The sequence below is a fragment of the Typopeltis vanoorti genome, chromosome 19 (assembly GCF_054136105.1).
Source record: "Typopeltis vanoorti isolate ZY-2024b chromosome 19, IOZ_Tvanoo_1.0, whole genome shotgun sequence".
Classification (NCBI taxonomy): Eukaryota; Metazoa; Arthropoda; class Arachnida; order Uropygi; family Thelyphonidae; genus Typopeltis; species Typopeltis vanoorti.
In genome coordinates, this window is record NC_143567.1 from 71,070,001 (window position 1) to 71,640,000 (window position 570,000).

Below are 570,000 nucleotides of genomic sequence, written 5' to 3' on the forward strand. Positions count from 1 at the left end.
TGAGTCAATATTTGGTCAATAAATGGAATGAAATAGTTCTCCTGAAATACTCTTCTACAGAATCGGTTGGAACATTGGACCTTAATGTTTGTTTTGATGAAGTCCTTGGCTTTTTAATGTCAATATTAAAATTATTGGCTTTTATACATGCTTCATCGTAAATATCTTTAAATGAAGAATCTGGTATTTAATCGAGCCACAACATCATCAACAAAATTTAGGGCAATTAAGAGGTCACTGTCAGATTTTTGCATTATTTTAGACAATGGTAAGGTGCACACAAATATTTTTTGCAAGCTAAATAAAGAGATTATAAATCTTAAAAGATATTAATATTATAAACGACAAGGACTTCCTGTCTTTTAGGGGTATTGAAGAAATTGTGTACCTTTTCAATTATGCCAATGCAATTTCTTATTTGTCACAGATATAGCATTTCCAAGTGCCAAATTCAAACAATGAACATATAAAGCTTGTCGATATTATTATTACATAACGTCCAAAGACATATCGAGGAAGGGCACCTACTCTGCAACTCTCCGTCTTCACTAACCACAACTACAATCATCATCTACACCAACGCTGTCTACCGCCGACCACTATCACTGGTATTTTCACAGACAATCACAAACATCCATGCCCACGGCGGGATTCGAACTCGCAGCCTTTTGGCTGGAGAGTCGGTCAACCAGGCCGGATATATAGATAAAAAATTAAATTTTGTGGATAAAAATTAAATCAAAGTTTTAATTTTTATTAAACAAATAAATAAAATGATATAATTATGTTACTGTTTACTTTTAATGAGATGGACGAGCTTCTCAGCACTTGCAGAGTTGCTGAATATCTGGCTCAATATTGGTCAACTTCAGTCGAAGATCGGCACACACACACTAAGACGAATTCTGTATTTTGTTTTTATTTGAAGGAGCGATGAAAATCGTTTCTCGCAAAAACAGGTTGTAGAAAACTGCATGACGATTTTCGACTTCTTCAAATAATTCGGGAAACTGACTTCTCACTGAAGGCGAGATCCAGAATCGAGCCAAACCAAGATCACGGAATTGCATTTTAAGTCCACTGTCACTTGAAAGCTCAATTAGCTGCTCTTTTTTCGATAACGAAAGGTCGTTCTCGTGACTGCAAGCCTGAAATGAATCGCGAACCTACAGAAATTTCTTATAAAAAGTTATTCGGAAAATGTTTCCAAATTTTGTTTCAGAGTTTTGAGGTGGACACAAACCCTTTCCCAGTGGTTAAATTCTGAACTAATAAGTTTCGGGGCCCTATACAAAATAACCAATTGTATTTACCTTTTGAATACTATCCGGGGAAGCTCCAAACCTCCCTGTCCCTTTCATCACGATTTCGTAATCAGGCTACTGTTGATATTGACTTTATATACACATTCAAACCTGTAAACAATTGTTGAATAATAACACAATAATGTAGGCATAATTACCGTAAAGGGAGAAAAGTCACAAAACAGAAAAATGTTCCTACAAACTAACCAACTGTATTTATCTTCGAATGCTATCCACTGGTCGAGTGCCCAGCAAGTCATCAAATCTTTCCTTTCGTTAAGCGTATTAATATTATCGCATTGCAACTGATGGGAATTCGGTGGATTCGTTACAGACCTCTTTCTCTTCAGAAACTACTCACAAACTGTCATTACAAACTCGTTTTGTATTATCATTGTCATCCGAGCTATTTTTCCGTTTAAAGGAGGTACCAATGCATTTATCCATAGTTGAAATACCGTACTTACTCGCATATAACTCTCACCCCTGATTTTACTTTTCGAAAAAAGATATTTTTTCCATCAAAAATATCCGTCGAATAAGGATAAATCATTGAAGCCGAAGAAATATATTTATTACAATGCAGGAGTGAACATGGATTCTCACAATTTCTAGTGTTGTAGCTGTGAATTCCTGTGACTGTTATTGATTTTATTATTACTTGTTCTTTTCATTCTTTGTTTAATGTTTTTGTTAATGTTCAGTGTCATGTCATGTTTTATTGACATTTTCGAGCAAATGAACAACAATCAGGAACGAGTTAGGCTTCCAGTATTGAGACAAGTACCTCAACAAAAACTGAAGGAACTCCTACAAGAAGCCAATAAAGCTGCAAGGGCTATTCCTACTGGAACTATTCAACTTATGTACTCAATAGCCTACGTATTAACATCTGAATTAGGCTATAAGATTACTGAAGCCAAAAGCAGTAAGGCTCAGGAACCAAAATGGAAGCATCGACTGGAGAATAAAATTCTTAAACTTAGAACAGACATGAGCAATTTGAAAAACCTTAAGGAAAAGAAGCTGAAAAACGCGAAAACCTGAAATAACCTCATAAAGAGGTATAATATTGGAACACGACCTATTGATGAAGTATTAGAGGAACTGAAGCAAAAAATAGTTGCATTTGCAGCTAAAATAAAAAGATACAGTGCACGCATTGAACAATACAAGAAAAATTCAATGTTTCGCGCGAATCAGCACCAATCTTACAAGAAAATTGATTGCTGCAAGAATGATAATCTTAAATAAAATATAAATATAAATACTACAGACAAAGAAAACCCACTTAAAATTTGTTAAAACCTATGGGACAAAACTAAAAGGCACAATAACAAGGCAAAATGGACTGAACGAATCTCAAGAACGAAAAATGGACCAGCTGAAAATAACAACTGAAATGGTTCAAAAGCAAGCTAAAAAGATAAAAAATAAAAAATAAAAATAAAAAAAATTGGTCAACACCCGGGAAAGATGAATTACATGGCTACTGGTTGAAATATCTGACAGGTTTACACGAAAGACTTGCTAACCAATTTAACGATGTTTTAGAAGGACAAAGCAAAGAAGAGCAGGCAAAGCGTTTTTGATCATAAAGGATTAAGAAAAAGGTCCAAAGCCTTTGTATGTAAAAAGTACGGGTTTAAAGTATCTAAAGACTATTGGAAGCATAAAGCTGACCAAAAAAGTGATTGAGGATGAAAAGGCTAAAATACTAAAAAAGGCTAAAAAAAACTAAAAGTCAATGTTTAACGCTGGAAATTCGATAAAAGCAATTAACACCTGGGCAATACTTATTTTGAGATATTCAGCAGGCATTGTTGAATGAATCCAGCTAGAGGTAGGGAATTTAGATCGAAAAAGTCGAAAATTAATGACAATGCACCATGCCCTCAATCCTCGCAGTGACATTGATAGGCTCTATCTATCACGCATAAAAGGAGGTAGAGGATTTATTACAATTGAAGCAAGTTATTGAAGAAGAAAAACGAAATTTGAATGATTACCTTCAGCAAACAACGGAAAATAATTTTCTAATTGTTGATAAGGAAAGAGGGTTTATTTAAACCCATGAAGACAAAATTGGAATACAAAACCAACCAAGTAAAAGTGAGAACTGAAAGATGGAAAAATAAGGCATTGCATGGAAAATAACTTCACAGCATAGAGGACAGCAACTTGACCTGGAAATGGTTGAGAAATGGAGCACTAAAGAAAGAAACAGAATCGGTATTTTTTGCAGCACAAGAACAGGCTATTAAAACTAACGTTATGAAGGCAAAAATACAAAAATACAAGAAGACAGTAAATGTAGATCGTGCAAAGAGAAGGAAGAAAACGGTAGACCACATTATAAATGTGTGCAGCAAAATAGCGCATGAATACTGTAAAAGGCACGCTAATGTAGCTAAGATAATTCACTTGTATTAATGTAAAAAGTACGGGTTTAAAATATCTAAAGACTATTGGAAGCATAAAGTTGACCAAAAAGTGATTGAGGATGAAAAAGTTAAAATACTCTGGGATTTCAAAATCCAGACTAACAAAAGCTTGGAATGTAATACACCCGATATAACAGTGATGGAAAAAAGTGAAAACAAGGGTATTCATTTCATTGAAATATCAGTACCAGGAGATAGCCGAATTGACGAAAAAGAAACTAAAAAAAAATTACAAAGTATCGTGAGCTGCAAGTCGAAGTTTGAATGAATTTGGCAAAAGAAAACGAAAGTTCTTCCCATAATAATAGGTGCTTTGAAAAAAAAAAAAAACATTGAAAAAACATCTAGAAGCACTCGAGTTAGATGGATTAAAAACCGGGCAGTTGCTAATTATATATAGTTGCTATATATATATATATATATATATATAATCTCATAGTAAATTATTAGAGCCCACTTATTTATATCTTGTTGCGACTGTCCAAAACAACTTCAGAATAAATGGTTGTCTGTTCATTGGATGACTTACGGTACGTTTGTTACAGAACTTTGGATTCATGTGGTCAATGGTTCATTAAAAAATGCACAATAGTATTTTTGCAAAGAATTGTGATATTTATGAGGGTCACTGCACATTTTCACCTAAAAGCCTAGAGGTCTTGAGTCGTGCATGATTTTATGGCGTATTTGCATAATTTGGATATTAAAATTTACTCGATTTAAATCAAAATTGAAATCTCGATGACTTTTACACAGGGATTCGAAATATCAAATTCCAAGAAAGTACATTTATCCATTGTGTTGCATATGCACAAATTAATTAGTTAAACTTAAGGTTCTTTTTAATAATTGAATCAGAGTGAATTTGTTTTGTTGGTTATTTGTATGTTCTTTGACCGAATGGTTTAGTGAAAGTAAAAAACCCTTCTGCGATAACACCGGCTAATGTTAAATTAACGGGGGGGGGAGTAATCTTAATACGTGCTTTTTAGGGGCTACCTTTAAAAATAAGACAGGCACCACAAAGTAGGCGTCACTAAAATTCCTTTAGTTATGCCTATGTTCCTAGAACACTTACTAGACTTTCTTTGTTTTCTTAATGCTTAATCTACTTAATCTACGAGGCTTTTGCCGGTCCTGTAAGCCGAATGGATAACGAATCCATTCTGTAATCAACAGATCTGAATTCCACTTGGTATGGATGTTTGCGAATGTCTTGATGATCAGTTTCTTCGCCTGATGTAATGTATGATCACTATCCTATTTGATTGATTTTCTAGAAGAGGACATCCGGATTATCTTATTCTTAGCCTACCCATGGTTCTGCATTTTTGACTATAATCATTGCCAGTAGTGCTGACTAATGCTTTTTTTTTTCAGTCGCTTAACAAAATGGAATAAATTTAAACCAGCGCTACATTCTGCTACTCAAGAAAAAGAGAAGAAAATGATAAAATAAACAAAAAATTATTATCACCTTTCCTTAAAACAGAGCTCATATATAACATAAATTTATGCATATATTTGGCTTCTGTTCCTTTCTTCCACATGGTAAGAAACATCCTTCATGACGACGTCCCCCTTCTGCTTCCAATCCATTATCCCACTTGGCTGTTTGTTCTCATGTTTTCCTTACGCATCGTAATGAGGCGGAAAGTGTCTGAGCGGGAAACGCTCTATATTCTGGTCGATATTAACGACCCTTTCCAGCTACTACTGAGAACTTCCTTCCCCCACCTCCCCCTCTTTCTCTTCCTCCAAGTAAATACCACGTAGCTATGAATGCTGTTGTTATGTAGAATACTCTGATTCACGACTGTTCTATACAAACTGTGATCACGTTTTGCGTCTCATTCCTTCTCCATCTGCTGGTCGTGTGAACGTATTCACCATCGTCTGTAGACCAATACCACAGCGATCACTCAAATAATGTTCGTAATGTCTCTGAAGTAAGCGTGTGACGGCTACCAGTTGTCCTATAGAAGCAATTTCTTATTATTCTGGTTTCTCCATTTATAAACATGGCTTTGAAGAAGTTCAATACGTAAAATGATACGATTTAAATTATAATTCGCTTGATAGAAGTGAGTTTTATATAATTTCTTGAAATTGCAAAATATACTGAACGTCAAAATGCTAGTTTGAACAGCTATTCGTACTGTTCCAATAGCAAATTCGAATAGCAAAGTATACTTTGCTATTCGAATTAGCATTCAGATTAAATACTGTATTAAAGAGGATTAATGAAAGTAGGCTTATAGAAATAAACAGGATTACTCGTTAATCGCAGTTAAACATTTAATTTACTGAAGTTAATTATAGTAGATTTTTCGGTACAGGTATATCCTGATACCATCTTCAAAATGGAGTTTATTCTTATGTGCAGTCGCGAGATAGCCAAGTTAAAAACTATATTATTAGGATCAAATTGTGTGTGTGTGTGTGTGTGTGTGTGTGTGTGTGTGTGTGTGTGTGTGTGTGTGTGTGTGTGTGTGAGTTGCATGTGACTGAATATACTCCAACTAGATGTAGATGTTGAATTTTATTTTTCAGAGATGGTAACGGAGAATTGATAGAATTAATAGGCTTGAATGGGGTAGAGATATTAAAATGTCTTTGAGATGCGTTCTGACCTCCCTCGATTCAACAGGATGCACGTCCCAATTCCACCGTGGACGTGGATGCGTGTGATTGCCTTTAGGTGGTTAAAAGAATTCCATTGCGCATTGTGGAACCACCGCCCCCGATTACTGGAGGACTGAAGTGGCTTAAAAAAGTTCAGTGTTTTTTCTCTGGAACATAGTTTCCGGATTATGTAAAAAAAGTAATAAAATTCTTAACCCACCCACAGTACTAATGTATATAAGTTTGCAGCCTTTCATGTGTGGGAGAGGAGTCACATTAAAAAATGAAAGAAGAAAAGAAGAATTAATCTTTCCAAGCACATCAATGTTGAACACTTAGTCTTTAAGATGTTTCTTAAAGAAAGAAAGAGCTAACAAACAAACATGGGTAATCTCTTTGTGTATAATGTGTTTCCTGATTTAAAAATACTTACTTTCATTATTCATGTAATTCGGACTCAAAAAAGCGAATTTCATCGTCTGGTGTGATGTAATACCATCATTCGCTCATCTTGAAGAGCCTGAAGGCAGTAAAAAATTTCATGTTTGTCATCCAGAACATAGTTCCCGGATTACTGCACGCTTAGCCCACCCAAACTAATAAAATGTAAATAGGTTCAATCTTTCATGGTTGAGATCGCATAAAAAAAAAAAAAAAAAAAATTCCCAGAGCTCTCTCTGCATAACGACATTCCTAATTTGTCTCTGTTACATATTTCTGTTAAATCTGGTAAAAGTTAAATTCCACTTTATTCATAGCCTGATTTATGTCGCAAGAAACTCTCGTCTTTGGATTCGCTATTAACTACTGAATGTAAGTTAAAATTTAAATACGTACTTAGCACCAGAATGACGGTGATAAATTGAAAGCTTCCTGGAAATTTCATCACGAAGTTGCTAAACAAACTTTGTATTACTGAGTTACAGTATCGATCCTCTCTCTCTCTCTCTCTCTCTTTCACACAATGTGAAAAATGTTGTTAACACCAAATGATACACGAAGATATCAAATTGCGGATAGATAATAAAAACAGCAAAGTAAAAAAAAAATATTTTTAAAAATTACTCTTCCCTCACGAGTTTATTTGAAATTGATTTGAAGACTGTTTCGTATATATATACTGCTAGTTTAATGTTGTGGCTAATTTCTCTATTATTCCATATAAATTTATTTTGAATAACTGCTTGTTTTCTTAACAAATATGGTATGCGAAGCAACAGTTATTAAACCTAGTTAAAACACTAATTCAGTTTAGTTAAATATTCTTGAAGCTTGTACTGGATTTATTTATGAATGTAATATAATGTGCATAAAGAGCTGAATTTGAGATATGTGGCTTTAATATCAAGTTTATTGTCACTTTCCCGACCTGTGTAGCTCAGTGGAAGTGATATTTTCACCCACAGTGCAAGGTCTCCAGAGAAAAGGCTTAAGTTCAATTCCAGTCGTCGAATAAAATTTTATTTAAGCCATTCTTCCACCGGTTCCCGAATTAGTGGATTTCTTGTACCGAGAAGCGGGCTTTTTATCACAAAAACTCGGATTTTTCGGTAAAACTCACACTATTTCAGACAATAACATATCGTGTTAGAGTTAGGAACAACGAGATGGCGGCACTTGTTCTCTGATTCAACCATGGAGATTGAACTGTCTACTCAGTCTTCCAATGTTAGATAGTGCTAATACGTCCTCAGCTACTCCCTATAAAGGAATAAAAGGAGTTAACCGATTTTTTTTTTTTTTTTGTCATAATGTAATCCACACATGGGGTCGTTTCTAAAGTTCTTCACACTGCGCATACGTTCCTGGGGCGGGGAGAATGATATAACAGTTCTTACTTTTTGGATATCTGATATTATTGAAAAAGTATGGATGGCAAGTTCTTCCTCATCTTTACATAGTCCTGATATGAACCCTCCAGAGTTCAATCTGGTCCCCAAGTTGCAAGGATCACTCAATGGAAAACGTCCCTTAGAATGAAGTTTTTTGTATTCCTGTTAATAAAGTTTATTAACAGGAATACAAGATTTAGCAAAACGTTGCGAAGCACTGCTAAGACAGAAGATCGGAGATGATACTGAAGATCTATAAATGTATTTTGTCAAATAAATGCTTAGTTCAACAAGAATACACGGTACTGACTTTTTGAAAAGGGCACTCGTACATGAACAATAACAAACAACAGTGAGATAGCGTGTATCTTGCTTTACATCTAATTCACTGTTATACAGTATTGAAAAATGGAGCATTATCTACAGTAGCAGTGAGATTGAACCAAATTAGTCATTATTTCTACTCTGTGCAGCCTGTAGCACAATTAGAAACACATATGAGATTGGCGTAACTAAGATCATTAAAAGAGGAAAGGGGTTACTCAAGAAACAGTGAGATACTCTCCATCAATTGATGGAGAAGGATAGGCAATCTCTGAAATGGTTCTTTCGGTTTTGGATCAGTGGATTTGCTCAACCCGCAGGTTAAGAATCGACAGTTCTGTGGAGGTTTTGCTAGAACGTTATTTGCTGAACATGTCGAGTTTTTTTCATGCTGAGAATTTTAAAAATTGTCTTGTGTAGCGTGCTGCTGTTGCAGTCGAATGTGTATATGCTCCTGTGGTTATCGCTTCATACTCAAGAGCATTCTCAAGATGTTTTCAAGAGCATTCTTACGATGAAAATAATTGAGTGTTTTCTTTCAAGTTGATCATGTTATTGTTCGCATGATTAAAAGTGCGCATGCGTTTGCCTAAAGTTATTCATAAAACTATTGAAAATACCGTATTATTAGAGACTTCAGGGATATTGCTTTCGGCATTGGTTTGACGAAGATTGTAAATTCAGTCCGGATTTTATTTAACCTTAGTCCTTCGTCTCTGTTTAAACGGTTTCAGTGTCTTACTTCTTTCACTCATTTTATGTTGCGATTTTACGTTTTTTTTTTGCTAAGGATTATTTTTCTGGTATAACTAATTGATTTGGGAATGCATTGAATAGAATTGCAATACAAATGCAGATTTGTAATGCATTTTCTAACATTAATCCTTTAATTAAGGGGTACTCTTCGATCATTATAATTTCAGTAGAGCAGCATGAAGATTATAAACTTAAAAGGATGTGTTTAATATACTATCTTTTCAATAATGTAAACGTATTAAATTAAGATAAAAAAAATAAGACCCTCCAACAATTGATCTGAAAAATAAATTGAGAAAATTTTTTATTTATTTACTCGTTTATACGTCATTTATTTACTTTAAGCTTTTTTTTTTTTTTTGCTACACGTTCTTTATCTTTGTTCTCGGGTGGAATTATATGCTGATCTTCATTTTTTCATAGCTGAATTTTCCTTTTTTTTTGGATACTAATTGACGTTTCAATCAGGACTCTTATACGCGGAGAAAGCGCAAAGGGCAGATGCAAGGCAAATTAAAAATTCCGCATTCATGGAATAAATGAATTGCTTAATTTAATTTGGCTTGAATGGAACGTGAAATTTTCTAAATTCTCAAACCATAAAATTAATTTTTAGTTGGAAATATCATTACTTATAGTTAAAAATTGCAGCGCCCTCTTCACATGATATTGTTTACCTTGTCAACAATACTTATTCTTTTTTTTTTTTTTTTATGTGCCTGTTAGATTATACTTCGTGTTTTAACTTGCCTAGGATCGGTAAGAGGATTGCGAAACGTATCAGTAAAAAAAAAAAAAAAAAAAGCAAGAAAACTACTTCGTTCTCTTTCCTCTGAATGATATCCTTCAGATTTACTTCTTGCTACCTGATACGTTTAATTAGTTGTCATGACTACAAATGGATACGCAAACAGAGCGATCTCATTATCTTTTTTCTTTCGATGAAACGATAATGAAAGTCTAAATAATAAGAAATGGAGAACTTCGAAGGAAATTATTTGAATAAAAAAATAAGTAGAATCATTGGTCCTTTTCTTTTATGCGTCATGAATTTGGATTTAGAATACGAAATCGTCCTCAATGGCTAGCTTTGGCGTGTGCGATAATTTAGTGTACCTACATCGCGACATTATTCTCGCAAATCGGCTGCCAGCGTAGGTAAATTAATGGAAAGTTAAGTAGCCGAACAGCGAGATAATAATTAATGCTAGGGTTTTGATTAGTAATTACCACACTTTGCACCAGCGAAAGAGAAGGAAAAAAAAAAATCTATTCTCAACATCTACATTCGCTAGCTAATGGTCTATTAATGTGGGAAATTGAGCGCCGCAGATTTGAATCTTCGGTTTCGCAAAAAAACCTCGGTATCGATTAACGAGGGAAGTGCTTGACAGGTACGCAAAGCCTCTTAAATTACCTACTGATTGAACAAAGTATCAACATCCACGTTGCTCTTCCTTCCTTAGTGTTTGAATACCAGTAGATTATTCTAATGGCATTTGAAAAAGGAAAAAAAAGAAATCTTAGCAAATTGGTAGAAAGTAAATTTACATTGTATTTACGTCACTATTATCTAGTTTCTAAATTTAAAAAAAAATTATAATTAAATTAATTGATTTACCAATGGTTCTCTAAAAAAAAATCAGCTATTGCGTGCATACACACACATGGTTAAGAAAATTTCTCTCTCATCACTCGCTTCATAGTCTTAGCCGTCTCTTCATTTATTCTAAACATCCCAGTGAATTTAATTTATTTACGTTCTACTAGAATGCAAGTAATGTCTGGAAGATAATAATTCCTAATTTAAGTCGACTTGCAGCATAGGATTGTCAGAGTAGACAACATTGTTGACTTTGGATCGCTGTTTATGGCATAAGTGTGGCATTAAGAAGTCGATTATTAGTACTAGTGATATATGAAACCTCCAGTTATCACTTTACAGAATTCTTGTCAATAGAACTTCTAAAGTAGGAAGAATTTTATTCTTAAAAACAATCAAATAATTTTTTTTGTTGATTGCGTAACTGGTCAAAAAGGAAGTTAATACGTAGCTAACTATGCGCAGAACCTCGTTTAATCATTTCATTGATGGATTAAAATAAAGAAACCAGAACTCCAAATAATAAGGTCCACTGAAAATAGCACTTCAAACCAGTTACAGTAAACCCTCAATTTTATGGACTTCGATTTAACGGACAATATTTCCGGTCCGTATGTTACATGTGAAAATTAACCCCCTGTTAATTTTAAAATGCTTTTAACCAAGATTTGCTTATAATTAAATTAACAGGTTATTTTTTGTTATTAATTTCCTGTTAATTTTAACAAATTTTGGCGAATAAGCCATTATATGTTGGAAAAACACTATAGTATATAAAGCTTATTATCGGAAAAATGTTTATTTATTTTGATAATAGATCGCAGAACTGTTTTTTAGTCTCAAAACCATGCTGATGTTATAAGCAATAATTCATATAGAAAACTTTTCATAGATACAGTACTTAATTTTAATTACATAAAAGTTTCTACATTAGTAAAAACATGTAAATTAGCTAATTTGTCAATTTTTTAACATACGCATTCGGAAAATCTACTTTATTATATAACGGACTTTTGGATTAAACGGACATCCCCCCCCTCGCCTGAATTAGTCCGTTATATCGAGGTTTTACTGTAATAACATTAAATATTCATTGTTGTTTCTGGAAAGAAATAGCAAATGCTTTTATGACGTTTAGTGAGATGTAAATATGTTTGGTAATTAGATTAGCTTTTAGACACTTCTGGAAGTGTAGGAAGTGTAGTATGTTAGTGATCAACGACTGACGCATATATGAAAATCCACGAGGAAAATTTGCAACGCGAAGATCAATCCAGTAACGAATCCTCAATTTTTCAGGGGAAAAGATGTTGTTGATTGCAAGAAGTTTTTAAATGTTGGTATTTCACTTCAACACATTTTTCTCATCGAATGCAATAAAAGAACTGTAAATGGAGAAAACCACATCGCTTTTCTTGGTTAGGATCATTAATAATGCTCCCCCCCCCGGGACAACTACAGGAACCTAATTTAATTGTCTTGTTCTGTTACGTTTTAGGATAAACGATTGAATTTTATTTGTCAAATGACTGTGATTATTTTATTTATTTATCGTATGTGCAGCAGCTGAGTAATGCAATACTGCATACGCGGTAACGAGAGCGAACGCCGAAGTGTGTTTTTACAGATGGTAGACGATCAATTTCAGGCTTTCTTGCTTTTACGTTTTTCAAGCGGAAAAACGAAACTTTATGGCATAAAAATTATACCTCACGGATATGAACAACAACGAACGAACAGGCAAATTTCCAACACAAAATTTAATTAGAGTAAGAAATCTTTTTTTTTTTTTTTAACTCTCCAAAAAAAAAAAAGTGTTTTATTATGATTACAGATTACTTATTTCTGGTTCGAATAACAGAAGAAAATTGAAGAAAAGAGAGAGGGGGTAATAAAGCGAATATTAAAATCCCAAAGCTTATTATCATATATTATTTTAAAACACGCAGTACAGTGTATTATTTCGCTTATTTCCGTGCATTTTCTCACTAAACCATGTGGGAGATGAAGGGAGCATTATGGCCTACCACCAAGGCTTGCCACAACCCCCCCCCCCCATTTCTACATTAGTCAGTAGTGAAGTGTACGAAAGACAGTCCATCAGTCAGTCTAAATAAACTGTAGTCGCTCGTCGTCTATTCTTTCCCTTACCTACACATCCCGTCCATTATCCTGCGTGCGTCACTATACTCACCCCCCCCCCCTCCATGGACTGTGGATCATATCAAAGCCTCATTTACCCTTGGCTTCTCAGTAATCGATACAGTTCCGCCACCACCGCTCTTCTCCGCTACCCGTAGAAACGGCAGTGTCATTTGACACTTTGAGGCTCACTATCTGCAAGCAATTATATTATAGCCGACAGCGTAGTCGGCTGCGTTAGAGGGATTTTTTTCCCCCTCCATCAAAATGACTCTTCTTTAATATATCTTCGCTTTTTTAACGTCTAAGGATATGTAAGAAATCGTAGTTTTAATGCGAAAATTTGAGATCATAAGTTTCAGATATTTTATTTACAGAAATGAATATTCGAAAAACATTACTTTAAATAGAGACTCTCAATTTCCTTCTAATATGGTTGCTAAATGATGATAAATGTTTCCTCCTCAGGTTCGCAACTCGGTTGTTGTCTCCCTTTTTCCATTGGAATCATTTTGCCAAATGGTGTTAAAGTGAAAAAAAGAAATCAAGGTGAAGTGCGAATGGATTTTCTAGACTAGTTCGGTATTCCTCCCCTCCTCCTTCCCAATAATCATCAAGTATCACAGAGCTTTCAAGCTCTGCTCCTTCTCCGTGTCATTTCTTAAATTCGTTCTTTAAAAAAAAAAAATAAAATAAATAAATCGTAATTTTTTTTTTAGATTTATTTATTTACTTTTAGCATAGTATTAATGGTACAATACACTTACCGTCATATTTTAAATTAATAAGATAAATCAATAACTAGATTTTAGCATTTTTGCATTGTTTTAATGATTTTGTAAACGTTTAAAATGTTAAAATGTTCCTTTACTTCAACTAGTAAAGTAAAGAGATTTTTTCATCTGCTTATCTTTAGGGGTAGGTAAATAGGGAGAGGAGTTTATTCAAGGGAAAGAAAATAGCCACCAAGTTATACTTTTTGGGATCATTATAATTGATTCAGAGGGTTCCAGCAATATACAGGATAGGAACTTTCTATGCAGGGTTGGAGTTCTTAAGAACTGGCTTGTGAGTCTGTTATGCCCTGGATCTTCTGTGGGTCGAAGCCATTCTGCTGCATGATTCCTCGGATAGTGTCCAGTTCTAGTTTAAAGTGAGAATGGTCTGATCAAACGACGTTCTCTTTTGAGAAGAATTTGCATGTTGCCAGTTTTCTGAAAAGGAAGATGTGTCAAGTCATGTTTTATGTATTGGCCAACGAAGGTAGGATTCCGATATAATGGTTGAGAATGAATTCAGTCAAGAAGGGGAAGGGAAGAGCTAGATTTTTCTCTCATCTCATAGAGTGGTGCATGATTGAAAATGATGTCTTTAGAGATAAGTATAAACGAATTCAAGAGAGACAGAGAGTATGACAGCTGGTGTGAGTGATATATGGCCTCCCTTAGTCAGTCCCTAATTCCCTGGAGGATATCTCTTAATAATAATTAATATTGGCAAGTATCCCGAATATTACTGTTTCAGTTTTCGGTTTGGCAGTTTTTACAAGGAAAAAATCGATCTATTTGTGAATCTCAGGTATTACTTTTACGTGTTTTATTTGTTATTTTTCATTGTTCGCATTATATTGAGATTTTTCCATCAAACGCTATTTTCATTTTATTCTTTTTAATTCTAGCTCATTTTTTTCTCGTTAGGTACGACTTCTTCATAAAGTAAATGGCATCCAATTACATTGACATGACTCATACATTAATCTGAATTTGAAATTAAAGACTCCGATTGTTAGATGTCGTATGCTTGGATGCCTTAGTCTACTTATGTTTCAGTATACCAAGTTTAGTCATTACTGAAATGGGAAAGCTTGGCTACTATTATTGGAATTGCCATCGCAATCAGAGCTTTGCGAATAATTATAAGAGGGGGAAATGAGGAAAGAGCTGAGCTTGCAAAATCATAACCGCGAATTGAACACTAGTCAAGAATATTTCTGATTTATTAAATATAATGAATCTTCGTTCATTAATATATTTGAAGGTATTGCAATTCGGATAACTTATTAACATAATGAGAAGAATTGAGCTCGCAAAATTATAATCGTGAATTGAATATTGTTCAAGAATATTTCTAATTTATTAACTATAATGAATTTTCATTCATTAATATATCTGTAGGCATTGCATTTCGGGTAATTTATTAACGTAATTAGAATTTGATTAGGGTTGATCGCAATAGCAGAAAATGCAATTTGTGAGAGGAATTAATATTTGTTGTAAGTCATCGTTTTGAATATTTATTGAGCGATCTGTCTGTTTAAGCTATTAGGCCAACTGCGTATGGAGGCAGAACAGATTGGTTTTAAAACGGAATATCAAAAGTTCAACTTTTTGGTCGGACAGACCAGGGTTCGATTCTCGTCCGTAACGTGAGGAACCTTTATCTGATCTCTTTCGACGAAAGGTGAGTTAGCCGCTCCCATACGTTGGTAGGGGTTTTTTTTCACCCGAAACTCCGGTTTTCGTCCCTCAGTACAGACAAACCGTCCCCGTGAACACACGCATTAACAGACATAGGACAATCCTGGAATAAGATTGACCGACCTATTCAGTGGGGGTTTCCGGTTTCGAGTCGTAACGAGCTACTTGGCCTAAAAGCGTAAAGGAAGAAGATATTACTTTTCTTTTTAATTTTTTTTTAAAATACATATCAATGTTTTAATTTAATTGGAGTAAAAAAGCCAGTGACGTAACACAAAGGATACTCCTTATGAAAATAGGGCAAAATAGTCGTAATTAATATCACTTTAAAGGAGTAACATAGAAATTTCCAGAAATAATATTCATTTTTTTTTAATTTTTATTTCTCCTTTGTCGCTTTCATGAACTAAGCACAAACTCCATACACTGAATAGTGAGTGACTGCTTCAAAACATCAGTCAGTTACTTTTTCAAAAAACTGGCGACAGAGGGATCGTAATAAACCATTAGCCTAGATATGCCAAAATCGGTTTTTCCCTTGATAAATATTTTACAAAAATAGTATCATAAGTATTTGATATCAGTCTACATCACGATATCATCTGTGCGGTAAAGTAGGTAAAGTGAAAAGGAAGTTTTTTTTAAAAAAAAAGTCAAAAAATGGAGAAAAAGTCCGACATGACACATAATTCAATAGAATTTTAGTGGGGATCATAAGGATATCGTTTTTAATTATTATAATTATAAATATGAATAATTAATTAATTGTTAATATCAATGAAACATTTGACTTCAATGTAACTTAGGTAATCATTTATATGCTTAAATAAAAATGTAAAGAAACTTAATTTGTTGGAGAGATTAAGAGAAAGAAGACACGTGGAATAAATTTTATTCTCCAAAGATTGAGAAATTTAGGAAATTAATAGTATACGTTTTCTTAATCTTCGTAGAGCAAAGTATCCTTAAGATTTTAAATAAAAGACTGACTATAAGTCTACTCTCATTTTTTGTTTTCGGCTCGTTTTTTATTTATTTATGAAGCATATAATTATACTATATTCAGATATTATTGTAGTTGAATTACTATGGCTTCATCATTTCCTGAAGTCTTTAATAAGGGACGTCATGGAGCAACAGCAAGTCGTTACTGCTGGACATGCATCTTCATAGCTGTTTGGTGTGTGGATCGTTATTTCTCCATTTTCCATATCCGTCGATATTTTGATAATGTGCTATTAATTCATAACTGCTTTCCATTATCCTTCTGATTACGTTTAAAAAATGTAATTCATATAAACTTGTATACATAAGGAAAAGAGAAAGCCTGATTACCCAGTCTAGTCGAGTATATCGGTGACCCTCTAACTGTACATTCCTTAGTGTATTTTTGTGTGTGTGTGAGAGAGAGATCTTCCTCTAAAACGTCTTATCCTATACACAAAGTTGTAATGTGCAATATTTTATTTATTACGTTTATTTATTTATTTGCTTTACGTCTTTTAGTAAAAGACGTAAAGCAAATAAATAAATTTAATAAATAAAATTTTGTAATGTTTATTTAAATAACTGAAATCGATTTTTATTGGTCAGGTGATTAACAAATTGTATTAACCAAAGAAATTTAGCTGCCAGTTAATTAAGCGATGACTTTTAATTCATTCTATTATCGTTTGAATATGTTTTAAACAAGAGAGAGAGAGAGAGATACGATTTTTTTTTTTGCAGTAATACTAAAATACGGATATTTTATCGTTTGGGCCCAAGGCTGTTTCTAGCGAATAATAATACTAGCTAGAATTTTTTTTTTTATTTTACTTCGGTTAAAGAGCTAGTCACGCCTGTTAAGACCTCGTTTATGTAGAATTATTTATACGGACAGCCCCACTCAGTTATCAATGAAATGAAGTAACAGGACTACATAAAAAAGTGAAATGTTTAAAGCAGCGTAAACAACTATATTTTTATGTGCTTTTGTTATCTTCGTGGCAGATTTGATTTCCCTTGAGAGAGTCGTTGGGAGAAGATACTGTGTGTGTGTGTGTGAGAGAGAGAAATCGATCATTAGCAACCAATTCAAACAACGCTATTTGAGACTAACCTGCTTTGTTCCTAATTACCAACTTTATTCTTGTTTCAGTTTACTTAATATATTATTTTTACAATAAACTGTTTAAGTATTTATAATCAGTGTTTATTTTATTGGTATTTTGGGAGTACTTCACCTGCAGAAAAGCAAAACTCTGGCAATCCGTACTTCGACGAATTTTTTCCTTCTTCTTTGAATGTAATCAAAATTACGGCATGAGAGAACCAGGAAATAACAAATGATCATCAAAAAATGGAAAAAAAAATACAACAGATCCTTTCCCCCCCCCCTGAGATTTAGTTGCTATATTATGTTTGAATATGTCAGCATTCAAAGAACAATGTACTAACTTCCGGAAGATACATATCAGGATTATGTGGCAGCCATCATTTCCAAATACTTTATATACCTTCAAGAAGTGTAGTACAGCATTGTCAAATTTTACATATCGGTCTCCTACACTATTTCTGTCTGCATGGGTCCACCTAGACTTTGATCTTTATGCTATGATCCTGGCAGTAAACACTTGTTTTGCTACCCCCCCCCCCTCTCTCTCTCTCTCTCTTTCTCTCATTCCGTTTAAGTGACCGTATCTACTTAGATTAGCTCTGTTCTTTCATTCATTCCTGAATGCAACTAGTGCCCACTTTCTTTTCTAATATCCTCGTTTTTAATATGATTTTACCATTGATACCATCTATTCACTCCCCTAACTTTTCTCAGAACTGTACTGTTGTCTTTAGTCTTTATAGCAAGTCCTTACTGCGTGGACACTCACCTTCAATAGCTCATTGGTGTGTTGATGGCGTTGTTTTATTTTTACTCCAACTTCCAGAGATCTCATCATCATCAAATTCCTGACATGTACCCTCAAGGGGTGTACAGAGATCTATAAGTTAAAATTACTTTGAACATTGTCTTGCAATGTTCAAAAAAGCAATATACAATTGTCTTGTATATTGCTTCTTCCTAACATGGATTTTAGGCCAGGTGTCATCTCTTTCTTGGTCTTCCGATTCTTCTTTTTCCACTTATTTTATATCTGTATTCTCTATTATTCCGTATACATTTATTCAGGGAGGAATGACAGTGGCCAATTTAGTAGAACACTTTCCATGAAGTATCTGTAGAAGAAGAACAAGGCAGAAACTTTGTGAGAGAGGGATTGAAGTGAATATGTGAGAGAGGGAGGGATTATTAATTAATAAAGAATGAGTACTGGCACGTATTGTTTTACAAAAAAAAAAAGGCTGCCTGTACTAAAGCTGCATATATTGCACAAAGCTACATATTACTTTTATAAACCGCCATTTACACTATATAATTTTAGCGTTTTGAACAGTTTTTCTCTTACCATCTACCTTTTCTCTCTATATAAAACTTAAATACAGGTCCTTATTTTATTCTCCTGATTTTTCAACTATTTTTGTTAAAATCTGAATTTGACAATTTCTGTTTAGCTTGTCTCTCTCTTTTACATTTTTCTTTGCCTCTACTCAAGTGGATATATAAATATTTTCAAAAACTCGGTAAGGAAAATTCAACTGTAATTCTCACATTAAGTTTTATTTGTATTTTGATAGATTGATATCCTGAGAGCTGTACTCCAATCATCCAAAATTCTACCATTTGATTATGTCTTCTGAATTATGCAGTATATAGCCAAAACTTTTATTTTATTTTATTTTTTTTTTAAATATAAATCCCACTCGAGATTGTAAATCTATAATACTTTCAGTGCTATAAGTGCGTTAAGGGTTAGATAATTCAATTTGTGAAGACAAAAAAAAAAGGGCACATTTTCAAGTCAATTCAGGCTTTCAATAAACAAAATGGCTAGCAAAAAAAAGTATCTTTGAGTAACCAGTTTCTAAAACTGATTATTTCTAAAATCATCCGTGCCACGTTGGAATTCAAACCAACAGCCTGTTGGTAGAACGCAACTAGGCCGCCTGTGTTATTACAATAAAGCAATGGCCAGTAAATTATTACCGGGCAAGGGCAATTAATCTGATTTCCATAGTCTGTTTTGTCCGTTATTCTTTATCCAGTTTATGTTTTTCGAGTTTGCTAGAGATAGAATCGACACCTCTGTACTGCTGGCTAACTCATCTCCAGCTGAAAAAGTCTTATGCATTTTTTTTTTTTTTTTTTCATTCTAGATGAGGATGGAATTCAGGTCTTTCCACTCAAAAAGATAAATCCTCTTTTTAATTTTTTTTCCTTTTTTCTACTTCAATCAAAAAAGACATTTATCCTTTTTCATAGCGCAATGGAAGTTAGTGTGAATATACATTATATGTATATGACAGTATACCTAGAAGACACGTATTTTTTAAAGAAAAAAGAAAAAAAAAGGGACATGAGAAGTTGCGTAGAGTAGTCTGCAAGACCACTACGCTACGCAGTAGCCAGCTAATCTCGCAATGTTGCTATTCACAACACTCACCTTTAAACTGCTCCTCCTCCTTAGTTATTTGTACCCTTACTGTTATACACGATAAATCTGCTTTACTGACAAAGCAAATATTTACCATAAATTTATCCTCTGTAATATCAAATTAATTCAACTCAGTTCTCAACACAAATGCTTTACATAAATCCAACACATACGGTTTTAAAATATTATCTTAGAGTATTAACAAATAAGTAGAAACCTTTTACTTTAGACATTAAAAATAAAATTTTATACTTTTAAAAATTATACACACTAAAAATAAAATAATAAAATATCTAAGAATGCTGGACATTAAAAATAAAATAATTATTTTATTTTTAACGTTAAAAATTTCACGTTAAAAATAAAATAATTATTTTATTTTTAACGTGACAACCATCTAAATGTCGCAATATACTATCCTTCTATAGCATTGCAAGAAGTATTGACATCAGGATGCCAATACCATTAACATACTTAACACTCGGACACCTGAACAGACTAATGCAGGAATAGAAATGGAAAAATATATAATATCTACGAGGAAGGAGGAACTGTCAACAGCAGAAGAATCATGGCCACTCCTTAATGTGGAAATGAAAGATGGGTACATGCGATGGCCATTGGAACTACCTGCTATGTAACTAAAATAAACAGAATAGCATATTTAATTCGATATTGCGTAGACCTGGGAATGTAGAAGTAATGACTGTGAAATGTTCAGATAAACTGGCCTTAAATTGGCGATCCCAGTGGAGGATTTCAGCCACAAGCAGGGGCGAATGCTGGTCTTGAAATTCACGCTTGCTCTTGTTATCATTCAGGGAGTGAGAGGTGTGATTGAAGTCTGATTAGCGGAATAATGAATTACTGATCATTTAAAACTATATATTTAGAAATTTATGTACATTTAATCATACAAATACAACATTTATTTTACAAATGATATTCTATCTTTTTCAATTTAGCTACTCGAATACAAATTCTACCCTACGGTTTTTCTTTATGAACTGGTCAATAACATCGTCATAAAAAGTTGGTTGTAACTTAATTTTCCCAAGCAACACGCACACTTGTCAAGGCTGGCTGAAACTCACGGGCCATACGCAGTCAAAGTAGCTCTAGCCAGAGCTACTTTGACTGCGTATAGCCCGTGTTTAAGCAACAGGGTGAGATGACGTGAAGGGAGCGGAAATGGCTATGCGTTCGCATGAAATCACAGTGCTGCTACGAGGACCTGGAAGCTCCTACCACCGAGCAAGCCAAGGTAGCTTTGACTAGACGAGCAGGCATCGGCCTTCGATACACAACGCAAAGCTCAATTATTGCCGCGCAAGCTTAAGACGTCTTCTGTCTACGAAAATAAAAACCTAAATGGAATGCTTATAGATGTATGCATTTATTAACAAATAAATATTACTTCTTTCTCAATTAATGAGCTTGCGCAGCAAGCATAGAACGCATGGAGAATTCGCCACTGGCCACAAGAATATGAACTGAAAGAGGAATAAATCACAGACAAGCAAATAAAGTACATTTTTAGAGTTGCTGGAAGATGACTGTTTAAAGATTTTCTCTTGAAAAGAAGAGATGTTGGACTTTCTATAGTGTCTGACGCAATTATGCAAATCTAATATAAACTATAATTTATTCTACCCATTTCTTATAAACTATAGTTTATTATAAATAAACTTTCTTACACCATATGTGGTGTAAGAAATGGGTAGAAAGTGAACTCGGTCTTTGATCTAGATTCCGAACTTCATGTTTGAACTCCTTTGGACTCCGCAATTGGAGACCATACATATGGACTCTTATTCAACCTTAATTAACCTTAATTAATTGTCAATTAACTCAATTAATTAATTTCAATGGACATTAAAGATAAAATTGGAGACTGATAACACCGCGCTGAAGTTTAGCATGCACTCATATTATGCTGGTATCATTTCTCTCAGAGTTTTAGAGATTTTCAAGATTTAGCCTAGTCCTGCAGATCGTGCATTCTATTTTGATTGTTTTAAGACAGGTATCTCATTTTTTTGTCAGTTCTTCCGAAGAAGCTTACGAACATTGAAAGAAAATCTTTTTTTATGCAAGCAATCTATATTCATTTTTATTAAAATGTCAGCTTAATATTTTTCAGAGAAAAGGGCAGAAGATATACGGATAAACAGCAACTTGATGTACATAGTAACTTCCAGTCAGAATATACATTTACAAAGCCAGGTGAATCTGAACCTGTTTTATTTCTTTTATTTATTTATTTATTGTTCATTCTTTTGAAATAGATTATTCAGAGGTTTATTTTTTACTTGAGTGCTGCATTTTTACTTTTCTAAACCTTTTGAATGGTGCGTAAAGTTTGTTCAGATATTTGAAATAGCATCAGCAGCCAGTTAAACTATGCAATTATTGTATTCATTGTTGATTTGATCTTCTTCTTCTTCTGCAGCTTCTTCCACTTAAGTGGGGTCACTGTTGATGATGAGCCTCCTCCACATCCAAGTTTTTCATCCTCAAGTCCTCTTCTACCAGCTCCCTCCATCTCTTCTTTGGCCGCCCACGCTTCCTCCTTCCTTGCACATCCATCTGCATGACCCTTCTTCCCACATATTCGTCTTCCCTCCTCATCACATGACCAAACCATCTCAACCTTGCCTCCTGTATCTTCGCTTCTAAGTTCGTAACTTTCACTGTTCCCCTGACATAGTCATTTCTCAGACGATCCTTTCTGGTCATACCGCACATCCACCTAAGCATTCTCATCTCTGCTATTTCCATCCTGCTGATGTTATTTTTCCTCAGGGCAACAGTTTCCATAGCATACGTCATAGATGGCCTCACAACTGTCCTATAGATTTTACCTTTCAGATTGATCGGCACCCTCTTATCGCATAACACTCCAGCCATCTCCCTCCGGTTCCTCCAACCTGCTTGTATCCTGCATCCCACTTCCTTCTCAGCTCCTCCATCTTCTTCTACTGTTAAACCTAAGTATCTAAAGTTCCTCACCTTCCTGATGATATTTCCCTCCAGCTCCAGATCTGTCTCCTGGCAGCCTCCCACTGTGCAACACATATACTCTGTCTTACTTCTGCTCAGTCTCATACCTCTCTCTTCCAGTACTTTTCTCCATCTTTCCAGTTTAGTTCCCACTTCTTTTCTTGATTCTGCACACAGCAGGATGTCATCTGCATACAACATTGTCCAAGACGCATCTTCTCTCACCTCCTCCGTCACCACCTCCATCACAATATTAAACAGAAACGGACTTAATGCTGACCCTTGATGCAAGCTAACTATTACTTGAAAACTTTCTGTCTGTCCCAGACAGGTCCGAACTCTTGTCTTCACATTTCTGTACATCTCCCGCACCAACCTGACATATTTCTCTGGAACCTTCTCCTCAGACACCTCCAGACTTCTTGCCTTGGCACTCTATCGTATACTTTCTCCAGATCAATAAATGCCAGATGTATCTCCCGTTGTTTCGCTTGAAACTTTTCCATCATCTGCCGTAACCCAAAGTATTGCTCTACCAGGCATGAAGCCAAATTATTCCTTTGCAATCTCCACCTCCTTCTTCAATCTTCCATTAAGAACCCTTTCTAGGATTTTCATTGTGTGGGACATCCACTTTATTCCTCTGTAATTTTTACAGTCTTGTGCATCCCCTTTATCCTTGTAGGTGGGGACAAGAGTACTCTCCCTCCATTCCTCGGGTATATTTTCCTGTTGGCAAACTTTCATGAACAGATCTCACAGCAGGTCAATTCCCTCTTCCCCCCCCCCCAGTGCCTTCCATGCCTCCATTGGAATCCTGTCGGGGCCCACCGATTTTCCATTCCTCATCCTCTTCATGGCCTCCGTCACTTCCACTCTACTGATGTTCTGCACCATCCCCTCAGAAGGTTTCCCATCTTCTCTGTGAGTCCTTGCATTTTCCTCATTCCAAAGTCCCTCAAAGTATATTCTCCATCTGTTTCTTATGTCCACATCCCTCCATAATACTCTTCCTTCAGCGACTTTGATCTGCCTCACATTTAAGATGTCCTATTCTGCTTTATTTCTACACTTCGCTAGTTGGTAAATTTTTCTCTGTCCTTCCTTTGTTTCTAATTGATCATACAAATCTTGATATGCCATGACCTTCGCCTGTGCCACAACTCTCTTGGCTTCTTGCTTTCTCTCTCTGTACACCTCTCTGTCCTCTTCCACTCCTGACTCATTCCACCTCTGCTTTGCCTTCCTCTTAGCTGTCACTGCCACTTGTACATTATTATTCTACCACTAACCCTCCTTCTGCTCTCTAATCTTTCCAGATATCTCACCAAGCACCTCGATTGCACAGCTCAGGATTACTTTTGAATTATGTTTCCACCAATCTTGTACACTTTCCAATTCATCCGAAATCCTCTCTAACACCCTCTGCCTAAAACGATTCCTCACACTCTCTTCTTTTAAGCGAAACCACTTAATTGTCTTCATCCCATGCCTTCCAGAGGTTCTTATCTCGGATCTTATTTTAAAGTCTGCGCACAGCAGTCGGTGTTGCTGTGCCACTTGATCTGTTGGAATTACTTTACAATTTGTCACAACCTTAAGATGTTTTCTTCTAGTCAAAATATAGTCAATTTGTGAACTGTTGTTACCACTCCTAAATGTTATCAAATGTTCTTCCCTCTTGTAGAAAAACGAGTTCACAATTGCCAGATCCAACGCTACTGCAAAGTCTCCCTATTCTGTCTCCCTATGTATCCGTTCAAGTATCCTCCGACAATCACCATCTCGTTTTCTTCCAGTTCCCTCATTTCTTCATCTAACACGTTCCAGAACTCATCTTTCTCCTCTGCTGTCCAGCCAACTTGCGGGGCATATACACATAATACGACCACCCGCTCTTCTCCAAGACCCAATTTCATTCGCATGATCCTGTCGTTCCTTCTACCCACTTCCAGTACTTCTCCCTTCATTCTGCCACACACCACAATTCCTACACCATTTCTTCCCTCGTTATTCGCTCCAGAGTAGAACAATTTATATCCATCTCCCAGTTCCTTTGCCTTTCCCCCCTTCCACCTTGCTTCCTGCACACATAAAATGTCTAACTTCCTCTTCCTCATCATGTCTGCCACCTCTCTTCCCCTTCCAGTCATGCTTTCAACATTCAGTGTTCCCACTCGCAACATCCTCTCCACCTGCTGGGCTCGCTTCTTTAACCGCACCCGCCCTTGATGCGGTAGCTCTCGTCCACTTCTCGTAGCTGTAGGGCGATGTAGCTGCGCGTCGCTTAAGGGGTACGCCCTAGCCCTTATAACATTTTCTCTTTGACTCATATCATAGCTAGAGCTGGCAGTGAAGTTTTACGATCGGATGCCCTTTCTGACATCAACCCTCGCCATTTATCTGGGCTTGGGACCGGCACCTATTGAGGCTAGCTTGCCTCCTTCGGTGGCTGTATAAGACGAAATGACTTAGTAAGATAGGAAAGATTCACCCCCAGCCCTCGAATACTCTAATAGCATCAAGGGGAAGGAGCAAGGAGCAAGGAGAGGAGAAAGAAGCAAAGAAAGAAGGGGAGGGACCAGTCTACAGAATAATATAACAGATGTATATTACATGAAGTAAGGCATGGTCCAGCATCTGGTACCTCAGGTTTGCCATGCCCGTACTCACTAAAGTGAGCCCTTGAGGTCTCATTGTTGATTTGATGCAAAATGAAATTCATATTATTTTGAAGAAGGAATCTTAAAAGGCTTCCTTGGCAATTTAACTCTTAATGAAGAATTATGAAATATTCATATTTTACAACCAAGCAAGCAAATTAACGAAACCGAACTTTTTAAAATAATAGTTTTGCCAGTCACAAAATGTATTATAAAGCATCGAACTTTTGAACATATTTGTTTGTCGTAGAAATTTCTATAAGCTGTCGATGAACTTTATAAATTTTGCTGTATTATTGCTGAATGGCTTTATGCTCCAGCAAACGAAATGGAATTCTACGGATTACTTAAAAAAAAAAAAATGACAGTTGAAAGCGGACATTTGTTTATGGTATTTTTATTTATTTTAGAATTGTCTCGTGTAATTACCGCACAGTGTGTTTTGCATGACTGCAATACTATAGCTTTGTTGACAAACGACGTCTTCCAAAATCTTACAATGCCTATTGAAATGTCTTTTGACGCAAAACATAAAAAAAGCAAGAAATGCGAATTCTTTTCTCCTTCAAATGGAGGAATACTCTGCTATTGAAGATCAGTCAACCAGACAACACTGAAATAACAATAAAAGCCTTACGAACACGTTATGAAGAAAATACATTCGAGACATCCTATAATGAAACACGTGCTATTACATACATCTATGCACTTCGATGACGAAAAATAAAAGACCATTAAAAAAAAATATCAGAATTCTACACTCCAGTCTTTTAAACAAATCAAATTTCCAGATTACTGCTTGCTCTGGGCATTAAACCTGTTCAAGTCTTGTTTTTCGTTTCAAGCCGAAGTCGTGCGTTACCTAGGAAACAGTTTCCACGTGCGTCTCTTCAAAGTGAGTTGGGCAGCAAAAGAACGCTTCTCTTTCTGCTGACATTGGAAATCTGGATTATTTACTGAACCATGGGTATTTAATAATCCTTCTCGTCTTATTTATCATCCATTCGACTAGCGACAACTCTAATGGTTTTTCCATTTTTCATGACATGCGCAGTGCAGGCGTAAGACTAAATCGATATTATTAAATGAAATTCATATAAAATAATGTCTTGTTTTTGTTACCTTGTGTGATTTCTTTAGTAAATATGATACTATGAAACAAATACATAGTATAAAAGTATAAAAAAGTATTACACAAAAAAGCAAGCAGTACGTATTGTATGTAACTCACCAGAAAATAAAGTGCTCAGCTTGAGATGAACAAACTTATGATTTTTAATGCATTTTCCTGGCAGAAACGAGGACTATTTTCAACAATAAGCGTTTTATACGGTAAACAATTGAGGTACATGCGTGCTTAAGAGTATTTCCCCTAATTTAAATTCGCTACTTATAATTACATGCGGGATATAGGCAGATACAAATTTAACGAAGATAAAATTTGATTTTTAAGTCGCTGGGTGAAACACATATGAAAAGATAAAGGGCTACTACAATTTGTACAAGTACCGCGTTACCAAGTAATTTTATAAGCTTGGTTATTTAACTCCTAATCCCAAGTATGCAAACAATTAAGTTTGCGCCTGAAACATAGTTCAAGTCTAAAGATGGTACAACACCAGGGCAACTCATTGTAAAGGTGGGTAAAGCTCTGATCACTATTCTTTGTATTTTCCCATAATGTAAAGCACATCTCACTAGAAGATGTATATATACTGCAATGCATTATGGGTGGGGTCACTACCCAGAGCGGTTTCAACCTTTTTTGAGGTCTCCTCAGTGAGTAGCTAGATCCTAAATACCAAGGTTTAGTAATACAGAGCCTTATCAACTTTTACCAATAGAAGTTGCTGCAAGATATTTTTATTTTTAATAAGAATCTCTGGAGGAGATATAGATGTAATTAATTTTTTAACTTCGGGATACTGTATATTAGGGTTACTAAGTAATTTTATAAGCTTGGTTATCAAAAAAGGTTGAAACCGGTCTGGGTAGTGAGCCCACCCATAATATATTGCAGTATACATCTTTTAGTGAGATGTGCTTTACATTATGGGAAAATACAAAGAATAGTGATCAGAGCTTTACCCACCTTTACAATGAGTTGCCCTGGTGTTGTACCATCTTTAGACTTGAACTATGTTTCAGGCGCAAACTTAATTGTTTGCATACTTGGGATTATGAGTTAAATAACCAAGCTTATAAAATTACTTGGTAACTCTAATATACGGTATCCCCAAGTTAAAAAATTATATATATATATATATATATGTTAAAGAAAGAATAAATTTTAAATGAACTTTAAACCGAAATAAAATATTAAATTTGAATGATAATGATACAACTAGTTTCAGCCTTTTACAGCCTTCTTCAGGTATCCACTAAAGGTAGAACACAGTAAAAAAAAATTGAAGTTACAAAAAAAAACTGAGAATTACAGGCAAAAAATGCAATACCCCGTGTGGGGGAAACCTGTAACCCCCATCGGGCGCGTCCCCTGGTGGCGGATCGGGGAATGCTCATCATAGTATACTATGAAGGGCAGGAGGGAAATAAAATACCTCCCGCGGACCAACAGGATAGCATTTCCCTCATAGGCCGGTCTGGGGGCCTCGAAGGTGGCAGCCTCACCACCAGACTCGGGTGCTGAAGGCTCCCGAGTCTGGTGGTGAGGTTAACGACAAAGCGAGGAAAAAGGTATATGAGATACGGGACATGGAACGTTAAAAGTCTACATGGAAAAGAAAACGAATTAATAGATGAATTTAAAAAATCAAGATTGGATCTGCTAGCAGTCACAGAAACAAAAAAGAAAGGTCAAGGTTGTCAGAAAATGAAAGATGGATATATACTTTTCTATTCAGCGATAAACCTAAGAGAATGGGGAAAACAAGGGGTAGCTTGCATAATCAAACCAGATCTCAAAGAATATGTTACTAAATGGCAACTAATAAACGAAAGGTTGTTGACAATCACTATATATTTTAAATCAGACAACCATGTATTCACTGTAATTGTTGCATATGGCCCAAACGATAATGCCAATAAAGAAATTAAAGATGAATTCTTCGAACTCTTACAAAAAACAATTGAAGAAGTTCAAGGGCATGTCATACTACTAGGAGACCTTAATGGCCGGGTAGGGAATCAAGTAGATGAGGAAACGAAGCAAGTGTTGGGATCACAAGGAGAAATAACCCGGAATAATAATGGAGAAAGAATAATAAACCTTTGCCTTACAAATAATTATTAATAGCGAATACTATGTTCAAGCATAAAGAAATCCATAAGTTTACCAGGGAAGAGCCCAGTAGAAACGAAAAATCTATAATCGACTACGCCATCATAAGCAGATCGTACTGGAAGTATACATACTTTTCCAGTACGATCTGGAAGTATGTGTACTTCCAATGCAAGAGTTTATAGAGGTATTGAAATAGGCAGTAACCACTACTTATTAGTATTGGAAACAATCCATAAAATAAAAGTTGAAAAAGTAGCAAGGAAATAAATGTTAAGATAAAGAACTACAAACTAAAGAAAGAAGAAACAGACATTGAGTATAAAAGTAAAATAGAAGAGAAGATGAAAGAAATAGAAAAAGAGATATATGAAGACCAAGATGTAGAAAACTTACGGTACAGGTTCAAAACACTTCTAGAAACAAGCAAAGAAATTTGTGGTATATCATTAAATAATAAACAGAAGAAACATAAGACACCTGGTGGACTAAAAAGAAAAAGCAATTATCGAAGAGATATATAACCTTAAAGCTGCAGGTTGATAGAGAACTATACAACAACCAAAGAAATAAAGTTAAAACCTTACTGAAAGAAGAGAAAAGAAAATGCTGGGAAGACTTCGGACATACTTTAGAACAAAATTTTAAAGGAAACCAAAAACTCTTCTATAATGTTTTAAGAAGAATGAGGTCAGAGAAAGAAGGCCCCATAAAGTTTATCAAAAATAAGGATGGAAAGTTACTCACAAATTCCGAAGACATCATGGAAAGATGGAAACAGTACTTTCAAGAATTATTGGAAGATGCAGGACACGGAAAAAATAGAACCCTAAGAGCAAGACACACAAGCAAAATAGAATATCAGAGTGAAGAAATTCATGCAAATGAACTATTAGCAGCAATAAATAAAATAAAACTGGGCAAATCAGCAGGCCATGACCAAATAACACCAGAAATGGTAAAGAATTTAGGAACGAAAGCCATAAAATTTCTTTTACACCTATTCAATGTTGTATGGAAAAAGAAAATTATTCCCAAAGACTGGGAAGTAGCTATAATAATCCCTATATTTAAGAAAGGAGACAACCGCAAATGTGAATTTCGCTTTTAAGCGTTCCAGGAAAATTATATACCCGTATTTTAGAAGCGAGGCTTGGGAATCAAATAGAGGATACACTGGATGAAATGCAGTATGGCTTCGAAAAAATAGAAGCACGCAGAATCTTATCTTCAGTCTTAGACAAATATCAGAGAAAACATTGGAATATGGAAAAGAACTACATGCATGTTTTATAGATTTTGAAAAGGCCTTTGACCGAGTTTACCCAGACACTTAATATGGCAAACATGAAAGAAAAACAAGATACAAGATAACTTAATAGCAGCCATACAAAGCCTCTACAAAAGTAACAGAAATGATGTAAGAACCTGTAATAATAGATCAAAAGAATTTGAAACAAATGTAGGAGTGAGACAAGGCTGTATCCTCAGCCCTCTTCTCTTCATCGTTGTAATGGATGAAATTTTAATGGCATGCCAACAAAAACAAAAAAGTTCCACTTAGGATACAGGAAACTGAAAGAAACCAGGATTTCGCACATGGCTTTTGAAGATGATGTAGTGATTCTAGCAAATACAGCTTAAGATCTGCAGTACAATATCAACATTTGGTATGAAGAAACAAAGAAAAGGAATATGACCATAAATATAAATTAAACTAAAACAATGATCATATCTAGAAACCAACAAAAACACATAATAAAAATAGAGAATCACCAACTGGAACAGGTCCACTCCTTTAAATACTTGGGATCATGTATACAAGAAGATGATAGACTAGACACAGAAATTAACAACATGATAAGAGGGGAAACAAAGCTATTCTATGCAATGAAAGGCCCACTCCTAAATAAGAAAGAAGTCACCCAAAATACCAAAATGGCAGTGTAGCGTTCAGTGTTTCTACTAACATTAACATACAGTTGCGAGTCTTGGTGTTTAACAACAGGAAACACAAATAAACTACAAACAATTGAAATGAAATATCTCAGGAAAGTGGCACAAAAAACAACACTAGACCGAATAAGAAATCAAACCATAAGAGACAGCCTTCAAGTTGCACCTCTGAATCAATTCATAATACAAGCCCAAGTGAGATGGTTTGGACATCTTAATCGAATGGAAGAAGGAAGAATAGCAAAAACTGTATACGAAAGCCAGAAAATGGGAAAAAGAAACATAGGCAGACCCAGGAAAGGTTAGCAAAAGGAAATTAAAGAAAAATTGGAAAAGAAGGGAATTAACTGGAAAGAAGCAAAACAACAAACCTTGGACAGGACGGCATGGAAATCTCTTTGACAAAATCTCGACGCTTAAAAGCATGAGAGCATAGACGAAGAAGAAGAAGAAGAAATGCAATACATAATTGACACAAAAACGTTGTATTTTTCAAGTCGTGCTATCCAAAGTGCTATTGTTTGTTGCATGCGTGCTTGTAGGTTCTCGTGAGCGCCAGTATTGAACAACTGTAGCATGGCTATCAGGGATGTTATAACTCAAATTGTTGTTAAGTGTTCAGGATTAAGGAGGGTTTCTCTGGTCTCCACGATTTTCTTTTCAAACTCATCACTACAGCGAAAAATGTTTTCGGATTTATCCCAGCAAACTGAGTGACTCTGTAGATCGTCATAAGGGTTGTTAGAGAAAAGAACATGACTGGATAGCGCAGATGCATGTGATCTTTTATAGGAGATGTCTCTCTTACGCTCCTCAATACGCAGTTCAACAGATTTGTTAGTCTGTCCAAAATAAGGAACATTACAGTCGCACCATAACTTGTACACGTACACACCTGGATATTTCAGGTTATGATGAATAGGCTTCGGATGGCTTATAAGAGAATGGACTTTAGGAAGTATGGTGAAAAACGTCCTGATGTTGTATTTTTTGAGGACTTTAGCCAATTTATTGGAGACTGAACTAATGTAAGGTATTGAGATGCTATCTTTAAAATCAGTAGTTTCGTAGTACGCAGCCTAGGAGGATCCAGAAGAAATTTCTTAATTGTTTTTTCAGAATATCCATTTTGTTCAAAGATAAGAGAAAGTTGTTCAATTTCTTTTTGGAGTTCCTCTGATTCATTTAAAAGAGATCGTGCTCTGTGTCCTAAGGTAGAAATAGTTCCTAGCTTTTGTGGTGAAAAGTGATGAGATTGACAGTGCAGATATCTGTTAGTATGAGTTGGTTTTCGGTATATAGAGATTTTAAATCTATCAGAGCATCGTCTAAGAATTACAGGAAAGGAAGGCAGTTATTTCAGTGTTATATATATATATATATATATATATATATATATATAAAGGCAAGGGGAGCCACTACCCAGACCGGTTTCGACCTTTATTGAGGTCTCATCAGTGGGAGCCAGGCTAGACTTATTTGTCTGTTTGCTTACTTGGGAAATGGAGTAAAACCAGGTTTAAAATAGCTTGGTATCTTTAATTAACACACACACACATATATATATATATATATAGTTCAAATGTTCAAAAAAAAATATATATATATATATATACTCTTTCTTTATCAATACCTAAATACTAGATCTTTTGAACTAAAAATCAAATACAACTTCGACTGCATGGCGCCGTAATCTCCACCCACAACCGGCTAGTACTTACGTTTTCGTGAGTTATTGAGATGCTTCTCCTGCCTCTAAGCAAAGCAATTAAGCACACCATTGACTGGAAATACCCACCTCGTTATCACCTCGTCTCGCAGTCAATTAACTTTGTCTTATTGCCACAATCCCACAAGCATTTTTATATTAAGCTATTAGCGTAAGCAGTAGGGTCTGTGAATTTTGTGATTCGAAACTTCGTTACCATTTGTCGCTATAGCACTGAAGGAGTGACGGATTATTATTATGTACACTTTTTTTTTTCTTGAGTAATTATGATGTTTCTACAGTATATGAATCTATTGCTTTCAGTTTTTTTTTTTTTTTTTTGTGACATTTCTGTACATTTGTATCGTACTGCTTATTGACTCGAATTATTTATTTATGAGGCATCAATAAGAAAAAAAAAACCTGTCATTTACTAGCAGTTCCTCTACGCTACAAAAACTTCCTAACTATTACTCCCTCCCCCCCCTCACTTCAAAATATTATCTTCATTCATTCAAGGCTCTCTATTAGTGACAAATATACCAAGTAATTTTTTGCCAATATAAGATAAGTACATTATTACGGTCAGCAACCTGAAGTAATAATAATGGATTAAGGAAAGAAAAGAAACTAAATAAAGGCATCGACCTCTTTAAAGAGGAATGTTTATAGAGAAGGTGACCTTTCATATTTTAAAATATAAAATTTCTAGTCAGAATAGTGCAGTTTATAATAATACAACACGAGATTTATTAACTTGTTCTAATGTTGGTTCTAATGTTCTAATAATGGCAATATAGTTAGCTTTGTTACATCTCTCTATTACGTACGTGCATTCGCATGAAACAACTCTAGAACGAATAAACTATTTTGAAGAAACTTAATATCGAAGACTTTGATTTAAAATTGTCGGGGCAATATTAAACGCCATCTTGATTTCCTGTTAGGTAGTCTCACTGAGGCATACAAGATACTGTGATAGTCTTAAACGCAATTTAGTTGAGAAATTAATGGACCCGGCTTCTTTCGTTTGTCGGCTGAATACGACTAGCAGAAGACTGCTGGTGCACGAGGGGATATATTACCTAGAAGGTAATATATCCCCTCGTGCACCATTATCTTCTAGATTATTATCTTATAGTACATTACTGGCCTGCTAAGGCCAAGTATTTATGTCCATATATTAACAAGACCGCTGTTTTGAGGGACTAACCCCCACCAGCCTTATATGATGACCAGCTTTAAAGGGCTCGCTGTACCAGTTTTCCGTGAATAATCAAATGCCATCGTTAAGTTAGAAGATGAGTGACCTTCAAATGTTCACTGTAAACCTTCATCAGACTGTACAATAGCTTTTTATGGCAAACGTGTGGTCATTTTTTCTTAAATGAGCAGGAACATCCTTTATTAAATTATATGTTACTAAATGTTGTAGACCAAAGAAAATTTCACCCTTTAGAGAGGGGGCGGGGTCAAATAAAAAATAGGACATTGAGACACGCAGGTGTTCATGCTGAACGGTATTCAGCACCACGATCTTAAATAACCCTTTTCGTTTTTATGTGAAGAAAAAGTACTCAAGTATAAAATCTCTCTCTTTTGTAAGTATTTAAAATTAGAAATGCACTTTTTTTCGAACAGTAACATTGTGATTTAACACACACACACACACACACGCACGCACGCACGCATTTCTTCATGTATTTATTATGTCCTGGTTTTCACTGACTACGAACAAAAGCATTTTTAATTTGTTCAATTTAACAAATTAGTATCTGAAAACTCTAATTTCATAATTTTGTTTAAATTCTAAAAAGCGTTTTTAAAAATTAACAACAGGTTCCAAGTTACTGTTAGTTGTATTTGATTTCATTAGTTTTGAGCCTTCATTATAACATTCAGTTTTGAGTCAGATAATAGAAAATTTTGCATAGTCGAACGAATTTGGGCAGTGTAGTCCAGAGATGGTGACATCATGATTTTACAGCTACTTTGTTTCTACTTGTCAGGTTTCTCAATATTACTAATCGCTTTTTGCCTAAAAATTCAGCACCGGATGGCAACATTGTTATTTGCCCGTAGCAAAAGTGTATTTAAATCCTCTTGGATATCAGATTCATTCCTTATCACGCTAAGTCCATCATGAAGCAAATACATATCTCTCTCTTCATTTTCCCCCGCTATTATTAGCATAAAGATAAATAACAGCGGGCCAAGGATTATGTTATCTAACAAGATATATTAATCACTCATCGTAGTCCTGGTCTTTGCTTCTCCATGTTCTCATATTCTGGTATCCAGTCAGCCATTCTCTTTACTATTATGAAAATATTTTTTAGATTTTTAAGAAAATTTAGATATTATTATTATTATTATTATTATTATTATTATTATTATTATTATTATTATTATTATTATTATTATATATCAGCACCTCCGTGGACTCATCTTGGGTGTTCGCGAACTTTATTTACTTTGCTTGAAATGAATTTAGTTATTTCGAATAATTTTACTTGCCTTCACATTTTAGATAATGAAAAACTATTTTTATTCATGCTGAACTTGGGTTTATTTTATTTTATTATTACAACAGAGTTTTCATTGCATTCATTTTAGAGTACAGATCTATAAATGCATTTTAGATTTACGCTTTGGCGATATTAATTTAGGATCAAAAAAGAAAATAAGAAATAAGGGAATTGCTGTAGAATTAGCATCATCCATAAAAATTGGTTGGTTGACATTTCTATACCCTCTGTCCAAAAAGAAACCGAACTTTTCGAAAATAGAAGAAACTAATGGCGCCACCTTTTGTATCTTTTTGATGTCGAAAGTGACAACCTTCATTAGTGTTGTATCAGCTGTTTATGACATTTGTTTCATTAGAAATGGAGTTATAGTGCCAAGAGTGAGTGCATTTTGACGAACGGTCGGAAAATGAGTTCCAAACAGAGAGCTGCGTTGGACTTTTGTGTTAAACTTGATAAGAGTTTTACCGAAACTCATCAAATGCTTCAAAAAGCATACGGCGATGAATGCTTATCTCGTATTCAAGTTTACAAGTGGTTTAAGCGATTTCAAAGTGATTGTGAACCTCTTGAGAACGACGAAAAGCCGTCGTTTTCAAGCGGTTCACAATCTGGACTGAGCGAAGTTAACATCCAAAAAAGTGCGTGATTTCATCAAAGAAAACCAGTAATCGTCCTTGAGATTGATTCAAGATGAATTGGGGATTCCAAAATCAACTGTGCACAACATTTTGACCGAGAGTTTGAGCCTTCGTAAATTGAATTCGTGATTTGTTCCCCAAAAGTTGACCGACGACTGAAAAATGTATCGAATTGAACACTGCAAGGACCTCATTAAAACCTCTCATAAGGACTTAAACTTCCTTTGAAACGATCGTTACTGGTGACGAAACTTGGTGTTTTGAGTATGATCCGAAACAAAGTGCCAGAGCTGGGTGGAGACCACCCAGCTCTGGGAGGGACATCCGAAAAAAAAAAAAAAGTCGCTTGGAGAAGTCAAAAATAAAGACAAATGCTGATTTGTTTCTACGATTCCAAGGGCAATTCACAAAGAATTCGTTCCGCCTGGCCAAAGGGTCAATGACGAGCTTTATCTCGAAGTTTTGAAGCGATTGATAGCTAGAAGTCGTCGCGTACGGCATGAATATTGTGAAGACCAACCGTTCGTCAAAACGCACTGTCACTCTTGGCACTATAACTCGGCACTATAAACAGTTGACACAACACTAATGAAGGTTGCCGCTTTCGACAACAAAAAGATACAACAGGTGGCGCGACTAGTTTCTTCTATTTTCGAAAAGTTCGGTTTCTTTTTGGACAGAGGGTGTATGAAAAAAATTATAGAGATAAGCTGTGATTCTGTGAAAATACTAAGAATATTCAGTAAGACATTTTCTCGAATTCTTCACAGAATCAAAAGAATCAAATTTTGTTAAGACAATCAAAAATTATTTTTGATTGTCTTTTTTTTAAACATGAATTTATGAAATTTAGCATTTGAAATGCTTATGAGTAAAATGATTTTTAAACCTTTATTTCCTCTTTTTATTCACTAATGCTAATATTTTTTGTTCAGTTTCGTCTTATATAACAATATCGTTTCGAAGTTGATGTCCCTAAAATCTTGGTTTCACCCCTCTCCCCCTTTTTTTTAAGCGACAAGCTGGATCTCGCACGTCAGCCTAGTTCGATTCTAACTGACCGTCTATCTCTGTAAAGTGATGACGTATTTCCATATTGCATTTTTTTAAAAAAAACTCTAAACTTCTGTGTTTTGAACTCTTCCAAGTTTAGCCTTTGGCAGCAAAGTGTTGAGTTTTGAAGAAAGAAAAAAAAAAAAAAAAAAAGCCTGTACAGTATCAGAGAGATGTGGAGGAGGATCGAAACTGGCATGAAAAACAAAACTTGTGCTATTTGTGGCCAGAAATTCTGCCCTAAAAAGGAGAATGAATCTCTGAGCATTGTCGTTTTGGAGACACTTGACTGTACTACTTCAGTTACTTGTACATAATTCAGGAATTTAGTACAGATTCTAGTAGTCATTTTGCAGTTAGTACGGCAGAGTACGCACGCTTCCTAAGTTTTTCCAACTCATTATTTTTTATTTATGTCATTCCTGTTTTTCTTACTTTTTTAAAATTAGTATTCCCAACGCATTTATAATGCTCACGGACTTTTAGAAGGGGAAAAAACACGTCACAATGTATTCATAGATAACACTTGGTTGTTAATTTCAATAAATGTGTTAATCTAAATAACGAAAAAAGACAAAAGATAATGATGCTAGATAACATAATCATTAACATTAACAGATGTTTTTCTCTGAATTCCCTGTCCATTCATGGCATCAGTTGACTATAGGGGCTGTAACCTGTGGTGTATGGGAACGATATCAAAAATAATAAGTGTTATACTTATAATAATTATTGTTTTCGATACCTAACAACTAGCAACTTATTCGACTCCTCTCTCTCTCTCTCTCTCCAAGCAGAATATCAAATTCTTACACCATACAGCAGCATCCAACTATGTATGACTAACGTATTCTGATTCGACATCTGAGAAACTCCATTTGACCTTTTCCTTGATCATTCCCATTCTCATATTCGTTCGTCCAGGAAGGGGTAACCCTGAACATACTTGTTTGTATCAAGTATGTTCAGGGTTACCTCCTAATAACTGTTGTTTCCCTTATTATGCGCTTCCAGTTTCTCACCGAAGAACAGTTTCTCAAGACACCTAACTCCAAACGATTCCAATGAGATTCATCAGGCATATAAAAATCCTTACATCCATTAAATTCACTAAATACTATCCTTTTCTCCTTTCTTGCTCTTTCGTACCCTTCTCCTTCCTTCTCTTCTCTACTATACCACCACCATGCCAGACGCTTCTCCGATTACTGGAGCCCACTCGCGAGAAAGACGTACGCGTGCTGTCTTTCTTATCGATGCGTCATTCCCATGATCTTTCACTACGTCTTTCATTCTGTCATTCATACTTCGTTTCACCACTTCCCACTGCTATAACTACATTTTCTACAACACTCTGACTTTCCTTTTGTGCCTTTCGTCACATTGCTCTTTAACCTGTAGAGATAAAAGATAATCTGTATCTTTACTGGACAGGATTTTTGCCGTCATGGTTGACGAGTAGATAGCGTGGTTTCTTTGCAACCAAGAGGCTGTGAGATCGAATTCCACGAAAGGAATTGTGAGAAAAAAAAAGAAGAAAAAAAAAAAACATCGGTTCTTTCTGTCTCATCCTGTTTCGTGTGACTTGAAAAAACGCCATATTTGATCTCTCAGGGTTTTTTTCGGATTATTTAACGAATGTACCATAGGTTAATAGCTTTTCGTGAGTGTGATTCATATAAAAAAAAGAGTAGTTTTTTATTTTGGTTAATTTTGAATAGAATTCTGAATAGATAGAACATTAATTTCAATGCCAAAGTGATAGTTAATCGCATTGTTTAAAAAGAGAATACAATAAAACAGTAACTACTGTAACTATTGGTTGTTGTTGCTGTTTTTATATATTCACTTTTGTTAATGTTTTTTACATTAAATCAAATTAAGTTTTAAAGATGTTATAAGAAGTGAACAAAAGCTTTAATGGTAACGAAAGGCGATAAAAAAGCCTTAGCTTTAAATATATGGATTTAACTAGTCCTCCGAGAAATTCCTACTTTTTTTCAATCATATTTGAGTATTATATGTGGTATAAAATTGCTTATCACATGCAGTGAAACAGAAAAGAGATTATCATGCTGTTTTACTGTCATTTAATTTTAGCTATTGAGCTACATTGATGGTAGTCCTACAAGGAATTTATCCTCCTACTGATCTGCTGGTAAATGACCTGTGAAACAGCCGTTAAAGCAAGTAGAAATATCGAGAAGTAAAACCAAACTCACTTTCCCAAATTCTTTGGTGAAATTAATGGTTAAATTGTATGCTAAATCAAGATAAACTGCGGTGCATCGTCAAATTGCTATCGATAACACCCACCAAGAAATTTTCTAGTTCGGTAAGCTACCCATTCATCTACTTCAAAAAAATAACGAAAATAATCTAATCCGGGTACTTTGCATTATATTGTCTACCAAGTTCGAAATCTTTTAGACCCCAAACTGTGCGAGACTTTATTTGAAAAATAAAAAATAAAATAAAAATCTTGTGCTTAAGTTTCGAAGAGAAAACTTTGTAAATGTTTGTTGTTTAAAAAGCGAAGATAGTTGAACAAAAAGGAATATTTTTTGTAGTTTTTATATTTCAGTTTTATCCTGTATGATTTGACAGAAGATATTTCAAAGAGTTCTGATCCATTGTTCTTTTGTATTTATAAACTCGGCTGTTAACAGTTGCTGAAATAATTTCCATACGGTATGTTTATTCATTATCTGTAAGACTGAAGTAAAGCCGTCTGCTGCTTTGCCCACAAAGAGTGGCGGCGACTTGTTACCTCGCTTCTGTAGATCGATCGCAAACTACAAATGCCGGAGGCACAACGGGTTTTTCGTCTATAAATAATACATCGTTTGTACGCCACCGTTACCGGACCAATAAATGTCACTTCGTACTGGTGAGTACGGCAAGAACGCCGGCTGTCGTCGTTAAATATTCGCTGATGAAGTCTGATCCCACCCCCTTATTTGCCCACCCTCCACAGTTTAAACAACCTTTTGAGCTGGAGAACTCCACAGATGTCAGAAGCTGTCCACGTGAGGAAGCTGCTTCGAGATTGTCTCGTTAGGCTTAGATAAAGTAATAACTTTTCGCACTTTGCCGCGTTTTTACTTCATAAAATGGGGATTTTGTATTTAGTGAATTATCCTTCCTTTCTTTTTTTTTTCTTTTTTTTTTTTTTTGCAAACTGCTGCATAAATAAATCATCCATAAAGGAAGGAGATTTTTAATTCGAGGTTTTTTATTTATTTATTAATTCTCTTCTCTGCAAAGAATTTAAGTCAATTCAAAAATCAAACGAAAGCAAAATACGAAAATGCACTCACGTAACCCCCTCTATTTTATTCAGTATATAGTTCCTTACGATTCGTTTCTTAGAAAATACAAATAAAGTAGTTTTTTTTTTTTTTAATGGGCTTTAAATGCGAGAATAAAGTAACATTTTATTTTATTTTATTTTTTATGAGCTAAACTCGCATACGTTTTTCACCACTTCTTGGTAAATTTGGCAGACGATATCGCAATGTATTTATAAAGCACTGAACTTTCAAAATTAACCATTATAAACTGAACTGCAATAAAATCGTAACTGTTGTTACGGTGAATATAATAGAGTCCTAAATATTGAATAAATGTTTATTGTAATTAGAATGAAGCAGTGTTGATGTATATTATGATAGTACATTACACTGGAGCTTCTTGCTGTCACCTATTTTGTATTTAATATTAATAATATGTAATCTTTGAAGACTTTTACAGTACTTCAGTATTAACAGTACTATGTTAAACTTTGTTACAATGAAGGTTATGTGATTGACCTCTGTATATTTACTTTTTGTATGAATACGAATTTAACCTCGTGTACTGCATGGTAAACAGATATTTCACAATGCATTGGCCTACTATATGACTTTATAATCAGATTTGGTAACTCTTAAATGTCATGTTTTGTCTTCTGATAATGTAGAAAATTTATTGCATGACGAACGTACTATGAACACTAACAAAAATGACAAAAAAAAAAATTTAATGGAATAGGACAATAGTTTTATTGACCACAGTTTGGTTACAAGGTTTTGAAAAATATCCAGATAATACGCTGAAATTTCAGATATAAACAATCTCATTTCTGAAAGTTATTAATTTATGAAGAAATGAAGTTTATTCCTCAGTAAATTATAATGATTACTGAGGAATAAACTTCATTTCAGCTGTTGAAACTAAGTCAACCAGGACAGCATGAAGCAATGTTTTTTAAGTAATAAAAAAATAATCGGAGAAATCATAAAATGCTATCAAACGGCTCAAGTTCATTTGTGATAATGTATGGTCTCACTATACAAGAATGCTATGGGTCGTTTCACGATAGCTTATTTGTTGCCTTATGTTTAAGACGTAATTTTTGCTACAAATGGGTCCGATTGCAAAATTAAGATGAGAAATTTAACAGATATTAGAAAGTTCAATGGATGTCCCAAATACCAAACTTCATTAAATGCAATCTAAGTCATTACTTTACAGCACAGTTATTACTTTGTATCCATTCGAAACTTCCCTAATAAAAATTGCCCTATTTCATGAACAGAGAATTTCTCCGACCACAGACAGACTTCGTTGAAAAAATGCATTAAGCACATGAAGACAGATAACTGATTGAATCAAATGGGAACTACAGATTTTGTGAAACCCATCTAACAGCACTGAGTATATGGAAGTATTATTATTATTATTATTATTATTATTATTATTATTATTATTGTTATTATTAAGGATTCAGTGGGATTCATTTTTATCGACAAAATTTGTAAAAGGATTTCTAACTGATATTAATGCACTCGGGGGTTGGGTGCAATTGAACAAAATTTGTTAGTTAGGGTGTCTGTTCACTTTGATTGAGTCACTGAGGCGGTAGAGTTTCACCCGCATGCAATCAAATCGGCCAGGAAAACACACAATTCATTAAAAAAAAAAAAAAAAAAACTATTGGTGGTTGGCGATAGATGGCGTTATGTGTAGTTGGTGGATTAAGTAAGTAGTGGAGACGGTGAGTAGTGCGCAGTTGAGTAGAATGTCCTCCCATGATGAGTCCTTCGATTCCTTGGAAATGCCATGTAATATTACTTTGAATTTTGATCTAGATCAAACTATTTGTAATGGTAAAATTAGGCAAAACAGCATTATGCCATTAGCCGGAAACTGATAGACGAAACTGATAAGATGACGCACTTATCGATTTTTATAGAAATACCTCGTGAGAGGTTTTTGAATGACGTAAATATGTTATATTTGCGTTACGGTAATTATTCTAATATAAACATGTTATAAGCATCATGATAATTCTTAGAAAAATAAAATAAATAAAATATCGAAAGTTCAAAATTCAGCTCTGAAATAATACAGAATAAGAATTCGCATTTCTTATTTATAAGATTATTATATAAAATTTATAATTTATAAATAAATAGAATTTATCTGTAAGATTATTATTATGTAGAATTATTTATCTGATTATTCTTTATAATACGATTTACACCTCGATTGTTTCACCGAAAGTAGTGCTTTCAAGTCTCACAATATACATTTATGCCATTCTGTTGGTTAGAAAATGTCGATAATACGTGGATTTAGAAAAGATTTCACGATAACACAGATAAATGCGGGTAAATCAAGCATGATTGACTATTGCTGAAGGCAATTTTCTACGACTGAAAAGAACTTCTCATCCATGACAAGAAGTTCTTGAAAATTGATGAAAATATGGTTATATTTTATCAGGCACCTGCTTATCTGGTTCCACTGAGACGGAGATATTAGCAGTTTTCGTTAGGTCCTCTGACAACCTATTATTCTCAAGCTCTCCAATTTTTACTTCTTATTCCTTGTAAGTTATATTCGTGTATCATTTTCCCGAGGGTGACAAAGACTCAGAAGTGTCTAATATCTCAATAGCACTTAAAGTATAAGATATTGTATATACGTTGTTTGGAAAATCCTATTCTGAGATACATATTTGCAATTGCGTGTATTGTGTTTAGATAGGCAACCCACTTAATTGAATTTTACTCGTAGAAGTTAGTTTGATGACTAACTAGTATGACATTTTCGAGACGATACATTTTATAAGTACTTTTCTTTAAGTCAGCAAATGTCTAATATGCATAGTATGTCGATGATGTTTTGCTACACTGCAAGAGTAGATATTAAAATACTCCAAAATGGCCGAGCAGATGTCGCTTTCATATCAGTGATCGATTAGAACACTGACGCAGCCCGCACTCGTATTCTCTAATGTAACTACCATACTGGGAAACTTTGTAATGCCGGAACCTCGAGAGCTTCAGTTGAATCAGCGAAAGGACTGAAGGACGTCCAACAAGATTTCAAAGACATAACGAAAGCTTCTCGTAAAATCGCAGTTGTGCCATCTGAGAGCAGAACATGACTATGATGTAGTGGCAAAGAAACTGCTGATAACTCATAGTTCTGCCTATGAAGTCAGAGAACTACACGAAGATTGTCCAAGTCCAAACCGATACGAAGTTCTTATGTTTTACATTCACCGTTTAGGAAACCGTAACCACCACAAATATGCTAGAACAGTCAAGTTGCGAATGGAATCATACATTTCCTGTTCAAGAAAAAGTTCAAATCAGAGGGAGGGCATATATTTACATTTTTCGGGGATCCTAAGGACTGTTAATATTATTAAAAAAAAAAAAAAAAGATGCGACACTTCACATGGTACATCGTTACATCAAGATGTTGTTTTGTAAGCTGATAATTCGCAGTAAATACCGAAGACTGTTACGCGTCTTTTATTGTTTCATTACAACGCCATATTGTAGGCCAAAATAAGCAAGCATTTCAGATATCGTTATTTTAGGTCCTACAGCATCCTCCATCATTCAGTCCAGAACCTTCATCAATTGTACTATAACCTCCTTGGACCACCAGAAGTGCTTGGGAGACCACTGTTGCAGTGATCGAGATGTAACAGAGTAAGGGCAAAATACATGGCTGTTAAGGCATTTTTTTAATAATACACGGCGAGATGAAGTTCTGTTTCAAACCGTAATAATAACGAAGGAAATAATATAATACAATTAGCAATTTTTGTTACTAGTTATTGGTAGATTACACTTGGAATCTTATTTAGGTTCCAAGTGTAATCTACTTATGAATTGAAGATAGGAAAACTTTTAAAGGACAATTGGAGTAGTTTTCCTATCTGTAGTAATGAGGACATTCCATAGCGTCTCCAGCTTGGGATTCTTTGGAGATAGCAAGTCGCTTAAACTAATGTCGTCTCTGGGGAGTCCTAGGACTCACTCGTTTGGAGTGGGGAAAGGCATTCTATGCTAAACATCTACTGTACCTCAAATACGTTTTATTATTGTTATTATTATGTTATCTGACTGGTTTGTTTGCTGTGCGGTAGAAAAACCTGAGTTTCAGCGGAAGAAAGAAAAAAAAAAAACACGAAGCAAAACCTTTAACTGCTTGAAACAGACTAACTCATCATTTACATAAACATTCCTCTCTTGGTGATGAGAATCGAACTTGTATTTTCTATCAGAAGGGTGGTAGTCGTTCTTTCAGTTATACTACGGAGGTGTTCAACTTCATGGAGACGCAGCGTTCTCGGCATTCATTCCAATAATACAATCTATCTAAAGACAGCTGCTGCTGCATTTTATAAGTTGGTACTTTTTACTAGACACGACTGTAAAAGATTACAATCAGAATCTAGGAAGCTTATCATCTTATCTTGGATCTTGCCTTTATGGAATACAGTTACAGGGCGGGTTCCCAAGTATAGCATAAAAATTCGTTTGTTGTCTGAGAGAGCGAGAGAGAGAGAGAGAGAGAGAGAAGGAAATGTGTTATAATCAAAGAGAAGCTGTGGATGAGAAAAAAAAACATAATGGGAAATCGTGATAAATGGGTATCACCCCCCCTCCCCCCTCTCGACACTTGTTTGAGGGCTCTGCGCTCTAACTTGCGTGGCCAATGAACTGCGAACAGCGAAGAAATGTTAAGTGATCTGGAAAATCACATACATACGCACTTGTCCATTCGCGAAGGAAAATGGGACATTTCTTCCGACAATGTCCTGGATATTCTGCTTTCATTAGAAAGTCAAGTTTTGAAGTACTACGTTTATCGCTCTAAGCGGTTTTACAGTTAACAAAGGCTGCAGTTTTATTCTTTTGCTTCTAAAATTATGATACTTCATCTCAAAGAAAGAAAAAAAAGCACGTCTGTTCATTAGTTATTTTCGGAAGCACTAAGTTATCAGTATTTTATGGTCCTCTTCTAGTCAGTGATCATTTTGGAAGTATCTAAAGAAGTAATATCAGCTCCATCAAAACAGCGATAACTGATGGAACAGAATGCAAAGTTTGTTATCAGAAAGTAAATTTACAAAACGATGGCGGATGGAAGCCCTGCAGCACTGTTGTCAACAGTTCCAGGCCTTTGTTATTTCGATGTCACATATATTGTATGTATCCTAAGCCGTATATGTCGGGAATATACATTCGCTGACACTTCGTTGTTGTTTCCAATTTTCAATTCATTTGCAGCAACTTCTTTTGATTTTTATGAATGATAAAATTTTTCGTGTTCGCGTCTTATAAAAAAAAATGTAAATCTTCAGTTCCTGCTGTGTCGAAATTTTGTTTTTACCATGTGCTAAAAAATGCATGAAAGTACTGTCATCAGCTTGGTAAATTATAGTATAAACTGCTAAATTAATTCTAGTGCATAAGCTTTATTTACGTCATGGTGTCGACATATTCGAAAATCAGTCCTAGTTGACTTTTTTTTTTGGTGCAAATTTATAACAGATCATAGACTTATGATAGTCTGAACGATGCTCAAGTTTTTATTTTTTTTATTTTTTTTTATTTTTTAGTAGTGACTGTGAAATGGGGGGTGGGGAGGTGAAGAAGTGGTGAACGAAAAAAAAACAAATGAAAATGTATAACAGCTCTCTCGAAAGCTGGGTTTTTCTAGATGAACTTGAAAGAATATTCTAACCTGACACACACACACACACACACACGCACGCACGCACGCACACGAAATTCATCGACTTGGAACATTCTCAATAAACACAGCTTTGTAGAATTCTACTCCGTGTTATGCAATCATTGACTGTGATGCTAAAAAAAAAAGTTACAATTCTAATATCAAATTGGAGATGTAATATAGTTCGCGGGCAAAAAACTTAATCTTTTAAATTTTTATATCCTCATGAAGGAACAAGACGAAGTCAATATTACATGCTAATTACTATGCAAGCAACTCTTCTCAGAAATGAACATTATTTAAGCATGTATGGAAAAAAATTTTTTTTTTTTTTTTTTTCTCTTAATGATCAACATGTTAGTATGGCTCGGGAACTTCTACAACGTAGTCAGGGAGATATGCGATCTTGTTGCTTTTAGCAATTAATTCCCCAATATGACTGAAATGTTGTGCAACAATATTAGCTCATGAAAACAAGATCGTTGTACTTTCCCCGCTTAAAGTTTTTGTACTTTTATTTACATATATTAACGCACTTTTAAAAAATTATTATCCAGAAATAAAAGTAATATTTTATTATAACACACAAATCAATTCTGCACTACTGCATTTTTTCAAGCTTATACTTGCGTTATCTTACTTGCTTACGCACGCGCGTGCGCGCACGCACACACACACACACACACACACACACACACACACACACACACACACACACACACACACACACACACACACACACACACACACACACACACACACACACACACACACACACACACACACAATTTATTCAAAGGATGTGATAAGATAAACACATAAACTCAGCAGCCATAAATTCAATTATTGGCGATGACTAAAGATAAAGATTAGATCCCCACTAATTTCCAAAAGTCAGGGCTCCGCGTACTCTTTTTTTTTTGTGAAAAAAAAAAAAAGGCGTTAGAGGATTTGTTATTTATACATATCCTACTAAAATGATAAGTAGAATGCATCAAATTTTACTGTGGAAGAAAGAAATGAAATTAGTAGTGGTCTGGAAGAAAGCTATACTCGTTGTACAGCCACTAGAAAAAAACCAATCTGATTATTACTTTGGCCTTCCATGAATAAAATATTTGCGACTGCTGAAATACACGTTACAATACCAGTTGACACATCCATTTCGAAAGCTAACCTTCTTAAGAATTTCAACAGCTCACAGTCTGGTTTGAAATGTCATCTGGGGATCACTTACTACTTTCAAGAGAGAAAAGCAAACACAAATTAAACATTGCTTCCGTATCGCAGTCACGAGGATGTCGAAATGTTTGCTCTTTGTTGGAAAAAAAACTGTGTTTAAATCCCATCTAGAACACAAAAGAACCCGCATAATGGATTTTCAATTAAGCAGAAGTTAGTAGCCTTATATGGAGATGGTTATTGTTTTCACGTTGGAAACTTTCTCCCACAAACAAAAAATCCTCGTAAATATATTATGATATTAACAGCTAAAATATACCGCCCTAGAACCTTGGATACATCACACAAACTATTTTCGAACCCATATGCAGTAAACGAGGGAGGCTTGGAAAGTTCTGATAAACGCCTAGACCAAAATGATATTAAAGCAACTAATATAACCACAAGAAAGAATACTAGTAGCAGAGTTATGAAGGTAACTGATGTTCTTATATCCTCGTATGTTCTTTCTTGTGATTGTATCAGTTGCTTATATCATTTTTGTTCTAGGTGTTTATCAGAACTTTCCAGATCCCCCCCTCCCCTCGTACATATGAAACTAGTCTAAACTTATAGTCACACATATATGCGAAGTTGCCTGTGTTGCTTATTAAACATAATAATAATAATATGTTGAAAAACAATTGAGTAATCACTTTAGTAGGATGTGTAAAAATAACAAATCCTCTAACGCCTTTTTTTTTTCACGAAAAAAGGTTGGTACATTTATGTTAGTATCCGATATCTTTTGTTTCTTACTTCTGTTTCCATATGCTGTGTCTATATTTTCAGTACTTGGTCGGGACTTTGTTAGGGTCCCAGAAACATTTGAGGATGAAAAATTCATATCTAACATGTTCATTGCCGATCACGCGATATCGCGTGGACGTCGCTAACTAAATGGAAAAAATAAAAAAAAATTGGCCACCACACGAAATTCCAATTTTCAGCTTGGCAATGAAAGTGTTAAGGAATTTTTAATTCGGCACCAGAGCTCCCCACCCACCACGGAGCCGCGTATGGACGCCCACTACCCGGCAAGCAAAGACTGCGCTCAGGAGTGGAACGCCAGAGCTATCCTGGACGCTATAACGGCACTGCAGCAGATCTAGGATCCCAATCCCGGACCATGGGGTGAGAGACTTACTGTCTCTCAGTAAGAGAGACAGTAAGCACGGCAAACACGGCGGCAGGGCGTTGGATCCCAGTGATGGTGGTCTGGAAAAAAAACAGTGAAAAAGATTCAGGAGAAGTAGAGCAAAGAATACTGGAAGAAAAGCAAAGAAAAAGAGGAAGAATGAAAAGGGCCAGTACCATCACTGGGAGGTCCCCTCCACCACGAACAGTTGCCCCACATGGAGGGGAAAACCAGAGGAACAAGACTAGTTGTTAATTGACAAAATGATTTTGAAAATTTCGAAAAGACGAAAAGCCAACTCATATATGTCATAGATTGATTAACAGAAAGAATGCGACTCTTTGACACATAGATGGATTATAAAATGTTTAGAAAATTTTGGAGTGAGTAAAAACATCAAAAAAATTCCTAAAAGCTGTCCTGTCCACTTGGAAAACTTAGATAATCGTAAATGGAGATAATCTAGGTACAGTGAATATCAATAGAGGAATTTGTCAAAGTGGCTCACTATCACCCTCTGTTGTTCATCCGATTCCTCTAACATTAATTCTGAAGAAAATTAGCTTTAGATATCATACATCAAAGCAAACATGAAAAACAACTCATTTGTTATACATGGTTGATCTCAACCAATACGGAAAATCTTCCAAAGAAATTGAATCACTGCTTAATTCAGTCCGAATCGTCAGTAAAAAATTTGTTCTGGTAGAGTTTGGACTTGGGAAATGTGCATCACTCTCCATAGTTCGAGGGAAAATAATAGGCAACAAAGGAATCACATTTGCAGATGGAAGGAAAATTAAAAATTTGTCCCAGCACGAATCCTATAAATATTTAGGAATTCTTGAAGCAGACACCAATTTATGTTCAGAAGGCAAAAAGAAAACAGCGTGTGTGAATATCTGAAAAGAGTTAGAAAAGTTCTAAAGTCCATGCTAAATGGAGGCAACATTGTAACAGCAATAAGTACACGAGTCATCTCTGTAATCAGATACACATCAGGTATAATTGACTGGGCACAAGCCGATTTGGATGCAGTTGATCTTAAAACACGAAAATTATTGACAATGAATCATGTCTTGCACATATGCAGTGATGTTGATCGGTTGTACATAGCCAACAAAAGTGGAGGACGTGGTCTTTTTGCAAGTGAAGCAAACAGTACAAGAAGAAAAGCATGTGTTGAATGATTATTTCAAAGCAGTTGGGCCACCGAAAATTTTAAGTGGGAGTGCTGAATATACAAAATAAGAAAAAGAATTCATTTTTTTCCTAATCAGTAACAAATGTATTACTATCATTAATATCAGTAACAAATATTATTACTATCATCAAATTCCTGCCATGTACCCTCGAGGTACATGGCAGGAATTTGATGATGATGATAAATAAATTTACATATTAAAAAAATTGCTTTATTAAAAATATTTCACCCTCACCACGAACACACATCAATAATAATAGTTTCGTACACGGAAATATCGCACGCAAGCATGCAATTTATCTGTAGCGACACTGCTCCACGACCAGTGTCGGATTCACTTGTTATGTGCAGTGACAAGTGCAAAGAAATATTGGTGAGTCTAGCTGCAATTGGACGAACGTGATAATTCCAACATTGCGTTAGATCGCAGTGCATTTGTTTCATAATCTAAAGCGTTAATCAAACAATTCCAATTATTAACTATTCAATCAATGTCGAAACATAAGCTGTAACCTTTAACATGTTGTATTGCATTTATATATTAATGTTGTCAGCATTGTTATTATTTATAAACACAAACAAAATTTAATTTTTTCGTTTTTTCCTTAGGTGTGCTGCAATGTCGCAGTGCTTATGTACAAGCCGCCACTGCTTTAAAGGAAAGCACAGGTAGCAAAAAGTAGCAGATCGGGTACTTTTTACCAAAAATATGGTTTCCCAACTTGCAAAATTCCTTGGGAACGCAGTTGAAAAAAGTTATTGAAAATGAAAATGCCAAGATATTATGAGAGTTTAAAATTCAGACCAATAGACATCTTAAACATAATATGCGAGACATCTCTGTAGTTGAACAGCATGTGCGGTTTATTAATGTCTCAATACCAGAGGATAGTAGAGTAGAAGAAAAACTAAACAAGTATAGGATCTGGATATTGAAATTCAACAACTCTGGAGCAAGAAAGCAACAATAACTCCAATGTCATAGGAGCACAAGGAGCAATACCAAAAACATTTAGGAAATGTCTGGAGAAGTTGAGCCTCTCAGATGTAACACCACCTCAACTCCAGAAAGCTGCACTTTTAGGGACATCTCACATTTAACGAAGATATCGAGTCTATTCCTAGAACTTTGAATAAGGCCCGAATTGGACTCGTTTTGCCAGTCAAAGATTTCATTATGCTGTTTCATGTTTCTTGTTACCTTTTGACGTAAATTCTGTTAACTGAATATAATAATAATAATAATAATAATAATAATAATAATAATAATAATAATAATAATAATAATAATAACAATAATGTAATGAATTAATAAAATGTAATAAATGCATTTTTTCGGTCTCGGTTGAGATGTAATGTCTCAGCTTGCATCCTCGAAGCATTTTAGTAAGCTTGTCTGAGGATGACACTGGTTAGTTATTGTTTATTGGTTTTGGAGGTAGGATAATGTTTGATAGGTCTAATATTCACTACAGCCGTAGGATGAGAAATTCGTTCCCACACACGCAAGCACACTCACGATAATTTAGAATGTCATGATGCATCACCGAACTGGAAAGCCTGCACTAATATATTGCGTTTCATTAAGTTTATCACATGTGTAGGATGCATATTCTTTAAGGCTTTTTTCAGGCTATTATAGCTTAAGGTTCCTGTAATCAAAAAGCAGTATATTTAGCATATCTGTGATGTAGAAGCTTCGAGTAACCTTTTCATAGTAATTATTATATGTGATATAATTAGTTGTCTGAAGTATGTATTTCTGGCTGTCCAGTAGTTGGCATCAAAATAATATTTTAGCATAGCTGCGTAGTGACATAAGTGTTTTGCTGTTAGTATTTTATGTTCTGAAATTGTAGTGTATATAAAGTCTGTTCTCACCCTGGGTAGAAACAGTCTAGTCTTTGCAGAAAATTACCTATTTTATTCCTCTCTAGTTCATCTCGGAAGTCTGAGAACATTCACCACGCTAGCCTTCCGAAAACCATTGCCATTCACCAACCACTCTGTTTCACGGATATATGTCTCAGAGGGAGTATGTGCACTCTTTTAACCTTAACATTTCGGCTAGAGATAAAGAGTGATGAAAGTTTGGGCCAGTCGTTTTGCTTCATGACTCATCATCACTTTCTGTCTTTCAAAAGACGAGTATTCTTATGTAGCATGGATAAAAGTGACATGAAAAAATGGTCTGTTTAAAATTCCGAGTTTTTTCTTGCAGAAAAAAGAAAAACATATATCCGAAGCAATTGAAAATGCTTTTTATTTGTATAGAGGGAAAAGGGATTAAAATATTTCTCATAGATGCAATAGCAGAAAAGACTGAGTAACATTCAGCAGATAAGCATGTCTCCCTTAGTACATTCACATTTCTACCTTTCTTTTGCTGCCTGTGTTCCTGCAGAAATTGCGTTTCCAAGCATTAGATTACTTGAAGAAGGACCATTTTAATTCTGATTCTAGTCGGCCACTACAGAAGCATTTACCAAGCCTTTCTTTAACCTGTTTTCCAGTTAGTCGATCACTGGCGCTTTTACTTGTAAATAGGATTTCTTTCCCGAAATTCTGGTTTCTAACCTTGTATCTCAAGAAAATCGACCTTAGAACTCACACTATTGCATACAGTCATACATGTTAGGATTTAGGACCAAAATGCTGGTAGTTGTCTGCTGTGTTCTCTCTCTCTCTCTCTCTCTCTCTCTCTCTCTCTCTCTCTCCTCATGAAAAGATTCCATTTATTGATAGTTTCGGATCACTATCAATAAATGTTTGATGAATGGAGACTGGCTGCCCTTTGGTCTTCAAAAGTCAGTTAGGACTAAATGAACTCTGCTTACTCCCCTCAGGAACAAAATGAGTTGGAGAGTTTATTTTAAATTTTATTTACAGGTACAAGTGTAATTAAATTTCGTAACGTACTACTCAAACATAGAAATTCTCCTAAACATTAGTTATCGATAGAGGGGAAACAATTCTCATAAGCAAGTCTCATAAACTTTTCGCCATAAACAAGTGCAAAAAGACACAGTTTGTCACTATCTGATCTAATTTTTTTCTATGGAACGAATATTATTTCATTACCAGTTACCAGTATATTGGATACAGAGCCTCCTTAGCTCAGTCGGTATAGATGAAGCCCTTTTGTTGGAAAGACCAGGTCTTTCCAACAAAAGACCTGATCACGTTAGGTCGACTAAACGTGAGTTAACCGGTCTCATAATGGGGCAGAAGTTTTTTCATCCGGAAACTCGGGTTTTTCGTCCCCCAGAACAGGCAAACCTCGTGAACACATGCATGGACATAAATAGGATACACCGGGAGCATCGGGCAAATCACCTTATCCTCGAGTTGGTCGCGGTTGTGAAGTCAACAGCTAAAGAACCTCAGTGGTTCGTGAAAAGCTTAAGACAAAATAAGTATATTGGGTACAAGATTTCATGATTGAGTCAAAACAGGACTCAATAATTTCTCTCAATCATTAAGTCTTGTTACTAAAATATTGAGCCAAAAATTTTCAGTTTGGCATAGGTAAGGTATTAAAATCAAGGAAAATATTAGGGATCCTATCATGTTTTATAGTAAAATATAGGAAAAAAACTGAAAAGTTTCGAAAGCTACTACAGAGATTATGATAATATAACCTTTGGCATTGGAGTTGCATTACTTAAAAGTCACAAGCTCTGCCGAGGAGACCCATATGTACGCATTGTATTACCGCTTAAATTAAGTTTAACTGGACTGATAGCTGTTGGGAACTGTTGGTTCTCATCAAAGACCAGACAAAAATCTAGTTTCTTTCTGCACTCTAACCCAGTGAAACCTAAATTCAGCACGAATGAAAGGTGAACATATGGGATCCTGGACAGAGTGTGTCTTTTAAGGAGTGTAAACCATGGCGACTCTTATGCCAAAGGTTATATTCTTATAAGCTTTCTGATAAATTTTCGAATATATATATATATATATATATATATATATATATATATATATATATATATATATATATATATATATATATATATATTTAATATACCTAATAAGTTTTTAATTAGTTAAATTTAATTTTAGCAAATAACTTTTTTGTTTATCTAATATTAGGAGCTGCAAGAAAATTTCACTATAAAATTTAAATAATGAAAATTTCTGAAAATCAAAATATTTCTAATTGTTTTAATTTTGCATTTTGAAATTTGCCAATAGCATTCTGCTCGAAGAAATCTATCTTTTTGTGTCACCTGAAATGCTATGCCAATGGTCACTTCTTCCTTTCTCTGATCAGTGTTACCTGCATATAGTATATTAACATTATTTAAAATTATATCACACCAATTTTTTTCGTATGCTTTATCTGTCACTCCAATTATTTCAACATTATACCTGTGTAATATGCTTTTTATATTAATGTAGTCTATCTTCAGTTTTAATGATATTGAGATTCTACCAGTAGCTCTTTACTTTTCGCTCTGGTTCTTCCCCAAAAACAGCAGTAGGTACAATGATTACCCAGGTGATGACATCCAGCACTACATTTAATTGTTTGAGTGTATACTATTATATTTGTCCATGGTTTAAACTAAGATAGGATATACAGGGTGTTCGGGATAAATTTGACAGTTTCGTAAGGAAAAAGAAAATCTTCTTTGTATCTATTAAATTTAATGAATTGACAAAAAAACATTACAGGCAGAGTTAATTACAATACTATCAACAAGATTTACTCAAAATAACCACCATTAGCATCGATCACAGCTTCAATTCTGCTTCGGAACCTCGAACAAGCTGATGCTACAGTCTCCCTGGGAAGGGCCGCAAAAACTGTTTTAATTTTATCCATTAACTGGGCTTTTGTATTACTGGAAGTGCGATTGGTGTCTTTTTCAACTGCGCCCCATACAAAATAATCCATGGGGTTAAGGTCTGGGGAGTTTGGAGGCCAAACATTTGGACTGGTGAAGTCGTAGAAATTTTCAGACAACCATTTTTGACTTTTCCCACAGGTGTGGCAAGGGGCCGAATCCTGCTGCCATACATACGGCCTACCATTGGCTACCCTTGTTATCCAGGGCTTGACTACAGTTAGCAACTCCACGAACAAAGCCCGAATTCCAATGCCAGGGTTCTTCAACACCTGTTCCTGCAGATTTGCGAGGAATTCTGCTGTACGAACGCAATCAGATCGTCTGCTAGGGATCTTTCTTCTTGCTACATCCTCGTAGTCACCATTGCAAGTCTCTAGTTCATGCCTGATTGTTTTTACTGTATTCAGGGAGCATTGGGCAGCAGTCGTAATATCCTTATTTTGATGGCGGGCACGAATCATCATGATACAAGTTATTCTCTTCCATGATTCAGGTGGGTTCCAGCTATCCATCCTTTCTGACATCTTGTATATGAATGAAGAAGGGTCCAAACTTTTAAATGAAGAGAAGTGTGTGTTAATACATGTAACTTACGGGAAAATATAATTAATTATAAATATGTCAAATTTATCCCGAACACCCTGTACTTTGTTCAGATGAGTCTCAAATTACCAGCCTAGCCTCGTTTGTTCGTAAATTCTTGTACATACGTAGTAATGGAACACATCCATCAAAAGAAGAATTTGAAGAGTGGAAAGGTTAGGATTGGAAATTGGGTTGATTCTATGTATTCTTTATGGAATATGTAACTTTCTCAGTTTTCTAGCTTTCACCTTAAGAAATTCCTGTTGCAGGCCCGATAGGTCAGTGGAAGTGACGTTTGCATCCTCTGCACTAGGCTTCCCCAAAGAATGGTTGAGGTTCGATTCTAGTTGTCAACTAGAGGAAATTTCTCCGATTACATATTGATGGAGACTAAACTGCCTTCTCAGGCTGCAGAATTTAAATAGGGCTAAAATGATCTTTCTGGCTGCTTATAATGGAATAAAACGCATTAGCCGATTTTTTTCAGTCCCTGTAATCACTCTTCATTTCATTACAGCAAAAGTGCCACTTTTTTAGTGTGATGAAATTTAACCACGCTACCGGCCTGGACGTATATATACGTCCAAATTTCCATGGATACGAAGTGCGTATTAAAATTGTAATATAATTGATATTACATTGAAATATATGATGGATACGAAGCATATGAGGATGCATGTTTGATCCATAATGACCATAAGGTTTAAAGCATTATCATCAAGCAAAAAAGATTAAGCAAACTGCATAATCGCTAAGATGAAATGTTACATTGGAAAATACACTGCTCAAAACAATTAGTTGATATTTTAGTTTCTGTCAGATAATTATAAATTTCAGCAAATAATTATAACTATTGGTACTTTATACATGAATAAATATATCTTACTTATGGATAGGGTGTAATTGATGAGATATTGTTTAAATAATCGATATTTATTACAAATTTAACAAATTATACATTTTAGCGTGAAATAATTTTAACAAGAATAACAACAAGAACAGCCAAAAACCTTTTTTTAATTTTTAATAGGGCATATGGTCTCCATTAATAGCCAAAATTATATCTTGATTGCATGGATCGAATAAGATGATCAAACAGTTCTTGTGAGATATTTCCCAACTCTTCTGTGAGAGCAATTTCGAGATCTTGAAGCGATCGTGGTGGCACCAGTCGAGCAAAAACGCGCCAACCTAAAGCATCCCAGACTTGTTCGATTGGATTACAATCCGGTGAACAGGCAGGCCAGTCCATTATTTCAACACCTTCTTCCTCAAACCACTCTTACACCAAATTTGCATGGGGCCACGTTTTTCATATGGATGACAATGCTCGTCCAGAATGTGGACGATCATTGTCATTCATAAAAATGAATTCTTGGCCAATTGAAGCAACATATGGATGAACTATAGGTTCCAAAATCTCATCGCGATACCTTTGCTCTGTTAAGGAACCGTTTCTGATAAAATAGAGATCAGTATGGCCACCTAGATTTGATTTGATGGTATGGACTATTCCAGCCCATACCATCAAACTCCCACCTTGATGTTAGGGTCTTTCACGAACAAACTATGGATTATTTCTTGTTCCACTTTCATGCCATATCAAGATACCTCGGTTATCTGGTTGCAGACTGAACCTGGACTCTTCACTAAAAAGTACACGAGCCCAATCCTCATTAGTCCAATTGCAGTGTTCCTATGCCCATATTCTTTGAGCTCTTTTGTAATTTGCAATAAGTGGGATGCAAACCATTGGTCTTTGAACATATAAACTTATGGCATGAGGACGATTTCTAACATTCTCTGTCTCCAGAAAGCGATTTCAAAGTAGCTAAATTACGCCTTGAGATACACGACATGCTTGAGCGACAACTTGCTGCATTTTTCCAGCTTCTAATTGACAATCTCTCCAAGACATGGATTCTAGGATATCATGTTGCTCTGCCATTTTTAGCAAAATAATGGGTGGTAGGTGACACAAATTTACAATTGAAGTGATAATTATGCACTGTTGAAGGGAGTGCAACAAGACACGCTTTTATACCCTCCCCCCCATATGCTAATACGGCTAGGACACGTTTCGACAAGTCTTAACATGATTTTGTATGCAGTTGCGTGTTCTAAACTGTTGTATTATTAAGAAAATTTTAAAATAAATGTGTTACATTTGTAAATTATTTTTATAACTTTATAATTTACAAGAAAACCAAAATATCCCCTAATTATTTTGAGCAGTGTACAAAATTTGCACAAATAGTATATGAAGGTATATCAAGGAAGAAAATTCACCAAACTAATTTCAGTCTCATGACTTCCTACACTATATGGACAAAAACTTGCTGTTCTAATGCCTCTGTGAATCTTCCATTGTTTAACTAGTGTTTTCATTCTCCAGATCCGAACATCTGCTCACTCAAAAAAATATGCCAGCACTGACCAAGGTTTGTTCTACAAATATGCCAAGACAGCCCAGGACAAAAATACAGTTGATTGCAAGGGAGACCAAATATTCAGTATATCGCAAGTGATGTGAGATTAAAAGTTCAGCCACACAATCAGCCTCCACTGCTAACAACAACAACTGAAAAAAAAAAACTTTCTCCAATTTTGGGAGGGCGAAGGGCGCTCCAAACTTACAGCAATGGCAGTCGAGCCTTATGCACCCTTTCCAAAGCCATTAGACAAATCACCTTCATCCATTCATATTTCTGCCACTTCAAAATCTAGATGGTTACATAGAAACATCATCTAAAACACTGATGACTTAATGTCATCACTCCTCCTCCAATGCTATCCTAGCACAGATGACCAAGATAATGCATCCCATTTTATCCAGAACCTACACACCGAATACCATCGTTAATCATTTCTCAGAAAGAAGAATCTTTCGATAACTGAATAATAACTTGGACACTAACAAGTCTTTAGCTGCTGACGTTATCCCCTGTATGCTACAAACTTGTACTCCAGGAATAATGACAATCCTGTATCACGTATTCAATCTTTTCTACTCAACTGGCATCTAACCTACATATGGAAGCAATCCTGTATTCGTTCAATTTCAAAGAAATTGGGAAACTTCACCCGGTAACCATCAGCCATATTAACCACCTGCAGGTGCAACAACTAATAGTGATCAGGAAATGAATGCTACCACTATCGATCTACATATCATCTAGCCTTCACTTCCCGCCTATCGATCCACATATGGGCACAAGGCATGGAAAGCTTTGGAGAAACTTATGTGGTTGCTGTTCACATTTCTAGGACATTTGATGGGGTACTGCACAGAGGCCTGCTCAACAACTATCATCCTATGGCCTACCATCTACTCTTTCCAGTCGAATTGCCATTTTCCTCTTCAGCAGCGCACTATGTAGATTATTATAGATGGTTTCCTCTCTTTACATTTCTTCCCTTAAAGCAGAAGCACATGCCAGGGTTCTACTGCTCTCGCCTACTCTGGTCTTTTTGTAAATAAGAAATCATCCATCTATGAATGATCTCTATCTCTCACTCTCACTTATTTCGAATATTCTTCATATCTTTGCTGATGACAGTACAACCTAATCCACTTTCTCATTTGACAAATGTTGATGTTCCAAATTATAAGAATCCTCAAATCTTCCATAACCAATATCCTAATTGCTATATTTCAGTGGCGTGAGGATTATCCCATGAACATCAATGCTACAAAAATCAAATTTCTCAAATTCCAAACACCTAAATCTCCAAACATGATCAGGTATATCTTCTTGGGCTGATTTATACATCTGAAGTCTTTTTTTGCACACATAGTTCTTAGCGATAGTTTCTGCAGCATCCAAGAAGAGTATGCTTTTCTGCTCAAAACACTAGTTTTGATGTTTATAACTATCTCATATGGTATAGCTAGGTATTTATTTGGTAAGAGTTCATCACTAAATAAATACCCAGTTTCTCGCCATTAACCATTTTTGGTTGAAAGTTATTCAAATTCTGACATCATCATTCCCGATTCCGCATTGGAATACTGTCCTCTCATTTTGCGTAGCGTACCAAACTCTCTGAGATTGTTCAATGCCATACAGAAGAGAATAATTTGATCAATCCACGACCTTTTCACACAGATTCACTCCAGTCATACTCTCATATACGTTCGGTTTCTTATCTGTGTCTCATGTATAGGTACTTTCATGGACAGTACCTGTACACTTCGTTCTGCCGAATTGGCACCACCATTCTACAAGGCTAATAAGAATGACAACTGCCAGGTAACACCCATTTACCATTCGGCTTCAAATTTAAGAAACCAACTTCTCTTTTACTCTTTCATTCCATCGACCTCTGTTCCTTGGGACAGCTTCTCTCACTCTGTCTTCCCAGAATACTACAACTTCCAACTGTTCAAGAAACACGACAACAGATTCTCTCTCTCTTTCTTTCTCTCTCTAGAATACATACGAACCCACACATGTGCGCAAGGTTATGAGGAGAAATTATAATTTGAGTTTGATGTGTGAGTAGTCTCATTGAGCAAGAACTGTGGACAAAGAGAATTTTGTAGAGGGCATATAAAAAGAAGGCGATAAGCATTCTCATGAGCAGTGTGAGGAACAGGCAAAAAAGTTGACCAGTTTAGCTGAGTAGGCATTGGAAATATCAAAAAGGTTCTTTGAGATATCCAATGGTTTTGTGTAGGGATAAAAGGAAGAATGACTATGGAAGGATAACTTTAATGAGTGCAGATGGAATGACAGAAGCAGGGGAAATAGTTGAGTTACGAAGTAATTACTTTGCAGGGGTATGTCATCCAAGTGAAAATAATGCAATGAGAGTTGTGACAGCATCTGATGTGGGAAATAGCAGTAGGTGAACTTAAAGTGCTTCGGATATTGTAGAGTTTTAATGCTGATACTGCCATGAGATTAGTTGGATAGCAGACTGCGTATTATCAGAATGCGAAACAATAGAATGCAACTAGGCTATTTAACTTATTTTAGCTCCACGCATGGAATGGAAGGAGAGGAAAACAGTTTCATTGCACGATGGAAGCTCTAAGACAGAGACAGTGAAAATATGTACTAATCATTATCTCAGAGTAGTAGTAAAGGTATTAGAAAAGTTGGTTCAAGACAAAATTCAGGAATGGGCGGATAAGTATATGATTCTTTATGGGAGATTGCATGGCTTTCTGAAGGGGTTCATGCCTTAGAAATTTACATTTTTATAATAGGGTTATAGCTGAGTTGAATAGGAGAATACTTATCCAATGATACTGTCGGAATTAACAAAGGAGTTTGATAATTGTAACTCTTACACAGATTGGAGCAGATGGGGTGAACACCAAGATGGTTGATGGACATATACCAAAGAGAAGTGTCTGTAGTTGCAGATTCCAGGAGAAAGCAGGCGACTAGTAGTTAACACAAGGTTCTGGGTTCAGACCATTGCCATTTATTAATTTAAGTGAGTTTGAACGGCAAATATTGAGTTGTTTGCTGATAACGCCAAATTGAGTAGTTAATAGTCATTCAAGGCAATGCGTAGAGCTTCAGAATGAATTAAATCGGCCATCACCACTGGCAAACAATAATTGATGCCAGTTTAATGTATAAAGCTACGCAATTTTTAAAAGAAACGATTGTAAAATGTTCTATATTGAGAGAATTGTATACTTGCATACTGACAAAGCTATAGGTTTGGTGTATAGAGAGTTAAAGAGCATATTGCAAAAAGGTAACTCATTTTTGGTGACTGAAGAATGCAAGCAGAGATAAGGTACCTATCATTCTTCACACAGAGATAAGAAAGTCAACGTTTCTCTTTATAAGGCTTTCATGACTATATCTGGATTACAGTGAACGAATCTAGTCACCTGAATTTCTTTCGGATGAAGAGGTGTGGAGATGATCCAGAGGCTAGTAATCAAGATGGTGAGTGGTATGTGACATATTTAGTATGGCGATAGCTTTGGATTCTTAAGGTCCAGAAGTTGATTAATCGATGAGGAGGAAAGAAATGAATATAATAGAAGCATATGCGTTAGCAAAAGAGATTAATGCAGAGATTTTTTCAGCACTTGATTAGGGGGAAAGAAACTCCTTATAAATTTATTAAGAGTGTGGTAACAAGAATAGATTTTTCGTTTGGAGAGCGATCAGTGAATGGAATGGGTTAGTTGTTTCAAAATCTGTTGTGCATCTTCCACTGAATGCGTTCATGAAGAGTTACAATACCAAATGTGTGGACAGTGTGGGGCTGTGATGAGTCTTTAGATTTAATGGAGATGCCCATGAAACAGTGGTTAAATTCAGCCGTGGCTCACTGGGGCCCGGCCCCAGAACTTTTTTATGCACCGGTCCAGAACATTTTTCTGTTTTGTGACTTTTCTCCCTTTACAGTAATTATGCCTACATTATTGTGTTATTATTCAACAATTATTTACAGTTTTAAATATGTATATAAAGTCAATCTCAATAGTCGCGTGATGTATGGAACGGGGAGCTTCCTCTAATGCGTTATCTTGCAGCGATTGACAAGCAAACATTATTGCAGCGCAGTATAGTGGAATTTTGACAGACTCGTAGCGATATTTTGTGTTTTCTTGGCAACACTGTCAGTAACCAACAATAGAACAGAAGATTAGCAGTTTGTTTATCAAAGCTCATGATTGTGAGAATCACAAAGAAAATCGTGTAATATTTTTATGTTTAGGTAGGCCTACAATTTCAATTATGGATAGGTACGAGTACATTGCCACCGGTCCGGAACATATTACACCGTTTGTAATGACAATTTGTGTGTAGTTTCCAAAGAGAAAGAAGTCTATATGGAATCCACAGAAACAAAGGATTCCCATCAGTTGTAACACGATAATATTAATACGTTGAACAATAGGAAAGATTTGTCCACTTGCTGGACTCTCGACCAGTGGATAGCATTTAAAAGTAAATATAATTGGTTATTTTGTAAGGACGGTGGTTTGGGGTGTATAACATGTACAGAGGTACAGACCCTAGGCCCAAGTTCTTCACATCAGTGTATTCACTTAGCACCAGAGTGGATAAATGGATTAATACGTATTAAAGGGGAAAGGGTTTAAACAATGCCAACAAAAGCAAGACAGAAAGAAAATTTACGAACATAGAGATACCAAATCTCACAAAAGTGCAGAAGCAATTATTAGAAGTAAAAGTGAGAATTCGTTGCGACACATTGTAGAAGAACAGAACTGTTTAGTTCACGACATCACGTGCCGTGTGTTTCGCCCTGCATATCATATTGCAAAGCTTAATCGTCCTTTTGTAGATCATCCAAAATTAATTGATCTTCATATTCTGAATGGACTAGATGTGGGGCGTGATTTACATAGTAATGTGACATGCGCTGAGATAGTGAATCATATTGCAAAACAAATGAAACATGCTCATATAACCTAATGTTATATTAAATTGAATTATCTTTTAATATGTTTAAAGTATTATATTAATTTGTAATTCTGTATTTGTATTTAATGTTTCTGGTGGTGTGGAAGAGAAGGCCTTATGGCTTTAACTCCACCAGTATAAATAAATAAATAAAATTTAAAAAAATGTTGTGACAACCTAGCAATAGCCTCACATTTGTGATCCTTACTTTAAGGGCCCAAGCTTATTTGTTTAGAATTTAACCATTGCCGTGAAATAATAATAATAATAATAATAAACTATGCCAATGGCAGTTTGTCCCCAAAGGGAGTAGATGAGACCATATAGTCCTAACTTTTCTTTAGTAGACAGATATACTCATCCTTTAGCCAAATAGAATAGTTAGCCCAGGACAATAGTGACATTAATTGGTATTAGGGAAATGGCAATAAGCAAACAATTACCCCATCTTGTGGTCCGTAACCGAAACACTGCATATTATTGTCTGAAATCATTATTTCTAGAGTCGATTTTCTTAAGTTTATGGAATGAAAAACCTCAAGTTTCCTGGAGAAAAAAACCCTGCTTGCCCATGCCAGAGATCGACTAACTCTTGATCCCGTCAAAGAAAGGCTTAGAAAAAAGTTCGTCTACTCAGCAACTGGAATTGAACTTAAAACAGTTTTTCTTTGGAGGTCTAGCGCTATCGATGCAAACGTCATTTCCACTGGCTTTCTGTTGTGTGCTTCCAATGAATGTGCTCAAGAAGTATTGTGTGAACAGTGTAATCTTTTTGCTAGTCTTTGAATTCTTTGAACAACAACAATAATGTACTATAACAAGCCAAAAGGCTATTTTACCGTCGATATAAGTTAAGCTTAAGGGAGATGGTAAATCCCATATTATTGTACAGCCGGGTACGAAACTCCGATCGAAATCCATCGAATCCTAGAGTTTCATGCCGAAAAAACTATCGGCGAGCCCAAGTGTAATAAGTAATCACTTGGGAAGTACAATACCAGGGCAACTCGGAGCAAAGGTGGAGCAAGATCGGTCACTCTCCATAATATTCTCTCATAATGTAAAACGCAGCTCCTAGGAGATGTATTACTGTTTTACATTAATTTTACATCTCCTAGGAGCTGCGTTTTACATTATGAGAGAATATTAAGGACAGTGACGGATCTTTCTCCACCTTTGCTCCGAGTTGCCCTGGTGTTGTACCTCCCAAGTGATTACTTACACTTGGGCTCGCCGATAGTTTTTTCGGCATGAAACTCTAGGATTCGATGGATTTCGATCCGAGTTTCGTACCCGGCTGTACAATAATACGGGATTTACCATCTCCCTTAAACTTAACAATAATGTACTATTCCCAACAGCTGTAATTTTGATTATGAGATTTCGGTTAGAATGAAAAGAAAAGAAAAAGACAGATAGTTGAGAAATATACTACAAATACAGATATGAAATAGTTCTATGGAAAATTCAGGGACTTTAAAAGTGGCATTAACCACGCTACCGCCAAAACGTCTGTAGACGCAAAGGTCATGGATGCATTCTCTTTATAATTAGCATATTATATCGTTAACACTAACATCATTCAAAAATGTTTGAGCAGATCTAATCTAAGGTAATGTAATCCTTATGACAGAATTGAAGTAAGGTTAACAAAACAGATGTTGGATGCTTGGATGGGAAAGGCTTGAAGGAATATCAAGATCTATATGGATTGTTGAAGTTTGCAGCTAATAGTATCCTTGTAGATAATCAAAATGTAATATATTACATATAGCCTGTGTAGCGCAATTGGAAGCGCAACGGACGTTTGCATTCTTCGATTTAAAAAGACCGGAGATCGATTCTCGACCTCACCAGAGGTATTGGACGTTTTACGGACTTTTTCATTTGAAGGTTAGTTATCCAATCTCACACGGGCGTAGCAGAGTTTTTCTCCCGGAAAGTCGGCTTTTTCATCCCGTGTATATGCAAATCGCCATGAGAATACATGCAATTTACAGACGAAAAATGCTGATATTGGTGGTGGCAATGGGCAGTAGATGGTAGTGATGGTATTTGGAATAGCGAAATATTAAGCAGGAAAAGAGATGGTTAGATTTGTATAACGGTGTGTAATTAGTAGGGTGTTCTCCCGTGAGTAGTCATTGGACTCCCTGAAGCTATCATTAATAAGAATAATAATAGTAATAATGCAATATCGGCGATATACCATAACGGATGGAAGAAAAAAAAAAAATGTTAGCAGAATAGTTCTTTGATAGCAGGACAGAGAAAGAGATCTTTAGAATGATTAATATCTCGATGGATTGCTGCAAATCATAGAGAAATCTAAAACCAAAATACAAGATCTTAGAAATTTGGGGACTCAACAATAACAACTGTTTAATTTGAAATAAAAATGTTGATGCAAACTAGTAATAATACAAACTGAATTGCGTTGCACCCTCAGAGTATCTGGTACACCTGTTTAATGGTACATATCAAGGAATTATGATCACATTGATGAATGAATAATTTATATTTCACGTGTACTTTGATGCCTGTGTAGCCCAATGGAAATGTTTACCTCTATGGAACTATACCAGTTGTCTTTAAAAGTTCTATTCAAGTTGGCAACTACAGAAATTCTTTTGGTTCTTACTTTGGCTCGTTTCCATTTGTTGATCTCTGGCATGGTTAAGTAATGTTCTTCCCTCTCAGAACTCTAGTCTTAACCCTGCAGTTCAAAAATGCACTCCAGAAATCACCATTACAGATCATACATAATAGAAGTGTCAGGATTTAGGGCTACGAGGGCGGCAGATATGTACCATAGTCTCTCTCTCTCTCTCTCTCTCCCTAAACTCCTTAATTCATTGATGGCTTTCACTCACTATCGTTGAAGGCTGAAGGATCGAGACTACCTGTATATTTAGTTAGGGCTGAACGAATTATGCCACTCCCTTTGGAAGATGAAAGGCGTTAGCAGATTTAGTGTACCTTACATAAAATGACTGTGTGGATAGTACACTGCTGGTATCGAAATTGAGAAATAAAAACTTTAAAAAGCTAAATCCTGCTGATATCAGTTATGTATTTTTATGTCTCAATCTATATAAAGAAATAAACCTCACTGTGTTGCCATCGTACGTCTGCGTAGCAAAATATATTTAAGGTAAAATTAATATATTTCATTTATTACATTATATTATATTATACTAGGGGGCTCCGTCCCGCTGACGCCTACGGCGCCCCCACCGAGTTCGGGACTGGTAGGCCGGTTCTCCTGGAATTCTGATGACTCAAATTTTGAAGACTTCAGGGGGACGTCCCCCCCCCGGCGCCTACGGCGCCCAACCCCCGAGTTCCAGACTGGTAGGCCGGTTCTCCTTGAATTCTGATGACTCGAATTTTGAAAACTCGAACGGGAGTTCCGCATCCCCCCAGCGCATAAGGCGCCCAAACCCCCCAAGTTCCGGACTGGTAGGCCGGTTCTCCTTGAATTCAAATGGACTCGAAAGGGGGTCCCCCGGCGCCCAATCCCCTGAGTTCCGGACTGGTAGGCCTGTTCTCCTTGAATTCTGATGACTCGAATTTTGAAGTGTCGACACTCAGGGTAGCCCTGAGTTTCAAAACATTTCAAATGACTTGACAAAAAACGTGATACAAAAACGTTACAAAAGAGCCTTATCATTTTATATTATATTATATTATATTATCCTTTAAAAGAGGAAAAGGATCTAGGAATAACAGAGCATCCCAAAATAAATTTTTCAATGGTCATAGTTAGGCATTTAGGACAGCAGTTTGGGTTGTTTCATTTATTTCCTGCGTACCTTGCCAATTTGAAGAAATGGAAAAACAAAAACTATACCAGTGACCTCCGAGGTCTTGGTATGAATGCTATATTCCAGAAGTTTTTCAACTTCTGGCTCGTATACCATTAAATGGCAGTGTTTCTCAGGATTTTAAAACTTTTATTGCCAAATATCTACTTTTAGACGCTGTAAATTAAAAAAAAAAAAAAACGTGACTCGAGAGAAAAGCCAAGGTGAAGTACATCTCAGCTCAATGTTTATGTTCTTTGAAACAGTGGTGCTCTGCAAGGTCTGCAGATCTTTCACAAAGATTGTACAAAACTTTTGTAAATTCATCGAATGTGAATCTAACGCGATAATTTTCTTAACTAAAATATCATTGACATGGAACAATATGAAAAGAAATTAAAACACTTTTCTGATAATTTTTTCCCCATTTTTAGATGTTTCGAAAGAAAGCAAAACTTGTCATTAAATCACTGGAATTCTTGCAGTAAATTTTCAGCGTGAAAAATCAAATTTGAACTTGTGTTTATTCAGTGATAATAAGCATAATTAATAATGATGTGATTTACTCTGTGTGTTGAAGAATTTGATAAATATAAAAATACAGCTTTGAAATATATATGTATAAACTGGCTTTTCATCCAGCAAGAGTGGCATAGTAGAATGAGAATACATACAATTGACAGATTAGAGTATACCATGCACACAGGCTAGAGTATTAATTCAATTTATATAAATCCAAGCTGCTTTGTCATGTTAGTTCTCTCTGGAGGTGCTTCGAATTTGGGAGGTTAGATCGGTAACAGACAAACAAATTGAATAAACAAGAAGACAAAATAAACACCAGAGACTTTTTTTTCTAAGCAAATTACTGGGTTAAGTGATCCTTGCTAGAGAAAATGTTTTCCCTTCCAATAGGAAAGTAGGATTTTAACTGAGCAACTCAGAAAAATCTGCAAGGTACCTCACATTATTATACACATATATAATAACTAGGAGCACATGAAAGTAGCAGATAGTTGTCATATGCATATGATAGTTATCATTTTTGACCGGTGTGACGTGGAAAAATGCATTCTGTTGTGATAGTGTACTCCACTCACACCTAAGAAATTATTCGATAAAAATAACGTTTCAGGACAGTTGCTCTCTGGGTAGTGTAAATATGTTACATTCATATTTTTGATTTTATATTCAAAAGTATTCAAAGAGGCCTGTGTAGCGCTATGAAAGTGATCTTTGCGTCCATAGATCCAGACCGCCCGAAAAAAGCAGTTATCAGTTTGAATCTAGTTGCCAACTAGAGGAACTTTTTCTAGCCATTTCTCACCAGTTCCGAGTGAGTTGATCTCTGTCATGGGCAAACGGTTTTTCTTCCCGTAAACTGTACTCCAAGAAATAAATGAAGGTAGAGATTTAGAGGTGTTAGACAAAGAGTTAAAGTTTAGAGAAAATATTGCCAAGGTTTCTAAGATAGTCTATATGATTACTTGGGTATTGATGAAGTTATTATTCCTCTTTATAAGGCCTTGATTCACCCACATTTGGATTACTGTGCTTAAGTCTGGTCGTTTGGGTTTCTTGGAGATGAGGAAGCACAGAGAGGATTTAGAAGCGAGTGACCAAGATGGTGAGTAGCTTGTGGAATGTTCCCTATAAGGATAGATAGAAGGTGTGTGGATTGCAGAAGTTAGATGATAGGAGAAAAAGAAGGGATATGATAGAAACATTTAAGTTGCTTAAAGGATAGATGCAGGGGAAATTTTTCAGCAGTTGGCTAGAGGAACAAGAACAAGTTGAATGAAAGCATGGTTAGTATGGGTGTGAGGACGACAGTTTTTGCTTGAAAAGTTGTGAATAAGTGGAATGGGTTGCCAGAGTCAGTTGTGAGCGTTTTGTCTGTTAATGGGTTCGAGGAGAGGCATGATGATTGTTGTGGATAGATAGGATCTCCTGCAATGAGTCTTCAGACTCCATGGAATGCCCATATAATAATAATAAACTAAAAAAAAATCGACCGTTGAATCCAAACTATCTCACACAATAAATATAGTGTGTTAGGATTAGGAGTCGCTAGATAGTGGTAGTTGAATTCCGACTCTTCACCTGATACCGTTTATAATCAGTGATAATTTTGGGCAGCTACCGCTGATTGGCTAACGGTTACGAATTATCTTACCCTCAGGCTACAAAAGTTAGATAGGGATAAAACGGCCTCGCATACTCCCCATAGGGAAATAAAAGGTGGATATATTTATTCATTTATCACTGTTCAAACGTACTTTTTTGTGAAGTGTAAAATGACAGTTAAGGTTGAGACCAACACTCTAAATTGAATGCTTAGTTCAGAATTATTACTGAAGTAACTACGACTATAGTTCAATCACAGATGAGAGAACCCTCGACACTTCTACACATGGCAGAAGAAGACGAATCCGTTCCGATAATAGGATAATTAATGCGTTTCGTGGAATGAGCGTTTATTATTACACGTCTGCAAATTAGCTTTTCTTTTATGATAACTATGGTAACTATTATAGCAGTGGGAAATTTTTAAGTATAAAGCACGTGATTTAGCGTGTTGGTGACGAATTCGTACATCTCTTCACCATGAATTGACTCTTCTTGGCACTCTGTCAGTTATGGTTTCCTCAGCTGTGGGCAGATTATATGTGACTTGTATATTACGTGGTTTTTTAAATGTCCATCTTCTCCATCCACAATATCAGGAGGAAAAACTCTAATTTCTGGGAGGAAAAAAGCCCGCCACTGCCTGTTATATTGGTGGACACCGCTAGAAATGGAAGTGCTTATGAAGGTTCTTGAAATCTTCGACAGCATTTTGACTCAGGATTTTCCTATGAAAAATAAATCTCTTATTATTATTATTGTAGCAATGAGAAGCAGTACATGCTCAGCTTCATTAGAGGTGCAGCCATTTTGGTACAGTAATGATCAAAAATATCCCATGTTATCAAATTATCATAGAAAGTATACCCAAAATATTGATGTATATGTGTAGCAGTGGAAGTGGCACTTTCATCGTCTGCGCTAGGCTGGACGAAGATAACGCATGTAGTTCGAGTTTAGTCGCCGACTGGAGAAACTTGTTCTAATCCTTTCTTCCACCAGTTCCCGAGTTAGTCGATCTCTAGCACGGGGAAGCGGGTTTTTTCTCCCTAAAACTCGGGTTTTTTTTCATCCTGTAAACTCAAGAAAATCTACCGTGGAACCTCCATTATTTCAGACAGTAACAAATGATGTTAGGGACAGGTATCAAGAGATGGCAGCATTTGTTTGCCGGTCTCTTCATCGGTGACTGCCTAAAATTAGTGATAGACATGGGCCAGCTATCACTAATTGGCTACCGGTGAAGATTGAACTACCCACTCGGTCTCCAAAAGCTAGATAAGGTTTAAAGGACTCACCTAATCCCTATAAGGGAATAAAAAATAAAAGGCGTTAACTTATTTATTTTTATTTATGTTCCACAGAAAGTGTACTCGAAGTAATGGCATTTATAATTTCATGAACATGTCCCCAAAAGAGTAGCATTTGGTTGTAATGGAAGAATAGTGGTATATTGATTTGTAACCACTGAATTGGCTATGTAAATTGGCAACGCATATATATATAATCACTATCTAATCTTATAACAGTTTATAATCACCTTTAAAGGAATACAGGTTGTATCACTTAATGAGAGTACAAATCATTTTGGTAAGTGCTAAAATTAGTTTTATTATACTTTATTTTGAAACATATTTTCAAAACAAGTACAATAATACTTACTAAAACATGTTTTCTTTTCTTACTTTTATCACTTTTTATTGTTTATTTTACTGAGATGAAAAGTCTTGAAGGGTGCTGTGCAGAAACTGCATCTAAATCAACGACATTAACTGCCAGAAGAAAGAATATGATATTGTAGGAATTTTTCAGAGACTTCAGTTTTCAAATCTGCAACACAAGAAATTGACAGTAGAAATCATACTGTTTCTGACAATAATATATATCTGTTTGGTATTGAAACCATAAGATAGTGGTAATTTCTTTAGTCTCTCTCTCTCATGATGACTATGAAATTATTATCACTGTCTTCAAAAATTATGGATAAAGGAGCTTTGCCTACTCTGTTCGAAAATGAAAGGCTTTATTAGAGGACACATATCGTCTCGGAAATAAATAAATATTTGTGTTAAAAAAAACCCTACTTTCTTAATGTACTGCCAAAACAATAGTCCGTAAAGTATCACTGCATTCTCTACAGTTTTAATTATGACTTCCTTTATATAACATGCACACCAGAATTTGTTGCTGATCGGTGTCCAAGTTTAGGTTCGGAATTGTATAGTTGATCCCTCCCTGATCAACTGTGCAAGAAGACATTCAGTTAGACTTATGACTTTGTAAATCTATTGTAAAATTGAAAATTAGAAATATATTATCAGCCCATTCCGAAAAAAGGCAAGTAAAAATCTGAGATCAAACTACTGTCTTCTGACTTCATTTCTCCCCTAAACAAATTAGAGAATGCTATTGCAATCAGTTTCTTTACTCTTTGGCGTCTCATCAAGCTGTTTGGAATTATTGACAGAGAAACTAAGCAACTAACAGTAAGAACTGTGCCACTGTCGATCTAGAGTACAGTCACACATCATCTACCTACCTACCCCTTCACACAATCCATGGAATAATTTGGAGAAACGTTTAGCCAGCAAAGGTTGGTCGATTGGTAGAGCCTCTGCTACTAATGGCTTATGAAAAAAGTTAAGCAAGTTTGAACACAGTTAGTAGTTGGAAGGGTTAATCGTTTGATGCAGTTGGCACACTCTCCCTTGATGAGTCTTTGGACTCCCTGGAGGTGTCACATAGTAATAATAATAATAATAATAATAATAATAATAATAATAATAATAATAATAATAATAATAACGTATGTGACTGCTCATGATATTGCTTGATATTGTGTATAGACTTGCTTGGTAATCTATCTCTTATGGTTTTCTTTTCACTTTTTTTCTGAGAAGTTGGTGGTCTCTATATTCATTCAATACATATACTGTTAAGTAGGTGATGATATTGATGTTAGTGCCAGAGGCTGCACATGTTCATTCACCTCTTCCTTACGTAAATGATGATGATGATGCTCTCTCTCTCTCTCTCTCTCTCTCTCTCTCATAGTGAACTCAAATCCTATCCATACTAGACTAACCATATTTCCTTGAAACGAAAACGGGACATTGGGATGGCAAAAACGGGACGGAGATATATAATATTCTGTACGCATGAAAAAGTAAAACGATAAAAAAAAAGTTTTACTGAATAAATATATTGAGTTTACCATTATCTTCAGTGACAGAACCCATAGAAAAATTTAGGTAGACGTAGAGGGGGACTGTATTTCACCACGGCCGTACCATGAATATTTCTCAAATGAAGTGATCTTACGTAGCAAATTTCGTTCTTTCAACACCTTATCATAAAACTTCTTACAATCCATGACACAATTTTGTCTTACAACTAACAAAGTCCTCATTGTCTAAACACTTAATCTAGATTTCTCCTGTGACCATATACTATTCATAACAGAAAATATTCTCTCAACAGGTGCTGTACTTCCTGGAAGACAAAGAAAAACTCTACAATATTAAAAGTCTTGAAAGTCTAGGCGTTTTTCGCTCATATCAGAAAAAGTCTGTACCCATCTATTAGATACAGATTTTCTTTATTCCATCTATCCAACTGCCTCAGAATTATAGATTTTATGAGGGTCCACTGATCGAATTCACAAGTTTCTTCTGTTTCTGTGCGTGTGATAAGTTCCCCGTTCACGCTGTCCTTGTATTTCTTTCCATTCAGGTGTCTTCCTTAGTAGCACCCACTTGAACTTCTCAGTGTTTCCTAAACTGCACTTTCACTTGTTGGCATATTCTAAGCTGGTTTCATAGAAATTCTCAACTACCTCAAAAAACGTATCCTCATTAATTTCTCCTGAATCTACTAACCTTTTCAGTTGTTTTTTGAGCTGATGTTTTTAACTGAAGACAGTCTTTTCAGCATCCTTATGTTTCTAGCTACGTAGATGTTAGTTGATGTCGCTTCTGCCTCCATGAGCAACGGAAAAATGGACATTACATTGTTGGCATATCACTTTTGTTCCATCACTACATAGTTTGTCCAATTTAATTAATTTGAATTATTTCTGGAATCTTCATTAAAACTGCAGTTTCTCCTCTTTGACATTTCAAGGATATACTTAAAACTTTAAAAAATATAAAATTTAAACCACCAGCATCGAATAACAAAGCGACCGGTTAGCATGCAGGCAAAACAAACATTAACGCTACAGCAGAACAGATGCCGCGTCTGAAATGCGCAAGTGTTGCCAACATTTTTTATTTTTTATTTTTTAAATATTCTCTGAATAAATCACTGCAGATATCGATATTTAGGATAGAACAGTGCGACACCATGGTTATACAAATTACTGATATCCATGATATTGATATACGATTATACGTTATGAAATAATTTATGATTGATCAACATTAAAATATATTTATAGTTTTTATTAAAACGGAACAAATTTGATATGATTATTAAAAAGACGGGACAGCCGAAAAATATGAAAAAAAAAAAAACGGTACGTATGGTCAGCCTAATCCATACCTTTCTAATGGTGGGACTTTGGAATCCTTTTAATTTGGGTCTGTATTACTAAAATCTCAGTTTCGTGGTTTTCCTTTTGTCTAGTATTCGATACCATTAAATGCAAGTCCTCTCCCTCCCGCCTTTCTCAAGAAACATTTTTCTAAAGACATCTAAACAATACTGATATGATATGGGATAACATACACCATTAGCATTTCCTGCTAAAACATATCACATTTGTAGGTTCATTAGCTTCTGAATTACTTTATATTCACTTTTGCTAAGATATATTGCTCTTCTTTACAATTGCAAAAAAAAAAAAAAAAAAATCACATTTGATTTCGGATGTTCACTTCTGTACTTCACCAGGTATTGGGAGTGAGGTCTTCTGCTAGAAGTGGTAGGGTAGCAGATTTCCTTTCCACACAAAGTTAGTAGGACAATCACAAACGTTCGAATCACATGGATGTATGTGATTCGAACCCTCTGACTCTTGACTGGAGAGCGGAGACGCTAATCATTCGGCCAACCGCATAGAAATACAAAAATCAGCCAAACATTACAATATCGTATGTCACATTTGAGTTGGTCCATAACAAACTTCCTTAAGATTTCTTGATATTCCCAAGAAAAAAGGAATCTAGTTAATAGATGATTCTCTCCAAGAGGCATTCTATAACTACCATGTCACAATCCTTCTCTCTGCTTTGACTTTTTCTATATGCATTTCTGCTGTTTTAATAAAGTACATGCCATGATTGATTCCCTTTCCTTAAATTCCATATAAGATGAGAAGTTGCTAGTTAAACCATTGCTGTCCTTCTTCAAACTTATCAAACTAATTTATGCTTATTCCATTTACCTCTCTCATCTGAAACAGATGATAGAGGTAAATCGAAGGTTACTCCTGATGTGTGGAAAGCGATTTGTGTTGAGAGAAGTAGATGGAAGGATTGCAGCTTTCAGCAGGAAAAAATGAAATGGTACCATTTTTATTTCTTAACTTCTTGCTCGTACCTAGCATTAATATGTTGTTGGTTGTAACGTCTAATAAGTGGGATTAATATTGATAAAAAACGAATCTGTGGTGTTCTTCTTTGTTATTGCATTATAAAACATATTCCTCAATTGTTGGCCGAATGGATAGCATCTCTACTCTTCACTGAGAATTATAATCTCACTTTGGACAAGGATATTTTTTAATTTCCTTAAGTGGAAAATGAATTTCATCTCCTACTTCAAGGACAACCAGGCTGCTTGCGGAAGCCCCTGAAGTGATTTGGTAAAAAACGTTTCACGTTTTATCTTTAGAGCATAGTTTCCAGATTGTTTAACATTTAGCCTGTACCCCTGTGTTGATGTACGATAGGTAGGATTGATATTAAAATAAAAATAAAATAACAAATATTAAGGAGAAACATTAAAGAGAACGTGTGTATTCATTATCTTGTTTTTGTAAATTTTCTTAGATAATAATTTTCTAAATTCTTAAGCCACTGCTAAATTTTAGGTGAGAGATGAATTTCATCTTTCTGGTGTGACAACACATTCTTGCTTACTGGAGGCCTGAAGTTAGGGCCGTATTTATGCACAGGCGGGTTCATCATCGTCTTTTTAAAAAAATACGAATAGATCCCTTGAAATAAAGAACTGTTTTTGTTGAAAGCCACCCTTTTTTGTACAACGAGTAATGGAAATAATTGTGTTATGACGTAAAGAAGTTATAATTTTACAGTTGGGGAGACTGTATATAAAATATATATCCTGAAGATTTAGCAGTGGGATATTGATATGAATATTATTTTTTGACTAGACTCCAGTTTGGTCTTTTTGAGCAACTCAAAGAAGTGAGAGAGAGTTCGCTTCTAAGTATGGCTTGGAGGCATATGATTCAAGAAGTAGAAGAAACTTTTTGAAGCCATAAAGACCGTGTTGACAATAATTTACTGCTTCTATCACTATCGAAATCATCTGTTAAATACGCCATAGCGAAGAATATATATAAATATTATTTTCTTAGTAATGTTTTGTTGGTTATCATTGGATTAACTCTCACAAATTTAGAGATTCCGCAGTGCCAAGTGAATCCATATATTATGATACTACGCCTAAAATCTGTTTTGAACGTGGTGCGCATTTATTTACAGCATCACTGAACACGGAATTAGTTTTCTGCTAGGAATTGTTAGTGTCGCTGTCATAGCGCTTGTGCGATACGTAAGTTTAAGCCGGCGCGGTGAGATCGATAATTCAATAGTATATCATACGATTGGTTTAGTATTCGTTTCGTTGTTTCATTGGGAATCTTTATGTTTACAGTTACCGAAGGGAACAAATGTATAATGATTAAAATTTTCTTTCCAGTTTATCGCATGTCTCTATGGTTCGCTTCTCAGCAGTCGTGGAATCCATTCTGCTGTCAAATGTGATTTTCCAAATGTTAATACGATGTGGCTGAGAGGAAAATCTTAGGTGTTATTTACTGTTACATTTTTGAAAATGTGACGTGTTCGTCCGGGATAGAGTTAATGCAGCTAGGTGGTTATGACTACCACGTTCCATCAGAGGGGACGACGACAAGCTCATTCCGATGGGCAATGATTAGTGTCGATCAATACTACCACGGTGTTTGGCCTGATGTTTTGGAAGGCGGAGAACTCGGGCTACAAACGAGGCCATAGTGGGGGCGTGGTAATCTAACCCTAACTTCAAGTTGCAACTCGCGTTTCGACGTTTGTTCATGCAAGCAGGTTAGGTATGTGGTTCCTTTCGTAAACTAGGGATCGCCGTTTCATTTAAGGCATTTATGTTGTTACTGACATATTGTATATTTCAGTTTTCGCATTTTTGTAAATAACATAAGATGTCATTTCATTTCCAAAATTTAAGTATTATTTTATTAACTGTTATTATAGCTAGTGTTAGGTAGCCTCTTTTACTACCAAGTCTCACTTTACACAGTATTATAGTTTATTCAATTCGTGATGGGCAGCAAGTGATTGTCTTACAAGAAATAAATGCCGCTCAGAATCAGCTGATTCGGTAGAGTGTTCATCATGAAAAGCACGCTTAACCTTGACCGTGCATTTTGGCTAACACTCCAGTAATAAAATACTGAGCTTTTAAGGTGTTTTTGGATATGCATTTACATTTTGAGAGAACTTCATCTAGTCGGACAGACTGTACAGTTTTATCGCTGACATGGATGGGCAAAGTACCAGATGAATTACCAGATGACGACGGATGGAAGTTAAATCGAGTTCATTACTATCAGGATGGTTGGATGGCAACAGGCAATGCTAGAGGTGTAGTTGGCGTAACTTTTACAACATGTCATTATAGAAAAACAACGGATTTGCCCCTAAGAACCAACTATAATCTGAGAGGTCACAGGTCTGAGGTAAGTTTTATTTTAATAGAATGATTACCAAATAGTTTTTTTTTGTTGTTGCTTTTAATAACAATATATATTGACCTTTGACATTTGTTTCACTTTTAAATGCTTGTTCCATATATTTTTTTTTCTTATTCCACTTGATGTTTTGCTTGCTTATATTTAGCATAAACATTTTAATGTTTTCAGAGAGTTATCTATATAATATTACTTACTATACATAATACCTTCATAATGTAGCAAAATTTGAAGTATTCGGTGTGATTTGTGGCAATTGTTGCTGAATCTCAGTTTTTGTGATTAGTGAATTCAAAAAAAATAATGCCACCAAAGGCTCTTTATGGAGAATTTGAAACAGCCTAGTCATTTTTTGATGGTATAGGAGATGACAGTTTAATGTGAATGAGTGCAAGATTTTAAACTAGCGTTCATTGGAAGGCTATATTCTATTTTTAGGATTATTATACTGGAGGAGGTGATGGATCATGGGTTATTGTTGACATGTTATAATAGGATATATTGCAAGGATAGTGAAGACAACCTAGCTTATTGCTGCAGTGGTGAGGACATTGACTATTTGAGATAAGGATATGGTGGTTTCATTGTATACAGCCCTGATTTTGTCATCATAATTTCCTTAATTGATGTACTGACATCTTGCAGAAACTGAACTATTTGTTCACCATATCTGAATGTGCTGTTAATCATCATATTCACAATAAGATGCTCAAACAACACAAACAGTTTCTGAAACAAATACTTAGCGAATATCTGCTTGCCTTGAAATTTAAAACATCACTATTAGAGAAGTAAAATATCTACATTTGCAAGTAGAGCATTCAAAGTGTTATTCTGATTTGTGGGACATCTAACAATAAAACTGAATTTTTATTATTAGGTTCTTGAAAATCCTGATGTGTACAGGTATGCTTTATTTCACTGAAGTCACATTTATGTAAAATAGAGTGAATAATACTAATAAGTCATTTATGGATTGAGAAAATCCTTCTGCAACAGTAGAAATAATTTTCCAGTGTTGGTTTCTGGTAAACTTATGGTATAGATTTGATGGGAAGTAGATAATCATAATACAATGATAATTTTAGCAGGGAAACAAATCTTAATTATTTAGCAAAATGAGTTGCTGGGTCTTCTGAGAAAGATATTGATATAGCGATATATGTATTTCCATCATGTATCCCCCCCCCCCCTGTTTCTGGTTATTCAAACTGTCACTCTTCCTCTACTGTGTGCAAAGAAGATCTTTACCCTACATCTCTTGATCTGAACTGTCAGTCTTGTGTGTACAATGGAAGGGATCATGAATGCATTGGTGTATGTATCAATGATTAACAGTAAGAATGCAGTATATAAGAGAATTTTAGATGCTGACTATTTTAACATTAAGATGTGTAGAAATGTTTTTTATATATCAGTATCACATAAACAGAAAATGTTACCTATAGCACATAGCCAAACCAATATTAGTACACCCAAAAATAGAAGAAATTTTTAAAGCAACTATAAGAATTTGATGTTTTTCTTAAGGTAATTGATTTTCCAACTTCAGAGTCAGTTTTAAGTTGAACACAGTATTCTATTTTTTTCTTAATTGACATGTCTTCATCTAGTTAGAAATGTCGATTTTTAACTTTTTTTTTTTTTTTTTTGTTTACAATCATTTACCATAAGGTTTGATGTATCTCTTGGGGATATCCCGTGTATGTGCACCAAAAGTTCTTCCCCCCCTCCAAATACCTTAACGACAGCTTACCTACTCAAGAAATGATGCTTGCTGTAGATGCTCTTCGCCTCAACTTCTAAACCTTTTTTCAGTCTAGTGATAGAATCAACTAACAGAAACTGATCCTTTCTCATCAATTGAACCTTGTTACCTCTTTCCCCCTCCTACCAACAGATCCTGTGCCTCCCCTTCCTAGAACACTCCCAAAATACAGTATCTTCCACAAAAGAAAAAGAAAGCTTTTTGTTTTCGTAAAGTACAAAAACAAATAGCTATGCAACTATCTCTATAATAATTTCCAGATAAATTGATTGTAAAAGGACTTGAAACTGTTCTATTACATAGATAAATATAACTGTATCAAGTAGTAATTCAACACTGAATGACTAATTTTAAGATACTGTCAAACACCTAGGCTGCTTCAAATTCTAGCCCTAAATGTACTATAATCTGTGCAGTTTTTCACCCACTGTATCTACAAACTTCCATTTACTTCCATTGTCATGTAAAAACTTTTGAAAACACTTTAAAATGTAACAATTTTTTAAATAGTTTAATTAATCTGAGGAAATTGTACTTATTCAAGTTTATTGATGCTTATTTAATAAACGTTTGGGGAGGAGCATTAATGTTTACCACATTGATAGCATGTGTGGACAAATCAGCATTGCATATTTGTGTTTCAGTTTTGGAATTTTTTTTTCTATTTACTTTGATAACATTTCAGTTTGAAGCTAATTTTCTATGTTGATTTGTTGTCTGGTGTAAGATTTAGTTTAAAAGTTTCAGTAATTGTGTTTTATTCAGCAATAGTATGAAAGTAATGGGTTCCTAAGTTGCATTAATTGCACTAGAATTTCTTATCTTTAGTTGTAGAAGATAAATGAAATTTGCTATATTTGACACATCAGCACTTATCTGAACAGCTTAATTTTCAGTGATATTTTGATTCCTATTATATACTTGGCATTTCTTAAGCCTGGCTCCCACTGATGAGATCTCAATAAAGGTCAAAATCGGTTTGGGTAGTGGCCCTTGCCTTTAATGTATAGCATCATACATCTCCACTAGGGGATGTGCTTTGCATTAAGGGTAAATACCAAGGATAGTGATCAAAGCTTATTCCACCTTTACCACGAGTTGCCTGGACTTGCACTATGTGCGGAGTCGCTCTGACTTGCACTAAATGTAGGCGCAAACTTGACTGACTTGTCTGTTTGCTTACTTGGGAAATAGGATTAAAACCAAGTTTTATTTAAAATTGCTTGGTATCTTTAATATATATATATATAATGTATATTTCTACACCTAACCTTGAAGTGGAAAATAAGTCTCCACTAATTGACTAGTTTTGTGAACTCCTTGTTTTCTTCCTTCCTGCAATGTACTGATAAAATGTAATACATCAATCCTATAAAATTTTTAGACACATGACTTACATGTTTGTAATTGTCATGACTTGCTTGTTTCTATTAGATCCTCTTTTTCATTTCATGCCTATGGACTAGTCTCTGTAGTTCAGCCTTTCAATGTATCCTTATAAGGAGAATTCCATAGCCCTATCACAATCTTAGTCATTCTTCTCCTCTGAATATCATCTCCATGGAATTTTTGGTATTAAGATGATCTGTGTACAGGAATCCAGATGTGGCCTTCATTAAAACCTTATAAAGTGGGATAATAATCTACCTATTCTTGCCAAGTAATCTGATGTCATATTTTGGCTACCTTTGCAGTATACCCTCTAAAATTTTAACTCTGTTCATAGTTACTCACCATATTCCTGCCCTAATCAATTTTCTGCAGTTCTCTTCAATCATGTTGTACATAGTTTGTGATCTTTTCATCCCATAGTTCATAACTTCACTATATTAAACTGATTGCCATTATTGAGACATTGTGTGAGGTACACACTATCACATACACTAAGCTCATCAAACCATGCCTTAATTATTCAATGTGTGCATTCACAACACTCAAGCAATGCAAAGAACCTGCTCCTCACTCCTTTGCTCATGCCCTCCTTCCATGGGTGGTCTCGTTTCTTCCTCCTTTTTTTTCCTCACTTTATGAAAGATTTCATTATTTTCTAATTATGATAATCTGGTAACAACTCCTAACTTGTATGCCTCAATCATGTTCCCCCTTCCCTCATATTCAGGAGGCTTTGCAAATTACATTCCTTCAATCTGTCTTCATACTTCACATTTCAAAGATCTTTGCAAATCTTCTCTGGACCCTTTCTAACATTTCCTCATCACCATAAAAAGCAGTGAACTAAATATGTGCACAGTAATCCATATGAGGCCTATTATCAGGGTCTTATAAAATGGAATCACAAACGCTTTATTTCATGCCAAGGTTCCCCAAATCATTGTCATCATCTAATGTGACAACTTCAACTTGTACAAGGTGACCCTGAATTTCAGGTCCTTGTCCATCACCACTCCCAGATCTGCCATCTACTTTTTTCAAAGTTTCTCCAAGTGTATTCTTACATCCCATTGTTGCTTACCAAATTTCAAAACCTTGCACTTTGTAATATTAAAATGATAGTTCCACTTACCTGCCCATTCCAGTCTATTCAAGTCCTCCTGTAAGGCCACAACATCTGCTTGACTGCATTGTTCTCCACAATTTTGCATCATCTGCAAACAGTTGTATTTTGCCTTAGGCAAAACCTGGAGGACCAGGGTATCTCTCTCTCTCTCTCTCTCTCTCTTAGTCTGGCTCCTGCATCATCTGCAAACAGTTGCATATCACCAGTTGCATTTTGCGTTACGCAAAACCTGGAGGACCAGGGTATCGCTCTCTTAGTCTGGCTCCTGCCTCTTTACCTGTCCAGCTAGGGAGGCCCTACCAGAAGCTTAGCTACCACTGGCATTACTCTTGAGGTCATTGGTGCATGCAAGCCTCTTTACCTCATCAAAGTGGAGATACTATTAAAGAGAAAGAACATCTATTTAAATGGAAAGATATCGGCTACCAAAAGATTTGGATAGATACAGACCAAAAGGAAAGAGAGACCAGTGAAGCCTGAACAGGCAAATGCCTAATCCTCGAAGAGAAGAATAACAACAGCTACCCTAATGCAAACCCAGACTTTCCTCTTTCATGATACTGCACTCTCTTATACAACTTTCTGATACCTATCTGACAGCTAGTCACCAATCTAATTCATTCACTAGTCTGTTATCCAATCCTGTCTGTTTCAAATTTAACAGCTTGTCATGTGGCAATCTATCAGAAGCTTTTGCAAAATTAAGTATACCACTGTGTATGCATCACCCTTGTCCAGTACATTTCTCACCTTGCTATGGTATGTGAGTGAGTTGGCAAAACATGATCCCCTTTTGGTATCTTTAATATATATATATAATGTGTATATATATATATATATATATATATATTATATATATATATATATATTATCCTGTTCTGACTATTGCAGAGAATGCTGCTGTTATTAATCCTTTTCTGTATCCTAGTTCTCACTAATCTCTGGTGCCTTATCCACAACTCCAGATACACTATCTACCAGTAATTATCGGGACACTATAGCAATTTAGAATTGATACCAGCAGTCAAGCCCTAATATCAGGTATGCCCGTATGCCCACCTTTGGCTTTGAGGGAGGCCCAGTGTGCTGCAGACATCGGGTGGAATTTGTCTCCACTACTCCATCAAAACAGCACTGAGTTCAGTGATACATCGAGAATGTGCTGCTCTCGACCTAAATCACCACTTCATTTCATCCTACAGGTGTTTGATGGGGTTGAGGTCAGGACTCTGAGCAGGCCAGGGCAGTCATTTACCTAATGTTCCATGCATACCGTTCCATAACAGCTGCAGCTTTGTGGCATGCAGCATTGTTGTCTTGATAGTAACACGGGTCCATTCCATAAAAACTACACAGTGTAGGCAGCACCTGATTATCCAGAATATCAAGGTACTTAGCTGCCTTCATGGAACCACAGGCGAGGACCAGCTCCAAACCAGCTGAATGCACCCCACACCATTGCTCCTCCACTAACAAACTTTATTGTGGTACAACACTGTGGTAGCAAGTGTTCACCAGGCTGCCTCCACACCCACATCCTGCCATCAGACTAGAAACAGGTGAACCTTGATTCATCATTCCAGAGAACCATTTTCCACTGGTCAATTGTCCCTTTCACATGCTCTTTGCAACAGGCCAGACGAACTGCCTTGTTTGTTGTTGTGATGTTCAGCTTGTGTGCTGCTGTTCTTCCATGGAAACACCCAGTAAATGGAGTTCTTTTCATAAGTATTAGAGCTCACCATGGTGTTACTGACACCCTGGAACTCATCATGGATGGACTGTGCTGATTGTTGCTGGTTTTTGCATGCCACCCGTGTCCCTCTCAGTCATTTTTGGCAGCCAGTCTGGGTTTTTTCCTGCGCTAGTGATGCCAGAACATCTCCATTTGTTGATTACATTGTCATCCATTGATTTTGAGCAACAATGGCACATATGGATGTGACAGCCCGTGATGGCACCTCTCTTGAAGTCACTGAGTTCACACTGTATTGCTGTACCACCTGTATTTTACTGCTACGATGAAATACTGCTTCCTACTATCTGTACACTGGTTTTTATGTTATTAACAAACCTGGAATGTTCCATAACTTCAAATAACAGAGGTGTCTGGACAATTATTGGTAGATGGTGTACATATTGGCCTATAATTTGTAGCCACAGCCTTATGATCACCTTTATGCAGTGGAACAATCTTACCTTACTTTCTTTTCTCTTCCTTAGGACCTGTGCTGTTGTAAGACCTATTGATAACTCCCTGAATCATTCTTTTAAGACATGTAGTGATATATCATCAAATGCTATTGCTTTATTGACATCAAACTTATTTCCTCACATATCTCCTGCTTACTCACACTTAAACCATCCTCTCTTATTTCCTCTACACTTGAGATTTTCATGATTTCACCCTGATGAGAATGAAACGCCCTTATAAATTGTTTACTGAATACCTCAGTTATGTTCTGTGCTATAGTTACTATTTCACCATCTTCATTCATTAACATCTTACTATAATCATTCTTTCTTCTACTTTGCCACATATCTGGAAAAAAGAAGTCTTTTTTTTTTTTTTCCCCTGGCCCGATTTGTTAATTTCTACTCATACTGTACTTTCGATGTCCTTACAGAGTCACCTTCCCTGCCTGCTCTTTATACTCCACATGCAGTTGATTGTTATCATTATTCATCTTGTGCGTTTCCACAGTATCCTCCTCCTCTGTGGTAGGATACATCATTCATCCATTTGACATCTACCTTATTCAGCCTTTTGGCCTTTAGAATACATTTGCATGATGTTAAATATCTTTTGGCCAATTCTCATGCAACATTTATCTCCCTCTTAACTCCTCATTCCATTCCATTCCATTCTATAGCTCCAAGCTATACCCTAAGCCAGTGCTTCCCAAACTTCTGGATGTCGGGCCCCCTTTGCAAAAATTAATATATTTCACGGCCCCCCTCGAAAAAAAATCGTAATAGAGAGATATATTATTATAATATTTATTGTATTTATATTCAATACAAAACATATACAGCAAATATTGCAAAAATCAAATGCATGTATTACATTTTTTGCCTCTTACCGTTTGGTTCTGAAGACGATGCGGGCTGTTCTGATAAAATATGAAATACTGTCATTTTTTTTAGTCTTTCTGCTTCTTCTGATTGGTCGCAGGAATTTTTTTTATATTTTTTTTATCAGCCACTTATCCATCTCAGGGTTAAAGTTTTTAACGTAGAATAGATCAAATAATATCACCACTTACCGATACTGGCACACCACAGACTGATAACATGAAATTAGTGAATATTACCTGAATAAGGGAATCCCCGGACCAGGAACATTTTTCTCTTTTGTGACTTTTCTCCCTTTACGGTAATTAAGCCTAACTCGAAACCGACAGCAAAGGCAGGTTATTAAAACGTGCATATGATTGGTGCGGTATTAACAAAAGATTGCGCAATCGAAAGATAAAAGCATAGCTGACAATTGAGTTGAAATGCTCTCTTCAACCGAATTCCATATGTGAAACTGCCATAACATTCATTATATATGTATTACTTAGTTTTAACACTTTTACGAATATTAACACGTTCGGTTGAATTTTATTGCTGCCTTGGTAAATCGAACTCACACACATCTAATTAATAACAATAGAGTTTTTAGTTAGATGCTGTGTTTGCCCATGCAACATATGGTTTTGTTTCAGTCTATACAGCATAGTTTCTGTATGAGGGGACATGTGATTCATTAATTAGTGTTTTTATCTAATTGCACTATGTGTTGAGAAATATATTACACAGACTCCTCATACCATATTCACTGGCATAACAAAAGTATTTGTTTTTATTGCCTCTGCAGTATAGTGGCTGTTAGGGAGGGGTGTTGTTTACCACTGCAAGCAAGTTACTATCTCCCCACATGAACTTGTTTAAGCTTTTTTTCATGTGTGAAGTATATGCGAAACTTTTATTGGTAACAGAAAACTAGCTCGAATGACAGTGATAATATAGAACGAGTTTTGATATGTATATAAAGTCAATATCAACAGTCCCTGATTACGAACGCGTGATGAAAGGGACAGGAAGATTTGGAGCTTCCCTGGAGAGCATTCAAAGTAAGTATAATTAACCACTGCTTTGAAATGAAACATGAATAAGTAATATTTACTAATATTTATTAAGCGCCTAAATACGCAGGAAGCAAAGTTTGTGAACCAACACCAATGTGTGAATTTTTCCATTAAAATATAAAAAATAACAAAAAAAAAATAATAAATAATAAAAGTTAAATATGTTTCTTTTAAAATAAAAAAATCTACTTAGTCTTAAAACATTTTAAATTTGTTTTCATTATTTCATGGCCCCCCTGAACAAAACCTACGGCCCCAAGGGGCCGCAGCCCACAATTTGGGAAGTGCTGCCCTAAGCTTCTCCCAGTCACCAGCCTTGTAGTTTCACATATCTTTTCCTCACAGAAATCTTCATATTGCTGGCCACCACACAGGTGATCACCTCATAGTCATTCTCAACAGATGTGACACCCGACTCACAATCGCATCCTTTTTGAAATGATTAGATTTAAGACACTCGATCCTCACATGCCCTCCCTTACGTGCTGCCTAAGATAGCTGTCTCTCAAGAACTGAAATTAATTTTCCTTATATCCAGATGCTGTCTCTTCATTCCAATCTATATTATCCTAATTAAAAATCGCCCATAATAATCATCCTTCTTTTGTTCAGTAACCCAAGTTGCTTATACATTTCTCCATTACCACCCTTCACATTTCCTTCCCAGCCTGTATCAGCATCTAACAAAATATCTATTCAGTCAATCTCCACCTCTCACCATACGGGCTCAAAATCATTGTCACTATTTCTCTCCCATATCTCCACTTTGTGTGGGCATAATTTGTCTGCTATCACTAACAGCATTCCTCTTCCCTTATCCTTTCTATCCTCGCAAAAAAACTTCATACCTTTACGTTTCTATTCTCATCAGGATATATCCTTATCCAACTATGTTTCACTTATTCTGACAATTTTGGGGTGAATAAACTCAGTGAAACCATTTCTGATTCTCCTGACATTTATAAATAAACATAGCAATTCACTTTTAGGACTCAAACCAGATCTGCCAATGCCACTTTGTGGTTGTGATTTCCTCACACTTGACCATTCCCAATCACTTTTATCATCATTTACCTTATATCCTCAGCCTCAACTACATCCCGTACATCCCAGGCCATCCTATTTCCATACTGGCCATCCTGATACACATTCTCCATTACTTCTGACATCCACTTTCCTTATACTGTGCCTCCTTGTCCATCTTGCATTCTTGTTCTCTCTTCATTATCTCTATTATATTGCTACTATTCTCATTTACAACCACTTCAGCCTCATCAGTTCTTTTCTCCTGATCTTTTGCTTTTCCTTTTCCTTTCTCTATTCTTTTGTTGACATCTCTCTCTCTTGTAGCAACAATCTCACCCACTTACACCAAATCTGTTTAAATTCAATCCATTGTTCCCTCAAATGCATCCCACACATCTACAAACTTTACTACCTTCTCACACAGCCCTGCCAACATATTATTCATGATACCTGCTCTTCATCTCAGCTCGTCACTATCATACCTTAGCAACATGCTGACTACCTTTCAAATCATGCCCTATCTTTCACTCTACTTAACAACCTCCTGATATCCATCCACACATTCTCCTTATGTCCAACCAAGTCGTTTGTTCCAGCATTCACCATCAGTCGCTCGCTTGTCTGCTTCTCATATCTGTCCCATCAGTTATCCTGCTAATTCTCCCTCTGGAAACCACACCTTGTGGAATTGCTCATTTACCACAGCTCTAATAATGGAATCTTTTCATCTCACTTGTCATTCTGGTGAACCAGTTTTTCAGGTCTTGTATCTTGGCAATTACACTGTCAGTTTGTCATTTGTTTCTTTCATTTGCTCATTCTTACTTACCTTTGCTTTCAAATTGTTACTTGCTTTCTTTTCATCAGGTATACTTTTTTTCACTGTCATAGTCTTACTCTCTTTCGTTCTGTGATTCATACTCATTTGCTCCCACACTTATTCTTTCGTTCCATCATTCAGTTTCACATTTACTGATAACTCATAGTCCAACAGAATATCACACTTTTGACATATCCATACCCTCTCTTTTCTGCTGTCCAGTCTCTCCATATTCTGTCATTTATATTATGTCACTTGCAACAAACCATTCTCAAGAAGTCCACATGGTTAATTACATTTGATTTTCATTGCTGGCAGATCTCATTCATACTGCTATTTTGTCATTCACTGGAAGCTTTAAAAAGTTTATTTATTCAAGCACACAAAGCTCCATTAAGCCATGAAAAATAAACAAAATTATACCAAAATCCAAATTAAACAATTTGCATTTTGGTGTAATAGAATTTTGGATAACAAAATTACACCAAAATCCAACTTGTTTAATTTAGTACAAAAATAAAACTCATCTTTTCAGCAGCAAACTTTCAAAGCTTATACTTTGCCCATACTGCTTATCTATTCAAGTCATCTTGCAGAATATCTACATTTTAATTTCCTCTTTTTAGGTTTGCACCACTAGCAAACAACTGAATAATTTTCCTGGAATTGTTTCTTATATCACTGATGTAGGAAATAAAACAGCAACAGAGAGTGCTGAGCCCTGTGACATATCACTCATCATTTACTTTTTTATTATTATTATTATTATTATTATTATTACGGGTATCTCCATGGAGTCAGTAGACTCATCGCGGGAGACCCACTTCTAGATTAAGTTCCATATACTACTCTATGATGTCTGTCTGCCAGCCACCCTCTTATCCAAATCATCTTCATATTCATCCCCCATTTTGTTTCAATTTATGTAACAGATTCCATGTGGTGTCTTGTCATGCCTTTGCAAAGACACCAGTATCACTGTGGCCAATTTCCTTTATCCATTACATCAAAAAGCGAGCAAATTACTAAGGCAAGACCTGTCTTTCACAGAACCATATTTATTCCCTATAGAATATCATATTCCTCTCCATCCAGTCCTGAACTCTACTTTTTATCAGCTTCTCTGTTATCTTTAAGGTAATTAACCTTAACATTAATTAACCTTAACAAAATTGATTGGCCTGTAATTTGCTAACTCTGTCTTGGAGCCTCATTTATTCAGTGGAACTGTCTTCTTTCCACAGTCTACTCACTAGACATCTTCCAAGAACTGATGCTTAATCTAAACATCTTCATCAGAGAAGCTGCTAATTCTTTTGCATATTCTCATAATACATAGACTGATGTTCCGTATAATCCTGTGGCAATATTTGCATTATAGCTCTGTGATTAATGTAAACACACTAGATTCATCCACCTCTGTTCTCACATTCAATCAATGCTACATTTGGCACTTCTTAAAAAAAAAAAAAAATGGGAGCAAAGGCACCTTCTGAAAAAAAAATGGAAATAACTTTTTAGCCTCAAATTGACTTTGGAATATTTTTTTAGAGCATTGGGCTCGAGAAATCTGGAGGAAAGAGTGATTTTTATTTATTTATTTTAAGCATCGGTCCCACTAATAGAAAACTGATTATTGAGTACATTTGCTGCTGTGAATAGGCCTGCTTTGGAGACCAAACATGGCTTTTCTTTCTGTATTTGCCTTTGTAACTCAGTCAATTCAATGATTCCTTGATTCCCTTTGTTTGGAAAGATCTGGATTCCCATATAAAATGTGAAGAACCTTTATAAGGACTTATTTGAAGGTGAGTTAGCCCTTCCACTATACAAGACTGTCATATAGTGGCAGCATTTTTTATCTCTCACAAATAAGCAAACAAGCCAGAAAAATGCCTGCTCTCCAGTCAAGAGACTGCGGGTTCGAATCCTGCCATGGGCGTGGATGTTTGTGATTGTCTGTGGAAATACTAGTGGTGGTGATGGTCGGCGGTAGATAATGTTGATGTAGTTGTGGTCAGTTGGTGGATTGCGAGTGGTGGAAGCAGAGTTGTAGAGTAGATGTCCTCCCTCGATGAGTCTTTGAACTCCCTGGAGGTGACAAATAATAATAATAATACACTGCTCTCACAGCCTTAGTTGTTTGCCCATAATTCCAAATAACATTTGGAATCATGGGCAAACTGGTCAAAAAGGGAGTGTACATGCTTGGTAATTGTATGCACAAAATTTTTGCTTTCAGAATTTCTAATTTAGTCGATTTTAAACATACTATAAAAACGAATTATATGATAAATCATACCTGTTACTTATTTTATTTGGCAATGTCTCCAACTTAATGCTCTGATTAGTTACTTTTAACCTGTGTCATATAAGTGAACTGATGCTGATATCAGCAAGTTATAAAGGCATAACTTGCTGATAACACAGTCACTTGCATCATGCAAACAGTGATGGATTTTTGTAGCTAAGTGGATTTAAGCAAATTAATTTAGTCCTCGCAAATCTTGCAGAATATAGCTCGATGAAAAGAGGGGCAACATTAATATGAGAAATATTACATTAGCAGTTTTAGTGCATTAAACCCTCATTGTCATTGTTGAATTTAAAGTAGAAAAAGGACTGCAAATTCATTTAAATTTGAGTGGCTGGACAAATGTGTTATAATGGCAATGTTGCCATCACATTAAGAGTTTGCAGCTTGTGAATTTCACTATTGGAGCACAAATTTCTGCACACATTGAGTCTAAGACTGGAATCTTGCACACAAAATGTTTTTCATGTGCAGATGGGCTGGAAAAAATTAGAGGGAATATTTTCTGCCACTGTTATTTATATGACTTGTGATGCAGTTATAAGAGCATCTCATACCAAATCCACCTCATTCAATAGTTTCTGAAATGGTCTATTATTCAAAGCACGTGCAGAAATGTAATTAACAACTTTGGTTACTGTTTGCATCACTTCTTGAAGTTCCTTCAGGTTGAGATCTTGGATATGTACTTGTTTAATTAATTATTTTTAAGGTGAACCCTGGATTGCGTCCCAGAAAAAAGTCATTGGCATGCCAAGAGTTCCCCACCCAGGTCTAGACCCTCCCCCAAGCAGTAAAATGGTTCTGCAGGTTGGCAACTGGTTAGTGCACAAAACCAAATCAGTTAGTAACAAATCTGGAGATTTTCTAACCAGCTAGCATAAGATTCTGCAGCCACGTATTTTGGCAGTTCATGATTGGAGAGAAAGAGAGACCGAATACAACGGCTATGGGGAGGGGAGGGAATGTCAAGGCCACATATGGACAAGAAACAGTGCTGTGCAGGTGGTATGTTTGTAACTCTCTCACTGTATGCCCCACTTCCTTTTGTCTCTTCCTCACCACATACAATTGATCACAACCCAAAGAAATGTGATTTTACTATTGATCAAAAATTCTCCCACAGAAAATAGGTAAATCATAAAAAAAACAATAAAAATCCAAGAAAAAAAGCTCTCCAAACAACCCACCAACATTAATTCATACAAAAAAAAAAAAAAAAAACGTTTCTGCATCCACTTCACCAATATCTGTGACCTAAACAGGTAATATAAACGATGTGCACTGGCACCTACAGGCATCTAAACCAGAATTACTATTCCTATCAGAACCCCAACTGGTCATCTCAACAACCATTATCCACTTTAACTGCCCAAACTGCACATTACACAGTTTCTTTCCACCACAAGGGTGGCACTTGTGCATTAATCAGAAGTGACACATCATGCCAGAGATTACAAAGCCTCTAATCCTCGCTGTTTGATCTGCTTCGGCTCAAAATTTTCCTACCAAATCAACCTGCTCTTTTCATATCCTCTATGGTTCTCCAAACTCTGTTAACTACTCTCACCTCTTCAACTATCTTTCTAAAGCTTGACTTTCTACAGTCAAAATTCCCCAGTAGTGAGGTCATACTTCTTGGGTACTTCAACATCCACAACTCCTATTGGCTTCCCTTTTCCAGTTTCTTAGATCAATCAGGCAGAGATGCCAAGGTGTTTGCCATTAGAAGTGACCTATCACCAATCATTAATCTCCCTTCCAGAATACCTGACAACTCCCTCCAATTTGCCAACACGCTTGACATCTTCCTAACAAGTTTCCCTTCTAAGTATACTATGGATGTCAGTTTTCCTCTTGGTAACTCCGATCACAACCTAATACAAGTCTCTTTTGCCACAGAACAACCTTCATCTGCCAATTCTCACTCTCATGTCCTTTAGCACTACAAGGGTGCCAAATGGGACTACCTCTGTGACTTCTGTTCCTCCTTCCCATGGTCTGAATACTGCTTCAGGTCTTCCTCAGGCTGAATAACAGAAATCATCCTCATGGGAATGAAGGCTTTCATTCCTTATTCTACTCCAAATTCTCAGCCACCATCTAAGCCTTTGTTCTCAAAAAAAGTGTGCCAGTGTAGTAGAAGAAAAAAAACCTATGCATACCATGAATAGCCCAAGACCAAAACTTCAGCTGCTCACTTTGCCTATACTGCAGCTCATAACAGCTGTAAAAGAATCACCAAATCAGACTTTGAAATGACCGATGCTGCTAACTTTCCTTCTTCTGGTTTGCTGTCAAAGCCATTGGGTGGGCAACTTTTGCCCATCCAGCTTTCCACCACTCATATCTGGATGGAACTGTAGTTACCTCACTTTAAGACAAAGTGACATATGGCATCACTCTTCTTTTCCAATTCATGTATTGATGATTTGGACAAAGTTCCCTCCACTCTGCCAAGAATGGCTGTCTGCACCACAGTTTTCTGTCAGAAAGAAATCTGAAGTATCTTTAATAACGTGAACAGAAACAAGGCATCTGGTCCTGACAGTATCCCACGTATTATGTTTAAAAAAAAAAAAAAAAATTAAAAAAATAGTTTCCCAGAATTAACACATAACACAGTAATACAATTGTAGTCATTGTAAATAATATTTTATTCTTGTATTGGTTTTCTCTTTCATAGTGTAGTAATGTAGCATGCCATTTTACTATTAAGATTTCCTGTGCACTTCTTAGCAATTTGCACCTTAAATAGCAATACATTCATGTCCAGATGTATTCTTAATGTGCATATATAAATACTCAGTTTAATAAATGATTCATTCAAAAGCATAGCCCCTTGTTCTATCTGTTTCCCTTCCATTTTAGGAACAATCTCTTCCACATTAATCTGATAATAATCCCTTAACAACTCTTAGGTGGGTACCCAATGATAATAGACTTGTGGTGATGATACTAATAGACTTGTGGTGAAATGTGGTGATAATGGTAATAATTTATGTTGATCAGCATCCCCTAATAGGTGCCATAAATATAGTAACAATATAGAAAAAAATATGCTATTTATGTAAAACATGCTATAGAATCAGGATTATATAAGTGAAACTGATAGTTAAACTCACTTTCATTTTTTTACTTGTTGAAAATTCTCAGTCATCATAGGTGAGTAAACATACCTTTCTTCAAGCCCTGATCATAATCCATTCTGATATGCTCACAAGTTTAGCATTGTATTCCTTAAATTTTATTTCCTTCTTCACCATAATGCCCTGTTTGCTTATTGCCTCCACCTCTGACAAAATCTCTCCACAAGTTGTGTACTTTGCATCCATTCTTGCTCTCTCTCCAGATTTTAAGACTACACTTTACTAACAGGCAAATTGACTAGAAGAAATGTGTATTTTATAGATATAGTAGACAGTGCAGGTAGAATTAACTACCCATCATAATCAGGTTTCAGAGGAGTCAGTTTACTTGTCCATTGAGCCTAAGATGAGATGGGAGCACTTTATTAATACTTTAGGTCAACTCACAAGGCTGTTCACACAGCCTATTCCTCCTTGAAAAGCCACAACATGCACTACTCCCTGTGGTTTCTCCCAGCTTGCACCCGAGTGACTATCCTTTTCTGGATAACTTGCAGATGCTCATCCCAGTCTCTTAGCTAATGTGCTAATCTGTTACCTAAGCCTCATTTTTTGCCACCAGTTTAATACCAACCTGTAATTATCAGATGGCCCTTTCTGCTGTATATGCATCTCCCTCTTTGTTTGTTGTAATACATAAGCAGATTGTTAAATGAGTCTCCTTTCAGTTAAAGTTTCACTATATAAACATTGTCCAATTGGTATAAAATAATTTGTAGTTTTAATAGAACCTGTGACATATTAATAATTGAGTATGAAAACAAGTAGACACTTAAGATTTGTTGAAAATTAGCAAGAGATATATTTTGTACTGGAAATAATAGTATATCATCAATGTGGAATGAACAAGCAATTTAAATAAAACAGAATAAAGTTAATTCATCAATCACTTGATGGATACTTTGGAATGATACTCACCTAACATATAGAAGCAATTTTAGATATGAATCCGTTCAAGGAAGGGTTCAGAGTCTTTATTACACCATCTTCATTTAAATTGGAATGAATTATATTGATTCTGAAAGTATGGAAGAGTCTCATCCTTGGAAAATATTAAAAATGAACAGTCCTTTTATGAGGTTCTTTATAAAGCTTTGAACATATGGATTACTAAATTATTTGAACATGTCAATTTACTGATTAACTTTTACTATTTTACTATTAAGATTTCCTGTGCACTTCTTAGCAATTTGCACCTTAAATAGCAATACATTAATGTCCAGATGTATTCTTAATGTGCATATATAAATACTCAGTTTAATAAATGATTCATTCAAAAGCATAGCCCCTTGTTCTATCTGTTTCCCTTCCATTTTAGGAACAATCTCTTCCACATTAATCTGATAATAATCCCTTAACAACTCTTAGGTGGGTACCCAATGATAATAGACTTGTGGTGATGATACTAATAGACTTGTGGTGAAATGTGGTGATAATGGTAATAATTTGTTGATCAGCATCCCCTAATAGGTGCCATAAATATAGTAACAATATAGAAAAAAATATGCTATTTATGTAAAACATGCTATAGAATCAGGATTATATAAGTGAAACTGATAGTTAAACTCACTTTCATTTTTTTACTTGTTGAAAATTCTCAGTCATCATAGGTGAGTAAACATACCTTTCTTCAAGCCCTGATCATAATCCATTCTGATATGCTCACAAGTTTAGCATTGTATTCCTTAAATTTTATTTCCTTCTTCACCATAATGCCCTGTTTGCTTATTGCCTCCACCTCTGACAAAATCTCTCCACAAGTTGTGTACTTTGCATCCATTCTTGCTCTCTCTCCAGATTTTAAGACTACACTTTACTAACAGGCAAATTGACTAGAAGAAATGTGTATTTTATAGATATAGTAGACAGTGCAGGTAGAATTAACTACCCATCATAATCAGGTTTCAGAGGAGTCAGTTTACTTGTCCATTGAGCCTAAGATGAGATGGGAGCACTTTATTAATACTTTAGGTCAACTCACAAGGCTGTTCACACAGCCTATTCCTCCTTGAAAAGCCACAACATGCACTACTCCCTGTGGTTTCTCCCAGCTTGCACCCGAGTGACTATCCTTTTCTGGATAACTTGCAGATGCTCATCCCAGTCTCTTAGCTAATGTGCTAATCTGTTACCTAAGCCTCATTTTTTGCCACCAGTTTAATACCAACCTGTAATTATCAGATGGCCCTTTCTGCTGTATATGCATCTCCCTCTTTGTTTGTTGTAATACATAAGCAGATTGTTAAATGAGTCTCCTTTCAGTTAAAGTTTCACTATATAAACATTGTCCAATTGGTATAAAATAATTTGTAGTTTTAATAGAACCTGTGACATATTAATAATTGAGTATGAAAACAAGTAGACACTTAAGATTTGTTGAAAATTAGCAAGAGATATATTTTGTACTGGAAATAATAGTATATCATCAATGTGGAATGAACAAGCAATTTAAATAAAACAGAATAAAGTTAATTCATCAATCACTTGATGGATACTTTGGAATGATACTCACCTAACATATAGAAGCAATTTTAGATATGAATCCGTTCAAGGAAGGGTTCAGAGTCTTTATTACACCATCTTCATTTAAATTGGAATGAATTATATTGATTCTGAAAGTATGGAAGAGTCTCATCCTTGGAAAATATTAAAAATGAACAGTCCTTTTATGAGGTTCTTTATAAAGCTTTGAACATATGGATTACTAAATTATTTGAACATGTCAATTTACTGACGTTTCTTTGGAGATGAGGGAGTGGTTGAGAGGATCTAGAGACAAGGGACCAAGATGGTGGTGGTGAGTGTGTTTTACAGTATCCAAGTAATCCTTTGAGCATATTTTACCAACTTTTGCAATATGCCCTCCAAACTTCAACTCTCTGCCCACCATTACCCCTAAATCCCTAGTCTTGTCAATTTCATGCAATCTGATACAAAGTATGCAATCTTTTCATTCCATAGTGCATTACTTTATATTTTACATTATTAAAACACTTAAGGAATAGAACAACGTAGTTAAGGATATAAATTAAATAAAACTTTAATAAATATTTTCCGATATTTCGGCAACGTCACGTTGCCATCTTCTAAAGGAACTTACAAAAAAGTTACGTGCACGTAGGCACTACAACACAGAAACTGGGAATGAAGAAATGAAGCTATTGTTCTCCTAACAGTCCTGATGGTGCCCTCTAGCGGGCTAAGTAGGTGTTCTTGGCCGTTGGGCTGAAGGTCTGCTGATGTAGGCCTCCCAAATTTGGGGCAGTCGCATACAACCAAATTTGTTGAGGTTTGGAGAATTTCTTAGGGCTGAGGCTGATTCCATGAAGAGTCTTTCAAATTTGTATTTGCTACGGTGTATCACTGTAGCTTTCTTCCACCGTATTCTGTGGTGTGTATCCAGAGCATGGTCCGCAAGCCCAGACCATGCTCTGGATACACGCGATCGCGGAGGATAATATTCATTTTGCGATTGTATTCACTGGTATTAAGAACGACTGTGGCATTACCCTTATCCGCTCTGGTGATGATGATACTTTTTTCTTTCCGTAATTTCAGGAGAGCTGTGCGTTAGGCATACGATAAATTACTTTTTGGAGGTGAAGAATGAGCAATTTCCTTGCTCATTCTTCGCTTCCAAAAAGTTCTTAAGTTCTTAAGTAAGCATTTGTAAAAATTTTTAAATAATTTGTAAAAAATTTTCTTTACAAAAGAAAATTTCTTCTTTGGTAAGAAACAGTCTTTATAGGATTGAAAACTTATCTCTTGTTGGCTTCCAGACATCCATGAAGAAGGTCATGTACATTTGTGCTCAGCACATCTACTTTTATATGTCACTAAAATCCCAAGTTTATCATTTTGTTCTTTCTTCAGAATATCATTATATGACTTTCCATGTTCATAGAATATTCAAGGAAAAAATATGGTATATTTCTGTTGTGAAATCTGTTATAAGTTATTAAATTTCTTGATGGTTTGTATTTTCTGTAAAGCTTTATACTCTAAGCAGACAACTCTTCTGGGTTTGTCTCTAAAATTACATGGGATATATTCAGTTTCTTGAAACTAATAAATTGGATTTGTCACTTCATGCAGTCAGCACATAAGTCATCTAGAAAAGAACAATTCTATACAGCAGTTCAATCATCTAGTAAAGAACGATTCTATACAGTAGTTCTGCTTTGAAAGATATCAATGAGTTGGAGAATTCACTGAAATTCTTTATAGCACTGAAAACCTGGAGAACCTTTGTAACTTTAACAAAAATTAGATTCCCATTTATAATTTGAGAAGTTGTTATAACTACAATAATGTTCATATGTTAAGGCTTAAGTGCTGGGAGGACATCATGTTGGTCAAAAAAAAAAGCATTCAAAACTTATTTTTTTTTAATGCTTTCAATATTCATTGCTCTCTGAGACATCAGGAACTGCAACTAATACTTGTAACACACACACACACACACACACACACACACTACTGAAGAATGAAACATGTGGATATGACTCGAGTCCTATCTAGGTGGTGCACCCTCTATGAGCATTTGTAGGAAGCCTAGGTTGTAAATTAGAATCTCTGAGGATTAATGTTTCCCAAATTTTGGGAAGTTTCTTGCAGTTTTATTTGTTTAAATTTTGTTGATTTCCAAGTGCCACTGCAGATTCCAAAAAGAGGCAGGGAAAACTACCATGCTACATCACAGTAAATTTAAAAAAGAAAGATTGTTTTGAATCTGCAATGATACTCAGAAAATAAATGAATTAAAATAAATGCGATTGTAAGAAACTTCCCAAAATTTGGGAAACATTAATTCTCAGATTTTAATTTACAACCTAGGCTTTCTACAAACATCCATAGAGGGTGCACCACCTAGATTGGACTTCATTATTCATATTCACGTGTTTTATTCAGTATTGTTGTGTGTGTTATAAGTGTTACTTGTCTAAACAAACACACATAATAACCACAGTAATAAGTTTTAATAAGTAAATAATACTGCACGCATATTGGGATTCCATTGTAATCATGCTCCCTAATTGTATGTTATTCCTAGTATTGTTTGAATTAACTGTACTGACAATGTCCTAAGATACTTAGGATGAAATATTTACTTATTACTGTGGTTATTACGAGTGTTTGTTTAGTCATGAATTCTCCACAGGTTTCATTGTATAATAAAGTGTTACTTGTGCTCCCTCATGGAGATGAAATATTGGAAGCATTCAAAATAGTTTTTAATCCTTCTGAGCTGTCAATACTCAATTAAATCTCCAACATGATTAAGAACTACTATCAAGATTATATCCAAATTGGAGCAGCATAGTTATTTATCCTCAAACCTAATGCATTTTTGATATTTGATAGTAAACATTAAATTTTAAAAAATGAACAAAAGTCAATGGAAACTACAAAATCTCTACAAACTGCATGGAATAACTGTCCTGTATACATTTAATTTCATACATTCAGAACAGTTATTTCAGTTAGTTAGCTATTGTTTAAAAGAAAGTGTTTGTGTAATGGCTGAGAAAAGTGCTGTGAAGAATGCTTTACAGGGGTATACTGTGTGTGCCTATTATATTACAATATATTTATATAGACAAATTCCTTCTTTTTTTTCTCTCTCTCATTTATTTTACTACTAACTAAAAATATTTCCATAATTTTTCGTAATTTAATTTAATTATTTTTTTAAATATTGGAACAACTTTGATCTCCATTCCCAATAACTGAGGAATATGTTGAGAAAGAGCAGCACTACTATTTAATCCTGAAGAGGTCATGGTTGATCTGAATAGATACAAATTGTTTAATATAAATATTATTATACATATCCAGTGTATAGCTTGGAGGTCATGACTAGCTGCACATGCATATATTAAGAGTGATATTCCACACTGTTTATGCGGTCAGTTTTGGTTGAACACGTGTTTCGTAAAGGTGTGTGATATTTAATAGTAAATTGTATCTGAGAGATACCGATCTTTAGAGGTACCTATGGCATAGTATGTTTATTAATAAAACACGTAAAAACCACAGTAATAACTCAAAGAGTTTCATGCTGAATATAGAAACTATATAAAGTTCGGCGAGTCCAAGCGTAAGCAAATACCTGGATAGTGCAACACATAACCCATTTGGTAGTGCAACACTGAGGCAACTCATAGCAAGGGTGGAGCAAGCTCTGATCACTATTCTTGGTATTTACCCATAATGTGAAACCCAGCTCCTAGGAGCTGTATTACTGTTCTACATTATGAGAGAAGGTCACTACCCAGACCGGTTTCAACCTTTATTGAGATCCCATCAGTGAGTAGCTAGATAATACCAAGTTGGTAGCTGTAATTGACTAGAAAAGCACCAGTTGTTTACATTACACCGAAACATGGTATGAACCCAAATTTAAGGAAGCTTGTGAGATTTTTATCAACCACCCCAATCTGAACAATAATGATGGTCTAAAATTCCCAAGCATATGGAAGGCACATATTCTACCTGCAGAACCTTTCTCCCTAAAAGTTAACTATAAACAGGACTGTAGATAATCCAGAATCTTAAATCTAATATAACAGTTGTAATGTTAAAAATAGGACGTTATTGTTACTGTAAGAAAACTATAAGAAAGAATGTTTCTCTTGTGTTATTTTAAATAGAATTTAGCTTTGATGTAGTTTCTAAATAATTAATTAATTTGTAATTTTATCTGTATTTTTTTTTCCGCTAGAGGTCATGCCAGTAGAATAACCGATGATCAAATCATTATTTCTTTAGCTTACTGTGTGAAATGTAACTCAGCTGTTTCTTGTATATTTGTATATACTCCAGATGATGACCTTAATGTGAAGATCGAAACGTCGGGAAATTAAAATAGTTATTTATAACAGGGTTGTAAAGTCCGTAATTTCTAAAATGAATGGTACTTTTTTCAAGCATCTTAAGGCCTCTAATAATCAGAGCGGTGTGGTTACACTAGATGATAAAAATAATTCCATCACTTAAATGTGTTTATGTGACTTACTAAAGCCATGTATCTGTTTGAGTTTGGCATGCTCTTTAATCACAACTAGCTTTAACTCTCTTCTTTTTTGATTTGTCATGTGAAATAAATAACTCAACTTTACTATTTTCCTTACTTGAGTATACAACAAAAAAGTTGACTTCTGAAGAAAATTTGCGAAGAAATGTGAATGAGATAGCATGTGATTTGTGAGTGTTGCCAGAAACAGTGAAGTGGAAGAATGTGAGAGGAAGAATTGTAAGTGGATTTCGAAGGCATGATACTGGAGAGCTGAAAAGAGCAGTGATTATGAATGACATGATAGCCAGAATATGCAGTAAGAAAGGAGTTGAATATGTGGATGCATGGGATAAATTTGTAAATTGGAGAGCTGTTTGCTGCAGTTGGTCTGCATTTGAGTGAGAGCAGTAGTGTGAAGCTGAATATATTGTTGATGAGAGGAGTGTGTAGCCAGTCAGGAAAATGGAAACTAGATGGTAGGACTGTGAGATACTAGAATTGGTGCAACATAAAGACAAGATAAGGATTCACGAATGGCCTCAATGGGAGCAACAGAGTCCAAGGACTTGAATGCTTAATTCTTAATACAAGAATACCCTTATTATTATATAATAACACTCTTATTCTTAATACAAGAAGTATTAAGAATACGGGTATAGTTTGACTTTGATACAGTCAGTCCAAAAATCATTATGATGATTATAGCATTTTTTGAAAAGACAGAAAAGATAAAGAGGAGGTGAAGTATTACTGATGATTTCAGAAGACTTGTGTCCTATGTCCCCTTCATGTGGAACTTGAAGAAAGCAGTAGATTGATAATGGCTTTGGGGTCATTTGGTGTTGTGGTAAGCACAGATTTTAGATATTTAATGCGATGTGCGATATGGCTATAGACCAGGAAGTGTACACAGAGATGCAGTACAGTAATGAGGGTATGAAGCACCTGTGGCAAGTGTCTAACTTGCACCCCCCCAACCCAAAAATGACAAAAATTTTGAAAAATTTAAATGTAACAAGTTAAATTTTACTAAATGCAATTTGTTAAATACTTACTATTAACCCCATCAAAATGAGTTGCAGTGTATTGCAGAATTTGTGTCTAAAGCAGCGTGTTGCTGAAATTTAAAAATACAATATAAAATAGCAGACATCTATATCTATTTATTTTTATTTTTTACATTTTGCACCCCAAACCTAGTTGCGCCCGTGGCGGGTGCCTCTTTTGCCACGCCCTCATTACGGCACTGCAGAGATGCTTCTGAAGTGTTCAGATAGATGAGTGGTGAATGAAAGGAGAGTGATAACAATGGGCAACTAACTATGGAATGATTGAATGGAAGTAGGAAATAACATGCGAGTAAGGAGATTGAATTCCTTATGCAGCATATAATTGAAGCAACATGTGGGAGTTAACCCTAAATCCCATGTGTTTCTTATTATATGCTGCATAAGGAAGGCATAGCTCAAGGAATTCAATCTCCTTACTCGCATGCTATTTCCTACTTCCATTCAATCCTTCCATAGTTAGTTGCCTATGATTATTTTCCTCTTTTCACTCATTAGATTTAATAGTATCGTCTTTTCATACAGTGAAAAAAGATGTCATTCGTCATAGTGCTGTCAATTGGGGAGAAGGATCACATGGTTTTGATGTGGGGACTGGGTAGGCAGGTCAAAGTTTCATGGAACAAAAGAGATGCTGGAATTAGAGATTAGAAGCTACTATAATAAATTAAGAAAATCGATTGATTTGTGACTTGAAGTGGCTTGATCAATTGAATGGGGAAGAAAATCAGCAATGCCTAGGACTTGGTCTGAAATTATTACTTATGGTAATAGCAGATTGTATTCCTAAGGTTAGAATAAATAGAGTGAAATGGATGAATCATGGAATTATGCAGGAGCTTCTGAAAAATAGGGTGTTATGGAAGAGATATAGGATATCCCTCATTAGCATGAGGAGTATAAGGTTTCAAATTTAGTGAGGGAGAAGTTGGCATATGAAAGAGACTGGCAAAACCCTAGAGAATTTTGCAGTTATATTGTTAGTAAAGGAAAAGGTGAATATGGAAGACTGACTTTAATTGCTGGAGATGGAACATGGTTCACATCTGTTGAAGATAATAGTGGAAATGTTCAATAAATATTTCATTAGTATATTTCATTTTTTTTCGACGGGGGTGGTGGTGGTGGTTAGGAGTAGTGTTGAATAGCAATTTGAAGGAGGACAGAAGACTTAAGTTCAAGAATGGGAAGTATTTAGAATGTTAAGTAATCTTGATGTTTATAGCTATAATAGTATTTCAGACAGAATGTTGAGGATTGTAACTTTCAATATGGTAAATGTGTTGCTGTTGATAAGGTTGTGGGACTGAATGCAATATCACCCTATATATTATGGGCATGTGCAAAAGAGCTTGGCATTATTGTTCATTGGAAGTCTGGAAACAGGCATTCCCAAAAGAGTGGAAAGAAGGAAAAAGTGCTATTGTATAAGGGGGGGAAATCAAGTCAGTAGTGTCCAGCTATAGACCATCAGGTATATAAGAGTCTTTAATAAGTTTAATGAGTCCTACAACAGCATAGGTTCCAAGGGAGGAGGATAAAATTGTTCCACTGCATAAAGGTGGTGATAAGGCTGTAGCTTCAAATTATAGGCCAATCTGTATATCTGGAGTTGTGGTGAAGGCACTGAAGAGATTGGTGAGAAGTATGATATAGAAATGGGTTGAAAACAGCAGTATTCTCTGCGGTTATCAGCATAGGTTTGTTAAAGGGGGATCATGTTTTATTAACTTATGTACTATAACAAGGTGACAAATACCTTGGTCAGGGGAGATGCATATATAGAATGGTGAAGAAAATCAGTACTAGGATTTTGCAAAAGCTTTTGATAGACTGCCGCATGACAAGCTATTAAATAAATTGAAACAGATGGGATTGGATAACAGACTTCTGAGTTGGATCAGCGACTGGCTATCAGATAGGTATCAGAAAGTTGTATATGGAGGGATGCATTAATCCAAAAGAGGAAGATCACTAGTAGTGTATTGCAGGGGTCAGTTTTGAGACCATTGTTGTTCAATTTGTATGTTAATGATATTGGAATGGGTTTAACTAGTGATATGCAGCTGTTTGCAGATGATGCAAAATTGGAGAGAGCAATGCAGTGTCTTTAATAAGAGTCCTACAACAGCATAGGTTCCAAGGAAGGAGGATAAAATTGTTCCTTATGTTATGGCCTTACAGGAGGATTTGAATAGATTGCATGAATGGGCAGGTAAGTGGAACGCTCAGTTCAGTGTTGCAATGATGGGATGCAAAGTATATGCTTGGTGGGGAAACTTTAAAGGAAGTAGAGGAGATGAGAGATCTGGGAGTGATGGTGGATTGATTAGGAAGAGCAATGTCAGGAAGTTCTGATGTGATGTTACAAGAGGATATGAATTAGTTGGTGCTTTGGGTTGAAGAATAGGGATGTCATATCAGTGTTGCTAGGTATAAAGTTATGCACTTTGGCCAGAGAAGATGGAATGAGGTTTATTATATTGGAGGAACTTTGCTTCAGGAGGTGTTCATAGTAATCTGGTTACCAGAGTGAGTAGTGAGTGCTATAATGTGTGAATGTCTTCAGTGCAAGCAGTGGTGTAGCTAGAGCTTTTGCTGCCCGGGGTGGTCCCTGAGTTTGCCACCCCTCTCATTACACACCAAAAATACTACAAAAAGTCAAAACGACATATAGGGAAATAAATTAAAACTGTTTATTTTTGAAGTAAAACTTTAATTTTAACATTCTAAAATGTTATTTTTCTTGCTTTTCTATTAGCAAAATCGTCGATGACATTGTCGAAGTCTATTTCATAGTAATGTAAGTAATTCTTAATCAGTTTTATTTAGAAAAACTCCTCTCACAACTAGCAACACTTACAGCAATTGTATGGAAAATTCGCTGTAGTGTTACAATAGTTGGAACTGAGTTCTCGAGACTGTATTTTAGAATTAACTGCAAAAGTTCAAAAATGTTCAAAGTGCCGCCCAGGCCAGACTGCCCCTCTTCCCACCCCTCAAGCTCTTCCTCTGAGTGCAAGGTATGTGAGTGTGTAACCTCTTGAGATGAGTCTTCAGACTCCTTGCAGGAGGAGTCTGAAGGAGGCTCGGAAGTAATACTATTAACTGCATTCATTCAACATTGTACATGTTTTGAATGTAGTCTTTTTCATCCACAGAATGATATGTGAAATTCATTGGCAGTAAAGTAAGCATTTAAACATGCTTATAAACATACTCAGACAAGCATTATTTCAAATACAGTTGGAACATAGTAATCTGGATTAGTTTTGTCTCTTTATGATACAAATCTAATCCAATGAGAAGGAAGTGACTGCCACCAACCCAGTTTGTGCCTGCCTTTGTTCTTTCAAGCATAACTTTTAAGTATGCTTGTGTTTGAATCTGGCAATGTTAGCAGAATTTTTATTTATAAGGCACTTTTATTTGATATTCATTATTTGTTTATAAGTAGCATCTTTCCTGTATTTAGCATTTAGTGGTATTAACTCTTCTTAATGTTTAGTATGAAATGTATATATGCACATAATTTGTCAGATAACACTGGATAATTATGAATTTTTTTCCTTTCTAGGTTACATTAGTAAAGTGGAATGAGCCATACCAAAAGCTGGCATCATGTGACAGTAGTGGAATAATATTCGTGTGGATTAAGTATGAAGGTCGTTGGTCTATTGAACTAATTAATGATCGAAATACTCAGGTGACAGATTTTTCTTGGAGTCATGATGGTCAGATGGCTCTTATCTGTTATCAGGATGGTTTTGTTTTGGTAGGCTCTGTATCAGGACAAAGATATTGGTCATCTATGCTAAATTTAGAAGATACCATAATGTGTGGCATTTGGGCACCTGATGACCAACAGGTAAGCATGTGTGCTTTGATAATATGTTTATGTTGGATAATATGCACATGCTTATAGTTGACTTAATAATTAAATTAGTTTGTTTTATTTTTAGATGAATACTATACAAATTGCATTTCCTTATGAAAATAAGGTGCAGTCATAGTTAGCCTATTACTCTACCCACTTTCCAGCTTTGACAGTCTGGGTGTTCAAATCTCACTTTGAAATAGCTTGTGAATGTCTTTAGGGCAAATATTTTTCATCACCAGGTGTGAGACCATCACCACCCTACTTACTGGATGCCTGAAGTAGCTTGAAAAAAAAAAGTACAGTACACTAACCTTAGCCCACCCATAGTACTCTGTACTGTAGATTTCCAACTTTTGCGTGAGGAATTATCATAAAAAAGTCAGGGAGAGGTATATGTTACCTGCTATTAGTTTTTGATATTTGATCTTTTATTACCATGTTGCAGTATTCTGTCTTGGTGATCCAGCCTGGTTGGCAAGCAGTTAACGTATCTGCTCTTCAATCAACAGGCTGTGGGTACAGATGTTTGTGATTGTCTTTCGGTGGAAGATGAATTTCATTGCTTGATGTGAGACCCCAACCCTACTTATTGGATGCCTGAAGTAGCTTGAAAAAGTTCTGTGTTTAATCTCTAGAGCAGGATTTTCAGACTAGGTAAGAAATTAATAAGAAAAACAACAACAAAAAGATTTACAAAAATAAATTTTAAAAAATCCTTAGTTCACCCACGGTACTATACTGCACCTTTACAGCCTTTAGTGGGTGGCAGTCACATAGAAATAAAGTTCATCCATTCCCATCATCATCATGAAATTCCTGCCATGTACCCACAAGGGGTGTACAGGATATGATAGTACTACATGAAAAAATTATATCATTACTAACTTCCTATCTACAATTTTCCTCCAAATAAGTCTGTTACTTGTCAAGACTCCAACATTATCAGACCTTATATTTCTATCGTCTAAGGCACTTTGTACTGTATCAATCCACCTATATCTTGGTCTTCCTCTGGGTCGTTTTGCTGCCAACCTGGCTGAGAACACTTATTTTGCTAATCTTTCCTCGCCCATTCTGTTTAGGTGACCATACCACCTGAGATTAGCTCTGCTAACGCATTCTTGGATGCTGACAATATCAAGTTCTTTCCTAATATCCTCATTTTTAATATGATATTGCCATTGATGCCATCTGTTCATGCCTATAATCTTTCTCAGGACTCTCATATCTGCGGTCTCTAGTCTTTGGTCAAGTGTTTTACTTCTGACCCAGCTCTCAGATCCATAAGTTAAAACTGGTTTGAACACTGTCTTGTATACAGCTAATTAGTGTTCTGACTAATTTCTCTCTTATTCCATATGAATTTATTCAATTGACTTCCCACCATACCAGCTTTGCTGATTCTGTTGTCTATTTCTATGTTTAATTTACCATCTTCAGTAAAAATCGTGCCTAAGTAGCTGAAATGTTTTATTTGTTCCATAGGTTCCCCGTTCACAACACAGTTGACATTTTCAATGATTCTGCCTATTTTCATTGTCTTTGTCTTCTTATTGCTGACCTTTATAACATATCTATTACAACAACTATTCAATTTAGTCTGAGAATCTTGCAGACTTGTAGCAGATTTATTTAGAAGTATAACATCATCCGCATAAAGCAAAGAGCAGACATTAACATCTCCAATTTTGATATCATGTTTAATACCACTTTCCTTCATAATGTGATCCATATAGATAATGAATAACAGAGGGGATAATGTACATCCTTATCTCACACCAGATTTAACATTAAACCATCTTCCTGTACTTCCTTCAATTCTAACTGCTGACTTACAGCTCAAATAAAGACTAAGTATTGCTTGATATAATGCCCCATTGACACCATATAACTGCAGCGTATTGAATAGCTTCTCTCTTGGCACCTTATCATATGCCTTTTCCAAATCGACAAAACTTAAATACAGATCTTTGTTATATTCCCATGCTTTCTCGACTATTTGTCGTAAAGTAAAGATCTGATCCTAACATCCTCTGTTTGGCCTGAATCCAGCTTGTTCTTCACCAAGCTTTTCTTCCACAATTCTTCTCAACCGTTTCTCAAGTATATTTGCTTAGATCTTGCCAGGAACACTATCATCATCATCAAATTCCTGCCATGTACCCTCAAGGGGTGTACAGGATATGATAGTACTACATGAAAAAAATTACATCATTATTAATTTCCTATCTACAATTTTCCTCCAAATCAGTCTGTTACTTGTCAAGACTCCAACATTATCAGATCTTATATTTCTATCGTCTAAAGCACTTTGTACTCTATCAATCCACTTATATCTTGGTCTTCCTCTGGGTCGTTTTGTTGCCAACCTGGCAGAGAACACTTGTTTTGCTAATCTTTCCTTGCCCATTCTGTTTAAGTGACCATACCACCTGAGATTAGCTCTGCTAACGCATTCTTGGATGCTGACAATGTCAAGTTCTTTCCTAATATCCTCGTTTTTAATATGATATTGCCATTAATATAGAATGATGGTACAACATCCATTCCTATTACTCTTTAAATCACAAAGCAGATGTTGCAAGGTAAATTTTCGGTCTTGGTTTAACTTGTTTTTTATGTGGTTCCCACTCCACAAAAGGTTATTAGTAAACCTGTAGTACATTTGTACTGTGGGATTTTTTTTTATCCATTTTTATCAATTATATATTTTTTGTAATTTTTTATTTTTCTTGAGAAAAAACCCACAGAATTAGCTGCAACAAAAAGCTGCTTCAGGCCTCCAATAAGCAGGGCAGTGGTATCACGCTGGGCAATGAAATTTATCTTCCATGAAATGTTGGTTGAAGAGTCGGTATGCTAACCACTCGGTCAACCAGGTTGACAAGTTAATTCTCTTTTTTTTTTTTTTTTTTTTTTTTTTTTTTTTTTTTTTTATGTAGTCATTGCTTATTTAGCACAAAATCTGTCAATAATAATATCTTCTTACTGTATGCAGATTTGCAAAATAGTATATGAGTGCCCTTAATATTTAACACAGTATAGTTAATGCTAATTTACTTAGTGTTGCTGCAGCTTTCAAGTTGGATCAGTCAACCTCTGACTTTAGGTTATATACTTTCTCAATTCAACTACTTAAACTAGTTCTGTGACCCATCACAGGAGGAGCACTCTGCACCATACTGCTATTCACCATCCACTAATACATACATAATTGATCATTTACATATTATTATCTTATGTACCACCCATTGATAGTATTTTTGTCTGTTAATTGCATGTGTTCTGTGGCCAGTTTGCCTGTTTGTGGAATGAAAAACTTCTTTTCAGGAGAAGAAAACTGCTAAGCAAGGTCGGCTAACTTGCCTCCATTTGACAAAAATTCACATAAATATTCCTCCTAACTCAATGAGAATTCAACTTTGTTATGAAATAAGGGTGATGGTTCTTTATATTTTCACATGGTTACACATATTTTTCAATCTTTCCTTATTCAGCAATTTGGTGAATCATGCTGAAATTAAATTTTATAAACAAATGTTTTGGACAAAAAAAAATATACCTAAAAATTTGTATCGGTTTTTAATGAGTATTACTTTTATTTTTTTATTTTTCAAAACATTTATTTATAATATTTAATTCAGTGTGCTTTGGCCAGATTTCAAACAGAGTATTTGGTTGTTTGGTCAGATCATGGTTTGGTACATCCACACTTTTTATATGCTTGTATTAGCAACTCCCTCATATATTCTTGCATGTCATACTTATTACCTGCTAGATCATTAGTACCAACCAAAACAATCATCTCTTTCAACCTTCCCTCTCTGCATTTTTAATCTTGATTTAGAGGTAGGACTACCTAATGGTAATCCAACAATAATAAGTTTAAAAGGCATTTTTGTAGTTTAGTTACACCATATATTTTAAGATCTGTTGCATGGTTCCAAGTTTCTTTATAGTTGCCTGATCAATCAACATGGTTTTATCTAATATTTAGCTTATTTATTTTATATATATATTTTTATAGGATCCCCACTGATCAAATTTTGATCATAGACATGTCGAATTCAAAATGTTGCTTTGTCATTTTTCATAATGTTGTAACATGTTGCATTTGGTGACCTAAATCCTTTCAGTTCTGAAGACTAAATATTCATTTCAGGAGGTTTCGTGCCAATAAATAGCTTTCATCATTTCACAATGAAGTCTTAGTTTCATCACTAAAATGGGCATCTCCATGGAGCCCAAAGACTAATCGTGGGAGACCCACACTATCTATCCAATTTATCATACCTCTCCTTGAACCCATTAACAGATGAAGCACTCACAACCAACTGTGGTAACCCATTCCATTCATTCACAACTCTCCAAACGAAAAATCTAATCCTCACACTGCTAACCACACTTTTACTCAACTTCTAAAGATGATGACATGTTCTGCCCTTTGTAGCCAAGTGCTGAAACATTCCTACTGCATCAGTCCAGTAAAAATCTTTAAGTAATTTAAATGTTTCTATCATGTTCATCTTTTTTGCCTATCGACCAACTCCTGCAGTCCATATATCCTCAATCAATCTGTCCTTGTAGGATGCATTTCACAGACAATCACCATCTTGGTCACTTGCCTCTGAATCCTTTCTACCACTTTCTCATCCCCAAAAAATCCAGGAGACTAGACCTGAGCAGCACAGTAATCTAGATGTAGATATCAAGGCCTTATAAAGAGGAATAACTTCCTTACCTCTACTTCAATAGCTAAGTAATCTAATGAACTACCTTGGCAAGCTTAGTAATGATCTCTAAACTAAACTCTGTCTACCACCACCACCCTGAAATCACTAGCTTCATCTCTTTCCTGGAGTATAGTTCCAGCAATGTGGTAACAGCTTTTAATCAGTTTATTCCAAAATGCATAATTTTACATTTCTTCACATTAAACTGATACTCGTTATCTTTTGCCTATATTTTTCTAAATCACTTAGGGAATTGAACAACGTAGATCCGAATATAAATTAAATTATACTTTAATAAATATCTCCGATATTTCGGAAACGTCACGTTGCCATTTTCAAAAGGAACTTACAAAGAAGGCACATGCACGCAGCCACTACAACACCATAACTGAGAATGAAGATATGAAGCTATCGTTCTCCTAGAAGTCCTGATGGTGCCCTCTAGTGGGCTAAGTAGGTATTCTTGGTCGTTGGGCCGAAGGTCTGCTGATGTATGCCTCCCAAATTTGGGGCAGTCGCATACAACCAAATTTGTTGAGGTTTGGGGAGTTTCTTAGGGCTGAGGCTGATTCCATAAATAGTCTTTCGAATTTGTATTTGCTACGGTGTATTACTGTAGCTTTCTTCCACCGTATTCTGTGGAGTGTATCCAGAGCATGGTCTGCAAGACCAGAATGGCTGTACTTGTGAAACCAGATGTAGTCCTTGTGTTCAGAAATTCTAATATTCACTGTCCTGCCTGTTTGGCCAAAGTATGACAGTTTACAACTGCAAGGGACCTGGTATACACCAGGTAGGTCTTGGGGAAGCGGATAAGGGATGCCAATTTTCTGTAAGGTCTGTAACAGGAGGTGAGGTCATGTTTTTTTAAAATTTTGGTAATTTTTTCCGAGGTGCCTCGGATGTAGGGAATGGTGATGGATTTAGAGTAATCTTTGTTGTGGAGGGGGGACTGTGGTTTGTAGGTTTAATATTTTTTGGATTTTTTTTTTTTTTTGGGGAGGGGGTAGCCATTGGCTGAGAAAGTGTTGAGGATGTGATTTAGTTCAGTGTTTAGGGCCATGTCATTAGAACAGATTAGTTTAGCCCTGTTGTATAGTGTTTTCACCACTCCATATTGTTGTGAGGGGGGGGGGGGGAATTGTTGGTGAATGTCTGCCTGTATGGGTGGGTTTTCTATAAACTGAGAAAACCAAGGTTCCATCAGGCTGGCAGGTGACTAGTGTGTCTAGGAAAGGGAGGCTGTTGTTTTCCTCTTTTTCCAGGGTGAACTTGATTCTGGAGTGTTGGTTGTTTAAGTGTGTAAGGAAGCAGAGGGGTGTTTCAGAGCCATGTGGCCAAATAGCGAACACATCATCAACGTAGCGGAGCCATATGGTTGGATTTTGTGGGGCAGAGGCTAAGGCTTTTTCTTCAAAGGTCTCCATAAAGAAATTGGCCAAGGGTGGGGAGAGTGGTGAACCCATGGCTGTCCCCTCTATTTGTTTGTAGAATTTTCCCTGCCAAACGAAATAGCCTGAGTTCGTTGTGAACTGAAATAGGGCTGAGATATCGGGAGAAAATTTAGCTTGGATTAGCTCTAAAGTTTCCTTGAGTGAGACATTTGTGAATAAGGAGGAGACATCAAAGCTGACCATTATGTCAGTATGTTGGAGTGTAAGGTTTTCTATGCTGGCTTTGAAGTGGGCCGAGTTTTTTATGTGTGATGGTGTGTTGCCAGTATAGTGTTTGAGCTCTTTGGCCAAATGTTTAGCTAATTTGTATGTGGGGGAATCAATGATGGGACGTAATGGTGGCACATGATGGCACATTTTCTTTAAGTATTTTTGGGAGTCCGTAAATATGGGGGGGCGGGTATAGAGTTAAATGGCTTTAATCTGTTGGTAACTTCTACAGGCCAAGAAGTAACTTTCTTAAGGAGCCTGTGAAGTTTTCTGATTTGTGAGTTGGTGGGGAGAGTGGTGAACCCATGGCTGTCCCCTCTATTTGTTTGTAGAATTTTCCCTGCCAAACGAAATAGCCTGAGTTCGTTGTGAACTGAAATAGGGCTGAGTTGTCTTGTATATAGGAAGAACACTAAATTAGCTATATACAAGACAGTGTTCAAACCAGTTTTAACTTATGGATCTGAGAGCTGGGTCAGAAGTAAAACACTTGACCAAAGACTAGAGACCGTAGATATGAGAGTCCTGAGAAAGATTAGAGGCGTGAACAGATGGCATCAATGGCAATATCATATTAAAAATGAGGATATTAGGAAAGAACGACATTGTCAGCATCCAGGAATGCATTAACAGAGCTAATCTCAGGTGGTATGGTCATTTAAATAGAATGGGGGAGGAAAGATTAGCAAAACAAGTGTTCTCTGCCAGGTTGGCAGGAAAACGACCCAGAGGAAGACCAAGATATAGGTGGATTGATACGGTACAAAGTGCCTTAGACGATAGAAATATAAGATCTGATAATGTTGGAGTCTTGACAAGTAACAGACTGATTTGGAGGAAAATTGTAGATAGGAAGTTAGTAATGATGTAATTTTTTCATGTAGTACTGTCATATCCTGTACACCTCTTGAGGGTACATGGCAGGAATTTGATGATGATGAGTTGGTGGGATTATATTCGATAGGGAGGTAAGTAGCCCGATGTAATAGAAGAGCATTAAGCTTACATTTGTAGTCCTTTTGGTTAAGTACTACAGTGCATTTCCCTTATCCGCTTTGGTGATAACTAATTCTTTATTATTCTTCATTTTCTGTAGAGCTTTAAATTTCTTGTTGGATATGTTGGTTTTTGGTGGTCTTGCTTTGGAAAGGACACAAGCTACATCCAGTCTTACACTGTTGGCGATTTGTTGTGGAAGGTGGCGAATTCCCCTTTCGATCTGATCATAATATCCTCACTGGGTATTTTTCTGGGAGCAATGGCAAAGTTGTGGCCATGTGCAAGCGCGTTGAGGGCTTCAGGGTGACTGAAGAAAGGTTGATTATGGTGTTGGTAGCAAGTTTTGGATTGACAGTAGAATTCTTTTTTAATTTTTCGAATTTTTTCATCTGTCAGCCTCGTATTTTTTCAAATTCTTTGTCTGCAGTGGTACACGAGATGTAATGTAAAATAGACCACAGTTCGTGATTTAAAGTGCACGAAAGTTCATCTTCGAAAGCACGAATAGCTTCGTTAATTGTCTACCTCTTCGTTAATTGTCCATTAGCCAACTATTAACTTCGTTAATAGTTGGCTAATGGACAGATATCAAAAAGTAGTATATTAAAGAGCAGAATCCTGGAAAAAACAGGTGACTAGTGGTGTGCCTCAAGGTTCCATCCCAGGACCACTACTGTATAATTTACATATAAATGATATAGGAAATAATCTGAAAGGATATTCAGTTTACTGATGATGATGCAAAATTGGGTAGAGTAATAGTTATGGCAATGTGGAGAATTTGCAGGATGATTAAACAGGCTTCAGTAACGAAATACCATGAGTAGACATTAATTAAAATTATAATAACAGATTTGTTGATATAACTTGTTTTTAAAGGAAAAATAACCAGAATGTATTACAAAATCAACAAATCGAAGGAATAGCAATGGGCAATCCTATTTCTCCTGCTATTACCAACTTCTTTATGGCACACTTTAAACGTATTTGACAACATTTCGCCTAGACCTACTCAATGGTTCAGATATGTAGATGGCATTTTTGCTATCTGGAATGACTTCTGATGAACTACAACAGTTTCTATCTAAATTAAATGCACTTCATCCAAGGATCCAGTTCACCCTAAAAGTAGAAGTAAATAAGCAGGTTAGCCTTTTTAGATCTTTTAATTCTTTGCCAACCAGATGGTAACCTACATTTCTCTGTCTATAAGAAGACTCATACAGGCCATTATATCCATGCTGAATCTCATCACTATCCGAGTCAGAAGGCGGGAACTATTAAAACACTGGTTCGTCAGGCCCACTCCTTTTGTTCTTCAGATGAACTATTACAGAAAGAATTGCAATATATTATTTCTTCTTTTTATCTAATGGATATAAGAATTCCTTCATCGAAAGAGCTTTGAGTAGTTTTGATATACCTTCCTCTTCTAATACAGAAGAAATAACGTGTATTCTTATCCCTTATGTGCAAGGCATTAGCGAACACATAGCAGAAGTTTTAAAAGCACTAAATATTTTTATTGCCTTTTGACCAATCAGAAAAATCTCCACCTTTCTCACTTCTGCAAAGGACAAGCTTCCACATCTCAGTTATCCAGGTGTCTACCAGATTCCTTGCTCTTGTGGGTTATCTTATTTTGGACAAACAAGAAGAACTGCTTTTATTTAGCTAGAAGAACACAAGTCTCATTCAATACCTTGAACATGAACAGTCTGGACTTGCAGAGCATGCCATCAACACTAGACAGGATTCATTCATAACAAGACAAGAGTCCTTCACAAAAGTCGGTTCCTCATGGATATAAAGAAACGTGTGTAACTTTACTTCACACTCCTACCTTAAACAGATCCGATGGTCTATATCTATCCCCTTTGTGGGAGACAGTACTATTTAAATCAGCTAATCTTTCCTAACTTTTTTAATTGTGTGTGTGTGTGTATATCATCATCAGCCATTATCGATCCACTGCTGGATGAAAGCCTTTCCAAGATTACTCCAACACTCTCTGTCCATGGCTCTCCTTTTCCATGTCACTCCTGCAAATCTGATGATATCATCAATCCACCATGATTCAGATCATGAAGCGTTGTGGTCGTTTTTCCTCTCTTGGAATCCAGTCCAGTACTTCTTTTGTCCATCGCTGATCTTGTCGGGCAATATACCCAGCCCACTGCCACTTCAGATGTTTCACTCTTTCTATGATGTCAGAGACTTTGGTTTGATTCTTATCCATGTATTCCTTTTGTAATCCAGTCTTGTGATACCAAGCATACTTCTTTCCATACTAAATTGTGTTGTTCTTAATTTTTTAATTTCCTTTGCATTCAGTGTCCATGTTTTACAGCCATATGTCAGTATAGGAAGAATACACTGGTTAAAAACCTTTCTCTTCAGGCATAATGGTAGTTGGCTTTTGAATACTGAATGTAATTTTCCAAATGCTTTCCACCCAAGCATTGCATGCCTTTTAATTTCATCCATGATATTTTGTTCCAATGATATCTGTTGTCTTAGGTATATGTAATGATCTACTTGCTTAATTTCCTCATTATTGATTTTTATTATTTCTGGTTTGACATAACTATTGAACATAACTTGGGTCTTCTTTAGGTTTATCATTAGGTCTGCTGTTCTGCTAGCAATTTGGAGCTCATCGATATGAGTCTGTAATTCATGTGCAGTTGAAGTAAAGATAACTATGTCATCTGCAAAGTGTAAATTGCTTAAATACCTTCCATTTATCTTCAGACCTTTCCCTTCCCAATCAAGAAGTTTGAATATTTCTTCTAGGCATGCTGTGAATAATTTTGAAGATATTGTGTCACCCTGTCTTATACCTTTCAATATTCCCACAGTAGAGATGTTTCCATTGAAATGAATTGCTGCTGTGGCATTGGTGTATGCTGATTTCATGGTTCTGATGTAGGGCTCCTCCACTTGTTGGTTTCATAATGCTTTAAGTATTGCACAAGTTTTAAGTGAATCAAAGGCTTTCTCATAGTCAATAAAACCAAGACATAGTGGTAATTGATATTCATTACACCGTTCAATAATCTGCTGTACAACTTGAATATGGTCCATTGTACTAAAGCCCCTTCGAAAGCCTGCCTGTTCTTTTGTTTGTGCTATGTCAAGAGTCGCACAAAGTCTATTAGCTAAGACTTTTGTAAACACCTTGTAGACCCTGACAGTAGACTGATAGGTTGGTAGTTTGTCAAGTCTTCTATCTTACCTTTTTTATATATCAGAATTAGGGTAGCCTTCTTCCATGTTGTTGGTACATCATTTTTCTTCAGGCATAAAGTAAATAGTTTTGCTAAGAGTTTGTAGATTATTTCTCTGCCTGTTTTTAGAAGTTCAGCTATAACTCCATCCTCACCTGCAGCTTTCCCATTTTGGAAGCTTTGGATGCTCTGCATAACTTCTTCTGGTAGAATCTGTGGTACTTCAGCTGTGTTGTAGTTGTCTTCTTCATTTAATTCAGCATCCTGGTATAATATTGAGTAGAATTCTTCAATTCTTTTTGCTATAGCATATCTATCTCTGGTGATAGTCCTGTCTTGTAGTTTGATTGCAACCATCTGTTTGCTGTTCATCAATTGCTGTTTGGCTTTTTTGAGACTATGGTTGTTTTTAATTGTTTGTTGTATGAATTTACAATTGAATTTTCTTTTTTCTTCTGTGATACATTTTCTGATTGTTTTGCACAATTCCATGTATTCAATTTTATTCTGTAGGTTAATTGATTGTTTCATTTCTCTTCGTTTCTTCATAAGCTGTTTTGTTTCTTCAGAGATTTTGTCTTGTTTCTGTTCTGTGGTACCAGCTATTTCAAGTGAGCATTGTAAAAGGTTTTGGATAATAATGTCATTACTTTCTGATAGATCAGCATTGTCATCTATAATAAGATGTTTAAATCTATTGTTTAGTTCTTGTTGGAATATATCTTTTTTAATGTTGAGTTTCTGTACATCTATATTTTGCTTTGATTTCCGAAACATTTTTCATCTTTCTTTTTGGCAGTTTATTTGAATTTTACTGCATACCATATGATGGTCACTTTCAATGTTGAAGGTGTTTATAACAGAGCAGTCTTGAAAGATGTTTTTCTTATTGCTGAGGATAAAGTCAATTTCACTAGTTTTTCCATTTGGACTTTTCCATGTTCACTTTCTATGTTTTTTTTCTTGAAGAAGGAGTTCATGATATACAGGTTTTCTTTTTCTGCAAATTCTATTAACCTTGCTCCTCTGTCATCTCTCATGCCATATCCAAAATTTCCCATTGAGCTTTCATCGGAATGTTGAATACCAATTCTAGCATTAAAGTCTCCCATTACAATTCTGAAATGATGTTTTATATATATATATATATATAATTTATTTATTTATTTATTAAATAAGTTAGGAAATTTAATTAACTTTTTTAGTTATCTTACATTAGCTACTTAGGTGTGGCACCTTTTGGAATTGTCAGTTATTGTTTAATTAGCTTTTTACATGTACTGAAGATGCCTGTGATACTCAGGCGAAAATTCTACTAATAAATATTTACATCAGTTAATTCCATTATTATAATTTTAATTAATTAAACAGGCTATCAGTATAGGCAAAATTCTCGTAGACAGACTTATACGTTGGTTATGCATTTCTAAATCACTTAGGGAATTGAATATCGGAGATATTTATTAAAGTATAATTTAATTTATATTCGGATCTACGTTGTTCAATTCCCTAAGTGATTTAGAAATGCATAACCAACGTATAAGTCTGTCTACGAGAATTTTGCCTATACTGATAGCCTGTTTAATTAATTAAAATTATAATAATGGAATTAACTGATGTAAATATTTATTAGTAGAATTTTAATTAATAGTTTTAATTAATAATAATACTAATAGTAGAATATTTATTAGTAGAAGTATAAGCCTGTCTACGAGAATCAACATCATCCACGGAGATACAATCACACGGAAGGCCCGCCAATATGGTAAAATGAAGTTGTCTAGACAATTAAATCATCTAACTTTCCTGAAACACTGCTGGGATAATAAAGTAATCCCGAACTGTGTAAAATTCAAGCACCGTTTTGTCTCGCAAAAAGCTCTCCGTATATATAACCGCGCTAGCTACGCGTTGCTTCGCGAACAAATTACCACCGCGCGGTTTCTCTTAACGAAGATGAGAAATCGCGTGGTGGTAGTAACCATGCGTGGTTAGTTGCTAATTTTACATACAGTTTGAATACTGTATTCAGTATATTTTGAATACTGTATTCAGTTCAAACCTTATGTAAAATTAGCAACTCTCATCCGTTCACCTAAGGACAAATGCACTCCTTTAACACATCCAGGAGTATATGAAGTACCCTGTTCTTGCCATCAAGCCTACTACGGACAAACAGGAAGAACTGTGGACATCCGCTTCAGTTAACACAAAAAATATATCCAACACTTTCACTAAGGCAAGTCGGTTTTGGCAGACCATGCTTTGGATACCCCTGCACACAGGATCAATTGGAAAGAAACAAAAGTAATGCACAGAAGCTTCTACAAGTCAGAGAGGTTGTTCCTGGAATCAACAGAAGCCTTAAAACATACTCCAAACCTTAACAAGTATTGCTGTATAAATCTACCAAAGATTTGGGAGACAGTCATCCTAAGATCAAATTAATATTTATTACTTTTATTTTATTTTATTTATTACTTTTATTTTATTTTTTAAACTTTCTAAGACTATCATTTGGACCACTATTTCAAAGCTTTGAATTTTTTTTTTTTTTTTTTTTAACCTAGATGGTGCCATATTAGGACTTTAGTCTTGTGTTGCAAGTTGCAATTACTTATACTAGCCCCACTGTGACACCGGATTGTGGTTGTCTTGCTTTTGTAACAAACTTTACGTCGTGTGCTCTGAAGATGCTGGATATAATACCAGCGAAATATTAGCTTCTAAGTTAATAAATAGTTATTTTCTTATCCATCTGTGTTCATATCATACCGTGAAATCGATTTCACAGTATGATGAAATCGATTTGTGGTCTGACGAACACATAAGCCTATCCACGCGTATTATATTGGATGATTTTGTTAAAAATTCCACCCAGCTTTCCTATTCTTTGGGGTTTGGGGATGGTTTCATATACCTCAACAGGTGATGTCAGTTGGATGGGGTTTATGTACTCTGTATGTTTGTACATCCGCCTCAGTGAACACAAAAAATATATCTGACACTCACTATGGCAAGTCGGGTCTGGCAGACCATGCTTTGGATACCCCCTGCACACTGGATCAATTGGAAAGAAACAAAAGTAGTGAACAATGTGCCTTGGTTTGTACTTTACTGATGAAGTCTACATTCACATGGGTGTACACTGCTTCTCAAGGCTGTCGACAAAGGCTTCACACTTTGTCATGATAAACTAGATCATGTTCGCCATGGATTGGTGGGAGAGGTTTACAGTCTGTGTGTAGAGCTTTAGTAATTTTCCAAATCATCTGTTCCTCTGTGTATGAGGATTGAGGTTTTGTGTCCCACTGTTGATTTCAATAGTTTTCAAGTGCATATCAAACTTCCTTTGCAGTCCTATTGAGCGTTTTCAGTGTTCTGTGGTATTGCTGCCTGGCTCTGTTCTATTTATGGATCAAGTCTGTGGTAGCAAATTATAGACCAATCAGTATCTCAGGAGTGGTGATAAAAGTACTAGAAAAGTTGGTCAACAAGAGCATTCAGGAATGGGTGGACAAGAATATAATACTCTAAAGTAGGAGTCTCAAACTCAATTTGACCGCAGGTCATTTGCTATATCTGAAGTGGGCCGCAAAAAATTTTCGACTAAAAAAACCTACACTAATTAGAATCAAAGGGAAGTGAAAAAATGAGTATAAATAAATTGAAAAATTAATAACAAAAATTTTATTTATTCTAAGTCATTACAAAACATATACAATAATAGTATGATTATGGCAACTCAAAAAAAAAAATAATATAAAGAATATTTTTATTATATTAATATTTACAGTAGATAGCATTTAATCCAAATTAAACCAAACTTAAATTTTATTTGAATAAATCAAATATTTATATATTTATACATTCTAAAAAAAGTATAAACTCATTAATAATTAATAACCATCACAAAAATTTACAGAGCTTCCTGTTAGTTAGAAATTTTTTTGTTTGTGTTGAAATAAAATATATTATTTTTTTGGGGGGGGTCTATATTTTGGGGAAAAATAATATTTTCGGGTTAATATATACATATACATGCATAATATAAGTATAGTAATTTAATTTCAGTATTTTATTTTTTTCCTGACACTTGACAGTGTTTATTATTAACCAGCCTGCCAAAATTTGGACTCAAAGATTGTGAGCATACGACCTTCATTATGGCAGAAAGATTGACTTCGGTTAATCTTGATCTGTAGGCTGTTTTGTTACCTTTCATACATGAGAATAATTGTTCACATAAATAGGTGCTTCCAAAATAACATAGAATATTTGCTACAAACTTTATTTCCTGATATTTTTGGTACACCAACTTCTTGATATTTTGCTTTTAGAATGGAATCATTTTGGAAATCAATAAGTTCCATTTGAATACAAATAGGAACTTTTTCGAAAAGGAAAAAGGATCTGTAAAAAGCAAAAGCTTCTTCCTCCTTAAAATCTTTAAATCACCTATCAAATTCTTCTTTTATCTTTTCTAGTTTGGGACAATATTGAGAAAAGGTAAAACTTTGATTTTTATTGTTTAACTGTTCACATATAGGAAATTAATTTAGAATATTCTCTTTTAAATGATTTTGAAACAAAACTAACATGCATCTAAAACTTGCCAGTGCATCATACATGTTATTAATTGATCTTTCCCCTGAAGTTTGATGTTTAAATCATTCAAATGTCCTGTAAGATCAACTAAAAATGCTAGATCTTGTACTCATTTCTGATCATTAAGAAATGCAACATCATGATTTTTCATTTCTTGGAACAATTTGATCTCCTCTAAAAGTAAAAAAAAAAAAAAAAAATCTTTTTAGAAGCTTATGACAAGATAACCAACAAATTTCTGTGTAATGAGGTAGTCCTTCAAATTCACTCTCCAAGTCTTTTAGAAATTGTGCAAACTGGCGGAGATTGAGGCCTCTGGATCGGATTGAAATTCACAGTATTTGTCACAGGCTTGAGTACGCTGCTCATTTCCAACACTTTGGAGCACAGGACCTGCTGATGAATGATGCAGTGGAAAGATTGCAGTTTTGGAATGTTTGGATACATTTCCTTTAACTTGGCAAATCTTGACACAAAGCCATTATTTTGGCCTGTCATTGCTGGAGCACCATCGGTTGTCACTGCTACGACCCTGTTCAGAGGAAGTTGGGATTTTTCAAAAATTTCTTCCCCTGTAGTGGTTCCATGGATGGGAATCATTTCCAAGAACTCTTCAGTAATATTCATATTGTTGTTGCAAGCCCAAAGAAACAAAGCAACTTGAGCCACGTCGTGAATATCGGAACTTTCAAGTGCAATTGAAAAGCACTGTACATTTGCGGATATTTCTTGCAACTGGTCATGCAGATTATCTGCCATTTCGGTTATTCTTTCCATCACAGTATTTCTGGACAAAGAAATATTGCAAAATACTTGCACATTTTTGGGACATACGATTTTGGCTGCTTTTATCATACACTCCTTAACCAAGGAACCGTCACTAAAAGGTTTGGAATGTTTCACCAATAAATAGCTGATTTCATAACTGGCTCTCACTGCTGATTCATTATCTTTCATAATTTTTGAAAATACTTGTTAACTTAGAAATGAATTCTTCATTTTTCTTCTCTGAGCTTATCCTCAAAGCATGAATATTGTTCTTTGTGAATTTTACCGTAGTGCCTTTTTATATTATATTCTTTGGCGATACTAATTGTTTCGTTACAAATAATGCACACAATTTTCTCCTTTGTTTCAGTGCAGAAGTAATTTAATTCCCATTTTTCTTGAAATTTTCTCCTCTCATCAGCAATTTTTCTTTTTCTTGTTGGCTTGGAAAGCGACATTGCCTCTGTGAATAACTATATTATTAATATTATTAACAATTTTTATAAAAATGTTTGAATAAAAACGCACAACTGTAGACCAGTGCATGATACTATTGTAATTAAAAATAAAAAATAATAATAAAAGGGATTCTCTCACTGCTAGGTTGTCATCGAATCGTGCGCACTGTACTTCAAATATCACTGATTGACTGTAGCAGACAATTATAAACTCATAGCTGGATTTCCATGAGTGCATATGCTGCGTGTCACGTGAACAGCTGGTAGCCATTAGAATTCAACTCTTTCAGTATGCTACCCAGCAGCGTGCTATAAATTAACAACGAAAGCATAAATATAGTTTATGATTGATTAGGATCGGATCTAACATTGAAATTGCGATATAAATTTTTATTACTGCAATTACATTATAGCAGGTCGTTGCATCTATATTGTAACTATAAATGTTGCATGAAAACGAATAAATCGATACCGTATTTACTCGAATATCACTCGCACTTTTTTTTCCAAAATTAAAGATAAAAAATCATGGTGCAAGATATGTGGGGATTTTTAGAAACTAAATTTTCAGAAAAAAAAACTGAAAATGTGGATGACTTACCAAGAATCTTCTCTTTGTTGTAGCTAATTGTGGCCTCGAGTGCAGTTTCTTTGTGTGCATTGTCATCTTCTTTCCCATTATTCCAAGTAAAAATTACAAGTAATTTACAAGATTTCAGATACGTAATGAACGCCCTTCACAAATGTGTGAGAAGTGAAAGCAGGACGTAAAATGCTATGATGTGGATATGATTGGTGCTGTATTAACAAAATATCGCGGTACCAAAACATAAAGTCAAGCTGACATTTTTTAGCTGAAATGCTAATTCTCTTCATCCAAATTCCATATTATCTGAAACTGTCATAATAACATTCACTCTATATGTCTTAGTTTTAGCATGTTTATGAATTTTATTGCAGCTTTGTGTTTGAGTTAGTGGGCACTCTCACACATCTAACTAAAAACAATAGATTTTAGTTAGATACTGTGTTTGCCAGTGAAACATATGGTTTTGCTTAAGTCTAAACAGCATGGTTAATGTGGGAGGGGGGGACATGTGACTTATTAGTTAGTGCCGTTTTTACACCAGTAGTCTCTAATCGCACTAAAGAAATATACTACACATGTTGAGAAATATATTATGCAGACAGCAAATGTCTCTGTGCTTTATTCAACGGTACAATAAAATTACTCGTTTTTCTTTCATCTGCAGTATAATGGCAGTTGGGGAAGACATGTTGTTTATTACCGCATAGAGCGAGTTATCATCCCGAAGTGAAAGTGGTTAAACTTTATTTTCATGTGCGATGTACAATACATGCAAAACTTTTTAATTTCTTTTTTCATAAAGTAAAATCAGGATACATGGGTGTGAGTCATATGCGAGGGCGAGTTATATTTGATTAAATACGGTATTTTTATTTTTGCTTTATTATAAAAAGCAACCATCCTTTTTTAAAATCTTTCCTTGATGCGTTGGGGGCTGCACGAAATTACTTTGGGGCCACACATGGCCTGCAGGCTGCCAGTTTGACACCCCTGCTCTAGGGGGTAGCATGGCTTTGTGAAGATCAGTCATGCCTTAGTAATCCAACTTTTTATAAAAGAGTAACATCTGAGTTGGATGAAGGGAATGGCAATACGATGATACTGCTGGATTTTGCAAAGGCATTTGACTGGTTACCACAAGAAACTCTTTTGCAACTGCAACATAGGATGGATGGGAAACTGGTGATATGAATAAAAAAGTTGGCTGATGGACAAATACTAAAACTAGAAAGTATTTGTAAGTAGAAAGTAGTAATATATGGAGGAGCAGAATCCAGTTAAAGCTGATGTGCTGCAAGGCTCTGTACTTGGACCACTGCTGTTTAATTTGTACATAAAGGATTATAGGAAATAATTTGAAGGGAGATATTCAGTTGTTTGCTGATGATGCAAAGTTGGATAGGGTAATAATTTATCAAGGTGATGTAGAGATCTTGCATCATGATTTAAGTAGGCTGACAGTATGGGAAAAACAATGAATGTCAATTTAATGTGGAAAAGTGTAAAGATTTGTATTTTGGATACAAAGATTACAAGCTATGTATCAAATTGATGAAGGCAAGGATTTGGAAGTAGTAGTAGGTAGAAAAATTAAGTTTAGAGGGCATATTATTAAAAGTAGCAGAGTAGCCAACAGAATTGCTTGGTTATTGAAGAACACACTAAGCAGAGATAAGTGAGCTATAATTCCTCTTTACAAGTCTTTGATACAACCACATCTGGAGTGCTGTGCTCAGGTCTGGTCTACTGGGTTTCTTGGAGATGAGGAAGTGGTGGGGGAGAGGATCCAGAGGCAAGTGACCAAGATGGTGAGTGTTGTCTGTGGAATGCTCCCTATGAGGATATATTGAGGGTTTGTGGATTACCAAAGTTTGTTGATAGGCAAAAGGGGGGGGGGGGGAGTTAAGAGAAACCTCCAGGGAGTCACTCATCAGGGAGGCCACATACTACAAGCATTAGCTATCGTACTTATTCTTGGAATTCATTCACACTGCTTGCATATACATTCAATGTCAATCCATTCCAATCATTCCATTCCACCACCCTACGAGAGAAAAATCTAGCCCTCGTCCCCTTCTTAGCAGCATTCATTCTCGGCTTCCAAGGATGCTCTCTTGTCCTTTCCCAACCTTCCATAAAAAAAGGAAAAATTCCATTAACCGAATCCTGTAAGACCCTTTCAAAAGTTTGTAAGTCTCAATCATATCGTCCCTCTTTCTCCTGTTTGCTAGTGTCTGCAGTCTACAAATTCTCAATCTGTCTTCATCATCAGTATTTCACATTCCAGATATCATTTTTGACTCCTTTGCACTCTGTTTACTGTATCAGAATCACAATGGAAACCAGAAGACCAGGCCTGCACACAGTAGTCGAAGTGAGATCTTATCAAGGCCTTGTAAAGAAGCAAAATGACATCCTTATCTTTACATGTGAAAGTTCATTTCAGCATTGCAATTTGATTTGTATTTGCAATCTTTGCTACATGACCCCTTGAACTTCAGCTTGCTATCTACTAACACTTCAAGATCCCTTGGAGTGTTTAGTAGATAGTAATAGTAATAATACATTTACTGACATTGAACTGACATCCATTTTCCCATGCCCACAATTCCAGCCTATTGAAATCATTCTTCAAGTACTGCATATCATCAGCATTCCTGATTACCCTACCTATATTTGCATCATCAGCAAATAGCTGTATGTTGCCTGTCATATCCTTCCCAATGTCATTAATTTACATATTGAATAACAGTGGACCAAAGACTGATCCCTGTGGTACATTACTAGTTTTAAATCTTGCAGACTCGCATCCCCTCACATATCACTTTTTGATGTCAGTCAGCCATCCTCTTATTCACTCTAATATTTTATAATTCAAACCCATATTCTCCAATTATGCAAGTCTTCCATGCTGTATTCTTTCAAAAGCCTTATCAAAATCCAAAAGTATCATGGTGTATCCATTCCCCTTGTCTAGTTCAATAGTAACAATATAGTGTGTGAATAAGTTGCTAAAACATGACCTTACCTTAGTAAACTCATGTTGTTCATTGCAAAGTAGAGATCACTGTCAACTCATTTCTGATTGCAAGTCCTAACCAACTTTTCCAAAAATCTTCACTACCACTCCTGAGATACTGATTCATCAGTAGTTGGATACATTGGTCTTTGCACCATACTACCCCACCCTTGTGTAATAGAATTACAATACATTCTTTCCATTTTTGCAGAATCTTCCCTGTTCTGAGACTCAAATTATATAGCCTGGTCAAAGGAATAGGCAGTTCATCTGAACACACTTTTAGCACCCGTGCTGATATCACATCAGTCCCTATTACTGAATTCTTATTCAGTTTGTGCAACATATCTAATACCTCCTCATCATACCTGAGTTTCCTCATTCAGTGAAGAGGTATCAGTGAAGTCAATGTTGCATATACCAGGTTGATATGATATTTTAGCAAAATGGACACATTAGTTGAACAACTTCTTCTGCATCTGTCATCCTCAAACCATCTGCATTCAGAAGAGTTATTCTTTCACATTCATTGTTTCTTTTACTTGCAGCATATCGATAGAATTCTTGTAGGTCAATGGTGGCGAACCTTTTTATGTGCGCGTGCCATAAATTTGCAAATCGAGTTGCTGATATGCCGGCGCTTGCCAAAAATTTGCCATTCGAGTTGCTGACGTGCCGGGCAGTTTTTAATAGGGGAAAATTAATAGAAAATTAATGCAACTTTATTTATTTATTTATAATATATATATCAGGTTTCCTGAGAAAATTCTCTCACCTGTAACATTGGTCTTGAACCTTTTTATATGCACGTGCCATGCCACATATATAGTATTTATAAATAATATTTTATTTTATTTATAATATTTATTTATATATAAATATTCAGTGTAAAATTGATTATTGTATTATTAAATTGATTTTAATGATGTTAGTTTGAAAAAAAAAACGGTAGAGAGAAAAATATTTATGCATTGTAACTCACCATAGAAATCAGCTGAGCAGAGGAAACAGCAGAAGGATGTCAACTTGTTGGTGAAACACTTACCGTATTTACTCGAATAAACCTTGCCCTTGTGTATAACTCGTGTCCCCGATTTTACTTTACGAAAATAGACATTAAAATGTTTTACATATAACTCGCACACTAAAAATGTTTGAACATGTCCATGTCGAGGTGATAGTAACTCGCTCCCCACCAGTGGCGGCTCGTGACTTGAAATCTTGGGAGGTGGTGCAACTTAAGAAATATACATACATACTGTAAATACAGTGTATACATGTTGGGATAAAATATCAAAATTATGATAAAAAAAAAAAAAAAATTAAACATGAAAAAATATTGTTTATTATCGATAAAATTATACAGTTTAGTATAATTCAAAATTTCTTAAAAATAAAACTCATTCCTTTAATTGTAATTAAAGGAATGGATTTATAATTTTTGGACATTACAATTAAATCCTTTATTTGTAATGTCCAAATATCAAATATTTAAAGAGACAGAGTAAACACGATAAGCACTACGAACACTTTACTACTGGTGCAAACTGCATTTAAACAACAGTGGAACTGTGTGACAGACAGTGCTGCATTACGCTAATAGCTCGCATCTCACTATGACGTGCATATGCTTGCGCACGTAGCAATATGACACTGTGGTAAATACAGTGCTGCTAGCATACTTCGCCCTCCTAACTGCTACAGGATGGATTTTTATTATTTTTTATACAAAATAAGAGAATTGTATAGGATTGTTGATGATAAAATTAAATATTCCCCTGCTCCCCACCGTTAACGACATGCCCTCCCCAACAGCCATTATACTACAAATACAAGAAAAACAAGTACTTTTATTGTATTCCTGAATACGATACAGAAGCTTTTGCAGTCTGTGTAATACAGGGTGGTTCAAAATTCCACGTACGAACTTTGAGGGGAGGGGGGAGGTAGAGAATATCAAAATCAACCATATTCACGTAGGAAAGAATGAACAGAAACGCCACTGGAAGGTACTAACACAAAGATATAGAAATAACGCAAGGCAGTAAGTAGTGTAAAAACTTTATTAAGCATAACTGAACAGTTCAATAGTAGTTGGATGCATAATATAATTTCACACCAGGTGCTCAAAGTTACGACCATTAGCAATGATGCATGCCCGACACCGACGACGCATTGATTGTTGTACATTTTCCCAGCTGGAGCAGTGGCGATGGCGGTTCTTGCCACGAGGTCCGTGTCAGAGGCAACAGGCATTTCGTACGCCATGGCTTTAAGGGTGCACAGAAAGAAATCATAAAAAAAAATAAATAAAAAAATTTCACATCTGATGTCCGAAGCGCCATATGATCACTGCCATACCTCACATGGTTTTGGCAATCATGTCTTCTGCTAGCATAAGTGGTAGGATCCTCGATTCCCTTTCCACACAAAGTTTGTAGGACAATAACAAACATCCATGCTCATGGCAAGATTCGAACCCGCAGCTTGTTGGCTGGAGAGCAGACACGCTAACCACTCGACTAACCAGGCTGCAGAAAGAAATCAATGCTCAATAAATCAGGTAAGCGTGGGGCCATGCGACGCGTCCACCACACCCAATCCATCGAGCCCCAAAGGACCTGTCCAAATATTGACACACAGAAATGCCAAAATGGGCTGGAGCCCTGTCATGTTGGAACTACATCTACCGATGCACAGTCATTATAACATTGTTCAGTAAATCCGGCAGACCTTCTTCCAAAAAGGTCCGATACTTCTAGGAGTCCAGTCGTGGTAGTAATAGGTATGGGCCAAGTAAACAGTCAGCGAAGATACCTGCCCATACGTTATTGGTGAAGTGTTATTGTGCAGCATGTGATCGCACAACGTGTGGATTCTCATGGGCCCACAGATGATCATTATGGTGATTGAAGACCCCTTCGCGGGTAAATAGTTTTATCCATGAACAAAACACAATTTGGAAAATCCAGGTCTACAGCACTTTTCTGCAGAAACCACTGTGCGAATTCCACACATCAAATATAATCTTCGGCCATCAGTAACTGGACCAGTTGCAGATGAAATGGATGTAAGGACTCAGAGTGCAAAATGCGCAATACACTGGATTGGGATACTCCTATAGCAGAGGCAATGGCACGTGTGCTTGTCTCTGGATTATCGTCCATTGCATGCAACACCTCCTTTTCCATGGCAGAATTTTGCGTCGATCGTGGCCGCAGACTATCATGCCTGCGATCCCTGAATGATCCATAGTCACACAAATTCTGATGCAAATGCGCAAACATTTGGTGATGCGGTACACATCTGTTTGGGTACCTTTTGCGATACATTCTTACAGCGGCTCGTCCATTACCGTCAGCTAACCCGTAAACAAAGTGCATGTCTGCTATCTCACCGTTTGTAAAACGATACATGTTCTTCGTACAACGTCGAAAACTTCAACGAGGAAGCCCCAATTGCTCACTTGTAGCACTGGCAAACAGCGGCACCTCCAGGTGGCGTTTCCAGTCATGCTTTCCTATGTGAATATAGTTGATTTTAATGTTCTCTACCTCCCCTCAAAGTTTGTACGTGGAATTTTGAACCACCCTCTATATTCTCAACAAATAGTGCAATTATAGAAATTAGAATAAAAACAGTGCTAACTAAAAAGAGGTAATCACATGTTCCCTCTCACAGAAACTATGCTGTATAGATTCAAGCAAAACAATATGTTGCACCAGAAACACATTATCTAAATAAAAACTATTGGCCAATTTTTCAATTACATGAAATAAGTGTTTGTTTTATTGCATTTGAAATTCTCGATGTCATTATGAACGTTTACAAAGTCTAACTTCAAATAAAATTCTACCACGAATTGAAACTTGCCATATAATGCGTGCGAGTTCGTCTGTGTCTTGAGAAGTTCCTTCGGAACGATAAACAACAACCCGTCATGAATGTGTTAAAACTAAAAAATATATAGTGAATGTTATTATTACAGTTTCAGATATTATGGAATTCAGTCGAAGAGAATTAGCATTTCAACTCAACAATTGTAGGTTGTCTTTGGGTCGCACGATCTTTTGTTAATACCGCACCAATCATATGCACGTCTTCATAGCTGCTTTCTCGTGTAAAACAAAATTTAACTTGTACTATTATTTTTACGGCTATTTTGCCTGTTTTTGTTTAGGAGTGCCCAAGTTTTAGTGTCATTGGCTTTTTACTCAAGAATTCTTAATAATAATAAAAGAAAATTCATGCATACCTTTTCTTGGATGTTGTTGCCTGTCTTTTTTTCTGTGGTGTGCATGCTTCTGCTGTTATTGTGTTGAAAGGGGGGAGTGAGGGGGGGGAGCTTAGGCAATGTGGGAGAATTAATTTGAAAATATCATTTTTTCAAACGATTCAAACAAAAAAGAAAATCGAATTTTCTTCTATTATGCTACATATATTTATCTCTAAAATACATCTGCAATGCCCTAAGAATTCTTAAGTAAAAAGCCAATGACATTGGCACTCCTAAACAAAAGCAGGCAAAAGAGCCATAAAAATAATAGTTTTTAAGAGGAGTAACATGGGAGTTTTCCCAGAAATAATACCTATATTTAACTTGTACGTATTGTAACAATTAAAAAAAAAGGTTGAGTAATTTATAAGCGTATAAAAGGATATCACCTGTAAATCGTTGACGTGCCAGCAAAATTCTCGGACGTGCCACTTCTGGCACGCATGCCATAGGTTCGCCATCAATGTTGTAGGTTGTCTTTAGCTTGTAGAGCCAGTTTCTTTTCATACTCACTTAGCTTTCCATACAACGGTTGTGACTATTCTAGCCTGCTGCTTATAATTTTCATAACAGACATCATCCTTATGCACACGGTATTCCTTCCACATCATCCTTTTCTTGCGAATCTCTTGCCCGATAAGATTACACATCCATTTGACTCCTACCGTATTTATTCCTCAAATTTTTGGGATACATTCTGATATTGCATCATTTAAGTATTTTTTTAAATGCTTCCCATGTACTGTCGATATTCTTCCCATCCAGCAACCAATACTATTCCGTTGAACTCGGTATACTCCTCAGTTGGTCATAATTTCCTGTTTTATAGTTCATAAACTTAAGTCATTTCCCAAGAGTACTGCATGATCATTGTCACTAACCGGTGGTAGAATAGTTATGTCTTTAACTGAAACATCCTCTTCACTATAATCAAATCTTAACACTCTTTGACCTTCAGCTCCTTCTGTCACATGCTGCCTGAAGAAGTTGACTCACAACAGCTCAGTGAAATCAGTTTCATTCTTCTCATTTTGCTACTACCTAATCAATATTTGGATAATTAATGTCGCCCGTTATGATTACTCTTTTTGCTTCCATCGTCTCTATTTGATGATGCATTTCTTCATCACTAGCAACCAATCCACCAGGCCTGTAAAAATAAATTTCGTGTGATGATACTGCGTTCCCCCTTTTTATGGGAGTTCATAGTACCATCTAGTCCCCCCCCCCCCCAAAAAAAAAATTTTATCTGGGCTCCGGAACCGGCATAGGCTGACGAATCAGACCTATGGCTGGGTCAGTATTCCTGACTGTAATCCGTGTGTCCTCAGACCGGTTTACTTGCTTGTGGGATGAAAAACACCAGATAAACTGGTGGAAAAAACCCTGCTGTCCACGCCCAAAACCAGCTAACTTGGCTATGACTGAGGAAGATCCTTAAGCTCCTCACGTCGTTGATGGGAATCAACCAGGCCTGTAACGACACCTCACTATGTAAATGATATTGTTAGATACCATCTCACACCAGATGACTTCAAATCACTGCTGTATGAAATATTGTTACTAGTACTACGTTCATAGGTCTCGATACTAACTGGATTCAATTCATCCAATATCATTAGCAGCACCCCCTCCCTCCTCTCCTATCCTATCAGAATCAGACATACTCAATACCAGTGTATTGCGTACGTATGATTAGTATGTCTGATTCTGATAGCCAGATCTCACTAATTCTTACAATCTGAGGTTCCAACATATTAATCAAGGCAACAAACTCTATCCCTTTGTTTCTGATACTCTTATCTTTCATTCTCTCCTCATAATCATTTCCATGATAATGCCCATTCCCATCATTAGCACAATTATATAACATTGTTTGTAGTTAAGGGGGGCGCTTAAGGGTCAAAGCTGTATAACTGAGAGGAGACCTCCACATAGCCTTTAAAGGAATGCAGAGAACCGACCAGGGCTTCTGACCTAATGTCCAATCTTCACTGTCTCGTGGTGCCCCATGTTGGGTATCCACTTGGATACTGAACGAACGAGGATGGGCTGGCAATTTGGGACTTAGCCAACCAAATTATATTCTTATTGGATAAACCAAAATAAAAAACGATGGTACAACATGACAAAATTTCATGCTAGCTGGGGCTTCACCGGGTTAAACAAGCCCCCCCCGTTGTTTTCGCCAGGGAACCAGGGCGAACAGCGAAAAGTCAGCTACTGGAACAAATCTGAAAACACACCCTAACTCAACATCACCAGAGTTAAAGATCGGTACTATCAACATAAGAAGCCTGAATGGCAAAGAAATGGAGCTAGCTGAGGAATTAGATAAGTACCAGATCGACATAATAGGGGTGACTGAAACAAAAAAGACCAAAACTGGTGAGATCTTTCTGAGCAATAAATACAAAATGTTATATTCAGGCAATGACAATCAAGGAAAAGAAGTTGTAGCCATAGTATTCAACACAAAATACGAGGCTAATCTTCTTGAATGGCAGGCAGTTTCAAGTAGAGTAATGTGGGCAAATATGAGAATGGGAACTGGACAATGAGACTTATTTGTGGCTATGGTCCCACAGAAGGTTCTACTAAGGTAGAAGTGGAGGAATTTTTTGATGCTTTAGAAAAAGCGACTGACACAATGCAAAAGGAAAAGTTGGTCCTTGTTGGGGATCTAAATAGCAGAGTAGGAAATGATTGTGAGACATACAAAAATATTTTGGCAAAATTTGGAGAAAAGAGCAAAGCTAATAATAATGGCAAATATCTGTTGGATTTCTGCTCAGGACATGGACTGGTTATTACTAACACCATGTTCCAACATAAAAATGTGCACAAATTCACATGGAGAGAAGAGGAAAGGAAAAAAAAGTTTCATTGACTATGTTTTTGTTGATAGTGATGTTTTCTCCCTGGTGCAGGACACCAGAGTGTACAGAGGATTTGAAATTGGAAGTGATCACTATTTAGTCTTGAGCAGGATAAAATTGAATTTCATATTGAAAAGAAGAACATGTAAGAAAGTTTTAAAGCGAATAAAAGTTGAGCAGCTCTCAGATGTGAACTATAGACTAAAATACACAAAGATTATTGAAAAGAAAATGAAAGAGTTTGAGAACAGGAATCAAACCTTGGAGATTCAGTTGCAAGCCTTGAAGAAGGCCCTGATTGAAACAGCTAGAGAGGCATGTGGTGAAGTTGTCTGCAAGGATAGAAATATTAGAACTCTGTGGTGGACACAGGAAGTTAAAGAGGCAGCGAAGGAAAAGAACAAAGCATATCAAAAGTTCCTGTCAAATAATTCAGCTTGTGCTCTTAGAGAATACAGAGACAAATGCAAGAATGCTAAACACTGTGTAAAACTAGCTAAACCAAAGTCATGGGAGGACTTTGGCAAGAATATAGAAAATGAATATCAAGAAGGTGGCAAAATATTCTGGAGGTTGTTGAAGAAGCTTAGAAATGGAGGAAAGAGTGCTGTAAAAGGAATTAGGGACGATGAAGGTGACAGGAAAACGGAAGAAAAAGATATCCGTGACGTATGGAGTAATTACTTTGAAAAACTGTAATTACTAATTACAGTTTTTCAAATGAAACTAGCAGTGATGACAGCACAGTGGTAAAAAAACACTGACCAGGCATGCAGTCAGGAATACATATCCATACTTGAAGTAGAAAAAGCCATCAAAGGCTTAAAATGTGGAAAGGCAGCATGAGTAGATGATATTCGACCAGAAATGTTGAAGTATGGTGGTATAAAAGTCTTACAGTGGCTGCACTGAATTGTTCAGAAAGCCTGGACACGGGGACGAATTCCCGATGATTGGAGTAGAGCTCTCGTAGTACCCATATATAAAACGGGAAATAAAACTGAATGTGAGAATTACAGAAGTATTTCCCTACTAAGTGTTCCTGGTAAGATCTATGCAAGTATACTTGAGAAATGGTTGACAAGAATTGTGGAAGAAAAGCTTTGTGAAGAACAAGCTGGATTCAGGCCAAATAGAGGATGTCAGGATCAGATCTTCACTTTACGACAAATAGTTGAGAAAGCATGGGAATATAACAAAGATCTGTATTAAGTTTTGTCGATTTGGAAAAGGCATATGACAAGGTGCCAAGAGAGAAGCTATTCAATACGCTGCAGTTATATGGTGTCAATGGGGTATTATATCAAGCAATACTTGGTCTTTATTTCAGTTGTAAGTCAGCAGTTAGAATTGAAGGAAGTATAGGAAGATGGTTTAATGTTAAATCTGGTGTGAGACAAGGATGTACATTATCCCCTCTGTTATTCATTATCTATATGGATCACATTATGAAGGAAAGTGGTATTAAACATGATATCAAAATTGGAGATGTTAATGTCAGCTCTTTGCTTTATGTAGATGATGTTATGCTTCTAAATAAATCTGCTACAAGTCTGCAAGATTCTCTGACTAAATTGAATAGCTGTTGCAATAGATATGGTATGAAGGTCAGCAATACAAAGACAATGAAAATAAGCAGAATCATTGAAAATGTCAGCTGTGTTGTGAATGGAGAACCTGTGGAACAAGTGAAACATTTCTACTTTGGCACGATTTTTAGTGAAGATGGTAAATTAAATATAGAAATAGACAACAGAATCAGCAAAGCTGGTATGGTGGGAAGTCAATTGAATAAATTCATATGGGATAAGAGAGAAATTAGTCAGAACACTAAATTAGCTGTATACAAGACAGTGTTCAAACCAGTTTTAACTTATGGATCTGAGAGCTGGGTCAGAAGTAAAACACTTGACCAAAGACTAGAGACCGCAGATATGAGAGTCCTGAGAAAGATTAGAGGCGTGAACAGATGACATCAATGGCAATATCATATTAAAAATGAGGATATTAGGAAAGAACTTGACATTGTCCAGTTCTTTCCTAATGCGTTAGCAGAGCTAATCTCAGGTGGTATGGTCACTTAAATAGAATGGGAGAGGAAAGATTAGCAAAACAAGTGTTCTCTGCCAGGTTGGCAGGAAAACGACCCAGAGGAAGACCAAGATATGGGTGGATTGATACAATAAAAAATGCCTTAGAAGATAGAAATATAAGATCTGATAATGTTGGAGTCTTGACAAGTAACAGACTGATTTGGAGGAAAATTGTAAATAGGAAGTTAGTAATGATGTAAGTTTTTCATGTGGTACTATGATATTCTGTACACCCCTTGAGGGTACATGGCAGGAATAATTTGATGATGATGATGATAAAACATTGTTGCTCTTACTCTCGTATTCTCTCCATTCCTCCCATTATAATTTAGTTTTCTTGACTCTGTGTTAGGTCTCATACCAGTTATTTGTGTTTCAAGACTCCTGATACGAAACCCATTCAGGTGCAGTTACAAATCTAATCTTCCCTCAAACTCACTCTACACATCCAGAAACTTGCATCCATTCCTTCTACACAGCTTATGCATCGAATCATTTGCCATCATAGCCCTTCTTAATTAATTTTTATCATATCGAGATAATATACTTACTATTTTCACTTTCTCACTCTTCACTCTCATCTCTGCCAACAACCCTTTCATGACCTCTCTAATATGATAGAAACATTTAAGTTACTTAAAGGATTTTATAGGATTGATGCAGGGGAAATGTTTCAGCACTTGGCTAGAGGGGAGAAGAACAAAATCTTATCCTGGTAGTTGGGTAAGAGTGTTGTTAGCAAGTGTGTGAGGACTAGATTTTTTGCTTGGGGCGTGGTGAATGAATGGACTGGGATGCTTGAGTCAGTTGTGATTGCTTTATCTATTAATGGTTTTGTAAAAACAGTCATAATTTAAAATTATGAATATTTTTACAAATTGTTTATGTTAGTACATTATTAGTTTTGGTTTCATAATATATATTGTCGCACTTGTGATGTGCCCATTATTGATGTTATTTTGTCAAAACAAAATGTGAAGCATTTAAAAAAAAATTATGTACTTACTAGATTTGGATAGTTTTGTTACTTTCAGAAATTTTATTGCTGTTTAAAATTATTAAGTGCTGTGTTTTGTAAAGACATTCTCATAACGCTAACGGAGATGACAAATCAGCCATTATACACAACTTCTTGCTTGCCACTTTCATTGAGTTCACATGCTTTCCGACATGTGGTTAGCAAGAGAGAGAGCGTTCAGTATCGAGGTAACGGAAACAACAAGAGAGCGTTCGGTATCGAAGTAACGGAGGAAAAACAAGATAGAGCTAATGGAAGTTTAAGAATGCAGACTGAGGAATTTTGTTCTTACAAAGTTTATTTTAATTGTATGTGACAGTGGGAGGAATATTAATAGAAGATTCCGAAAAAGGAATCGTAGAACTGTGAGCCTTTAAAGTGTAGGGGTTAAGACTGTAAATAAGTATTGGTAAATAAAGGAAAATATTGCAATTGATGTTCTATAGGAAACGCTGATTGGAAAATTTAATCTGTCTTAAGGATGCATCTGTTATTTCTACTGGAAAAGGAGATGGAATTTAGCAACTTAGATAAAGCAGTTGAAGAAACCTTTTTTTTGCTGGTACAAAAATTAGCAAAATTGAACTGCATGAGGTAAGAGTACTTACTTCAGTGAATTCAGAATATCTATACTCAGAATATCTGTATTGTCTTATTGTCCTTGATCTCACACCAAACTGCTTCAAATGAACAATCACCCTTCCCTATTCAATCTTCTCTATCCTCCATGAAAATATAACATACATTTTGAAAAATTATGGAGACAACTACCGTGTTTGAGTAAAACTTTAGTTTAATATAAACTAAAATCCACTTTAGACATCTTGACCTTTATATCAAGGTCATCTGCTGGAGCATATGCACTATATACAGAAAACAAGCTACACTACAATCTACATGGTTTGTTAAAGTTACTGACCAACCGTTACAACAATTATTGGCCTGACCTCTGGCGAATAAAAAATAAATAAAATAAAATGAAAAATAAAAATATACATCAACGCTAGAGTCCTATTATTAATATTATCTACTGGTTGTAAAATTACATTGGGAGCAGCAACAAGTCTATATATATATATATATATTAACAACATGATCATACATATACATTCCAACCAGTTGATAAGGAATGGTTTCCAATGGCTGAAGGTTGCCTAGAGTCCTGATGTATGCCTGATGCTACGTATTAGGTGGGTTGAATGTGTGCCATCCAGATTCTTGGAATTTTCATGCTGCCATTATTGTTGATATTTTGGTGGTTTATCAAAATTTCACAGGCTTTCTTAAATTTTCTTTCATACGAGGTTTTTGTATGGTGTGAAGAGCGGGTACTTTTCCAGTCGATTTGGTGTAAGGTGTTGAGAGCGTGATCTGAGAGGTCTGCTTCATCAAAATGGGTATATTTAATGTGTTCTTTCTTATGTATAGGGATTGTACGTCCTCTTTCACCAATGTACGGTAAGTTACAGGTGCAGTGGATGCAATAAACTTCAGGATGTGCTAATGGGAGGAGAGGATGCTTAGAGGAGTTGAATATGTTTTTAAGTTTAGTAGGTAGTTTAAAGGTGGCATTGCGGTTATAATGGCGTAGGATTCTGTTGATTTTTTCCGATAACCCTTTAATGTATGGAATGGCTATGGTTTTATTGTAATCTAGATTCTTTTTTGTTGATGTTTTATGTAGTATTTTTTTTATAGCCATTATTTATGAATGTGTCGCTGATGATTTTTAGTTCCTGTTTCAGAGCTTGCTGGTTGGAGCAAATTGTTATAGCTCTGTTTTTAAGGGTATTAATGATCCCATATTTTTGGATTGGTGGTGGTATGAATTAGCATGTGTGTATCAGTTTGCAGTTGACCGTGAAGGATAGACTGCCTGGAGGAAGATGCGTGACCAGTGTATCTAGGAACAGGAGCGAGTTCCGATTTTCAATTTCGATGGTAAATTGTATGCATTCATGTTGTTTGTTCAGGTGGCTAAGGAATGTGTTTAGTGTTTGTCGCCCATGTGGCCAGATAACGAACACATCGTCAACGTATCTAAGTCACACTGTTTACCTACAAAAAGAAGGTACAGCCATGGGCTCGCCACTACCCCCGAATCGCTAACTTCTATATGGAAACTTTGAACAAAGTGCTCTTGATTCTGCCACTCTAAAACCTACAGTGTGGCTTAGATACGTTGACGATGTGTTCGTTATCTGGCTGCATGGATGACAAACGCTAAACACATTCCTTAGCCACTTGAAAAACAACATGAACGCATACAATTTACCATCGAAATTGAAATTCAATACTCGTTCCAGTTCCTAGATACACTGGTCACGCGTCTTCCTTCAGGCAGTCTATCCTTCACAGTCAACCGCAAACCGACACACACTAGCCAATTCACACATGCTAATTCATACCACCACCCATGACAAAAATGTCATTAACACCCTTAAAAACAGAGCTATAACAATTTGCTCCAACCAGCAAGCTCTGAAACAGGAACTAAAAATCATCAGCGACACATTCATAAATAATGGCTATAAAAAAATACTGTCAATAAAATACTTCATAAAACATCAACAAAAAAAAAAAAGAATCTAGACTACAGTGAAACCATAGCCATCCCATACATTAAAGGGTTATCGGAAAAAATTAACAGAATCCTACACCATTATAACCACAATGCCACCTTGAAACCACCTACTAAACTTAAAAACATATTCAACTCCTCTGATGATCCTCTTCTCCTATTAGCTCATCCTGGAGTTTGTTGCATCCACTGCACCTGTAACTTATCGTACATTGGTGAAAGAGGATGTACAATCCCTATACGTAAGAAAGAACACATTAAATATACCCATTTTGATGAAGCAGACCTCTCAGATCATGCTCTCAACACCTTACACCAAATCGACTGGAAAAGTACCTGCTCTTCACACCATACAAAAACCTCGTATGAAAGAAAATTTAAAAAAGCCTGCGAAATTTTGATAAACCACCCAAATATCAACAATAATGGCAGCATGAAAATTCCAAGAATCTGGATGGCACACATTCAACCCACCTAATACGTAGTATCCAGCATACGTTAGGACTCTAGGCAACCTTCAGCCAGTATTGGAATCCATTCCATACCAACTGGTTGGAATGTATATGTATGATCATGGTGTTAATATATTCTTAGACTTGTTGTTGCTCCCAATGTAATTTTATAACCAGTAGATAATATTAATAATAGGACTCTAGTGTTGATGTATATTTTTATTTTTCATTTCTTTTTTTATTTTATTCATTTCTTTTTTGTTTTATTATTATTTTTTTTCGCCAGCGGTCAGGTCAATAATTGTTGTAACGGTTGGTCAGTGACTTTAACAAACCATGTAGAGTGTAGTGTAGCTTGTTTTCTGTATATAGTGTATATGCTCCAGAAGATGACCTTGATATAAAGGTCGAAACGCCGAAAGTGGATTTTAGTTAATATTAAACTAAAGTTTTACTCAAACACGGTAGTTCTCTCCATAATTTTCCAAAATATATTCGGATTACCGTGTAAGCTTGAAAGAAAGGAAAATATAACATCTTTGCATTCTATTCATGTAACTACATCATCTGCTGTTAGCCAGGTCTCACTAATGCCTATAACTTTTGGTGAGGTTGCACTGCCTTTTTTTCCTCTTGTTCCTTATACTTTTGACATTAGTATATGGAAACGATAGTATTCCTTTAGGCCTCCAACCACCTTTACTTCTTGAATTGACTACCCAGTTTGCTATTTTTGCTTGAGAGAATAGTTTCTACACTTGTTGGTTATTTTCACACTCCCTTGCTTCATGAGTGCCTTCACACACATCCACTCTAATCACTTAAGTTTTTCTGAAGTTGCACTTCAGCATGCTCAGTGAACAAAGTTCTCTCTAGACACTTAACGCCAAAACCATTTAGGCGCAAACTCAGATGTATGCAATGTAGAAAGTCCAAAAAGGTAACTCTGATAAACATTCACTTTATCTACCATTGACGGCCAACTAGAGGCTGATGGGGACAGTTTAGTTATCTTTGTGAGTGTTCCAGTAAATATTTGATAGTTTTAAATGACTTCTTTTCCCAAAAGCTAACATTTTTTGAAATATTGATACTTATATCCATACTTTTAGTAACTAGATTTATTGATGATTTTTGTTGTCTTTCTGGCAAATAATCAGAGAAGCAAGTGGTTAGTTGTTTGTAATATAATGGGTGGTAACTTTCTGTGGTTATGTAAACAAGATTTGGATGAGGAGAAGACTGATGCCATGGTATCACCCTTATCTTTAATTGATGTTACCATGGTACTGCCTCTGGATGTGAAAGGTGGTAGCATGGAAGGGAAGAAGAGTTCCACCTAAAGAGTCTTAATGAGAGGCTTGCCTATTTTATTTTATTTTTTTGTACAGATGTTGCAGACCATTATATAGGCTTAATGCAGTGCTGAGGTTTTTGATTTGAGTCATTTAAGATAGGTTTAATTTTTATCTTGCACTGCTTTGATACACTTGTTGAATCAAGGCATGGTGTGATCTTTTTTTTCTTGCTATGTAGCTCTGACCCATGAAAGGTTTCATGTAAACCAATAGTACATTTGTAACATGGTGGGCTAAGTATTTTTTCCAGTTTTTATTATATATATATATATATATATATATTGATATTTTTTTAAATTAATTTTTCTAGAGACCAAAGGTTGATTGATTGGTAGAGTCTCTGCTGCTAATGGCTCACACAAGTCAGCAGTTTTGTGTAGAGTGGAAATAGAGGCACTCATTCCAGCAAGGATTGTTTCAGTTATTTGGTTGGATTGGGTATTTGGAGAAATACTTAGCAATCCCAGAGGCCATTCTAATTGGAGCTACTGTAGAATCAAATAACAGAACTGTGAGTGAGTGAAACAGTATGCCTGTTGAAGTTGTCAGTGAATCTATTGGAATGAGTTTAAGAGAAGGTATGACAGCCAGTGTGGGTGGTGTATGAACTGCCATGATGAGTCTTTGACTCCCTGGAAGTCTAATAATAATAATTGCTGATATTTTTATTTCATTGTGGTGTGATCTTTTTTTCTTATGTGGCTCCGACCCATGAAAGGTTTCATGTAAACCTATAGTACATTTGTAACATGGTGAGCTAAGTATTTTTTCCAGTTTTTATTATATATATTTATATTTTTTTAAAATTATTTTTCTAGAGACCAAAGGTGCCAGCAAAGGTTGATTGATTGGTAGAGTCTCTGCTGCTAATGGCTCATGCAAAAAGTTAAACAAGTTGGAGGGGGAGGGTCATTCGTTCGATGCTGTTTGCACTGTGTTGAGGACTGGCCATTCTCACAGGGGATTGACCTAGGCCTGTAAACTGGCATATGCCAGACCTCTGTGCCCTTGAAGCACATGGTGGGATATGATAGAGACCAAAGGTGGAACTTTATCAGGATACCAATAAGTAGGGATCTGGTCTCACACTGGGCAATGAAATTCACTTCCTGCCTAATTGCAAACATCCATACCCATAGCAGGATTCAAACCCATATCCTGTTGGTTGGTGAGTGGACATTCCAACAGTGGATGAAGGCCTATCTGAAGAAAAGGAAACGTGAACAAAACTGACATCTACAGTAACTGGAAGAATAGTTTTCTTGGGAGAATGACGAAGATTAGCTGATATTCTGGTTTGCTAAATAAACAATTTGCATTAGATTGCTACTAAGAGCAAATCTAGCTTGTGTGAAATTAGGGAAGGAAAGCCAGTTTGTTTCATAAATGTTAGATTCCAAGAAAAATTATCTCACTCTTTTAGTAATATATAGTATACGGTCTACTCTATCAGAGAAATAATCAAAAAAGTCAATGTAATGATCAGAATTAGAGTAGTAGTGGCAGCAAATAAAAGCAACAAGGTGAAGCATGGAAATCATTTGCTAGAGGTGATTCAAGGCTAAGCCTTGAATCACCTCTAGCAAGATTTTCAGATCCATGCTAATGGATCTGAAGAAGTGCACGTTTTCCTTATAGAAAGAACCATGCAGAATGCAATTAGAGTAGAGGATGCTAGTCAAAGTTCATTAATAATAATAATCAGGTTTTGCTACTTGCAAGTATGATGCACATTAATGTTTGCAGTAGAGGCTTGTGGTTGGGGGTGGGGGGGGGCAGTGAAAGACTTGTAGACAGGACTCCCACATAGGAAGTGCTAATCCATTTCAGGCACAGTATTGACAATGCCCTCTGTCTACTGTACATTATTATAGATGGGATTCAAGGTTTAGTAATCTCTTGCATGGAATGTCAGATTTGAACAAATGCACATGTCTATGCTACTTATGGAAAGATTTGTGTGGTGAATACTAGTAAGGAATGGTAATCAGGTTTTGATGCTTGCAATGGTGTTGCATGCCATTTATGTTGAGGTATTATTATGGTTGAGGTATATTTGAATACTAGATCATATCTCAAATCCTGGATGTCGAAACAAATGCAGAAGTAGTGGAAAGACTTTTAATGGGATTATATTGATCAAGTGCATATAATAAACAACTATGTTATACCAACTAGTTTCACCAACTAAGGCTGTTGGCATCTTCAGGGTACATAACTGACATAAGGCACTAAAAAGTAAAAAACTGTTACAAACTATAATCAACCGATTCCAATTATATTAAACAAAGAACAGAGCGCGTACAATACATGCATAGAGTGTGCATGATATCACATTGTTATTTTTTGAACGTTCTATAGTTGGCACTATAATTCAGTTCTGGTGAGTTGAAGGATCTGATAAGGGTCTTCCAGATCACGGGCAAGATTAGTCTTTGGTTCCTGTTAAGGTTTTGTATACAGCGGGCAACTGTTGTGGCCTCCTTAAAAATTTGGGAGCGGAAGTCCTCCTCCATGTAAGGAATTGTGCTTCTATCCCACTCTATGGTATGATTCGTTCTTGAGAAATGAAAAGTTAACCCCGATTTTTCTTCTCTGTTATTATTGACGTCACCTATGTGTTCTTTTTGCCTAATTTCAAGGCTCCTTGAAGTTTGACCAATGTAATTCAAGCCGCACGAGCAGGGTATGTTATAAACTCCAGCATATTTGGAGAAAGGATGGCTATCTTTTGGAGATCTTAAGAATTGTCTAATCGTTTCTGTGGGTCTTCTTTTAAAGGCCACTCTTATTTTATGTGGTCTAAGGAGTCTAGCAATCTTATTGGAAACTGTCCCTAAGTATGGAATGGCGATGGTAGAAATATAACGTATATCATCTTGTTGTCTTTGTCGGGATTCAGAGAAAAGTATTTTGTTACTGAGTTTTCGAGGAAATCCATTCATGATAAGGTTGGTGGATATCAGGGATAGTTTTTCCTGGAGGTCTTGTTGATCTGTTGTAAGGAGAGAGGCATGGTTCTTCAACATGTGAACAATACTAAGTTTCTGAGAAATGTGGTGGCAGGAAGTGAAATGTAAATAACGTCCTGTATTGGTAGGTTTGCGGTAAATTGATACCACCATTCGTAAGCTTCTTAATTAAAGTGTCCAGAAATGATAATTGGTTATCTTTTTCAAGTTCTAGAGTGAATTTGATTGTGTGGTGCAGAGAGTTGATTTTGTTAAGAAAGTCGAACAGGTCCTTTTTTGTGTGGTTCCAAATGATAAAGATATCGTCCACGTATCTCCACCATACTGTGGATTTAGGGTCTGTTTGAGTTAAGATTTTACTTTCAAAATCCTCCATAAAGAGATCAGCACAAGATGGAGAGAAGGGGGGGGGGGGCTATCCATTGCAAGGCCAGTCAATTGCTGATATATGGTTTTATTCCATAAGAAAAAGTTTGATGTTAAACAATGATGGAACAGAGAAGTAATGTCTTGTGGGAGCAAACTTCCTAAAATGTTGATGACTTCCTCCACAGGGATGTTACTGAATAGAGATGTAACGTCCAGGCTGGTGAGTAAATCCATATTGGAGATAGAGATGTATTTAAAATGCAGAATAAAAATAAATAGAGATGTATATAAAAAATGCAGAAGTATTTTTTATTATTTTTTCATAGGGTTTTATTTTGTATTTTATTTATTTTTTTTGTGGGGGATATTTGTTTACCCACAGTCTAGCTATTGTTTATCATAGCAGCTTTCATACTAGATGATGATAGAAGTGGACATGATCTCCTGCATAAGGAGTGCCCATATTCCATGCTTGATCTTGACAGTATCTCTTGCTATAGGTATGATGATAGTGACTAAGATGATTCACCAGCTGGTCAAGAAATCTTCTGACTTATCATCAGGTTTTCAGTCTTGTGTACTATCTGGTCAGAACTGCTTTACTACTGCACCCTCAAATGGAGGAAGTACCAGCTCCCTAGTTAATTATGGTGTGTGGAACATGCCCACAAAGGTATTGCCTACACACACACACACACACACACACACGAAGGGTTCATCTCATCTTTTACACATGCAGTGTTATGAGAGAGGGTGGGGGAAGCGACTATTATCACGCTTCATCTCCTGCACTGGAGATGAAGCGTGATAATAGTCACTTTATACCTCCAATTTAGTAGGGTGGTAGGTGCTACATCAGGTGATGAAAGTGATAAAGAGATGCCTATTAAACTTCTAGATTCTAGAAGTTTAATAGGCATTTCTGTAATAAATGAGAGTACGCTTGAGGGCAAAAATTTCCTGTTTGTGAAAGCAGGTCATGCCATATAAGAACATCAAGTTGACTTGGTTGGGAAGCTATATATTGTACATCACCAACCCATTAATGGTCCAATAATAGAAATATTCATTCAGAAAGGTGGTAAATGATTTTTCCAGTGCCAGACCATCTGCTTATTAGGAGCTTGAAGTGGCTTGAAAAGAACTTTAAATTAAAAAATTTGTGAAAATGGAGGAAACTCATATAAAAAAAAAAAAAAAAATTATTAACATAGAATTTTGCCTATGTATTATAGGCATTGTCAGTATAAAATCAGGTTTATGGATTATGGTTTAATTATTGCAGTTATTGTGATTATCATTAACATTTTTTTAATTGGTAACATAGTAACCACCTGAATGTTTCCATTTTTTTATACAACTAAAAGCAAGAGTAAGTAATAATACATAAGTAATGGATCATTAACATGTGTTAATTATACTGTTAATCATTCATCTCTACTTTTGCAAAAATGAAAAAAGAAAGTGCACACTATTATACCCCTTCCTTGATAAAATACTCTTACACTCATCTAGCTAGCTGTATACACCTTGTCCTCCAGAGGAAAAAAGAACCAATGCAGTCGACTGCTGTATTTAGACTATATTGGTAAGTCTGTGCAATAAAGTATTGCATTAGAGTAGTACCATTGCAGTGGAGCTTATGTTATTGACATCAGAACATAGACAAAATTTTCAAGAAAAAAAATTCCATTCATCATCTTGTTTCTGAACTGTTCTCAACAAACTACTTCAATAACCACCCAAAAGGATTGGAAGTCGTGCTGACCTGTTCTCCAAATACTTTTCTGGGGCTTTTTAAAGATGTTTAAGATAATGTCATGCTGCATACTTTGAAAGATTAAATTAACTACTCCTTGGTTGAAATCCCATTTGTGACAAGAATTGTATATGCGTTTATTGGACAAGGCTAATTTAACTGGTCTTAGGAAGAGGTAATAGAATTTTTTTTTTCTTATTTTGATTTTTCATAAATATGCAGGCAGCAGACATAATGCAGTCACCTCATGCATGCTTTAGACATTGATTTTTGAAATAACCTAATTTCCCTTCTTACTAAACACCATATATATATATATATATATATATGTATGCATGGAGGTTCATCTACTCGGTTGTTAAACATATTTTTAAATGACAAAAACTGAGGAAAAAGGTTTAATAGTATCACACGACTAGTTTCGGCTTTTTACAGCCTTCTTCAGGTGTTTTTATAAAAGAAAAAACCTTAAACATTGAAGATAAAAAAACTGTGAATAGCACAGGAAAGTCACTATACATAGCCTCCCAGACTGCCATTCTGCTGTGATCAAATACTGGTGCTCACAAGATGCCATACGCATGCACTCGCCCAACAATGTGACCAATGAAGGAACTACTTCGAATACGTTAACTACAACGTTTTCACGTTAAATATGTATAGTAACTTTCCTGTGCTATTCACAGTTTTTTTATCTTCAATGTTTAAGATTTTTTCTTTTATAAAAACACCTGAAGAAGGCTGTAAAAAGCCGAAACTAGTCATGGGATACTATTAAACCTTTTTCTTTTTTTCTGGTTTTTGTCATTCAATTCTGTTTAAATATATATATATATATATATGTGTGTGTGTGTGTGTGTGTGTATACACTTAAAAAAAAAAACCAACCAGCATGTAATTAGCAATAACAGATCACAGAGTCAAATATTCTGTTGAGCGTTTGGACCATTGGAGTTTGGCAATGTATATTTATTGATTTGTAAATTAAGTAATTGCATTCTTACTGCAACTTTATTTTATTATTATTATCCGAGACCTCCAGGGAGTAAAGGACTCATCGAGGGAGGCTATAATTCACACCAGATGCACTCACTACCCCCTAAGGGAAAATTATTCCACTCACTCACTTATTATGATGGATATCATGATAAGTGACAAGGACTGAACCCTTGTTTCTTGGTCTTATCAGTTTCTTGTAGCATAACCCAGCTAACATAATATGCCTATGGAACTTTAATCATGCCAAAGTGCATAACTTTACACTTATTAACATTAAATTGACAACCATTTTCGTTTGCCCAAATTTCCAGTCTATTCAAATCTCTGGGAGAAAAATCTAGCTCTTACCCCTTTCTTCACTGCAGATAACTTCCATGGATGCCCCAAGTTTTCTCTCCACCTTCCATATAACGAAAAATTTCATCAGGTGATATCCTATAATACCCATTCAAAAGTTTATAGACCTCTATCATATCACTCCTCTTTCTCCTGTTAACCAGAGTCTGCAATCCACATGCATGCAATATGTCCTCATAATCTAAATCCCATAATCCATATATAATCTTTGTAACTCTTCTTTGCACCCTTTCCACAGCTTCTTTATCCCCTTGGAACCCGGAAGACCAAATCTGCACATAATAATATAGGTGTGGTCTTATCAAAGCTTATAAAGAGGCAAAATGACTTTCTTATCCTTACATGTCAAGGTTCACTTCAACATTGCAATTATCCTCCGAGTTGTATTTGCGACTTTTGCTATGTAACCTTTGAACTTTTAAATTCCTATCCACCAATATCAGTTTCTTGTAGCATAACCCCACTAACATAATATGCCGCTAGAACTCTGATCATGCCAAAGTGCATAACTTTACACTTACTAACGTTAAATTGACAACCATTTTCATTTGCCCATATTTCCAGTCTATTCAAATCATTTTGTAATTGCTGAATATCATTAGCATCCCTGATTGCCCTGTCTATCTTCATGTCATCAGCAAACAATTGCGCATCTGATGTTAGATCCTTCCTGATGTCATTAATGTATAGATTAAACAATAATGGCCCAAGGACTGAACCCTGAGGTACGCCAGCCACTGGTCACTTAATGGGTGTGAATCTTCCAGATTCATACCCACTGTATATAACTTTTTGATATCTGTCTGTCAACAACCATCCCCTGATCCAAGTCAAGAGTTTATATCCCAATCTCATATTCGTCAGTTTATATATATATGTTATATATATATATATATTTATCTTTAAATTTGACTTGAAGTTATTATTTAGAGATACTTTAAACCAAACTGGGGCACATTATCATTTCACTATTTTCATGATATCTATCATAATTATTATTCACAATATGAAAAAAAAAATGTGATGAAAGATGTTTATGATAATGTTTCACAGGTGCTGTTTGGAACATCCACTGGTCAAATAGTTGTTATTGATGTCCATGGTGCTGTTGTAGCCCAAGTAAACATACAGGAGGATACTGCCATAACAGCTATGTCTTGGTCTTGTGAAAAATTCAAAATGGAAGAAACTGATGAGGAAGAAGGAAATAGCACTGAACAAGAGTCAAAAGGTTTGTTGTGTTAATAAAGTAATTATTTTTACAATATCTATAAAGATAAAAATTAAAATTCCAATCCTTCTAAAATCAAGCATTCAAATCTGCAGAGATATATGGAGTTGCAAAAGAACAAAGCCATTAATATTTTTTAATATTTTTATACAATGGTTTCTGATTGTGCATAATTTTGTTTTCGGTTTAAGCCAAAACAGTTAGGTCATTTAAGTTGAAACTTAGTAATAAATAGTTCCTCACCCCACTGCAGTCTGTTTTTATTTCATATTTAGAATCTCTCTTAAAATTTATCACGTCATTTCAGCATAGGAAGATTGATTTCGTGGAACTCAGGTATTCTACTTAAGAAATAATCATCATAATTAAAAATATTGGAACACACATTAAAGGCATTAGAAAGTTTATAGACCAAGTTTACAAAGCAGACAGATTGTAAATGTTGGTAATTATTTATTATTATTATTATTATTACGGGCGACTCCAGGGAGTCCTTAGACTCATGTCCACACAACTATACGACATTCTCACAGTATCTATCATACCTTGCTTTGAACTCACTCACTGTCATAGCACCCACAACAGACTCTGGCAGCTTATTCCACTCGTTTACCACTCTAAAAGTAAAGAACCCAGCTCTAACACCCCTGCTAACCACACTCTTGCCCAGCTTCCATAGGTGTCCCCTAGTTCTCCCACCACCAGTCCTGATCTCAAAAATATCCTCTGAATTAATCCTATAGAAACCCTTTAGCAATTTGAATATCTCATTCATATCTCCCCTCTTCTGCCTATCAACCAATTTCTGCAACCCACAAATCTTCAATCTGTTCTCATATGGTTCATTCCATAGACTCGCTATCATCTTAGTTATAAATCAATACTATATTAATAATATAGTATTGATTTATGAAAGATAAGGATGCAACTGATAAAGTATACAATGCTAGAACAGGAAAAATAGCAAACAATCAATCGCTCAAAAAAATAGTTGTACAGCAAAATCTCATTACAGCATATACCAAAGCTGCAGAGATCAAAGAAGTGGTTTATTGTAGTAAATTACCTTCAAAGTAATATTGTGATGGGACTAGCAGGTTTTTTAAAAGTTTTAAAACTTTGCAAAAATCTGCCAGAAATTTAATAGTAAATGAGCTTGCTATTATAGTGTTATTTATAGTGATAGCCACATGTTTGCAGATCTGGAGGAGGCATGTGACAGGATGATGAAGGATGTCATATTCTGGGCACTAAGGAAGAAATGAATGAAACATAAAGCAAATCAGTGTCTTAGGATTCCAAAACACTAGTAAAGACATGTGATAGTCTTTACTATTGTTTTGGAACACTCAGAATGAACCTTCTGACTTGCATTAGGAGGTTCACTCCAAGTCTGTTTCTGTTTATTCATACTGTAAAAAAATAGCAGATGCTTTGGTTATGATTGTATAGAGATATTTTAGTTTTCAAAATCTAAGCAAATCTGCGAATATGTGGATGAAACGTATGAATAAGAAGAGTAGAAATAAATGTGGAAAAAAGCTGAGACACCGAGTAGTTGAGGATGCAAAAGATAATACAAATTGAGATAAAGATAGAATTAAAATGTATATAGAAAAATTTAAACTTAAATGTTGTGGTGCTAAGGAAGGAGAGGTTTCAAAGTGATGATAGGAAATTTGAAGGCAAGTTGGACGAAATGGAGGGTAATGTTCAGACTTGTGTGTTAAGGAGTAAAAACATGGAATGCAAGAATGAAAGAGGAGCAACCAGGAAAAATGGAGACAAATTTTCAAGTGGACAGAGTTAAAAGATAAATCATATGCAAAAGGAGAATATAAGGTTTCACATATATATAAGAAAGATCATAGGAAAAGCAGAGAAAATTATATTAGATGAATTGGATATGCATTCAGAGAGAGGATAAAGAGGAGCCAATTAGGAAATCATCCAAGAGACAAGCCAAGAATGCTCTTTCTATACTTCTGTAGTTCTTTCTAGACACAAATATTGGCTATATTGAAGTATGGTTTATCTGTACTATATATAGCTTCAAAATGCTGTTTGTTTTCATTGGTGCTTATTAAAAATCCTTTTTTTTTTAGCTCTATGATTAATTAATCCATTTCATAATGAATAAGGCATTTATCATATTTTAATGTTAATTTATCTTATTTTATTGTTTAATTAAATGTTGTATTTAATGGGGGGAAAGAGCTTTTTAATTTCTGAAAAATAAAATGTTATTTTTTTGCAAAAGTAGCCTTTTAAGATGAAACCAAATACATTAATTTCAATCACTTCAAGTTCTTTTTTCAGCAAATGGATAATCCAACAGTATAGTTCAGAAATGTCATTATTATTGTTCTTGCTGTGTTTTCAGTAAAGAATGATCTTGTTTAGTGGCAGATATTTTTATTCCTGTATATGTCAGTAGGTAAGCTCTTAACCAAGGCTCTGTATAAGCCTTTACTCCATATGATGTTATTGGGATTTAAACATCGGGACTCTGTGTGTCTCCTAAAAGGAGACAGTTGAATTATTGTTAGTCTAAAACATTGTAATCTAAGAAAAAAAGATGTAAGCGGAAATGCATTTTATTCTTGATGTTTAGCAAGACTGTAGCATTCATTTTGCCTCAAGGATGCTCAGAAAAACTTCATTCACATAGTACATCCTAAAAAAAAATTATATGCCTGAGGTGCTGAGCTGTGTTTTAAAGATGAAGAGACCATAATGCCAATCTGAAATTATGATGCTTAACTATAAACAGTAGTGCTTGTGTATATAGAAAGTCCATTATGACTGCTGTTATTTTATTCTTCCTTAAAATGAGGTTTATAGTTCAAGCGAATTCCTAGTGAAATTCAGAAAAACAAATATAAAAGTTCAAATAAAGAATCTGTTCACCTAGAATCGAGGCATGAAATGATTTTTAAAAAAATACATTATCATCAATAGCATCAAATTCCTGCCATGTACCCTCAAGGGGTGTACAGGATATGATAGTTCTACATGAAAAAAAATTACATCATTACTAACTTCCTATCTACAATTTTTCTCCAAATCAGTCTGTTACTTGTCAAGACTCCAACATTATCAGATCTTATATTTCTATCGTCTAAGGCACTTTGTACCAATTCAATCCACTTATATCTTGGTCTTCCTCTGGGTCGTTTTGCTGCCAACCTGGCAGAGAACACTTGTTTTGCTAATCTTTCTTTGCCCATTCTGTTTAAGTTACCATACCACCTGAGATTAGCTCTGCTAACACATTCCTGGATGCTGACAATGGCAAGTTCTTTCCTAATATCCTCATTTTTAATATGATATTCCCATTGATGCCATCTGTTCATGCCTATAATCTTTCTCAGGACTCTCATATCTGTGGTCTCTAGTCTTTGGTCAAGTGTTTTACTTCTGACCCAGCTCTCAGATCCATAAGTTAAAACTGGTTTGAACACTGTCTTGTATACAGCTAATTTAGTTCTGACTAATTTTTCTCTTATTCCATATGAATTTATTCAATTGACTTCCCACGATACCAGCTTTGTTGATTCTGTTGTCTATTTCCATATTTAATTTACCATCTTCAGTAAAAATCGTGCCTAAGTAGCTGAAATGTTTTATTTGTTCCATAGGTTCCCCGTTCACAACACAGTTTATATTTTCAACAATTCTACCTATTTTTATTGTCTTTGTCTTTTTATTGCTGACCTACATACCGTATTTATTACAACGGTTATTCAATTTAGTTAAGGAATCTTACAGACTTGTAGTGGATTTATTGATAAGTATAACATCGTCCACATAAAGCAAAGAGCTAACATTAACATCTCCAATTTTGATATCATGTTTAATACCACGTTCCTTCATAATGTGATCCATATAGATAATGAATAACAGAGGGGATAATGTACATCCTTGTCTCACACCAGATTTAACATTAAACCATCTTCCTGTACTTCCTTCAATTCTAACTGCTGACTCACAACTCAAATAAAGACTAAGTATTGCTTTATATAATGCCCCATTGACACCATATAACTGTAGCGTACTGAATAGCTTCTCACTTGGCATCTTATCATATGCCTTTTCCAGATCAACAAAACTCAAATAGAGATCTTTGTTATATTCCCATAATTTCTCCACTATTTGTCCTAAAGTGAAGATCTGATCCTGACAGCCTCTATTTCACCTGAATCCAGCTTGTTCTTCATCAAGCTTTTCTTCCACAATTCTTCTCAACCGTTTCTCAAGTATACTTGCATAGATCTTGCCAGGAACACTCAGTAGGGAAATACCTCTGTAATTCTCACATTCAGTTTTATTTCCCATTTTATATATGAGTACTGTTAGAGCTCTACTCCAATCATCAGGAATTTGTCCCTCTGTCCAAGCTTTCTGAACTATGCAGTGCAGCCACTGTAAGACTTTTATACCACAATATTTCAGCATTTCTGGTTGAATATCATCTACTCCTGCTGCCTTTCCACATTTCGAGCCTTTGATGGCTTTTTCTACTTCAAGTATGGATATGTATTCCTGACTGTATGCCTGTTGTGTGTGTTTTACTACTGTGCTATCACTGCTTGTTTCATTTAGTAATTTTTCGAAGTAATTACTCTATACTTCAAGAATATCTTTTTCTCCTGTTTTCATGTAACCTTTATCATCTCTAACTCCTTTTATAGTACTCTTTCCTCCATTTCTAAGCTTCTTCAACAAACTCCAGAATATCTTACTACCTTCTTGATATTAATTTTCTATGTTCTTGCCAAAGTCCTCCCATGACTTGTAAGAAAGCTAAACAATGTGTAAAACTAGCTAAACACATTTGTCTCTGTGTTCTCTAAGAGCACAAGCTGACTTATTTGCCAGCAACTTTTGATATGCTTTGTTCTTTTCCTTCGCTGCCTCTTTAACTTCCTGTGTCCACCATGGAGTTCTGATTTTTCTATATTTGCAGACAACCTCACCACATGCCTCTCTGGTTGAATCAATCAAAGTTTCTTTCAACGCTTCCCACTGAATCTCTAAAGTTTGGTTCCTGTTCTGAAACTCTTTGATTTTTTCTTCAATAATCTTTGTGTATTTTAGTCTACAGTTCACATCTGAGAGCTGCTCAACTTTTATTTGCTTTAAAACTTTCTTACATGTTATTCTTTTCAATATGAAATTCAATTTTATCCTGCTCAGGACTAAATAGTGATCACTTTCAATTTCAAATCCTCTGTACACTCTGGTGTCCTGCACCAGGGAGAAAACATCACTATCAACAAAAACATAGTCAATGAGACTTTTCTTTTTCCTTTCCTCTTCTCTCCATGTGAATTTGTGCACATTTTTATGTTGGAACATGGTGTTAGTAATAACCAGTCCATGTCCTGAGCAGAAATCCAACAGATATTTGCCATTATTATTAGCTTTGCTCTTTTCTCCAAATTTTTCCAAAATATTTTTGTATGTCTCACAATCATTTCCTACTCTGCTATTTAGATCCCCAACAAGGACCAACTTTTCCTTTTGCATTGTGTCAGTCGCTTTTTTTAATGCCTCAAAAAATTCCTCCACTTCTACCTTTGTAGAACCTTTCGTGGGACCATAGGCACAAATAAGTCTCATTGTCCAGTTTCCCCATTCTCATATTTGCCCACATTACTCTACTCGAGACTGACGGCCATTCAAGAAGATTAGCCTCGTATTTTGTGTTGAATTCTATGGCTAATCCTTCTTTTCCTTGATTGTCATTGCCTGAATATAACATTTTGTATTTATTGCTCAGAAAGATCTCACCAGTTTTTGTCTTTTTTGTTTCAGTCACCCCTATTATGTCGATCTGATACTTATCTAATTCCTCAGCTAGCTCCATTTCTTTGCCATTCAGGCTTCTTATGTTGATAGTACCGATATCTTTAACTCTGGTGATGTTGAGTTGGGTTTGTTTTCAGATTTGTTTCAGTAGCTGACTTTTCGCTGTTTGCCCTGGTTCCCTGGCGAAAACAACGTGGGGGGGCTTCTTTAACCGGGTGACGCCTCACCCAGCATGAAATTTTGTCATGTCGTACCATCATTTTTTATAAAAAGTACATTATTATATTCAAATTTTATCACATCTTGATAAAAAGTGCATATATGACACTTACTATTGTATATACAGTTGACACTTACTATAGCAAACTCAGAGACCACAGTAATAGTTTGTTATAGTGAATTTCTTTTGGCACAGCATCGTATACCTATAAAGCATAGGTCAAGACTTTTCAGTATCTTGTTATAGTGGCGAGTTTATTTGAATGGTGTTTGCTATACTGAAAGTCAACTGTTCTATGATAGTATTGCATAATTAAGTTTACATTATTGCTAGCTTCCTGTCTTACAAATTGTTATTTTTCAAAACTGATATTTTCAGATCTCATATTTCAGTCTTCTGAGGCCTTCTATTTCAGCACTACTAACTGTATCAATCCACTTAGATCTTGATCTTTTTCTTGCCTTTATTGGCAGCAAACACCATATGGCAAGAACCTCTTCTAACCTTGATTCATTCATTTAAGCGATGATACTGCCTTAGATAAGCCTTGATCATATGTTCTTGAATGCTATTAATGTCATGTTAAATTTTGACCTCTGGATCTAAGACTTGGATTAGAAATAAGTTAATCAAAGACTGTAGACTACCAGTTTTGAGAACAATTATGAAAGATAGCATCAGCGACAGGTAGAATCACTAAATAATTTATAGGATATTAGAAGTTCTTGTAGAAAGGCTTGTACGTTGATTATACATGATTACTAAATAACTTAATTCACAACATATACTAGAATATAAATTAAATTAACACTTTCTCAGCCAATGGCTACCCCCCCCCCCCGCAGAAAATCCAAAAAATACTAAAACCAGTAAACCACAACCCCCCCCTCCCCCCTTCACAACAAATATTACTCTAAAACCATCACCATTCCCTACATCTGGGGCACCTCAGAAAAAATTACCAAAATCCTAAAAAACATGACTTGACCTCTTGTTACAGACCATATAGAAAATTTGCATCCCTTATCTGCTCCACTAAAGACCAACCACTTCCCCTAGACTTACCTGGTGTATACCAGGTCCCTTGCAGCTGTAAGCTGTCCTACTTTGACCAAACAGGCAGGACAGCGAATATCAGAATTTCAGAACACAAGGACTACATCCGGTTTCACCAGTACAGCTACTCTGAGCTGACAGACTATACTCTGGATACATGCCACAATAATACACTGTAGCAAGTTCAAATTTGAAAGACTATTCATGGAATCAGCCTCAACCCTAAGAAACATGCCAAACCTTAACAAATTTGGATGTGTGAGCCTGCCCCAAATTTGGGAGACGCACATCAGGAGAACTTCAGCCCAACGGCCAAGAATACCTAATATAGCCCGCTAGGGGGGGGGCACCATCAGGACTTCAGGAAAAACAGTAGCTTCCCCGCTTCTTCCCCATTTGCTGTTTGTAGTGCTTGTGCACGTGTCTTTATCTTAAGTTCCCATGAAGATGGCAGCATGACGTTGCCAAAATATTGGAAATATATATTAAAGTTTAATGTCATTTCTTATGCCTGATTTTACATATCTTCTTCCAACAGCTTACAACTTAAACATAGGCTGTATACTTCTGTATTATGTCCATTTATACTATAGTTTTGTGTTTTGAACAGCTTTTCTTGACAAATATCTAATACTGCTTCCTCATCTAAAAAAATAAAAAAATGTCCATGGAGAAAGTGGAGAATCCTTGGCTGTCCCCTCTATCTATTTGTAGAATTCAACTTGCGAAACGAAATAGCTTGAGTTCATGGTGAACTGAAAGAGGGCTGAGATATCATCATCAAATTCCTGCCATGTACCCTCAAGGGGTGTACAGGATATGATAGTACTACATGAAAAAATTACATCATTACTAACTTCCTATCTACAATTTTCCTCCAAATCAGTCTGTTACTTGTCAAGACTCCAACATTATCAGATCTTATATTTCTATTGTCTAAGGCACTTTGTACCATATCAATCCACCTATATCTTGGTCTTCCTCTGGGTCATTTTCCTGCCAACCTGGCAGAGAACACTTATTTTGCTAATCTTTCCTCTCCCATTCTATTTAAGTGACCATACCACCTGAGATTAGCTCTGCTAATGCATTCCTGGATGCTGACAATGTCAAGTTCTTTCCTAATATCCTCATTTTTAATATGATATTGCCATTGATGCCATCTGTTCACGCCTCTAATCTTTCTCAGGACTCTCATATCTGCGGTCTCTAGTCTTTGGTCAAGTGTTTAACTTCTGACCCAGCTCTCAGATCCATAAGTTAAAACTGGTTTGAACACTGTCTTGTATACAGCTAATTAGTGTTCTGACTAATTTCTCTCTTATTCCATATGAATTTATTCAATTGACTTCCCACCATACCAGCTTTGCTGATTCTGTTGTCTATTTCTATATTTAATTTACCATCTTCAGTAAAATTCGTGCCTAAGTAGCTGAAATGCTTTACTTGTTCCACAGGTTTTCCATTCACAACACAGTTGATATTTTCAACAATTCTACCTATTTTTATTGTCTTTGTCTTTTTATTGCTGACCTTCATACCATATCTATTACAACAGCTATTCAATTTAGTAAGATAATCTTGTAGACTTGTAGCTGATTTATTTAGAAGTATAACATCATCCGCATAAAGCAAAGAGCTGACATTAACATCTCCAATTTTGATATCATGTTTAATACCACTTTCCTTCATAATGTGATCCATATAGATAATGAATAACACAGGGGATAATGTACATCCTTGTCTCACACCAGATTTAACATTAAACCATCTTCCTGTACTTCCTTCAATTCTAACTGCCAACTTACAACTCAAATAAATATAAGTATTGCTTGATATAATGCCCCATTCACACCATATAACTGCAGTGTATTGAATAGCTTCTCTCTTGGCACCTTGTCATATAGCTTTTCCAAATCGACAAAACTTAAATACAGATCTTTGTTATATTCCCATGCTTTCACGAATATTTGTTGTAAAGTGGAGATCTGATCCTGACAGATTCTGTTTGGCCTGAATCCAGCTTGTTCTTCACCAAGCTTTTCTTCCACCATTCTTCTCAACCATTTCTCAAGTATACTTGCATAGATCTTGCCAGGAACACTCAGTAGGGAAATACCTCTGTAATTCTCACATTGTTTTATTTCCCTTTTTATATATGGGTACTATGAGAGCTCTACTCCAATCATCGGGAATTCGTCCCTCTGCTCAGGCTTTCTGAACTATGCAGTGCAGCCACTGTAAGACTTTTATACCACCATACTTCAGCATTTCTGGTCGAATGTCATCTACTGCTGCTGCCTTTCCACATTTCAAGCCTTTGATGGCTTTTTCTACTTCAAGTATGGATATGTATTCGTGACTGCATGCCTGGTCAGTGTTTTTTATCACTGTGCTGTCATCACTGCTTGTTTCATTTAGCAGTTTTTCAAAGTAATTACCCCATACGTCAAGGATATCTTTTTCTCCTGTTTTCATGTCACCTTTATCATCTCTAACTCCTTTTACGGCACTCTTTCCTCCATTCCTAAGTTTCTTCAACAACCTCCAGAATATTTTGCCACCTTCTTGATATTTATTTTCTATATTCTTGCCAAAGTCCTCCCATGACTTTTGTTTAGCTAGTTTTACACACTGTTTAGCTTTCTTACATTTGTCTCTGTATTCTGTAAGAGTAAAAGCTGACTTATTTGCCAGGAACTTTTGATATGTTTTCTTCTTTTCCTTCACTGCCTCTTTAACTTCCTGTGTCCACCAGGGAATTCTGATTTTTTTATCCTTGCACACAACCTCACCACATGCCTCTCTGGTTGATTCAATCAATGTTTTCTTCAGAGTTTGCCTCTGAATCTCCAAGGTTTGATTCCTGTTCTCAAACTCTTTCATTTTCTTTTCAATAATCTTTGTGTATTTTAGTCTACAGTTCACATCTGAGAGCTGCTCAACTTTTATTCGCTTTAAAACTTTCTTACATGTTATTCTTTTCAATATGAAATTCAATTTTATCCTGCTCAAGACTAAATAGTGATCACTTCCAATTTCAAATCCTCTATACACTCTGGTGTCCTGCACCAGGGAGAAAACATCACTATCAACAATAACATAGTCAATGAGACTTTTCTTATTCCTAGCCTCTTCTCTCCATGTGAATTTGTGCACATTTTTATGTTGGAACATGGTGTTAGTAATAACCAGTCCATGTCCTGAGCAGAAATCCAACAGATATTTGCCATTATTATTAGCTTTGCTCTTTTCTCCAAATTTTCCCAAAATATTTTTGTATGTCTCACAATCATTTCCTACTCTGCTATTTAGATCCCCAACAAGGATCAACTTTTCCTTTTTCATTGTGTCAGTTTCTTTTTCTAAAGCGTCAAAAAATTCCTCCACTTCTACCTTAGTAGAACCTTCTGTGGGACCATAGGCACAAATAAGTCTCATTGTCCAGTTCCCCATTCTCATGTTTGCCCACATTACTCTACTTGAGACTGACTGCCATTCAAGAAGATTAGCCTCGTATTTTGTGTTGAATATTATGGCTACTCCTTCTTTTCCTTGATTGTCATTGCCTGAATATAACATTTTGTATTTATTGCTCAGAAAGATCTCAACAGTTTTGGTCTTTTTTGTTTCAGTCACCCCTATTATGTCGATCTGGTACTTATCTAATTCCTCAGCTAGCTCCATTTCTTTGCCATTCAGGCTTCTTACGTTGATAGTACCGATCTTTAACTCTGGTGATGTTGAGTTGGGGCGTGTTTTCAGATTTGTTCCAGTGGCTACTTTTCGCTGTTCGCCCTGGATCCCTGGCGAAAACAACGGGGGCCTTGTTTAACCGGGCGAAGCCCCAGCCGGCATGAAATTTTGTCATGTTGTACCATCATTTTTTTTATTTTGGTTTAACCAATAAGAATACAATTCGGTCGACTAAATCCCAAATTGCCAGCCCATCCTCGTTCGTTCAGTATCAAAGTAGATACCCAACAGGGTGCACCACGAGAAGGTGAGGATTGGGCATTAGGTCAGAAGCCCTGGTCGGTTCTCCGTATTCCTTTAAAGGCTATGTGAAGGTCTCCTCTCAGTTATACAGCTTTGACCCTTAAGCACCCCAGGGCTGAGATATCAAGAGCAAATATGACTTGGATGAGGCCTAAAGTGTCTTTGAGTGGGAACATTAGTGAATAAAGAGGAGACATCAAAACTGAACATTATGTCAGTATATTGGAGTGCGAGGTTTTCTATACTAGCTTTAAAGTGGACTGAGTTTTTTGTGTGTGAGCACTTTGGCTAAGTGTTTATACCCACAGTGGCATTTCCCTCATCTACTTTGGTAATTACTATTCTGTTGTTTTTAATTTCTTGCAGAGTTTCAAATTCTTTTCTAGATAGGTTGCTTTTTTGATGGTTTAGCATCAAAGAAAAATGGAGAGGTTGATGCTAGGCATCACATTAAAAGATAGAAGCCAGACTCATGCTCTGACATCATTCTTCACCACAAGCAAAATGGAAATGCGCCAGACATCTATCCAGAAGAGAAGATGAGCTATGGATCACCATACTAACGAACTGAATTCCAAAAGAAGGGAAACGAGGTTGAGGACATCCTAAAAGAAGGGGGAGTGATGAATTGTCAAATTTTGTTGGGAAAGATTGGTAACCATTGCCAAGCGCAGAGAAAGGCAGAAGGAATTGGAGGAGGCCTTCATCCAACATTGGACAGAAAATGACTGAAAAGAAGCAGCAGCATGAGTGAGTACCTTGGCTACATCCAGTCTGATGTTGTTGGGAATATGGTTTGGAAGGCTGAGAACAATCTCAGTCATCAGGAAGCTTATCTTTGTGTTCTGTTGAATACCACACTCGCTTACTTCCTACGTTCTCTAATTTCTAGTGCTTGAAAGATCATGCTATAACTATTATTTTAAAGGATCTTGCCTAATTATGTCCTTTAAGTTCTGGAAACATCAACAATGTTTGCAGTTCTTCTGTCTTATCCAACTCCTCATATACCCTTCACTGATGGCTCTCAGTTCTGCTGAGGCTGGTGTCTTAGCAGAATTTTGCATGTCTCCATCTCTGACTCTTCATTACTCACCTTGGTTCCTTCAATGAAAATAGCAGGCAGTCCTACACATCCAAGTAATGTGCTGTGGCTGTAACATCCAACTGTGCATCACTATCTTGTGTAGTATCAACCAGTGTAGAATAATTTAGTTTGCCAGATCCCTGACTGCCAGCATATTTTACTTTGTCCAGCATCTGAGTGGATACCTAGTATCCATGTATTTCGTTAGGAGTATGCACAGACTCTTTAGAAGTTTTTTAAAAAAATTCTTGACATTTTCAAATTCAAAGAACCTTTAAAAAAAAGTTTCATTTTATGAGTATTTCTAAAAATTTAAGTCATTCTGATTTTTGTTTTTATTGGGCCATTTACAGCAGCACAATGTAACAAAACTTGTCAGTTATATATTGCAATAGCTCTACTCTAGTTAGAAGGAATTTAATAAATTTGATTTTGCATGTATGCATGTTATCCAATGTGTTCAATTGGGTTGTTTTTATTGGCAAAATTTGATCATTGATTTGAACTGATATTAATAATTCCTCATTGGTCAGATGGAAATTTAATCAAATTTGGTATTTAGAATTTCTATTAAAATTTCCCAGGATGTTTCATTCAAAAAAAGAAAAAAATCCTGGAAACAAAGGGTTAGATAATTGAGTGCATATTTTAGAGACAGGCTAGAAAAGATAAACTTCTGGAGAAAATGCAAAAGAAAATTGAAGAAAGTAATTACAGGGAGAACAAGAGATCTGTTTAGAAAGATAAATGGAGTTACAGGAAAGGTTATCCCTAGATCAGGAGAAGTAAAAAAAATTATTTGGGATAAAGATTGATAGAAAAAGCGATTAAAAAAAAAATAGAGTATGTAGAGGAATTGCGTAAGAAAGATAATTATCTTTCGATGTCTTTTCATTATCTTTCAATAAATTCTCCTTCAAATTATAATTTGAATTCAAATTATAATTTGAGGGAGAAAATTCATTGAGAAACCAAATAAAAATTGAGATAATATGGGCAGAACAGCTGTCAGAAGTAAAATTCCTTGATGCTGATAGTGTCAATGGAATTGAGAACAATATAGGATAAAGTATTGAATATATTAGCTGAAATCTGTCAAAAGATTTAGAAGAAAATATACTGGCTTAGAGAATGGAATGAATACTGTTTTTTATGCTTTCTTTGCAGCTGTTTTTCAAGTTTGTCTAACTTTGGCACAAGGAAGTAGTTCTCTCCCCCCCCCCCCCCCAACTCTTATTTTTAACTGCAACTCAAATCAGCTACAGAATTCACTCTAATTTAGACAGTAATACCAGTGAAGAATATCAGATGGCAGCAGTTGCCTTCTGTACTAAAGTTAGCAAATTGGCAAAAGAACTAAATTTGGCTGTCAGTAATGGTTAAAGGGTGTAGACCAGATGCATAATGATTTCTACCTTTAGTTGTCACTGGTTGGGCAAAGAGTTCTGACTGCTTCATTTAAGACATTAGAGAATTTATATATATATATATATATACACACACACACATAGAGTGCTAATTTTCTTTTTTTGATCTTTTTGACAAAATTACATTTTTAGAAATATATACACGTTAGCACAAGAATGTTTAATTTGCCAAATATTTCGGTCTGAATATTACAGACCATCTTCAGTGGCTACATAGGAATAGTTTTTAAAAAAACAAAGTGGAATACGAACAATTGATCATTCATACATAGAATGAGCCGAGTGATGTACATGTTTTAAAAACATAATTAAAGATATTAATTCAGAAATTCATATAATGATCTTAAATAACATTAGACTGATTAAAAAAAAAAAATAAAATAATGTGTTATCCTGATTAAACTTTCCCAAATTTTTGATATAGATATACAGTCATTATGATTCAAGTTAGGACGTTGAAGTAAGGCCTCTATGCTTTCTTTAAATAAACGTTATGTCATTATGTCACAAGTATCGTTAAAAAATCAAAATCACATTTTAATTTGTTGGTGACTTTCATTACACTGTTGGTATAATAACAAAATGAAGGTATTAGTGTATTGTTGATTGATGCTAATGTTCACTTTTTATCATGAACTACAGAGATATTCTAGTCTTATTTTAAAATTTAAAGGAGTTTAAAATTTTAAAAATTTAGATTTTTTTAATGTAATATATAATTTATTTTTCAGAAAAAATTCCAGTACTAGCTGTGTGTTTTCAGAATGGTACTATTTATCTAATGAAAAACTATGATGACATTTCTCCAGTTATACTAAGAACAGGACTTAAAGGTAAAAATCAAATACTGTACTTAGTCAACAATTTTTGCTTTATTGATGCCCCTTATGAGAATATTATTATTTTGTGACACCTTCAAGTAGTCCAAAGACTCATCGAGGAAAGACACCTACTCTACAACTCTTGTCTCCACCACTCCATCCATCAACTACACTGAATCTCTACTATCATCATCTACATCAGCGCTTCCCAAACTATGGGCTGCGGCCCCCTTGGTAGCCATAAGTTTTGTTGAGGGGGGGGGGGGGGGGGCTAAGAAATAATAAAAACAAATTTAAAATGTTTTTAGACTAAGTAGATTTTTTTTAATCTTAAAAGAAACATATTTAATTTTTATTATTTATTATTTCTTTTTTGTTATCTGATATATTTTAATGTAAAAAAAATCGCACACTGGTGTTGGTTCACAAATTTTGCTTCCTGCGTATTTTGGTGCTTAATGAATATTAGTAAATATATGCATTTTTGGAAATTATGGAGACAACTACCGTGTTTGAATAAAAACTTTAGTTTTATATTACTAAAATTTTACAATTCGACGTTTCGACCTTTATGTCAGGGTCATCTTCTGGGGCGTACAAATATACACAAGAAACAAGCTATACTACAATCATACTGGTTCATTAAAGACACTGACTAACCGCTACCACAATTGTTGGCCTGACCTCTGGTGAAAAGAAAAAAAAAAAAAATTATACATCAACGCTAGAGTCCTATTACTTGTGTTGTCTACTATATACAAATATCAACAATAAAGATGGTATGAAAATTCCAAGGATCTGGATGGCACACATTCAGCCAACCTAATATGAAAGATTCGACATAAGTCAGGACCTAGCCAATCCGCTAGTATTAGAAACCATTCCACTCCAACTGGCTGGACTGATGTTAATATATGTATATAGTAGACAACACAAATAATAGGACTCTAGCATTGATGTATAATTTTTTTTTTTTTTTTTTTCTTTTTTTTTTTTTCACCAAAGGTCAGGCCAACAATTGTGGTAGCGGTTAGTCAGTGTCTTTAATGAACCAGTATGATTGTAGTATAGCTTGTTTCTTGTGTGTATTTGTACGCTCCAGAAGATGACCTTGACATAAAGGTCGAAACGTCGAATTGTAAAATTTTAGTAATATTAAACTAAAGTTTTTATTCAAACACGGTAGTTGTCTCCATAATTTCCAAAAATGCATTCGGATCACCGTGCAAGCCTAAAAGAAAGGAATAGTAAATATATGCTTATTCATATAAGTTTCATTTCAAAGGTATTGATAAGAAACACAAAAAAGATTACAAATGCAAAATCTTGAATATAAATTGTATTGAATATAAATACAATAAATATCATAATGATATATGTCTATTACGATTTTTTTTTTCGATGGGGACCGTGAAATATTTAAATTTTTCCAAAGGGGTCCTTGGCAGCCATAAGTTTGGGAAGCACTCATCTACATCAATGGCATCTGCTGCCCACCCCCACCACCATTAGTATTTTTTGTCTGTAAATTGTGTGTGTGTGTGTTCTGAATGGCTGATTTGTCTGTATGTGGGATGAAAAACCAGAGTTACCAGGAGAAAAAACCTTGCTACCTCCATATGAGATCGGCTAACTCACCCCTCCAATCGAAAAAATCCATATAAAGATTTGTCCCATCACAATGAGAATCGAACTTAGGCCTTTTCCAATTGAAGGGCGTAATATACTGGCATTCTTCCAATTCTGCTACAGAGGCGCTTAAAAGATGATGAAAAGATTCTCTTCAGAGAATTGCTTACTGTAAATTATCATATTGTCAGGAAAATAGTAAATGGTCTGTTTTCTTAAGGTTGCATGTAATTATGAATTTAAGCAAAAAAAAAAAAATTGGAAAATATTAATTCTCTCCTCTCCTTCCTTCCCTTCTACACACACAATTCAGAGGATTTTTGAGTTTGTTCTTTGTAAATTGTCATAATACCAGGCTTGAAAATAGTAAACAGATAACCTGTTTGCTTCAGGTTATCTGTAATTATGAAGTCAAGCAAAAAAATTTGGAATCATCTCTGAATCCTCTCCACAACTTCCTGTACCCCAAGAAACCTAGGAGACCAGACCTGAATACAGTAATCTAGATGGGGAACGTATCAAGGTCTTATAAAGAGGAATAACAAATTCCCTATATTTATTTATTAGTGTGTTCTTCAATTGCCAAGTAATCTTATAAGCTACTTTAGCAGTATAATCTCCAAACTTTAATTCTCTCTACCATCACCACTATCCCTACCTTCATCTATTTTTTGGGGTAAAGTTCTATCATTGTAGTACATAGCTTGTAATCTATTTATCTCAAAATGCATAACATGACACTTTGTCACATTAAACTGATACCTATTATCTTTTGCCCGTATTGACAGCCTATTTAAATCATTCTGCAACCTCTTCAAGAGGAGACCTCCACATAGCCTTTAAAGGAATGCGGAGAACCGACCAGGACTTCTGACCTAATGTCCAATCCTCACCTACTCGTGGTGCACCCTGTTGGGTATCTACTTGGATACTGAACGAACGAGGATGGGCTGGCAATTTGGGATTTAGCCGACCAAATTGTATTCTTATTGGTTAAACCAAAATAAAAAAAAATGATGGTACAACATGATAACATTTCATGCTGGCTGGGGCGTCGCCCGGTTAAACAAGGCCCCTGTTGTTTTCGCCAGGGAACCAGGGTGAACAGCGAAAAGTCAGCTACTGGAACAAATCTGAAAACAAACCCCAACTCAACATCAGCAGAGTTAAAGATCGGTACTATCAACGTAAGAAGCCTGAATGGCAAAGAAATGGCGCTAGCTGAGGAATTAGATAAGTACCAGATCGACATAATAGGGGTGACTGAAACAAAAAAGACAAAAACTGGTGAGATCTTTCTGAGCAATAAATACAAAATGTTATATTCAGGCAATGACAATCAAGGAAAAGGAGGAGTAGCCATAGTATTCAACACAAAATACGAGGCTAATCTTCTTGAATGGCACTCAGTCTCAAGTAGAGTAATGTGGGCAAATATGAGAATGGGGAACTGGACAATAAGACTTGTTTGTGCCTATGGTCCCACAGAAGGGTCTACTAAGGTAGAAGTGGAGGAATTTTTTGAGGTTTTAGAAAAAGCAACTGACACAATGAAAAAGGAAAAGTTGATCCTTGTTGGGGATCTAAATAGCAGAGTAGGAAATGATTGTAAGACATATAAAAATATTTTGGGAAAATTTGGAGAAAAGAGCAAAGCTAATAATAATGGCAAATATCTGTTGGATTTCTGCTCAGGACATGGACTGGTTATTACTAACACCATGTTCCAACATAAAAATGTGCACAAATTCACATGGAGAGAAGAGGCAAGGAATAAAAAAAGTCTCATTGACTATGTTATTGTTGATAGTGATGTTTTCTCCCTGGTGCAGGACACCAGAGTGTACAGAGGATTTGAAATTGGAAGTGATCACTATTTAGTCTTGAGCAGGATAAAATTGAATTTCATATTGAAAAGAATAACATGTAAGAAAGTTTTAAAGCGAATAAAAGTTGAGCAGCTCTCAGATGTGAACTGTAGACTAAAATACACAAAGATTATTGAAAAGAAAATGAAAGAGTTTGAGAACAGGAATCAAACCTTGGAGATTCAGAGGCAAACTCTGGAGAAAACATTGATTGAATCAACCAGAGAGGCATGTGGTGAGGTTGTGTGCAAGGATAAAAAAATCAGAATTCCCTGGTGGACACAGGAAGTTAAAGAGGCAGTGAAGGAAAAGAAGAAAACATATCAAAAGTTCCTGGCAAATAAGTCAGCTTTTACTCTTACAGAATACAGAGACAAATGTAAGAAAGCTAAACAGTGTGTAAAACTAGCTAAACAAAAGTCATTGGAGGACTTTGGCAAGAATATAGAAAATAAATATCAAGAAGGTGGCAAAATATTCTGGAGGTTGTTGAAGAAGCTTAGAAATGGAGAAAAGAGTACTATAAAAGGTGTTAGAGATGATAAAGGTGACATGAAAATGTTAGAAAAAGATATCCTTGAAGTATGGAGTAATTACTTTGAAAAACTGCTAAATGAAACGAGCAGCGATGATAGCACAGTGGTAAAAAACACTGACAGGCATGCAGTCAGGAATACATATCCATACTTGAAGTAGAAAAAGCCATCAAAGGCTTGAAATGTGGAAAGGCAGCAGGAGTAGATGATATTCGACCAGAAATGCTGAAGTATGGTGGTATAAGAGTCATACAGTGGCTGCACTGCATAGTTCAGAAAGCCTGGACAGAGGGCCAAATTCCCGATGATTGGAGTAGAGCTCTCATAGTACCAATATATAAAAAGGGAAATAAAACTGAATGTGATAATTACAGAGGTATTTCCCTACTGAGTGTTCCTGGCAAGATCTATGCAAGTATACTTGAGAAACATTTGAGAAAAATTGTGGAAGAAAAGCTTTATGAAGAACAAGCTGGATTCAGGCCAGATAGAGGCTGTCAGGATCAATCTTCACTTTACGACAAATAGTTGAGAAATCATGGGAATATAACAAAGATCTGTATTTAAGTTTTGTCGATTTGGAAAAGCTATATGACAAGGTGCCAAGAGAGAAGCTATTCAATACGCTGCAGTTATATGGTGTCAATGGGGCATTATATCAAGCAATACTTAGTCTTTATTTGAGCTGTAAGTCAGCAGTTAGAATTGAAGGAAGTACAGGAAGATGGTTTAATATTAAATCTGGTGTGAGATAAGGATGTACATTATCCCCTCTGTTATTCATTATCTATATGGATCACATTATGAAGGAAAGTGGTATTAAACATGATATCAAAATTGGAGATGTTAATGTCAGCTCTTTGCTTTATGCGGATGATGTTATACTTCTAAATAAATCCACTACAAGTCTGCAAGATTCTCTGACTATATTGAATAGCTGTTGTAATAGATACAATATGAAGGTCAGCAATAAAAAGACAATAGGCAGAATATGAAAATAGGCAAATGATTGAAAATGTGTACTGTGTTGTGAATGGAGAACCTGTGGAACAAGTAAAACATTTCAGCTACTTAGGCACGATTTTTACTGAAGATGGTAAATTATATATAGAAATAGACAACAGAATCAACAAAGCTGGTATGGTGGGAAGTCAGTTGAATAAATTCATATGGAATAAGAGAGAAATCAGTCGGAACACTAAATTAGCTGTATACAAGACAGTGTTCAAACCAGTTTTAACTTATGGATCTGAGAGCTGGGTCAGGAGTAAAACACTTGACCAAAGACTAGAGACGGCAGATATGAGAGTCCTGAGAAAGATTATAGACGTGAACAGATAGCATCAATGGCAATATCATATTAAAAATGAGGATATTAGGAAAGAACTTGACATTGTCAGCATCCAGGAATGTGTTAGCAGAGCTAATCTTAGGTGGTATGGTCACTTAAACAGAATGGGCGAGGAAAGATTAGCAAAACAAGTGTTCTCTGCCAGGTTGGCAGGAAAACGACCCAGAGGAAGACCAAGATATAGGTGGATTGATGTGGTACAAAGTGTCTTAGATGATAGAAATATAAGATTTGATGATGTTGGAGTCTTGACAAGTAACAGACTGATTTGGAGGAAAATTGTAGATAGGAAGTTAGTAACGATGTAATTTTTTTCATGTAGTACTCTCATATCCTGTACACCCCTTGAGGGTACATGCAGGAATTTGATGATGATGATGTATTACTGAGGATGACAGGTGTGCTGAGATCCCTTTTGTGAGAGAAAGGTCATCACTGCATTTTGGTAGCATTGAAGGTAACTAGGTTATCCTTGCCCCACTGAAGGATGGTGTGTTGATCAGTGTTTAAGGCATTAGTTGCAGCTGATGTAAGGGATGTCTGGTAACTACATGGGTTCTCAAAGAAGTAGGATGAATGGAGAGTGCTATTGTTGGCAAAGCTATGGATAGGATTTGTAGCGATTGAGCGTAGGTCGTTTATGTTTAAGAGAAAGACGGTAGTTGAAAGAACAGAGCCCTGAGGCACTCCTGCATTGGTGGCAGTGCTTAAAGAGAGGGTGCTGTCCACCATGACATTCAGTGAATAACTAGAGAGAAAGCTGGCTATCCAGTTAGAGGATGGTAGGTAGAACAAAGAAAGGCAGTGCAATGCAGGCCTTGATTCCAAACATGATCGAAAGCCTTGCAAATGTGAAGGGTGACAGCGCACAGTTCTTCAAACCTTTCCATAGTATGTGTCCAGTGGTAAGTGATGTAGGCTAAGATATTAGTCATGGATCAGGATCAGCAGAATCCTTGGTGGTCTCTGATTAATTGGTGAGCTTCTCCATTATTTTGGAGAGAATTGAGGAGGTGGTAGTTGGACACTAGGCTTCTGTTTCTCTTTTTTTTTTTTTAAGTGAGTTGAATATATGTTAGTTTCCATAAGATGAGACAGGTACCAGCTGAATATAAAAGATTGAAGAGAAGATAGAGGACAGGTGTTAGCTCTGGAGATGTTTGAGTACAATATGAGAGAAGCCATTGAGACCAGATGAATTTGTAGTGTTCAGGTATCTAATATTCTCTATATGTCTTTTCTGCCGAAGGATCACAGGAGACATACGGTGCTCAGTTTCTCGTATGGAAGGTGATTTGCCTTTGTCATCTATGCAAGAGTTAGAGGAAAAGAATGATGCCATCACTCTTTTCCTCTAACTAAAAAAAAAGTATTGTGAATATTTGACACAATTTGAGGGAACAAGTTCTTAGTTGCTGCATGACAATGTCCCAGCCAACATGGCCTTGTCTGCCCAACAGTTCTTGATGAAAAACAACATGGCAGTTGTTACTCCCCCCCATCACCTGATCTCTCTCTATGTGGCTTTTTATTCCCACAGATAAAGAAAACCATGAAAGGGTACTAATTCATTGATGTGGACGAATTGAAAGAAAAGTCGCTGGAGGCAATAAACAGTATTCCAGTTGAACAGTTTCAGAACTGTTTCCAGCAGTAGAAAATGCATCAGGACAATTGCATTGCTTCACATGAAGAGTACTTTGAAGGATATTAGAATATGATATTATAAACTTTAATAAAAAAAAAAATTTTAAATAATTCTGGTTATTTTTGGGTACTCCCTCATATATAGGGATCAATTTATAGCATATATACAGGGATTTTATTCAATTTCTATCCCACTTTTAAAGTTCTCATCTGTTATTCAAGACTTGGTTCTCTAGAAAATGTGCTTAGGCAGTTCAAGAAAGCAATCAAGAATATTGCTTCTGCTTTTCAAAATATCATCTTTCTTTTCTGCTAATATGATTTGCAAGTGTGTTATCAGCACATCTGTAACTGATTTTGAAATTACTAAAAGTAAAAAACTTCTTTAATGTTCAAATAATAGTCATCCATTCTGATCCTGTGCCACAAGCCATGATTTTGTCCATTCCTGCTTTCACATCTTTTGCAATTGGATAATTTGCTCTTGCATCATTACCTAAAAACCAGTCATATGGCTTACTTTTTCTTCAATTCTTGAATCCCAAGCTCAACACTAACTGTTTCTTAAGATTTCAGGAAGAGATCAAGAATAAATTTTAACCAAAACTGGATATCAGAGTCTTGAGTGTGATGGCATTTTTGGTTGTTTTGAAGATTTGGTGCTGCAAAGATAACTTCTGTTTTGTCATATTCACCTTTCCACTGGTATTAATTTTGCTTAAGGGTCAAAACAGTATAACTTAGAGGAGATCTTCACATAGCCTATAAAGGAATGCAGAGAACCGACCAGGGTTTCTGACCCAATGTCTAATTCTCACCTTCTCATGGTGCACCATATTGGGTATCTACCTGGATACTAAACGGACGAGGATGGGCTGGCAATTTGGAATTTAGTCGACCAAATTGTATTCTTATTGGCTTAAACCAAAATACAAAATGATGGTACAACATAACAAAATTTCATGCTGCCTGGGGTGTCACCCAGTTAAACAAGGCCCCTGTTGTTTTTACCAGGGAACCAGAGCAAACAGAGAAAAGTCAGCTACTGGAACAAATCTGAAAACACACACCAACTTAACATCGCCAGAGTTAAAGATTGGCACTATCAACATAAGAAGCCTGAATGGCAAAGAAATGGAGCTAGCTGAGGAATTAGATAAGTACCAGATCAACATAATAGGGGTGACTGAAACAAAAAAGACTAAAACTGGTTAGATCTTTCTGAGCAATAAATACAAAATGTTACATTCAGGCAATGACAATCAAGGAAAATAAATAGTAGCCATAGTATATTCAACACTAAATACGAGGCTAATCTTCTTGAATGGCAGGCAGTCTCAAGTTCGCAAATCATAATGGGGAACTGGACAATGAGACTTATTTGTGCCTATGGTCGCACAGAAGGTTCTACTAAGATAGAAGTGGAGGAATTTTTTTGAGGCTTTAGAGAAAGCAACTGACACAATGAAAAAGGAAAAGTTGGTCCTTGTTGGGGATCTAAATAGCAGAATAGGAAATGACTATCACACATACAAAAATATTTTGGGAAAATTTGGAGAAAAGAGCAAAGCTAATAATAATGGCAAATACTTGTTGGATTTCTGCTCAGGACATGGACTGGTTATTACTAACACCATGTTCCAACATAAAAATGTGCACAAATTCACATAAAGAGAAGAGGCATGGAATAAGAAAAGTCTCATTAACTATGTTATTGTTGATAGTGATGTTTTCTCCCTGGTGCAGGACACCAGAGTGTACAGAGGATTTGAAATTGGAAGTGATCACTATTTAGTCTTGAGCAGGATAAAATTGAATTTCATATTGAAAAGAATAACATGTAAGAAAGTTTTAAAGTGAATAAAAGTTGAGCAGCTCTCAGATGTGAACTGTAGACTAAAATACACAAAGATTATTGAAGAAAAAATGAAAGAGTTTGAGAACAGGAACCAAACCTTGGAGATTCAGTGGCAAGCCTCGAAGAAAACCCTGATTGATTCAGCCAGAGAGGCATGTAGTGAGGTTGTCTGCATGGATTGAAAAATTGGAACTCCATGGTGGACACAGGAAGTTAAAGTGGCAGTGAAGGAAAAGAAGAAAGCATATCAAAAGTTCCTGGAAAATAAGTCCGCTTCTGCTTTTAGAGAATACAGAGACAAATGTAAGAAAGCTAAACACTGTGTAAAACTAGCTAAACAACAGTCATGGGAGGACTTTGGCAAGAATATAGAAAATAAATATCAAGAAGGTGACAAAATATTCTGAAGGTTGTTGAAGAAGCTTAAAAATGGAGGAAAGAGTGCTGTGAAAGGAATTAGAGATGGTAAAGGTAACATGAAAAACAGAAAAAAAAGATATCCCTGAAGTATAATAGAGTAATTATTTTGAAAAATTGCACTCAACAGGCATACAGTCAGGAATACATATCCATACTTGAAGTGGAAAAAGCTATCAAAGGCTTGAAATGTGGAAAGGCAGCAGGATTAGATGATATTCGACCAGAAATGCTGAAGTATGGTGGTATAAGAATCTTACAGTGGCTGTACTGCATAGCTCAGAAGTCCTGGACAAAGGGATGAATTCCTGATGATTGGAGTAGAGCTCTCATATTACCCATTTATAAAAAGTAAAATAAAACTGAATGTGAGAATTACAGAGGTATTTCCCTACTGAGTGTGCCTCGTAAGACTTAAGCATACTTACATAAATCTTATGCAAGGTTGGAAAGGAAGCTTGGTGAAGAACAAGCTGGATTCAGGCCAAATAGAGGATGTCAAGATCAGATCTTCACTTTACGACAAATAGTTGAAAAATCATGGGTATATAACAAAGATCTGTATTTAAGTTTTGTCGATCTAGAAAAGGCATATGACAAGGTGCCAAGGGAGAAGCTATTCAATACGCTACAGTTATATGGTGTCAATGGGACATTATATCAAGCAATACTTAGTCTTTATTTGAGCTGTAAGTCAGCAGTTGGAATTGAAGGAAGTACAGGAAGATGGTTTAATATTAAATCTGGTGTCAGACAAGGATGTGCATTATCCTCCTCTGTTATTCATTATCTATATGGATCACATTATGAAGGAAAGTGGTATTAAACCTGATATCAAAATTGGAGATGTTAATGTCAGCTCTTTTCTTTATGTGATGATCTTATACTTCTAAATAAATCCTCTACAAGTCTGCAAGATTCCCTGACTAAATTGAATAACTGTTGTAATATATACGGTATGAAGGTCAACAATAAAAAGACAAAGACATTGAAAATAGGCAGAATCGTTGAAAATGTCACTGCTTTGTGAGAACCTTTGGAACAAGTAAAACATTTCACCTACTTAATCACGATTTTTAGTGAAGATGGTAAATTAAATATGGAAATAGACAACAGAATCAACAAAACTGGTATGGTAGAAAGTCAATTGAATAGATTCATATTTAATAAGAGAGAAATTAGTAGAACACTAAATTAGCTGTATACAAGACAGTGTTCAAACCAGTTTTAACTTTTGGATCTGAGAGCTGGGTCAGAGGCAAAACACTTGACCAAAGACTAGAGACCTCAGATATTAGAGTCCTGAGAAAGATTAGAGGCATGAACAGATGGCATCAATGGCAATATCATATTAAAAACGAGGATATTAGGAAAGAACTTGCTATTGTCAGCATCCAGGAATACGTTAACAGAGCTAATCTCAGGTGGTATGGTCACTTAAACAGAATGGGCGAGGAAAGATTAGCAAAACAGGTGTTCTCTGCCAGGTTGGCAGGAAAATGACCCAGAGGAAGACCACGATATAGGTGGATTGATACTGTACAAAGTGGCTTAGATGATAGAAGTATAAGATCTGATAATGTTGGAATCTTGACAGATAACAGGCTGATTTGGAGGGCAATTATAGATAGGAAGTTAGTAATGATGTAATTAAATAATAAAGTAACACGTAAAAACCACAGTGAAATCTTTAATTAGTAAAAAGACATATTTCGTACTAAAAATAATAGTACATCTTCATTGTCTGTAACAGTAATAGGAATTGAAAACAGGCAAACGTTTGGTGGATCACCTATTAAAATAGAATTGTTACCACCTGCTAGGAAATAATAGAAATAACAAATTTAGTCTATTAAGAAAAATGTTTATTTACATAAGATAAAAGTCTCCCAGAACTTTGAGAGACTATTTAAATTCGGTCGGTGTAAGATAGTTTCACAACTTTCTTTGAATAAGCGTTCATATTTGAATATGCATCTATGGAGGAGAACTGCTTTATCCCACTGGACACTGAGTAGAGTCAGTACTGTGCTGCGCTAGACCAGATTAATTGATGTTCTTTTATTATTTTTTTCCAAAGAACAGCCAGTTTGTCCAAAATAAGAGACATCGCATTCTCAAGGTATTTGGTAAACGCCAGCCAAAGATAGAGAAGACAGTTTATCCTTTGTAGAAGGTAATAAAGAAGAAATTTTGTTGATAGGAATATATGTTGGAATCAGTTGATACTTTTTCAGAATTCTACCTATAGGTTCTGAGATTCCTGGAATGTACGAAATAAAAGAACATCAATATTATATTGATTATAACAAACCTCTGAAGTCTAGTCTGGCACAGCACAGTATTGACTCAGTGTCCAGTCGGATAAAGCAGTTCTCCTCCATAGATGCAGATTCAAATATGAACGCTTATTCATAGAAAGTTGTGAAACTATCTTACACCAACCGAATTTAAATAGAAATGACTGTATGTCTCTCTCGAAGTTCTGGGAGACTTTTATCTTATGTAAAAAACCATTTATCTTAATATATTAAATTTGTTATTTCTATTATTTCCTAGCATGCGGTAACAATTGTATTTTAATAGGTGAGCCACTGAGCGTTTTCCTGTATTCCATTCCTATTACTGTTACAGATACGAAATATGTCTTTTTACTAATTAAAGATTTCACTGTGGTTTTTACGTGTTACTTTATTATTTAATTACTATGCCATAGGTTCCACTAAAAATCAGTAATGTAAATTTTTCATGTAGTATTATCATATCCTGTACACCTCTTGAGGGTACATAACAGGAATTTGATGATTCATTTTGCTGCTTTGAAATTAGCCCACGTTAATCCTTTCCTTACAGAAGACATTATTACCATCAGTACCAAATTCTGTTGCTCACTCTTCCTATTTTTTTCTTTATTCTATTCTTTTCTAACCTCTCTATTCTGGAAGCCTTTAACTGATAATTGATACAGGATTTTCTTTCTTATATTATCTGCCTTTTGGATAGCTGCCAGTGAAAAGTTGAAAGAAACTCAAGTCGCTTGCTCTTGATATCTGATGTTTGTTTTTTTTATCATGTGACTGGGCACAACACAAAGATATCTTAGTTCCCATCTTTGTTCTGACTTTTGCAACTGTTTTTTACTTTGCCTTGGTTATCAGTCTTTATCTTCAATCTTTGATGCTAGGATAATATAGGGTTCCATTTCTTTGTCTACTCTTTCTTCTTCGGTTGATTGTAAATGCAATACAGTAGCCCACCCCCCCGTATCCACCAGGTTTGGTTCCATCGTCGCTGACAGTAGCGAACCATTAGTGAGACCCAGATTTTTGTACATATATAGCAAAATTGAAGCAGGAAATTATTAGTAAATTGACTTAGTCTCATGCGTTAGGACTGAAGGGTTCTTTAGTGAATATGTAATGTATTTAATATATCTTCTTTCACTACATGTTATCCTGCTCCTTTGCAGGATCTGTGTGTTACTTAGATGCAACTACTTGTTAGTACCTCTCCCAACCGACCTGTCGCCTTGTCTGCTGCTGGGGGGGGGGTATATTTTTGGCTGTAAAAGCGTATATTTACGGGGCCGGTTTGCCTGCTTGTGGGATGAAAAAGTCAGATAAACTGGCGGAAAAAACCCAACTGCCTGTGGAAGATCCTCAAGTTCCTCACGTCTTCGACGGGAATCGAACCTGGGACACTCCTTCCCCAGGCATATGGTTACTAAGCGCAAAGCCACTAGGCTAACCATGCAGACGTTATGTATTTAATATATAATGTATACTAAATTGTATGGCTAAATAAATAATAATAAAAAGAGTTATTTTTTATTAAATGAGGTAATTTCTAGGCTACCACTTCACCTGTACTATTCAGGGATGCTATTATTATCGTTATTGTTCCAGGCAACTCCAAGGAGTCGACAGACTCATCGAGGGAGGCCCTAACATCATGTCAAGAACAACTATTCGACATTGACACAGTATCTATCATACCTTGCCTTGAACTCATTCACGGTTGTAGCACCCACAACAAACTCTGGAAGCTTATTTCACTCATTCACCACTCTCCAAGTAAAAAACCTAGCTCTAACTCCCTTGTCAACCACGCTCTTGCCCAGCTTCCATGCATGGCCCCTAGTCCTCCTACCACCAGCCATATTTTCAAAAATATCTTCTGGATCAATCTTAGAGAAACCCTTCAGTAATTTGAATGTCTCAATCATATCACCCCTCCTTCGTCTATTGTCCAATCTCTCCAACCCACAAATCTTCAACCTATTCTCATAAGGTTCATTCCACAGACCTTCTATCATCTTGTTCACTTGTCTCTGGATCCTCTCCACTTCCTCCCCATCACGAAGAAACCCTGGTGCCCATAACTGGGCACAGTAGTCCAGATGGGGTCTTATCAAAGCTCAGTACAGAGGAACAACAACTTGTTTGTCTCTTCATGTTAAAGTATTTTTCAGAAGCCAAGTGATTTGATGAGCTGATTTAGTCACTTTTGCAATGTGCCCCCTAAACTTCAATTCCCTATCCACCAACACTCCCAAATCCCTGGCCTCATCAATCTCCTGGAGTACGGTTCCACCAATGCGATATGCTGCTGCTATTCTTTTCACCCCCAAGTGCATAACCTTACACTTTGCCACATTAAATTGACATCCATTTTTCCTAGCCCAGTCCTCCAAACTATCCAAATCATCCTGTAAAATTTTGACATCCTATGCACTCACAATTGCTCTACCCAACTTTGCATCATCAGCAAACAAGTGAACACTTCCTCTCAAATCCTTTCCTATATCATTGATGAACAAATTGAAAAGCAGTGGTCCAAGAACAGAGCCCTGTGGCACACCACTAGTCACAAGCCGTCTTTTAGACTCCACTCCTGCATAACCCACTCTTTGGTATCTCTCCTTCAACCACCCTCCTATCCATCTCACCAACCCTATATCTATCCCCATCTGCTCCAGTTTACTGATTAGGGTTCCGTGTGGTAACCTGTCAAAGGCCTTGGCAAGGTCCAGTAGTATCACTGTAAACCCATTACCCCTATCCAGTTCAGCCATCACTGTGTTATAAAACGTGAGCAAGTTACTGAGGCATGATCTACCCTTCACAAAACCATGTTGTCCCTCATACAATATCCCATTTTCATCTATCCAATCCTGTATTCTTTTCTTGACTAATTTCTCTAAGACCTTGACAATGATTCCTGATATGCTAATCGGTCGGTAATTTACAACAGCAGTCTTGGAACCACCTTTATGCAGTGGAACTATTTTCCCCTTTTTCCACCCCCTCGGGACTAGACCAGACCCGAGACTCAAATTAAAGAAAATGGTCAAGGGTTCCGACAATTCTTTAGCTGCTTCTCATATGACACGAGCTGGTATACCATCCAATCCCACGGATGTATTGACATTGAGGTTATGCAATAGACTACTCACCTCCACTTCATTCACCACAATTCCCGTATAATCTACTGGTTTATTCGTTTCTGCAATGTCACCATCTGGATGATATATACTTGCAAAGTGCTCACTCAGCATCTCAACTATATCAACTGATTCAGTTACCTCCCTACCATCGGCATTCTTTAAAATCATTCTGCCATGTACATTTTTCCTTTTACTTGCTACATATCTAAAAAACTATTTAGAATTCTCTTTAGCCTGCATGGCCATTCTTTCGTAATCCTTTTTTGCGTTTCTTACCACACTCGTTACCCTTCTGGCTTGCGCTTTATACCGCTCATGTGCCTGCCGGTCACCTTTCTCCTTAAATTCCCTCCATGGTTGTTTCTTTTTTTGCAGCTCAATCTTAATGGTGTTATTCATCCATTTAACCCCTACTTGATTTATTATTCGGACTCTAGGTATACAGTCAGCCATTGCTTCATGCAAACACTTCTTAACTGCCTCCTATGCACTATCAACTTCTAGTTCTTGCAGTTGTACATGCCATGGCACTGAACCAATCAAACTCCTAAGCTTGTCATACTTTCCAGCCCGATAATTCCACATATACCCTGTCTTAATTGAAAATTCCACACCTTTAGCCACTCCCAAGTCAAGACCCTGTGATCACTCTCACCAATTGGTGGCAATGTGGTCATATTTGTTACAGCCAAATCCTCAGATGTAATTACTAGGTCAAGCACTCTCTGACCCCTAGTATTTTCCATTACATGCTGTCGCAGATAGTTATCCCTTAATAACCGCATAAAATCCAATTCCTTCTTCCCGTGTGTCCTCTCCTCACTCCAATCAATGCGACCATAGTTGAAATCTCCCATAATAATTACCCTCCTTCCACTCATTTCTTCTATTTGCTTGTGCAGCATACTATCACCACCATCTATTCCATCACCTGGTCTATAGCAGCACCCAATTGTATATTTAGTTCTGCTAGCCACAATCTCACACCAAATGGCCTCAAATGTGCTCTTTTCTCTATCCTGCAATTCAACTTCTATTCTCCTTGACTGTAGCTCATCAGCTATCATCAACAATACTCCTCCCCCCCATTTTATTCTCCCTGTCATTCCTGAACACACTATACCCATCACATTCAATCCCACTAGCTATATCATCTACAGTCAGCCATGATTCACTAATACCAATAACCTGTGGTCTGGAAGTGCCAACCATGGCCAAAAACTCTTCCTTCTTGTTCCTAATACTCCTAGCATTAGTGTACATGAATTTAAGACCCCCATTAGCCCCAACCCTACCTTGATACCTTATATTAACTATCCCACTCTGATTTGTTGTCCTTATTCGCTCGGGCATATTATATTCATTCATACATTCAACTGCCTCCCTAAGGACTATATATCTACCCCCCCCCTCAATAAATCTAGTTTCCCTGAATTTGCACATCCATTACATTCAGCAACACTTTCTCAAGTCTCTTACACCGTAACCATTCAAATGCAAGCCATCCATCTTATATAGATCCTTTCGCCCATCGAACTCACTCCACACATCCACAAATTCCACACCACTCGTCATACATAACCCACGCATAAAGTCATTCGCAATTATGGCCCTCCTTTTAAACATTCACTATCATACAGTGGCCATTACATTCATTACATTCAGCAACACTTTCTCAAGTCTCTTACACCGTAACCATTCAAATGCAAGCCATCCATCTTATATAGATCCTTTCGCCCATCGAACTCACTCCACACATCCACAAATTCCACACCACTCGTCATACATAACCCACGCATAAAGTCATTCGCAATTATGGCCCTCCTTTTAAACATTCACTATCATACAGTGGCAAAAGACTAATCATTCTAACTCTCTCACTCTTTTCTTTTGCTACCTCAAACAATTCATTCAGGTCTTCTATCATTTCCATTTTATTTCCGTGCTATCTACTGCATTCGAGCACACATTTCATTTCTCCTCAATAATAATATTACATATTTATTTAAAATTATAATGAAACAATTTTTACATCTATAGACTCTACGAGGAGCAATGGAATGTGTGCCCAAATGTGGTAGAAACTACGCCTGAGTAGTACGGGCGAAGTGGCAAACCAAAAAAATTGCCTCATTAAATAAAACTTTGTCTTTAGACAAATAAAATAACCCACATAATAATTAGGTAGAACATCATCATCATCAAATTCCTGCTATGTACCCTCAAGGGGTGTACAGGATATGACAGTACTATATGAAAAAATTACATCATTACTAACTTCCTATCTACAATTTTCCATCAAATCAGTCTGTTACTTGTCAAGACTCCAACATTATCAGATCTTATATTTCTATCGTCTAAGGCACTTTGTACCGTATCAATCCACCTATATCTTGGTCTTCCTCTGGGTCGTTTTCCTGCCAACCTGGCAGAGAACACTTGTTTTGCTAATCTTTCCTCTCCCATTCTATTTAAGTGACCATACCATCTGAGATTAGCTCTGCTAATGCATTCCTGGATGCTGACAATGTCAAGTTCTTTCCTAATATCCTCATTTTTAATATGATATTGCCATTGATGCCATCTGTTCACGCCTCTAATCTTTCTCAGGACTCTCATATCTGCGGTCTCTAGTCTTTGGTCAAGTGTTTTACTTCTGACCCAGCTCTCAGATCCATAAGTTAAAATTGGTTTGAACACCGTCTTGTATACAGCTAATTTAGTGTTCCAACTAATTTCTCTCTTATTCCATATGAATTTATTCAATTGACTTCCCACCATACCAGCTTTGCTGATTCTGTTGTCTATTTCTATATTTAATTTACCATCTTCAGTAAAAATTGTGCCTAAGTAGCTGAAATGTTTTACTTGTTCCAGGTTCTCCATTCACAACACAGTTGACATTTTCAATGATTCTGCCTATTTTCATTGTCTTTGTCTTTTTATTGCTGACCTTCATACCATATCTATTACAACAGCTATTCAATTTAGTCAGAGAATCTTGCAGACTTGTAGCGGATTTATTTAGAAGTATAACATCATCCGCATAAAGCAAAGAGCTGACATTAACATCTCCAATTTTGATATCAGGTTTAATACCACTTTCCTTCATAATGTGATCCATATAGATAATGAATAACAGAGGGGATAATGTACATCCTTGTCTCACACCAGATTTAACATTAAACCATCTTCCTGTACTTCAATTCTAACTGCTGACTTACAACTCAAATAAATATAAGTATTGCTTGATATAATGCCCCATTGACACCATATAACTGCAGCATATTGAATAGCTTCTCTCTTGGCACCTTGTCATATGCCTTTTCCAAATCGACAAAACTTAAATATAGATCTTTGTTATATTCCCATGCTTTCTCGACTATTTGTCGTAAAGTGAAGATCTGATCCTGACAGCCTCTATTTGGCCTGAATCCAGCTTGTTCTTCACCAAGCTTTTCTTCCACAATTCTTCTCAACCAGTTTCTCAAGTATACTGGCATAGATCTTGCCAGGAACACTCAGTAGGGAAATACCTCTGTAATTCTCACATTCAGTTTTATTTCCCTTTTTATATATGGGTACTATGAGAGCTCTACTCCAATCATCGGGAATTCGTCCCTCTGTCCAGGCTTTCTGAACAATGCAGTGCAGCCACTGTAAGACTTTTATACCACCATACTTCAGCATTTCTGGTCGAATATCATCTACTCCTGCTCCCTTTCCACATTTCAAGCCTTTGATGGCATTTTTTACTTCAAGTATGGATATGTACTCCTGACTGCATGCCTGGTCAGTGTTTTTTTATCACTGTGCTGTCATCACTGCTTGTTTCATTTAGCAGTTTTTCAAAATAATTACTCCATACTTCAAGGATATCTTTTTCTCCTGTTTTCATGTCACCTTTATCATCTCTAACTCCTTTTACAGCACTCTTTCCTCCATTTCTAAGCTTCTTCAACAGCCTCCAGAATATTTTGACACCTTCTTGATATTTATTTTCTATATTCTTGCCAAAGTCCTCCCATGACTTTTGTTTTGCTAGTTTTACACACTGTTTATCTTTCTTACATTTGTCTCTGTATTCTGTAAGATTAAAAGCTGACTTATTTGCCAGGAACTTTTGATATGCTTTCTTCTTTAACTTCCTGTGTCCACCAGGGAGTTCTGATTTTTTTATCCTTGCACACAACCTCACCACATGCCGCTCTGGCAGAATCAATCAATGTTTTCTTCAGAGTTTGCCACTGAATCTCCAAGGTTTGATTCCTGTTCTCAAACTCTTTCATTTTCTTTTCAATAATCTTTGTGTATTTTAGTCTACAGTTCACATCTGAGAGCTGCTCAACTTTTATTCGCTTTAAAACTTTCTTACATGTTATTCTTTTCAATATGAAATTCAATTTTATCCTGCTCAAGACTAAATAGTGATCACTTCCAATTTCAAATCCTCTATACACTCTGGTGTCCTGCACCAGGGAGAAAACATCACTATCAACAATAACATAGTCAATGAGACTTTTCTTATTCCTAGCCTCTTCTCTCCATGTGAATTTGTGCACATTTTTATGTTGGAACATGGTGTTAGTAATAACCAGTCCATGTCCTGAGCAGAAATCCAACAGATATTTGCCATTATTATTAGCTTTGCTCTTTTCTCCAAATTTTCCCAAAATATTTTTGTATGTCTCGCAATCATTTCCTACTCTGCTATTTAGATCCCCAACAAGGACCAACTTTTCCTTTTTCATTGTGTCAGTCGCTTTTTCTAGAGTATCAAAAAATTCCTCCACTTCTACCTTAGTAGAGCCTTCTGTGGGACCATAGGCACAAATAAGTCTCATTGTCCAGTTCCCCATTCTCATATTTGCCCACATTACTCTACTTGAGACTGACTGCCATTCAAGAAGATTAGCCTCGTATTTTGTGTTGAATACTATGGCTACTTCTTCTTTTCCTTGATTGTCATTGCCTGAATATAACATTTTGTATTTATTGCTTAGAAAGATCTCACCAGTTTTGGTCTTTTTTGTTTCAGTCACCCCTATTATGTCGATCTGGTACTTATCTAATTCCTCAGCTAGCTCCATTTCTTTGCCATTCAGGCTTCTTACGTTGACAGTACCGATCTTTAACTCTGGTGATGTAGAGTTGGGGTTTGTTTTCAGATTTGTTCCAGTAGCTGACTTTTCGCTGTTCGCCCTGGTTCCCTGGCGAAAACAACGGGGGCCTTGTTTAACCGGGCGACGCCCCAGCCGGCATGAAATTTTGTCATGTTGTACCATCATTTTTTATTTTGGTTTAACCAATAAGAATACAATTTGGTCGGCTAAATCCCAAATTGCCAGCCCATCCTCGTTCGTTCAGTATCAAAGTAGATACCCAACAGGGTGCACCACGAGAAGGTGAGGATTGGACATTAGGTCAGAAGCCCTGGTCGGTTCTCCGCATTCCTTTAAAGGCTATGTGGAGGTCTCCTCTCAGTTATACAGCTTTGACCCTTAAGCACCCCTTAAGTAGAACACCCCTTAGGTAGAACAAAATGAGAAAATATGCTAATGAAAATGTAATTGTTAATAAAATATTAACATTTTTATTCTTATTAGGACGAATCAACTGAGATCAGAACACTTCGTTGTGTTCAGCTACATATTTATTCATCTTCCGAATCTTTGGCAGTCAGCTGCTTGCCTGCTGAGCAAATGATGTGGATGGCTGAGGGTCATCGATAGTAGAAGCTTTGTTGACTTTTTTAAAAAACATTATTATTGGAAGCTGCTGTTTTTGTCTCTTCAATTCAGTAAACAGGTTCTGTAAAGGTTCCAAAGCTTCTGTTATTGTGTGAGTAATTTTTATGCTGAGCTCTATCATTGAATCATAATCCATTATCTGTTTATTTAATGTTTGAGACATCCAAAATATCGTGGCAAATTTTTCAAGTGTTCACGCTGGTGGTTCTTGTTCACTTTCATCCTCATTGTCATCTTCTTCTGTAGAAGATTTGGCAAGATCTTTCAACTCCTTGTTAGTGAGCACCTCACGATGTCCATCTGTGTAATTATGGTCCAAAATTATCGTTATCTGTGAGTTAATATCAGGAGCGTCTTGGGAATTATGAATGGCATCACTCTACAAATTCTTCTAGCATGCAGTTACTATTTCTGGTTTCAATTCATCCATTGCTCCCTTGATGAATACAATTGCATCTGCAATTGTGAATGATTTCCAGCATACCATGACTCCAACATCAGCAGAATCCTCAACCATTGCATGAATCATATTGAAAACCTGCCGAGCATATGAGACTTTGAAGCATCTAATGACACCTTGATCTAGTGGCTGAAGCCATGAGGTCATATTAGGTGGGAAGAAAACCACTTGAACATTTTCATCGATGACTAATGACTCAGGGTGCCCTGGAGCGTTGTCTATTATCAATAAAACTTTACATGGTAATCCTTCCCTCTCCAAGTATTTTTTTCACCTCCAAAATAAAACATCGATGGAACCATTCCATAAATAACACAGCCATGACCCATGCTTTCGGATTTGATTGCCAAAAAACTGGCAGACAACTTTTGTTTTTAAGGGCACGTGGATTCTGTGCTCGGTAAACAAGGCCAGGTTTAATTATATGACCAGCTGGATTGCCACAAAGTACCAGCGTCAATCTATCCTTAAATGTTTTAAAGCCTGGTGCTTGCTTTAGTTTTATGGATGTAGGTCCGTTGGGGCATTTTCTTCCAAATGAGGCCAGTTTCATCACAATTAAAAACTTGCTTAGGATGATAATTTTTTTTAATTCTGCTGAGAAACAATACAGCAGCTTTCTCATCTGCTGATGCAGATTCTCCCGTAATTTTTATGTTTTTTAGATTAAATCTAGTTTTGAATCTATGCAACCAGCCCTTGCTTGCTGTAAATGACTTTTCTTTCTCTTCTGTTTCGTCTTGTGGCCGGATGTCTTTATATAGGATCAATGCTTTTTGTCGTAACGTGTTACCGTCAGTAGCAATCCTTTTTCTTGTCATGTCTTCCACCCACAAATTCAAAGCTTTCTCTACCTTGAATAGCACCTTATCATGCACTGTACCTATAACTTTTGCAGCTTTGGGCGCAATGGAAAGACTGGCACGAATTTTTTCTTTGTTCTTCAACACTTCACATATCGAAGATTCGTTTTTATTATAGATCTTGGCAACAATTGCAGTTGACTTTTTTTCCTGCTTCAATCATATTGATAATCCTTGATTTTTTACTAATACTGAGCACTTCTTTTCTTCAGTTTTGAAGCCATTTTTAAATTTTTCACAATTTATTTGCTTGAATTTAAATGCAATTTTTAATTGCAATGACAGACAATTGACTGCTTTCTTCAACAATTTGAGTAAAACTAAACACGAACAAACACACATTTAAGTCCAACCACCTAGCAAAACAAGCATGTTTCGACAAGTTTTCAGTATGCATGTTTCAACCGGCATGGGGCTTGCCTGTTTCGTGAGCTTTTTTTGAACTGCAGATACAGGAGGCCTACTGCACTTAGTTTTGCTTATTACAGTACATTGCATTCCTCTTCCTCATTTGACAGGTGTTGAACTACACAAAGGAACATAATTCCAAAATAAAAGAACCTTAAATACTTATCTCCAAATTATTTAGTGCAATTCTGAAAGCCACACTAAAGTTAATAAAACTCATTCCACTTTTTTTATCTTTCAAAAAAATTAACTCCTTTCTTCTGGTTTTTCTTTTGATTTTTCTGTCTTTGGTCCTAATATCTGTGCAGGATAAATTTCTTTCCCTGAGAAAATATTTTTGAATATAATGCTCTTGAATATAATATCAGTATAATATGTCAAAGGTAGTGCAAAGACTGTTGTATTCAACTATCAACCATCAGTATCTCTGGAATAGTGTCGAAGATTTTGGAAAAAATTTAGGAATGGATTGACTGAGACTCTCTACTTTGCAATGAACTTCATGTCTGGGTCAAATTGCTCACATTCTATAATAATGTTACCATTGAGTTAGACAATGAGAATAAATACACACTTATACTTTTGGATTTTGCTAAGGCTTTTGACAGAATATGGCATGGAAAACTATTGCATAAAATGGAGAATATAGGATTGGATTATAAAATATTGGCATAGCTAAGAGAATAGTTGACATGACAGATATCAAAAAGTGGTTTATGGGGGGATGTGAGTCTGCAAGATTTAAGGTGGCCAGTGATGTACCACAAGGATCAGTCCTTGGTCCATTGTTATTCAATGTATACATTAATGCCATTGGAAAGGATTTGACAGGTGACATACAGCTATTTGCTGATGATGCAAAGATAGGTAAGGTAATCAAGATTGCTGCTGATATGCACTACTTGCAGAATTATTTGAATAGGCAGGAAATGGCTATCATTTTGCGTTATAATTTTGGTGTGATTAGATATCCAATGTCATATTATATTGGTGGGATCATGCTTGAAGAAACTGAGGCTTAGGATCTTGGAGTTTTAGTAGACAAAGTTGAAGTTCAAGGGTCATATAGAAAAAATTGTAAATGCAACTCAGAGAATAAGAGAATAATGGCAATGCTGAAATGAACCTTGATATGTAAAGATAAGGAAGTCATTTTGCCTCTTTACAAACCTCACTTGGACTCTTGCATGCAGTTCTGGTCTGGTCTTCTGGTTTCCCTGACAGTTCTAATGCAGTGTTGAATGAATGGAGACTGAGGAGTGATATGATTGAAACTTTCGAAAGGGTAACAGGATACCAATATATGGAATTTTGTTTTATGGAAAGTGGGAAAAGGATAAGAGGGTATCCTTGGAAGTTGAGAATGAATGCCATCAAGAAAGGGGTGAAAGCTAGATTTTTTCTTTCATTGTGGTGTGTGATTCGAATGGATTGTCATTGGATGTTGTGTTTGCAAGTATTGTGAATGAATTCAAGAACGGATATGACAACTGGTGCAGGTAGTATGTGGCCTCCCTTAAGAAGTCCATGACTATGTAGAGGTCTCTCTTAATAATATTTGAAATTCAACCCATTGCAAAATAAAGGACTGATAAAAATGACTCCCAAAACCTCATCCAGTTGCTCTACCATCACTTTTTTTTAATATTGATGGAGAACCTCACTAACTGGCTTCTCTAGTCTTTCCTGACAAAAACATACCACAGTAATAATTTCTTTAGTCTCAAAAAAAAAGTCCTTTTCTACTTATAGCAGGATAAATTTGTAAGTTGTAATCACTACTTACAACTAAAACTATAAATACCAAATTCACCCAGCCTAAGAACACTGTTCATATATATGGGGTAGTGCACTTATCAAACATTCTCAGGGATATTTTTTATCTCGAAAAGGGCAGTCTGCTTAATTGACAACCTCGTTCTCACAGATTCACTCTGATTACTTTCATAGATATAATTTCGCCTTTTCTTTAGGTACTTTCACATCATTTCTCCACTTACTCATGTTCATGCAGTCATAGTGTTATATTTTGAAAGATTGCACTTGATTTGCCCCAAGTATGTTATTTCCCTCTTATATCCAGCCTATAAAAGTCAGTCGTGCAGTATAGATACCAATATAATTATATAGTTTTTATTTAGTTGGTTAGAATGTTTCAGATTTGTATCTGTAATGGTGCATTGAACTTCAAGGATCAGCATGTATATATTCAAAGAATGAAGTTCTGGTATATAAAAAAAAAAATTAAAATATTTACTGTAAACATATATATAAACAGATACATGTTCTTAGTACTTCACTACACCTCTCTCTAAGGAGATCTGACATTCTTCATAAAACTCAAGTACTAAATTAATTTCTAACTTTTTAATACATACAAATAATTACATCGCCATTCTAAGAATTACTCATTATAAGCTCAATCATTTTTTCATCTGAAAGATAACATTAAACACTTGACACAACAAACTGAACATAGCATTCAGTTGAGAGTTTGCAGTTTCACTTGACCATAAGGAAATTTCATTTGCAACATCTATTTTATCACTGTTCTATATATCTTCCCTTATTTTTTTTTTTTTTTACTCACTCATTCAGTCTATCTTATCTCTTAAATTCCTTAAATACAATAGTTGAAGATCTCGCTTGACCAATATACTTGAATATTGTCTTCTAGTTTTCTTAACAAAGTTTCTTTAATGCATCTAAAGTTCATTTTCTGAATTAGGCATGAAGAATAACTCAGTCAAAAGTCATTTAATTGAGTAGTTCCAACTGCATTTCTAATAAAAAGAACTGTACTGCAGATTCCATATTGCTCCTGGAACATATATCACTTGCTTTTCATGAAGCACAAAATACTCGCCAATTTAGGCTTGATACCTTATACCATCTTTCAATCGTTAACTTCCCAATTGTTCCTTGAAGAGAGTAATTAAAGATGCATAAAATCTTTTCTGAGATTAGAGAAATTAACTCAGTGGTTTGTTAGACCTTTCCAGCTCTCCTTCCTTGTTTACTTACTCTTTGTTGGCTGGCGTCCTGTTACCTATTGACAGCCATTCAAAAAAAAAAATGACTAACATGCATGTCCATTACTGAGATTCAAAGTGAAACTCAAGTGACAAAATGGCTGCTATTACCAGTTCTCGTGCATTGTATAGTAATAGTGACATACAAACACCATTGTAAACAAACATACAATAATATAATACAGTGTTATTTTCACATAACTCCTTAAGGATTATAACATACGGTAAGCAAGTTTACTACTTTTAACTACATTTAAGTTTCTTTTATATTGTTACCAAACCACATGACAACTCCAGTAATACTAAACATATAATGTATTATTGAATGCTAACACACATATATACTGTATATATATTTAGATTGCTTTATCATATAACAAAGCGTATTCCTCATTAAATAAAATTTTCATTAAGCATATATAAAGCTGTAAAAAAAAAAATGAACATAATAAGCAAAGCATTTATATGAGATTTTTATACTAGAAGTAACTGTTAACATCCATACACAGTTCAGATTCAGACTTATTAAATCAACTTCTCATTCATTCCACTTTTATTCTTTGGTGCAGCCTTTCTCACACTTTCTTGAAGACTGCAATGCCCAACTGTTCAATGAACACATGAGCAGATTTCAACTTTCTCCATAACCTCTTACATATATTCACATACAGCGCTGATATACTTTGCAGCCAGGATACTAAGTGTGTGTGTGGAAGTGACATTTCTTTAAAAAGTTTCTCAGCGTCCAAGAAATGGGATTTTTCTTTGTTCCAATTATTACTTTACCTCCAACAACTATTAATTCTCTACAAATTTTTCCAACTATTGGATACTTTTTTTTTTTTTTTTTCATATTTAGGATGATATTACTGACTTTTTTTAAAATACTGAGTGTACAGAAGTGAACAGTTAGGTTGATCACTGGTCCATCTTTGCCACGTACATTTTTCTACAGATCTTTCATGGTCATTTATCAGAATTGACATTGATAATTTTTACAATCGTCTCTAAATCTGTTATGTCACTTGTAATGATAAATCACTATCCCTTCACACTTAGATTTCAGATGTACAGATCATTTTCATGTGTTTTGTTCAATTCTCCTCCTTTAATTTGCATTTTTTTGCATGCAATCTGATCTGCAGATCTGTAAATGTCCTTTTTTTTCCTCTTCAGTTTTCCTTCCACTCTCACTATAATGTATTGTAAGTTGAGCATCCATTTGTTTGTGGAATATCATTAAAAAAAATGCTACAAGTACAGATAGAGGAACTATAAATTTACAAAAATCCTATCAAATAGATTTTTTTTCCCTCTCCAATTTTCCAAGCAGTTAATTCTTCATAAGCTGGTCTGTAGTGAAGAACAAGTCATCTGTTGGGAATTGTATGAGGATATTGACAAGTATACGGAATAAAAATACAGAGTATGTATTAATGACTATTATAGTAAAATAGTGGATTTCCTGTATGGATCTAATATTATTGCGATCACTGAGACGTGGTTGACAGAAGGGGATATAACAACAGGAATAGAAGTCGCTGGGTATAGCATTTTTCGTCAGGATAGGAGGGGAAAGCGTGGTGGTGGGGTACTGCTTATGATAAGTGATGACCTATGTCCTCTAAGAGTGGAGAATTTGGAAGGAAGTGAGACAAATGATTTTGAGAGCGTATGGTGTGAGGTAGAGGTAGGCAAGACAGGATATTTAGTGGGGTGTTGCTACAGACCCAGGAGCACAGAGGATGGGGACCAGGAGATGTTTAGACAGCTAAGTTTGGCAAGTGCAAGAAGAATGATTGTTATGGGAGATTTTAACTTCAGTAGTATAAATTGGAGAGAGGAAGATGCATGTAGCAATAGGGGAATGGAATTTCTAGAATTCTTGAGGGACAAATGTCTTAGGCAACATGTAACAGAGGGAACAAGAGGTTCAAAAATTTTGGATTTGGTTATAGCATCAGAAGAGTTGATAATAACTGAGTTGACATCTCTCCCACCAGTTGGAGAGAGTGACCATATGGTGTTGACTTGGAAAATGAATAGACATTCAGGAGTATCAAAGAGACGGGAACTTATGTGGAATTATAAGGCAGGTGATTATAATAGTCTTAGACGTCAACTTCGGGAAGTTTCATGGAGGGAGGAATTGGAAGGCCGGGATATCACCAGTGCGTGGGAAATTGTGAAAGAATATTTGTTATCAGCAATGGTAAGTTGTGTACCACGAGTGAAGAAGAGGACGCAATTTGGAGTAAAGTGGATGACAAACAATATTAAACAGGAATTGCATGCGAAAAAGAGGCTATGGAAGAGATATAAGGAGATAGGTGAAGAGATGCATGAGGAATATAAGACACAGGCCAGAAGAGTGACTAGTGTGGTAAGGAAAGCGAAACTGGAATATGAGAGGAGATTGGCCCTGAGATCCAAAGAAAATCCTAGGGAATTTTTTAGCTATGTGGCCAGTAGGAGGAGAAATGACTGTGGAAGAATGATATTGTGGGATAAAAATGGGAATAGAGTGACTGATGCAGAGGACATAGTGGAATTGTTCAATGAACACTTTATTGGAGTATTTCATCCTAGAGGAGTCAGTTTTAATGCTAGAGGGATAGGACTGGTACGAGGTCTGGAGGTACAGGAGGAGAGTGTGTTTCAGATACTGAGTACTCTGGATGTCAGTAAAGCTGTGGGACTGGATGGTATTTCGCCACGAGTTTTGAGAGAATATGCTAGGGAATTGACAGTACCTTTAATGTGGCTTTTCAATGAAAGTCTGGCTTTGGCAAAGGTGCCCAGGGAATGGATGGAAGGTAAGATAGTGCCATTGCATAAGGGTGGTAACAGACTGGAAGTGTCTAATTATAGGCCAGTCTGTGTGTCATCAGTAGTTGTTAAGATCTTGAAGAAAGTAGTGAGGGACCGTGTACAGCATTGGGCAGATGAGGGTAATGTTATCTGTGAGAATCAACATGGATTTGTGAAAGGACGCTCTTGTTTTAGCAATATGCTAGCCTTTTATAATAAAGTTACAAGAACATTAGATGAGGGAAAGGCATATACTGCAATTTTCTTAGACTTGGCGAAGGCATTTGACAGGGTGCCACATGATAAGCTGATATTTAAGTTGCAGCACATGGGTCTGGATGTCAGATTGGTCAACTGGATTCAGGATTGGCTGTCTGATAGGTATCAGAGAGTTGTGTATGGTGGAGCAGTTTCCAGGTGGCAGAGGGTTACAAGTGGGGTCCCACAGGGCTCAGTACTAGGACCTATATTGTTTAACCTTTATATCAATGACATAGCCAGTGGATTGCAGGGGGATATTCAGTTGTTTGCAGATGATGCGAAGCTGGGAAGGATTATTAGTAATAGTGCAGATGTGGTAGCCATGCAAGAGGATTTAAATAAGCTAGATAGATGGGCAAATGAATGGGGCTGTCAGTTTAATGCAGCAAAATGTAAGGTCTTGAGGTTTGGGAAACATCGATGGGATGCTGCATACTCTATGGGAGGAGTTATACTGGAGGAAGTAGGGGAAACAAGAGATCTGGGGTTGATGATTGATAGAAACCTGAAGTTTAGGGAACATATTGCAAAGGTGGTGAAGGTAACACAGAGGATTGCTGCTATTATGAGAAGGACACTGACCTGCAGAGATAAGAGGGTTATCATTCCGTTGTATAAGTCTCTGATCAGACCACACTTGGACTATTGTTCTCAGATTTGGTCCCCAGGATTTGAAGGGGATAAATTAACTGTGGAAAGGATACAAAGACGGATGACAAAGATGGTTTCAGGACTGTACAAGGATAGTTATGAGGATCGGCTGAGAGAATGTGGACTGCAGAGTTTGGTGGATAGAAGAAGGAGAGGTGATATGATTGAGACTTTTAAACTGTTGAGAGGTGGTTACAGGGTTGACACTGGGGAGTTCTTTCGCTTGGTTGATCAGCGGGAAGGAGTGATGACAAGAGGCCATCCCTGGAAGTTACGAAAGGAAACTGTGAGCAAGTGGGTAAGGAGTGGTTTCTTTGTGTGGAGGGTGGTTGAGCCATGGAATGCATTGCCTGATGGAGTGGTGGGAGCGAGAACGGTCAGTGAGTTTAAAGAGTGGTATGATAGACTTTGTGTTTCTCAGGGGGGGACCTCCCCTCAGTGAGTCTTGACAGACTTTGTCTTAGGAAGGACCTCCCTCGATGAGTCTTTTGACTCCTTGGAGGCCTGAATAATAATAATAATAATAATATCTGAATATAGAGTTCACTTGAGTACTTTATTCATTGACATGCTTAGAGACTAAACAGCAAGTCAATGAATAAAGTTTATGATCTGACCGTGCAGATTGTTTTTTTTTTATAGCTTTAGTTTCATAAGCTGATGTGTTAATTATTTTTTTCTAAATGTTTAGAGATGAAGATTGAGTGGTCTAATAGTGGAGAATTATTAGCTGTTGCTGGAATCACCCCATCATCAGAAAATGGAATCTATGTTAATCGCATACATTTTTATACTGAAACAGGAAATTTGCGTCTTATTGTTCCAGTACCTTATATTCAAGTATGTAATTAAGAGAATTTTTATATTTGTTGTATTTGAATTGCTTTATCTTTAGCGTATTATCAGTGCATATCTTTAAACATACCACAGTAGTCTGCTATGTATAGTTTTACAATCATTAACTAATATAGGTCCAAAATCCTATAAAATCCATCCATTTCTCAAGAATATTCACTGTAACAAGCTATTCCTTTGGTCTTTAAAAATTTTTTATAGGAAAGTCTACTTGATTGTAGATTAGATTGAATTCAAATTACTTACATTTAAATGTATTCATCTGGAATAAGGGAGGAAGTGGTACTTCCTACTTTATTCCAGAATCATGTCTAGTGCGATTGTTACTACTACTGCTGCATAGATTATTTATTCATAATTTCTTAAATGATAGTTTCTCATCATAGACATGGTTTTAATATCATCTAATCATAGTATTGGATCAAGACTTTGCAGAGGCCAGGTTGTTAGTCAACCTTCCATTCTATTGATTCAAAATCATAGCATTTAGTAACCTGGCCTCTGCAAGGTCTTCATCTGATGGTTTTTTGGAGAGCATACGCACGCACGCACACACACACAAAGGATACTTCGATGTCCTCTATAGTCTCCACAGGTGTTTGTGATCTCTATCTCTTTCTCTATATTGGTAATTTAAAACACTTGGAATTTGTTTAAACTGAATAAACCATGAAGTAACTGTTTGTAATTGTTGTTATGCACAGCAAAGAGGATTCAGAGTATTATGACATTCTTATCAAGCCATTCATGAATTCTTCTTCTGCCTTTGATAAGCTTTTCCAGTACATTAACTTTTGAGATACCATTCTTGAGATACTGAACTGTTCTGTGATTTGTTTCCTCTGTCTTGTGTCCTCCTTTATGCAACTGAACTCTTGTCCTCTTTCCATTCTTTTGGCAATTTACCAGCATTGAGACTTAAGCAGCCATATCAGAGGCATTTACCACTTCAAATGCACATTCTTGTAATATTTCAGCTGATATTCAACTAATCCCATGACTCTATTCATGTTAAGATTTTGGAATATTCCAAACTCCTCTTCCAATTCATCTCTCTTCTCACACCAGTCCTTGTCACATATGGCATTACAGTATCTCTGTCTGAATTGCATACTTACAAAGTGATAATTCAGAAATTCAGCTCTCCCCATCAGCATTCATTGAAGTATTCTTCCATAGTTCTTTCTTTTACTCACCATTTAGTGAAAGAACTTAGGAATTTCCTGTGACCTGCTTGACTGATTTCCTCTAAAATCTGATTTTTCTTCCTTAACATACTGGTTACCCTTTATGTGGATAATGAACTCTCTGATCACAATTCTCCTCACATATCCTTCATAACATTACTTTTTACTTCTTATTATTAATGCTTCTCATCTATTTAACTCTTATCAGATTTATCTTACTAATCCTGGGTATACTTCTGATGCTGTCTTCAGACACCCCTTAACCATTTCCTGTGCACTGGTAATCTTTCCCCTAGCAGATTCTTATTACATGGCACCGCTTAAAGCTATTGCCTAAGTTTGTCATAATCATCTGCTCAGAATCAAATCCTCTGATTTTGTCATCATATTGAGCACTTTCAAATCCTGAGTATCTTCCATCACATGCTGTCCCCCCCCCTCTCTCTCAGCTAATTATCTCTTATTAGCTGTAAAAACTCAGTTCTTTCCCTGTATGCCTTCTTCCAATCTGTGTCCCCATAGTTGAAGTTCCCATTCATAATACTTACCTTGCATTCATGCTGATACATGCTGTCCAGTAGCTTCCTTTGCACTACTTGGCCAAAAGCAATATATTTTTTCCTCTTGGCTTGTATCTCACACCAGATAGCCTCAGATGTATTGCCTTCTCCATGTCTGAACTCCTCTTTTTAGTTTCATTTTTTTCTGCTATGAAACCACAAGCCATAAACCTGTTCTACAAACCAAAGGGCTTATGGAATGGGCTACTACTAAATCTTGTTAGTGTCTCCAATTAATATATTCAAAGAAATATCAGTATTTGGATAAAAACAGGCCTTCCTTCATTGGATTCCCTGAAGGAGATAATTACATTCTATGTCTATAATCCAGATACCTTGCTCTAGAGACCAAACATTGAACTTTTTTTCAAGCCAATTTAGTGCTCCAGTAAGTGAGACAATGGGCTCATATCAGATTCTATATTCGGCATGAAACTGTTGTAGTTTCTCTATTCGGCTTTGAAATAATGTTAGATTCAATATCCACTTAATTTGAATAATTTTGCATTGCCAAAGTGAAGCCTTTTGGCTCTCTATTTTAATAAATAATTAACATTATTTAACAGGTGAACATCTCTCACTGTTCTCCATGGATCAATAGATATACTTATTTGGTGGAAGTTTCTGTGAGAATGAATTTCCAGTATCATAAGTAGCATAAGGCAGTTATTAGTTTATTTCCATACCCAGAAAGTAAGGATCCAACAAATTATCTCTAGTTGCTCTGACCAGCCATATCATCATCATGATCTTGCAAAAAAAAAAAAAAAAATGGTTAACTGTAATTTTTTATGGTTTCCTGAGGACGATTTTTTTTTTAAACAAAAGCATTGAAAGAAACAACACAACCGTGTCAAAGAAAATATTGATTTTTTTTGACATGGAAAGAGTGTTTTGAGGTTTTGGCATATTGAAAGATCTACCCAGCTTTAGTCTCAGAGGAAACTTTTGTCTTTTTATTAAAAACTATAAATCTTCCAAGTCCATATTGGATCAATTTCTCTTCACCCTTCTACAAGGGAGTACCACAAGGTTCTATGTTAAATGTGACTATTTGCTGTCAAAGTTAACTCAACCATCTTTTTTTCATTTTTGCAATATGAAGTTCATAGACAGTTGTAACTTCCATTGATATCTTGCAAACTATGTGGCTGTAAATACAGTCAGATTTTTGCTACAAAAATATGTTTGCATACATTTTTGCTGCAAACGTGTTGTTTATCCTAACCCAGAACTTAGACCAGGACAAACAATAATTTCATTGCAACAGAAGCAAGGTTCTTTTCATTTCAAGGTTCTTTTCATAAATATCACTATCTGATATTTAAAAAAAAAAAAAAAAAAACTGACATTTCTACCACATTCATGTCATTTGTAAGATGAGTATACCCAGGGTCAGCCATCTCGGGGGTGCAATGCACCCGGGCTCCACGATCGAGTCGGCACAGTAGGTACACATTTGCAGAAACGTATTGTATTTCGAATGTGTTTTTTTTTTTGTTTTCCTCTGCCAAAACATTTGCAGGCAAGAGGTTTTACAATATGTTTATTTCGAATCCTTTAATTTTAACCTTTGAAAAATATTTTAGGGCCCCAAAAGGTTTCTTGCACCTGGGCCCCCTTTATAGTGAAGGCCGGTCCTGAGTATACCCAAGAAAGACAACCATCCTTTGCACCCTAGCTTTTGTCTCTCGGGATGCAAACAAATGTTTGTTGTTCTGCTTATATCAAGTGCTTAATAGCAGGGCTAAAGGAACACTAAGATCTTAGATGAATTGATTCAGTAAGAATTACTTAGAAGATTGAATTGTCAGATGTGTCCATATTGGAGTCCTGATAGACTACTTTGGAAGAATATTGACAATAGGAAGTTAGCAATAATGTAAGCTTTTGATATAGTGCTATCATAGTATCCTGCACATCTCTTGACAGTGCATATCAGAATTTGATGATAGAGGAATTGTATTTTAGTATTTTCAGTGCCTGAATTTTAGGAATCCTCAATGTAGTTCTATTCTTTCAAAATTTTAATCTTGTTTAGTTTGCAAAATTTTAATTTTTATTATTTATGTTGAGTGAATTTCATTACAGAGTCCAGTAACAGCTTTGACATGGGGCCATAATGATAAAAGATTATTTATAGCAACTGGTTGTGTTATACATGTTGGCTGGGTTACTCGTAGGATTGCATCTCTTCAGCTTCTTTCTCGCCTTGCCATATACCAATGCATGGAAGAAAACAGTGTACAGAAACTCCCTTTACCTCACCGCCTGAAGATTCTTATTTCAAATCTGTCCGGACAAACAATCAAGGTATATTTAAAATATACATTTAAAACACCTTAAAATGCTTGTTGTTGTTTAGGCGGTATTTTTTGCATTTCTAAAAGTCTGTTTTTACTTGTTTGTTATAAATACTGTGATTTATCAGTAAGTGAATGGTGAGTAGTAGCTAAAGGCCTGGTTTTCAAACAACTAGATTTTCTGTGGATACTTTTACTTTAGAACTAAATGACTGTTTTGCTTTGTTATTTCCATGAAAGGTTGCTAAAAACCTGCAATCTGTTAAGGACAATATAAGCTGGAAATTCTGATGTAAAGACAAGCATGGTTTATCCACTTGAATGAGGTGGTGGGAGCACTGTGGTTTACTTCAACAGATTGTTCAAGGGGACCTCTGAGGTCATTTACTCAAAAAGGTACACTAAATAGAAATCAAGGAATGATCCTTCACGAGATCTGAAAGTCATTAACACATGTAACATTAAAAACCTATGCCAGCAATCACATACAGAGTTTACACAACAATGGAGAGACGCATTGTAACGTGGCTAATGATACTCGTGATTAGACTCATTCCAATTTTTTCAACTTAGATATCAATTGCTGTTGGAAATTTATGTTATACTCATTTCGATAAGCGTATATCAAAATGTGACCATATTTGAATGTAAAACAAATTAAAATTCATTGGTAAAATAAACTGAAACCATATTCTTCACAAATCCATTGCACGTGTAGAGAATATGATGTGAAGAAGCAAACTTTCAGATCTTCATGCAAATCTGAAATCAGTTAAAAGCAGTGTGATTAATTTATAATTAGTAAATATTGTGCAATAAAAAAATGTATTTATTATAGTGGAATTTGTTTTGTACATAAACAAGGGTTGTGCTGTTTCAAACTATGTAATTTATTACTTAATGGACATTTAGTTGCATATAGACACCATTTTATGTACCATCATTTTATAATTTGTTTGGGAATCTAAATAGACTAGGAAATGATTGTCAGACATACAAAAATATATTGCGAAAATTTGGAGAAAAGAGCAAAGCCCAATAATAATGACAAATACCTGTTGGATTTCTGCTCAGGTCATGGACTGGTTATTATTAATATCATGTTCAACATAAAAATGTGCACAAATTCACAGGAAAGAAGAGGCAAGGAATAAGAAAAGTCTCATTGACTATGTTATTGTTGATAGTGATGTTTTCTCCCTGGTGCAGGACACCAGAGTGTACAGAGGATTTGAAATTGGAAGTGATCACTATTTAGTCTTGAGCAGGATAAAATTGAATTTCATATTGAAAAGAAGAACATGTAAGAAAGTTTTAAAGCAAATAAAAGTTGATCAGCTCTCAGATGTGAACTGTAGACTAAAATACACAAAGATTATTGAAGAAAAAATGAAAGAGTTTGAGAACAGGAACCATTTTAGAGATTTAGTGGGAAGCCTTGGAAAAAACCTTGATTGATTCAACCAGAGAGGCATGTGGTGAGGTTGTCTGCAAATATAGAAAAATCAGAACTCCATGGTGGACACAGGAAGTTAAAGAGGCAGTGAAGGAAAAGAAGAAAGCATATCAAAAGTTCCTGTCAAATAAGTCAGCTTGTGCTCTTAGAGAATACAGAGACAAATGTAAGAAAGCTAAACAATGTGTAAAACTATCCAAACAAAAGTCATGGGAGGACTTTGGCAAGAACATAGAAAATGAATATCAAGAAGGTGGCAAAATATTTTGGAGGTTATTGAAGAAGCTTAGAAATGGAGAAAAGAGTACTATAAAAGGAGTTAGAGATGATAAAGGTGACATGAAAAACGGGAGAAAAAGATATCCTTGAAGTGTTCAAGAAATTGCTATATGAAACAAGCAGTGATAGCACAGTGGTGAGAAACACTCAACAGGCATACAGTCAGGAATACATATCCATACTTGAAGTAGAAAAAGCCATCAAAGGCTTAAAATGTGGAAAGGCAGCAGGAGTAGATGATATTCGACCAGAAATGCTGAAGTATGGTGGTATAAGAGTCATACAGTGGCTGCACTGCATAGTTCAGAAAGCCTGGACAGAGGGACGAATTCCCGATGATTGGAGTAGAGCTCTAATAGTACCCATGTATAAAAAGGGAAATAAAACTGAATATGGGAATTATAGAGGTATTTCCCTACTGAGTGTTCCTGGTAAGATATACGCAAGTATACTTGAGAAACGGTTGAGAAGAATTGTAGAAGAACAAGCTGGATTCCGGCCAAATAGAGGCTGTCAGGATCAGATCTTCACTTTACGACAAATAGTGGAGAAATTATGGGAATATAACAAAGATCTCTATTTGAGTTTTGTTGATCTGGAAAAGGCATATGATAAGATGCCAAGAGAGAAGCTATTCAGTATGTTACAGTTATATGGTGTTGATGAGGCATTATATAAAGCAGTACTTAGTCTTTATTTGAGTTGTAATCAGCAGTTAGAATTGAAGGAAGTACAGGAAGATGGTTTAATGTTAAATCTGGTGTGAGACAAGGATGTTCATTATCCCCTCTATTATTCATTATCTATATGGATCACATTATGAAGGAAAGTGGTATTAAACATGATATCAAAATTGGAGATGTTAATGTTAGCTCTTTGCTTTATGTGGACGATGTTATACTTATCAATAAATCCACTACGAGTCTGTAAGATTCCTTAACTAAATTGAATAACCGTTGTAATAAATATGGTATGTAGGTCAGCAATAAAAAGACAAAGACAATAAAAATAGGTAGAAACATTGAAAATGTAAACTGCATTGTGAACGGAGAACCTGTGGAACAAGTAAAACATTTCACCTACTTGGCACGATTTTTAGTGAAGATGGTAAGTTAAATATGGAAATGAATGACAGAATCAATAAAGCTGGTATAGTAGGAAGTCAATTGAATAAATTCATATGGAATAGGAGAGAAATTAGTCGGAACACTAAATTAGCTGTATGCAAGACAGTATTCAAACCAGTTTTAACTTATGGATCTGAGAGCTGGGTCAGAAGTAAACACTTGACCAAAGACTAGAGACTGCAGATATGAGAGTCCTGAGAAAAATTAGAGGCGTGAACAGATGGCATCAATGGCAATATCATATTAAAAATGAGGATATTAGGAAAGAACTTGACATTGTCAGCATCCAGGAATGCATTAGCAGAGCTAATCTGAGGTGGTATGGTCATTTAAACAGAATGGACATGGAAAGATTGGCAAAACAAGTGTTCTCTGCCAGGTTGGCAGGAAAACGACCCAGAGGTGGTTTGATAGGGTACAAAGTGCCTTAGACGACAGAAATATAAGATCTGATAATATTAGAGTCTTGACAAGTAACAGACTGATCTGTAGGAAAATTGTAGATAGGAAGTTAGTAATGATGTAAATTTTTTATGTAGTACTATCATATCCTGTACACCCCTTGAGGGTACGTGGCAGGAATTTGATGATGACCATTTTGTTTTTTTTTTTTAAGTGGACTTTTTAGATTTTATGGATATTCTTTCTCCAATTAGTCTGTTAAACCAAGGATATATTGTATCTAGTTCACTATGAAGATTTCAAATAGGTGAGATTAAGTTAATGTAAAATTTAAGTTCTGGAGTGTAATTTTTATAATTATTTTAATTGTACATTTATACCTTTAATTTATTTAAATTATGCATCTTATCTATGAATAATCACATGAACCAAAGGTTTCATCTTTAGATGAGCATACTTTTTTATTATTTCCCAAGCTTTATTTCCATTAATATATTTTTAATAAGAGATACTACATTAACAATAAACCAACTATAAAGCTAAGTGATTTAGCATAGGCTTTATGAAAATGTAATTATCTTACTATAAGCAGAGCACTATAACTATTTTGCAGGGAAGAAAGCAATTTTTGGGAACATTATGATTCACAAGTTAAACACACAGTTCTATTATTTTTCAGGAAATAACATATACTAAATTACTAAATCAATTAAGGAATTGATAACGTAAATAAGAATATAAATTAAATTACACTTTAATAAATATTTCCGATATTTCGGCAATATCACGTTGCCATCTGCAAAAGGAACTTACAAAAAAGCACGTGCATGTAGTCACTACAACACAGTAACTGAGAATGAAGTGATGAAACTATTGTTCTCCTAAAAGTCCTGATGGTGCCCCCTAGCAGGCTGAGTAGGTGTTCTTTGCCATTGGGCTGAAGGTCTGCTGATGTAAGCCTCCCAAATTTGGGGCAGTCTCATACAGCCAAATTTGTTGAGGTTAGGAGAGTTTCTTAGTGCTGAGAATGATTTCATGAATAGTCTTCCAAATTTATTTGCTACGTTGTATTACTGTAGCTTTCTTCCACCATATTCTGTGGAATGTATCCAGAGCTTGGTCTGCAAGACCAGAGTGGCTGTACTTGTGAAACCGGATGTAGTCCTTGTGTTCCGAAATTCTGATATTCGCTGTCCTGCCTCTTTGGCCAAAATAAGACAGTTTACAGCTGCAAGGGACCTGGTATACACCAGGTAGATTGAGGGGAAGTGGGCAACTTTTATTTAAAGCTTTATAGTCACTAAACTATAAAGAAATATAGTTTAAAAAGAAATTTTAAACTATATTTCTGAAATTCCATCTTTTAGAACATATTCTATTCTAATCAACAGCTGTTCTATTTTTATTTTATTTTTCATTGTCAACTTCCTTTTCAGAAATACAAACTTTGTGCAAACACACCACTAGCTGGTACTGCAAATAACATTAACAACATGAGACAAAAGCAAAATATTCACTTGTTGTGTAAACAACTACAGTTCTTGAAAACATCAATGGAAACTTCAATATTTTCTTTGTTTTATATTTAAGTTACAGAAATTAAGCTAAATTTGAGATCAGTCCTTTTTACTTATTGCTATTAAACAGTTTGCAGCTATTCTTTTATACAAAACATTACTAAAGAAATTTCTTATTACAATAAAGTATGATAATCTGATATTGCTAAATAGCAGATATCCTACACTGTTATTTCTCTAACATGGGACACAGTGGATTTTAATATTCGATATTCCTGCTAAATTAGGAAATGTGGGATATGATTATATAAATTGGTAGTTAATGTTTTTTGGATCACATCATCAGAACTTAATAGTGATGTTAACTTTGGCCAGGAAATGTTTAACATATCAGAGAACCGATTTAAAAGAATACCTTTACTTGCTTGCAAATAAATACTGTACACATCCCAAAAATTCACTGTTTTTTATTCTGGCAAAAAAATAGGAATAAGATCAGTCATGGCAGCATTTGAGAAATGTCAGTCTAACCTGTAACCAGCTTCAAATGCAGCCAGCTTTCTAAACCAGTTGCTTATAACCAGTTCTACTAGAGCTCTACTAGAACTAAAGAAAAACAAGGAAGTAATAATCACCAAAGCGGATAAAAGGGAATGCCACAGTATTGCTTAACCTAAAGGATTGCACAGGTAAGCTGAATGCTCTATTGTTAGATTGGGCTACTTACCACCCTATCGAGTACAATCCCACCAACTCACAAATTAGAAAACTCCACAGGCTCCTTAAGAAGCTTTCTTCTTGGCCTGTGGAAGTCGCTAACAAATTAAAACCATTTAACTCCATACCCCCTCCCCATATTTATGGACTCCCAAAAATAAATAATGAAAATGTGCCATTACGTCCCATAGTGGATGGCATTGATTCCCCCACACACAAACTAGCTAAACATTTGGCCAAAGCTCTCGCACACTATACTGGCAACACACCTTCACACATAAAAAAAAACTCAGCCCACTTCAAAGCCAGCATAGAAAAACCTTACACTAAAACACACTGATGTAATGGTCAGTTTTGATGTCTTCTCCTTATTCCCAAATGTCCCACTCAAAGAATCCTTAGAGCTAATCCAAGCTAAATTTAATCCTGATATCACACCCCTATTTCAGTTCACAATGAACTCAGGCTATTTCGTTTGGCAGGGAAAATTCTACAAACAAATAGAGGGGACAGCCATGGGTTCACCACTCTCCCCACCCTTGGCCAATTTCTTTATTGAGACCTTTGAAGAGAAAAAGCCTTAGCCTCTGCCCTACAAAAACCAACCATATGGCTTCGCTATGTTGATGATGTGTTCGCTATTTGGCCACATGGCTCTGATGCACTCCTCTCCTTCCTAACATACTTAAATAACCAACACTCCAGAATCAAATTCACCCTGGAAGAAGAAAAAAACAACTGCCTTCCTTTCTTAGACACACTAGTCACCCGGCAGCCTGATGGATCTTTGGTTTTCTCAGTCTATAGAAAACCCACCCATACAGGCAGATACATTCACCAACAATCCCACCACCCCTCCTCGCAACGATATGGTGTCATTAAGACACTACACAACAGGGCTAAACTAATCAGTTCAAATGACAATGCCCTAACCACAGAACTAAACCACATTCTGAACACTTTCTTAGCCAATGGCTACCCCCCCCCCCCCAAAAAAAAATCCAAAAAAATATTGAAACCAATAAACCACAAACCCTCCCCCCTTCACAACAAGGATTACTCTAAATACAATCACCATACCCTATATCCGAGGCACTTCGGAAAAGATTACAAAAATCCTAAAAAAACATGACAACTTCTTGTTACAGACCATATAAAAAAATTGGCATCCCTTATCCGCTCTACTAAAGACCCCCCCCCCCTAGACCTACCTGATGTATACCAGGTCCCTTGCAGCTGTAAGCTGTCCTACTTTGGCCAAATAGGCAGGACAGCTAATATCAGAATTTCAGAACACAAGGACTACATCCGGTTTCACCAGTACAGCCACTTTGGTCTTGCAGACCATGCGCTGGATACCCGCCATAGAATATGGTGGAAGAAAGTAAATTCAAATACGAAAAGCTTTTCATGGAATTGGCCTCAGCCCTAAGAAACAATCCAAACCTCAACAAATTTGGTTGCATGAGACTTACCCAAATTTGGAAAACCTACATCAGAAAACCTTCAGTCCAATCGCCGAAGAATACCAACATTGCCTGCTAGGGGGCACCATCAGGACTTTTAGGAGAAAGAATAGCTTCCTGCTTCATCCTCATTTACTGTTTGTCGTGCTTGCATGCACTTGTCTTGTTTTTAAGTTCCTGTGAAAATGGCAACGTGACATTGCCGAAATATTGGAAGTGTATTAAAATTTATTTTAATGTATATCCTAGTATATGTTGTAATTTCCTTAAGCTATTTAGTAAAAAAAAACACTTTCTTCATAATGTGATCCATATAGATAATGAATACAGATGGAATAATATACATCCTTGTCTGACACCAGGTTTAACATTAAATGATCTTCCTGTATTTCCTTCAATTCTAACTGGCAACTCAAATAAAGACTAAGTATTGCTTGATATAATGCCCCATTGACACCATACAACTGTAGGGTTTTGAATAGCTTCTCTCTTGGCACTTTGTTATATGCCTTTTCCAGAAACGTTAAATACAGATCTTTATTTTATTCCCATGATTTCTCAGCTATTTGTCATAAAGTGAAAATCTGATCCTGACTGCCTCTATTTGGCCTGAATCCAGCTTATTCTTTACAAGCTTCCTTTCCACAATCCTCGAACATTTTTCAAGTATACGTGCATAAATCTTACTAGGAACACTTAGTAGAGAAATGCCGCTGTATTTCTCGCATTCAGTTTTATTTCCCTTTTTATATATGGATGCTATGAGAGCTCAACTCCAGTCATCTGGAATTTGTCTTTCTGTTCAGGCTTTCTGAACAGTGCAGCCACTGTAACACTTTTATACTTCCTTTTATACTTGAGAATTTCTGGTCGAATATCATCTACTCCTGCTGTCTTTCCACATTTCAGGCTTTTGATGGCTTTTTCTACTTCAAGTATGGATGTATTCCTGATTGCATGTCTGAGTGTTTTTTATCACTTTCCTGTCATCACTGCTTGTTTCATTTGGCAATTTTTCAAACTAATTACTCCATACATCAAGAATATCTTTTTCTCCAGTTTTTATGTCACCTTTATCATCTCTAATTCTTTTCAGCACTCTTTCCTCCATTTTTGAGCTTATTCAACATATTTCCTCCAGAATATCTTGTCACCTTGATATTTATTTTTTACATTCTTACCAAAATCTTCCCATGACTTTTGTTTATTTAGTTTTACACAGTGTTTAGCTTTCTTATGTATGTCTCTGTATTCTGTAAGAGCACAAGCTGACTTATTTGCCAGGTATCCACCATGGAGTTGTGATTTTTCTATCCTTGCAGACAACCTCACCACATGCCTCTGGCTGAATCAATCAGGGTTTTCATCAAGGCTTGCCACTGAATCTTCAAGGTTTGGTTCCTGTTCTCAAACTCTTTCAATTTTTCTTCAATAATCTTTGTGTATTTCAGTCTACAGTTCACATCTGAGAGGTGCTCAACTTTTATTCGCTTTAAAACTTTCTTACATGTTATTCTTTTCAATGCAAAATTCAATTTTATCCTGCTCAAGACTAAATAGTGATCGCTTCCAATTTCAAATCCTCTGTACACTCTGGTTTTCTGCACCAGGAAGAAAACATCACTATCAACAATAACATGGTCAATGAGACTTTTCTTATTCTTAGCCTCGTCTCTCCATGTGAATTTGTGCACATTTTTATGTTGGAACATGGTGTTAGTAATAACCAGTCCATGTCTTGAGCAGAAATCCAACAGACATTTGTCATTATTATTAGCTTTGCTCTTTTCTCCAAATTTTCCCAAAATATTTTTATATGTCTAGCAATCATTTCCTACTGTGTTATTTAGATCCCCAACAAGGACCAACTTTTTCTTTTTCATTGTGTCAGTTGCTTTCTCTAAAGCCTCAAAAAATTTCTCCACCTCTACCTTAGTATAACTTTCTGTGGGACTATAGGCACAAATAAGTCTCATTGTCCAGTTCCCCATTCTGAGATTTGCCCACATTACTATTTGATATTGCCTGTCATTCAAGACGATTAGCCTCATATTTGGTTTTGAATAATATGACTACTCCTTTTCCTTGATTGTCATTACCTGAATATAACATTTTGTATTTATTGCTCAGAAAGAGCTCACCAGTCTGTCTTTTTTGTTTCAGTCATCCCTGTTATGTCGATCTGGTACTTATCTAATTCCTCAGCTAGCTGCATTTCTTTGTCATTCAGGCCTCTTATGTTGATAGTACTGATCTTGAACTTTGATGTTGATTTTGGGGGGGGGGGGGTGCTTTAGGATTTGTTTCAGTAGCTGACTTTTCACTGTGTTGCCCTGGTTCCCTGGCAAAAACAACAGGTCCCGTTGTTTAACTGTGTGACGCTCCAGACAGTGAAATTCTGTCGTGTTGTACCATCATTTTATATTTTGGTTTAAGCGAGCACAAACTGTGATACTGGTTAATGATTCAAATATGCACTATCATATAGCATTGTCTGTGCTATCTAATACAGACATTGTTACTTAAAATGAATTCCCAAGTAGCAGAATAATCATCACCACATTCACGAACACATTAAATAAGACTTTTCATTTCTCTCAGTGAAAGCTAAGGCTAAGTGTGGTATGTATTGTTTGATTATTACTAAGACACCTTTATAGGAAATGAATTAAAATTATGGATGTTAACAAGACTGGCAGGCTGTTTATACAAAGAGGATCACCAGCGATATAGCAGCATTAACAGAAAAATCCAATTGGCCAAACTAATCTCTAAGAATACTGTATGATGTGCAATGAACAGCTTACCAGCCCTTGTTGGCTGAATGGCAAGTGTATCCATTCTCCAACAATCAAGCTGTTGAATCAAATCCTGACATGGACAGGCATGATCATCTTTAGGTAAATGAATTTCATCATATGATAATTTTGATGGAAAGGCTTATTTATACGTTGGCTATTCATGCTTATTCATAACTGTATTCTTGACCCACCTTTACACAGCATCTGTATGCTATAGGCTCTTCTGCCTTTGTGTGGAATAAATATATATATAAAAAATGTGTGTGTGTATACATATATATTATTTTTCAGAAATTACATTGTATACTGAATATTAATTATAATGACTTTAATAATTCCAATATTTTGGCAACGTTACATTGCCAAATTTTGCCAAATACATATCATTGTTCTGTGATCATTGTTCTAAATGAGGCTGAAGAAAGGCAACTAGAGCGAATCCTAAATGACACATCTTTGTGGGCTAAATTGGGTGGTCTTTGACCATTGGACTGAAGATCTGAGGATGAGTGCTCTCCAAATTTGGGACAGTTTCATGCACCCAAATTTGTTGTGGTTTGGAAAGTTTCTCAGGGCTGAGGCAGATTCAAGGAATAATCTTGCTGTGATGTAATAGTGGCCTTCTTCCAGCATATCCTGTGGTCCAAAGCATGGTCAGCAACGCCTGAGTGACTGTATTGGTGTAACTGGATGCAGTTATTGTGTTTTGAAATTCTGATACTGGCTCTCCTGCCCGTTTGGCCGTAGTAGAACATTTTGCAATTCCAAGGGATCTGGTAGACATCCGGTAGGTTTAGGGAACATGGCTGGTCTTTGGTGGAGCAGAAAGGGATGCAAGTTTTTTTTTTTTTTTTTTTTTGTGGTCTGAAAGTGGTTGTAAGGCTGTCTTTCTGTTAATTTTTCATATGTGCCTGGATGTATGGAATGGTGATAGATTTTGTATAATCTCTGCTCTGAAGGGAGAAGTTGCAGTTATAGTTTTAATATTTTTTGAGGGGGTGTGGGGATTGTAGCCATTGGGTAAGAAAGTGTTGAGGATATGGTCAAGTTCACTAGTTAGAACAGATTACTTTTGCCATGTTGTTAAGGGGTTTTATAATCCCATATTGTTGGTGAATATCTACTAGTGTGTGTGTAGTCGTTTCGTAAATGGAGAATGCCAGGGATCGATCTATCATGCTGGCATGTAATCAGTGTCCAGAAAGGGAAGACCGTTGTTGTTTTCCTTTTCTAAGGTAAACTGGATCCTGGGCTGTTGATTGTTTAGATGTGTTAAGAAATTGTGGAGCATATCGAGGCAACATGTCTAAATGGAGAACACATCATCATTTATGTAACATAGCCAAACAGTGGATTTGTGTGGGACAGAGTTCAAGGGTTTCCATAAAGAAGTTGGCCAGGGGAAGTGAAGAACCCATAGCTGTCCTCTATCTGTTTGTAGAATTTTCCTTGCGAAATGAAAGCCAGATGCATGGTGAACTGAAACAGGGCTGAGATATCAGGAGGAAATATTTGGGAAGCACTCATCCTTAGATCTTCAGCCCAATGGCCAAGACTATCCAATTTAGTGCACTAGGCAGTGCCATTTAGGACTCTAGGCCTGACTTTGGTTGACTTTCTTCAGCCTCATTTATCCAGTGTTAATGCCTGTATGTACATATCATTGTTCTGTAATCCCTGATGATGGCAATGTAATGGTGCCGAAATATTAGAAGTATTAATTATTATAATTAATATTCAGTATTCGTTATTTCCTGAAAAATAATAGTTACGAATACTCCACAGCTATTCCTAGAAACTACCCTGAATTTGGGAAGCACTCATCTTTAGCCCAATGGCCAAGATCATCCAATTTAGCTCAGTAAAGAGTGTCATTTAGAACTTTATGCACAACTTTGGTTGCCTTTCTTTTGCGTCATTTTCCCAATGTTAGTGCCTGGATGCACATATCATTGTTTCTATGATCCCTGATGATAGCAATGTAACATTGTTGAAATATCGGATGTATTAAAGTTATTAAAATTAATATTCAGTATACATTGTAATTTCCTGAAAAATAAGTCATCATATGGTATGAGCCCACTGCCCTGGTTATTGGAGGCCTGAAGTGGCTTGAAAAACCTCCATGTGTGGAGGTTTTTTTCCATACCAGGTAAAAAAATCAAAATTTTTTTAATTAATAAAAGTAGGGGAGTAAAATTCCTGTGACTTGCAAAAATGCAGCTAAACATTTAAATGTAATTAATATTTACTGAAATGGACAAGGTTTTCTCCCTGTCTCTTTTTTATGAACTTTGGTGATAGTGGTATTAAAAAAGATAATAAAAATAGAGACAAAGTTCTCTACTGGTAATACAATGCAGTTTTGTCTAAGGGAATGGAGTATAAAGATCCAACAAATAATTGTACATCTAAGCAAATGAATTAATTTTATTTATTTCTTCTTCCCATGCATTCATTCCATTTTTTTTATTTTATTTTATTCGCTGTGTCTCCTGATGATTGTTGATGTGAAAGTTTTTTTTTTTTTTTTTCATGAAACTAGTTGAGTGTTTGAATAAACATTTTTTTTTTACGACAGTTATTCTATGTGGTTTAATACTGGCATTATAATTTCATCATGTATTCATTCTGACTAAATGATTTTGCAATCATTTCCAGTAAATAATGAAAGAAGAGCAAACAGAAATAATGCTTTAAGCATGAAAGTGCATGCTTAGAGAGTAGGGAAAAATGTAGATTGAAAAGTCCTAAAAAATTTCATTAAATTAAACTCATTTGGTACAAAATTATTTCATGCACATTTATTACATAGATAAATATTACTCCCTTTGTATACTTTATATACATTTGAATATGCTTTCAGTGTTAATTTTTTTATCATGATAGGTTTTAAATTCAAAATCCTAAAAATTAAAGAGCAGCATGCAATATGTCATGTGCGTTTGCACACACATTACACTTGATAGAAACTTATTTTTAAGCACTCCAAATATCTGGTATTTTACATTCAGCATAAGAAGTATAAACACATTTTCAGTGTACATAAATGTCATATCACTGGTCAAAAACTTTTTTAGGATATTATCATTATTTATACACAAACTACCATCTCTGAAAATGGAACATCAGCAAATTTTATTTTAAAATGAAAATTTTACCATAAAAAAACAATAGTATTACATTCTCACTGCCTTTTTTTATTGTTGATTTTCATATCAAATTTATCACAGCAGTTATTCAATTTAGTAAGGGAACCCTGCAGGCTTGTACTAGATTTATTTATAAGTTTAACATCACCTGCATAAGTAAAGAGCTAAGATCAACATCTCCAATTTCTATATGAGGTTTAACACCACTTTAACCTTTATAATGTGTAATGTGATCCATATAGATAATAACAGTGGAGATATACCCTTGTCTATTTTTTCACATGTTATTCCTTTAAAATATGGAGTGGCTATGTCCTTATAAGTGTAATCTTTATTATTTTTGAGATGTCAATAGATGCCATCTGTTCACGCCTCTAATTTCTCTCTTATTCCATATGAATTTATTCAATTGACTTCCTACCATACCAGCTTTGTTGATTCTGTTGTCTATTTCCATGTTTAGTTTACCATCTTCGCTAAAAATCGTGCCTAAGTAGCTGAAATGTTTTGCTTGTTCCACAGGTTCCCCATTCACAACACAGTTGACATTTTCAACAATTCTACCTATTTTCATTGTCTTTGTCTTTTTAATGCTCGCCTTCATACCATATCTATTACAACAGTTATTCAATTTAGTCAGGGACTCTTGCAAACTTGTAGCGGATTTATTTAGAAGTATAACATCATCCGCATAAAGCAAAGAGCTGACATTAACATCTCCAATTCTGATATCATGTTTAATACCACTTTCCTTCATAATGTGATCCATATAGATGTTGAATAACAGAGGGGATAATGTACATCCTTGTCTCACACCAGATTTAACATTAAACCATCTTCCTGTACTTCCTTCAATTCTAACTGCTGATTACAACTCAAATACAGACTAAGTATTGCTTGATATAATGCCCCATTGACACCATATAACTGCAGCGTATTGAATAGCTTCTGTCTTGGCACCTTGTCATATGCCTTTTCCAGATCAATAAAACTTAAATACAGATCTCTGTTATATTCCCATGATTTCTCAACTATTTGTCGTTAAGTGAAGATCTGATCCTGACAGCCTCTATTTAGCCTGAATCCAGCTTGTTCTTCACCAAGCTTTTCTTCCACAATTCTTCTCAACCGTTTCTCAAGTATACTTGCATAGATCTTGCCAGGAACACTCAGTAGGGAAATACCTCTGTAATTCTCACATTCAGTTTTATTTCCCTTTTTATATATGGGTACTATGAGAGCTCTACTCCAATCATCGGGAATTCGTCCCTCTGTCCAGGCTTTCTGAACTATGCAGTGCAGCCACTGTAAGACTCTTATACCACCATACTTCAGCATTTCTGGTCGAATATCATCTACTCCTGCTGCCTTTCCACATTTCAAGCCTTTGATGGCTTTTTCTACTTCAAGTATGGATATGTATTCCTGACTGTATGCCTGTTGCTGTGTGTTTTTTACTACTGTGCTATCATTGCTTGTTTCATTTAGCAATTTTTCGAAGTAATTACTCCATACTTCAAGAATATCTTTTTCTCCTGTTTTCATGTAACCTTTATCATCTCTAACTCCTTTTACAGCACTCTTTCCTCCATTCCTAAGCTTCTTCAACAACCTCCAGAATATTTTGCCACCTTCTTGATATTTATTTTCTATGTTTTTGCCAAAGTCCTCCCATGACTTTTGTTTAGCTAGTTTTACACATTGTTTAGCTTTCTTACATTTGTCTCTGTATTCTCTAAGAGCACAAGCTGACTTATTTGCCAGGAACTTTTGATATGCTTTCTTCTTTTCCTTCACTGCCTCTTAACTTCCTGTGTCCACCATGGAGTTCTGATTTTTCTATATTTGCAGACAACCTCACCACATGCCTCTCTGGCTGAATCAATCAAGGTTTTCATCGAGGCTTGCCATAGAATCTCCAAGGTTTGGTTCCTGTTCTCAAACTCTTTCATTTTTTCTTCAATAATCTTTGTGTATTTTAGTCTGCAGTTCACATCTGAGAGCTGCTCAATGTTTATTTGATTTAAAACTTTCTTACATGTTATTCTTTTCAATATGAAATTCAATTTTATCCTGCTCAAGACTAAATAGTGATCGCTTCCAATTTCAAATCCTCTGTACACTCTGGTGTCCTGCACCAGGGAGAAAACATCACTATCAACAATAACATAGTCAATGAGACTTTTCTTATTCCTTGCCTCTTCTTTCCTGTGAATTTGTGCACATTTTTATGTTGGTACATGGTGTTAGTAATAACCAGTCCATGACTTGAGCAGAAATCCAACAGGTATTTGCCATTATTATTAGCTTTGCTCTTTTCTCCAAATTTTCGCAAAATATTTTTGTATGTCTTACAATCATTTCCTACTCTACTATTTAGATCCCCAACAAGGATCAACTTTTCCTTTTTCATTGTGTCAGTTGCTTTTTCTAAAGCATCAAAAAATTCCTCCACTTCTACCTTAGTAGAACCTTCTGTGGGACCATAGGCACAAATAAGTCTCATTGTTCAATTCCCCATTCTGATATTTGCCCACATCATTCTACTTGAGACTTCCTGCCGTTCAAGTTGATTAGCCTCATATTTTGTGTTGAATACTATGGCTACTCCTTCTTTTCCTTGATTGTCATTGCCTGAATATAACATTTTGTATTTATTGTTCAGAAAGATCTCACCAGTTTTTGTCTTTTTTTGTTTCAGTCATTCCTATTATGTTGATCTGGTACTTATCTAATTCCTCAGCTAGCTCTATTCTATTTCAGGCTTCTTATGTTGATAGTACCGATCTTTAACTCTGGTGATGTTGAGTTGGGGTGTGCTTTCAGATTTGTTCCAGTAGCTGACTTTTCGCTGTTCGCCATGGTTTCCTGGCAAAAACAACGGGGGGCGTTTAACCGTGCGACGCCCCAGCCGGCATGAAAGTTTGTCATGTTGTACCATCATTTTCTATATTGGTTTAAGCCAATAAGAATACAATTTGGTCGACTAAATCCCAAATTTCCAGCCCATCCTCGTTCGTTCAGTATCCAGGTAGATACCCAACAGGGTGCACCATGAGAAGGTGAGGATTGAACTTTAGGTCAGAAGCCTTGGTCGGTTCTCTGCATTCCTTTAAAGGCTATGTGGAGGTCTCTTCTCAGTTATACAGCTTTGACCCTTAAGTACTCCAAAAGAATGTCAATAAGTTTGTTCTTTCTCAACTCTTACACATGGCTCTGATGTGCCCCACACACAAGAGGTACAAGAACCTATAGAACTCAACTCTTACACATCAGTGCCATGTGTAAGAGTTGAGAAAAAACAAACATACTGACATTCTTCTAAATAGCTGGAGGTCAAAATTTTTAGAAATGCTGTTCAGAGGTCGATGGAATAAATGAAGATAATGATCGAAGTAGCTGTAACAATGTCGTGTTTTGATTTTTCAGCAAGTTTATCTTATGCTTTGAATCAGTTCACAGTACTGTAAGTTTAAAGTTTTCATCGGTGGCATGTTCATAAAAAAATAAGATAGTGGCTGTATAAATTTGTTGTAATAATTATAGCATGCCAAGAAATGTTTAAGCCTTTTCAGAAGGAAATGATTAGAGATAATCATAAAAAAAACGCTTAATTTGTAATAACCTCCATATACGAGGGCTGTTCAATAAGTCCGTGCAAAGTTGAAGAGATGGTGCCACCAGTACGTATCGAGGTTATTTTTAGTTGCTGGGTCACACACTAAGTAGTCAGATCTATTTCTCTGTGTTTGGCGTTCATTTGAATCGATCAAGTGCCGTGATTTGTGAAAAAAATGGATGAGAAAGAATTAGAATGTGGAATTTCGTGTAGTGATTAAACATGCCTTTTTGAAAGGCAAAATGGCTCAGGAAACCAAAGCTAAGCTTGATAAACGTTATGGCAAGTCTGCACCTTTAATTAGAATGGTTTATAAATGGTAACTTTCGAAGTGGCCATATGAGCACAAGTGATGCTGAATGTTCTGGACACCCTGTTGAGGTCACTAGTCCAGAAATTATTGAAAAAATCCATGATATGGTGATGGATGATAGAAGAATGAAGGTGCATGAAATTGCTAAGGCTGTGGGCATCTCAAATGATGGCATACATAATATTTTACGTGAACATTTGCATGTGAGAAAGCTATCCACAAGATGGGTGCTGCGTTTGCTCACACTGGATCAAAAGCATCAACATGTGAACTGTTGCAAGGACAGCTTGCCTTGAATCCAGAGGAATTTTTGCGTTGTTTTGTAACAGTGGACGAAAGATGGATTCATCACTTCAATGGATTCATCCATTGTTTTGACTGTTCCTTGGAACAGTCAAAACAATGATTGAAGCAGGAAATCTGCACCAAAGAAAGCGAAAACCATACCTTCAGCAGGAAAGGTTATGGCCATCATCTTCTGGGATGCTTGTGGCATAATCTTCATAGACTTCTTGGAAAAGGGCAAAACAATTACCGGAGTGTATTATGTGTCTTTTCTAGGTCATTTAAATAATGAAATAAAGGAAAAACAACCACTTGGTGAAAAAAGATTTTTTTTTTCACAACGACAACGCACCCACTTGCTCTACGGTAATTGTGACTGCAAAATCGTTTGGTTTACACCATGAAGTCCTTTTGCATCCCCCACCACCACCACACACACACTCTCCAGATTTGGCTCCCTCGGATTACTATCTGTTTCCAAACATGAAAAAAAATGGCTGGCAGGAAAGAGATTTTCATCAAACGATGAGGTGATTGCTGAAACAACTGCCTATTTTGAAGAGTTGGACAAATTATACTATCTGGACAGGATCAAAAAAACTCGAGCATCGTTGGACTAAATGTATAGACTTCAAAGGGGACTATGTTGAAAAATAAATGTTTGTTCCCAAAAAAATTGTTTTCTTCAAAAATTTCTGCATGGACTTATCAAACAACCCTCGTGTAGCAACGTCTTTGATTATGATTTGAACTTGAACTCATTTTTGGATTATGTTTGGTTTTTGAAATAGAGATAACTGTATATAATTTTTTTTTTGTAAACATCCTAATATCAAATTTTATTAAATTCTATAATCAGAGAAGAATTATTGTTATTTTGAATAATTTTGCCAATAAAAAAGGTTGGATTGTAATACAAATTCAGACTTAAGGGACATACCTTTGTAGGTGTTGTAAAGCCCAAATTTTATTACATTTGCTCTGCAGAAAGAGTTATTGCTTCTTTAAGAGAAAATTGTGCCATAGTTATATCAACTATTTATGCATTAACACAAGGTAAAGGTAATAATTTATTTGATTATAAGGGCATATATTTCAATCTGAAAATTAGAGACTATCTTTAGTGGCAAAAAACAGATATTGATACAAGGTATAATGCAAAGGATTTATTTGATTTGAAATAGAATGAACCGTGTGATGTTATATTTCCAGTAATGTTATGTTCTAACTGAGGAAAAGGTTAATCATAACTGTGTGTGCGTATTAAAAAAAAAAAAAAAAAAATTAATATCATACTCTACAGATCACCCAATAGATATAGCAACTTGTTAGACAGATCACAACAGTCTTTGGTCTGAAACATGCCTACTACATCACTGTTGATACAAATTTGAACTTTCATTGAAGGAGAGTGCTGAAGCCTTGCATCACTGCCTGAACATGAATTGGAATGACTGCCTATTGTTATCAAAAATATGGGAAAGTCTGATTAGAATAACTCATCATTAATTTTTTTTAATACTTACTACTAAAACCAAGAATGGTATTTTATGAAGTCATAATGTCTCAAGAAACTAACAAGATGCAGTATATCTATCAGGTGATCTGTAGAGTATGATGTTTATATATGTGGTTTTGATTAATCTTTTCCTCAGAACATAATGTTACTGGAAATAAAACATCACACTGCTCATTCTATTTCAAATAAATCCATTATTTGCATTCTACCGTGTATCAACTGTTTTTTTTTCCACTGAAGATGGTCTGTAATTTTCAGACTGAAATATATGGCCTTAACGAAATAAATTATTACCTTTTACCTTGTGTTTACATGTAAATAATTCATATAAGAGTTATTGCTTTAAAATTCCACTCCGAATTTTCATTATTTACTGGCGTACATCCTCCAGAAGTGTATATATTATGGTAATTTGACACAATATGTCATGATTAGTTTATCATAAATTTACAAATTCTGTCCCTAGAAATAGATTAAAATGAAAACTTCTGATTATTCTAATATATTGTGCATCATCTTGTCATATTATTCGTGTCATATGGTTACAAGACATTACTGAATTCTAGTAATGTCTTGTGACCATACCTGAAGAATAATGTCTGCATATGCAAACATAAAATGAATTTAATAAATCTCTCGTCTAAAGATTTTAATGTGGCTTTGACTAACTAAATTAAAATATATTATTTAAATTAGTAGTATAATAATCTAGTGTGTTGTATGCTGTACTATCAAGGAATTTTTAGTCTTCTCATGTAGAAACATCTCAAATTCTATTTGGTTATAGTACATATTAAGTAATACTTTCAAGATTGCTAGATATTCTCTGTAGTTGATACTGTCAGTTATGATCAAAACATGCACTGTGCAATGTTCATTTTGAAAATTAAATACATGGGATTGATTTTGTGACATTTTTATAACAAGTATATAGTAGCGTATGTGCTCTGTTTATCGCTATGGTTTTTTTTTTTTTTTACGATTGTTGATGACTAGATAAAAGAAAATTGGTAGCTATTTACAAACTTCTCATTTCTACACCATAGTATTATCAAATACTATATTATATAGCAGTGAATAGCTAACCTGCATATATTCATCAAAAATATAAAGGTGAAAACTTAAGTATTGTGAACAGATTGATACCACGTTTTTCTTGTTGTTTTTCTTACTGCCATAGGCAGTAGGATTCACATCACTGTTTTATAACTAATTATAAAGTTTATATTTTTGGATGTGGAATTAAATCTGGTTGTTTTTTCACTCAGGTAATGTAAATATGAGAAAGCAGCTTCTTTTAAAATCATATGATTAAAGCATGAATTTTACTTATTTTCAGTGCCACTTGCCAGATCCAAGGCACTTGAGAGATTTTGTCTCTAGACCACCATCCAATGATATCCGTTTCCATTGTACAATGATACGCCATGATGATGAAGATGTGACAGGAAATGCCACATACACCATGTTCATGGAATATCTTGGTGGGTTGGTTCCCCTTCTTAAGGGCAAACGTGTCAGTAAACTGCGTCCAGAATTTGTTATATTTGATCCTCAGTCATCAGGTAATAAGTATTCTAGCATTTTATTAGTGTTGGGTGCAATTTAACAAATGTATTAAATTGAAATTAATTTAACATTAATTTAAAGTTTAATTAATGTTAAACAGAATTCTGTTGACTCCATGACATAATGATGCAACTATTTTTTATAATTGGGGAAAAAAAAAACGTTTTCCTCGTCAATGAACATGTATCTATTTTTTTTACACATTTCTGTTATACAAGTGCTTGTGCATGTGCACACACAGCTCATTTCTGATTTCATAGTTTGAGCAGTGGTAGAGCAGATGATTCAATGTGTGCAATGTATGAATGATAGTTGAAATTACCGAAGTTATTTATTTTCCGAAGAAATTGTCTTTAAAATTTTTCTCTTGTTTTCTTTAAAAAAGTTCGTTACCCTGTATCATCTTTAAACAGTTTTTTGGGCTGTAATGAAATAAAAAAAAATAGAAATTTCTTCACTTTAATCAGCACTGTATATGTTGACATAGTTGTCAACATATACAGTGCTTATGCATATACAGTGCTAATAATTGCCATTTTACCAGGTAAAAGAAACGCCTGTTCAATGGATGATGATGACAAGGTGCCTGCACAATAATAATTAATACAAATGATAGTGTTAAAAGTAATAAAGTATTACTTTTAAAAGTATTAAAAGTAATACTTTATTACTTTTAACACTATCATTTGTATTAATTATTATTATTGTGCAGGCACCTTGTCATCATCATCCATTGAACAGGCGTTTCTTTTACCTGGTAAAATGGCAATTATTATTCTCTTTCCTAAACTAGGGAAGGGCCCAGAATCCCAACAAACTATTGATCAGTTGCTCTGATCAACAGCTTATGGAGTATTCTGGAAAAAATGGTTAACACTAATCTTTTATGGTTTCTGGAGAGAAATAATTCCAGAACACAATATATCATTCAACACTGATCATCTAGTCCACCTGGAAGCATCCATTCAAGATGACTTCCTTAAATTCTAGCACTTAGTATTGGTTTTCTTTGATAAGGGAAAAGCATATGACACTGCTTGGAGATATTTGAATATTGAAGGACCTACTCAACTTTGGTCTCAGAAGGAATCCCCTTCTCTTTATCGAGAACTTTTTCTATCCAACTGACTTAAAAGTTTGAGTGCGAACCACTCTCTCCCGATATACCCAAGAGGAAGGAGTCTTACAAGGTTCAGTTTTAGGTGTCATGCTTTTGAAATCAAGGTTAACTTTATCAGTAAAAACTTCCTCCAATGTACTTAAGTAATACGCTCAGTGTAGATGACTTCCATTTTCTGTCATTCATTTAATATGAGGATCATAGAAGGACATTTGCAGTATGTCATTAACCATCTTTGAAAATCAGTGCTTGCAGATAGGTTCATATATTCCCAGCAGTTTGTGTGCATTTTTGTGGCAGACATGGTATTCATCCCAACACAGAACTCAGACTGGGACGAGATTTAATCCAAGTTGCACCAGATGCCAAGTTCTTGAGACTTGTATTCAACAAGAAACAGCTATTGCGAGATAGTTGCAATAACGAAAAACCTCCATCATTGTCAACATACATTCATTCAGGTTTCTTTAGCAGTTTTTATGAAGTTGAAGCAAAATTTGATGCGGATTCTTTACTCCTTAACATCTGCCATTTCAGTTACAGAAGAAAATCGAAAATCACCAAACCACTAAAACACAATGTTACAAAAATGCACATAACCCAAGAATGCAACCTCTCAGCTTGCCAGCTGTTGGCATGCTGATTTACAAAGGGTACTGCTTCCCTTAAACTATATAAGATTGTAACATTATCAAAGGTGATTATATATACAGATTCACAGAGCTCCTTTCAGATAAAAAGTCTAAGCTGCAAAAACATTTGGGGCTCTCTCGTATCCAACATGCTGTCTCTCTCACTGTTATGGAAGCTACATTTGGATATGTGCTTCTGTTGGATCTCACGCCATATTTAGATTACTGTAAACAAGGCTGCAGACACTGCTTAAGAAATGAACTAGGTCAGCTTATTTCTTAGGCTTTTACCTACACTGATTACAGGCAAGTCATACAGAAACTTTTATGTAAGTAAAAGCTCCATGAAATCAAGCCTGAAATCAAATTGGGGCAGTCTAGTCTATGGAGGAAGTTGTTCTTGCTCTACTTTGCATAAGTTATTGTTATCTTATACACTCCTTAGTATTGAGATTATGATGACATGCTCGTGTGGAAATTATGATACTGGACTATCATTTATATTTTGATGATCCTTGTTTTGTGAATGAGTGCAGTCACTATTTCAATCATATTCTTTAGTTTTTTTTTTTTTTTTTTTGTTTTGTTTTTTAATTTTTACAGAGCATTAATCTTTAATGATGAAATTGAACAACTGGATCATTATATATACTTAGGACAATGGATATCTGTGGATCAAAATGCTGTGGAAGAAATTAAAAGATGTACAGTGCTTGAGTGGAAAGCATTTTGAAAATTAGTCAATATTGAAAAGGAAAGTTTTATCCAATGTATTTCTTATATTGATATATTGCAAGTTTTTCCTCTTGGTTATACTATAAATTAAAGATTCCAAGAAGTTATATTCTTGGTCTCATCCTTTATCCAAGTGTAAGCAAACTAAGTTTGAGTGTGAAGTCACTTCACGACTGGGCTACTTGTGTATAGAGGCTAAAGACTTCACATCAATTACCTTAGTATCCCATGATGCAAAGCACATATCCTTACCGACATGTATAATGCTATGCATTATGTGAAGGGCCACTACCCAGACCAGTTTCAACCTTTATTGATGTCTCATCAGTGGGAGCCAGACCCACAAGTGATACCAAGGTTGAAGTAATGCAGAAGTCATATTTCCATATTCAAGTAGTCAAAAGGTGTCACACCTTATTACAAAATCTGGATTAAAGATAGATGTTGAAAGTTTTCCACTTGGTTATACTATAAATTAAAGATGCCAAGAAGTTAGTCTTGTTTCATTGTTTATCTGATATATGGCTGTGAACATAGATACTAAATGCAAAGAAAAATTAGAACAACACAATTTAGTATGGAAAGAAATTTAGCATGCTTGTATCACAAGACTGAATCACAAAAGGAATGTGTGGGTAAGAAATCAAACCCAGGTATCTGACTTCATAGAAAGAGTGAAACATCTGAAGTGGCAACTATATAACTTCATTAATTTAACCTTGATATCTCTTCTAGGTCTGGTTCCCACTGACGAGACCTCAGTTAAGGTCAGAACTGGTCTGGGTGGTACTTCATAATGTATAGTATTATACACACCTGAAAGGATGTGTGTTTTGCATTATGGGATGCTACGGCAATTAATGTGAAGTCATTAGCCTCTGTATACAAGTAGCCTAGTTCAAACTTTGCTTACGCTTGGATAAAAGGATTAAACAAGAATATAATTTCCTGGCATCTTTAATTTAATCTGAAGTGGCAGTGTGCTTGGCATGTTGCTCAAAGACAATCAACGATGGAAAAAGAAGTACTGGATTGGATTCTACAGCAGGAAGAATGACCACGGTGATGACAAAATCAAAGTTGATTGTAGATATCATATAATTCACAGGAGTGACATAGGGAAGAAATGACATCGATAGACAGTTTTGGAGTCATCTTGGAAAGGCCTGCATTCAGTACTTGATTGACAATACCTGATGACGATGAGTTCAACATAATGCTTATAAACTTTCATCACCTTGTTCATTTATGTATACATTTTTTTACACTTGTTTTATTATTATTATTGTTGTTGTTGTTGTGGACACTTCCATGGATTTTCAAAGATTCATCTCAGTAGACCCAAACTATCCACAAAATCTATCATATTTCTTCTTGAACCTATTAACAGACAAAGTGCTCACAGCTGACACTGGCAACCTATTTCATTCATTCACCACTCTCCAAGTGAAAAATCTAGTACTCGCATCCCTACTAACCACACCTACACTCTACTTCCAGGGATAACCTCTACTGCATCCTCTAGCTAATCTAGCTAAGTACTGAAACATTTCTCCTGCATAAATCCTGTAAAACTCTTTAAGTAACTTAAATGTTTTTATCATATCCCCTATTTTGCCTATCAACCAATTTCTGCAATCCCTGCACCTTCAATCTATCCTCATAAGGAACACTCCATAATGTGGACATATCAAGGCCTTATAAAGAGGAATAACATCCTTATCTCTACTTGTTATTGTGTTCTTCAATAGTCAAGTAATCTTATGAGCTACCTTAGAGGTGCCCTCTAAACTTCAACTCTTTCTACCACCACCTCTAAACTCCTAGCTTCATCTATTCCCTGGAGTACATTTCCATCAATGTGGTACACAGCTTGTAATTGATTTATTCCAAAATGCATATCTTTACCTTTCTCCACATTAAACTGACATCCATTATCTTTTTCCCATACTGACAGCCTATTTAAATCATCCCACAAGCTCTCTACATCACTTTGATTAATTATTAGCCTACACAACTTTGCATCATCAGCAAACAACTAAATGTCTCCCTTCAAATTATTTCTTATATCCTTCATGTACAAATTAATCAGCATTGGTCCAGACACAGTCCTGTGGCACACCACTAGTCATCTGCCTTCTCCTGGATTCTGAAGTTGGTTGATTGGTAGAGCTTCTGCTACTAATGGCTCATGCAAAAAGTTAAGCAAGTTTGAGCATGGTTAGTAGTCGGAAAGGATCAATTGTTTGATGCTGTTGGCACACTCTACCTTGATGAATCTTTGGACTCTTGGAGGTGTCACATAATAATAATACTTTTTTGTTACCTGTCCAGCAGCTATCCTCTTATCCTCATAACCAGTGTCATATTCATCTCCATTTGTTCTAATTTATTACAGAATTCCATGTGGTATTCTGTCAAATGTCTTTGTACAAATTTTGTACCCAGCTGAATCATCATATAGCCATTTCCTTGATCCAACTCAGTTTTTACTGTTATAGAAAGTTAGTAAATTACTGAGGCATGACCAACTTTTCACAAAACCATGTTGCCCGTCATATAGTATCATATTGTTATCCATGCATTCTTGAATTCTCTCACTTTTACCACTACTCCTGGGATACTGATTGTTATTTAATTTGCTATGCAATCTTAGAACCTCCCTCATGCAAAGAAATTATTTTGCCCTCTTTCCACACTCTCTCTCTTGAAACTACTAGAACTGAGACTTACAGCCTAGTCAGATGCATTGTTAGTTCCCATGCACATTCTTGCAAAATGCGAGCTAATATCCCATCTAATCCCACAGCTGTATTTATATTGAGATTCTGCAATATCATAAGAACCTGTAATTTATCCACCTCTGTTCCCAATCTCTCTCACATATGCCACAGCATTAAGCTCACTTTTACCCTTGCAAAGTGGTCACTCAGTAACTCAACAATTTTATCTGCTTCTGTTACCTTCATTAAGGTTATTTTCTATAGTCATTCTTCCTTTTACTTGCCACGTAACAAAATAATTCTTTGGGATTTCATTTGGCCTGCTCAACTAGTTTCTTCTTGTAATGTGATTTTGCCTCCCTTACCAACCATGCTCAGCTTTCTTGCCTTACCCTTGGTACTGTTCATGAGCTTGTTGGTCACTTTTCTTCTTGTATACTCTCCACAAGAATTTCTTTTGTTGCAGGTCGTGCTTAATGATACTACTCATTCATCTAACTCCTACCTGATTTACCTTCCTTACCTTACGTATACAAGTTAATATTGCTTCCTCTAGTTGCCCCTTAACTATCTTCCATGCACTACTAACATCCTTCACTTGCAAGGCTTTATACCATGGCACAGATCAAGATCCTCCTAATCTTGTCATAATCACCTGCCTGATAGTTCCATATGTATTCCTCATGTTTTGCAATTTCCCAAGTCAAGACTGCATGGTCACTTTCCCCAATCAGAGCCTTGGCTTTGAATAGCTCTTCTGATCCTATGACCTGGTTCAATACTCTCACACCCCAAGTCCCCTCCATCCCATATTGTCTCGAGTAATTATCTCTAAGTAAGTGTATAAATTCCATTTCCTTTGTCATGCGATCGTTCTTCCTTCCATTCTATATCTCCATAGTTGAAATCCCCCGTAATAGTCACTTGACCTGCACTCATTGTACTAATTTGCTGATGAATGTCTTCTAGATCATCCCTGGAATCCCCTTGTCTATAGCAGCAACAACCAACTGTAGATTTTATCTTATTGGCCTTGATCTTGCATCAGACTGCATCAAATGAACAGCTGTCTTCCTGCCTATCTCCTATTCTTTTTGGCTGCAATTCATCTGCTATCATCAGTAGTCCACCACCCCTCAACTTATCTTCTCTATCCTCCCTGAAAATGCTAAACCCTTCACATTCTATCCTAACTGTGTCACCTTTATTCTGAGTGGAGAAGCTATAGAGCAAGTAAAATACTTCACATATCTAGGTGAGGAAATGGTAAATTAGATACAAAAATAGACAAGAGAATAAGCAAAGTTGGTATGGTATGATAGGGAGTTAGTGGAATAAATATATATGAAATAAGAGAGGTAATTAGTTGTAACACTAAAATAGCAGTATACAATATTGTTGATTAAAAACTAAAAATTATATGAGAGTTTGAGAAAAATTAGGACATGAATGAATGAATGGCTTCAGTATCAGAATCATTAAAAATGAAGATATTAGGAAAGAACAACATTCAGGAATATGTGAGCAGAGCTTGTAACAAAGTGGGAGGGAAAAGACCCAGATAAGACAGATCAAGGCGCATTGATGTTAGGAAGTGCCTTAGAAATTGAAATATAAGATTTGACAGTATCGGAATCCTTGATAGATAGACTACTTTGGAAGAAAATTGTTTAATAGTGAGTTAGCAATAATGTAAACTAATGTAATATTAATAATAGGACTACGTATCATGTTGTACTATAATAGAATTCAGTATATCCTTTGAGGATATACACTGCTTGGAAAGAAGTCAGTGGACATCCCCATTTTCAAGGTGCATCGTGCCATGTAATGCCTGTTTGTACCGATATAAATTGGAGGAATACAATGCTCTCAAGTCAGTTCAACTGTATCTGGGTAAAATGGCTGTGAGAAGGGAACTGCTGGAGTTTGATAGCAGCATTGTGATGGGATGCCATGTTGCATTTCTATCTGTTCAGCAAATTGTTGACAAATTGGGCCATCCCAGTTCAACAATCAGTGATACCATACTGAGATGGAAGGGCAGGAAGTCAACTGCAAGTGCTACCCACAATGGACAACCCACCACACTCACCAAACATAGGGTGCTAATATGTAAAAAGGATAATTTGTAAAAAGTGGCATTCATCAACTTGCATGTTGAATGTGGAGTTCTGGGCATTGACTGGAACACAATGTCCATGAACAGTAAACTCCTTGATGTATCTGAACAATGCAATGCTTCCTACTTTGTGGTGTTCCTACAGAACTGACCATTGTCTCTTTCAGCAGTCGAAACCACGCAGTTACAGCAGTGGTTTGTGGACACGAATGTCACAACACTTGACTTGCCTCCACAGAGCCCTGATCTCAACCCTATTGAACATCTGTGGGATGATATGGAGCATTTGGTGACATCAAGGGACTTCTGCCCTATGATTCATTACCGTATTGCATGCCTACAGGAAAAATGGTCCAAAAAATTCCCATTAATCACTTGTATGCTTGTGGAAAGTATGCCCTGTAGGATTGTTGTAGTCATCACAGTGAAAGGATGTCCTGGATCTTATTAAGGTGAACTCTAGGGCTGTTTGTTCTCATGCTGTGGTGTTTGACTTCTTTCCAGCCGATCTATATCTGAGATTTTGTGAGGATTAGGTTAACAACCAAGGAGTTCAATGTGTTTTATCTGTCACTAAGGATGAAATAAAACAAGTATGCAAATGAGCTAAGAGAATTAATTAAAAAATTGTATGTATTACATTCATATATCATTTTATGTAGTTTAGGAATATATTTCTTATCACGTAAAATGAAATTTTTGTAGCAGCCAAGAATCAAATGACTTAACAAATTCATAACAGTGTTTTTGAGCATCTCTTAAGCTAGAGAAGTATCCCTAATAGATGCATATGCATTGTTACAAAATGCACCTAAAAAAAAAGAGCATACCAGTGTACATAATCCAACTTCGGTATCAGTTTAACTACACAAAGGTATTGAGAAATTGAAATTAGAACTGTTGTTATCCCATTTTCAGATTTTATCTTCTGCTTTTCAGGACTAGGAAAATATTTTTACTTTTTTTTAATTATTATATTAAATTTATAAAAACATACATTTTATTCATGAAATTAAATTTGGAACAGTATTTCGAGATTACATTGTGTGAATTTACAGATATTAAATGTTTCTTACAGATTTGCTACATCCCATGCATAGGGTTAGGATATATCCACCATATCCTGTAAACTCCGCCCATTATGTCTGCCCAACTGCCCCTGTAGCTCCTGTTTTCATTCCCTCATCCTCTTCAGACAGTGAAGTGGATGAAGGGTGTGCTTCTCCACGCATGCAGAGGCGAAGGAAACATAGGCGATTAACTCACCATAGAGATTCTGAAGGAGGTTGGACTCGAAAGGAACTGCTTTATGTAGATGAATTACCAGAGGTAAATGTTCATTCTTTATATTAATGTTTAGAAATCATCTCTCACTATAGTAATGCTATAGTGAACTCGTTTAATATAATAGGTTATTACTGAAAACTACCTGCTTAAACCCCAGATCATCAGTACCAGTCTATAGAAAATGCTTTGTAGTAAACCATTCATTACAATAAACTATTTCATTGATCTCCAAGGCTGCAATCAACTATTCCAAGGTTATTTAAAAAAATAAAAACATTAAATATTAAAAATTCCTTAGTTCATTTTCATGCTTTTATAGAGATTACATTATGGTCTTGAGGATTTATGTATTTCTCTTACAAAGATTATCTAAAAAAGCATGAAAAATATTTGTAAAGAACTTGTTTTGCTAACATTTGCGAGCAAGACAAATTATAGTACCAACATTTTCATTTAAACTGCTTTCTGGGAAGAGCAGAATTATGACTTTTGGAAAGTAAAATAAGTTTTTCAAACTAATGAGAGCATTTTTTTCTTTTTTGACTTCCTAAATAAGTAGAGAATTATTTTTAGTAATAGGTATTTACAGACCCTTTATACAGGGTGATCCAGAAATTACGCACATCAAAGTTGAATCTGAGCTGCATCAAAGTGTTTCAATTTTAATTATTCATCTCATCTATAGATGGCACCTTAGGGCTATTGGCTACTTTTGTGTAATCTATCTGCCATGTGTTGGGTACTGAGCGTCCATTGTGTAGTTTTGTTTATGAGGAAAGTGAAATGGTACTCTCCCAGGATCAACAAGTTATTTTGGAATGTTATTTTGCCTGTTGTTCTTATGCAAATGCTATGGAGGAGTGTCATCAGCTGACTCTGTTAATCCTCAAAATTCAAAAATTATGAGATTAATCAAACGCTTCCAGGAAACTGGAAAGTTTGCAGACAAACAGCAGCATAGAAGACCTTCCATTTTGACTGAGGCCAAAGTGACTGTGGTATATGATGTGTTGCAACATTCACCTTCAAAGAGTCTCATAAAACTCTCTGCACAGACAGGTATATCATATGGCAGTACTTGGGGAGCCACCAAAGAATTAAAGCTTCATCCATACTGTGTTCACTCAGTTCAGCAATTGAAGCCAATGGATAATGAAAAACATGTTGTACTGTAGGTGGTTTTGATCATTTGTTGAAAATGGTGTTCACAAGCTGTACAATGTTATCTTCAGTGACAAAGCAGGGTTCGGCCTAAGTGGATAGGACAATAGCCAAAATAACAATTTGGTCATCAGAAAGAGTCCTTATGTTTTCCATGAAACACCCTTGTATTCTCTAAAAATGAGTGTGGTGTGCAGTATCATGCTGTTGCATTGTTGGACCCATTTTCTTTGAGGTGACACTGGATGGTGCACTGTACCAAGACATTATCACCCAGTACCTGACTCTCCTTGAGATTGAAGAATGTGATTGCTGTTTTCAGCAGGAGTTGTGCCACTTGCCATACATCTAATGAAATTATGCAATTTTTGCAAGAGTTTTTGGTGAGAGATTGATTTCTAAAGCAATTTTAGAAATTGTATTTTAGAAACAGGTATTTTAGCGTTTAAGTTAATAAATAGTTATTTTCTTATCAATCTGTGTTTGCATCTATACCGTTAAAATCCAATCAACATGTGTGATGAACACATAAGCCTTTCCACACGATTAATGCAAAACTATTACATAATAATATTGATTAAATGTTTGCTCTATGGGGATATCGCACAATGAAACTGTTTATAAGCTCTTCTAAATTTAAATTATAAGCTATGTCTGCCTCTATCGATATAGTTGCTAGACCAACCAATCTTTTTTGGGTCATTGATGTTTGCAAATAATTTTTAATCAGTTTAAGCTTGGAAGAACTTCTTTTCGCACTTGCTATGCTAACAGGAATTGTTAGCATAGCGACGCCACATACCACAATATGGCTGAACGAGCGCCTCCCCCCCCCCCTTTCCTCATAATTCCATTCTTTGAAGAGTTGCCTCTAATTTGGTATAAAGATCATGTGTCTGCATTCAAGAACAAGGTGGCCATTTTGAAAATTTGCTTTAGTAAAGTTATTTATTTTTGCCTTTGTAAAGATAAGCTATATGCTTTGTTTATAGCAGTTCTTTCAAGTTTGTCGCTAATGTTGAAAAATTCAAGTTTATTTTATGATGTGGGTGACTTTTGGATAACCCTGTATATATAATCATGCTCTACATTTTTTTTATCTACCAAATCAGTGCTCAGAAATTTATTAACAATGAATAGAATGTATGTTTATTTGGATAACCCTGTGGTAGTCACCAAGACCATTGGCCTTGGTGACTACCACAATCCTTTTAGAAATTCTACCACTTTGGATTTTTATTTGGCTCCCATCCATGAAAAGTTTTTATGTAAACCACCTATAGTATGTCAGTACCATGGTTGGAACAAGGATGTTTATTTTTCTATTTTTATTGTATATATTTTTTGTATTTTCTATCCATTTTTTTATATAATCCAGAAATCCTGCTAGAGACCAAACATGGAACTGTTTTAAGCCCTTCTAGCCTCCAATAAGCATGGTGGTGGTCTTGCACTGGGTGATGAATTTCATTTCCTACCCAGATTGCAGAGAAAATAATGAATAAATCTGAGTCATGACTATATAAGCAAGAAATAAATTCAGTTATAACATGAGCATTTCTGGAGTTAAAAACTCTTTCACTAGCATACATCTCCTTAAAGTCATTTACCTTCACAAAACTCATAATTTTTTTTGGTATTGTATTGCAAACTCTTCTCCAAGCAAAAGATCTAATCCTTTTGCTGGCCTGGTTGGCCAAGTGGTTAGTGTATCTTCTCTCCAACCAAGAGGCTGTGGGTTTGAATCACACCAAGGGCATGGATGTTGTATTGTCCTACTAACCAATTACTATATGTACTGCTGTGTGTCCTGACGCAGTATGATTTTTGATTTCTTTGCATCATTAAAAAAAAGAAAAAGAAAAATCTAATTCTTTTTCACCCTTGCTAACCCAACTGTCTTACACAATTTTGAAGGACTCCATGTTGTCTTCTGTCCAGTCATGAGTTTGTTTTATCCTCCTCTTCCCTTTCTCCACAGGATCAGAAAGTAAATCATGTTTGATGGGTAGTTATATTCTTGCTTTTTATCCTTTATTATCTGAGCATATGTAAACAAAGGCTTGATGTTGAATTGTTTTTATGACTAGATTACTTTTATATAAATAGAAGCAGTTTATTCCGCTATCCCATAATAGTGTTGCATGCTTTCTTTCAGACATATAATCCGAGCTCTGCTGTGAATTATGGGATACTGGAGCAGTTCATGTGAACTGTCCCTTTATCTAAGTAGCTTGGTCATAAAGTTGCTTCACATGCTAGTTTCATTTGCTCATGATTGGGTGGAGCATAAAGACCAGAATATGATTTCTAGTCAAGTGTAATTGACAACCCCACCCTTGCCAAAAAAAAAAAAAGCTACAACTAGCTTTCAGTCAGAGTATTTTAATAATATGGTGATATGCCATTTTGCTACTTATACATGGAAGTATGATTTCTGCCATTAATTTTGCTCTTATTACGTTCATCAGAGAAAACAGGCAAAGCTAATAATAATAGTAAGTATCTGCTGGATTTCTATTCATTATATGGACTACTCATACTATATTCCAACATAAAGATATGCATGCATTCATACAATTATTGGTAGATAGTATTTATTTATTTAACATATGGCTCACACATGAAAAGTTACATTACATTAATCCTTAATATATATGGACATAGTAATAGACATATGTACAATAAGAAGACATAATACAGTCATAAAAGAGACTCAAGAATAGGCTACAACTGTATGTCTAGGTTGATTATCCAGTCGACTGCACTTGGTGTGGCATGGATGAAGTCTGACAGGTTTCCACTGTATGCACGTAGGATACATTCTGCTATAATATGATTAATTGTCTGGCAGGGTGATCTACAGTCGCACCTGGGTGAGGCAATCATGCCCCATTTGTAAAGGTGGTCTGCACATCTGCCATGGTTGGTGCGTATTTGGTTAAGGGCAGACCAAGTTTTTCGAGGTAGGTCAAAACCCAAAGGCATCTGTGTTGGGTCCACTAATTCATAGAAGATCCCTGTTGAAGTGTTACACCAGGACTCTTTCCACTTGTCCTTCATGTTGAAGCTTGTCTCTGCAAGATTTTTTGCTGTTAAGATTGGAGGGCGCCTTGACTTTAGCCTGTTTATTTCTAGGGGTGGGATGTCTTCATGGATTGGAAGATTTTGGATTTCTATGATTTTGCTGTATGCATGTAGAAGAAAGTTGGATGTGTGGAGGTGGGATGTTGCTTAGCACTGGGAGCCAGTAGGTTGATTTTACAGTTCCAGAAATAAGGCGCATAGTGGTGTTAAGCTGGGCATCAACCAAATACACATGGGCGCTGTTCAGCCATACGGGTGAGCAGTATTCAGCTGTAGAGTAAATGAGGCCAAGAGCAGTGCAGCAAAGCGTTGTTGCTGAGGCACCCCCAAGTTGTTCCGCATAGTTTTTGCAGTATATTGTTTCTTGTTTTTAGCTTGGATGCTGTGTTAATGAGATGTGGTTTAAAAGATAGTGTCCTATCTAGAGTGACGCCCAGATATTTCGGGAATCTGTTGTAGTGTTGTAGTGTAGCAGTTTGTGGTTAAAGTAGACCATGAGTTCTTTGTTAGCCTGGTTATTGTTCAGGTGGAAGCATGAAACTTGTGTTTTGCTGGGATTCGGGAGTAATTTCCATTTGCTGAAGTATTTATCTGGTAGATAGTGTATATGATTAACAGCACGAAGATATCAACAAGAAATAAGAAAAGTCTTGTTGACTTTTCTTATTGACTGTCTTGTTGATAATATCTTTGTGCTGTTAAGAATACAAGCATATACACTATCTACCAATAATTGTCCAGACACTCCAGCAATTTACAATTGATATCCGCAGGTGAACCCTAATATTGGGTATGTCCACTTTTGGCTTTGATCACCTCCTGCACCCTTTAAGGGAAGGCTTTCCACCAATGTGTAGCAGATATCAGGTGGAATTTATCTCCATTCCTCCATCAAAGCAACACTGAGTTCAGCGACAGATCAAGGATGTGCTGCTCTGGACCTCAATTGCTGTTCCAATGTTCCAATTCCTTCCACAGGTGTTCAGTGGGTGTTGAGGTCAGGACTCTGCACAGGCTAGGGTAGTCATTTAACACCCGTCTCTTCATACCATTCCATAACAGCTGTAGCTTTGTGGTGTGGGGCATTGTCAGCTTGATAGTAACATGGGTCTGTTCCATAAAAGCTCCACAGTGTAGGCAACACCTGATTATCCAGAATATCAAGGTACTGAGCTGCCTTCATCTAACCACGGACAACGACCAGTGGTCCCATTCCAAACCAGCTGAATGTACCCCACACCATTACTCTTCCACCACCAAACTTTACTGTGGGTATAACACACTGTGGTAATAAGTGTTCACCAGGCTGCCTCCACACCCATACCTTGCCATCAGACCGGAAACATGTGACCTTTAATTCATCACTCCAAAGTATGCCATTTAAACTGGTCAATTGTCCAGTTTATGTGATCTTTGCAATAAGCCAGACAAGCCACTTGGTTCATTGTTGTGATGTTCAGTTTGTGTGCTGCTACTCTTTCCTGAAACCCAGTAAATGGAGTTGTTTTCGTACAGTATTAGTGCTCGCCATGTTGTTACTGGCATTCTGGAACTCATCACGGATAGTCTGTGCAAATTGTAATTGGTTTTTGGCAGCCATCCTGGGTGTTTTCCAGCACTAGTGATGCCAAAACATCTCTATTTGTTGATGACATTGCCAACTAGTCGTTGAATTTGGATGCTCCTGTTGAGTGGCAATGCACGTATGGACAATGTCACCAATGTGACAGCCCACAATAACACTTCCCTCGAAGTCGCTGAGTTCACGACATGTTGTCATACCACCTGTATTCAACTTGCATGATGAAATACTGCTTCCTGCTGATTGTACACCGGTTTTTATACTATTAATAAACCATAACTTCAAATAACAGGAGTGTTTGTGCAATTATTGGTAGTAGTGTTTAGGGGATGTGAGATGGTAAGTGATCATTTAATTTTGAGCAGGTCAAAATGGAATATCATATTATTATTATTATTATTATTATGGGCGACTCCAGGGAGTCCTTAGACTCATTGAGGGAGGCCCTGAACATCATGTCCACACAACTATACGACATTCTCACAGCATCTATCGTACCTTGCCTTGAACTCACCCACCGTCATAGCACCCACAACAGACTCAGGCAGCTTATTCCACTCATTTACCACTCTAAAAGTAAAGAACCCAGCTCTAACACCCTTGCTAACCACACTCTTGCCCAGCTTCCATAGGTGTCCCCTAGTTCTCCCACCACCAGTCCTGATCTCAAAAATATTCTCTGAATTAATCCTATAGAAACCCTTCAGCAATTTGAATGTCTCAATCATATCTTCCCTTTTCTACCTATCAACCAATTTCTGCAACCCACAAATCTTCAATCTGTTCTAATAACGTTCATTCCATAGACCTGCTATCATCTTGGTCACTTGCCTCTGGATCCTCTCCACCTCCTCTCCATCAAGAAGAAACCTAGGTGACCAAATCTGGGCACAGTAGTAGAGATGAGGTCTTATCAAGGCTCAGTACAGAGGTACAATAACTTGCTTATCTCTGCTCGTCAAAGTATTTTTCAACAACCAAGTGAGTTGATGAGCTGATTTAGCCACTTTTGCAATGTGCCCCCTAAACTTCATCTCCCTATCCACCAACACTCCAAAGTCCCTGGCCTCATCAATCTCCTGGAGTACAGTTCCACCAATGTGGTATATTGCTGCTAATCTTTTCACTCCAAAATGCATAACCTTGCATTTTGTCACATTAAATTGACATCCATTTTCCTTAGCCCAGAACTCCAACTGGATTGGAGTTCTGGGCTAAGTATAAGGGACAAGCCATGCTGTCCCCCATACAGTATCTCATTTTCATCAGTCCATTCCTGTATTTTTCCCTTGACTATTTTTCAAGTACTTGGAGAGAGTACTTTCCCAAGTACTCTCTCCAAGTACTTGACAATGACTCCTGATATGCTGATCGGTCGGTAATTTGCAACAGTAGTCTTGGATCCTCCTTTATGCAGTGGAACTATTAATCCCCCTCTTTCCACACCTTCGGGACTAAACCAGACCCGAGACTCAGATAAACAACATGGTCAAGGGCACTGATAATTCTTTAGCCGCTTCATGTAAGACCCGTGCCGGTATACCATCCAATCCCACAGATGTATTTACATTAAGGTTCTGTAATAGACTATTCACCTCCACTTCAGTCATCACAATTCCCGTATAAACTAATGGTTCCTTCATTTTTTCAATGTCACCACCTGGATGATATACTCTTGCAAAGTGCTCGCTCAGTAATTCCACTATATCGACTGATTCAGTGACCTCCTTACCATCGTCATTCCTTAAAATCATTTTGCCATGTACAGTTTTTTTTTTTTTTTGCTTGCAGCATATTGAAAGAACTGTTTGGGATTTTCTTTAGTTTGCATAGCTAGTTTCCTTTCATGATCTGCTTTTGCTTTTTTTTACCACACTCGTTACCCTTCTGGCCTGCACTTTATACCGTTCGTGTGCCTGCAGGTCACCTCTTGCTTTAAATTCCCTCCACAGTTGTTTCCTTTTTTTGCAACTCAAGCTTAATGGTGTTATTCATCCTTTTAACCCTTACTTGTTTTACTATTCGGACCATAGGTATACAATCAGCCTCCTGTAAATGCTCCTTGACCACTTCCCATGCTCTATAGACATCCAGCCCTTGTAGTTGTACATGCCATGGCACTGATCCAAGCAATCTCCTAAGCTTGTCATACTTGCCAGCACGGTAATTCCACATATACCCTGTCTTAATCGAAGATTCCACATTTAGCCACCTCCCAGGTCAAGACCTTATGATCACTCGCACCAATAGGTGGCAACATTGTCATATTCTTTACAGTCAAATTCTCAGATGCTATTACCAGGTCAAGCACTCTCACACCCCTAGTATTTTCAATTATATTTTAATTATATTTTAAACTTTTTGATATTGAAAATATCAAAAAGTTTAAAAAGAATCAAAGTTGAGCATAATAAACACATTAGCACACATTACCAGAGTATTTGCTCAAATGATGTTTAACTCCAAAAGAATTAGAATGCATTTTTAATTTTACTGATATTGATTGCAATAAAAAAAAAATAAATCAGGTTATTAAACTCTATATCTAATAGGAAACGAATACCCATTAGATCACTACAAAAATAATGTTCATTATATTAAGAGTATCTGAAAAGATTTAATAAAATGCTCAACAAACACCATTTGCAGTCTTCCTATAAACTAATATTAAAACTAACTTTCCTTATAAACTTCCTATTATGAACAATCTGGCAGATCAGCATAATAGGTCAGACCAGAATTATATAGTTATGAATCTATGGATAAAGTGGATTAGCAGACCATGTGCTTTGATTCCTTATGTGCACTTAACTGTTACCCTGAAGTCTGATTCAAAAGTGATGGACAGTGCTCTGAACAAGTTTGGATGTTTTTTTTTTTTAATGCATGGGGGGAATTATGATTTTGTGTGTGTGTGTGACAAAGGGAAAAAAAAAAAAAAAAAAAACTATTTTTGACTGTGCTCAGGGGGTGTAGTGAAAATATTTGGATGTTTTCTTCATATTCTGTGTTTTTATTCAAATTATTTTTTATCTTAGACAATGCCTCACTTACTGTTAAGCAGAATATTGGATTAAAGCAGTGTTTCTCAATTTTTTTTCAACTACGGACCACTTCACAAATCCTGAAATTTTGACGGAACACCTTGGTTATTTTGTAATGTATAAATTAATAATTAATTGGTAATTAAGCTGATTTTTTATTATTCATCAATAATTATTGATTAATAATTAATTAAACCATCATTAAATTAATTTGTGCTGACAAATTAATTTAAAAATGACAAATTCCAGAACTTCTCGCGGAACACCAGTGTTCTGGGGAACACCGGTTAAGAACCACTGGATTAAAGTATTCAATTTTTTTTATTTTTGTGTTGTGAATAACTTAGAACATATCTTGTGACTTCCTTGAATGATACAGTAACTAATAGTATTACCGGCTATCAGTTGCAGAGATGACCAGTTTGTAGCATGAATGATGTGATGGGGGTAGTTTATTCATCATTTAAAAGGAATCAGAGCTTTTTAATGAACAGCTTTGATTCCTTTCAGTAAATGATGCACATTTTCTCATGAAATGTGCAGTCTAATAGCATAGTATTTCTACCTCTATTTCTTAAGGGGGAGAGGGATATTTGATGCATTGTATTAGTAAAATAATGCAAAAGGATCTTTAAGAGCATATTCTCTTTTTTTTTTAATGTTATATACTGTATATTAATATCACCTTTATCTATTAAGGCAGTTGTATGTTATGCAGTTTTTTAATTGAGTCACATTTTAGGAACTAATAAAGATTTCTGTGTTTCTTATTTTAGAATGAAAAGGTTATAGCAGTTACGTCTAACATATGGGGCACAAAATTTAAAATTCTTGGCCTGGTTCCTTGGTTACCTGCTATTCTTGGAACAGTAACATATCGAACAAGCCTTCTTCATCTACAGCCACGACAAATGACATTGGTCATTAAAGAGTTGCGTGGTCCTCAACCAGCAGAAATAGCATCTGCAAATAATCAGGATGTAGCTCGTGGTGGAAGTTCAGGATCTTTATTTTTTTCAGAGGATGAAGATGAACCTACAGGTTAGATTTGCTTACATTATTTATGATGTGTCAGGAATCCTGTTGTAATGTCATTTACCTATATTTAAATTCATGATAGTTTGTCTGTATTAACATAAACATATAGAATGCTTTGACGGTGAAGTATTGATAATTATTCATGCTAACTTTTATGTTATTGCCTTACAACTTTTCACCAGAACAAAATAAATATTATTTATTAACTTGGTGATACTTTGCTGGATTTCAATGAGTATTCTTGAAGCTCAAAAAAACAGTTGCCAGAAGAGGAGGGAAAAAATATATAAACACTTCACAGGACACAAGGTGCTAACAGTCAAGTATTTGCAGAAACAATGCAAAATTGTAATAGGGGAAAAAACAAACATTTTACCATATTCTCTCTAGGCTGGATTAAAAGTAATGTACAAGAGTTCGGCTAAAGATGGTCTTAAAATTACCATCTCCCTTATTTTTGATAAATATTGCAGCCTAAATTATTACTGTCTGACTACAGATGTGAGAACCCTGGCTGGCACAGTGCCAAAAAGAGTCAATTCATGTTGAAGGGGAGAAAGGAATAAGATGATGTTCAAATTTGTCACCAACACACGAAATCATGTGCTTTATACGAAAAATTTTCCAACTATTGTCCGAGCAAAATAGTTACCACTTTAAAAATGAATTTTCATAAAAGAAAAGTTAATTTTCCAACGTATAATAATAAACACTCATCCCACAAAACGCATTGATTACCCTATTCAATCTTCTGCCTTCTGTCATGCACAGAAGTGTCAAGGGGTCTCACATCTGTGGTCAGACAATACTTGTTCATATTCAGGTAATGCTTCATTGCTAATGCTCTGACATTTAAAAACATAAAGATTCTTGTTTTAATCCTATACCCAAGTGTAAGTAAACAGTTGTGTGTGAAGTATCTTCATAATCAGGCCACTTGTGTGTGTGTAAGACAAATGGTTAGTAGGAGAGATAGAAAAAATACCCCAGCTCTCTTTTATATCATTATGTAGCCAAACACTGCCTTTTCTTTTTCACAAATCTCATGTAGCTGAACAACAAAAAGACCAAATGGAACTAAAATCCAGAGACAGCTGGTAAGTGGTTAGCTTTATTGAAGTTAAATTGCATTGAGTTGGCCTTCGCTGTCGAAGTCTGCTCCACATTCATTATTGTAATTGACCAAAAGAGCACAATGAACTAGACCAGTGTGTGTGTGTGTGTGTGTGTCATAATAAGAATAGACAGAATTTTATCTCACCCTGGTGAACATGACATAATGCAGTCACACCACCTAGCCAAAAATTTTGTAAATCCTAGAATGCTTTCTAAATATAAAAATCATCAAACTGAAAAATAAAATTTTGATAATACAATTTAAAGCATTTGTACACCCATTCCTTTTCAGTTATAGAAAATATGACTGAACACTAGACAACTGGTATATGCTTTGATACTTGTTGTTTTTGTAGGTCATGCAGCTATGCATGTCTTTTTTTTATGAGCTAAATCAGGTAACATTACTTTGTGATTTTCTATTCATTTGAGAAAGTTCACAAATACTAGTTTTAGAAAAACAAACAAAAAAAAAATATATATATATATATTCATCATAATCATCAAATTCCAGCCATGTAGCCTCAAGGGATGTATAGGATATGAGAGTACTACATGAAAAATTTACATCATTACTAACTTCCTATCTACAATTTTCCTCCAAATCAGTCTGTTACTTGTCAAAACTCCAACATTATCAGATCTTATATTTCTATCGTCTAAGGCACTTTTCAATCCACCTATATCTCAGTCTTCCTCTGGGTTGTTTTCCTGCTAACCTGGTAGAGAAAACACTTGTTTTGCTAATCTTTCCTCTCCCATTCTGTTTAAGTGACCATACCATCTGAGATTAGCTCTGCTCATGCATTCCTGGATGCTGACAAGGTCAAGTTCTTTCCTAATATCTTCGTTTTTAATATAATATTGCCATTGATGCCATCTGTTCATGCTCCTAATCTTTCTAAAGGACTCATATCTACGGTCTCTAGTCTTTGGTCAAGTGTTTTACTTCTGACCCAGCTCTCAGATCCATAAGTTAAGACTGGTTTGAACACTGTCTTGTATACAGCTAATTTAGTGTTCTACTAATTTCTCTCTTATTCCATATGAATTTATTCAATTGACTTCCCACCATACCAGCTTTGCTGATTCTGTTGTCTATTTCTATATATAATTTACCATCTTCACTAAAAATCGTGCCAAAGTAGCTGAAATGTTTTACTTGTTCCACAGGTTCTCCATTCACAACACAGCTGGCATTTTCAATGATTCTGCCTATTTTCATTGTCTTTGTCTTTTTATTGCTCACCTTCATACCATATCTATTACAACAGTTATTCAATTTAGTCAGAGAATCTTGCAGACTTGTAGTGGATTTATTTAGAAGTATAAGATCGTCCACATAAAGCAAAGAGCTGACATTAACATCTCCAATTTTGATATCAGGTTTAATACCACTTTCCTTCATAATGTGATCCATATAGATAATGAATAACAGAGGGGATAATGTACATACTTGTCTCACACCAGATTTAACATTAAACCATCTTCCTATACTTCAATTCTAACTGCTGACTTACAACTCAAATAAAGACTAAGTATTGCTTGATATAATACCCCATTGACACCATATAACTGTAATGTTTTCAATAGCTTCTCTCTTGCCACCTTGTCACATGCCTTTTCCAGATCTACAAAACTTAAATACAGATCTTTTATATTCCCATGCTTTCTCAACTATTTGTCGTAAAGTGAAGATCTGATCCTGACAGCCTCTATTTGGCCTGAATCCAGTTTGTTCTTCACCAAGCTTTTCTTTCACAATTCTTCTCAACCGTTTCTCAAGTATACTTGCATATATCTTACCAGGAACACTCAGTAGGAATATACCTCTGTAATTCTCACATTCAGTTCTATTTCCTTTTTTATATATGGGTGTTATGAGAGCTCTACTCCAATCATCGACAATTCGTCCCTCTGTCCAGGCATTCTGAACTATGCAGTGTAGCCACTGTAAGACTTTTATACCACCATACTTCAGCATTTCTGGTCGAATATCATCTACTCCTGCTGCCTTTCCACATTTGGAGAAAACATCACTATCGACAATAACATAATCAACGAGACTTTTCTTATTCCTTACATCTTCTCTCCATGTGAATTTGTGCACATTTTCATGTTGGAACATGGTGTTAGTAATAACCAGTCCATGTTCTGGGGAAATCCAACAGGTATTTGCCATTATTATTAGCTTATCTTTTCTCCAAGTTTTCCCAAAATATTTTTGTATGTCTGACAATCATTTCCTACTCTATTTAGATCCCCAACAAGGACCAACTTTTCCTTTTTCATTGTGTCAGTTGCTTTCTCTAAAGCCTCAAAAAATTCCTCCACTTCTACCTTAGAACCTTCTGTTGAACCATAAGCACAAATAATTCTCATATTTGCCTACATCACTCTACTAGAGACTGCCTGCCATTCAAGAAGATTAGCCTCGTATTTTGTGTTTAATACTATGGCTACTCCTTGTTTTCCTTGATTGTCATTGACTGAGTATAACATTTTGTATTTATTGCTCAGAAAGATCTCACCAGTTTTTGTCTTTTTTGTTTCAGTCTTCCCTGTTATGTCGATCTGGTACTTATCTAGTTCCTTAGCTAGCTCAATTTCTCTGTCATTCAGGCTTCTTATGTTGATAGTACTGATCTTGAACTGTGGTGATGTTGATTTGGGGTGTGCTTTAGGATTTGTTCCAGTAGCTGACTTTTCGCTGTTGCCCTGGTTCACTGGCAAAAACAACGGGGACCTTGTTTAACGGGGCGACGCCCCTGCTGGCATGAAATTCTGCCATATTGTACTATCATTTTGTATTTTGGTTATATATATTTTATATTAGAATTTTACTGACTAGAAATACCTAGATAAGACAAAAACTTTAATTAGAACACAACTAGTTTTGTCGGAATGCCGACTGCTTCAGGTGTACATATTATCACAAAAAAATGAAAAGTTAGCAAGTTAAAAAATTAACTTTTCATATAAACAAGTTAGGAACAACAACAGTCATGTTTGAACTTGCGTCTGCATGAGGCATTAGTGAATGGGAACTATCCCGAGAACGCTAAAACTAACTTACTGCGCCGTGTGAATCAGGTAAGCTATAACTTAAATTACTGTTCATGTGTGAGGGATCCAGAACTATTTCTTTCGATTTCGAGATGCATCTTTCTAGTTCATCAGGGCATTTATGGATATTTGTAGTAAGATTCCAGTCTATCTGGTGTTGACGCTCTTCTAAATTAGAGTTTGCAGAGAAAAGGACATGACTGGAGAGGGCGCTTGCATGGTTTCTGTTGTAAGAGATATCACATTGATACTCTTTGAGTCATAGTGAGATAGCTATCGGTTTGCCCGTAATATGGCTTCCCGCAACTACAGATTATTTTATATACTCCTGGGAACTGAAGTTGGTGATGTTTTGGTTGACTCAGGAAAGAACGAAGTTTTATTAGGGTAGTGAAGTAAGTTCTAATATTAAATTTCTCCATAATTTTCACCAATTTGGGCGATAGAGAACTTATGTATGGTAATTGAATGTGTGCAACAGGGTTAAAGTTATCTTCTTGCTGAGATTGGAGACGTGGGTATAGACGGTGAGAAATGTTCCAAGGTGAGTAGCCATTGTTTAAGAAATTACTTTTGAAGTGGTTAAATTTGATTTGAAGATCTTCTTCTGAAATTAGAGATCTCACCCGATGAGCCAGCATGGTGATAATTCCGAGTTTCTGTGCGTTTACAGTCCACCAGGAACATATTAACAAACCATGCTGTGTCCTATTTAGGATCAGAGTGTATAGGTAGGAGTTGTAAATCTAACCAGTTAATCAGTATACTGTAATGGAGACTTCAGCAATACTGATTGGTCTCTAAATGGAATTACTCCTAGCTCCAGCCTTGTGTGATAGAATTATCTTGTCGTTACTTCGGACTGAATTCTCAGTTTTAATATAATTATCTACCTTATAGTTATGCACATACTCTCATGCTCATACAAGTTTCACCTCCCAAGTCTAAATGTTTTGATCATTCTCGTTAGTTGGAAGCATAAGTCAACCTTTCAATAATTCTCAGATGTTCCTAAATTCGTTATTCTTGCACCATGAGTCTCATCATGTGATGCATAAGGTTTTTATCCCCCTCAGTAACTATAAATTCTCTTTATTGTATTATGCTTTTGCCTTCCTCCATTCCATATCCCCATAGTTGAAATCAGCCATGATGATAGCCCTTGTATCCATAAGCTTCCTTTATGGATACAATTCAGATAACCCAGATCTTTAGCAACATTCTATGTATTTTGTCATATGCATCTCTATTTTATACCTATCTCGAGCCCATTGCCCATATTGCTCAGACTACCATCATGATTTGACATTGAATTTCTGATTAGATTTAATTCATCTGCAGTCTTAGGATAGGAAGCATCACTATCTGCTCTCCTCGTATACATTTTATTATTATTACGGGTATCTCCATGGAGTCAGCAGACTCATCGTGGGAGACCTAAACTATCAAAACAATATCTGTCATACCTCTGATTGAATTCATTTACAGACGAACTTGCAACTGAGTCATGCAATGCATTCCACTCATTCACCACTCTCCAAGCAAAAAATCTAGTTCTCACACCCTTGTTAACCACACTTTTCCTTAATTTCCAGAGATGACCTCTTGTTCTTCTATCATTATAACGCAACTGAAATATTTCCCCTGCATCAATCTTATAAAAACCTTTTAGTAATTTAAATGTTTCTATCATATCCCCTCTTCTCTGCCTATCAACCAACCTCTGCAATCCACAAGCTCTCAATCTGTCAATGTAGGTAGCATTTTTTACATCACTCTCCTCTGAACCCTCTCCACAACCTCATCTCCAAGGAATCCAGGTGACCAGACTTGAGCACAGTACAGTAACCCTCATATAACGTGGTACTTATACAACACTGATTCGATATAATAAAGGTTACTACAAATTGTAGTAACCTTTGTTCAACATGGTACTTATACAATGCGGTTTCGATAAAAACACTCACTACAAATTATAGTATCGATACGTGAAATAGTATGAAATAAAAATTTTTCACCATCTGACTTAAAAATCAAATTTTATCTTCGTTAAATTTGTATCTGCCTGTATCGCGCATGTAGTTATAAGTAGTGAATTTATATTAGGGGAAATACCCTTTAGCACGCATGTAAGTCAATTGTTTACCATATAAAGCTTTTGTTGATTGTTTATTGTTGAAAATTCTCTTCTTTTTCTTCCAAGAAAGTACATTAAAAATCATAAGTGTGTTAATCTCAAGCTGAGCACTTTATTTTCTAGTGAGTTACATACACAATTAATATGTAATGCTCATTTTTATGTAAAAAAAATTTTATAGTAATGACCACAACTGCAACGAAAGGGGGAAAACCAACATTGAAAAGAAAATTCATTTCTCTCGGAAAAAAAAAATTGCAATCATGGATCGGTTGAAAAATGGAGAGAAACTAGAAGTTGTAAGGACTTTGAATTTAAATGAATCAACAATTCAAACAAAATTAAGACAAAATCCAAGAAAGGGTTATGCTGGGTCAACAGTGAGTGCAAAGTGCGTTGCTCGATATTCTAATGGAAAAAATGGAGAAATCTCTAATGATTTTGATAGAAGATTGCACTCCGAAGAAACCTTTGGATGGAAATCTTATTAAACAAAAAGCTCTCAAAGCATTATAAACATTTATAATGCAGACCAGGTGTTCGATGTGGATTATATTAGAAAAAATGCCAAAACGCATGTATATTTCGAAAAATGAAAGATCAGCTTCTGGATTCAAAGTTTCCAGAGTCAGAATTATTCTACTGTTTTGCAGTAATGCATCAGGTGATAACATGACAAAACAATGTTTATTAACCGATCCTTAAATCCTCTTGCTATGAAAGATGAAAATATGCACCTTATTTTTGAAAGTTTATTTTTCACTTGGTTAGAGTATAATAAATTTAGTTTAATCCTTTATCCAAGTGTGAGCAAACAAAGTTTGCGTCTGAAAGTATCTTCAGGACTGGGGTAAGGTGGTACAACACCAGGGCACTCCTTGCAAAGGTGGAGCAAGATACCAACACTCCTATCTCAGTATTTCCCATAATGCAAAACACATCTCCTTGCGGATATGTCTAATGTTATGCATTAAGGGAAGGGCCACGACCCAGACTAGTTTCGACCTTTATTGAGGTCTCTTCAGTGAAGATACTTTCAGGCGCAAACTTTGTTTGCTCACACTTGGATAAAGGATTAAACTAAATTTATTATACTCTAACCAAGTGAAAAATAAACTTTCAACATCTTTCTCTAAATCCAGAGCAATTTATTAAAAAAGGGTGGCACACCATTTGGCAACTCCTATAGGTAGAGATGACCTGCTAATGCTTCTGCCTGGTATTTCCACTTGGGCCTGGCTCCCACTGAAGAGACCTCAATAAAGGTCGAATCTAGTCTGGGTCGTGGCCCTTCCCTTAATGCATAACATTGCACATATCTGCAAGGAGATGTGTTTTGCATTATGGGAGATACTGAGATAGGAGTGTTGGTAGCTTGCTCCACCTTCGCAAGGTGTGCCCTGGTGTTGTACCACCTTACCCCAGTCCTGAAGATACTTTCAGGCACAAACTTTGTTTGCTCACACTTGGAGCAAACAAAGGATTAAACTAAATTTATTATGCACCTTATTTTATTTTGCCTAAAACATTTATGCATTATGTGCAATGAAGTTTACATACAATTTGTAATTTTTATAAATCATTTATAAAAATAAATTTGTAATTTTATACTATGTATTTGTTTCATAGTTTGTTTTCTTAACTTACATGAATTACCTGAATTAAATAAAAAATAGATTTTTGTTGGGTATGCCGTTGTTTATATAATTAAAAAAAAAAGATTTCGGAACATAACCCTACTTTTTCGATGTGATCTGAGTCTCGCATAACGCGATATATATAACGCGACATTTCTATGGAACCTAACATCCGTGTTATACGAGGGCTACCTGTAATCCAAATGTGGAAGTATCAATGCCTTATAAAGAGGAATAATAACCTCTTTATCTCTGGATGTTAGTGTGTTCTTCAATAACCAAGTAATCCTAATTGCAATCTTGGACACCTTAGCAACGTGTGCCCTCTGAACTTCGTCTCCCTATCTACCAACACCCCAAGTCCATAGCCTCATCAATCTCTTGGAGTACTGTTCCATCAATGTGGTACACAGCTGGTAATCTTTTACTCCCAAAATGCATAACTTTACACTAACTTTACACTTTTCCACATTGAACTGACATCCATTACCTTTTGCCCATTTTGCCAGCTTATTTAAATCATCCTGCAAACTTTTCAACATCAGCTTGATTTTTTATTACACTACCCAACTTTGCATCATCGGCAAACAACTGAATATCTCCCTTCAAGCCATTTCCTATATCGTTTATGTACAAATTAAACAACGGCCCAAGCACAGAGCCCTGAGGCACACCACTGGTCACCTGCCTCATCCTGGACTCTGCTCCTCCATATGCTACTTTCTGGTATCTCTCCAAGAGCCATTCTCTTATCCATATCACCAGTTTAGTATCCATCCCCATCTGCTTTAATTTGCACAACAGTATTCCATGGGGTATCCTGTCAAAAGCCTTAAAAAAAAATCCAGAAGTATAACTGTGCAACCATTTCCCTTGTCCAACTCAGATGTCATTCTATTATAAAAAGTTAATAAATTGGTAAGGCAGGATCAACCTTTAACAAAACCATGTTGGCCCCTATAAAGTATCATATTCTGATCCACCCATTCTTAAATTCTGTCCTTAATCAACTTTTCCACCATACTCTTGCCATCACTCCCAAGATGGTGATTGGTCTGTAATTAACTACCACAGTCTTAGAGCCACCTTTATGCAAAGAAACCACTTTGCCTTCCTTCCCCACTCCCTAGGGATCATACTAGAGTTCAAACTTAAGTTAAATAACCAAGTAAGAAGCGTTGACAATTCCTTTGCACATTCACATAACACCTGAGCTGATATTCTATCTAAACCTACAGCAGTGCTTGCATTTAAATTCTGCAATATACTAAGTACCTCTGATTTATTAACTTCAATTCTCACATTAGTTATTGCTACAGGTACAGGGATATCCCTCACTTAGATGATAGACTTTTGAAAAGTGATCACTCAGTAACTCTACTATTACATCTGAATTGGTCACCTCAATACCATCAGCACCCATTAAGATTATCCTTCCAAAGTCCTTCCTTTTACTTGCCACATAGCAGAAGAACTCTTTGGGATTATCTTTGATCTCCTTGGCTAAGGTCTTCTCGTAATCTGATTTAGCTTTGCTTACTATGCTGGTAACCTTCCTAGCTTGAGCCTTGTACTGCTCATGGGTGTACTGATTGCCTTTCTCCTTGTAAATTCTCCATAACATTTTTTTTCCCCAGATCAAGCCTGATACTACTATTCATCCATCTAGTGCCTACCTTGTTTGTTTTCCTGACTATGGGAATACATTCTGATATTGCCTTCCTCAGATACCCACTGATTATATCCCATGCACTGCTAACATCTTTCCTCTGCAATATGTTCTGCCATGGGACGGCTGTAAGCTTGTTATAATTACCTAACCTGTAGTTCCAAATATACCCCTTCTTAAGATAGAAATCCACAAATTTTTCAGCCTCCCAAGTCAATACCACATGATCGCTGTCACCAATTGGAGGTAACGAGGACACCTTACTTATGCTTATATCCTCTGAACCTATGACCAGATCCAGCACTCTCACACCACGAGTCCCTTCAGTTATGTGCTATTTCAAGTAATTATCTCTTTGAAGGTGTATGAATTCCATTTCCTTTTTGCCATGTGATATTTCTTCCTTCCAATTGATATCACCATTATTAAAATCCCCCATAATAATCACCAACCCTGCACTCATTGCACTAATTTGCTGATGCACGAATTCACTATTACCCCATGGTCTATAGCAGCAACCAACTGTATATTTGGTTGTGTTGGTCGCTATTTCACACCAGACTACCTCAAATGAACTATCATTCACACGTCTGTCCTCTTGATATACTACTTTCTTTGGCAACTCATCATCTATCATCTCCTCCCCTCTACAATACTCCTCCCCCCCCCTCTGGTTCTTCTCTGTCCTTGAAAATACTGTACCCATCACATTCAATTCCAGTAACCACATCTTCTGCTGACAGCCAAGTTTCACCTACAACTTTTGGTGAGATTGCATTGACTAATGCCAAAAATTCTTCTCTCTTTCGAATGCTTCTTGCATTAGTATACAAAACTTGCAGATTCTCTTTAGTTCTTGTACCAGCTGTACAACTGATATATGTTCTACTAATTTCAGTAGTCCCATGCCGGTTTTTATCCACTCTATTCTTCAAATTATTCTGTGAAAAAGGATCAACAAATATATATTCACTGCATAAGTGTGTCCCACTTACACTCAAACTTTTCAATTTTAGTTTCCCTGCCCAGTTACTTCATCTTGTTCAGAAAACAGTAACTTCAAACACTTATGACCTTCCATGTTCAGATGCAACCCATCTCTTGCATACAGCTGTCTTTTGCCTTCAAACACACTCCAGACATTTTTTTGCTCATTCTTGCAATCATTTCATTCATTTTAAAGGTTGTATTCTATTTCTGTAAATGGTATCTTCTAGAGGTGTCACTGATATCAGTCAGTTTTGCTCCCTTTGCATTTACCACTGCTAAACAGAATAAGGTTTCTTTAGTCATTACTCCCCCTCCCCTTTGACTTATACAGTTTTTTAATTTAAAAAAAATACTTGCAAAAGTCAAAAAAAAAAAAAAAAAAAAATTAGAAAAATTGTATTTTGCAAAATAAGCTTTTCTATTAACAGTCATTTTTATTTTAATATAATCACAGTTACAAAATTACAATGTTGAAGATTTAGAGAAGAAAAAAAAAAAAGATTGTTCTACTCATTTGGAGGAGGGGGGGAAATTGCCTTGTGTATATTAATAGAATGCAGTCCCAAGAATACACTTGCTTTGCTGGTGGCCATTAGCAGGTACCCAACCTTGATGCTAACTCATAACCATTATTACTGATGCTTCTATATTGTTAATGAACATAGCTGATGGGTGCTCCAGTAATTCTGAAAACTTGAGTGATTCATTTAAGCAATTAAATGAATCACTCAAGTCGCAACTATGACGTTCACCTTTCACATAAATCAAAGATTTCATGTAACCACTGTTTATATTCCCCTTCACCGAGCATGAATTTCACCTCATATCAAATCTATTTTAAGTGTACAAATCCTTCCATCATAAATTACTCCATACATTAACATGCTGTAACTATGTGAACAAACATAATACTTGACTCTTCTTTTTTGTCTTATTCAAGTCATTTGTTTTGAGAAGTGCAGTCATGATTGGTCTAACATCATTAAAGGATGTCCTTCAGATGGCAGAACCTTAGTTAACTGAAGATTATATAATTGAGAGCTCACTGTATTTACAACTAGCTTTTCATTAACTCTGGATAGAATAACCCTGGCACTTAGATGCAAAGACGTAGGTTGAAGCCATAGCCTGAAATGAGATAAGAAATATGTTCATGCATTTGAACAGCTGCTGAAATCCATTTCAGGTCACACCTGAAAGGGAATAAAAAAAAAATAAAAATAATAAAAAAATTAGTGCCCAAATCTTCAACATATAAATGCAATTTTTTTTGTTTGCTTATGTGTCAACCACTGACTGGCAAACCATATTGTATTTAGTTTTAGTAATTAGTTTTCATAGCTCAATTGGTAATGCTGCTGCCATTTGGTCAGAAAGACCAGAGTTCAAATCCTGTTGAGGACACAAATCTTTACATCTTTTCAACTGAGGGCTAGTTAGCTTGTCTCCTTTAGCCGGCCTGGTTGGCTAATTGGATAGCTTATCCGCTCAGTAGCCAAAAGGCTGTGGGTTTGAATCCTGCCGTGGGCATGGATGTTTGTGATTATCTGTGAAGATGGCATTGGTGTAGTTGCAGTTGGTGGATTTGAGTGGTGGAGACGGAGTTGTAAAGCAGGTACCCTCCTTCGATGAGTCCTTGGACTTCCTGGTGGTGTCTAATAATAATAATTAATTGGTAGGGCTTTCCTCCTGGAAACTTAAATCCTGCAAGACAACCTGAAAACTTGAGTTTTTCATCCCACAAACCAGACAGAACAACACACACAATTTACAGGCATGATATACGGGACTCATAAGTTGCTTTGGCCATAAATCAAAACAACCAATCCTGCAAAACAAACGGACTGCATTTGATAGACTTAATTGGCTGCCCTCTTATTAATATAATGCTGTGTCACTCAATCTTTTTATTTATTTAAATCTTTATATAGACCTTATCAACTGAAAGTAAGTTAGCCAATCTCATAGAGCATTAATTAGGTTTATGTGAAGCCATTAGCATGTTGAGGTGAGAGAATTATCATTATATGACACCTCCAAGGACTTATTATAAGAGGGCTCTCTACCATACAAATCCAGAGTCTGTGTACTTAATCCGCCATCTACACACGGTCATTACTTGCTAATAGTATTTTTGTCTCTTAATTGTTGGCCAGTTTGCTTAAATGCTTAATGAAAAATATCTTTTCAAGAGAAAAGAAAAAAACCTTGTCACCTCTGTACAAGATCAGCTAATTTAACTTGCCTTCAGTTGCAAAGGACCATATAATGATTTTTCTCATGAAGAGAATTGAACTTGGCTCCTTTTCCATTTAAAAAAAAAAACACAATATCCCATCATTCTTCCAATGCTATAGAGGTGCTGTCAAAATCAAGATCAATCTTAAAATCCTAGTTTAAAAAAAATTCTCATAAGACTTTTGCATGAATGTTAAAAACTATGTAAATTTGAATGTGGAATTATTCATAAAGCATAATTTAAGTATGCTTTATGAATGATGTTTCTTTTTTGTGAACGAGATTAGAATCTGTCTAATCAGATCCAGGGTTTAAAACAAGACAAAAAAATCTCTACATTCCAAAAACGAATAAATTAATATTTTGTTAGGTTAACATATAAAAATCATTTACACAAAAGTGTAAACCTGCTTCCTTGATGTCATTTTAAGCTCGTGAGAAGTATGGGATCATTACATCATATGAAATTTGGCACTGTTTAGCCTCAAGAAGATAAACATAATTTATGAAACTTTCTTGATTATAGAAATACCTCTAAGAGGAAATGCACTAATAATTGTAAAGTATTCTGCTTTTATTTTATCAAATCTATTACAACTGTCAGTTGAATATGTATATCATTGCTGTCATATCCATCAGTGAGAGTTCTAAATGAGTGTAGGTGGGGGAGAGAGAAAGAGATTTTTTTTTTTTTGATTTGGTATTGAATATTCATTTTGGTTTGCCCAATTATTTATTGCCATTAGATACATTCTTCTTCCCATAGACCATATAGGGATAGATATCAGAACAATCATCATAAAAATCCTCCAGTAATTTCTTGATCCACACTTTCAACTATGTTAAAAAAAAAAAAAAAGTGCTTATCCCAATTTTATTTTATTCGTTTATTCTATGTCCTCTTTTTTAAGTTGCTGTAATTAGTTCCTTGCGGGACAAGATTATTACACGTATTCACAAGAAATAAGAAAATAGTTTTTATTATTGCAAATATTTTGGCCAGAAATTAATGAGCCATCATCAGTGCATCAGCACGATCACAATTAATCCTATTTACAGAGTTGAGCCACACACCAGAATTCTACCATATAGGTGGTTACAGAATCAAATGAGATTGCAATTAAAGCCAAAATTAAAATGATTTGAAATAGAAAATTTAACAAAATATAGATAAATCAAATAATTGAATGATTGCTTGCCATTGCAATTTATGAGAATGACTCTCCCAAATCTTGGTAACAGAGAGGCAGTCATTCTGATTAAATTTGAGCAGTGTAGAAGTGCTTCAGCATTCTTCTTAAATAACTGCTCAAACATAAAATGGCATTTGTTGTTGTCGTAAGATAGGTGTTCTTGTAGTCATTTGTTAATATAATGCTCTTTCACTCAATCATTTTATTTATCTAAATTTTATTAATTTTTTCATTCTAAATCATTTTTAATTTTAGCTTTAATTGTAATCATTTGATTTTTTAACCACCCATTTGATGGTGGTCTTCCTCATTCTATCACTCCAGTATCACTGTTTTTCAGGATTTCATTTACCAACACATTAGAGAAATCAGTTGAATAATAATAATAATGTGATTATTATTATTACTGGCAACTCCAAGGAGTCCTTAGACTCATCGAGGGAGACCCTAAACATCATGTCAAGAACTATTCAGTATTTGCACAGTATCTATCATACTTTCTTTGAACCCATTCACAGTCATGGCACAACAGACCCACAACAGACTCTGGCAGCTTATTCCACTCATTCACCACTCTCCAAATAAAAAATCTAATTCTAACCCTTGCTAACTACACACTTTTGCTTAGTTTCCAATGATAGCCCCTAGTTCTCCCACCACCAGACCTGTTCTGAAAAATTTCCTCTGAATTAATCTTTTAAAAATCCCTCAGTAATTTGAATGTCTCAATCACATCACCCCTTTTCTGCCTATCAACCAATTTCTGTAATCCATAGATCTTCAACCTGTTCACTTAAGGTTCATTCCATAGACTAACTACCATCTTGGTCACTTGCCTCTGGATCCTCTCCACTTCATCTCCATCAAGAAGAAACACTGGTGTCCAGATCTGGGCACAGTAGTCGAGATGGGGTCTTATCAAGGCTCAATAAAGAGGAACAATAACCTGCTTGATGTTTTAAGGATACTTGTGACATAAAGACTGAATAATATAAGCACGTAAACACAAGAAAGATATTTAATTAACCAAATATTTCGGTCTGGAAATAGTAGACCATCTTCAGTGGCACTACAAGAACAGTTTTAAAAAAAAATACAAGGTGGAATACTAACAATAGATCATTTAAAAATAGAACAAGCCACGTGATGTTATATCACTAAGTATTAAAGGGAATATTTTAAAGCAGAGACATGATTGAAATAAAAATATTAATTAATAATATTAAATAACATAAAATTAATATGAATTAATGAGTTATCCTGATTACTTTCCCAGATTTTTGATATAGATATACAGTCATTCCAATTCAGGTTAGGACGATGGGGTAAGGCCTCTACGCTTTCTTTGAATAAACGTTCAAATTTATAACGGGATCTATGTAAGAGACTAGTTTTTGACCAAAGGATGTTGTGGTTAGTTTCAGTCCCATGCTGAGCCAATCCAGATTTTTCAGGTTTGTTGTGATGAATGGAGGATTGATGTTCTTGGATTCTTTTTCAAGAGAACTTCCAGTTTGTCCAAAATAGGAGAGATCACAGTTGCAGGGAATTTGATAAACTCCAGGAAGAGACATAGATGAGCATTTGTCTTTAGGAGAAGGAAATTGGGAAGATAATTTATTAATAGGTGAATACATAGCTGTTAACTCATATTTCTTCAGAATTCTTGTGATAGGTTCTGAAATCCCAGAGTTGTATGGAATTGGAACTCGACGTATTGAATCTTTGTTGTTTTGTGGTGGATTATAAGAATCGAGAAGATGTTGCGTACTCCTTTCGGAAAAGCATTGAGTTTCATGTGTTGTTGGATAGTAGAAAGTTCTTTCTGTAGAAAATTAGAAGTAGAACAATTAGTTTTGGCTCTTTTGATTAGACATTTTATGATTCCTGTTTTTTGACGAGGATGATGGGTTGATTCTTTAAGAATTCTTTTTTTTTTTTTCACAGGTCGTTATATTCTTAAAGAATCAGCCCATCATCCTTGTCAAAAAACAGGAATCATAAAATGTCTAATCAGAAGAGCCAAAACTAATTGTTCTACTTCTAATTTTCTACAGAAAGAACTTTCTACTATCCAACAACACATGAAACTCAATGGCTTTTCCAAAAAGAGTACTCAAAATCTCAATTCTTACAAAACAAAGATTCAATACGTTGAGTATACTTTGCCACATTAAACTGACATCCTTAGCCCAGTCTGCCAATCTATCCAAATCCTGCAAAATTTTGACATTGTATGTATTCACTATTGCTCTACTCAACTTTGCATCATTGGCAAATAAATGAACAGTCCCTCTCAGATCCTTTCCTATACCATTAATCAACAAATTAATTGGTGATAGTTTGCAGGAAAGGAAAACTATAGCCTGCTTTGATCTCAACCTCTGCTTCAGGAGATGAATACAGGAATGCACAAATATTTTAATATTTGTTCCATAGCATAGAATTTTCCAAAATAGTATCACATGGTAAATAGTCAAGCTTTCTGTAGGTCAATAAAATTATAGTATAATACTTTGCTAAAAGTTCTGTATCTTTCTCTGATGATAATGAGTGCAATAAATGATCTACTGTTTTCTTCCTAATGATGTTTTATAGAAACATGTGCAATAGACATCAGAATACTTTGGAAAAATAAAACTGATCAACACATGTAAAGGAAATTAGAATTTATTAAAAACTCCTATATATTTCACTCATTGTAACTTGAGTATCATTCAGGGAGAGAGCAAAAGACATGGTTACAACATACATTCAAAATACAAACACAAGAATGAGTCATACAGCATAAGTATACTTCCATGTCTGTCCAAGCTGAGTGAACAGGACAAAACACCATTAAAGTTCCAGGTACCAGATAGTTCAGAATTAATTTAAAATAATGATAAAACAAAATTATGAACAATTTATGGTAGTTACTTCACAAAACTTCGATTAAGTTTACAGTGATAAGGGTTTCACATGTTTCAAGGAATAGATGATTTTTGGTAGTCCATATATCTGGAGGGTAGGTGTCTAGAGTTATAAGGTTTTAGTCTGTAACTTCTACAGGTCAAGTGGTAACCTTTTTAAGGAGCCTATGGAGTGTTCTGATTTGTGTGCTGTGGGATCATAGTCTGTAGGGGAGGTAAATAGAACAATCTAGCAGTAAAGAGGCAAGCTTACCCAAGTAATTTGATTGGTTTAAATTTTTGAGGAAAAATTATGTTAAAAAAAAGTTGGCTTTTCAAATGCTCCATGAATTAATCAGCCAGAGCAGGTGAGATAGAGGGCATAGTCATGGGTAGTCCTAGCGGAAGGCAAATGCACAATGATTTCAAAAGCATTGTCACATCCCTTATTCACTTTGGTAATTATTTCATTGTTGCATTTTATCTTTTGAAATATGACCTTATAACCAGTTGGCATATCTGCTCCACCAAAGACCAGCCACATCCCCTAGACCTACCAGGGGTATACCAGGTCCCTTGAAGTTGCAAACTGTCCTACTATGCCAAACAAGTAGGACAGCCAATATCAGAATATCTGAACACAGGAACAAGCTTTCTAAAACTGCAACAAATTTAGGTGCATGAGAATGTCCTAAATTCGGGAAGCATACATTTTAAGATCTTCAGCTCAACAGCCAAGACAACCCAATTTAGCTCACTAGGGGGTACCATTTAGGACTCTAGGCTTAACGTCTGTTACCTTTATTCAGCCACATTTGCTCAATGTTAGTGCTTGCATGCATGCACATATAATTAGTTTTGTGATCCCTGATGATGGCAATGTAACATTACCATATAGGAAAGTATTAGTTTTTTATAATTGATATTCTAGTGTACATTGCCAGTTCCTGAAAAATTATGTAAATGAAAAAAGACTTCTGTAAATGGAAAATTCAATATTTCCTGCAGAGTTACAGATAATTATCTAGAAAGGGAAGACTTGTTAGATTCATGTTCAATATTGAGCTTGCTTCAGGTGTATAAGAAGTTTATTCTGTCTAAAAATTGAAGTAATTCTGTTTCATGGTGGGACCAGACTACAAAGATATTATCAGCAAAATGAAGCCAGATACAAGATTGAGGAAAAATGATGTTAAAAAAAAGTTGGCTTTTCAAATGCTCCATGAAGTAATCAGCCAGAGCAGGTGAGATAGAGGGCACAGTCATGGGTAGTCCTAGTGGAAGGCAAATGCACAATGATTTCAAAAGATGGAAGGACCTTTCAAAATCAATCTGTGTTTGCACATCCTCTGAAGCGCTTGCATGCATGTGCTTAGTATTTCTTTGTCCCAGTGAAGAAGCCTTGGTTGACCAAGCCAAAATATTGGCAAAACCAATCCTCTGGCCAAGTTATCTTCCATACCTGGTGGTAAATTTTTGAAAAAAGTGCATTAATGATAATGCTGCAGTTCTGATTATCAATTCTTGCAGTTTTTCTGGTTTTTGATCTTGGAATTGCTCATTCCACTTCTTTAAACAGAGAATGGGATAATCACATTCTCTGTTTCATTGGAATAGCTCCTTTAAGTTTTTTTTTTAGTTCAAACTATCATATTTGAGTGAGTTTCTTGAATGTTGATACCATCTTCAATAATATTTGTTCTTTTTATGAGTAAATGTCTTTGTTAATTATTTGGTATGCTTTTATTTAGTTATAATTCAAAGAGTTTGAAAGATAACTTTCAAATATCTGTCTTAAAAACAAGATGACTGACTGGCTTCTTGCTTTGCTTTTGTGGCTGTGACTAAATTATGGTCACTTTCAATATCGGTCCCTTGAAAGAATCTACTTCTTGTTGGGTTTATACAGTTTTCAGATTTTATAGGTGCATAATCAGTCAAGTTCAGTGATCTTCCATTTTGGGAATCCAGATCCATTTTCACAATTTATGTGGAAAAAGAATGTTGGTTATGTATTGATCATTTTGTAAAGCAGATTTTATCTGTTTTGTACTCCAATCATTAGTTTTTTCCAGATTTGATAAAAGGAAGAAAATTTACTTTAGATACAACATAGGTTAGGGTTATTTAACATAAGCATTTCATTTTTTTTTAGTATTACTTTGTAATAATTTCAATATTCATGGCAAATTGTTTTTAGTATGTTTTGAAGGACTTGGTAAGTTGTTCATCTTTACACATTCTCCTGCAAGATCTGTATTAAGAACTTGAAATAATTATTTCATTCTTTTGTTCAAGCTCCATTTCCACTAAGCTTCAGCTAATATATATGTCTCTTAATTGTCCTTATTTATTTTATCTCTTACAGAAGGAAATGCATATGAAGACAGTGTTCCAATAGCTCCAATGACTCCTAAGAAGCAGCAAAGGAGTGCTACTTATCATTATCACTTGAGTGATTCTGCTGAACATGATGGATCTCATTTAGACTGTGATGTTGGTGAATATGTAAATTTTATCCCTACAGAAGAATTCCTAACGTTTGAAATCTCTGGTGAGAAAGGAGTTCATGTAATTAGCCTTCAGCGTGCTAATGAAAGAGGATCAGCAGGAAATAGTGTGGTGTCTGTTGCTACACAGACTAGCCTTACTTGCATTTCTGACTCAGCTGAAACCAAAAGCATTCCATCCAGGTCTAAATTAATTCATACATTAACCTCAGAAAAAACTGTTAATAAAATTCAGACTAATGAAATATGCCAAACAGTTATTCATGATACAGAGGTGGTAGAGAAGCACACTACTGAAAAAGACCCTGTAGTTGTCCCAAATAATAATTTGCATTGTGATCTAGTTTGTGCAGATGGCCAGACATCTAAAAAAGAGAGTTCATCCTCTACATTAATATCATCTCCAAGTGCTAGCTTGGCTTTTCATCCTATTCCTGTAGATAGTATCATTGAGGAGAAGATTTCATTACATAAATCTACATCACCAGTCATTTCAGATCTCAGAAATCGAACTTTGAATGATGTGAAACCAGTAAACAGGGCAGCTGTTCAAAGTCCACTTGTCAGTACAGCAGGTGTAAATACTATGTCTCCAAAAAACTCAACATATAGGAGTAGTGTACAGTCTCCTTTGGCTAGTCGCAGAGTTCTCGAAATTGATGGTCTTCCTTCATGCAGTTCTGTTTCTCGTACATTACCAAGGTGGGGATCAATATCTGTAGTCAACCGACAGGGTGAACCAATTGTTGTCTCATCTTTATGTGCTGCAGCTCCTGCTCTATCAGCTAGTCATAATCACTTGGATAATTTACCCCGATGGGCAGAAAAAGCTGGGGAGATGAGGTTTATTGATGATGAATGCGAGGATAATGCTGAAAGACACATTGCCGGAAATACACAGAATACTACAGCTTCTCCAGTGTTCATCCTTAGTCACCGAAGTCATAGTGTAGGGCACCTCCTCACCTCGGAATTTACAAATGTAAGAGAAAGAAGAAATGGCTCTTCTTCTTTCAGAGAAACTCGAAAACGTTTGACATTAAAATCAAGACCTCATTGTGAAGGACATAAACAAGGTTGTACATTGTGTGAGAAACAAGGAACAGATAAGAAATGTCTCTCTAGTCGCATTCCCACTTGTTGTCCAACTACTGATGAGCTGGCCTGTTCTTGTGATGGTGATTATGTTGAAAATTATCAGAAACCTACTCAGATGGCTTTGGGTGAATCAAATGTTGCATGTTCTGAAAAAAGTAAAATACTTGGAAAGTGCTTCTCTAGTTGTGAAGAATTGAACAAAAGCAAAATGCAGAAACTACAGGAAAGATTTAAGTGCAATAATGTTGATTATCAGAATTCCACAAGGTCAGAAAATTCAAGTCCCATTCCACAATTAAGAAATGAGCTTCCAGATGATCATGTAGACATTTCTGCTTCTCCTTGCTTTCGAGAGCATCGTGGAAGTCTGCCACGCACAGATGACCTGGGTGACACATCAGATCCCTCTTCTCCAACTAGCAAAAGCATACCATCATCACCTGTAACAGGTAGGAAAACTCATCAGCATCGAAGAGGATTATTGTATAGTCCACTTTTACTACGTAAAGTGAGACGTCAGAAACTGGTTGACAGTTCTGATGAAGAAGCTTTTAGTGGGGATGATATAGTAAATGAGGAATTCAGAGATTTAGAAAGTTTTCAAAAGGCATATATTAGAAGGAAGGTAACTAGTTTAAAATTATTTAAATTATAAATTTTAGAATCATTTAATTCATTTGCATCTAAAGATTTTAATTTTTTTGTATCCTAGAAAAAAGTAAAAGGAAAACATTTTGATTGGGTTAGTTGACTCCATTTAAAAGTTTTCTGAAAATTTGCAAAATATGAGAGTTTAGACTGTCAAATGACTCATTTCACAGTGGATGGGTGGTGTTATTTGATTCACATACTGGATTTGATACACTACTGAATTAGAGACCTTTATGTAGATGTATGTAAATATCACTTACTCAGCATATATGCAAAATGCTGGGTCACATACATTACCACTTCTTCTAGACAACTATTTAAGAATGCTGCTGGTCAGTAATCATCAATAGTTTGATCACAATGGGAACGTACAAAGGATCTTTTGGAGTTTGATAAAGGGCTTATCATGGGTGTCCGTGTAGCTGGAGCCATGATTTTGAAAACAGCATAACTAACTGGTTTCTCAAAAGGTGAGATATCCCAGATGTTTAATCAGTGTAAAAATAACTTGCATTTCTAGTCTGAGACATAACTGCGGTCTTAAGACAGTCAGTCAGGAATGAGATCACCATTGTCTGAGAAGGCTTGTATAACAAACAGAACCTCCTGTGTTGTAGCAATTGACTGAAGCATTTAATGGAGGCTGATTCTGACTCATATCTCACTGAACTATATTCAGGGAATTGGAGAGGATTGTATTGGCATGCCAATTCGGAAACCACTTATTTCTGTGAAGTTTCTGATTCAGTGGCTGGTATGTGTAGAACGTCTCACTTTATTGATTTTATTGAAAGGAGTAAGATAATAAATGAAAAAATATCCAAAATATATATGATGGATTTATTTTAATTACAATAAATTTGACTGCTGCTAACTAAAGCAATACCACTTACATCTTTAGTTTGCAGCAGTCATAACTTCAGCAAGTAACATGTATTGGAACAGAATTGCCATTAAATAATTTTTTTTTCTATAAATGGAAAATTATAAATAATATAGTTTAACTTATATTAAATAGGAATTTTTTAAAAATTATTTCTTTTGATTATATTCTTGTTTTAATTCTTGATTCAATGTAATCAAACAAGAGTTTCTACAAGCAGTATCTTCTTGACTGTGCTATTTGTATATAGAGGCTGTTGACTTTGTCACTTTCCTTAATATCTAAAATAGTTTAAAAAATAGTTTTTAGTTTTGCAGCTAAGAGTTATTGAAGTGTACACTTTCTAGAACATAAATGTTTGTTGTTCTTCAGCTTATTTAAGATTGTGAACAGCTGTTGTTTTATCTGTTCAAATTAATCTTTGAACAGATAAAACATTCTACATTCTTTGAAAAATTGTCTGAAGAAAATTTGTTCAAGAATGTAGTAAAGAAACTATTGCTTTTGTAATTATCTTATGTTGTTCAGTATGTAATTGATAAACCAACTATGATAAAAATGCATAACTTCTTACTAGGCATTGAATTTTACACAAGAATAACTTATGCTATTTGCATTGATTTAGTGGGGCTGAACATTAAAGTATCATCCCAGTGATACGTTTTAAAATGCATCTTTGAGATGTTTTTGATCGTAATGTAGAAACTAATTCATTGGTTTATACTTCTGGAAAATAAATAAAACATTTAGTTGGGATGCTTAAAGGTCAGAACTGTATAAACTGAAAAAACCCCTGATTGATTCAGCCAGAGAGGCATGTAGGGAGGTTGTCTGCAAGGATAGAAAAATCAGAACTCCATGGTGGACACGAGAAGTTAAAGAGGCAGATGAAAACTAGTAATTTTCATGTAACATTTATCATCTCTAATTTTTTTTACAGCACTTTTTCCTCCATCTCTCAACTTTTACAACAGCCTCCAGAATATTTTGCCACCTTCTTGATATTTATTTTCTATGTTCTTACTAAAGTCTTCCCATGACTTTTGTTTAGCTGGTTACACAGTATTTAACTTTCTTACATTTGTCTTTGTATTCTATATGAGCACAAGCTGACTTATTGCCATGAACTTTTGCTATGCTTTCTTCTTTTTTTTCACTGCCTCTTTAACTTCTTGTGTTCACCTTAGCCATTCACTGTATACAGAATGCTTGAATACAACTAAACACACAAAGCCTCTACGTGATTTTTGGATAGACAACATTGAATCTTATAAATCTACATAAAGAGATTCATTTATTCTTACATACAGTAAATAATTTCCTTATCTTCTGCTGGAGTACAAGTTTCTCTTTCAGCTGTTATATTAAACTTGTTAAATCCTGAATGAATAGTTTCTTTATAAAAGTTCTTCATTCAGGATCTAACACCACCAAGTTCTTATCATTTTCTCAGTTGAGGTGGCCCAAAATGCCTCTCTGCAGCCCTGTTTCCATGTTCTTTAGCATACGCAATCACACATAGCTAGTATACAATATTGTAGCAATGTCGACATTTTTCAGCCATAATTGCCAAGAAATTTTGAGAAAATTTAGCAGCAGAAATTTATCACCATTCACAACAACCGTGACAACAATTGGAAAGTTTAAACGAACAGAACATAGCTGTGATCGTCGATGACAGCGCATGCTCATCCACTGAACTCTACGTAACTGGAATGATCTCACACCGCAAGGAAGCAAGAAAGAAATCTCGGAACAGAAAAAATTTCTAGAAATGAAATTAATAAAAAACTGAGTATCAGCATATAAGACGCACCCTGTTTTTCAGACCTATTTTCAAAGGAAAAAAGTGCATCTTATACGCCGGCAAGTACGGTACTTGGAAAAATTGCTAAACAAAATAATCAGTGACAGTACAATAGTTAAAAAAAAAAACACTCAACGGGCATGCAGTCAGGAATACATACTTGAAGTAGAAACAGCCATCAAAAGCCTGAAATGTGTAAAGGTAGTGGGATTAGATGATATTCGACCAGAAATGCTCAATTATGGAGGTATAAAAGTCTTACAGTGGCTGCACTGCATAGTTATGAAGTCCTGGACAGAGGGATGAATTCCAGATGATTGGAGTGGAGCTCTCATAGTACCTATACATAAAAAGGGAAATAAATAAAACAATGTGAAGACTACAGAGGTATTCCTGGTAAGAACAATGATTGAGAGGATCTTGGAAAGGAAAGGAATCCAGCTTGTTCTACCAAGCTGGATTCAGGCTAAAAGAGGCTGTCAGGATCAGATTTTCACTTTATGACAAATAGTTGAGAAATCATGGGAATATAACAAAGATCTGTATTTTAAGTTTTGTAGATCTGAAAAAGACATATGACAAGGTGTCTATTCAAAATGCTACAGGTTTATGGTGTCAATGGGGCATTAGATCAAGCATTACTTAGTCTTTATTTGAGTTGTAAGTCAGCAGTTAGAATTGAAGGAAGTGCAGGAGGATGGTTTTACATTAAATCTGGTGTCAGACAAGGATTTACTTTATCTCCTCTGTTATTGGATAATGAATACCACTTTCCTTCACATTATGAAGGAAAGTAGTATTAAACCTGATATCAAAATTGTAGATGTTAATCTCAGCTCTTTGCTTTATGTGGATGATGTTATACCTCTAAATAAATCTGCTACAAGTCTGCAAGATTCCATGACTAAATTGAATAACTGTTGTAATAGATAATATGGTATGAAGATCATCAATTACAAGGCAAAGACAATGAAAATAGGCAGAAACAGTGAAAATATCAACTGCATTGTGAATGGAAAACCTATAGAACAAGTAAAACATTTCAGCTCTTGTCTTGTCAGATGTCATCTCCTTCCAGGAGGTTGACTATCATGAGTTTCTACCATGTATGGCTTTGTACTTCTCTTTTGTATTCTTCATAGGACAAAAAGGTCCAGTCCTTAATATTTCCCATCCAATCTGTTCTTTGTCTTCCTCTTCTTCTTTTTCTTTGTATCATTCCTTCTAGAAGTGTTTTTAGTAGGGATTCATGCCTTAGTATGTGACCAAGGTAGATGGGTTTTTTTTTCTTAAAAAAAAAACTGGAAAAAATAGGAATCTGTTTTCAACAGATTCCTATCTTTTCCAGTCATCTCTAATATTTCTAAATTAGTTTTTTTTGGCAGTCCATGGGACTCTAAGAGTTCTTCTGAGGATCCACATCTCAAAGGCTTTAGTTTATTTTCACAATATTTTGATATTGTTCAGGTTTCTGCTCCATATAGCAGTGTTGACGATACGTAGCATTTGGACAGCCTAATTCTTGTTTTTGTGTGAATTTCCCTTGAGGTCAGAATGTTTTTCATGCTACATTGAAGGTTGATCTAGCAATTTCTATTCTTCTTAATATTTCCTTATCACACTTTCCATTCTCTGTAATTAGTTGACCCAAATATATATCTCTTTACTTGATGTAAATTATTTCCTTGGATCTTAATATTTATATCAGGTATTTTGCCTTTTTCTCTTGTTACCAACATGGTTGGTAACAAGTTGAAGTTGGTATGAAGTTGAAATTAAGTCCGTATTTTTCACTTAGCTTCAGTGTCTCTTCTAGTAGGTTTTGAAGATCTTTTTTATTTTCAGCTAGCAGTACTGTATTATCTGCATATCTTAAGTTGTTTATATTCCTGACTCCTTTAAATTCTTCTAATTGCTGGAAGATATTTCCAGTATAGAGGTTAAAAATATAGGAGAAAGAACACAGCCATGTCTGACACCCTTCTTTACTGGGAATTTCTCCGAGATTTCTCCTGATATTTTTATTGAGGCAGTTTGCTCCCAATATAGATTTATCGGTAATCTGGTACCTTTTACCATCTACTCCTAAATTTCTGATGCATTTGATTAGTTGTTCATGTTGTATATTGTCAAAGGCCCCTTTGTGTAGTCAATAAAACATAAGTAGCCTTCTTTCTGCTTCTCCAGTTATCTTTCTATAATAGTTCTAATGTTGAAGAGTCCTTCTCTAGTTCTTTATTTTCCTGAAACCAGATTGTGTTTCATTAATTTCATCATCATCATCATCATATTCCTGCCATGTACCCTCAAGGGGTGTACAGGATATGACAGTACTAAATGAAAAAATTACATCATTACTAACTTCCTATCTACAATTTTCCTCCAAATCAGTCTGTTACTTGTCAAGACTCCAACATTATCAGATCTTATATTTCTATTGTAAAGGCACTTTGTACCATATCAATCCACCTATATCTTGGTCTTCCTCTGGGTTGTTTTGCTGCCAACCTGGCAGAGAACACTTGTTTTGCTAATCTTTCCTCTCCCATTCTATTTAAGTGACCATACCATCTGAGATTAGCTCGGCTAACGCATTCCTGGATGCTGACAATGTCAAGTTCTTTCCTAATATCCTCATTTTTAATATGATATTGCCATTGATGCCATCTGTTCACGCCTCTAATCTTTCTCAGGACTCTCATATCTGCGGTCTCTAGTCTTTGGTCAAGTGTTTTACTTCTGACCCAGCTCTCAGATCCATAAGTTAAAATTGGTTTGAACACAGTCTTGTATACAGCTAATTTAGTGTTCCGACTAATTTCTTTCTTATTCCATATGAATTTATTCAATTGACTTCCCACGATACCAGCTTTGCTGATTCTGTTATCTATTTCTATATTTAGTTTACCATCTTCAGTAAAAATTGTGCCTAAGTAGCTGAAATGTTTTACTTGTTCCACAGGTTCTCCATTCACAACACAGTTGACATTTTCAATGATTCTGCCTATTTTCATTGTCTTTGTCTTTTTATTGCTGACCTTCATACCATATCTATTACAACAGCTATTCAATTTAGTCAGAGAATCTTGCAGACTTGTAGCGGATTTATTTAGAAGTATAACATCATCCGCATAAAGCAAAGAGCTGACATTAACATCTCCAATTTTGATATCAGGTTTAATACCACATTCCTTCATAATGTGATCCATATAGATAATGAATAACAGAGGGGATAATGTACATCCTTGTCTCACACCAGATTTAACATTAAACCATCTTCCTGTACTTCCTTCAATTCTAACTGCTGACTCACAACTCAAATAAAGACTAAGTATTGCTTGATATAATGCCCCATTCACACCATATAACTGCAGCGTATTGAATAGCTTCTCTCTTGGCACCTTGTCATATGCCTTTTCCAAATCGACAAAACTTAAATACAGATCTTTGTTATATTCCCATGCTTTCTCGACTATTTGTCGTAAAGTGAAGATCTGATCCTGACAGCCTCTATTTAGCCTGAATCCAGCTTGTTCTTCACCAAGCTTTTCTTCCACAATTCTTCTCAACCGTTTCTCAAGTATACTTGCATAGATCTTGCCAGGAACACTCAGTAGGGAAATACCTCTGTAATTCTCACATTCAGTTTTATTTCCCTTTTTATATATGGGTACTATGAGAGCTCTACTCCAATCATCGGGAATTCGTCCCTCTGTCCAGGCTTTCTGAACTATGCAGTGCAGCCACTGTAAGACTCTTATACAACCATACTTCAGCATTTCTGGTCGAATATCATCTACTCCTGCTGCCTTTCCACATTTCAAGCCTTTGATGGCTTTTTCTACTTCAAGTATGGATATGTATTCCTGACTGCATGCCTGGTCAGTGTTTTTTACCACTGTGCTGTCATCACTGCTTGTTTCATTTAGCAGTTTTTCAAAGTAATTACTCCATACTTCAAGGATATCTTTTTCTCCTGTTTTCATTTCACCTTTATCATCTCTAATTCCTTTTACAGCACTCTTTCCTCCATTCCTAAGCTTCTTCAACAACCTCCAGAATATTTTGCCACCTTCTTGATATTTATTTTCTATATTCTTGCCAAAGTCCTCCCATGACTTTTGTTTAGCTAGTTTTACACACTGTTTAGCTTTCTTACATTTGTCTCTGTATTCTGTAAGAGTAAAAGCTGACTTATTTGCCAGGAACTTTTGATATGCTTTCTTCTTTTCCTTCACTGCCTCTTTAACTTCCTGTGTCCACCAGGGAGTTCTGATTTTGTTATCTTTGCACACAACCTCACCACATGCCTCTCTGGCAGAATCAATCAATGTTTCCTTCAGAGTTTGCCACTGAATCTCCAAGGTTTGATTCCTGTTCTCAAACTCTTTCATTTTCTTTTCAATAATATTTCTGTATTTTAGTCTACAGTTTACATCTGAGAGCTGCTCAACTTTTATTCGCTTTAAAACTTTCTTACATGTTATTCTTTTCAATATGAAATTCAATTTTATCCTGCTCAAGACTAAATAGTGATCACTTCCAATTTCAAATCCTCTGTACACTCTGGTGTCCTGCACCAGGGAGAAAACATCACTATCAACAATAACATAGTCAATGAGACTTTTCTTATTCCTAGCCTCTTCTCTCCATGTGAATTTGTGCACATTTTTATGTTGGAACATGGTGTTAGTAATAACCAGTCCATGTCCTGAGCAGAAATCCAACAGATATTTGCCATTATTATTAGCTTTGCTCTTTTCTCCAAATTTTCCCAAAATATTTTTGTATGTCTCACAATCATTTCCTACTCTACTATTTAGATCCCCAACAAGGACCAACTTTTCCTTTTTCATTGTGTCAGTTGCTTTTTCTAAAGCCTCAAAAAATTCCTCCACTTCTACCTTAGTAGAACCTTCTGTGGGACCATAGGCACAAATAAGTCTCATTGTCCAGTTCACCATTCTCATATTTGCCCACATTACTCTACTTGAGACTGACTGCCATTCAAGAAGATTAGCCTCGTATTTTGTGTTGAATACTATGGCTACTCCTTCGTTTCCTTGATTGTTATTGCCTGAATATAACATTTTGTATTTATTGCTCAGAAAGATCTCACCAGTTTTGGTCTTTTTTGTTTCAGTCACCCCTATTATGTCGATCTGGTACTTATCTAATTCCTCAGCTAGCTCCATTTCTTTGCCATTCAGGCTTCTTACGTTGATAGTACCGATCTTTAACTCTGGTGATGTTGAATTGAGGTTTGTTTTCAGATTTGTTCCAGTAGCTGACTTTTCGCTGTTCGCCCTGGTTCCCTGGCGAAAACAACGGGGGCCTTGTTTAACTGGGCGACGCCCCAGCCGGCATGAAATTTTGTCATGTTGTACCATCATTTTTTATTTTGGTTTAACCAATAAGAATACAATTTGGTCAGCTAAATCCCAAATTGCCAGCCCCTCCTCTTTCGTTCGGTATCAAAGTAGATACCCAACAGGGTGCAGCACAAGAAGGTGAGGATTGGACATTAGGTCAGAAGCCCTGGTCGGTTCTCCGCATTCCTTTAAAGGCTATGTGGAGGTCTCCTCTCAGTTATACAGCTTTGACCGTTTCATTAATTTCCATTTTGATTTTATGTTTATTTCTTTCTAGGATGATATATAACATAACTTTTGCTATCTGACTGATCAGACTGATTGTTCTGTATTCTTCACATTTGATTGCCTTTCGATTTTTTAGGTATTGGTAGGAACGCTGAGTACTTAAAATCTTTTGGCAGGTGTCCAATTTTATATATTTTGTTACATATGTCAGTCAGTTATCTTATAGCCTTATCATCTAAAGCCTTTAGATATTCTGCCATAATTCCATCCATTCCTGAAGCTTTTCCTGGTTTCAATTTCCTAATGGCATTTGTTACTTCCCAGGTAAGAATAGTAGGCCCCCCTCGAAATCTTCTTGCATTGGATTATCAATTATCTATTCTATCATGATTGTAGAGTTCCTTTGAATACTCTACCCATCTATCCCATATTTAGTCTTTCTCTGTTAGGACATTTCCACTGGTATCTTCAATGCAATGAGAGCCTACCCTGTTGCAAGATTTGTTAGTTAGCTCCCTAACTTTTTTCATAAAGTTTTCTGGTTTTTTGCTTTTTGTCTAGAAGTTCAATTCCTTGCATTTGTTCTTGAGCCATAGTTCTTTTGCAATCCTGCATTCTTTTCTGATCTCCTTTAAGTTCTTGTATTCAGGATGAGTTTTGTGTTTTTCTTTCCTCCATCTTCAGTATCTTGTTATTCATCCATGGTTTACTCATTTTCTTCTCAAATTTGGGAATTATTTGTTTTATTTCCTTTTTTATGCCCTCTTTAAATTTCTGCCATCTATCCTCAATCTCATCTTCAGGGTAAGGATACTTGGTGGGATCAGGAACATTAACAGCAGTGGACTGTGGCAGTTCCTTTAAAAATTTATCTTGTATTTCTTGATTTTTAAGGGAGCCAAGATCATATTTTTCTAGGTTTAGAGGTTTCATTGTTTTCTTTAATTTTATTGCTGCTTTAATGACAACAGGGTTGTGGTCTGATCCAATATCATCCCCTGGGTATGTTTTGGCTTGCAAGATGTTATTCTGGAATCTTTTTTAATCATTATATAGTCAATCTGGTTCTTACAGCTGTCTCTGGGACTTTTCCATGTGTAAAGTCTTCTAGGAGGGTGGCTAAATAAAGTATTTGCTATTCCCAGATTGTTTTCTTTACAGAACTGTATTAATCTTTCTCCGCTTGGATTTCTGTGTCTCAGGCTCTGGTTTTCCCATGCAGGAAGAGATCTTTTCTGAGCCTACTTTAGTTTAGATCTCCCATAATGATAGTTATGTCATCTGATTTAGCGTTGTTTAGTGCATTTTGAATGTCTTCATAGAAACGTTCTACATCTGGGTAATCAGAAGTAGGTGCATATATTTGGACAATAAAAATATTAAAAGGTTGAGCTGCAATTTTTAATGCAATTATCCTGTCACTTATGGGCCAAAATCAAACTGAGGATTGCACAATCTTATTTTTTAGTACAAATGCTACTCCATTCCTATGACTGTCTCTACATGAGTATATAATTGAATGGCTCTTTCTGTTTATTTTTCTGCTATTTGTCAATTTTCATTGCTTCAAGTGTTTGTATAAGGTTATCTAACTTCCCAGCTTCATTTAAGGTCCTTACATTCCAAGTTGCAAGCCTTAAGAGAAGATTCTTGGTTTTCAGACGTGAAGCTACTTAGGCACAATTTTTGAAAATGGTAAATTAAATATGGAAAATGACAACAGAATCAATAAAGCTGGTATGGTAGGAAGTCAACTGAATAAATTTATATGGAATAAGAGAGAAATTAGCCAAAAGACTAAATTAGCTGTATACAAGACAGCATTCAAGCCAATTTAACTTATGGATCTGAGAGCTGGGTTAGAAATAAAACACTTGACCAAAGACTAGAGACCCCAGATCTGAGAGTCCTGAGAAAGATTAGAGGCATGAACAGATGGCATCAATGGCAATATCATATTAAAAACAAGGATATTAGGAAAGAACTTAACATTGTTAGCATCCTGGAATGTGTTAATCTTAGGTGGTATGGTCACTTAAACAGAATGGGAGAGGAAAGATTAGCAAAACAAGTGTTCTCTATCAGGTTGGGAGGAAAAAGACCCAGAGGACAACCAAGTTATAGGTGGATTGATACAGTAAAAAGTGCCTTGGAAGACAGAAATATAAGATCTGATAATATCGGATTCTTTACAAATAACACTGATTTAATGGAAAATTGTAGATAGAAGTTTTTCATTTTTCATTACATTTTTATACTTATTGTATACTGAAATGTAAATGAAATTTTGTCAGCTCATTTACATTGTTGGTTCTTCATCACTTAGCACATTGAGAAAAGACATGCTAATTGAGTATTATTATTTAGTGAACCTCGCTCACAAAAGATTATATAAACCTAATTTATACATCAAAGAACTAAAATAGCGCATTAGGACATGTGAGTGTATATGAGGATTAAGGAAGAAGGAACCTATAGATATTATTCTTGAAAAGCTGGAGATTGTTCCAGAGAGAACAGAAGCGAATAGAAAGAAGAGGAGAAGCAAATTCATTGAGTTTGCATTTGGAATGACTGCTTGGAGCTGTTGCTTGTGTTTTAAACAGGACCAGTGGAGGAATAATGAATGCTAATTTGTTTATGGAAGCATCTGTAGAAAAGATTGAGCTGCAACAGATTGTGAGATGTGGATGAAATGAGTCAGTTATATAGTGATCAGTCAAATTGCTTTCCTCTGGATAGCATTGAGAATTCTTAGGATTTTTATTTTTTTTTATTGCACCACCCTAAGCATGTGGACATTTATTCTAGACTGGGTGAATTTAAGTGATAGGTGAGAAGTATTATATTGAGTGAAAAAGGATGCCTGGTTTTTAAGAGGTTGAAGAAGCTATTGATGTAAGGATTATTTTAAGAAAAGCTAGAAGTAAATGTCATTACAAAGATGTAAATACCAATACAATCCTGCAGATTTATGAACTGAGATCATTTTTGTGAGAAAGAAGGCAAAACTGTTTTGGTTGCATTGATAATTATCCTGATTTCATTTTAAAATGTTATGGAGATCAGTATTTAAGGCACTTATTAATTGTAGATCTTAAGAGTTTGGGGTGTTTGTGCATTTCATGATTTTGGAACCTCGTTATATTTTGCACTTTCAAATGATTAAGTAAGTTTGTCAAAGCATGCATGATAACATACAGTAATTAAATTTCTGATGCAAAGAATGAGAAATAGTGGTGGTGGTGGTATTTAATGACAGTAACAAAGTAGGGAGCCAAAAACTGGAGGTGATGATTTCCATAAGGAAAGCTGAATATTTAATCAGAGAAAATTGACAATTATTCCAGAAATGTGACTAGCACTGAAACTGAACTAATTGGATTAGAACAAATCAACTTGTTACAGAGATTAGGCTATAATATAAGTGCACATATTGTTCAATACATCACTTAACTAGCAAAATGAAATAGGTGAGACTAGAAATCCATTGCTGATTGCTCCAAACTACTAAAGTAAGGTGGGTTTTATTCACAAAATTGTGACTATGATTGATCAGGTACATCATTATGACTCTAAAATGGCAGTTCAGTTTATGAAATATCACTGCTCTAGGGTCTAAAAAAAAATTCAAAAATGCCTTTGCACTAGAAAGCGAATGCTAACAATTTTGAGACAATCTGATGTATGTGTCATTCACTAGTACTATGTGGAGAAAGAGATGACAAATCAGAAAAAAAAGTATGTGAAGATCATGAAAAAGGTTTAAGCAATGAATTAATCATGACTGGTCTGGTAGTGACCTTTCCTATAATGCATAGCAAATATACAGGTCCAATGCCTTGCATTATGGAATACTAGGACAATTCAGACAATATATTACTTCTGAAATTTGTTCATGAAGCTCCTTTATTTACTACTTAATATAATAAACAAGCTTATTATGTTTAGGAGCACCTCTATTTTTTTGAACTTGTTGACTTAGACCTGTACCATGTACTTTAGTGATTGAGGCTTATGATCATGAAATGTGCATTAAAATTCAACATTAAATCAGAAATTATATATTATTATTTTATTTATTTATTTTTTGAAAAGAACATGCCTTGAAATTATACTTCAGATAGAAATGCTTCATATTTCTACCTTGTTATTGTTGTTAGTATACGGGAGTATCCAGGATACCAGTATTGGCATGACATGTAGATCTGAGATGAGGTATTGGTGAGAAGTTTCTACTTCCTGTTTAGGAGCATGCACAGGCTACCTTCATTCCCTGAAATGTTCTGTGTCTATAGTGTGTGTGTGTGTGTGTGTATGTATGGTCATGGGCTGGTTCATAAAGCATTTTGTGTATATAATAGGGGTGCTGCTAAGTGATGGTATCTCCACCTTGTGAGGAGTTTGTGTGTACCAGTGATCCTGAGGGCTATGCCAGTGGTAGGGCCACCCTATCCGGTTAGGGTGGTAGGGCCACCCTAACCGGATAGATCAAGGGAGAAGTGCCAGACTAAGAGAAATACCCTGGTCCTCCAGTCTAGGAGTTGAGCAAGAGGCTGGTAACCTCTTTTCATAAAAAACAGATACACTCAGAAGCATTCAAAGAAAAAGTAGAATGGATTTCCTGGAAATGAGAACATCAAGAAAAAGGGTAAACGATTTAGAATAATGGATATGTTAAATGTCACTACATGGAATGTTAGGGGCTTAGCTAGGAAAGAAACAGAATTCAACAAACAGTTAAAAGAAAAAAAGATAAATATAGCAGTAATAGCTGAAACTAAGAAAAAATTAAAAAGGAACTGTCAAAATAACAGATTGTATAATGATATATAGTGGGGTAGAACATAAGAGCAAGCTGTGGTGTATATGTAATGATAGATCAAAAATGGAAGACTAGAATTAAGAGCTACATTTTTATTAATGAAAGAATAGCAACGGCAAGACTGAAATTTGAAAGAGGCTACCTAACAGTAATAGGAATATATGCTCTAGAAGAAGGAAAAATAGAAGTGAAATATTTTACAATGACTTAGAAAAGCTGATGAAACACTTTAATAAAAATGATTATTTAATAATTGCTAGAGACTTTAATGCTAGAGTAGAAAACCAAAGTATACTACAATTATACCATAGGCAGATATGGAGAGCAACATTTGAATCAAAATGGAAACAAATTTTGAGACTTCTAATCATTTTATTAATTAAAAATCACAAACATTTTTCAGAAAAAAAGATATCCATAAAAAAGAAAGACTATATGGAAGTTTATGAAGCACTACGGGATTCCTCAGAAAATCATAAATATAATAAAGAAAACTCATGAAAAATACAAAATCTGAATAATAGATAATGGCAAACTATCAGAACCATTTGCAACAAACACACGATTAAGAAGGATGTATACTCTCCCCGACCATCTTTCTGATTGTTATTGATTAAATGATGAAGAAAGAATTGGTATTCAATGGGGATGGTCAAATAAAATCAGTGACCTGGATTTTGCAGACAATATATTCCTTTTGGCACAAAAACATCAACACCTCCAAAAGAAAATAGATAATTTAAACCAGGAAGCAAATAAATGTGGATTGAAAATAAATCATAAGACTATAATGAAGATAAACCCCAAACAAGAATTAGTCTTTGAAATACTAGAGAAAACACTGGAACAGGTAGATAACTTTATCTACCTGGGATCAGTGATCAGCACACAAGGAGGAACCAAACAGGACATACAAAATAGAATCCAGAAAGTACAGATTGCATTCAGTATGATGAAGAAAATTTGGGGATCCAAAGAAATAAAATTAAAAACCAAAATTGGACTCTTCAACACTAATGTTAAACCAGTTTTACTATACAGAGCTGAGACATGGTCACTAACAAAGGAAAACATAAATAAAATACATGTCTACATAAACAAATGCTTGAGGAAGATACTAGGAATATATTGGCCAAATAAAATAACAAACATAGAACTTTGGGAGAGAGAACAGGTCAAACCTGCATCAGAAATGAAATCACTAAAAGAAAATGGAACTGGATAGGTCACACAATCAGAAAGAACCCAAATAAAGAAATAGCAAAAATTGCACTAGAATGGAATCCCCAAGGCAAGAGGAAGACCCAGGATAACATGGAGAAGAGAACTAGAAACAGAGGCAAGATGGCTGGGACGTTCTTGGAAAGAGATCAAAAAAGAAGCATTGAATAGAGTCAGATGGAAGTCAATGGTTGAGGCCCTATGCTCTGCAGGGAGTGAAGAGGATAGGTAAGGCAAGGTAATAATCAACTAAATATTACTTTTGCCTCATGTTTTCATGTAAATAATCCATAAAACTATAGCACAAGTTTCTCTAAAAGAAAGTATATAATCGTTAATGTAAAACTATCTTCAAGTAAGAGAGAGAACAGTTTGTAGAGATAATGATACACCAACCACTCACCAGCCTGACTGACCGAGTGGTTGGCGTATCTGCTCTCCAGCCGGGGGGGCTGCAGGTTCAAATCCCACCGAGGGCATGGATGTTTGTGATGGTCTGTGGAAATACTGGTGGTGGTTGTTGGCAGTAGATGTTGTTGGTGTAGTTACAGTTCATTGCAGTTGGTGGATTGAGTGGTGGAGACAGAGTAAGAGCCTCCGTAGCTCAGTCAGTATAGACGAATCCCTTTGGTTGGAAAGACCTGGATTCAATTCCCGTCAGTGAAGTGAGGAACCTTTATCTTTTGCTGGCCTGGTTGGCCGAGTGGTTAGCGTATCTGCTCTCCAGCCAAAAGGCTGTGGGTTCAAATCCTGCCATGGGCATGGATGTTTGCGATTGTCTGTGAAAACAATCGTGGTGATGGCATTGGCGTAGATGAGACGGTTTGTGGATGAGGTTGAGTGGTGGAGACAGAGAGTTGTAGAGTAGGTGCCCTCCCTCGATGAATCGTAGGACTCTCTGGAGGTGTCAAATAATAATAATGATGATATATATTCAGATCATTATCTGGCAGTCTCAAAAATAACAATACAAGCAAAATGGAAATCACAAAGACCACAAGAATCTAAAGAAAATATAGACACTACAAAACTTACTTGGTTCAGGAAGATAGTATTAGGAATCTATATCAAAACCAATTGACTCGATACTCATCTCAAATTCTTGTTTCTTCAGAAATAAATGAAGAATGGATAAATATAAGTAAATTAATAAAACGAACAGTAGAAGAGATTCTTGGGATGAAAACAAAGACCAAAAGAAAAAAGGACTGAAAATTTGGAATGATGAAATAGCAACAGCTATAGAAAAAAAACAAAAAGCTTACAAGCTACACTTGCAGAAACAAACACCAGAATCACTAAGAAGCTTATAGAAATAAAATAAATGTTGCAAAAACATTCTAAGAAAAGCTCATGGGATAGATTTATTAATAATATTGAAAATGACTCCATGACCATCCCAAAACATTGCTTATAAATTAATGAAACATTTGAATAAATCAGAAAAGATGTAACAGAAATTTCAGCAATCTCAAAAAAGAATGGATACAACATTACAGACAACTATGGTGCAATCCATCCCTTAGTAATGAAGAAATACAAAATAAAAATGCAAATAATACAGAATATATTTTGGAGATGATGGAATTGGAAGAAACTTTATTAAAGCAAAAACTAGAAAAGCACAGGAACAGATGGAATTACTTCAAAGTTAAGTACAGTGAAATCTCTCTTAAATGGGATTTCTCAACTGGTTAAATAGTTGTTGGATTACCTGCACTATACTCCAAGAATGATAAAAGGCTAAAATAATCAGTTTTTAAGAAGGGAAATAGAATTTTGTAAAAATTAAAAGTATTAGCTTATTAAATACAGCATACAAATATACAGGGTGTTCGGGATAAATTTGACATATTTATAATTAATTATATTTTTCCGTAAGTTACATGTATTAACACACACTTCTCTTCATTTAAAAGTTTGGACCCTTCTTCATTCATATACAAGATGTCAGAAAGGATGGATAGCTGGAACCCACCTGAATCATGGAAGAGAATAACTTGTATCATGATGATTCGTGCCCGCCATCAAAATAAGGATATTACGACTGCTGCCCAATGCTCCCTGAATACAGTAAAAACAATCAGGCATGAACTAGAGACTTGCAATGGTGACTACGAGGATGTAGCAAGAAGAAAGATCCCTAGCAGACGATCTGATTGCGTTCGTACAGCAGAATTCCTCGCAAATCTGCAGGAACAGGTGTTGAAGAACCCTGGCATTGGAATTCGGGCTTTGTTCGTGGAGTTGCTAACTGTAGTCAAGCCCTGGATAACAAGGGTAGCCAATGGTAGGCCGTATGTATGGCAGCAGGATTCGGCCCCTTGCCACACCTCTGGGAAAAGTCAAAAATGGTTGTCTGAAAATTTCTACGACTTCACCAGTCCAAATGTTTGGCCTCCAAACTCCCCAGACCTTAACCCCATGGATTATTTTGTATGGGGCACAGTTGAAAAAGACACCAATCGCACTTCCAGTAATACAAAAGCCCAGTTAATGGATAAAATTAAAACAGTTTTTGCGGCCCTTCCCAGGGAGACTGTAGCATCAGCTTGTTCGAGGTTCCGAAGCAGAATTGAAGCTGTGATCGATGCTAATGGTGGTTATTTTGAGTAAATCTTGTTGATAGTATTGTAATTAACTCTGCCTCTAATGTTTTTTTGTCAATTCATTAAATTTAATAGATACAAAGAAGATTTTCTTTTTCCTTACGAAACTGTCAAATTTATCCCGAAATACCTGTATAGTAAAATTTTAAATAAAAGACTTGTCACTATTGCCAATAATTTTTTTTTATTAGAAGAACAGGCTGGATTTAGGAAAGGTAGAAGTTGCATTGATGATGTATTCACAGTGAAACTATTCATAGAAAAAAAAAGATGAAAATTTAATTTACATGTCTAGCATTCATAGATTCATAGAAACTAATCATATTTCTATGGAAATGACTTAGACTAAGGAATTTATTTTCATTGAAAGAAATTTCATTACTAGTATGACAAAACAGATTATAAGCAATTTATATTTTGCTGAAACACTGCATGAATGATCAAAATTTGGATTACTTAGTACATACAAAAAAGTCGAACAATTAGAATTTGCAGTAGAGCTATGTAAATCAAGAACAGTCTTATTCTCTTTGTCTCATTTTCTATGGAAAGATTGAAAACATTCCCGACAGATTGGAACCTCACATCTACCACATATGTATCTTGTTTTACTCTTGCAGTGTACATCTCTGCAACGATTGGCATTAGCACCTGTTGTCTTCTTTGGGAAGTGTCCACTGCTGTCAAAACTTTTCATGTGACACACAGTTAGTTGCATTTCTTTAGTGCTGGTGGTTTCTGACTTGAAGGATGTCCTTGTTTCTTTGTACCTAGCTAACCTTAATATATATCAAAGCAGTTGCCACTCTTGATTTGAATTTCAACTAATCCAATTTTTTCTTTTTCTTCCCATTTCCAAATGATTGCAAATTTGTATTAATACGTTCAACATATGGTAAAAAATTCTCATACGACATCGTTTTTTTCTGGTATCATTTTAATACAAAGCCACAAGAGAATCCATAAGGTCCATTCCACCCATATGTTTGTTATAAATAGCTATACTGCGAGGTAGTAGAATTTCAACATACTAATTTTCTTTCAGGCTGAATCTCTGACATACACTGACAGGCTCCTTTCCTAAGTAGCTAGATACCACGTGCTATTGAGTTATCAACCCATCTAGTGACAGTAATGCCATCAGAGGACGTGGTAACTGACATATTTCCTCGTTGCATCTTCTGCAAATCCTTTTCATTTTTCAATTTCTTGTCAGCACCTTGAAGTCGATTTCTTCTACATGTACCAACATAATAAATATCTTCCTTTAGTTTCTTAATTAGGGGGGATGCTCATATAGAAGTTGTCTCCATATATCTTGAAGTTCTTACCAGCAAGATCATGACAAAGCCTAAGTACTACATTTTCACTTGCACTGAATGAGTCTGACTTTTGTCTTCCAGGATCTGCATCTACATAAAAATCAAAACAATATACATAGCCTGAAATGCCTGCCCTCACCCACATTTCGAAACTCCATTTTTTTGGTTTCTTAGGTAACTATTGTTTGAGTTGTGAGCATCCTTTGAATGGAATCATCATCTCATCTACACTCTGAAATTCTTCTAGTCTGACAGCAGCATGGAATGTTTCATGAAACATTTCAGCACTGGTCTTATACGTATTGCTTTGTCTTTATTATTGGTAGGTAATTGTCGGAATCAAAAAAATGCAAATATCGCCTTATGTCCTCCCATCTGTTCACTGACATAGCATCAGCTATAACATCCATGTACTGTCCATGTTCAGAAGACCAATACTGCCTTACACGTGGGTATTTTATGTATGTCATGACAAGTACAATTCCAATGTAAATTTTGAGTTCAGTCACAGTAAGTACTAAATTATCTTTACGGCATGCATACAGATTAGTTTGTTTTACAATTTCATCCATCAATTCATCTGGAAACAGCTTTGAAAGCAGCTCTTCCCATTATTTGGAAGTCGAATTTAAGTGCCTGGTCACACCTGCCATGTTTGAAGATTGGATCTTGAACTGTTTTATTCCTTCTGTGGATTATCTTTCTCACTAAACCACATTGATTGTTTCTGCAATGCATATGACCAGCAACAGCTGTATTTTGCACACTAGCTGGACTTTGAACATTGTGAGTCTGACCAACAGGGGAAGGACACTGAACATTACTGTCTTCACTTGAACTGTCACTCTTTGTAGGATCATTTTGTGGCTGCTGGTATGTAAGATCATCATTAGAATCACTCAGCTCCAAACTATCTTCAGATTCCTCCAACAGTTTTTCAATCTCCTCTTCAGTAAGTCTCTTGTGGTAATAGGTCTTTTTTATGCCTGATGGACCTGGCTATCCATCTCTAAAAGAGATAATGCCAATTAACACACTTACTATTCATTTATGTTTGCAAAAATAAAATAGATAAAATTATAAAAATATTGTACAAGAACTTTCTAACCTCAAACTATTTGCTGCATAGATTACCTTACAAACATTGTCCTCATGTGAGGACAGGTTGTTTTCAAGTTCGTTTTATGAATATGGTAATAAACATGAACAAATTAAATATTCACACTTTATCTACAAGGTATAACAATATATAAAACCATACTAACCTTTCCAGAAGACTCATAAAATCACCAAATTCAAATCAAGAAAACGGCAGCTTTTCTTCCTCCTTGATACTACCATGCACTGCAGAGAGATTGGTATTCCTGTAACTCTGTTGAAACTCTTGCCATCTGGTGTGGTTTCTAAGAACACTTTGGTCTCCCAAGATGAAGACTAAATTATGAATGAATAATTATTATGAGAGAAAATAGGGGTCTTCATATGAGGCCCTCCTGCATGAGAGGGTTAAAGCAGCTCTTCCCATTATTTGGAAGTCAAATTTAAGAGCCTGGGTCACACTTGCCATGTTTGAAGATCGGATCTTGAACTGTTTTATTCCTGCTGTGGAATGTTATTGTTTGTAAAAGAAAATTCCCTTTAAAATTCTGTTTGTGCTGGACAATGTTTCTTGACATCCAACATCTTTAGATGACCTTCACCCTAATGTAAAGGTCATATTTTTACCACCTAACACTACATCGTTACTACATCCAATGGGCCAAGGAGTCATTTCTGCATTTAAGGCTTATTACTTATGGTGTACATTTTCACAAGCAGTCAGGGCTACAGAAGATGTGATGACCTTGAGAGTTCTGAAAGAATTATAACATCCATGATGCCATCAAAAACATTGATTCTTGAGAGGAAGTGAAGCAATCAACAATAAAAGGGGTGTGGAAGAAACTATGTCCTCAATTCTGTAATGATTTTTGTGGCTTCCACAAAAATTTTATTGCCAAAGCCAGAAAAGCTGTGATGGATAGTGGCAATGCACTGCAATTGGAGTTTACGACAAAAGAATTAGCTGAAGCCTTTCGTCTCATTGAAGCAAGCTAAGCTCGAGGAGCAAGATTCTAGCATTCAGCAGTTTACAAAGGTATACTGTGCAGTTAGTGAGAACATCAGCTGCTACAAGGCCATTTATGATGAAAAAAAAAGAAAAAGGCTGTGCAAACAACCCTAGATACCTTTTCCAAGAAACCAACTTTGGTGGTAAGGTCCCCTCATCCAGAAAGAGAGACTGCGAGGGAAGTATGAGTAGAAGTTGCTTGGATAGGATGCAAGTTTTCTGCTATTGGCCTTTATGAAGTTAGATTAGGATTTACCGAGGTTCTTGTTGCAAGATATCCTTTCCTTTAGTGTTACACAGTGATTAGCATTCATTTTAGACAAATTATGGAGACTACAACTGTGTTAAAAATAATTACTTTCATTTCCTTACGTTTCGACCTTCATATTAAGATTTTCATCTGGAGCACACACACACACACACACACACACACACACACACATATATATATATATATATATATATATACCGTATATATTTACATACATACATACAGAGTCGAGCTATATTACTTTTCAAACAGTATGCCAGAGACAATGATTTGATCAACCGTTATTCTACTGGCCTGACCTCTAGTGGCAAAAAAAAACTACATCAAACCTATATTCTATTTATAACATTATCAGAGAACAAATTCATATGCCAGCCTGGTTAGCCGAGTGGTTAGCATGTCCGCTCTCCAGCCAAAAGGCTGCAGATTCGAATCCCGCAATGGGCATGGATGTTTGTGATTGTGAAAATATTAGTGGTGGTGTTCAGTGGTTCGATGAGTCTGGACTCCCTGGAGGTATTATGTAATAATATAGATAGTTTTATTACAGCAAAAGTGGTGGCCTAATTTAACATGAGTTTTTATATTAGAGTTAAGATCCTGGATTACTTGCAGTCCTATTTATAATTATTTTTGTTATAATTATTTTAGTTATAATTATATAACTACCTGAGCATTATGTATTGGCTTATTTATAATCATATTGTGGCAGCAGACCTACACTCTTGTTTTCTCTCTCACCTTTTCTAGTAATTCTTTTTTTCAATAAGTATTAAATAAAAGATTATGGCACTTGTTTCTTACTGATCACCTTTTAATCAATTCAAAGCTACCAACTCTTTCACTTTCCATCTTTGCATTCTAATATTACCACTGATATCTGTAATCTTTGCACAAAGAAATGTTTCACCATGCTGAAATCAAGCACAGTCCCTATCATTCAATATTGTCACCATTATCCTATTCCTTTATCTTTCATTTTTCATTCCTTGCACCTTGCCTTTTCTGCTTAACACTTGCTAGGAAGCTCATGCAAACATACCAAGTTCAGTTTTTACTCATAGAATTGAAAATGCGTGAACCAACTTTCAGAACAAGTTATAGAAGCAACAAACTTGCATAACTTTAATAAAGAATTAGATAATTTTGGTTGGAGATAAGTCATCACATCAGTATTGTTGTGTGTATCTTCTTCTGCAGCTTCTCCCACTTAAGTGGGGTCACTGTTGATGATGAGTCTCCTCCGCTTCCTCCTGTCTTGGGCTGTCACCACATCCAAGTTCTTCATCCTCAAGTCCTCTTCTACCAGCTCCCACCATCTCTTCTTTGGCCGCTCACGCTTCCTCCTTCCTTGCACATCCATCTGCATGACCCTTTTTCCCACGTATTCGTCCTCCCTCCTCATCACATGACCACACCATCTCAACCTTGACTTCTGTATCTTCGCTCCTAAGTTCATGACTTTCACTGTTCCCCTCACATAGCCATTTCTCAGATGATCCTTTCTGGTCACACCGCACATCCACCTAAGCATTCTCAAATCTGCTACGTCCATCCTGCTGATGTTATTTTTCCTCAGGGGCACAGTTTCGATAGCATACGTCATCGATTTTGTCTTTCAGATTGATTGGCGCCCTCTTATCACATAACACTCCAGCCATCTCCCTCCAGTTCCTCCAACCTGCTTGTATCCTGCATCCCACTTCCTTCTCAGCTCCTCCATCTTCTTCCACTGTTGAACCTTAGTATCTAAAGTCCCTCACCTTTCTGATGACATTTCCTTCCAGCTCCAGATCTGTCTCCTGGCCGCCGCCCACTGTGCAACACATATACTCTGTCTTACTTCTGCTCAGTTCCATACTTCTCTCTTCCAGTACTTTTCTCCATCTTTCCAGTTTAGTTCCTGCTTCTTCTCTTGAATCTGCACACAGCAAGATGTCATCTGCATACAACATTGTCCAAGGCACATCTTCTCTCACCACCTCTGTCACCACCTCCATCACAATATTAAACGGAAACAGACTTAATGCTGACCCTTGATGCAAGCCAACTGTTACTTGAAAACTTTGTCTGTCCTAGACAGGTCCGAACACTTGCCTTCACATTTCTGTACATCTCCTGCACCAACCTGACATATTTCTCTGGAACCTTCTTCTCCCTCAGACAACTCCAGACTTCTTGCCTTGGTACTCTATCATATGCTTTCTCCAGATCAATAAATGCCAGATGTAGCTCCCATTGTTTCTCTTGAAACTTTTCCATCATCTGCCGTAACCCAAAGATAGCATCTGTTGTTGATCTACCAGGCACGAAGCCAAATTGTTCCCTTGCAATCTCCACCTCCTTCCTCAATCTTCCATCAAGAACCCTTTCTAAGATTTTCTTTGTGTGTGACATCAACTTCATTCATCTGTAATTTTTACAGTCTTGTGCATCCCCTTTACCCTTGTAGATGGGGACAAGAGTACTCTCCCTCCATTCCTCAGGTATATTTTCCTGTTGGCAAACTTTCATGAACAGGTCCCACAGCAGGTCAATTTCCTCTTCCCCCAGTGCCTTCCATCTGGAATCCTGTCAGGGCCCACCGATTTTCCATTCCTCATCCTCTTCATGGCCTCTGTCACTTCCACTCTGCTGATGTTCTGCACCATCCCCTCAGAAGGCTTCCCATCTTCTCTGTGAGTCCTTGCATTTTCCTCATTCAAAAGTCCCTCAAAGTATATTCTCCATCTGTTTCTTATGTCCACATCCCTCCATAATACTCTTCCTTCAGCGTCTTTGATCTGCCTCATGTAAGATGTCCTATTCTGCTTTATTTCTACACTTCGCTAGTTGGTAAATTTTTCTCTGTCCTTCCTTTTGTTTCTAATTGATCATACAGATCTTGATATGCCATGGCCTTTGCCTGTCCCACAACTCTCTTGGCCTCTTGCTTTCTCTCTCTGTACACCTCTTTGTCCTCTTCCACTCTTGACTCATCCCACTTCTGCTTTGCCTTCCTTTTAGCTGTCACTGCCACTTGTACATTATTATTCCACCACCAACCCTCCTTCTGCTCTCTAATCTTACCAGATGTCTCACCAAGCACCTCGATTGCACAGCTCAGGATTACTTTTGAATTATGTTTCCACCAATCCTGTACACTTTCCAGTCCATCCAAAATCCTCTCTAACACCCTCTGCCTAAAACGATTCCTCATACTCTCTTCTTTTAAGTGAAACCATTTAATTGTCTTCATCCCATGGCTTCCAGAGATTCTTATCTTCGATCTTATTTTAAAGTCTGCGCACAGCAGTCGGTGTTGCTGTGCCACTTGATCTGTTGGAATTACTTTACAATTTGTCACAACCTTAAGATGTTTTCTTCTAGTCAAAATGTAGTCAATTTGTGAACTGTTGTTACCACTCCTAAATGTTATCAAATGTTCTTCCCCCTTGTAGAAAAACGAGTTCACAATTGCCAAATCAAATGCTACTGCAAAGTCCACAACCCTCTCTCTCCTTCCTGGTTCATCATTCCCACTCCGTGGTCACCATACACCCTTTCACAGTGTGTGTGTAAACATAAAAAAAAAAAAAAAAATTACAATATATTGAAAAATGAAAGATGTGAGAAAATGGAGAGGGAAAAAGATAATCTGTATGTGAATGTATAAGCTAAGCTATGCATAATGTAGTGAATCTTGAGTGTTTCTACCATAGTGGTTCTTTTTTCCTTGGTTTGGTTTAACAAATCAAAACATAAAACTAGGTTTGAAATAAAACACTTATAGAAGCATTAATGAAACAATTGCATATACTAGAAAGCTATAAATATAGGTACTTTGTGAAGTTCTTACTATTGCTTGCCACCATGGAATTAAGTATCCTGGTGGAAAGCTGATGATAATATGCTACTTTGCTACCACCAGTTTGTTCTTTGTATATGAGAAACAGGACTTCTGCAGTTGAAAATTTTCATTGATAGATCAGTTAAAAATTAAAACTGGTTCTGGGAAATGTTTTATGAAAATGATGCATGTTTGGTGAAGAGGGAGTGTGCATGCATGTGTGTGGTGTACATTAAATGATACAAAGAGGAAGTTGATGTAAATTCAGCTGTTCTCTATATTACAAGGCTTGGTTGTGAAGGTACTTCATGGACAGGCTTTTTTTTTTTTAAAACTAGAATAAAATATGGATAAAAATAATCAAGTATGACATACTTGCAACATTTTATTTTAAAAAAATGCAATTATTACCTTAAAAACTTTTGGAAAATGGATGTAAAAGTTAAATTAGTTTCAAATTTGCTTAGGTCACTGAGACTCCCAATTCCACAGATTAATATTTTTTTTTTATATAATTTTTACACAAGTAATCTGAAAATCTGCTCTAACTTGAAGTGACTTGAAAGAGTTCGAAACATATCTTTTAAACTACTACACGCCTTTAATAAACATGGTCTCACAATAGGCAACAAAAATCTTTCATCTGAAGACGTTCCAACCATCTATTTCGCAGTGGGATTTTGGATGCAATAATATGTTGATGAAATAGTGGCAATGCTATCCATTTGGCCAACCAGGTCTTCATGGTTAGATGTTTTACAGTAAACATGTACAAGTTGTTTATCATTTCACTTATTCACTGGATATATTTTAATTGCATCCTCATTAAACCCAGGTTTATGATTACTTATTATTTAAATAAGATTCTTAGAATTAGATTTTTGTAATTTCCTTAATCTTGAATAATGAAATTGCCTACTTTAAGCTCTTAATTAATTTTATTAATTGATGTTCTTATCAGTGTGTTTCTTTATTGGATATCTGGTAATATCTCAGGTTAATTTAGAAGTTTTGGTTATGAGATAGTCTGCTTCTTTTGGTTATTCTTTCTTTGAAATTTATGTTAATCAATAAATCCTTCATAATTAGCTACATTTCAATTTTAATAAAATTAAGAATAAGAAATAAGGAAAGTTTAACATTGTGTCTGTATATAATGATCACACAAATATCATTTTTTAAGCAAACAGGATTCGTGATTGGTTAAAAAAAAAAAAACTTCAAAAACTTCTTTTCAGCTAAAAAAACGTTGGGGAAGATCAGTGACAGATGGTGCACAAGGAAATACAACAGCACCTCCTTATAGAGAATTTATCTTGCATAATAAAGCTCCATTATGGAATGAAGTAAGCCAAGTATATCAGCTGGACTTTGGAGGCAGAGTTACCCAGGAATCAGCTAAAAATTTTCAGATTGAGTTTCATGGAAGACAGGTAATCAGTATTTTTTTAAGTGTTCTTTGAAATCTGTACAATGGCCAACACTGCTTAGTAAATTTTGAGTAGTGTTTTCAATTACTTAAAAAAAAAAAAAAAAATCTCATAGCAGAACTTCTAAACTCACTATTTTCAAAAACTGTAATGAACCACTTTTATCAGTAAAGGACATAAGCATATTATGATCTGAGATTGTTTGCATGCTGAATGCAGATACATTTATTTTTAAATTTCACATATGTTGCCCTAACAGCATACAGTATTCTCTCCAGAAATTTTGTGGGGAGAATACTGTAAGGGTGGAAGGAAGCATTAGCCAAGCATACAAAAATTTTGAATGAGTTAAGAAAGATCCTTTTTCATAACAAATTAAAATAGTCATTTTATTAGAAATTACTTCAAACAAGGGTAATATTTTATATAGTAATTATAACAAGACTAGGATTTTTCTTATTTTCTCATTAAGTAATGAAAAACCTTGTAATGCTTACAGGTTTAAATTCTATACATTAATTCTTCTCCTCTTCTTCTTAGAAGCCCAGCTTTTTCGTAATTAAAATCTGTTGGATCTGATCCCTCCAGTGAAATCAGCATCAGGTTATTTAAAGTGTTCTGACTGATGTGATTCCTCATACAGGTTTTTATCCTTTTTAATGCAGAGAAACCCCTTTCACATTCAGCTCCAACACAAATACTGCTGAAATTAGCAACAACATCTGAGCTCAAAGGGTCTTTTCCAAATTTAGCATAACTAGCTGCTGTTGGACTAGCCTTGGATCTAGATTTTTGTATGACTGTTCATTAATCATTTTTGATGCAACTGCCTATTTTAGTTTAGTACTTTCATAGTTTAAAACTGCAGGACTTCCATTTCTAGAATAATAATCAAAAAGAATCTCAGAAGCTTAACGTTGATCATGACTTTCTGCATTGAAAAGTCTTGAAAAGCAGGAAGTGATTGGCATATCTGGACATCTTGCTTCTAGGTGTTTAATAACTGTGCTTATGTATTTATCATATATTGTAGTCTTAAACGTAATAACATTAGAATCTGAATAATCAATGTGAAGGTCTGATCATTCACTTGAAAGATGCTGATGAAGATTTTGAAAATGACTGTCAGGAGTGTATTTCAATTCCATGATGGACAGTTTTCTGGCTTCTAAGACTGGTTCTATTTCAGTTAAGTCAACATCTTGCCTTTGCCATGATCTAGACAAGTTAGATAAATGCGATAACACATCTGAAAGCATCATTAATAAAGCTACGAAATTGTATGTTCTGATATATTTACTTAAACCTTCAGCTTTGATATCATTTTGTTCAGTGGCCTCTCTTTCCAATGAGCTATAACACTCACCATGCATTCTCATAGAGACTATTTGCAGAATCATGAGACAGCCATCTAGTGTCACTAGCCATTTTAAGTTTAATCTGAGGACTGTTCAGTATATTTTGGATTTGGGTTAAACCAGCCATCCTGACTGAGGAATTTTGGAAGAAGAAAAACAATTGCCTTAAGATATCATTAAACATGACTAAATAAGGCACTTCAGCAGCTGCATGGGCGCTAGCAAGAGCCAGTCGGTGGTTTACGCAATGATGACCATGAGTCCATCTGTTTTATCTTTGAGCAATTTTACAACTCCCTTTTGCTTCAATCATGACAACTGCTCCATCAGATCCTAGGCCCACCAGATTACAAGTTTTTAAGCCTAGACTGTTGAAAGTTTGATGAAAGTTTATTTTTCACTTGGTCAGACTATAATAAATTTAGTTTAATCCTTTATCCAAGTGTGTGCAAACAAAGTTTGTGCCTGAAAGTATCTTCAGGACTGGGGTAAAGTGGTACAACACCGGGCAACTCCTTGCAAAGGTGGAGCAAGCTACCAACACTCCTATCTCAGTATCTCCCATAATGCAAAACACATCTCCTTGCAGATATGTATAATGTTATGCATTAAGGGAAGGGCCAAAGTAATTTAATGAAAAGGTGGCACACTGTTTGGCAGCTCCTATAGGAGGAGATGACCTTGCTAATGCTTCTGCCTTGGTATCTCCACTTGGGACTGGCTTCCACTGAAGAGACCTCAATAAAGGTCGAAACTAATCTGGGTAGTGGCCCTTCTCTTAATGCATAACATTATACATATCTGCAAGGAGATGTGTTTTGCATTATGGGAGATACTGAGATAGGAGTGTTGGTGGCTTGCTCCACCTTTGCAAGGAGTTGCCGGTATTGTACCACTTTACCCTAGTCCTGAAGATACTTTCAGGCACAAACTTTGTTTGCACACACTTGGATAAAGGATTAAACTAAATTTATTATTAAGCCTAGACTGTCAAGGGTTTCAATTACTTTATTAGTTATAGTCTCAGCTCTGCCATCAATGATATTGCAAGTTGATACAAAACTAACCCTGACATCTTTTCTAAATTGACAAACATATTTAATGTACACAATCAGCTGTTTTAAAACTGAGATGTCTGTAGTTTCATCACATAAAACACTGAAATAATCTGCAGAATGTATATTTTTCAGTATTTCAGATCTAATTTCTGATGCTAAAATATGAATCAACTCTTGCATTATTCTTTCTGAGGTATAATGTGCATTTTTACTAACGTTAAGATGTTCTAAGTAGGAACAGCCCATCGCCTTGCAATGCTCAAGCAATTTTTCAAATAATGTAGTATGTAGTAACTCATTTTTTGCTAACCAATATACAGATCTTAAAGTCCCCAGAAAGCATTTCTCTCTCTGCAAGTTATTCAGAATTGAAATTGATTTTTCAATTTGCCCTATTTCAGTTTCTTCTAGTATACGTTTTTCAATTATATCTGAATAAGAATCAGTGTATAACTTGCTTTGTTCATGGTCAACCAAGCTCTCTTTTCGAAGTCTTGCACATGGCATACTTACCCAAGTAACTTCCTTGTTTGTGGGTCATCTCTTTCTGTATTTCATACATGTGGAACACATCATTCCATTATCTTTCACCACTAATCAATGGAATTTTTTAAACCACTCACTGTTAATACCCGATAAGCACTGTTTAGACACACGTTTCACATTTGAAAGAGACTACAGGAATCGACAATTCTGTTGTTGGTTTGGTGTCTTTGCTACTATGATTATCGGTTTCATCTTTCTTAAAATAACTTAAGAGTGTGATTTTCTTACTTGACTTTACTCATTATGGGGTAATTTAATAAATACAAAATATCATTGTTATTAAATTAATCAGAACAAATTGCTGAATTGTGCACTGACAGTAATACCAGAGACACATAACGCACGTTGTCATAATTTTACTATTAAGTATTAATTACTAGGAATGGGAATTAGTATTACTCGAGACTGACGTCATGGTCCTCGAGAGTTTCAAGAATTCCCTGAGATCATAACTATTTGATGCTCAGGCCTATTTTCTTTTACAAAATAAAATACTAAATACTTAATTCACGATTTTCAGACAAAAATTAAGAAAAATAAATGTAGATTTTTAACATCGATTTTTACCTTCGATTCGAATTCACTCAATTTTCACAGTTTATTTCTTTTAAACATCAGAATTATGTCTCTTTTGTAAAAGATCTTCTTTGCAACCGATACTGCTGTATTCGAGATCCCAATTTTTGTCATCTTCTGCATACGGATTGATGTGCATCAAAGTACATATCCAGAGCTCTCGGGATTGGCTTGCAATGCAAGAAATTGAGCTGGTCTCACGAATATCGAGACTCTCTGGTTCGATTTCTCCATCACTATTAAAAAAAAAGTCTTAAATTATTTTTCCATTCTTCCTCATCATTTAGCCATGTCAATTCACAACATTAATTAGCGGGCAGTCAATAAAACCAGCCAGGTGGTTTGCCCATTCAAAGGGTCCTGGGGAGAACATAGAGCATATCAGATGAATGTGTTGGTGTAACATACATTGTCACCAATAATATGCCAGAGAATTGAACAAATTTAGGAGTGATTACCACTTCCTATTGTATATGAGATGATTGCATACCAAAAAACTGACTACTCTGGAGATATTTTGAAGTGGGGGGGAGAAGCTAATTAAATTAAGAAGCAGAATTAAACAGGACTGTTTCTAAAAAAAATATATATATACACACACACACACACACATACATACTAGGGGCTCTTCCACCCAACGTCTATGGCACAACTCCCCCCCCCCCCGAGTTTCGGACTGGTAGGCTGGTTCTCCTAGAATTCTGAGATGACTTGAATTTTGAAGACTTGACACAGTATAGCCCCTGAGTGTTGAGTCTTCAAAAGGGGATTCCTGTTGCCACCCCCTCCCCCCGAGTTCTGGACTGGTAGGCCGGTTCTCCTTGAATTCTGATGACTCGAATTTTGAAGACTTGAAAAGGGATGCAGCCCCATTTTTTTCCTCCACATTTAATTAATTTTGTGTGAATTAGGTCTTCACCAGGACATTTTCCATTTTTCATTTGTTTTAGTGCTTGTTTTATTTCATCTGAAGTGAATGGGGGGGGGGGGAATGAATTCTGTATGCGATGGAGAAGAGTTATTTATATTTGATTTATCTATTGAAGCATCAGTATAGAGTTCTTTATAAAATTCTTCTAGCCTGCTTAGGATTTGTTCTTGGTTCCTTATTATAGTTCCATTCTTGTCTTTTATTGCAGTTATTTGACTTTTGCCAACTGATAAATGTTTTCTTATTATTTTCATATTTTTATTGTTTTCAATTGTTTCTTTTATTTTTTTAGTGTTTTAAGATCTTAATTCATTTCTTATCTTTTCCTTATTGTTTTGCATAGTTCTGCATATTCTATTTTAGAAATTAAGTTTTTCTTGCTTCATATTTTGTCTCTTTTTTTAGTAGTTGTAAGGATGTGTTCCTGATATTTATATCTTCTATATTCTTACCAAAGTCTTCCCATGACTTGTTTAGCCACTTTTACATGCTGCTTTGCTTTCTTACATCATGAGAAAAATATAAGAAGCCATGACCCATATACCTGATTAGACACTCCATCTATAATCATACAGCCTGTGAACTAAAGATAGTTTTTAAATTAATTTCATGACAGAATCATGAAATTGCTGTTTTGCTATCCTTAGAGTATTGTTAATGTAGCACAACCATGCCCATTTGTTTGCATGTTGTGAGTGTTTTTGCATATAGTTGCTGCAGTGAGTGTGTCGTTCTCTCATTGCCATCTACTACCACCAATGCAGCTCACCCTTGCAGTACTAACATGTTATTTTCAGTGCTATGCCTTTCTTAATTGCACATATCATGAATTTATATCAGTAAGTGCTGGTACATATTTGTTTATATTCAAATTCCAAAGTTTTGGAATAGACAATCAATTTTAATCAACAATATTTTTTTGTAATTACTAGTAGCTACTCATGTCATAAGTCAAGAAGAGAAAAGTCTACTCTGAATGCCACATTTTTAGTAAACATTGGAGTGTGGATTATTTTACTGTTGAATTAAATAGCAAAACATTGTGCTTATTATGCAGTGGCACTATAGTGGCTAAAACATTACAATATATGTCCATGTTATCAAACTAATAGAATGCAATGGAAGAATCATATCAAGATGACATCAGATACCTATGGGCATTGAATCCATGGTTATTGTTGATATCAAACTAAGCACCCATCGCACTATTCCCAGATTACAAGAAAGCAATGGTCAGACAAATATAAAAATTTAAAATGCAATATCTCATCATAGCAGAATGTTCTTGTATGGGGGGGGAGTTAAAAATGGAAATGAAGCTGCAGCCTAAAATAAGTTTCTCAGTGGTTCATTCGTTAGTCAAGCAAAGAAATACATTTACTGAAGGAGAGGTGGAGTGTTAAGTTGGGTATGATTGCAGCAGCCAAAGAAACGTGTCTACAGAAAGTAGACTTGTTTTCAAAACCATGTCTTTTGTATAGAAAGGCTTAAATGTTGTTGATGATTCATAATAATGCTTTAGGGCAGGCATGGGCAACCTTTCCTAGTTCGGGGCCAAATTATCATTCTGTCTCTGAGTCAAGGACCCGACCAAATTATTAAATAAAATAAATTAATATTAAATGAATTAAAACAAGTTGCTACTTCATATTTCATTTATTTATAATATAATGCTTTGGTATAAAGCATCATCATCAAATTCCTGCCATGTACCCTCAAGGGGTGTACAGGATATGATAGTACTACATGAAAAATTTACATCATTACTAACTTCCTATCTACAATTTTCCTCCAGATCAGTCTGTTACTTGTCAAGACATGAATATTATCAGATCTTATATTTCTGTCATCTAAGGCACTTTGTACCCTATCAAACCACCTATATCTTGGTCTTCCTCTGGGTCGTTTTCCTGCCAACCTGTGCAGAGAACACTTGTTTTGCCAATCTTTCCTCGCCCATTCTGTTTAAATGACCATACCACCTGAGATTAGCTATGCTAAAGCATTCCTGGATGCTGACAATGTCAAGGTTTTTCCTAATATCCTCATTTTTAATATGATATTGCATTGATGTCATCTGTTCACGCCTCTAATCTTTCTCAGGACTCTCATATCTGCAGTCTCTAGTCTTTGGTCAAGTGTTTTACTTCTGACCCAGCTCTCGGATCCATAAGTTAAAACTGGTTTGAACACTGTCTTGTATATAGCTAATTTAGTGTTCTGACTAATTTCTCTCTTATTCCATATGAATTTATTCACTTAACTTCCTACTATACCAGCTTTATTGATTCTTGTCTATTTCCATCTCTACATAAATTTTATAATATAATGAACGACATAACAATTTAATGTGAAGATTGGCCTTGTACTTCAACTACGAGACTATCAATATTGACATTAATATTACTTAAGGATAATCGCATAGAATTTTCGAGGTTTTCATCCGTTATTTTTGTCCGAATTTTTGATTTATTGTATTTCATCCTCAAAAAAACTGTTCACACATATATGTGCTGCCGAAAAGACAAATGATTTTTCTTGAAAAGGTGCGTAAATTTGTATATTTTTCTTCCACCAAATAAAATTTATAAAAATCTGTCAAAGCAATGTTGTTAAATTGTGATTTTAGCACTAAATACAACTGATGCTCAATAAGTTCCATCTGTAAGTTTTCTGGCACATTATTTACATCAGCATCCATTGGATGAGCAAATATAGTGAATGTGGAGCCTTTGTTTTTGAAGTCGGCAAACCTTGTATCAAATTGCTCTATTAGTGCCTTCAGTTCATCTCCATAACAATTATAAGGGATATTTTTATGAGTTGCTAGAGTAGGAAAATGATAACAATTTTTAGCTCTTATCTGACTTACCAACAATCTTAGTTTATTACAAAAAGCTGTGACATGTCCATGCAGTTCATGAACCAATTGTCCTTGTTTTTGCAATTTAAGATTCAGTTTGTTTAGGTATCTGGTGACATCTACAAGGAATGCCAAATCACACACCCACTCATCATCTTTTACTTGGTTAATTGTGTTTCCTTTTATGTCCATAAAATCTGCAATGTCTTGTCTCAGATCATAAAATCGTTTTAACATTTTACCTTTACTCAACCACCTCACTTCACAATAATAAGACACATCTTCATAATCCGAAAATAGGTCTGCCAAATACTCCTTAAATTAGCGATGATTAAGTGCACGTGACTTAATAAAGTTAATACTGGCTACTACAACTTCCATAACATTTGTGAATTTAATCGATTTTGCACACAGATTTTGTTGGTGGATAATGTAGTGAAAATTTGTTAAATTTCTGGATGGATCTGTAGTTCTATTGCTCTTTCATGAACTATTCCAATAAATCCCTTCTGTGCACCAACGATTACAGGGGCTTCATCAGTGCATATGCCAGACAGTAAACTCCATTTAAGCCCAAATCTTTCGAAGACTGTGTTGGCTGTTTCAAATATATCTTCACCGGTAGTTGTTCCTTTTAACAGCCGAAGCGCCAATAATTCTTCTGTGATGTTGAAATCCGCATCTCCTCGAATAAATATTGCTAGTTGTGCTGTATCGGTGGCATCGGTGCTGTCATCCAAAGCAATTGAAAATGCTTCCAATCTAGCAATCTTCTCTTTTAAACTTTTTTTGATATCATCAGCCATAATTTCTATTCGTCGGACAACATACATCTCGACAAACGAATATTCTTGAAGTCTTTTTTCTTTTCAGGACGTTATACTTGCAACATCCAGTAAACATTCTTTGATAAATTCTCCTTCACCAAATGACTTAGAATGCTTAGTGATTTTTTTTGCTTACCACAAAAGCTGGCTTTGACAATGCTGTGGTGCTGCATTTTTTGCTTGTTGAACATTTGCTGCTGGGTATCCAAGTTCTTCAACTTCTGTATTTCATCTTTTCGTAGTTGTCCATCAATTTTTGGGTGATCTGCATGTCTCGAAGTAAAGTGTCTCTTCAAGTTGTATTCTTTGTTGACGGATACGGATTCGTTGCACAGCAAACATACAGGCAAAACTTTATTCAGAATAAAATAATAATCCTCCTTCCAGTTGTCTTGAAATTGACGATTCTCTGCATCTACTTTTTTTTTTTTTTGCATTAACCCCTGACATTGTCCCAAATTTATAAGCGATATTCAGAACTGTCCAACAAAACTGTCTTCTACACTGCAGGCACTGAACAGAACAGAACATAACATCAATGCAGGCACTGAAAGAAGCACAGCACCAATGCAAGTACTGAACTGACACGTTGTAACACGTTCACACACGCCGCTAGTCAAAGTGAGAAAGAGACCTTGGTTGGAGAAAACATAGTGTTTTGTGCGAGTTATATGACGTCAGCTTAATGTGAGTTAGTAGAACACACAAACTTCGCTGAAATAGATTAGGGCCTGATCAAAAGAAAGTCAGGCTATCAGGTCTTAAAATAATAGTTTCTCAGATCTTTGGTAAATTTATGCACCCATACTTGTTGAGGTTAGGAGAATGCTTTGTAACTGATGCTGATTCTAAAAATAGTCTCTCTCTTTGACCTATAATGACTTGTGTGTAATAAAGATGTTTTCCTTCATCTGATCCTATGTGAAGGAGTATCAAGAGCATGGCCTGCCAATCCTGACATGTCATAAAGATCATATTATACCTCCATGGAGTCAGTGGCTCATCGTGAAAGATCCTCCATATCACACATACACACACAGTTAACTATACTGTGATTTGAATGCATTCACTGTCTCCACACTTCCAAGCAATACATTCAGCCACCCACAACTCTCCACACAAAAAACCTACTCCTCAACCTCTTGCTTACATCCTACTAATATGGTTTTATAGGCAGCCTCTTGTTTTCTCCCTATCTCCACCCATTCTATAAAAAATCTGATGACATTAATCTGGTAATAACCCCTTACCAACTTATATGTATTGGTTATGTCCCACCTCATCTAATAGATGGACTCTGAAAATTTTCATTCCCTCAATCTTCTTTCATACTGAATTTTCCAGAGATCAGAAATCATCTTAGTCAATCATCTCTGAACCTTCCAACATCTCTTCATCCTTAGAAAACTCGTTGACTAAATCTGCACATAGTAATCCATATGCAGTCAATCAAAGCCTTTTACAAAATCGTAACATCCTTACTCTTACTTTCACTGTTCTTTGCATCATTCCCATAATGCGGTGTGCGATCCTCACAAGTTTAGCAAAATGTCCCCAATATTTCAGATCCTTATCCACCAACACCCCCAGATCCCTCATGACCCACCTCCTCTAAGATATTCATACCAATCTTATACTTTGCATCCCATCTGTGCTCCCCCAAACATTAAAACCCTACACTTTGTTACACTGAACTGGTGGCACCTTTCATTTGCCCATTCAGAATGTCTGTTCAAGTCCCATTGCAAGGTTACAACATCTATTATTACTCATCTTAGTTCTTCCCAACTAAGTTAGCATCATCTGCAAACAACCATATATCACCATTCCAAGCCTTCCTAATGTTATATACAAATTAAACAGCAATGGGCCCAAAACAGATCCTTGGAGCATGCCACTGGTGACCTTCATCTGGGATATTGCTCCCTCATACGCAACTTTATGATACCAGGCAGCCAATCTCATCTGTTCCAATTTAATTACCAGCTTGTGTGCGGGCAATTTATCAAAGGCTTCAGCAAAATCTAAATATACTACTGCATGCTTTCCCTTTGTTCAATACACCTGTCACCTTGTTTTAGCATCAGTAAGTAAATTGTTAAAACATGACCTTCCTTTAGCAAATCCATGCTTTTCATCAAAGAGAATGCTGTCATCACTGATGGCAGTTGGAATTTTTTGTTCTTCAAGGTGGATGTTAACTGATCTACTGTCTGTATTAAGCCAAAATGCAGGTACAAGGAACTTTATATGCTCTGGGATGTTCAAGAGAATGCAGTTGATCTTTAGCTGAATGAAAGTTTTGAAAGTGGCATGGAGATCATATTTGCAAAGAAATTTGGCTTTTTATGTCCTTAATATATGGCATGGGAATGGTTTTGCTGTGATCCTGTGTGTTGGGCGTAGGAGGGATGGAGTGCATGTAGTATTTTACCCATTTTATATGGGTTGTAGCCATTGGCTAAAAAGGTGTTGTGAAGATCCTTGAGCTCAGTTTCAAGAGTTGTCATTTGAACAAGTAGCCTTTACTCAGTGAGTAAGTGTCTTTGAGGATGCTGTACTGTTTAGGAAAGGTAGTGGTGTGATTGTTTATGTAAATACCTTCCTGTATTGAGTAGATTTTATGTAAATGGAGAAGGATAATGAGCCATTAGGAAGTTGTGTTACTAATGTATCTAAAAAGGGAAAACAATTGTTACTTTTTCTGTGGTGAACTTCATTATATTTAGAGTACTGGCTGTTAAGATGTGCCAAAAATGTATCTAATGTGTCTGGACCATGAAGCCAAACGGCAAACACATCATCACAATAGCATAACCAAACTAGTGATTTAAGTGTTGCTGTGTTGAGTTCTTGGTTTTCAAAATGTTGCATACAGAAGTTAGGTAGGTAGGAGGGGGAAGGGGAGAAGAGGGGAACCCATAGCATCCCATCTAGCTATTTGCATATTTTTCCTTTCCATAGGAAAAACAGGTTATTTCCTTCTTGCATATAACTGAATAATTCAGTTATGTCAGGAAGGAAATCTGCTTAATAAGGTTAATAGTCTCTGAGAAAGGTATGTTAGTAAATAGTGAAGTAATATCAGAACTCATCATGATGTCAGAATCCCTCAAAGTTGCATTTGTTTTATTAATAGTTTTTAATAGATGAGGGAGAGGTGCCTATAAGGGAGGGAAGTGATTTGGATAAATGTTTGGTCAGTTTGTAGATGGGGGTTGTCTATGCTCTGTACTATAGGACAAACGGGTGTATTAATTTTTTCTATTCACTATATTGTTCTATTTTTCCTATTCTGTGTTTTTCTATTTATTATTCGCTAATGTACCTTTTGATAGAGACCATTAACCTCATTGAGCCACATTTCCCGTCTGACATAATTGAATTATTCTGATTCACTGTATATGCAGGTTATTTCCTATGGAAAGAAAAAATATGCAAATAGCTAGATGGAATAAGTTCCCCTCCTCTCCCATCCCCCTCCTATCTACCTAACTTGTCTATGCAACATTTTGAAAAAATCAAGCACTCAACACAGCCACGCTTAAATCAATAGTTTGGCTTCATGGTCTAGACACATTAGATACATTTTCATCACATCTTAACAGCTAGCACCCTAATTGTAATAAAGTTCACCATAGAAAAAGTAACAATTGTCTCTCCTTTTTAGATACACTAGTAACACAACTTCCTAATGGCTCATTATCTTTCATTTACAAAAAACCCACTTATACAAGAAGGTATTTACATAAACAATCGCACCACTACCTTCCCAACAGTATGGTATCCCCAAAACAATTATTCACTTAGCCAAGGCTACTAAGACTTTGTTCAAATGACAATTCTTGAAACTGAATTCAAGGGCCCTCACAACATTTTTTTTAGCAAATGACTACGACCCATATAAAATATTGCATGCCCCCCCCCATTCTTGCAATTCACAAGATCACAACAAAATCCATCCCTCGTGTACATAAAGAAGCAAATATGATCTCCATTCCACTTTCAAGGCTTATTTTTTAATGGTATTAACAACAGCACACGAATAGTGTTGTTAATACTGTTAAAAAATAATTCACAAATAACTGTCAGCACCTAAGCCTATCTGTTAGATTCCTCTTGAACATCTTAGAGTGTGTAAAGTTCCTAGTACCTACATTTTGACCTACTTTGGACAGACTAGTAGATCATTTAACATCTGCCTTGAACACAAAAATTACATCTGAGATTATCTGTATGACATGTCGAGATTGCAGACCATGCTCAGGATTCTCCTTCACATAAGATCAGATGGAGGGAAACAACCTTATTATATAGAGCCATTATAAATCTGAGAGATTATTTTTAGAATCAGCATTAGCTAATTAAGCACTCTCCTAACTTTAACAAGTATAGCTGCATTAATTTACCAAAGATCTGTTGAAAGTATAATTTTAAGACCTGATAGCCTGATTTCTCTAAAGTAACATTGTGGTTAACTTTATCTGACCCATAGAGGGAGTTGTGTAAGGACATTAGTTTGGTTGTGAGTTATAATTCTGCTCTGCTGATTGGAAAACTAGTGAAATATTAGTGAGTTTTATAAATTGCATTCCCTTCCCCCTCTCTTAGTGTTGTTTATACCATATAGCATTATTGTGAATCATTAATCTTTTGGTGAAAACAGTTGCTCAAAGAGTTGAGGAAATAAGAAGCAATGCCAATTGCCAGCAAAGGTTGGCCGATTGGTAGAGCCTCTGCTACTAATGGCTCAGCAAAAGTTAAACAAGTTTGAGCGTGGTTAGTAGTTGGAAGAGGATCAATCATTCGATGCTGTTAGCACACACTCTCCCTCAATGAGTCTTTGGACTCCCTGGAGGTGTCGCATAATAAAAATAAGGCCACTGATTGTAAATTATTTTCCTTGGTTCTTAATGAGACAGGAGGTGTTTCCTATTATATTTCACAGTTCCGGTCATTAATTTCAGGAGTCAGTGTTAAGTTCATAGTGACTGAAGAATTAGCATCCATGAACAGTATATATGGAACAACAACAACAGACAAAAATATTTTCATAGAGATTGAGAAAATGCTAATTTAGTACAACCTGTAGTGGAAACAACTGAGATGTGTTGCAACTGATAGTGGTAAAAATATGTTTGGTGTAGGGAAAGACTTGAGCCAATTTATGTAGCTTGTGAAAATGTGTGCTGTTTGAAGCCTATGGCAGATACTATGTGGAAAATATTTAAATCTATTATATGTCATAGAATCTGACCCATAGAGGGAGTCGTGTAAGGACATTAGTTTGGTTGTGAGTTATAATTCTGCTCTGCTGATTGGAAAACTAGTGAAATATTAGTGAGTTTTATAAATTGCATTCCCTTCCCCCTCTCTTAGTGTTGTTTATACCATATAGCATTATTGTGAATCATTAATCTTTTGGTGAAAACAGTTGCTCAAAGAGTTGAGGAAATAAGAAGCAATGCCAATTGCCAGCAAAGGTTGGCCGATTGGTAGAGCCTCTGCTACTAATGGCTCAGCAAAAGTTAAACAAGTTTGAGCGTGGTTAGTAGTTGGAAGAGGATCAATCATTCGATGCTGTTAGCACACACTCTCCCTCAATGAGTCTTTGGACTCCCTGGAGGTGTTGCATAATAATAATAAAAATAAGGCCACTGATTGTAAATTATTTTCCTTGGTTCTTAATGAGACGGGAGGTGTTTCCTATTATATTTCACAGTTCCGGTCATTAATTTCAGGAGTCAGTGTTAAGTTCATAGTGACTGAAGAATTAGCATCCATGAACAGTATATATGGAACAACAACAACAGACAAAAATATTTTCATAGAGATTGAGAAAATGCTAATTTAGTACAACCTGTAGTGGAAACAACTGAGATGTGTTGCAACTGATAGTGGTAAAAATATGTTTGGTGTAGGGAAAGACTTGAGCCAATTTATGTAGCTTGTGAAAATGTGTGCTGTTTGAAGCCTATGGCAGATACTATGTGGAAAATATTTAAATCTATTATATGTCATAGAACCAGTAGTGTCAACATTGAACTTCATTAATCTCGTTGGCTTAACCATCATCACTTCCATGAATTTTTGGCAGAAATAGAAATTAAATGTTCTGACTTTCCTTGCAATAGAGCAGTTTCATTGTAATTTCTTGAGCTCATGGCTGAGATTGAACTTTTTATAAACAACAAGAACTGCTCTTGACCATTACTGTCATACACTTGAATGGCTTTTGAAATTAGCATTTTCTGCAGACCTGACAATCTATCCCACTTAATTGAATCTTAAACTGCAAGATCAAATTGTGCTTATATGTGAAACTCCATCATCATTAAATTCCTGATATGTACCCTCAGGGGTTGTACAGGATAATATTGATAGTACTATGAAAAAGTTACACCATTACTAACTTCTGATCAACAGCATTCTTCCAAATTAACCTGTTATCTGTCAAGATTCCAATATTATCAGTAAGTATCTACATAGATACTGAACGAATGAAGATAGGCTGTCAATTTGGGATTAGCCAACCAAATTGTATTCTTTTCGATTTAAATCACAATGTAAAATTATGGTACAATGCTTTTACTGCAGTATAAGGTTTACATACACTGTTGTATGTGAACCTTATACTGCAGTAAAAGCATTTCAACAGCAAACATAATTTGAGTCACAAATAATGTTGAACTACTTCGTATACTTTCCCTAATGTAAAAAGTTCTCCATTCCTACACATTTGTTCAAGACATCCTTCTGACCTCAAACTGCAGTTCTAGCAGTACTTGATGCAAGTAAAAATAAATAAATAAAGCACTATTTCAAAATCTATTTAATTGTGCTATCGGGAAGCTTTCATGTAACCTTCAGTTGGAAATTATTATTATTGCAGTATAACATATCATACTGCAATGCGTATGATATGTTAAAAGACAAATTACCAAGAGGAGAGTCTTTAAGAATTTGATATCCTCGATTCTGCAAAGCTTAAAATCTTTCCAGCCCTCCTCAGAAAAAATTGCTGACCCCCAGATCGAGACAGTTAGTTATAAAAATAAAAAGTGCATTTCACACTTGAACAAGTTAAAAGCATTAAAAGGCATGCAACTTTATTATTATTATCAAATAAAATTTAAAAAAAAAAAAAAACATTGAAACGCTAATAGCGTTAACCCTATTCTTTAGTACTATGTATGTATATATGTAAACAAAAAGATAGTTAACGCTGTCCAGGTCTTCCTAAACAAGTGCTTAAGAATGATACTGAGAATATATTGGCCAAAACAAATATCAAACGAAGAACTATGGCAGAGAACAAACCAGAAACCGATGTTGCAACAGATACATGAAAGGAAATGGAGATGATTGGGGTATGTGTTGAGGAAAGAAGATAAAATAATAGTAAAACAGGCTCTAGATTGGAACCCACAGGGTAAAAGAAGACGAGGAAGGCCAAGAGAAACATGGAAAAGAACAATACTGAAAGAAATAACAAATATTAATAAAAACTGGAACCAAATAAAAGCAGAAGCAAAAAACAGAGTCCGGTAGAAAATGATGGTGGAAGACCTATGCTCCCAGGTGGAGTGAAGAGGATTAACCACCACCTATTCTTTAGTGTTAAAAACTAAGGGAAATAATCATTATCAATCTCACTACTAATGGAGATATCGTTAACTCACATTTAATGAGCATTCCTTTTTGCTTTTATAATCCTGAACATAAACATTTTGAAATATAACAAAAATCTGTATTTAAGTTTTGTAGATCTGGAAAAGGCATATGACAAGGTGTCAAGAGAGAAGCTATTTGAAATGCTATAGTTATATGGTGTCAATGGGACATTATATCAAGCAATACTTAATCTTTATTTGAGTTGTAAGTCAGCAGTTCGAATTGAAGGAAGTACAGGAAGGTGGTTTAATGTTAAATCTGGTGTCAGACAAGGATGTCTGACACCAGATTTAACATTAAACCCCTCTGTTATTCATTATCTATATGGATCACATTATGAAGGAAAATGGTATTAAACTTGATATCAAAATTGGAGATGGTCATCTCAGCTCTTTACTTTATGCAGATGATGTTATACTTCTAAATAAGTCTGTTAAAAGTCTGAAAGATTCCCTGACTAAAGTGAATAACTGTTGTAATAGATAATATGGTATGAAGATTATCAATAACAAGGCAAAGAAAATAGGCAGAAACATTGAAATATTAATGAAGAGCCTTATAGAACAAGTAAAACATTTCAGCTTAGGCACAATTTTTAGTGAAGATGGTAAATTACATATGGAAATAGACAACAAGCTGGTATGGTAGGAAGTCAGTTGAATAAATTTATATGGAATAAGAGAGAAATTAGCCAAAACACTAAATTAGCTGTGTACAAGACATTATTCAAGCCAATTTCAATTTATGGGTCTGAGAGCTGGGTCAAAAGTAAAACACTTGACCAAAGACTAGAGACCACAAATATGAGAGTCCTGAGAAAGATTAGAGGCATGAACAGATGGCATCAATGGCAATATTGTATTAAAAAGAAGGATATTAGGAAAGAACTTGACATATTGTCAGCATCCAGGAATGTGTTAGCAGAGCTAATCTCAGGTGGTATGGTCCATTAAACAGAAAAGGAGAGGAAAGATTAGCAAAACAAGTGTTCTTTGCCAGGTTGGCAGGAAAAAGACCCAGAGGAAGACCAAGATATGGGTGGATTGATACAATAAAAAATGCCTTAGAAGATAGAAATATAAGATCTGATAATGTTGGAGTCTTGACAGATAACAGACTGATTTGGAAGAAAATTGTAGACAGGAAGTTAATAATGATGTAGTTTTTCATGTAGTACTATTATATCCTGTACACCCCCTGAGGGTATATTTTGACGATGATTTACTTAAAATGAACTAACACTTCCAGTTAATAAATTTCTCAGGGAATTGATAAGATATTACAGTTTTCTTACTTGCTATAATACTCTTTATATATATATATATATATATATATATATATATATATATATATATGCTACAATCCACCAAAACTTTTATAGTTTACTATATTCGGCATGAAACTCTTTGATTCCGATCTTTGAGTTTCTTATTCGGCTTTGAAATAATGTGGGATTTAATATCCCCTTAATTTAAATAACATATATATATATATATATATATATATTTAAAGAAATATTAAATTTCTCTTTCTAAAACAAGTTGGAAGGTCTTGAACAAACTTGATTTCCTTATTCAAAAAGTGTATTGTACTAAATATGCCATATCTCTGTTGTATTTTGTTTTCAAATATGCCTACATAATATTTCGTATGTTTAATAAGAAGTGAATTCTTTAATGTGATGGCTGTAGTGTTTGTAATGGACCTTTACATGAAACACAACTTGAAGATGGTGCACACAATTATGATGTAGGTTTTCAAATAGTTCCACAAAAATTCATTTAAACAGTTAAGAGATACTTAAATAAAAGAGCCTATAAGCTTCACTTCGGCGATGTAAAATTATTTAAATTAAGGGGATATTAAATCCCACATTATTTCAAAGCCGAATAAGAAACTCAAAGATCGGAATCAAAGAGTTTCATGCCGAATATAGTAAACTATAAAAGTTTCAGTGGATTGTAGCATAAGCTAAAGTACGTAGTTCAACACTAGGGCAACTCGTTGCAAAGGTGGGTAAAGTTCTGATCACTATTCTTAGTATTACCCATAATGTAAAACACATCTCCTAGGAGATGTATGATGTTATACATTATGGTGGAAGGTCACTACCCAGACCGGTTTCAACCTTTATTGATGTCTCATCAGCGAGTAGGTAAACCAGGTAATAATGACGTTATAGTGAAAAAAAACTTATGTACTTTGCTATACGAGTTGTCAAAAAGGTGCACCCCTAAATTACATAAATAAAAGAGCCGATAAGCTTCACTTCGACGATGTAAAATTATTTAGCCAATTAAGGGGATATTAAATCTCACATTATTTCAAAGCCAAATAAGTAAAGTAAACCTTCCACCATAATGTGTAACATCATACATCTCCTAGGAGATGTGTTTTACATTATGGGTAATACTAAGAATAGTGATCAGAACTTTACCCACCTTTGCAACGAGTTGTCTTAGTGTTGAACTACGTGCTTTAGCTTATGCTACAATCCGCCGAAACTTTTATAGTTGACTATATTCGACATGAAACTCTTTGATTCCGATCTTTGAGTTTCTTATTCAGCTTTGAAATAATGTGGGATTTAATATCCCCTTAATTTAAATAATTTTACATCGCTGAAGTGAAGCTTATTGGTTCTTTTATTTAAGTAATTTATGGGTGCACCTTTTTGACAACTCGTATAGCAAAGTACATAAGTTCTTTTCGCTATAATGTCAGTATTACCTGGTCTACCTACTCACCTTTATTGAGGTCTCATCAGTGGTCTCATCAGCTAGACCAGGTAATACTGACATTATTGCGAAAAGAACTTATGTACTTTGCTATACGAGTTGTCAAAAAGGTGCACCCATAAATTACTTAAATAAAAGAGCCAATAAGCTTCAATTCAGCGATGTAAAATTATTTAAATTAAGGGGATATTAAATCCCACATTATTTCAAAGCCGAATGAGTAAAGTAAACCTTTCACCATAATGTATAACATCATACATAATGTAAAACATATCTCCTAGGAGATGTGTTTTACATTATGGGTAATACTAAGAATAGTGATCAGAACTTTACCCACCTTTGCAATAAGTTGCCCTATGTTGAACTACGTGCTTTAGCTTATGCTACAATCCGCCGAAACTTTTATAGTTTACTATATTCGGCATAAAACTCTTTGATTACGATCTTCGAGTTTCTTATTCAGTTTTGAAATAATGTGGGATTTAATATCCCCTTAATTTAAATAAGTTAAGAGATATTTTGAAATCTAGAAAAGGGGAAAACTGATTTATCTAACTCTTATCCCACATGTACTACCAAACATATGGTTAGTTTACACGTGTATGAGGAGGGGGATTGAAATACAGCTTGTTGATGCAGTGGCATGGCTTTAAAGAATTATTTTGCTTTGTTTCATAGAGAGAGGGCTGGTAATGTCACATCTTGGCTTAAGTCCATAGCTGTTGCTGTGATATGACAAAGTAAAAAGTATCATGCAAAAATGAGTACTTTTCACTTAAAAACACTCTATAGATGTTATAGATTACACACATCAGTTTTTTTTCCCCTTTTATTGGTGTTGTTCATTGGGAATGGCATTCCTTTGCTGTTTCCCTCCATATACAGTGGTATGGATGCCCTTGCATAGGTGTTGCAATGCTACCCACATAAACTCAGCCACAACCAAGAGTTGCAAACAGATACCGGTGTCCCAGGTATGTTTGCCTTGACATTTCTGACATGCATAGAGGTAGACAAGGATTCTCCTAGGACATCCTATCGAATGATGAAGTGCATTTTCATGTTTGTAGAATATTAACCACTCCAAACTGCATATATTTCAACAAGTTCCCTTACATTCTCTAAAGGTCATAGTGTGGATAGAGTTTACATTATTGGCCCATTTTGCTTTGAACCGTGCAGGTCACTGGATTTCTCCAATGACCTTCACGGGTTCAAAGAGCACTTTGTTTCAAGAAATGAGTGAAAATCGTACCTTCCGTTATAAAGGTTCTTTGCATCCTAGATAGGATTCAAATCCATTTCTTTCCATCCAAAACACAGATGATACAAGCTGAGCTATGAATGTTCTTGATTTGTTGTCATTCAGTAATAGCTTTCCATATTTGTACACTTAACAAAAAAAAAAAAAAAAAAAAAAAAAAAAAAAAAAAAAAAAAAAAAAAAAAACAATTCTCAAAAAAAACTCTCCAGCAAGAATATATGATATATTGGAGGTATTCATTAATAATGACTACTAAGTCAAATAATTTAACACACATTATTTCACAATTGAATTATGACAGTCCAAAAATTGCTAATGCATTTCCATATCACAAACTGCAACTAACAAGGAATTTTGCCAGCTTTTTTTATTTGATTTCTGTTCACTTTGAATTGATTAATACTTTGTTGTTATGCAAACCTGCTTGGTTTACAGGTCCCTGATACCAACATAAATTTCTTGAATAGTAGGTAATCTCGAGCAGGGATGCTGGCAAATTTCACAATTGGAAATTGGACAATGAGACTTATTTATGCATGTTGACTCTCAGAAGGTTCTACTAAGGAAGTTGTTTTTTTTCCCTAATTAGAAAGGACATCAAACAAAGAAAAAAAGAATAGCTGCTTTGTGTTGCATGTCAAGCAGCTTTCAGGTGAACTGTAAGCTGAAATATACAAATATTATTCAAAAAAAGAATTAGAGGGAAAACCTGCAGACTCAGTAGCAAACTATGACAAAAACATCGACTGATTCATCTAGGTGGGAATATGGTAAAATTTTTATCAAGGATAGAAAAACCCAAACTTCATGATGGACTCAAGAAGTTAGAGGTAGTCCTGAAAAAGAAAATATTGAAAGTTCAAAGGAAGGAATTCAGCAGATGCCTCAGCGGAATACAGAGACAAATGTAAGAAAGCTAAGCCATGGGTGAAAAAAAAATAGCTGAACAAATGTCATAGGAAAACATTAGTAAGAATATAGAAGAAAAATAACACGGAGGTGGTAAATTGTTCTTGAATCTTTTCTCCATTTCTAAACACGTTTAGAAATTATTATTATTATTATTCAGGCCTCCAAGGAGTCAAAAGACTCATCGAGGGAGGTCCTTCCTAAGACATAAAGTCTGTCAAGACTCACTGAGGGGAGGTCCCCCCCCTGAGAAACACAGTCTATCATACCACTCTTTAAACTTTTAAACTCACTGACCGTTCTCGCTCCCACCACTCCATCAGGCAATGCATTCCACGGCTCAACCACCCTCCACACAAAGAAACCACTCCTTACCCTCTTGCTCACAGTTTCCTTTCATAACTTCCAGGGATGGCCTCTTGTCATCACTCCTTCCCGCTGATCAACCAAGCGAAAGAACTCCCCAGTGTCAACCCTGTAACCACCTCTCAACAGTTTAAAAGTCTCAATCATATCACCTCTCCTTCTTCTATCCACCAAACTCTGCAGTCCACATTCTCTCAGCCGATCCTCATAACTATCCTTGTACAGTCCTGAAACCATCTTTGTCATCCGTCTTTGTATCCTTTCCACAGTTAATTTATCCCCTTCAAATCCTGGGGACCAAATCTGAGAACAATAGTCCAAGTGTGGTCTGATCAGAGACTTATACAACGGAATGATAACCCTCTTATCTCTGCAGGTCAGTGTCCTTCTCATAATAGCAGCAATCCTCTGTGTTACCTTCACCACCTTTGCAATATGTCCCCTAAACTTCAGGTTTCTATCAATCATCAACCCCAGATCTCTTGTCTCCCCTACTTCCTCCAGTATAACTCCTCCCATAGAGTATGCAGCATCCCATCGATGTTTCCCAAACCTCAAGACCTTACATTTTGCTGCATTAAACTGACACCCCCATTCATTTGCCCATCTATCTAGCTTATTTAAATCCTCTTGCAGGGCTACCACATCTGCACTATTACTAATAATCCTTCCCAGCTTCGCATCATCTGCAAACAACTGAATATCCCCCTGCAATCCACTGGCTATGTCATTGATATAAAGGTTAAACAATATAGGTCCTAGTACTGAGCCCTGTGGGACCCCACTTGTAACCCTCTGCCTCCTGGAAACTGCTCCACCATACACAACTCTCTGATACCTATCAGACAGCCAATCCTGAATCCAGTTGACCAATCTGACATCCAGACCCATGTGCTGCAACTTAAATATCAGCTTATCATGTGGCACCCTGTCAAATGCCTTCGCCAAGTCTAAGAAAATTGCAGTATATGCCTTTCTCTCATCTAATGTTCTTGTAACTTTATTATAAAAGGCTAGCATATTGCTAAAACAAGAGCGTCCTTTCACAAATCCATGTTGATTCTCACAGATAACATTACCCTCATCTGCCCAATGCTGTACACGGTCCTTCACTACTTTCTCCAAGATCTTAACAACTACTGATGACACACAGACTGGCCTATAATTAGACACTTCCAGTCTGTTACCACCCTTATGCAATGGCACTATCTTACCTTCCTTCCATTCCCTGGGCACCTTTGCCAAAGTCAGACTTTCATTGAAAAGCCACGTTAAAGGTACTGTCAATTCCCTAGCACATTCTCTCAAAACTCGTGGCGAAATACCATCCAGTCCCACAGCTTTACTGACATCCAGAGTACTCAGTATCTGAAACACACTCTCCTCCTGTACCTCTAGACCTCGTACCAGTCCCATCCCTCTAGCATTAAAACTGACTCCTCTAGGATGAAATACTCCAATAAAGTGTTCATTGAACAATTCCACTATGTCCTCTGCATCAGTCACTCTATTCCCATTTTTATCCCACAATATCATTCTTCCACAGTCATTTCTCCTCCTACTGGCCACATAGCTAAAAAATTCCCTAGGATTTTCTTTGGATCTTAGGGCCAATCTCCTCTCATATTCCAGTTTCGCTTTCCTTACCACACTAGTCACTCTTCTGGCCTGTGTCTTATATTCCTCATGCATCTTTTCACCTATCTCCTTATATCTCTTCCATAGCCTCTTTTTCGCATGCAATTCCTGTTTAATATTGTTTGTCATCCACTTTACTCCAAATTGCGTCCTCTTCACTCGTGGTATACAACTTACCATTGTTGATAACAAATATTCTTTCACAATTTCCCACGCACTGGTGATATCCCTTCCTTCCAATTCCTCCCTCCATGAAACTTCCCGAAGTTGACGTCTAAGACTATTATAATCACCTGCCTTATAATTCCACATAAGTTCCCGTCTCTTTGATACTCCTGCATGTCTATTCATTTTCCAAGTTAACACCATATGGTCACTCTCTCCAACTGGTGGGAGAGACGTCAACTCAGTTATTATCAACTCTTCTGATGCTATAACCAAATCCAAAATTTTTGAACCTCTTGTTCCCTCTGTTACATGTTGCCTAAAACATTTGTCCCTCAAGAATTCTAGAAATTCCATTCCCCTATTGCTACATGCATCTTCCTCTCTCCAATTTATACTACTGAAGTTAAAATCTCCCATAACAATCATTCTTCTTGCACTTGCCAAACTTAGCTGTCTAAACATCTCCTGGTCCCCATCCTCTGTGCTCCTGGGTCTGTAGCAACACCCCACTAAATATCCTGTCTTGCCTACCTCTACCTCACACCATACGCTCTCAAAATCATTTGTCTCACTTCCTTCCAAATTCTCCACTCTTAGAGGACATAGGTCATCACTTATCATAAGCAGTACCCCACCACCACGCTTTCCCCTCCTATCCTGACGAAAAATGCTATACCCAGCGACTTCTATTCCTGTTGTTATATCCCCTTCTGTCAACCACGTCTCAGTGATCGCAATAATTTTTGGCCAGGCTGATGCTATCTGCGCCACCAATTCCTCTCCCTTATTCCGGATACTCCTGGCATTAGTATACAGCATATAAATGCCATTGTTTCTATACCCAGCATTATCTCTTCTGGACTCCACTGGGCTCAGTGTTACCTGACATTGTCTCCCTTCTCCCAAGTATCCATTCCCACAAGAGGCCATCCCTGCTATCATCCTCCTTGGGACACACTGACTCGTTCAGAACAGCAATCTCTCCAGATGCCTACGTCCTTCCTCATTCAAATGTAAACGGTCTCTCGCATACAACTCCTCTCTTTCCTCAAACACACTCCAGGCATCCACATATACCAGTCCTCTCTTGTCACACATTCTCGCTATTATGCCATTCAATATCACCGCTCTTCTGCTCAGCTCATCATTATCATACCTAGGCAACACGCACACTATTTTTCCTCTCTCTGTCTTCTTCCGTACAGTCTCAAGCAAAAATCTCATATCTCTCGCTGCCCGACTTACATTACCACTCAAGTCATTCGTTCCTACCATCACAATCATCTCATCCACCCTTTCACCTCTCTTAATTGCCATAGCCACCCTTTCTATTGTTCCTCCTGGCAAACACTCCTCACGCATCCTATCTTGAACACCACGGATCATTGAGTCGCCATACATTATACCTCTTACCATTCCCTCGCTCCTATTGTTTCCATTCTCTCCTCTTCTTTCATTCCCATACCTCTCTCTTCTACTCTTTCCATTCTCTCCTAGCACTCCCATACATCTCTCTCATTCCCTCTCTCCTACTGTTTCCATTTTCTCCACTTCTAGCACTTCCATATCCCTCTCTCATTCTGTCTCTCCTACTACTGTTTCCATCCGCTCGTCTTCTAGCATTCCCATACCTCTCTCTCATTCCATCTCTCCTACCGTTTCCATTCTCTCCTCTTCTAGCACTTCCATATCTCTCTCTCATTCCGTCTCTCCTACTGTTTCCATCCTCTCGTCTGCTAGCATTCCCATACCTCTCTCTCATTCCCTCTCTTCTACTGTTTCCATTCTCTCCTCTTCTAGCACCCCCATACCTCTCACTCATACTCCCTAAATTCTCTCTCTCTCCTACTCTGATTCGCCTTGCATTTATCTCTTCCATTCTCCTAATTTTATCTTTCATACTTCTGCTCTCATTCACAAGACATTCCACCTCCTCTTTCAACTCATCTATCTCCCTCTGCAGGTCAGTCACTCTTAATCTAAATTCACTCTCCCAAACAAAACCATCTCCTAAACTTCCACAGTCACTCACACCTTCCACACTATCAACTATTATTTTCTCGTTCTCTGCTATCATACTACTTGTCTTCGTTCCATTCATTCATTTCCCCGTTCCTGGAGCAACAAAGTCGGATATCGATATATCTAATGTACTTATTTCCTCCAACTGCCTGCATTTTGCGCACATACGCTCTCCACTCTCTTTAACAAGCCACATATGTAATTCACGAGACGCATACATGCCGCCAGTACTGCATGCCACAAAGTCCCTTATGATATTGCTAATAATTGAGTTCTTAAATGGCGGAGGACTTGCCGTTACGCCACTTGCGACTGTTGCTGAATCCACCATCATTCCTTACTGCCGAGTAGCGTAATCTTTAATAATTATTCAATTAATAAATAAGAGGAAAAAACGTACAAACATCAGAACATTTAAGTACTAAATATAATTAAATAAAATGAAATATAACTAAATACAGTAACTTAGCTTCGTTTTGTCTTCCACCGTTACGCGTTCGATTCCGACGGTGCCAAAATATATTATATCGCGACAGCAACTAACTTCCAAAAAACAACCACTGAAGTACACTCGTATTCAGAGAAACAATTTAGCACTCAAAAACGTAGAAAAACGGGGGAAAAAGCGGACTATTCACCGATTAAAAATCACTTTCTTCTGCACAGCTCAAATTCACCGCCACGTGCTACGGCGACACTAGCGCCACTCCAAAAAATAAACTGATTGCACCGTGATCCTTCCAACCAGGCCACACAAAACCTCTTAAAATCAAAGGGGCGCTCGGGAGAAAATGGAGAACAGAATACTGGAAAAGGAATCAAATGATAAAGGTGACAATGAAGATATTGTGGATGTTTGGAGTAATTATTTTCGAAAGATTATTAAGTGAGTTAATAAGTAACAGAACAGTGATAGAAAAATTTAAGAGGAATGCAGTCTGCACTATACATCTCAGTACTTAAGAGTTAAAAATTCATCAGAAACCTGACATGGAAAGAGAGCTGAAGTAGATGACATTCAACTAGAAATGCTCAAATAAAAGTTTTAGAGTGGCTATACTGTATTATTTGAGAAGGTCAAATTCTTGATGATTGAAGTAATGCTCTCATACACCGATCTATATATAAAAAAAGTAAATGTAATTTCTCACTTAGGAATTTATCTACTGAGTATCGTAGGTAAGATTTATTTGAGCATTCTTCAGAAGAGGTTTAGAAAAATTATTGTAGAGAAATTTGGAAAACAAGCTGGGTTCAGGCCAGATAGGGTTTTCAAGATCAGATTTTCATTTGAACATAAATAATTGAGAAATCATGGAAACATATTTTTTTTCTGTTAGGTTTGTATGTTGTTGTGTTACATTCCTATACTGAAAATGACTGATGTGGAAGGAAATTTTATACCAGTGAATGTTTAGTTTGAAGTAAGTTATCCATATTTAGTTACCTGCATTCTCAGTGGAGAACCTATAGCATAAAATATTTCAGCCATTTTAGTGAAGACAGCAAATTTGCATATGCAAATAAACAACAGAATAAGCCATTTGGTGTGGTGCAAAGCCAAGTGCAAAATATGTTAGGTATAAGAAGAAAAAAAAATTAGCCAAAGCACTAAAGTTGTTGGTATGAAGTTAGTAATAATCTAAACTTAACAGACAGTATTAACATAGTGTCGGTTAATGATATCGGTTTAGTAATAATCTAAACTTAACAGACAGTATTAACATAGTGTTATATATTTATTTCCTTTTGTGTTATTACTATTATCTTATTCTTAACTTATTTTATTTGTCTTACAAACTCCTCTTTTATATATTTCTTTATGTGTGCCTAACTCGACCCTACCTAGGAATGATTCCTTTTCGGCTGTGCCAGCCAGTATCCTATAACATGAGTTTATTCAGGTTCAGGGAATATTCCTAGATTGGTTGGCATTCACTCTAACACACTCTAAATGATATCGGTACTAATTGCAATCGTGACCAATGATCTATTACTTAATCTCATTCATCAAAATCCCTCCCGCTATGATTCTAATTTTTGCAAGTGGTAATTTGAAATCTCGAATTCAGGCATGAGTCAGGTATTTGCAACAAAACATGTTTATTGGAACAAATGACAATTACAACTAAGATTGGATTAAAATACTAATACTTCCAAATCTCTTACTAGGTTGATATCTCATGCTATGCTAGTTACACAATGCTAAACTTATCAAAAATACACTCGGATCACAATACTAATCATCCAAAACAATAGAACTAAGTGATGATATTACTATAAATCAATTCTCTTATGCATGCTACTCTTAAAGACATCTTAATCATCAAAATCCCTCCACAAAATCATAGGATCAAAATCATCCACAAATACACATATAATTTCAGTCACATGCAACTATATAGATTCATTCCAGACATTTATTTGTTCAACAGAATTATGCGATCTCAAATTACGAATTCTTATCAGAGTCTATGGCTTGTCCACATAACTTATTCTAACATTAGTTTCTATCTCTTTCAAAACATACAGCAAAGGTCTCTACATTACCCAGTTCTTTCCGAAGGTCTGTTAACTGCCACGTGTTGTTCGGGTCATCCTTCGATCGTTGTCTCGGCACCTGGCTTATGGCTACGTCGTTCCTTCTACATTTTCCGAACTTGAACTTATTACTGCTTCGACTGAGGGTTATCTCCACTCCTTATCGAATGAGACATTCAGCGACTGGCACATTTTCTCTGTAGGCCGATGATTTGTGAGCAGCTCGTCGTGGGATCTTGTTCAGCATACTCAGAACAAGATACCAGCTGCCCAACATCATAGGACCCTGGCTGGTCCTTTTTCCGTCCACTGGTTAGGAATCCTCGAGGTGAAGTCAGGAACAAAAAGCCCCACAATATTGCGCGTATTGCCTTGTATTCTTTCTCTTCTTTTGCGCATGACCCTTAATTTTTATGCCCTCAAGATGATCCTCAATTTCCTTACTGCCGTTAGGTGCTGTCTTCTAGGGAAGTGTGCTTGCATCATCTTCTGTGTATGCAGCACCCTGCGGTGTTATGGCCGACACGTGCATTTCAGACGCGACCTTGGCACTGGTGCTCTTTGCTATCTGGCAATTTGCAAAGTTCCAGACAGCTTAATAGGACAAAATTTAACTACTATTTCCTTCTTACAAAAATCATAATATCTGATAATTCTCCAGTTTAGTTTTTGACTACGATTATTTCTGATACAATTCATATACTATTACACAATTTCCTATAAAACACATCAGAATTTTCTGCTGGTGAGCAGGTATTATCTAAGTTAGCTAGAATTCTCATGTTAAATTCTGAATGAATAATTTCTTTGAATTCATCCATTCAGGATCTAACAATAGTACTCTACAATCATTGAGGGTACATATGAATTTTTGATAATCACCATGAATTAATATCCCAATGCATAAATGAAATATCAGCTTTGTAATTATCATAGAGGGTAAGACAGGCCCTTTTTCAGTAGTTTCAGGAAAACAGACAGCAAATGGGGAAAAGTTGTGTGTCATGTCAGCAACAATAATGCACAACATTCTGAATTTCTGATCTGAAAATTTTCATTTGTGGATTTTCAACTTTTTCAGTGCATTTGTATTTTTTTTTCTTTCTTAATATACAGCATATTCCTGATTCTTTGAAAAGCATATGGTGTAATAATAATAAATAATGCTGGAAGCAATGGATCATTATATTTAAGTATTAACATTTTTATGCATTCCAACTGAACTCTGCTGTTTAATTGTAATTGAAATCTCACTGTGCATTTTCATGTTTGCAGCCATTCTCTGAATATGCACTGAGTATTTCTCCAGAGCTTACCAGGGATGTTTTTTTTTTTTTAAAAAATGACTTAAATATGATTAAATTCTGCATGGCAGATATCATGTTAATTCATGTTTTAAAGTTCATGCATTGCTATTAATAACTACAGATATAGAAAATGAAACCTTCATTCAGTAATTTTTAGATGGGTATGTTAGGGTTGGATAAAAACTATTATTGCAAAGAAAGGAACTTAACTTTAATGGAATAAAAGATAAGTGTAATATATTTAAAGTGGAAAGAAATAACTTGATTTATTTTGACATTTTTTTTTAGGTGATGCAGTTTGGACGAATAGATGGAAATGCATATACACTGGATTTCCAGTACCCATTTAGTGCCCTCCAAGCATTTGCCGTCGCTCTTGCTAATGTCACCCAACGACTAAAATGACACTTGGTTGTGTTCTTTATTAAGAAGAGAAATCTAAAACTCATTTACCAATGTCAGAAATACTCCATATTTTAACTGCTTTCATAAGAAAAGTAGTTTGAGATTTATTTATATGATTGTCTGGCATCTATATATACATATATATTTACATGTGTGCATGCACACACATGTATACACACGTATATGCATATACATATGCATGCATATGTGTGTATGCATATATGTATACACACACACACATACATATATATGTATATATACATTACTACTGCCATAATTCCGATACATTTTTAAAATATTCCCTACCCCTTTTTTTTCTCCCCTAACCAGAACTAGGACTAGATATTTCTATCCTGTGATATTAGTCTGATGTGAGAAACTACTTTTTTGTTTCTCGTTCACTAATGACAATGAGTGGCTCTTGAGCTATTCAAAAAAGAAAGCTACCTAGTCATGCTCAACTCCATATCCTAGTTTCTAAAAGTAGTAAGTTTACATGTTATGCCATTGTCATGACATCTTAGTGCAATTAAGCAATACCAACTCCCTCATTGTTACAAAATACTAACAGTAAAATTATTACATATGTATGGTGAGTCACAAAATTTTGAAGTGTACTTATTAGCAATGTTAAAGTTGGAATTTAAGTCCCATTATAAAATTTAATTAGTAGGGACTGCTTAACTCTTAGTGCCATTAGTATGTTAAGTAACACTGAAATGTCATGTTCCACACATCATTTTTTGAGATTGTGTGAGTGTATTAAAAATAGAATTTGAGTTTTTTTAATTGTCATATGGTAATTTTAGTTGGGCTTTTTTGAAAGGAAATTGTTCATTATTATTTAGCATCAGGGGAGTCCCCTTTCTCTTTGACCATAATACTTGCATTAATAAGCAGATTTTACTCATTGTCATCAAGCCTTATGTATGACTGATAAAATATCTGGTAATGAGGGGGTTCTGTATTGACTTTTCAAGTTTGAAGACATGGGTACTACTTGTTACTTGTTTAATGTAAAACACTACATTGTGATATTTTAGGAGACCTTATATTTATAAAAGTTTTATATTTTTGATTCCCTATGTTTTGTGTGATTTACTGAGTGTTTCTCAGAAAAATTTTAATTTAATGGCATGTTCCATAGATGTATATTAATTTATCTCAGTGTTTGTTGACCGAAGTAATAATTGTCAATACGATATGCTCAAATTTTGTAAATTACATATCTGTTATGTTAAATAGATTTCAAGAAGGTTTTCATTATAGTGTGACTGATTTTGTATGCATTTTATGCCAGCAGTAATAAAAATTGCTGGTTTGTTAATGTACATGCCCTGATTTTCAGATGTACTATATTTATTCTTTTAATGCATGGCACTTTTCCTAAGGTTCTTGTTATATAAGCATTATGTTCCTAGGCTATAACTCTGTGTTGGAGTGGGAGGGGGGAAAAAATGGTTGTATTATAATCATTGCATCAGTATTTGATTTATAACATTGACAGGCTTGTAATTCAGTGTTTGTTGGTCCATAATTCCTTGTTCGTCCATCTAATGTATGTATTTACATTTGGATTTGTTATTCAAACGTTAATGTACTGTCATTATTGAGAGATTAAAACAAAGGTTTTAAAGAGCAGTTGCTGTAAAAAAAAAAAAAAAATGTAGTGAATATGTAAGATTAAAAAGTTGTTTTAAAATTATGCAGAGATAAATAGCATATAATTTTTACAACTGATAGAATATATAATTTTTTTCACTATTCTGAGAAACGTATCATGGCTTTAATAAAAGAGTTATTATGCAGTATATTGCAAAATTGCATGTATAATTTATTTAGGTGGAGTTTTATTATATACTATTATTAGAATATTTTTGATTTTGTTAATTTTTTTTCTGTAGTTTTCAAATGCATCAACAGATGTTGAAGGCAATTTTATAAGTATTTATAATCTTCAGTATGCCTCCACACTTGAGATTACAGAAGTGAAAAAATTCTATTGACACTGACAGACCTTATATAGTTCACAATATACTTATTTTTGCTTGCATTTGTGCTGTTTCTTTTTAATTTTTGAATTAAAAAATTGAATTAATTTTTTGATATAACTTTAGCTAATTGTTAGCTGATTTTACAATAATTTACTGATAAACAGTAAATTACTGTACACATGGAAGCAGATAATGACTAACAACTGCCAAAAAGTCCAGATTGAAGCCCTCATAGAGTGCTATTTCAAAGAAAATTCACTAAAGCAAACTATTGCTATGGTCACTGAATTCTCTGTAATGACCACCAGCACTTAGAAATGGGAGAGATGGAAATCAGTAAAAGAAAGCCTTAGGGAGTTCACAAACAAAGAAAAGTCTTTTTAGCAGTAAAGCATTTGATATTTAAAAAAAAAAAAAAAAAATCAATGGGTGCATCTTGCTAGGGGGATCAGTTACCCCCTACCGGCCATGATGTCTATCGACATCCAACTAAATCTGAATATGATTCTGTAACACCTGTTGAATAACATGATGGATAAGAAGTCCAATTTGGTCTCACTATTTCATCCACCTCGGCACAGTAGGGAGGTTAACCAGAAAATGTTATTAATTTTCAGATACAACCAACTCTTCCTACAAATACATAGGAACCAAAAGACTAATATACCTTTCCTGGAAAGTTTGTGACAGGTTTCTTTTAAGTAAAGCTTGATGTATTGAAAGTTGACTGTATTGCACATAAAAAAAAATCTGTTCAAATATACAAGAAAGTGTATTCCATTAGACCTTAAGCATCACACTAACTGCAGTGCACATTTTAAGTTTTAGAAATTAAGTAGCTAGACTCATATTTCCAAGATTTTTGACCTGTCCATCCAAGTGTGAGTAGGTAGTTGTGACCCTTTTTTGAATAAGTGAGTGATGAATTTGAACAAGTGTTGGAAGAATAGACAAACAAGTAGTTAAGCAACATATTTAGTAATGAATGTCTGAACTATTATGCACTGCCAAAGATTTTATATATATTTAAATATACTTAAATATATATTTCTCCTTGAACACATTTACCTAACTCGCAATATACAGGCAATGGACAAAAATATGAAAACACTGAGCGATCGGGTCGTGTTATTGTTAGTTTCAATGCAGCATCTAGGATGCACCAAACATAGATGCAGTTGATATGTGAATGTACTCCTGATATTCTTAGGGACATGTGTATAAAGGCAAAAAGAGGCCTGCTGATGTTTATTGCATGTTAGAATGGAATCCAGAAAGGACCTCGGTGACATTGAAAGAGTCCTGATTGTTGGAGCCAGGGCTGGTAGGTGTATCTGTGACCAGAACAGCTGAAATTGCACATGTTAGTTGAGGAACAGTATGGCAATTAACAGGACAAACATCAGCAAAATGCAATAGTGGACAAAAGTGCTTACTGCACTTTTGAGGGATGTTTGAATATTAGTGTCTTGTACCATGAAAAATGAGCAGGCTACTGCTGAGAAATTGCTTTAAAAAAAAAAAAAAAAATTAAACACAGTCGTGAGAAACCTATTTCAACAAAAACTCTGTGCCAGGAACTACACAGAGTTGTATATCACAGTCAGGTTGTCCCATCTATGCATGGCATCATGTCCAATGGAATGACAACATGCAGCACTTTTTGCTGCAAATGCAAATAGTGGTGTAAGCTGAAAGAAGCTTACCAGCTAGATTGCTTGTTTCCAACTGTGAAAGGTTTTGGTGGTTTGGTAATGGTCTGGGGTGTATTCTCATGGCATGGTTTGAGTCCACTTGTTGTATTAGAATGCTGCACGTTATCTTTCGGTCATAATTGATCAGCTTCATCCCAGATTGACACACTTTTCTCCTATGCAGCCAGCCGTGTTTCAACAGGATAATGCTCCCATTCATTGAGCAAATCTGGTCGCCCAGTGGTTTATTGAACATGACAGTGAGATGCTTTATCTGTCATGGCCATTTGGGAGCAAGCTCTTAGGCAACTTTTCCCACCTCCAAAGAGGAAATGCAAATTGATCCAGTTTCTGTCGATTGAATGCTGTAAAATTCCTCCTATTGAGTTCGAAGCACTGACAGTTTCTCCCTTGAAGAATACAGGCTGTACTCGACTTCCACGACAGACCAATGCTATGTTAATTGAAACATGTCACTGTTTCCATTTTTTTGTCCATTACCTGTATAATGGTAGCCCACTCCATATATTTTACACCATGAAAAAAGAATTACACCTCATATGCTTCCTAATAATATTCTTAGCCAGCTTCTAGGAATGACCGAGTTCTTACTCCAGCCTCGATAAGCTGCAAAATATTACCTATGTCTATTATAACCTTCACTGAGTCATACACAAAATTATAGAATTCTTTCAGCCAATAATGTTAGAATTTGAATGTTATTTTAGTAAGGCACGTAGTTAGTAATACAAGCTCGAACTGTTACAGTTGTCTTGCAATGTGTAGCAAACACCATTATAACAAACTATTGAAAAGACTAGAACGAAATCCGATAGTCACAAAGCTATTCTAAAGGGAATTAAAACTTTCTGGTAGCCCTCTGAGTTTGGTATAGCATGAGCTGACTGTATCATATTTTTCATTTAATCATACTTATTATATGATTAAGTGCTCTCATATATTTGAAAGTGGAATTGCAGGAGTTTATTAAGATGCTCTACACCTCTTAAACTTTTTTTTTTTTAAGAGAAAGCCTACATTTGATCATTGTGTACAAGCAAACACTTTATACTCTGTAAAAACAAGTTCAAGAAATACAGTAAATTATAGCATCTGACCTAGTGTAGAAATTCATTGAATGGCAAATTGATTGACAATTAAAAAAAAAAATCAATTCTTTGGAACATTTAATTTAACATAGAAGGAAGGTAGTTTCTTAAACAATAAAACAGCCAAGTTAAAGTAATTAAAATTATTTATGTTGATTGAATAATATAGAATTGTGGTAGCATACTGCATAGTATTGTGCGCAGATCTGGGCACTAGGGTTCCTTGGCAATGATAAAGACGTGGAGAGGATTCAGAGGTGAGTGACCAAGATGGTGGCAGGTCTATGGAATGAACCTTATGAGAACAGGTTGAAGATTTGTGGGTTACAGAAACTGGTTGATAGGCAGAAAAGGTGTGATGTGATTGAGACATGCAAATTACTGAAGGGTTTTTACAAGATTAATTTAAAAGAAATTTTTCAGAACAGGTCTGGTGGTGGGAGAACTAGGAGCCATCCTTGGAAACTGAGTGTAGTTAGCAAGGGTGTTAGAACTAGATTTTTTATTATTATTATTTAAATTAAGGGGATATTAAATCCCACATTGTTTTAAAACCGAAACTCAAAGATTGGAATCAGAGAGTTTCATGCCGAATATAGTAAATTATAAAAGTATCGGCTATTACTAGTGTGAGCTAATGCAAGTAGTCCTATTACGTAGTACAATCTCAGGCAACTCGCAGCAAAGGTGGTAAAGTTCTGATCGCTATTGTTGGTATTTTCCATAATGTAAAAACACATTTCCTAGGAAATGTATGCTGTTATTACATTATGGTGGGAGGTCACTATCCAGACCAGTTTCAGCCTTTGAGGCTTCATCAGTGAGTAGCTAGACCAAATAAATACCAAAGGGTATAGCAAAAAGAACTTATATACTCTGCTATAAGAGTTGTCAAAAAGGTGCAACCATTAAGTTACTTAAATATAAAGAGCCAACAGGCTTCATTTCGGCAATATAAACATTATTTAAATTAAGGGGATATTAAATCCCACATTGTTTTAAAACCGAATAAGATTTTTTGCTTGGAGAATGGTGAAATGAGTGAAATAGGTTGCCAGAGTCTGTTGTGGGTGACTTGACTGTGAATGAGTTCAAAACAAAGTATGATAGATACTGCGCAAATGTTGGATAGTGCATGACGTGATGTTTAGGGCCTCCCTCCCTCGATGAATCTGACTCCTTAGAGTAAGCCCATAATAATGAAAATTACTTTGATATAACATTACCACCAATAGAACCTCAAGGTTAAAAGCTGCTTTTTGAAAACACTAGCTGATTGTAAACAAGCTTACTGATCACATTTTTATTTATATTCACTTCCCAGCATTTTTCCTCCTGTTTGTTACTGCTGCTCATCGATTTAATTCCTACATCACTTATTCTTCTGACTAGGTATATAGTCTGATCTTTCTTTGCTCTAGCTATTTCCTTTGCACTGCTAACTTCGGACCCTTAAAATTCCTTGTGTTCTAAGGTTTTCACAATTACTCATTCTCAGAATGGGTGATTATGAGAGTACAGGCAGTCCAGACTTAAGTAAATTCAGACACTCCATTATGCACACAACACTAACGGCAGTCATCCACAAGGCAAATAGACCCATGGCACATTGACGTACTTTCCTCAGCCTTGCTTTCAATACACGTGTTATATTTGTAGTGTTTTAGTGCTGCATATTTTTAGTATTTGCATGGATTGGATCCTAATGCTTCGTGGGGCTTAAAAGTCCAAAGAGAAACAGATGTTAGCCTGTTATCAAGAGATTTATGGAGAGAAAAAACAAGCCACTATTTACTCATCTCTTGATAATTTCATAAGAATGGAAAAATGGCTAAATTAAATTTTTTTTTCTTAATAATGGTGAAAAGGAATGAGATAAAACACAGATCTGTTAATAATGTTCAAAAAGACCATTGCATCGTGGTACTACTGTCACCTCACAGCTAATTCCAGTTGCAAAATGGCAACTACCATGCAATGGTGGTCAAAAGTTGCCCGTGAAGTTATTCATTTTTTTGCAAGCAGAAAGGGCTTCGAGTGACATTCATCATGAATTGAATGCTGTGTATAGTGAACAGGTGATGTCAAAGAAGCAAGTGTTTTTGATGCAATGAATATGAATAAAGTAATTTTTGGTGACATTCAACTGTCTCTCATTAATGTGCCCCTCTTCATTGCTAAGTTAAGTATCAGCATGCAGATAAGAATGCTCATCTGTGCTTAACCTCTGAAATTTAAATTGCTGTTAACCACATCATGCATCACTCCTTGTGCACTTCATACACACATGAATGCTGGTTGGTTAATAAACTTCCAAAATGAAGGTTTTTAATAAGCATTTAACAGAGGATGAATAATTGAAATTGGATAAATTTTTATTGATAATGTTTTTATTTTCATCAATACTGAATGACTCTTTATGATGTTGAATTCATGAATGTTAAGGATTAAATTTAAGTGGAAAATATTCTAAATACAATCTACAACCTGCTGCAGGTATGTTACTGATTTCAAGAGAAATCAACATATGTTCCCCCTGAAAATTAGTACTGAAAACCAATTTAATCCTCAAAGTTCTGCTAGTTAATAGATATTCATCACTTAAAAAAAAAATAGTTAAACTGGCAGGTCATTACTAATTAAATCCTGGGTAGCTCAGTGGATGTGGCATTGCCCGTGTTTCTAACAAGCATTTGTTTAATCACAGGCACATCCACTGAGCTACCCAGGGCATCCATCACCTTAATACCAAAAGTTTCCAATCCAGAAAAACTGAAGGATATAAAAAAAAAAAAAAATGGAGAGGTATAACATTGTTAAATACAGATAAAATAATTTCAAATATTCTCAAACATAATATAGAGATTTCTACAGAAACTTGTGTTGCTTATTAATTAATTTAAGGAATTTACAACGTGCACAGGATAAAAATTAAATTAAACTATATTTCCAATATTTTGGCAACGTCACGTTGCCATCTTCACAGGTACTTAAAATAAAGACACGTGCATGCAGGCATTACACATAGTAAATGAGGACGAAGCTATTGTTTCTCCTAAAAGTTGATTGTGCCCCCTAGTGGGCTAAGTAAGTATTCTTGGCCGTTGGGCTGAAGGTCTTCTGATGTGAGTCTCCCAAATTTGGGGCAGTCTCATGCAACCAAATTTCTCGAGGTTTTGGACTGTTTCTTAGGGCTGAAGCTGATTAGATGAATAGCCTTTCAAATTTGTTACTACGGTGTATTACCGTGGCTTTCTTCCACCGTATTCTCTGGACTATCCAGAGCATGGTCTGCAAGACCAGAGTGGCTGTACTGGTGAAAACATGCTGAAATATTGGAAATATAGATTAAAATTTAATTTATATCATGTGTACATTGTAAATTCTTTAAATTATTTAATAAGCATGTTTAACCAACGTCTAGGCCTTACTACAAGAATTGCATTCATTATGGTAAAATAAAGCTGAAGCTATCAACACAACTGAACCATCTGACCTTCCTAAAACGCTGCCAGGATAATCAGGTAATCCCAAATTGTGTTAAATTTAAGCACAGTTTCTTTTCTCAAAAGGCTTTCCGAATTTATAATCATGCCAGCCAAGCTTTGCTATGAGAACAAATTTCCACCCCCCTTTTTCTCTTAGCTGAAGCAAACTTAGCTATTCGGGTGCTCGAAGAAGAGCTGGTCAATTTTATACGTTTATAAATTTTATAAGTTTATAAATTTGGTCAATTTTATGACATCTCGTGCACTGCTGCGGATAAAGAATATAAAGTAGAAGGTCGACATATCAAGAAATTTGAGAAATTAAAAAAGAACTCAACCTCTGAACCAAAATTTCCTACTGACACTGTAGTCAGCCTTCAGTTAATTTGAAGCCTGATGCACTCAACACTCTCACGTGGCAACAATTTCGCCATTGCTCCCAGAAAATTACCGGCAGAGGATATAATGATCTAAATTGAACGTGGGATCCGCTATCTTCCAAACCACGTCGCTGACGATATTAGACTGGATGTAGCTTATGTTCTCACCACAGCAAGACCAGAAAAAACCAACATATCCAATAAGGAATATAAACCTCTGCAGGAATTGAAAAAGAAATAGTAATCACCAAAGTAATCCCACGTTCAATTTGGATCATTATATCCTCTGACGGTAATTTTCTGGGAGCAATGGCGAAGTTGTTGCCACGTGAGAGTGTTGAGTGCATCAGGCTTTAAATTAACTGAAGGCTGACTACAGTGTCAGTAGGAAATTTTGGTTCAGAGGTCGAGTTCTTTTTTAATTTCTCAAATTTCTTGATATGAAACATCCAGCCTCATCAATGAAACTGACACTTAATGGAAAAAATATTGATCAAGTGTCAAGATATACATGTAAATATCTTGGTTGTTGGCTTAATGAACGGTGGGATCCAGAAATAGATATAAAGACAAGGATTGAAGTTGCATGGCAGTCCATGAAAATGAGAACACTATTCTGCAATAAAGACCTAAACATGGAAGTCAGATGCCGAATGCTGAAATATTACGTGTGGTCTATTCTGCTCTATGGAGTTGAAACATGGACATTGAAGGTGACGACCATCAAGAAAATCGAAGCCTTTGAGATGTGGCTATACAGAAGAATGCTAAAGATATCATGGACAGAAAAAATTACCAATGAAGAGGAGTTAAAATCCACTGGCAAAGCTAAACATCTTGTACAAATAATCAAGAAACGAAAAACATCATATCTTGGCCACATCATGAGAAACAGCAAATACCAACTTCTACAAACTATTTTGGTAGGAAGAATTGATGGCAAAGGAACTAGAGGAAGAAAAAGAATATCATGGTTTGACAACATCAAGACGTGGACAGGAAAGAGCAGTGCACAACTGCTCAGATTAGCACAAGACCGCAGTTTGTTCGCCAAGATGGTCGCTGACCTTCGATAGAAGATAGCACAATAAGAAGAAGAATCACCAAAGCGGATAAAGGTAATGCCACAGTAGTACTTAAAAGGATTACACAGGTAAGCTTAATGCTCTACTATCAGATGAGACTACTTACCTCCCTATTGAGTACAATCCCACCAACTCACAAATAAATCTCCACAGGCTCCTTAAGAAGGCCATTTCTTGGCCTGTGGAAGTCACTAACGAATTAAAACCGTTTAACTCCATGACCCCCCCCCCCTTGTCCGTATATATGGACTCCCAAAGATACATAAGGAAAATGTGCCATTACTTCCCATAGTGGATGGCATTGATTTGCCCACATACAAATTAGCTAAACATTTGGCCAAAGCGCTCATACACTATACCGGCACACACCATCACACATAAAACTCAGCCCGCTTCAAAGCCAGCATAGATAACCTTACACTCTGACATAATGGTCAGTTTTGACATCTCCTTATTCACAAATGTCCCACTCAAAGAAATCAAGCTAAATTTCCTCCTGATATCTCAGCCCTATTTTAGTTCACAATGAACTCGTTGTTTCGTTTGCAAGGAAAATTCTACAAACAAATAGAGGGGACAGCCATGGGTTCACCACTCTCCCCACCCTTGGCCAACTTTTTTTTTTTTATGGAGACTTTTGAAGAAAAAGCCTTAAACTCTGCCTCACAAAAACCAACCACATGGCTTCGCTACGTTGACGATGTGTTTGCTATTTGGCCACATGGCTCGGATACACTCCTCTCCTTCCTAACACACACACTTAACCAACACCCCAACATTCTGTTCAAATGACAATGCCCTAATCACAACTAAACCACATCCTCAACACTTTCTCAGCCAATGGCTACCCCCCCAAAAAAAAAAAATTAAAAATGATACCAGTAAACCCCAACCCTTCACAACAAGGATTACTCCAAATCCACCGTTCCCTACATCCGAGGTGCCTAGGAAAAAAATTACCAAAATCCTAAAAAAACATGACAACCTTGTGTTACAGACCATATAGAAAATTGACATCCCTTATCCGCTCCATTAAAGACCAACCACTTCCCCTAGACCTACCTAGTGTTTGCCTGGTCCCTTGCAGCTGTAAGCTGTCCAACTTTGGCCAAACAGGCAGGACAGCGAATATCAGAATTTCAAAACACAAGGACTACATCTGGTTAGACCAGTAACGCCACTTTGGTCTTGCAGACCATGCTCTGGATACACGTCACAGAATACAGTGGAAGAAAGCCATGGTAATATACACCATAGTAAATTCAAATTCGAAAGGGCTATTCATATAATCAGCCTCAGCCCTAAAAAACAGTCCAAAACTCAAGAAATTTGGTTGCATGAGACAGCCCCAAATTTGGGAGACTCACATCAGAAGACCTTCAGCCCAACGGCCAAGAATACCTACATAGCCCGCTAGGGGCACCATCAGGACTTTTAGGAGAAACAATTGCTTCCTGCTTCATCCTCATTTACTGTGTATAGTGCCTGCGTGCAGGTGTCTTTATTTTAAGTTACTGTGAATATGGCAACGTGATGTTGCTGATATATTGGAAATATAGATTAAAGTTTAATTTAATTTATATCCTGTGTATGTTGTAAATTCCTTAAATTATTTAATAGGCATGTTTAACCAACATCAAAGCCTTTTTATGAGAAGAAACTTGTATTGCCTAATCAAGCATGTGCAGCTAAATGAAGAAATATAACAGATACCATAACACACACCATAGATGTATATACGAATACTATCAATTAATCAACAGACAATGCATATTACTAAGTCTAGACATCGAAAGAGCTTTTGACACAACAAGCCATGAATACATCTTTGAAGTAATAAAAGAAATAGGATTTGGAGCAAACTTCAAGAAGTGGTTTAAATATGTTATGAAAATGGGGAAAGTCATGTAATCATAAATAATAAAAAAAACTCTAGATCTGTTACAAATCAATTGTTCTGTACGACAAGGTGACCCTCTCTCTCTCTCTCTCTCTCTCTCTCTCTGTATGGCCCTCTTTGTATTAGCACTTGAACACTAATTAGAGCAATAAACAATTAACAAATTCAAGGAACAAATATTCATGGAGAAAGTGAAGCAAAATAGCTAGCTTTTGCTGATGACATAACACTCACTCTAGAAAATAAAAAATCTATGGAGGAAACAAGAATATTCGACTCCTTTGCAAAGGCCTCAGCTCATTGGATGAATGTGGGTAAGTCTTACTGTTTGGTGGTCGGCGACTAGAAAAAAGAAACCTAAAATACTGGCGGGAATGTTGAGAAAAAAACTACTTTCCAGTATTAGGAATAAAAAATGGAGCTCTAGACCTACATGTAGATCAATGGAAAGAGTTATATGAAACCATATTTTAAAAAAAATAATAATTATATGCGAAATAGACCCCTTTCTGTGAGAGGAAAAGCTAGAATTTGCGAAATGTACTTAGCCTCTCGATTGTGGTACCAAATACATAACATTCCATACCACCGACAATGGGCAGATAAAATTTATAGACTCTTTGCGACATATATATGGGGTTCACAATATGAACCAATGCGTCATACAACACTCTGCCAGAAATTAGAAGCTGGAGATCTCGGTCTAGTATACACTTAAAAATAATCAAATAATCATAGCCATAACTGCAGTAAAAGCACATAAATTATAACACGGATATGCAATTGCTCTTCTATAAAAGTGCCTTCCTGACAAAGTCAGCTTTCTTCCTTCCATCAAAAAAACCCACTAAGAATGCTTGCTCAAATGGCTGGAGGATACTGGTTTATAGAAGAAAATTGCAGCATTGAGAAGTTACTACATACCAAATCAAGAGCTATATATATATATATATATATATATATATATATATATTTTTTTTTTTTTTTTTTTTTTTTTTTCGACCGGTTCCCGAGTTGGTCAATCTCTGGCACGGGCAAGTGGGTTTATTCTCCCGGAAACTCGGGTTTTTCGTCCCGTAAATTCAAGAAAATCGACCCTAGAACCCACATTATTTCAGACATTAAATACGAGTGTTAGGGTTAGGGACCACGAGATGGCGGCATTTGTTGAGCCTTCTCTCTTCACTAGTTAAGCTATCATCGCTATCACTAATTAAGCGTGTCGCTTAATTAGTGATAGCCTTGGGCCGGCTATCTCTGATTGGGTACCAGTGGAGATTGAACTGCCCACTCATCCTCCAAAAGTTTGATAGGGCTAAACGGCCTTGCCAACTCCCTAGTCCCTAGGGAATAAAAAGGCGTTAGCTGGGTTTTTTTTATACATATGCCAAGCTTCCTAGAACCGTTTTCCCAATAACTCAGCACTGAGAACAAAAAACGGTGAGAGATCAAACTAAGCTCAGTCTTAAATAATGCATTTCGTCTTCCAATAAGCCCATTCTATACAAATTTTTCTTTCAAGGTCATCATGCATAGCAAAAAGAATACCGTTGGATGTTTTTTTGCAACATGTCAATTCTGTAAACAGCAGAAACACTTTACCACATGATGATTTATTGTAAAAAAGCAGAAGAAATCTTGTAAGAGTCTTCTAAAACCATGGATGCCAGAGAATTAAATGAAAATGTAATATTTTGGCTAAACGAGTAAAAGTTAAGCAGAGTATAAACAATTATAATTATTATAATACGTTTGCTATTTGGAGATACAGGTGTGACCATATGTATGACAGAACAAGCGGTGCAAATATAAAAACCAAGTTTCACCGATACCTTCAAGATGCCATGAGGAACTCTATCCTTTTGAAAAAGAGGAATGGAAGTCCTTAGGAATTCACTTGCATCAAATTAACAAAGGCTATTTTTCAGATAGCTGAACAGAAAGAACCTTAATTTTTTTTTTTGCGTGTGTGTGTGTGTGTGTGTGTGTGTGTGTGTGTGTGTGTGTGTGTGTGTGTGTGTGTGTGAGAGAGAGAGAGAGAGAGAGAGAGAGAGAGAGAGAGAGAGAATACATTAGCTAATAAGACAATTTCTGGAATGCTAAATGAACTTTAAGATATTAAAATGTGTAATCAAATAATAGTTGTTAAAAGAGCTAACAATTAAATAGTTAATAACAATAAAACAAAGGTATTAAGAGCTAAAATCTTAATGTAACTAATATAATTAATGTCATGTAACTTATTGACCCATCCCTGACGGAAGAGGCCAATAAGTTACATGACATTAATTATATTAGTTTTTTACATCGGCGATGTAAAATTATTTAAATTAAGTGGATATTAAATCCCACATTATTTCAAAGCCGAAGAAGAAACTCAAAGATCGGAATCAAAGAATTTCATGCCGAATATAGTAAACTATAAAAGTTTCGGTGAAATGTAGCATAAGCTAAAGCACGTAGTTCAACACCAGGGCAACTCGTTGTAAAGGTGGGTAAAGTTCTGATCACTATTCTTAGTATTACCCATAATGTAAAACACATCTCCTAGGAGATGTATCATGTTATACATTATGTTGAAACCCAGACCGGTTTCAACCTTTATTGAGGTCTCATCAGTGAGTAGGTAAACCAGGTAATACTGACGTTATAGTGAAAAAAACTTATGTACTTTGCTATACGAGTTGTCAAAAAGGTGCACCCATAAATTCCTTAAATAAAAGATCCAATAAGCTTCACTTCGGCGTTTCCACTACCGAGACTATATAACAAATTGTTATATAGTCTCGGTTTCTTGCGTGGCTGGTGAGCTGTCTATATGTTTGTAATTCAGAATTGACTTTTATTGTTGTTATCCATTTAGTTCTTGGTCTTCCTTTTTTTTTCTTTTATCTTTTTGATGGCATTCTCTCGACATGTCCGTACCACTGAAGTTGTCTTCTTTTGATCTTTTCTATTAATGAGTCTGTATATTTTAGATCTTGTCTTACAGTTTCATTTGTTTTCTTTTCTATCCATTTTGTTTTATTTATTTTTCTGAGACATTTCATCTCGATAGCCTCCAGTTTTCGTATCTATGTTTTCTTGAGTGTCCAGGTTTCTGAAGCATATAGCACAGTGGGTATTATAATTGCATTATATAATTTTATTTTTAGAGGTTTGGAGATTTTATTATATTTCCAGATTTTACCAAGCTTATTAAATGATGACCATGCAGTCGATATTCTATGTTTAATAGTGGTCATGGTATCTAGGTGTTCTGTTATTACTGTTCATAAATAGTTGAATTGTTTTACCTGTTCAGTTGTTGATCCATTCAAGGTGAAGTTTAATTTTTCTTCGATTTTGTTTTCCAATTATCAAGATTTTTGTTTTGTCTGTATTTATGGTCATGCTGTATTGTTTAGTTAGGTTATTAAGTTCACCATTTTTTCTTTTGTTCTACTATCATTACAATGTCTTCTGCGTATTTTATAATATTAAAGGTTATAACCATTTAGGTTGACCCATTTTTCTCCTTCCAGGGTTTAGTTACCCATATCTTCTAGGTAGATGTCGAAAAGGTATGGGAAGATGGGACATTCTTGGGCTACTCCTTTACTGACGTTTATTTTATCGTTGTTATACTATCGAATTTAATTATTCGATTATTTAGTTATTGCTTCTGTAAAACTATAATATTTTTCTAAGAAGTTTAGGGTATCTTCATCTATTTGTTTCCGTTTTAATATTCTTAATAAAGTTACTCTGTTTATGGAGTCGAATGCCTGTTTAAAATCTATAAAACAGTAATAGATATTTTTGTTATGCCCTCAATATTTTATTATGAAGATCTGATCCAATGTGGAGCGATTCTTTCTGAAGTCTGCCTGTTCTTCACTAAGAATGATCTCATATGTGCTCTTTATTCTGTTCTGTAAGACTCTTCTAAATATTTTGTAAGCATGGCTGAGTAATGAGGTTGCAAATTATAGACCAATCAGTACATCTGGAGTGGTAGTTAAGATTTTGGAGAAATTGGTAAAAATTAGAATTCATGACTGGGTGGACAGCAATATGATACTTTATAAAGGACAACATGTTTATGTGAAGGGTAGGTTTTTGTCTAAGTAATTTGCTTACTTTCTATAATAAAGTAACAGTGGAGTCGGATAAAGGAAATCCTTACTCAGTGATACTGCTTGACTTTGCAAAGGCTTTTGACAGGATTCCACATGGAACTCTGTTACATAAATTAGAGCAAATGGGTATGGATCCGAAGACAGCGATTTGGATTAAAGGAGGACTGGTAGACAGATATCAAAGAGTGGTTTACGGAGGAGCTGAGTCAAGGAAAAGGCAAGTGACTAGTTGTGTACCTTAAGGCTTAGTGTTTGGTCCTCAATTGTTTAATTTGGACATCAGTGATATTGGAAATACCTTGAATGGAAATATCCACTTGTTTATTGATGATGCAAAATTGGTAAAAACGATAATCAATTCAAATGGTGTAAATATCTTACAGGATGACTTAAATAGGCTGACCGTATGGACTAAGGTAAATGGCTATCATTTCAACGTGGCTAAGTGTAAGGTGATGCACTTCGGGAGGATGACATCGCATGCTGTTTATTATATTAATGGAACTGAACTGCAAGAAGTTGATGAGACAAGAGACTTGGGAGTTATTGTGAACAGAGAACTTAAGTTTAAAGGGCATATTGCAAAGATTGCCAAAACATCACATCAAATTACATGGTTGTTGAGGAACACAATAATAAGCAGGGACAGTGAGGTTATTGTTCCATTCTATAGGGCATTAATAAAGCCGCATTTGGACTATTGTGCATAGATCTGGTCGCCAGGATTTCTTGGTGATGCGGAAGTGGTGGAGAGGATTCAGAGGCGGGTTACAAAGATTGCTGTAGATCTGTGGGATGTTCCCTATGAGGATAGATTGGTGATCTGTGGGCTCCAAAAATTATCTGATAGACGGGGGGAGAGGAGATATGATAGAGGTATTTAAATTGTTAAAGGGATTTTACAGGATTGATACTGATGATATTTTTAAGACCAGTGCAGGAAGTGAGAGAACGAGGGGCCATCCCTGGAGATTGTGTAAGAGTGTGGTTAACAAGAGTGTTAGGACTAGACTTTTTACTTGGAGGGTAGTGAATGGGTGGAATGCTTTGCCAGAGGTGGTTGTGAATGCTTCAACTGTGAATGGATTTAAAGAGAGGTATGCTAGGTATTGTGTAAATAATGGTTAATGTGTCACTGTCGGGCTCCCGCGATGAGTCTTTTTACTCCAATAATAATAATAATGTGATTGGTCTGTCGTTTTTGCAGTTTTTCTTATCACCTTTCTTGTAAATTGGTATGATAATTCCTGTTCTCCAATCTTCTGGTATTTCTCCTGATTTAATAATTTTGTTGAAAAGTGTGGTAAGAAATTTTAAAGTTGTTTGCTTTCCCCAGAATTCTGATGGAATTTGGTCTATCCCTGGTGTTTTGTCAGATTTCATTTGCTTTAGAACATTCTCCACTTCCGATGGAAGGATCATGCGTGATCCTTCCATTGGAAGTGTCATGTCTTGATTTAGTGTGGGCTTTGTTATTAGGTAGTTATTGCTTCATTCTTAAAGGTTTCTTGGTATTGTTCCATCCATATTGCCTTTATCGCATTTGCATATCCTGTTTCTTAGCCGTGATGGTTGATCATTTTTAGCGATAGTGGTGAAACGTTTTTTTGTAATTTCTTTAAGTGTATTATGTAATGTTTTTGAGTTATGGTATTTATATGCCTAATTGCATTTTTTTTTGTTTATCCAGTTTTCTTTAGCCTGTCTGCAGTTTATCAATTTCATTTTTAAGTTGTTTGTATTTCTTCTTTTCTTCTGAGGTATATCTGTTTATTTTTGTTTTTAGTTTTCTTTTTCTTCACATTTTTCTAATATTTCAGATGTTATCCATTTATCATTGTGTCTCTTATAAATTCCTAAAGTTTCCCTTGCCGAGTTAATTAATATTTCTTTCCGTGTTTTCCAAAGGTTTTTGGTTTCATCTGTTTGAGTCCTATTTATTTCTTCAATTTTCCTAATGTAGTCTAATTTTATTTGGTTATTTTTTAACTTTTCCATGTGGAGTTTATCAATTCTATTTCTTTTTTAGTTGACTTTGAATTTTATCCACATTGTTGCATTGTTCATGGGCTGTATCCAGATCTAGACTCTTGAGCGTTCTTACGTTTTTGACTGAGGTTTTCCATTTACTTTTAATTAGGATATAAAAAAAAAAGGATATAATGTATACAATTTCGCATTTCTCAATCTGGTGAGGTCCAGGTGTGTTTAAAACTAAGTCTATGGTAAAACATTGTGTTTGAGATGACAAGGTTGTTTTCTTTGCAGAAATTGAGCATTGTTTCTCCCGTTTCATTTTCTGTTCCAATTACAAATTTCCCCACTACATCTTTTAGCTCTTCTCTGAAAGTTCCGATCTTAGCGTTGAAATCTCCGATTATGAGTAAGATGTCTGTGGAGTTTGTATTATCTATTTAAGATAGTTGAGAGGATCCAGAGGCGAGTGACTAAGATGATAGCAGGTCTATGGAATGAACCATATGAGAACAGGTTGAAGATTTGTGGGTTGCAGAAACTAGTTGATAGGCGGAAAAGGGGAGATATGATTGAGACATTCAAATTGCTAAAAGGATTCTATAGGATTAATTCAGATGATATTTTTGAGATCAGGACTGGTGGTGGGAGAACTAGGGGACACTCATGGAAGCTGGGCAAGAGCGTGGTTAGCAGGGGTGTTAGAGCTGGGTTCTTTACTTTTAGAGTGGTAAATGAGTGGAATAAGCTGCCAGAGTCTGTTGTGGGTGCTAAGACAGTGAGCGAGTTCAAGGCAAGGTATGATAGATACTGTGAGAATGTTGAACAGCTGTGTGAACATGATGTTTAGGGCCTGCCTCGATGAGTCTAAGGACTCCTGGAGTAGCCCGTGGTAGTAATAATAATAGTAATAATAATAATAAAAGATCGTTGTAGAATAGTTCGATGTCTTCTTCATTATGACTTGCGTGTGGTGCGTAAATCTAGATAACCTTTATGTGTAGTCCTTTCTTTGGCTTTTAGCCTAATTCCTATTATTCTGGATGAGATAGGCTTAATATCAATTACTCTTACAGTAAGAGTTTGGTTATGTAACTATTCACTGTTAATGATTATGAGAGGTAAATTCACAAAATGAATTACTTGTAACAAATAGTAATATCCTTAAGGAGGTTAAAGCATATCTGTACACCGGAGGTAAAGAGCACTATGTCCATTTTTTTTACTGAATTGAGTTTTAGGTATATTTTAATGTTTTGTTTCGCGCTCTTTTCAGTTGTGCAAAGCACTATCTCCTGTGTGTAATAATAAGCGGGTTAGCAATTTGGAAAGGGCATTATGTGCCATCATGGTATCGAGGTAAACAGCACTAAGTGGACTATTAGCCGCTTACTTCGCATGCGTAAAAAAATGGACATAGTGCTCTTTACCTCTGGTGTACAAATATGTAAATGTGTATATATATATATATATATATATATATATATATATATATATTTATGATGTATTTATTTTTACTACTATATATTTATTTGTTATTGTTTTAATAAAATATACCCAGTGGATGTGGCGTTTACATCTTCTGCTAAGCTGCCTAAAGAATGATTTAAGTTCGATTCTGCTCGTCTACTAGAATTTTTTTCTGTCTTTTTCGACCAGTTCCCGAGTTGATTTCTCGCACAGGCAAGTGGATTTTTTCTCCCACAAACTCGAATTTTTCGTACAGTAAACTAAATATCAACTATAGAACTAACAGTATATTTCAGACAATAAGATATTCAGTTGAGGTTAGGGACCAAGAGATGGAGACACTTTCACACTTCATGAGATGTTGCTTAAAATTAGTGATATCCTTGGGTCCGCTATCTCTGATTGACTACCACTGGAGATTGACCTTCGTTCTGTCCAAAAGTGAGGATTAAAGCAGCCCCGTTTATTCCCTATAAGGAAATGAAAAAAGTTAGCTGATTTGGTTTTTTTCGTTATTAATGAAGCAGGTTATTCGATTGATTCCTGGATGTTTATGGAACTACCGATGTCACTTAAAATTTGAGTACAGTATTCAGGTTGTCTGATATCTTAGAGTGGAAACCTACATTCTTTTAATATGCTTATGCCAAGAAAGACAATATTTTCCAGTTCTCCATGGAGTTGGAATCATCGCAGGATTCCAAACACAGACCATGATATCTCTTAACCCTTGCCTTCAAAACATACAGTGAAATACCTACAGGGGAGGAATCCTCTCACTTGCTTATATATGTCACAATTATAACCCAACCTTTTAAATTCTCAGCCCTGCAGATTACATTTTCTTAATATGTCCCTATATTCAGCATGTCAGAATCCTGATACAGTTTTAGTCATATGCATTTGCACTCTGTTTTCTTAGTACACACTATCCAAGTGACCATATCTGTCCACAGAAATCCGTATTATTTGTATACACATATGTGCCTTGATTGATACTTTATATGGTAAAAGTATCACTTCCTTCTTACTTACTTTACTTACTTTAAAAAAACTTACTTAATCAGGTCACTCTTTTGCTTTATTTGCCTCCCGGAGCAAAGTTCTCTCAATATAATATAATAAACTTCTTTTTGCACCTTCACTGGCCACAATGCATGATTTTACACTTGGAATTGTTGAGTTCACATCCCCATTTTTCAGCCAGGAATACCAACCATTCAAATCCTCTTGCAACATCAGAGCTTCCTGGTATTACTATTCCTAATTTAGCATATATAAATTAAACAGTAAGGCCCAGAACATGGGAAAACCCACTTGTCATATTTTTCTTACACGATATTGTACGCAATTATACACAACTATACACAATTTACCAGCATTTGTCAGCCAACCATCCTAGCCAGGATGCAAACTAATTGTTCATCCTTATCGTCAGTTTTAACAGTTTGTCATATGATATGTTTATGATACCTGATTGGATGGACTACGTTTTGGTGATATATTTTTTCCAAGTAAATGAACCATGAGGCCTATAGCAACATCCCATCATAATATTTCAACATATTTGCTATTTTGGGAATTTTGAGTGTGTATGTGTTTATGTGGAGAGAAAAGAGAATGTTCCCTTACTTGACTAGGCAGACTAGATTTAAGTATAAGAAAAAGTGACTAGATAGTTACCTCTGAACAAATGCTAGGAGCATTAGTAACAAATCATTGAGTTTGGTGAGTAAGGTATAACCTAAATTGTTGGCATTAGTGAACTCTGGCTCTCAGAGTCGGATGTTATATCCAGAATCTAGTGCAAGGAATATAGTAGTTTTAGGAATGATAGAAGAGGAGGAATACATACCACTAATGGTATCAGATGACTTCGGTCCAGATAGGATAGAAACACATGAAAGCAATAATAGTAATATTTTACCATGTAGCACTGAGCTTGAGGCTATCTGATGTGAAGTGGAAGCAAATAGGTTGAAATATTATGATGGGATGTTGCTATAGGCCTCATGTTTCATATAATTGGAAAAAAATATATCACCAAATTATCCAGATAAGTAATAAACGAGTAATTATTATTAGCATAACAAATTATCTGAACATTGATTGGGTATCAGAGAATACTAAAAAGAAAGAAGAATTTATTTTGCTGTTGCATGACAACTTTCTCAAGCAGCATGTGAAAAAACTCAAGGACAAAGAGTGTTAAGTTTGATCCTAACTGGCAGGTATCTCAGTTAAGGATGTGAATATTTTGCCACCAGTAATCATGCCATATTAGGACGTAAGCAACTATGTGGATCTTCCAGTCAGGACAGATTATATACTGAACTACAAATCTAGAAATTATGACAAATTTAAGACAATACCATCTTTGATTCCATGGTATCAGTTGATATCCTTCCTAGGGACACATTCAGATACTGCATAAGGAATGCAGTATCTGGATGTGTCCCTAGAATTTGATGAACAATTATAATGAGAGTAAAGTGGATGTGCAATGTAAACAAGAGATTCGTGAGAAGGAGATAATGTGGATGGAATTACCTCAGAATAACAATGAGAGGAAGTTATGAAGTATATAAAGCTCAGGGCAGAAAACTAGTATTGTATGGACAGGTAAGATGGAGGATAGAAACAAATTAGGTGCACAGGATAAAGGCAACCCAAAATAATTTTAATCGTTCTGCTGCAGCTAGAAGTAAGAATAAATGCGGGAGAATAACTTTACTGAATGCAGTTGGTAGTCTCATATCAGAAGCATAGGAGGTAGTTCAAATAAAGACCGCTCACTTTACTAGATCCAGTGTAAAGTGCACAGTTCTACCGCTATTAGGTGGATTTAGAGATAGAAGTGCATGAGGTTCTAGAACCATTGCATAACGTTAATTAATATCATGACGGGAAATAAAGTAAAATAAATAAGAATGTTCCTGATGAATTAATGAAAAACGTTTTTTTGAGAAATAAATTTAATATGTACAGTATTAATATTTAAAAATAGGTTGTTAACGAAAGTATTTTAATATATTGAAGTGAAGGATGGCCATTAATCCAGCGCCAGAAACAAAAGTCTTGTCTACTAGAAATGAGTAGTCTCAGAAGGAATTGTCCATCTCCAGGATCGTGTGATTTCAGAATGAAATCACCAGACAACGGAACAACTAGCTAGATTCTGTGGTGGAAAGAATGGAAGGGACAAGTTTTCAGTAGTACGATCACGTGAAGGATGTCGGATAAGAGATGGCCAACAAAATGATTTCATTTGTCTCCTTTAAGTATATATGAAAAGTTGAATCACCTTGAGTAACTTCGAAAGGAGAAATCATAAAAAACATGAATGAAAGGAATTTTGATGACAACCTGTGGATGGAGAGAAGATCCTGGTCCCAGGCAACTGCTGACAAGTGAAGAAACTTGTAAAATACAAATGTGATAAATATTTGTATGAATGTATGTGAATATTTTTCCACCTGATGGGCTGCGTGGCTGGCATATTTGCTCTTCGACCAATAGGCTGAGAATTCGACTCTCGCCATGCGCATGGAAGTTCGTGATTGTCTTTAGGTAGGAATCTATATATCTGGTATGAGACCATCACCCAGCTTACTGGAGACCTGAAGTGGGCTGGAAAAGTTCTATTTGGTCTACAGAGCAGGGCTTACGCATTATGTAAAATAACAATGAATATAACAGATATAAAATTATATAAATAAGCTAGCGACTTTTATTCACCTATAGGGAGCAAGCGTGGGTGTTTTATCCCTGTCTAACTTTTGGAGACTGAGTGGGCAGTTCAATATTTACTGGAAGCCAATAGGAAACAGCTTGCCCAAGACTCTCACTAATTTTAAGCAGCCAGTGAAGAGACGGCAAACAAGTGCCGCCATCTCGTGTTCCCTACCTCGAAAGCAATATGTTATTGTCTGACTGAAATAGTGTTAGTTTACGGTCGATTTCTTTGAGTTTACAGAAGAAAAAAATCGGAGTATTTAGTATAAGAGACCAGGTTCCTGTGTCAGGGATCGAGTAATTCTGGAAACGGTCGAAGAAAGCCTTAGAAAAAGTTCCTCATCTAGTCGGCGACTAGAATTAAACTTATATGTTTCTTTCGGAATCCTAGCGCTATGAATACAAATGTCTCTTCCACTGAAATAATATCGGACAATATTTGATAATATTCGAATGCACAGAAGTGATATATTAATTTAGAGGAAAATTGTTTAGAAGGGATTAGTAATAATGTAAACTTAGTACATAACATAGTTTCTTTTACGCAATTTGAAAGTACATATCAGTAAATTAATGATGGTGATCAAAGTGCCTAATAGCGTGTTAATCTCATAGGAAAAATACTTAATAAAATAGCTAAGAAGGTTGTTCTTCAAAAAATAACTTTAAGAAATAAATAATATAACACAATGGATTTGTGCATCTTCCTAAATTAATTTCTTATGAAAGTCATTGAAGGATCTGTGAATCTTCCTAAATTAAATTCCTATGAAAGTCATTGATATATTTAATATCAATGACTTTAAGTAAAAGACCATTTAGCCCATCGATTGAAAGTCATTGAAGACGAAGGCTACTGACAGTCCAATAGGCTTCTCTAGTCATCAAAAAAAAAAAAAAAAAGGGCTAAATGGTCTTTACTCCCTTTCCTTTGAGAAATGTTAGCGGATTTTTATTTATTAATTTTATTAGAATCCACAGTAATTATTACTAAAAATATTTCATCATTTAATAATATGTTAAAACTATAACACGACCAACATTGATCATCTCTCATTTAAGAAATACCGCTTCCAAAAAAAAAAAAAAGGTTTTTCCTTAAATATATAGCCTTGGCAATTCAAACACTCGAAAAATACAACTAGTCCATTATTAAATGAAATCATATCTGCGGATATAGAGTGCAACTTCAGCCTTCTAAAAATATTCACTAGAATTAGTGCAATATTGAAAAACGAGACATATTCCTCTTCATTTTAAAATAACTATCATTATTGCAATTTAGAAGAGTGAATACAATAAGAAAATGAATACTTACCTTCCCAATGATAAAAATGATGGAAACAATCGTCAATAACAGGCTTAAAGCCAACCGTGAAAATGATCATATAATAAGTCCCAAAGAGTCTACTTTGCATAATGGGAAAAAGTATGGCTTATTTACAAGAATATGTATTATTCATCTAAATATACTTAAGTAAGGAATTAGCCAGGTGCAATTAAGCACATAAGAATAAATATTAAGTACCTAACAACAGCATTCTAATTAGAAAACTTAACATTTGTAACTATACCAACCTTCAAAAAAGCAGTAAGCCAATGTACAAAGATGTAAATCAACTTTCAAAGTGGTTCCACGACAATCTTAATCATCTTAAGATGGAATTAAGGGAAACATACATCATGATGATTATAATTCCATGACGTCTGTTGCAAATTCAGCAGTTTGCAGCAATATAGGACATAAACGCCGATATATCGTCATAACACAGATTACAACTGTAATATATTTCGGCTACCACATAGATCATGATATGAACCAGATATCTTAACTTTCGCCAAAAATAAAAAAATAAATAAAATATATAACTATTACAAATAATGCTGGATATCATATCCATTTTACTTATACAATAGAGACAGAGTCCCTCTAACATCAAACCTCACTTAGAGAACCCTTCCTCGATGTCATAATCTGTTATGGTGACTGAACAGTTGAGCAGCTTAATACAAAATACAGACATTGAATAATCTGATAATGTTATCGTAACATATAATGAAGAATACAGAAAAAAGAAAAACACGAGAATCAGTTTGCCTTAACATATGCTAATTAAAAGTTACCTTAAAACATACTAATTACTAATAACAAAAACCTTAGTGAAACTCTCATACCTCATATAGAAAGAATCTCCATGATCCTTTTCAACTTTTATATAATTACGGCGCTGTAAATACTGTATAAATAAAATTACTTGGAAATTATATATGATGTCCAAGATAACTTCTACAACCCCGTGGAAATGGAGTTTGTTTCCATAGTGCTATACGGCCGAAGAAAGAACATTAGAGGTTAGATTAGTAGGTGTTTCTTAAAGTCTTCTTCTTAAAGGTATTTTTTAGGTCTTCTTCCACTGGGTCTCGAGTTAGACGATCTTTGCTACAATCAGGAAAGTTTTTTCCCTAAAAGGAATTTTTGCTTTAACATCGCAGCTCAAAAATATTGATTGTACAAATCACACTATTACAAACATACTATACCTATTAATTAGGTTTACACCATCGGAATGGCGACATTTGTAATATCCTCCATCTGAAACATTTCGTTCATTTATAGCCTCGAATTCACCTACTAATTGCTGAAGGATGGAAAACCGCTGCTTATTAATATTTAAAAAAAATTAAGTGGACTTTCTTCCTCTCTGAAAATAAAAAGCGTTACTTGAAAATGACGCAACATCAGCATCTAAGGAAGAATACATTCTAGAATTAAACGATTCTACTCTGACTAGAAGAGTTTTAATTTTTATTTATTTATTTTCCCAGTTTGATAAGTGGTACAAGTTAAATAGGATCCTCAGAAGGAATACAAGCTTTTAAAATTATAATTCCTCAAAATAAACAAAAAAAAAACATGAAAACAATTAGGATTATGAAGCGATGACATAAATGGCATAGTCTCGTATCAAGGTTCTACTCATCTGCAATTTACAAGACTAACAAACGAACTAACCCATTTCAGAAGTTTGGAAAGAATGCTGGCTAGTCTAAAATGTCATTATAATATTTAATGTAGAGCATTTACAAAGGCAAGCCAATTGAGACATAAGCTGAATAATCAACACTGTCTCCAACGAGTGTAGGATTAACACAGGTCTCATCATCACACATATAATTTGAAAGCATATATATATATTCGCTATCGTGACATAGATCATTCCCTTTATCTCATTCCTTTTCTTAGATTTTTTTTTTCTTTTTCTCGCCTATTTCAAATTTACTTTATTTTGCCAGCCAGGATGGCCAAGGGTTAGCACATTCGTTCTTCAACAAACACGCTGAGAGTTTAGAGCAGGCTTTCCGAATTAGATAAAAAACAATTTTAAAAAATGCAATAAAATGCTATAAAATCAATAATATATGGAGAAAATCCTTGACCTATCTACGTTACAAATGAACTGCAAATTTATAACTTCTCTAGAAAAAGTCACAATAAAAATTAATTTCGTAAACAGAATTATAAATACACGCACAAACACAGCACTCGATATAAAGAATCATCAATTCAACTTCAAAAAAAAAAAAAAATCAGCTAACGCCTATGTTGTTCCCGTATAGGGAGTAGGCGGGGTCATTTATCCTATCTAACTTTTGGAGACCGAGTGGGCAGTTCAATCTCCACTGGTAGCCAATCAGAGAGATAGCTAGCCCAGGACTATCACTGATTCATCGGTACGCAGTGAAGAAGGAGGCAAGCTAATGCCGCCATCTCGTGGTCTATAACCCTAACACGATATTTTTAATGCCTGAAAATAGTGTGGGTTCTATGGTCGATTTTCTTGAGTTTACGGGAAGAAAAACCTGAGTTTCCCGGAGAAAAAGCCTCTAGCCCGTGCCAGAGATCGATTAACTCGGGAATCGGCTGAAAAAAGGCTTAGAAAAATTTCCTCTAGTCGGCGACTAGATTTGAACCACCAAATCCTTTCTTCATGCGGTCAAGCGCTGTAGAGTACAAACGCCACTTCTACTGAGCTACAAAGACTCTCCTATCAACATAACTTCATATAATAACATATTTACATGTTATTATATGAAAATATAATATAATATAATATAATATAATATAATATAATATAATATAATATAATATAATATAATATAATATAATATAATATAATATAATATAATATAATATAATATAATATAATATAATATAATATAATATAATATAAAATGATAAGACCCTACTTAAGTGGGAAAAGCTGCAGAACAAGAAGAAGATATGTAAAATGAAAAACCTTTCTATGTCACTTTTTTTGAAACGTTTTGAAACTCAGGGGATACCCTGAGTGTCGAGTCTTCAAATTTCGAGTCCTCAGAATTCAAGGAGAACACGCCTACCTGTCCAGAACACGGGGTGTTGGGCACCATAGGTGCCGGGGGGAGTATCTCCCCTAGTATAATATAATATAATATAAAAAATCAGCTAACGCCTTTTTATGCCTGTACATAAGGAGTAGGCAAGGCCGTTTAGCCCAATCTAACTTTTGGAGACTGAGTGGGCAGTTCAATCTCCACTGGTACCCAATCAGAGATAGCTGGCCGAAGGCTATCACTAATTAAGTGGCACGCAGTCAAGAGGCGGCTCAACAAATGCCGCTATTTCGTGCTCCCTAACACTCGTATTTAATGCCTGAAATAATGTGGGTTCTACGGCCGATTTTCTTGAGTTTACGGGACGAAAAACCCGAGTTTCCGGGAGAAAAACTCGCTTGCCTGTGCCAGAAATAGACTAACTCGGGAACCGGTCGAAAAAAGCTTAGAAAAATTTCTTCTAGTCGACGACTAGATTCGAAATCAAGAAGTCTTCCTTCATGCGCTCAAGTGCTGTGGTGTGCAAAGGCCGCATAAAAACGATATCATCAGCATCAAGCAAAAAACAATACAGATATTGAATAAAGAAACAAGCCATGAATGATATCAGAATCCCTCCATGTATAAAGTCGCGTGTTCAGAGGTTAAAAATATTTGACTGAAAAAATTAAAATTAGATAATATGAGTAAAAAAAAAAAACTGTGATTACAAATTTATTTATTACACTTAACGGTACAAATTTCCACACTTTTGGAACGGAAAGACAGCCATTGCGGTTGACGTTAGTTGGATAAATTAGGGCTTCTGCACTTTCTTTGTATAAACGTTCATGTTTATACATGGCTGTAGCAGACTAGTGTTTGTTCATTGAATTCTCTGCTATCTCATCGTGTTAACTCTGGTTACTTTGAATTTGAAGGAAAAATTTACAAACAGAATAAAGGTTAGCAATGGGCAGCCCTCTCTCTCTCCAATACTAGCCAACATATTTTTACTGGAATTCGAAAAAAAGGCAATCTCCTTTTCTACATGTCATCAACATATCTAAGCCAAAAATTTGGCTTAGATATGTTGATGACATGTAGAAAATATGCTGAAAATATGTTGATGACATATTCCTTCTCTGGGAACACGGTATTGACAATCTTCACACTTTCTTAAATCACTTAAACAACTTCTACCAAGACATCAAATTAACCATGGAGATTGAAGAAAATGGATGTCTACCTTTTCTGGATGTAAAACTTATTAAGACATCTGACTCCATAAAAATCTCCATCTTTAGAAAACCTACGCACCCAGACAGATACCTGCATGCGTCCTCACATCACTTTCCGGCACAGAAGATGGGTATCATCTCAACTCTAGTGCATCGTGCCAGATCTATACTGTCAGATGAAGAAGAACTAAAAAATAAACTACAACATCTTAAAAGGACCTTCAAAAACAATGGCTATTCTTCAACAACTATCAATAAACAAATATACCGCCGTCAACGAAACAACATTGAAACACAGGACGACCCCAAAGGTTATATCTCCTTTACATACATCAGCACGTTCTCCAAGAAACTAAGAAGAATTTTGAAAACGTTTAACATAAAAACGTGCTTCTCTACTCTTCCCAAACTAAGATCAAGTTTAAGCAAATACAAACAGGCTTACAACCATCTACAATTCCTAGGTGTGCACAAAATCATATGTGATTGTCGAAAACCATACTATGGGATAACGGAAAAATCCATCCTCCTCGAAGAACACCGAAGAGACATTGCTTACAAAAAGAACCAGAGCTAGTGCCCTCCCAAGCTGTGTCCTGTTTTCAGTAAACACAAATAATGAAGGCCGCCAACATGAGATAAACTGGACAACAACTTCAAATAATGAAGGCCGCCAACATGAGATAAACTGGACAACAACTTCAAACCTTCATGACGAGGTAGAACGCGCATAGTCGAGTCTAAAGAAATTGTCATAAACCCTCTCCATATAAACAGTAACCTCAGCTACAATTTTTCGGACTCATTCAGCTCTGCTGTCAGATATTGGCCCACTCGTGAAGCCACACGCGCACAGGTGTCTGACAACAGAGTTTTAACACGGACTGTAGCTCCAGTTCAAAGTTAACTGTGGTTTACAGTCGAATTTATAGTTTTATAATTTATAGTTAAAGAGCCTGTGTAGCTCAGTAGAAGTGGCGTGGCATATTTTAGGGTGACATTGTATTGCCATCTAGGAGTCGCTAGACTTGATATTTTGAAAAAAATGATCACTTTATCACACAATCTGATGGAGAAGATGATCGCAACAAAACACCTGTTATATCTATTGAAGATGGTGATTCAGAACCAGAAGTGATTTCTTTTTCTTCTGTAAGAGATACAGTGATGAAATCCCTTAAGACTGTTTCAGAACAGTTACGACAAATTAAAGAAAAAAGAAAGCAGCAGAGAACAGAACTCCATAATCGAAATGTTCAGCAAAAAATTGGGAAGAGAAAAAAAAATTTCCAGTCCCAAAAACTCCCTGATGAATTTTTAGCTAGTCTTCAAACATCAGCGTCTCATCAAAAACCAAAGGAGTATTTAATACCAAAAGCAAGTAAAAGAAAGACATTTCCAGAGACAGTGGAAGAAGAAAAAAGTCAAAAGAGACATCAGTTAGAAGAGAAGTTTAAAAGTATTTATGGAACTACAAAATTTAATGTTCAAGTACTAGAAAAAGAAATGAAGAAGCCAAGAAATCTTTCAGAAGACATTATAAATTTTAGGCATAAGGTTTTGTATGCCAAGAAGAATAAGAGAGAAAACACTAAAGAACAAATGGCAAAAAAGATTAAATTGACAGCAAAAGCTGGTAATCTATCAAAGCTTCACAGTTTTCATTTATAATTTATAATTTTATATAAATAACTAAATATTCTTGCAAAAAAAAAGTGCTTATTTAGTTTCTGAAGTATTCCTTATGAAAAAGATAAGTTTATCATATACATTGTACATATTATTTTTATAATGTATGAAATAGAATAAAAATCAGTCGTGTTGCTTTAAAAAAAAAAAAAAAAAAAGAAGTGGCGTTTGCACTCTACAGCGCTTGACCGCACGAAGAAAGGATTTGGTGGTTCAAATCTAGTTGCCGACTAGAGGAACTTTTTCTAAGCCTTTTTTCGGCCTGTTCCAGAGTTAGTCGATCTCTGGCCCGGGCTAGCAGATTTTTTCTCCCGGAAACTCAGGTTTTTCGTCCCGTAAACTCAAGAAAATCGACCGTAGAACCCACACTATTTTCAGACATTAAAAAAAATATTGTGTTAGGGTTAGAGACCACGAGATGGCGGCACTAGCTTGCTGCCTTCTTCTTCACTGCGTACCGATGAATCAGTGATAGCCTTGGGCCAGCTATCTCTCTGATTGGCTACCAGTGGAGATTGAACTGCCCACTCAGTCTCCAAAAGTTAGATAGGGTAAACGGCCCCGCCTACTCCCTATACGGGAACAGCATAGGCGTTAGCTGATAATTTATAGTTTTATAGTGACTCAATGTTTCTTTATAGTGTTTTTTATTGGCTTTCTATGTTCTCTCACTGCTGAAGAAATCTGCCCCTCCGATGAAACATGTTACGTATTTAATAAATTTAATTGTTTGTTCTAATTCTCGGATCTCAGTCAGTATATTAAAGTATGAACATATCCCAATTCCGAGTTAATACAACAAATCATCATATACCTATATATATAATACTGCCAGGAGATCTATATATTATTAAAGATAATGGCAAACGTGATACATTATGTGGGGATCTTTTTGTGAGAAAGAAATGAATTCAGTTATCCTGGTTGTGTAACCTGAGAATTAAAAATAACAAATATCAAGAGAAGTTGAGGACATTTAAGATAACGAAATTTACCTGACGAAAGTATTCTACAGCAATGTAATGATGAAACTAATCAGCAAGCAGAAGTATTCGATATACAGCACTGCTCAGAAAGAACTCAATGTACACCATAGCATGAGGAACAAACAGCCATGGCGCACACCTTCTTAAGATGTAGAATCTCTTTCATTTCACTGTGATTACTGCAGTAATCCTCTGGGCATACCTTCCACAAGCCTACAATGAAATTCATTGGAAATTTTGAAGCAATCTTCCTGCAGGCATGTAACAATGCCCTGGATTATTGTGGGAAGGACATCCCTTGACCATACTCGACGATCTAGTTAATCCTACAGATGTGGAAATGATCGTCATCACAGTTGACTGGCCTCCACAGGGCTCTGATCTCCACTCAACTGAACATCTGTGGGAAGAACTAGAACCAGAAAAAACAGTACCATACTATCACATCGCCACCTCCGAATTTTACAATTGAGGTTACACACTCTGATAACAAACAATCACCAGGCATCCACCATACCTTCACCCTTCCATCTGTTTGGGAGAGGGTGTTGCGTGATTCCTCCCTCCATATAATAGCTTTTCAAGCTTAAATGTCCCACTATATATAGGCTACCAATGAAAATGCATGTTGGTTCGGATTATGTGAGCTTGCATATTGCGGTGACATCTTGGAAACCTATGTTATGAGCCTCGTCTCTGAATGTTTTTGTGAAGATTAGTGTTTCAGTCGATCCCGGAACTCCGCTTTTACCGTATCGGCCGACGAATGGCGTTTTTATATATTATCCATCACAGCACCGTACGGTTACGTTCAGTGAGTGTGGACGGTCGTACACTTCGGGTACCACTTGCAGTTGACTTCCATCGCTTCCATCTCAGTATGGTATCATTGATTGTTGATCTCGAATAACCCAATATTTCGACAATTTGCCAAACAGTTCAATATGACGCCTTCAATGCGGCGTCATATTGAACGCCTCATTCAAACTCCAGCAGCTCCCTTCTAGCAGCTATATCACCTGGACACAGATCCACTTACTTGGAATCATTATATTCCTCCAATTTATACCTGCTATAAACACGTGAATCGTTAGGTGGCACTCAGTCCATGGTGAGTGTTCTTTGAATTCTTTCCAAACAGTGTATTTTTAGAATTAAAAATTAAATTACTTCAAAATGTAAGGAACCAACGAAAGTTACATTATTTGCATTCAGAGACGATATTGTCAATGCAATCTCCCGGAAAGACCAAGTGATTGCTTTCAGAATCAAATTATCAAGTTACTGAGACGTGTTTTATTCAGTAGCCACAAATACATTTAGTTAATAGACAGATTTACTCTGATTATCTGAAGAGGCTATATGCAATTGCCCAGTGGCGCACAGTACAAGTCTAAATAGTGGGGATACGACGTCACTCTATTGCATGAATCACTACTCAAGCAAGTTCTTTACGATGTCGTAAAGACACTGAGACGTGCTTTATTATTATTCAATAGCCACAAATACATCGTTATAGACGAATTTACTCTGATTATCTGAAGATTCGATATGCAGTTGCCCAGTGTAGAAGATTAGCTAGTCGAGAGCGAAGGGAGCGATCTGCCCTGGGCGGCACTTTGAACCTTTTCGAATTTTTGCAGTTAATTGTAAAATACTGTCTCGAGAACTCATTTTCAAATATTGTAATAATACTGCGAATTTTCCTCGCAATTGGTGTAAGTGTTGCTGGTTGTGAGGGGAGTTAAGAACTAACTATATTACTATGAAATAGACTTCGCCAATGTCATCGACGATTTTGCTAACTGAAAAGCAAGAAAAATAACATTTTAGTATGTTTAAATTAAAGTTTGACTTCAAAAATAAACATAGTGTTTTAATTTATTTCCCTATACGTTGTTTTGACTTTTTGTAGTATTTTTGGTGTGTATGGAGAGGAGAGGCAAACTCGGGGACCGCCCCAGGCGGCAAAAGCTTTAGCTACACCACTGGCCCAATGGCGCACATTACAAGCACTTTCAGTTAGAATTAAAATATCCACTGATCCATAATGCTGTGGAGATAGGCCTGGAGGTTTAGCCATAAAACCAGTTATCGCCTTTTATTCCGTTATAGGGCAGTTGAGGCCTTTATATCCTGTTTAGCTTTTTGGAGGCTGTGTAGGCAGTTCAAACTCCACCGGTAGCCAATCCTGGCTTAAGACTATTACTAATTGTAATTCATATCTTTTAATAATTCAGATATTGAGATAAATCTGGCTGAGGCACTTTTTTTAGCAATTCTGCGTAATATTCATATTGATAATGTAAAGAGTGAAATACTTGCCGCTTTTCAAAATTTTAAATCAAAATTTTATTGTTCTTCTGTTTGGTTTCTTGGAGTTTGAGATTGGAGAGAACAGTGGAAAAAATTCAGAGCAGGTCCCTAAGATAATATGTTGATAATATCATATCTAGTTAATGCGGAATGTGTGCTATTTCAATCGTTAATTAGATGTGAGATAATATAAGACAGGGGTGTTCAACCCGTTGATCGCGATCGACCGGTCGATCTCCTGTGTATTCCTCCTTACTTAAAAATTTAATTAAAACTAAAAACATAATATTTTATTTATCATTATTTTGTATTATTTTTAATTCGCTTTAAATGTATTGCTATTGTTTATTTATTTTTCGTTAAAATTGTCAAATCAATGATTTTCTTATAAGTCCGGTTAAATGAATTAATTTGGATCAGTGGAAGTCAAACAGCGAGCCGAGTGAATACGATTATAAGCAAAGTGTAAAAACTCGATTGTAGTTTAAATATTAAATATTCCAAAGCACATTACAACGATTTTTTACTTAGGTTAAGTCCCATGTGAATATTGTAAAAAAAATAAACTTTGTTTGTCTCGGTATAGTTTGTATTAGATGTTTTTGTAAATAACTCTTTTGACGCTAACTGTATATACTGCTTTAATAAGAATATGTTAGAGCAGGGATTCTCAACCTATGGTACGAGTACCACTGGTGGTACGTGAGCCACTGCCGGGTGGTACGAAAACAGATTTGCTTACTGGTACATCTAATATCTTGAATTAAATATAGTGGTACGCCACTGGAAAAGGTTGAGAACCCCGGTGTTAGAGTGCTAAAAACAAAGGCAATGTTTTTGTCTCCATAGCTGTACATGGCGGCATTACCAAGATTGTTATTGAAACTTGTATGTATGAGAAAGGCTTGCAGGCTCTAAATGTAAACATCTCCGAAGTCAGTCAGAAAGAGTTCAGACAACTTTGCGGTGGCCGGCAACTTACAATCAAAAGAAAGCGGAGGAGAACCATAGGCATGCTGAACTTGAACCTTAAGATGAAAGACTCATACCGGTTCTTTGGGGATTTCAAAACTTCATACAAGGTCTCAGACGAGGCCTAATAAATCAATGTGCTGTTTTTTCTAACTTTGGTTTTCCAAAACATAGAAATAAATATTTTATTCACATATATTTTTTTGTTCTATTAAAATATTTGTTGTATTAAAATAATTAAGTGATAAATACATTTTTAAATACACAAATAAAGTTTTTAGTTGTGTATTTTTTTTTTTTTAGTTGTTTATTTGTGCGTAATCAGATATCAGGTTGGGGGAACGTGATCTATATAAGAGAGTAGGTCGCCGAATATCCTTTTATAGAAAAGTAACTCGCGTAGTAAAAAAGATTGAACACCACTGGTATAAGAGATTATAAGACAGAAACTTGGAGCTATTTTCATCTGTGAGAAATGTCAAAATAATTAGATCATCCTTTCAAGGTGAATAAAAGTATCGAAAATCTTAAGAAACTTAACCTAATTAACGAGCAGATTTTGGTAATGTGGCAAACGCATTAAGAAATTGAGAGAGAGAGAGAGAGAGAGAGAGAGAGAGAGAGAGAGAGAAAGTGAGAGAGACAGAGAGAGAGAGAGAGAGAAAGAGAGAGAGAGAGAGAGAAAGAGAGAGAGAGAGAGAGAGAGAGAGAGAGAGAGAGAGAGAGAGAGAGAGAGAGAGAGAGAGAGATAGGCTGCCATGTTCAATTCTAATTGACGGTTAAAGGAAGAACTTTTTTAAGCCGTTCTCTGTTTTCAGTGGAAGTGGTGCTTACATCCACTGTGATAGAACGCCCAAAGATAGACTTATAGTGCAAGTCTAGTTGCGGACTGGACTAAGCCTTTGTTGAGCGGTTCTTGATTTGATCTCTGGCACAGGCAAACGAGTTTTACTTCCCAGTAAACTCGGGTTTTTCATCCCATAAACTCAAGAAAATCGACCATCGAACCTCCATTTTTTCAGACAGTAACGCATTCTGTTAGGATTAAATTTCAAGAGATGGCAGCACTTGTTTGTATGTCTTTTCATCTGTCGCCGCCTATAATTAGCGATAGTCATGTACCAGCTATCTGTGATTATCTACCAGTGGAGATTGAACTGTGCACTTAGTCTCCAATAGCTAGATAGAGTTAAAAGGCCTGGCCTACGGAATTAAAGGCGTTAGCTTCTTCTTCTTCTTCTTTTTCTTCTTATTGTTGTTATTATCAACAGACGTCTATGGAGTCAAGAAACTCATTGTGGGAAGTCTCACTCTTACATGCACAGTTCATCATACCTCGACTTAAATGCATTCACTGTCCCTATGCTCACATTAGGCAATGCATTCCAATCACCCACCTCTCTCATGCAACAAAATCTACTCCCCCCCTTGCTCACAACCCGCCTTATACAAATTCCAGGGATAGTCTCTCCTTCTTCCCCTGTCTTCAGATATTGTATAAAAAATCTCATCCATGTTAATTTGGTAATTACTCCTTACCTACTTATATGTCTCGCTCATGTCTGCCCTCTTCGTTCTGTCCACTAGGCTCTGTCATTGCATTCTCTCAATCTGTCCGCATGTCCCACATTATTGAATCCAACTTAGTTAATCTTCTCTTGAACCTTTCAACATCTCAACATCCTTTTAAAAACCAAGTGACTAAATCTGTGTATAGTAATCCATATGCGGTAAATCAAAGTCTTATATAATGGTATCGAAAATCCTTTCTTCTATATATCAGTGTTCTCCACATTATTCTCATAATCCGTTATGTCATCCTCACAATTTTAGTAAAATGTCCACGAAATATCGGCTCTATTCACCACAATCCCCAAATCCTTCATCTCCTCTCTCCTCCGAAACGTCCCGACCAACCCTATCCTCAGCATCCCACATTTGCCTCCCAAATTTTAAAGCCTTACACTTTGTAACATTAAACTGATATCTCTACACATTCGCCATTCAGACTGACTATTTAGGTCCTCTTGTGAAGCATTGATACCTATCAGACAGCCAATCTCCAATCCAACGCACTAATCTACTATCCAACATTCATCTCTTGCAATTAACCTATTTTTTCATGTGGTAATCTCTTGAAAGTTTTTGCAAAATCTAAATATACTACTGTATATACATCCTCCTTGGGAAATGTATCTGTCACCTTGTTAATAGTGTCTCAAAAACATCGCCCGTAAAATTTCCACTATTACAGACGATAATACCTGTGTTACAGTGGTGTAGAAAGAGCTTTTGTTGTCCGGGGCGGTCCCTGAGTTTGCCGTCCCTCTCAATACACACACAAAAAAAAATTACAAAGAGTCAAAATGACGTATAGGGAAATATATTAAAACACTATGTTTATTTTTGAAGTAAAACTTTAATTTCAACATTCTAAAATGTTATTTTTCTTGTTTTTCTGTTAGCAAAATCCTCGATGATATTGGCGAAGTCTATTTCATAGTAATATAGGTAATTCCTAATCACTTTTATTTAGAAAAACTCCTCTCACAACTAGCAACACTTACAGCAATTGTGAGGAAAAATCGCAATAGTATTACAACATTTGGAAATTAGTTATCCAGACTGTCTTTTAGAATTAACTGCAAAAGTTCAAAAAGGTTCAAAATGCCGCCCAGAGCGGACCGCCCCCTTCGTCCATCCCTAGCTACGGCTCTGCTGTGTTAGGGTTTTTAGGGCCACGAGATAGAGGTAGTTGTGTGTCGTACTATCTCCTGAAGGTTTTTTTTTTTATAGGTTGACACACTCCCAGTGAAGGCTAAAATATGGAAACTACTTGCTTACTTGTCCGTAAAAGTATCGTAGAGATGAAGGTCTCTGTCTAGTTCCGAGAAATAAAAGTCATTAGAGAATTTAGTTGATAGGCAGAGAAGAGGAGATATGATTGAGACATTCAAATTGCTAAAGGGATTCTATAGGATTAATTCAGAGGATATTTTTGAGATCAGGACTGGTGGTGGGAGAACTAGGGGACACCCATGGAAGCTGGGCAAGAGTGTGGTTAACAGGGGTGTTAGAGCTGGGTTCTTTACTTTTAGAGTGGTAAATGAGTGGAATAAGCTGCCAGAGTCTGTTGTGGGTGCTATGACGGTGAACGAGTTCAAGACAAGGTATGATAGATACTGTGAGAATGTAATCGCATAGTTGTGTGGACATGATGTTTAGGGCCTCCCTCGATGAGTCTAAGGACTCCTGGAGTCGCCCGAAATAATAATAATAATAATAATAATAATAATAATAATAATAATAATAATAATAATAATAATAATAATAATAATAATTTTTGATGGAGTTCTCAAAATTCGTATCCTCTATGGTCATTTTTCATTTTGGGATTGTATGAAGTTTGTAAACAACAACAATAATATATTGAATATAAAATGGTCATTATGAGGTCTTAGGGTAATAATAAATATTCTTATAACTCATCATACAAAAATACTTGAATTGATTATCAGTTAAGTTATATGAATGCTAGAAAAAATATCTAGGCTATTTCCAAATTTACTAACACACCCACGCACACACACACATACGAGGGAGTCTTGAACGTTCTGATAAACAGCTAGAACATAATGATATTAAAGCAACTGATATAACCACAAGAAAGAACATACTAGTAGCAGCGGTATGAGCAACTTATGTTCTTATATTCTTATATCTTCGTATGTTCTTTCTCTCTTATATCAATTGCTTCAATATCATTTTTGTTCTAGGTGTTTATCAGAACTTTCCCTACTCACCCCCCCATCCTCTGGTATATATGAAGACTATTTCCGAATTTACTAATTTACTGTTTTAGCTATATTGCACTCCGTTTTTGTTTATTCATTATTTACCTGTGCAATTATTTTAATATATTGTTTTTTTTTTTACTTGTATTTCATCTGCATGTATTTTAGTGCCATCTGGAGAAAGAAAAACAAATTTACACGTGGTTGTCTAACGCTTAGCTGTTAGAAAGATGCCGTAAAGTGATGGTCGTTGTTTAGTGGAATGTTTTTCTCATAAAGTTATTTCTTCTAATAGCTTTCATGATGGAATTAATCGATATAAGTGAAGGCTTGAATAGACTATGCCAAAGTGTAGCATCAGAATGCTTAGTTCCAGTGAGAAATCTGTTGTCAAAACAGGTAAGCCTTTTGACAAAATTGCTTTACAAGCGTGACGATATGTGGGTTTGTGTATAATATATATATACATATATATAATATTGTTTCATTTCTTTGTAAAGAGGTCTTAAACTACCCTGTACCATTATTTTTCAAGTTCAAGCAGTGAATAAAGTATTTCATATATTCTTGCTTCTAGAAAGACTGAATAAGTAACCAGGTATTGGATATACAGTTCGCTTAATCCACAGTTCGTCTATTATACACACGCACATTTCTGGCATCAAAGAAATTTTCGACCGGTTCATGATTTATACAAAGAAGAATTTTAAAGAACCCTACGTGAAATTTTTCGTTCTAATAAAAGAAATATCCTTTAATTAAATTTTTCCCTAATTCAAGTGGGTTGTCTGATTCTGAGAAATCTTTAATACTAGCTTTTAGAGATCTACACACAACATCACAGCAGAGATATTAAGCGTTAGAGATCTATGTCATATATATATATATATATATATATATATATATATATATATATATATATATATATATATATATATATATATGACATACATTTCTGGCATCAAACAGACTGTGTGTGTGTGTGTATACACATTTATATATACATATGTATGTTCATATTTTTTACTGACTGAATTCCGAGAATTCGATAAACAATTAATTTTATTTAACACACAACATGTTTCGTCGGAAAGCCGACTTCTTCAGGCGTGAGAACATTGAAAGCAAACATAAAAACACCACAAAGAAACGTTGTACCACTACAAAATCGACTATAAACTACAGTTAAGTTTGAACTGAAGCTACAGTCCTGGCTCTTGTCATCACTCCTTCCCGCTTTTCAACCAAGCGAAAGAACAATCAACACAGAATGAGGGTGAAGCTAATTCTGTTTGTGAAGAACCATTGCCTTTTCCATACAGATCTGATGTGCTGACTATCTCTTCTGGTGATGAAAGTGATTTCGCAAATATTGTCTAATAGTGACGATAATTCTGATGAAAAAATGTAAAAAATATTGTTACTTTTCAATAAAATTAAATGAATAAAGCTTTAAAACAAACTTAGGCATTTTTATTTTCCTGAATTTTTATAAACTTTTTTATGCGATTTTAGGTTTATTTTAATTCATTGCTTTGGTTTTATGTGGTTTTAGAAAATTATGGAACGTATCCCTGGACGATTTTTTATATGCGGTTTTATGTGGAACATATCCACCGCATAAAAAGAGACTCGACTGCATATATATTGATCCCACTTGAGAGGTAACAAGACCTATAAAGCAACAGTGCCATGTGTAGACATGCAATTAACCAGAAAGAAGTGATCCATTAATAAGATTCTTGAAAAGCTTGGGGTTTATATTCATTGGTAAAGTGATAATGAGAGCGATATATGTTTGGAGTGGGACTGTGTGCAAATGTTGACCAGTTCTTACATGATTAGAGGAAAATAGAAGCCTGTAAGAAATCATACAGAGCAAATATGAGAAAGTGACTAGAGGAGTATCACCTATTAGGCAGATTTTGTGTTTAATCAAGGGTGTTTAGTGAGATTTTGGGTGCACCATCCTAAATGTGAGAAGACTAGTATTCTAATGTAGGGCAAATTTGAGATTTATTAAGTGTTGGAGATGAGAAGTAATGTTTTTGAAGGGATAAGAATAACATAAAATGTTTTAGTAAGGCTATTAATAGGTTTATATCGGGATAATCTGATATAAACCTATTGAAGTGAAGGTAGCTCAAGAAGGGGGAAACTGATCTTGAAAGGATATTGGAAGAACACTATCAAAAGTAAGATGGAGTGAAGTGGGATCTTTCATGTTGGGTAATAAGACAGGATTGTGTTTTAATAGCATTAAAATTCACTAAGCTATCTCTCCCTGCTTCGAGAATGATGAGAAGATTAGTGTTTAAGGCATTGGTTATGGAAGATCTTGAAGTCTCAATCATTTATTATAGAGTTTCTTGAATGAAGAAGAGGACCGGAGAGTCCATGAGAATTTGAAGTTAGCGAGAGATGGGGGGGGTAATGTAAAGAAAGAAGAGTGTGGGTGAAAGTATAGAACTCTAGGGTATTCCAGCATTTGTAAAGAAATCTGATGAAGAGGCTATTTATTAAATAGCCTCTTCATCAGAAATATAATAAAACATATAAAACAATGATAAAACTATAATAAAACGGTGACTGACCTGACCGGAGAGGAAGCTGTTCATATCACAAGAGGTAGGAGAGAGACAGTAAAATGATAGTTTCTTGAGAATGCCTCGATGCCAGACACAGATACCTTGGAATATTAATTGTGATGAGGTATCTTTCTATGACCTGTTTCCCATAGGTAGGTAAGGTCTTTTGTAGAATGAGAATGTTGGAATCCATGTTGATCACTGATTAACTTATAGGTGGGTCTTAGGTAGTGGAGAAGCTGGTTGTTGATGACCTTCTCCATTGCTTATCAGAGTACTGTGATGATAGCAAGGTGATATTTGATGGCTGACTTTTATCTCTCTCTTTTTAAGTACAAGCTAGATAAAGGCTTTTTTTTTTCCCATAGTAATGCATGAAGGGACCATCTGGACAAGGAGATTTATTAGTATCAAGACTAATGAGGATTTTTCTGATATCCTTCTGGTGAATGATCAGAGGAGGCATGTGTGACGTAGTTTGTAGTGTTGCAAGAGATTTGCCTTTATCATTCTGAGCAGGAGTTGGAAGAAAAGGTGTTACAATAGTACCACTAGCATATGAGAGGAGATACAAGGAAGGGCAGATGTTATGCCCAGTAGTCAATCAAGGGACCAGAATCTTGATTATTGTTATTATTTGGGCACTCCATGAAGTCAAAAGACTCATCGCAGGTGACCCACTCTATCCATTGATACAATACCTATCATACATTTTCTTAACCTGCTCACTGTTAGGGTGCTCACAACCACCTCTGGCAATCCATTCCACTCATTCACCACTCTCCAAAAAAAAAAAAAAGAAACTAGTCTGCACACCCTTACTAACACTCTTAGACAGCTTCCATGTGTGACTGCTTGTTTCCCCCCTACTCCCCGTGTATTTAAAAATTACTTCTCTATCAATCTTATAGTATCCTTTTAGTAACTTATAAGTTTCTATCATATCCCTCTCTACTCTGCTTGTCAGCAAAACTCTGCAAACCACACACACCCTCAGTCTATCTTCATAGACAAAATTCCACAGACATGTCATCACCAGCTTGGTCACTCATCTCCGAATCCTCTCCACCACCTCCCGATCTCCAAGAAACGCAGGTGGCCAAATCTGTGTGCAGTAGTCAACATGTGGCTGAATCATAGCCTTATAAAGAGGATAATAATATCCCTATCTTTACTTGTCAGTGTTCTCTTCAGTATCCAAGTGATCCTCTGAGCTATTTTGCCAACTCGTGCAATATGTTCTCTGAATTTCAAATCTCTATCCACTATCATCCCCAGATCCCTATCCTCATCAATTTCCTGTAAACTATACCATCAATATGATATGAAGTGTGTAATATTTTCATCCCCAAGTACATTACCATACATTTTACAACATTGAATTGACAACAATTGTCCTTAGCCCACACTGCCAGTTTATTTAAATCATCTCCTTTATGAACTATTGCCCTCCATAGTTTTTGTCATCGGCAAACAACTAAATTTTCCCCCTTCAAATCTTCTGCTATATCATTAATATACATAAAGAGTAGTGGTCCTATGTACTAGGACCACTACTCTTTAATTTGTGGGGTACTCCTAATGGAGTGCCCAGTCCTGGGGCACTCCACTAGGAGTACACCAGAGTCACTCTCATTTGCCTTGTTTTTAGTCCACCATATGCCACCTTCAGATGTTGCCCCCCCCTCCCCCACCTCCATATATTCCACCAGCCTTATATCCATTCCCATTTGCTCCAACTTGTAATAGTTTTCCATGCAGTGTTCTGTCAGATACCTTTGCAAAATCCAGCAGTATCGTGGTGTAACTATTTCCTTTATCCAATTCTGCTGTCACTTTCTTATGAAACCTGAATAAATTACTGAGGCAGGACCTACCTTTTACAAAGCCATGCTGCACCCTATAAAGTGTCATATTCCTATCCACCTGTTCCAGTCTACTTGTAACCAACTTTTCCAACACTTTAACAACTACTCCAGAGATACTAATTGGTCTGTAATTTGCTACTTCTGTCTTGCAGCTGCCTTTATGTAATGGAACTATTTTACCCTCTTTCTACTTCCTTGGAACCTTGCCAGAGCCGAGACTTAGATTAAACAACTTTGTCAGAGGCACTGCCAATTTGCTTGCACATTCTCGTAGCACATGAACAGACATATACCATTCAGGCCCCACTGCTGTATTCACATTGATATTTTTCAATATACTGAGTATCTCTACTTCATCTTGCTGACATCATTCTTTGTCACCTCAGTAACTGCAAAGTCACCACCTGGATGATTATACCCTTGCAAAGTGATCATTTAGTAACTGAACTATTTCTTCTGCTTCTGTCACTTTCCTACCATCAGTAACTCAAAATCTGATTTAGTCTTCTTGTTTATATTCCTTCACAATGTTTCTTTTTTTTTTGCAGCTCCTGCTTTATATTGCTAGTCATCCACTTAATCCCTACTCTGTTTATCCTTCTGGCCCTGGGTATGCAGTCTGATACTGCCTTGCTCAAACAATCTCTGACTTCTTCCCATGCACCAACGACATTCATTCCATGTAGCTTCTTATGCCATGGAAGTGCTTTAAGTTGTGTCCTAAGTTTGTTGTAATTGCCAACTTTGTAGTTCTGAATAAACCCTTTCTTGACTGAAATTTCTACATGTTGAGCAACCTTCTGCTACAAGATTGCACGGTCACTTTCCCTGATCGGAGGTAGAGTTGCTACTGCAGTTATAGATAAATCTTCTGATGCTATTACCAGATCCAACACACTCAAATCTCTGTTCCCTTCCATCATATGCTGTTTCAAGCAATTATCCCTTAGTAACTATATAAATTCCATTTCCATTTTGTCATGTGCCCTTTCCTCTTTCAATCTATATCACCTTAGTTGAAGTCTTCCATGATAATTGCTCAGCCTGCACTCACTCTGCTAATCTGCTGATGCATGTCATCCACATTTTCTTATGGACCCCCCAGATCTATAGCAGCAACCAGCAATATATTTTGTCCTGTCGGCCTCAATCTCACACCACAGAGCCTCAAATGAACCATTTCCATCAAATCTACAATCTTCCTTAACTTCTATTTTTGTTGGATGAAGTTCTTCAGCTGTCATTAACAATGCCCTATTTCTTCTATCTTCTTTGAAAATACAATATCCATTATATTCTGTCTTTCATTATATATCATTTCTGACAACCAGGTTTCACTAATGTCAATAATTTTTGGGCAAGTTGTGCTGACCAATGTTAAAAAACTCCTTTTCTTTATTTCTGATACTTCGGGCATTCATCTACATGCATTTCAACATCCCCTTGGGTGCACAGTTACCCTTACATAATATCATCACCTTCTCATTCAGATTTGAAACTTGGAAAACTGCATCCCAGCTTTTCATAATCATTCCTGTACCCATACTTATCTTTTCTCAGGGGGTAGCTAGACACATGCTTGATTGCTTCCCCACTAATATCTCTAGTTTCCCAGGTTTTGCACTTCCAAACTCTCACTGAACAACACTTTTTCCAAGCCCTAACTCCAGAGCCATTTAAGTGCAGTCCATCAGTCATATATAGATTCATTCCACACATCTATAAACTGCACACCATTCCTCCTGCGCAATCTTCACATTAACTAATTTGCAATCATGGCCCTTCTTCTCAATTCTATCCTATTATACTGAGACAGCAGACTCACAATCTTTACTTTCTTAATCTTTATTTTTGCTTCTCTAACAACTTTTTTTAATATCTTCTCTCATTGCATATTTCTCACCTTTCAAGTCATTTGTGTCTGCCAAATAATTAATTCATTTGCTTCTTTCTTCTGTAAACTTAAAGCTTAAAACTAACAGAGATACAATACTATCTCTTTTCTCCAGTTTCTTGCATTTTTATGCTTTGCCCATTCTCTCTCTCTCTCTCTCTCACTCACTCTCCCTCCTCCTATACCACACTCCAATCATTTCTCCAGTTACTTGAGCTCATGTTTTGTCCTGTGAAGGAGTCTGCATAAGCACGAAGTTTCTTTCTATGCCTACATTTCATCATCCACATTATTACTTTCAACCACTTCCGTCAAACTCTTATTCATATTTCATAAACTATCATTCACTGCTTCCATTACATTCTCTACAACATTTTGACAATCCTGTGTTATACCCATAATATCAGTCACATCATTCTTTCGCTCCTGACGTGACTCCGATTTCTTATACTCATAAAACACTTCTGACAAATTACTAGTTGAGCTTTGTTCTTACAAAGTCTGCTTGATTTGTGGATAATTTTCATACTTATTGTTCTACAAATTGAGACATAAGAGAACAATTCATCATAACATATTGATAATGGAATCACTTACATTAATTTAAATGTCTTTATTTGTAAAATTTTCAGCTAAGTTTCATAACCATTGTCAATACAATTATAGGAAAACACAAAAAAGAGAACAACAATGCAATTAAAAGTGTTATGTGCACTATTGGGCACAGGAGAATATCTCCAATAGATATACGAAATAAATTACAATAAAATAATTTTGTTCGTAAATTATTTAGTTTATAATTTAGTTAATAAAACTGTCAGAACTATCTTTATCCCTAATGGTTATAATACAAAAACTATCAATAAAATAAACAATACTTATGGCTGTTATATTAATCTGCCTCAAGAAGAAATTACCAGAATTTGTATTCCATATGTTAAAGGACTTTCAGCAAAAAGAGCAAGACTACTTTGACAGATTGACTTAAAAGTCTCATTCTGTCTATTTCTCAAACTTAATACCTTTCTTATCTCTACTAAAGAAAAATATCCTCCTCTTTCTTGTCTTGGTGTTTAAAGAATTCCCTGCTCTTGCAGCTTATGTTATTATGGCCAAACAGGTCGTTTTGCACAAATATGTCTTAAAGAACATCAGGAATACATTTCACTTGAAGAACCCAACAAAATCCGATTTTGTTTGCAAACCACACACATCTACAAAATACAGGATTCAGTGGAACAAAACCAAAGTATTACACAAGAGTTATTTTCTTTTAGAAAGACTGTACAAGGAAAGCTGTGAAGCACAGATTCGCAACCCAAACCTGAACAAAAATGATTGCCAAAAATTTTCTCAGTTTTGGGAAGTTATACTGACTAATACTCACCATTCATGTGTTTCTTAATTTGTAATTGATTTATTGTGTATATTTAAAAATAAAACTAAATTCTTTTTATTATTATTATTACTTGACACCTTCAGGGATTCCAAAGACTCATTGAGGGAGGATACCTACTCTACACTCTTTCTCCACCAACTAACGAACGGCAATTACACCAATGCCATCTACTGCCCTCCGCCATGACTAGTATTTCCACAGACAATCACAAACATCCATGCCCACAGTGGGATTCGAACCTGCAGCCTTTTGGCTGGAGAGCGGATATGCTAACCACTTGGCCAACCAGCCTGTTTCTTAATTTGTAATTAATTTATTGTTTATATTTAAAAATAATTTATTAGCTAAATTCTTTTATTATAATTTATTTTGTGGATCTATTGGAGCTATTCTGCATCCAATAGTGCACATAATATCACACACTTTCAATTGCATTGCTGTTCTCTTTTTTGTGTTTTCCTATAATTGTATCAACAATGGCTCTGCAACTTAACTGAAAGTTTTACAAATAAAGACATTCAAATCAACATAAGTGATTTTGTTATTAATATGTTATAGTGAATTTTCATGCTTGTTTCAGACTCTTGAATGAGCTACATGAGAATCTGATGTTTTTGACTTGAGCCATTGAATATATGTTGTATCTTTTTTTTTTTTTTTTTTTTTTAATCAAACCTGGACTTGGATAGAAGTCATGGGTTTGCAGTAGAGTGCACAAATGAAGGTTCTCATTCCAATAAGGATTATTTCAATTATTAGTTCTGCACTGCTGTTTGAATCAGGAGAGTGTATATAAACCGTAATCTGATCATTGAAAGCGGCTTTGAAATCCTTGAAGTCATCTCAATTGACAGTATTGTAGTCGTGGGGGGGGGGGGGAGTCTGAGATTGGCTGGGAGAAGATCAATCAGTAGAAAAGGAGACACTGATAAGATTATGGTTGGAGTTTCTAAGATGAAATTAGACAACATACAGTATATTCGGAGAAAAAACTGGTTAAGAAAAGGTTCAGAATGTTGTTAAAATGATGCATATTTTCTGATATTCTGGTTAACTATTTTTTTTTTATATTGATCCCATACATGAGAGATCGAAAAAGCTATAAGCATGTGAGTGCTATGTGCGAGGTGCAGATGAGTACTCAGATAGAAGTTTATTGATATTTTTTGTTAATAGCTTCAGGTTGTAGTTTAGGAATGTTTCGTGAGGAAGATTGTTCCAGAGTACAGAGGTGGACGGAATAAAAGAAGAGGAGAAGCAGGTTCGGTGTGTTTTCAGTTGCACAGAAAAGGGATGCTGGGCAGCTGCTGCTACTCTTGTATAACAGGTGCAACAGAAAGTATGGGAATGCTGTAAGTAGTGGTACTTCCATGTTCACTGGAGCAGTAACCATGGAAGCACCTGTAGAATAGACAGCCCTGAAACACTGTATCTTAGATAATGGTTAAAGTGAGTCTGTAAGAGAGGGATCATCTATGAGCCTAATTGCTTGCTTCTGGATGGTGTCAAGGATTTTAAGTGAAGTTTTAGGTGTACTACCCTAAACATGAGCAGTATTCTAAGTATGGACAGATTTGTATATTAGAGTTGGTTGGGGGTAAAATCACCCCCAACCAATTGAGTGATGTGTCAATAGCATCTAACACAAATAACAAATAATGTTATTTGTGTTAGATGCCATAGATTTTGTCTGGTGATTTGTGTATTACTGAGGGTAAGGGTAGGTGAGCTAAGATCTCTTTTGTGAGAGAAAAGGCAGGACTCTTTTGGTAGTATTGAACATGGCAAGGTTGTCCTCGTCCCATTGAGGATGGTATGGCCTGAGATGACTGTATGGTTTGTCAAATGAGTAGGATGAGTGGAGAGTACTATCATCTGCAAAGCTGTGGGTAGAATTAGTGGTGATTGTGAGTAGGTCATTTATGAACAGGAGAAAGAGAGTAGGTAATATGATAGAGCCTTGAAGCATTGATGGTAAAGCTCAAAGAGAGGGAGCCATCTACCATGACTTGCAGATAATGACCAGAGAGAAAGAGAAAGAGAGTAAATCCTGGCTACCCAATTATATTGGGAGGCAGACAGGCCAAAGGATGGCAATTTGTGAAGCAGGCCAGGATGCCAAACATGGTTGTGAAAGCTTTGGAAATGTCAAGGGTGTCAGCACAAGTTTTTCAAACCTTTCCATTCTTTTGAGAGAGGACTTGAAAGTATTGTTAAAGGTAGCGAGAGAAAAGAGTGACAGAATTAGGATAGTAAGTCTGTTGCCGCGGTACGACAGAGAGGAGTTTAGAAGGAGGGCCATAATCGCAAATGACTTTATGCGCAGGTTATGCAGACGATGTGGTATGGAATGAGTTTGATGGGCGAAAGGATTTATACAAGATGGATGGCCTGCATTTGAATGGATTTGGTGTGCGGAGACTGGAAAAAGTGTTGCTGAATGAAGTGAAAATGGATGTGCAGAACCAGGGAAACTAGAACTACCAAGCAGGGGAGAGGGTGGATATGCAGACATCAGTGAGACAGTTGAGTGCAAGAATGTATATAATGTACCCGAGCCAGTACTAAGAACAAGTAATCGGAATGGGATGGTTAGAATAACGCATCAAGATAGGGGTGGGACAAAGGAACCTCTGCATTTCATGTATACTAATGCCAGGAGTATTAGGAACAAGAAGGAAGAATTTTTGGCCTTGGTTGGCTCTTCCTGGACACAGGTTATTGGCATTAGTGAAACATGGCTGACGGAAGATGATATAGTTAGTGGGATAGAATGTGTAGGCTATAGTGTGTTTAGGAGGGACAGAGAGAATAAAATGGGGGAAGGAGTGTTATTGATGATAGCTGATGAACTGCAACCAAGGAGAATTGAAGTTGTATTGCAGGATAGTGAAAAGAGCTCATTTGAGGCTATTTGGTGTGAGATTGAGACTGGCAGAACAAAATATACAGTTGGGTGTTGCTATAGACCAGGTGATGGAATAGATGGTGGAGATAGTATGCATAAACAAATTGATGAAATGAGTGGAAGGAAGGTAATTATTATGGGGGATTTCAACTATGGTAACATTGATTGGAAGGAGGAGAGGACACATGCGAGGAAGGAAATGGATTTTATTCAATTATTAAGGGATAACTATCTGAGATAGTATGTAATTGAAAATACTAGGGGTTTGAGAGTGCATGACCTGGTAATAGCATCTGAGAATTTGACTGTAATGAATATGACCATGTTGCCACCTATTGGTGAGAGTGATCATAAGGTCTTGACCTGGGAGGTGGCTAAAGGTGTGGAATTTTCGATTAAGACAGGGTATATGTGGAATTACTGTGCTGGCAAGTATGACAAGCTTAGGAGATTGCTTGGATCAGTGCCATAGCCTATACAACTGGAAGGGCTGGATGTCGATAGAGCATGGGAAGTGGTCAAGGAGCATTTACTGGAGGTTATGGCTGATTGTAAACCTAGGGTCCGAATAGTAAAACAAGTAGGGATTAAATGGATGAATAACACCATTAAGCTTGAGTTGCAAAAAAAGAAACAACTGTGGAGGGAATTTAAAGAGAAAGGTGACCTGCAGGCACACCAACGGTATAAAGCGCAGGCCAGAAGGGTAACGAGTGTGGTAAAAAAAAAGCAAACGCAGATTATGAAAGGAAACTAGCTATGCAAGCTAAAGAGAATCCCAAACAGTTCTTTCAATATGCTGCAAGTAAAAAAAAAACTGTACATGGCAAAATGATTTTAAGGAATGCCGATGGTAAGGAGATCACTGAATCAGTTGATATAGTGGAATTACTGAGCGAGCACTTTGCAAGAGTATATCATCCAGGTAGTGACATTGAAAGAATGAAGGAACCATTAGTTTATATGGGAATTGTGATGACTGAAGTGGAGGTGAATAGTCTATTACAGAACCTTAATGTGAGTATATCTGTGGGATTGGATGTTATACTGGCACGGGTCTTACGTGAAGTGGCTAAAGAATTATCATGTTGTTTAATCTGAGTCTCAGGTCTGGTTTAGTCCTGAAGGTGTGGAAAGAGGGGAAAATAGTTCCACTGCATAAAGGAGGATCCAAGACTACTGTTGCAAATTACCGACTGATCAGCATATCAGGAGTCGTTGTCAAGTACTTGGAGAAAGTAGTCAAGGGAAAAATACAGGAACGGATTGATGAAAATGAGATACTGTACGGGGGACAGCATGGCTTTGTGAAGGGTAGATCATGTCTCAGTAACTTGCTCAAGTTTTATAACACAGTGACAGCTGAACTGGATAAGGGTAATAATGGGTTTACAGTGATACTGCTGGACCTGGCTAAGGCATTTGACAGGATACCACATGGAATTCTAATCCGTAAACTGCAACATATGGGAATGGATATAGGGTTGGTGAGATGGATAGGTGGGTGGTTGGAGAGATATCAGAGAGTAGTTTATTCAGGAGACAGCCTGTGACTAGTGGTGTACCTCAGGGTTTTGTTCTTGGACCACTGCTGTATAATTTGTTCATTAACGGTATAGGGAAGGATCTAAGAGGAACAGTTCATTTGTTCGCTGATGATGCAAAGTTGGGTAGGGCAATAGTGAATGCAGAAAATGTCAAAATCTTGCAGGATGATTTGGATAGATTGGAGTTCTGGGCTAAGGAGAATGGATGTCAATTTAATGTGACAAAATGTAAGGTTATGCATTTTGGGGTGAAAAAATTAGCAGCAGTATACCACATTGGTGGAACTGTACTCCGGGTGCTGGATGAAACCAGGGCCTTGGGAGTGTTGGTGGATAGGGAGATGAAGTTTAGGGTGCACATTGCAAAAGTGACTAAATCAGCTCATCAACTCACTTGTTGTTGAAAAATACTTTGATGAGCAAAGACAAGCAAGTTATTGTTCCTCTGTACCGAACCTTGATAAGACCTCATCTCGACTACTGTGCCCAGATTTGGTCACCTAGGTTTCTTCTTGATGGGAAGGAGGTGGAGAGGATCCAGAGGTGAGTGACTAAGATGATAGCAGGTCTATGGAATGAATCTTATGAGAACAACAGGTTGAAGATTTATGGGTTGCAGAAATTTGTTGATAGGCAGAAAAGGGGAGATATGATTGAGACATTCAAATTGCTATAGGATTAATTCAGAGGATATTTTTGAGATCAGGACTGGTGGTGGGAGAAGTAGGGGACATCTATGGAAGCTGGGCAAGAGTGTGGTTAGCAAGGGTGTTAGAGCTAGGTTCTTTACTTGAGTGGTAAATGAGTGGAATAAGCTGCCAGAGTCTGTTGTGGGTGCTATTACAGTGAGTGAGTTCAAGGCAAGGTATGATAGATACTGTGAGAATGTCAAATAGTTGTGTGGACATGATGTTTAGGGCCTCCCTCGATGAGTCTAAGGACTCCCTGGAGTCGCCCGTATTATTAATAATAATAATAATACATGTCCCATAGTGGATGATGTAAGCTGCAATGTCAGCTGTGGATATTGAATGGCATAATCCATACTAATGGTTGTTGATTAATTAGTGGCTGCTGAATAGTGGAAGAGTTGTCTATTGATGTCTATTGATCGTTGTTTAATGGTAGATTTCTATCATCCTTTTTTTGAATATGATGGATATGATATTGCTTCTGTGTATTAGGATAAGTTCCAGATGTGTATAATAGATTGTAGAGACAATGCAGGATGGGTCTTAGCTCTGAAGCACAGTATTTAAGAAAATTCTGAGAGATGCATTAGATTTGTGTTAGATTATGATCGATAGCATATAATTTTGCTTCTCTTTTATGATAAGTAGTCAGAAAGAGAAATTTCTCTGTTGACTGTTCCTGGTAAAAATTTATGCAAGTATACTTGAGAAAAAGTTAAGAAAAATTGTGGAAGGGAAGCTAGGAGAATAACAAGCTAGCTAGGTTCAGGCCACAATAGAGGTCAGGATCAAATTTTTACTCTAAGAACATATAGTTGAGAACTCTTTGGAATATAACTAGAAACTCTTATTTAAGTTTTGGAAATCTGGAAAAGGCATATGACAAGGTACAAACAGAAAAGCTGTTCAAAATGTTACAGTTATATATTGGGCAAGATTATAGTATGTATTTCAGTTGTAAGTCAACAGTTAGAATTGAAGGAGGCATAAGAAGTTGGCTTAATGTTAAATTAGGTGAGACAAGGGCACACATTATCTCTGTTATTCATCCATCATCTATATGTTCACATTATGAATGTAAGTGGTATTAAACCCAATATTGAATTTGGAGATGTTAATTTCAGCTCTTTACTTTATGATTCCCTACCTTTAAAAAAAAAAAAAAAGTTTTTTTTTTTTTTTAAAGGTAAGTTTTTTTTAGGTAAAAAAAAAGAAAGGTTAGCAAAACAGATGTTTTTTGCAATAATAGGAGGAAAGAAGACCAAGGTTTAGGTGATTGATACATTAAGATGTGCCTTAGAAGAGAGAAATATAAGATCTGATGATATCAGAGTCTTGGCAGATAATAGATTAATTTGGAGGAAAATTGTTGATAGTAAGTTAGTAACTAACTCTTTCATATCATCGTATTCCATACACCTGAGGGTACATATTTGGAATTTGATTATGTAGTCAGAAAGGGAAATGTGGTACTTGTGTGAATTAGGAAAGTAAAAACTCAGGTTTTTCATCCTGAATATAGACAAATTGGCCCTTCAGAACACATGCAATTTACAGACATAAAATACTAGTTGTGGTGGTGGGCGGTAGATGGCGTTGATGGAGATGATTGGTAGTAGAGGTTCGATGTAGTGGTGGAGACAGTTGTATAGTAGGTTGCCCTCCCGCGATGAGTCTTCGGACTCTTTGGAGGTATAATAATAAAGGCAGCTAATGGAAGTTACAAAGTGAGATAAGGAATACTCGAGTCAGAGTAGATTGAAAAGCAGATCCAGGTTTGATAGTCTTTAGCAAAAAATGTCTGATTTGATAATCATATCTGATCTGACTTTTTTTTTTTTTTTTTTTTTTTTGCAAGAGCCAAAGAAATTTCAGACCAGATATACAATTAACTGCCATAAGATTAACTTCCCTATCACAATATTAGGGATGCTTAAGGGTCAGACTATATAACTGAGAGGAGACTCCCACATAACCTTTAAAGGAATGCAGAAAACCGATACAGGGTTTTCTGCATTCATTTAAACCATTTCTGGTTTAAGCCAATAATATTAATATAATATTATAATATAATAATTATAATATTATAATATAATATTATATATAATATAATATAAATATTATATATAATATTATAATATAATATTATATATAATATAATATAAATATTATATAATATTTATATTATTTATATTATATTATATTATATTTATATTATATATAAATAATATAAATATAATATAAATAATATAAATATTATAATATAAATATTATAATATAATATAATAAAATTAATATTAAGCCAATAATACGAAATTGTAATATTATTGGCTTAAACCAAAATAAAAAATGATGGTACAACATGACAGAATTTCAGGCCGGCTGGGGCATCACCTGGTTAAACAAGGCCCCCTGTTGTTTTCTGGAACAAATCCTAAAACCCAACCCAACTCAACATCACCAGAGTTCAAGATCGGTACTATCAACATAAGAAGCCTGAACAGCAAAAAAATGGAGCTAGCTGAAGAATTGGATAAGTACCAGATTGACATAATAGGGGTGACTGAAACAAAAAAGACAAAAACTGGTGAGATCTTTCTGACCAATGAATGCAAAATGTTATATTCAGGCAATGACAATCAAGTAAAAGAAGGAGTCGCCATAGTATTCAACACTAAATATGAGGCTAATCTTCTTGAATGGCAGGCAGTCTCAAGTAGAGTGATGTGGGCAAATATGAGAATGGGGAACTGAACAATGAGACTTATTTTTGCCTATGGTCCCACAGAAGGTTCTACTAAGGTAGAAGTCGAGGAATTTTTTGAGGCTTTAGAGAAAGCAACTGACACAATGCAAAAAGAAAAAGTTGGTCGTTGTTGGGATCTAAATAGCAGAGTAGGAAATGATTGTCAGACATATAAAAGTATATTGGGAAAATTTGGAGAAAAGAGCAAAGCTAATAATAATGGCAAATACCTGTTGGATTTCTGCTCAGGATATGGACTGGTTATTACTAACACAATGTTCCAACATAAAAATGTGCATAAATTCACATGGAGAGAAGAGGCAAGGAATAAGAAAAGTTTCATTGACTATGTTATTGTTGATAGTGATGTTTTCTCCCTGGTGCAGGACACTAGAGTGTACAGAGGATTTGAAATTGGAAGCGATCGATCACCATTTAGTCTTGAGCAGGATAAAATTCATATTGAATTTCATATTGAAAAGAAGAACATGTAAGAAAGTTTTAAAGCGAATAAAAGTTGAGCAGCTCTCAGATGTGAACTGTAGACTAAAATACACAAACATGATTGAAGAAAACATGAAACAGTTTGACAGGAAAACCAAACCTTGGAGATTCAGTGGCAAGCCCTGAAGAAAACACTGATTGACTCAGCCAGAGAGGCATGTGGTTAGGATGTCTGTAAGGATAGAAAAATTAGAACTCCATGGTGGATACAGGAAGTTAAAGAGGCAGTGAAAGAAAAGAAGAAGAAAGCATATCAAAAGTTCCTGGAGGAAATGGATGAAGAGTGCTTTAAAAAGAATTAAAGACGATAAAGGTTACATAAAAACAGAAGAAAAAGATATCCTTGAAGTATGGAGTAATTACTTCGAAAAATTGCTAAATGAAACAAGCTGTGGTGACAGCACAGTGGTAAAAAAATACTCAACATACATGCAATCAGGAATACATATCCATTCTTGCCATCAAAAGCCTGAAATGTGGAAAGGCAGCAGGAGTAGTAGATGATATTTGTCCAGAAATGCTCAAGTATGGAGGTATAAAAGTCTTGCAGTGGATGCACTGCATATGTTCAGAAGGCATGGACAGAGGGACGAATTCCAGATGATTGTAGTAGAGCTCTCATAGTACCCATATATAAAAAGTGAAATGAAACTGAATGTGAGAATTACAGAGGTATTTCTCTACTGAGTGTTCCTGGTAAGATATATGCAAGTATACTTGAGAAACAGTTGAGGAGGATTGTGGAAGAGAAGCTTGGTGAAGAACAAGCAGGATCACATTTTCACTTTATGAGAGACAGTTGAGAAATCATGGGAATATAACAGTTCTGTATTTAAGTTTTGTAGATCTGAAAAGGGCATGTGACAAGGTGCCAAGAGAGAAGCTATTCGAAATGCTACAGTTATATGGTTCAATGGGGGCATTATATAAAGCAGTACTTAGTCTTTTAGTTGTAAGTAAGCAGTTAGAATTGAAGGAGGTGTAGGAAGATGGTTTAATGTTAAATCTGGTGTCAGACAAGGATGTACATTATCCCCTCTGTTATTCATTATCTATATGGACACATTATGAAGGAAAGTGGTATTAAACCTGATATCAAAATAGGAGATGTTAATGTCAGCTCTTTGCTTTATGCGGATGATGTTATACTTCTAAATAAATCTGCTACAAGTCTGCAAGATTCCCTGACTAAAACGAATAACTATTGTAATAGATATGGTATGAAGGTCAGCAATAAAAAGACAAAGACAATGAAAATAGGCAGAATCATTGAAAATATCAGCTGCATTGCGAACGGAGAACCTATAGAACAAGTAAAACATTTCAGCTACTTAGGCACGATTTTTAGTGAAGATGGTAAATTGAATATGGAAATAGACAACTGAATCATCAAAGCTGGTATGATAGGAAGTCAACCGAATAAATTTATATAGAATAAGAGAGAAATTAGCCAAAACACTAAATTAGCTGTATACGAGGCAGTATTCAAGCCAATTTGACGTATGGATCTGAGAGTTGGGTCAGAAGTAAAACACTTAACGAAAGATTAGAGACCACAGATATGAGAGTCATGAGAAAGATTATGGGCATGAACAGATGGCATCACATTAAAAACAAGGATATTAGCAAAGAACTTGACATCGTCAGCATCCAGGAATGCGTTAGCAGAGCTAATCTCAGGTGGTATGGTCACTTAACCCTCTCATGCATGAATTTTTATATTCATTTATAAAAAATTATAATGGCATGATACAGTACCATTTATTCTTACAGTATTACCATGAATTCATTAATTTTGCTAAATTTATGTCCTGTACGGTCATACCTCGACTTATGCGAATCCGTAGTTACGCAGTTTCTTAGAATGTACGTATTCTCGTCCCGCTTCACGCCTCACCACTAGTCGTATCTTTCCGTTGTTGGCTGAATTCGCCGTTGTCTCACATGCTGTGAACAAGCACTGACGTGTTTCGCATGGTCTCCATTCATACACGTTTTTTATAGTCTACAAACCTTGCGATTGTTTAATGTTATGTTCTTGATAAAAATTTTATCACATAAAAAATAATAATGTCATCCAAAAGAAGCAAGCCTGATTCTTCTACAGCTAGCAAGAAAAGAAAATCATTGACTTTGGAAACAAAACTCAACATTATTAAGGATTTTGAAGGTGGAATGAAAATTTGTGAGCTAGCAAAGAAGTTCGATCTACAGGAATCCACAGTAAGAACAATCATAAAAGAAAGGTTTACAGATTTTGGAGGACATAGATTCTAACGAGGAACGAATTGTAGCCACAAGTCAAGGAATAAAAAAATCATTGGCTTGCTATGAAGAAATTTTGCATGACAAGAAAAAGACATTATGTCGGCAGACGAATCTATTAGATTTTATGAAACCATCGACATCGAAATAACTTTCTTTTTTTATGTACAAAAAACTACAATTATGATTATATTTTTTAAAAAATATAGGTGTTTTTGTAAACCTTTGGTCCCAATTGTATGTTTATATATATAAATTACATATGCAAATGTTTATATATGCAAAATTATACTCCGAGTTATGCGCTTTTTGTTGGTCCCACCTACCGTGTAACTTCGTGGTTTTAACTGTATATGTAAAAAAATGATGTCCTCATCTGAGGACATCGTTTTAACCGCGCGATTAGCAGTGGTTATGAGCTTCTCAACCTTATGCCTGGGAAAGGAGTGTCCTGGGTTCGATTCGCGTAGCTGATGTGAGAAGCTTAAGATCTTTGCCTCCGTAGCGCAACTGGAAGAACAACGGTACTTGCGCCCTTCAATTAGAAAAGGCCTAAGTTCGATTCTTGTCATGACGAAAGGAATCTTTATATGGACTTTTTCAATTGAAGGTGAGTTAGCCGATCTCATATGGAGGTAGCAGGGTTTTTTCTCCCGGAAATTCGGGTTTTTCATCCCGCATATAGACAAATCGGTCCTTCAGAACACACGCAATTTACAGACAAAAAAATACTAGCTGTAGTGGTTGTGGGTAGTAGATGGCGTTGATGTAGGTGATTGGTGGTGAAGACGGAGAGTTGTATAGTAGGTGTCCTCCCGCGATGAGTCTTCAGACTCCTTGGAGGTGTCACGAATAATAATAATAACATCAGGCACTAATGCCAACAGACTACAGGCATATTTCTATGGAAATGACTTAGACTAAAGAATTTATTTTCATTAAATTACATTACAAGTATGACCAACCAGATTATAAACAATTTATATTTTGCTGAAACACTGCATGAATGATCAAAATTTGGATTACTTAGTATAGTGCTTCCCAAACTTCTGGATGTCAGGGAACCCTTTGGAAATATTAAAATATTTTACTGCCCCCTTCGAAAAAAATCGTAATATAGACATCTATTATTATAATATTTATTGTATTTATATTCAATACAAAACATACACGGCGAATATTGCAAAACTCAAATGCAAGTATTACGTTTTTAGCATCTTACATGGCACATTATCTCATGTTGTTATATAGATAGATATATTGTTATCGTACATATGCAGTACAAGCACATGAAACGTAAAACAATTTGTAATAAAGAAAGAATTAAAAATAAAAGAAGTTTAATAACAATTTAATGTTATGGATGTGTTTCAATACTGCTATACCAATATCAGGTGAAATATTTGCAACTGCAATTCTTAGATTTCTGCTTTGAAATGAAACTTATATGAATAAGCATATATTTACTAATATTCATTAAGCGCCGAAATATTCAGGAAGCAAAATTTGTGAACCGCACCCATGTGTGATTTTTCCCATTAAAAATTAAAAATAACAAAAAACAAATAATACATAATAAAAATTAAATACTTTTCTTTTAAGATCAAAAAATCTACTTAGTCTTAAAAGATTTTAAATTTGTTTTCATTATTTTATGCCCCCCCACTCAGCAAAACCTACAGCCCCCCCCCCAAGGAGGCCGCGGCCCACAGTGTGGGAAGTGCTGACTTAGTACATACAAAAAGGTAGAACAATTGGAATTTACAGCAGAGCTATATAAATAAAACAGTCTTATTATTCTCTTTGCCTCATTTTGTATGGAAAGACTGAAAACATTCCCAACAGATTGGAACCTCACATCTACCACATATGTATCTTGTTTTACTCTTGCAGTGTACATCTCTGCAACGATTGGCATTAGCACCTGTTGTCTTTGGGAAGTGTCCACCGCCTTCAAAACATTTCATGTGGCACACAGTGAGTTACATTTCTTTAGTGCTGGTGGTTTCTGACTTGAAGGATGTCCTTGTTTGTACCTAGCTGACCTTAATATATATCAAAGCAGTTGCCACTCTTGATTTGAATTTCAACTAATCCAATTTTTTCTTTTTCTTCCCATTTCCAAATGATTCGTGCATTGCAAACAAGTATTAATACGTTCAACATATGGTAAAAAATTCTCATATGCCATCATTTGTTTCTGATATCATTTTGATACAAAGCCACAAGAGAATCTATAAGGTCCATTCCACCCATATGTTTGTTATAAACAGCTATACTGCGAGGTAGTGGAATTTCAACATACTAATTTTCTTTCAGGCTGAATCTCTGACATATACTGACAGGCTCCTTTCCTAAGTAGCTAGATACCACATGCTATTGAGTTATCAACCCATCTAGTGACAGTAATGCCATCAGAGCACGATTTAACTGACATAAGTCCTCGTCGCATCTTCTGCAAATCCTTTTCATTTTTCAATTTTTTGCAGTACCTTGAAGTCGATTTCTTCTGCATGTACCCACATAATAAATATCTTTCTTTAGTTTCTTAATTAGGGGGGGGGGATGCTCGTATAGAAGTTGTCTCCATATACCTTGAAGTTCTTACCAGCAAGATCATGACAAAGCCTAAGTACTACATTTTCACTTGCACTGAATGAGTCTGAATTTTGTTTTCCAGGATCTGCACCTACATAAAGATCAAAACAATATACATAGCCTGAAATGCCTGCCCTCACCCACATTTTTAAACCCCATTTTTTTGGTTTCTTAAGTAACTTATTGTTTGAGTTGTGAACATTCCTTGAATGGAATCATCATCTCATCTGCACTCTGAAATTCTTCTAGTCTGACAGTAGCATGGAATGTTTCATGAAACTTTTCAGCACTGGTCTTATACGTATTGCTTTGTCTTTATTGTTGGTAGGTAATTGTGTCTGAATCAAAAAAATGCAAATATCGCCTTATGTCCTCCCATCTGTTCACTGATATAGCATCAGCTATAACATCCATGCACAATACGTGTTCAGAAGACCAATACTGCCTTACACGTGGTATTTTATGTATGTCATGACAAGAACAATTCCAAGGTTAATTTTAAGTTCAGTCACAGTAAGTGCAAATTATCTTTGCCTTTATGGCATGCATAAAGATTAGTTTGTTTCACAATTTCACGCATCAATTCACCTGGAAACAGCTTTGAAAAATAATCTACAGGGCTCTCTTTGTGAATATTTACTTGGTGTTTTCCTCTAAACTGTGGTTCAGTACCAGCAAAGGGATTATCTTTCTCACTAAACCACACTGATTGTTTCTGCAATGCATATGACCAGCAGCAGCTGTATTTTGCACACTAGTTGGACTTGGAACATTGAGTCTGACCAACAGGGAAAGGACACTGAACATCTTCACCAAACACAGACACTGAACACTATCTTCACTTGAACTGTCACTCTCTGTAGGATCATTTTGTGGCTGTTGGTATGTAGGATCATCTTCAGAATCACTCGGCTCCAAACCATTTTCAGATTCCTCCAACAGTTTTTCAATCTTCTCTTCAGTAAGTCTCTTGTGGTAATAGGCCTTTTTTATTCGTGATGGACCTGGCTTTTGGTTATCCATCTGTAAACGAGATGATAATGCCAATTAACACACTATTCATTTATGTTTGCAAAAATAAAATTATAAAAATATTGTACAAGAACTTTTTAACCTCAAACTATTTGCTGCATAGATTACCTTACAAACATATTGGCCTCATGTGAGGACAGGTTATTTTTCAAGTTCGTTTTATGAATATGGTAATAAACATGAACAAATTAAATATTCACACTTCATCTACAAGGTATAACAATATATAAAACCATACTAACCTTTCCAGGAGACTCATAAAATCACCAAATTCAAATCAAGAAAACAGCAGCTTTTCTTCCTCCTTGATACTACCATGCACTGCAGAGAGATTGGTATTCCTGTAACTCTGTTGAAACTCCTGCCATCTGGTGTGGTTTCTAAGAACACTTTGGTCTCCCAAGATGAAGACTAAATTATGAATGAATAATTATTATGAGGGAAAATAGGTGTCCTCATATGAGGCCCTCCTGCATGAGAGGGTTAAAGCAGCTCTTCCCATTATTTGGAAGTCAAATTTAAGAGCCTGGGTCACACTTGCCATGTTTGAAGATCGGATCTTGAACTGTTTTATTCCTACTGTGGAATGTTATTGTTTGTAAAAGAAAATTCCCTTTAAAATTCTGCTTGTGCTGGACAATGTTTCTTGACATCCAACATCTTTAGATGACCTTCACCCTAATGTAAAGGTCGTATTTTTACCACCTAACACTACACTACTCCCGCGATGAGTCCTTGGACTCCATGGAGGTGTCACATAATAATAATAGTAATAAATTTGTAATAAATTGAAGCTTATTAGCTCTTTATACTTAAGTAATAAATTTTTCTATCAATGGGCTTGAGCTGCGCAATCCACCATTTGTTAAGGAGGGGCTGAAAAGAGTTTTTTATTTGCACCACCCTAGCTCGATGACACCCATTATGAAGGGATAAATCATTTTTCATCATCTTCTAGATCTCCTTCCCTTAATATACATCAGAATACTTATAAAGGAAGAGTCTCTGGATTCTTGGCACAAGTCAGTTGTCATTGTTATCCCCAAACCAGGAGAGGATCTAACACAAGCAAACAATTATCAAGCTATTGCTTTGACTAACTGTCTATAAGATATTGATGAAAATGGTAATGCCAGACTTTTCTAGTATTTAGAAAGCAACGATCTTCTCTCCAGTACGCAGCATATCTTTTGTAGACATCATTCAACTTTAGACCATTTAGTCCATTTAGAAATTTGTATAAGAGATGCATTCCTTAAACAAGAACATCTGATTTCATTGTCCTTTGACATGGAAGAGCTTATGATACAGCCTTGAGATTGACATTAAAAGACCTCTATAACCTAAGTCTCAGAGGACACTTCCTGTATTTATAATAAAACTTTGTTTTGCTGAGTCTTCCAAGTCAGAAGGGAAGTACACTATCTCGGCCATATCATCAAGAATGGGGTGTTCTCCAAGGCTGTGTCTTAGTGTAATATTTTTTGCTGCCAAAGTTAACTCAATTACTTAACAGCTTTCTCCCACTGTATGCAATTCCACTACATATTGATCACTTCACAATTTATGGTTGCTGTTATAACATGCAGGTAATTGAAACACACCTTTAGCAAGCAATTGATCATGTTTCTTCATGGGCTTTTAGTAATGGGTTCAGGTTTTCAGCAGAAAAAAAGTGTGCATATGCTATTGCCAAAAGCACCAATCATGTCACATTGTGTTAGTAGGTTACTTCACAGGAAAGTGATGAGCTTGGTGGGGGTGGGGTATATTGTGCATCATCAGTCTATAAGTGGACTAAGAGGAAAAAGCTTGAGTTCGAAGTATTACATGATCTAATAAGTGTCCTTCATATATCATGCAAAACCAAGCCCTGATTCTATTTAGTTTTGTGCAAGCATTTGCTAGATAACTAAAAAATGATGTGCTAAGAAAGTGTCTTACAAATATTCCAGTAGCTGTATTTTAGTGTGGTGTGTAATTGTAGTTTGCATTTGTGTTTCCAGGTGTGACTTTTCTTGTCTTTTATTTGAACAATATTGTAGTGATACTACCCCTTAAAAGACCATCATAGTTTTTTCATCAGGTTGACCAATATTAAACTTTCTACATAAGCAGTAAATTTTGTAGATATCTGGTATTTTTTGGAAGGGATTTCTTTCTTTAGGAGATTCCATAGTGTTTGGACTGCTCAAGTAACTTTAAAGCATTTGCTGCAGATTTATTTTATTTATAGTAATTTGTATTTGTAATCTGTATTTGTGTTTGGTGGCCTCCCTATAGCTTATAAATATATTTCTTAGGATACTTATTAAGGATGGATTGATTATTTAAAACCTGACTCTATCAGAATATGCATGTTCTTTCTTCAGCTTGTTGATGCCAACTTTTTTGTGTAGGGTAGTGTATAGAATCCATGAAGGTAGCAAGTGTTGTTTTTTTGTTGGCTTTTTGGTGCATATCAGAATATTTTACTTTTTTTTTATTTTTGATAGTCTATAAATAATGCTACAAATGACAATAAACTCAATATAAAAGACAAACACAAACCACACCAGATCTGTTGCTGTGCTATATCATACAAGAATTCTTGCAAAACATACTTTTTTTTATTATGATTGTCTCAGATCATTTTCATATAATTGCTTTCATGACTATAAATAACAGTGCATGTTTATTATCTTTTGTTGCATGTTTTTTGAATGCTAAGATAGAGGCTCTTTTCTTACTAATTTTTACTTGTGTTGGAAATATTATATCAGATGTGTAATTGTAATATATTGTTTTTTATGTAAATATCAACAAAAATGTAATTTCGACAATTTGAATGATGAGATAGCATATTGTAACATAATGGCATCTTTTATTTGAATATTTGTTTAAAAAAATATTTTTCAGTCAGCAGTGTATAATAGGAATGGATTTAGTATGATTTATAATTTTTTTTTCTTTCTCTATTAGATATGGACACCAACAGATAGAAAAACAGTTGTAAATGTACTTTCAGACCTCCTAGTCGACCCTGATGCAACAGTAATTGTTGCTCAGATTTTCACGCCTCTTTTATTAGAATTACTTAATCATTGTATTTCTGAAGAAAAAGATTATTGTTTTCCAGATATCATTAGGCATGAAGCAATATGTGTAGCCCTTGGGAAGATAATTTGGAATTTTCCATCTGCTGCTCAGTACGTAGTTTTCTTTCTTTCTCCCTATTCCTTCATATTAGTGAGTGAGAAATTATTGTAAAAATACACCTATGTTCCTTTTATGCTAACACATGTAAATAAGACTAGACATGAATTAAAAACAAAATAGTAATTTTTGATATATAATTTTAGACAACAGTTATTTCCGTGTACTCATAACTGAACATTATTTTTTGTTTGTTTTTTAGGTTTTGCATTGAGTATTTTGAAAGATATCCTTCCTTGTTTTTGAGATTTCAGAATGGAATTTTTGAACAACCTCAAAAAAAACGGAAAAAGGTATAAGAAAATTATACATATGTGTTTGTTTCTTGTCTTTTTAAGGATATAAGAATATTCAGTTATATTTTTAGGAACAAAATTGAGCACAGAACATTTATTCACCTTTCAATTTTCAAGGAAATAAAAACCATGTTTATATTGTACTACTAGATAGAATTTTTTTAAATGTAAATACATTAAAAGAATATCATCATCATCATCAAATTCCTGCCATGTACCCTCAAGGGGTGTACAAGATATGATAGTACTACATGAAAAAATTACATCATTATTAATTTCCTATCTACAATTTTCCTCCAAATCAGTCTGTTACTTGTCAAGACTCCAACATTATCAGATCTTATATTTCTATCGTCTAAAGCACTTTGTACAGTATCAATCCACCTATATCTTGGTCTTCCTCTAGGTCGTTTTGCTGCCAACCTGGCAGAGAACACTTGTTTTGCTAATCTTTCCTCGCCCATTCTGTTTAAGTGACCATACCACCTGAGATTAGCTCTGCTAACACATTCCTGGATGCTGACAATGTCAAGTTCTTTCCTAATATCCTCATTTTTAATATGATATTGCCATTGATGCCATCTGTTCACACCTATAATCTTTCTCAGGACTCTCATATCTATGGTCTCTAGTCTTTGGTCAAGTGTTTTACTTCTAACCCAGCTCTCAGATCCATAAGTTAAAATTGGTTTGAACACTGTCTTGTATACAGCTAATTTAGTGTTTTGACTAATTTCTTTCTTATTCCATATAAATTTATTCAGTTGACTTCCTACCATACCAGCTTTTTTGATTCTGTTGTCTATTTCTATATTTAATTTATCATCTTCAGTAAAAATCGTGCCTAAATAGCTGAAATGTTTTACTTGTTCCACAGGTTCTCCATTCACAACACAGTTGACATTTTCAATGATTCTGCCTATTTTCATTGTCTTTGTCTTTTTATTACTGACCTTCATACCATATCTATTACAACAGCTATTCAATTTAGTCAAAGAATCTTGCAGACTTGTAGCAGATTTATTTAGAAGTATAACATCATCTGCATAAAGCAAAAAGCTGACATTAACATCTCCAATTTTGATATCATGTTTAATACTACTTTCCTTCATAATGTGATCCATATAGATAATGAATAACAGAGGGGATAATGTACATCCTTGTCTCACACCAGATTTAACATTAAACCATCTTCCTGTACTTCCTTCAATTCTAACTGCTGACTTACAACTCAAATAAAGACTAAGTATTGCTGCAGTAAGCATTGCTAAATATAACTGCAGCGTATTCAATAGCTTCTCTCTTGGCACCTTGTCATATGCCTTTTCCAAATCGACAAAACTTAAATACAGATCTTTGTTATATTCCCATAATTTCTCCACTATTTGTCGTAAAGTGAAGATCTGATCCTGACAGCCTCTATTTGGCCTGAATCCAGCTTGTTTTTCACCATGCTTTTCTTCCACAATTCTTCTCAACCGTTTCTCAACTATACTTGCATAGATCTTGCCAGGAACACTCAGTAGGGAAATACCTCTGTAATTCTCACATTCCGTTTTATTTCGCTTTTTATATATGGGTACTATGAGAGCTCTACTGCAATCATCGGGAATTCGTCCCTCTGTCCAGGCTTTCTGAACTATGCAGTGCAGCCACTGTAAGACTCTTATACCACCATACTTCAGCATTTCTGGTCGAATATCATCTACTCCTGCTGCCTTTCCACATTTCAAGCCTTTGGCTTTTTCTACTTCAAGTATGGATATGTATTCCTGACTGCATGCCCTGTCAGTGTTTTTTACCACTGTGCTGTCATCACTGCTTCTTTCATTTAGCAGTTTTTCAAAGTAATTACTCCATACTTCAAGGATATCTTTTTCTCCCGTTTTCATGTCACCTTTATCATCTCTAACTCCTTTTACAGCACTCTTTCCTTCATTCCTAAGCTTTTTCAACAACCTCCAGAATATTTTGCCACCTTCTTGATATTTATTTTCTATATTCTTGCCAAAGTCCTCCCATGACTTTTGTTTAGCTAGTTTTACACAGTGTGTAGCATTCTTGCATTTGTCTCTATATTCTCTAAGAGCACATGCTGACTTATTTGACAGGAACTTTTGAAATGCTTTCTTCTTTTCCTTCACTGCCTCTTTAACTTCCTGTGTCCACCAGGGAGTTCTGATTTTTTTTTTTCCTTGCAGACAACCTCACCACATACCTCTCTGGCAGAATCGATCATTGTTTTCTTCAGAGTTTGCCACTGAATCTCCAAGGTTTGATTCCTGTTCTCAAACTCTTTCATTTTTTTTTCAATAATCTTTGTGTATTTTAATCTACAGTTCACATCTGAGAGCTGCTCCACTTTTATTCGCTTTAAAACTTTCTTACATGTTATTCTTTTCAATATGAAATTCAGTTTTATCCTGCTCAAGACTAAATAGTGATCACTTCCAATTTCAAATCCTCTGTACACTCTGGTGTCCTGCACCAGGGAGAAAACATCACTATCAACAATAACATAGTCAATGAGACTTTTCTTATTCCTAGCCTCGTCTCTCCATGTGAATTTATGCACATTTTTATGTTGGAACATAGTGTTAGTAATAACCAGTCCATGTCCTTAGCAGAAATCCAACAGATATTTGCCATTATTATTAGCTTTGCTCTTTTCTCCAAATTTTCCCCAAATATTTTTGTATGTCTCACAATCATTTCCTACTCTGCCATTTAGATCCCCAACAAGGATCAACTGTTCCTTTTTCATTGTGTCAGTTGCTTTTCTAAAGCCTCAAAAAATTCCTCCACTTCTACCTTAGTAGAATCTTCTGTGGGACCATAGGCACAAATAAGTCTCATTGTCCAGTTCCCCATTCTCATATTTGCCCACATTACACTACTTGAGACTGCCTGCCATTCAAGAAGATTAGCCTCGTATTTTGTGTTGAATACTATGGCTAATACTTCTTTTCCTTGATTGTCATTGCCTGAATATAACATTTTGTATTTATTGCTCAGAAAGATCTCACCAGTTTTGGTCTTTTTTGTTTCAGTCACCCCTATTATGTCGATCCGGTACTTATCTAATTCCTCAATTAGCTCAATTTCTTTGCCATTCAGGCTTCTTACGTTGATAGTACCAATCTTTAACTCTGGTGATGTTGATTTGGGGTTTGTTTTCAGATTTATTCCAGTAGCTGACTTTTCACTGTTCACCCTGGTACCCTGGCGAAAACAACGGGGGCCCCTTGTGTAACCGGGCGACGCCCCGGCCGGCATGAAATTTTGTCATGTTGTACCATCATTTTTTATTTTGCTTTAACCAATAAGAATACAATTTGGTCGGCTAAATCCCAAATTGCCAGCCCATCCTGGTTTGTTCAGTATCCAAGTAGATACCCAACAGGGTGCACTACGAGAAGGTGAGGATTGGACATTAGGTCAGAAGCCCTGGTTGGTTCTCTGCATTCCTTTAAAGGCTATGTGGTCTCCTCTTAGTTATACAGCTTTGACCCTTAAGCACCCCCATGGTTTTATTGGTTTTATTAATATAAATATATAAACTTTAAAAAAAGTTCATGTTTTTCTTCTTGCTTACATTCTCTGTTGATCCTGATTAGGCAGCATAGCTGGACTATTTCACCTGATATAGGGGAATGGAACTGTGCTCATCATTTGAATGAAGGTAAAAAAGTCTAAATTGGGGGGAGGGTAGCAAAATATATTTTTAAGAACATGTTACATTATTATTATTATTTTTATAATCATCATCCCCATCAACATACTTCCCATGATGAATCTTTGACTCCATGGAGTCAAAGACTCATCATGGGAAGTATGTTGTCTTACACACAGCTGATCGTGCTGTGCCTTAAATACATTCACATTCTTTGCAGAAACCACCACTCTCAGGTAGTATATTCCAATCATTTACCACTCTTCCATCCAAAAAAATGCACACAGCTTCCAGTGATGACCCCTTATTCTATGAAACACCTCTTCAACATTAATCTGATAAGAACCCCTTATCAACTTGTACATCTCTATCTTATCACTCCTCCTATCCACTACTCAATAAATTGCATTTTTCTTTTCTTGATACTCAACATTCCAGAGACCAGAAACCACCTTATTCAATTGCCTCTGAACCATCTCCAATATACCTTCATCCTTCTGAGAACCAGGTGACCAGATCTATGCACAGTAGTCTATGTGGCCTAACCAAGGCCTTATACGGTGGAACCAGAATCTCCCTATTTCTTCAAGTCAGTGTCTGCTGCATCATTGCCAGAATTTGATTTATTATATCCCATTAATGATTTACTCATTTATTACCACATCAAAAACTGATTTTGAAAGAGCTCAAAGCAAGAAACTTGCATCCTACCCTAATGGCTGCCATTAGGGCAGAATTTTCTAGCTAAAGCTAGAGCCTTCTCTAGCTAAAGTTCTTGGCCATAATTTCTGTCAAACACTACTCCCACCACTATTACACCCAGATGGTACTATTGCATCATGACCCATAGAAAAAGCCAATCTCCTAGCTTTCTACTTCTCCTCCAACTCTTGCATAGCTGATCATGGTAAATGTCCCCCAAATGTTCCAAACACCCAACACTCAATGCCACATTTGACCTTTCACCAGAAAGAGATCAGAAAAATTTTGCTCAAACTGGATACCAAAAAATCTCCTGGTCCTGATGGCATCCCTCCAATTGTTCTAAAGGTCTGTGTCCCAGAGCCAACTCCCACTTTATGCTGCCTATTTTCACTTTCTTATTCCATCAGTATCTATCAGCAGTCTGGAAACTAGTTCATATACAACCTATTTCTAAGAAGGGTGACAAATCCTTACCTTCAAACTACCATCTAATTTCTCTCACCTCAATTCTTTCTAAAGTAATGGAAAGAACCATCAATGCCCAACTCATACACTACTTTGAAGACATCTCAATAAATGACCAGCAGTATGGATTCCGTCACTGTCGATCCACTGGCGAATGTCCGGATCCCCTAGATCTACTAGGGGATCTGGACATTCGCCAAATTTTGGAAAGGTTTGATGAATCTGAAGTGGTTGCTCTTGATATCTGCAAAGCTTTTAACCGAGTTTGACACAAAGGCCTATTAGGAAAACTCCCATCCTTTGGTCTGCCCCCCTGACTTCTGCAATTGGGTAGCCATTGTTCTGGCTGGATGCTCACTTTGAGTGATGCAAATACAAAATCTCTGGACATTTGCCAAACTTTGGAAAGGTTTGACGAATCTCAAGTAGTTGCTCTTGATATCTTCAAAGCTTTTAACCGAGTTTGACGCAAAAGCCTATTAGGAAAACTCCCATCCTTTGGTCTGTCCCCCCTGACTTCTGCAATTGGGTAGCCATCTTTCTGGCTGGATGCTCACTTTGAGTGATGGTGGATGGCTCCTTATCTTCTGTTTATGCAACGAATGCTGAGGTTCCACAAGACTCTATTCTCTCGCCCACTCTGGATAATATTATCAACTTTGTACTCCACACAAAATTGATTATTACTACTCATATTATGTTGCCTCCATAATGCCTTCTTCCTCTGTATTGCATGCTTAATTTCATTCATCCATTTCATACCTACCTTATTTAACCTTCTGACCCTTGGAATATGTTTAGACATTGTGTCTACTAGATAGTTATTAAATGCCCAAGCAGCATTGATCTCCTTTCGACCCAACTCCTCATTCCATGCGACAGTTGCAAGCTGTCTCCTAAGCTTTTTTTTTAAAAAAAAACAGTAGTGTTATTTGAATGCATGATTGCTAAAATTGCTCCAACTATGTTATTCCCCACCTATATCCAACCATAGAATATAATATAACAATATATTATATGCAATTTTATTTTAATTGGTTAGAATGTTTCAGATTCATATCCATGAATGCATTGACTTCAAGATCAGCATGTTGTGTTTATCGAAAAGATTGAAGCTCACATATAAACAAAATTAAACTGTTTACCTTATTTAACCTTCTGACTGTAAAATATAAATATATACAACAAATACAAATTCTTAGTACTTCACTATATATCTCTCTAAGGAGATCTGACATTCCTTATAGAATTAAAAGTAGTAAATTAATTTCTAACTTCTCAATGCATACAAATAATTAAATGGCCATTCTAGACATTACATAAATGAGCTCAATAATATTCTCTCATACTCTGACTCCCACAGTTAAATTCAATACTAAGAGATAACATTAAATACTTTGCAAAACAAACTGAACACACCATTATTCAGCTGAAAGTTCTGTAGTTTTACTTGGCCATATGGAAATGCAGCATCTATTTTATCCCAAATTCCTTAGAATACAAAATTAAAGGGCCTCACTTAACTAATATACTTGCATATGTCTCATTTCAATAAGAAAGTTTCCTTAATGCATCTTTCTTTCACTTTTCTGAAGTAGACATGAAGAATAATTGCTCAGACAATAGGAGTACATTAATTGAGCAGTTCCAAATGCAATTCCAATACAAGGACTTTTACTGCACAATCCATCTTGTTCTGTGGATCATATATCACTTGCCTTTCATTAAGCACAAAATATTCTCATATACAAAGGATTGATACTTATACTGTTCTTCAGTTATTAAATTCATAGTTCCTCCTTGGAGTGTAGTTAAAGATGCATTTAAAAACTTCCTCGAGATTAGAGAACTTAACTTGGCTATTCATTAGAGCTTTTCAGCTTTCCTTTCCTGCTCTTCTGTTCTTTGCTAATTTTCGTTCTTGTTACCTCCGTGAAAGCTGTTCTAAAAAACAACTAACGTACATGCCCATTACCAAGATTCAAAGTGACAAAATGGCTGAGTACTACAGTGTTTGCATGTTTACAGTCGAAGCGTGATATACGAATATTACTATAAACAAACAGAAAATATTCATGTATCACTTTTGTGTTATTCTCTAAAGATTACTACATTATAGTAAGCAAGTTAACTATTTATAACTACATTTAAGTCTCCTTTAATATCGCCACTACTTAACCATTTGGTGACTCCAGTAATACTAAACATATAACTGCATTACTAAATGCAAAAACATACATATTTATTTTAGATTATCTAATATATAACAAAAAAGTATTTTCATGAGTGAATTTTTTTCTCAGTATATATCTTCTTCTTCCTAACATTTAATTTAGGCCAAGTGGCCTTTTCCCTGTCTCATGCCATCTCTTTCTTAGTCTTCCAATTCTTCTTTTTCCACTTATTTTGTATCTGTATAATATTTTTGGTAGTCTGCTGTTGTCTATTCGATTTAAATGTTCTAGTTTCTGTTTATACTGTCTTATGTAGTAATTAATTGGTTTTATTTTCAGGGATTGTAAGATTTCTCCATTTCTACTCAGTATATATAAAACTAAAAAACAAACATCATAAATAGAATGTGTATGTGAGGTTTTTGCAGTAGAAATGAATTCATCTGGTGATAGTGAGAGAAACAGCTATCTATTATTTCCCAAAAGTTGAGACTAAAAGGGGTTCAGCTTACTCCTTCTGGAGAAAGAAACGGTTTAGAGCATGGTGTCTTATCTTTTTTTTCACATTCACCATAGTACTTTCTGGCATAACCTGTATTTGCCACACATAATAAAACATTTTTATTTTTTTAAGAGAGGTGAAATTTTTATGTGTTGATGCCAAAGATAGTGATTGTTGTAATAAAAGTTTAAATTATATTTGTATTCATAAATATAAAAACTACATATATTTTAATTTATAATATTTTACTCTTTTTAAAGAAAGAAAATTATACACATACATAATAATTACTAATTAATGTAGTGTTTGGCATTGTTTTCTTGAAATTAAAAGATTCAAAATATAAGTTACTCATAACTTTAGCATTTTCAAAATGGCAGAATAAGTGCAGCACACAAGTGTGGGAATTGGAAATCATAGCAGCTTGTAATTAGCATTCAAAATAACACTTGAGTGGTGACAGTGGTAGACCAATGTATACAACTTACAAAGGTGTATTATTTTTTATTTAGGAATTTTTAAGAATTTTTTTATGCAAAATTTTAATTCTTACACACACACACACACACACACACATGCAAATGTGCACATGTGGTGAACTGGCACTTCTAGTGCCAGTTCACCACGCTAGTTAGTTATTTTTGATTTTTATGGAACAGACATAGCCAGCCTGGTTGGCCAAGTGGTTAGCATATCTGCTCTCCAGCTAAAAGGCTGCAGGTTCGAATCCTGCCACAGGCATGGATGTTTGTGATTGTTTGTGGAAATACTAGTAGTGGTGGTGGTGGTGGTGGGCAGTAGATGGCGTTGGTGTAGTTGCAGTTGGTGGATTGAGTGGTGGCGACAGAGTTGTAGAGTAGGTGCTCTTCCTCAATGAGTCTTTGGACTCCCTGGAGGTGTCACGTAATAATAAATAATAATGAAAGACATCACATGTCATACTGTGCCAGGACACAGGTTACAGCATTACATATGCTAAATGGTTAATAGGACAACCACAAACATCCATGCCCCTGGTGAGATTTGAACCAACGTGGTAATGAGGTTAGATGCAAAAGGAAAGATTTATCTCATCTTTCCTTGCATGTTAGGCTCAATGGCCTGTCATGGCCAAGTAACTTGGCTTCTTTGGTAACCTAATTAATGGTTTGAGCAGTTAATCTTATCTTCATGGTGTATTATGGTTGCCATTTGCACATGTTCTTCTGGCCGTTTGTCTGTTTTGCAGGATGAAAAACCCGAATTTCCAGAGTGAAAAATTGTGCACCTTCCTTACGTGACTGACAAAGTTTCTTTGCATTCTAGATAGAATTTAAATCCAGGTCCAGTCATAGAGCATCTTGAAAACTGACTGAACCATGGAGACTCTTAAAGGATATATATATATATATATATATATATATATATATAAATGCATGTTGTATATTGAAGCTGTGTACTTCAGTAATTGAAACTTCTTGTGACTTAAATCTCTCTCACACTTGGATTCCTGTCAAAATCAAAGGAAAAAATCAGAATTTGAATCATCATGTTTAGAACTGTCAGCAGTGATGATGCAGTATGATTGGAAAGATCGAGTTCAGATTCTGTCTATGTTGTGAAAAACTTTTAAGGGCTGCTTTTCAGCATATCCAAAATACTGTTTTCACCGTAGCCACCTCTAAATCCTCATTCTTTTTTGTTTCTTTTTAAGGTATATTTCTGGAAAATTCCCATGTTACTTTTCCCATTACTCCTCTTAAAAACTATTATTATTATTTTATTTTATTTTTCAACGGCTATTTCTCCTGCTTTCGTTTAGGAGTGTTAAATATTTGTTATCTGTGCCATTGTTATGTCATTACTTTTCCTATAATAATTTACTTTATGAATTTACCTCTCTACAATAACTACAAGACTTACAAAATTTCCCTGACTCTAATATCTGTATCACTTCTTACATGTTCATTCTATAAGGAAAGCAAATTCTATATCTCTAGCTAATTCCTAATTTTACTCACATGCTTACTCTGACTGTTAAAGGTTATTCCTTGCTAAAAGAAACGAATCCTCTTAATTTCTTTCTGTGGCAGTCTCATCTTCAGATATTGACAAATTTATTTTTTAAATCTGCTGGCAGGATCTCCAGGTCTGTCTGAACTGTCCTTCTTTGTTTGAACTACCTCTCGATACTTCCAGAAGCCTGCATCCACGTGGTGGGTCACTACGGTCATCAGATTAAGCTATGTTCTGCACCTGGCGTTTTTCCCTCGTCTATTCTCGATCTGTTTCGGGCCATCCTCGTTTCTACTGCCGGTTCATAGTATACGTCTGCGATATTATTCCGTTGGAACTTTCAGCGAAGGAGCGAAGACAGCATATGCCGACATCTCACGCTTTAGTATCAGCAGAAATTCAGACATCGAAGAGAAAGGCGCACCGTCCGATATCGTACTATCGCCAAGAAACATGATCAGGAACTACCGGTCCACGGGAGAAGTCGAATCATCACCCAGCAAAATAGGTGAAAAAAAAAGCCCTGAGAAAGGGATGCAAACCCTTTTTATTCTCCCTTCACTTTCCCCCTTTTTAGCACCCTGTTACTAGCTGCGATAGTGCCCTCTTACTTTCTGCATTCTTTTCCCGCCTGCTACTTTCTTTGTCCGCGGGGATTTCGGCACATCGCGAGATCTCTAGCAGCTTCTTTCGGGAAACGAATGTGCGTTGCTTTCCGAGATTGTCAATGCCTCAGGCCCACCTGTGACCTTTGGATTTATTGTTTACATCTAATTTACCCATTCATTGTATACATGATGCATTCATATAATACTAATTTATACACAAAGTTCTTTACATGGTATTACAATTCTACTAAAAGGAGGTAATTCTCTTTCTATTTACAGTTAGTACTTTATTTCTTCTGCTCGAGTACAAGTTTTTTTCTCTCAGCTGATTTTTCTGACTTGTTAAATCCTGAATGAATTGTTTCCTTTTAAAGGTTCTTCATTCAGGATGTAACAGGAGTGCCCCTTGAGAAAGTCAATGACACAAAAAAAGGGGCATTCCTAAACGAAAGCAGGCAAAATAGCTGCAAAAAATAAGTTTCTTTTTAAGTTTAATTACTAATTTTCTAGATGATTAGACTTACAAAGAGGCAAAAGGAATAGTAAATGCAGTATACTTTTTTCTAATTATAACAAGGATTGGAAAAGCATTAGCTTTTATAACTTGTAATTGTGATTATTCAAAAGGCGTTCACTAGTGGAAACATAATTCCAAAAAGTTGTTTCTGTTGGATGTGATGGAAGTGAGTCATTATCCTGGAGTATAAATGGTAGTTCTTTAATACATACAGAATTTTTGTTCTTGGATATATATGTACAGCCATTCAATTTTCATGAACGGTAGAACCAAAAGAAGTAGTGATATGTATATTTACAAATAAGAATGCCGATGAGAATTACATCAAAAGTCTTGGAGGCCATAATACATTTTACCTGTATTCTTTCTTTAAATTCTATACACTGTAGCAAGAAATTATCTTTCTCTGGCAGAATTTCCCACTGGCAACCTCCTACCCCTATTTCTCTCTCTTTCTTGGAGAGAGAGAGAGAGAGAGAAATGGGGTAATAGAATAGTTGGGCATTTGTTAGAGTACACACCCTTGTTTCATAAGATTTCCTCTAAACAATATTTTCTAAGAATTTAAAGAAATGTTAATGTAAGGGGAACTTTTGCAAGTCTAAGTTGCAAGCAAATGAATTACTATCAGTCATAAAATACAGAAATTCATTGAAATAGTAAATTTGCTTTACCTGTGACGTTAGCTGAATTTGTTTGGTTCAGCTTTTCAGTAACAAGAGAGATCACTGCAAAGATTCTGGCTGCATGTTATCATAGCCTTATATTTTTTCATTTATTGAAATGTTATCATGCAAAATTTCATTTAAAATCTAGTTGCCAATTGTTGTGATATTAAGATGAGTTATTGCTATGTTTTGTGGTTGACTTCATTATGAAATTTGTATAATGGGTATGTAACATTATTTCTTCAGATGGAAGTAATGAAACAATTTATGCTCATTTTGCCTTTTGATATCTTAAAATGTTTTTCTCTTCCATCTCTTTAGGACAAGCAGCTACAAAAGAAAATTAATCTGCAGCAATTACTTGAAATTGCTTTTGTATTTCTTTTGTATGATACCAAGTATTTTAGAGATAAGTGGGATTGGAGTGTAGTTATATCATTCCTTCGTTACAAGAGTGTGGATGTGAGATGGTAAGGATATTTTAATATTTGGTTTTTTGCATATTTATATTCTTTAAATAAATTAAAACACCACTTTGGGAATTAATTGGTCAATATTTTGTCTCCATTAATTATTCATTCCATAAAATTTAAATTGTATTATCTTTTATAAAAATTTAATTGCATCTTATCTTGTACAAAAATTTAAATGCTTATTTAAATGGAATACTTATTTATTAATTTGATAAGGTTAGAACAAATTTGAAGTGCAAAATCGGGAATTTCATATCCTCAGTAACTTGTTAAAACACTATTGAGCTGTAACTTTTTTTTTCTTTTTTTTTTTCTTACAACTCACATGCTCTGTCAGAATTTTCTACGTATTGTGAAGACTTAGAATATCACTGCAGGCAGTGACATTCTCCCCTGTCTACTGTGCTTTTAAAAAATCTAGAGTAGAACACTATTTTTAAATATTTTCCTGATTAGGAAGTAGGGACATGGGGATAAAGAAATTCCTTTTCTTACAGTTTACTGTGTTATACACATTTTAGTAGTGTTTGAGCATTGTTTGTAACCAAATAATAGAAATTTCAGTTTAAGGTAAAGATGATTAGTTGGTTGGTTGGTTGTTTAGATTATGCTAAAGCAGTTACTGTAATGAGCCAAATATGTTATGCCTATAAATTCTGAAATTTTCTGGCTGTTTGTATTTAGTCAACAAAACTGGAGAGTCCAGGAAGAATTCATTTTATTCTCTCTCTCTCTCTCTTTGCTACCAGTGAATTATCTTCTTTTGGACAAGGTAAAAAATGAAAAAAAATTTCCTTCAGTTTAAATTTTAAGTGGAAATCAATGCCTAGAAAAAAGAAATAGGATAAAGTAACATTATGAAACTCATTATTAAAGAAATAAAATCTAACTCCTTCAGAACTCAATTTTTAATTAAAAAAAAAAAACTACCTAATACAGGCTGCCAAATAGAATAATTAAATAATTAGTTGTGTGCAGATTTTTTGAGTTATAAGACTTAGTACCAGTTTCATTTTTAGTTAACTGAAGTAAAGATCTAGGGAAAAAAATTACTATTTCTAAGTATTATAACTCAAATACCTGCCAATATTGCAGATATTACTAGGACTTAAATTTACATTAGTACTTTTTTTAATTGCATTCTTTTTAATGTAGAAATTTTTATGGGAATATACGTGGTTAGTCTTATAAAAGTTTAAAATCTGTAGGATTAATTATTTTAAAATCCAAGCATTGCTCAGTTGAAAACACTCTAATATTTTAACATTTAATATTGATAGCTTAAACAAATTAATTGCATCCTCATGCACTTTAATAGTTTTATGATATCCTATTCACAAAATGTTTAATATCTATAACCCATTAGAGAACTCTGTTTGAGAGAGACATAGAGGGAAAGAAGGGAAAAAAACATGGTATTTTTTTGTGTTGCTTTACACCACCAGTAAGGAAAAGTAGTGGTCTCATACTGACAGTAAAAATTAACCACCACCTGAATTTTTTTTTTTTTTAAAAAAAAAAGACTTTGAAATATTTGTGCTACACTGTGATTGAAATTTGCCAATGTCCTTGAGAGCAAAGTAGGGATGCCATCTTCTTAACTAGTAGTATTATAGAATGCGCCTTTTCCTGAGTATTAAATAAAGAAATGAACATGATACAGCAGGCTGTATCATCTGCATTTCTTTATCTTTTTCTGTATCATACACATTTGTAATGCAAAATAATGACAAATTCATTTTATTTGTTTGTCATTCATGTAGTTATTTTCAAACAAATTATTAAAAAATAAATGATTTTAAAAAGCAAAGTGGTGCAACTGCTAAATTTTACAGTCTTAAACACCACACAAAGAAAAACTCATGCATAAAACAAACATAATTATCATACTTACAATGAATTGTGGTCACCTCTGAACGAATTTGAAGCTTTTAATAAAAGAATAAGCAAGCTAAGAGTACAAGCAACATGGTTCAAGATAACCTTTATTAATGAAACACACCTACATTAGCTGCAGAAGAGGAAATAAAAGATGAATTCTGTGAATAAATAGAATTAATCCTTGAAAAAATTCCACGACAGGATATAATCACTTTGCAAAAATTGGAAAAGAAGAAATATATAAAAAAATTTTTGGAAACCAAAGTCTTTGTGAGGAGACAAATATTAATTTGGCTGCATCCAGAAATTTAATAATAAGCAGCACTTGTTTATGAAGAAGAATATACACAAACAAACATGGAAATCTTGTGATGGACATAAATTCAATCAAATAGACCATATCATAATCAGTAAAAGATTTCCATGTTGGAGCTTCAGAGTAGTGGAGTGTGATAGTGACCATTTTCTAATTGGTGCTATTCTTAAGGTTAAAATAAACAGTAAATATTTTTCAACACATTTTTTTCTCAGTATATTTCTCAGTTGATTTGCAAAATATTTTTGCAAATCAACTGAGAGACAATATTAACAAACTACATAAAACAGAAGAGAGAAGAAAAGATAAAAAATAAGCAGAAATTGAAAAATATGCAGCTGGAAGAGAATGAAAATATTGAAAATATCTAGAATCATATCAAGGATAGCATAAAAATAGCAGCAGAAAACCTAGTTGGAATTCAAAGTAAAATAAAGCATAAAAAATGGTTTATTGAAGAATGTGAACTGGCAGTAAAGAAAAAGAAAAAAAACAGATAGAGGCATTTGGCTTAATAACCCAACTGATATTCATGTCACTCAGAGATACAAAGAGAGCAGCAAGGAAGCCAATAAAATAATCAGACAACAGAAAAGAAAAATTTCACTGAAGAAATCCAGAAATACTTTACAGTAGATAATCCTAGAAAATTTTTCCATGAAATTAAAAACCAAAAAACAGGCCCACCTCTGAAAACAATAATCAACAATAGCAATGGACAAACACTAGCCACTAGAGATGAAATAGCAAATAAGTGGAGAGAGGACTTTAACAAACTCTTAAATTATGATGAATCTGCTGGGTTTTTTAAACAGAATACTCATCATACTTGTCACCCAGAAATATTTAAACTTTTGCTAGCTGAAGTATAAGAAAATATAAAACATCTCAAAGGCACCAAGTACTGATGAAATAGTAGCCAAACTGATATGGGGTAAGTGAATTAACTACTCGTATATATAAGCTGGTAAATTTAATATTGGGAAAAAGAAGAGATACCTGCAGAATGGAAAGAATCTCTAATCATTCTGGTACATAAAAGGAAAACAAAAATGAATGTGAAAATTACATAGGAATATTGCTTCTGTCAGCAGGCTACAAAATTTTATCTAATATTGTACTAAAAAGAATCTTAACTTATGCTGAAGAAAATATAGGTAAATATCAAGCTGAATTTCAAAGAAATGGATCAAACAGTTGATCCATTTTTTACTGCTGGTCCATATTTTATTTATAGACTTTTAGAAAAGCATATGATAGCATTTATAGAGAAGACCTTTGAGGAGTATTAGATGAACTAAGAATACTTCATAAGGTAATATGTTTAATCAAAAATTTTCACCACTGACACCTCGAGCATGGTATTGGCTAATGGAATTAAATCTGAATTTTTTTATATTAAGACAGGATTGAAGCAAGGAGATGCCATTTTTCCTATCCTTTTTAATTTATCATTATAAAAATGTATTCAAGAAACTGTAAAAGATAAATAGAACAATAATATTAGGATGTTCAGATGATGTATGCCTTGTTGGAAAAAATATTGAAGACATTACAATAACATTTAGAAAACTCAAAACTGCTGCTGAACAATTAGGATTACAAATCAACCTGGATAAAACTGAATATTTAGGTGTATGTAGAAATCACAATCAAGGGGAAAATGACCAGTTGCCATTTATTTATTTATTCATATGAAGTTTCCTCCCTTTCTCCCCTGTCCCTATTGGGGCGAGTTGAGCCCCCTCATGATGGGGGGTTAAGTATTTATGGCTGTAGATCCGTGTGTGTTCACAGGGCCGGTTTGCCTGCTTGCGGGGGGGGGACCCTGATGTCCATGCCCAAGACCGGCTAACTTGGCTATGGCTGAGGAAGATCCTTAAGCTCCTCACGTTGGCAACAGGAATCGAATCCAGGACACTCTTTCCACAGGCATGTGGTTGCGAAGCGCAAAGCTACTAGGCTAACCGTGCGGACAGTTTGCCATTGATTACTTGAGATAATAATAGTACAGAAATAAAAGCTAGAATGCATACCTCCAATAGATCATTCACTACATAACGTGACGTCAGCGTACGTGCAATAGTGGGGGAGAGGATGGACGGCGTGACGTAATAGCACGTGAGAGTTGGCTGGACATTGAAAAGGGCGAGAAACGCCAAGAAGAAAAGAGGGAAATATAAGGAAATATAATTTGTTCCTGGATCTCCTGGGTGTTCGTCTCTTGCGGTGGTAAGGGGTGGCAGTGCCTCCGTACTGGAGGATCCGATTAAGGCAGTTGCGGGTCTCAGCGGCCGTATTCTCAGCGGAAAAAGCAAGTCTGGTCTCCACAGAAAGCCAGTTTCCTGTGAACCTATGATGCAATAAAGAACCAAATAGGGAAGATAAGTAGACTTTATTTTGTGTTTCACTGAATATGAATGAAAGATTTGTGCCACGTTGATATGTTATGGAAAAAGGACATTAATGATATAGAATAAGATTGTATTGCTATCACTTTAGAAAGCTATTGAATTTGATCTTACTGTCTGTCGCTGTGTTAAAGTTCGCTGTTATATTGAATGAAGTTAAGGATATGTTTAGAGTAAAGAATTGATAAATTATAAAGAGATTGTGAAAGATATGAATGTTATCTTGTGTAGTCTGACAGAGCTACTGAGTTTTAGAATAATTGTGATAATAATACATGAATAATGCATTAGAGAGTGTTAATATAGTTCTTACTTTAGATAGCTACTGCATAATATGTTATAAGTATGTTAGTGGGATTTAAACTAATGTTATTAAGTGTATCAACTTTTGAGATATAATAAACCTTGCTTTTGATTCTAACAAGGGCTTTCTGTGATTTCTGGAATCCGATGCACCTCTTATAAAAATGTTACGAACCTATGCGGGATATTAGAAAAGGGTAAATTTTGGCCACGTCTGCAGAGTTGATAGGTATCATTAAGTACTGTCCTGAGATTACCTCTTGGTTGTTAATATTAATAATCTAATAGCGCTAAGTGGCGCAGCGAAACAAATAAATTTCTTGGCGTTTTACGAGAAGTAAATCTCAGATACTCTGGTACTGCCTCGATCTCGAGGAAATTCCATTGTCCCTCAGAGGTACCACGTGGTACCCGATTGAGTGTATAACGGAGATATAGCACAAGGGTTGAAAATAGTTGTAATAAGAAAAAAGGCGACACAACACAGGCACTCCAACAGGAAGGCCTGGAGTGTATTACGGAATCTAGGAGGTGTGACAACATGACTACTAAAAAAGACGGATGTTACACCAAACCAAGTTGCTAACCACATGACTAGAATCTCGAGATGCCAACGTGATAGAAACCATACCATCGAAGTTAAAAGAGAAGCCAGAGACTTGAAGGCAAAACTACAAGATGAATCAGAATATGCAAGACCCTTTAGCAATGAGGAAATCAACAATGCACTAGTTGATACAAATATGGGAAAGGCCCCATATTTGTATCAACCCGGAATTTCTTATTCATGCTGACAAAAAAATACCAAAAAATGGCTCTCCCGTTTCTACTTGGAAATAATGAACATCGGCTTGTTGCCAAAGGAATTTAAGAGAGCTAAGATCATAACCCTTCCCAAAACCGGAAAATCAACTGACAACCCACAAAATGATCATCCAGTCGCACTACTAAGCTGTTCATATAAACTATTGGAAAAACTATTGTACAACCACATAAGCAACACCATCCCTGAACATGTTCCGATAGAACAGGCAGGCTTTAGGCCCAATTGCAGTTGTTGTAACCAGGTTCTGGTGCTGAGATCATTCATTGAAGTGGGCTTTCAGCAAAACCTAAAGATTTCTGTAGTTTTCCCTGATTTAACTGCCGCATATGACACTGTCTGGAGAGAGAGAGGGCATACTGTATAATTAATGAATACTACTGTGCCAAAGAACAATACAGCATTGTTAATAATATGCTCAGCATTAGATATTTCTATGTTATCCTTGGAGAAAATATCAGTAATCAGAAGAAACTCAACAACGGCTTACCGCAAAGCTCAGTACTTCCCCCCCCCTCTTATTTAACCTATACATAGCTGACCTACCAGATACAGTATCTAGAAAATTCTGCTATGCAGATGACATAGCATTAGCCACCAGAAATAGAGAACTAAGACAAACAAAGAAAACTCTCACAAACGACCTTGCTGCTATGCATACCTACTTTAAAAAATGGATACTGCAACTAAGCCAAGGTAAAACTGAAGTATTAACATTCCATCTCAGCAATAAACTGGCACATGACGAGCTGAACATCCGATTTGGAAATTCAGTTCTACACCATAACAAATATCCTAAATACCTAGCAGTTACACTTGATCGCACCTTATCATATAGGAAACACGCTGAAAACACAGCTGAAAAAATAAGAACTAGAAACAACATCATCCAGAAATTATGTGGCACTTCTTGGGGTGCAGCAGCAACCACATTACGAACATCCGCACTCAAATTGTTTTTTTTCATTGGCTGAGTACTGCGCTCCAGTTTGGCTCAACAGCTGCCATACCAAACTAATTGACTGCCAGCTTAACACCACAACGTGACTTATCACTGAAACCATAAAAACAACTCCTGTTTACTGGCTCACAATGCTGGGAGCCAGTAACTTAATACCACCAAACCTACGAAGACACGATGTTCTACTACGAGAATATGATGAAATACTCAGAAATACTGAATTGCCTATACACAACGACATACTAGAGCTACAGCTCAACAGACTGAAATCAAGAAAGGCTCCTCTCCGTGAAGCTAAACACCTGAAAACGACCAACTACAATACCAAAGAACAATGGAAATGAATGTGGAGCATAAATACCAATGCCCAACTCGAAACTTGGTTTGATAGGTATTATCTCAACATCTCGGGTATGGAACTGAGCCGAAATACATGGATAACACCGAATAGGATTCGCACCAAACATGGAAGAGGTGAAAGCTCTCTGTACAAGTGGGGAAAAATTCCCTCACCGGAAAGTGACTGCGGGCACCCGAATCAATCAATCCACCACATTTCTTCTGAGTGCAGTCTTCGTGCATACACAGGCCAAAGAAACGACTTCCTTGAGGCGACAACGCCTGCTATAGACTGGATCAGACAACTTGATCTTATTATATAAGTGTTTTGTTTTATTCTAATTGTTTGTCACTTACTTTTTACATATTTATTTTGATTTATGTACCTTCATAACTGCATGTAGATTGCCATGCACTAAATAAATAATAAAATGTATTACTATCAAGATAATATCCTGTATGTAAAATGTCGTTTTCTTTATTATAACTTATTCTTATTTATTTATCTGTTTTATTTATCTACATTCTTACTTAAACTTATTCCCCCCCCCCCTCTTTTCTTTGGTTAGTTAGACCTCATGTTGTAAGTCTATCTAACATGACAGTCCCTGAGCAATCGCACACTATCAATTAAGAAATTTATTTGATCTTTTTATGTTTGAAAGTCAGACGAGAATATAACAAAAAATTAGTTAATACTTCTATACAATATCTTTATATGCAAGTCGTGACTCGTTACTGTATTCTACTCCCGCAGGCTCGTTAATATTTTCAGGATAGTGCATTGGCTAAGGAATGAGAACCAGGTAATTACAAAACAAAAACATGTTTATTATCAAACTAAAAGATATACAGAGCATCTAAAAGTTAATAAAAGATTAACTTAATCAAAAGCACTTTAACACACAAAACTACTTGCTATCTGAGCAAAAGAAACTATAGTGCGTTCAGTAACAGAAAACCTATTGTGCCTTGAAATAAAAGTGTCTTATATGACACAACTTGGCTTACAATCATGCCTAAATATTCCAGGAGGAATTACATTAACTTTCTTCCAACACATTCAATACTTAAATGATACTAATTCAGACACTATCACAAGCAACCTGTGAATTAGACATACTTAACGATACATATTTTTCCCTAATTTCACATTCAATTTACCTGCCAGTTAACAAGTAACCTTTCTCAATCCTTTACGATTTCGAGTTACATTCACATAACATACTATAGCAAAATAATGATTTACTTGCTAACAATCTCGAGAGGAAAGCCCGACTTACATTCCATAACACACATTGAAACTGGAACATCTTCCGTCCAGTCAATCCTTGAGAGCTTTCCTTCGTCAGATGCGCTGGGGTTCTGCCATAGCTACCCAGAGCCTAGAGAGAGTTGGCGACGGAGAAACATCAGCCACCGGCGGTGGGAAGAATGATTCTCCTGGATTGAGGTAATTAGAGCCCCGTAGACCTCGCAGGTGAAGAGCCAAGCAAGAGACCAAGGATCAAAAAAAGCCCAGAACCACGTGCTGCATTGTCTTTTATTCCATTTTCAGTCCTTTGTTCTTAATTAATAATATTCCAGGATTAGCCAGAAGCAATGAAAGAATTGACATCATTGCTGCCTGACTGTACAATTTCGGTGGTATTCAGCGCTAATCCGGCTTGACTCCTCTTAAGCTTTTACCAATAAGTCTAACGTGCAGGTGTATTCTAACAGCAAATTCTTCTTTTATATTTTTACATCTTACTAAGCACATTTTTTTCTTATAAACTCAGACAAAAAAATTGTAAAATCTTTAGCGAAAATTCTCTTAAAGAAATACTTTCTCGCGAGATTTTACACTGCACACCCTCTGAGGGTACATGTTAGGTATTTGATGATGTGGATGTGAGAGCCTGGACAAGCAAAATTTACATAACTGGCTTTGCAGATGGACCAGACCAGAATGCTTTACAGCCAATAAGGCAAATTTACAGCATTTAGTCTATTCAGATATAGATTTGTTTTTGTTGCGTGCTGCCTTGTTCACTTGTGGGAAAGCCTTGACACACATAGTTGTTGGGAATTTTGGTCAGAATTGAGTATTGAACAGCATGAAGGTCTTGAGTGAACAGCAAGACCTTCATGCTGTTCACTCTTATCATGTATTTAGGTTAGGACAATGCAATCAGTAGTGGGAACATAGAAAGGAATAGGAGAAGTTCTGGCATAACATGACCGAATCGAGGGCTGCTCATTTGGTTCTCATGTAATGCCAGAGACCAAGAATGGCTGGGTGAGTTGTTTACTCCACAATGAAGTAACTTGGACAAGATTGTTAAGTTACCAAGAAGGATATTGACATTTACTGTGTATTTTTTGGAGGAGAATTTTAAGATGGCATCGGGATGGTGAGGATTGCCTTATATTCTTGTTGGTAGGTGGACTGGACTGTTTGTATTAGGTCATGCTAATGGTAAATATATCTCAGCACTATAACCACTTGATCACTAGAGTTAGTGAAGCCAGGTTGAGTTGTGAATGAAGTTCATAAGGAATGTGACTTTGCTATTTGGATATTTCAGAAAATGAAGCTTTTAGATATAGGTAGTCATTGAAATCAGAGCGATTATCAGAACTCAAAAGATAAAAAAAATACTGGAAATAAATGCAAAAAAAAAAATTGGTTAAGAAATAAAAAATACAGCAGATGACTGCAACAAAATTTGGTTAACAAATTTTGAGGCAGAGAGATTGAAAAGAGGAGATTTGACGTTTCTATTCTCTGACATGGGATCTCAATTCTGATGAATACCAGAAATATCTACACCTGAAGGAACTGTGTAAGGTGTAGTTTGGGGTAGTCGTTGCACTCACTGACTTGGATTCCTTCAGGAATAACTGGCCTAGTTTGGATGACTGTAAGTGGTGGTGCATTCATTTGTTTGCTGTTAAGGCTGTGGATATGGAAGTTTTTGCAAGAATTATTAAGGTTTGTATGTGTGTGTGTTGGGAAAAGCAGCATTCGGTTTCTGTTGTTTATTTTGAATTATTCAAAATAAGATTGAGTTTTTATTTATTTATGACATAAAATGTCAAATAAATCATTTCAGTCTTACTTTCAGTGGGAAACAGGAAACAAAGGCTTGATATAGGCAGGTCAGAGTAGGGAGGGTGGTCGAATACTGCAACCTACTTCTGAGCCAGTGATGTCTGGCACATTGTCATGTAACAGCTGTCATCCACACTGATTTGGCAACAGTTCTTTTCTTCTATAATGAATTCCTTATGGATTATTCTCTTGTGATTGAAGAATGCTCTCAGTATGCTTTTGATATATGCAATTTCTAAAAATCAACTTTACTGAGAATGCATACTGGCATTCTTAATATTAATCAGCAATAATTTGCTAGCAAATGGCATGCATTGTTCACAGGGAGGATTGTTTTCTCCTTTCTCCCCCATGTCATCTACTTGAAGGATCATTGTTAAATCCTCTCTGCCTTTTTTTTTTTTTTTTTTATAATGCTTAAACTCAAAATGTTTCTGTTTGGGAGAGTGTCTCATCTCCATAAGCTATTTGTAAGGTTTCGATGTGATTTTTCTTAGCTGTATACAAACATTGATATTGATCTGTTGTTAGATTTTTTTGGTTTTTGACAGCAATGGTAAACATGCTGCACAAAGAATGTCCATATAGAAATGGAACTTGAAGTTTATCAGTTTGGGTTAGTGGGACCGGCAAAGTCACCCTTCTATGCTTCTCTAACACCCTCTCTTGGAGTGATACTCATGTTAGATATCTCTTTTTTAAATTTATTTTCATTGCTGTATACTGTGTATGGTATCTTCTTCTTTGAGTGCCATCTCCTATCAGAGTTCGGCGACCACCTTGGCAAATTTTGAGTGATTCTCAGCCACTCTGAATAGTCCCTCAGAGCTCATGCCAGTCCACTGTCTGATGTCTGCCAGCCAAGATTTTCTTCATCTTCCTTGTCCTCTTCTTCCATTTATCTTTCCTTTTATAATCAATTGAAGTGTCTTATATTTTTCATTATGAAGTAGGTGACCAAGATATGCTGTTTTCCTTCTTTTTATGGTATCTAAAAGTTCACGTGATTTCCCCATTTGTTCGAGTACTTCCTGATTGGACGTTTTTGCTGTCCATGGGATTTTTAACATTCGTCTGTATAACCACATCTCGAAGGCTTCAAGTCTTTTTATTGATGTCCAAGTTTAAGGTCCAAGTTTCTGCACCGTACAGCTATACAGACCATATATAGCATTTAACCATGCGTACTCTAAGCTCTAAGTTTAAACTGCAGTTACACAGTGTTGATTTCATCAAGAGAAAATTTTTTCTTGCCATTTCAATTCTAACTTTTATTTCTATTTCTGGATTGCAATCTTCATTTAATCAGCATCCGAGATATTTAAACTTTGCCACTCTTTCTCTTTGTTTTCATTTAAAGAAAGTGCTGAATTAAAAATTGGTTTCTTACTTATGACCATGAATTTAGTTTTGGTGATATTTATTTTTAATTCCATTTTTTCACTCTCTTCATTTATTAGTTCCAGAAGATTTTGAAGATCTTGAATATTGCCAGGAGAGCTGTGTCATCAGCATATCGGATGTTACTGACGATTTCACCATTTACACTAATCCCCTTCCTTCCTTCCTTCCAAGACTTTTTGAAATATTGCTTCTGAGTATATGTTAAAAAGAAGAGGTGACAGCATACATCCTTGCCTTACTCCTCGTTTGATGTTAATGGAGTCTGTAATAATGTCATCAACTTGAATCAGATGCCTTTTGGTTCCAATATAAGTTTTGAATGATCCTGATGTCTTTACCATCTAATCCAATTCCTTTTAATAGTACAATCATTTTAGCATGTTGGGCTTTGTCAGATGCTTTCTCGAAGTCGATGAAGCAAATGAATATTTCCTTGTTTTGGTCAATATATTTTTGGAATAAGATCTGAGAACAGAAAAGCGCCTCTCTTGTTCCCAAACCGTTTCTAAAGCCGAATTGGGTATCACTGATGGTATAAGGAATTTATATGCTTAACACATTCACTGCCAACTACGAGTATACTCATAGTTGGTATATGAGCCTCACAAGCCAACTACAAATATACTATTATGTTGGTAATCGACATACATTACTGACCTCCTATGCCAAGCATGAGTTAATCCGGATTAAGCAAGTTAATTTTACTCGGATAGTATAAGCATGTTAATTTTGACCCTTGGCTTGCGAATAAAGCAGAGAGCACGTCTAGGGGCTTGGTAGAAGGAAAATAATTTCAGCAAAAGTATAGTATATTACAAGAGGTATTGTTTCATAAACTGTGTATTTATTAATGCAAATAAAGCAATTTTTTGAAGTTTTTTCAACATATACATATATTTATATACGATATATCATCATCTGAGTCATCGCTAGAGTCGTCTGTAGGATTATAATCATCTTCAGAATCGGAACCAAATAATTCATTCCATTCATCATCACTCATATTAGCTTAAACTTCTAATTCTTCATCACTAAGCTTTCTTTTACTGCCATGGCGTAATTGAAGGTTTTTATTTAGATAATTTTAAATAATTGTAAGACTAGATGCAATCAACCTTACTGCACTGAATGCTGAATGTTATTGACTCTGAACTCAAGTTACACAGTCGTCAGCGCATGTAAGACATAGGTTGGGGATGATACGAGATTACTCGTAGTTGCCGTATGAAACAAAATTCTGTCTGATAAGCCAGCTACGAGATAACTCGTACTGACCTTGTAGAAATGAAAGTGCTTGGCATGTGGTAGCGAACATGTTAAGTTGCTGAGTTAACAATTAGAATCGAAGAATGTATAGGAATATGGTTAAATGTAAAATCAAGTGAAAGCAAAGGTGCTTGCCATCCCTAATGTCCTCGATATCGAAATCAGAAATGTTTACTTGGTTAGTTATTCAGATGATAATAAATAAATAAAATAAACCCACTTTAAATTGAATTACTAAATTTATATAAACTAAGTTTGTATAAATCATTGTTAAAAAGACAGAAGCTGTGAAAATGGCAGGAATATGCTAAAGATTAATGGAGAACTGATAGAAAAAGTGTTAAATTTTGTTGCTCTTTAGGCATAACTTTTAATGAAGGTGGTAAATTAAATTTCCAAATATACAATGGAATAAATAAAGTCAGTATAGTGGGAGCCAGTTGAATAAATTGATATGGAATAAGAGAGAATTAGCCAGAACACTAAACTAGCAATATATAATACATTGTTTAAATCAGTTTTAAGTTATGAATCTGAAAGAGTTGGATTACGAAATAAAATATTTGATTGCAGATCCCAGAACACTGATATGAGAAATATAAGAAAAATTGAGAAGTGAACAGATGGTATCAATGGTAGGATCATATATTAAGATATTAGAAACTTAACATCATTAGCTTCCTAGAATGTATAAGCAGATCTAATCCAGGACATTTTTTTTTTCTTCAAGATAATCCCATACTTAAGAGGTTGTTCAACCTATAACATATTAGTACTATGAAAGGACAAAAACTTAAGCAAACAATTTTAAATATTTGATCTGTATATTGTATACTGTTTAGACAGCTGTAAAAAAGAATGAATGAAGATTGAGTTAGAATGAATTGACCAGTGTTTTCATATTTTATACATATTAATTTGGGAGTAAAATAAAAGTAAATTGTTGTGATTAATTTTTTCCTCCTCTGCTCCTTAGGTTGGCTTGCCACTGTCTTGCATTAGTCACTGGAATGGGGCATTCTCAACTTCATTCCTTATTATGTAAATACATTCCTGATAACCAGGCAGTATGCCTAAAAATTAGGTAAGTGTTATTAGAAAGAAAGGATAATAAATATTCACTACTAGTTTTTGATTAAATAATGAAACAGGGCCTTTAAAATTAAAAAAAAAAATCATAGTGACTTTTTGCAAAAATACGACCTTTGAAGCATGAAATTTACTAGTTGAATTTCTTAAAAAGCAGTGAACTCTGCTTGTATTCACCTTTTAATAATACATTTAATTAGGGTTCTGTAGGCCTGACAGCTGTTTCAAACTTTTAAATCAGTTCAGGCAGAAATCTTATGAGAGCAAAAATCTGCTTATCATTGTCATAAAATCTCATATTTGAAAGTCTTAACTTTTTGTAAGTGAACTCTTGGCTGTCATAAAACATAGATGAAAAGAGCTTTCAAGGCTTTATTTGACATTGAAATTATTAAAATAAAGGATAATAAATGTCCATTTCTGTTTTCAAGCAAAGAATGTATATTATCATTTATTTTAGTAGTTTTTGTTGCCAAATGAAGCCTTTTAGGTATGTTTTTCATCTGTCTTAGCTAATCATTCAGGACAGATTTCTGTATTGTCATTTATTGATTGACTCCACCATGGCCATTGGTTTCATCGTAACTAGTACTTTTTTAGGAATATTATGCAATAGTATTGCATTGGCACCTTTGTTAACAGTGAAACATGTTAACAAAGGTTAACACTGATGTGGTACATTTAGAAATTTGTAATATTCGGTCATTTTTTAATACTTTTATGTAGTATTCAAATAAGAATAGTTATTTGATGAAATTTGCATTTTTTTTCACTGTCTATTGCTAAGATATTTGTTTTATAAAACTTTAGCCATTTTTAGAATTTTAAATTACTTTCATGTTTACATACTAACATGTTTACTCCAGACTATGTTTCACACAAGTTGTGCTTCAGGCAGACACACTTTTACAAATTGTTAAATATATGTAGCATGCCAATTTCAGTATTTCTTTCCTGTAACTTTTATTTCTAAAATTTTGGAAACATCTTAATGTTATATAAAAGCTCAAAACATTATTTACCTTTGAAAAATTTCATTACATAAACTGGTTGGTTTTTTCCAACTAGTGAAATACATATGAATGAGTAAATTTCCTTATATGTATTTTGAGATATTAGCAAGTGTTGCATTTAGTGTGCTACAAAAAAACGTTTACTTTGTTTGGCTAATGACTGTGGTATGATGTTTTTCACCATTTAGGGTTGTTTGCATTCCAGATTTTTCTAATTACACTAAATATGTTAATTACTCTACTCTAAATACACTAAATAAGTACATTGATATGAAACTATTTGTTTTGCTGGCATCTGTGCAGTATGGTGTCTCTGGGGGTGGGGATGTTTTTCGTTATTACGTACAGGAAGCACATGACAAATTCTCATGTCCTGCAAAATCAAGTACACCATGTGAGGTTGATACATCCCTGTCATGAATGTGTTAAATAAATCATTAATTTTATTAGATTTTTTATCCAACTTTTGCCGATGTCCTATTCATCTAAAAAGGAATACAAAGATTATCTTGAACAAATTGCAGGACATAAAGCTACTGTAAAACTAGTTGCAGAAATAAAAAATGAAAAGAATTACTTGTTTCTTTTCACTTTCCACAGTTAAGAAGTTAAAAACAATTGAAAAGTGAGCAAAGAGTTAACCATAGAGATGTCAAAGATTGTTTTTGCTTCTGATAGTATCAGCATCCATCAAGAATAACTTATGTGAAAGACTGGCTAAATTGCTGCTGGACTGTTGATTAAAAAAAAAAATAATAATAACTCTCTGCAAAGTATAAACAGTTAAATTATCAAAATAGGAGATTTAGGTGTGCATTTTATAAACAAATTGGAACTCTTGGGGTGTAAAAAAAAGATGGGCATGAAAACGCCTAAGGAATGAGCAAACAACAAAGCTGCTTATTTTGGTGGCAGCAACAGCTACTTGTCTTTAAGAAGGAAAATTTTTGATTATAAGTTATTTGCAGGACATAAAGCTGCTGTAAAACTAGGTTGCAGAAGCCAAGAAATAGTCCCTTGGAAATCCGTGTTTAAAAGTTTATCTTGGTAAAAATTAATAGCAGTAAAAGTTTTTCACTGCATAAAGGGGGCCAAAGAAAATCAGTCTTTTCATCATTTTGAATCATAGATTGAACTACAAGAATTAAATATGATTGACAGAGTTCATATTTTTCATTCAGCTACCACTTATTAACATCTTGAACCACATAATTAATGAAATGAGAAAAAATTTGGCTAATAAAATCGTCACGTCGAACAGTAAAATTTTGATAATAATTGATGAGCCAACCACATTAAGTTACAAACTCGCTTTAATTTTACATTCAAGCTTGTATATTGGACAGTGGAATGAACTCTGCTGTAAATTTGTTTTTGAACTTACAAGGGGTCACTGCAAACAAGATATTTGATTCTTTGCTCAAGCCATTTAAATCTTATTTAGTTAGTGTCACGTGATGTGTTGGTGCAGCTGTTATGATGAATAGCAAAAGTGGAGTCACCAAACTAATGAAAGAACAGTCCCTTCATTAATTGTGTGGCATTGCGCTATTCACCAGTTAGAACTATCACTTGGTGAAACTGTAAGGTCTCTTGCAGGTATTGATAGATTCGAAGCATTTATTAATGTATTTTATGTTATGCATATTGTGTCCCTAAAAATTTTCGAGTATTGCAGGTGTCTGCAAACTCACTTTAATTGTGCTGTTTTAATTGTATTGTTAAAAATTGAATGAATTTTAAGCATTTGATGGGTAACATCGTGTTTCCAGTCTGTTTCAGTTGTTTGGAATAATTATGAGGCATTAGTTAATTATTTTCAGAAAGCCAAGAATGATTTGAATGGAGACCAAAAAGAAAGATGGACATATGAAGGACTATAGAAAAAAAAAAAATTAAAACGACAAACTTTATATTAGACTTAGATTTGATCCATGATACTCTTCACGAGTTATCAAAACTTGATTGTGGACTGTAGATTGACAGTGAATGGAAAAATAGTTATTGCACAACTTCTAAAAGCAGGTGGGGAAATTATCTACAAAATCTGAGCAAAACTATTTACCTTATGTCTGAAGAAAAATGATGTACCAAGAACATGTAAGAAGGCTACCCTAATTCTGATACATTAAAAAAAATTAAAAAAAAAAGTAGAAGACTTTTTTTTTACTACCTACTGACTACTGACCCATCAGTCTATTGTCAGTGGTTTACAAAGTGTTTACAAAAGTCTTGGCTCAGGCTTTGTACAACTCTAGACCTAGCACCACCAAAAAAAAAAACAGGCAATCTTTTGAAGTAGCTTTAGTATAATGACTGTATTCAAGTTATACAACAGATTTTCAAATAGTGTAATGAATATCAGTTATCATTATGTCTTAGTTTTATTGATTATGAGAAATCTTTTGATTCAGTAAAAACTCGTGCAATACTTAAAGCATTACGAAACCAACAAGTGGAAGAGTCGTATGTCAGGACCATGAAATCAGCTTACACAAATGCAACAGCAGCAATTCATTTGAATTGAAACATCCCTGCCGTGAAAATACAGACAGGTCTAAGACAGGAGTGATACAATATCTCCAAAATTATTTACAACATGCCTTGAAGAAATATTCAAACTTCTTGATTAGGAAGAGAAATGTCTGAAAATAAAAGGAAGATATTTAAGCTTGCAGAGGACATAGTGATCTTTACTTCATCTGTGCATGAATTACAGACTCGTAGCCTTAAGAAGAACCAAATTATGTTCAGTAGCTAGCTATGTCCAACCAGAAATAATAAAAATCAATAATGATGAAATTAAACAACTAGATCATTACATATACTTAGAACAACAGATATCATCAATAGAATAAAATATGGATGAAATTAAAAGATGCACAATGCTTGTATGGAAAGCATTTGGAAAATTACAGTCAATATTAAAAAAAAAAAAAAAAAAGCCAACTACCATTGCCTGAAGAGAAAAGTTTTTAAAAAATGTATTCTTCCTATATTGACATATGGCTGTGAAACATGGAAACTAAATGCAAAGGAAATTCAAAAATTAAGCACAACACAATTTAGTAATGCAGTCAACTGGATACATGATTTATGCAACAAAATCTGGAAGACTGGAAGATGGCCAAATGACTGGACTAATTTCACCATTATCCCAATCTACAAGAAAGGCAATCACAACAAATGTGAAAACTACTGCACCATTGCCCTTATCTCACATACCAGCAAGATTTTACTACACATTATTAAGGAAAGATTACAAAGTTTTATAGACCATCAGATCTCAGAAGAACAAGCAGGATTCAGAAAAGGTCGAGGAACTAGAGATCATATATCTAACATCAGACAAATAATATAAAAAACAAGGGAATTCAACTTAAGCCTTTATCTGTGCTTTATACATTACTCCAAGGCCTTTGACTGTATGAGATGGGATATTTTATGGGACATCATGCAAGAACCAGGAATACCAACCATCTAGTAACCTTCATAAAGAACTTATATCAACAAAATCAAGCAACAGTAAGAATTGAAAACTCAGTGTCCCCTGCATTCCAATTTGAAAAAGGTTCAAGACAAGGATGCATACTCTCACTATTACTATTCAACCTTTACAGTGAAACTATAATGAAAAGATCTCTAGAAAAGTGGAATGGGGCATTAAATTAGGTGGCTGAACAATCACTAACCTATGATATGCAGATGACACAGTGATAATAGCAACAAATGAACAGGAATTAAAATCCATCCTAAATCAATTAGATTGGGAAAGCTTAAGCCATGGTTTATGAATAAATCAAGACAAAACCAAAATAATGGTTTTAAACAATGCAGAAGAGAAAGATGTAGAAGGAATTGAAATTGTCGGCAATTTCAATTACCTTGGAGTGATAATAACAAAAAAAGACAGATGTAAAAAAGAGATAAGAAGAAGAACAGCACTAAGAAAGTGATGACTGAATTAACTAAGATCTGGACAGACAGGTGCATCTCCAAAAAAGACCAAAATTAAGCTTGTAGAAACCTTAATTATTCAATTTTTCTCTATGCTTCTGAATCTTGGACAATGACAAAAGATGACATAAGAAGAATTGAGTCGTTCAAGCTCTGGTGCTGGAGAAGATTGTTAAGAGTGTCTTGGACAGAAAAACGAACAAACAAAAGTATCCTAGAAGAACTGAATATCCACACAAGACTGATAAACATAATTGACAAGAGAATAGTGCAATATTTTGGACACATATGTAGAAGGGAAGGCAACTGCCTGGAAAAAATAATCATCCAGGGTGAAACATGTGGGAAAAGAAAAAGAGGAAAACCACCCTATAATAGGTGGATTAACCAAATATCAAGAATCACTGGACTTAAACTAGAACAATCAATAAGAGAAGCACAGGAGAGAAAGAAATGGCGAAGCATCATCGGGAAGGTCACGAGTCCTCAGACACGAGGAGATCTGAGAGAGAGAGAGAGATTAGGTAAGTTCTAGTTAGTTTCATTTCACTCCATATGCAGCTTTTAATGCAAGACTGTGATACATCAAGAAATTTAGACTGTTTGGTTTGCCTTTGTGCATGCTTTGCTACTGTCTAAATGGATATATTTATTAACAACACATTTTCCTTGTTTTCTTTATAGATATTATGGTGTGTTTCAGCATACACTAGCCCTAGAACATGTATCTCCTTGTGTACTTAATCTGCCTGAAGAGAAAAGCAGTGGTTTGCAAACACACACCCGAGGACGATTACTTGATTCAGATTGCTGTGAAAGTGTTGCTTCTGTCTGTGGGGTCCTTCTTAACAGGATAACAGGCAATGATAAGGTAAATATATATATATATATATATATATGTTAATAATAAAATTCATTACAGTTGACTCTCACTGAAGCAAACACCATTATAAACTACCAAAACATCCCAGCTGATACTCACATAAGCATGTTGCTGTTCTAAAAATAAATAAATGAATCAATATATCAAACTTTCCACTATAACATTATTTCTGTGGTCTCTACACATTTGCCAGTGTGAGAGTCAACATTAATTTTCTACATTAAAAATTCTATATGTATAACTGGAAATGACCAGTTAAGAATTAATTTCTTTCTTAAAGTACAAACTTGTTATCTGTACATGAAATTGCTGGAATTGACTAGAGAAAAAGGATGCTACCCAATTACAGAAGGTGACAGGTAGACCAAAGGATGGTAAATTGCTGAGTAGACCTTAATACCAGTCACGACTTAATGCCAAGGGTGACAGCACGTTTCCCCAAATCTTTCCAGAGGCACATCTCAAGTGATGTAAATTATGAGACCAACCATGGATCTAGCATGATGGAATTCATACTGGTAGTCGTTCATTAACTTGAAGGTTCTTGGTAGCAGAGAGGTTGATTGTTTGATAACTTTCTCCATTATTTTGGAGAGGATTTGTGTTCATTTGAAGTAGTTGGATATCACATTTTTATCTCCCTTTTTTTTTTTGGAATAGGTGGATATATATATTTGCTTCCATGCATTGCAACAAATGATTTTAACCCTTTTTTTTAGTATATATATATATATATATATATATATGATTTTTATGGGTCTGGCTCAGAAAGTATGTTTTTAAAAATTTTCATTTGCTTGATTAGAGTGCAGTATTTAGCTAAGGGAGTGTTTTGAAATCACTCCATTAAGCAATAAGTGATCCAATATTTTTATCGAATTTACCATGGAGCTGTATTTTCAGTATTGGTAAATTAATATTGTTACTGAAGATCGAATCACAGTGTTTTTTTGTTTTAGTAAGGCAGTGGCAAAGCTGCTTCCTACATCAGTAACCTTGTCTTCAGCATATGCTGCTGTGGATTGAATATTTTTTTCTCATTACCTTCTAGGAGTACTTATGGTGTTTGCATAATACTTGTTCTAGCACGTCTGGCAAGAATTATTTGTACTACATTTGGATACTCTGTTGATCCATTGGAGTGTTGAATTGCACTGTTCTTGGGTATCTGATGGTATATTATCAAACAGTGAATTCTGTGGTAGGGAGTGTACCCGAATACACTAACCATTAATTGTTTTTTAACCACTGAAGAATTGTTAGAATGACTTTATTTTTTCTTCATATTATGTTTTTGCTTCTATTTCATTCATCATCATCATCAAATTCCTGACATGTATTCTCAAGGGGTGTACAGGATATGATAGTACTACATGAAAAATTTACATCATTACTAACTTCCTATCTACAATTTTCCTCCAAACCAATCTGTTACCTGTCAAGACTCCAACGTTATTCTTATATTTCAATCTTCTAAGGTACTTTTTACTGTATCAATCCACCTATATCTTGGTCTTCCTCTGGGTCTTTTTCCTGCCAATCTGGCAGAGAACATTTGTTTTGCTAACCTTTCCTCTCCTATTCTGTTTAAGTGACCATACCACCTGAGATTAGCTCTGTTGATAACATTCCTGGATGCTAACAATGTCAACCTACTCAATAGCTAAAATGTTTTACTTGTTCTATAGGTTAGTCAAATAAAGACTAACCATTCAGAATGCTTCTGCATATTTCCATTGTCTTTGTCTTGTTATTGCTGACCTTTATACCATATCTATTACAACAGTTATTCATTTTCATCCGGGAATCTTGCAGACTTATAGCGGATTTATTTCGAAGTATAACATCATCCGCATAAAGCAAAGAGCTGAGATGACCATCTCCAATTTTGATAACAGGTTTAATACCACTTTCCTTCATAATGTGATCCATATAGATAATGAATAACAGAGGCGATAATGTACATCCTTATCTGACACCAGATTTAACATTAAACCATCTTCCTGTACTTCCTTCAGTTCTAACTGTTGACTCACATCTCAAATAAAGACTAAGTATTGCTTGATATAATGCCTCATTCGTTTTATATTTATTAACCCTCCTAACTGGCCAAGGTGGATGAAATAGCAAGACTACCCCAGACGTTTTCATGGATCAAAACTTCATCGGCATTCTATCTTTTATCAAGTATTTACCCTCCTCTGCTGTTAATCCTTAACGGCGATTTGAGAGCCATTAGTGGATTAACTGTGGTCGAGCGACTTTTGTGTCACTTGTCTTTACATGTACTCCGTTACTTCGAATTTTCTTCACTGTACTTGGATATTTGATCGTGTTTTTTTTTTTTTTTGCTAAAAAATTTATTTATTGTGTCTCTTTCCAAAAATAGAAGTTTTACATCTGCCAAAATAAATAATCAATCCTGAAATGGCCATAGATCAGCTTTTGCAACGAATATACTTTAGTAATAGTCAATTTGCTCCACTTTACTGACAATATAGATTCTTTTTCGCGAATTTTCAAATATCTGTGTATGTTTAAAATATTTTGTCAAATGTTTATATTTTTAAATAACATTTAGTGAAATAAATATGACATTTTGCTTTCTTTCTTTGCAAAATAACTTTATATGGATTGTCACATTTCAATTTCAGGAAAGATTATTATTTTTTTTTTTTATGAACAACAAATGATTATAAACTGCATTACTCGGTTTCTGATATTGTGTCTTTTTTAGTATCAAAAATTTATACTTAATGCTAAATTTATACTATATTTTATCAGAGACTCTTTGCCTTCTTCTTTTGCTGAAAATTGCAACATAGGTTTTTTTTTTTTTTTTGTAGGATGCACATTACTATAATATCCAGTGCTTAACCACTGTAGATATGTTGAAAATATAATAGGAAGGATATCCTGTGTGGAATGATTAAAAACGTATGCACATTTTTAGAATTTTTTACTGCAATCTCCCCTCTCCTGTCCTGGAACTGAGTTGCATAACTACTTTAAATTTCTATAACTTTGAATACTTTCAGACGTATTCAAAATCTCTTATTTCAGTTTATCGTTTTGACAAAAGAAATAAAGCAATAATATTGTTGTATATCGAAGCTTCTAATTCTGTACTCTTTCTTTGAATCTGAAATCAGCAGTCTGCTGAAGTTATTCTAAGATTTAGAAATACTATGCTGTATTTTCAACATGTAAAACTGTATACCACACAAAGAAATTTCATTTGTGTTATTTTTGTTTCTTTTTTTTTAAAAAAAATCTAAATATTACTACTTCTATTTCTGCTGATTGCTATTTCTGAAATACGTCTTAGAAATGCTGGACAATAATCCTCTTAGCTAGAGGAAAAGCTAAAAGTCTTAGATTACTCTTTTGAGAAACACAAGACAGAAAGTTTCCGAGAAGTCGCACTAAATTGCCTCAAGCAAGAATGTCTTGTTTTGTTTTCTATTGTTCAGATATCCTAACACAGTAAAACTGACATTTCTTTTACAGGCTGATGAAGTATTTATGCCAAAAATGATTTCTTTATTTATTGTGATCAGTTTCACTTTTATTATTGAAAAATTCTAAATTATTTGATAATTATCTTGAAAAAAATTACTGCTATTGCTGCTGCTGCTCTTGCTTGCCATCTCATTATCTCATAATCAGTAACAAGTTGTAGACTAATGGAGATTACTACCCCCCCCCCCCCCCCCACACACACACTGGGAACTAGATCAAAAGAACATGCCCAGAAGGCAGCATGCTAAAGTTCCTCGTGCAATAACTGAATATTTATTTCAGGCAGAAATTCCTTGTTCTGTTTTTCCATCTTTCTGATTGATTAGCAGACATTCGAAACATATTCTGATATTGCATTTGTAGGATGACAGTGTTTTTAAATATTAATTTCCCCTATTAGCCAACATCACATAACTTCCTGATTTATAATAGGGAAATAATATGTATAATTTTGCAAATTTATAATAATCAAAACTTAGTTTCTGTGTCGAAAAAAATAAACGTTATGTGGAACAATTATTATGGAAAAATCTAGAATGAAATAAAAACTGTACCCATGTTTCATAAAAGCTTTCGGGTGTCTGGTAATGTTGCGGGGTGATGCTATCAAAGTCGAAATAAAGTGCATTTCTATTGTGAAAATATGAAATTTCGCATTTGATGCATGCACATATACATATTTTGTATTAGAGAATATACGCAAAAGTATCATTTATATTAAAATTGGCAAAAAATATATAAACTAGCAGAAAATATATACATATCAATTTAAATAATAACTGTTTATTTCATTCTATAAAGACCGATTATACAGGGAAACCAAGAAAATGAAATTACCAAGAACAGTAGATTACTATATAATATAAAGAAAAAATTTAGTGATATGATTAAAGAATTTCATGTTATTCTCTATAAAGCAAAGTTGCTTCAGCGTGTCCTAAAGGAAATCTGTGAAGTATTATTCGATTTCGATGGTTTTGTACAAAAATAAAAATAATATAATCTGGAACGTCGGCAGCCGGTTTTCTTTTCTTTTTTTAAAAGAATATTTCAAATAATTATCGTGAATTAATTTCTTCGAGAACAAAGCAAAATGTTTTGTCTAGAAAGCGATTAGAAAAAAATTAGCGCAAAAAATAAAAAATGAAATTAGTTCTTTAAGGTAAGGCAATATTTAAGTGAAGAAATTATGCAAGACCTTTATTTTGTCCAGAAAATAAAATTGTATTGTACAATAAAAAGAGAAAACAAAAATATAAATAATTTCTCTATTTTTAGTCTATCCTATATAACTAAAATCCAGTTACTCAGCATAGAACAAGGATGTGTTTCTTGTTACAAGGCAACTGAGGGGTAGCTACGAACATGAGATAATCCGATTAACCGTTCTCTTCAGCGTGAGGGTTTATCACACCTTCTAATGGATAGGATGGTCAAATTGCACTTCTTATTCTGGTTCTTTAAACAGGTGGGCTGAATCATATCCAGATTTAGCTGGATGTCTATAGACATCCTGGCCGTTTGGGAGGTTAATAAACAAAATGATATTTTCCATTTTCTCAGTTATGGATATTTTGGAGATGAACTTTTGACAAAAGTGTTATGTTGTTTTGAAAAAAAAATGAACATATTACAGAATTAGAATAAACAGTAAATATGCACTTTAGAAATTATATTTATCTCTCTTTGGATAAGCTTTCATTTCTCAATTTTGAGATTTTGATGTAATTTGCAAAATTTTAATTTCTAGACTGAACATAAGACTGAACTCGTTCTTGTGCCATCAGTGCGACAAAGTCTACAGGATTTAGCATTAGCAGTATCAGCTAGTCAACCAGTGCTTCTTCAGGGTCCAGTAGGATGTGGAAAGACAGCCCTTGTAGAATATGTGGCTAAATTAACTGGAAGGCAATATCCATCTCACTTTCTTAAGGTTCAGTTAGGTGACCACATGGATAGTAAGGTATGTATGATATTATTAATATTGACCTCTTAAATCTGAATTATATGTGTAAGAACAGGCTGAAAACAATGTATATTTTTGAATAATATCAAAGAGTATTTACTTAAATTTGGTATAGGATGCTGGTTGGTTATACTTGTACATTTATACCTTGGTTCTAGATGCATTTTTCATGTCCTCTTTAGTGTTAGTGATGTTCACATAGGTGAATGTTTAATGAACCAAAAAATAAATCACTTTGAACTAAATCTGAACTAAAGGTTGGATATGTTATGATTGTTCAAATTTAAAATTTTGACAGCCTTGTGAGTCATTTGCATACAATTAACTACATATTATTTTGATGTAATGTTATGCCAAAATTCAAGTTAGATCTTTTTTATAGAGTTTTTTTAGTGTTGTGGCTTTCAGTGAGTTTAAATATTTATATTTATTGATAATTCCACGTTTTTTTTTTTTGACCACGAGATGGCGACACTTCTTTAGCCGTCTCTTCACTGCGTGGTAATTAACTTAGTGATAGCCTTGGGCCAGCTATCTCTGATTGGCTGCCAGTTGAGATTAAACTGCCTGCTTGGTCTCCAAAAGTTAGATATGGCTAAAATGCCCTCACCTACTCCCTATACCGGAATAAAAAAAAGGTGTTAGCTAGCTGAACTGATTGTCTTGTTAATAAGGATGAAAAAAATAAAATAAAGAAGAGGAAAAAACTAGTCTGGAGAAAGAAGAAAACATACAAAAAGATACTTGCAAATAAGGCAGCAGGTGCTATGAGTACAGAGACTAAACTAAATCATGAGAAGACTCATAAGAATACAAAAGCTAAATATCAGCAAGGTGCAAAATGTTCTGGGGATTATTGAAAAAACACTCAGAAATAGAGAAATGAGTATTTTAAAAGGAATCAGAGATGACATAAAAACAGAAGATAAAGATGCTCTGAATATTTGGAGTAATCGTTTTGAAAGATAGCTAAGTGAAACAAGAAGTGACAATACCATGGTAGAAAATATTCAAGTGAAATGCAGTCAAGAGTGTGTATACTTTACACATTATAGGTCCATCAGGGACCTGTAATGTGTAAAGGCAGGGAGTAGATGATATTTGATCAGAAATGCTCAACTTTAGAGGCACCACTTAATTCAGAGGATTGAATTCCACACAGCTGGAGTAAAGCTGTCATAATTACCCATATATAAAAAAAGGGAAAAATAAAATTATATAAAATAAAATAGGAGACTGACAGGCAATTAAAAAAATGAGAAATACAGAGGAGTTTCTCTTTGGTTGTTCAAGGTAACATTCATGCAAGCATATACTAGAGGAGACTAAGAAAATTTGTGGAATGAAAACTTAAGGTAGAATGGTAGAACAAGCTGAATTGGGGTGGGAGGGGGTGCTCAAATTTGAGAGACAATTTCTTGTCTCTTAGATCAGAATGTTCTTATGATATCTAAGGATAACTGGACATGAGATATGATATCTAAGGATAACTGGACATGAGATGTTGTCATTATACACAAAATATGGATTTGTTTGGCAGATTTCTATAAATTTAACTCGTTTGATAGGAAACAAAGGATATTTTCTATTCTCATTATTTTTCACATCATCACTGATTGGATAGTAAAGTGTTATAAAAGTGTATGTATTGACTGATTTTGATATTATAAAGTTTCTATAAGCGTCCATTGGCATAGCAAGGTACCTTTCTGTTAACAAGTACTAAGAAAATTGTAATCTTCACTGATTGGTATTTTTATCTCTCCTGAAGATAAAACACACTACTACTATAATGATTATTCTTGTTGAGAGGCTTATACGCTAGTTAGACATGATAACTAATATTTAAGGAATTGACAGCGTATACTAGAAATATAGATTAAATAAACTTTAATATATACATTCCGATATTTCGGCGAACGTCACGTTGCCATCTTCTTGGGAACTTACTAAAAGACACGTGCACACAAGTACTAATAACAGCAAATGAGACTGAAGCTAGGAAGCTAGCGTTTCCTAAAGTCCTGATGGTGCCCCCTGGCGGGCTATATTGGTAGTTCTTGGCCTTTGGGCTGAAGTTCTCAAGAACACAAGGATTACATCCGATTTTACCAGTACAGCCACTCTGGGCTTGCAGACCACGCTCTGGATACTCGCCACAGAATAAGATGGAAGAAAGCCACAGTAATACACCGCAGCAAGTTCAAGTATGAAAGACTATTCATGGAATCAGCCTCGGCCCTTAGGAACATGCCAAACCTCAACAAATTTGGATGCATGAAACTGCCCCAAATTTGGGAAACTTTTATCAGAAGAACTTCAGCCCAAAGGCCAAGAACTACCAATATAGCCCGCCAGGGGGCACCATCAGGACTTTAGGAAACGCTAGCTTCCTAGCTTCAGTCTCATTTGCTGTTATTAGTACTTGTGTGCACGTGTCTTTTAGTAAGTTCCCAAGAAGATGGCAACGTGACGTTCGCCGAAATATCGGAACGTATATATTAAAGTTTATTTAATCTATATTTCTAGTATACGCTGTCAATTCCTTAAATATTAGTTATCATACTATAATGATTACTTCTTAGGCGTCGTTAGAATCAGAAGTTTTATAGATATGGAATAGGTATATGATAAGGTGTCAAGGAAAAAGCCATTCAAAACCTTACAATTTCATGCTATAACTTAGGCATTCTACAGAGTAATGTATATAGCCTATACTTACTATATTAGTGGTTACTATATATATATATATATATAAGAAAAAGTAATGAAGTTCTAAATATAGTTCATGATGAGCAGTCACTAATGAATTACATCAATAAGAGAAAAAAAAAGCCTGATTGGACACCATCTGAGGCATGTGGAACTGATTATAGAAATAACAGAGTGCACTGTAGAAGGAAAGAAGCCACGAGGCAGACCAAGAATTTCATATATAAATAAGATAATGATGCTAATAATTAAAATTATAATAATGGAATTAACTCATGTACAAGTATTATTTATTAGTATAATTTTTTCCTGAGTATTACAGGCATCTTCAGTTCATGTATAAAACTAATTAAACAATAACTGACAATTCCAAAAGGCACCACCTAAGTAGCTAATGTAAGATAACTAAAAAAGGTCAATAACTTTCCTAACTTACATAAAAAAAAAAGGATAAATAAATAAATTATATATACACACACACACACACACACACACACACACACACACACACACACACACACACACAATTAAAAAGTTAGGAAAGATTAGTTGATTTATAAAGTACTATCTCCCATAAACCATCGGATCTGTTTAAGTTAGGAAAGTGAAGTAAGGTTTCACATGTTTCTTTATAAAGCCGTTCCATGAGGAAACGAATTTTGTGAAAGACTCCTGTCTTGTTCCAGTGAACTCTATATCTAGTGTTGATGGTATGTTCCACAAGCCCAGACTGTTCAGGTTCAAGGTATTGAATATAAGACTGGTATTCTTCAAGCTGAATGAAGGCAGATCTTCCTGTTTGTTCGAAATAAGATAATCCACAAGAGCAAGGAATCTGGTAGACACCTGGGTAACTGAGATGTTGAAGCTTTGCTTTGGAGAAGTGAGAAAGTTGGAGATTTTTCTGAATGGTTGAAAGGCAACAAAAATATTTAGTGGTTTTAAAACTTTTGCTATGTATTCACTAATGCCTTGCACATAAGGGATAGGAATACGCATTACTTCTTCTGTATTTGAAGAGGAAGACATATCAAAACTACTCAAAGCTTTTTTTGATGGAGGAATTCTTATATCCATTAGATGAAAAAGAGGAAATAATATATCGCAATTCCTTCTGTAATAGATTGTGTGAAGAACAAAAGGAGTGGGCCTGATGAACCAGTGTTTTAATAGTTCCTGCCTTTTGACTGGGATGGTGATGAGAACCAGCATGGATGTACTTGCCTCTATGAGTCTCCTTCCTATAGACTGAGAAATGTAGGTTACCATCTGGTTGGTGAAGAATTAAAAGATCTGAAAAGGCTAACTGCTTATTTAATTCTACTTCTAGGATGAACTGGGTCCTTGGTTGAAGTGCATTTAATTTAGAGAGAAACTGTTGTAGTTCATCAGAAAAGCCATTCCAGATAGCAAAAATGTGATCTACATATCTGGACCAATGAGTAGGTCTAGGAGAAATGTTGCCAAAAAACAGAAGGAATTGCAATATATTATTTCCTCTTTTTTATCTAATGGATATAAGAATTCCTACATCAAAAAAGCTTTGAGTAGTTTTGATATGTCTTCCTCTTCAAATACAGAAGAAATAACGCATATGCCTATCCCTTATGTGCAAGGCGTTAGTGAACACATAGCAGAAGTTTTAAAAGCACTAAAATATTTTTCTTGCCTTTCGACTATTCAGAAAAATCTCCACCTTTCTCACTTCTCCAAAGGACAAGCTTCCACATCTCAGTTATTCAGGTGTCTACCAGATTCCTTGCTCTTGTGGATTATCTTATTTCGGACAAACAGGAAGATCTGCCTTTATTCAGCTAGAAGAACGCCAGTCTTATATTCAATATCTTGAACCTGAACAGTCTGGGCTTGCGGAACATGCCATCAACACTAGACATAGAGTTCATTGGAACAAGACAGGAGTCCTTCACAAAAGTCGGTTCCTCATGGAATGGCTTTATAAAGAAACATGTGAAACTTTACTTCACTCTCCTAACTTAAACAGATCCGATGGTTTATGTCTATCCCCTTTGTGGGAGATAGTACTTTATAAATCAGCTAATCTTTCCTAACTTTTTAATTGTGTGTATATATATTTATCCTTTTTATTTAATATATAAGTTAGGAAATTTATTGACCTTCTTTAGTTATTTTAGATTAGCTACTTAGGTGGTGACTTTTGGAATTGTTAGTTATTGTGTAATTAGCTTCGTACATGTACTAAAGATTCCTGTGATACTCAGGCGAAAATTATACTAATAAATAATATTTTTACGTGAGTTAATTCCATTATTATAATTTTAATTATTATGTCTACTCACGGTATTATTTCCTTACTGAAACATATAATGATGTTAACGGCTCTAAGAGTTATGAAGAGATAAAAAGGAGGTCACAAGACAGGATGTTATGATGTGTTTCTGTAACTAACCACACTTCGGATTGATACACCAAAGAAGAAGAAGAAATATATATATATACACACACATACACATCAAGCCTTCTTCCACTACCCTATTACAAGATGGCTTGTTGTAAAATGAGGTATGAGTCTACTTGCACTATGGTTCAGTATCTAAATTGCTTTATACAGATGTGGCATTAAACCTGATATCAAAATGAAAAATATTCAAATCACCTCTTTACGCACACCATGTTATACTCCTAAATAAAACTAGTCTTTGGGACTAACTAAATTAAATAACTTCTCTAACAATTTCATCATCATCATCATCAAATTCCTGCCATGTACCCTCAAGGGATGTACAGGATATGATAGTACTACATGAAAAAAAATTACATCATTATTAATTTCCTATCTACAATTTTCCTCCAAATCAGTCTGTTACTTGTCAAAACTCCAACATTATCAGATCTTATATTTCTATCATCTAAGGCACTTTGTACCATATCAATCCACCTATATCTTGGTCTTCCTCTGGGTCGTTTTGCTGCCAACCTGGCAGAGAACACTTGTTTTACTAATCTTTCCTCGCCCATTCTGTTAAAGTGACCATACCACCTGAGATTAGCTCTGCTAACGCATTCTTGGATGCTGACAATGTCAAGTTCTTTCCTAATATCCTCGTTTTTAATATGATATTGCCAGTTCACACCTATAATCTTTCTCAGGACTCTCATATCTGTGGTCTCTAGTCTTTGGTCAAGTGTTTTACTTCTGACCCAGCTCTCAGATCCATAAGTTAAAACTGGTTTGAACACTATCTTGTATACAGCTAATTTAGTGTTCCGACTAATTTCTCTCTTATTCCATATGAATTTATTCAATTGACTTCCCACCATACCAGCTTTGCTGATTCTGTTGTCTATTTCTATATTTAATTTACCATCTTCAGTAAAAATCGTGCCTAAATAGCTGAAATGTTTTACTTGTTCCACAGGTTCTCCATTCACAACACAGTTGACATTTTCAATGATTCTGCCTATTTTCATTGTCTTTGTCTTTTTATTGCTGACCTTCATACCATATCTATTACAACAGGTATTCAATTTAGTCAAAGAATCTTGCAGACTTGTAGCAGATTTATTTAGAAGTATAACATCATCCGCATAAAGCAAAGAGCTGACATTAACATCTCCAATTTTGATATCATGTTTAATACCACTTTCCTTCATAATGTGATCCATATAGATAATGAATAACAGAGGGAATAATGTACATCCTTGTCTCACACCAGATTTAACATTAAACCATCTTCCTGTACTTCCTTCAATTCTAACTGCTGACTTACAACTCAAATAGAGACTAAGTATTGCTTGATATAATGCCCCATTGACACCATATAACTGCAGCGTATTGAATAGCTTCTCTCTTGGCACCTTGTCATATGCCTTTTCCAGATCGACAAAACTTAAATACAGATCTTTGTTATATTCCCATGATTTCTCGACTATTTGTCGTAAAGTGAAGATCTGATCCTGACAGCCTCTATTTGGCCTGAATCCAGCTTGTTCTTCACCAAGGCTTTTCTTCCACAATTCTTCTCAACCGTTTCTCAGTATACTTGCATAGATCTTGCCAGGAACACTCAGTAGGGAAATACCTCTGTAATTCTCACATTCAGTTTTATTTCGCTTTTTATATATGGGTACTATGAGAGCTCTACTCCAATCATCGGGAATTCGTCCCTCTGTCCAGGCTTTCTGAACTATGCAGTGCAGCCACTGTAAGACTCTTATACCACCATACTTCAGCATTTCTGGTCGAATATCATCTACTCCTGCTGCCTTTCCACATTTCAAGCCTTTGGCTTTTTCTACTTCAAGTATGGATATGTATTCCTGACTGCATGCCCTGTCAGTGTTTTTTACCACTGTGCTGTCATCACTGCTTGTTTCATTTAGCAGTGTTTCAAAGTAATTACTCCATACTTCAAGGATATCTTTTTCTCCTGTTTTCATGTCACCTTTATCATCTCTAATTCCTTTTACAGCACTCTTTCCTCCATTCTTAAGCTTCTTCAACAACCTCCAGAATATGACTTTTGTTTAGCTAGTTTTACACAGTGTGTAGCATTCTTGCATTTGTCTCTATATTCTCTAAGAGCACAAGTTGACTTATTTGACAGGAACTTTTGATATGCTTTCTTCTTTTCCTTCACTGCCTCTTTAACCTGCTGTGTCCACCAGGGAGTTCTGATTTTTTTATCCTTACAGACAACCTCACCACATGCCTCTCTGGCAGAATCAATCACTGTTTTCTTCAGAGTTTGCCACTGAATCTCCAAGGTTTGATTCCTATTCTCAAACTCTTTCATTTTTTCTTCAATAATCTTTGTGTATTTTAGTCTACAGTTCACATTGGAGAGCTGCTCAACTTTTATTCGCTTCAAAACGTTCTTACATGTTATTCTTTTCAATGTGAAATTCAATTTTATCCTGCTCAAGACTAAATAGTGATCACTTCCAATTTCAAATCCTCTGTACACTCTGGTGTCCTGCACCAGGGAGAAAACATCACTATCAACAATAACATAGTCAATGAGACTTTTCTTATTCCTAGCCTCTTCTCTCCATGTGAATTTGTGCACATTTTTATGTTGGAACATGGTGTTAGTAATAACCAGTCCATGTCCTGAGCAGAAATCCAACAGATATTTGCCATTGTTATTAGCTTTGCTCTTTTCTCCAAATTTTCCCAAAATATTTTTGTATGTCTCACAATCATTTCCTACTCTGCTATTTAGATCCCCAACAAGGACCAACTTTTCATTTTTTTTTGTGTCAGTTGCTTTTTCTAAAGCATCAAAAAATTCCTCCACTTCTACCTTAGTAGAATCTTCTGTGGGACCATAGGCACAAATAAGTCTCATTGTCCAGTTCCCCATTCTCATATTTGCCCACATTACTCTACTTGAGACTGACTGCCATTCAAGAAGATTCACCTCGTATTTTGTGTTGAATACTATGACTACTCCTTATTTTCCTTGATTGTCATTGCTTGAATATAACATTTTGTATTTATTGCTCAGAACGATCTCACCAGTTTTGGTCTTTTTTGTTTATTATGTCGATCTGGTACTTATCTAATTTCTCAGCTAGCTCCATTTTTTTGCCATTCAGGCTTCTTACGTTGATAGTACTGATCTTTAACTCTGGTGATGTTGAGTTGGGGTTTATTTTCAGATTTGTTCCAGTAGTTGACTTTTCGCTGTTTGCCCTGGTTACCTGGCGAAAACAACGAGGGCCTTGTTTAACCGGGCGACGCCCCAGCCGGCATGAAATTTTGTCATGTTGTACCATCATTCTATATTTTGGTTTAACCAATAAGAATAAATTTGGTCGGCTAAATCCCAAATTGCCAGCCCATCCTTATTCGTTCAGTATCCAAGTAGATACCCAACAGGGTGCACCACGAGACGGTGAGGATTGGACATTAGGTCAGAAGCCCTGGTCGGTTCTCCGCATTCCTTTAAAGGCTATGTGGAGGTCTCCTCTCAGTTATACAGCTTTGACCCTTAAGCACCCCCTCCACTTCCAATTTCAAATTGGAAGTGGAGGGGTGAAACTCTAACAATTTGTGGTAATAAAATCAGAAATTAAAGAATGAAAATCAGAACAAGTAAAATACTTGGACTATTTTGGTACAATTTTTAGTGATGGTAAATTAAATATGGAAATAGATGAAATAAGCAAAACTGATGTGGTGAAGAGCTATTTGAATACATTTATGTGGAATAATAATAGTGAAATTAGCCAATACTTGCAAAAATGCTAGTATTATATATATATATAAGATCTGAGAGGTTGGTTGATTGAAGAATAGAATACAAATGTGAAGTTTTTGAGAAAAAGTATTGGTGTGAGTAGATGGTATTAATGACAATCATTTTACTACTTTTCAAGGAAATATGATATACAGTAGATATAGCAACTGACCATTCCCACTCTCCTCCATTTTCTGGAAATATCCATCCATCCATCAGTGGCTTTAACAGGCACTCAAGTGCCCATAGTCTTCCAAGTATCCTTCTTGGACTTCCCAACTGTAATACGAGGATAAGGTGGTTACCCCTATGCCTCTGTAAGTTGTGCATATTCTACTGGTCGGTTTGCCTGTTTTGACGGACGAAAAACCCAAGTTTTCCAGAGGGGGGAACCCTCTATCTCCTCATGAGACCGGCTAACTCACCTTTAGTCGAAAGAGACCAGATAAAGGTTCCTCATGTCACTGAACGGGAATTGAACCCAGTTCTTTCTGACCCAAGGGCTTCATCTATGCTAACTGAGCTACGAAGGCTCTCTCTCAGGAAATATATCTTCTTGAATTTATCTCACACCAAACTTTAGGATCTCCTTTTTTTTGGGAACAATCCTCACCCTCTTCGACATTTATTGGTCCTTAATTTATTTGTCCTTATGCATTGAATAATTCCAAGTATTGGTAGCTGATCTACTGAAAGTGATAAATTTGGAGAGAGAAAACCCATATCTGTAGTCAGTAAACAAAGGTGATAATCATCATGTTAAAAACTGTTTTTATAATGCTTCCAACATCTTCAAGGAGTACAACTAACATCTGTAACTCACACACAAAGACAACACAGTGCACAATGAAATATGTAGCTGTGAAGTCTTATCTAGGCTGTACACCTTCTATGGACATTGTAGGTGGCCTAGGATGTAAATTGGGACCTCTGACAATTAATGTTTCCGAAATTTTGGAAGTTTTTCCCCCCACCCATATTTGTTTAAATTCAATTGATTTCTGAGTGCTACTATGATGGAGCGTGGTAGTTTATCCAGGTGATCCTGTCAGTGGTATCAGATACATGGTCAGTACAGGACCAGATTGATGATGGTTTGAATGCAGATGTAACTTTTGTGTTAATTTAAATGGATTGTGGCTGATCTACCTATATGTCCAAATATGCCAACTTGTAGTAACAGGGTACTTTATTTATTTAGGCTCTCAGTGCCTGAATATATAAACACAGCTTTTAAGCTTTGGTAGAACAGATAAGGGTAGCAAGTTTCTATCAAGGCTTAAAAGCTGTGTTTGCATTTTTTAAAGACCTGGCTATTTTTTCTGCTGTACCCCAGATGTAGGAGATGGTGATGGCATTTCTGAAACTGTTCTGAAAGGATGGTTAATGATTGGGGAGAGGATTATTTTTTAATTCTGAAAGACTATAGCCATTGGATAGGAAGGTGTTGTATATATATATGATTGAATTCTGTTGAAAGAGAGGTTCCATTGAAACAAAGATTGTATGTTCTATTGGATAGAGTTTTAATGATGCCATATTGTTGAGTGGTGGTGGGAAAGTTTGTGAATGTATTTGCCTGTGTGAGTGGGTTTTCTGGGAAGGAGAAGTTATCATTTGGAAGGCATGTTACTAATGTGTCTAGGAACAGTACTCTGTTGTTATTTTCCTTTTCCGTTGAGTTGAATTATTGGATGTAGACTATTGGTGACAGAGGAAGGAGTCGAGCATATCTAGGCCATGAGGTCAAATAGGGAATACATCATAAGTTTCAGTAAGGAAATACCGTGAGTAGACATATTACTTACTATTATAATAACGGAATTAACTCACATAAAATATTCTTTATTCGTAGAATTTTCGCCTGAGTATCACAGGCATCATCAGTACAAGTATAAAGGCTAATTAAACAATAACTGTTATATTCACGAAGCACCACCTAAGTAGCTAAGGTTAAATTTCCTAAATTTATTTAAAAAAAAAAATTATATATATATATGTGTGTATACAATTATAAGTTGGGAAAGATTTGCTGATTTATGGAGTAAGGGGGGGGAAGATGTAGACCATTAGATCTGTTTAGGTTAGGGGAGTGAAGTAACGTTTCACATGTTTCTTTGTAAAGCCGTTCCATTAGGAACCGACTTTTGTGAATGACTTTTGTCTTGTTCCACTGAACTCTATGTCTAGTGTTGATGGCATGCTCTGCAAGTCCAGACTGTTCAGGTTCAAGGTACTGGATAGATGACTTGTGTTCTTCTAACCAGATCAGAGCAGATCTTCCTGTTTGTCTGAAATATGATAACCCACAAGAGCAGGGAATTTGGTAGACACCTGGATAGCTGAGATGTGGGAGCTTGTCCTTTGGAGACGTGAGGAATGTGGAGATTTTTCTGATTGGTCTAAAGGCCATGCAAATATTTAGTGGTTTTAACACTTTAGCTATGCTTTCGCTAATGCCTTGCACATAGGGGATAGATATATATACACGTAGGTTCTTCTGTATTTCAAGAGGATGCTGAAGCATGACTACATAAAGCTCTTTTTATGAAGGAATTCTTATAACCATTGGATATGAAGGAGGAATTAATATATTGTAATTCTTTTTGTAATAGTTCTGAAGAACTAAAGGAGTGGGCTCTATGAACCAGTATTTTTATAGTACCTGCCTTTTGACTGGGATGGTGATGTGATTCAGCATGGATGTACTGCCCTGTATGAGTCTCCTTCCTATAGACTGTGAATTGTAGGTTATCATCTGGTTGGCGAAGAATTAAGAGGTCTAGAAAGGCTAACTGCTTATTTACTTCTACTTCTAGGGTGAACTGGATCCTTGGATGAAGTGCATTTATTTTTGAGAGAAACTGTTGTAATTCTTCCGAAGCGTCCACATTCCTCACGTCTCCAAAGGACAAGCTACCACATCTCAGCTATCCAGGTGTCTACCAGATTCCCTGCTCTTGTGGGTTATCATATTTCGGACAAACAGGAAGATCTGCTCTGTTCCTGTTAGAAGAACACAAGTCATCTATCCAGTACCTTGAACCTGAATAGTCTGGACTTGCAGAGCATGCCATCAACACTAGACAGAGTTCGGTGGAACAATTCAAAAGTCATTCACAAAAGTCGGTTCCTAATGGAACGGCTTTACAAAGAAACGTGAAATGTTACTTCACTCCCCTAACCTAAACAGATCCAGTGGTCTACTTCTTTCCCCCTTGTGGGAGATAGTACTCTATAAATCAGCAAATCTTTCCTAACTTGTAATTGTATACACACATATATATATATAATTTTTTTTTAAAAATAAATTTAGGAAATTTAACCTTAGCTACTTAGGTGGTGCTTTGTGAATATAACAGTTATTGTTTATTTAGCCTTTGTACTTGTACTGATGATGCCTGTGATACTCAGGCGAAAATTCTACGAATAAAGAATATTTTACATGAGTCAATTCCATTATTATAATAGTAAGAAAGAATGCATCATCTACATATCTTAGCCAGATAGATGGTATGAGGGGAGGGGGCGGAGTCTGTATATCTTGTTTTTCAGAATTTTTTATGTAGAAATTGGCAAGTATGGGGGGAGGGAAACCCATGCCAGTTTCCTCTCTCTGTTTGTAAACTTTGTTCCTGCAAGGAAAATGACCAGAATTGTTAGAAAGGAAAAGAGATCTTAAGATATCAGAAGAAAAAATGTGTTTTAAGTGTTAAGATGTCTTTCAAAGGAATATTGGTTAACAGCGAGGTGATGTCAAAGCTTACCAATATATCTGTATTATTTAAAATTAGATCAAGGTTTTAAAATGGGTAGAATTTTTTTATATAGGATGTGGTATGTCTAGTGAAGGGGGTAAGAGAGAGAGTTTGCTAGCTGTTTTGACAATTTGTAGTGTGGAGCATTGGTAGCATCTACTAGAGGTCCTGGGGTCGGTGGGAGAATTGGGTTTCAGTTTTTTTTTGTCAGGTGGCCAGGAAGATACTTTTTTAAATAGGCTTTTTAATTTTTTTTGATGTCATGTTAGAGGTTTAATAGAGTATTGAAAGGAAGAAAGAAGCACTAAGAAAGGATTAAAAACTTCCAAACATCCAATAATGCTTCCAATATTGGATATTACTCACAGGATCTTCTGAAAGAAAAACCACCATGCTCCATCATAGTAAATTTAAAAAAGAAACTGTTTTTGGAATCTACAACAGCACTCAGAAATCAGTTGATTGAATTTAAACAAATACGGGTGCAAAAAACTTCCTAATTTGGGAAACATTAATCTTCAGAGGTCCCAGTTGACATCCTAGGCCTCCTACGATACCCATAGAGGGTGTACCGCCTAGATAGTTCTTCATAGCCACATGTTTCATTGAGTATTTTTGGTGGGATTATAATCTAGTAGAATGTAGGTAGAGTGATCTTGGAGAATAATATCCATTTTCTGATTATATTCTGTGCCATTATGCTTATCTGATTTTGGTAGAGATAATTTTATCTTTTTGTAAGTTTCTGACAGTAATAGTTTCTCTTAGAAAGAGAGTATTTAAATATATTTCTTTAACACAAATACAAGGAATAAGTAATACTATTTATTTCAGGCCATATATTTCAGCCTGAATATTACAGGCTATAATGAGACATATTCAAAAACTTTCCCACCACCTCCATCTCTCTGAATAATATGGCATCATTAAAACTCTTACCAATAGAGCCTACAATCTTTGTTCCAATAGAACCTTTCTTTAACAGAACACCTTACTATCCAATGCTACACTGCTTACAGAATCAAAAAGATACTCAATCCTCTTCCCAATCCTCGGCCATCCTTTCAGGAGGGTTTGAAATGCCATCACCATCCCCCTATGTCTGGGGCACATCAGAAAAAATAGTCAGGTCTTTAAAAAAGTGCAAACACAGCTTTTAAGCCTTGCCGGAAACTTGCTACCCTTATCTGTACTACCAACGATTAGCTCTCTCAGTGTTTGAATATATAAAGTACCCTGTTCCTACAAGTTGGCATACTTGGACAGACAAGTAGATTAGTCACCATCTGTTTAGATGAACAGAAAACTGCAGTCACAACTGTGGTTAATTCAGTCTTATGTGCTGGGAGGATGTCATGTTTGAGGTTTAATAGAGTATTGAAAGGAAGAAAGAAGCACTAAGAAAGGATTAAAAACTTCCAAACAAAAGGATTAATGCTTCCAATATTGGATATTACTCACAGGATCTTCTGAAAGAAAAACCACCATGCTCCATCATAGTAAATTTAAAAAAGAAACTGTTTTTGGAATCTGCAGCAGCACTTGAATAGTTAAATTTAAACAAATATGGGAGCAAAAAACTTCCTAATTTGGGAAACATTAATCTTCAGAGGTCCCAGTTGACATCCTAGGCTTCCCACAATGCCCATGGAGGGTGTACTGCCTAGATAGTTCTTCATAGCCACATGTTTCATTGAGTATTGTGTTGTGTTTTTGGGTGCATTATAGATGTTGGTTGTACTCCCCGAAGATGTGTCAGTGACTGAGACAAAATATTGAAAGCATTAAAAAATAGTTTTTCACATGATGATTATCACCTCTGTTTACTGACTACAGCTGTGGGTTTTCTCTCTCTCTTCAAATTTAATCACTCTCTCAGCAGAAGATCAGCCACTGATACTTGGAATTATTCAATGCATATGGGCATATGTGCTTTGAATTTATGTCTCCATTATTATTAGTATTTTGTACTTTTTTTTGTGTTGCTGTTTTTGTATGGCTTTATGCATAGTTTTTGTCAATCCTTTGTGTTCTGTCATTAGTGTATGATTTTCTACCACATTCTTTGTTCTGTTTCCCACCATGGCCTCTGTGTGTTAAGGCTTAAGTGCTGCAAGGACATCATGTTGGAGGGTTAATAGAGTATTGACAGCACTAAGAAAGGATTAAAGAACTATTTTTTTGATGCTTTCAATATTTCATCTCAGTCACTGAGACAGATTCAGGGAGTACAACTAACATCTGTAATGCACGCACAAAGACAACACAATACTCATGCACATATTCTACCCACATAACCTTTTGGTCTAAGAGTTAATTATAATTAGGCCTGTAAGCAACCTAAGATCTTAACACTAATATAACAACACTCGTTAAATTATGAATTAGACCACCATGCAGGACATCTGATACACCCACAGGGGTGGGTGTATCAGATGTCCTGTGAATATCTCTTACCAGAGTGTGTAACGACAACTAGATGTAAAAATGAAAATCCAGATGTAATATTTAAATTTCAAAATGTTACAGTTCCTTATATTAATGTTACTTACCTAAAATCTTCATAATGAACTAAACATGTATAATCTGTACCATTAAAATCAGAAATAACCTTACAACTTAGTCAACTCAAGTAGAAAATGACATTAGTGATTAACAGCTAGCCTTCATTAATCGGTCTAAGGACATGGATTGGCACAGCTGGTATGAACAGATCAGCTTTTTAATTTGACAAGACCAAATGGTGGACATTAAGCTACTATCCAGTTATGAAGCTGAATTGTTTACACCAGCTGTGCCAATTGCTTTTTGCTCTCCTTAGGCTGACTAATGCAAGCTAACTCTTTATTTCTGTTGTATCCCTTCACTCTCTGTAACTGGAGGTGACCAGTTGTAAAGTTCACTTGCTTAAGTTTTCAGCTTATTTTTGATTTTGGTGGTAGAGACTTGACATACACTGCTTGGAAAGAAGTCAGTGAACCCCCTCCCCAATAGGCAGGTGTTATATTATGTAATCTTATGTTATATATGTGTCTTATCTTCCCTTTATAAATTTGATATCTTTCATCTATTATTTACTCAATTGTTAACTCAGTCTACCCTATTACATGAATTCTCTAATAGATCTTAGGCCTACTCTTAAATTTAGTGATAATATGCATGAACTAGAATAAAGGAAGAATCAACTCTTCTATTCCTTCTGATGGATGATTCCCTTTTTGATACGGAGAAATTTATTTTTTTACTGCGCCACTCTGCGTCTAGATATTTGCAAGCATAATCCAGGAATTATCAATCAGTGAATACAATATCACTACTATTTCAAGATTTTACCAGAATAATTATTCTGCCCTTAATCGTGGTCCTATTCATTAGATTGGGTTCCCGCTTAGATTCGAATATTTTAATGAGTGGTGCAATGAAGCTAAGTCAGGCAAGCATATGGTTAAACTTATAACAAAATATTTATTGCATTCTAGCATGAAATCTACACGTCATAAAACATGGAATCATGTCAATTTGATCGAAAGTTCAAGGATTTTCTCTATTCAAACAATTCAATTCAAAATAATTAAGATATCTGATTCAGTTAAGCAATCTACTGAAAACTATACTATATTCATAGTAATTACCTACACAATTCAAACTACTGGTATCAGATATTAAACTTATACACTCTCAGCAGTCACTCTGCTTAGACATTCGCATTAACATGGATCGATTTCCTTGCTCTACTGCTTAGATTCCTAAAGTCCTTCAAAATTTAGTTATTACTTTAAGGAAGTCCTTATCTAATTCATAACACGTTCTCTGGGAACAAAACTAACTTAATTCGCACATTTCAAGGATTGGAATTGATTCTACACACGTTCTCTAAGAACAAACAATATACTATGACACGTTCCCTTGGAACAACTATTAACACTCATACACGTTCCATGAACATTCAATAAGGTAATACACGTCCCTGCTGTACGTTTCCATAATAGGAAGAAAAGAATTCCTTACCGGGACTGAAGACATACATTGCCTATCATCTTAGTGTCTGGGACATCAGTTCCTCTTCCTTGATTCTCAGGACTTTCTTCTGGAGTCACTCATAAGACTGGAATCTATTCATTAGAAGGCAGTTCTTTACAGCATAATGCAGGTAGATACCGATTCCTCGTCACTGTGGTCCAACATGGCCCTGTTGCGCTGCATCTATTCTGACTGGCTTGGGAACACATATTTCTTGGCTTTTAGAACATTCTTCTACAGGTCACCTCGGAAGGCTCCGCAAGCTTTGACATCTACAGACTGGAACACAGGAACAAGCGCAGGAGCAAGAGAGCATTTTTGGTTATGCCATCCGTTTTTGTACTTCGCATCTTGCTATCCCATTGGTTCTTCCCTTTCGTCAACAGCGCATGGTTCCTCAACAACTAGCACCAAAATTAAGTACTGGCGGACGTCCTTGCTACATTGTGTGATGATCAGCGCCAAATAGAACTCTAGTGGATATTTCCACTTCTACGTGCATTACTCATTCTCTGGTACACGTGTCTTGCCCTAGGCAGTTTCTATTTTTGTTTTGCGAACAGATTAAGTTCCAAGTTTCCGTGCATAGTTTACATGGCATACATACAATTACTAAGAATTAGCATGAAGAGTACAGCTTACAGCTAGAAGATTTTTACATATATTTTACATACATTTTACAATACAGTGGCACACAATAGTAGGTAAATTTACAGTATTTATTTCTGATTAACAAAATTGGCCTTGGGAATGGTAGATTATGTTAAACTCTGAATGAGATATTATCATTCTACAATTCTTCTCATTCAGAATTTAACACAGGTGCATCATGCATGTAATGAGTCACTTGTTTGAATTAGAAGAATATGATGCTCTCAAGTTAGTGCAACTGTGTCTGGGTGAAATTGATGCAAGAAGGGAACTACAGAGTTTGAAAGAGGCGTTGTGATAGGATACCATGTTGCAGGCCTCTGTTCAGCAAATTGTTGACAAATTTGGCCATCCCAGGTCTACAATCTTTGATACCATACCAAGATGGAAGTGCAGTCAGTCAACTATGAGTGCTATCTGCAGTGGATGACTCACTACACTCACCAAACATGACTGTAGGGTACTGCGGCGAATGATTATATTCAAAAATTGTCAGCCGACACAGTGAATGCAGAGTTTCAGGCATCAACTGGAAAGCAAATCGGCACAAAAACATTCAAAACCAATGCTTACAACATGAGTTTCCATTGTAGGATTACAATATGCTAGTTCCACATTACCCAAACCAATATATAGCTTCATCTTCAGTGGTGCAAAGAGCATGTACAGTGGGACGTGGAAAGCTGTGTTATGGAGTGACGAATCACACTACACCCTCTGCCAAGCAGATTTGATGGGTGTGCCAGATACCCAGTGAATGTCTCTTACCAGAGTGCGTAACCCAAACTATGAAATTTGGAGGTGGCAGTTTGATGGTATGATCATGTTTTTCCTGGTTTGGCCTTGGACCTCTGTGGTGCCATGAATATTGAACTCTAAGAAATATCTGAACATTCTGGAGAGTGTGCAATGCTTCCTACATTGCATAGTGTCATAAGGATAAGGTTGCTTCTGTATGGTTTGTAGGCATGAATGTCATCACAGTTGTCTGGCCTGCACAGAGTCCTGATCTCAACCTATTGAACATCTATGGGATGAACTGGAGCATCGGATGAAGTCAAGGGATGTCCACCCTACAGCAGTCCAGGACCTCATTACATAATGGTCCAAAATTCCCATTGATCCCTATCGTTCTCTTGTGGAAACTATGCCCTGTAGGATTGCTGCAGTCATTGCAATGAAAGGAGGTCCTACATCTTATTAAGGTGGGTGCCATGGCTATTTGTTTCTCACACTATAGTGTCTGATGACTTCTTTCCAGGCAGCATATTTAATTAATTATGAAGATTTCTGGTAAGTGACATTAATTTAAGGTAATGTAACATTCAAACATACATTCTGGATTTTCAGTTTTATAATTTACTCTTCTCTTCTTTCTAGTGTTTCCCATTATTATTTGTATTTGGGCCTTTCATCTTTGTCATCTTGCATCCTTTATGTATGGTTCCTGCCCATCTTTTGGGTTCTGTTGTATTTCTATTGTCAGGGTGTAATTTCTTGCCATTTCCTTTGTTCTGTTTCCCACCATTTTCATTGTTTCATTACCTGCCTTCTCCTTTGATTACTGATGTTAGCTACTGTTTTCTGTACAGATTCTTTACTCTTCAGTAGAAAATGTTTTATAAAATTTTGAATATTTCTACCTCCCCCACCTCTTTTTATGTAGCAGCGTGCATTTTAAAAGTGTGGGTAAAAATTCTGTATGCCACTGCATGCTGTTTACTTTGACATATCCTCAAATTCAGTTTTTTTCTCCTCATTTCTCCTCATAGCTAATAAAATTTTGTTTTAATATATGAATTTCATTGAGCTTAATGCAAATGTCAAAAATATGAACAGATGTATTTTATAATGTTCATTCTGACATCATTTATGATGTCATTACACTGTATAATTTCATTATCTTAGCATTTTCTTATAGTACATCATTTTCATCGTGGTATGTTCATTATTTTGCATCATTTCATTTCATCTTTTACATCTACCATTCAGATATAGTGTTTATGAAAGCTTCAGCAGTGTGCATAAAATATATTTCCATTTTTTTCTTCAAAAGTAGCAGTGTAATCAGATGCTTTTATTTCCACAGGTTATATGTTGTTCCTTGGTGGTTATTGTAGTTTAGTTTCATCTGAAACCACCTTTTTGTTTTCATACTATTGAAGTTTACTAGGTTGTCTTCACTCCCGTGATATAACAAGAAATTCAGTGTACAGAATTTTTCTGCTTGGCTAGGAAGTAAATGTTACTAGACAAGAAATTATATTCTTGTTTTAAACTTTTGCACCAGGCTGTTGACTCATCGGTTGTATTCAGTATCTTATAATGTATAGCATACTTCCTTTGCGACATATATTGCTGCACATTATGGTTAGAGTCACTATCAAAAGTGGTTTTGACCTATACTGAGGTCTCATCAGTGGAAGCTGGACTCATGAATTTACTGAATGTTAAATCAATGCAGAAGTAATTTTCTGTATACAAGTAGTGAAATGTCGCATCACTGTATTATTAAAATGCTCTAATCAGAGATAGTTGCACAAAGTTTTTCTGTGGTTAGAAGTAAATTATACTAGACAAGAAATTATATTCTTGTTTTAATCCTTTACGTGGAAGCAAACAAATTTCTGTGTGAATCATCTTCAAGACTTGGGAAATCAGTATTTATAGCTTTCACAGCAATGCTTACAGCATTTCGATGTGTAGTCCATCATAGTACCTCATTTCATTATAGCAGTGGTTGCTATAGTGTGCATCCACCATATATCTAATGGTGCTCTTATACTGTGCATATGCTGCAACAATCTACATAATTTTTTTTGTTTCTTCTCAAGTAGCTGTGTCAGCTGATTGTTATTGCCATGTAGTTTAGTATCATCTGACATACCTTCTCCATTCTGTTTTGATTTCATAATTGTCTTCACCTCTGTTCAATAAAGACCAGGAAAGCAGTGTTTAGAGCATTGGTTATAGATCTTTATTACTAATGCATGAAATGCTTTTGTACTAAAGGTTTGTTAAATGAAGAAGTCACTAACTCTGGCTGCTATAAGACTTATAAGTGAACTGGTTTGATATTTGTTCCTGTGACTAGCTATATGGAAGCTATAGTTAGTGTTAATTATATAAGGAGATGATTTTTTGGAAGTGTGGTGAAAAACAACTACTACTACAACTACTAAACAACATTTGGGGAGGGGATGCTACTTTATATAGTGTTTGTATAATTTGAATTTGTTTATTTAAAGCTGATAATTTTTCGTCTGCTGGACTTTGAATTAATGAGGATATCTTGTATGTATGTTGAATATATATATATATATATATATTTATGAATTTCCCTAGGACCTCACTTAAACACCTATGGAGGGAGGAGTTATGTTTGCTATAAAGGTTCAGAATTTTAAAATTAAAAAATTATGGACACAAAGTACAACATTTAGAATATAAGGCATTACATTTTAGCCTGTCATTGTATATACAAATCCTCATAATTTTTTCTGAATATAAATTAGTAATAAAAAATAATTTTTCACACTTTTACAGCTTTTGCTTGGAAGTTACTGTTGCACAGATATTCCAGGAGAGTTTATTTGGGTTCCAGGTCCTTTAACTCAAGCAATGACTAATGGATATTGGTTATTGTTAGAGGATATTGACTATGCCCCAATGGATGTCATATCACTGTTAGTTCCAGTTTTGCAGTCTAAAGTTATAACTCTTCCTGGCCACACTGAGCCTTTAAATGCTGCTGCAGGATTTCAGTTATTTGCCACCCAGAGGTATGAATTTTGATATTTCCTTTTGATCTATTCTTTGACCAAAATGCACTGAAAAAAGAAGGAATGATAAAAAACATGAAGTTCTAATAAAATAAAAACAATTATTTACAAACTACATTTTTAGTATTGCAGAAGTATATGACCAAGATATCTTAAAAGAATTTATTTACATAACTAAGAAGTAAAGTTATTAAAGATATTTTGGTTACATATTTCTGCACTGCTAAAAGTATGGTTTATAAACAATTTTTCCTTTTACTACACCTTTATATTTTATGTCATTGATGCGTCTGAACTGTATTTTCTAAATGGTACATCTATGTTGATGATGAACGATTGTAAAGAAAGTTAAAATTTTTTTGATACTTACAAGCAAATAGTACACAGGCAAATTATATAGCATATCTTATGTGGTGTGTTTATAAAAAAAGTGTTCTAAAGATCAATTTTTAGGGATATTAAGGATCAGAATTTACAGAAATATTCTTCAGCCTAAGGCAGAGATTCCAAGATTTTTAATTTGCAAAACTTACAAATTGATCTTTAGAACACGAAACTCGAGAAAACTTCCACCATTGTGCAGAGAAAGAAAAAAGTGATCTTGATGACATAAGTAACTTACTAGCATAGTTAAGTATTTCTTGTAGGTTATCTCTCTGTGTGTATGTGGGGAGGGGGGGGGTATTTACCTGTAAATACTTTCTAAACTTTGAAAGATATTTTTTTTGCTTTTATAAACATGCCTTTATTTAAACAAAGAATTTTTTTTTGTTCTTTTCCACTTCTGCCAAAGATTAATTTTATTATTTTCATATTATACTACTATACATTATTATGATTATTAGGTATGAATGAATATATGAGTTTACTGATATATCTACCATAATGTGGGCATGCATCTTAAGCATAGAATGTATGTTTAAAATATGGTAGATGCTTTTTATTGCTATGGTGAAACACCATCTTCTTTATTAGAGAACATGAAGTGGCTGTTTGTGTCCAGTCTCTTCCCCCCCCCCCCCCCCCAATTTGCAGTGCAAGTGACACTCTTCAACAGCATAGCATGCCAGACAAATGTAGTGAATCAGAATCTCCCTTATTAGAGAGGTCTATAGGCTGGCTGCTAGATTAATACATAAAACTAAATTAGTTATAATGAATCAAGAGAACACTTCCTACCCAGCTGGCAAATAATCCTGCTGCTGCTGCCTATTCCCATATGGTGCATAGAGAGAGAGAGAGTAACAAGTTGTTTTTGGCAGTGAGAGAGACTGTTGAGGATTGGTACACATGCATGTGAGTCTTACTCTCTGCACAATGGAATTCTTCCCTGATAACATAAAGAATAGTTATTCTGTGGATCAGAAAAAACACCTACAAAAAACAAAAATCCAGTTAAAAAAACACAGGATTGCATGTATTAATGATATCCTTTAAAAATCACAGGTTATGAAAAATCAGATTTTCATAACTGTAAACTGTGGTGAACACTGTTTATGCTGGTATGAATGCATCACTTCACCACACTTTACAGTTATGAAAATCTGACCTGTGATTTTTAAAGCTTCAGTTCAACAGCTGCTTCCGTCTTCACACAGTTCTCTCGACACAGCTGTAAAGTGTAGTTCAGGTGGCTACTTTCACAAGCACTGTATTTGTGCGTTCATAGTATATTTTACCTCTTTTCGAATTACTCTGGCTCAGAATTTCTTTACTGCTTGTCTTTATTGCAATTCAAATTTTGATCCCTGACTTCTTTGATTATTATCTTTAAAGTTCAGTCTTGCAATCTACTTTTTTTTTTGAACTACTCAGAATACCATTGTATTTGTTTAACAGTGATCAGACACAAATTGTCCTTCCACCAAAATATTTGATCAAAAATATCCAAATATGTCCCATTTCGGATTCTGGTTCAAGGCTTTATATCGAAAAGTTGCTTTACTTAATGCTCCCTTGAAATTTTTTTTCCTCACACTAATTTGTTTCTTACTATATTACTGCTGATTTTTTGTGAATTTATAGTATTTGATATATTTCTTGATATTTTGTTGGAATACTATAATATTCAAGTGGTACCATAAAATAGTGACAAAACTTCACAAGAATAATATAGCAACAAAGATGAATGCTAGTGAAATCATGAACAAAGAGACTTGTTCCAGTGAACAGTCATGCTGTTTTGGTGACTAACAAGGATATTGAGAATGAATTAACTTTGGAAGTATCTAGGCTAAAACAAATTATTAGATAGATGGCATTAATAGAGGCATTATAAGAAGATGTAAGGTAAGTAGCAAGGAAGGGGAGGGGGTAAGATATTGTGTAACAATAATCATCTAGGTAAAATTGATTATAGAAAAGATATTATACAATATGGAGGTTCAATATCTCGATTAAAGCAAATCATTAGATGGGTGATAAGGGAATCGGAAAAAGTTGAAAAGCAATTTGAGAGGCATTGAAAGGACAAGAAGGATAAGCAGCATAAGGAGAAACAAACCAACATTGGATCAGGTAAGATTTCATATTAAAGATAATCAGCTATAAATGAGTAAATCAGATATATTTCTATATGGATGGACATATGGATGCTAAAATGAAAAAGTTAATGAATGTAATTATAAAGCAGAAAAGAAGAATAAAAGATATAATAGTTTTGGTAGGAACACATGATTTTTCTGGTCATAAATAATTATATATATATATATATATATATATATATGATCCATACACAAAAGGCCACAAGTCCTATAAGCACATTAGTGCTCTGTGGACAAAAAGAAAATAAGAAAGGAGGAGTCTGTTCACATTTTGCTTGAACAGCTGAGGGTTGTAATCTTTGGGGAAGGCAGAGTGGGGGAAACTGTTCCAAAGGATAGAAGTAAATGGAATAACAGAGGAGGCAGTGAGTTTTAAGGTGGACTGTAAAAGAGTGTTGGTTAGCAGTGGCTCTTATTTTAATGATTTTGGAGAAGAGTGGAGGAACAATAGTGGCCAATTCTGTGAGAGAAGGATCATCGATTAGCCAGATTGCTCCTCTTCTGGATAGAATTGAGCAATTTCAGAGAGGATTTTTGTGCCATTTTTAAGCAATTTCAGAGTGTTCATGAAAATATCTGAACATCTGTGTGAGAAGGATCATCGATTAGCCAGATTGCCCCTCTTCTGGATAGAATTGAGCAATTTCAGAGAGGAATCTATTTCTTCTTCTGTCATCTGTTGAAGTAGGTGCATAGACTACTATTATTTTTATTGTTACTGATTTTCCTATTTTTAATTTTAGTGTTCCTAGTCGTTAAGAATGAATTATGCAAGAAATAATGTTTTTAGTTAGCTTTTCGTTTATGATGAAGCGAACTCCTCCAGCCCTTGTAGAGTTATCTGCAGCTCCCAGGAAAATTTGGTTGCCATTTGGGAGCAATATTCCATGGCTGAGCAGATTTGGGCTTTGTATAGAATTAGCAGGTGTGAATTAGTGTCTTGTGCAAAAAACTACACTGAGTTTTTTGGTGGGTGCAGAAGCTATAGTTATAATATAGTTGTGCCAGGAAAGATCAGAGGTGCAAGTCAGTCCAAGAAGAGAAATCTGATTGTATTTGGATATCTCAGTATTACTGAAGGTAATGGGATGGATGTGAGCTTTTTTTTTTTTTTTTTTTTTTTTTTTGCAAGAGATCAGACAGAACTGGATTTTGGTGGCATTGAAGTTTACAAGGTTGATTTCCTAGCTATATCCTTGCCCCACTAGGATATAGCTAGGAGATCTGAGTTCAGGTTCCTGGTTGTAGTAGATCTTGAGGATTCTAATACTTGAGCACTGACAGGTTTGTCAAATGAACAGGAGAAATGGAGTGTACAACAAAGCTAGGGATAGGATTGAAAGCCTGTGAGAGCAAGTGGTTTATTTAGAAGCAGAAGAGAGTAGGTGAAAGAATTGAACCCTAGGGTACTCTTGCATTGGTGGGGAAATCTGAAAACAGGGCCATCCACGTGACTTATAGTGAGCAACCAGTGAGAAAGTTGGCGATCCAGTTGCAGAGTGAGGAAAGCAGACCATAAGGTGGCAGTTTGGTGGGTAGGGATAGGATTGATAGGATAGGTCCCTGTGCCAAACCCGATCAAATGCCTTTGAGATGCCAAGGGCAACCACATGAGTTCTCCAAATTTCTCCAAGGCCTGGATCCATAGGTGGGTGGTGAAAGCATGATCAACTGTAGATCATGAGTGGTGGAATCCATATTGCTGGTCACTGATTAGTTGGTGTGGTTCAAGAGTTGGTTGTTGATGGCCTTGTCCATAATTTTTGAGAGAACAGAAGTGAGAGTAACTGGACAGTAGTTTGTTGGTTGACTTTTATCACTTTTCTTTGGGATGGGCTGGATGTGGACCTGTTTCTATGTTGTCGGGTAGATGTCAGTTGAATTGGATATATTGAAGAGACAATACAGGATAGGTGTTAGTTCTGGGGCACAATTTTTTAATACAGTAGGTGGGATACCATCCGGACCAGACCTTGTTTGTGTTCAGGTTATTCAGGATTCTTCAAATTTCTTTTTTTGGAAGACTATGGGAGACATGAAGGGACCTGTTCTTTGTGGAGTGGATGGAACTCTGCCCATGTCATCAATGCAGTAATTGGAAGAGAAGATGATGCAAGTGAACAGTGCAAGAGTTGGACTTGTCTTTTGGCGAGGTGACTACAGTGCCATCTGTATGTGAGAGTGTTTGAAACCTGGTTTGTCAGAAGTTGTGCCTGATGGCCTTGGCAAGGGACCAGAAGGAGCAATTGTCATTTGGGCAGGAGGTGAGTTTGCAGCATTTGGCATTTCAATCATCACCAAGTCCAAGTCAAACTTTCAAAGTTTGACTTGGACTTGGTGATGATTGTGTTTCAATAAGGAAATACCATGAGTAGACATATTTAAATCAATTTTAATACCAGAATTAACTTGTAAAATATTATTTATTAGTATAATTTTCACCTGAGTAATAAGTTAAGAAATTTAATGACCTCTTTTTAGTTATCTTACATTAGCTACTTAGGTGGTACCTTTTGGAATTGTCAGTTATTGTTCTATTAGCTTTGTACTGAAGATGCCTTTGATACTCAGGTGAAAATTATACTAATAAATAATATTTTACACAAGTTAATTCCAGTATTATAATTTATTTAACTTTGGTGATAATTCTTTTGCAGTTGTTGTGGGCTGCAGAGAGGGCTGGAGTTTTGGTCTTGAGCCAATTGTGGTAAGCAGAAGTTTTTTTTTTTTTTTTTTTTTACAGCATTGGCACACTTTTTTGAGAACCAAGGCTTGAATAGTGGCTAAGAATTTGGAGTAGAATAGGGGATGAACATCTTCATTCCTGTAAGGATGATTTCTGTTATTCGGTCTGAGCAGGTGTTTGGATCAGAAGAACTGAAGCAGTAGTCGGACCATGGGAAGGAGGAATAGAGTCATGGAGGTCTTCCCAGTTGGTACTCTTGTAGTTCCAAAGGACACAAGACTGTGAACTGCTTGTAGGTTGTTCTGCCTCAAAAGAGACTTGATAAGGTTGTGGTCCGAGTTTCCAAGAGAAAAACTGACAACCATAGTATACCTGGAAGGAGAGTTTGTTAGGAAGAGGTCAAGTGTGTTGGTAAATTGGAGAGGGTTGTCTGGTATTCTGGTGGGAAGTTTGATGATCTGAGATACTCATTGTTGATGGCAAATGCTTCAGTATCCCTGCCTGCTTGATCGGTAAAACTGGAGAAGGGGAGCCAGTATGAGTTGTGGACATTGAAATCCTTAAGAAGGATGACCTCACTATTGGGGTACTTGACTGTAAAAAGGCAAACTTTAGAGAGAGAAAGTTAAAGAGGTCGAGTGATTGACCAAGTTTGGAGAGTGATAGAGGGAGCATGTGAAAAGTGCTTGGTTGAGTTGGTAGAGAAATTTTGAGCCAAAGCTGATCAAACAGTGGAGATTCAAGAATTTGCAGTCTCAAATACAATATGAGAGAGTATATGAAAGAAATATTAGAAGAAGCAAGAGTTGAAGAGCGAAAAAAGTAAAAATATTGTATTCCCTATTTATGTTAGTACAAATTAAAAATAAAGGCTATGCTAGCAAACAGCTCGATACCGTAGGCTAGCTATGTAGAAAGAATGGTTGCAAGTTTTTGGATGTGCGAAGTGAATTTGAAGGGAAGAATGGATTTATATGAGAGTGTGCTGAAAAGTTGTGATAATTACCATGAAGGAATTGAGGTAGAACCATGTAACTTACACATTATTCTACATATTCCCCATGAATTGTTTTACATGTGTTACAATACTGCTGAATCACTTGCAGTCCTCTGAAAAAAAGGTTTTTCCCCTTGTTGCACAAACCAGTCCTCAGCTGCAGATATAACTCCATCATTTATGGTCACTTTTGTTCCCTTCAAGTGTTTCTTTAAATTTGAAATTAAGAAATAGTCAGATGGGGCCAGGTCTTGTGAATAGGGTGGGTGAGGCAGACATTGGAAGTCCATGTTGTGTATTTTCTGTTGGGTTTTATGAGCACTGTGAGCAGGTGCATTGTCCTGCAAAAAGCAACATGCCTCTGCTCAGTTTCCTGCACACTTTTTCCTTCAGTATACCTCCTTTAATTCCTTCAGAGCTGTTGAATGAACTGCCTCCTGCCTGTAACAGTTCCACTTTTTTTTTTTTTTTTTAGGTACTTGGTAAGGACCCCGCTGACTTTTGGGTTTGGAACTTCTTTTGTCATGGAGAATCTTTGCATCTCCACTCCATTGACTGTTGTTTGGTTTTATTGAGATAATTCATAATTATCATTCATGTGTAATATTATTATTATTACGTGACATCTTTAGGGAGTCCAAAGACTCATCAAGGAAGGGCACCTACACAACTCTGTCTCCACCACTCAATCCACCAACTACAATGAACTGCAACTACCATCATCATCTACACCAGCACTATTTACTGTCCACTACCACCACTAGTATTTTCACAGATAATCACAAACATCCATGTCCATATACTGGATTTGAACCTGCAGCCTTTTGGCTGGAAAGTGGATATGCTAACCACTCGGCCAACCAGGCTGGCTATATCATATTATATATACAGAATATAATCTGATAGCTTTTGTTTATGTTGAAAATCATATCACTGAACTTTCCAAGGAGCTTATTTTTTAAGTCACATCTATGGGAAACAGCTGGTTAAGTGAAATTTAACTAGATGTCTTAATTAATTAAAAAATTAGTTAAATAATTAAGAAATTCATTAGAGTGCCGATAGGATGGCCAGCCCATTCACACCTATAGTAAAATTTAAGGTTTGTCAAGATCCATTGCATTTATTTTCAAGCCAGTGTTTTCCATCCTAATAATGTCAGTTTAATGATCTGAAAAATCCCTCCCTGAATACTTAACTTCTACACAGTCATCTATTATAATCTTTATTCGAGTTGTAAATAGGTTAATATAGAAATTTAATCAATTTGGTAGCTGTCACTCAGCATCATCTTCTGTTTCAGTGAAAATCAACAAAAATAATGGTAAATGTTTGAACTAAAGGTGCTGATTATGTAGTCATTCCTAATAAAATATGATTAATAGAATAGTCATCATCAAATTCCTGATATGTACCTTCAGGGATGTACAGGATATTACAATAGTACTACATGAAAAAGTTACCCCAATACTAACTTCTGATCAACAGTTTTCTTCCAAATTAATCTGTTATTGGTCAGGACTCCAACATGATCATATTTTATATTTCTGTTTTCTAAGGAACTTTTTACTGTAACAATCCACGTAGTTTTTGGTCTTCCTCTGAATTTTTTTCCTGCCAACAAGAGCACTTGTTTTGTTAATCTTTCAAATTCTTTCCTCTCCCATTGTATTAGATGACCATACTATCTGAGATTAGCTCCAAATTGGAGAAGTTACTTAAGAAGAAGAAGAACACATTCTTGAATGTTGATAATGGTTAGTTCTTTCCTAATATCCTCATTTGTAATACGATACTGACATTAATGCCATCTATTCACTCCACAAATCTTTCTCATAACTCTCATATCTGTTGTCTCCAGTCTTTGATCAAGTGTTTTATCTGTAAGCCAGCTCTCAAATCCATAAGGCAAAATTAGTTTGAACACAACACTGTCTTATAGAGCTATTTTATTTAATTTCTTTCTTATTCCATATAAATTTATTCAGCTGACTTCCTACTATACCATCTTTATTAATTCTGTTGTCTATTTCCATATTTAATTTGCCATCTTCACAAAAAGTTGTGCCTAAATAGCTGAAATGTTTTACTTCTTTCTATAGGTTCACCATTCAGGATGCAGTTTTTCATTCTCCCTATTTTCATCATCATCATCATCATTTTTTTTTTTTTTTGCTGATTTTCATACCAAATTTATTACAACGGTTATTCAATTTAATCAGGGAAGCTTGCAGAGTTGTACTAGATTTATCCAGAAGTACAACATCACTGCATAAAGTAAAGAGCTGAAATTAACATCACCAATTTTAATATATGATTTAATACCACTTTCTTTCATAGTGAACCATATATAGATAATGAATAACAGTAGAAATAATGTGCACCTTGTTGCACACCTGATTTAACATCAATCCATTTTCCTGTACCTCCTTCAATTTTAACTGTTACTTGCAGCTTAAATGTGTTGCACAATATAATGTCCCATTTACACCATATAACTGTAGAGCTTTGAAGAGCTTTCCTCTTGTCACCTTTTCATATGCCTTTTCCAGATCTAGAAACTTAAATACAGATCCTTGTTATATTCCCAAGATTTCTCAACTATTTGTCTTAAATTGATAATCTGATCCTGATAACCTCTAATTAGTCTGAATCTAGCTTGTTCTTCACCAAGCTTCTCTTCCATAATTTTTCATAACCATTTCTTACATAACTCTTACCAGGAATACTCAGTTGGGAAATACCTTTGTGATTTTCACATTCAATTTTATATCCCTTTTTTTATAGATGGGTACTATGTATAGGAATAGTAATCTTGAAAGCATTGTGTTGCCTTCACGATCTTTTTTCCTCTTCTATATATCCTCCTTTCCTAAATCTTCGCATGACTTATTGTTTACCAACTTTAAACAACTTTTATACATTTTTTCTCTGTGTCTTCTAAGAGTACATTCTGACTTATTACCAGAAATTTTATGTATGATGTTCATTGTATCCTTCTTGTGTCCATCTTGCAGTTCTTATTTTTCTGTCATTGTAGAAAATTTCACCACATTTTCCTGTGTCATTCCCCCCCTCCCCATGCAGTTTCTAAGACATAGTTTCTGTTTTCCCACCTTCATATTTTCTCCAATATTATTTGCATATACAATTCACTCAAGAAAGTTGTGCAGTTTGATTTTTTTAAATGTGATATTAATTTAATTCTGCCCAATGTTAGATGGTGTCAGTTGCTATATTCAATCCTCTAATCCTCCTGCTGATATAGAGAAACAATTTTCTTTTTCTTTTTTGCTGAAACCTAGTGGAATGATAGGCACAGAAAAGTCTGTGTATTCTGTTTTTCCATTCCATTTTGAAATTTCATGTCACTTTACTTGATAGTGGGCCTATTTACTTGAAATAGTCTTCTATTTAAGAAGTTTTCTTCAAGTTTAGTATTGAATACTATAATATTACTTTCCTCAACAGTTTTTTTTTTAGTCTTCTTGGTCTCATATCAGTGTGCTAGTTCTATTTCATTTCCGATACTTTTATATTGATAATGCCTAGCTTCTTTTCTGTTGATGTTGTTCCAGTAGCTGACTTTTTTTTTACTGTTTATCCTCATTCCCTGGCAAAAATAGCAGGGATCTTGTATAACTGCAGCATTCTAGCTGACTGTGACTGTGGTATGCTATTGTAATGTATGTGTAGTTTCAACCAAGTGTAATTTGGAATTACACTTGGCTGAAACTACTAAATAGTCCTAAATTGCAAGTTTATCCTTGTTTGTTCAGTGTCCAGTCTGGAGCACTAGAGGATTGATTGTTGGTCAGAACCTTCAGTCAGTCAATCAAATTCTTTATGGTTATGCTATCTAGCTGCATCTTTAAGCAACCCCAAAAAAATATGCATTAATCATTACTTTTAATTTTACAGTTTGCTGCTTAACTATAAATAATTACAACCAACTCCCAGCATAACAAACAGTGATATATATTGAAATTACTTACAATAATAAACATTGAAAAGGTCAGCAACCCTATAACATAGTTGCTGTTCTAGAGAAAATTTCACTATAACAAATATTTCATTATACCTTTTTCTCCTGAAAGTTCACTATAATGAATTGGCTGTAATTACAGTATTAGCTTAGTAACTTTTTTTGTATTATGTAAGATTGAAAACAACTTGTAAAACTGGAGCACTGCAGTCATCAGTGTGTTGAGATTTAGTATTTGCTTTGCTCACCAATGTTTTGACAATAGATATATTTTATTTATTTATTTATTTGTGTTCATCTTAATTATAACAGTTTTATTTTTTAATTGAATCATTCTTAGAAACTTTATTCTGCTGATTTATTTTTTAAGACTGATTTCTTGTTGTGGAGCAGTGCACTCTGAATCTCATAGCAATGCCGATATGTTAAATAAGTTATGGAGGAAAATCGTGGTAGATCCATTATCACAAACAGAATTAATACAGGTATTTATTCAAATGACGTTTAAAGATATTAGTTTATTATACAGTGTAGTATGATATTCTCATTTAACAGGAATCACTTGAATAACTCATCCAAAATTCATTATGCTTACCTTTAAGATCTAGATTTGTTTTTATGACCTATTCAGAAATGCATATATAAAAACTTATCAAATAATAACTAAGACATTTATGAAATACAAATACTGTAAGATCTAGTTTTGCCTCTGGAAACAAAAAAAAAAAAAAAAAAACCATAGCAAACTAGCCTTTCTACACTAATATTCCTTATGTGTGAGAACAGAAAAAAAAAAAAAAACACTAAATCTGAGGATTTATAGAAAGAATAGACACCAAAAGATTTATATTTAAAATTCAGGATGTGGAGAGAGCAGACAAAACTCACTGAGAAGAGTAGAGAAGAATATGCATGTGTTAAACTTAGAAATAGGATACCCTCTCATTTGATAAGATGAACAGGTATATAGAACATTATCCAGTACATCATATATTCAACATGGAGATGGGATGGATGTATTGCAAGATATAACAGCATAAGGTGTATATATTATTAACAGAATGAGATCTGTAGATGACAATAGACATCAGAGAAGGCCAAAGAAGAGATGGCAAGATGACATGAGATGAGATTATGAGAAGTACAGCCATGCAGAGGATGAGAAGAGTTAAGAAGATACCTTTGTTTAGCCATTGAACTGATCCAGATCGAAAAAGAAAACCAATAGAATCACTACAGAACTCAAAAAATGGATTAATCTGTATTTTATGCTCATTGCTTACAGACTGTCACATTATGAAGAACTGGAAGAATTAGAAGAAACGTCTGTTTCTAAAAAAGATGTAATCATTATTTTACTGTTTGGAAGCAAGCAATATGGTTTAATCACTTTCATCCCATTTGCGAAGTCAACTCACTATTTCATTCATCGGAATCAAGTGTGGCTTTTGAAGTAGCTAGACATGCAGTTTCATGTGCATAATGATATACAGTATCTTGTAATTTCATGATACCATATTCGGAACAAAAAAGACTTGTATATTATTATTATGTGATCCCTCCAGGGAGTCCAAAGATTCATCGAGGGAAGGGGGACACCTACTCTACGGTTCTCTGTCTCCACCACTCAATCCATCAACTACAATGAACCGCAACTACCATCATCATCTACACCAACGCCATCTACCGCCCACCACTAGTATTTTCACAGACAATCACAAACATCCATGCTCACAGCAGGATTTGAACCTGCAGCCTTTTGGCTGGAGAGTGGATATGCTAACCACTCGGCCAGCCAGGCTGGCCTTTAGGAGATCTCAATATCCTAAGTGATAGATAACATTTCATTGTCTAGGAAACATGGTCACTTTTCTTATTAGAGGACTGAAGTTGTTTGTCATGTTTGTCTCAAGAAGAAGCTCTGGTTTCATCTCCCCTTTGTCTTTCCAGGCAGTGGAGCTGGCACTCTTCATAGGCATGCCAAACAGTAGAAACCAAGAATACTACAGCAGTAAAGATGCAGAAGTAGAATGGTTTCAAAAGAGCAGAGTAAAGGACATTGGACTACACTTTTTAATGCATGATCAGAAGTCTTTCCAACAAGCTAGCAAATAATTCTGCTGCATAGTACAGTTTCCTTGTCAAGTAGCATGTGAAGCCCTGGTATATCCACACGTGAACCAGAGATAATTTGCCAAATATAAATAAATAAATTTGACTGAGATTTGGTGTTATAAAAATTGAATGGGTAAACCCCCAACATTCATGGGTGTAATTATTATTATTATGTGGCACCTACTCTACAGCTCTCCATCTCCACCACTCGGCCAACCAAGCTGGCTGGTTTTGACCTTTATGAGATTTCATTAGTAGGAGCTAGATCTAGAAAGATACCATAGTTAAATCAATACCAACATAAACAATATGCATTATATCCAAGAAATTATGTTCTTATTATAATCCTTTCTGAAGCATAAGCAAACAGTTTGTGTATGAAATAACTTCATGACAAGTCTACTTACATATAGAGACTGTTGACTTCACATCAGTTGCCTCAGTCTACCATAATCCAAAAACATGGGAAAGGCCAATACTCAGATTGATTTTGACCTTTACGGAAGCCTCATCAAGGAACTAGACCAGGGTTAAATCATTGCAAAAGTCTATATTTTCTATATTCAGGTAGTAAAATGGTGTATTACCATATTATTACATGCTCTGGATCAGAGATAATTGTCGATTTTACTACTTGTATGTAGAAAATGTGACTTTTTGCATTGCTTTAACTATGGTATTGGAAGTTTTTTTTTTCTCACTTGGTTAGACTATAATAAATTTAGTTTAATCCTTTATCCAAGTGTAAGCAAACAAAGTTTGTGCCTGAAGTATCTTCAGGACTGAGGCAACTTGTGATAAAGGTGGGCCAAGCTCTCATCACTCCTTGTGTTAGTCTCTCCCATAATGCAAAGCACATCTCCTTTCGGACATGTATAATGCCATGCATTAAGGGAAGGGCCACTGCCCAGACCAGTTTCGACCTTTATTGACCCTCAATAAAGGTGAAATGACCCTCCAGGGAATCAGAGACTCATTGAGGGAGGCCACATACTATGCACACCAGCTATCATACTTATTCTTGAATTCATTCACACTGCTTGCACTCACAACATCCAATGGCAATCCATTCCAATCATGCACCACTCTCTGAGAGAAAAATCACACCATCACCCCTTCTTAGCAGCCTTCATTCTAAGCTTCAAGGATGCCTTCTCGTCCTTTCCCTACCCTCCATAAATTGAAAAATTCCATCAGTTGTAATCCTGTATGACCCTTTCAGAGAAGTTTGTAAGTCTCAATCATATCACCCCTCTTTCTCCTCTTTGCTAGTGTCTGCAGTCTACAAATTCTCAATCTGTGTTCCACAATCCTGATATCATTTTTAACACTTGCATTTGTATACTCTCTTCAATATATCAGAATTACAACAGAAACCTGTGCACAATAGTCCAAGTGAGGTCTTATCATAGCCTTCTAAAGAGGCAAAATAACATTCTTATCTTTACATGGGAACGTTCGTTTCAGCAATTATCTTTTGAGTTATATTGGCTCATGGCCCCCAAACTTCAACTTCCTATCTATTAACACTCCAAGATCCCTACCCTCATCATTTTCTTCTAGCATAATTCCACCAATATAATACAGTATTGGATATCTAATCGCTCCAAAGTGAATTACTTCACTTTCCTTTGAGGAGGGTCAAGAAAAATGCCGGCTCTTCAGGCTTTAAACTGCTTTAAAATGCAACTATTAACACTATATAAACTTAATCCACTTAACCTTAGATTCACCTAACCAAAAACTTCTTAAAAAATCCTTGATGCTCTCCAGCAGTGGATATTTTGGTTAATTGTTAACCACTTTCTTCTTCTTTCAATCCATCCATTTTACTCATAGAGGTTCTGCTTTGCATTATCTTATTTCTCTTCATCCTCTTTCATTCTGTCTGCCTCTGTTTTTTGGAACAAGCTTCCTTTCACTCTTTTCTGCAGGGACCACAACTACTGCCTTTTCAAAGACATACATTGAGATTTCGACTTTCTTTCCTTAATGTCTTTCACACACACACAGACAGCACTGATTTACTATAGATTTTGCAGCCTCATGTTTGTAGTTGGTGTGTGTAAGTAAGTACATGGACTGTATTCTGGAAGCAAGAAAGATACTTAAAACTGCAAAATATAAATATCTGTCCAAGCTTTTTATTTCTTGGAAATGTCCTAAGCAATAGTTGTTATATGAATGTCCTGAGAAAGATTAGTTAGGCGAGATTTTCCACCAAAGAATGTAAGGATGCTGACAATGTCAAGTTCTTTCCTAATATCCTCGTTTTTAATATGATATTGCCATTGATGCCATCTGTTCACGCCACTAATCTTTCTCAGGACATTCATATCCACGGTCTCTAGTCTTTGGTCAAGTGTTTTACTTCTGACCAGCTCTCAGATCCATAAGTTAAGACTGGTTTGAACACTGTCTTGTATACAGCTAATTTAGTGTTCCGACTAATTTCTCTATTATTCCATATGAATTTATTCAATTGACTTCCCACCATACCAGCTTTGCCGATTCTGTTGTCTATTTCCATATTTAATTTACCATCTTCACTAAAAATCGTGCCTAAGTAGCTGATATGTTTTACTTGTTCCACAGGTTCTCCATTCACAACACAGTTGACATTTTCAGTGGTTACGCCTATTTTCATTGTTTTTGTCTTTTTATTGCTGACCTTCATACCATATCTATTACAACAATTATTCAATTTAGTCAAGGAATCTTGCAGACTCGTAGCAGATTTATTGATAAGTATAACATCGTCTGCATAAAGCAAATAGCTGACATTAACATCTCCAATTTTGATATCATGTTTAATACCACTTTCCTTCATAATGTGATCCATATAGATAATGAATAACAGAGGGGATAATGTACATCCTTGTCTCGCACCAGATTTAGCATTAAACCATCTTCCTGTACTTCCTTCAATTCTAACTGCTGACTTACAACTCAAATAAGGACTCAGTATTGCTTGATATAATGCCCCATTGACACCATATAACTGTAGTGTATTGAATAGCTTCTCTCTTGGCATCTTGTTATATGCCTTTTCCAAATCGACAAAACTTAAATACAGATCTTTGTTATATTTCCATGCTTTCTCGACTATTTGTCGTAAAGTGAAGATCTGATCCTGACAGCCTCTATTTGGCCTGAATCCAGCTTGTTCTTCACCCAGCTTTTCTTCCACAATTCTTCTCAATCGTTTCTCAAGTATGCTTACATAGATCTTGCCAGGAACACTCAGTAGGGAAATACCTCTGTAATTCTCAAATTCAGTTTTATTTCCCTTTTTATATATTGGTATTATGAGAGCTCTACTCCAATCATTGGGAATTCGTCCCTCTGTCCAGGCTTTCTGAACTATGCAGTGCAGCCACTGTAAGACTTTTATACCACCATACATCAGCATTTCTGGTCGAATATCATCTACTCCTGCTGCCTTTCCACATTTCAAGACTTTGATGGCTTTTTCTACTTCAAGTATGGATATGTATTCCCGACTGCATGCCTGGTCAGTGTTTTTTACCACTGTGCTGTCATCACTGCTTGTTTCATTTAGCAGTTTTTCAAAGTGATTACTCCATACTTCAAGGATATCTTTTTCATCTGTTTTCATGTCACCTTTATCATCTCTAACTCCTTTTACAGCACTCTTTCCTCCATTCCTAAGCTTCTTCAACAACCTCCAGAATATTTTGCCACCATCATGATATTTATTTTCTATATTCTTGCCTTTTGTTTAGCTAGTTTTACACAGTGTGTAGCATTCTTGCATTTGTCTCTGTATTCTCTAAGAGCACAAGCTGACTTATTTGCCAGGATCTTTTGATATGCTTTCTTCTTTTCCTTCACTGCCTCTTTAACTTCCTGTGTCCACCAGGGAGTTCTGATTTTTTTATCCTCGTAGACAACCTCACCACGTGCCTCTCTGGCTGAATCAATCAGGGCTTTCTTCAAGGCTTGCCACTGAATCTCCAAGATTTGGTTCCTGTTCTCAAACTCTTTCATTTTTTCTTCAATAATCTTTGTGTATTTTAGTCTGCAGTTCACATCTGAGAGCTGCTCAACTTTTATTAGCTTTAAAACTTTGTTACATGTTATTCTTTTCAATATGAAATTCAATTTTATCCTGCTCAAGACTAAATAGTGATCACTTCCAATTTCAAATCCTCTGTACACTCTGGTGTCCTGCACCAGGGAGAAAACATCACTATCAACAATAACATATCTCAATATGTTACAAGGAATAAGAAAAGTCAATGAGACTTTTCTTATTCCTTGCCTCTTCTTTCCTGTGAATTTGTGCACATTTTTATGTTGGAACATGGTGTTAGTAATAACCAGTCCATGTCTTGAGCAGAAATCCAACAGGTATTTGCCATTATTATTGGCTTTGCTCTTTTCTCCAAATTTTCCAAAAATATTTTTTGTATGTCTGACAATAATTTTCTACTCTGCTATTTAGATCCCCAACAAGGAACAACTTTTCCTTTTTCATTGTGTCAGTTGTTTTTCTAAAGCATCAAAAAATTCCTCCACTTCTACAATAGTAGAACCTTCTGTGGGACCATAGGCACAAATAAGTCTCATTGTCCAGTTCTCCATTCTCATATTTGCCCACATTACTCTACTTGAGACTCCCTGCCATTCAAGAAGATTAGCCTCATATTTTGTGTTGAATACTATGGCTACTCCTTCTTTTCCTTGATTGGCATTGCCTGAATATAATATTTTGTATTTATTGCTCAGAAAGATCTCACCAGTTTTTGTCTTTTTTGTTTCAGTCACCCCTATTATGTCGATCTGGTACTTATCTAATTCCTCAGCTAGCTCCATTTCTTTGCCATTCAGGCTTCTTATGTTGATAGTACCGATCTTTAACTCTGGTGATGTTGAGTTGGGGTGTGTTTTCAGATTTGTTCCAGTAGCTGACTTTTCGTTGTTTGCCCTGGTTCCCTGGCGAAAACAATGGGGGCCTTGTTTAACCAGGCGACACCCCAGCCGGCATGAAATTTTGTCATGTTGTACCATCATTTTTTATTTTGGTTTAACCAATAAGAATAAATTTGGTTGGCTAAATCTCAAATTGCCAGCCCATCCTTGTTCGTTCAGTATCCAAGTAGATACCCAACAGGGTGCACCACGAGAAGGTGAGGATTTGACATTAGGTCAGAAGCCCTGGTTGGTTCTCCACATTCCTTTAAAGGCTATGTGGAGGTCTCCTCTCAATTATACAGCTTTGACCCTTAAGCACCCTGCCAGAATTTTAACATATTCGAAATCAGAAGTTCATTAAATTCTATCCATTCACGAAGAAATTATTAACATATTGTTTTACTAGTAAAAACAGTCCATAATGCAAAAAAGAAAAAAATCATAATATCAACTGGTCCTGAATCTAAGAAAAATTGACTACACTGTAGCACTTGACCAGTTTTTACAAATCATTTCAGATGTGTAAAGACTGCTGAAATGATGTGTAAATTGATAAAGTTCCATTAAATTCCATCTTCCAGCTATGGAAATATCACTATCATTTAATTCTTTTACTGAATCCAATACTGAACTTAATGTATTCTTAAGATACATTCTAAATTTTATTCATTTCCATCCAGCCAGAACAGAGTTACTGTAATATATAATTTCACAATATTTTATCCCTTTGTACCTCAACTTTTTTGTTAGGATTCTAAATACGAAATGACAATGAAATCTGGACAGACAAATTAATTAAATAGGTGCTTATGCATTTATTTGAAATGCACCCGAAATGTAACGTCTGAATTTATGAATTATACTCTCCTTCCTTTCCATGCATTGCGAGTGATACCCTTCAAGGGTAAACCAAAAACATTTAGATAACCAAAACCTTCTCCATTTTTAGTAAAGCAGTAAGAACAGTACTGCCAAAGGCTGACTGTTGGATAGTACACAGACGTGAACCTCTAGCTGGGAAGCGTCCCAGTCAGATGGCGCATAATCCCTCTAACATATACTTTGCCATGTCATCATGTCAAGAGTATTTTATCTCACTGCATGTTCATACTCTATCCTTTCATTATCCTTCTCTCCACTGTTATGGTTTCAAGCCATCTCTTGGCTGGTCTTTCTAACAATCTCCTTCCTCTAGGGATGTATCAAAGAACCTGTTGAAGTATCCTGGTCTTTTCATTCTGTTAATATGCTGTAATAATTTTTCTCTATATTGCTGGATATGTTATCTTTTAAGTTTTAATAAGATCTGTTATTTTTTAAGTTTTAAGTTGATATTTAGTTTTTTCATTATATCTTTGTTTTTCATCTGGTCTCCTGCAATTCTCCTCATAAATTTCATTTCAACTGGTGTATGTCATGTTGAAATGAAATTCATGAGGTGCAGGTTTCCCTCCCATAGGTAAGTATTGGTCTTCCTAGCGTCTTGTATGCTTTAATTCTGATATGCCTGTGTATGTTTTGGTTGATTAAAATCTCAATTAATCATTCTAAGTGCTCTGTGGTACTTTTGAATTTTAGTATTAATGGCAATTTCTTCTTGATAAGTCAGGCTACAAAGATGGTTGAAACATCTTACTTGTATAAGTAATGTATTTTCAATACCTAATTTACTATGAATTAGTTCCTTCCCTAGAAGGGCCATAATTTTTTTTTTTTTATAGTTAATATTTCTGTATTAAATTTTTTAGCAATAAGATTTAAATGGGGCACAGAATATTTCATTTCATCTTCATTATTTGCCTGGAGTGCTTGCATAGTGCATACAACAGTGTATCAAGATGACTATCACTTTGTAATGGAATATTTCCATGAACTGTCAGTCTCCAGTGTCTGAAAGAGTAATGGTGGTAAAAGGCAGCCTTGCCAGTGCCACAATGTATTGGTTTCCAGTTTGATATTTCAGTTCCCAATTTGACTGCTATGAGGTTATATCTCTTAAAGATTATAGATTGCTACTATTATTTGGTTTGAAGTTTCACAGGCAATGAGGTGTTTATAAAAGTTGATTTCTCTTCACACAATCAAATGCTTTCCTCTAGTCTATGAATGCTACATGTGTTGGTATGATCTTTTGCCAGGATTCTGTTGGCGGTGGTTCTCCATCTCGTATTCTGTTGGCGGTGGTTCTCCATCTCGTATTCTGTTCAGGAAATCCGTAAGTCTTAATTTAAGAGTTCAGTCAGCATATTTGAATGGTTCCTTGTTAATACATTTTCTCCAGGTTTATGAAGTTATTTAACATATCATTCAATTTCTGTACAGAAATGTGTTTACCATTGTCATTTCTATCCTTTTATGCTGCAATTAAAATAAACAAATTTCAGGGAAAAAGGCATCAAATAAAATATACAAAACAAGCCAAAATCCTTTTAAAAATCACTTCACACCCAGGTATGTCATTTAAATCCTTTAATATAATTTGTAAAAATTTCATTTTAATTAGAACTAAATTTAGCCTTAGATTGGAATATAGGGGTATTTCCATTACCAAATAAAATTTCCTATTTTCTGCTTACTGTACTATATTTGTTCTCTAGAGCAAGGCTGCTGGATTTCCTGATTCCTTGCTTAATTGGGTGGGATTTGTATTTAAAAAAAAAAAACAGAAAGCTGATTACTGTACATATACACTATCTACCAATAATTGACCAGACACCACTGTTATTTGAAGTTATGGACCATTCCAGATTTGTTAATAACATAAAAACTGGTGTACAGATAGTAGGAAGCAGTATTTCATCGTAGTAGTTGAATACAGGTGGTATGGCAACACGACGTGAACTCAGTGACTTTGAGAGTGGTATCATCATGGGTTATCACATTGGTGGCATGTCCACGTGTGCCATTGTTGCTCAACTGGAGCATCCAAAATCGATGGTTGGCTATGCGATCATCAAATGGAGATGTTCTGACATCACTAGTGCAGGAAAACACCCAGGGTTCCTGTCAAAAATGACTGACAGGGACAGTAGGGTGTTAAAATGGGTGGCACCAAAAACTGGCTACAATGGACAGAGACCATCCATAATTAGTTCCAGAGTGTCAGTAGCACTATAGTAAGCACTAATACTATATGAAAAGAACTCCATTTACTGGGTTTCCACGGAAGAGCAGTGGTACACAAGCTGAACATCACAACAACGAACAAGGTTGCTCGTTTGGCCTGGTGCAAAGAAGCAGGTGAACTGGACAATTGACCAGTGGAAAACGGTCCACTGGACCAGTGAATCAAATTTCACCCATTTCCAGTCTGGCAGGATGTGGTGTGGAAGCATCCTGGCAAATGCTTGTTACCATAGTGTGTTTTACCCACAGTAAAGTTTGGTGGTGGAGGAGTAATGGTGTGAGGTGCATTCAGCTGGTTTGGAGTTTTTATGGAACGGACCCACGTTACTATCAAGATAATAATGTCCAGTTCCACAAAGATGCAGCTGTTATGGAATGGTATGAAGAGATGGGTGTTAAACAACTGCCCTAGCCTAAGCAGAGTCCTGACCTCAATCCCATCGAACACCTGTGGGACGAATTGGAGTGGCTATTGAGCAACATGTCCTCAATCTGTCGCTGAAGGAATGGAGACAAATTCCACCTGATGTGTGCTGCACATTGGTGGAGTTTCCCTCAAAGAGTGCAGGAGGTGATCAAAGCCAAAGTGAACATACCTAATATTGGGGTTTGCCTGCTGGTATCATTGTAAATTGCTAAATTGTCTGGACAATTATTGGCAGATGATGTATATTAATCATGAAAAGTTGCTGTACAGGTGGTTAACTTACATAAATGTTAATAAGTTACATTTTGAAACATTTTTCAAACATTAGTAATCTAGCTTATTTGTTGGTTGGAAAATAAAATATATTGTGCTGCATGTTTTGCATATACTTTGGTTATATTATTCTAGTCAAGATAAATTTTTCAGGTAATTACGAGTACTTGGCCAGTACTTGAACATATTGCCCCTAGGCTGCTGGAAGTTTATTTTATGATATCATCAGGAGAACACTGCACAGATGACGGTATTTCAAGATTTCAACAATTTCCACCTCTCCTTGGTGGAAGGATGATTTCTACTAGGTATACTATATTTAAGATATTTATTTGAAAATCGAATGTTGAATAATCTTTTTTTTTTTTTTTTTTTGAATAATTTAATGCTTGATTTCATAATTACATATACCTGCTAACTTTCATGATTTTAAGATTCTGATATTTCTGAATTTCACATTTGAAAAACTGATGGTTTTTGTGATTACTTATTTTTCTTGGTTCATTTTATATACAACTTAAGTGTTTAATCAAATCTCCAAATTAAGCACACAGTTTTTTGGCTACATATTAGAAGGTAACAAGAATATAAGAAACACTATATTTTAAATTGTTAAAAATGGCAAAATAAAACAAATAAAATAATAATATAAAAATATCCTTTACTTAGGCTAAGTGGCCTATTATGGCAATTTAATTTTCATAATGAAAGACTAATTAACCTAGACTCTGTTATATCTGTTAATGCATATATTTTCAGCCTGGTTTTTCTGTTATTGCAAGAGGACCATCTCCACTTTCATGAAATGCCCTGCCACTTCCACATTTGAGGGCTGTTAACTGTGCTTTGCATTGAGAAAATGTTATACATGTTCTTGCATTCTAGACAGGATTCAGACTCAGGTCTTTTTTCAACCAAAGGACATTGCCACAATTGGTTCTTTATATTGGCTCATAATAGAACATATTAATTTTCAATAATTTGTCAGAATTAGTGCTATCAGTTTCTGAGACCAACATGAAAATTCAGGCTCTTATTAAAATCATCCACAGCTTACAAAAAAATAAAATAAATAAAAAGTAGAAAAATGTAAATAGTAGGATGAAGTTAGAGGGTAAATGGAATGTTTAGTAATATTTTAAGACTACTGTTACATTGACAATAGGACTTGTGTTCTGTGCTTTCATTTGATGTTTTGTATAATAATTCACAGCACCAAAAGAACAAAATAAATGGGATATTTTTAGCTGCTAATATTTTTCTAGATTTTTAACAGGCATCTTTGTAACAAAACTAGTTTATCACCATACTCACAAGCACTGCACAATCACTTATTAGTTAAAATTGTAATAGACATCAGAAAAGACCTCATGTCTGGATTTAGCATTCAGTTACAGTTGGTTTTAAAATGACTGTCTTTTAGATTTTTGGTAAATTAATGCAACCATACTTCTTGAGGTCTGAAAAGTGTTTCATCCCTGCTGCTGATTCCAAAAAACAATCTCTCAGTTGTAGTGTCTTGTATATACAGTAGTAGTAGTAGTACTTTGATTTTTTCCATTTAGCTCTGTGTCTAAAGTGTGATCTGCCAGTCCTTACTTGCCTTAGTGATGATAGCACATGTATTATATTCTCTGAGGCAGATATCAGCAGCTCTTCCTCTGTCTGCAGTAAGGTACTTCATACATTCCTGGATGTGAGAGAGGGGTGGATTTTGCCCTTAGATGAATTATTGAGGGTTGGATGTGGTAGAGCATAGATTTATTAAGTACTCTGGCTATCTTTTGTGTTCTGCATAAATAGGATAGTAAATAGTTTTTCTGTGGTCTTGTACATTAGGCAGGAATTAGGAGAGGGAATTTCGTATTTTATCTATTTTATAATGGTTATAATCATTGCCTAAAAATGTGGTGAAGGTAGGCAAGTGGCAAGAACTGTATCATTGGAACAGATAACCTTGGCTTTGTGTTTGTGTTTAGGATACCATGTGGTTGGGTTGGATGATGGTAGGATTACTTATGTGAATATTTGCCAGCATTGGCTTTTATCGAAAAGATAACGAATCATTGGAAGGGTGTGACTGATATAGGAAGGACAGGCAGTTATGTGATTGTTTTTTCTAATGTTAAGAGTGTTAGAGAATGAGAGGGGAGGAGAGGGAACCTAACCACCTCTCCTTCCCTAATACTCAACACTGCAGCAAATATGTCACTATCCCATATATCCAAGACATGTTCAAAAAACAGATAGAGTACTTAATAAATATAAGCTCTGTATTACATTCAAACTGCAGTATCAAATTTGCAACCTTCAACCATTCAGCTCAGGACAAATTTATTCTTTTTTCACAGGAAACAAGTCTATTAACTTGCATCTGATTGGTTACTATGGACAAACAGGAGTTGACACATGCCTTGGAGAACATAAAAACCATATTTGTTGTCATCGTTATTACCAATTGGAACTGGCAGAGATCATGCTTACCTTTGCATAGGATTAGATGGAAGAAAACTATATTGCTACATAGTGGTCATTACAAAGTGAAAGAGACTTTTTTTTAGAGTCTGCAGCAATGATGAAACACTTCCCAACTTCAAAGAAGTATAGCTGTGTTAATTTATCAAAAATCTGAATGCAGTCATTTTAAAACCAACTCCAGCTGATAATATGCAAGTTTCTTTTTATATAACAGTAGAGGGCACTAAATTATGACCTACGTTCTTTTATCATGTCTGTTACAGTTGTAAATTGTTCTGGCTAATAATAAATCATCAATACTTGTATGATGACAAGTGAGTTGTGTTTTGATGGTTAAAAAAACCAAGTCAATTAGTAATAACTAAATAAACATTGTCTAAATAAATAAATAGCGAAATAAACAAATAAACCTTTGGGATTGTGAATTTCATGCCAAAACCTGATATGAATAACTGATCCATACATTTGTAGGACTTCTAGCATTACTTATTATGAACTAATTATTATGAAGCTGCTACATGTTTTGCAAACAGTAGCTTTCACAGTAATATTAGTTTTTTTTCTTCATTGCTTGAACTAACTATTTTTTGGATGCAACAAGTCTGCAATATGTCATAGAAGAGTTAGTATGTTATTCATTAAATCCATATTTAAGTTATAACTGACTCAGAATCTGCAATTGAGTTTTGTAATAGCTCCATTATTCCTTTTAAATTTTAACTGAGGCTTACTTTAAATCATATCTTTTAAAGCAAATATCATTAAAATAGAGTGACTTGAGTAGTGAGTCAATTCAGAGGTTGTCTGCAATTTAGAAGTGTCTGTCTAGGTGAGTGACATTTTTATTACTAGTTTTGTGATTACTGTTATTGTTATTATTCTTTTTCGTTAATGAATAAGGAGTGTCAATGAAAAAGAAAAGGATCTGGCAGAAGAATTAGAGAAGCACTATACTTTTGTTCACAGTACACCTTCTCCAAATAAAAAATTAGAATAATCAAAGAAAATGTGTTGAATGATTTGCAATTCTAATTTATTGCACAGAAAATAATTATTATCAAATATGAATTAGCATAATCTAAATCTATGTACTTTATAAATTATAAGAAAACTGTTATTTGAAAACATTCACAAAATTAGAATAATTTTTAACATGGTTCAAAATATTAGAATATTCCAAATTTTTCTGATTGGCTTTGAGGAGAGCACACTGAAATAGCATATATATTTCAGTAGCTACAGGACTGACTTGTGTGTGAGGAATTATTTGCATGTGGATTTTAGTCATTTGCTAAATATGGGTCGAATGAGTGACATATCGGAAGCTAAGAAGTTTCTTATATCGTCTTTACACAAAGAAGGCCAAACTCAACAGTTTATAGCTAAGGAATTGAAATGTTCTCAAGCAAGCATGAGTAGCATATTGAGACAGCATTCTAATAACTGGAGTTTTCAAAATAATTGCTGCAGTAGCAGTCGAAAGGTAATAACTACATCAAGATATCAGAGGAGATTGAAGAATATCGTGAAGAAAAACCGCTTCTGAAGTGTAAGGTATTTTCACAGGAGATGGAAAGAATTAGTATGTGTGAATGCATCTAAATCAGGGTTCGGCAACCGGCGGCCCACGGGTCGATGTGGCCCGAACGTGCATTTTTGGCGGCCCATAAAAGTTTGACCATACTTGCATGGCATGTGGCCTGTAAAATTTTATTATCAAGAAAAGACGTTATGGACATTTCAAGAGGACGTTACCTACTAGACAAGTGCTAGATGGTTAAGTAGAGGTGCTGTGCTAAAAATATTTTTTAATTTACTTGAAGAAATAGATATTTTCATGACCAAACACGAAAATACTGTCCCACAATTATCAGATTAAAAATAGATTGTGTCTTGCATTCATGGTAGACATTACAACTACCTTAATGAACTTAATTTGAACCTGTAGGGCCAAGGTAAATCTATCAGAACTGCTTTCTGACATAAAAGCTTTTGAAGGCAAATTATGTCTGTTGAAGAAATATACCTGCCTCAAAGGCTCACTTTAGTGAGTACGGGCATGGCAAACCCGAGGTACCTGATGCTGGACCATGCCTTACTTCATGTACTATACATCTGTTATATTATCTGTAGACTGGTCCCTTCCCTTTTTTCTTTCCTTCTTTCTTTTCTTCTTGCTCCTTCCTCCCAATGCTATTCGAGTATTCGAGGACTAGGGGTGAATCTTTCCTATTTTGCTATTTCATCTTATGTGGAAAGGGCCTCTACAACCCTACCACTTTCTTCTTGCAGTGACTTCACTCCAAAATGCTAATATGGTTGTGCCTAATAACGCATCTCATGCTGCATCGGCTGTCGTGCAGAATAATCAGAGCCGTGTTCAGGACTTAGGCAGAGGGTCCTGTAAAGAGATGGATAGGTATAAAATTGACATCCTGGGAATTACAGAGACCAGATGAAATGGAGAAGGTCACTTCAAAAGACAGGACAATAATCTAGTTATTTACTCAGGTAGTGACTCAAAACATCATGGGGTAGCTGTGATACTGAAGACAGCTCAGGCAAGAAGCCTTCTTGGTTATAACCCCATTAATGATATGATACTCTCTATTAGATTTAAGGCTCAGCCTACCAACTTATCAATTGTGGTAGTTTATGCACCCCACACGAATAGGCCTGAAGAAGAGAGTGAGGAATTCTATGAAAACTTACAGACTGTTTTGGACTGCCTACCAAGGAGAGACATACTGTATATCTTAGGGGACAAAAGTGGGAAAGAGTATGGGAGTCAGGCTGAAGTGTGGCATGTTTGGTCTGGGTGTACATAACACCCGTGGTGAAAGACTGTTGGAATTTGCCCATGCTAACAGATTAGTTATTACCAATACCTACTTCCAGAAACATCCACAACAGACCTATACTTGGACATCTAACATTGATAGGTCAAGGCACCAGATTAATTACATCCTGGCTCTCCACCTGTGGAAAACAAGCATTTCTGATGTGCATACTTGTCCTGGAGCAGATTGTGGTATAGACCATCAGCTAGTAAGAGCCAAAGTAAGACTAAGACTCCAAAAACTGCCAGGTCAGGCACATCCCACTAGATTGGATGTTAGTGTAATTCCTAGTGGATTCACAGAAGAAACATCAACTCGTTTGGATGATTTTTTGGAGACCAATGAGGAGAACCCACCAGAAATGTTTTGGGAAGGAGTCAAGGTGATAATACAGGATACAGCGAAGAAGTATTTCAGCCCAATAAGAAGACCAAGAGACCCATAGATATCAGATTCAACATGGGAACTAATCAAAAGAAGGCGATTGGAAAAACAAAGAGACACAGGGACTGAAGAATACAAGAGATTACACAGAGAAGTCAAAAGAGCCATCAAGCAGGACAAGGAAAAGTTCTATACTAAGAAATTTGAAGCAATAGAGTTCTAGATAAGAAGGCACAATTATAAAATGGATGTTTCATTTAGTTCTTGACTTAAAGCACAAGTTTAAGCATAAATTAAATGTCATCAAAGACAGGAATGGATCATTACTAACAAGAGTTGGAAATCAAAAATGGAAAGAATACTGTGAGGAACTGTACAGCAGAGTGGATAAAGAAAATGTGGAGCCCTCCCACCAGGAAAATTTTGATTTGGAACCTCCTCCACTTAGGCATGAAGTTGAAAGAGTAGTTAAGCAGCTCAACAGCAATAAGGCCTCAGGTGCAGATGAAATCCCAGCAGAGTTAATGAAGGCCACAGGAGATGGAGGGATAAGAGTGTTTCATAGATTGATTACAAGGATATGGGAGACAGGATCATGGCCTAGAGGCTGGAAGAAGTCAGTTTTCATACCACTACATAAGAAAGGTGATATAAAGGCATGCAAGAATTATAGAACTATTAGTTTGATATCTCATGCAACCAAAATTTTATTGAAGATCATGCTAAATAGGATTGGGACCAAACTTGAGGCAGAGATGCCAGAGGAACAAGCTGGTTTTAGGAAAGGTAAGGGCACCAGAGATCAGATCCTTTGTCTTAGACAGATCATAGAAAAATATAAAGAATTCAGACTTCCTCTGGTAATGTGTTTCTTAGACTACTCTAAAGCTTTTGACTGTGTTGAGCATGTGAAACTATGGGAAGTAATGAAAAGAATGGGTTTTCTTCAACACACTATCAGGTTGATAGCCAACTTATATAAGGAGCAACAAGCCATGATAAGAACAGGTGTTGGATTGACTGACTGGCTTCAAGTTGGAAAAGGAGTTAGGCAAGGATGTTTACTTTCTCCTCACTTGTTTGTATATATGTGGAGGACATCATGCGTGAAGCATTGGATGAGCTCAGGACAGGAATTAGGATTGGAGGTAGATTGATCAGTAATCTGAGGTATGCTGATGGTATAGTATTCCTTTGAATGATATAATCACGTAATCACAAGAAAGATATTTATTTAACCAAATATTTCGGTCTGGAAATAGCAGACCATCGTCGGTGGTATTACAAGAACAGTTTAAAAAAAAAAAAATATATACAAGCTAGAATACTAACAATAGATCGTTGAAATTAGAACATGCCGCGTGATGTTATATCACTAAGTATGAAACGAAATATTTTGAAGTAGAAACATGATTGAATTTGCTATAAAAAAAAAAAAAAAAAAAAAAAAAAATTAATGAGTAATCTTGATTAGGCTTTCCCAGATTTTTGATATAGATATGCAGTCATTACGATTCAGGTTGGGATGATGGAGCAAGGCCTCCACGCTTTCCTTGAACAAACGTTCGAACCTATAACGGGATCTATGTAAGAGGCGAGTTTTGGACCAAAGGATGCTGTGGTCAGTTTCAATCCCGTGTTGAGCCAAACCAGACTTTTCAGGTTTATTGTGAAGAATGGATGATTGATGTTCTTGGATTCTTTTTTCAAGAGAACGTCCAGTCTGTCCAAAGTAAGAGAGATCACAGTTGCAAGGAAGTTGATAAACTCCAGGAAGAGATAAAGTTGAGCGTTTGTCTTTAGGAGAAGGAAAATGAGAAGACAATTTGTTAATAGGAGAATACGTAGCTGTTAAATCATATTTCTTCAAAATTCTTGCGATAGGTTCTGAAATACCGGAGATATAAGGAATAGGTACTCGACGTATTGAATCTTTGTTGTTTTGTGGAGGATTATAAGATGTAAGAAGACGTTGAATACTTTTTTCAGAAAAGCCATTGAGTTTCATGTGTTGCTGGATAGTAGAAAGTTCTTTCTGTAGATAATCAAAAGTAGAACAATTAGTTTTGGCTCTTTTGATGAGACATTTTATAATTCCTGTTTTTTGACATGGATGATGGGCTGATTCTTTCAGAATATAACGACCTGTGAATGTTGGTTTCCTGTATACTGTAGTTGTAAGAATATTTGAAGATGATCGGATGAGGAGAACGTCTAAAAAAGATAACTGGTTGTTTTCTTCTAATTCCATAGTAAACTTTATGCGATGATGTAAGGAATTAATACGGTTTAAAAAGGAAGATAAAGTGTTTTTACTGTGAGGCCAAATAGCAAATATGTCATCTATATATCTTACCCAAAAAGATGGTAGAGGGAAACTAGATGTGAAGAGGACTTTTTCTAAATGTTCTAAATAAAAGTTGGCTAAAGCTGGAGAAAGAGGACTTCCCATGGCTGTTCCTTCTACTTGGCTATAAAATTTGTTTTGACATATGAAATAACCAGAATGTATAACGAAATCGAATAGTTTTATAATATCTTGAGGAAAGATGTCAGCAAGTAGTTTTAAAGTTTCCTTAAGAGGTACATTGGTGTATAAAGATTCTATATCAAAACTAACCATAAGATCTGTAGGTTGTAAGGAGACATCTTTTAATTTTTCTAAGAAATCTGAGGAGTTTTTTAAAAAAGAACTCGAGTTGCCAATGTAAGATTTCAGTAATTTAGCTAGATATTTGGCTATACGGTAAGTAGGAGAATCAATGCAATCTACTATTGGACGAAGAGGATAGTCAATCTTATGGATTTTTGGAAGGCCATAAAATCTAGGAGGTCTTGCAAAATGAGTTTTAAGTCTTTCAATTGTGTCTTTATCCAAACTGATGACTTCATCACGGAGAGAATTTAATTTCTTTAGTTGTCTGTTGGTTTTCCTTCTCCTAAAGACAAACGCTCAACTTTATCTCTTCCTGGAGTTTATCAAATTCCTTGCAACTGTGATCTCTCTTACTTTGGACAGACTGGACGTTCTCTTGAAAAAAGAATCCAAGAACATCAATCATCCATTCTTCACAATAAACCTGAAAAGTCTGGTTTGGCTCAACACGGGATTGAAACTGACCACAGCATCCTTTGGTCCAAAACTCGCCTCTTACATAGATCCCGTTATAGGTTCGAACGTTTGTTCAAGGAAAGCGTGGAGGCCTTGCTCCATCATCCCAACCTGAATCGTAATGACTGCATATCTATATCAAAAATCTGGGAAAGCCTAATCAAGATTACTCATTAATTTTTTTTTTTTTTTTTTTTTTTTTTTTTTATAGCAAATTCAATCATGTTTCTACTTCAAAATATTTCGTTTCATACTTAGTGATATAACATCACGCGGCATGTTCTAATTTCAACGATCTATTGTTAGTATTCTAGCTTGTATATATATATTTTTTAAACTGTTCTTGTAATACCACCGACGATGGTCTGCTATTTCCAGACCGAAATATTTGGTTAAATAAATATCTTTCTTGTGATTACGTGATTATATCATTCAGTCTTATGTCGCAAGTATCCTTAAAACAACAAATAGTATTCCTTTGTAATGACATGGAAGAACTAGGACTAATTCTTGACAAAGTTAACAAGATCAGTAATAACAGAGGACTTCAACTCAATCCTAGCAAGACAAAGATTATGGTTCTCAAAGGAAATACAAACAGAGAAGCTCTTGAGAAACAAGTGTACCTTAATGTAGAGAGAATTGAGGAAGTCAGCAAGTTTGAGTACCTGGGATCCATTATTAATGTGAAGAATTCAGAAGACGTCAGAAAAAGGTTAGGAATGGCTAAAACAACAGTCAGAGACCTGTCTAATATCTGGAAGGATGGATCTATCTCCATGGAAACAAAGTTGAGGATTTTGGATGCAGTTGTTTTTCCAACAGCGACTTATGGATGTGAGACTTGGAACCTAAAGAAGTCAGATAAGAAACGGATATCTGCTATTGGGATGTGGTGTTACAGAAGGCTGCTGAGGATATCATATACTGAAAGGCGTACAAATGAATGGGTGTTAGAAAAGATCAGCAGAACTTTAAGGCTTTTTAAAGATATTGGCAGAAGAAAGTTAAAAGTATTTTGGACACATAGAAAGGATGAAAGGGGGACTTCTCAGAACAGTAATAGAAGGTAAAGTTCCTGGAAAAAGAGGCAGGGGTAGACCATCAATGAGATGGATGGATGGCATGTGTGGAGTGACTGATCTTGAGAGAGTTGAGGCTGCCAGAAAAGCAAACAACAGGACTACACAGCGAGGCCTGGTGTGGCACGTCACCAAGCATCAGAGTGACCATACGGCATCTGTAGATGTGAAGTGAAGAAGAAATATATGATGGAAGAAAATCTACATAATTATGTATGTTGCAAATCGGCATCTACAGTTGGATGGCAAACACAAAAGGAAACTTTTGTTGGTATTATTGATGATTTACAAAAGAATTTTCAATAAGATTTGTGGATATTGAACCCTTTTAATGTGACATTGATAACCTACCAAACCGACTACTGATGGAAGTTTTGGGATTGCAACACAATGAAGTATTAAAGAACTCATTTTTGTTAGAAAATATCCAAACATTTTGTGGATGCTTACCAAAAAATTTGAAGGATTAATCAGCAAAGATGATAGTCGCATTCGGAAGCACATGCATTTGCGAACAAGCATTTTCTACCATGAGTTTTAGAAAAAATAAATTTTCTTTTCGACTAACTGATGAACATTTGCATGCTTTGATTCGAATTTACATCTCAGGTTATAAAGTGGATCTAGATAATTTGGCTAAGGGAAAACAATCACAAAAGTCACATTAAGCATGGAGACACACATGTTATGATGCATAAAACTATATTACTTTGTTTTTACATGATAATTTTTCATTGAGTTTCATTTTCATGCTTGTTTCATATCTCATACTTTAAATATTTCTGTGTTTTTTTAAGATTGATATAATAAAAATTGATACCTTGAGTATTTTTTTCACTCACTATTTTCTATTAATTAAATGCTTGTGGACTGATTATTAAAAATAAAAGTTGAATGTGGCCCGCGAGTCTGAAAAGGTTGCCGACCCCTGATCTAAATCTACGATGTTGAGATGTCTTCACAAATTGGGTTTTTAATAACATGTGCCTAAGATGAAGCCGCTTATATCTTCCAAGCAAAAGGCAGCTAGAGTGCGATGGTCTAAGCAAAGACTGTTGTGGGGTCAAGAGGACTGGGAAAAAAAGGTACTTTTTAGCAATGAAAGTATGTTTTGTGTGTCCCATGGTAATCAAGGGATTATGTGTGTTAAGCAAGAAGCATTTCATAAAGAATGCATGAACCGTTCAGTGAAATTTAGAACCTCTGTCATAGTACAAGCTTGTATGACCGCAGAGAGTCGAGGTAGGCTGTGTATTGTGTATGAAAGAGTCAATTCCAAAGTGTACCAAGAAATTCTTGAGCACTTTATGTTACTGGCTTTGGAAGATTTATGTGATGGTGATTTCCTTTTTCAGCAAGATTCAGCTTCTTGTCACACTTCAAAGAAAGGAAGGCAAATCAGTGTAATTTCTTGGCCAGCAAACTCACCAGATTTAAACCCCATTGTGGAATTATGAAGAAATGTCTTCAAGAAGTTGCCCCAAGAAACAAAAATGAATTTGTTTCTAGTCTGCAGTCCATATGGGTATATTTTGATAAAAAAAAAAACAAAAAAAAAAAGACCGTGAACAATTAGTAATTAATATGCCCAACCATTTACAAATGTCATAAAAGCTACCTTGGAGATTCAATGGCAAGCCTTAAGGAAAACCCTAATTGATTAAGCCAGATAGGCATGTGGTGAGGTTGTCTGCAAGGATAGAAAAATCAGAACTCCATGTTGGGCACAGGAAATTAAAGAGACAGTAAAGGAAAAGAAGAAATCATATCAAAAGTTCCTGGCAAATAAGTCAGCTTTTGCTCTTAGAGAATACAGAGACAAATGTAAGAAAAAAAAAAGCGAAACATTGTGTAAAACTAGCTAAACAAAAGTCATGGGAGGACTTTGGCAAGAACATAGAAAATAAATATCAAGAAGGTGGTAAGATATTCTGGAGGTTGTTGAAGCAGCTTAGAAATGGAGGAAAGAGGGCTGTAAAAGGAGTTAGAGATGATGAAGGTGACATGAAAATAGGAGAAAAAGATATCCTTGAAGTACGAAAAATTGCTAAATGAAACAAGCAGTGATAGCAGAGTGGTAAAAAAACACTCAACAGGCATACAGTCAGGAATACATATCCATACTTGAAGTAGAAAAAGCCATCAAAGGCTTGAAATGTGGAAAGGCAGCAGGAGTAGATGATATTCGACCAGAAATGCTGAAGAATGGTGGTATAAAAGTCTTACAGTGACTGCACTGCATAGTTCAAAAGTCCTGGACAGATTGACGAATTCCCGATGATTGGAGTAGAGCTCTCATTGCACCCATATATAAAATGGGAAATAAAACTGAATGTGAGAATTACAGAGGTATTTCCCTACTGAGTGTTCCTGGTAAGATTTATACAAGTATACTTTGAGAAATGGTTGAGATGAACTGTGGAAGAAAAGCTTGGTGAAGAACAAGCCGGATTCAGGCCAAATAGAGGCTGTCAGGATCAGATCTTCACTTTATGACAAATAGTCGAGAAAGCATGGGAATATAACAAAGATCTGTATTTAAGTTTTGTCGATCTGAAAAAGGCATATGACAAGGTGCCAAGAGAGAAGCTATTCAATACGCTACAGTTATATGGTGTCAATGGGGCATTATATCAAGCAATACTTAGTCTTTATTTGAGTTGTAAGTCGGCAGTTAGAATTGAAGGATGTACAGGAAGATGGTTTAATGTTAAATCTGGTGTGAGACAAGGATGTACATTATCCCCTCTGTTATTCATTATCTATATGGATCACATTATGAAGGAAAGTGGTATTAAACATGATATCAGAATTGGAGATGTTAATGTCAGCTCTTTGCTTTATGCAGACGATGTTATACTTCTAAATAAATCCACTACTAGTTTGCAAGATTCCCTGACTAAATTGAATAACTGTTGTAATAGATATGGTATGAAAGTCAGCATTAAAAAGACAAAGACAATGAAAATAGGTAGAATTGTTGAAAATGTCAACTGTGTTGTGAACGTAGAACCTGTATAACAAGTAAAACATTTCAGCTACTTAGGCACGATTTTTAGTGAAGATGGTAAATTAAATATAGAAATAGACAACCGAATCAACAAAGCTGGTATGATAGGAAGTCAATTGAATAAATTCATATGGAATAAGAGAGAAATTAGTCGAAACACTAAATTAGCTGTATACAAGACAGTGTTCAAACCAGTCTTAACTTATGGATCTGAGAGCTGAGTCAGAAGTAAAACACTTGACCAAAGACTAGAGACCGCAGATATGAGAGTCCTGAGAAAGATTAGAGGCATGAACAGATGGCATCAATGGCAATATATTAAAAATGAGGATATTAGGAAAGAACTTGACATTGTCGCCATCCAGGAGTGCATTAGCAGAACTAATCTCATGTGGTATGGTCACTTAAACAGAAAGGGCGAGGAAAGATTAGCAAAACAAGTGTTCTCTGCCAGGTTGGCAGGAAAACGACCCAGAGGAAGACCAAGATATAGGTGGATTGATACAGTACAATATGCCTTAGACGATAGAAATGTAAGATCTGATAATGATAATATTGGAGTCTTGACAAGTAACAGACTGATTTGGAGAAAATTGTAGATAGGAAGTTAGTAATGATGTAAATTTTTCATGTCGTACTATCATATCCTGTACATCCCTTGAGGGTACATGTCAGGAATTTGATGATGATTATGATGATAAAAAGCTAAGGGGAGATGCAACAATGTTCTAATTATTATGTTGTTTCCCTTTGTAATTTTTGTGCATTTATTTTTGCATTATTCTAATATTTTGAACCACATTAAAAATTATTCTAGTTTCCTTTTTTTTTTTTTCAAATAACAAATTTCTTGTAATCTGTATTACATTTTTATGTGTTTACATGGTTATGTAATCTACAAAGTATGTAGATTTAGATGATGCTAATTCATATTTGGTAATAATTATTTTCTATTTTTCTAATATAAATAAATTAGAATTGAAAATCATTCGACACATATTCTTTGATTATTCTAATTTTTTGATTTGGAGGTTTACCTTCATTGGTGTTTAGGACACAGGAGTATACAGAGGATTTGAAATAGGAAATGATCATTAGTTTTGAGCAGGATGAAATTGAATATTATACTGAAAAGGGTCTAAGAAAGTTTTAAAAATAAGAATATTTTTCTTATTTTCTTACTTGGTAGCTTTTAGGTACTGTGGACTGGACTGCAGTATACAAATATTATTGAAGAAAAAATGAAAGAGTTTGAAAACTAGAACCAAACTTTGGTGGCAGACTCTGAAGAGAAATTGACTGATTTGATGAGAGAGGCATGCGATAAAGTTGTCTGTAAGGATAGAAAAATTAGCACTCCATGATGGTTTCAGGAATTTTGTCATGGTAAAGAAAAGAGCATAGAAAGTTCCTCGAATATAAGTCAGCATGTTGCTGTGTGAGAATACAGAGAAAAACGTAAAAAGCAAATCAATGTATAAAAATAGTTAAATAAAGACAATATAAAGACTTCTCCTGAACTGCTTAATTAACCATTTCTAATGCTGCCATCACTTGATCTCTCCATCTCTATCATAGGCTATCTGGTGTACAGTATTCATCCATCCATTCTTAAATCTTTCTTTACTACATCCACCTGTCATGCTTGGGGTCTTCCTGTTGGTCATTTTTCTTACATTTGATCAACTGGTTATCTGCTGTCTCTGAACAGGACCAAACCATTCATTTCTCTTGCTGCTTTTAAATGATAGAACATTGGATCTTTGATAGAGGTTTTATAGTTCCTCATTATGTCTTCATTCATATAGTTTGGTATTTTTATTGTAAGATCATCCAAAAGTTTTCTGAGTATTTTTCTTTCGAACATGATAAGTTTTCTATTATCTTTCTTTGTTATCTACCATGTTTCACAGTCATAGGTTAATATTAGTCATAGATAGTTTAACTAGAGTTTTCTTAATAATATTCTAGATTTTAGAAGTTGTAAAATTGTAAAATATCCATGACTGGCCTTCTCAGTTTTCTCTTCTATCTCTTGATGCATATCATTGTAGCTCTTAATGTTGACTCCTAGATAGTTAAAATTATCTAGGGATGTATAATTATCAACATCCATGTTCAGTTAGCCCTGATACAATCTTGAAATGTATTTATATTTAGTCTTTTCTTGGTTTATGACAAGGACCTATAGGCTTACCTGCCTTAGTTAAATTAAACGTGATTTGTATAATATGTTGATTAGTCTCCAAGGGTAACAATGTCATCAGCATAACCCAATAGGATGTTCTTTCTGTTCATTTCCAACCTCAGGTAAGAGAACATCTCCTTGGCAAAGTCCAGATTTTATTTTAAAACTTGATCAGCATTCTTGTAGTAAATTCCTTGCAGAGGGCAATTACATAGCCTTCTCATTTAAAAGTACTAATTTATATACTTTTGTCATATTTTAAAGCATCTTATTACATTCCATAGTGCATTTCCATATATACTATTATATGCTTGTTTATCAGTAAGAATATGGCAGATAAATATCAGGAAGGTGGCAAAATGTTCTGGAGGCTTAGAAATGAAAAAAAAAAAAATACACTGAAAAGAATCAGAAAGGATAAAGGTGACATGAAAATCAAAGATAAATATATACTCTAGTTGTCTGGAATAATTATTTTTAAAATTTGCTGAATGAAAGAAGTGACAGAAAGTGGTAAAAAATATTCAAAAGGATTGCAGTTGGGAGTACATTGATTTGGTTTTTCTACCTCAGTACTTGAGGTAGAAAAGGCATTATAAAACCTGATGCAAAAAGGCAGCTGGAGCAGATGATATTCTATACCACAGACATACTACATCTTAAGGACTTGTTGGATTTCTGTTCAGAAATTTATTAGTTGTTACTAATATTATGTTCTCCATAAAGGTGTATAATTTCACATTGGAGAGAACATGGATAAGAAAAGCTTTTTTGACTTAGTCAGTAGTGATATGTTCACACTAGTTCAAAATACCATAATATATTTCTTGTATGTTTTATCATGTCTGAAGTTATTCACTCAATATTATTTTTTCCTTCTGTAGAGACCTTTTAAAATGGTGTAAACGTATAGCCAAAGACTTTGATTTGGTGTCTGTTGATACAGCTTTAGCAGCATTTCAGGATGCATTAGACTGCTTTTGTCAAAGTATACCACAACTTAATAATAGAATAACTGTAGCACAATCTGTTGGAGTGAAACTGAACTTATCTGTGTCCAAGGTAAGAATTTTAAATTTGATTATTTTATGCATATTTTGTTCCTCTGATTATGAAACAGAATCTTTCATAGTTTGCTTTATGCCGAGATAAAACTTGCCTTTAAATGATTTTGAAGACTTATGTCTAAAATATTAGACTTCAGATCTAGTGTTAGAAACCAGTAATCTATAAATGATTGGATAATTAAACCTGTTGCTTAATATTCAAATTTAAATAATTTTAACTCTTGTGTTCTGCAATACATTTGATTCTCATTATAGCAAACATTGCCACAATAAACTTACTCAATATAACAAATTATTCACAAGTCCTGACTAGAACCCAATGGGTTCAAAGTTATGCCAAAATGCATTTGCTATACCAAACTATCCACTAGCAAACTATTCCTGTGACACCTAGAAGTTGTGCTTTTATGTGTTATTCATTAAAAAATATATTTTTTTGCTAGTGAATTAATTCTTTATGAAGATGTGTGGGTATTAATTCTAAATTGGCAAAATTATTCCACTACTATGGGCTTTTCTCCTTTGGCTGTTATTTATTTATTTATTTATTTTCATGGACTTTAAAGATTTATTCTCATAAACAAGTAGTAAATGTTTTGTCGCCAGTTACCAGTAGGGAAAACTGGCTCTCGATGAGTCTTCTTATCTTCTTGCTATATGCTCACATTCTTTTGATTAATTCTTTTACAGTCTTATACTTAAAGAAATGCATAATAAGTATCAATGAGAAAAAATCACTTCCAAAAAACATTGGCAAAAATCTGTTTTAGATAAATGCTTTATATTAATTAACCTCACATATGAGGGGCTGAAATACCTATAGCCAGTATTGTTTGCAAAGAAGGTATGAACTGGTGATATTTCTATGAATAACTAGAGGTTCTAGTCCTTAAAAAAACTGGGGGGGGGGGAGAAGACTGTTCCAAAGCATAGAAATAGACAGAATGAAGAAAGATGTGGGTTCAGTATCTTTGAAGTTGGTCTGTGAATATTTGTTGTCGTGTATATTTACAAGCTTAAAGAAATTGAAGGATTACAGCAACCATGAAAACACCTACAGAAGAGGCACATGACAAAATCAGAATGCCTGTGATAGTCATCAGTTAACTAGATACTATCCATCTTCTGAATAGCATCAGACATTTCTAAAGAGATATGGATATGATGTGATGTGATTATCCAAGAAAAGGTGAGAGAGGTAAATCAGCCCAAGAAAAGGGATCTGATGTGTGAACATCTGGTTATTATCAAAAGTTGTGCTTTTTTTTTTGTTAATTATTCCAGTAAAATACTTATTAATTCTTTATAAATATTTTATTGTAATGGTAAGTACCTGCTGAATTTCTGTTCAGATGTAGACTAGTCATTACTAACATCAGAGAGTAGAGACCAGACCACAGAATTAAGAGTTCTGAGAAAAATTAGAGCAGAACAGGTGGCATCAATAGCTAAATTATATTAAAAATGGAGATATTAGGGGGAGAAGCTTGACATTGGTAGCATTCAAGAATATGAGCAGATCTAATCTAAGCTGGTTTTGCCACTTAAACAGAATGGGCGAGGAAAGGTTAGCCAAGCAGGTGTTTGATACAAAGATGTCAGGAAAAGACCTCCGAGGAAGATTAACATCTAGGCAGATTGATTAAATCAAAAGTGTCATCATCGATCATCATCTCCTGTCCACAATTTCACTCCAAATTAGTGTTATTACTTGCAAGCGCTCCAATATTGTCATATCTAACATTTCATTCTTCTAACTTCTAATTGAATCAATCCACCTAAGACCTTGGTCTTTTTCCTGCCATCTTGGCATCAAACACTTGTTTTTTTAAGCTTTCTTCTCCTGCTCTAAGTGACCATACCACCTTAGATTAGCCCTGCTCACACATTCTTGAATGCAAATAATGTCAGGTTCCTATCTGACATCTTCATTTTTAATATGATTCTGCCATTTATGCCATGTGGGGTCTTTGATCAAGTGCTTTATTTCTAACCCAACTCTCAGATCCATAATTTAAAACTGGAAAATGAATAAAATGGAAGTTTTATTAAGAAGTGCATCGACATAGTCTGTTAATAGTATTTGATATTATTGTATACTGTGTTTCTGTGTTTGTGTTTTGGAGTACAACATCATCTGCATAAAGAGCTAAGTTGACATTTCCAATTCTATTATCAGGCCTAATGCTACTTTCTTTCATCATGTGGTCTATATAGATGATGAATAAGAGTGGAGATAATGTGCATCCTTGTCTTATCCCTGATTTTATATCAAACCACCTTCCTGTATTACTTTCAATTCTAACTGCCGACTTATAACTTAAATCTCTGGGCACCTTGTCATATTCCTTTTCCATATCTAAAAAACCTAAGTACATATCCTTATCATATTCTCATGATTTCTCAACAGTTTGTAATAAAGTGAAAATCTAATCTTGACCATTTCTGTTTGACCTGAACTCAGCTTGTCCTTCAAGTTTTTCTTCCACAATCATTCTCAAACTCTTTTCAAGTATACTTGCATAAATCTTACTTGGAACACTCAATAGAGAATTTGTCTATAATTCTCACATTCATCTTTTTTGCCTTTTTTTTGTATAGATGGAAACCTCTCAATTATGCAGTATAGCCATTGCTAAACATTTTGCAAATATCATCTACTCTAGCTGCCTTTCCACATACCAAGTTTTTGACGGCTTTTTCTACCTCAAGTATTGATATATGTACTCTTGTTTGCATTTCTCTCGAAAATTTTCTGCTACTGTTCTGTTACTGCTTGTTTCATTTGACAATCTTTCAAAGTAATTACTCCAGACATCTAGGATATCCATATCTTCAGTTTTCATGTCACCCTTATCATCTTTGATTCCTTTTATAATACTCTTTCCTTCATTTCTAAGCTTTTTCAATAACCTCCAGAACATTTTGCCACCTTCCTGATATTTATTTTCTTTATTCTTAGCAAAGTCTTCCCATGACTCAAAAGTGCCCTTGTAAACCAAAATATGTAAAAGTGAATATGTAAAAGAATTCACATAAATAATTTAGATCGTGTGTCACTGATGTTAGTATGTACCATTGTTTAACATCACAGTAGATCAGTTTCAAAACTAATTTCTTTAGTATGTAAGACATTTAGAAGCACTTTTGAAGAAAATACTGAAGGAAAAATTAATAATATTGACAAAGGGGCATGTTGATAGCGATATTGACAAGCTTGGAGTGAAGAACCCATATGTGATTGACAAACCTGTATGATGTCATGCAGTGTCATTAACTAACAATGGGGAAATATAAAAAATAATAGGTGAGAGCAGATAGCATTTCAATCCATATTATGGAATAATATGGATTGAAAATTTCTGTAAAATAAAGATAATGAATAAAATGGAAGTTTTATTAAGAAGTACATAGTCTGTTATTGACATAGTCTGTTAACAGTATTTGATATTATACTGATATCTTCAAAGTAACTCTTAAAGGGATCTTTTTAATTGAGGAAACAAAGTAACTATTGATGATTCAGCTCATTTATTGATTTGAAGAAAATATTTTAAGATATGTGCCTCCATTGTGCTACTTAAGAAGAACTGTCATTTCTTCATTTGTATGGATGTAGTGTTTCTGTTTTGATTAATATTTTCTCTACTCCTGGAAGGTAGAACTTTTGTTTCTTCTGTTAAATTCAGGATAAGGTTGTTTTGTGCTAAGTTGAACATAAGTTTGAGCATTTCCTAAGGACCAACCTGGTTAGCATTTCAGTATACTCAAAATAGATGAATATACTGAAAAAAAGAAAGTGAGGTGTGATCTGAGAAATCAAACAGGACTGTTTTGGTAGCATTGAAGTTGACAAGGTAGTTCTCACCTTATTGAAATATGGCTTTGCAATATCATTGTTTAAGGAATTGATTACCAAGATCTTGTATTTATCTCTGAAGTGTAATTTTCTTCAGTTCAAATACCCAAACTGTGAAGTCAGTATCGCTAAACCTTGCAGAGAACTGCCTCCTTAGAACTTGATTGTTCAAACTTAAACATGCTTTCCTTCTCTAATTCTGATGATCAGTTGGGGGGAGGGATACAAAAAAAAAAACAGAATTTTTAGTTAGTAAACAGCTAACCCAAATTGTCCATAGAAATATTGTAAAAAAAAAAAAAAAAAAAAAAAAAAATCACTATCCACAGTAACACTTGTTTAATAAATTATAATTAATTAATAATAATTAATATAAAACAGAGAATTCAATAACAATTTGGGAGTGCATGGGAAAGTGTCTTTTTTTATTCTTTTTTTTTGCATGTACTTGCAACTTGCAAGAATGTCAGGTAAATATTATACTATTATGATTTGATATAGGATGGGTGTGTTTCAGTACATTAAAAAAAAAAAAAAGTTAAGAAATATAGTAATTAAATAATTTCTCAAAATTTGGTCATAGTCCTGTTCGAACCCATTTGTCCATAGAGGACAAGTTGTGATTATAAAGCATTTCATATGCTCCGATAGCAATAAGAGTGGTAATTGATATTTTGCAGTAGGTAAAAAAGAGTTGATCTCGTTAATAGGTTTAAACATTGCTGCAAGATGAAATTTATTTAGGACATGAGCAGTACATTCAAAGGTGCTTTTAGTATATGGGATAGATTTCCTATTGGAATAATCTCTTTTTGTGGAATTATATATATATATATATATATATATTATTGTTCATCTTTACTCAGTAGAAAATATTATAAAAAATTAGTTTGAATGACTATATACCGAGAATGAAAAAACAACAAGATTTAATATTAAGATACAACTAGTTTTGTTGAATGATTCAATTCTTCAGGTATCAGGCAAAGAATTATACAAAAAATGACAGAGACATGATAAAATTACATCAACAGATCTAGTATAAAAGACAATAGTACATTTTAAAGACAGGAATGCGAGCTTGAGTTCTAAATTAAAGTTGACTATATGCATGAGCTGCCACGAGTACGCCAATACTGAACAGAGGCAATGTGTGCGTCAGAGAGATTGAAGCTAAGGCTGTTGTTAATATGGGATGAATCTAGTGAAATTTCTCTAGATTCGATGATCTTTCTTTTTCGAGTTCATCACTTGTGGCAGCTCATGCATGTAGTCAACTTTAATTTAGAACTCAAGCTCACATTCCTGTTTTTAAAATGTACTATTGTCTTTTATACTAGATCTGTTGATGTAATTTTATCATGTCTCTGTCATTTTTTGTATAATTCTTTGCCTGATGCCTGAAGAATTGAATCATTCAACGAAACTAGTTGTATCTTAATATTAAATCTTGTTGTTTTTTCATTCTCGGTATATAGTCATTCAAACTAATTTTTTATAATATTTTCTACTGAGTAAAGATGAACAATATACAAACTACTGAAAAAATTTTGACTAAAGCTTCATGGTACTATGTTATACCAAAAGAAATTCATTATAGCAAACTATCCACTATAACAAACTGTTGCCATTGTCCCTACAAGTTTTCTGTAGTGAGGGTCAACTGTAATAATGCTGAACTTTTTATTACAGAATTCCAACTCATACTGGACATTATCTTCATTCTAGCATGCTATATTACCCTTGGGTGTGGGTAAAGATTCAGAGTGAAGATTTCAGTTAAGATGGTAGTCCATACCATCTTAGATTAGCTCTGTACTCTTGAATAACATCTATTTCTCCTGTGTCTTTTTCTCCCTCTAATGATTAGCCGCAGTGTTTGCCATGCACTGCAACCAGTGGACATCCAGAAAGAGAGATCCTTGTAGTCTTGCACTTTGGCTCCCTACTTCATCAAGACAGGAACTCATGAATGGCAGCCTGTCCAGGATCATCTGGCTAGTGGACTATCTACTAGGGTCGATAGTGTTGCAGTAATCTCTTTTCCCATGGTATGGCAGCTCTCTGGGATAGGGAACTCTGATGCTGGATCTCCTTCCTTTTGAGAGTGATATTTTCATCCTCATGTTTATTAAAGGATCCTCAACAAGCCTCTCTTTTCCCATGGTATGGCAGCTCTCTGGGATAGGGAACTCTGATGCTGGATCTCCTTCCTTTTCAGAGTGATGTTTTTCATCCTCATGTTTATTAAAGAATCCTCAACAAGCCTCAGCCAAGTTCAGGACTATTTGCACATCAGTGGAAAACAAAAATAAGAAACAGAAAACATCAAGGGATAGCAACAAACATGCCAGTTCTTAATTATGCATTCAACAGGTGAACATCCACCCAGGAAAATCTCACCTTTCAGAAGAGTTGGCAGGATCTCAACAGTTTCTCTTCTCAAAGCAACCACCCAGACATAATTAGAGACTGTGGTTGCGAAGAATTCCAATCATGATACCCCCCCCCCCCCCACACACACAAAACTGATTGTTTCTTGAAGAGTAATATTGGAGCAGGACCAATGAAAGCAGATATCTCTACAGCCCTGTTAGGCTCTATATCCTGAATTCTTTGTGTTTATTTAAGTGTCAAAAATACAGCACTCATTATCAGACTGCCTGTCATGGCTCTGTCATCTGTGCCCAGTTGTGAGGGGAAACCACCCAGCATACTCCCAAGTATGCCAAAGGTGAAAAGATGAAGAGCAGTTTTAAAAACATCACAACCAGTGGAATATCCATATCAGGATGCAAAGAGGAAGTATATTACAATAGTAGCATCAGCAACATTTAGTGTTGATGCTGATTCTCTTATGCTGAGAAGGCAACTGTAAAGAAATGTCAAAGGGGATCTTAACTCGTATGTCTGTCTCGCCTTCTCACAATCTCTGAACAGTATATGATTTGCTTGTAATCTCCTTACAGTAAATCATAGAGAAAAATGAATATGGCCTCTCTTGAAAATATACCAAAAATTATTCCATTACATGAGAACCCATTAGTTAACAAAATAATAGAATGTGCACTTTTGAGAGTCAAGGATTTGCCTCCAGATCCATCAGTAGATGGGATGAATAATTGAGATATACTCCCCTATAATAAATAAAACCCTTAAAATAAACACAAAGGGTTCAATATAGAGCCTAACAGGGCTGTAGAGATACCTGCAGAAAGACACATGGAACCCGGTAACAATTCCACACTGTGAAATACTATGAAATGTTAGCATCATTTATAAGAACGGGATGGAGGTCAGCCTGACCTGCCTGTGGAGGAGTTGCCATCCTTATGGGGGAACCATGCTCCCCCCCCCAGCAAGCCCCACTCAACACAGGCGCATAGAGGCAGTATCCGTCGACCTCTCAGTTGTCTCATCACAATATGCTGTATCTGTTTACCTTCTAATGCTAATATCTTATAGGATGACCTCATATTGCAGATACCAACCCCTTTACTTTTAATGGTGGGTTTAACAATAACAATCTCTCTCTCTCTCTTTATCCATATCCATATGGATAAAGAGAGAGAGACTATCAAGCATGTTTGGCCACCCAAACATGCTTAATAGTCTGCTCGTCCCCCCCCCCCCCCCCATTTAAGTTGGAAATCGAAGACAACTTATGTGGGAGTCATCATTTCACCGTGAAATCCACTTTTCTTCATGGACAACCATGTACTACGCCATGGATATCCCAATAGTAAATAGGTCAAATTGAATGGCTCATCTCTCCCTTAGCAAAATTTTGTTTTGCAACAGCTCATCTATCAGTGATGCATTGAATCATAACAGCGTATCATATCATATCATACAAGCTGCTACAACACAATACTTAAAACATCCGGGTGGTTTCACTTTTCTGTAAACCTTCGTGGAATGCTGAATGCACAGTAGCCAAGGAAGCTCAGAACAGTTTGGAGCATCTTTTGTAGTTATTCCACAACAAAATTCATTGTCAGAGCCAAATGGACTCCTGGATTTCCAATACACATCCTGTGAAACCAGATCATCCAACACCAAAGAGGACTGAGACAAAATCTCGAAAATGAAGGACAGATATACCCCATCCACTTTTGATCCTTGAACACAGTAGATCTGTAGTTGCTGACCCAAAGATAGTTACATACTCTTGGGGAGATTTTTGACAAAACATCAGTAATATCATTTTATTCCTCTGAGTTTGTCTAAAAACACAATGCAGAAAAATACCAAGTTCTGTGCTCTTTGAAAAGTATGGAAGATGACAACAGGAACTGAAAGCTCCTTTGCTTAAATTCACACTGCTGTTGGACTAGATAACATCCATTATGAGATGGTTATTTATCTTTCACCATCTGTTATAGATCAACTATTGAATAGAATTTCTCTCAGAGTGTGTTTCTGGAATGCTGAAAGAAAGGCAATTATTTCCGTTTTGCTTCAGGGTAGACAACCATGGAAGGGATCCCAAAATTCCAATAAACTATCATCTAATTGCTCTGACTAGCTGCCTATGCAAGATCCTGGGGAAAATGGTTAACGCTAGTCTCTTGTGGTTTCTGGAGAGAAACATCTTTTTTTTTTTTTTTTTTTTTGCTAAGTTTATCTTACTCCTAGTTCTCAGTCAGTGTGAAGAACATCCTGACCAAGAACTAATACTAGGATAAACTTTAATTCCAGTTGCAACAGAAGCCAAGTTCTTAGGACACCTTACTTTTATGCCTCATATATGTCAGTTATATCATAAGTGTGGTAGAGTGATGAACATCCTTCACTCCCTAGCTTCCTTTCACCTCTCGTGATGCCCAACATATGCTCTTTGCTCTGATTATATCATATATTAATCAGATTGAAACTTGGTTATGGGTCCCAAGTCGATTCGTATGCCAGTGACAGCGCCCTATGATGGTTGGATGCTGGAGAGCGGATATGCTAACCACTCGGTCAACCAGGCCAGCATAAACTATAATCTACATAAAGCATTTCAGTTTGTTGCTACAGTAATTGGTGTTTAGTTTTGGTTCTGTGTGGTGCTTGTCCTGATTTCTATTTTCTTTCATTCTCCTTGTCCTTAATGTGTGTCGACTTGTGTGTGTGTCTCCTAACTTGCCTGGCTGCCCATTGTATCACAACATACAGCTACAGTTTATGTGGTAGATACCTTAAAAATACCAGGTGTTTTAAGGCTGGATAGGAAAAAAGTGTCAGGAAATTAGAGATCTTGTTGAGGGGATGGATGGTAACTTTTATTATACTCTGTTGTCATAGTCTTGATAACTTATCTGTAACTGACTATACATAGGAAGAATCACTATTCCTGTGAAGTTTTGTGTTTGCCTGGGAAGTTGATTTAGAATTCTGTTGCAACCATTCTTTGGCAGGATGCTACTAAGGTAATCAAGTTCTCGGTTTCTTATATCTGTATTAGTGGAGATTTTATAAGCTGTATCACTTAGGGTACAAATAGTGCTTGTTTTTGTACCATAGTGATGGGAAGTGGCATGCAAGTAACATCTGGTGTTTGTTGGCTTCCTGTAAACTGGGAAATCAAGTATGTTCTGCTCAGATCCTTCCATGATTGAGCCCTTAAAATAGTAAAGACCCAATTACTTCAAAGTCAGAGGTCAATTTAATATGAGGGTGAATATTATTAAGGTACGTGACAAATTATTTTAATTGGTTAGTAGAACTGGGACAAATGATCAATGTGTCATTGACATATCTGATATAAACTTTAGGTCATGTTTTCTGATTTTGTAAGGTTCTTTCTTCAAACTACTTGCTGAACAGATTTGCTAACAGAGGAGTCGGGGAAGAACCTATTGTCAGTCCTCCCTTATGTTCAAATTTGAAATAAGTGCTATTAGTACAATGTTTGCAGAGATGCAGTGTCTAGTGGAAAAATTTCCTGTGGTGGTTGATTGGTTTCTGCTCTTGGAACATTGTCTGGGCTTGCAAGTAGATCAATAGGTTCTTTTGCAATGTCTGATGTGTTCTATGAAATGTGTCTTCTTAATAAAAGAGGTGTTGTCTTGCCTAACCATGTTAATCTCATCAGCAATGTCCTGAGAGCCTGGTAGTTTGTAACTCCCCCCCCCCCACCTGTGTGGTTTCCTTTGTGGACAGAATTCTGGAATTTGTAACAAAGGTATTAGCATTCTTCATTGAAGAAATAACTTAACAATATCAGCAGCTTTTTATCATCATTCAGACTGAGAATCCTAAGTAAAACAAACTTTACTGACCCATTTCTATATGAATTGGAGAGCAATAATGTATCTTTCAGTTTTAATTGAATTGAATAAGTCATATGGATTAATTATTACGATAAACTTCTTACTTATCTCTTTTTACAGGATTTCTTCTCATTTCCATTTCTAATTTATCTTCTAATTTCTGATCAGTCTTCATATAATGAAGACATAACTTCTACAATTCTCTTCTTCTCTTTCTTTTGTCTTCTCTTCTACTAAACCAGTAAGCACTTAGTAATATCCATTATCATCATTTTACTTCCATGCATGATCAGAAATACTCCCAGGTTCAGTCTATCATTGTGCGCTGCCATTGTTGTTTACAGTGTTATGCTTGAAATAGCAAGTTCCATTTCACAGTGCAGAAAAGTTATTTAATTATAATTTCATAATGAAACAAGTAAAATTTATAACACTTCTTCGTTTCACAATGTTTTATGCACCGAAATAAGTTTTCATTTACTCACTTTCAAAAACATGAATACAGCAATAATTTGCTCTATTCATGCTTTTCTCGATAAGTGACAGCATAATGCTTTTGAACAATATTTATCTTGATACAAACACACTCATTTCAAAACGAACAGCTTATACAAAAATTATAATTATATTGTAATACCTAATTTAAATAAATTTATTTTATATCGAATAAATTTCAGAAGCCCAAAATAAAAGTTTTGAAACAATTTGTTCCAGACAAAAAGAAACATACATTTAACAACTGTATATATTTTACATTACTGTATTATTGGCTTCTTAATTTAAAATTAAGTATTTTTTTTTTTTTTAGTTTGCAGATATCTGAATTTTAATACAAATATCCCAAATTAGGTTGTTTTAGAAGTGAACATTAGAAATTATCTTTATTTTGCAATTTATTTTTGTATTTGCTTGTTGCTGTTTATTCCTCAGTACCATGAATGCTAATTTCTGTTATGCATTTTAGGCTGAGTTTTACTGCAGGAAATACAGACCAGATTTGAATTTATCGACAGACCCAATAAGAATAGGTAGGGTAACATTACCCAGAAAACAATCTGAAGCCTTCACTTTTGGAAGGTAAGCATTTGTGGGTTTGAAAATTGTAGTTATCTTGTTATAATGGTTTCAAATGAAGTTTTATATTTGTTATTTTCAGAAGAAAAATAAATTCTTATTAAAAGCAACTTTTCAATAAATATTCTAATAGTGCACTTATATATTGAGGTTGTGTCGGAGAGTTAGGTTATTATTCTTCCATGTTGGAATAGGAACCTCATAATTAAATTTAATGGAATAAATACAGTGCATAGGAATACTTAAACAATAGGTTTAATCATTCTGACATTTTGTCTCTGTAACATACTGGTCAACTGGGAAACATTAAATTGTAATAACACACAACAATAAGTGGAAGAAATTAGACTATGTTATGCCTAAAATACTATCAGGTGTGCCTTCTATGGGTGCTGTTGGATGGGAGACCTAAGAAGTTTTTACTAAATCTTTAGCACACAACCACATGTATTTAGATTAGACTGTTTATATATAATCTGCTGCTGATTCTGAAAAGAGTCTTTCATTTTGTATTTGCTCTGATAATGCAGAGTAGTTTTTTTGTTTTTTTTTCCCATCTAATTCTATGCAAGTCATCCAAAGCATGGTCATCTAGATCTGACCGACCATAGTTTTGGCAGCAGACATACTTCTTTGTGTTCACCAAGCACATCTCCTAGTTTGACCACAATAAGTTGCAAGAACAAGGAATCTTGAAAACACCTATTACAGAGAGAGAGAGAGAGAGAGAGAGAGAGAGTGGATCCTTAGAAGAGCAGAGAAGGGAAGACATGAGGTTTGAAGCAGTGCAGAGATTATATTTCTTTAAAGTTCTGGGTATTTTTTCTGAGGTGAATAGTAATAGATTACTGCAGTTTGTATGTTGAGAGGAGTGTGTGGATATGTGAGAATAATATGTTATTCTTTTTGGCATTGTAACCATTGGACAGGAAGGTCTGATCAATGAAGGAGAGTTTGCCATAAGTAGAACAGAGGTTGTAGGCTCTGTTCACAAGAGTTTTGGTGACGCCATATTGTTCAGAAGGGGTGGGGTGATGGGAAACAGTTTACAGAAAGGCAGGCTGTTGTTATTTTCTTTATCTATAGGGAACTGGATTTTCGGGTGTTGGCTGTTGAGGTAGTGGAGGGAAGAGTCTAACATGTCTGAGCTATGTGGCCAAATAGAAGTTTTGAGAATGGCAAGAGCTTGTTTTTCAAAATTCTGTGTATAGAAAGTTTCCTGAAGAGGAAAGAACTCATGGATGTACCTTCTCTGTTTATATAAGGCATCCTTCCAAGAGAAGTAACCAGTATGGGTGGCAAAATTTAAAAGATGCATAATGTCATTATTGTTTAATCCAAAATTTAGTTTCAAACAATAATGATATCATGTAGAGCTTCTATGTTATCTGCTTATTCACAGATATTCACCTTTCTGCACTTGAAATTTACTGGGAAATGACCACATCCACACCGTGTATCTGTTTAATTTTGCCATCCATACTGGTTACTTCTTGGGAGGACCGGCTGCTTTATATTAACAGATGGAAGATATATTGATGGGTTCTCCTCTGTTATATTTCTATTTGGAGCATTTTGAAAAACATTCTGTTGATACTGCCATTCCCAAACCTTCTATTTGGCCACATGGCTCAGACACATTAGACTCTTTCATAATACACTGGTCTTCACAGCCTGAGTTGCTTCATCTGTAAATCCAAAACAATCAACCACCCAGCATTCAGAATGTGGTTCACTATAGACAAAGAAAATAACAATAGCTTGCCTTTTGGGATTAGAGTATCTAGATACTCTAATCACATGTCTATTCAGTGGTATCGTTCCTTTTTTTCATTTTACATAAAACCCACCTACATGTCTTCAAAACCCTTGTCAACAGAGCCTCCAATCTGTTTCACCCAAGTTTTCCTTAGTCCAAAGCTAAACTATCCTTTATTCACCATGCCTTCCCATCTAATGATTACAATGCCAAAAAGATCAACAAATTAGCTATTCCTCCTATCTTCTACAGACTACAGTAATGCTATTACTGTTCCCCGTATTCAGGGCACCTGAGAAAAATTAGCCAAAACTTTAAAGAAATATAATCTCTACTTTCTTAAGGATCCCCCACCCCACCCCTCTGTTCCAAATAGTTACAAAGTTCCTTTGTAACTATTTGGAACAGAGGGGTGGTGTGTGTGTGTGTGTGTGTGTGTGTGTGTGTGCGCGCGCACGCATGCATGTGTGCATGTGTTTATGCATACTGTTTTCTTCTTGAGTCCTAGTACTTCAGACACTACTAGACAATCAGTAAAACTTGGATATTATACTCTGTGACCATGGTGAAATATCAGAACAGTTAAACATTTAATTTTCTTTGTGTTGTATTTATTCCATTAAATTCAATTATAAGCCTAAATATGCATGGAAGTGAAACCTATTTGAAAAGAGCTAAGTTTAGTATGTAAAAACATCAGGAACTTTTTATTATAGGAACTTTTTTCCCTTCCTACGAACATGCAAAATTGACTTGGGACATGAAGTTCATGAGTAATTAAATTAAATTGCCAATCAGCTTTATTGGCAATTTAAGCTTTGAAGGATTAATTTAAAAATTTGGCTAAGCTCTTAAATTAACATACAGTGATACGTTCTAGGAAAACTTTTCTTGGATATTATACACCGTGTGTGTGTGTGTGTGTGTGTGTGTGTGTGTGTGTGTGTGTGTGTGTGTGTGTGTGTGTGTGTGTGTGTGTGTTTATGCATACTGTTTTCTTCTGGAGTCCTAGTACTTCAGACACTACTAGACAAATGGTGGTTGAACAATTGTGCATCTGATTTGGAAACAGTACTCTGCACTTCACCCCACCCCCCCCTCTCAAAAATAATCTATTTCTCTTCATATAAATAGGTGAACATGATTAACAATTTTTCTTATCTATTCACAGTAGGCTGAGTTGAAGGCAAAAGGCATTTTTAGATTTATCTATCTACTATGAGGGTTCTTATTGTGTATCAGCTTTATAGATAACTTGACCATACTTTCTTTTGCTGAGTCACTCAGTGTTATCTCCATTTTTTGTTATTGCATCTGTATTTGGTTCTTATTTTCAGCCTTTCGAAGTAATATTTGTATATTTGAGAATAACTTCACATCTGAGAGTTATTAGACTGCTTTTTTAATTAGTAGACAAATCATTGGTGGGCACTTGCCATTTTAATCTATATATTATTGTATCTTGAACCAATCTGAAGATGTTGCTATCATCAGCAACATAATCAGTAAAACTTATTTTGGATGCACTTGGGATATTTTCTTGTTAGTTCATGATTAGCAGCATGTCTTATGTTCTGTCCTGAATAGAAATATAGCTTGTACTTGCCATTATTGTTAGTCCTTCTCTTTTCTCCAGATCATCTCAAAAAATTTCTCAATGTCTGGTTCATTTCACTCTGTTTGTTTGGGGTCTCTAACAAGGAATTTCTCTACTTCTTGACTCCTGTTACTGCAGCCTTCTGTGCATAAGCAAAAATGAGTTAATGGTTCAGTTGCCTCTTTTGCTATTTGCTGCTTCATTCTCTACTTGAAATTTCCTGCTATTTAAGAAGTTGATCTTTGTGTTTAATATTAAATATCAACTACCCCTTTCTTTCTTAATGACTATTACCTGAACATCTTATAGTTATTCTTTAGTAGTTTATCACCTCTTTTATCATCTTCATTTCAGTATACTGTCATATCAGCATCACATCATCTCTGTAATTTCTCTGACTCAACCTCTCTTCATTAATGCTTCTCATATTGATGGTACCTATCTTCAATTCTGTCATGATTGATGTTCCAGTAGTTAACTTTGATTATTCTTTCTGTTTTTTTTTTTTTTAAATTAAAGAACACAAGTAGGCCTAAATAAAAAACAATAACAACAGAAAACTTATGTGAAATGATCTATTTAATATAAAATTGTTGCCAAACTGATGATAAAATAATGTGAACATCAATAATATAGAGCAGTATGATCCAATTTTTGCTAAGATCCTAACAGATGATAAGGTCTATGACGTCCTTTCCTTTAGTGCTACACAGTGATCAGCATTCATTTTAGACAAACTATGGACTCTACAACTGTGTTATAAATAATAATTTTTAATTTCCTGACATTTTGACCTTCATATTAAGATCATAATCTGGAGTATACACATATATAGGGTGGTTCAAAATTCCATGTACAAACTTTGAGGGGAGGTAGAGAACATCAAAATCAACCATATTCACATAGGAAAGCATGACCAGAAATGCGACCGGAAGGTGCTAAAAGGGACACAAAGATACAGAAATAACACAAGACAGTCATCATCATCATCAAATTCCTGCCATTTACCCTCAAGGGGTGTACAGGATATGATAGTACTATATGAAAAATTTACATTATTACTAACTTTCTATCTACAATTTTTCTCCAAATCAGTCTGTTACTTGTCAAGACTCCAACATTATCAGATCTTATATTTCTATCTACTAAAGCACTTTTTACACCGTATCAATCCACCTATATCTTGGTCTTCCTCTGAGTCGTTTTGCTGCCAACCTGGCAGAGAACACTTGTTTTGCTAATCTTTCTTTGCCCATTCTGTTTAAGTGACCATACCACCTGAGATTAGCTTTGCTAACACATTCCTTGATGCTGACAATGTCAAGTTCTTTCCTAATATCCTCGTTTTTAATATCATATTGCCATTGATGTCATCTGTTCATGCCTCTAATCTTTCTCAGGACTCTCATATCTGCGGTCTCTAGTCTTTGGTCAAGTGTTTTACTTCTGACCCAGCTCTCAGATTCATAAGTTAAAACTGGTTTGAACACTGTCTTGTATACAGCTAATTTATTGTTCCGACAAATTTCTCTCTTATTCCATATGAATTTATTCAATTGACTTCCCACCATACCAGCTTTGTTGATTCTGTTGTCTATTTCCATATTTAATTTACCATCTTCACTAAAAATCTTGCCTAAGTAGCTGAAATGTTTTATTTGTTCCACAGGTTCCCCGTTCACAACACAGTTGACATTTTCAACAATTCTACCTATTTTCATTGTCTTTGTCTTTTTAATGCTGACTTTCATGCCATATCTATTACAACAGTTATTCAATTTAGTCAGGGAATCTTGCAAACTAGTAGTGGATTTATTTAGAAGTATCGTCCGCATAAAGCAAAGAGCTGACATTAACATCTCCAATTTTGATATCAGATTTAATACCACTTTCCTTCATAATGTGATCCATATAGATAATGAATAACAGAGGGGATAATGTACATCCTTGTCTCACACCAGATTTAACATTAAACCATCTTCCTGTACTTCCTTCAATTCTAACTGCTGACATATAACTCAAATAAAGACTAAGTATTGCTTGATATTATGCCCCATTGACAACATATAACTGTAGCATATTGAATAGCTTCTCTCTTGGCACCTTGTCATATGCCTTTTCCAGATCGACAAAACTTAAATACAGATCTTTGTTATATTCCCATGATTTTTCAACTATTTGTCGTAAAGTGAAGATCTGATCCTGACAGTCCTATTTTGCCTGAATCCAGCTTGTTCTTCACCAAGCTTTTCTTCCACAGTTCATCTGAACCGTTTCTCAAAGTATACTTGCATAAATCTTACCAGGAACACTCAGTAGGGAAATACCTCTGTAATTCTCACATTCAGTTTTATTTCCCTTTTTATATGTGGGTGCTATGAGAGCTCTACTCCAATCATCGGGAATTCGTCAATCTGTCCAGGACTTCTGAACTATGCAGTGGAGCCACTGTAAGACTTTTATACCACCATTCTTCAGAGTTTCTGGTCAAATATCATCCACTTCTGCTGCCTTTCCACATTTCAAGCCTTTTGATAGCTTTTTCTACGGGTTCTCTTGAGTGTTTTTTACCACTGTGCTATCACTGCTGGTTTCATTTAGCAATTTTTCAAAGTAATTACTCCATACTTCAAGGATATCTTTTTCTCTCGTTTTCATGTCACCTTTATCATCTCTAAGTCCTTTTACAACACTCTTTCCTCCCTTTCTAAGCTTCTTCAACAACTTCCAGGATATTTTGCCACCTTCTTGATATTTATTTTCTATGTTCTCGCCAAAGTCCTCTCATGACTTTGGCGAGACCAAAGTTTAACATTTGTCTCTTAGAGCACAAGCGGACTTATTTGCCAGGAACTTTTGATATGCTTTCTTCTTTTCATTCAATGCCTCTTTAACTTCCTGTGTCCACCAGGGAGTTCTGATTTTTCTATCCTCGCAGACAACCTCACCACATGTCTCTCTGGCTGAATCAATCAGGATTTTCTTCGAGGCTTGCCACTGAATCTCCAAGGTTTGGTTCCTGGTCTCATACTCTTTCATTTTTTCTTCAATAAACTTTGTATATTTTAGTCTACAGTTCACATCTGAGAGTTGCTCAACTTTTATTCACTTTAAAACTTTCTTACATGCTATTCTTTTCAATATGAAATTCAATTTTATCTTGCTCAAGACTAAATAGAGATCACTTCCAATTTCAAATCCTCTGTGTACTCTGGTGTTCTGCACCAGGGAGAAAACATCACTATCAACAATAACATAGTCATTGAGACTTTCTTATTCCTTGCCTCTTCTCTCCATGTGAAGTTGTGCACATTTTTATGTTGGAACAAGGTACACAAGGGAGTAAGTAGTATAAAAAACTTTATTAGGCGTAATTGAGCAGTTCAATAGTAGTTGGATACATAATATGGTTTTACATCAGGTGCTCAAAGTTATGACCATTAGCAGTGATGCATACCTGACACCGCCAACGCATTGATTGCCGTAGATTTTTGAAAATACCCCTGGCGTTTCCTGGATATTAGCAGCGCCGATGGCAATTGTTCCCATGAAGTTCGTGTCAGAGGTAACAGGCATTTTGTACACCATGGCTTTAAGGGTCCTCCACAGAAAGAAATCAGTGCTTCACAAGTCATGTGAGTGTTGGGGCCATGTGACAGGTCCACCATGCCAATCCATCGAGCCCCAAAGAACCTGTCCAAATACTGACACATAGAAATGCCAAAATGGGCTGGAGCACCATCGTGTTGGAACCACATCTGCCTATGCACAGTCATTGGAAATCGCTCAGTAAATCCCACAGAACTTCTTCCAGAAAGGTCTGATTCTTCTGGAAGTCCAGTCGGGGTGTTAACTGACATGGGCCGACTAAACAGTCAGTGACGTTACCTGCCTATGCATTAATGGCGAAGCGTTGTTGTGCAGCATGTGATCGCACATCGTGTGAGTTGTCATGGACCCACACGTGAGCACCTCTTCGCAGGTAAATGAAGCTTCATCCGTGAACAAAACACAAGTTGAAAATCCGGATCTATGGCACTTTTCTGCAGAAACCACTGCTAGTATTCCACATGGCAAGGATAATCTTCGGCCATCAGTAGCTGGACCTGTTGCAGATGAAATGGATATAAGGACTAGGAGTGCAAAATATGCAATACACTGGATTGAGATACCTCTATAGCAGAGGCAATGGCACGTGTGCTTATCTCTGGATTATTGTCCATTGCATGCAACACCTCTTCCGTGGCAGGATTTTGCATCGATTGTGGCTGCCCACTATCATGTTTGCAATCCTTGAATGATCCATAGTCACACAAATTCTGATGCAAATGCGCAAACATTTGGTGGGACATCTGTTTGTGTACCTTTCGCGACACATTTGTACAGTGGCATGTCCATTACCATCAGCTAACCCGTAAACGGGATGCATGTCTGCCATCTCGGCGTTCGTAAAACGACGCATGTTCTTTGTACGACGTTGAAAGCTTGAATGAGGAAGCCCCAATTGCTCATCTGGAGCTTTGCCGAACAGCACCACCTATCACTTTTGTGTGGAGTTTTCAATCATGTTTTCCTATGTGAATATGGTTGATTTTGATGTTCTCTACCTCCCCTCAAAGTTTGTACATGGAATTTTGAACCACCCTGTATACAGAGACCAGTTAAATTACATTTCACACAGTGTGCTAAAGAGACCATGATTTGATCAACGGTTATTCTACTGGCCTGACCTCTAGTGAAAATGAAATAAAATAATATAATTACATCAAAGCTATATTCTATTTAAGACAACATCAGAGAAACATTCTTTAAATATTGATAGTTTTATTACAGTAAAAATGATGTCCTTATTTAACATGACAATTGTTATATTAGATTTAAGATTCTGGATTATCTATTTGTAATTAACTCTTAGGAAGAAAGGTTAAGTGAGTAGAATATGTCCCTTCCATATTCTTGGGATTTTTATACCCTCATTATTGTTAAGATTAGGGTGGTTGATAAGAATCTCACAGGCCTCCTTAAATTTACATTCATATGTTTTGGTTTGATGTAAACAACAAGTGCTTTTCTAGTCAATTCTATGACTGGAAAAGTGTTCAGGGTGTGAACAGAAAGACCAGCTTGACCATAGTTATTATATTTAATGTGTCGTTTATGTTCCTTTCTTCTGATAAGAATTGTGCATCCTGTTTCCCCTATATAGGGCAAATTACAGGTGCAATGAATACGGCATACTTCATGGTGGGCCAGTGGAGGGAGTGGATCCTTAGATGAGTTGAGTAGGCTCTTTAATTTTGCAGGAGGTTTAAAGGTGGCTTTACAGAAATACAACCTTAAAGCCACCTTTAAATCTCCTGCAAAATTAAAGAAAGATAAAATAGAGAATTAAATAAAGAAATTATACTATAAAGACATTAAAAAAAATAACACTTCATCACAAATGCTTCATTTATTACACACAGTCAACTCACTCTAGCAAACTTTTAGTGGATAATTTGGTATAGTGAATTGTTTTTAGTATAGCATTGTACCTGCAAGACTTCTCAGTAGTTTGTTATAGTGTGTGAGCTGGGCATGTAGTGAGTGTTTTATTTTTTCCTTCCATAATGCTCCTGTATCTCTTAGATCCTGTATAATGAAATTTGTTATCAAGCAAGTTATATTTTTATTTTACAACTAAGGCTATTTACGGTATGTTCAATTGTATTGCAGAAGCCAACATTTTGTTTTTGCCCATACCCGTCAGGCTGCAGTCTTATTGGAGCGTGCTGCAGTTGCAGTGAAGAATAATGAAACCCTCTTATTAGTTGGAGAAACAGGAACTGGAAAGACATCTGTAATTCAGTATTTATCTGATCTCACTGGTAAGTATTCCTGTGAAAAGTAGCATTGTTTTCTGTGAATATAATAGAATCCTTAGAATGTTCAGAATTTATTGCATGGTACGTTCTCCTGGTGTGGATATTTAGATGTTGGTTAGTTATTAGTTTAATTTAGTTATTATCTGATATTTTGCCTTTGTCACCAAGACATTTTTCTAGGCACAAGGATATGAAATATTCACATACATGCAAGCACAAACAGATGAATGATGCAGATTTAGTTTAGGATGGCCTGACTACTAGTCCTAACTGGTACCTGTGCTCTCTGTGGTTGTAGTGAGGGCATCATGATCATTCTGCTGACAGTCTCTGGATGAATCTCCTAGATTTTTGGCTGTGTGAGGTAACCATATTTGTTCAAGTAGGAAAATATGGAGCTGTGAAATATTCTAAAACTATTCTCACAAATTTATATTAACTTTTGTAAAAGAGAGGTCTGATTCCCTCCCTCCTTCCCAGAATTCAAGCAGATGGTCAGTGCATAGTCTGCAACAACTCCAGAGTGACTATAGTGTAGATATGTTACAGCTGCTCTTGGACGTGTTTTCTGTGTTCTCCATTCAAATGTTAGCTGATTTTTCAGTTTGAATAGAATACTTCAGCAAGGAATGCCATAAACACTGGGGTGAATTTAGTGATGGAGAGGATCTTTTGATGAATGGGTAAGTGTTGATAATACTTGAAGGATATTTGAATATTGTATCCTTTGAGAAAACTTAACAGATATGAAGTAGTATACATGTACTTAGCTGTATTTTCTCGTATGTGCATGCTTGCATTGGCTTTCTCAAAATGGAGAATGATGGTGAACTGTTTTGAAAGTTGTTTGTATAATGTGTCTAGGAATAGCACACATCAGCATATAGGTAGATAATATTGCAGCTGCTTATGAGGAATATGTATTTTTCTCAAACTAGTTTTAAAATGAATTATTTTTTTATTATTATAAAGATTGCTTATGAAGGAGGAAAGCATGATTGTGCCCACTTTCTGGCAAGTTTATAAGTGGGACCAAATATTTAAAAAGTCCCAAATTTAAAACTTCTGTCAGTTTTTGATTGGGATGTGGGGGGTGAATTTTGGGATCTAACATATTTGGAAGTCTTTAGCATGGTAAGGTTTTAATGTCATCTTTATTATCTCTGATTCCTTTTGCAATAGTTCTTACTTCATCTCTCTAAGCTTTTTCCAAAAGCCTCTGGGAACTTTTTACCACCAAGTCTCCAAGGTGGAGTTCTTGTTTTCAAACATTTTTACTTTTTTTTTTGAGTAACATATGTATATTTAATTCTGCCATTGAAAGCTGCATGGCTTTGATCCTTTTTTACATTTTTTGCAAATATTTTTCTTTTCAGCATGATATTCATTTTTATTCAGCCCACAACTAAATGGCATTCACTTCCTATTTTGCATTTTCTGTTTACTCTACCTGAGCTACTTTGAGCAACATAACTTCTGTGGGACCATAGGCACAAATAAATTTCATGAAATTTATTTGTGCCTATGATCCCAAAAGTTCTCTTATGGTGGAAGAAGTAGAGGAATTTATTGTTATTAGTTCATTAGATCAGACAGCTAACATAAAGAAAATAGAACAAGTGAGCCTACTCTCCTTGTTGGAGATCTAAACAGCAGAGTAGGAAATTAATTCCACCAGGCATATAGAAACGTTTGGGGAAAATTTGAATTAAAGGCAATAATAATGGTAATCTGCTCAGGATATAGACTACTTATTAATATCACCATGTTACCACATAAAGATGTACACAAGTTCAAGGAGAGGAGACAAGAAATAATCCTTATTACTATGTCATTATTGATAGAGATATCAACATGATTTAGGATACGAGAGTGTATAGAGAATTTGAAATTGGAATTGACTATCACTAGTGCTAAGTAGGATAAAAATGAATATCATATTGAAAAGAATGGTATGTAAAAAAGTTTTTAAAAAGAATTAAAGTTGAGAAGCCTTTACGAGTATACTGTAGACTCAACCATGCAAACATGAATGAGAAAAAAAAAAGTTTGAAAATAAGTACCAAACACCATAGTGGACATAAGAAGTGAAAGAAGCAGTCCTGAAAAAGAAGAAGGCATACTTAGTAAATAAGTTATCAACCCTAAAACAATACAGAGAAAACTGTAAGAGAGCTAAGCTGTGCATAAAAGTAGCTAAACAAAAGCCATAGGAAGATTTTGGTAAGAATACAGAAGATAAATATGAGGAAAGTGGTAAAATGTTTTGGTACTTATTGAAAAAGCTTAAAAATGGGGGAAAGAGTACTGTAAAAGGAATCAAAAATGATAAAGATGACATTAAAGTGAAGATAAGGATATCCTAGATGTCTGAAGTAATTAACATTTAACAGTCTTACTTTGAAAGACTGTTAAATGAAACAAGCAGGAGTACTTATCAATACTTGAGGTAGAAAAAGCCATCAAAAACCTGAAATATAGAAGGGCAACTGGTGCAGATTGCATTCATTCAGAAATGCTCAAATATGGAGGTAAATGTTTTGCAGTGACTACACTTCATAATTCAAAGTGCTTGGTCAGAAGGTCGAATTCCAGATGATTGGAGTAGAACTATCATAGTTCCCATCTATAAAAAAGAGAATAAAGTGTAATTCTCTCTTATGTGTTTCAGGGAAGATTTATGCTTCATGCTTGAAAAGAGATTGAGAAAACTTCTGGAAGAGAATCTTAGAGAATAATAAACTGGTTTAGGCCAAATACAGGTTGTCAACATTAGATTTTCACTCCACGACAAATAGTTGAGAAATCATGGGAATATAAAGTTATAAGTCAGCAGTTAGAATTGAAGGAAACACATGAAAAAGTTTTTATGTAAAATCAGGAGTAAGACAAGACTGTACAGTATCTCCACTCTTATTCATCATATATACGGATCACATTATGAAAGACACTGGCATTAAACATGATATTAGAATTAGAGATATCAAGTTTATAAGTGGGACTCCAAATTTAAAAATTCTCTAATTTAAAATTTCTATCAGTTTTAGATTGGGGGGGGGGTGAATATTGAATTTATGAATTTTGCTTTATGCAAATGATTTACTTGTAAAAAAATCTGATAGGGATCTGCGTGATTCTCTAACTGTTTACTTTACACAAGCTATTTACTTGAGGTGGCATTCTCAATGGAGAACCTATATGACAAGTAAAATATTTCAGCTATTTAGGTACAGTTTTTAGTGAAGATGTCTGTCTGTGTTCACTGGGCATCTACAGATGCCGTATGGTCACTCTGATGCTTGATGATGTTCCACACTAGGCCTCGCCATGTAGTCCTGTTGTTTGCCCTTCTGGCAGCCTCAACTCTCTGAAGATCAGTCACTCCACACACGCAATCCATCCATCTCATTGATGGTCTACCCCTGCCTCTTTTTCCAGGAACTTTACCTTCTATTACTGTTCTGAGAAGTCCTCCTTCCATCCTTTCTATGTGTCCAAAATATTTTAACTTTCTTCTGTCAATATCCTTAAGGAGCCTTAAATTTCTTCTAATCTTTTCTAATACCCATTCATTTGTACGCCTTTCAGTGTATGATATCCTCAACAGCCTTTTGTAACACCACATCTCAAAAGCAGATATCCATTTCTTATCTGACTTCATTAGGTTCCAAGTCTCACATCCATAAGTCGCTGTTGGAAAAACAACTGCATCTAAAATCCTCAACTTTGTTCCCATGGAATAGATCCATCCTTCCAGATTTTAGACAGGTCTCTGACTGTTGTTTTAGCCATTCCTAACCTTTTTCTGACGTCTTCTGAACAGCAATTCTTCACATTAATAATGGATCCCAGGTACTCAAACTTGCTGACTTCCTTAATTCTTTCTCCATTAAGATACATTTGTTTCTCAAGAGCTTCTCTGTGTGTTTTTCCTTTGAGAACCATGATCTTTGTCTTGCTAGAATTGAGTTGAAGTCCTCTGTTATTACTGATCTTGTTAACTTTGTCAAGAATTAGTCCTAGTTCTTCCATGTCATTACAAAGGAGTACTGTATCATCAGCATACCTCAGATTACTGATCAATCTACCTCCTATCGTAATTCCTGTCCTGAGCTCATCCAATGCTTCACACATGATGTCCTCTGCATATATACTAAACAAGTGAGGAGAAAGTAAACATCCTTGCCTAACTCCTTTTCCAACTTGAAGCCAGTCAGTCAATCCAACACCTGTTCTTATCATGGCTTGTTGCTCCTTATACAAGTTGGCTATCAACCTGATAGTGTGTTGAGGAAAACCCATCCTTTTTTCATTACTTCCCACAGTTTCACATGCTCAACACAGTCAAAAGCTTTAGAGTAGTCTAAGAAACACATTACCAGAGGGAGTCTGAATTCTTTATATTTTTCTATGATCTATCTATGAAGGTCAGCAATAAAAAGACAAAGACAATGAAAATAGGCAGAATCATTGAAAATGTCAACTGTGTTGTGAATGGAGAACCTGTGGAACAAGTGAAACATTTCAGCTACTTAGTCACGATTTTTACTGAAGATGGTAAAATAAATATGGAAATAGACAACAGAATCAGCAAAGCTGGTATGGTAGGAAATCATTTGAATAAATTCATGTGGAATAAGAGAGAAATTAGTCAGAACGCTAAATTAGCTGTATACAAGACAGTGTTCAAACCAGTTTTAACTTATGGATCTGAGAGCTGGATCAGAAGTAAAACACTTGACCAAAGACTAGAGACTGCAGATATGAGAGTCCTGAGAAAGATTATAGGCGTGAACAGATGGTATCAGTGGCAATATGATATTAAAAACGAGGATATTAGGAAAGAACTTGACATTGTCAGCATCCAGGAATGTGTTAACAGAGCTAATCTCAGGTGGTATGGTCACTTAAACAGAATGGGCGAAGAAAGATTAGCAAAACAAGTGTTCTCTGCCAGGTTGGCAGGAAAACGACCCAGAGGAAGACCAAGATATAGGTGGATTGATACGGTACAAAGTGCCTTAGACGATAGAAATATAAGATCTGATAATGTTGGAGTCTTGATAAGTAACAGACTGATTTGGAGGAAAATTATAGATAGGAAGTTAGTAATGATGTAATTTTTTTTCATGTAGTACTATCATATTCTGTACACCCCTTGAGAATACATGGCAGGAATTTGATGATGATGATCTGTCTAAGGCAAAGGATCTGATCTCTGGTGCCCCTACCTTTCCTAAAACTTGCTTGTTCCTCGGGCATCTCTGCCTCAACTTTGGCCTCAATCCTATTTAGCATGATCTTTAATAAAATTTTGACTTGCATGAGATATCAAACTAATAGTTCTATAATTCTTGCATGCCTTCATATCACCTTTCTTGTGTAGTGGTATGAAAACTGACTTCTTCCAGTCTCTAGGCCATGATCCAGTCTTCCGTATCCTTGTAATCAATCTATGAAACACTCTTATCCCTCCATCCCCTGTGGCCTTAATTAACTCTGCTGGGATTTCATCTGCACTTGGGGCCTTATTGCAGTTGAGCTGCTTAACTGCTCTTTCAACTTCATGCCTAAGTGGAGGAGGTTCCAAATCAAAATTTTCTTGGTGGGAGGACTCCACATTTTCTTTATCCACTCTGCTGTACAGTTCTTCACAGTATTCTTTCCATCTGTTTTTGATTTCCAACAATTAGTGAAGATGGCAAATTCAATATGGAAATAGACAATAGAATAAGCAAAGCTGTTGGTAGGGAGACAACTGAATAAATTTATATGGAATAAGAGAGAAATTAGCCAAGACACCGAACTAGTATATAAGACAGTGTTCAAACCACTTGAATAAAGATTAGAAACCGCACATATAAGAGTTTTAAGAAAAATTAGGGCCTGAACAGATGGCATCAGTGGCAGAATCATATTAAAAATGAAGACATTAGGAATCATCTTGACACTGTTAGCATTCAAGAATGTGTTAGCAGTGCTAAATTAAGCTGGTATGGTCACTTAAACAGAATGGAAGAGGAAAGGTGAACAATACAGTTGTTTTTGTTCACTACAGGAAATACAATACAGGAAAAAGAACCACAGGAAGACCGAGTTCTAGGCAGATTGATTCAGTCAGAAGTGCCTTAGAAGACTGAAACATTAGATATGACAATCTAGTTCTGACAAGGTATAGACTAATTTGGAAGAAAATTGATGGGAGATTAAAATAATGTAGGCTTACTCATGTAGTGCTGTCATAGTAGTGTCTATACCCCTTGAGGAGAGATATCAGGAAAATTGATGATCATAATACTTTTAACCTGTGAAGTTGCTGACTTGAATTTGCGGCATAATAAATTATATGAGTTATTTTGTTCTTGTAACCATGTTAGTTAATGTTGTTAACTAACATGGTTAAGTAGGTTTGATGATTCCTGTTGTCACTTGTGGTCCATATTGTTATATATGGCAAACACTTTCCACTATTATAGTTGATTGTTCATCTGTATGCCATCAATGGCATATGGAGAAGAATATGCACTTTGTAAGAGTGTTATTATTGGCTTGTCCATGCATTACATTGGTAAGTCTACATCAGTTGTAGGTAACATTATCAGCCTAGGGAAACATGAGGGAAGCTGCTATCCAGAGAGAGAGAGAGAGAGAGCAGATGTAGGATATATTATGAGAGTTGTACTGCCTTATTTTCTATAGAAGAACAGCAGCACATAATTTGGATAATATCAAACCATGCTATGCGGTGATGGTATGTGCTGTTCAGACCATTCATAAAGCTTTGGAAGTCCATGACATGAAGCAGTGAATCACGCTATGCTATTTTGATCAGCAACGTGAGTAAACACTCACGTAGATGCCAGAGGAAGGTGCCTTATGCTGAGTGTATCCAGCCCACTGTGAAGTTTAATATCATGGTTTATCAAGGACATAATAGCTGGAAGATAAAAGAAGCTATGAAAAGGGAAAAAATTGAACTTTTTTTCCTTTTCATAGGGGAAAAATGGAATACTGAAACATTATTATCAAATACTACATCTGTTGAACAGATTACTGGAATCCTGTATCAGTTATGGAATGAAAATTAATATAAGAAAAACAAACGTAATAAAAATAGCAAGAAAAGGGACAAATTTGGATATCAGAATAAATAGGGAAAAATTGAATCAAGTAAAGACATTTAAATATCTAGGAAGTGTGATTAGCAGTGATGGAAGATGTAAAAGGGACATAAAAGCAAGAATAGTGATGGGAAGAGATGCCTTTAATAGAAAGTGGAATTTATTTAGAAGTAAAATGGACAGAAACTTAAACATAATACTAATAAAATGTTATGTGTGGAGTGTTGCCCTCTGTGCAGCTGAAACTTGGACATTGAAAAAGAAGAAATTAAGATTGTGGAATTGGAGAAAGATGGAAAAAATCAAATGGGAAGATAAAATAACTAATGAAGAGGTCTTAAAAAGAGTAGAAGAAAAGTCTGTTAAAGAGGATAAAAAGAAGAAAGGGAAACTGGATCAGACATATTCTGAGAGGAAATGGAATCTGATGATAAGGCTCAGAATAGAAGAGAGTGGAAGGAAAGTTTTTGCTTAAGAGAAGAACCTACTCAATTGCAGCATACTTAAGAAGAAGAAGAATATCATCAGATTCCATTTCCTCTCAGAAATGGAATCTGATGATAAGGCTTAGAACAGAAGAGAGCGGAAGGAAAGTTTTTGCTTAAGAGAAGAACCTACTCAATTGCAGCATACTTAAGAAGAAGAAGAAAAACAATTCCAGCTATTCCTAGTGTGAAGTTGTGCTTTTGTTTTGTGGTGCCTGGGAAGATGAATAGCAACAGATATTCAACAGCATAGTAATAATCTTAACCACTGAATCTTTTGGATGCAATGGACTGGCTTGCACCTACTCTTTCAATTAACTCAGAAAGTGTTTTCTAGTGACAAAAGATAGTCCAGAATGCATCACATATCAAAAACTGATGGTGAGTAGAAGGATGGAGAGCATACTGAAGGCCATAGGAGGTTACACACTAATGAAATGTGCAATTTAGGTTTCTCTGAAATATAGTGTGGAAATGAATTTCAGACAAAATGCTTTGGAGAAAATTTAGAGAAAAGAGGAATGCTAATAATGGTACCTATTGGATTTCTCTTCAGGACATAAACCAGTTATTACTAACACCATGTTCTAAAATGTAGTTAGTGAATAATTAGTCTATTTCCATAAGTTCATGTAGAAAGAATGCAAGAATTAAGAAAATCTGATTACGTTGTTGTTGTTGGTTCATACTGGTTCAGAATACTGGAGTATACAGGAGATTTGCAGTGGAAAGGGATCAGGTTTGGAGAACAATAAAAATTAGTATCACATTAAAGAGAAAAATGTGAAAGATTTAAAGACATTCAAAACTGACATTTTGTGATTTATGAAGGATATTTTACTTATAGGGGTGCTTAAGGGTCAAAGCTGTATAACTGAGAGGAGAACCGACCGGGGCTTCTGACCTAATGTCCAATCCTCACCTTCTCTTGGTGCACCCTGTTGGGTCTCTACCTGGATACTGAACGAACAAGGATGGGCTGGCAATTTGGAATTTAGCCAACCAAATTGTATTCTTATTGGCTTAAACCAATATACAAAATGATGGTACAACATGACAAAATTTCATGCCGGCTAGGGCGTTGCCCGGTTACACAAGGGCCCCCATTGTTTTCGCCAGGGAACCAGGGCGAACAGCGAAACTCAGCTACTGGAGCAAATCTGAAAGCACACCCAAACTCAACATCACCAGAGTTAAATATCGGTACTATCAACATAAGAAGCCTGAATGGCAAAGAAATGGAGCTAGCTGAGGAATTAGATAAGTACCAGATCAACATAATAGGAATGACTAAAACAAAAAAGACAAAACTGGTGAGATCTTCCTGAGCAATAAATGTAAAATGTTATATTCAGACAATAACAGTCAAGGAAAAGAAGGAGTAGCCATACTATGCAACACAAAATACGAGGCTAATCTTGAATGGCAGGCAATCTCAAGTACAGTGACATGGGCAAATATCAGAATGAGGAATTGGACAATGAGACTTATTTCTGCCTATGGTTCCACAGAAGGTTCTACTATGGTAGAAGTGGAGGAATTTTTTGATGCTTTAGAAAAAGCAACTGACACAATGAAAAGGGAAAAGTTGGTCCTTGTTGGGGATCTAAATAGCAGAATAGGAAATGATTGTCAGACATCCAAAAATATTTTTGGAAAATTTGGAGAAAAGAGCAAAGCTAATAATAATGGCAAATACCTGTTGGATTTCTGCTCAGAACATGGACTGGTTATTACTAACACCATGTTCCAACATAAAAATGTGCACAAATGCACATGGAGAGAAGAGGTTAGGAATAAGAAAAGTATCGTTGACTATGTTATTGTTGATAGTGATGTTTTCTCCCTGGTGCAGGACACCAGAATGTACAGAGGATTCGAAATTGGAAGTGATCACTATTTAGTCCTGAGCAGGATAAAATTGAATTTCATATTGAAAAGAATAACATGTAAGAAAGTTTTAAAGCGAATAAAAGTTGAGCACCTCTCAGATGTGAATTGTAGACTAAAATACACAAAGCTTATTAAAGAAAAAATGAAAGAGTTTGAGAACAGGAACCAAACCTTGGAGATTCAGTGGCAAGCCCTGAAGAAAACCCTGATTGATTCAGCCAGAGAAGCATGTGGGGAGGTTGTCTGCAAGGATAGAAAAATCAGAACTCCATGGTGGACACAGGAAGTAAAAGAAGCAGTGAAGGAAAAGAAGAAAGCATATCAAAATTTTCTGGCAAATAACTCAGCTTGTGCTCTTAGAGAATACAGAGACAAATGTAAGAAAACTAAACATTGTGTAAAACTAGCTAAACAAAAGTCATGGGAGGACTTTGGCAAGAACAAAGAAAATAAATATCAGGAAGGTGGCAGAATATTCTGGAGGTTGTTGAAGATGCTTAGGAATGGAGGAAAGAGTGCTGTAAAAGGAGTTAGAGATGATAAAGGTGACATGAAAACGGGAGAAAAAGATATCCTTGAAGTATGGAGTAGCTACTTCGAAAAATTGCTAAATGAAACAAGCAGTGACAGCACAGTGGTAAAAAACACTCAACAGGCACATAGTCAGGAATACATATCCATACTTGAAATAGAAAATGCCATCAAAGGCTTGAAATGTGGAAAGGCAGCAGGAGTAGATGATATTCGACCAGAAATGCTGAAGTATGGTGGTATAAAAGTCTTACAGTGGCTGCACTTCATAGTTCAGAAAGCCTGGACAGAGGGGCAAATTCCCGATGATTAGAGTAGAGCTCTCATAGTACCCATATATAAAAAGGGAAATAAAACTGAATGTGAGAATTACAGAAGTATTTCCCTACTGAATGTTCCTGGTAAGATTTATGCAAGCATGCTTGAGAAGAATTGTGGAAGAAAAGCTTGGTGAAGAACAAGCTGGATTCAGGCCAAATAGGGGCTGTCAGGATCACATCTTCACTTTATGACAAATAGTTGAGAAAGCATGGGAATATAACAAAGATCTGTATTTAAGTTTTGTCGATTTGGAAAAGGCATATGACAAGGTGCCAAGAGAGAGGCTATTTAATACTCTACAGTTATATTGGTGTCAATGGGGCATTATATCAATTAATACTTAGTCTTTATTTGAGTTATAAGTCAGCAGTTAGAATTGAAGGAAGTACAGGAAGATGGTTTAATGTTAAATCTGGTGTGAGATAAGGATGTACATTATGCCCTCTGTTATTCATTATCTATATGGATCACATTATGAAGGAGAGTGGTATTAAAAATGATATCAAAATTGGAGATGTTAATGTCAGCTCTTTGCTTTATGCAGACGATGTTATACTTCAAAATAAATCCGATACAAGTTTGCAAGATTTCTTGACTAAATTGAATAACTGTTGTAATAAATATGGTATGAAGGTGCAATAAAAAGAAAAAGACAATGAAAATAGGTAGAATCGTTGAAAATGTCAATTGCGTTGTGAACGGAGAACATGTGGAACAAGTAAAACATTTCAGCTACTTAGGCACGATTTTTAGTGAAAATGGTAAATAAAATATGGAAATAGATAACTGAATCATCACAGCTGGTATGGTGGGAAGTCAGTTGAATAAATTCATATGGAATAAGAGAGAAATTAGTAATTGTTGAATAGAAATTACAGATCTTTTTATGAGAATTGTACTTTTGTGAATTTCTGTTAAATTAGTAACCAATAGTTTCTCCTCTTCTCCACCAGGGCACAAAATGACAGTTATCAATATGAATCAGCAGAGTGACAGTACAGATTTGTTGGGAGGGTAAGTATAAGTTTTTTTTTTATTTCTACGTTTTTATTGTTTATTTTATATATTTTAAATTAGTAAATTTAAGCATTACAAAACTACAATATTGATTCTCTTGTTATAAGCTTCTGTAGGTCTTTTAGATCCAAAGAAGCCGTTTAAAACTATTTTCACTGAGCTCATCTATTTCCCTTCCCCACCTTCCAAGATTTTGTGTTACAGATGACATAACACTGAATCACTATCAATATTATATTCCTAACATGTATTCTCATGTGGTGTGCAGGATACTATGATAGTATTATATGATTACCTTCATATTACTATTAACTTCCCATCAGCAATTTTCATCCAAATTAATCTGTTATTTGTCAGTTTTAGAATATTCTTAGGATGTCAGGACAGTATGTAGTTTTTGGTATTGGCTTAACATCCTTGTATCAAACCATCTGTTTTGCTAACCACTTCTCTCCCATTCTGTATGACTATTCTACTCTTAGATGTTCTGTTCACACACTTTTGAATGCCAACAGTGTTAATTTCCTTTTTAATATCTTCATTTTTAATATGATTTTGCCATTGATGCTATATTGATGCCTGAATTATATGGTGCAACCACCGTAAAACTTTTATACCTCCATATTTGAGTGTTTCTAGTTGAATATCATGTATTCCAGCTTCCTTACTATATATTAAATTTGTGATACTTTTTGTACCTCAACTATTGATGTAAACTGCTGGTTGCATTCCTCATGAATGTTTTCCAGGAAATGACATGTGGCCAAAAATGCAAGCTTTTGTAAATGTCTTGATCTTTTTTTTTTTTTGGATCTTTTTCTTTATTAAGCTAAGTTTTTGGTTGTAATTCTTGTTTGCAGTGCAGTGGAAGTATAGATTACAATGAAGGTTATCTCTGTCTCAGAGACATCATTGGAAGGGTAACATAATGTATCATGCACACTAGCAATCCAAAGGAAGTGTAAAAGATTTAGACTTAAAATGAAATGGATTTCATTGTCTTGAATAGTTCCATGTTTCCATAATCTAGATTATGTAACCATTATCCTACCTACTAAGATTAATGTACATGTTAATGTTTTATGTTTAGGATTCATAAAAAGTTTTTTTAATACTTTTATGTGCATTTTATTTGGTTGGTACATGTGGTTTTTATTTCTTATTTTGTACCTAATGACCATTTAATCTAGCTTGTGAAGAAGCTGCTTTTAGTAAAAGCAAAACCCTTAGGTCTAATAAAAACTCAATATTTTATGTGGATAATACCATGTGTTATCATTGGTTTTTATTGTTTGATTGTGGAACAATTTTTACCTTTCTGAATGTTTAATTGGTGCCTTTTGTACCAGCAACATTTTTTCTTAACATTTTAAACTCTTGTTATGGACTGCTATTGAAAATCATAACCAGTTATGTAACAGTTTTAGGAAACAGGAATGCTGTTCTTTCTCTGTTCAATTCAGCATGGAATAGATCTATGAGTACCGTCCTTGAAGTGTGTTATTCACCTAGTATTGCTGGTCTCTGACATACCATTTATGTGAACAGTTTATGAATGTTCACTCATAAAAACTTATATTTCAAAGTGGAAATTGATTTTAAAAAATTTGAAGTTTTAAACTAAATAAATAGAATAATTTAAATCGCTTAAATTAAAATTAAATTGAAAATAGTTTACATCCTATCTGTTGAAAATATTGAACATGGGGGTGCTTAAGGGTCAAAGCTGTATAACTGAGAGGAGACCTCCACATAGCCTTTAAAGGAATGCGGAGAACTGACCAGGGCTTCTGACCTAATGTCCAATCCTCACCTTCTCGTGGTGCACCCTGTTGGGTATCTACTTGGATACTGAACAAACGAGGATGGGCTGGCAATTTGGGATTTAGCAGACCAAATTGTATTCTTATTGGTTAAACCAAAATAAAAAATGATGGTTCAACATGACAAAATTTCATGCCAGCTGGGGCATCGCCCGGTTAAATAAGGCCCCCGTTGTTTTCGCCAGGGAACAGCGAAAAGTCAGCTACTGGAACAAATCTGAAAACAAACCCCAAATCAACATCACCACAGTGATGGTGATTTGGGGTTTGTTTTCAGATTTGAACGATTAGAAGATTGGTACTATCAACATAAGAAGCCTGAATGGCAAAGAAATGGAGCTAGCTGAGGAATTAGATAAGTACCAGATCGACATAATAGGGGTGACTGAAACAAAAAAGAAAAAAACTGGTGAGATCTTTCTGAGCAATAAATACAAAATGTTATATTCAGGCAATGACAATCAAGGAAAAGAAGGAGTAGCCATAGTATCCAACACAATATACGAGGCTAATCTTCTTGAATGGCAGTCAGTCTCAAGTAGAGTAATGTGGGTAAATATGAGAATGGGGAACTGGACAATGAGACTTATTTGTACCTATGGTCCCACAGAAGGTTCTACTATGGTAGAAGTGGAGGAATTTTTTGATGCTTTAGAAAAGCAACTGACACAATGAAAAAGGAAAAGTTGTTCCTTGTTGGGGATCTAAATAGCAGAGTATGAAATGATTGTCAGACATCCAAAAATATTTTTGGAAAATTTGGAGAAAAGAGGAAAGCTAATAATAATGGCAAATATCTGTTGGATTTCTGCTCAGGACATGGACTGGTTATTACTAACACCATGTTCCAACATTAAAATGTGCACAAATTCACATGGAGAGAAGAGGCAAGGAATAAGAAAAGTCTCATTGACTATGTTATTGTTGATAGTGATGTTTTCTCCCTGGCGCAGGACACCAGAGTGTACAGAGGATTTGAAATTGGAAGCGATCACTATTTAGTTTTGAGCAGAATAAAATTGAATTTCGTATTGAAAACAATAACATGTAAGAAAGTTTTAAAGCGAAGATTTTGTAGACTAAAATACACAAAGATTATTGAAGAAAAAATGAAAGAGTTTGAGAACAGGAACCAAACCTTGGAGATTCAGTGGCAAGCCTTGAAGAAAACCTTGATTAATTCTGCTAGAGAGGCATGTGGTGAAGTTGTCTGCAAGGATAGAAAAATTAGAACTCCATTGTGGACACAGGAAGTTAATGGGGCAGTGAAGGAAAAGAAGAAAGCATACCAAAAGTTCCTGACAAATAAGTCAGCTTGTGCTCTTAGAGAATATAGAGACAAATGCAAGAATGCTAAACACTGTGTAAAACTAGCTAAACAAAAGTCATGGGAGGACTTTGGCAAGAATATAGAAAATAAATATCAAGAAGGTGGTAAAATATTCTGGAGGTTGTTGAAGAAGCTTAGGAATGGAGGAAAGAGTGCTGTAAAAGGAGTTAGAGATGATAAAGGTTACATGAAAACGGGGAAAAAAGATATCCTTGAAATATGGAGTAATTACTTTGAAAAACTGCTAAATAAAACAAGCAGTGATGACAGCACAGTGGTAAAAAATACTGACCAGGCATGCAGTCAGGAATACATATCCATACTTCAAGTAGAAAAAGCCATCAAAGGCTTGAAATGTGGAAAGGCAGCAGGAGTAGATGATATTCGACCAGAAATGCTGAAATATGGTGGTATAAGAGTCTTACAGTGGCTACACACTGCATAGTTCAGAAAGCCTGGACAGAGGGACGAATTCCTAATGAGAGCTCTCATAGTACCCATATATAAAAAGGGAAATAAAACTGAATGTGAGAATTACAGAGGTATTTCCCTACTGAGTGTTCTTGGCAAGATCTATGCAAGTATACTTGAGAAATGGTTGAGGCAAGGAATAAGCTTGGTGAAGAACAAGCTGGATTCAGGCCAAATAGAGGCTGTCAGGATCAGATCTCCACTTTACAACAAATAGTCGAGAAAGCATGGGAATATAACAAAGATCTATATTTAAGTTTTGTCGATTTGGAAAAGGCATATGACAAGGTGCCAAGAGAGAGGCTATTTAATACTCTACAGTTATATGGTGTCAATGGGGCATTATATCAATTAATACTTAGTCTTTATTTGAGTTATAAGTCAGCAGTTAGAATTGAAGGAAGTTCAGGAAGATGGTTTAATGTTAAATCTGGTGTGAGATAAGGATGTACATTATGCCCTCTGTTATTCATTATCTATATGGATCACATTATGAAGGAGAGTGGTATTAAAAATGATATCAAAATTGGAGATGTTAATGTCAGCTCTTTGCTTTATGCGGATGATGTTATACTTCTAAATAAATCAGCTACAAGTCTACAAGATTATCTGACTAAATTGAATAGCTGTTGTAATAGATATGGTATGAAGGTCAGCAATAAAAAGACAATAGGCAGAATCATTGAAAATGTCAACTGTGTTGTGAATGGAAAACCTGTGGAACAAGTAAAGCATTTCAGCTACTTAGGCACGAATTTTACTGAAGATGGTAAATTAAATATAGAAATAGACAACAGAATCAGCAAAGCTGGTATGCTGGGAAGTCAATTGAATAAATTCATATGGAATAAGAGAGAAATTAGTCAGAACACTAAATTAGCTGTATACAAGACAGTGTTCAAACCAGTCTTAACTTATGGATCTGAGAGCTGGTCAGAAGTAAAACACTTGACGAACGACTAGAGACCACAGATATGAGAGTCCTGAGAAAGATTATAGGTGTGAACAGATGGCATCAGTGGCAATATCATATTAAAAACAGGGATATTAGGAAAGAACTTGACATTGTCAGCATCCAGGAATGCGTTAGCAGAGCTAATCTCAGGTGGTATGGTCACTTAAACAGAATGGGCAAAGAAAGATTAGCAAAACAAGTGTTCTCTGCCAGGTTGGCAGCAAAACAACCAGAGGAAGACCAAGATATAGGTGGTTTGATACAGTACAAAGTGCCTTAGATGATAGAAATATAAGATCTGATAATATTGGAGTCTTGACAAGTAACAGACTGATTTGGAGAAAAATTGTAGATAGGAAGTTAGTAATGATGTAAATTTTTTCATGTAGTACTGTCATATCCTGTACACCCCTTGAGGGTACATGGCAGGAATTTGATGATGATGATAGTTTACATCCTATCTGTTGAAAATGTTGAACATGCTTGCTGTGTTTTGAACTGTATAAGACCTGCCTGCCTTGGAGGGGAAAGCATGAAGGATTTAATTTATTCATTGCCCTCTCTTGCTATATATATATATATATATATTTTTTTTTTTTTTTTTATGAAATAAAGGGCAAGTTTATTGCTTCACCTCTTTATAGTTAATACATATTATCCTTATTTATAATTAATGCCCTTAAAATTATATACTTATGCCATGTGAAATGTTTGCACATTTAATACATGATTCCAGAAACATGTAGAAGTGTGACCTCTGCTGAAAACTCCAGCTAACTTAATATGAGGCTGAAAAGTTATCAGTTTTGAATTATGAAAACATTTCCATAGAGTTTGCTTATGTGCTTGCATAGTTGCACATTTAAAATCAAATTTCTTGATAACAGTGAAGTTGAAAGAACAGGCTGAAAAGTAATGAAACCATAATTGGTTTAAGAAGTTATGATGTCATGACCCCCCCCCCCCCCTCCCATAAATCTTATACGTGACATTCTGAAAATAATATTGCATAAACATTGCTTAGAGTGTGAGTTGACTTGGCATGTCATGTTTTGTTCCTTCGTTGCCCTACTCTGGTTTGGTATAATCAGAGTTGCATTTTTCAAGTTACTATGTACACAATGGCTGATTATTTGTAAGTTCGCTGAAGTATTATCCATAACATGCAGTAATAAAATTTCTCATCCCATCTTGCCTTTTATGTTAGGCTTGACCTGTTGCAGCAAGTAATTTGGCTTTTTTTTTTTAGGTAGGGTTATTTGGCTTTTTTTTTTAGGTAGGGTTATTTGGCTTATTATGATAGGATGGTTAATCCAGTCTACATTGTCTGTTGTCTTAAATGGCTTGTGTTATGGCTGGTTTGCCTGTTTTGCAGGATGATAAATCCAAATTTCAGGGAGGAAAACTCCTTCCACCTCTGCAAGAGACTAGCTAACTCATGTCAGATGAAAAACCCTGATAAAGGTTCTTCACATTCTAGATGAGATTTAAACCCAGGTTCATTTGGAAGAGAGAACATCATTGATACTAACTGAGCTACAGAGGAATATAATTTAATTTTTGAACACAAAAATGTGAGTTTTATTGAAATTCACCAATTATAAGGTTTTTATGATGACTAAACTCTCCATATGAGTACTGCATGTCTTCCATTTTAAAAAATCACAAAAACACTTGAAATTTTATTTGCTGGTTTTCTTTAAAAGTTATAACATCAAGCAAACATCTTCACTTTCTTCCTTCCTTTTATTTCCATAAGGTTCAGAACTTTGTTTTTCTTTCATTTAGAAAGACTAAAAAAACAAAATATCATTCAAAACTCAATCTGCTATATCATATCTTCTTCCACCAACAGTTGTTCTGTCATCATTGTGGCATAACTAAACATAAAAATTTAATAAATATCTACTGTTGAGTTCCAGAAATCCTCTCATTCTCCTATGCATTATTAGTGTTCTTTTCACTTTATACATTGCACTTCTGGTTTTCATTTCAGTCACAAAAAAAAAAAAAAAACCACCATTACTTGTTAGTTATGGTGCTTCACTTGAAAATAGTATATCCCCACACAAAGTGTGCAAGAAAGTGTAAGTTTTTCATGTCATTGCTGTATTTGAAACTTGATTGCATCATTTATGTTATTCCCCACCTTATCTTTATCCAACCTTTTATAATAAAGTCAGTCATTGTGAGTAAGATAACAATATATTGTTATCTTACTTGTAATGCTGTGTTGTGGCATGTTACATTTTGAATCCATATTTAAAGGAAAGCATATTTTTGTGTAATGTATAATGAGAATTAAAGAATGTATTACTTTGTATTGTCATCATAACATTTATTTTTTTTAAATGTCACCTATAACAATATTTATATAAACAACGTCGATATCTTGCACAAGTAAATTTTTTTTTGTGGCTAGTAGATTTAAGTTTTATTTCTGAAGCAGTGATGTTTATTATTGGTTATCAGTTGATTCTACTGGGGCTAACTTGTAGGGACTACACTTCTTTTCTACAAACACAAAAGTAAACAATGAAAAGTAAATTTTACATCAGATTAGTGAAACCCTCAAAAATTTAATGAAAGGCTTATGTGTTATAAATAAACCTTTCATTAGTAGGAGAGAGAGAGAGAGAGAGACAGGGAGGGTAATGTGTATTGTGCAATTAGCAACTTCTTATTTAAACAAAAAAAAAAAAAAAAGGAGGGGGTTATCTGAGTCGAATTTAGTTATATTTGCCAAAATTGTGAAGTTTTTGGCTGTATTGGTTATTTAGTACTTCTTTACAAGTACTATAACTTATTGGTTAAACTATAAGATTTTTGTTTATCACCCATATTAAAAATGAATAGTTACTAGTTTAATAGAGACATACACATTAGCCATACTATATTTTTTGAATAACAGCGTCATGCATGTTAGAGAAAGCTAAATATAATTTATTATTCCTCTGTATTTCACTCAAGATGTCATGAGCTTCTTTCAGGGAGAAGACAGAAAATCTAGTAATAACATTTAGATTCTGAATACAAAAAGAGTCATACAGCATGTATATAATATGACTTCTCTTGGTTGCAACTGTCCAGTAGGAGGAGACACTATTAGAGTTCAGAAACATGGGAATAGATGTGTAATTAAATATATAATTTAAAAATAATAAATAAATAAGTAAACAATTCATAGCAATCTCTTCCCAAAACTTAGAAATAGACATATAGTCTGTCCAATTAAGATTAGGATGGTGGCATAGGACTTCATGCAATTCAAAAAATAGACAATCAAATTTAAACCTACTGTAGTGTAACATCTTGGTATAGTTCTAGTGAACTCTGTGTCTAGGGTTGATGGTATGAAAAGCAAGGTCTGAACCTTAAAAATCCAAAATCTTGTATTCAATTCTAATAGTAGCAGAATGACCAGTTTGTCCAAAGTAGCAAAGAACAGGGTATTTAATAAACACCAGACAAGGATAAAGGTGATAATATATCCTTGATAGGTAGTAAGAAAGATGGCAACTTCCGAGCTAATTTGAAGGTGATGTACAAATTATCTGCGAAGAGTCCTTGCTATTTGTTCAGGTGTTCCTTTTAAATAGGGTATGCTGATTCTTTTAACATTAGATTGTAATCCGGAAGAGGAAAGATAATTATCAAATATTTTCTGTATCAAGGTCTTACTATATTCATTAAATAATAGAGTAAGTTTTATTTTATGTAATTCTAATAGAAGAGACTCAGAAAAACAAATTGTGTGCACACTATACAAGGCTTTTGATAATATCTATTTATTTTGTGAAGGATGATGATGGGAAGATATGAATATATCTGCCTGTGAAGGATGGCTTCCTGCAAACAGAAAAAGCAATATTATTCACAGAGTTATGATGTATTAAAGTACTCAGAAAGGGAAGATTGTTGTTAGATTCACATTCAGTAGCGAACTTGATGCGAGTATATAAGGAGATAATTTTATCTAGAAACTGAAGTAGTTCTGTTTCAGAGTGAGACATGATCGCAAAGATGTCATCCACAAAATGCAGCCAAATGTGAGATCAAGGAGAAATTATGTTGAAAATCTAATCCTCTAAATCAGTGCTTCCCAAATTTCTGGATGTCAGGGCCCCTATGGAAAAATTAAAATATTTCACAGTCCCCCCTTGAAAAAAAATCGTAATATAGACATATATTATTATAATATTTATTATATTTATATTCAATACAAAACATACACACTGAATATTGCAAAAATCAAATGCAAATATTACATTTTTAGCATCTTACATACACATTTGACATGGCATATTATCTCATATTTTTATATAGATAGATATATTGTTATTGTACATTTGCAGTACAAGCACATGAAACGTAAAACGATTAGTAATAAAGAAAGAATTAAAAACATAAAAGAAGTTTAATAACAATTTAATGTGATGGATGTGTTTCAATTCTGCTACACAAAAAGTCATTATCAGGTGAAATATTTGAAACTACAATTCTTAGATTTCTGCTTTGAAATGAAACTTATATGAATAAGCATATATTTACTAATATTCATTAAGCGCCCAAATACGCAGGAAGCAAAATTTGTGAACCCGCACCAATGTGCGATTTTTTTCCATTAAAATATAAAAAATAACAAAAAAGAAATAATAACAAATAAGTTTCTTTTAAGATAAAAAAAATCTACGTCTTAAAACATTTTCAATTTGTTTTCATCATTTCATGGCCCACTCAACAAAACCTACGGCCCCCAAGGGGGCCACGGCCCACATTTTGCGAAGCACTGCTCTAAATGCTCCATAAAATAATCAACCAAAGCAAGTGATATAGGATTACCATTTGCAGTACTTTAATCTACTGAAGAGTTTCTTGGAGTGGTATATTTGTAAACAGTGAAACTACATAAAAGTAAATCATCATTTCAGACTCTTGAAGATGAAGAGCCTTCATTTTTTCTTTAAAGTGAAAATTAATTTTTATATAAGAGAATTGTTTCCCAGTAAAATTTCATAAAAAATTTCATCTTTTCTGGATAAAAATATTATAAGAGTAATAAATTATTTTTGTTTTCTCTTACATGTGTGAAGCTGTTATTCAAAAAATATAGTAAAAATGAATAGTGTATGAGGACTATTGATGGTCAGAGAGTAGCTTGGAAATGTATCACCCTCTTAAACAAAAATGGTTTACTGTATTGCTTCAGAGCACTGTTACAGAAGGCATAACATACTGGATAACGAAATTCATAGAATATGAGACAAGAAGGATTTTTGAATTACATGTGTTAAAACATTAAACTTCTTTTTATTTACAGTATGTAAGCAAAATTGTATACAGAATAATGAATACAAATACTTCAAAACAGAGAAACTGTTGTTGTTGCACTACAATAATTTGGTTAACAACTTGTATAAAGTTATTCGTTGAACTGTAGAAATATGATTTTGCATGAGATAATATCTTAACAGCTTCTTCAATTTGTGCATGCTGACAGTGATTGATAAATCAAAGCTTTGCTTACACAATCCATCTTGTTTATCTAGTCAAGATTACTCATATTGTAAATAGATGCGTCTTGTTTCTCCACCATGATCAAACTATCTTCTAGTATGTTAAAAAGTGGAATTTTACTTGTCTTGATTTTTATACTAAATTGTTATATTGGTTATTCAGTTTAGTGAAGGAGTCCTGAAGAATTGTAGTGGATATGTTTATTTTTTATTTGGATCTCACCCACAAAAGGTTGTGAACCTCTATTACATTAGTACTGTGAGTTGGCTGAAAGTTAAATAATTCAACAATCCTGTTTTTAGAGACCAAACATAGATCTTTTTCAAGCTACTTCATGCCTAAAATAAACAGGATGGTGATCTCACACTGAGCAGTGAAATTCATCTATCTGCCTAAAGGCATTCACAAATGTCAATGATATGCTATCCACTCAGTCAACCTAAACTGTGTTAGTATGAGTGGTATGATTTTTACTTTATACCAGTGATATCCTTAGCATAAAGTAAAGAGCTGAGATTAACAATTTTGATGTCAGTTTTAATGCTGCTCTCTTTCATAATGTGATACACATAGATTAATGTAACAATGGAGATATTTTGCATGCTTGACTTACATTTGATTTCACTTCACACCAGTCTTTCTGTACATCCTTGAGTATCCCCTTAAGTACTGGCTACAGGAAAACCTTGCCCAGTTAGCGAAATTTGGAAAAAAATTACGGTATAAGCTATATTAGAGGATAAAATCATTAGTTAATAAAAATCAGTTGCTTAAATTTTTATTTAATGTCTAAACATTTTGAGCTACTTTTTTACAAAAAAAAATTAAGTAAAGTTGTTTGAATCATGCTCGACTTTTTCATCTTGTCATTCAGTTTGCTATAGCCGGCGATCGCTTTATCAAGATTTTGGCGGACTTTGAATCTTCATTCCATATCAGGATCAGCATCAAACAAAATTTGCTTAGCATACTCAATGTAATGGAAAACTAGCTCTTTGGAGTTAACTTAGTCATAACATTCTCTTCTTGTTCGCACTCCTTATCTTCTTCATATGCACGCTGTTCTTCTAGTTGAAGAAGATCATTCTTGCTTAACTGTTCTGAATGGGAATTGAGCAAGTTTCTCACATCTTCATTATCCAGTTCATTAAATCCAAGTTCTTTTCCAATTGTGCTGATTTCTTCAATAATGTTAGATCTTGGATTTTGCACACAATAAAACAACATAGGCTTGAGTTTAAAGTTGCCTTCTGCATTGACTCCTAATAAAAGTTTAAGATGATCTCTAAATACTTTGTATCCTGGTTGAGATACTTCAGTTTTAGCTAGCAAAGTTTTTGTTGGCATACACTTCCAAAACAGACCAATTTCGTCGATGTTGAATATTTGCCGATCGTCATAATCACCCTCCTGAATTATCTTATGCAGTTCTTTGGGAAACTTGGCTGCAAAATCTTTATCGGCACCAGCAGATTCCGCAGTTATTCTTAAGTTATGCAGCCCAGTTCGATTTTTAAAATGGTCAAACCATCCTAAACTCGCAGTAAAGTTTTCACATTCCTCTTGAAATTTGGTGTCTTTCAATGAGGTAAAAATATTGAGAGCTTTTGCCTGAATATTCCCTGTACTAAGGGATATTCTTTTTAGTTATAATCCTCAATCCAGAGTGAAAAAGGATGCTCCATCTCGATCATTAAAGGGCTTCTATTTCGGGTGATCTGCATGCTTAAAGAAGTAGTAGCAGCTTGTCCTCGTTCTTTGTATTCTTTTCTCTTATTTAAGATAGTTCAAACTGTAGACTTTCAGCATCCCAGTTCTTGCACAATCATTGTATTACCAGTGCCACTTTCATGTCTCTTAATGATTTCCTGCTTTTCTGCTCGCTGCAGGTTGGCAACAAAAAATTTCGCATAATATAAAAAATCGTGTTAACTGATTAATCTCTCTCGCTTAAAGTGAGAAATAGTATAATTTCACTCAATCTCACATATTGAATTTGCATTAAGTGAGGTTTTCCTGTATTTCAGTTTCAACTTAAGCATTAGCTCTATATTATTATATCTCTAGGGCATCAAATACTTATCAAGAGAGGCTGTACATCACCCACACCAGCTATCATACCTTCTCTTAAACTCATTCACTCTAGATGCACTCACTACTTCAGCATGCAAACTGTTCTACTCACTCACAGTTCTGCACACAAAATTAACTTCCACAGCTGCCTCAGCTTGACTTCTCCACAGCAAAATTAACTTCCACAGCTTGACTTCTCCCTTCCTTCCATATAATGAAACATTTTATCAATTGATATTCTATAAAAAGTCCTCTCCGAATTGTATAGACCTCTATCATATCATCCCTCTTTCTCTTGTCTGTCAGTGCCTACATACCACATGCTCCCAATTTGTTTTTATAATCTACATTTCATAATCCTCATATCCTCTTTATAACTCTTCTTTGTACCCTTTTTACAGTTTCTTTATCATCTTCAAATCCTGTAGACCAAATCTAATGGTCCAGTCAGGTGTTATTATATCAAGGCCTTGTAAACAGGCAAATTAACTTCCATATCCTTATTTGTCAGTGATCATTTTAACATTGCAATTATCCTCTGAGTTGCATTTGCCATTTTTGCTAGTGACTCTTGAACTTCAACTTCTTATCCACCAGAATACCAAGATCTTTAGCCTTGTCAGTTACTCAAAGCATAATTCCAACAATATAATATGCCATTGGATATTATATCACACCAAAGGTGCATAAATGTATGCTTACTAACATTGAATTGATAACCAATATCATTTTCCTGCACTTCTAGCTAATTCAAATCATCCTGTAAATGCTGTGATCAGTGGCATCTCTGATTGTCTTGCCTTTTTCTGTATAATGTCCTGTATCCTCATATAACCCTTACCATGTGTCTAATTGACAGGCTTCGATCTTGGATGTTATTTATAACTTATTTTTAATTTTTAACAGTATTACAGCACTGAGCACACTAAATTATAAAAGGATTTATTAACTGCCTTATATTTTGATGGATTTCAAACCAGTAAAACATGTTACAGTTTACACATGACAATGAGTAAGTGAAACAATTCCTTTTGTATCAGACAAAAGATTAAAGTCCTAAATTAGCACCTTGTGGTGTGAAAAAAGAAGTATTACAGTTGTGTAGGAGTTTATCACAGGATAACAGTCTCCCAAATTTTTGGCATATTAACGCAACTATGCTTGTTAAGGTTAGGAGAATGCTTCATAGCCATTGTTGACTCTAAAAATAAACTTTCTGACCTGTAACAACTTCCATATAGCACATTGGTGGTTTTCTTCAAACCTTGTGTGAAGGGAAGTCCTAAGCATGGTCCACCAGTCCAGGCATAATAATGGTAGTGAACATATTTCTTATAGTAGGCTAAGTCAGTCACAGGGCTCTTCGCTCACTCCAGGATATTCTAGAGAATTGAGTTTGTCCTTAGGACAGCAGATCCAAATTGCTAATTTGACATGCGGCGTGAAGGTTATACTTTATTAGTGCTTTGGCTGTCTTTTCAGATGTACCTCTGATATGTGGAATAGAAAAAGTGGTGTTTTGTTCTTGTGTGTTTTGGAAGGTGGGAACTGTAGCCATTAACCAAGAAAGTATGGCTAAGGTAGTCCACAGTGCTACATCATTGTAACCCTGTGGAAAGGAACTACATCATTACAACAAGTAGATCTGGCTCTGTGTGTAAATGTTTTTACATTTCTATACTGCTGGGCTGGATGGTAATTGTTTATGTAGATATCTTCCTGTGTGTGTGCATGTGTGCGTGCGCGTGCGTGCGTGTGTGTTAGCATTTCTCTAAATGGAAAAAAAAATAGTGATCTATCTGGAAGGTGAATAAGTAATGTGTCAAGAAAAGGCAAACAGTTATTTGATTATTTTCTAATATGAAGCGAAGGCAGAATGGGGAGAGGGGAACCTATTGCAGTACCATTAATCTGTTTGCAAATTTCTCCTTGCCTTGTAGATCATATGTCCATTACAATTGGAATTGTTTCACTTACTCATTGTTCCATGTAAACTGTAACATGTTTTTTCTGAAGATGCTGGTTTGAAATCTTCTGAAATATAAGCAAGTTAATAAACATCCTTTTATTATGATGGATTAATATTAAAATTTTAATAGCATTAAAACTAAATTATGAAGAAAGAAAAATCCTACATAATTCTACAATTGCTTTTTATCTTGATGCTTAAATCTTATCTGAAACATTCACTGGTGAAATTCTTAAATACATTCAGTAGTATTATCTTTAACTCCAATTGCCTTTCTACATTTCAGGTTTCTGGTGGCTTTTTTTCTACTTCAGATATTAATATATGCTCTTGATTACACAACTGTTGAATATTTTCTGCTACTGTACTATCACTGCTTATCCTATATTTTAGTTTTGCAAAATAATTACTCCAGACATCTAGAATATGATGTTTTTATTTTTGCTATTAATTTCTGATTTTTTATGTGGTATACTTCCTTTCTGAGCAGTTTCAGTTGTCAAAGGAATATTTTGCTGTTTTGTGGTGTCTATCTTCTGCATTAATGTTCCACAGTAATGCAGAAGATTTTAGCCTGCTTACATTTTTCTCTATAATTTCTAAGGGCACATGCTAATTTACATGAGAAGTATTTTCTAGGTGATTTATTCTTTTTTTTTTTTTTTCAGGACTGCCTCTTTAACTTCTTGATTTCATTGCAAAGAGTGCAGATTTTTGTATCTTTAGGACTATCTTCACCACATTCTTTCCTGGTGCTGTGTTTTTCATTAGATTTTACTGTCAGGTTTCTAGGGTTTGACTCTTGTTCTCAAATTTGCATTTCTCTAATAGTTTAATATATTCGAATCTACTCCACTTCCAAAAGCTGCTCAAATTTGATACTTTTAAATTTTTTGTACATATTTTATATATTGACAGCGCTATGGTATAGCAAACTATGGAAATATTTGGTTATAGTAAGCAGTTGCTATAGCAAATTGCCTTAACTATAAAATTGTCTTGGGGATAGGGCTTTATTTAGAATATTTCAGTAACTTGTTATAGTAAGTGTGTTATAAATGTTATTGCTCTCATGAGAATCAATTGTAAGCAAATATTATTTATTAGTTCATTATGAACTTATTTTGCTTATTGTTTCAATAACTAGATTGTTTTAGAAGTATTTGTTAATGCTCTTTCATATATAATTTTTACATTTAGCAACTTAATATAGCTGTCTAAGCTATATTAAGTGTTTCTTCCTTTTGATATGTAGCAAGTACATTTAAATGCACTTGATGTACAAGAAGTGCAGCTGATGTTATATATATATATATATTGATCTTTTGCTCTTTTTACATTTCTTAAAATTCATTTTACATGTATATAGAATCTTTGACAGTTTTTTTTATTTTTTATTATTATTATTTTATTTTAGTTACAAACCGGTTGATATTAAAATGATTCTATCTCCATTAAGACAAGAATATGAGGATTTGTTCTGCTCATCTTTTTCCCAACAGCAAAATGCCAAATTTCTACATCACATTTTGGTATGACATTTAAATTTTTCTCCTCCAGAATATTACTACTACTTACTAATGAGAAGTTATATAGTTTGGATGAATTATTATTTGTTATATGAACAAATTTTCCATTAATTTCAGTCTTTGAATAATAGAACAGTAATTCTTATAATAATATTCAGAAATCTTTATGAAACATGATTTATTCAAAATTCAGACTCAAAAATTCTCAAAATGCATTATACATTTCAAATTTTAACATAACTAGTAATTCAATATTATCACTTTTTGTAAATCACACTCACAGTTGATTTATTTTTAGAAAATTAATTTCAGTTGTCATTTGGTAAGTTATTATTTTTGTACAGGCACCTATATGCAATCCTAAGATTTATCATTGGAGACCTAAATTATCCATACAATATCAATCATATTTCTCCTGAATCCAGTACACAACTGACTCTGGCAACCCATTCCATTCATTCACCACTCTTAAAGCCAAAAAAAAATCTAGTCTTCACACCCTTGCTATCACCAATTTCCAGGAATGACTTCTTGGCCTATCACCTCTAGCCTAATGCTGAAATATTTCCTCTGCATTAATCCTTTAAAAAATCCTTTAAGTAATTAAACATTTCTATCATTTCCTTTTTTTTTTCCTATCAGCCAAGCAACTTTTTCAACCCACAAAACCCTCAATTTATTGACTTATGGAGCATTCCACAGACCATCTTGATCGCTTGCCTCTGAATCCTCTCTCTACAACTTCCTCATTCCCAAGAAACTCAGGGGACCAGAACTGAGTGTGGTTAATCCAGATGTGGTTGTATCAAGGCTTTATAAAGAGGAATGATAACTCCTTCTCTCTGCTTGTTAGTATGTTCTTCAGTAACCAAGTGATCCTGTGATCTACCCGGGTTACCTTATTGATATGACTTCTAAATTTCAACTCCAGAAATGTCATACTGTACACAGACCAAGCAGAAACTCTCTAATGAGAATAAACTAAAACGAAAGGCAGTAGCTGACAAATCACTTGCTCAAATCGAGGACATTGTAAATTTTCTAAATTTTCTTCGTTTTATTTGGATGTCAGTTGAGGTTCACTGATCTCCAGGAAATGCTAGTTATAAAAATATCTGCTGTCTCACATCCACCTCAAGTAGTTGCAAAAATAGTCCTTAGCAGTTGGGATGTCTAATTCAGCCTTCCTCGAAAGTGTGGACTGCAGGAGATTTTATTAGTAAGTGTTGTTTTTCAGTTTGAAAATTTTCAGATACAGTGCAGAATACGAAACATTACAAATCCTATTAATTAGAAAAGTTAATTTACATAATTCATTTAATTTCAATATGATAATATCCATAATATTTTGTCACATGCTGTATATCTCAACATGTAAGTGTATAGTGGCACATGAAATTAGCCATTCTTGAGAGAAACTTGTCACATGAAATTAAGAATTATCAACACGTTAGCACAAGAATATTTTAATATTTGCCAAATATTTCAGTCTGAAATTAACAGACTATCATCAGTGGCTTGATACAACAGTTTTTACTAGGTGGAATACAAACAATTGATCATTCAAAAGTAGAACAAGCTGCATGATGTTACATTGCTAAGCACTAAAGAGGGGTAAATTTCATCAGAGTGATGAATAAATTATAGGTATTAATTCACAATTTCATATAACAATCTTAATTTATAAATTCAATTAAAGATAACATTAGACCAGTGTTTCTCAAACTTCAGATATCTGTGTACCCCTTCTTAAATTTTCATTATTGCCAAGTACCCCCTTATCAAATAATAAATTAAAAAAAAAAAAAAAATCAGCTAACGCCTTTTATTCCCGTATACGGGAAGTAGGCAAGACCATTTAGCCCATTTATAATAATAATAAATAAAGTACGTCCACGCAGTTAGCCTAGTGACTATGCGCTTAGCAACCATATGCCTGGGGAAGGAGTGTCTTAGGTTCGATTCCCGTCGGTGACGTGAGGAGCTGAAGGATCTTCCTCAGCCATAGCCAAGTTAGCCAATCTTGGGCGTGGACAGCAGGGTGTTTCCCCAGTTTATTCTGGGGTTTTTCATCCAGCAAAGCAGGCAAACTGGCCTTGATAACTCAACACTACAGGCCATAGGATACACCAAGGCATAAGGCTGACCACCTTATCCTGTAAACGGAGTGAGGTCCGATGATCAATGGACCCTCGACACTGCAAGGTAAAAGAGGGTATAAGGAAGATGAGATGAGATAAATAAAGTATATTTCATTGTAAATGACTATTTTATTTGAATTTATATGTTCATGTAAACAAAAAATATGATTTATTTTTAATAGAACAAAATTTGGAATAGGTTCCTCTTCATTTCCCATCCATATTTCAAGTAATTCATATCATACTTATGAAAATTTTTCATCTTCTTCCTAGTTGTTTCTCTAGAGATGTCAGATGACACACCCTTATCAATTTCATTTGATCCAGATGCAATATCAACGTTTTCTTGTTGCTTACAGCTACTTCTATTTGCTATGTTGCTCCCTTTTGTGGGTTTTATAAATCCAATCTTTAATCAATGAACCATACTTAAGAATTTGAAAGCTAAAAAAAATTACTGTATTTATTCAAATATAACTCGCACTTTTTTCCCAAAATTAAAGCTAAAAAATTGTGTTGCGATTTTTTATCTATTTTATATATATGGGGATTTTCAGAAAAAAACTGCAAATGGTGTGACTTACCAAGAAGCTCCTACTCACTATTGCTACTTTATGCATTGAGAACTGTTTCCATGTCCTTGTGTGCATCGTCAAAGTCATCTACCCAAACGCATATGATTGGTGCAGTATTAACTAAAGATCGCATGAACCAAAGACAAATTAGCATTGCAACAGTTGAGTTGAAATGCTAATTCTCTTCAACCGAATTCCATAATATCTGAAACACATTCACTATATATTTCTTAGTTTTAACGTGTTCACGATGGGGTGGTTTTGCTTGAGTCTATGCAGCAGTTTCTGTTGGAGGGGAGATGTGATTCATTAGTTAGTGCCGTTTTTATCCCAGTTGTGTCTAATTGCACTATTTGTTGAGAAATATAATGATCCCGTGCGTTAATGATGTATAGCCGAAAATTGCCCCGTATCCTCTGAAAACCTTTCGCGTACCCTAGGGGTATGCATACCACACTTTGAGAAACACTGCATTAGACTAATGTAAGAATTAGAAAGTCTCAAATGAAGAGGGGAAAAAAAAAAAACTTAGTTTGTTATCTGGATTAAACTTTCCCATATTTTTGACAAGGATAGGCAATCATTTCGATTCAAGTTAGGACGTTGAAGTAAGGCCTCAGCACTCTCTTTGAATAGTCTTTTGAATTTACAGCGACATCTGTGTAGAAGGCGAGTCCTGGACCAGAGAATGTTATGCCTTGTCTCTATCCCATGTTGTGCCAACCCAGACTTATCGGATTTGTTGTGAAGAATGTACGATTGATGTTCTTGTATTTATATTGATGTTCTTTTTTCTATAGAGTGTCCTGTTTGTCCAAAGTACAACAGATTGCAGTCACACGGAACTTGATATACACAACAGGCAGTGACATAGTTGAGCATTTATCTTTAGAAGAGGGGAAATAGTGGATATTTTGTTAATAGGGATATAAGTGGCTGTTTAAATCATATTTCTTCAGAATTCTTGAAATTCGTTCTGATCTTCCGGAAACATATGGAATTGGAACTCAACGTATTGATTCTTTTGTTCTGGATTGGATTGTAGGAATCGAACAGATGTTGTGTAGTCTTTTCAGAGAAGCCATTTAATTTCATGTAATGTTTGATCGTTGAAAGTTCTTTCTGTAATTAGTGGGGAGTTGAGCAATTAGTTCTAGCTTTTCGAATTAAACATTTTATGATTCCTGTTTTTTGATAAGGATGATGGGCAGATTGTTTGAGAATGTAATGTCCAGTGAAAGTGGGTTTTCTGTAAACTGTTGTTGTCAGAATATCTGAAGGTGAGCGAATGAGAAGGATGTCTAAAAAGGATAAACTTGTTGTCTTTTTCAATCTACATAGTAAACTTGATACGAGAGTGTAAAGAATTGATTTAGGATAAAAAGGAAGGTAAGGAATATGTTGTGAGGCCACACTGAAAAAATGTCAATTGTGAATTAATACCTATAATTTATTCATCACGCTGATGAAATTTACCTCTCTTTAGTGCTGAGCAATGTAACATGTTGCGACTCGTTCTACTTTTGAATGATCAATTCTTTGTATTCCACCTTGTAAAAATTGTTCCTTTTAAGCCACTGATGATAGTCTGCTAATTTCAGACTGAAATATTTACCAAATATTAAAATATTCTTGTGCTAACTTATTGATAATTCTTAATGAAATTAGCCAATAGTGAAAAGGACTTTTTTTTTTTTTGTTTATAACAGTAATGCACTACTGTAGCAGCTGTCATGAGCAACTTGCTGCTAAGAATATGTTATTTATAAATGAAGCAGTAAAAAATGTGAACTACAATTTTGAATAGTGAAGAAATGGGCAGTAAACACATGCAGTTTTTATTTCATACTTGCGTTTGCTGGCTTTCTCATGGAAATGTTCTTGCTCATTTCTTTGAATGCAAGATGAGATCAAAATCTATTTCAGTGATAGTAAAAATCAAGTATTTTATCTCTCATCGCATTCATAATTTCTCAGCATCTTGAATGGTTTAAACCTTGCATTACAATGAAAAGATGTCATTGTATCATCATCACTCATAACCATTAATTTCATGATTAAGAGTGATTTGCACAAAAATGGAACTATAGAAGAAATCTGACAGTCAAGATTTTGCAAATTTTAAAATGAATGATTTTAAATTATGAAGGAAAGTGGTATTAAACATGATATCAAAATTGGAGATAACAAATAGCTGATTAATGTCAGCTATTTGCTTTATGCGGACAATGTTATACTTCTGAATAAATTCACTGCAAGTTTGCAAGATTCCCTGACTAAATTGAATAACTGTTGTAATAGGTATGGTATGAAGGTCAGCATTAAAAAGACAAAGACAATGAAAATAGGTAGAATTGTTGAAAATGTCAACTGCATTGTGAATGGAGAACCTGTGGAACAAGTAAAACATTTCACCTACTTAGGCATGATTTTTAGTGAAGATGGTAAATTAAATGTGGAAATAGACAACAGAATCAATAAAGCTGGTACAGTAGGAAGTCAATTGAATAAATTCATATGGAATAAGAGAGAAATTAGTCGGAACATTAAATTAGCTGTATACAAGACAGTGTTCAAACCAGTTTTAACTTATGGATCTGAGAGTTGGGTCAGAAGTAAAACACTTGACCAAAGACTGGAGACCGCAGATATGAGGGTCCTGAGAAAGATTAGAGGCATGAACAGATGGCATCAAAGATCTGATAATATTGGAGTCTTGACAAGTAACAGATTGATCTGGAGGAAAATTGTAGATAGGAAGTTAGTAATGATGTAAATTTTTCATGTAGTACTATGATATCCTGTAACACCCCCTTTAGGGTACATGGCAGGAATTTGATGATGATTTTAAATTTTGAATGATTTCTTGCATGTGTTTGGAGAAAAAAATTTCTAACTTGATTATCAGCTTCAAGCAACACTTATGAAGTCTGTGATAATTTCAAAATATAATTTCCAGAATCACTTACAGGATTTGAGTGAGTCAGAAATCCTTTTATATAGATATAGCACATGTAATATATCGAGGATAAGCATTCATTGAAAGAGACAGATAACCTTATAGAACTAGCTTCAGTCATTTCACTAAGAAGCTTGTTCATGGAGAAAGTTTTGGACTTTTTGTTGTGATGTATGTTTGGAATAACCTGGACTCAGAGATATAGAAGAGAAATACTCACCGCAATTCTCCTTGTCTTAAAACTGCAAAACCGAAAGCCCAACTGGCAAAGTTGGGTTTTCAGCACTTCTTTATCTGAAAACAACAGAAATGGAAATTGGTCAAATATGAAGCCAAATGTGAAAGAAAGAAAGCAGTCATTTTTGATATTAATATTTTTAATATAATTTGTTCTTTTTTGTACTAACTTAATTCTTTGAATGCTTGAACTTAAATACATTTAAAATTAAATACTTTACAAGTGGCTCACTTTTTGATATAATTCAAATATATCCCATTTCTATTCTAATTTTCCACTGAAAATTATTACGGTTATGTGTGCCAGACTAGTGCACAATTTTTTATTTTGAGGGAGGGGCTTACAAAGGCTCACCTCCAGTTGTAAAATATGACCTTTCATTAATCATAGGGATTACAAAAGTTTGAGAAACATTGGTCTTATTGGCTCCACCTTCTTTAAAGAGCATAGAACAAAAGTCACCATTGCAAAGGAGCGATATGTCAGTGTGCTTGAAATGTTTTGTAAATAACTGGCATCACTTTATCCCTCACTTTTGGATTAATTCTGATTCTATTGGGATGTTATTTCACCACATACATTAATTATGGCTAGAGAACAATTTTCAAAACATTTTGGGAGGTGCGTATTGAGTCTGAACACTAAATTTGAGCAGACTCTCCACGGCTTAGAAACTCTGATTTCTACCTATGCAATTGTTTTAAGGACTGTGTATTTGCTAACAAGCCTATAAACATTGTTCAACTAAAAGAAATTATCAGAATAAATCAAAACATGGCTAAGTGCAAGAATGTCATGCAAAACATTCTTGTATGAGGCTCAAAAGTTATAGAAATTTTGTCTATATTATATCCCATTTTCATTGAATTTGAATAAAAAACATTGACTTTTGAACTTGGTATTTTATTTTTTTGTCACCTTGTATATATAGGTTGATGATTGTTTTATAGGGAATCACCTAAGGGTCAAAGCCAAATAACTGGGAAGAGACTCTCCCACGTCACCTTTCAGGAATGCAGAGAACCGACTGAGGCTTCTGGCCTAATGTCCAATCCTCGCCTTTGCATGATGTGTCCTGTTAATAAGTATCTACTGGATATGGGGGATGGGTTGGCAGTTTGGGACTTAGGCAATTAAATTGTCTGCTGTATTTTCTTAAACCATAAATGCATATGATGGTACAACATTATGAGATTTCATGTTGGCTGCGGCATCACCTGGTGAACAAGGCCCTCTCTGTTTTCGTCAGTGAACCAGGTTGAACAGTGAATAGTCAGCTACTGGAACAAGCTGCAGCTCAATATCTAGAAGAAGAAGAAGAATTAACCCAACATCAGAAGAACTGAAGATAGGAACTATGAGTATGAGGAGTATTAATGGAAAGGAAATTGAACTTGCAGAAGAATTGGAAAAGTACCATGTGGACATAACTGACATTACTGAGACAAAGAAGACAAACACAGGTGAGGTCTTACTAAATAATAAGTACAGGATGTTATTTTCAGGCAATAATAATCAAGGAAAGGAATGCTTAGCAAAAGCATTCAACACCAAACATGAAGATAAACTTCTTGATTGGAAGACAGCAAGTAGAGTTATGTGGACAAACTTCGAAATGGGACATGAACGTAACTTATTTTTACCTATGATCCCACAGAAGATTCTTCCAAGGAAAAAGTGAAGGAATTTTTTTTGAGTCATTAGAACAGGCAACTGACCTAAAGAAGATGGTAAAAGTGGTCCTTGTTGGAGATCTGAACAGCAGAGTAGGAAATGATCCCCAGGCATATAGGAACATTTTGGGAAAATTTGGAGAAAAGTGCAATGCTAATAACAATGGTAAGTATTTACTGAACTTCTGCTCAAGACACAAATTAGTCATTACGAACACAATGTTTCAACATAAATATGTGCAATTTCACATATGTAGAAGACACAAGAAATAAGAAAAGCCTCATTGACTATGTCATTGTTGATAGTGATATCTTCATGCCCATTCAGGATACAAGCGTGTACAGAGGATTTGAAATTGGAAGTGACATTACTTATAGTACTAAGCAGGATAAAAATGGATATCACATTGAAAAGAACGCAGTATGTAAGAAAGTTTTAAAAAGAATTAAAGTTGAGCTGCTTTTACATTTAAATTGTAAACTGAACTATACAAACATTATTGAAAAAAAAATGAAATAAATGAAAACAAGAACCAAACATTGAAGTCTCAGTGGCATACTCTGAAGAAGACGTTGATTGTTTCAGTTAGGGAGGTATATGGTGAAGTTGTCTGCAAGGATGGAAAAATAATAACACCATGGTGGACTCAAGTTAAAGAATCAGTCCTGGCAAAGAAGAAAGCATCCCAAAAGTTCCTAGGATTAAGTTGGCAGATGTCATAAAAGGATACAGAGAAAAATGTAAGAGAGCTAAGCTCTGTGTAAAAGTAGCTAAACAAAAGTCATGGTAAGACTTTGATAAGAATATAGAAAATAAATATCAGGAAGGTGGCAAAAAGTTCTAGAAGCTATTGAAGAAGCTTAGAAATGGAGGAAAGAGTATTATAAATGCATTAAAGATGATAAAGATGCCATGAAAACTGAAAATAACGATATCCTAGATTTGTGGAGTAATTACTTTGAAAGACTGTTAAATGAACCAAGCAGCGACAGAACCATACTAGAAAATTTTCAAGAGGAATGCAAAGAGGAGTACATACCGACACGAGGTGGAAAAAGCCATCAAAAATAATGTGGAAAGGCAACTGGAATAGATGATATTCGAACAGAAATGCTTAAGTATGGAGGTATAAAAGTTTTGCAGTAGCTATACTGCATAATTCACAGGGTCTGGTCAGAAGGTCGAATTGTCAATGCTTGGAGTAGAGCTCATAGTACCCATCTATAAAAAAGGAATTAAAACTAAATATGAGAATTGCGGAGTAATTTCTCTACTAAGTGTTCCAGGTAAGATTTATGCATTCTTATCTTACCCCTGATTTTACATAAAACACTATAATTTAATTATATGGGATGAAGGGTTATACAGAGCAATCCATATTCTATATTGTCAGTCAGTAATTAGAATTGAAGGAAATACAGGAAGATAGTTTTATGTAAAATCAGGGGTAAGATAAGAATGCATATTATCTCCACTCTTATTCATCGTCTATGTAGATCACATTATGAAAGAAAGTCAGATCAAACTTGATATTGTCAAACTTAGCTCTTTGCTTTATGCAGATGATATACTCCTAAATACCTCTAGTACTTGTCTGCAGGATTCTATAACTAAATCGAATAAGAGCTGTAAACAAATTTAGCATGAAAATCAGCAATAAAATGACACCAAAATTATGAAAATAGACAGTAGTGTAGAAAACTTCAACTGCATTCTGAATGGAGATCCTACAGAACAAGTAAAATATTTCAGCTATTTAGGCACAGTTTTTAGTGAAGATGAAAGGATAAGTCTGGAAATAGTCAACAGAATAAACAAAGCTGTTGTGGTGAGTAGCCAGCTGAATAAATTCATATGGAAAACAAGAGAGAAATTAGCCAAAACACCAAACTAGCAGTATACAAGACAGTTATGGGTCTGAGAGTTGGGTTAGAAATAAAGCACTTGATCAAAGACTAGAGACCACAGATATGAGGGCTCTGAAAAAAAATTAGGGGAGGGAACTGATGTCATCAATCACAGAATCATATTAAAAATGAAGATATTAGAAAGGAACTTGACATTCAAGAATGTGTCAGCCCAGCTAATCTAAGGTGGTATGGCTATCTTAGATTAGCCCACTTAAATTGAATGGGTGAAGAAAGATTAGCAAAACAGGTGTTTGATGCCAAAATGACAGGAAGGAGACCCAGAGGAAGACCAAGGTCTAGCTGCATTGATTCTGTCAAAAGTACCTTAGAAGCTCAGTATGTTAGATATGACAGTATTGGAGTGCTCACAATTAATAGATTGATTTGGAAGAAAATTGTTGATAGGTGATTAATCATGTAGTGCTGTCATAGTAACATGAACAGCCCTTGGGAGGTACATATCAGGAAATTGATGCCGATGGAGTTTTATAGATATCACTTATAAATATCATCTACTCAGATATTCAGAGAAAAATTGTTATCGAAAGACTAGAATACATCAATGTACTAGTCTTCTAATAAATAAATATTCCTTGTTATTGGAATCATTGTACTCTTTGGGGTTATCTAAGGAAACAAGGGTAATGTATATTTGATGCGATGTGAATTTTATTATATCAACTTAATATTTTTTTCTGACTGACTTCACAAATTGATATTTCATTTCTATTTTAGACCTGTTTTAAATCACAGAGATGGGAAGATTTATTCGGGCTTATGTTGCATACTCAGGAAGCAGCTGTAAAACGTTACATAGCAAGTAAGTTATCTCTGTTATAAGTTCTCTAAATCTCCCTTGCTGTTTGTGAAATTTGTGTGTGTGTGTGTGTGTGTGTGTGTGTGTGTGTGTGTGTGTGTGTGTGTGTGTGTGTGTGTGTGTGGAAAGATATTTTTAAGCTATACTATACTCATCAATGATAAGTTTGCCATAACAGTATTAAGAAGGTTAAAGTTTTGCTACTATTCTTGTGTAGAGGCTTAAGTGCTGTGAGGACATTATGTTGGAGGTTTAATGGATTTTTTACAACACTCAAAAAGAATTAAAATAGAATTTAATACTTCCTATATTTCGTCCTAGTCACTAGGACATCTACGGGGATTACAAAGACAATTAATGTAACATGCACACAAAAACTTACAATACTAAGCCCAACCACGTGGGTGACAATAGAGTCCTATCTAGGTGGAGCGCCCTCTAAGGGCAGTTGTAGGTGGCCTGGAATGTAAGGTGGGACCTCTGGTGATGACTGTTTCCCAAATCTTCGGAAGCTTAATGCAACCGTATTTGTTAAGATTTGGTTGGTTTTTGAGAGCTGCTGCTGCTTCTAAGAAAAGTCTCTCTTTCTTGAATTTGCTGTGGTGGAGCATGGTGGTTTTCTTCCATGATACTCTGTGGGTGGTGTCAAAACATGGTCAGCCAAGCCTGAATGCCCATAGTTGTGTTTAACAATGTACGACTTGTGTTCCTCTAGGCGGATGGATGCTGATCTGCCTGTCTGTCCAAAGTACGCAAGCTTACAGGAACAGGGTACTTTGTAAACTCCAGGCAGAGAGAGAGGAGGGAGCTGATCTTTCGTAGAACGGATAAGGTTAGCCAGTTTGCGGTAGGGCTTATATGCTGTGTGTAGGTTATACTTTTTTAGTATCTTGGCTATTTTTTCTGAAGTGCCACGGATGTAGGGTATGGTGATGGCATTTTTAAATTCTTGTTGACGAGTGGGACGGGGAATGCGGGAGGAATTGATTATTTTTTTGATGCTGTGTTCGCTGTAGCCATTGGAGAGGAAAGTTCTGTGTATGTGGTTAAGCTCAGTAGTGAGGGCGGTTCCACTGGAACAAAGATTGTGGGCTCTCTTGGTAAGGGTTTTAATGATGCCATATTGTTGTGAGGGGTGGTGGTGGGAGAGTTTGTGAATGTATCTGCCTGTGTGTGTGGGTTTTCTGTATACAGTGAAGGCAAGTGTATCATTAGGCAGGCGCGTGACTAAGGTGTCTAGGAAGGGTAAACAATTGTTCTTTTCCTTTTCCATAGTAAACTGGATTCTTGGATGTAGGCTATTGAGATGACCAAGGAAGGAATCTAACGTGTCTGGGCCATGAGGCCAAATAGAGAACACATCATCTACATATCTTAGCCAGATAGAAGGTTTGAGTGGGGCTGAGTCTATGGCTCGTTTTTTGAAATATGTTTAAAAATCAATTTTAAACATATTTAATGCAGTGTATAGATCTTTGTCATCTTAAATATGTTCTGCATTGTTTGATTTCTTGTTATTTAATTCACAGTCGTCCTTTTTTGGCTGGGTTGGGAATGATGAACTTACTGGGAAAGACCCAAATTTGAATCCTGTTTAGGTATAAAGTACCTTTATTAGAGCTTTTCAACTGATGATGAGTTATAAGTCTCATGTGGCAGGGTTTTTCTGCCTTATTGGATAAAACCTGCATATGGTGTTCTACTGAGATTACATGCAGTTGTGACAGAGCAAGTTGAGTAGATAGCTGTACACATCTGTTTAGAACTGTATTTTTTCTCCTTTCATAGTATTCATTAGATTAATGTGAAGCCATGTTATATGGCTGTGGTGACTAAGCTGTGGTCATAGCCTAAAACATTAAAGAAAAGATGATTATGATGATTCCGGTCATATCAGTGCATCTGTTTGTTTGTTTTAAACAGTTAACAAAAAAAAAAAAAAAACAGTATTTGCTACATTTTTCTAATAGCCATAATCCACTTCCCACCCCCTCTATTTTATAAACATTGGTGTCATCTGATGAGACCTCCACATTGCCTTTAAAGGAATGTGGAGAACCGACCAGGGCTTCTGACCTAATGTCCAATCCTCACCTTCTCGTGGTGCACCCTGTTGGGTATCTACCTGGATACTGAACGAACGAGGATGGGCTGGCAATTTGGGATTTAGCCAACCAAATTGTATTCTTATTGACTTAAACCAATATAGAAAATGATGGTACAACACGACAAAATTTCATGCCGGCTGGGGTGTCACTCAGTTAAACAAGGCGTCCGTTGTTTTCACCAGGGAATAACAGTGAAAAGTCAGCTACTGGAACAAATCTGAAAGCACACCCCAACTCAACATCACCAGAGTTACAGATCGGTACTATCAACATAAGAAGCCTAAATGGCAAAGAAATGGAGCTAGCTGATGAATTAGATAAGTACCAGATCGACATAATAGGGGTGACTGAAACAAAAAAGACCAAAACTGGTGAGATCTTTCTGAGCAATAAATACAAAATGTTATATTCAGGCAATGACAATCAAGGAAAAGAAGTATTAGCCATAGTATTCAACACAAAATACGAGGCTAATCTTCTTGAATGGCAGGCAGTCTCAAGTAGACAAATAATGTGGGCAAATATGACAATGGGTGGGGACAATGAGACTTATTTGTGCCTATGGTCCCACAGAAGGTTCTACTATGGTAGAAGTGGAGGAATTTTTTGATGCTTTAGAAAAGCAACTGACACAATGAAAAAGGAAAAGTTGTTCCTTGTTGGGGATCTAAATAGCAGAGTAGAAAATGATTGTCAGACATACAAAAAATATTTTGGGAAAATTTGGAGAAAAGAGCAAAGCCAATAATAATGGCAAATACCTGTTGGATTTCTGCTCAAGACATGGATTGGTTATTACTAACACCATGTTCCAACATGAAAATATGCACAAATTCACATGGAGAGAAGAGGCAAGAAATAAGAAAAGTCTCATTGACTATGTTATTGTTGATAGTGATGTTTTCTCCCTGGCGCAGGACACCAGAGTGTACAGAGGATTTGAAATTGGAAGCGATCACTATTTAGTATTTAGTTTCGAGTAGGATAAAATTGAATTTCGTATTGAAAACAATAACATGTAAGAAAGTTTTAAAGTGAATAAAAGTCGAGCAGCTCTCAGATGTGAACTGTAGACTAAAATACACAAAGATTATTGAAGAAAAAATGAAAGAGTTTGAGAACAGGAACCACACCTGGGAGATTCAGTGGCAAGCCTTGAAGAAACCCTGATTGATTAGCCAGAGAGGCATGTGGTGAGGTTGTCTGCAAGGAAAGAAAAATCAGAACTCCGTGGTGGACACAGGAAGTTAAAGAGGCAATGAAGGAAAAGAAGAATGCATATCAAAAGTTCCTGGCAAATAAATCAGCTTGTGCTCTTAGAGAATACAGAGACAAATGTAAGAAAGCTAAACACTGTGTAAAATAGCTAAACAAAAGTCATGGGAGGTCTTTGGCAAGAACATAGAAAATAAATATCAAGAAGGTGGTAAGATATTCTGGAGGTTGTTGAAGAAGCTTAGAAATGGAGGAAAGAGTGCTGTAAAAGGAGTTAGAGATGATCATCTCTAACTTCTTTTACATGAAAACAGGAGAAAAAGATATCCTTGAAGTATGGAGTAATTACTTCGAAAAATTGCTAAATGAAACAAGCAGTGATAGCACAGTGGTAAAAAACACTCAACAGGCATACAGTGAGGAATACATATCCATACTTGAAGTAGAAAAAGCCATCAAAGGCTTGAAATGTGGAAAGGTAGCAGGAGTAGATGATATTCGACCAGAAATACTGAAGTATGGTGGTATAAAAGTCTTACAGTGGCTGCACTGCATAGTTCAGAAAGCCTGGACAGAGGGACGAATTTCCGATGATTGCAGTAGAGCTCTAATAGTGCCCAAATATAAAAAGGGAAATAAAACTGAATGTGAGAATTACAGAGGTATTTCCCTACTGAGTGTTCATGGCAAAATATATGCAAGCATACTTGAGAAACGGTTGAGAAGAATTGTGGAAGAAAAGCTTGGTGAAGAATAAGCTGGATTCAGGCCAAATAGAGGCTGTCAGGATCAGATCTTCAGTGTACGACAAATAGTGGAGAAAGCATGGGAATATAGCAAAGATCTGTATTTTAGTTTTGCCGATCTGGAAAAGGCATATGACAAGGTACCAAGAGAGAAGCTATTAATATGCTACAGTTACATGGTGTCAGTGGGGCATTATATCAAGCAATACTTAGTCTGTTTTTGAGTTGTAAGTCGGCAGTTAGAATCGAATAACGTACAGGAAGATGGTTTAATGTTAAATCTAGCGTGAGACAAGGATGTACATTATCCCCTCTGTTATTCATTATCTATATGGATAATGAATCTATATGGATCACATTATGAACGAAAGTGGTATTAAGCATGATATCAGAATTGGAGATGTTAATGTCAGCTCTTTGCTTTATGCGGACTATGTTATGCTTCTAAATAAATCCGCTACAAGTTTGCAAGACTCCCTGACTAAATTGAGTAACCGTTGTAATAGATATGGTATGAAGGTCAGCAATAAAAAGACAAAGACAATGTAAATAGGCAGAATCATTGAAAATGTCAACTGTGTTGTGAATGGAGAACATGTGGAACAAGTAAAACATTTCAGCTACTTAGGCACGATTTTTACTGAAGATGGTAAATTAAATATGGAAATAGACAACAGAATCAACAAAGCTGGTATGGTAGGAAGTCAATTGAATAAATTCATATGGAATAAGAGAGAAATTAGTCGGAACACTAAATTAGCTGTACACAAGACAGTTTCAAACCAGTTTTAACTTATGGATCTGAGAGCTGGGTCAGAAGTAAAACACTTTACCAAAGACTAGAGACCGCAGATATGAGAGTCCTGAGAAAGATTAGAGGCGTGAACAAATGCCATCAATGGCAATATCATATTAAAAACAAGGATATTTGTAAAGAACTTGACATTGTCGGTATCCAGGAATGCATTAGCAGAACTAATCTCAGGTGGTATTGTCATTTAAACAGAATGGGCAAGGAAAGATTAGCAAAACAAGTGTTCTCTGCCAGCTAGTCAGGAAAATGGCCAGAGGAAAACCAAGATGTAGGTGGAACGATACGGTACAATGTGCCTTAGATGATAGAAATATAAGATCTGATATTGATAATATTGGAGTCTTGACAAGTGACAGACTGATTTGGAGGAAAATTGTAGATAGGAAGTTAGTAATGATGTAAATTTTTCACGTAGTACTATCATATCCTGTACACCCCTTGAGGGTACATATCATGAATTTGATGATGATGATGGTGTCAATCTTTTTTAAGTGATGATCAGTAACAGTTTGGTTTTCTAATATTAAACACTAGGTTTGTTCAGATTTTCCAGAATTACTTACTACTTTCAAAATGGTCACACCTATTATGTGATCATGTTTGCTTGCCTGTGATTGTAATCTGTTACACAAATGGAATCTTCCAAAATGATATGTTTTCCTTAACAACTTACCATTGCCCACCCTTACCATTTCAGTCTGGTTAGTGGCTGGATTAAGGAACACAGTTGAATTGAAATGCATGCTCTTATTATTGAAATATCCAGGACATTAACCACTCTACTAGTCATGAGGTGTTTTATCTATCATACAAAACAGATGATGGTATATAAATATATCATGGATGTAAAGTTACCATTGAAATTCAAATAACATGGATACAAAGTTTTAGATACACTCATCATGCAAGAGTATGAATGAGTCGTAATCATGCATATTGTAACAATATTTTAAGGGATTTGCAAATGTATACTTCAGCATTAATCTGCTGTCTGTACCTGTCTTAGTATAAATCAGATGGTTGATGGTATATATGTTGCTTGGAAAGAAGTCAGCAGACAACCCCATGAGACAACCCCATCATATACCTTCCATATAAATGGAAGGTATATGATGCTTCCAAAATGTAACTCTGTCTGGATGAAATGGCTGCAAAAAGAGAATTGATGGAGTTTGAAAGAGGCATAGTGATAGAATGCCACATTGCAGGCCTATCTATTTGGCAATTTGTTGACGAATTGGGCCATCACAGGTCAACAATCAGTGATACTATACTGAGATGGAAGTGCAGGGAGTCAGCTGCAAACTACCTGCAGTGGATGACCCACTACACTCACTGAACATGACTAGGTTACTATGAAGGATAATATGTAAAAACTACTATTCTTTGGCTGACATGTTGAATGTGGAGTTCCAGACATTGACTGGAATGCAAATTTGTGCATAAACATTAAGAACCAAGACTCACAACATGGGTTTCCATGTTAAGACTGCAATATGCAAGCCCCACATTATCTGAACTAGCATGCAGCGTCGTCTTCAGTTGTACAAAGAGCTTGTACAGAGGAACATGGAAGCTTGGAAAACTGTTATGGAGCGACAAATTATGCTACACCCTCTACCGAGCAGGTGGGTGGGAGTGTGACAGGTGTCCAGTTTATTTATTTATTCATATGGAGTTTCCTCTCTTTTTCCCCCATCCTTATTGGGGCACATTGAGCCCCCCTCATGGGAGGTTAAGTATTTATGGCTGTAGATCCATGTGTTCACGGGGCCGGTTTGCCTGCTTGCAGGATGAAAAACTCCAGATAAACTGGGAGAAAAAACCCTGCTGTCCACGCCCAAGGCCGGCTAACTTGGCTATGGCTGAGGAAGATCCTTAAGCTCCTCACTTCGGCATTGAGAATCGAACCCAGGACACTCCTTCCCCAGGCATATGGTTGCGAAGTGCAAAGCAACTAGGCTAACCGTATGGACAGATGTCCAGTGAATGTCTCTTACTAGGGTGCATAACCCCAACTGTGAAATTCGGAGGTGGCGGTGTGATGGTATGTCCCATTTTTCCTGGTTGGGCCTCAGACCCTCTATTTGTGGTGGCACGGACGTAGAACTCCTAGGTATCTTGAACATTCTGAACAATGCAGTGCTTCCTACTTTGTGGCATGTATACCGAACTGACCTTTGCCTATTTCAGCAAGACAGTGCACTGTGTCATAAGGCTGCTGCAACTGAGTGGTTTGTGAACATGAACATCACCACACTTAACTGGCCTCCACTGAGCCCTAATCTGAATCCTATTGAACATCTCTGGGATGAACCAGAGCATTGGGTAAGATCAAAGAGCATCCTCACCACAACAATCAAGGGCCTCATTACATGTCTACAGGAAGATTGGTCCAAAATTTGCATTGATTACTATCATACAATTGAGGAAAATATGCTTCTTAGGATTGCTGCAGTCATTTCAGCCAAAATAAATCCCACATCTTGTTAAGGTGTGTGTGTGTGCTGTGGCTTTGTTCCTCACACCATGGTGATTGACTTCTTTCCAGCAGTGTAATACATTGATTACTTCTGCATGTTGATTAGTTTCATCATTGCATTACAGTGGCATGCTTTCGTCAGGTAAATTTGTTTATCTCCAATCTCCTCAACTCCTCTAGATATTTGTTATTTTTAATTCTTGGGCCTTAGTGACACAACCAGGATAACTGAATTCCATCAGAAATAAAAGTAACTCCTGGGCTTTCAATTCTAGGTTTTAGGTCATAATACATATAGATGTAACCCTTTCACCCCCCCCCCCCCCCAAATATATATTTGTATATGTATAAATTAATAATTAAAGTAATTTGTGCAGTGATTTTATGCTATCATATTTTTTGCTAGATACAGTAAAAAGTGCCTTAGAAGATAGAAATATAAGATCTGATAATGTTGTAGTCTTGACAACTAACAGACTGATTTGGAGGAAAATTGTAGATAGGAAATTAGTAATGATGTAAATTTTTCATGTAGTACTATCATATCCTATACACCCCTTGAGGATACATGGCAGGAATGTGATGATATTTTTTGCTACACCAGTACATCATTAGATATCTCTTGCTCCTCACACCTTGCATGTACATGTACATGCAAGGATATATAATGAATATGCAGATTTTCAACCAGTAAAATCTAATTATAAGAAGGAATATATTGGGTTTATTTGGCCGCATATACTTGTGGCTTCTTCTGGGTTATGATTAAAAAAAACAGCTACCGTGTTTTGTAGATGAGGCCATTTTAGTCCTGTCTAACTATTGAAGACTGTTCAATCTCCACTGGCAGCCAATCAGATAGAGCTGGCCCAAGGCTATCAGTAAGTTAATCGCTATGCAGTGAAGAGATGGCTAACCAGTGCCACCATCTTGTGGTCCCTAATAACACAAAAACATGATATATATTAATGTCTGAAAATAGTGTGGGTTCGACGATCGATTTTCTTGAGTTTATGGGACGAAAAACCTGAGTTTTTAGGAGAAAAAGCCCGCTTGCCATTGCCAGTTGATCTCTGGCAACGGCAAGTCGCTGACTAGACTCCACGATGTCTAGTCGGCGACTAGGCGTCGTGGAGTGCAAATGCCACTTCCACTGAGCTACACAGGCTTGGGTTAGGAAGCATAAATTATAATAAAGGGCTAACGTGAACCATAACATTACTAAACTACTGAAACATGTAGGAACCATTACAGTAAGTTAAAGACAAAAAAAATGTGGAATTTAGAAGCTTGCATGGATCAACTATTGTTCTGTGATGTATGCATAATAGTTGACTGAAAAGTTAGTCTGATGTAAGAAAAAATCTAACAAACTATTTTCAAATATCACATAGGATCATTCCTGGTTTCTATTGAGTGGATGACTATAGTAAATTCTTTTATCTAAGATGAAAAGCTAAACGGCTATTTTTTTTTTTTTTTCTGGCGAGGTTGATAAGTTAAGGGGATAAAAATTCCTTATCGTTTTTCAGGCCAGTAAGCGAAACTAAGATCGAAAACTATGATCTGAACGTTTCATGCCAACGAACTGTCGGCGGATCCAAGCGTAAGTGACCACTTGGTAGTGCCACACCAAGGCAACTCGTTACAAAGGTGGAGCAAGCTCCCTCACTATTCTTGATATTTTCTCATAATGTAAAAACACACAGCTCCTAGGAGATGTAGTACTGCTTTACATCATGAGGAGAGGTCACTACCCAGACCGGTTTCAACCTTTTTTGAGGTCTCATCAGTGAGTTGCTAGACCTAGAATATCAGAGTTTAAGTGAAAAGAACTTACATACTTTCACTATACGAATGCCAGAAAGGTGTGTCACTATATTATATTATAATGTATTATAACTAAGATGAAAAGCCAAACGGCTATTTTTTTTCTGGCGAGGTTGATAAGTTAAGGGGATAAAAATCCCTTATTGTTTTTCAGCCAGTAAGCGAAACTAAGATCGAAAACTACGATCTGAACGTTTCATGCCGACTAATGTTTCATGACGAATATCAAGAATAGTGAGGGAGCTTGCTCCACCTTTGCAACGAGTTGCCTTGGTGTGGCACTACCAATTGGTCACTTACGCTTGGATCTGCCGACAGTTCGTCGGCATGAAACGTTCAGATCGTAGTTTTCGATCTTAGTTTCGCTTACTGGCTGAAAAACAATAAGGGATTTTTATCCCCTTAACTTATCAACCTCGCCAGAAAAAAAAAAATAGCCGTTTGGCTTTTCATCTTAGTTATAATATATTACAATATAATATAGTGACACACCTTTCTGGCATTTGTATAGCGAAAGTATGTAAGTTCTTTTCACTTAAACTCTGATATTCTAGGTCTAGCTACTCACTGATGAGACCTCAAAAAAGGTTGAAACCGGTCTGGGTAGTGACTTCTCCTCATAATGTAAAGCAGTACTACATCTCCTAGGAGCTCTGTGTTTTTACATTATGAGAAAATATCAAGAATAGTGAGGGAGCTTGCTCCACCTTTGCAACGAGTTGCCTTGGTGTGGCACTACCAATTGGTCACTTACTCTTGGATCCGCCGACAGTTCATCAGCATGAAACGTTCAGATCGTAGTTTTCGATCTTAGTTTCGCTTACTGGCTGAAAAACAATAAGGGATTTTTATCCCCTTAACTTAAATTCTTTTATGTTAGGCAGTGAAGTTGTCCTCTATGTAAGGCATGGAGCTCTTATCTCATTCACTGGTGTGTGTGTGAGTGAGTGAGAGAGAGAAATGAAAAACTAGGCCTGAGCTGTCATCTTTATTGTTATTGATGTCTCCAATATGCTCTTTTTGTCTGATTTCCAAACCTCTAGATATCTGTCCTATGTAAGAAAGGCCACAAGAACATTGAATATTATAAACCATAGGATGTTTGTTGAAGGGGTTGTGGTCTTTAGGTGAATGTAATAAACCTTGTATAGTCAAAATGAGCTTGAAAGCCACTCTTATGTCATGAAATTTGAGGAGGCTGGCAATCTTAAGAGAAAGTCTGCTGATATAAGGGATGAGAACAGAATTTTTGTAGAGAATGTCGGGATTTTGTTGCGAAAACTATAGTATCCTTTGTACCATTTTCTTAGAATATCTGTTGTTCACAAATGGTTGGAGTAGAGAATATAATTCTTCATTAGTTTGTCTTCATCTCTTATATAATAGAGATTGCAAAAATGGTGCAAAAAGGATGAATGTAGTTAACGACCTTTATGAGTAGTTCTGATGGTAAGGTAGTAGCTTCATTTCTCTTTTTTTGAAATCAAAATATCTATGGAAGGTAGTTTTCCTACCTTTTCAAGTTCCAAAGTGAATTTTATTTTATGGTGGAAAATTGAAAAAAGGTATCAAATATCCTAAGTGATATTTGGAAATTGCTCATTAGATCTTTTTGCATGTCAGACTTTAACTTTTCAGCCAACTATGTACACACATCACTGAACAATAGCTGACCCATGCTAGCTTCCACTCTCCACATGTTTTCTGTTTTTAACTTATTGTAAAAGTTCCTACCTGTGTCAATATTTTGGTAATGTTATGGTTTATGTTAGCCCTTTATTTTAATTTTTTGTTCATCCTCCTAATCCAGAAAAAAACAAGTATATGTAGCAAAACTAGTCAACTTCATTTAATTGCATTAATACAGCCAAATAAATCCAATATATTCCTTCTTATATTTAGGATATATGTTTGATCCACAAGTTGCTTTTATCACAAAGTGTCACTCAGTTTAATGTTGTATTTTATGTTTATTGTTAAATATCCTAACTTTGTTCATCCCTTTCTTTGCAGAGGGTAATCTTGATGTTCAGGAACAGAATCTTTTCCAGAAATGGATAAAGTTAAGAGACAAGCTTCATCAGCTTAAAGTTCAAATAAAGCATGCTGAGAATAACTTGGCATTTTCATTTATTGAAGTAGGTATAGCAAGAATTATTATTATTTTATTATTATTATCGTCATCTGGTTTATCAAGGAGTCATGGACTCATTGAGGAAGATGACTTGTAACCCACACTAAATGTTTCTGGTGCATTTTTACATGATACTTTTTTTTTTAATTAGCAATTTATATTTACAAATATATTGGTAAACACTTAAAATACAAGAAATACACTAAAAACTACTAACTGTTTTTTTTCTTCTTTTTTTCATGGATGAATTTCTAAAACTACTGTCATACCTTCTAAACTCATTCACACTAGATGCACTCACTCACTGGTCTGTGAGAGAAAACTCCATCTTTCACCTCTTTCTTACCTGCATACAAACAGTGCATCCATGAATGCCCCATTGATCTCTCCTCACCTTCCATATAATGAAAATTTTCAGACACTCTTTATCCCATCACTTCTTATCACAAGTTCATTCTCTATCCCGTCCTTCCTTCTTTCCGCTGCATACTAGCATCGACATATTCTCAGTCTGTTCTACATTCCATAATCCCTATATATTTTTTGTAACCCATCTTTGCATTCTCTCTCTCTCTCTCCATAGCTTTTTCATCTCTGGGAACAAGGAGACCAAATCTACACACAACTGTGGTCGTATCAAGGCCTTATAAAGAGACAAAATGACATTGTCTCTACACGTCAATATTTGTTTCAGAATCACAGTTATCTGCTGAGTTATATTTGCAGGCTTTGTAATAGGACCTTTGAATTTTAATTTGTTATCCAACATAATAACTCTGTGAACTTTAGAGTTATGCTGGATACCCAGCATCATCATCAGTTTCTCCAAGCACAATCCCACCAGTATTATATGCCATTGAAAATCTCACCAAAGTGCATATTCTTATTAAATGTAGAACTTTACACTCACTACTATTGAATTGACAATCATTATCATTTGTTAATTTGACTTCCGGTATAGAGACCACATGTTTATCAACAAGAACTAGTTCTATTAGAATAAGAAGATCTGACAAATTTTGCAAGTCATTAAATTTATATTATCAAGGGTATAGCACTTGTATTAAATGATGAGAAAATTAGAAGAAAGAAAAATTACATGCCAGATTTTTTGTGACCTTCATCAGTATAGGACATATCACAGATTGGAGAGGGAAAAGGGGAAAAAAAGTTAAACACAATTTGCATGCAATCAAACAAAGTAGTTATTGCTGTCACATTCTGTGACATAATGCATATCATATTCCAGGTCCACTGTTGTTAGATTCTTAATAAACATACAACTTGTAGAATTAAACTATGGTTTTTGTTTTATTGTATGAAGGTGCAGAGCATTTCTGAAGGCTTTTAAATTTTGTTATATAGCAGTTACAATCAATATGTATATATAGTGTCTTCATTTTTTTTTTTTTTTTACTTGGTGGCCTGTATTTGTCATATGAAAGGCTAATCTATATTTCTGTTCCTTTTCATTGTCTTTTACTTGTTCTATATGCAGATCTATCTCTCTCTAGATCATCCTGTCTGGCCACTGAGTAATTTAGCAAAAAACAGAAATGATCTTGACCATATCTTGATCATAACTGTTATATAAGAAAATATAAAGAAGCCTCGGAAATGCTCGGCTTGTAACAAAATCTAAGGTATAATTCTATACTAAGTTTGGTCTGCATTTATTAAGAATCTAACAACAGTTACCCTGAAATATGATATGCATTATGCCACAAAATGTGAAAGCAATAACTAGCTATTTTCAATTGTAAGCAAATTGTTTAATCCAACAGTTTTTTTTATTCGTCAATTAATACAACTCCTATACTTCTGATTATGTAAGTCCAATAACTTACATTAATTGGGTTATATTATTCTAATAGAAGTAGTTCTCACTAATAAACATGTGGTCTCTATACCAAAAGGCAAATGAACATTTACTTAACCACAGAAATATGAGATGTTAACCACTGTCAATGCTGAACGGTAGCATCTCTAATTTCTCTGCTTATCTTTGCATCATCAACAAATAGCTGAAGATCTCTTGGAAACACCATTTGTTACTTTTCTTAGCCAGGTCAATAGTTTATATTCAAATTCTGTTTCACTTAATTTATGTTACAGCCTTTCATGTCATATCCTATCAGATGCATTAGCAAGGTCCAGCAGAATCATAGTGTATCCATTCCTTTATCTATCTCATCCGTAATATTATCCATAATCCCCTTATCATATACACTTGCTCTTCCTTGCAAAGTCTAGTTTATCTATCAACCCATTTTTGTATGTGGGTTCTTACCAACGTTTCTCTTCATCCTCAGGCCAGATATACTGTAATAGCTCAGTAGTTGGGCATGTCAGTTTTTGCATCACCCTTGGACATGGGACTAAGACACATTCTTTCCATTCTTGAGGGATTTTTGCTAAGACTCAAATTACATAGCCAGGTCAAGGATCTAACCAGCTCAGCTGAACAATCCTTTATTATAATTCTGATATCCCATCCATCGTTACTGTCCAGGTTATTCAACAACCCTAGAATGTCCTTCTCATGCATCTCTTTCCACTTTGGTCAATTTGTTTTCATATTCAAGCTTTGCTTTCCGTGCAACATTTGTCACTTTTCTGATCTGCTGATTATGTTTTTCATAACCCCTCTCATCTTTATTCTCATGATATTCCTTCCATGTCACCTTCTGCTTTGGCTATCTTCCTTCATAAGGTCGAACATTCATTTCATTCTCACCCTATTTGTTCTTGGAACTCTAGGAACACATTCAGATACTGCTTCATTTCTGGATCTTTCCACCACTACCTCTGTACTGTTGATATCCTTCCCATTCAGTAATTGATGCCATGGGACTGAACATAAAATTCTCGTGAATGCCTAATTTCCTGCTTTGTAATCCTGCATTTCCTAATTGGAACATTCATATATTTCAGCCACTTCTCAGGTCAGTACAGTATGACTACCATTGCCAATGTGGAAAAGCAGTCAGATTGTTAAATGATTTTTGAATCATTTAACATTTGATGCATTTCACTATCCCCAGCATTTGGATTGTCATATTAACATCTCACCACATATTTCATCCTGCTTGCTTCCATTTTCATACTAGATAGTCTCAAACTCACTTCTGCATGGAGCATTATTATTGCTGTTTCTTCCACAAGTTTCTACCCTAACAGGAATCAAATCATCTGATCTCATTAGCAGTGTTCCTTCCCCCTTTATATTACAATATCAGCACAACAAACTCCATGTGTGTATTGACATAACAAGGATCTTAGTGTATCCCAGGACACTCCTTCACCAGATTCATTATCATACTCATTGATATTCATGTCATTATCATATTTGTATACCTTGGTTACACTTACACAGATTTTCTCATGATTCTTTCCATGGTGATCTAGTTTTCCTGACATTAGTCTTATACCAATAAATAATTTCTCCAAGCTCTTAGTGTCAAATCTATTCAAGTACATATACAAGTCCTTTTTACCATAGAATCCATTCTACACATCCAAAAACTGATACACTTCCTTTACAAAGCCTGCATCTCATTTGTTATCAAAGCTCTCTCACTTAACTCATTACTGTCATTTGATTTTCAATAGACTAACAATTTTCAGTCTCTTTCTCTCTTTCTCTCTCTCTCTCTCTCTTTCTCATTTCTACCAATCCTTTCATACTTATCTCATACTGTATTTATCACCACTCTGAGCACTACCATCTATTCTCTTTTCTCTTGCTCATTTGTATTTGTCACATCTTTAGCTTTTCACTCCAGTCATCAAGCCAAAATTTAATGAGCAAATCACCATACTATGCTACTTCCTTTTACATTTTGCTTGAGTCGTTGTTATTATTATTACTCATTGACATCTTATAACTTCCATCCTTCTCATGTTAGAGGCATAATGGAGGGGAAACAGCACTGAGAAAGGATTAAAGATTACTTAATTCTTCTAGGATTTTGTCTCAGTCACAGAAACATTTTTAGGAAGGATAACATTGAAACTTGTAACACATACACATAAAGGCAACAGAAAAATAAGCGAAACACGTGGACAAAAGACTTAGGTGTGTGTGTGGGGGGGGTGTCTTCTGCAGGCACCCATTAGCAGCCTCAGATCTAAACTGGGATCTCGAAGTATTAGTGTTTCCCATATATTGGGAAGTTTTATGCAAAACTTCCCAATATATTAGATTAGGCTGATATTTGAGAGCAGCTGCAGAGAATTTAAAAATAGTCTCTTCTAAATTTGCTGCGATGGAGCATGGTGGTCTTCTACCAATTGATTCTATGAGTCGTATCCAAAGCATAGTTTGCAGAACCCAATTGAACAGGATTGTGATTGCTAATGCTTTTTTTTTTATGTTCGTCTATGTGGACATCCTTGCTATGTCTTATTTTCTGCTTATTTTTCTTATTCTGAGTTTTTCTAGACATGTCTCAATTTTCCTAATTCTATTGATTGTCTAGTAATTTGTTTTATCTTAGACATTTCATGGGTTAAAATAAAAATTTTCTGAAACTAGGTTTCATGTTACCCTTGGTATAAAAATATAAATAAAAGCAAAGCTTGTTAGATGACGGAGTTACCCTGCTTCTGCAAAAAGAGGCTAAGTTAAATGACTAATATAAAAGTTTTGATTTATATTAAAAGAATAAAAAGACATACCATTGTTGTATATTTTTAAACAGTAGGGATGATATGGTATTTGGGACCAAACTTCATCGAGCTGAAATATGCAGTAAGAGAAATGTATTGAAAATGAAGTTCATATGTGAACATAAATATGTATATTCAGTAGTAGAAAATGAAACATAAATAAAACAAGGGAGATGATGAATCAAATGGACTATAGGTTTAGAAAGATTAAGAACTAAAAATAGTCAGTTTTGTGCTGTTTATCATTTAACAATAATTCCCATGAAATGGCCAGTACGTTATCATGTTGCTGGTCCTGGTTTTAGTTTTCAAAATTTTTAATTCTTAATCTTTCAAAATCTTTTGTCTATTTGATTCATCTTCCTTTTCAACCAGTTTTATTTATGTTTCATTTTCTACTATTAAATATATATATTCAATGTTCATGTGTGTGCAGCTTTGTTTTCAACACCTTTCTCTTACCATATGTTTTAATTCAATCAAGTCTGGTTTTGAACATCTGCTTTCTAAAAATATACAACCAGGTAAATCTTTTAAATTACTCTTTAAATTTGAATTATAAATTTTATTTTAGCCATTTAACTTAGCCTCTGATTAGAGAAGTGGAATAACACCATCACTCAACGAGCTTTGCTATTCTTATTATTGTTTCATATATCAAATTATTTTTTGTATCTTCATTGGTCTGATCGGTATTGATGTTGTAATGGAAAGTAGCAATATATATATCTACAAATGTATTGGTAAATACACTAAAAACCACTTAACTCTTTTTCATGAATTTGTTTTCTAATATTGCCTAGTCCTTACAGAATATTTGTCTTTTTTATTAATTTAGAAATTTTATAAAAAGTAAACAAAACTTTTTTACATCAATGTATAGGTCCTGAACTGATTTTAGTAGCTTGGTAACTTTTGGGGAAAAAAAAAACAAAACAGTTTTTATTTTCATAATACAGCATACTCTCACCATCATAAGTCTTATAAGACAACAGTGCTGTGGAGCTAGGTATTAGAAAGAAGAAAGGAATCTGCTAACATGTTTCTTGAAGATTGGAAATTGTATTCATTGTAAGCACTTCTGAAGAACTAGGGAATATGGGACAAAGTAAAAGGATGAGAACTTGGTTCAGTAAGTTTGGAGCCGAACTGTGCACAGATGTTGATTAACAGCCGCTTACTTTCACACTTGATTACAGGAAAGTGGAGAAATGGAGGTGGGTCTTTTCAATAGAATAGTGCCCATGGAAATGCCTATAAAAGGTATAATTCATAAACAGAGAAATAGAACAGCATTATAATGAGAGAACAATATCCAAAGGTTGAATGTATTGAATGTATTTGGAGGTTTATGAAGTATTATGATTGGGCAGAATAGAGGTAATGGTTGAACTTTTTTTTTTTTAAAAGCTGAAGATAGGCCCAGATGCTATGTGAATGTCAGTGCAAGAAGAGAAAACATCCAGAATGTTATCAAAAGTGCGGGAGAGGGTGAAGCAAAATCTTTCTTCCAAGAAATAAGACAGGTTTGAGTTTTGGTAGCATTGAAATTCAGGAAATTATCTTCAACCTTGGAGAATGGGGAGGAGATCAGTGCTTAAGGCATTGGTCATAGAACTTGCAGCATATATCATTTGAGCACTACAAGGTTTTATAAATGAAGAATAGGAATGGAATGTGCTAGGGTAGAAGAGTGCAGGTGAAGCATTGACAGAAAAAAATGTTTAGAGGAAAGCATCTGAATGGAATGACCACAGAAGCTGGCAATTCAATCAGAAAGGTCAGGGGGAAGGGATTACAAATTAGCAGCCTGGCAAAGAAGACTATGATGCCAAACTTAATCAGATTTTCTGTTCAAATAGAAGCTGCACTTTCTGGTCCCTTGCTAAGGCCATTGGGTGCAACTGTTTCTCACGTGCACTTCCACCTTTCATCCTGATGGCACCATTTTTACTTCACCACCCAAAGATAAAGCTGACTTCCTAGCATTGCTCTTTTCTTTGAGCATTGATGACCAAGGGAAATCACCTCTTAATCAGAACATTGATAAATAACTTGGACACTAAAAAGTCTCTTGGTCCTGATTGCATCTCTCCAGTTCTCAAACATTGTGCTCTAGAGCCAATGCCCATCCAGTATCTTGTGTACAATCTCTTATACTTATCACAACATGTTGAAGCAATCAGGAATCCAGCCTATTCCGAAAAAAAAGGAGATAGAAGTCTACTGTTAAACTACTGACCAATTGTCATCACCTTAGTCCTCTCCAAAATACTGGAAAGTCATTGATTGCCAATTTTTTCACTACCTAGAGGCATACCAATTAATCAGCAATCACCAGTATGGATTCTGCCATTCAAATGCGTATCTGACCTCACTCACCACTGGCCATGTGCAATGGAAAGGTTTGGAGAAACTTGTGCTGTTGCTCTTGACATTTCCAGTTCTTTTGATCATTTCTGGCATCAAGGCCTGCTAAACAAACTTCTATTCTTTTATCTACCTGTTGCCCTCTGTAATTGGGTTGCTAACTTCCTCTCTGGTCATTCACTGTTTGTCATGGTGATGGTGTTAGTGAGTTCCCCCAAACTTTTCCATGACATGTGTCTTAAGGTGAGTAAAATTAGCGAAGGATCTGCTATCAAGTAAGTGACAGAAATCACATTACTGATTATTAATTACATAGTGATTCTCCAAATAGTGATGTAATTGGCTGTTAATGATTCTCTCTGTTATCCCCACAAGCACTGAGACAATACAGTGGATAATATTTGCTAGCTGGATTGATGTGCCTGACCCCCCCCCAAGGAAATACAGGATGGGTGTTAATCTGGAGCATGAGCTTTTGCTACAATTGGAGGCACCTTATTAGTGTCAGGACTATTTAGTATTTTTCTGTTATCTTTATGGCAAAAGATCAGAGGATGCATGTTGTGGGGCAGTTTATGGAATAATGGAAGGGAGTTGCTTTTGTCATCTAAACAAGAGTTGGAGGAAATTAGTAATGCCAAGAGGTCTGACTTTTCTTTAGGCAATGATACTAGTGTATCATATGTAGGGTGAGAGAGGTGAGAAAATGGAAGGGCAGAAGTTGTCCCTAATAGTCTTGGTGAGGGATCAGAATGCCACTTCAGCAAGTGGCAGGCTTTGTTTTCCATTTGTTTCCTATGAAGTTTGCTTTGGATTTCTTTTTGTTAGTGTGGAATTTTAACAGCATTTCAGAAACTGAATAACTGTCTTCTTAATGGCAAAAAAATTGCGCTGAAAGATTTTCTTAGGAAGCATTTACTGCTTTTACCCTTTTCAAGATAATTAATAAACAAAATCCTTTAGTATCCCAAAACACTGATGCCATGACCTTTTCTGCTGATGGAACTGACTTTGTCTTCAGTTGATCAAGAATAGTAATCATTTATAACCATAAATAATTTCATTTACTTATTAACAGCATTAATATAAACAATGTAAACTACCAGATATATAACTTTTAATATTTTGAAAAAATTTGCCTGAAAAAAAGATTTAAATAATATATCTTTTTTCAGGAAAAATCTAAAACAAAGATTCAGATAATAATTAAAATATATATATATATATATTTTTTGTAAATATTTGTATAACTTTGGTGTAGAAAGTGAAAGTTTATTTTTCACTTGGTCAGACTATAATAAATTTAGTTTAATCCTTTATCCAAGTGTGTGCAAACAAAGTTTGCGCCTGAAAGTATCTTCAGGACTGGGGTAAAGTGGCACAACACATCTCCTTGCGGATATGTGTTTTGCATTATGGGAGATACTGAGATAGGAGTGCTGGTAGCTTGCTCCACCTTTGCAAGGAGTTGCCCGGCATTGTACCACTTTACCCCAGTCCTGAAGATACTTTGAGGCGCAAACTTTGTTTGCACACACTCGGATAAAGGATTAAACTAAATTTATTAAACTTTGGTGTAATTTCTTGTTATTTGCAGGGTAGTTTGATTAAGTCAATGAAACAAGGAGACTGGATTTTGTTAGATGAAATCAATCTAGCTGAAGCAGAAACACTTGAGTGCTTAGGAGGATTATTGGAAAGTGCTGCTGGTTCAGTATTGCTTTTAGAAAGAGGGTTAGTATGTAGTTTGAGCAACATATGTCATTTCTTGTCAAAAGAGGTAGAATTTGTGTCCAGCATTTATTTGTATGTAGCATGTTATGTGCACGTGTATGTAGTATAGTGTTAAATAAGTAAATAGTTGAATATCTTTTCAAGAGACTTGGAAATTCAACATTAATTTGTTAACTACTTGAAGAATGTGGACTATCAATTGTTGCAGTGCCTTATAGTTGTGGAGAACAGTAGTGTGTATAGGTTGACCAGGATGTGTGATTTTTGTTTACTTAAACTTGTTGTAATAGTAACATAATTTAGTGCGATGTGAGATTTCTAGGCATAGAATAGCTCAGAAATACTGACATGCAATATACCTGCATTAAGGCAATAGAAAGCAGTACTGATACAGCATGAGACATCAGTAGTAAAATGGAAATCAAATAAGAAATAAAAAAAAAATAATAATAAAACATAACTGGTGGCAATGCAGTCGGAATTAAATTTTCATCAGAAAATACCAGTAATCTATTTACAAGTGTACATACTAAAATATAGAACATTACCTTACAGATGTAGTTTTAAGAAAATAGTGTTGAAATGCAAAGAAAAGTGGGGAGCGAGAAAGAAAGATGGACAAAGTAGGGGATGGGGAATATATATATATATATATATATATATATATCTTGCTAAATTTTCTATCTCTATATCTTCATCGAGATAATTATGTAAGTTTAAATAACGGAGTTATTTGTAGGACTAGTAGTGTTCCTATGAATGACTGTAAATGGTTCTCTAAATAACATGGTAATTTCATGTTTCACAGTCTGCATTGCCAGGCTGACTTCATTTGTACAGGAGATGATACGGTTTGTCTATAGATGCTTAGAGAGAATTTTGAAAACCTGCTGGTATGGTATAGGATGTCTGGTATTGAGTTCTCGTTGAGGTCAGACTGCATCAGTTCTAGGTTTTGGCATGGGATATATTATTTATTTTTATTTTTTCCTGTGAAGCTGAATGTATGCTTTCAGACAAGCTTCTAGACTCAGTCTTGAGTTAGTTAATACGTTATAAGTTCATAAGTTTTCTCCTGAAACCTAACAAATCCTACAACCTACCCCAACTCAACATCACCAGAGTTCAAGATCGGTATTATCAACATAAGAAGCCTGAATGGCAAAGAAATGGAGCTAGCTAAGGAATTGGATAAATACCACATTGACATAATAGGGACGATGGAAAAAAAAAAAAAAAGGCAAAAACTGGTGAGATCATTCTGAGCAATAAATACAAAATTTTATATTCAGGCAATGAATCAAGCAAAAGAAGAAGTAGCCATAATATTCAACACTAAATACGAGGCTAATTTCTTGAATGGCAGATGATATCAAGTAGAGTGTTGTGGGCAAATATGAGAATGTGGAAATGGATAATGAGACTTATTTATGCCTATGGTCCCACAAAAGATTCTACTAAGATAGAAGTGGAGGTATTTTTTGAGGCTTTAGAGAAAGCAACTGACACAATGAAAAATTGTGGGGGATCTAAATAGCGGAGTAGGAAACGATTGTCATACATACAAAAATTTTTTTTGGGAAAATTTGGAGAAAAGAACAAAGCTAATAATAATGCTTTGTTCTTTTCGTTTTTGTTGGATATCTGCTCAGAACATGGAATGGTTATTACTAACACAATGTTCCAACATAAAAATGTCCACATATTCACATGGAGAGAAGAGGCAAGGAACAAGAAAAGTCTCATTGACTATGTTATTGTTGATAGTGATGTTTACTCCCTGGTGCAGGACACCAGAGTGTACAGAGGATTTGCAGTTGGAAGTGATCACCATTTAGTCTTGAGCAGGATAAAATTGAATTTCATATTGAAAAGAAGAATATGTAAAAAAGTTTTAAAGTGAATAAAAAGTTGAGCAGCTCTCAGATGTGAACTGTAGACTAAAATACACAAACTTATTGAAGAAAAACTGAAAGAGTTTGAGATCAGGAACTAAACCTTGGAGGTGCAGTGGCAAATCCTGAAGAAAACATTGATTGATTGATTGATTCGGGCAGATAGGCATGTGTTGAGGTCGTATGCAAGAATAGAAAAATAGGACTCCATGGTGGACACAGGAAGTTAAAGAGGCAGTAAAGGAAAAGAAGAAAGCATATCAAAAGTTCCTGGCAAATAAATCATTTGCTCTTAGAGAATACTGAGACAAATGTAAGAAAGCTAAACACTGTGTAAAACTAGCTAAGCAAAAGTCATGGGGCCAGTTTTACAAGGTGTTTAGCTTTCTTACATTTGTCTCTATATTCTCTAAGAGCACAAGCTGATTTATTTGCCAGGAACTTTTGGACTTTTAGCAAGAACATAGAAAATAAATATCAAGAAGATGGCAAAATATTCTGGAGGTTGTTGAAGAAGCTCAAAAATCGAAGAAAGAGTGCTTTAAAAGGAATTAGAGATGATAACTGTGACATGAAAACAGGAGAAAAAGACATCCTTGAAGTATGGTGTAATTACTTCGAATAATTGCTAAATGAAACAAGCAGTGATGACAGCACAATGGTAAAAAACACTGACCAGGCATGTAGTCCGGAATACATATCCATACTTGAAGTAGAAAAAGCCACCAAAAGTCTGAAATGCGGAAAAGTAGCAGGAGTAGATGATATTTGACCAGAAATTCTGAAATATAGTGGTATAAAAGTCTTAGTGGCGGCACTGCATAGTTCAGAAAGCCTGGACAGAGGGACGAATTAACGATGATTAGAGTAGAGCTCTAATTGTGCCCATATATAAAAAGGGAAATAAAACTAAATGTGAGAATTACAGAGGTATTTCTCTACTGAGTGTTCCTGGTAAGATATATGCAAGTATACTGAGAAACGGTTGAGAAGAATTGTGCAAGAGAAGCTTGGTGAAGAACAAGCTAGATTTAGCCCAAATAGAGGCTGTCAGGATCAGAATTTTACATTACAACAGATAGTTGAGAAATCATGGGAATATAACAAAGTTCTGTATTTAAGTTTTATAGATCTGGAAAAGGCATATGACAAGGTGCCAAGAGAGAAGCTATTCAATACTCTACAGTTATATGGTACAATGGGGCAATATATCAAGCAATACTTAGTCTTTATTTGAGTTGTAAGTCAGCAGTTAGAGTTCAAGGAAGTACAGGAAGGTGGTTTAATATTAAATCTGGTATCAAACTAGGATGTATAATATCAATGATTAATTGATATTCTCTCTTACTCTGAACACCCTCTCTTATTCATTATATTTATCACATTATGAAGGAAAGTGGTATTAAACCTGATATCAAAATTGTAGGTGTTGATCTCAGCTCTTTGCTTTACGTGGATGATGTTGTTATACTTCTAAATAAATCTGCTACAAAGTCTGCAAGATTCCCTGACTGAATTGAATAACTGTTGAAATAGATATGGTACGAACGTCAGCAATAACAAGACAAAGACAATAAAAATAGGCAGAAACATTAAAAATATCAACTGCGTTGTGAATGGAGAACCTGTGGAACAAGTAAAACATTTCAGCTCCTTAGGCACGATGTTTAGTGAAGATGGTAAATTAAATATAGAAATAGACAACAGAATCAACAAGGCTGGTAAGGTAGGAAGTCAACTGACTACATTTATGTGGAATAAGAGAGAAATTAGCCAGAACACTAAATTAGATGTATACAAGACAGTGTTGTCTATGCGGTTAGCCTAGTGGCTGTGTGCTTCACAACCATATGCCTGTGGAAGGAGTGTCCTAGGTTCGATTCCCGTCGGTGATCTGAGGAGCTAAAGGATCTTCCTCAACCATAGCCAAGTTAGCCGGTCTTGGGCTTGGACAGTACAGTTTATCCTGAGGTTTTTCATCCCGTAAAGCAGGCAAACCGGCCTTTCGAACTCAGGACAAAGGACACACTGGGGCATTGGGCTAACCACCTTATCCTGTGAACGGTTTGAGTTCTGATGATTAATAAACCCTCCACACCATAAGTTAAAAGAGGGTACAAAAAGAAGATGAGATGAAGACAGTATTCAAGCCAATTTTAACTTATGGATCTGAGAGCTGGGTTAGAAGTAAAACATGTGAAATTCATGAATAGATGGCATCAACAGCAATATCATATTAAAAATGAGGATGTTAGGAAAGAACTTGATATTGTCAGCATCCAGGAATGCATTAGCAGAGCTAACCTCTGGTGGTATGGTCACTTAAGCAGAATGGGAGAGGAAAGATTAGCAAAACAAGTTTTCTCTGCTAGGTTGGTAGGAAAAAAAACATAGAGGAAGACCAAGATATAGGTGGGTTGATACGGTAAAAAGTGCCTTAGAAGATAGAAATATAAGATCTGATAATATTGGAGTTTTGACAGGTAACAGATTGATTTGGAGGAGAATTGTAGATTGGAAGTTAGTAATGATGTAAATTTTTCATGTAGTACTATCATATCCTGTACACCCCTTGAAGGTATATATTAGGAATTTGATGATAATGAAGTTTTCTCCTTTATTATATAATCTATGGTGGTGGTGCAGTGTTGTTTTGTAGCAGCTTTTGTTGACGAGTGAAAATGATTTTTCGAGTAACTATTCTTATGGAGTGCTATAGATGTATGTCTGCTTTTTGTGTAGGATTCCATTTAGTCGTAATGGAGCACAATTTTTGCTTGTGGAAGTGCTAGTGCAGTATTTAGTTTCCAAATTTCTACTCCCCAAAACTTATGTATTAATAACGGCATGCTAGGAAAAGCTCATATTATGATTTATAAGTTTTGCATTGGCTATTCTTTTCAGAAATTTGAGCAGAACACCTTGCTTTCACAGTGTCTTTGACTGCTGAAAGCAGCTATTGTTCATTTCATGTGTGCTGATTTTATATATTCATTTTAAAAATTTTATGGAATTTTCAACCGTGTTAAATAAACTTTTTTTATTATCCCGACGTTTCGATCTTCACTTCAAGATCATCATTTGGAGCGTACATAAGTATACAGAACACGCTGAGTTACATCATTAACTGTAAGCTAGAGAAACAATGATTTGATCACGTTATTCTACTGCCGTGACCTCTGGTGGGAAAATAAATAAATAAAATAAAAATTTTTACATCAAGCTAAATTCTATTTTTGGAATGACATCATTGGAAAAATTACAATTACAATGGATTTTTAAACCATCATTGTTGTTCAGATTGGGGTGGTTGCTGATAATCTCGCAGGCTTCCTTGAATTTCCGTTCATACCATGTTCTAGTGTGATGTTCTAGTGTAACAATGACAAACATTCTTTTAGATGGTTTTCTTTCAGAAACAATTGGTGTCCTATTTTTAGTATTACAATTCCTAATTTTGATTTACAATACTGGATTTTCTACAGTCCTGTTTATAGTTGTTCTTGGTGAGGAAGGTCGAATATATACCTTTCATATGTTTGGGATTTTTAGTCCATCATTGTTGTTCAGATTGGGGTGGTTGCTGATAATCTCGCAGGCATCCTTGAATTTCCGTTCATACCATGTTCTAGTGTGATGTAGACAGCTGGTGGTTTTCCAGTCAATTCTGTTGAAGGTATTCAGGGCATGATCAGAAAGGCCAGCTTCACCATAATTATTATACAGGGTGTTCGGGATAAATTTGACATATTTATAATTAATTATATTTTTCCGTAAGTTACATGTATTAACACACACTTCTCTTCATTTAAAAGTTTGGACCCTTCTTCATTCATATACAAGATGTCAGAAAGGATGGATAGCTGGAACCCACCTGAATCATGGAAGAGAATAACTTGTATCATGATGATTCGTGCCCGCCATCAAAATAAGGATATTACGACTGCTGCCCAATGCTCCCTGAATACAGTAAAAACAATCAGGCATGAACTAGAGACTTGCAATGGTGACTACGAGGATGTAGCAAGAAGAAAGATCCCTAGCAGACGATCTGATTGCGTTCGTACAGCAAAATTCCTCGCAAATCTGCAGGAACAGGTGTTGAAGAACCCTGGCATTGGAATTCGGGCTTTGTTCGTGGAGTTGCTAACTGTAGTCAAGCCCTGGATAACAAGGGTAGCCAATGGTAGGCCGTATGTATGGTAGCAGGATTCGGCCCCTTGCCACACCTCTGGGAAAAGTCAAAAATGGTTGTCTGAAAATTTCTACGACTTCACCAGTCCAAATGTTTGGCCTCCAAACTCCCCAGACCTTAACCCCATGGATTATTTTGTATGGGCGCAGTTGAAAAAGACACCAATCGCACTTCCAGTAATACAAAAGCCCAGTTAATGGATAAAATTAAAACAGTTTTTGCGGCCCTTCCCAGGGAGACTGTAGCATCAGCTTGTTCGAGGTTCCGAAGCAGAATTGAAGCTGTGATCGATGCTAATGGTGGTTATTTTGAGTAAATCTTGTTGATAGTATTGTAATTAACTCTGCCTGTAATGTTTTTTTGTCAATTCATTAAATTTAATAGATACAAAGAAGATTTTCTTTTTCCTTACGAAACTGTCAAATTTATCCCGAACACCCTGTATTTCATATATCATTTATGTTCCTTTTTAATAGGAATTGTGCGTTCTGTTTCTCCTATATATGGTATGTTGCAAGTACAATAAATCCGGTATACTCCAGGGTGAGCTAGTGGAGGGAGTGGGTCTTTGGATGAGTTGAGTAAGTTTTTTAATTTTGCAGGAGGTTTAAAGGTGGCTTTGAGGTTGTACTTTTGTAGTACTCTGTTTGTAGGTTATTACTGATAATTTTAAACTCGTCTTTCAGTGCCTGTTCACTGGAACAAATCGTCTGAGCTCTGTTTTTGCGTGTTGATGACACCTAGTTTTCGTGTTGGGTGGTGGTGGTAGGAGTTTATGTGTATATATTGTCCCGCATGTGTCGGTTTTCTGTAAACAGTGAAGGAAAGATTGCCTGAGGGAAGACGTGTGATAAGTATATTTAGAAACGGAAGTGTGTTGTGTTTTTCAATTTCAATTGTGAACTGTATGTGTTTGTGTTGTTTGTTTAGGTGGCTAAGGAATGTGTCTAATGTCTGGCACCATGGGACCAGATTGCGAAAACATCGTCAACGTATCTAAGCCAGACTTTGGGTTTTAGAGGGAAGGAATCTAGGGCAAGTTGCTCAGAATGTTCCATGTAAAAGTTAGCAATAGGGGGGATAATGGCGAGCCCATGGCTGTGCCTTCTTTTTGTAAGTAGAAGACGTTTTGCCATATAAAATAACCCGACCGTAATACATGCACAAAAAGCGCCGTGATATCTGGAGGGAATTTGTTTTGTAGGAGAAGGATTGTGTCATTGATTGGGACATTCGTAAAGAGGGCAGAGATGTCAAAACTGACTAATAGATCATCTTTTTCTAATGTAATGTCTTTGATGATGTTTGTGAAGTGTTTTGTGTTTTTGATATAGGAGGGGGAATGACCTACCAACTCCTTGAGTGTTGCCGCTAATTTTTTGGCTAAGTGATACATCAGGCTATCAATTCCTTCAACGATAGGTCTTAGCGGGGTGTTTTCTTTATGAATTTTTGGTAGTCCATAAATTCTAGGGGAGCGTGTGTAATGAGGGAACAGTTTTTTTATTGTATCTTCGGGCCATGTGGTAATTGATTTAAGTAGTTTCTCCATTTTGTTTTTTGTTCTATTAGTTGGGTTGTAGTTAACTAGTTTGTATGTGTTATTGTCAGAGACCAGCAGATTCATTTTTTCTATATAAGTGGTACGGTTTAAAATGACAGTGGCATTTCCTTTATCGGCTCTGGTTATTACCATGTTCGGATTTGTTTTAAGTGATTTTATCGCTGTTAATTCTTGTTTAGTTATGTTGCTTGTTATTGTTTTGTTATGGTTTAAAATGTTCACAGTTTCTATACGTATTTTGTCTGCTATGTTATTAGGTATAAATCTTAGGCCTCTTTCCATATTACAAATAACTTCAAGTTTGTCTATCGTTTTTGGTGCTATAGCAAAATTTAAACCTTTGTTAAGTATAGAGATTTGGTCTTTGTTTAGAGCATGGTTAGATAGGTTAATTATTTTATTGATACCTGTGGGTGATTGGTGGCTCCTGTTGTTTCTTGCTTCTGGTTGGTAGTTCTTGTTCACTGTGGCAAACTTTGAATATGGCGGCTGGTTTTGTCGTTCTTTTAGTCTTTGAAATTTGGAAATTAGGTTTTCTTTCTTCGTTTGTTGGATGTGGTTTGCTGTGTTGTCCGTAATCCTTTCTAGGATTATCCAGATTCCTGCGTTTAATTAGCTAGACAGCTCCGTTTTTTCTTTTAGTAGCTGGTTTTGTGTAGCGGCTAGGTTCTTTCTGGTAGCTTGGATCTGCTCTCTCAGTAGTGCTTTCTCCATGTGGTGGTATATTCTTTGTGCCTTTGTTGAAGTGAATTTTCTCTTTAGCCTGATGCAGTTAGGAGTGATATAACTGTCCCTACACCATTTTAAAAACGCCACTCGATTGATCAAATTTGAAACTTGGATCTTCAGCTTACCGTATTGGTTACATCGCTTGTGGGTCGAATCTCCATGAATTATCGTAATCCTTTCTTTTAGGGTTACACGGTGATCAGCATTCATTTTAAAAATTTTATGGAATTTACAACCGTGTTAAAAAAACTTTTTTATTATCCCGACGTTTCGATCTTCACATCAAGATCATCATCTGGAGCGTACATAAGTATACAGATCAAGCTGAGTTACATCATTAACCGTAAGCTAGAGAAACAATGATTTGATCACATGTTATTCTACTGGCGTGACCTCTGGTGAAAAAAAAAAATTAAAAAAATAAATAAATAAAAATAAAATAAAATAAAAATTTTTACATCAAGCTAAATTCTATTTTTACAATGACAGGAATAAACATTCTTTTAGATGGGTTTTCTTTCAGAAACAATTGGTGTCCTATTTTTAGTATTACAATTCCTATTTTTGATTTACAATACTGGATTTTCTACAGTCCTGTTTATAGTTGTTCTTGGTGAGGAAGGAGAAACAGGATGCACTATTCCTATTATACAAAAAAGAACATAAACGACACATTAAATATAATAATTATGGTGAAGCTGGCCTTTCTGATCATGCCCTGAATACCTTACACAGAATTGACTGGAAAACCACCGGCTATCTACATCACACTAGAACATGGTATGAACGGAAATTCAAGGAAGCCTGCGAGATTATCAGCAACCACCCCAATCTGAACAACAGTGATGGTTTAAAAATCCCAAACATATGGAAGGTATATATTCGACCTTCCTCACCAAGAAAAACTATAAACAGGACTGTAGAAAATCAAGTATTGTAAATCAAAAATGGGAATTGTATTACTAAAAATAGGACACCAATTGTTTCTGAAAGAAAACCATCTAAAAACCATCATTGTAAAAATTGAATTTAGCTTGATGTAAAACTTTTTATTTTATTTATTTTTTTATTTTTTTTCACCAGAGGTCACGCCAGTAGAATAACATGTGATCAAATCATTGTTTCTCTAGCTTACAGTTAATGATGTAACTCAGCTTGTTCTGTATACTTATGTACACTCCAGATGATGATCTTGATGTGAAGATCGAAACGTCGGGAAAATAAGAAAGTTTTTTTAACACGGTTGTTAATTCCATAAAATTTTTAAAATGAATGCTGATCACCGTGTAACCCTAAAAGAAAGGATTACTGATTTTATATATGTTAACGATATTACCTGATTGCAATATCCCCTGTATGTCTGTCTGCCTTAAAAGCTGCCTATTCAGTATTGCGGTGTTTATAGATAGTTGTGGCAGTACATTTAATAATGATCTTTCAAATAACCTGTAATTTATGATTTCAAGTAATATTAGGCAGTAATAATTATTATGGTGTATAAAGCATGAACTGTGAATAAGAAACATCAAGAAAGAAATCAGTCAGTCATTTTCATATACCTAATTGCATATATACATTCAGATAAATTAAAAATTTCAAAGGAAAAAAAAAAGCTTGGATCAACTATCATACATAGAATGAACTTTAACTAGGTGGTGAACATAGCATTGAGATGTCAGATGTGTGGCTCATTATTATGGTGTGTTATATAATGACTATCATATCCTAATTCACATCTATGCAGGTCTTTGATGTCAGCCAAAGTTGGTTTAAAATGAGACCTTGTTTTTTATTACACAGGGTTGAACAATGTAGCATTTCAGCTTCTTTAAACCTGTGTATATATTTGTTGAATTCAGTATATGACTTTCCTGTGTGCTACCAAAGAACTGCTGTTTGTCTTTGGCGATATGAAATGCTAATCCCAATTTGTGTGCCTGCTGTTTTTCAACATCTTTCAGATGTTCTTTTATACTGATCTAATCAGAGCACCTCATCTGTCTAATTTAGCAGATACTGCATGCAGAGAAAACTTTATATACTTTTGCTCTCTTTAGATTAGAATGAGACTGTTTGGATGATCAGAACAACATGGAGACTTTTTTTTGTATAGGTGTGAAATCAAGTTTTAATTTGTACTGTTTTTAGAACTTTCACTATCTTCGCTGTGATGTTTTTTTATAAGACAAAGGGTCAAAGCTGTATAACTGAGAGGAGTCCTCCACATAGCCTTTAAAGGAATGCGGAGAACCGACCAGGGCTTCTGACCTAATGTCTAATCCTCACCTTCTCGTGGTGCACAATGTTGGGTCTCTACCTGGATACTGAACGAACAAGGATGGGCTGGCAATTTGGAATTTAGCCAACCAAATTGTATTCTTATTGGGCTTAAACTAATATACAAAATGATGGTACAACACGACAAAATTTCATGCCGGCGGGGGCGTTGCCCGGTTAAACAAGGCCTCCGTTGTTTTCACCAGGGAACCAGGGCAAACAGCGATAAGTCAGCTACTGGAACAAATCTGAAAACAAACCCCAACTCAACATCACCAGAGTTAAAGATCGGTACTATCAACAAAAGAAGCCTGAATGGCAAAGAAATGGAGCTAGCTGAGGAATTAGATAAGTACCAGATCGACATAATAGGGGCGACTGAAACAAAAAAGACAAAAACTGGTGAGATCTTTCTGAGCAATAAATACAAAATGTTATATTCAGGCAATGACAATCAAGGAAAAGAAGGAGTAGCCATAGTATTCAACACAAAATACGAGGCTAATCTTCTTGAATGGCAGGCAGTCTCAAGTAGGCAAATAATGTGGACAAATATGACAATGGGGAACTGGACAATGAGACTTATTTGTGCCTATGGTCCCAAAGAAGGTTCTACTATGGTAGAAGTGGAGGAATTTTTTGATGCTTTAGAAAAGCAACTGACACAATGAAAAAGGAAAAGATGGTCCTTGTTGGGGATCTAAATCACAGTAGGAAATGAATGTGCGACATACAAAAATATTTTCGTAAAATTTGGAGAAAAGAGCAAAGCTAATAATAATGGCAAATATCTATTGGATTTCTACTCAGGATATGGACTGGTTATTACTAACACCATGACATAAAAATGTGCACATATTCACATGGAGAGAAGAGGCAAGGAATAAGAAAAGTCTCATTGACTATGTTATTGTTGATAGTGATGTCTTCTCCCTGGCGCAGGACACCAGAGTGTACGAGAGGATTTGAAATTGGAAGCGATCACTATTTAGTCTTGAGCAGGATAAAATTGAATTTCATATTGAAAAGAAAACATTGTAAGGAAGTTTTAAAGCGAATAAAAGTTGAACAGCTCTTAGATGTGAACTGTAGACTAAAATACGCAAAGATTATTGAAGAAAAAATGAAAGAGTTTGAGAACAGGAGGCAAACCTTGGAGATTCATTGGCAAGCGTTGAAGAAAACCCCGATTGATTCAGCCAGAGAGGTATGTGGTGAGGTTGTCTGCAAGGATAGAAAAATCAGAACTCCATGTTGGGCACAGGAAGTTAAAGAGGCAGTGAAGGAAAAGAAGAATGCTTATCAAAAGTTCCTCGCAAATAAGTCAGCTTTGGCTCTTAGAGAATACAGAGACAAATGTAAGAAAGCAAAACACTGTGTAAAACTAGCTAAACAAAAGTTATGGAAGGTCTTTGGCAAGAACATAGAAAATAAATATCAAGAAGGTGGTAAGATATTCTGGAGGTTGTTGAAGCTTAGGAATGGAGGAAAGAGTGCTGTAAAAGGAGTTAGAGATGATAAAGGTGACAAGAAATCTGAAGAAAAAGATATCCTTGAAGTATGGAGTAATTACTTCAAGAAATTGCTAAATGGAACAAGCAGTGATAGCACAGTGGTAAAAAAACACTCAACAGGCATACAGTCAGGAATATATATATCCGTACTTGAATTAGAAAAAGCCATCAAAGGCTTGAAATGTGGAAAGGCAGCAGGAGTAAATGATATTTGACCAGAAATGCCGAAATAAAGTGGTATAAAAGTCTTACAGTGGCTGCACTGCATAGTTCAGAAAGCCTGGATAGAGGGACGAATTTCTGATGATTGGAGTAGAGCTGTAATTGTACCCATATATAAAAAGGGAAATAAAACTAAATCTGAGAATTACAGAGCTATTTCCCTACTGAGTGTCGCAAGCATACTTGAGAAATGGTTGAGAAAAATTGTGGAAGAAAAGCTTGGTGAAGAACAAGCTGGATTCAGGCAAATAGAGGCTGTCAGGATCAGATCTTCACTTTATGACAAATAGTTGAGAAAGCATGGGAATATAAAAAAGATCTGTATTTAAGTTTTGCCAATCTGGAAAAGGCATATGACAAGGTGTCAAGAGAGAAGCTATTCAATACGCTACAGTTACATGGTGTCAATGGGGCATTATATCAAGCAATACTTAACTTTATTTGAGTTGTAAGACAGCAGTTAGGGCTGGAGGAAGTACATGAATATGGTTTAATGTTAAATCTGGTGTGAGATAAGGATGTACATTATCCCCTCTGTTATTCACTTTCTATATGGATCACATTATGAAGGAAAGTGGTATTAAACATGATATCGAAATCGGAGATGTTAATGTCAGCTCTTTGCTTTATGCGGATGATGTTATACTTCTAAATAAATCTGCTACAAGTCTGCAAGATTCTCTGACTAAATTGAATAGCTGTTGTAATAGATATGGTATCAAGGTCAGCAATAAAAAGACAAAGACAATGAAAATAGGCAGAATCATTGAAAATGTCAACTGTGTTGTGAATGGAGAACCTGTGGAACAAGTAAAACATTTCAGCAACTTAGGCACAATTTTTACTGAAGATGGTAAACTAAATATAGAAATAGACAACAGAATCAGCAAAGCTGGTATCGTGGGAAGTCAATTGAATAAATTCATATGGAATAAGAAAGAAATTAGTCGGAACACTGAATTAGCTGTATACAAGACAGTGTTCAAACCATTTTTAAGTTATGGATCTGAGAGCTGGGTCAGAAGTAAAACACTTGACCAAAGACTAGAGACCGCAGATATGAGAGTCCTGAGAAAGATTAGAGGCGTGAACAGATGGCATCAATGGCAATATCATATTAAAAATGAGGATATTAGGAAAGAACTTGACATTGTCAGCATCCAGGAATGCATTAGCAGAGCTAATCTCAGGTGGTATGGTCAATTAAACAGAATGGGCAAGGAAAGATTAGCAGAACAGGTGTTCTCTGCCAGGTTGGCAGGAAAACGACCCAGAGGAAGACCAAGATATAGGTGGAACGATATGGCACAATGTGCCTTAGATGATAGAAATATAAGATCTGATAATGATAATATTGGAGTCTTGACAAGTTACGGACTAATTTGGAGGAAAAGATGTAGATAGGAAGTTAGTAATGATATGAATTTTTCATGTAGTACTATCATATCCTGTACACCTCTTGAGGGTACATGTCAGGAATTCGATGATGATGAGAAATTTCTCCCTTGTAGTTTTGACGAGTTAGGTGTTTTTACAGTAACCTTCATGACATTTTGTCAGCTTTGTTAGCTTAGTGGATTGGTATCCCCTCTCCAGTTGAGTAGATGATAGATAAATATCACCTGGTACAAGAACACCTCATCCGTCTGATTGGAGGCTTGGAGTGGCTTAAAAAAAGTTCCATGTTTGGTCTCCACAACATGGCTTCTGGATTATCTTAACCCTTATTTCCCTTGCAGTACCATCATACTAAGGATAATCAGCTTATGACCCCTTGAACAACTGTATTAACATATTGTATGTTCTGGTAATCCTGTATGTTGGAAGAAAAGTTTAATTTTTTTTTAAATATATAAATAAGCACACTTTTCCAGAATTTTAGACCTTTAAGGCACTTTATTGGCACTTGGGGATTTCTTCTGGAATGGGGGGGGGGTAAAGGGACAAACACAATTTTGACATCACTTCAAAAATGATTTGATTGAAATTCAATTTTAGATTCATTGTGCATCACTGGATAATCATCTCTTATTTATGTGTACAGTATATACTATATGCATTATATTTTACATTAGCAAAATATGATAAACACAGTGAATATCTGTTATTTTGTCTTCACTCACTGAGTATGCAATTTCTGCTGTTCAGTCTGTGTAAGCTGTGGATTTGAATAACAATATTACAATGGACATGATTCCAGTATTGTTTAATTCCATAATTGCCAACATAGGCTAATGAGAAGAGAATTCGCATTGGGAGGGGAAGCATTATAATGTAATGTGCTTTGTAATCTAAGATGGATGTCATTTCCCTATCAGCCACATATAGCTTGATATGTTAGCCTCCATAGCTTAGTTGTTTTTGACTATTGGACTGAACAAACTAAATTTGAACCCTGTCTAGATGTGAAGAAGCATTATTAGAGCTTCTTAAGTGAAGGTGAGTTAACTGTTCGCATATGAAGGTGAAAGTTTCTCCCAAAAAAATTCAGAGAAATCATCCTGCAAAACATGCAAACCAGACAGCGTAACCAGTGCAATTGACAGCAATAATACACTGTGCAGATAGGGGTAGCTATACCATCATTGAAAAATAGGAAAATGCATTGGGAAAAATAGAATTCTTAAATTAGGCTAACTTTTAATCATTGTAAACTTCCTGATATGTACCCTCGGGGGGGGGGGGGGTAATATTATTTCGTGCTACACGAAAAAAATTAAATCATTATTATCTTCTTGTCAACAATTTTCTTACAAATTAATCAGTTAGTCTATATTCTTCTTCATGTAGCTTCCTCAGTGACAGGGTGCAGCACCATGTCCTTCCAGTTCTCTCTGTTGGTGGCTTTCCTTTTTGTTTCTGCATAGCCATATGATCCTGTCCATGATCTTATATCTTCAAGCCATGTCCTTCGTTTTTTGCTTCTTAATCCTTTTCCCATAATTTTTCCTTCTAAAACTGTTTGTATCTTCTGTCCTGCTGATCCTCTCAGTACAAGTCCTATCAATACAGATGTCCTACAGAGAATAAAGATCTCTGTGTTCTATTCTCTGTTGGACGTCTGTATTTGTCACATATTCTGTCCGTGGGATTTTCAGAGCTTTCCTATAGCACCACATTTCAAAGTCCATTATCTGTTGCCTTACTTTCTTCTTGAATATAGTCTATATTACCAGATTCTATATTTCTGTTTTCTAAGGCACATTGTACTGTATCAGTTCACCTACACCTGCCTTTCTCTGGGACTTTTGCCTGCAAACCTGGCAAAAGAACACTTGCTTTGCTAATCTTTCCACTCCTGTTCAGTTTAAGTGACCATACCACCTGAGATTAGTTCTGCCAATACATTCTTTATTGCTAACAATATGAAGTTCCTTCCTAATATCCTCATTATCAATGTGATACTGCCATTGATTCCGTCTGTTCATTCTTCCAGTCTTATTTGTGGCTTTCATTCTTTTATCAAGTATTCTAACCAGCTCAGAGTTTATAAGTTAAAATTGATTTGAACATTGTCTTGTTATAGCTAGTTTAGCATCTTGATTAATTTTGCTCTCATTCTGTATAAATTTATTCAGCTGGCTTCCTACCATACCATCATTACTAACGCCATATTTAATCTGCCAGGTTCACTAAAAATTGTTCCTAAATAGTTAAAATACTCTACAGGTTCTCCATTCTGGATGCAGTTTCAACATTTCTTTGTATTTTCATTGTCTTTGTCTTTTTATAGCTAATTTTCATACCAAATTTATTGTAGCTATTATTAAATTTAATCAGGAGTCCTCAAAACTTGTACTGGATTTATATAGGAGCGTAACATCATCTGTATAAAGTAAAAGCTGAGATTAATATTTCCAGTTTTGATATCAGGTTTAATACCACTTTCCTTCCGAATGAAAATCAAATCACAAATCCTGAAACACACCCGAACTCAACATCACCAGAGTTCAAGATCAGTACTATCAACATAAGAAGACTGAAGCAAAGAAATGGAGCTAACTGAGGAATTGGATAAGTACTAGATCGACATAACAGGAGTGACTGAAACAAACAAGACAAAAACTGGTGAGATCTTTCTGAGAAATAAATACAAAATTTTAAATTCAGGCAATGAATCAAGCAAAAGAAAGAGTAGCCATAGTATTCAACATAAATACAAGGCTAATCTTCTTGAATGGCAGACGATATCAAGTAGAGTGATGTGGACAAATATTAAAATAGGAAATTGAACAATGAAACTTATTTGTGCTTATGGTCCCACAGAAGGTTCTACTAATGTAGAAGTGGAGGAATTTTAAAAGCAACTGACACAATGTAAAATGAAAAGTTGATCCTTGTTGGGGATCTAAATAGCAGTGTAGGAAATGATTGTCAGACATACAAAAATATATTGGGAAAATTTGGAGAAAAGAGAAAAGCTAATAATAATGGCAAATACCTGTTGGAATTCTTCTCAGGACATGGAATGGTTATTACTAACACAATGTTCCAACATAAAAATGTCCACATATTCACATGGAGAGAAGAGGCAAGGAATAAGAAAAGTCTCATTGACTATGTTATTATTGATAGTGATGTTTTCTCACTGGTGCAGGACACAGGAGTGTACACAGGTTTGAAATTGGAAGTGATTACCATTTAGTCTTGAGCAGGATAAAATTGAATTTCTTATTGAAAAGAAGAACATGCAAAAAAGTTTTATAGTGAATAAAAAGTTGAGCTGCTCTCAGATGTGAACTGTAGACTAAAATACACAAACTTATTGAAGAAAAACTGAAAGAGTTTGAGAACAGGAACTAAACCTTGGAAGTTCAGTGGCAAATCTTGAAGAAAACATTGATTGATTGATTCGGGCAGATAGGTATGTGGTGAGGTTGTATGCAAGGATAAAAAAAATAGGACTCAATGGTGGACACAAGAAGTTAAAGAAGCAGTGAAGGAAAAGAAGAAAGCATATCGAAAGTTCCAGACAGATAAGTCAGCTTGTGCACATAGAGAATACAGAGACAAATGTAAGAAAGCTAAATATGGTATAAATCTATCTAAACGAACGTCGTGGTATGACTTTGGTAAGAACATGGTGGCAAGATATTCCGGAGGTTGTTGAGAAAGCTCAGAAATGGAGGAAAGAGTGCTGAAAAAGGTGACATGAAATCTGAAGAAAAAGATATCCTTGGTGTATAGAGTAATTACTTTAAAAAATTGATAAACGAAACAAGCAGCGATGACAGCACAGTGGTAAAATGGTTAACAGACATGCATCAGGAATCAGGAATACATATTCATACTTGAAGTAGAAAAAGCCATCAAAAGCCTGAAATGTGAAAAGGCAACTGGATATTCGACCAGAAATGCTCAAATATAGAAGTATAAAAGTCTTAAAGTGGCTACACTGCATAGTTCAGAAGGCCTGGATAGAGGGACAAATTCCAGATAATTGGACTAAAGGTCTCATAATACCCATATACAAAAAGGGAAATAAAACTGAATGTGAGAATTACAGATGTATTTCTCTATTGAGTGTTCCTAGTAAGATTTATGCCGGTATATTTGAGAAACGGTTAAGAAGGATTGTGGAAGAAAAGCTTGGTGAGGAACAAACTGGATTCCAAATAGAGGCTGTCAGGATCAGATCTTCACTTTACAACAAATAGGTGAGAAATCATGGGAATATAACAAAGATCTGTATTTAAGTTTCGTCGATTTGGAAAAGGCATATGACAAGGTGCCAAGAGAGAAGCTATTCAATACGCTACGGTTATATGGTGTCAATGAGGCATTATATAAAGCAATACTTAGTCTTTATTTGAGTTGTTAGTCAGCAGTTAGAACTGAAGGAAGTACAGGAAGGTGGTTTAATGTTAAATCTGGTGTCAGCCAAGGATGTACATTATCCCCTCTGTTATTCAATTATCTATATGGATCACATTATGAAGGAAAGTGGTATTAAATCTGATATTAAAATTGGAAATGTTGATCTCGGCTTTTTACTTTATGTGGGTGATGTTATACTTTTATATAAATCTGGTACAAATCTGCAAGATTCCTTAACTAAATTGAATAATGTTGTAATAGATATGATACGAAGGTCAGCAATAACGAGACAAAGACAATGAAAATAGGCAGAAACATTGAAAATATCAACTGCATTGTGAATGGAGAACCTATAGAACAAGTTAAACATTTCAGCTACTTAGGCACGATTTTTAATGAAGATGGTAAAATAAATATGGAAATAGGCAACAGAATCAACAAAGCTAGTTTGGGATTAAGTCAACTGAATTATTTTATATGGAATAAGAGAGAAATTATTCAAAACTCTAAATTAACTGTATACAACACTGTTCATGCCAATTTTAACTTATGGATCTGAGAGCTGGGTTAGAAATAAAACACTTGACCAAAGACTAGAGACCACAGATATGAGAGTCCTGAGAAAGATTAAGGATGTGAACAGATGGCATCGATGGCAGTATCATATTAAAAATGAGGATATTAGGAAAGAACTTGACATTGTTAACATCCAAGAATGTGTTAGCAGAGCTAATCTCAAGTGGTATGGTCACTTAAACAGAATGGGAGAGGAAACAAGTGTTTTCTGTCAGGTTGGCAGAAAAAAGACCCAGAGGATGACCAAAATATCAGTAGATTGATACAATAAAAATGCCTCAGAAGACAGTAATATGAGATCTGATAATGTTGGAGTCTTGTCAGGTAACAGATTGATTTGGAAGAAAATTGTAGATAGGAAGTTAGTGGTGATGGATGTTTTTCATGTAGTACTGTCGTATCCTGTACACTCCTTGAGGGTATGTCAAGAATTTATTAATGGTAATGATGATTCAGAATGTAATTCATATAGATGATGAAAACAGTGGTGATGGTGTGTGTTCTTATCTCTCACTTCATTTAACATCAAAGTATCTTCCTTTATCTCTTTCAATTCTGATTGCTGACTTACAACTTAAATATAGTATAATACATTGCTGAATATAATATCCCATTTATACCACATAGCTGTTGCATTTTGAACAGATTTTCTCTTTGCATCTTTTCCGTGTGCCTTTTGTAGATCTACAAAACTTAAATATAGATTCCAATGATTTCTCAACTATTTGTCATGAAGTGGAAATCTAACCCTGACAACTCCTATTTTCCTGAATTCAGCTTGTTTTTCACCACACTTCCCTTCCACTGTTTTTCTTTGTTCTTTCTCAGGTATACTTGTATAAATCATATCAGGAATATTCAGTAGAGTAATTCCTCTGTAATTCTTACATTGTATTTTTTCTCTTGTTATAGATGGGTACTCTGAGAACTCTACTCCAATCATCTGGAATTGAATCCTCTGCCCAATCATTTTGAATTATGCAGTGTAGCCACTGTAAGACTTGAATAACTCCATATTTCAGTATTTTGGTCAGATATCATCTATTTGCTGCCTTTCATTTCAGGTTTTTGATAGCTTTTTCTCCTTCAAGTATTACTGAATTACTGATTGCATTCTTTTCTGCTGCTGGTTTCATTTAGCAATCTTTCAAAAATCCACTTCAGAAATTTTAGAATATCGTCAATTTTCATATCACCTTTATTATCTCATATTTCTTTTATAGTAGTACTAGGGGGCTTTCTTTTTGAAGACTCGACACTCAGGGCAGCCCGTGAGTTTCAAAACGTTTCAAATAAATTGACAAAACACCGTTAAACAAAAACATTACAGCCTACATCCGTTTCCAATTTCAGCTTATCATTTTATAGTATAGAGTAGATTTCCTCCATTTTTGAGTTTTTTCAATATCTTCCACCTTCCTGATATTTATTTTCTGTGTTCTTGCCAGTATCTTCCTATGATTTTTGTTTGAGTAGTTTTACACAGTGCTTTGTTTTCTTACATTTTGTGCTGCATTCCCTCATAGCATAAACTGGTTTACTTGTCTGTACTTGAGTTCTTTAACTTTTTGAGTATACCAGAGATTTCTTCCCATATGAAATAATCTGAAAACCATGCTCTAGACATTAAATGTAACTTTTTCAATCTTCTAATAAGCAGGGTGTAGGTCCTGTACCGGATTTTAAAATTTATTATTTAGCATATTATTCTTCTTCTTTGTCTGTGATCTCTTGTGCTTTTAACCTTCAAGATTTTGCCAAAGAAATTTCCATGCCATCCTGTTCAAGGTTTGTTGTTTTGCTTCTTTCCAGTTAATTCCCTTCTTTTTTAATTTTTCTTTAATTTCCTTTTGCCAACTTTTCCTGGGCCTGCCTATGTTTCTTTTTCCTATTTTCTGGCTTTCGTATACAGTTTTTGCTATTCTTCCTTCTTCCATTCGATTAAGATGCCCAAACCACCTCATTTGGGTTTGTGTTATGAATTGGTTCAGAGGTGCAACTTGAAGGCTGTTCCTTATAGTTTGATTTACTTGTCTTCTTTACTTGACTAGACCGAATAAGGTTATTCGGTCTAGTCTTGTTTTTTGTGCCACTTTCCTAAGATATTTCATTTCGACTGTTTGTAGTTTGTGTTTCCTGTTGTTAAACACCAAGACTCGCAACTGTATGTTAATGTTGGTAGAAACACTGAATGGTACACCAGTGGCGTATTTAGGTATTTCCTGCCCCTAGGCCCATGGAAAGTGCTGCCCCCCCCCCCCCCCCCAATATTTAATGAACATGTTGATTTACATGCATAACATACTTATATCGTAAATTCGTGATATAAATATAATTACAAAAATGAGATCCCTGAAATTTCCGCTGTCCCTCAAAATTTGCTGCTCTAGGCCTGGCCCTATATACCTAAATACGCCACTGCGGTACACTGCCATTTTGGTATTCTAGGTGACTTCTTTCTTATCTAGGAGTGGTCCTTTCATTGCCTAGAATGGGTTTGTTCCCCCGGTTATTCTCTTGTTAATTTCTGTGTCTAGTCTACCTTCTTCTTGTATATATGATCCCAAGTATTTAAACGAGTGGACTTGTTCCAGTTAATGGTTCTCTATTTTTATTATGTGTTTTGGTTGGTTTCTAGATATGATCATTGTTTTAGTTTTATTTATATTTGTGGTCATATTTTTTTTCTTTGTTTCTTCATACCAAATGTTGATGTTGTACTGCAGATCTTCAGCTGTTTGCTAGAATCACTACATCGTCTGCAAAATCCATGTGTGAAATCCTAGTTTCTTTCAGTTTCCTGTATCCTAGGTTGAACTTTTTTGTTTTTATTTGGCATGCCTTTAAAATTTCATCCATTACTATAATGAAGAGAAAAGGGCTGAGGATACAGCCTTGCCTCACTCCTACATTTGTTTCAGATTCTTTTGATCTATTATTACAGGTTCTTACATAATTTCTGTTACTTTTGTAGAGGCTTTGTATGGCTGCTATTAAGTTATCTTGTAACTTGTTTTTCTTTAATGTTTGCCATATTAAGTGTCTGGATATTCAGTCAAATGTCTTTTCGAAATCTATAAAACATGCATGTAGTTCTTTTCCATATTCCAATGTTTTCTCTGATATTTGTCTAAGACTGAAGATAAGATCCTGCATGCTTCTGTTTTTTTTCAAACACCATATTGCACTTCGTCCAGTGTATCCTCTGTTTGGTTCCCGAGCCTTTCTTCTAAAATACGGGCATACGATTTTCCTGGAACGCTTAAAAGTGAAATTCCTCTATGGTTTTCACATTTACGGTTGTCTCCTTTCTTAAATATAGGGATTATGATTGCTACTTCCCAGTCATTGGGAATAATTTTCTTTTTCCATACGACATTGAATAGGTGTAAAAGAAATTTTATGGCTTTCATTCCTATATTCTTTACCATTTCTGGTGTTATTTGGTCATGGCCTGCTGATTTTCCCAGTTTTATTTTATTTATTGCTGCTAACAGTTCATTTGCACGAATTTCCTCATTTTGATCTTCTATTTTGCTTGCATGTCTTGCTCTTAGAGTTCTGTTTTTTCCATGTCCTGCATCTTCCAATAATTCTTGGAAGTACTGTTTCCATCTTTCCATGATGTCTTTGGAATTTGTGAGTAACTTTCCATTGATAAACTTTAATGAGGCATTCTTTCTCTGACCTCATTCTTCTTAAAACATTATAGAAGAGTTTTTGGTTTCCTTTAAAATTTTGTTCTAAAGTATTTCCGAAGTCATCCCAGCATTTTCTTTTCTCTTCTTTCACTAAGATTTTAACTTTATTTCTTTGGTTGTTGTATAGTTCTCTATCAACCTGCAGCTTTGATGTTATATATCTCTTCCACAATTGCTTTTTCTTTTTAATTTCTTCTTTTAGTTCTTCAGGGTGTTTTATGTTTCTTCTTTTTATTATTTAAGGCTACACCTCAAATTTCTTTGCTTGTTTCTAGAAGTGTTTTGAACCTGTACTATAGGTGGTCTTCATATATCTCGTTTTCTATTTCTTTCATCTTCTCTTCTATTTTACTTTTATACTCATTGGCTGTTTCTTCTTTCTTTAGTTTGTAGTTCTTTATCTTAACATTTATTTCCTTGCTACTTTTTCTACTTTTTTTATGGATTGTTTCCAATACTAATAAGTAGTGGTCACTGCCTATTTCAGGACCTCTATAGACTCTTGCATTTTTTGTATACTTCCAGTACGATCTGCTTATGATGCCATAATCAGTTATAGATTTTTCATTTCTACTGGACTCTTCCCTGGTAAACTTATGTATTTCTTTATGCTTGAACATAGTATTCGCTATTACTAAATTATTTGTAAGGCAAAGATTTATTATTCTTTCTCCATTATTATTCCGGGTTATTTCTCCTTGTGATTCCAACTTGTTTCGTTTCCTCATCTACTTGATTCCCTACCTGCCCATTAAGGTCTCCTAGTAGTATGATATGCCCTTGAACTTCTTCAAT

At 35.5% G+C, this 570,000-nt stretch overlaps 2 protein-coding genes across 2 annotated transcripts in view; both read left to right on the forward strand.

The window, feature by feature from the left end:
• Nucleotides 1–74,971: 74,971 nt before the first annotated feature.
• Nucleotides 74,972–311,423, forward strand: LOC150096238 (tubby-related protein 4-like). Its single transcript, XM_090408771.1, has 12 exons — nt 74,972–76,129; nt 103,532–103,822; nt 146,069–146,246; nt 160,581–160,682; nt 190,350–190,498; nt 194,352–194,573; nt 214,556–214,781; nt 223,196–223,446; nt 233,055–233,319; nt 252,622–254,486; nt 280,228–280,422; nt 309,494–311,423. The coding sequence occupies exons 1-12, from the start codon at nt 75,869–75,871 to the stop codon at nt 309,608–309,610; spliced, it is 4,122 nt and encodes a 1,373-aa protein (XP_090264897.1). The 5' UTR covers nt 74,972–75,868; the 3' UTR covers nt 309,611–311,423.
• Nucleotides 311,424–348,181: 36,758 nt separating this feature from the next.
• Nucleotides 348,182–570,000, forward strand: part of LOC150096239 (midasin) — a 1,081,806-nt gene continuing 859,987 nt past the window's right edge. The window contains exons 1-18 of the mRNA XM_090409469.1: nt 348,182–348,310; nt 372,914–373,140; nt 373,350–373,440; nt 385,072–385,220; nt 399,001–399,108; nt 404,768–404,954; nt 410,239–410,451; nt 431,366–431,601; nt 442,183–442,297; nt 452,845–452,999; nt 468,670–468,847; nt 479,933–480,045; nt 489,114–489,265; nt 500,567–500,627; nt 516,186–516,300; nt 526,530–526,614; nt 537,820–537,944; nt 546,579–546,715. Of these exons, the coding sequence (XP_090265595.1) occupies nt 348,212–348,310; nt 372,914–373,140; nt 373,350–373,440; nt 385,072–385,220; nt 399,001–399,108; nt 404,768–404,954; nt 410,239–410,451; nt 431,366–431,601; nt 442,183–442,297; nt 452,845–452,999; nt 468,670–468,847; nt 479,933–480,045; nt 489,114–489,265; nt 500,567–500,627; nt 516,186–516,300; nt 526,530–526,614; nt 537,820–537,944; nt 546,579–546,715 (2,546 nt within the window). The 5' untranslated portion in view covers nt 348,182–348,211. The remainder of the gene's footprint in view (nt 348,311–372,913; nt 373,141–373,349; nt 373,441–385,071; nt 385,221–399,000; nt 399,109–404,767; nt 404,955–410,238; nt 410,452–431,365; nt 431,602–442,182; nt 442,298–452,844; nt 453,000–468,669; nt 468,848–479,932; nt 480,046–489,113; nt 489,266–500,566; nt 500,628–516,185; nt 516,301–526,529; nt 526,615–537,819; nt 537,945–546,578; nt 546,716–570,000) is intronic.

Coding starts and splice junctions, on each gene's coding strand:
- LOC150096238 (XM_090408771.1), top strand. CDS start 75,869: ATGCATTTACATTTTGAGAGAACTTCATCTAGTCGGACAGACTGTACA. Junction 194,574..214,555: donor TGTCCGGACAAACAATCAAG/GTATATTTAAAA, acceptor ACTTATTTTCAG/TGCCACTTGCCAGATCCAAG. Junction 254,487..280,227: donor AGGCATATATTAGAAGGAAG/GTAACTAGTTTA, acceptor ACTTCTTTTCAG/CTAAAAAAACGTTGGGGAAG.